The sequence below is a fragment of the Moschus berezovskii genome, chromosome 15 (assembly GCF_049115385.1).
Source record: "Moschus berezovskii isolate FMDL1 chromosome 15, NW_MosBer_1.0, whole genome shotgun sequence".
Classification (NCBI taxonomy): domain Eukaryota; kingdom Metazoa; phylum Chordata; class Mammalia; order Artiodactyla; family Moschidae; genus Moschus; species Moschus berezovskii.
In genome coordinates, this window is record NC_142474.1 from 67078253 (window position 1) to 67541129 (window position 462877).

The 462877-nt window shown below is 42.3% G+C and overlaps 7 protein-coding genes, 1 long non-coding RNA gene and 1 pseudogene across 31 annotated transcripts; 5 read left to right on the plus strand and 4 right to left on the minus strand.

The window, feature by feature from the left end:
• Positions 1–10327: 10327 nt before the first annotated feature.
• LOC148775460 (endogenous retrovirus group V member 1 Env polyprotein-like) lies at positions 10328–13954 on the minus strand. Its single transcript, XM_088844175.1, has one exon. It carries the CDS (start codon positions 13802–13804, stop codon positions 12746–12748), a length of 1059 nt encoding a protein of 352 aa, XP_088700301.1. The 5' UTR covers positions 13805–13954; the 3' UTR covers positions 10328–12745.
• A 4874-nt stretch (positions 13955–18828) lies between these two features.
• On the plus strand, positions 18829–127761 carry CCNY (cyclin Y). Of its 2 annotated transcripts, none has more exons than XM_055427906.2 (10): positions 18829–19367; positions 91069–91143; positions 94714–94748; positions 101454–101554; positions 114439–114474; positions 116069–116162; positions 116255–116374; positions 120473–120639; positions 124308–124470; positions 125105–127761. In XM_055427906.2, the coding sequence occupies exons 1-10, from the start codon at positions 19214–19216 to the stop codon at positions 125219–125221; spliced, it is 1062 nt and encodes a 353-aa protein (XP_055283881.1). In that variant the 5' UTR covers positions 18829–19213; the 3' UTR covers positions 125222–127761. The 2 variants fall into 2 exon arrangements, with proteins under 2 accessions (XP_055283881.1, XP_055283887.1); XM_055427912.2 differs by having other exon boundaries at positions 18832–19367; positions 116105–116162.
• Positions 127762–133127: 5366 nt separating this feature from the next.
• Positions 133128–151628, minus strand: LOC148775461 (uncharacterized). Of its 4 annotated transcripts, none has more exons than XR_016039196.1 (4): positions 151495–151628; positions 148155–148346; positions 146906–147077; positions 133128–133505 (listed from the first exon to the last, which is right to left on the minus strand). It is a non-coding gene; the product is annotated as an uncharacterized LOC148775461 (long non-coding RNA). The 4 variants fall into 4 exon arrangements; XR_016039197.1 differs by having other exon boundaries at positions 133128–133511; XR_016039198.1 differs by lacking the exon at positions 133128–133505 and adding an exon at positions 142977–144321.
• Positions 151454–236392, plus strand: APBB1IP (amyloid beta precursor protein binding family B member 1 interacting protein). Of its 5 annotated transcripts, none has more exons than XM_088844152.1 (15): positions 151454–151631; positions 151823–152033; positions 192001–192072; positions 195710–195797; positions 197907–198193; positions 199774–199851; positions 204410–204569; positions 206519–206640; positions 216814–216900; positions 218395–218538; positions 220559–220669; positions 225425–225523; positions 226279–226393; positions 233504–233607; positions 235536–236392. In XM_088844152.1, the coding sequence occupies exons 3-15, from the start codon at positions 192001–192003 to the stop codon at positions 236061–236063; spliced, it is 1995 nt and encodes a 664-aa protein (XP_088700278.1). In that variant the 5' UTR covers positions 151454–151631; positions 151823–152033; the 3' UTR covers positions 236064–236392. The 5 variants fall into 5 exon arrangements, with proteins under 5 accessions (XP_088700278.1, XP_055283834.2, XP_055283847.2 ...); XM_055427859.2 differs by having other exon boundaries at positions 151919–152033; XM_055427872.2 differs by having other exon boundaries at positions 151466–151641; positions 151919–152033.
• Positions 236393–237651: 1259 nt separating this feature from the next.
• LOC129557321 (uncharacterized) lies at positions 237652–267764 on the minus strand. Of its 4 annotated transcripts, none has more exons than XM_088844153.1 (19): positions 267229–267764; positions 263539–263657; positions 262791–262919; positions 261164–261228; positions 261020–261076; positions 260825–260923; positions 260139–260206; positions 258823–258910; positions 255757–255826; positions 254931–255003; positions 253405–253488; positions 252510–252639; positions 251456–251500; positions 251269–251350; positions 251071–251163; positions 248793–248872; positions 247719–247762; positions 241388–241467; positions 237652–238637 (listed from the first exon to the last, which is right to left on the minus strand). In XM_088844153.1, exons 1-19 carry the CDS (start codon positions 267533–267535, stop codon positions 238515–238517), a joined length of 1836 nt encoding a protein of 611 aa, XP_088700279.1. In that variant the 5' UTR covers positions 267536–267764; the 3' UTR covers positions 237652–238514. The 4 variants fall into 4 exon arrangements, with proteins under 4 accessions (XP_088700279.1, XP_088700280.1, XP_088700282.1 ...); XM_088844155.1 differs by lacking the exon at positions 237652–238637 and adding an exon at positions 238644–241303; XM_088844154.1 differs by lacking the exon at positions 253405–253488.
• A 52-nt stretch (positions 267765–267816) lies between these two features.
• On the plus strand, positions 267817–308281 carry PDSS1 (decaprenyl diphosphate synthase subunit 1). Of its 2 annotated transcripts, none has more exons than XM_088844158.1 (11): positions 267817–268023; positions 274731–274795; positions 275851–275971; positions 278812–278942; positions 289188–289413; positions 292092–292203; positions 292316–292425; positions 298873–298953; positions 299048–299161; positions 304535–304615; positions 307825–308281. In XM_088844158.1, the coding sequence occupies exons 1-11, from the start codon at positions 267871–267873 to the stop codon at positions 307963–307965; spliced, it is 1335 nt and encodes a 444-aa protein (XP_088700284.1). In that variant the 5' UTR covers positions 267817–267870; the 3' UTR covers positions 307966–308281. The 2 variants fall into 2 exon arrangements, with proteins under 2 accessions (XP_088700284.1, XP_088700285.1); XM_088844159.1 differs by having other exon boundaries at positions 267818–268023; positions 289272–289413.
• Positions 308282–309265: 984 nt separating this feature from the next.
• On the minus strand, positions 309266–395540 carry ABI1 (abl interactor 1). Of its 11 annotated transcripts, none has more exons than XM_055427776.2 (11): positions 395290–395540; positions 363164–363331; positions 335106–335282; positions 333061–333075; positions 332169–332269; positions 330853–330993; positions 327187–327287; positions 322623–322796; positions 319487–319573; positions 315322–315507; positions 309266–310203 (listed from the first exon to the last, which is right to left on the minus strand). In XM_055427776.2, exons 1-11 carry the CDS (start codon positions 395404–395406, stop codon positions 310028–310030), a joined length of 1443 nt encoding a protein of 480 aa, XP_055283751.1. In that variant the 5' UTR covers positions 395407–395540; the 3' UTR covers positions 309266–310027. The 11 variants fall into 11 exon arrangements, with proteins under 11 accessions (XP_055283751.1, XP_055283745.1, XP_055283768.1 ...); XM_055427770.2 differs by having other exon boundaries at positions 322623–322799; XM_055427793.2 differs by lacking the exon at positions 333061–333075 and having other exon boundaries at positions 395290–395539.
• Positions 395541–407839: 12299 nt separating this feature from the next.
• LOC129554582 (eukaryotic translation initiation factor 4E transporter pseudogene) lies at positions 407840–409278 on the plus strand (annotated as a pseudogene).
• Positions 409279–426005: 16727 nt separating this feature from the next.
• On the plus strand, positions 426006–457245 carry ACBD5 (acyl-CoA binding domain containing 5). Of its 2 annotated transcripts, none has more exons than XM_055427746.2 (13): positions 426006–426069; positions 427393–427561; positions 431930–432050; positions 433491–433563; positions 435637–435751; positions 441119–441259; positions 442165–442368; positions 443125–443231; positions 444174–444441; positions 446213–446412; positions 448076–448120; positions 448764–448873; positions 455297–457245. In XM_055427746.2, exons 2-13 carry the CDS (start codon positions 427486–427488, stop codon positions 455307–455309), a joined length of 1473 nt encoding a protein of 490 aa, XP_055283721.1. In that variant the 5' UTR covers positions 426006–426069; positions 427393–427485; the 3' UTR covers positions 455310–457245. The 2 variants fall into 2 exon arrangements, with proteins under 2 accessions (XP_055283721.1, XP_055283714.1); XM_055427739.2 differs by lacking the exon at positions 426006–426069 and adding an exon at positions 427007–427203.
• The last annotated feature ends 5632 nt before the right edge of the window (positions 457246–462877 follow it).

Sequence of the window (462877 nt, forward strand, 5' to 3'; positions counted from 1 at the left end):
CATCTTCTGTTGTCCCCTTCTCCTCCTGCCTTTAATCTTTCCCAGCATCAGGGTCTTTATCAGTGAGTCAGTTCTTCGTATCAGGTGGCCAAAGTATTGGAGTTTCAGCTTCAGCAAATATCATGGGTTAAATGATTTGATAGCTACGATCAGTGTAGATTTGCATCAACAAATATTTGAAAATATTTCCTTATTCCTGCTACCTGACTCTGGTGGTTGGTAACTTCAAACCCCTGAGGCCCAGGACACAGGAATTTCTGTGGTGAGAGGCAGCCACAGTTAGTGTGGTTGGTGATGTTCTCTTTGGCTAGGTTTATGGGAAAATCCTTCACATTTGTCTTGGCTGACACTCTGTGGTCATATAGTGTACTGCAATGAATTTGGTGTGTGGGAGTAACTTTATTGAGATATAATTGACATGCTGCAATTCATCTAGTTCAAGTGTACAGTTCAGTGACTTTTAGCTGTGTAATCACAACCACAATCTAGAAGTTAGAGCATTGCCACAACTCCACTAAGATGGTTCATGCCCATTTATAGTTAACTAACTGTGGTGCTGGAGAAGACTCTTGAGAGTCCCTTGGACTGCAAGGAGATCCAACCAGTCCATTCTAAAGGAGATCAATCCTGGGTGTTCATTGGAAGGACTGATGATAAAGCTGAAACTCCAGTACTTTGGCCACCTCATGCGACGAGTTGACTCACTGGAAAAGAGTCTGATGCTAGGAAGGATTGGGGGTGGGAGGAGAAGGGGACGACAGAGAATGAGATGGCTGGATGGCATCACCGACTCAATGGACATGAGTTTGAGTGAACTCTGGGAGTTGGTGATGGACAGGGAGGCCTGGCATGCTGTGATTCATGGGGTCGCAAAGAGTCGGACATGATTGACTGAACTGAACTGAACTTGCTTTTATTTTGCTTCCTGTGATATAAAGAATGTTAAGATATCATTTGTAATTTGGGATTTCATCAAAACTAGGAGAGAATTTTTTTTTTTTTTTTGGCTGCACCACACAGTTTCTGGGATCTTAGTTCCCTGACCAGGAATCAAACCCATGCCCCTTGCTGTGGAAAGTGGAAGCAAAGAGTTTTAAGCATTGGCCCACCAGGGAAGTCCCCATGTATTTTATGATGACAGTCTGGAGTTGCAGGAGAGAACCTGAGGCAGCCTATCGTTGGGCTGGGTTTCATGATAAAGAATGTCCTCATGTAGTAGCTGTGTCCTCACAAATGACTGGAACCCACAGGTGAGCCCCAGGAGCCAGGTGGGGAAGCTTCAGGGAGAGGCTGAGGGTCCCCTGGGACCTTGCATGGTGATCATTTCACCTGGTCAAGTTAAAACAAAGTTGTCTCAGGATACTTGGAGCTTAAACTGAAGTGTTATCTGATCAGACTCTGATCTGATTTCTTCTGGAAACTTAGAGGAAAAATTCTAAAGAAAAAAGGACAAGCCATAGTAAAATGGGAAAAATACTTTGAATATTTTTGAGCCTTTGATCCTCAGAATTCTTATTTGTTAAATGAGATGCAAAACATGATGGAAATACATAAATTGCCAGATTAATGTATTTGGAGCATACTTATACTAAAAAAATTTTACTAAATTTTATACTAAAATTATTTTTAATCTGAAATTTAAATTTTATTGAGTACCCTGTATTTTTATTTTCTAAACCTGTCAATCATATATACAAACCTTAGTCATTCTTCAAAAAATGTTATATGGCAGTCTGGATAGAAGGGGAGTTTGGGGGAGAATAGACAACATGTATATGTGTGGCCGAGGCCCTTTGCTGTGCAACTGAAACCACCCCAACATTTGTTAAGTGGCTACACTTCAATATAAAAGAAAAAGTTTAAAACAGAAAAGATTTCTTATCCACTTGAAAAAAACCTTAGTCATTCTTCAAGAAATGACTGTCATATTTGCTAAAAATGCATATATTCTCTTAATTTTAGTCAGTTATCTACCCCCAAACCTTCCTAAGAAAAATGACTATGTTTTAAGTGGAGTTTTAAAGGTGGCAATAGTGGTAAAGAATCAGCCTGCCAGTGCAGGAGACACAAGAGATAGGTTTGATCCCTGGGTCGGGATGATCCCCTGGAGGAGGAAACGGCAACCCACGCCAGTATTCTTGCCTGGGGAATCCCATGGACAGAGGATCCGGCAGGCTACAGTCCATGGGATTGCAGAGTCAAGACAGGAAAGCACACATTATTGCATATTATTATTGAAGAATAGATGAGAACCTATGAAAATTCCCAAACTGACCACTAGATGGAGCGAAATTGTTAAACAAAAATAACAGCCTATCCCCTGGTCTGCTTAGTTTCAAAGGCCTGTCAAAATGAACCCTATTTGAGAATCACTTTTCTGAAAGAGATGGGTTTTTCTTTTAACTTCCTCAAAACAACATAATTAATGTATCCAATGTCTAAAAAAGGTATCAAACAACATATGCTTTTCAACAACAGTGTGCTTTGCATTAAACATTTCCCATTTGCCATGAATGGAGATGGGGAAGAGAAGGTGCAAACTCACAGGAAATACCCAGGTAACAAGCCCTAAGACTGATGATGTAATGCACGAGCCTAAAACTGCAAACCAGAATCAAATACCAGGAAAACATTGTAGGAAATCTCCAAGCTCCATTCTCTCCACCAGTGGGATGTTACCTTCCCAGCAGTCCTCTGACTAGAGGGCAAACCAACTCATTTTGCTGCTGTTTCCTCTCCCCAGACCTGCAAGAGATGGGATTTTTCTATTTTCCTTTCCTGTTTCAAGGGACTCCCTGGCGCTCTGGTTTAAAGTAAACTTCTGTTTTACCCTTGCATTTTCCCACAAGATCATTAGTGTTAAAAATCAAGCTCTTGTAATAATGTACGAGCCATGGGTTTGCCCCTGGAAATACAAAGACAGAGCATTTGGGATTCAGAAAGTCTTGTCTCTTTTGAAAGCTTGATTTGCAAGTTTGTGATCTTAAAAATTCTCGATAGCAAAGGCTAGACTGCACAAACATAACATGTTTTTCTTTGTCTTCTAGAAGAATCATAATTCTGCCTGAGACAAATAGATGCTACCAACAGGGCATAGGGAGGTCATGTACATGGAGGTACAGGGAGAGAAGGACATCACCTAATTAAAAAATAATATCCATTATGATTTTTCAGCATGACAGTGAAGCCAGCTTTATCAAGTACTTTCTAACACCTGATGTTTAGCCAGTAGTTATTCAGATCCAAGCAAACAGAAATACATCCTACCTTTATTACAAGTTAATCACTAAAGGGATATTGCCTATATACTTCAATCATACATAATGGCCCATCTCTGGGAACCCTGCCTCCCAGGTAATGAGCATTAAGCTAAAATACCTTTGTTTAGCTTCCAGGAAACATCCTGACCAGGCCCACCTGTGAATGACTTCAGGGAGAAAGAAATTAACACAACCCGGTGGAAGGCTGACCGGAAACAGGAAATGTCTGACTTTGCTCCCTCCCGTTAGTATAAAAGAAGCCTGAATTTTAACTCCAGACAAGCTGCTTATTTGGGACACATCAGTTATTTTTTTCAGGCTTCTGGCTTTCCTCTTAAAGTTGCTATTCCTCGCCCCAACAACTCATCTCTTGACGTACAGGTCTGTCATGCAGCGAGCAGTACAAGCTTGGACTCAGTAACACATGTACATTCTCAAGTAAGATGGACAAATATCCCTGCTATTCGGAGGTCATCTGTTGGGGCCACTCTAGCCATCCACAAACACTAGAACAAACAGATGTTCTCTGTTTCTCAGTGGCTGAAGTATTATAGAAGAGTCTATGTGGCAAAAGAATTGTTCTAAAAGAATTTTTCCAAATGACTACCCACTGTTAAAAATTTCAGCACTGTAATAATGAAAGAACTTGCTAGGAAACTGGGGTTGTAACAATTATGTTTTGGTAGTTAAGTATTGCAGAAGGTTGAATAGTGTTTTGCCATTACACAGCAGAAACTATACATCTGCAAAAATAAAGAGCAACGAACAAAATGAGAAAAGCAAACGCCATTATTCTGAGTTTGCGATAGTAAGGGGGCCAGCCACCACCACTGGTGTTTCGGTGGAGATTCAAAGGTGGGCAAGGAGTGGGAAAACTTTATAAGACGGAGAAAGGGAGGTTTCAGGTATGCCTGACCAGAGGCTGGTGGCAGGGGGCAGCTGAGGGTGGAAAACCTTGAACCGGGGATCTTATGTGATTGGTTGGGGGTCAGATTTGACTCTCTCTGGTTGGCTTTAAGTTGGAAGCAAGGGCAAAATCAGGAAGGTGTGTCAGCTATGAATCAAGCCCTAGCCATCTGAGGCCAACTGTTACAGAAGTTACTATTTAGCTTCCTGGCTTGTTGCTAGAGACAGCAATCTTGCTTCCTGTAAGTTTGATTTAAAGGAGGCTCGCTTCTTGGGCTGGTTACTATAGATAAGGGGTTGGTCTCCGGGGTAGGTGGCTGCAGGTCGTGGGTCAACCTATCGCTCTGATGGTCTGGCCATTGGGTTTGTGTATATTCAGTCTCTCCCATTCCATTCCTTAATCTGTAACAGAAAGAAAAACTAGATACACCCAGATGTTGATGAGAGATCAAAATTAAAAATTTTAATCATAATGGGAATTCCCTGGTGGTCCTAAGGTTAGGACTCTGTGCTTCCACTGAATCTATGATTTGATTTCCCAGGTGCCTCACATATATAAGTGAAAGTGAAGTTGCTCAGTCGTGTCTGACTCTTTGCGACCCCATGGACTGTAGCCTACCAGGCTTCTCTATCCATGGGATTCTCCAGGCAAGAATACTGGAGTGGGTTACCATTTCCTTCTCCAGGGGATCTTCCTGACCCAGGGATCGAACCCGGGTCTCCTGCATTGGAGGCTGACGCTTTAACCTCTGAGCCACCAGGGAAGCCCACATATATAAGTGGAATCTTAAAATGTATGTCTTTTTGTGACTGGCTTATTTCACTTGGCACAATGTCAAGGTTGGTTCATATGTAGCATGTCAGAATTTCCTTTCTTCCTTTTTTTAACAGCTCCCCCCCCACCCTGCTGCTCCCCCTGAGAAAAATTAGGGAAGATTTCATCTGAGAATAATGAACTCACAGCAGTGCCCTTGTTTCTCTTAATTTCACCTTTTGGAAATGGGCCTCAATTTCCCTCATTTGTAAGATTGGGTCATAATACATACCTGTTCATGTGCCCACTGCCTAGCACAAAAGGTGGGGTGAGGGCTCTTAGGTCTCCCCTGCTAGTCCCCTCAAGATGGTTTTCCCTGCACCCTATCTCCCCCTGCTCAATTTCCTTCTCTCTTCTTTTGACCTGCCTAGGAACTGAGAAAGGGACCAGGGTGAGCTGTCAGTCATGACATGCAGAGGTCATGGCCTGGCGGGGAAAGCCTGAGAGGGGAGAAAACTCACTAGGCCCAGGACAACATAGGGATTCTCAAGGGGAAATTCAGCCTTTTTAAGGCTGGAAAATATTCCATTGTAGGTATACACCACATTTTGTTTATCCACTCATTTGTCGACGGGCCCTTAGGTTGCTTCCACCTTTTGGCTATTGTAGATGCTGCTGCTGTGAACAGGAATGTTCAAAAATCTTTTTGAAACCCTGCCTTCAAATTTTTGGGGGGAGTACACTGAGAAGTGGGATTCCTGAATCATACAATAATTCTGTTTTTATTTTAGGGGAATTCCCCTGGAGAAGGAAATGGCAACCCACTCCAGTATTCTTGCTTGGAGAATCCCATGGACAGAGGAGCCTGGAAGGCTAGTCCATGAGGTTGCAAGAGTCGGACACAACTTAGCGACTAAACCATCACCGCCATACTAGTTTATATAGCAGCTGCACCAGTTTACATTCCTACCAGCAGTGCACAAACATGTTTCTTACTCCTAATTTTGATTTCCTGGTGTGCTGGTCTGGAGTAGATTGCTTATTTAGTCACTAAGTTGTGTTTGACTCTTTTGCGACCCTCTGAACTAGCCTGCCAGGCTCCTCTGTGCATGGGATTCTGGGGCAAGAATACTGAGTGGGTTGGCATTCCTCCTCCAGGGGATCTTCTTGACCCAGGGATCAAACCCACATCTCCTGCACTGGCAGGTGGATTCTCTACCACTGAGCCACCCGGGAAGCCTGTGGAGTAGATTAGAAGCAGTGAATTAGAAGGGACCAGCAGGTGAAATAATAGTGTGTCATCTGGCAATGTGGCTGAGAAACAAGAATTCTAAGAAGCAAAACTAGCACTGGATTATTACAATATTCAATAATGTATACTTAGTGAAGCTTTGGAATGTAATGAAAAACTTAAATTATATCTGATTTCCCATGTACGAGGAGGCAGATATCTATATACATTTTAGAAAAACATCCAGTGATAAATATGTAAGTACTAAAGCGTTTGATTATATTATGATTTCTGAAACGAAGAGTGCTATCAAAAATGGTGAAACTTTTCAAAGGGTCCTTAAGGAGGTCTTTTCATTTACCCAGGAAGTTTACTTAAATGGCCTGGACCCCTTCCTATAATGCCACATCAGTGAGACATTGCTGTTTCCATGTATAATGATCATACAGGGGCCTTTTCAAATTTAAATCATGATGTAATAAGGACATACACTAAGCCAGAATGAGATTTTCAGCTAATGGTGTTTGTATGGTAGTGAAATGTTTATTGATTAAGGAAAGAGCTATTCCATTGAGTTGGGAAAACATTCTCCAAACCATTGGAGAATGACAGGTCTAACAGATAATTACCATTTGGGGTATATATTGAACTGTCTTATGTACAGAGCACTAGGATTCTGAGAGAAGTGAGGAGGTGACATATGGCCTGAGAAGGGTCATGACACACAAGAGACATTATTACGGTGTGTGGGCTGCACGTGGGAAGAGGGGGTGGTCAGAGAGAGGTGTGCCCTTTATCCTGGGCAAGAACCATGGAAGCCATCCTGTTGATAGCTTGTGGGCTTGCAGGCATGTCCAGAGGTTGGTGGTGAGCCTGTCAAGCTAGGCCTTGCGTCCTGGGGATGCAGGGTGAGCTGGGAGGCAGATGAAATGGTTGTCGGAAAGCTTAGGCAGGGCTCACCACAGAGATCAAAGTCAAGGTTAGGGAATCCAGAGTAACCTGAACAGAAGGTATTGAAACTGAGACTAAATAAGTCACTGATAGTTAATGGGCTTCCCAGGTAGCACAGTGGCAAAAGAATCCACCTGCCAAAGCAGGTGATGGAGGAGACGCGGGTTCGATCCCTGGGTTGGGAAGATCCATTGGAGTAGGAAATGGCAACCCACTCCAGTATTCTTGGCTGGAAAATTCCATGGGCAGAGAATCCCAGTGGGCTATAGTCTATGGACTCGCAGAGTTGGACATGACTGAACACGGTGCCCTGATAGTTAAAATGGCAGAGGTGTGTGGGGACATCTCACATAATGAGGTTATGCTTGCCCATTAAAAAAAAATGTTTTCCCATTTTGAAATGGGAAAAGTGCTGCTGTCCTTTGTCTGCCCCACATCCTGGCCCCTTTGTGAAGTCGGCTGTGTTGTCACTTCAGGGTCATGGTGAGGAAACTGGGCGGTGAGCCCGAAGTCCCTTCAGTCACATCATGTCAGGAGCTGAACTGGGACTGGAATTCCCTGCCCTGGAGCTTTCTGCTACTAGGTGAGCCTTGGTTCTGTTATTTTCCAGTGCAAAACATCTTCTCCTTCCAGAAAAAACTTTTGTTTCTAATAAATGTGTTATGTCTTAGTGGGCAGTGGACTGTGAAGCCTGGAGGGTAGCTTGTGCAACAAACTCAGTCAAAATTGCAGGTTAGTACCCTCGTTTCCTCAGCAATGTTAGGAGGTGGCCTGAAATTAAGGTGACTTGGTTTTTGAAAAGTCTTTTTTAGAGACAGTAGGTTTTTGGTGGTTGGCACTGAGATATCTATTCAGTACAAATTCTATACTAACCAATAATCCTTCACTGGACTAATGATTTCTATCCAGGTAAAGGTATTCATCTGTTTTACAGGCAATGAAGCAATGGCTTTTGCATGTACATTTGACACTTCAGTGAATATTTCAGAAATCACTAAAATGTAAGAATATTGAGATTGCTTATGTTATTTAAGGCTTTTAAAAAATTAACTGGATTTGATAGGGAATGAATCTTGGCCACATTTTCTTTTTCAACTGTCAGTTCAGTTCAGTTGCTCAGTCGTCTCCGACTCTTTGCGACCCCATGAATCACAGCACACCAGGCCTCCCTGTCCATCACCAACTCCTGGAGTTCACTCAAACTCATGTCCATCGAGTCGGTGATGCCATCCAGCCATCTCATTCTCTGTCGTCCCCTTCTCCTTCTGCCCCGAATCCCTCCCAGGATCAGAGTCTTTTCCAGTGAGTCAACTCTTCGCATGAGGTGGCCAAAGTATTGGAGTTTCAGCTTCAGCATCAGTCCTTCCAATGAACACCCAGGACTGATCTCCTTTAGAATGGACTGGTTGGATCTCCTTGCAGTCCAAGGGACTCTCAAGAGTCTTCTCCAACACCACAGTTCAAAAGCATCAATTCTTCGGCAATCAGCTTTCTTCACAGTCCAACTCTCACATCCATACATGACCACGGGAAAAACCATAGCCTTGACTAGACGGACCTTTGCTGGCAAAGTAATGTCTCTGCTTTTTAATATGCTATCTAGGTTGGTCATAACTTTCCTTCCAAGAAGTAAGCGTCTTTTAATTTCATGGCTGCAATCAGCATCCGTAAGCTCCCTTATTCACTAGTTGTATCTTTAAACCTAAGTTACCACTCGTTGGTTACAAACAGTTCAAGGTATTAGAGTATTTTAGAATGTTCTGCAAACAAGTGCAGTTTAGGATGTATACTTACAATGAATGGCAAGGTGGAGTGGGCTCCCTTACTTCCTGCTGCTGCTGCTGTTAAGTCGTTTCAGTCATGTCCAACTCTTTGCGACCTGAGACGGCAGCCCACCAGGCTCCCCCATCACTGGGATTCTCCAGGCAAGAACACTGGAGTGGGTTGCCATTTCCTTCTCCACCCTTACTTTCTAACTCACCTCAATTGTAGAGAAAATAACCTTGGAGCTTTGTTCTATGGATAAATGAAGCACTTTTCTTTGGTCCAGGTCAAGTTGCTATCAGAGTCAATACTTCCCCTGTAGCTGGTTACCATCAAATTTTCCAGGGGCCTATTTTGGAGGGGGAGGGGTCATTGGAAAATAAAGTGACAATAAGAGCACTGGTGGCACAACAAAGGGTATGGTTATCCCACAGCGGCCTTACAAACATCAGCGACTGACATGGAAACTGGCCACCAGGTGGTTGGAGCAGATACACTCTGAGCAGGTATTTAGCCTGAGCTTGGGGCCATTTTCCTTCTTTTGACCAAAGGTCCATGTCCTGGGTGAACTTGGCTCAGTATTTTCTGTCTTCAAGGAGGTGATTCAGGGAGTTGTGCAAATGACTGGTTTGTGTAATTATGGCTCCCTGATTCAGTTGAGGTGGTTTCTTTTTATAAGCAATATTTATAAATTGTTTGAGCTGACAGTGATATTTCTCATGTTTTCAATATTGTGATTCCTTTAAAAATTCTGCTTAAAAATACCCAGCTTCTATAGCTAAAAAGTCTGAAGAGCACTGACTAATAAGCCATCCCCCCAAGTTTCATATTTACTTCTCTACAACAACCAAAACCTTCAACAGCGATTATGGAGATGAAGGAAAAAAAATTCCCAAGTACTTCTGTCTGCTCAGAGAGCTCAGTGGGGTTAGCTGATATAGCTGGAAGCTTTCTAAGAAGGCTGAGTGTTCAAGGACAGGGTCTCAGGCTGCACTGCTTACCTCCCCTTACCCCCTCTAGCCCCACACCTGGGCCAGATCCATGTGAGAAAGTGCCCCTGCATTCAGACTTCCAAGGGCTACATCACAGCAGCTGCTGGGGCTAAAGGCATGGGTTTTTCCTGAATAACGCTTCTCAACCTTGCTGCCTTTGGTCGGGAGGGCTGAGTTCCACAGAAATAACTAGGCTCCCTTCTCTTCAAGTTTAGAACTAGTCCTAAGCAGTCACTCCCAAACCACTTCAAAAAGAGGGAAAGAGAGAAGCAAGGCTCACTAGAGTGGGTCTCTTTTCCACTTGAAACATCTGCAGAATCTTCTCTCATTATTCCGATCTGCTTTCCTGAGCTGCTCCAGTTCAGTGATTCCTGGAGGTGGGGCAGGAGGGTGATCTTGCAGACAAGATCCCCACTTTGGCCATTTCTCAGAAGTGTGACCTTCCACAGATTTAATGATCAGAATTAGTGTCTTTATTTGTAAAATGGAGGATAAAAGCATAGGCTTGGTAGTAAAACAAACAAAAAGATCTTAGTATCCAGCAGGTGTTCAATAAATGACACCTTTCATCATCATATTGGCACCATTTCTCTGTAGTGTGACCTTCCACAGGTTTAATGATCAGAATTAATGTCTTTATTTGTAAAATGGAGGATAAAAGCTTAGCCTTGGTTTATTTATATATATATATATTTATAAAAACAACCAACTTAGTATGCACCAGGTGTTCAGTAAGAGATGCCTTTCACCATCATCTTGGCATCACACTGCTTCTGCGGCCTTTCCTGGAACCCTCACCACGTGTCAAGCAGAAGTCATTTCTGTCTTGAGGATTTTCATGTGATGTTTTGGCGGGAGGGGGTTGGCACTCTGGAATATTACTGATGAGGCCTTCGTCCTCATCTTTCCTTTCCAGGCCTGCTGACCCAAAGTCATATCCTGAATAAGCCCCGCAGATGCACTGCCAAGGGGAATACGGCAGGAACATTAAAGGAGGAGGTGGGATGGGGGCAAGCAGTGCAGAAAAGTCCCTGTAGACCAGCAGCTGTCCGTCATTGGGCAACCGTCTGTGACCACCTTACCTCCTGGTCGTGTCTGTGTGCTCCCCCAAATGGTGTTCTCAGTTGACACTGCCATTCTCTTCTGCCAGTGGCTCTTCAGCACAGAGAGCTTGCAGAAATCATGCTGTCTCCTATGTGCCATTCTGTTGTCTCCTTGTAAGTCCTTCAGCCCACATCATGAATATATATATGTTAACTGTTACGACTGAATAAAAAGTTCATGTGTCTGCATGGACATGCTGTACACAGGGTTGAACGGCTGCATGTTTCCTTTCACACAGCACCCAAATCACAAAACAGCAATGGGAATAGATCACACAATAACCATGCACTGCAGCCCTGAAAATCTGAATATTCACTGACTTGCAGTCACATTCCAATCAAACTTGCCTGGGAAGCAAAAGGGTTGGAACTGCCTTAATAAAGAGATGTAATGTCATCCTGTCACTACCTCCCCACCTCTGTGGGACTGCAGTTCTTTAGAACTTTCCTTCCTCATCTTGGCATTAGCACTTTGCTATCATTTATTTTCCCAGTGCTACTGACCTGGGCCCTTGGACTCTTTAATCAACAGAAATTGACAAGAAGCCAGATGAGAATTTCCGACAAGGTTTTATGGGGGCTCACACTGCAGCACGAGGGAACAAAGGCAGGAATCAGGTGTCCTTGCCCACCTGCTCCTTCACAAAAACCTCCCTGGGTCCTTAGATGGGGTGACGGTGGGAATGGATCTGCAGTCCAGGCAGAGGGCATGGCTCAGGTGGTCTGTCCATCCTCCTTTGCGATACCATAAAAAATGAATTGTGCACAGTTTTTTGCTTTCTGCATTAGCACTTCAAAATGGCAGACTTGCCGTCTACAGCCACCAGGAAGGGTGTGTAGTGGTCAACATCGCCCTACTGCACAGGCATGAGGTTGTTTTTAATCACTTGTGGTTAACTTATGGCCTTCAGCACCATGTTGTTTAAGGAAGCTTCACCCCTTGGTCAGTCTATGGATGCGTTTCCTGTTGTTCAAAGAGGCGCTGCCCAGGGGCAAGTGTCCTGGCAGATGACCCAAGATCCCAGCCGATCTCATTTTCTTTTGAGGGGTTCTACACCCTTTGCTCTTAAGGGTCAAGGAGCCGAATGTCTCTTCTTCTGGAGCTTCTTCCTGCTGAGACCCTAGCCTAGCCAAGAGGTGCAGAAGTCCCTCACTGACTGTTCCAAAGACCTATAGGGACCAGGGTCACCTTCTAGGAATAGGTTTAAATCCTTGGGCCATCAGAAGCCTCACTTGGAACTGTTGAAGCATGGAAGACACAAATCTAACTAAAGATTAAACAGGCAGGTTCTGAATAATGACAAAAGAACTATCAACACTAGAGGGCCCAGGAGAGGCAGGAACCAAGGAATGTAACAGGATGAAACCTTTGACTGAGTCCCATATAGTTTGGGCAGTGGGGTAGCTGAACCCATGTAGCCATTTAACTTGTTCATAAATTTCCTGAGTATTTACTTCAACTTCCTCTGAGTTGCTGATGCATGTTCTACAAGTTTTGTTAATCACTGCATAGACACCCCCGTGTTCATCCAGAAGATGATCCAGGGTTATTGTCAAACACAACATTGGCTAAGAATCTGGGGACTCTTGGAAACCCCTTAAAGGCATCACCAGTTGTTTTTTTTCGGCTGCACCAGGCATATCTTGCAGGATCTTAGTTCCCTGACCAGGGATTGAAACTGCACCTTTGGCAGTGAAAGCATGGAGTCCTGACCACTGGACCACCAGGGAATTCCCATCACTGTTTTTTGAGACTAGGCTTTCTATGGCCTCTGTGAGGTTTCTTAAGATTGTTTCATGATAGGCAAAACTCCCCAAGGGGCAGCCAGACCTACGGCCACCCCAATTCCTGCCAGGACTAGTCTGAGTGCCCAGTTATGTCTGTTTCGAGAGGTGGCATTATTATATGCAGTGGTACTTAGTCCTTCAGTGCCCAATCGGCCCAAAGTGCATTCTCCTCGGAAGTGAACATTGTCTAAGCATGGGTAGGCCATTGCTCGGAGAGGCCAGGAGAAGGAGGAATTTGGGCTCCCTTCAAAGGGTAGTTTATTCTGCGGTGAACCACAGAGGAATAGATATCCGGCAGGGGTACAAGCTTGGCGGGGTGAAGTAGAATTAAACCACTGACGTAAAAGGGCACCCCAGCGAGGGGCATTACTGCACCTAGGGGACAAAGGCCCTCCGTCTAGCGGTCCCCCATCTAGTTCTGAGTTCTCCTCTATTTCCTCCTCATCGCTGAAAGCAGAGGGGGTCTGATAGGTGAGCCTCCAGGCCGGGGCTGCTGTTCCTTTCCAGTGTGTACAAGATGTGTTAGGCTGGGTGCCTGGGGAGAGCAGAGATGAGTCCACACACCAGTGAGTCTGGTTAGGGGTGCAGGAGGAGCTTAACGTGGAAAATGACATCGGATAAATAGACAGTGAGCTTCCCGCATCAATAAGGCAGGCATCTGTCTGGCAGGGGCAACAGGGTTTTCCTTGCCCTGTACAGAGAAAGGGCCGCTTGATCCAGAGACCCGTTTGGTTCCAAAGGTCTGTAAGCTCTACACACCCCATTTCCTCATGATCTTCAAGATCAACTATTAGAAGCGGCGTGTTCCTCACTGGTTCAGAAGTCAGGGTGAGATTGACATCCTCATCTACAGGCACAATCTGGAGCTGAGGAACCCCCTTTTGTGGGTGGGGATGACAGGTCCAACAACTGGAGAGATTATTTCCTGAGGCTAAAATGCTGGAGAAGTTGACGACTGAGTTCTCTCTCCAGGTTCCCCTCTCCTCGTTGTTTTGTCCCCAACCCCTCCTTAGGACAAGGGCCAGGAGAAGGGTCCATGTTTCCCATCCTGTCATTGGTTCTGGTCTTCTAGACTCCAGGGGTCCAAAAAAGCTGCTTATCCGGTGGGGGTGGCTGAGCAAACCAGGAATGTGAGCGAAAATGCAATGACAAGATTAGCAACCAGAAGTCCAGCCTAGTGCATCACCTTTTACTCATCTGTTAGTGGTGCTTTTCTTCTGCATAAGTATCTCAGGTCTTCAACTGGCTCACAGGTGTGTTCTTCCGTTGTAGCCTGTGGGGTTTTTGAAGGCAAGAGATTTAATCTAGTTAAATGTAACTAACTAGGTATTCCTTGTAGTTCACGGGCAGTGAGGGTGGCTAAGATTACTCCATAGGGGCCCTTCCATTTTGGTAGCTGATCTTCAGGGGATCCCTCCTTCTAAGTTTTAGGAACTTGGTCCCCAAACTTAACTCATAAAGCAGCTGCCCCCTCTGCTGTATCCCCAGTGGGCACTGGTGGTGCCTTGTTGGCACTAGCCAAGGCTACTTTGTGAACCTGATCCAGGTTAACAGTACATTGTAGGCACTGGCTCAATTTCTCACACCGGTGGTAAGGAAGGGCTTCTGCTGCTGCTGCTGCTAAGTCACTTCAGTCGTGTCCGACTCTGTGTGACCCCATAGATGGAAGCCCACCAGGCTCCCCCATCTCTGGGATTCTCCAGGCAAGAACACTGGAGTGGGTTGCCAGTTCCTTCTCCAATGTGTGAGAGTGAAAAGTGAAAGTGAAGTCGCTCAGTCGTGTCCGACCCTTAGCGACCCCACGGACTGCAGCCTACCAGGCTGCTCCATCCATGGGATTTTCTAGACAAGAGTACTGGAGTGGCTTGCCATTGCCTTCTCCGAAGGGCCTCTGCTAGGTCATGTCAAATGGGCTAAACTTCAGGATACCCTGGGGGCGGTGTGCGCCCTGAGCAGAGCAAGAGGAACCAGGGCTCATGAGTCTCTTGGCAAAGTTTTGTTAAGGTTTTCTTTAAAGTATGGTTGATTTTTTTCTTTTCCTGAAGATTGGAGGTGCCAAGAGGTGTGCAGATTATAGCTAATCCCCAAGGTGTTTGTTAGGCCTTCCTGTCCTACGAAGGAGGGCCCATTATGGCTCTGGAGGGATTTTAGAAGTCCAAACCAAACAACTGTCTCCTTTAAGAGAGACTCACAGACTTCAGTGGCCTTTTCAGATTGAATGGGGAAGGCTTCCAGCCATCCTGTAAAAGGATTGATGGACACAGGAAGATACTTTTATCCTGACTGTGGGGGCATCTGGGTGAAGTTCAATTGCCAGTCTTCCCCCAGATCTGTCCATCGGTGTTGAACTGGCTTGAGTAATGAACCAGGGATTGCATGGGTTTGCAGATTATTATGGGGATACAAATCACAAGCAAGGTTCACTTGTTTTATTGTTCCTTTAAGCTCCTTTCCTGAAAAAGTCTTTAGTATCAAGTCCCACAGTGCACTCCTCCCATAGGTGGTGGCATCATATGAACCCTAATGAGCCTTCATTGTTAGGCTCCAGGGATAAAAAACTTGTCATCCTTTCTATACCAGCTTGTTCTAGCTTTCTTATAGCCCCATTTTTCAGCATCCTCTTGTTCCTGTGGGGAATACTGGGGAAGGCAGGCCAGTTCAGGGTGGGGAGATAATCACTAGGGCCATGATTTGGTCATGCTCTGCAACTGCAGTGTGTGCTTAGGGACTTGATCAGCTTTGTTCTTTCTTTGGGTTATAAAGGACCTGTCCTTCCAACGGCCCTTACAGGGAATTACTGCCACCTGGGTCAGGAACTGCACTGCTTCTAAAAGAGCTAAGATTAAATCTTCATGTTTTATGGCAGAATCTCTAGCAGTTAACATTCCTGTCTCTCTCCAAATGGCAGCATGAGCGTGTACATATCACATGGAATCCATATTTAGAATCAGTAAAAATATTTTTCTGGGCTGAAGTCTGGGTGGTGGGGCCTTGGCTTCGATGATTTTTATATAAGCTAACTATGTGTGCTGTGCTTAGTCTTGAAGTCATGTCCGACCCATGATGACCACATGGACTGCAGCCTGCCAGGCTCCTCTGTCCATGGGGATATCTAGGCGAGAATACTAGAGCGGGTTGCCTTGCCTTCCTCCAGGGGATCTTCCCAACCCAGGGAATGAACCCAGGTCTCCAGCATTGCAGGCAGATTTGTTACCATCTGAGCCACCAGGGAAGCCCTAACTATAGCAGCCTGCCATTTGAATTCCCATCTCTATAAACTACTCCTGTTAATGAACTGTTCAGTCTCAGGGTTGTCATGGGGTTCATCCAGAAGAATGGATCTGACAGAATAAGTTTGTTTTACTGTCTCTGTACACTGATGCAATAAATTTCCATTTTCAACAGCTGGGAGAAGTGTTGGGTTTAAGGCTTGTCACACCTTTAAAGTAATACCAGGGGTGTCCATTAGAAGAGCCTGGTATTTTGCTAACCTCCCTCTGGTTCACCAATGGTATCCTTTGGCTTCTAACATAGATTGCACCTGATAAAGGGTTAATTCATCTAGATGTTGTCCCAGGGTGAGCCTGCAAGCCTCACTGACCAGTAGGGCCATGGTGCTAATGCCTGAAGGCAGCTGGGGCATCCCAAGGCTACTGAGTAGAACTGCTCTGAAAAGTAAGCCACTGGCCATTGATCTGCTCCCAATATTTGGGTCAGGACTCCTAGTGCTATCCCTGCCCTCTTATGGATGTCTAAACTTGGAAGCCCTAGTGCTGGTGCTTTGCTCAACTCAGTCTTTAGAGTCTCAAAGTGCTATTGGTGCTCCCTACTCCAGTGAAAGGGTTCCCTTTCTCCCTTCAGAGCTTCATACGTAAGGCCACACTTGGAATCCAGATATGGCAGAACCCAGACATTCCGAGAAAGCTTTGGAGTTGTCTCTTTGTGGCTGGAGGTGGTAATGCACGAACTGCTGGTTTCTGATCTATGGCCAGGGGGTCAAAACAAACCCTAAACATTGAGCCTGTTGTAAAAGCTCAGGCTTTGTTGAGGAGACTTTATATCCTCTTTCTGCCAGGAAACTTGGGACCTTAACAGTATTCTGAGCTGAATCTTGCCTTATCTCACAACTTACTAATGGTCGGACATGAGTTTCAGCAAACTCTGGGAGACAGTGAAGGACAGGGGAGTCTGGTGTACTGCAGTCCATGGGGCTGCAACACAATTAAGTGGCTGGACAACAATTAATAGGTCATCAACATACTGGAACACAGCGTTCCACATTACAGGCTCAGTTCCATCAGTTTTTTTGCTAATGCATTTCCAAACAGATGGGGGCTCTCCAGAAAGCCCCAGGGAAGCACTGTCCAAGTGCTTCCAGGGTATCAAGTTCCCTCTGTTCAAAGGCAGAAAGGTGTGAGAGTCTAGATGAAGGGGGATAAAGAAAAATGCATCCCTGAGGTCTAGGAGAGAGAAGTACTGAACACCCCCTGGCATTTAGGTGAGTTGGGTGTATGTATGGGTTTGGCACCAATGGGTGAATGACCCATAAGTCTTGTACAAACGGGGGCCAAAAAGTATCCCTGTGAGGCTTTTTGGATGGGAGAATTCAAGTGCTGTAATTGGACTTACTGGGCTCAGTGGGCCTGTGTTTTAGGAATTTGGTGAGCAGAGCAGCAGTTTGATCTGCGACCCCTCCTCCCTGCCAAGGTCTCAGGCTTTAAAAGATAGTGCCTTTACCAGGGGTATTTCCCCACAGGCTTGACCTCTATTTCCATCTGGGGAACAAGCTTTGCCTTTCCTGGTACCAATATAGTTCCAAACCACAGGATCCATCTGTTCCCTAATTTCTTGGGAAATATTTTCGTGACCAATGGGTGGGGCATCTGGCGCTACTAACAAATGATTCTGGTTTTCTGTCTTCTTGGTTCTCACCTGGTTCTGAGAGTATACTAGCTCCCAGTTTATTTAGCAAATCTCTTCTGAGGAGGGGAAGAGGCCACTCAGACATATACAAAAAAGAATGAGCGATGAGATGACACCAGCTGCAAACTCACAGGTAAAGGGGAGGGGGTGCAAATCGTCTTACGTTTGGCCGCCCATCAATCCCCAGTTAGTACAGTCGCGTTGGAGACGCGGGTGGGCTAGGGACGGCACAGCCGGGCAAGTCAGAACAAGGACACCCACCACTTATTCCAATAAACGGCAATAACACACTTCAGACATGGAGCTTTTAAAATACGGACTAACAAAAAGACAGAGGGGGAAGCACAAGTTTAAAAAAGAATAAACTCGTCCAGAATTAGACAATATCATGTTTACAGTGCCACTGACAAGACTGTACACAATTGTGGATGCCGAGTATTCGCTCCCTTTTGTGACCAGTTAGCACTTGCGTCGACACGTTGTGTTTCTGGACCTCTGTTTTCTCGTATGGAGAATGGGGTCACGCCAGGTTCCATCCGCTAAAGCATTCTGTCCCCGGTCTCAGGATGCCTTCCCCGGCCATTTGGAAAGGGGGGGAAGGGTTGTTTCAGCTGCCTTATTTTGTCCTTCCGAGAGGCGAGGGGGCAGCGCTGCAGTGTGTGTGCGTGTGTGTGGGTGGCAGGACGGGGACCACCCTGCAAAGTTCCCGCATCCACAGCCGACGGCGTGGTGGGGTGAACAGAAGAGCCTGGCTCACCTGCCGATAAACCTGCGGGGAGCGCGGCGCCGCCCGGGCCCCAGGTGCATTCTGGGCAGACGACGGGCGGCTCAGGACGGGAGAGCGCCCCAACCCTGCCTACTCATTCTAACCTCTGAGAGTTTAAAGGAGAAAAAAATCCCCTCCCTCCACCCCGACTCCCCTCCGCCGCTGCCAGCGGCCCAGGCGCTGCACGCACCTCTCTTCCCCGCGCCGATTCCTCGCGACACCACCGCACCGCCGGCGCGCGCGCGCGGGAGGCCGCCCCCTCCTCCGCATCCGCTTCCAGGGCAGAGGGCGGGACGAGGCCGGGTGGGCGGGGCGGCCCGCGGGTGGGCGGGGCCGGGGCCGCGGAGGGCGGGGCGGCCCGCGGGGTGGCGGAGGGCGGGGTCGGGCCCCAGCGTTTCCCGGGCCGCCCACGCCCGGGCCCAGCGCCGCGCCTCCCCGCCGCCCGCGTTCCTGTCGCCCGCCGCCGCTCGCGTCCCCGCCGCCTGCTTTCGGTCCCGCGTCTCCGCATCCCGAACGGCCGCGCCCCCTGAACCGGAACCGCTTGCGGCCGCCGGCGCAGAGCCGGGCCGATTGGGAAGCGGAGGCGGTTGCGCGGCGCCCGCCATGGCGGCGGCGGGGTGAGCCGGGCCGGGCGGCCGCAGTCGCGCGGGCGCGGGCGCTCCTCCGCCGCGGACAGGCCGCCGGGCCGGGCGAGGGGAGCCGGGCCGCCCATGGCGAGGCCGCGCCGCCGCCGCCGCTGCTGACCCGGGGCCGCGCCGGGGCCGGGGCGCCAACCATGGGGAACACCGCCTCGTGCTGCGTGTCGTCCAGCCCCAAGCTCCGCAGGAATGCCCACTCGCGGCTGGAGTCCTGCCGGCCCGACGCCGACCTGAGCCGCGAGGACACGGGCTGCAACCTGCAGCACATCAGTGACCGGGAGAACATCGACGGTGAGGCGGGCGTGCGGGGGTCCCTCTGATTCCTCCGACGCCCCGCGCCCTGCGCGCGCGCCCCGCACCCCGCGCCCCGCCCGGAGGCCGTTGCTCTCGGCCGGTTACCGCGAGCGGACCGGGGTCTTCGCCGCGGAGAGCGGGCCGGGGCGGGGTCCAGACTGGGCTCCGGGTGTCTGTCCGGCGGAGCTGCCTGTCGAGTTGCGCGCGGAAGGGTGAGCCTGTCTGTATCTCGAGAGGCTAAGGAGATGAGGACCCTGGGCATGGCCGAGCACTGAATGCCTGGGTCGGCTCCCCGGAAACTCGCGAATTGAGCCCACTTGCTGGCCCTGACCCCATTTCTTTAAAAAAAACCCCACAGCCCTCCTAGCAAAATACCAACAACAAAAAGGATATTGGGTGGGGGAATGTTGAGAGATTGCAGTCAAATAACGTCACCTGAATTCTTTAACGTTTTTTTCTTTACAGTATTATCGCAGTGATTTGGAGCAGCTTTGGAATAAGTCCCCTTGTTTTTGCTTGAGGTTGAATTACAGTCCTGTGAATTTCTGGTTGATTTCAATGACTTCTGGACTAGGATTTGTAAAGGAAGTTAAAGGACTGATCGCTGCTCCTAGTAATGATTGTTTATTTTATTGGTCTTACAGTATTTTATTACTACTGTTTTATCAATAAGCTTATGTGATTTAATATCCAATAGATGGGTAGTTTATGCATCATACAGTTTATGTAATTTTCAACTTAAAAATTTTGAAATTGTAAGTATATTTTTATGAAATCTTGACTTTTTTTTAAACCACCGATTCTTTTCACAGTTGATGTGGTTGAACTAATTTGAAAAAAATTTCTTGTGTGAATGAATTGGCACAACTCTGTCATAATTCATTCTTGTCACTTTTAGAATGGCGCATTCCATCTAGTATGCAAAGCCAAATTTAAACTCTGCCACGGGGAAGAATTTTTTCATTGTTTGGCGTCATTTAATTTCTTGTAAATAGTAAATTCATCTTTTTAGAACAACTTTATTAAATGGGTACCATATGTAAAGAGAGACTAATAAAATATCTGGTTTATAGTAGACTGTAAGTTAGGGTTCAGTATGAGATTTCTAGTGGTGTTATTTTAGACTTCCATTATGTTAACCTGGGCTTCCCTGGTTGTCTGGGTGCGGGTGCTAAGTCGCTTCAGTCCTGTCTGACTCTGTGACCCCATGGAGTGTAGCCAGCCAGGCTCTTCTGTCCATGGGATTGTCCAGGCAAGAATATTGGAGTGGGTTACCATTTCCTTCTCCCGGAGATTTTCCTGACCCAGGGAGCAAACCCGCATTTCTTAAGTCTCCTGCTTTGGCAGGCGGGTTCTTTACCACTAACTAGCGCCACCTGGAAAATCCCATGGACGGAGGAGCCTGGTAGGCTGCAGTCCATGATGAGGTCGCTAAGAGTCGGACACGACTGAGCGACTTCACTTTCACTTTTCACTTTCATGCATTGGAGAAGGAAATGGCAGCCCACTCCAGTGTGCTTGCCTGGAGAATCCCAGGGACGGGGGAGCCTGGTAGGAGGCCGTCTATGGGGTCGCACAGAGTCGGACACGACTGAAGTGACTTAGCAGCAACAGCACCACCTGGGAAGCCCTCCCTGGTAGCTCGGTGGTAAAGAATCCCTGGGTGGGGAAGATCCCCTGGAGAAGGAAATGACAACTCACTCCAGTATTCTTGACTGGGAAATCCTATGGACAGAGGAGAGTAGTGGACTTATATAGTCCATGGGATTGGAAAGAGTGGGACATGAATGACGCAACTTAGCACACATGCACAGCAGAAACATATTAAGTCCCACTTGTCTTGATCACTTCTGTGGTCCCAGGCACCTGAAAGAAGTGTCCAGCATGTGGTAAAGATTGAATAACTATTGCATTATAAAGGAATGAATGATTGACTTTGTTATAGAATATTGTTACTCATATGTATTGTTAGAACATTGGAAATAACTTCTCCCTTGTGTTGTGCCCTAATATTGGGTAGAGACATTGTTTTAAATAATGGATTAGAGTAATACAAAGAAAAGACTCCCGTTTCTTAGACCCAGGCTACATGCTGTTATGACTATAATAAGGAAAGGGGAAAATAAAAGTAACTGTAATCAGCTATTTGGCAATAAGGTGTAGAAGGATTTTGCCAGAAAAATGTAGAATGGTGTTGTGTGTTCTTTCATTTGGAAGAAGTCTAAGTTTTGGTCATCATTTGTTTTTGAGAAAACATTTGGAAGATCCTAAGTTCTTGTTTTGGAGCTTTGGGATAGTTTGAGAGACTGCAGAGCAGGTTAAGAGGATTTCTCATCTGGGCTGTAGTGTCTTCTCGCCCCGGAACCCACTGGTTATGATGCTAATTTAAACCCAGAACTCCTCATTCACTACTTAAATAACGTTCTCTCTGTCTACCACATTCAGTCAATAATACTTGTAGTATTTACCTATTTAGCTGTTCTCAATGATTTCAGTTAGACCAGAAATCTAGGACTGGGCTTTGGCATGAGTATGTGTAAAGCTCTCCAGGTGACTCTGAGATGCTGCTGGTTTGAAAATCACTGGCTGGGGTGAGTCTTGGAAGTGTCATTGTTGTTCAGAGGCATTTTCCATGGGAATTCATTGTGTCAGAAGCTGGCAGAAGAGAATAGACTTAAGTTGTATTGTATAGATATGTATATGTATATTTGTATTTTAACTTCTGATTGTTAGACGATTAAACTTTTAAAAACTGCGTCTCAAGAGTTCTTAATTTTAGTGCATAACAAAAGCTGAAGTGCCTAAGTACCATATTTCTTCTGTCCTGAAAGACCTTCCAGATAGCCAGACTTGGAAGATACAGGGAAATTCATAGAGCTTGGTTAGGTTAGTTTCTTTCACCAGGGGTACTAGGTTCACGTTTTCCACACCCAAATACAGCAGGTAATGTTTGTCAGTAGAATTTCAGTGATTGTATTAGGCTTCCATGATGCCCAAGGGGAACGTGCCTCCTTTTATATTTAGTGTACCCTATCCACTGGAGGAGGGAATGGCTACTCACTCCAGTGTTCTTGCCTGAAGAAGCCCATGGACAGAGGAGCCTAGAGGGCTACAGTCCATGGGGTTGCAAAGAGTCTAACATGATTGAGCAGCTGACACACACACAGTGTTAGGTTATTCCTGTCTTAGAAATTTACGTTAGATTCATTAGGTAAGTAAATGAATGAGTTACTAAATGAAATAAATGTTAATAAATGTTACTTCTTATGAAGTTATTGTGAGATCAAAAAGTAACAAAAACACTTAGCACCAGTGATGATAAGAAGTACAGCACTTACATGTTGCTTGACATCACCTCCTTCATTTAGTAACATTTAGTCACATTTAGTGACAGTAACATTTATTCCATTCAGTAACTCACTCATTCGGTAACATTTAGTCACTGTAACCCTGGGGACAATATCATCCTTACTCTACAACCAGAAACAAGGCAGAGAGGAGAAATGACTTGCCCAAAGCCATGGAGCCATTAAATTACGAGTGGAAACTTCCCAGTGTTGCTTGACTAGCCATCAGATAGTAACTAGGCTGGGTTTGCCTTCTTGGGTAGGCTGTGGGTCACTGGGTCATATCTGTGGTTTCTCTTCTTGCATCTGTAACAACTGGTCTTACCTGATTAGATCATCTTTGTGGAAGAAGAAGAGGAGGAACAGACTGAAGAGAATTCAAAATTCAGTGAGGCCAAATAAATCAGGATAATTATAATACCTGTACCTGCGTGTCAGTTTGGGTTGACAAACTCAAATCTTAAAATGATTGAGAGCCACTTCATCCAGGGACTAGCTGTCATCCTGGACCACCCTGTCACTTCCTCATCTCCTGTTCAATCTGCTAGGAAGGCATGACTGTCTGCCTTCAGAGTACAGCCAGAGGGACTTCGCTAGTGGCCCAGTGGCTAAGACTCCACACTCCCAGTGCAGGGGATCAGGTTTGATCAGTCGTCAAGGAACCAGATCCCACATACAGCGATGAAGATCAAAGATCCCGCGTGCCACAACTAAGACCTGGTGTGGAATCCGACTGCTTTAAACCTCTCCTGCTGTTGCCACGTAATGAGCCTGACTGGTCTCCCCGCCCTCTCCAAGCTTACCCACCACAGTCTGTTCCCAGCACTGCTGCCGCACTGAGATCCTTCTGAGAACTTGACTCCTCTGCTCAGAAAACTGCAGCGACTCCTCCTGTCACACAGAATAAAAGCCTTATGGTGAATTTGACAACGCAGGCCTTCCGGTGGACTCCAGGGTCCTTTGTAATCTTCCTGCCTGCCTACCTGCCTCTGTCACTTGCTCTTTGCAGCCACACTGGCCCCTGCAGTGCTGTTCCGTGAACACATCAGACATGCAGTTGCCTCAGGACCTTTGCTCTGTCACTGCCTGGAGTTCTCTTCTCCATGTGTGCTCTTGGCTAGCTTCCTCGCCACTTTCAGTATCAATTCAGGCCTCACTTTTCAGTGAATCCGTCCCAGAACCCCATTGAACTCCCCTGTTGTCACCGCATCAGCAGCCCTAATATGCCTTTTGTGCACCACAGTTTTTCTTTATTGCATATCAGCTGTAGTGCATTGTATGTATACTTTCACCACTGCACCACTTGCGAAGCCCCTTTTCGTACACACATACAACTGTAACCATAACTATTTCCACTTACTTTAGCATGTAAGTTCTAACAGAACTCTTTCATTCATTGATGTAACCCACATGCTTATGATAGTGGGTTGTCTAATACCTTGCAGACATGCTCTATTTGTTGACTGAACGAGTGACGCCACCCGCTGAAGGACATCAGTCAGAGCATCAGCGTGTGTGTTTATTGAGAGGAAGTAGAGAAAGTGTAAGACTTGTGGTAATGAAAGCAGATTGGGATAGGAAACTTTTTGGTAGGTGTGCGTTTCTACCTGAGAGGTAAGCAGGTAGGGTCATGTCCTGAAAATGAAACTTAAGATTTCAAAGCATATAGCGAAAGAAAAAACACCCAAACGAAAGGAAACCGTGGCTACTGGCAATCTGTTTAACAACATGATACTGTTCAGTCTTCTTTCCTTGTCTCTTTAGATGAATGATTTTAGCTGTCTCACATCTTTGAGGATCAAAAAGAGTCTCAAATGCTTAACACACTGAGAAGTACTAGATAAACATTTTTGATTAGGGGCATGGCCACTCACGGTGATTTTCATGTATTTAATGTGAATTGTGTTCTGGGCTGTACAGCACTAATATCTGAACCGCTCATCTCGGGCACGGGGTGGGGGGTAGCTGGGAAAGCCCGCTGTGTTTAAACTCCACGGACCTCAGTGCCTGTTGGGGAATATTAGCTTGGACTCCTGCAGTCAGTTTCCACGCTGTCTGCAGCCTATGGAAATTCATCTCTTAGGCATTCTTTTTCTCGGGCTTTAACCCACTTTAACCTTTTCAGCTTGATGGGCAAAGCCATGCCAAACTAAAATTTATTAGCAGTGCTGCCTGCAAGGTTGTGAAGATGCTCTGACCAAGTGTGGGCTGATTGCATTCAAGTGGCTCCCTCACCACCACCCCACTCACTTATTTTCTCCTCTGATTTAGAGTAGGGGTCGTTTGCTCCCATCCCCTCATGCTGTGCATGAGGAAACTGAATCTTGGAGAGGTGCAGTCTCTTGCCCTGGTCTTGCAGATCCTGGACAAGGGCAGTGAATCTCTTCACGTCTTTGTCCTTATTTTCCAGGAGATTTAATCGAGTCTTAAAGGTTAAGATATTTGCTCGAGTTTCCGCAGCTGATTAGTGGCAGAGTTGGAGTCCAGTCTGTCCTCACTTGGTAGAGGATCCCACCTCAGCTGCCCTGTGACTGCCCGTTCAAGGTGGGGGGTGGTCTGTGCCTGGCCCACACTTGCCTTGTTTGCAGAGATTCAGTTGTTGCCTGTGCACTTTTGGCTAGTGGTATTTGTGATTAGGATTTTTACTTTTCTGCTCCTTTTTGAGAGGAGTGCATATTAAATAATTTTGTGGAATAGTATTGAATAGATTTTCTCACCCTTTTCTACAAAGCTGATTGTCTCTATCATCTTGAGATGAATTGCTTTCACATTTCTGGCTAGATGAAACTTAACAACACAACGATGAAATCCATTCCTATCCAGGAAAGGGCAGAACCAAAAGGAAAAATATGAGAGACAAGCCACGTGAGCAGTTTTGAAATCCTGTTTTAATCATGCAGGGTCAGAGATGTAGCTCCAAGTATAGTGTTGGACTTGCCTGTAAGGAAGCAGTGTTTGGTATTTTTCACAAGAGAGCTATTGACAGTGTTACACTTGACATACTTCAAAGTACAAATCCCCTAACAATTCAACATCTGGGTGCCCAGGGTAAGTGCATGGCACCAGCAGTTGATGTCAGGGCCTCTTGTGCTTTCAGTATCACTTTCAGCAGAGAGCTAGAAGGAAAGAGAGCGCTTACTCTCTCTGCAGCCTTTGCGTCATTGTGAAATGTTGAGTTTGTGGCTGCGAGTCTTGGGTAGGAGATCATTCCCTCTCTGTGCTCTGAGACTCACTGTTAGCCTGTCCTACCTTTCCCGAAGAAGAGGGAGGGCTCTTCCCTGAATGTTTTTCAGAATATGCCTCTGGCTATGTGAAGTGGGTGGAGGGTGAAGAGCCCAGAAGTCAGGAGTCTGCACTCTGGCCATGACCCCGCCTTGGCTATGGGTCCTCTGTCCTACTGAGCCTCACTACATCTCTGCTTAAACATACTGCCTTGACATGTGACCTGAGGAACCTGAAATTAGACTAAGATGGTTAATAAACCAGAAGATGCTAGATGGATATATGTCATTATGAACGTAGTGTTCAGGTTGATTTTCCTGAATTAAATATGCAGTGGGTGGTGAGAGCTACAGCAGCCTGTGTATGAACTTGCTGTAGCCAGAGAAGCCAGAAGCCAGAGGGCTTGTCCTGCAAACACATCGAGGGTTCAAGGCAGTCCTGGAAGGATAAGTGGAATCTGAGAGCTGGGTGGGATGAGGTTAGACAGTGCTCTGTGACTTGAGTGGATACTTGCTGACAGTAGAATTGGGACTGCAGATCCTCCTCTTCTTGGCATTTATTGCCCTTCTAGGTTGTGTCTCTCTACAGTCACACCGTAATGCCGCGCAAGAGGGTGGGATGAGTGTTTGAGGCAACTTGCCTCTCTCCCGTGGGTGCCGGGCCCACCCAGCCGGCCAGTCTGCATCCACCCTCATCCTCGGAACATCAGCTTGTGCCCTGACAGGGTGAGGCCAGGGATTTAAAAAAAAAAATTCTTCAAAGAATAAGGTTTAGAGGCCTGCATACAGATGCTTTATTTTATTAAAATACTGCTGTAACTAAAGAGTTGATGGACTGAAAAATAAGTGCAGGCAGCCCTGAGTAAGTTTGGGGGATGGTTTGTGCCCATTTCTTTCAAGGAAAAGTCTGACCAGCTGGCTCTACAGCTGCAGAGGTCAGAGGAGACCTATGGCCCCTTTTTGAGGCTTCTGTTGCTCTCTGCCAGCTTGGAGAGAGGGATGTGCTGAAGCTAAAATCGAGTGGTCGGCCCAACAGCAGACAACTTGGCAGGCTCCTCGGTTGGCAAGATTCTGCCTAGAAAGTCAGTTGGTGGCTCTTCGAAGAGAGGTCATCTCAGGGACGGTTGGTCCCAATCAGCAGCATGCTGGCTTCTCTGCTGCTTTGCTGGGGAGGTTACTTAACATGTAAATAATGGAGTGGAAAGCCTTGAAATCCTTTATTCTTCACCTTTGTCGGGTGACATTCTATACATTGGTTTTGACTTTGTAAAGAGATTTTTGTTTTCATTATCTGTTTTTTCATATGGCTCAAAAGTTGGACTGAAAAGAGTCCAAAAAGGGATTTCTAAAATGTTCTTGCAATGGTGACATCTCTGGGCTGTCTAGTCTCCCTTGGTTATACTACTTTGATTGAAAAAAAAAAAAATTCAACCTGGTTTCTTTATTCTATAGATACGTCACCTGGCACATGTGATTTTAATTTCTGGGTCATTTTCTGTGGTCTTTGTCGCCTACTCGGGCAGTATAGTGGGGGCTCATTGGGTGTGACAGATGAGTGCCGTGCCCAGCAGAGATGTACCAGCCTCTGCAGACATGTCAGCCGGCTCCTGGTACTGAGAGGAATACAGCTGGAGTACACTAAAGATAATTGTTAGCCACTGCAGTTACAGCCTTGCCAGTGTGCTCCATAAGCGTTGCAGAAATCTTCGTTGGATGGTGAAATGCAAGTCACTTCTATTTTGGGTGCCTCTGATTATAGACCTTGTGACTCTAGGAGGGTGAATAGGAAATACTCTGTATGGGAGTTGGTTGATATGTAGTATAGCCATGAGTGTAGAGCTTGAAACAGTCTGTAAGCAAGTTCTTTCTTGTGGCTGGGTAATTATGGTCCTTGGTGGGGAAAGAAAAGCTATGAAAAATATTCTGATTATATTTGGGGAATCTTGTTTCACTTTGCAAATTGACCATTAATCTGGGGAATTGGTGCATGGATTGATAGGTTGAGAGGCCTGTACTTGAAGAGAAGACTTTGCTCCACACTTAGAAGTTTATCCATTAATGAACCTCTGACTCAGGATACCAGTTGATGACAGCTGTTCTGTTAAGTGTAATTATCATCGTCTTTTAAACACACTCTTGTTTTTGGATGTGGATCTAGATTTTGTACAGTTGATTGTCAGTCCAGGTTTTAGGGCTCCCCGTGCGTCCTGCCAAAATCTAGGACGAAAGTCGAAGTCATGATGCTGTGTTTGAATTCAGCTTCGAAAATTTTGAACTCCCAAACAATCAAGCAGTACTTTCATTTATAGTGAACATTACTTTTGCCAGTTTTATGCGGACAATCTTTTTTCCCCTCGAGCTGTAAGTGATGGGCGGTTATTTTAATGTGTAGTCCTGTTACTCCTTTGCTTGAAAGGCATTAGTAAGCAGAGTTTCTGCAGCGTTGGAGAATGCCTTCTGTCTTCTGCAAGCTGCAGTGGGGACTTGTTCATTCACTGTAATGTTAGCGTACATTTGACTCTTAAGATAAATCTAATGTCTAATTTTCTGTTTCTTGCATTTTGTCAGACATCTGGAGGAAGCATAGCAGAGCTGGCCTTCAGAAGTGTGACTTTAGGTTTTAACCACACAGCCCTGAACTGGAGGAGGAGAGCACAGGTCCTTGCTTCCCAGAGGCTGGTTGTTCAGAACCCTGACCTGTCTGCAGGGCCTGCTCCTTTGCAGCGAGGGTGGTGTGGCTTTGTTGCTGGCTTTGCAGCTGTCACTGGCCCCCAGGTGTTGAGAGTGTAGGATGTGAGCAGAGTGTGCGTGAAGGAGCTGCAGTGGCCTTGAGAAGAGGGGAGGAGACCCAACACAAGACCCCCAGACAGGCACAGCCCCCACGGTGGCCCAGGAGTGGTCAGCGGCTCTGCTCCTGGGCCACATTGGCTGTCTCAGAGCCTTTGAGAATGACTGGGGATGGATGGCGAGTGTGGCTGTGGTTTTTAGTTGGTGGGGATGGTCTACTGGGGCCCTGTGGGCTTCTGGCGTGGGCCCTGTGGGCTTCTGGCGTGGAACCAGGAGACTGGATGACTGGACCACATTGCCTTCTCTCATTTAACCAGGAATGTCCTGGGAGGAGCGCTTGTGGAATCTAGAGTCAAGATTTTTGAAAACAGAAGTTATTCCTGTGTCTGGGGTAAAATGGCGCCATGATGGCTCAAAGGTGAGGATGGAAGGAGCTGTGGACAGCATGTGAGGACAAGAGAGGGAGGAACGAGTCAGCGTGGCCAGCCACTGAGCCAGGCTGAGCCACCCTCCTGCTGCCCAGCCAGCCCTCAGGTGCAATCTGTGTCTTCACGCTGGGTGCAGAAGGGTGGCAGGCGGGGCACTGGGCGAGTGCTGTCCCCTGCCTTCTGGGTCCGGAACGTAGTGCTGACATCCAGCCAAGAAGGACCTTAAGCTGATTTTCATAAATGGGTTTCTGTCTTGATGAGCTGTCTTCACGTGTGAGTGGATATTTATGGAGCCTGGCTTCTTGGGGTGAAGATCAGGGTCATGTTCAGTAAAGCAGGTGTCCTCAGCGAAGGCCCACTGGGTCTCTGCCTTGGTGTCACTGACGCTTTGGGTAGGATCCTTCCTTAGTGGTGGAGGTGGTGCTGCCTGTCCATGGTAGCATGCCTAGCAGTGCCCCTCCCTCCATCTACTGCTCAGGACAGTCAGACATGTCTCCGGACTTGGCCAAATCTCATTTCCCCAGAGGGCAGTTCCCCTCTGCCCCTTTTGAGAACCCCTGAGCTGCCAGGCTCTGTGAGTCCAAGTGACAGAGAAACTGACAGGGTGGCGGTCCTGCACCTTGGTCACTGTCACACACCAGAGGCTGCAGTGCGGGTCTCCTGGGGCACCATGTGAACCATGCCACTGTTCCCGCACAGGACTGCTTTCTGTACTCATGTGGACTCTGTGGAACTGGCCTGGGCTCTGAGGTGGGGCTCCTCGTGGTACTATGGACAGAAATCTGTGCCCTTGACTCTGATGGAGCCATGGCGTTCTGGGTGCACTGAATGGTGTGGGATTCCTTTATTCAGATTTAAAGGTTATGTTTTTCTTCCCTGTGCCTTTTCCTTTTTTCCTCCTTTCTTTTTTCCTTTTTTAATGCAATATACTGAGAGGCGTGGTACATTTTTCTTCTTTTAGCCAGCAGCTTTATTTTTTACTTCAACTTCAAAATCAGCTAGTCTTTTGTGGGGGTTTTTCATATTTTATTAATACTCACAGTGAGCTTTCCTCTGAGACTCTGTTTTGAGAAGAAATGTAAAGATTGTTCTAGTTGGTAAAGCTCTGATCTGTGTTTTCTGCTTCATTCTGGCTTGGTTTGAGTGCCCAGTGCAGTTTTGTATTTTTGTGGACCTTATCAAATCTCATCTCTGCAGCTGGACAATCTGGGTGAACTGGGTGGGTGTTTGATTCAGGGTTTGGTGTTCAAGGTCATGCGCAGTAGAAAACTTGAGGGGAAACCCTCAGGGTGTGGATCTCTGTTGCACTGTTACACTCTGAAGGAAAAAAGTTGAGAGATGAACCCACTCAAGTCATTTGATTTCAAGAAGTTTCTTTACCCAAGCACACCACTGCTGGAATGAGGAAGTGGAGTTTGGGTTTCTTGAGATGGAAGTTTAGAAATTGAGGTCTTGAGTTGTAGCTTGCCTCAGTGAAGAAAGCTCCCTAAAATATGGTGATGCTGTATTCCTGACAATTAAACCCTGCTTCTATGAATATTTGAACCCAAAATGTCAGTCCCTCCATTGTAAAAGTGCTTATAAAGATACAAATGGAAGTATGTATCTGTATGTATGTATTGGTTCCTGAAGTTAGAGGTGTCCTCCCAGAGCTTGGGGGTTGAAGGTGTATGGTCAGTGCCCACATAACACAGATTGTTGGTTAGGAAGCCTCCTTGTGGTCCAGGTGCAGCTGCTGGTTAGAGGGGTGGTGGTCAGCACCCTTGTTACAGAGCTAGGAGGGAAGCCAGCTGCCTGGACCTTGACTGCAGGATTGAAAAGAATCCCAGCAGAAAGATGGGAAGACTGAGGCCTTGAGGCTGGGACTGTGTCTGGGGCTGCCTGTCTGTGCACATGCAGCGTGCCATTTAGCAGCACTGTTTGGAGTTATTAGGTCGAGCCCCTCTTGGTCCTCGGGACACATCTGGACGTGATGCAGAGATGAGCCTCAGAAGCAGCCAGAGCTTGGTCATTTTCTCTCGGTTCTTTCGTCTCTGAAGTCCTTCAGTATTGTTTTCAGAGTGACTCCTAAGTTTAACCAAGCCCAGCACATGCCTGTGTGCATGAAATAAGAGATCTCTCAGGAAGGGAAGGTCTGGCCTTACCCAAGCGAAGTGTATCATAGTTCTTTCAGCTCCTTTCACGAGCAGGCCGGCTAGCGAGTCTCTTTGCACAAGAAGAAACACAGCAAAACGCATTCTGTACCACCTACGGAGTGGTGCTTAGCAATGTGTGGGAACTCTGAGACAGAAGATTGTGGTTATAGAGGATTTTAAGTGTTTTTATCTTAGGCATATAAACAAAACCGTGGGTCAGTGTGGCCAGAAGAGCTTCTTATTAGGTACCCTCACAAGACTCTTTCAGTGAGCAGGTGACCAGGATATAAAGGGGTGTCCAGTATGAACTTGCATCCTGTTCCCTCAGTAAAGAGCAGTGTTCCTCGCGAGTGTTTACAGCCCAACAGTTCGTGGGACTCTTTCTCCTTTTACCTGTTGGTGGTTTAACATAGCGGCCAGCTGGGAGCCGTCACAGATCTGTGTTGGCCATGTTGTTTGGTTTGCTCCCTGGGGTGCAGGTAATTTATCTAATTTTCAGGTATTATTAGAAGACACTAATAATGTATGGCATTTTAGCCTTTATTTCTCTAAAGTCTACCTAGAGTACACAACTTTTGGTACCATTTTTATTTGAAATGATTGTTACTGTTGATGATGGGATCAGTGATCCCATCACAAAGCTGATCACAAAACTTTTTTTTTTTTTTCCCAGAGTTCAGAAACGTGGTGACAGTTTGGAATTCTCTCTATAGATAAAACAGGCCATGTGAGCAAAATGCTAATGCTGGGAAGTCAGGGGGCTTCCTTCCCTCTTAAACTAATAGGTCTAGCAAATGGTAAATTCCTTGTGAGAAAGTATTTCTAGAATGTGTTCTCTTCAGCCACAGAGTTGGAGAGAACGTGGAATTCAGTAGCATGTGTTGGCTGAGAGACGCCTGGTCCACTTAGAGGGGAATTCGTGGTGCCTGTGACCACTGGGCTCAGAGCCCTGGCTACCGTGGGCAGCACACAGCTACGCAGGCGTTTTGTACTGGAGCGAGAATTTGATGCCCCTTGTTGGAGTTTAAGGTTCATTTCTTCTGCAGGTCAATAAGTAATTAGTCCAAGTACCAGTAAATTCCGGGCTCCTCACTGGATGCTGGGAATGCAAAGAACAGTGTAGCTCAGACTTTGCCCTTAAGGACCTGATGATCCTTTAAGGGAGACAGATATGCAGATAAATGATTGCAGCACCTTATGCTGAGGTAGAAGGGAGGGCAGGGGTGACCTCTGACCTAGGTGGTGAGGGGATGTGGTCAGGGGGTGCTTTGCCAAGGCAGCCTGGTGGTGAGGGAAGAGGAGTGGGAGTGGGGAAGAGGTAGGAAGCAGGCAGGGAAACTGCTTCAGAAAGATTGCACATGAATTGGTCACGGGATGGTCAGTAGATGATGTTGGACTTGGTGGCTTAGTCCCCAGACATCTCATTTAATGGATTATGCTTGTTAGGGGGACGTTTGTTCTAAAAGATTTCCTAATGGATGGATATTCATTGGAGAGCAGTGTCTTGTGTATTTTGCACATACTCTGGATTCTGGAAAATGATGACTCAAAGTTGTAACATGGAAGACAGAATAACGTCTTGAGAACTGTTTTTTTTGAGCTTGCGAAGTTAACCTTCAGAGGATCACAGAATGTTCATATCATCAGCGACCACCGAGATCCTTGAGCTCTAGGCCAGGTGGCCTGCTGGGAGGGCTGCTCCTCCCCAGCGCCCCGCGATTCCTGCTGGGTGGTGTGCAGGCGGGAGCTGTCTCCTGACAGGGTCAGAGCCTTTCACCCTGGTTCTCGCCACCAGGTTAAAGTTTGCCCCAGAGGAGATGAATCTTGACCCATCTTAATGTTCCTTCTTTACATGATGTTGGTCTGATTGAGAGTTGTGTCTTAAGAGAATTGTGTTAGTCATCAGGCTGTGTAACAAACTACCCCCAAATTTAGTAGCTTAGAACAACAGCATTCATTATCCTCAGTGTCTTCGGGTCAGGACTCAGACCTAGCTTAGCCTGGGGCCTCTGGTGGCATTGTAGTCCAGTTGTCAGCTGGGGCCTCCGTCCTCTTAGGGCTCAACCAGGGGAATCGAATCTCTTCCCAAGGCCTCAGGTGCTGGCTGTAGATATCATTTCCTTGCCTTGCAGGCCTCTCCAGGGCAGCTCACACTGGCAGCTGCCTTCTGTGGAACCAGTGGTCTGGGAGGTCAAGAGAGACCCCTAGGGTGAAAGCCACAGCCTTTCTGTACCTAAGTTAGAAGTGGCATTTCATGATTGCTCAAGGCTGGTCCACACCCACGGAGCCTGTGTTCCACAGGAGTGTGAATACCTGGAGCTATTTGGGGGGCTGTATTGGAGGTGGCTTACCATGAACATTTTTAGACCAGATTCTCTTGCTTGTATGTAACAGAAGTCCACTGAAACCACGAGAGCAAGGTGGGTGGGGAGTGCAAGTGGGAAGAGCTGTTGCAAGAATGGGAGGATATTTCATGGAAAGCGAGGGCCAGGAGCAACCTGAGTCTCACAGGGAACTGGAGTTGGGAGTTAGACACCCTGTTGGAACAGGTGCGCCTTTCTCTTCAGTATTTTACTATCAAATTCTCTTGTCAAGCTTAGTTGGTCTTATCCTTCTCCATGTCTCAGATTTACTTTAATGTCAATTTTTATTCTCTATAAAATTTCTTTTCTCCTTCCTTCCTCCTTCCCATCTTCCCTTCCTGTCTTCTTCCCTCCCTCGGTTCTAAGACCCCCACCGACTGACTAGGATCTCCGTGTTCCTGCTTCCCAGGAGAAAGGATTGCATTCACTCAGCCCAACTAATGGGGTGGCTCCCCTGTGAAAGGCGTCCCGTCAGCTATGGTGTGTGAAGGTCGAGATGGGGATCTGGACATGACTATAGAAGCATTATCTCTGTTGTTGTGGAAACAGATAAAAGGATGCAGGGGCTGGTGAATGGTTGGGGAAACACATTTCAGAGAAGGGCATTTGGAAATAATTTTTTCAGATAGGTATTTTTTTTTAATCCATATTTCAGTTTTTCTTAGTAGGAAAAGAAATTCCCTAGTAGACCTAAAATAAATTGATTTGGGTAAAACTCAAGCTAAGGATAAGTTTGCAAATAGTTTTGAAAAGAGGGACGTTAGCAGAAAAGCATGGTTATCTCTATTAAGAAACAAATTAAAAAATTTCTTTGAGGCTTTTGTTAATTTGAAAGCTGGAAAATCTATTGGTTACTAAAATTACTGTTTCTCTTTCTCACTCTTTCTGAGCTTGCCCCTTATAAATTCCAGGTTTATCCACTTTAAAAAAAATGTTCTTAGACTGTGAACATCTGTCAGCTTTCCTATCTTAGATTTTTTTTTTTTTAGGAGTTTATGTAACTTGAATTGAAATAAGCATTTTTGTTCTGTTCTAAAACTGCCCACTTAAGTGTCTTCATAACACTATGTTTTGGGCTTTAATTGATTTCAATAAATTATAAAAATGCACAGAAGGTTCTTATGCACATTTTTGCATGCTTGTTTACTTTCACAACATTTTAAAATGATGTACACTTTGACTTAGCTGTAAGATAATTTTTATTGTAAAAATGGGAACTGAAAGCCTCTCCCAGAGGATTTTTATTTGTTTTTTTGGCTTTGTAGACAAGTTGGTTGGTTGGTTTAGAGTTTTCTCAGAGTTTGATTTGAATGGCCCCAGTAGTAGCAGCAGGTCTTTTTTCCTTCTAGATTCTAACAGGAAATAGCAGCATTATTACCAAATCTACATTTGCAATAGGGGTTCCCCATGGCTCAGTGGTAAAGAATCTGCCTTCAATGCAGGAGAGCCAGGTTCAGTCCCTGGGTTGGGAAGATTCCCTGGAGGAGGGATGGCAACCCACTCTAGTATTCTTGCTAGGAAAATGCCATGGACAGAGGAGCCTGGAGAGTTACAGTTCATGGGGTCACCAAGAGTCGGACACGACTGAGTGACCAAACAGACACACACCAACTGCAATAATGGAGTATTGTGTGAGGACTATGTTAGAGTAAATAGAGCGAGTAGACTTTTCCAAAGGAGCACCAGTCAGCAAACCTTGCAGAAATCAGTGGACCCTGAAACGCTCAGAATAGCCTCTGGGTCTCCACACCCACCAGTGCCAACTCCACTTGCCAGCTCCCCCACCCAGGGACCTGTGAGGGCTCAGCATTCCCAGAGACCATTCTGCCAGTTTCAATTTTTAACCAACAGAGCAACATCCTAAGATGTACAGGCTTAAGTATTCACCACATATTAGTCTGCTTTGACTGGCACATCACACCCAGGGGCACGTGTGTCCTCTTCACCCCAGTGCTGCTGATGTTGACTTCACCCTTGGTTAAGGGATGATGTCATCCAGGTCTCTTCAGCACTTTGGCTTTATAATAGTAATAAGTGATTTGTGGGGAGATCGAGACTGTTGACACCCTGTTTCTGATGAGTTTTTTTATCTGTGATCCACAGCATCCATTGGTGACTTAGCCCCTTCCGTGTTTGGGGTAGGCTTCTATTGTGGGGGTGAGCTCTTCCTTCTCACTTATATGTTTGCCAGGATGGAGTCATGGATTCTTATTTTATTCAGTGAGTTGCAATACCCTCGTCGTCTTTTTGTTGTTGTTGTTGTTGTTGCTCAAGTTGTCCCAGATCTGGTTGGTGGAAGCCTCTTCAAACTGCAGACTGGTTTCTTTACAAGCTGTGTCATTTCGCTATGTCTTCCTCATTCCTTGAACACTTCCTTAATTTCCAGCAGGTTATTTGCCTTTTAGAAGTAATTTTTCTCTTACTTTGGAAAAAGTTTTCCCCCTTAAGAAATACGGATGCAATATTTTCCTTTCCAGAACATCACAGTAACATCAGTAGCCAATCATGCTGCCTGAGAATGTGACTAGAAGCCAGTCTCTTGTAAACTCACACGATTTTGCTTGCTGGTCCTGAGAAATCAAAGAGGCAGCTTATCTGCTGGTAGCTCACGGAGTAGAGAGTTCAGTGAGATGTTGACAGTGTTTATTGAGTACTGCCAGTGGCTCAGTGGTAAACGATCTGCCTGCCAGTGCAGGAGACACAGGAGATGCGGGTTCGATCCCTGGGTTGGAAAGATCCCCTGGAGGAAGAAAAGACAACCTACTCCAGTTTCCTTGTCTGGAAAAATCCCATGGACTTAGGAGCGTGGCGGGCTGCAGTCCACATGCCAGCATGTGAAGCCTTCTACCTGGAGCTGAAAAAGCTGAAGACAATTGCCGGCTCTGCTCCCTGGGATGGATGGTTTAGTGGAGGAGGACGAGACTGTCTGCGCTGAAGAATGAGTGAGGTCAGAAAGTTGGACTTTGGTAAGAACAGTCCTCTTTACCTGCTCACATACACAGGACAAGGCAAGGCCAGGGCCTGACCCTTTGACTATAAAGATATGGCCAGTCACCTTCAGATTTAGATGGTTGATTACCTGTATAGACAAAGGAGCTGGCATCGCATAATCCTTGTCCCGCACACCAGCAGGGGTGCGCTGAAACAAAAGGGACCCATGATTGTGTGACTCGCAGAACCCTGCTGCCGTGAAGCCACATGTCAGTGGGTTTATGTTCTGGAAATCGGCTCGGGGCAGAGCGAGGTGTGCAGAAGGCCCCCACTTCACCAGAACCCCGGGGACAGAGAGAACTGTCTTATGGCAGCTGCCAGAGAGCAGGGGTGGCCAACGGGAAGTGGCCTCTGCTGTGTCTGAGAGCGTGTGTTCCCCAGAGTTCATATGTTGGAACCCTCACTCCCATTGTGTTTGTATTCAGCTGGGGCCTTTGGGAGTGCTTAAGTTGTGAGGGTGGAGCCCTCATGAGTGTGATTTGTAGCTCATGAAAGAGATTTCAGAGTGCTCCGTCGCCCCTTCTACTAGGAGAGGGTACAGTCAGAAGTCTGCACCCCAGAAGAGGGCACTCACCCCACTGTGCGGGCACCCCAGTCTTGGACTTCCAGCCACCGGAACTGTGAGAAATCAGTCTCTGGTGTTTATAAGCCATCCAGGCTGTTTGTATCTGCAACCAGAGCAGACTAAGCCGGGCTCCAGGCTCTGCTTAGGCCCCGTCCTCTCATGTCCCGGGAGGGGCGCAAGGTGTTCCTTCAGGACAGGTCAGCTGCGGTTCTGCCTCTGGGACTGTGTAGATGAGTGCAGGGTCGCTGGGGCATGGCGGCGGAGCGGAGTAATACGGTTGATATCTCCACATGGAGATAGTCTTACCTCTGATTATTGCCTACCTGGTTGTTCCACTTCCCCCAGTCCTGATCCACCTGGCTACACATCTGTTCTGTGATTGGCTCTCTTATGTATCAGGCTATTCTTGGGTCTTTTTTTTTTCCCAATGCCATTGTGTGTTCAGGAGCATCTGGTTTTGGGCAGCAGGCTCAGCTGGTCAGAGTGGTCCAAGAAGATGAGTATGTTGGAACTGTGAAGCCAGAGAAGTTGCTAATAGGAAATGACTGGAGCCCATGGCTTCATGTGGAAAGTCTGAGGTGGGATAGTGGTCTTGAAAGTTGTGGAAGTGCCCTGCTGCCACAACCCCCAGCGCCATGCAGACTGTCCGTTAGAACACCCACACCGCTCACTCGACCAGTTTTGTTGAGAATGAATGGAGCAGTCTTGGAATTTAGTGCCCGAGTGACAATTCAGAGCTGACCTTGGGTGCTTGGAGATGGGAGGATGCTGTGCTAGTGAATGGAAACTGCAGGAGAGGAGGAGGAGTTGACTTTGAGGAAGGAGGGGGCCAACTCTGGGGGCAGAGACAGGTTTCATGCAGTCTCTCTCAGTGTTCAGTGACAGTTTATTTTCACAGTTATTTTCATATATTCCTGTTAAGAATGTAGTTTTCTAAGAACTGAGTGGTCTCATCCTCAGATTGGTGTCACAGGGATGGTGAAAGGATCAAGATTTATAGTCATTTCACTGGATGAAAGTGTGTATTTATAGCAGCTCTTGGTGGTTTGGGACCTTTTGATCTTGTTTCTCATGGGACTTCAGGTCCTGTAGCCCTTTGCCCATAATTCAAAACAAGAGAAGAGGCAAGTGGGGTGAAATTCAAGTATTCAGATTTAACTAAAGGTTCTTTTGATTATTCCTTTAATTTATTCAAGCTAGCATGATAGAAAGTTGACCAAGTTTTATGTCCAGTTTGTCTCACTTGTAATTAAATATACCGAAAGATTGCTTTTTGACCCCCAGACATAGTTTTTAAGTTGGTTCAATATAATGTTATGCATTTAACTAATTTAAAAATACGATGTGGTGGAATGGTCAGAAGTACCACTAGGATGATTTTTTAATTTTATTTAAAAAAAATCTTATTGGGGTATAATTGATTGACAGTGTTGTATTAGTTTGAGGTGTACAGCAAAGTGAATCTGTTAAACAAATACTTTAAATCCATTCTTCTTTTAGATTCTTTTTCCATATAGACCATTACAGAATACTGAGTATTAAAGTATAATTGATTTACAATATTATATTACTTTCAGGTGTGCAACATAGTGATTCAGTATTTCTATACATTACAAAACAATCACTGCAATAAGTTTAGTTACCATCTATTAGCATTCAAAGTTATTAAAATAATATTGAGTATATTCTCTTTGCTGTACATTACATCCTTATGACTTATAACTGGAAGTTTATATTTATTAATCTCTCTCACCTATTTCACTCATCCCCCCACTCCCCTCTCTTCTGGCAAGCACTTGTTTATTCTCTTTATGAGTCTGTTTCTGTTTTGTTGTTTGCGTTCATTGTTTTTTTTTTGTTATATGCATCCACCTTCCCAGGTGGTGCAGTTGACAAAGAATCCGCCTGCCATTGCTGGAGTCACAAGAGATGCAAGTTCGATCCCTGGGTAGGGGAGATCCTCTGGAGTAGGAAATGGCAACCCACTCCAGTATTCTTGCCTGGAAAATTCCATGGACAGAGTCGTCTGGAGGACTACAGTCTGTGGAGTCACAAAGAGTCAGACATGACTGAGCACACACGCATAAGTGAAATCCTGTGGTATTTGCCTTTCTCTGACTCGTTTCACTTAGCATAATCCCCTCAGGTCCATCCGTGTTGTCACAAATGTCAAGAGTTCATTCTTTATGGCTAATACTCTATTTTTGTAAATATGCCACATCTTCTTTATCCACTCATCTGTTGATGGACACACAGATTGTTTCCTTGTCTCAGCTATTGTAAATAATACTGCTGTGAATATGGAGGTGCAGATAGACATAGTGTTTTTGTTTTCTCTGGATATGTACCTAGAAGTAGAATTGCTGGATCATGTGGTAGTTCTGTTTTTAATTTTTTGAGGAACCTCCATACTGTTTCTCATAGTGGCTGCACCAATTTACATTCCCATCAACAGTGTCCAAGTGTTTCCTTTCCTCCACACATTAGGATGATCTGTGAATTTGTGTTCATGCTGCTGCTGCTAAGTCGCTTCAGTCGTGTCCGACTCTATGCGACCCCATAGACGGGAGCCCACCAGGCTTCCCTGTCCCTGGGATTCTCAAGGCAAGAGGTATAAAATATCAAGAGACAGAATATTTTTGAAGAGTTCTGAATTCTTATGTGAAAGTCAGCTCTAATAGGAACATTACCTACATTGATGTGCTTATTAGACATTTCACCTCTGTGAATTATATGTTTTTATACTTCATTTTTTCCAGCTGATTGTGTTTTTTCCAAACTTTGGTTTCTTTACAGATTTGCCTGTTAACTGTTACAACTTTTGAACTTCTAAAAGCCACCTTCTTTTACAGATTGAGGTCTTTGCCAAAGCAAAGGCTGTATAAATCTGATTTGGGGAATGGTCCCAAGTTAGAATTGGGCACTAGCTGTCAAAATGTGGCTGTTTTGAGTTCTTCTAGTGCTCATTTAATGGCACCCCACTCCAGTACTCTTGCCTGGAAAATCCCATGAACAGAGGAGCCTCGTAGGCTGCAGTCCATGGGGTCGTGAAGAGTCGGACACGACTGAACGACTTCACTTTCAGTTTTCACTTTCATGCATTGGAGAAGGAAATGGCAACCCACTCCAGTGTTCTTGCCTTGAGAATCCCAGGGACAGGGAAGCCTGTTGGGCCCCCGTCTATGGGGTTGCATAGAGTCGGACATGACTGAAGCGACTTAGCAGCAGCAGCAGCAGCAGTGCTCATTTAAGTTCAAGACTACCTTGTTTATGCTTTTGAAGCTAGCCAATTAGCATATGTTTAACAATCAGTCACTTTAAACAAATGTGTTTTGTAACATGTTGAACTTTGAACATGAGTGCTTTCAGTTCAGTTCAGTTCAGTTTAGTCGCTCAGTAGTGTCCGACTCTCCGCGACCCCATGAATCACAGCACACCAGGCCTCCCTGTCCATCACCAACTCCCGGAGTACACTCAAACTCATGTCCACAGAGTCGGTGATGCCATCCAGCCATCTCATTCTCCGTCGTCCCCTTCTCCTCCCGCCCCCAACCTTTCCCAGCATCAGTCTTTTCCAGTGAGTCAACTCGTCGCATGAGGTGGCCAAAGTATTGCAGCTTCAGCTTTAGCATCAGTCCTTCCAATGAACACCCAGGATTGATCTTTAGAATGGACTGGTTGGATCTCCTTGCAGTCCAAGGGACTCTCAAGAGTCTTCTCCAACACCACAGTTCAAAAGCATCGATTCTTCAGCAATCAGCTTTCTTCACAGTCCAACTCTCACATCCATACATGACCACGGGAAAAACCATTGCCTTGACTAGACGGACCTTGGTTGGCAAAGTAATGTCTCTGCTTTTTAATACACTGTCAAGGTTGGTCATAACTTTCCTTCCAAGGAGCTTTGGAAGGTGGAAAATCCCAAGTGCATGTGACAGTTATTTATCACTGAGTTTCATACCTTAAAGTCAGTTCTATCTCACACTTACTGAGTAGTGTTTGTTGAGCTGGTGAGGTTTATGGAGCATAAATAAGATAGGTTATCTTCTTCCCTGTAGGACATTTGAAAGCAAGAGTAACAAATTTGATGCTCAACTAGAAAGGAAAAGAAATGTGGCTGCAAGTGCTCGTTCATTAAGTGGTCCACTTTGAATGCCAATTTAAGTGTAAAATCAGTTCTCCATTTTTGATATAAAATCTCCATTAAAGCACACAGAAATGATGTTACCATGTTGACTCTCTGCTGTTGCTTTAGGGATACCTTAGTGAGAGCCACCTTTTGGGTACCTCTTTTTTTTGGGAGGGGATGACATGCCACATGTCTTGTGGGATCTTAGTTTTCTGACCAAGGATTGAATCTGGGCAGAGCAGTGAAAGTGTGGAGTCCTAACCACTGGACATCCAGGGAATTCCCCTTGGGTACCATTTTGAAATATAATTATTTTTTCATGTAAACTTTTTTCCCAGGTCAGTAAGCATAACTTATCTCATTGTTGTTAATCACTGTGGTATTGTTCTATTTTATGGCTCGTTGTTGTTAATCACTGTTGTAGTTTTTTATGGCTCTGTCATCATTTATCACCTATTTACTTTTTAAAAATATTACATACAATTTTTATGTTACATGCAATTCTTAGGAGATTAATTATGTACCTTTCACTTAGGAAGGGGATACATCTTTGCTTTGTTCCTCAGGAAATTCCTAGGATTACAGTTTCATAGTCAAAGCTCAGGTGTATGTTAGGTTGGTTTGGTATTTACTGCCAAAGTGCCCCTGCTGTCACCCCCGTCCCTCAAGGCTGGACCAGTTTACTCTCTAAACTGCCATTTGTGGAAGGTTCATCAGAGTGAGACACATTTTAGGGGTCATGTGTTGAAATAAAGGCGGCTTTGAGATGACATCTGCACTTGCCTGAATCTTTGTCTCTTCTTTCTACCCTGTTCGGGGCAGAGATGCCGTGACCCTGAACGTGGTGTCCTGTTAGATACTTGGTTTTCTGGGTTGACCTCAGGGTGATGGCTCAGCGGCACCTCCTGGGGGGCAGGGTTGGGGCTTGTTTGGTGGGCCCATGGGGAGCTCTCACCACGGCTCTCGCTGCCTGTCGGGTATGCCAGTGGAGAAGCCATTTACTGGACAGCGGTGGGTCTGGAGCCTTGCTGCTGCCCCGGGACGGAGGAGGCCCCGGCTGAGCACAGTGATGCCACGTTCACGGCCGGCGCGTCTCTTGCCGGACCAAGTTAGCTGTCTGAGGTCAGGTCAGTGCTGCCAGTCCAGTGCTGAAAACAGGTGTTATTTGACATTTGGGACAAAAGGGGGCCATTTTCTTTCACAATTCTGTCTAATCTTCCTTTTGAAAAAGGCCTCAAGTTCAGAGACTTGTTGAAAGGAAGTAGCCTGGCTTATTCTTAATTTATTTTTAAAGACAACTTTTAAAAGAGCAGTTAAGGTTCACCACAAAATTGAGAGGAAAGCAGAGCAGTTTCTCATACATGTCCTTCCCTCCCAGCTGCAGTCTGCCCCACTGCCAACATCCCCTCCCAGATTGGGGCTTGTTATGGTTGCTGGACCTACACTCTTTATCACCCACCGTTCATGTTTACGTTAAGGTTCACTCTTGGTGCTGTTCATTCTTTGGGTTTGGACAAATCTATAATGACACGGATCCATCATTATAGTATCACACGTAGTATCTTCACTGCCCTGAAAATCCTCCGTGCTCCACCTGTTCATCCCTCCCTCCTCGCAACCACTGATCTTTTTTCCTGTTGCCATAGTTCCTCCTTTTCCAGAATGTCATGTAGTTGGAATCATACTCCATGTCACCTTTTTAGTCTTTTTTCACTTAGTAATAATGATTCAGGGCTCCTCCATGTCTTGTCATAGCTCAGTAGCTTATTTGTTTTTAGCACTGAGTGATTTTGCGTTGTCTGAATGTGCCACATTTGTTTATCCATTCACCTACTGAAGGACATCCTGGTTGCTTCTGATCTTGGGCAGTTCAGGATAAAGCTGCTGTAAACATCTGTGTTCATGTTCAGGTTTATGTGTGGGCTTGAGTTTTCGATCCCTTTGGGTAAATACCAAGGAGCATGCTTACCGGATTGGTGGGATGAGTGCCTTTAGACGTGTGTGCTGCACGTCTCACCCGCATTTGGTGGCACTGGTGTTCAGATTCGGGCCATTCTTACAGGTCTGTGGTGGTAGCTCACTTTAATTTACACTTCCCTGATGACATTTGCTTATTTGCCTGCATTTTAGAAAAAGTGATAATTTAAAAATTGTGGTAAGAACTGTCCTCTGCTAGAATTAAACCCGGGGAAGTACAGGACCACTCACACAGAGATGAAATCCCCGAACTTTAGAATGGATGGTGGAAAGCTTTTTCTTTGACGGACTATATGTGGGTGGGAAAAACTGCCCTTGCTTATCGGAGAGCAGAGTGCTGTGGGAGATAAGACATACAAGGAAAAGTCACAACACAAGGCTTTATTAGATCGTAAGAAGGTGAAAGAGGCAAATGGGTTAACATCATGGAGCACCTGCTGTGATTACCTGGGCCTGTTACTTCATGTCCCTCAGCCTCAGTTTCCTGTTCTGTGAAATGGGATAAGAAAAATACCTACCTCAGAAAGTGTTTGGAGCTCGCATGGGGAAAAAAAGGATCAAAATCATTTACTTTGTTTGGTGCAAAGTAAGGAGTCAACAAATACTAAATTGTTATTAATCATATTACTAGGTGAAGGTTGTTTCTTGTGAAATGACATGGGCTCAAATGTCATGGGTCTTAATAGAATAAAGCAAACACCAGAAAACTTGGGACAGGTTGGGCATCTCTGGATTCCGAGTCCCAAGTGCTGACCATTAAGCTAGTCCGGCATCTCTGGAATGCTGCTTTCCAAGGGGCTGGCTTCCTGGGTGGGTGGGTAGCCTCTTCTGGGGGAGGCATGTGGTTTGTTAGAGGGCACCTTCCCCTCAGAGCCGAGTGGTGGAGGTGGGCAGGGTCATCAGGGCACCTCTGGGCCTATATTTTTTTCACAAGTCTGTGGTTTGAAGCTGATTTTCCTAGAACAACTAGGAACAAGGAACAAACTAGAACAAGGCATGTCTGAATGACCAGACGTTGAAAATAAAACCTACTCTTGGGGACTTCTCATTGTACCTCGTCTTCTGAGTAATGCGGTACAGAGAATAGTGACACACACAAATTCCACCTTCGCGCTCCTCTGTAAAGCTTCAGAGTGTAGGTGCTGGTTTAAAGAGTTTGGTTACTACCTAGATGGAAGGCCACTAGCTTTTTTTTTCTTTTTAATCAGCACAGGGAAATGGGTAAAATTATCAGAATAGTGATTTAGGTGCATGTGCTAAGGAAACTTTTAAAAGTAAGTAAGAAAGGTTAGAGCTGGAATTGGTCACAGGTCTTGCCTGGGGGGCCTTACAACCAAGGTGAGAGCTGCTCCATTGGGAAGCAGCTCTGCAGCCAAAAATCAGGAGACCTGCCCTAATGTTCACTCAGCTGCTCTTAGCTGCATGATCTTGGGCGAGTCTTAGGAGTTTTCTGGGCCTCAGATGCTTAACCTTCATCTTTAGGATCCATCTATAGACCATGTCCTAGTGTCTTTCATTTGCAGAAACTGCGCTGCCATGAAAAATGGAAAAATCATAGTCATTTCCTAATTTGAAAAAAGGAAAAAAAGAAAGCTTTTAAAATTGCATTGATAAGCTTTTCTTTGTTCTGAGTTTTCTTATATAAAATTGTCTTATACTTCTTTTTTTGGTTCAGGCCCAGGGATTGAACCTGAGCCCTCTGCAATGGGAGCACAGAGTCTCATACACTGGACCACCAGGAAGCCCCCGTCTTACACTCTTTTGCTTCTTTTCACCTGTATCGAGCATTGATAGATAATATATGTGCTTGTTCTGTTCACAAATGTGGTCATCCTCTCTTAGGCTGTCAGAGGCATGTCTGTATGGGTGAGACCATTCCCAATTTGCCACGGAGCCATCTGTACCCCTGCCCAGAGACGGGGGGCTGCCCTGGGGCACTCACTGCCCTGCACAGGCCCTTCCCAGTGTGATTAAAGATGATGTTTGGAGTAAAGAGTCATAAAATCCAAGATTTTAGATCCTCTGAGGGGCCTCACAGAACATCTTACTATCTCCTTAACTAAGGCTCAGATTTGTCCCAGCTCACAAGGCTGCTGAAAGGCTGCTGAGTGGGCTGGGCAAGCAGCTCTCCAGACTCCAGGCCAGTGTACTTTCCACTACTGAATTCTGAGAACTTATCATTCTGTTGAGAAACCCTTCGGTGTTTGCCACTTTCTGGTGTATAGGAATGAGCAGCAGTGGCCTGCCTATTATCCTGTGGAACTTCCTGCTGGTCTGACCTCATGGACACCGCCCAGCTTGCTGTGTGGAAGTGGTTTAGTGCCAGACATACGAATAGTGTTCTGGACTAATTCATCATCAGGTACAAATGGCCTTGCGCTGTGTCATGGACAAGATTAGTTAAGATTATCTTAACGAAGGTGCTGGTGACTGTGAGAACTGATGTCGCCCTGCGGGTGTCAGCGGATAGAGGGACAGAGCAGGACATATCAATCTTGACAGAGGTCCTGCCGGTGACCTTGGACTCATTAGCATTGTATCTCATCCCACAAGAGGCATCAGCTAAACTGTTAGGATATGAACATTGTTTGGTTTCAGGGGTAAATTTGTTGTTAATCACATTTGCAAAGCTGAGGATGAAAGGCTAGCAGAGTTCAGGGAGGTTGTGATCTCTGGCAAGTCCTAAACAGAACCATTTCTGTAATCCCTGAAAACTTGGATTCTTGCTGTCAGAAAACACAGAACAAATTCCAGTCAGTTCTTTATGGGAAATAATTATGAAAATGTAAATTAAAAGAATAAATTCTTGGCTTTGTTGACTTGAAAAAAAAGCACAGTGTTAGAGCTGTGAGTTTCAGTTTGATTTGGGAATGGTGGTGGTCTTACTAAGGACTTCAACCTGGGCAACAGCCTCTCAGATAGCTCTGAGGAACTGCTCCGCAGAGAGAACCATGTGTGTGATTCTGGTGAAGGGTAGTATGTGTAATTAGGGCTTCCCTAGAAGGCAATGGCAAGCCACTCTAGTACTCTTGCCTAGAAAATCGCATGGACAGAGGAGCCTGGTGGGCTGCAGTCCATGGGGTCGCTACTAGTCGGACACGACTGAGCGACTTCACTTTCACTTTTCACTTTCACACATTGGAGAAGGAAATGGCAACCCACTCCAGTATCCTTGCCTGGAGAATCCCAGGGACAGAGGAGCCTGGTGGGTTACAGTCAATGGGGTCAGGAAGAATTGGGCAGGACTCAGAGACTAAACAACAGGCAGCAACATGTAATCAAGCACACTGCTTGGTAGAAGGTTGCTGCTCGTCACGAGGAACAAATATCTCAGTTAATGATGTTAGTGTTTTTCTAACTATGGGAAGATGGCAGGAACTGGGTTCATGACATTTTCTCCTAAAAAATACCTGTGTGAAGCTTGAAGTGCTGCATTCCTGATCTTTGCCCTGAATTCCTTTCATGATATACTGTAGATAGAACTGGAATGCAGGCAGCATTATTTGTTTTATAGCTTTATATACCCTTCTGAGAAAACTGCTCCATCAAGCCATCCTCTGTTAAATTTATCTTGCTTGAGATTTTTCATAGCATTTTTCTCACTGGATTAAACCAACTTAGGTGAGCTAAATGTATATAAAAATTTGCAATTGAAATACGTTTCTGAGATTAAGCCTACTAATGTGTAATGGAGCATTTTTCTGCTGCCCATTTGTGTGTATTTTATCAATTGGACCCCAGAGAAATCAATATCTTTATTAGATTAGAGGTGACCAGATATAAAGTGCATTTGAATTCTGCCCTGTGTTGCTCTAGACTTGGCAGACCACTGTTGAGAATATTGAAAAGGGTGACTTACATTATTCTGGATCAGAATTCCCTGGGTGGCTGTTTGAAAATACAGATTTCTAAATCAGAATTTGCAGGAATGGAACTGCAGAATATGTTATTGCCCAGGTGATTTGTCCTAAAGCCTTAGCTCCTCCAAGACTCACAGCATCCCCATGATTTCACTGGTGAGGGCATATGCTCAAAAAGGGGAGGTGAATCCTGTCAACCAGGCCATATTCTCTGGGCATTGACATGTATTTGCTGTGTACCTGGAGGTGTTCTGGTTATGAAGCCTGAATTGAACGTTGTTCTGACTTAGCGAGTTACAACATTGCCCATAAACAGGGATCTTCTGCTCTGTTTCCATTGCTGATCATCCAGAGACTTGGCCAGGACATGTCACTGCTTTTCTTCTTCTGCTCAGCTGTTTCTGGTCTCATCTTGGAAGAAACTCTTAGACTCTGTTCCTTGTTGATTGCCTCTTAGGTAGCTTATTTCACTTTTTGTGCTGTGAGGTTTTTTAAAAAAGGCTGGATTTGGATGGTGTTGGTAACAGCAGCAAGGGGAAGCAGGAGGAACGTGGTGCCTAGTTAGTGATGTGGACTGGTGAGACCTTTCTGTTGCCACCCTCGTTCCTGCCCTCATCTCCTAAGGCTGGACTCGGTGGCCTCCTTGACCTCCTCCTCTGTGGTCAAGATCCGTCTTCGCCAACCTGCCAGGCTGATGTGTGAACACTGCTTTGACTGAGTCCGTCCCTCCTCAGTGACCTTCGCTGACACTCACTGGCCTGGGAGACTCTTCACAATCTCCCTTCTGCCTGCTTTCTCAGCGTCTCATCCTGCCCTTTCAGATCAAGTCTGTACCAGTTGGGATCGGCTTTTTCATCCTCCCCACAGTTTTAAATGTGGGGCTCATACTGGGCAGGGTCAGGACAGGGCCGAGGTGGTGGAAGTGCTCTCCTGGCATAGGCTGTGGGCCCAGAACGGGACGCAGGGCTATAGCTCCAGTTCAGAAGTCAAGTGGAAAAGGGTGGTCAGATTTGAGACGGGAACCAGGAGAGGCAGCCACTAAGTCCAGGGAAGAAAGAATTTCCAGGTGAAGAAGATGATTGAGAGTGTTGCGTGTTCAGGCAAGTGGGTGAAGACTGAGGGAGTTCCATTGCATTTGGTGAGTGAATGATGACAGTCAGGTGTGCTCTGAAAGCACTTCAGCAGGAGCAGAGGTTAAATTGCAGCAGGGTGGAGCCAGACGACACACACTTTTGTGAGATTTAAAAATGAAAAGGCAGGTTTTATTTTCTTTTTTCCCAAATGGCAGACTCTTAGGTATGTTGACGGCTCAGAGGATGGAGCTGGTATAGAGGAGAAGATCCAGAATAAAGAGCTGTCTTGGAGGATGGGGGAAGGGACCTCCCCTGGGGCAGTCAGGAAGGAGGAGAGGGCTCGAGGCAGGGGGAGGCACTCTGTCCAGCTCCGTCCCTTTTGCTGTTGGGAGGAGAGGAGTCTCGCTGTTGGCCACCCACCTGGGGCAGCTTGAGATGAGCCTGCACAGATTGGTCTGGCAAAGGTCTGTCTTGTGTCGGCCTCTTCTCTTCACAAAGCTTAGGTGATTCCCTGTCACTGGCGTGAGCCCGGGTGACTTCTGAGGTGGCCAGGCTATTGCCTGCCTGTCTGCCCAGCCCCTCTGTTCCAAGTGTCATTCCCCCAACACACCCGGCTGTTTGCCGACGTGCCTTCACTCACACAGGCTTTAGGCCTTGGCCGGAATCAGCCTTTCCTGCTCCCCTTCCTCCACTGTGCTGTGGGTCAGTTAACTGTAGATCTCACTCCACAGAGAATGGAAACACATTCCTTAAAACTATGGTTATTTTTAGTCATGTGTTTATTTCCTCTGCTAGGTTGTGACTGAAAGGATTTTTAAATCCAGGAATAATTTTAAATGTTAATAAAATGTAGTGAGAACATGCATGTCAGTCAGTATCAGAGGACAAGCCCTAACTGGGCTGACTTCAGTTGGAGTCCAGGCTCAGTTTCTCCCTGGGTGTGGTTTGGGGTGGTTACATCCTGTCACCTTATTAACCTGCAAAGTGGGGATCATGCAGCTGACCTTTTAGCAATGTGGGGCCCAGGACTGGCACACACTAAGTACTCAGCAGTCTACACACGAACAACATCTGGCTGCACCTTGGGGGTCGGGGATGACGAGGTAAAGGAGAGCGGGTGAGGGTGCCCCTGCTCCTCATTAGGATGGCGGGGCCAGGGATGCGTGATTCTGCCCTTCTGAACATCCTTTCCCGTGTCTGTGCGCATTGGGTGACGCATGTCATAAAGAGCTGGTGGACATTCTTTATGACTGTGCTCACTTGTTTCCTTGAGTGTCCTGTGCTAATAGCGGTTTCATTTTTTTCTGCTGGTGATTGCATAGAAGGAAGCACATATTTATTCTGGGAAAGCAGTGTACACAACAGTCAATAGCATCAATTTGTACTTTTTAAAAAAGATTTGATTGGCAACTATTTGGGAGTATCATACAATTCGATAGTATAACATTTATGGCAGGAGGTGCAACCAGTAAAGTTAGTTTCCCCAATGAAGTTGCTCTGTTTTGCCTTTGCCCACAGAACTCTGGGCATGTTGAAATGATTTGGTTTTTGGCCCTCTCCTTTTCAGAACAAATGCTGAGGCTTAGATGTATAGTAGGGCAGCTGTATGAAGTGTACATACCATATCGCTTATGAAACCAGAGAAGGAATATTACCACAGGGTTCGTTTTTTCCTATAAATTTTTAATGTATTTGACATGGTTATGGGTAGCTGATCCTTCCATTTTCTCAGTAGGAATACAAATGTTTCCTAACAGAGAAAGGAAAAGAAGCTTGCTCTATGAGAACTCGATAAACCAATATAAATGTTTTAAGAGTATTCTGTTCCTCTCCATAGCCAGTCACACCAGGTTTTATCTCTCATCCATCTTCGTGATAAATGAGTGCACATTAATTTTTCGTGCTGAAAATCTGTCTCGTGACATGGAGGCTGGTGACAAATGACACTTCCAACCAGAAGATTGTGTTGAGATGTTTTGCAGGTACAGATGGGGTGGTGGTTCATAAATGAGCCAGTGGGAAGCGTCTCATTGAATGCTGATGCATCCTTGACCTTTGTGAAGTGTTTCTTGGTTTTTAAGATGGGCATTCAGAAACAGTTTATATTCATAACATACTAGAGGTCTAACTGGAGGTCTAACACGTGGATCTCTGGAAAATAGGTAAATATGCCAAAGTGGATCCTGACAGAAAGGGTGGGAGAAATGAAGTCATTGCCCATAGAAGAGATTTGGATTGTTAAAACCAGAATACAAAGGAGACAAAAGCGTATTGTCAGTACTTGTTATGAAGTGGTCCTGAGCAGGTACTCTGATGTTTGTCATTTGACAGAAAAGACTTAAGGGTTACAAATGAGGGTTCAGATGGAAAGAAAGAACGTTGAAAAGCTCCAGGGAAAGAACGTAGGTAGGTCCATGCCCCTTCCTTCCTCCCTCCGTCCATCCCTACCTGTCCTACGAGTGTTTGCAGCAACTTTATTTGGAATAGTTAGAAACCAGAAACCACGCTGCTGCTGCTAAGTCACTTCAGTCATGTCCGACTCTGTGTGACCCCATAGACGGAAGCCCACCAGGCTCCCCCGTCCCTGGGATTCTCCAGGCAAGAACACTGGAGTGGGTTGCCATTTCCTTCTCCAATGTGTGAAAGTGAAAAGTGAAAGTGAAGTCACTCAGTTGTGTCCGACCCTTAGCGACCCCACAGACTACAGCCAACCAGGCTCCTCCATCCATGGGATTTTCTAGGCAATAGTACTGGAGTGGGTTGCCATTGCCTTCTCCGAGAAACCACGCAGATGTCCTTAAACGGGTCAGTGAGTACCCCAGAGAACTCTACACAACAATCAGAAGAAACACCTAAACATGTAACTGCCTGGGGGCATCTCCAGAGTACTGGGCTGAGTGGAAGAAGCCAGTCCCCAGTGATGACCTTGTGTTCAATACCAAGCATGGGGCCAGTCTCCTTTCGCTTTCTGGGTTCCTATCCACCTCTCCACGCTCGTCTCTCCTTCACTTTCATCCCAAGTGTCTCTCTCTCTCCTCTCATCTGCTGTACTTCTTGGCTTCCCATAAAAGACGGCCTGTGACAGGCACCGGCAGGCAGACGGTGCCGTGCTTCTTGTGCCCCTCTCTGAGCACCTGTCACAGCGCAGACTTGGAGAGGTGGACGCAAAAGCCACTCTTCAGGGTTTCTGAGCTACAATAAAGACACCTTAGTGCCCTTGTGGTCTGTCTGTGGTGTAGCCCAAGGCAGGGTTTTCTTCTTTTCAGGGACCCCGTTTTGAGGTCCGCTGGACTAGCACATAGTCGATGGTAAGTGCATACATCAACTAATATTGTCTCATATTATAATTCTTTATAGCTCTATCTTCTTTGGTCCAGACTCTCATCGCGCCATCTCTGGCATTGGGCACAGTGCTCCAGAGAGAGCAGGGCACTGATAAACCTGGGATTAACGCATGAACTCCTGCGGGTAGGTATTGGAGGAGGTCGTGTTGAGCAGCTGCCTGCTGTGCTGGATGCTGAAGGGAACGAGGCTGCTTTCTGGGACTAGTAGTTCATCTTTTGGTGCTTTCTTGATAACTTTGATGGTGAGTAACGTTTTCCCCAAGGGTACCAGATAATTGCAGATTTTGATATTTGACACTTGGCTGAGACCTCCATCTTGGGAGTCTCTGTGGTGACGTTTGAGCTCAAGAAGACGTTTCAGGCAGGCGATACACGTGTGATTTCCAGCTGTCACCTCTTTCGAGGAATTGGCCCCAGTGTCCATTTGGACATGCACGGGGAATGCAGTGCCAGTGCAGGGAGGGGGCAGCGGGGCCACGGGAGGCTGAGTTTCACCTGGATCCATCTCTACATTAAGACCTGCTTTCTCAGCACTTTGAGCAGTTTTTGTTTGTTTTCCTTTTTGTTTTTGTTTTCAATTTGATGATGAAAAGTTTATGAGTATGGGAGCCATTACCTTAAAGACGTTTCAGTATTCTTTATCCTAACCCTGAAACTTGGATAATTAACCTGGAGGTGACTTGTTAACATTTAGATTTTTCAAAATCGACATCTGCTTGACTTCTGAGTTCTTATTACCAGTGTTGTCGTCAGAGGGAGAAGTGGCTTTTTTTCCAGTGATTCTCTGTGGTGTGATCAACATATTCCCTTCCTCCAAGGGGCTCAGAAGTTGAGAGGGAACCCCAGCTGTTGGCCTTGGGGACTGTAATAAGATGTGTGATATTCAGTGTTTGGCAGTATGAGAGATTGTGCCTGGTGTTAGCCTGTTTGCATGGATGACTCCCTGGAAGTCCTCCTTTACTGCTCAGGTAGGAGAGCTGGGGGGTTTGTTTGTTTGTGTTCAGTGATCTAAGCCTTTAGAGCAGAGCCCGAGGGAGAGTGGAGGAGGGCAGAGAGCAGGGCAGGTTCTGGGGGGGAGGTCGTCACCTTGGGGAGCCACTGTGTGTGCTTGCAGCCATCCACCCCTTCAGTGTCATCTGAGGGCAGGCAGGATGGCCAGCTGTGTTTTATAAGTGTGAAAGTGAGACTCACACCTGCCAGTCTCAAGTCTTAGGTAGTTGGGGGTGGAGTGGGCCCTGGTCCTCAGGCCTTCTTTTCCTGTGGACGCCTGTAGGTTTGTGACCACAGAGTTGGCATATCGAGTGGTGGCCTTGGAAAAAACTTGGGCCAAAGTCGGAAGGAGCTCCTGGAGACGTGTGGGAGTGGGGTGGCCCCTGCTTGAGCTTCAGAGGTCGGGGGCTCACAGAGCCACACACGCACAGGGCATATTGTCACATCTGAAGCTTTATGGGGAGCACCGGGCCGGCTCTCAGGCAGGCTGAGGGGTGTCTTAGGAGAGCAGGGGAAGGACATGGCATGGCTTTGTGTTTCGAGGGTGAGCTTGACTGAGGGCTTCCTTGGTTTGAAAGTCCTGCGTGTGCTAAAAGGGGTCCCCAGCTTTCCTCCCAGCTCACCCCCAGAAAGCCTTAGAGTCCTTTGTGGTGTGGTATTGCCTTCAGCTCAGTCGGCCTTTTTCGGGATGTTTGCTTCCTGCGGCAGTGGCCCCTGTCATTGTGTCCTGTGCCGTGCTCTGATCCGTGAAGAGCAGGAAGACTCAGGCACCAGTCTCGGGTCATCGGGCGCTTGGATCTGAAAGTGCTGGGCCCATTTGGGTTTGTATTTTGTAATGAAAGCCTGGAGTCAGTCTGACATCCAGTTATTTAGGTGAGTATGTGTAGGATGCCAAAATGAAATAGTATAATGTATCCCTATAGATTCTTCCCCCAGATTCAGTAAGTTCAAGGTATTTCCTGGGTACAGCTGCCCGTTATGTCTGGAGCACTTAACTCTGCTTTTATTGCCTTAGAGCAGCCCCATGGGACAGGTACTATTTATTTCCAACTTGATGATGAGAAAACTGACAGGCTCAGAGATACGAAGTAACTTACCCAGGGTCACACAGAAGCAGCTGGCCTTGGCAGCCAAGTGTGCTGCCTCTCTCAACTGCACTGCTTGGGAACGCTTCTTAACTTTTCTGATACAGTTTAATAAAACCATCTAAAAGTTTGTCTGCAAAATCCAAAAGTCTAGAATTGTGCATGTAATTGTGAATGTCAATGATGGCATACTCCAACAAAAATTTGTTGGTGTGTGTTCTGCATAATTGCTATGGTAACTTGAGTTTTAACAATGTATGTGTAAGCCTCAAATGAGTACTTTTTGAGTACTTAGCCTTTAGTAGACATCATAGACTGCATGAAAGTTAAATCAGAGACTGGTAATTATACAGTTAGCTGCTAACATGTGGTGAGGGACTCAGTTATGTGCATTCATTTCGAGAGAAGATTTTTAAGAGTTTGGAATTGTTCCAGCTTGCTTCAGACCTTCTTCCCCTACTTAACCCCTGTGGGACTGTGTATTTCTGCATTTAAACAGTAGATTTGAAATGAACAATAGTGGTATTATTGAGTAATTCTGTCATTCTGTGTGACCATGTGGAGGTTTTATTTTTGTTTAAAAATTAAAACATCTGGAGGTGTAATGTTTTTTCTTTGGTAAGTTCAAATTTTAGGTCATACAAGAACTGTTTTACTAAACTTGCTTAATATCAGTAAAGTTGCAATGTATTTTAAAATAGGTGGTTCTGATACTGAAGAACAAATCATAAAAATAGTTGATTTTTACATACTTATTACTGAAAATAGTGTTTTCATATGAAGAGAGTGTTTTTAAAAATGGTCCTTCCTGGTGAATACAAGAGGTATGTCCTGGCAGGCAGAATTCTTTTTCTGAGCCTTTGGCAGGACAGGAAGAAAGACTCAGGACTCTACTACAGGAGGAGTCTGTTCCAGAAATCACCGTGGGCATGCGCTGCACCTTTATCTCCCTCTGTCCCTCTGCGAACTTCTCCCGGGCCTGCAGCCTGTGAGACTGAGCAGTGAGGGCTCCTACAGGGCCAGCTGGATGGAGCTGCAAAGGATGGCATCAAGGTTGCTCCCGCCCAGGTGGTGGGCTGGTGGAGACCTCTGCTCTGACCTCGAGCATCACTCAGGGCAGTGGTCCCTACCTGATTGTGTGCCCAGGGGTGTGTGGTGAGGACTGGAGACATTCGTGGTCACAGCTGGAGGGGATCTGACCTTGGCATATTGTGTGTAGAGGCGGGTTATGCAGCTCAGCATCCTCTAGGGCACAAAGCAGCCTCTCCACCCCCATGGCAAAGAACTCTCTGCCCAGAACGTCCATGGTGCTGAGAAACTTTGACTTAGGGCAAATAAAGTAAAATTCCCTAGCCTGTTTCATTTCCTTGAAATGGGAAAAAATTAGTGCTTTTCTCATAGTGATTTTGTGGCAAACTGTGGAAAATGATACCTGGGAGAGGCCAGTTTTGGTCGCATGACAATGATGGTCAATTTGCTGGGAGACACAGGATGGAAACCTGTTGCTGTGATGGCTCAGGTGCCGTAGAAGCGCTCGACTCTGCATGCTGGGTGCTCTCCACGGGTGATGGTGCTTAGGATCCAGCCTTATTTATTTATTTTGGGCTGCACTGTGCAGCTTGTGGGATCCCAGTCCCCTGATCAGGGGTTGCACCCAGGCCACTGCGCCAGGTTGTAACCACTGGATCCCCAGGAAATTCCCAAGATCATGCCTTTAAATTAGGAAATTGAACTGGAAATCACTTAGAAACGTTTGAACAGGAAGTAGTGTTTCTGACCAAATGCTGGCTTGTCAGTCTTTTCCCAAACTGGTCTGATGATAAGCCATTTGGGCTGCTTGTTGCATGACAAAATCCTCCCCTTGAAGACTCAGAGGTTAGAAGAAAGGTCCAGGGTTGCAGCCGTGTGACGGGAATCCTCCGTGTCAACAGTAGTCCTGGGTGAGTCTTAAGATCAAGCAAATTTGGGAAACAGTCCTTTTAGGTGGGGAAAAGATCCTTTGTCAGTGAGTTTGGAACACCATGGTTTAGAGTAATGTGTGTGTGTTAGTCGCTCAGTCATGTCCAATTCTTTACAACCCCATGGACTGTATAGCCTGCTAGGAATTCCATGGATTTCTCCAGGCAAGAGTACTAGAGTGGGTTGCCATTTCCTTCTTCATGGGATCTTGCTGACCCAGGGATCGAACCCAGGTCTCCTGCATTGCAGGAGGATGCTTTTACCGTCTGAGCTACTAGGGAAGCCCATCGTTTAGAGTAAAGCAGACATCTTTCATATAGTCCTCTGCTGAGCCTTTAATAGGATAATTTGCCTTTTAATAGGATAATTGCTGTCTGTTCAGTGTCCCATCTGGTACAGATGTGGGATAGGGTGGTGGGATGGGAAGCAGCTTTAATCAGCCTGCTGACCATGTGTGCAAAGTTGGACACTGGGTGGTACCTCCGAGAAGCTATGAGGAGATCAGGAAAAAAAAAGAACTCTAGACATGAGAGGAGGGGAGGATTCACATGTTCTTAAAAGTGACTGTGTTCACACAGTTCACTTGTTTTTAAAAATTTATTATGTGAAGTATTCTAAGTGCAAAAAACTAAGACAAAATTTTGGACAGTGTAATAAATTTAGTAGTTAATATACAGCACATTGAATGCAACTTGCTGCCAGCATCCACAGGATAATTTTTAAGCCACGTATTATTGATGGATTCTGGACACAGCTATGAGATTTCATACTGAAGCCTGACTTCCCTGAAAATAACCCCTGAGGCATGGCCCTTCCCCTTTGGCCTCAGTCCTCCTGAGACCGTGCTCCCCAGAGTCATCTTGAGGGACACGCACACTCCAGGCTGGGACCCAGGGGAAGCTGTCACCTTGTGCTTTTCTACATTCACGTCTAGTTGGTGTTTCAGAATTCTGCCTGGCAGGAGACTTGGGTGCTATTTCCTTTGCAGGGCAGTTCCTGAGAAGCAGACTCTGTGGTCCCTGATTCTGTAGCTTTTTGTGGCATCACATTTAAATGCTGTGCTCCATAGTAAGCAACATTTGTAGTCTCTATTGACCAAGGCTGCCTCAAAGTAGACTCGGCTAGCAGGCACTTCAGAAGGCCTGCATCAGATGTGTGGCATGCACACGTTCAAAGTGGTGGTGCCAGCCCGATGGTTGTGGCCTTGTAATTTGGCAAGTAGTTTGTCTCCCAAATGACAGCTCTCTGGCTGAATGAGTGAAGGGTGTTTCAAGAGCAGGCCCTGGAGACCTGCTGTAGCACCATGAACGTGTGGAGCTTGGCCGTTTGTGCTTCTGGGTGGAGTGTTAAGGTTGAACAGCCTTGCTCTCCTTGCCAAGACAGGCTGATGAAGCTTTGGTAAGAGTGAGTGTTCTCGTTCACATGTAAATAATATCTTCCCACTGAAGGGCTCTTGATTAACTTTCTGTTGCTACCTTAAATTTCTGCACACTTAGTAGTTTAAAATGCTACAGACGTATTTATTATCTCTGGTTCAGAAGTGCGCATGCATCACCAGGCTGACATCATGCAGCCCTGTGTGCGGCTCCGGGAGCTCCCTCTCTCCCTGCCTCCTCCAGCTGCGTCCCTTGGCTTGTGGTCTCCTCTGTCTTCAGAGACAGCAGCCTCACATCTCTTGACTTGCTTCTCTCATTGCATATCTTCTGTTCTCCATGTTTTTAGGTTCCTGGGATTAGGGTGTGGACATCTCTGGACCCATTATTCTGCCTACCACAGGCTCTTTCTATATTTCCATAGTACTCTGATCTGTACTAAGTCGTATAGAAGTTCTCTGTTTGCATATATTTCATTCCTACTAAATTTCCCAGACTCCTCTAGCGCCACCACGTTGTCTGTATCACCTTTGAATTCCCAGCATTTCCACAGCACCTGGCACACAGTATAGGGTGCTCAGTAAGTGTTTGAAACAGAACTGTTTCAACCCCCCCACCCTACCCTGGCCCAGATTTTAAGAACAAACATAAGAGCTAGAGAATTGTGACTTTTATAGCAAAGCAGTAAGAACTCAAAACCCCTTTTGTCTCTTGACTTCTGGAAAACCATTGAGTGAGTGTAAGGCTCAGACAACCTACATGTGCAGTAGAATGCATTATTGTAGCCATCTCTCAGGAACGCATCATCACAACGCTGGTTGTGAGTGTGAAACCAACTGTGCAAAATGAATTACCGCTTGTCTATTTGAAGACTGCCTTTTGCTAAACTGAGTATCGCTTCGTAATAAATCATGGAAAATGGAAAACCTCAAACCACACATTCATTATTGCCTTGCTCTTAAGAATAATATTGTAAAACTGTGAGGAGTTGATTATTTTTGTATTAAATATACTGTATAAGTTAGCACAAAAGCATGATTTGATTTCTTTGTATTACAGGTGAGTATAGATAAATTCTTGTCCATTAATTTTGACTTTGTCTGAATGCCCTTTGTGCCACCTTTTTAGTGATTTATTTGTAGGAGGCACACCTCGGATAGAGTAACACCCCCCAAAACTTGCCCAGAATACCTAGTGAGATTGCCTCAGGAGCAGGAGTGCTGAGAAAGCTCACTTTCTTTTGCAATATTGGCACACATTCAGTTGATTTTAAAATAGAGTTACACATCTGTTGCATTTGTCTTGGTATTTGAGTTTTTAAATCAGAACTGGCTATCCCAGAACAGCAGGCTCTCTGAAGTTTGCATTAAATGCCATTGCTTTGAGGGTGGCCTGCACATTTGGTTTTGGTGTGAATGGTTGTCACCCCTAGAGGCTCCTTCACCTCTCTCCTGCTCTGGGTCCTCTGGAGCTTCCTGGCCCTCCTGTTCCATCTCATTTCTGTTTCCAGCACACGCCTCTTCCTCCCCTCTGTGTCACTTGCCCAGAATACCTGCCAAATACATCTCAGCCCCTCAGGGCCCGTGTAATTGGCACTATGGCAAAGGAAAGTGGTTTTCAAACTGTTGTTTATTTTTTGAAGCGTTGAGAACTCTTGCTTTTTTTTTTTTTTTTTTTTTAATGCTCTCTTACACAGATACTGAGGATACAGAAAATGGGTACAGGTGGAACTGCTCAGGTGATACCGAAGGGGGCCAAGGGCCTTCCCTGCTCAGGGTGGGGACTGAGGCCAAGTGTCTGAGGATCTCACTGGTAACAAACACTGTACCCCCTTGAGAAATTGGTAGCAGAGTAGAGAGAGGACAGACTCATCACTTACTAGATATGTGCTTCAGGCAGGTTGCCCTGGGTTTTAGTTTGTCATTTTTAAAATGGAAATGATAGCTAATCCTACCCCCTTCACCACCACCGGTGCCCCAGTGGCCCCCCACCCCTACCCGGTGGTTGTAAGGACAAGATGAGATTATGCTTATCAGGAGCCTGGGGTCTGGCTGCTCTCAGTAAATGGTAGCCTTGGCTGGAGATAGGGATTTATTGGGACGGCAGGCCAGGCATGTGTTCTCCTATTTATAGGGGCTCTCAGAAAACACGTGCAACCAGAGGCTCCCTCACCAGCGCCTCTTGGATACTCTCGCCTGATTCCAGCCACGTGGATAACTTTCCTTTCTATTTGGATTCCGTTCCAGCAACATGTATTTGATGTGGGTAGTTTTGCAGAGGAAGCCTGGTAGCCTTTGTGAGACACTAAGAAGTCGTCCTTGTCATGGAATGAATAGTCATTTTATTCAGAATCTCCCTGGTACAGTGCTGGGGTTTTATTCTGGGAGGAGAAGCTGAACAGTTATCTTCTCACCCCATCCTCCTGCTTTGGGAATGCATGTTCAGGGCACTTCAGTGGGTCTCTCGGAGGGAGGAGGGCACTTGGCATCACAGCCTGGAGCCTTGTAGTTGCTGACTAGATTGGATTACTTGAAGTAACCTTGTGTGCTTGGTTGAGAATAAGCCTTATTGAGAAAGTGTATTTTCTGTTCTAAGGATTGAAAGAGATTTTCCTAGCTGACATCTCCCAGTCCTCCAACTGAAAGAACTATCAGGAGATGTCTCCAGAGTCATCAGCTGTGGGTTAGATGACTGGGAGCAGGAATATGAATGGTGCAGTAGTGCTCAAACAGTGTTTTCAGTGGTGGAGAGAATTCCAATCACCGAACTAGGGAGCCCTCCCTGCGCTGGGAGTCTTTGCAGCATGGAGGGATTGAACAGTTGATGCTGCGAGTTGGGCTGTGGAACTGTTGCTGTGGCAACCTCTGCATGAATTTCCAGACTATTGTGTTTTCTTTTAGTAGGCATGCTGTGGCGGTGATCTGTTGTTTTTAATCGGCAGTTTCTTTCTTTTGAGAAAAGAGAAGATGGTGGAGAAGAAAAGAGACTTTCACATGTGTACTTTCTAGAAAACAGACTGCAGTAAACTGTGCTCTGAAGGACACACGGGACTGGCAGGGAACGTGTGGGGCTGGCAGGCCCCTGCAGGCGGTACTTGTGTTTGGGGGGGTTCCCGTCTGGGGGGGGTTCTGTTGTGAGAGGCATGCGCTTCTTTGCATCCCTGGCCCTCAGCTGCCCTGTGATTGCTCCATTGCAGCTGTGGAGAGAGGAGTGGAAGCCGGGCTGAGGGCAGGCCTGTGAAGAAGAGGATGTACTCTGGGGGGCTGCGGCTTGTTCCTCTGTGACCCCCTCATTGCCTGCGAGGTGATAACAAAACCCTGGCGCTGCCAGAGGACCACAGAGTACTTCCCCTCCAGCTCCACTCTCCTGGATTGAACGATTGCCTGCCAGTCCTCTCCTCAGACAGCTAGAGCAGAAATTTGTTTTGCCAGAAGCCAGCAGGATTCTAAATTTTTTGCAGGGTAGGGGAAGGGAGTGGCACCTGCCTTTCTCACTCTGAAGTGTTATTTTCTCAAAATAAGTGAAAATTCAGGACCTGACATGAGAAATTGATGAACACAGGCCAGCAAACTGTATTGTTTCATCGTGAATGGCTCAGCTTATGTTCTTGCCATCCGCCACCGTGCTTAACAACTTGTTCTTATTTTCCAGGAGAAAAACAAAAAATAATTACTCTTTTCCCTGAACCCAGGCACAGAGATGAAAGCATAAATCAAAGTGACCCTACATCATAGCTCATTATTAGGCAGAGAAGCAAACTGTGTTGAGAGGACTGTGTCTCCCTTATGGACTCGCCTGGCTGTGTATTGAGACCAGGAGTCACCGCTTCTGGCCCAAGCCCAGGTCGGGAGCTGTGATGCTGTGTAGCCAGGTGCCTTCATGGGGGCGAGCCCTGAGCCTGCCATGGTGACCCCCCCCAACCCCACAGCTGTGGTGTCCCCGGGTCACTGCAGTGATGGCTCCGGCGCCCTTGCTGCCTTTTCTGGAGCGCCTGTGCTGGGAGAACCCGCTGGCTGAGGGGACCTGGCCACAGCCGCTGTCCGGGCATCTGAAGTGGGGCAGCTGTATGTGGGGTGGCCAGGCCACATGCTCCAAGAGTCACTGAAGTCACCGCCGGCAGCCGGAAGGTAACGGCTGCTGTGAACAGAGGACCAGCTGGTCTCCTGCCCTCCAGAGGCTGGGCCAGAGTGAGGAGAGAAGAGAAACAGCTGGGAACAGAAAATGTACCGTAATTCTAAAATGCAAAGCGAAATTGCTTTAATTTAAACTGACGTACAGATGATTCCTGGGCTTCCTTGGTAGCTCAGCTGGTAAAGAATCTGCCTGCAATGCAGGATACCCAAGTTCTATCCCTGGGTCAGGAAGATTTCCTGGAGGAGGGCATGGCAACCCACTCCGGTATTCTTGCCTGGAGAATCCCTATGGGGCCTGGCAGGCTACAGTCCATGGGGTTGCAAAGAGTTGGTCGGACATAACTGAGCGACTAAGCACAGCACAGCACAGATGATTCCTAGGGGAGAATGACACAGTATAGGGAGCACCTTGAAGAAGTCATGTTAAGATAAAATGGAAATTAATACTAAAATGTTACAGATAAGAGATACTCCACCCCCATGTGATAAAGTTGTCTGTGATTCTTCCATACATTTTGGATGGTACAGAAACACAAAGGAACCAAAAAAATCAGCCTTGACCTCTTCCCCTAGAAAGAGGAAACCGTAGATGCAGGAGAGGCACTGACTTTTCAGAACAGTGTCAAAACCCAGAATAAGCAGAGGCTTTCACAAAAGCTAGAGACAAAACAGAACAGTGAAAATGGTCTTATGCCTTGAGCACGACCAAGGAAGAGACAGGCTCCCTGCCTGGAAGATGATAAAAAGCAAGCAGTTTGGTTCTCTCCTGCATTCCCCCGCTCTGCTTGCATACCAGCCGGGCAGAGCTGGGATGAGAATCGGAGTAGAGATGGGGAGATGTGATGTTCAGGACAGAGGCGCCCCCCCCAACCCCGTTTTCATGGGGAGATGTGGAGCCAGTGGAGGCTGAACTTGACCTCTCAGGGTCCCTTCTGCCATGGAGCCTCTGTCACAGAGTCAAGTTGCAGATAGTGATCTTTCAGTCCAAGGATTTCTACCTTTTTTTTTACCTGTCCCTTCTGTGTTAGTTTTTTATTGCGGTGTGACAGATCACCACAAATTCAGCATACCTTGAGTGCTCTGTTATTTCTATTACTTGGGAATTCTTGAAGGAAAATTAGTAATTCTTGAGGTTAACTGTGAGGCACTTTTAATGTGATTTGATGCTAAATAAGTTGGACCTTGTCCTGTAAGTCTTTAAAAAATTAAGCAAAGCAATGGCATGGAGAAGTGTTTCAGAGATGTTGGAACACTCCAGAGTCATCTATGATGGACCCAAGGTTTCACTGGAAACCTGATGAAATAATGAATGCAGGTATGTCTTAGGCATGCACCTGGGTGGTATCCATAGAGACATAAAGGGAGCTGGGGTGCATTGGTCCTTTCCCTTTCTTTGCAGTGTGTATCAGGTGTTAAATTAGAGGTTGAGAGACTGACTGAATAGCTAATTTGGAGACTGTCCAAAACTAGGTCCCCATAGACACACCACTCACTGTACTTTCATCCTTCAGTTCAGTTCAGTCGCTCAGTCGTGTCTGACTCTTTGTGACCCCAGAATCACAGCACGCCAGGCCTCCCTGTCCATCACCAACTCCTGGAGTTCACTCAAACTCATGTCCATCGAGTTGGTGATGCCATCCAGCCATCTCATTCTCTGTCGTCCCCTTCTCCTCCTGCCCTCAATCCCTCCCAGCATCAGAGTCTTTTCCAGTGAGTCAACTCGTCGCATGAGGTGGCCAAAGTATTGGAGTTTCAGCTTCAGCATCAGTCCTTTCAATGAACACCCAGGATTGATCTCCTTTAGAGTGGACTGGTTGGATCTCCCTGCAGTCCAAGGGACTCTCAAGAGTCTTCTCCAACACCACAGTTCAAAAGCATCAATTCTTCAGCGATCAGCTTTCTTCACAGTCCAACTCTCACATCCATACATGACCACGGGAAAAACCATAGCCTTGACTAGACGGACCTTGGTTGGCAAAGTAATGTCTCTGCTTTTTAATATACTATCAAGGTTGGTCATAACTTTCCTTCCAAGGAGTAAGCGTCTTTTAATTTCATGGCTGCAATCAGCATCCGCAGTGATTTTGGAGCCCCAAAAAATAAAGTTCGACAGTGTTTCCACTGTTTCCTCATCTATTTCCCATGAAGTGATGGGACCAGATGCCATGATCTTTGTTTTCTGAATGTTGAGCTTCAAGCCAACCTTTTCACTCTCCTCTTTCACTTTCATCAAGATGCTTTTGAGTTCCTCTTCACTTTCTGCCATAAGGGTGGTGTCATCTGCATATCTGATGTTATTGACATTTCTCCCAGCAATCTTGATTCCAGCTTGTGCTTCTTCCAGCCCAGCGTTCCTCATGATGTACTCTGCATATAAGTTAAATAAGCAGGGTGACGATATACAACCTGGAATGGGTGAATTTAACTCAGATGTCCATTATATCTACTACTGTGGGCAGGAATCCCTTAGAAGAAATGGAGTAGCCATCATGGTCAACAAAAGAATCCAAAATGCAGTACTTGGATGCAATCTTAAAAACGACAGAATGATTTCTGTTTGTTTCCAAGGAAAACCATTCAGTATTACAGTAATCCAGGCCTATGCTCCAACCAGTAATGCTGAAGAAGCCGAAGTTGAACGGTTCTGTGAAGACCTATAAGACCTTTTAGAACTAACACCCAAAAAAGATGTCCTTTTCATTATAGGGGACTGGAATGCAAAAGTAGGAAGTCAAGAAACACCTGGAGTAACAGGCAAATTTGGCCTTGGAGCATGGAATGAAGCAGGGCAAAGGCTAATAGAGTTTTGCCAAGAGAACGCACTGGTCATAGCAAACACCCTCTTCCAACAACACAAGAGAAGACTACACATGGACATCACCAGATGGTCAACACCGAAATCAGATTGATTATATTCTTTGCAGCCAAAGATGGAGAAGCTGTATACAGTTAGCAAAAACAAGACCAGGAGCTGACTGTGGCTCAGATCATGAACTCCTTATTGCCAAATTCAGATTTAAATTAAAGAAAGTAGGGAAAACCACTAGACCATTCAGATATGACCTAAATCGAATCCCTTATGATTATGCAGTGGAAGTGAGAAAAGATTTAAAGGACTAGATCTGATAGAGTGCCTGATGAGCTTTCATCCTTAGTCATTCATATATATGTGTGTAGATTTTTGTATATATGAATTATACATGTATATATGGTGTTTTCAGTTTTGTTGCTTTCCCATCATTGTGGCTATCTTCACTCTTCTGAAGGTAGGATATAGGTTGACTGATTATCAGTTCCTAGATAAATTTTCTAGTTAAATAAGAAATATGGCTGTCGTTATTTGGTCCTACAAATGATTTCTTCCTTATTCAGTTTTTCTCTGTAGGAAATGTTTGGTGCCCCCTGTTCAATCTTCTCTTTTTTCTTAGTTGAGGTCCAAGGCCTGATTTTTCCTGCACTGTCTCTCTTTCCTAGCTAAAATAGTGGGAATGTTGTCATGTGTATAAATTCCAGAAATTTTCCTTTGAACCACTTTGCTCCCTAGAGAAATTTGCATCCTGCTTCCTCTTCTGTTTGTTAGTGGGAGTGTATAGAGCCATACCTGAGTGATTCATGTCCTGTTCTGGGCGAGAAGGTTCTGGAATCGTTTGACTTGTGTACGGTGGAGTGGGCTGGTGGGATCCAGCCCCATTGGTCCTTCCTAATGGCGGGGAGGGAGCTAGCTTGGGAATCTGGGTCCGCCTGGATATTCTGGGTCTTTCTCACTGGTGGCCTCTTATTTCTCGAGAAAGTGTGAAGCTGTTGTGATGATATTTTTATGCCTCTGACTTGGCACAGGTAGCTTTTTGGTGAGTTTACACCTACTCCTCCAGCGTATCTTCAATTTGAGGTTAAAAAAAGATGAAAATGTGTGGAGCGCAACTGGAATGAGGTAAAAACCCACACCTGCAAACGGAGGCTCTAGGGAGTGGAGTGTGGGACCCAGGATCGCCTATCTCATCCTTGATAATCGAATCATAAGGAAAATCACTACCTTACCTCAAAATCTCATTTGAAAATAAAAACGAAGTCTCACCTAAAAAACAGAAACTGAATGCTAAGTAAACTCTAAAATGAAACAGCTAGCTACCCTGCTGCAAAAGTAGGTGCTTGCTTTCGGCAACTTTGGTTGTCAAGCCTAGGCTGGGTGTGAGTGGAGAATAATTCTTAACTATTTCAATATTAATTTGTTGGAGTCTGGATGAAAACGAGTCTGAATTCTCATTTCAAAATTGGCTGACCACGGTGAAAAATGTGTCATTGTGTTACTAATTCAGAGTCATACCCTGTAGCATTTTAAGCCAAATATGAGTCTGTCTTCATCAAATGTAAATGTGCCTGTTTCCATTTATTTCTTAATAGCGCAACCAGCTGAGTTGATAGGCCTGTCATCTAAGTCAAGCTGTACTGCCCTCATGCTAAGGCCTGCTCAGCTCAGGGGCTGGGCCTTGGGTACAGCTGAGGGGGAACTTGGCTGAGGACACGGAGCGGCCACACAGGTATCCAGCAGGCCCGCTCCCAGAATCCCGTGCCTGTGCCCTTCTCGGATTATCTTTGGAAGGCCAAGTGTAAGGAGAGGGCATTTATTCTTTAGGTTGGCAGTCCTGGCTTCATGGACATGTCTTTACTTTGACTTCTCTGGGAGTTACTGGGCAGACAACATGGTGCTTCATGCTGCTGTCTGTCTAACTCAGTAAATCCCAATGCTTGTCTCCTGTTGCTCAGGTTTATGGGGCCGGTGCCTTGCAGTCCTGTCCAGGAGCCCTTTCCTCTTATTCTGGACCCTAACCTTGATGGCCTGGAACTTGCTACTGTGCCTTCAGTGTCCTGTCTGCAGTCTGTGGCCAAGGACTTTTGACTCCCTTGGTATTTCAGAGAGTCAGGCTGTTCGTGTCAGAGACTCAGTTTCATGCCCCCTTGGCTTTGTTTTGCTCCAAAACCACCCTGCTAGTCTTACGCAGATGCTGCCTGTTCTCCCGGCTGGACCCCGTTCTCCGAGAGTCTGAGTGACCTTTCCTGCTGGGTCTGGGCAGCCCACCCTGTGTCCCTGAGCGCAGTTGCTTGTCGTCCTGCAGGACGTTGCGTGTCTTCCTGTCTGCTCTGTCGTCTCTTCTGTGCTCTGTCCTTGTCCATGGGATAACCCTCCCTCCAGACATCTCCCTTCACAGCAGCAGCCCTAGCTCAGTGCTCGCTGTAGCAGACATGGTTCTCAGTTTGGGGCACATTTAACCCATTCCTCATCACGGTCTTACCAGGTGCATTATCCCTGCTTTGCAGGTGGGGCGACAGAGGGGCAAAGAAGGTAGGTCACTGCCCCAGGTTGTCAAGACTGCTAAGTTGGGGAAGCGGGATTTGAACCTAGACCTCTGACTCTGTGGCCAGATCTCGTACCACAGCTTTATTCTGCTTGCAGGTCTTGGTTCCTCCGCTCTCTGAAATCTTCTTTCCATCTGGCCCAGTGGAGCCAGATGGGTCAGCTCATTCATGCGTACTCAGCCACCCTGTAACACAGGCAGGCGTGGTGTTTTGAAAACAGCCTCAGGCTTTTGATTAGATTCGGGGTCCTGGCTTCAACACTCACCTAATTGTGTGACTTCGGACAAGCTTCCTAACCTCCCTGATCTGTTTCTTCCTCTAACTCACGAGCATTTGGGAAGATTAAATGTGAGTAAGTAGCATGGTTCCTGGCACAATACTAGATGTTCAGAAAATGGTAGTTATTATGTCTTTTATGAAAAAGTGGTGAACTGTTATTAACTTGAGAAAGACGCTAGTTCATGTTTGTAGTTAGTTCAGGTTTATGATGGATGGGACCAAGAAAAGACTTTGCAGTTTACATTCAGTTTGGGACCAAAAGGCTTTTTTTGTTGTTGTTTTTTCCAGTTAAGAGCTGAAGGGATAGGAGAGAACTTTTCACATATAGTTAAGTCTGAAGATATTGATTTATATTTTGCATATTTTTTTCCCCATTTACTTTCTCTCTTAAAAAATATTGACTCATTTAATGTCTATAGCTAGGGGTAAAGGCCCTTATAAAAATTTTCTCTAAAAGCAGAATAGTCTCTGCTTTCATCTAATTGCAGCCTTTGAAACTGACTCTAAATGTTGTTAGATGGCACTAAGTCACCCGCAGTTAGTGCTCTAATTAATGGGGTGGAAAACCCCCTTGATTTATGAACCTCTGTTTTGAGCCACCAAAGCCCCATCTCCCTCAGTCTCCTAAAATAAGACAGGCCCTCCTTGGGTGCTGCTTCATCAGCGTGATGCTTGCCTTTAATTCAGTTTGGTTTTCTATAGACAGTCTTCTTTCATTTATTTAGTCATTTTCTACTGAAAGAGGCTTTTGGGGGAGGGGTCATGCATACTGAGGGGTTGACTGCAGCAGTGGGTTGTTTTGGTAGAAACTCTTGTTTTGGGAAGAAGCTTTCTTCTCCCCCATGTACTGGACGGCGGCAGATGCATCAGTTTGGTTTCAACACCTGAGACCTCTTGGAGATCCTGCAAGGAAACCTTCTATCCAAGAAGAATTTTGGCCTGCTTGAATTCCTGGGGCAGAAATTCCTGCCATGGCCAGATCAGGCAAATGATTAAAAACAGCAGACCTCTTTGACAGACGTCCTTCTTTGAAAATTCTCACATTTTGCTATTTCGAAACTCCAGTGAGGCTGCACATATCCAAAGGTTGCTTTTCTGGTCACCTGACAGAATTCACGCAGTGGAACATGCTGGTTAAAGAAGAGCCCTTCAGATGGCCCCCAAGTCCCCTTCAGTGTGGAGATGAGGAAGCCGAGGCAGTAATGTGCCCAGAACAAGGGGGCAGAGCGGAGAGCAAGGTTGGGCCCTGCAGTCAGACTGCCTGGGCTTCACCATGTCCGGAGCTACGCATCGCGGGTAGGAGCCCCTCCTTCAGAACAGCTGTGAGCATGAGACGAGTTAATGCATGCAGAGCCCACTGTACACTCTCAGATGTTAGTTCTTTTGATTGTGGTAAATAACCCCTTGCGTTTCTGCAGGGCTTTGTGGCTTACAGAGTGTTTCCTCACACATTCTCTCGTCCGAGGTTCACAGCATCTTCTCAGAGAGGGTGTGTCTGCTATCAGTGACGCTGGACCTTGTGTTCAAGGGGCATGAGCAGAGGCTGGCTCTGCAGCTGTCCGGAGTGTTGAGAACCAAGGTGTGCGTTCCACCATGTGTCTGAGGAGACATGTATAGTTCATAGAATTCATGCTTTGAAACTCATGTCTTGTGTGGTTGTAGAAATTCCCTTTGCTGAGAACATATCTGCTGTCAGGCACAGTCTAGAGAAATGTCTAATCTCCATCGTCCTCCAGCTACAGGAGCTTGGAAAGTGCAAGTGAAAACGTCAGGTACAGGATTGGTTCTAAAACAATGCTGGGATTTACTCTGGTTCTGCAGAAGTCCTGATGCCATGTGCTGTGTTCCAGGTGTGACGGGGATGCCCTGCTTTCACTCCGCGTGCGTACAGTCACATGCGCAGCCAGGTGTGCAGCCTGGGCCCTGGAAGGTGCATGGCAATCCTATTCTCCGGAGATGGCAGGCTGCCCTGAAAGGTGGTGGTGGTTTAGTCGCTCAGTCATGCCCAGCTCTTTGTGACCCCCTGGACTCTAGCCTGCCAGTCTCCTCTCTCCATGGGATTTCCCAGGCAAGAATACTAGAGTGGGTTACCATTTCCTTCTCCAAGGGATTTTTCCCAACCCAGGGATCAAACCCTTGTCTCCTGCATTGGCAGGCAGACTCTTTACTGCTGAGCCACCAGGAAAGCACTGCCGTAAGAGTGGCTCCTTCCAAGTAGCACGGGCTTTGGGATTGCAGTTCCCATTTATTTGACTTACTCTACTGTTTTCTCCTGTTAGGGCCAAGAAAGGAAAGGCCTACAGGTGATTGCATTGGTGTCAGATTAAAAGTTGTGTAAATTGTCACAGCCTGTTGGTAAGGTGACTGGGCAATATCCGTTTAAATTTACTTGAACCCTATGACCAAGAAATTTCCATTTAAAGGCATTTATTACTAGTATGCATTTGCAAAGGTCTAGGGTATTCATCCGGGCTTTCCTGGTGGCTCAGATGGTAAAGAATTCGCCTGCAATGCAGGAGACCTGGGTTCAGTCCCTGGATCTGGTAGATACCCTGAAGAAGGGAGTGGCAACTCACTCTAATATTCTTGCCTAGGAAATCCCATGGACAGAGGAGCCTGGCTGGCTAAAATCCATGGGGTCTCAGAGTTGGACACAACTGAGCGACTACCACCTTTTGGGTGTTCATCACTGCATTATTCATAGTAACATAGGACCTCTGGAGAAGGAAATGGCAACCTGTTCCAGTACTCTTGCCTGGAAAATCCCATGGACGGAGGAGCCTGGTAGGCTGTAGTCCGTGGGATCGCAAAGAGTCGGACACGACTGAGTGACTTCACTTTCTTTCTTTCATTCAGTTAAAACGCTGTTTCCTCTTCCCCCCTCCACTACCCCAGCACACACCCATGTGCACACTCCCACACCCATTCTTACATACTTGCACACACAGTGAGCAGCACTTAAGCCTTTGCTCTGAAGTCTTCGCTACAAACATGCCGTGTTGCCTGCTTTCCCAGTTGGAAGCAAGCTGTTAGGAAGCTATGATAGTGAGGAAGGAGACATAAACCAAGACTTCAGAAAACACCCCAAGTCAAACGCCACGTTGGTGCAAAGACCCCAGCACAGTAGCCTCTTCAGTTCAGTGATGCGTTGTCCCCGAGGATTTGTCCTGCTGGATGACTTTGGGCAGGCATTGAGAACAGGCGAGATGCAGTCTCAGATACTCTGATTAGGAAGGCAGGAGGCTGCGCGGTACATTTTTAAAACACTCCTAGAATGTCTTTAACAGCATGGTATATAATACAGTGTCAGTTATCTGGAAATTCTGTGATGCTGAACCAGTGGTTTCACTGACTTCTGAAGACAATATCCATCTCCCTGGAACTCTTTGTCTCAAAAATAAAATGTTAAGTTTAGGCCAGAAATCTTTCTGGCAACCCTTCCACCCTGGTAGAGTATTAGAGTATTCTGAATTATCATTTCTACATGGACAAGCACTCTGACAGAAAAGACTTCAATATTTTGTTCTGAGGAAGAAGTCAGATTTCTACCTGTCTGTGTGTCACAATAGGCTTTGTGGTTCCTTCATTATTGTTAGATCAAATTTGTAATGAGGAGACACCATTGTGCCCCTGAGGCTTCCTGTCTCGACCCAGACAAATGTAGCCACAGTGGCAGAAACCATTTCTAAGATCCATTGCGCACTCTTAAAAAGTATATCAGTGTCTTGAGCAGAGCAGAAAGGAGGTCCCTTTAATATCCTGGGCTTTATATTAGTAATTAAATGCAGTGACCCCTATCACAGATTTATTAAGCATCACTGAGAAATCCACTGCTCAAGCTGCACACCAGGGCATGAGACATGAATTTTGTTAGGGATGTAGTTGTTACCTGGATGGACTAAGGCATTAAAGCCTTGGAGTGAAAAACTCGGGCACCTTTTGGGTCTTTTGTGGTGAGGGGCTGGGGTGGTGAACTGCTGAAGGGAAGCTGGTCCAGGACCCCACCCCTCCCTCCGGGCTCCCCGACCAACTCTGAGATCCACCTGGCCTGAGCCCATCCCAGACCCGTGGAATCAGGAGCTGTTGGGGTGGATCCAGGCATCAGTATTTTGTAAACTTGCCAGGTGAGTCTCACCTGCAGCCAGGTGAGCACAGTTGCTTGGGATGGATCAGTGGGAGGAGAGGAGCTCTCCTTTGAGGGAAGAGGAGGTGGTTACCTGTCTCTCCCAGTCCTGCCCTCACGTCTAGTCAGGAAACCAGCTCCACCTTTTCTGTGGCACCTACACACGCAAGAAAATACTATAAATTTAAAAGGGAAGGAAAGATAATGGAAAACTGTGATCGAAGCATAAGATGAAACAGAAACGATGCTGAACACAGTTCCAGAGAGCCTGAGGACCTGCCGTGGGCAGGGGGCTCATTTTGCAGCAGCCAGAGTCACAGGGAACTCTTCCTGGGGTTCACGGGAAACCGGGGCTTCCCAGGCTCCATGCCTTCAGCCTGCCTGAGGTGCTGGGAGGTAGGGCACTGTGCCAGGGCTCGGCTGTTTCCACGCACACTTGTGCCTGCGTCAGCGCGGCCTGAACTTGCCTCTCCACGCTGTGGCTCATTGAACAGCACATCAGACAGCACAGCTGGAATTCACTACATACCAGGATTTATGAACCAGTGCGCTGTGGAGAAGCTGTGTGAGTCAGGGCTGGGCAAGGGTCACACTCCGTGCATCTGTTTGTGTGCAAGTCTAGAGAAGACACCTCCAGTTCACTGTGAGTGACGGGGATCGAGGCCTGCCTGTGGGTAGGAGTGAGGAGGGGTGTGTGGACTGGGAATGGGCACAGGCAGATCTGGACTAACGAAAATACTGTGTCTTGACTGTGGTGGTGGTCATACAGTGTATAAATTTGTCAAAACACCCTGAGATGTACACTCAAAATGGGTGTATGTTTAATTCCCTGTAGATCACCTCCATAAAGTTTATTTTTAAAAAGTGGACAAGAAAAAAGGTGGGTGAGGAGCAGCAGTGTGAGCGGAGGGCCCTGGCTTTGCTGTTCTCAGGGTTTGTATGTCATGGGTGTTTTTCCAGGGAGGGTACATGGTCATTTTCTCTTTAAAATACATGCCTCCTAAGGGCATGTTGTAGTTTTCCATCCAGGCCAGCAAGGGTGGAATCAAAAAAGCCGGTTTTAAGAAATGTACTAAGTAAATGGTATTACCCTTGGTAGTTTCCCCGCCTTTCTTTGATGCGTGCGGTTGTATGTGCTTACATCTGGCCTGAGAATTCATTCTATGGTGGAGATGGATCTCCGAATAAACCCACTGTTCTAGCTCTGTGTGTGGTCAGGGCCTGCCGTGGCATGGAAAGACTAATTAAGCTAAAGACGGTATTTTCTTCTCTTAAAAACAAAAAACCAAAACATTTTTCTTTCCAAGCTCCTGCTGGTTGGCCGTAGTTCGGCAGAAGTCTGGTGAGCTTGGGGGAGGAGATGGCGGGTCTGCAGCAGACAGACGCCTGCTCTGCGTCTCCCCTGTGGTTGTTCAGGCGCTCAGGCGTGTCCGACTCTGCAACCCCGTGGACCGCAGCACACCTGGCTTCCCTGTCCTTCACCATCTCCCGGCGTTTGCTCAGACTCATGTCCATTGAGTCGGTGATGCCACCCAACTGTCTCTTCCTCTGTCGCCCTCTCCTCCTGCCTTCAGTCTTTCCCGGCTTCAGGGTCTTTTCCCATAAGTCGGCTCTTCGCATCAGATGCCCAGAGTATTGGAGCTTCAGCTTCAGTGTCAGTTCTTCCAGTATTAAGGGTTGATTTCCCTTATCATTGACTGGTTTGATCTCCTTGCTGCCCAGGGAACTTTCAAGAGCCTCCTCCAGCACCACAGTTCGAAAACATCAATTCTTCGGGGCTCGTCCTTCTTTATGTAGCCTTGGGTCTTGGGCCAGTTATACAGCCTTCTAACCTTCGGTTTCCTCATTTTAAAATGGATATGATCATAGAATGTTCTTGAAAGCCTTCTAGTAAGTAACTGAAATAATGCATCTAAAACCTTTGTTATTATGCCTGGCACATAATAAGTGTTCCATAAATGTTAATGAATATGTCTGTCTGTGTGACTATTATAATACTTACTGGTACACACATTCTCCATGTATGTATTTGAGATAAATTTGTTACAACCCACGGAAGCATATGGGTAAATAAAGAACATAGGTTGCAAGGGAGTTGAGATCAACGTCTGGGATTTGCCGGGAGCAAATATGTGTAGCGTCAGTGGGAGTCTGTCAGAGGTCTTCGTAAAAGAGGCTGAAACCCAGTCTCAAATTACATCCTTCATTGAGATTTAAGAAGCAGCAACCAGCCAAGCGCTGACGGGTGCCAGCTGTGAGGGCACCACACGCTGCTGTGTCCTTCACCACTGCCCCTCCTGGGCCCGGCAGCCAGCACTTAGCCAGGACATGGGAACTTCCCTAGTACCTGGTGACGAAGGTGGGAAGAGTCACCTTCACACCCTGTGGGAGTGTAGATCTGCTCGCTCTTTCTGTGTGTGTTTCAGCGCATTCTGAGTATATGTCAGTTTTTATTTATCTGACAGCTATTTATTATGTACTTACTCTGTGCCAAGCTTTGGGTTAAAATGGTGAGCAAAGCAGATGTCGTCACTGCTGCCAAGTTGTTGACAGTCCGGAGGGAGAGGCAGTGCTCTATGATGGATGCCGGGGGCGTTCAGGAGGGCCTGCAGGGAGCAGCAGCACCGCGGGGCCGGGGCGGGTCTAACTGCAGACCCTGTGGTCCAACTGAGACCCGAGGGCTCGGCGGGGACCAGTGGTGATGCGAGGCCTTTTGAGTGGAGAGGTAAGTGTGTGGACCACTGCCCGCCACCAGCAGCTGCAGGAAGCCCACGGGGCCAGAACAGGAGTGTGAGAGGGAGGCAGGGTGGTGGAGGGTGAGCCTGGAACGGTGAAACACAGCAGGAAGGCTGCGGCGTCCTCTCTGTTTTACACTGAGCAGTGAGAAGCCAGTGATAGTATGTGAGAAGAGAGGGCGGGCGGGACGCTTGTCAGGGCTGGAGAACAGACGAGAACACTCTGGAGAGGAGATGTGGTGGGGAGGGGTGCGGGTGAGAGGTGATGGAGATGAGGTTAAGCGGTGACACCGGCAGCACGTGCTGGATGCGTGAGCGGGGGAACCACTGGTTTGAGCCACTGCGCGGTGGTTCCACAAACTCGGGGAACCCTGGAGGAGAGCGTTTTGAACACATCCGGACCTCTCCTTCAATCAAAATAAGGACAGCTGACTGTTGAACACGAGAGTCTCCTGGAGGGGAACGGAATCCACCATAGGGCAGCGGGTAGCAGAGCGTGAATGAAACAGCACTCGCCTGGCCTTTGCAGTCGCAGATTTAGGGATTGGCAACGTGGACTGAGGAAATTGCCAGCTCCTCTCCTGACTATGATTGCATTTCCCTGGATTGTCGTAGGCTATGGAGAGAAAGAATCTTGGGCAGCTGTCTTTATCCACTGCTCCCTAGGGGCAGCTCTACAGGGAAGTAGCTTTATCCTTCCCTGGTATGCTGAGTTCACATACGATTTACATCTGCAGGAGATGAAAGTGCTTTATAGACTGTGGGGTCAGGTGAGCTAGGTTTGGGTATCAGGTCTGCCAGTTTCTAGCTTTGAGACACTAGGCCAGTTATTTAGTTCTCTCAGCCTCAGTTTGGGCTTCCCAGGTTGTGCTTGTGATAAAGAACCTGCGTGCCAGTGCTGGAGATGTAAGTGGTGCAGGTTCAACTCCTGGGTTGGGAAGATCCCCTGGAGGAGGATATTGCAGCCCACTTCAGTATTCTTGCCTGGAGAATCCCTTGGACAGAGGAGCCTGGCGGGCCATGGTCCATTGGGTCGCAAAGAGTCAGACATGACAGAAACAAGTTAGCACGCACACACCAGCCTCAGTTTTCATTTGTAAGATAGGAATGAAAAGACCGTGTTTATAGGGTTGCTTTAACTTTGTTAACGTGTACCGTGCATAACCTGCTCAGCCCTCTGTGTCTGTGGTGGTGCAGCGGTGGGCAGAGGAAGGCAGGTTGGTGGGGCAGAGCAGGTTCTTGTGTCAGCAGAGTGCATACATCTTTCGAAGCATATGTTTGGGTTATATAAATGCCTTTCAAACACTTAAGAGTGTTTGACATTTTTTTGAGATACTGATAATTAGCATTGACGGGAATGAGACTTGAGTAAATGGTACATCCCTGTATTCCTTACATGGATAAAAAGAAACAACCATTTTGAAAAAGCTAAGCATAATTCTTCTTGGTTTCTTGTGGTGTGTCTTGTCACTTGTTTATGAGAACTAACACATGTACTTTTGCGCATGCACTTTTTACTTAGCAGAGTATGTGCTGTCGGGGGATCAAGAGTAAGGACCTGGTGGGACTGGTCTAGAAGCTTCCCTGTCCTCCCCCCTGCTTAATCATCAGTTGACTTAGACATTCTTGTTCTCCTGGGGAGTGACACCTCTATGCCCCTATCCAGAGATTCCCTCACATGTATTTCCAATTTCCAGCCTTGGTCTTTTTCCTCAGCTCTAGACCAGAGGTCAACTGACTTTTTCTGGAAAGGGCCATGTGGTCTGCGTCTCACCTACTCAGCTCTGCCAAAGAGCTACAGAAACAGCCTCAGACAAGCTGCACATGAGCAGGCCCCCCTGCTCCAGACCCTTCTTTTTTCCCATGCCTCATACAGCTGTTTCTCCAACACTGCCAGAGGCTTCTTTGGGGTGTCTGACTGGGGCTTACGCCCATGTTCTAGACCCTGTTCCTGATCTCCAGTGTTTGAACATTTGACACATACTCAAGCACACTGGGGCCCAGCCTCTAGTGAGCTGCACTTCTGATAGACATTACACAACACTTGTTTGCTTGTTCATGCATTTTTAGTGATGCTACCCATAGAAGTCATCCAACTCAGCTGAACCATGTCTGCATTTTCATGTAGTGTCGCTGAGTCAAAACATCTCTTTTTACACATTGTTTTCGCTTGTGCTTCTGTGATGTTGTTTAAGGATGGGTGCTCTTATTTCTGTTGCATAGCTCTGGCCAGAGACATTGCAGAAAGCTGTGCTTTTTCTTCAGTTAGAGTATTGTGGTTGCTAATCCAGAGTTCATGCTATGTTATTAGCACCTCCCTGACAAGACCCCATTTGCTGGAAATATAAAGGCAGAGTCTTTTAAGAAGACAGACTGAAATGAATAACATGCATTAGATTATTTAATTGAGATTAGGTCTATAATATGGGCTTTCCTGGTGACCCAGTGGTAAAGAATCCACCTACCAAGGGGAAGACTCAGGTTCAATCCCTGGGTCAGGAGGATTCCCTGGAGAAGAGGATGGCAACCCACTCTATTATTCTTGCCTGAAGAATCCCATGGACAGAGGAGCCTGGTGAACTACAGTCCATGGGGTCCCAAAGAGTTGGACATGACTTAGCAACTCAATAACAACAAGGCCTGTAGTAGAAAAGGAAAGATGATAAATGTTCTTGACAAGAAGAGAAATCCCCTTCTCCCCCCACCTTTTTTTTTTTATTAAGGAAAGTCATGTGTTACAAATCAGACTGAAATTGCTTGAAATGTAAAGTTACCCAAAATGTCAACTTCATAAAAGTTCTCCTCATACTAAAGGGACATAAAATGTAGCAGTAGAAATTTAATATAGGAACTTAATTCTGAGTCCCAGGTGCTGCAATTATACAATAATCTGAGAAGAGCACTGTTGCATAACATTCCATGCTTTGAAAGATGGGCTCTGTGCTCCTGGTGTGCCTGTGGAGCACATCATGGGCTGGGCTGGGCTGGGGGTACTCCAGCTCCGACAGGTGTCGGGCCCCCTCCTTCGGAACACAGCCCGTTCCACCGTCTCGCAGAAAGGCACCATTGTGAGTGTGGAACAAGTTGGCTTTTAGACTATTGTCAGCAGAGAAGCAGCAACAGTCTTGTTTGAAATGACTTTCACTGTGGAAGGGATGGTGACAAGAAGAGCCAGAGCTTTCCCAGATGTTGTGTGTTTGTGGCCTTAGGTAGTTACATGGAGTGTTTCTTCCTGTGCATCAGCCTTGTGCGTGCTGCTTGTTTTCTTTATCTTCGTGGTCTATAAATAGACTGTACCTTAGAAATTAGGCTTTTAAATGGAAAAAGCAGGAGGTTATTCTTATAAATTTGGTAAGAGTTTATCTATTGTATGTCATTTGACAGTGGAGATGCCTTTTATATAAAGTTGATTTCAGTTAATGACTCACTAAAATTAAAAGAGAAAGAAAATGTGTTTCTCTGGAAATAAACTTGGCTTCAGAGTTGAAGATACTGAGAAAACTCAACCTTATAAAAAAATCTATGAAAGGGAAAGTTTCCATTTATAGTTTTAGATAGAAATTTTAAACAGTGAAACAGTTATAAAGAAAGGAAGTTTTAACGATAGTTTAAAGTTGGACTAAAGAAAGATGCTGAAGCTGAAACTGCAATACTTTGGCCACCTCATGTGACGAGTTGACTCACTGGAAAAGACTCTGATGCTGGGAAAGGTTGGGGGCGGGAGGAGAAGGGGACGACGGAGAATGAGATGGCTGGATGGCATCACCGACTCTGTGGACATGAGTTTGAGTGTACTCCGGGAGTTGGTGATGGACAGGGAGGCCTGGCGTGCTGTGATTCATGGGGTCGCGGAGAGTCGGACACGACTGAGCGACTGAACTGAACTGAACTGAAAGAAAGCTGATCGCCGAAGAATTGATGCTTTTGAACTGTGGTGCTGGAGAAGACTCTTGAGAGTCCCTTGGACTGCAAGGAGATCCAACCAGTCCATTCTAGAGGAGATCAATCCTGGGTGTTCATTGGAGGGACTGATGCTAAAGCTGAAACTCCAATACTTTGGCCACCTCATGCGATGAGTTGACTCACTGGAAAAGACTCTGATGCTGGGAAAGGTTGGGGCCAGGAGGAGAAGGGGACGACAGAGAATGAGATGGCTGGATGGTATCACCGACTATGGACATGAGTTTGGGTGAACTCCGGAGTTGGTGATGGACAGGGAGGCCTGGCGTGCTGTGATTCATGGGGTCGCAGAGAGTCGGACACGACTGAGCGACTGAACTGAACTGAAAACAATATGAAAAGTGTCCCCGGGCATAACCCAAGGGGCAGGAAGGGTCAGTTTGTCTCCACGACCAGCACTAAATGACCAGTTACCTGCCCAGCAGAGCACATCGGTATCGCCCCTGGTGTGTAAGGTCATGTGCTGAGGTTGGGCTTTGGCAAACCTTGAAGTCAGGGCCCATTGCCCTGCATGGGTTTACAGTGGAGCCTCAGGATCCTTCCCAGGGCAGAGCACTGGGAATTGACAGGAATTGGGGCAAAAAGTGCATCGTATTTGAAATCTAAGGGAAGTCTTAAGAGTCAGAGGAAGAAAATTTCATGGAGAGACAACAGCAGAGCAGGAGTTGGAGTCACGTCTCTACCAGAAAAGCTGGAGTCTGGTTAGAGCTAGTGTGTTGGGAATGAGAGTCATTGATGACTTTGGTGAGAAAGGATTCGGGTGAGAAGAAACAGAAGCTGTGTTTGGAGGTGGCTTGGAGCCGGGAATGGGGCAAGAGAGCCTGCCTTCCAACAAGTCTGACTGGGGAAGTACGGAGGTTGGATGAGAGCCAGAAGCAAGGGAAGGTAGAGAGTCTTTAGGAAAGGCTTCACAAACTAAAGAACTCTTGTTTTGTGCAGTAAACCTGCGGACACATGTTCCTTCATGTTTTATTTGTAAACAGTGTCAGACTTACAGAAAAGTTGGAATAGTACTAACGTTACCACAAAATGTAGTTAACATTTTGCCATAATTGCTTTATTATTTTTTCTTTCTTATATACGTCTTTTTCCTGAACCATATGAAAGTAAGTTGCAGACAGTAGGTACTTTTACTTCTAAATAGTTTATGTTTTAAGAACTCTCACATGTATTATATAATCTGTTTAATACCCTTTACTCTTATAAGAAAAGGCTTTTGAGACACTCTGTTGAAAAATAATTAGGACACCCCACCATCTCCTAAAATATTTTATGGTTATTTGTCTAATGGGAGGCTTAAACACAGGAAGTTTGGGACTTGGACTATACTATAAAGTTCTGAAATAAAAAATATTCTTTTAGATATTGGTTTTTCTTGACAGAAAAGGTAGAGGAACATGATGGCTATTTGGACCTTTTTCAAAAAATAGTAAATGTTTGATTCCACAGTGTAACACTGTGTTATTTATTAATTTTATTAATTGAGAAGTGAGATAAATTAGGGAAGTTCAAAAGCCTTCCCTTCAAAATACTTACGTGTCAAATTAATCCCTAAAGCGTTGTCCCCTTTTCGACATTGGACAAATATATACGCCCAGTGAAAAATGTGAGTTTTGTTCCATCCCCTCCAAATACAGAATATTTTAGTTCATTTAAATAGTACTTAACTGTCCTAAATCCGCTGCCCTCTGGACCATGTTTGTGTGCAAGAAGTCATTCCCTTTCCTTCCCTGCTTTCAGTGAAAACGGGTGGTGTATATTTGCCACAGATAGTGTATATTTGGAACACACAACTCAGAAACAGGAATTATCATAAAATTGTGTTGAATCGTCTTTCTCGAGCAGCTTCCCCTCTTTGCCAGGGAGGGTCTTTGTGGTGAGGAGAGACAGCCTCTGTCCTCGCTCTGCCCGTCGTGGGATCTGTGAAGCTGATGACCCCCCCCCACCCCACCCCCCTGCCCACAGTGTTTCCCCAGGGCTGTTTATGGTTCCCTGCTCTGCTGGTTAGAGGGGAGAAGCGGGTTGGTTTTCATTTATATTTGAAAGCAGAAGATAAAAGCCAGCCCTCTGGGCCTGAGATGGTGATGACGATGATTGGTCACCATCATCCTGTCCTCATCTCAGTTATTGCTAACACTGTTCATTCATGTTTCTTAAAATATGACAGGGGGGTTCCCTGGTGGTCTAGTGGTTTGGACTCAGCACTTTCACTGTCATGGCCCAGGTTCGATCCCTGGTGGGGGCCGCATGGTGTGGCCCCCCAGAATTAACTCTGAATCCTAAAAAAAGAAAAGAAAAAATATGGCAAGATTGGAAGTAATATAAAATTTTAATTTCTAAGATATCGGATTATTTAGTAGCAGTGTTGTTTCAATAGCTTGAAAGCTTTAGAAATAATAACCCAAATGTAGTGTGTCTACCATGAAATGCCAGAAATAGCGTGTCTGACGCTGGGGCGTTTGCAGGCTTCATGTGATTTCTGTTCACTGGTTTTGCTCAGTCTTTTTAGCCAAAGTTGGCTGTTTGTGCTGTGTCTGTGATTTGAGACCACAGACAGTTGGATAAGGAAGTAACAGGCAGGAAATAATTAATAGGCTTTTAGCCCAAATGTGTAGGTGTATCCTGGGGTTTCTTTGGGGCACTAAGCTGCTCAGGGTGCTCCTGGGTGCTCTGCTCGACTCCCCACTCTTCTGTGAGACTGTCTCTGCATATATGCTTAGTCACTCAGTCATGTCCGACTCTTTGCAACCCCATGGACTGTAGCCCACCAGGCTCCTGGGGGATTCTTCAAGCAAGAATATTGGAGTGGGTAGCCTAGCCCTCCTCCAGGGGATCTTCCCAACCCAGGAATCAAACCAGGGTCTCCTGCATTGTAGGTGGATTCTTTACCAGCTGAGCGACAGGAGAAGCCCCGTCTCTACATACACCTTTAGGTTAAATGCTGCTGAAATAAGAAACGACATGCACACTTTTCACCTCCTACTCAGATGTCAAAATAGCCTTTTAGTTTATATCAGCTCAACAGTGTGGTATTTTTCTTCTTAAACCAACCATAACCTTTCTTATCTAGAATGAAACAATATTCCTGTTCAGCAGTAAATAAATTTAACCTTGTTTAATTTGTAATGTTTATCTTCCCATCTCATATATGAAGTTACTACCAACTCTTTGTTTTTCATCTAAGTGACTATGGAAGTTTCCACCATTTTAGAGTAAATTTTTTTGTCTTTGTTGATGCTGAAAATTTAATGGTAAGATTTAAAGCTCTATAGCATGATATACTTATAAAGGGCAGCTCTAACACTCTCTTCATTTTGAATGTGCAAAATATGTCCACAGAGAAAAACTGGAACATACAGAAAAGTTGTTTTTTGTTTTTTTTTTAAAAGGACAGACTCAAATGTGTTCCTTTTTATGACTGAGTAATGTTCCATTGTGTATATATATACCAAGTTTCTTTATCCATTCATCTGTTGATGGACATCTAGATTGCTTCTGTGTTCTAGGTATTGTAAATAGTGCTGCAGTGAACAATGGGATACATGTGTCTTTTTCAGTTTTGGCTTCCTCAGGGTATATGCCTAGGAGTGGGATTGCTGGGTTGTATGGTGGTTTTATTCCTAGTTTTTAATGGAATCTCCATACCGTCTTCCATAGTGGCTGTATCAGTTTACTTTCCCGCCAGCAATACAAGAGGGTTCCCTTTTTTCCACAGCCTTCTAATGAAGTGGACAAACCTAGAGCCTATTTTACAGAGCAAAGTGAGTCAGAAAGAGAAATATAAATATCGTATACTAACGCATATATATGGAATCTAGAAAGATGGTCCTGATGAATTTATTTGCAGGGCAGCAGTGGAGAAACAGACATAGAGAACAGACTTAGGGACACGGGGAGAGGGGGGAAGAACGGAGAGTGACGTGGAAACTTACTTTACCCTGGGTAAAGCAGATAGCCAATGGGAATCTGCTGTATGACTCAGCAAACTCAAACAGGGGCTCTGGATCAACCTAGAGGGGTGGGGTGGGGAGGGAGACGGGAGAGGGGTTTGGGAGGGAGGGACATGGGTATACCTAGGGCTGATTCTTGTTGATGTTTGACAGAACACATAATTCTGTAAAACAGTTATCTTTCAATTAAAAAAATAAAGTGGGGAAAAAATGAAAAGAGAAAAAGTTCCCATGCTTCCCTTACACAAAAGAAGTACTGCGAACATTTTTTTGTGTAGTTTATTTTAGTACTTTTAAAAGCTAGATTTACTTAAAACCACCACCACCAAAGCAACAAAATCCAAACCTGGGTGACATATAATTGTGGTGACACTGTGTACAAAATTTTTTATCTTCATTTTCATTTAGCATGATATATAGAAGCATTTTCCCAATTATAAATGCAGTATGCATTTTATAAGCATTTATTATTTGTAATAGCTACAGAATTTTCAATATGGTAAATTTGCCACCTACTTTATTCAGTCTCTTATCACTGCACATTTAGATTATTTATAGTTTTCTTTTTCCTATTATAAATAATGCAGTAATGAACATCTTTGGGCTTAAAGCCTTGTCTGCATGTGAGATCATCTCACTGGGATAGAGTCCCAAAACTAAATGAATGACTCAGAGTTTCAGGTTACAGTCTGAAATTACTACATGAGAAAGTACATAGTACTAATATTTAATGTAACTAGCAAAAGCTACTCATTGGATGTCTAAATTGAGCAGGCGTAGCTTATTTTAATTCTTTTTAATTACTTTTTCTCTCTCCAGTGACTAGACTTTTTAAAAGAGTTTAATCAGGTATATTTAAGGCTTTTTGCAGTTGTGCATGCTCCCTAGTAATAATAATATTGGTGTTTTACTGATATACTTGTGGCCCTTATCAATTTTTTGACTGTGGCCTGTCCAAATCTGTGTTTTCTGTTCACAAACTCCCATGAAGCAGTATGATCTCTGCTTGGATCAGAGGTGGCCACTGGGTGCTTTGAGGAGGAGGCTGTCAGTGACTCAGAACCTCTCACCACTCTGACTCCCAAGAAGCATGTTGCAGTGACCATTGTACCCGAGGGTTTCGAGGGCCTGATTTCACTGGAACTGTCCCCTTCCATTGGGCGCAGTAACCACAGCAGGATGACCTTTGAGTGAACGCTCTAGGACATTCTAATTATGGAAGAAAATCAAAGCTAATCACTGCTAGTGTTTTCCTCTTCTCAAAGGGCAGTTCATTGTGTCATGTGGACAAGTGACATTTCCTGTTTTGAACATAGTCACCAGGGTATGTGGTTGATCATGGATTTCTTGGAATGCTGAGAAAAATATTGCCTTAAAAATCCATTTTCACTAAACCTGGCAGATTGTGGTAGGAAAAATGTAATAAATGTGGCATTCTCCCTTCCTCTTCTCTGTCACAAGAAATCTACCAGAGGGCCTGCTCCTGTTCTGCTCCCCCTGGGGCCACCACCACACTGCCAGCGCAGAGAAGATGCCTCCTGGCTGCCCCACTCGGGCCTGGGGACACCGAGCAGGCGCAGTGCCTGACTCCCTGGCCCTGATCTCTCACTGGGTCTAGAGAGGAGAGGAACAGGACGGGTGCTGAGCCCCTGGTTCTGGCGTACTGATCAAACACTGTAGGTAACAAACCAGGGAACCCAAGTGACCTGCCCCAGTCACATGTGCCTTTGTTTTCTTCTGTGGTCACGATGGCTGTTTTAGTGGCAGGCTGGGCACTTGGCTGCCTGTCCCCCTTGTCTCAGTTTCTCCGGTTTTGCAGAGGACTGAGGGTTATCATTGGCTGGATGGCATCACCGACTCGATGGACATGAATTTGAGTGAACTCCGGGAGTTGGTGTTGGACAGGGAGGCCTGGCGTGCTGTGATTCATGGGGTCGCAAAGAGTCGGACACGACTGAGCAACTGAACTGAACTGAGGGTTGTCATGCATGCTGATGTGTGTGCGCTTGCACTCATACGTGCTTAGAGTCATTGAGTTGCATCCACCGTTCGCCGGATGTTTGTGGAGGGAGGCCTTGCTGCATCTCGGTGCCGCCTGGACTGGAGCCTAACGTGCCCAGTGCTGAGCCCTCAGATGGAACAAGAGAGAAGTCAGCACCGCGCTTCTCTCGTGCTGGACTTGTTACTGACTCAGCTTTAAAAACGAAATGTGACTGTTTCAGTTCGGTGCTAGTGAACCGAGCAACAGGTCTGTGATGGCAGGTTCTGAGGCACATTTATTCACTTGGATCTTCCGGTGTCCCTCTTCTGAATGCTCATCTTGTCCATCTGGCTGCCTGTTTATCCCTCTGAAGCTCGACAGACCTGATTAAATACAGAACGGCTCGGCCCTGTCAGTTGCCTCTCAGATTTTATTATTAGTTATGCATCCCATTTCCTGTGTCTGAGTCAAGTAGGACGCTCAGAGGCCACAGTACTCCGTTCTATATATTTCCCCAGAATTGGCAGGTTGAAGTTATCGATTGAAGTAGAAGGTAAATTCTGGATTTAACTTTCTTCTTAGAACATAAGATACAGATCAGGTCTATATCTTAGAATATAAGATACAGATCAGGTCTATACCGAAGGGTGATGATCTCATTTGCAGAGTGAGTCTGACCTCTTGGAATTGTAGACGTGCTCTTGGCTGACATCTTGGAACTGACAGACGGTCTTCAGAGTCTGTGGAATAGAACTGCTGTAAGAGAGGCAGACTGGTTCCTTTCCTGTCATTTGTTCCCATGTCATTGGCGTCGAATAGGAGCCAGGTCTTCGTTCCCCTCAGCTAGTTCTGGGGCATTGTACCTCGGTGTGCCCACATCCTGGTGTCACCCAGCAGGACTTCTCACACGTAGGTTACACTGCCTTTTCCCCGAGTTATAGCTTCTGTTTTCCTGCCTTTCGCATGATACCCTTTTGTAATCTTATTTTCGTTTTTTATTTGGTTTATTTCCTCTCTTTAAAGTGCTTTCAGATAATTCCTGATTTATATAACCATGATTTCTGTTTTTAGCGCTTTCTGCTGCTGCTCCAAATGTGACCCTCATTTACATGTGTGGTGGTGACTGGGGAATGCTTCGGATTACTTGGTGAGAATTGGTCAGAGAATCTCTTGCCACCCTCCTGCTTGTGCTCTGTGTTCTTTACGGCACCTGTGAGCTTTTGCTGGTTTTGTGTTTGAAGGTGGAAATACTGTTGGATCTGTTATTGGGAAATATCAGTATTACTGACTTCATTTGTCCCGGATGTCATTCAGTCCCAGCTGCCTCTAACGTCAGACGTGAATCTTTCTGCGGACCGAGTGTTGCTGGCGCGTTTATGTTTGTATCCCAGCGCCCCCACATCCCTCGCCCCTCACTCAGCACGCAGTGTGACTCGATTCACGGTGGCCTCAGCTCTCTCCTGGGTTCTGCGGCACCATCCCACCCTGACTGCTTCCCCGCCCCAGGCTTCAGCATTCCGGGGGCCACGGGAGTTTCACTTTGTATTTCTTGCATGCAGTGCCTGCATCAAGTTGATTCTGAGTAAATATTTATTGACTGTTGAATAAAGTAATAATTGGGACTCAAGTGTCTCTGCTGACTTTCAGGGTGTCATTTCAGACACTTTAGTTGTCTGCAGTAGCCAGTTTTACTAATATTGCCCATACTAGACCTAGTTATTTGCCTGATATTAAAATATCAATGTTCCAAGTGGTGTTTTTCCTTTTCGGTGATAGCATTGATTCAGGCCTTAGGAGAGGCTGGTTGCCAGGAGATTCTTTCTCTTTGAATTAATCTACATGTGAGTTAATGGTTGGTTCTTGCCAGTTTTTCTTTAAAGAAAAGCTGAGAAGAGCTGCTTCACTCGGTCATTCTCGTCTGTATCTCCATTGTTCAGCTTATTTGTTGGTTATTGTTGAGCATTTGGGCTTTGAACACGCGGTCTCTGTCCTCAGTGCTGACCTGTGGGGCTGAGGGCCCTGCTCAGCCTTTCCACAGGGCCCCCGAATCCCATTGGCTTTAAACAGCACTGTCTCTGATCATCACGGAGTCCGGTGGGCTATCAGAGTGTCACCATCATCTTTCAGTGATTTGCTCAGGTGGCCGAGGAGAAGCCAGAATTCAGTCTTGTCATTTTCAAGACAAGACATTTTCATTTTTTGTCTTTTCCTCTCCTGAACTTTTAAGTACCTCAGCCTGTGCTTATTTTGCTGTTTCTCACCAGCTCTGTTATCCAGGTTCTAGTCACATCATTTGTTGTGTCTCTTGACTCTCACTTCTGATGGATCATTTCCTCTGAGTCATGTCATTTGGGATGGGGAGCCTGTCTTTGGAGGGGCTCAGAGAGGCAGACTTCTCCAGAGTGCTTTGCATTTACTTCTGCTGGGCACACAGGGGTCTCACTGGCGTGTGACCAATTTGGTGTAAAAGTCTTGTCACAAGGTGGACTACATGTGCAGAGTAGAGTGGAACTCCAGAACCGTGCTGGAGATTCAGACAGACCAGTGGGTACCATTCACTGCGGGGTGGGGAGCTTGGGAGACATTTCCCCTTCTGAGACCCAGCTCCTTTTTCATTTGGGTTTATAGATAACTTTGTTTTCTAATTCAGTTTTTGTTGCAATTGTATCTCTTTGAGGGTTTCCAACACATATACAAGCATCTGTTCTAACTTGTATCACCTCTACTGGCTTATATTCTATCCTGCAGGATGTTAAAATAAGGTAACTTCCTAATCAGGACATTATAAGTAAAGAGGATAGAATTGGTTATTGTGCCAGAATAATTGGTGTGAAACCAAGACATGTGGTCACCTTGGTTGAATCCCGAGACCCAGGGCACACAGCCAGACTGCCTTTGCTTTGCCAGAAGACTCCACTTCACTCTTCGGTTAGAGGCTCGAGCCATTTCCCTTGCCTCACTCTCTAGGCTTTTAAATGGATGTCTTATATTTTATCTCAGATTTCTAGGTGCTTGTAGTGTGAGATATTTCAGCGATCGTTTTACTAGTAAATAGCTGAATGATTCAGAAAAGGCAATGGCAACCCACTTCAGTATTCTTGGCCTAGAGAATCCCTTGGACAGAGGAGCCTGGTGGGCTGCTGTCCATGGGGCCACACAGAGTCGGACACGACTGAAGCGACTCAGCATGCCTGCATGCGTTGGAGAAGGAAATGGCAACCCGCTCCAGTATTCTTGCCTGGAGAATCCCAGGGACAGAGGAGCCTGGTGCACTGTCGTCTATGGGGTCGCACAAAGTCGAACATGACTGAAGCGACTTAGCAGCTTAGCAGCAGAAGTGTGAAAGCTTATAGGTTATCTAGTTGCTATATTGGCAGAACAGTCTCTCTTTAGCCTTAAACATTAGGATCTTTTCTCTCCTTTGGTTCATCTTAACAAGGAATATTTGAAAGGGACAGTGGAGAGACTGGAGAGAGGGTGGGGAGGGAGAGAGGAGACAGATACAGGGAGAGAACAGGAGTGAGTAGGAGACTGAGAGGCAGTTTGGAAAGAGGTGGATGGAGAGACAGAGCACATGAGTGTGAGTCAGCTGTGTGCACAGACCTAGGCTGGAGGCCCGCCGTGCATAGGTGTGTCCCCAGGAGAGTGAGAACAGAAATGACCAAATGTGAGCGCGTTAGAATAATCGTAAAAAATAAACATGAAGTCAGCGGGGGTGCAAAAGATGGCTTTGGAGTCAGTTGGAATTGTAGTAGCAGCGCTTTGCTGCCACAGCAACAGCAGCAGGGTTTATAAATAGGGGTGCTGATGCGGGATGCAGGGATTGGGGCTGGCCCAGTGGCAACCAATGGGGTCAGGTTCTGATGAATGGAGCACTAATGAATGAAGATAATTGCCGATCTTCAGGCAGTGGGTCAGTAGTGACTAAAAATAAAAGTAAACCAAACTGATTTAAAATTAACAGTCTTTATATGTTGATTTTTCATCATTGCTTTGCAGATCCTAGTCACACTTAGCAATATGACTACCTAAAATTGAAATTAGAAGTTTAACATTATGACCATGTCAAATACATTTGTCTAAAGATAGGAAACAGACCTGATGGAATCATCTGAGGTTAAGTTGGGGTGGTTCGCTGACCACAGTTGGTCTTAAAACACTACCAAGTGCTCACAGGGTCCTTGAGTCCTTCGGTCTCTGCTCACAGATGCTGTCAATCCCGAAATGAACAGCTCGTCTCTTGGATGAGTCATTGGAACCTGACCAACCTGAGGCCAGGCAGTGAGGAGAAAGTGGGTGGGAGGTAAAAGTTTCTGGTTTTTGCAGATCGTCTTTTATGTTTCCTCATCTATCCTAATTAGACCCAGTACTGTTTAGGCCTTGTTGCACCATTGTGTTTTTCTTTTTCTGGTTTTCCAGACCCGTCAGTCATGGATTATGACCCCCACTTATCTTAGGCACCATCACAGGGACTTTATTGCATTGGTGCTAGTTTAAAAGCTGAGACGAACAAGGCTATGAGATCTGTGGAAAGGACAGAAAAAAACTAGGCTATGTGGCATGGGAGAATATAGTCATTTCTCAGTAACCACTGGGGATTGGTTCCAAAATCCGTGGATGCCCAAGTCCCTCATATAAAATGGCATGGATTTGCATATAACACACCACATCTCCTTGTACACCTTAAGTCATCTCTACATTACTTATAACACCTAATGCTATGTAAATTTTATATACAGAGTTGTAAATATGCAGTATGAATGTTATTTAAATAGATGCCCGTGTGTGGCAAATGCATTATTTTTGACCAAAGGTTGATTGAACCCACAGGTGCAGTTCCCACAGCCATGGAAGGCTCACACCATTGCTATATTAAATTCTGTCAGTTTCTTTTCAGTTTTGAATAAAGGACTCCTATCATGCCTTGTACTCAGCCGAAACGTGGACTGAAAGCATTGTGACCAAGTATTTGTGTTTTCACCTGAAAGTCTGGCGATAGACTCTTAGAATGTTCTGTTAGTATGAGGCATTCAGTCATGTCCGACTCTTTGTGATCCTATGGACTGTAGCCTGCCAGGCTCCTCTGTCCATGGGATTTCCCAGGCAAGAATACTGGAGTGGGCAGCCCTTTCCTTCTCCAGGGGATCTTCCCAATCTAGGGATTGAATCTGCGTCTCCTGCATTGGATTCTTTACTGCAGAGCCACCTGGAAAGCTTAATAAGTATCATCATCATAAAGAAGCAGTGGGTTGAAGTCAACTCCAGGGATTCCACATCTCCTGAAACTGCCTTTTCTCTCTGAGGCACTGTCACCTCAAAGGGGTCTCTGTGACAGCCATCAGGTGTTGCCTCCAGGGTATAAGGCAGAGTGCCAAAGTAGTGATGCCTTCGAACTGTGGTGCTGGAGAAGACTCCTGAGAGTCCCTTGGACATCACGGAGATCAAATGAGTCAATCTTAAGGGAAATCAACTCTTAATACTCATGCTGTAGCTGAAGCTCTCATATTTTGGTCATCTAATGTGAATAGCTGACTCATTGGAAAAGTCACTGATGCTGGGAAAGATTGAGGGGAGGAGGAGAAGAGGGCATCAGAGGATGAGAAGGCTGGATGGCATAACCGATGCAATGGACCTGAATTTGGGCACACTTTGGGAGATGGTGAAGGACAGGGAAGCCTGGCATGCTGCAGTCCATGGGGTCACAAAGAGTCAGACATGACTTAGTGGCTGAACAGCAACAAAGAATAATAAAGTACACAATAAAAGTAATGCACTTGAATCACCCCAACCATCCACCCCACCTAAATCTGTAGAAAAACTGTCTTCCACAAAGGGGTCTGGTGCAAAAAGGTTGGGGACCACTGGCTTAGAGCAAGCCCTAGGCTTTAACCTGCCACTCCGAATGGACTCTGAAGTCATTTCCCCTCTGTTCTCTCCTGATTGGCAGGTAGATACTTATCTCCTCAGAGGATATGATCCTCAAGTTAAAATGAGCAAAGAGCGACTTCCCTGGTGGTCCAGGGGCCAAGACTCTGTGCTCCCAAGGCAGGCAGGGAATTAGATCCCACGTGCCACAGCTGAGGTCTGAGACAATCCAATAAGTATTAAATACAATAAATATATATATTTTTAAATGAAGCGATAGAACACAGAAACAAGGAGTCAGGGCCCCAGCCAACGTGAGCCACAGGCACCACGAGGGCTCTCCTGGTCTGATTTTCTTTCCACCAGCAAGTCACAAACGCCCACCTTCCACCAGGTCACGAGCTGCCCCACCTTAATGCAGGTGGCACTTCAGGCTGAGACACAGTCATTCTCTCCCTCAAGGCAAGCTCCAGAGAAAATTCACAAGCCCAGACACACCAACACCCTCCAGAGCTGAGGCTGCCCTGAGCCCAGCAAGCTACTTCGTGAGGGCCCTGGATGCCCTCAACAACAACAACGTGTGACCATCCTTGTTTTTTCGTTCCTTTTATCTTTGACTGGATTAGCTATTAAAGCTAAGGATAAGATACCTTCTGGTTTTTGTTGGTATTGATTCGATTTCTTTGCAAATTTATTAAAATAATGGAACTCAGAAGTCTTCACTGTGATGTTGGAAGCTGATTGGAAGACCATTCTGACTTTCCATTAATTTTGGTCTTCTCTCTTCCCTCCTGTAACATTATTCTTTTGTTTTGCTTAACCATTCTTTCCATATGGAATTTTTTTTTTAATTGAAAAAACTCCCCTGTGATGGGATTCTAATTGTTTATACTGGACAAGCCTGTAGCCAGATGCCAGTAGCGGGGAGGAACTGAGGAACGGCCGGCCCCAAGGAGTGGGTGGTGGGGCAGAGGGTGAGGACTGGGCACTGGGGTCTTAGGTCCTGCCAGTTGCTACCATTGGAGTGGGGCCCAGTGTTGCTAAATGATCTGATTTCTCAAGAGAAACTGGAAATACAAATTTTTTCCCTTTGTGATATGTGTTTGAAATACAGAAATTATACATGGGTTCAAATTTATTAAAAAAGAAAGAAAATGAATGAATCAGACAAAACACATCTGTGGCCCCAATTGTGCCCACAGACGGGCAATGTGAGCTTTTGCTCTAAAGGATTAATTTTGTCTTTTCAGAAAATAACCATCTTAATTAAGCAGAGTGTGTAGATACCAATTTGGCTGAGATATCCTATTTTAATCACATTTAACAAGGAAATACCACTTGCCTAACTGTGGATTTAGATGAGTCAGTTTTAGCACGTACCTCTCCTTAATTACGTGTTAGGACTTTGTCCTGCTATTTTGTAGTTATACTGGGTGCAGAACAGACTTTTAAAAAGAAAATGGAGTTTTCGGCTAATAGATCTCCAGCCAGGTGTCTAATTTTTATGTGTGACTTTCTCAAGTTTCTAAATAGTTTGGAGTTGAACCCGGAAGACTATTAAGACAGTAACTGTTGGTTTCTTCCAGAATCCTTGAATGTCTTCGTAATCTAATGTTTAAACAATTGGAAATCTGGACGCCGTTTAGTTATCAGATGGGTTTTCATGTACCTTCTTTTTCTTTCTTTAAAGATTTGAACATGGAATTCAATCCTTCAGACCACCCTCGGGCCAGCACGATATTCCTCAGTAAATCTCAAACAGACGGTAGGTTCTTTCTTCTTTGTTTTTTTTTAAGACTTATGTTGGTTTGTTTGTCTTGGTTTTCCAGTCCCTGTGATTCTCAGGATAAAGATAGAATCCCCTTTAGTGACCACTAAGGATGTTTGGGTGGTTACCCTTTGGGGTTTCTTTATAGTAAGTCATATTTTTAGAATTTACTATTTGAAGCAACTGTCCTCGTTTTGCCAATCAGTTGGGATAGTTCTAGGCAGTTTCTACCCTGAGAATCAGAAACTTTGCTTTAAAAAGTTATTATTTGCATAAATTCTGTAAAGATCAGAAGTATTGACAGTGTATAAAATGAAATCATAATACAACTCTAAATAAAAACACCATTATCTCAGATGTGTCATTTGAGAGCCAGATTGAACCTGTACACTAGGGGTAAATGTTTTCCTTCTGTCATACTTATGTTAAGCTGTTTGTTCTGTGGCGTGGAATTTCTTCTGGGGGATTCTTCCCTCTTTTCAGCCCTTGACTTATGTCACTGTTCCATGGCCCTTGGCTCCAAAGGAGAGATAAAACACACAATACAGGGAACACAGCCTGTGCCTGCAGAAAACAGCAGTGGAGGAGTCTGTTAAATGATGTTGTAGTGACAGTGCTGAGGTCCTGGGGGTTCTAGCCGTGACTCTTGTCAAATTGCTAAGCTCTCATTTTAAGAAGATCCTAAGTTGACTAGAAAAATAATCAAACATATTTAAGACAGTTCATTTTAAGAACTGATAGCTGCTCAGTTATGGCTAGGTGACAGCTTTGATGTAGCATGAGTCTGATCTTGATTTAAGCAGGCCAGTGATGAGATCTAAGAGAATTGGGTGCATTTTTTTTTAAAGTGTATAAGAAGAAATCACTGTAGGCATCAAACACTTGTGAGAGAAGTTTTGAATGTTTTGGGTGGAAACTAAGCAGGACATTTTTTTCTCCACCTGGTGAAGTGGGAGCCCATGGAGAGGGGAGGGTATTGCCAGGCAGGAAAGTGGCGGTGGGGTGAAGGTTTGGGACAATGAGAAATGAGAGTCAAAAGCAAGTTTTTGCACTTAATATAGTACTATGAAAAGTCACACGAATCTGGCACACTTTCGGATTTGGTTCTCGCTTCCTGTGAATTCAGGGCACAGACATCAGTCAGAAGCTTGTTACCTAGATTCACATGGAATGGCATTAGAGCCTCTTCAGTGGGTGACTCGTGGCTTGGTTGTCACGGGGAGACGGATGGCAGGGTCCTCCGACCTCATAGGATCCCCGGGTGTGAGTCAGGGGTGCGCATCTACCCCTTCCCTTTCACCCTCCCCATCTCCACCGATCATTGGGGTGTTGGCAACTCTCATCCTTCTGTTTTTCCTTCATTCCTCAAATGCTGGGTCTTCCCTTTGTAAAGGATCTACTTGAGTCTCACAGGTTAAAAGCAAGGAAGAGGAACCGACACCGTCTCTGTGCGGTGTCCTGTCTCCAGCCTGCAGAGGGAACACTCCTGTACCACCTCCTCCTCCTCTTTCCCTCCGCTTGCCCGCTTGGCTCTTCCTCCCGCCACCCCCGTTCAGGGGATGTGCTTGCAGTGAAACACTGAAGAATCCATGGGTTCTACGCTACTTGGTTTATGTGTCAAAAACGCCAAGGGATTTGTCATCCAGAATCCCTCCTAATCGCTGCAGTTCAGTCTTGTTCTTCTTCCGTTCTATTGACAGTAAGGAATTAGAGTCCACTCAATTGTAAGAGTTTCTCACCTGGTTGTGGGAGCTCCTTAAAAGTGAGGAGTTTCTGGAAAGTACACCCTAAAGCCTGTGAATGACTGTCACTCGCATCCAGTGCTCTTGTCATTTGGTGGCACCTGGGCTGACCTGACACACTCAGGAGCCGGAAGAAGTGGACAAGGGGTCCGCAGCATCTGCGTGCCCTCTGGAGCAGCCGTGGGTCTCTTCTCCACGCCAGGCGCAGCACCTCACAGACAAGGGCCTCACATCCACACTCAGTCAGAGACCCTCACCTGCCCTTCTTTCAGCTGATGTTCCTTTTGGTTTACATATATCTCTGTCCTCTCCAGTGACCTGCTTGTTAACTGTGTTGATCGATTACTGTGTTGCTGTTGTTCAGTCACTAAGTCCCGTCCGACTCTGCGACCCCCATGGACTGCAGCATGCTAGGCTTCGCTGTCCTTCACTATCTCCCCAAGTTTGCTCAAACTCACGACCATTGAGTTAGTGATGCCATCCAACCATCTCATCCTCCGTCGTCCTTCTCCTCCTGCCTTCAGTCTTTCCCAGCATCAGGGTCTTGTCCAGTGAGTAGGCTCTTTACATCAGGTGGCCAAAGTGTTGGCACTCCAGCTTCAGCGTCAGTCCTTCCAGTGAATATTCAGAGTTGGTTTCCCCTAGGATGGACTGGTTTGATCTCCTTGGCAGTCCGCAACTCTCAGATGTCTTCTCCAGCACAACAATTTGAAAGCATCACTTCTTCAGCACTCAGCCTTCTTTATGGTCCAACTATTACTCTGTGCTGTGCACAGTCCATCAGTCGTGTCCGACTCTTTGAGACTCCATGGACTGTAGCCCACCAGGCTCCTCTGTCCATGGGATTTCCCAGACAAGAATACTGGAGTGGGTTGCCATTCCCTTCTCTAGGGAGTCTTCCCAACCCAGGGATCGAACCTGGGTCTCATGCATTGCAGGCGGATTCTTTACCGTCTGAGCCACCAGGGAAGCCCCAGAATACTGGAGTGGGTAGCCTATCCCTTCTCCAGAGGATCTTCCTGACTGAACTCTTACTCTATATACTCTCAAAAGGGAGTTTTCAGGAAAGAAAATGCAAAACTCAGTGATTCTAGGTAGTTAAAAAGCTCCTCTGGGTTCCCTGTATCCTCCCTACATCTTTGAGGTTGAGGGCCCCATTCTGAGAAACACTGAGGTCTGGGAAACAAAGGTGGTTTGCCCACCCCGCCACACAGACAGCAGCGTGAGAACGGCCTCTGAGAAGGGGTGCTTTTGTTGTGAGTTTGCGCGGCCTCCCTGAGGGGGCAGGGTGTTCTGGGAGGTCCTCCAGCACTGGCGCGGAGAGTAACTGGTTTCCAGTGATGCTTCCAACGTCCAGTGTCCTGTATTTTCATCCAGTTATGGATAGTATTGTTATCACTTGTTGTCTAGTCACTATATCTTGTCTTATTTCACCCTAATAGTATGGACCTTTATGGAAGTCTGTTTTGGTTAGAAATAAATAGTCCTGCTTTTTGTTGACCATCTTAATTAGTGGATGCATGCAGACTTTTCTAAGCTTTACTAGCTCCTATTTTCTTCAGTTGTTGGGAAACCGTTACCCCTTGGTTAACTATGGCGCAGTGATTTTGTTGGGTGCTGTGGTGTATGTGGTTTTATGTTCTGCTCTCTTAGCAGAGGTCGCATCTGCATATGTGCAGGTCGCATTTCTTAAGTCATAATTGAGCAGCTGCATATGTTGGTTGGTGGAAGGATGGGACCTTGACACAGAGGCCCGTCCTCAGCAACCTGCCAGGGGTTAGCATGCAGGCCTGTAACATTTCTGTTGCATCTTTTGTTTTCACAGTGAGAGAAAAGCGCAAGAGTCTCTTCATTAACCACGTAAGTGGAGCTGTTCCCCTGTGTTCTTTGTAATAACTGTCCAGAGACCGTCCTCACTGTGTGTGCATTGGGGACGTGGTCCGTGAATCTTGTCTGCACGTGGAAGAGTGTGAAGAAGGCTGCAGGGCACTCTTGCTCTGTTTGGCCTGTGGCTGGACGGGGACAGCTTGGCATTTATCACCAGGGCCAGTGTGTGACCTGAAGCCCAGGGCTGCTGCTGCTCCTGGATTGGTGTGCGTGGACAGTGCGGCATCAGATCCCACAGGCCTTTCCTGCCTACCTTCCCCCAAGTGACTCTCCTAACTCGGTCCCATTTGAATAAGCAAACACATGTTTTCTTTCCCCTTGTTGTTTATAGGTCCAGTAGAGTCTGCATTTTCCTTCGATGCTCTAAGAAGGGATGAACTTGACAACACTTGAATTTTAAAACGAATTTAAAAAAACCCCAGCTCTAGTCTTTTGACCATTCTGAGCAGCGTCTCCCTGCCCTGCTGGCCAGGCATAAAGATACTTGATCTTTCTCCTTTGATCAGTGGGTACAGCCAACTTCCCTCCACCCTGCCCGGGGGTGATCTCAAGCTGCGCCCCCCCAGGACTGTGGTGCCTGGCCACCAGGAGATCTGTAGCCGCACCTCCTAGTCCTCTAAACTTAGGCCTCTTGATGAAGTTGGTGTGTTACCAAATAAGCATATGCCATCAGTTCTCATATCGAAAACAAGAATGATGTGTTCGATTTCTCAGGGGTTTTTCTCGGGATTTCTAAACTGTCTGCATTTAAATATTTGTGGGTCTTGAAGTACTAGGCACTGGAGCTTTGTGCCAAACAGACTTAAAGCCATAGTATTGCCTCTTCTGCTCTTTGAAAATATGGGCAAAATGCAGTTGAAAGGAAATTCATAGCACCCAAAGGGCTCCACACTCGGCCCATAGGAGGTTGGTAAGTCCTTCGTAGACAGTGGTCTCAGGGTTGGAGAGACGCCCTATAGTTTTTTATCAAATTCTTACAGCAATTCACGGCCTGTTCCTGGCCCTCTCCAGTTTTGCCACAGCAGTGTGAAGCATCTGTGAAATTATGAGTTGTGTCTTAAGGAAAATATGTGGAAATGCTGTGCCCTTTTTTATTTTTTTAAAGCTGTGTCTGCCTGGACCTAGAGAGGTGGGAGGTTTAACCCCATTCTGTAAGTCTCACTCCCGTCTCTTCACGTGCCGGGGGCACTAGAGCACTGCCCCCCGGTTAGCACGTCTGCCCAGGAGCCTGTAGACCACCTCTGCTGGTCACTGCAGCCCCGTTCAGGTGGCTGGAGGGGAGGCCTGCCCTCGTGCCAGCTGCACGCCCGTGTCTCCCCCATGCCCCACGACCTCATGCTTTGTGGCGCGCCATCCTGGCACCCGCCCCACGCTGTGCCCCCTGACTCAGTGTGTCCTCTCACCCCTGCCAGCCCTCTCGCCCCCGAACAGAGAGAGCGGAAGCACAGTTGTTGGAATGTGCTCAGTTGTGCTCATTCCTATAAAAGAAGTCTCTGTGCTGCCTTATGTAACAGATGCCTGGGTAACAGCATGCCCTCCAGACCACTTTGCACAGTAGCATCTCAGCTCCGCCCACACTGGGAGAAGCCACTGGAATGTGCCGTTTCAACCAACTGAAGTAGAATTGGAGTGGAAGTGCCTACAGGTTCAATTAGGCTAATAAACCAGCTGTGCTTTTCAAGTTTTTGAAACCCTTGAGTGTCATAAGTTAGGGCAATGAGGAGACGATACGTGGTAATCATCATCATCGGTACAGTCTAGCGAGCATTTTATACCATGTTTGGGCCAGACTCTGTTCTTTAGTTTAATGTGCTTGATAACTGTGCCCAGGAGGTACTGTGTGTCCCTCCAGTCTTCCACACGGGAAAGTGAGGCACAAAGAATCGCCATCCGAGCCATGGAGCCAGCCTGGGGCCCAGGGGGCTGGCCTGGGCCATTCAGTCCTCAGACAGTCACACCGAGCGCCACCCGGACACAAGTTGTTTAGCTTTTTATCTGAAGACAGAGAGCACTGTTTTCTGAATTGGGGCCCTAACTAACATTTGTAATTTCTTTTGTTGCTGAACTCTGGAATGACCGTTATTCTTTGCCCTAATTTATAAAACCCATTGTGTTTTTTATTTGCTTTATTGTGAGGGATGTTGTTTCTTTTAATTTATCCTTCAAGTTTCTGAAGAACCTGCTTATTAGTACATGTTGCTAAGACAATCTTTAAAGAAGCTGCTATTTAAGAAAAAGCAGTGGATGTAGGTAAGCCATGTGAGGAAAGGTGAGGGGTTTGGGCACAACAGGGAAATAGCTTCCACCAGATGGAGAGAAACAAGGTTTTTTTTGGCTCCAGGACAGCAAGACAGTCTAGCAAGTGATGGAAGCTGACTTTGGATACAGCCTCCAGGGAAGGGCCCAAACAAAGGAACCCCTGGCTGGTAAAGAGGGCACCGCTCGCTGGCTGATAACTGCCAAGAGAGACTTACGAAGTAAAAGGAGCTTCTTCTAAAAGAATTATTATAGGTTTTAGATCTTGAAGCTATTTGAGGATAAACCCTTTGGGGGAGTTTTAACAGTAAGTTAAACCAGGGCAAATTATAATGATGAATATTCTAATCAGCACTATGTTTTAGATGTAATTACCAGATCAATAGTTACAGGAAAATTTAATACATTACAATAGAGACACTTAGGTATTTTAACAAGGATTGTGTAAAGGGCTTTATTTAAAGTTCGTAGCTTAAAATTTGCTGAAGTTTTGGTTAGCTATTTTAATGAATCTTTTAATTAAAATGCGGTAGTCTCTGATTATAAATTGTGGGTGGCATTGTCAGTGGCTGAGAATCTGGAATCTTTCTCCTGAAACTTAGGGAAAATGCACATCTTTTGCTTTAGCCTAATTTTTCCATGAGTTTGAGTGAACTCCGGGAGTTGGTGATGGACAGGGAGGCCTGGCGTGCTGTGATTCATGAGGTCGCGGAGAGTCGGACACGACTGAGCAACTGAACTGAACTGAATTTTTCCATGCCATTCTCCTCCCCTTGATGACAGCGTACCTGAAGGGAACTGATCATTCTCAGTTAAAGAAAAAATTAAAACAGAGTGTTTCAGGAGTTGAATGGCCAGCCTCCTTCACCCTCAGCAAAATAATCACAGTTATTTGTCTTAATGTTGAGACAGGTGGTGGCTGTAAAAACTTGGCGAAGGAATATAGAGCGTTATCAGTTTAGCAAGAGCCACATTTGTAGCTGGACTTGGAGCCAAAAGAATTTTGTTCAAGCCCTAAATCTAACAGCTGATAAAAGGGGGACCTTGAAAAAGTCTTGAAGTCATAGTTGTCTGATCTCGTAGAATGACTTCTGGTCCACCTGTTTACCTAGTGGACTGAACAGAAGGTGATTTGCAAAAGTGATTTTAGCACCATCTGAGTATGTTGATGTTGTTATTGCTCAGTAGATTTGTAAGTAAATTTTGTTTACTTTTCCAAGTTCAGTAGCAAAACTGATCAAAGTCTTTCTGGTATTTTGAGTACGGATATATTTTTTTCATAAGTGTTAAGCCATAGAACTTAAGGAATGAAGTGAATGCGATCCAGGAACTGAAATTTAAAGAAGTTTAAACTTTGCTTTTGCCTCTTTGGGAGCTTTACTCCTAATAGAACACAAATTTATTGAGCACGGTCCCTGCCTGCCTCTGCCACACGAAAGAATTCAAACCAGGAACCAGGCAGGGGAGCTGCCCTGGGCTCAGGACCCTTTCTGCGAAGGGATCCTTGTTCTCTCAGCTTTTTTTTTTCTTTGGTGGATGTCAGATCAAGAGAAGTATACATTCTGTGAACCTTGTAGCCCTTCTATCCAGCAAATGACTTAATGCCCAAATAGGGTTTCAAACTTAACCCCGTTATAACAAGGCCAAGGACTTCTGTTCACTTTAGAAATTACTATATAGTTTGAAGGGGGCTTCCTTGATGGCTCAGATGGTAATGAATCTGCCTGCACTGTAGGAGACCCGAGTTCCCTCTCTGGCTCGGGAAGACCCCCTAGAGAAGGGAATGGCTACCCTCCAGTATTCTTGCCTGGAGAATTCTATGGACAGAGGAGCCTGATGGGCTGCAGTCCATGGGGTTGCAAAGAGTCAGAAAGCTGAGTTGGCATCCCCCTTTGGCACACCAGCCCTTAGTGATGGAGGGCTCAGACTAACAGCTGGGGGATCCCCAGGCCAGGAGCGGCCCCTGGGGGTGCTGGTTTCCAGTTAACCCTGTGACCCCAAAGGGTGCTGCTGCTCCTGAAAGGAGGATGGGGAAGTGCCCGCTCTGTGACGTGGTGCATCACCGACCTCCTCTCCTTCACTCTAGTGCCCATGTTTTCTCAGGGAAACCACTTACTCTTGGCTGTTCCCATCACGTTTCCATCTTGAGGAAATTTGTGTCAGAGGAAACAGTAGAAACCTCGCAAATAGAAGCCAGTCATTGCTGTCCTTTGCTTCACTGTTGTAATTATTCCTAAATAATAATTCTCCTGTATCTCTAAAGATTCTTTAATATATCAACTAATTACTGAATTTTTGTGTTAAGTATATCTGTTGAGGTTTCTGTTTATAGTCGATTTTCCATTGGTAGGGAAAATTTCATAAGGATTTTTAAAACTTGCCACACAGGTTAACAACTATTATTAGATTGCAAGTTTTTGTCTGTGACTTAAGTGTGATTGCTACCTGACCTACAAAAGAGATCAAAATGGTTTTTAGTGCCTCCGGCTTGTCTTAATGAAACTGGGGTGATTAATTTGATAGACGTGAAAAATGCCATGTTAAAATTGCACTCAAGTAACTTGAACTTGACAGGCTTTTTTGGTGCCCTTATCTTACACAGGAACAGAACAATGTGTGCCTAAACACATTAGCCAAGAACACGGCTTATCTTTTGAATTCCCTGACTCTGGTTGTTTGCTCCTAACCCACATACCCTTCGTAAAAGCAGCGCTTAGGAGGGTCATAGTGATTCAGTGGTGCAGTGCCCTCTGGCGGGGATTTTAGGAACTGTATGCTCCAAGGAGTGATGATTAGCAAGAAGGGAGATTGTTTATAACACTGTCTTGTGTTTCTCAGGCTGTTGCATATTTCCATAATTTTATCACATGGGAAAGTGAAAGTCGCTTAGTCGTGTCTGACTCTTTGCAGTATAGTCCATGGAATTCTCCAGGTCAGAATACTGGAGTAGGTAGTCGTTCCCTTCTCCAGGGGATCTTCCCAACCCAGGGATCGAACCCAGGTCTCCTGAGTTGCAGGCAGATTCTTTACCAGCTGAGCCACAAGGGAAACCCTTATTAACGTGGGAAACGTTATTAAATAAGAAGTAAATGTTAAACAGCGCGTTTGGTCTCTGATGAGCTTTAAGGCTCCCTTCATGTTCGTAAACCATGGGTACTGAGGGCTTCCCTGGGGGTGGGCAGGTGAGACAGGGCAGTGTTATTATCCTTAAGGAATTAATTGTTTTGGTTTTTGAAAATGACACTTTTGATTGACAACATAGCACCAGGCCAGTCGAAACTCATTTGGATGATTTAATTTTTTTTTTATAAGCATGCTTTGAGCAAGAATGATCCAGATTGATACCTACTAATCACATCGCCCACATAATTGCCAAAAATCGACATACTACAGTTAGATGTCATCTGCGTGTAATTTAAATTCTGTTTTCTTTAACAGTATGTTTTAGAAGTATAGTTCTCAGTTCTGAAGTTTTCCAAAGAGCTCAGAATTTACACAGCCTGAAAGAACCATGTGCACAGCTGCCATAGGCACCCCACCTGAAACTCATCCACTGGTCATATTTTCAAAAGCATCAGATAACTTTCATGTTTAAAATGTATTTTGCCCTGAAAGAAGGAGCACTTTTTTTCTTTACATCTTCACCTCCTGAAATTGAAGAGTAGGCGATTCTAAATTAACAGTGACTGCACCTTCCATCGGAGAAGGCAACGGCAAGCCACTCCAGTACTATTGCCTAGAAAATCCCATGGATGGAGGAGCCTGGTAGGCTGTAGTCCATGGGGTCGCTAAGGGTCGGACACGACTGAGCGACTTCACTTTCACTTTTTACTTTCACACATTGGAGAAGGAAATGGCAACCCACTCCAGTGTTCTTGCCTGGAGAATCCCAGGGACGGGGAAGCCTGGTGGGCTGCCGTCTATGGGGTCACACAGAGTCGGACACGACTGAAGTGACTTAGCAGCAGCAGCAGCAGCAGCACCTTCCATGGTCCCCGAATCGACTGTACCTCAGGGATAGGAAAAGATGGGTGCTGTGGACTCCTGTCTCGATTCTGGCACCTCACTCCAGCTTGCCCCCTGCAGCACGGGCTTTTGCTGATGAGATGAGCGCACACTTCTTGTTTCTCAGTGATTTTTATGGATCTGCAGCACACCCTTTGATGCTCGATTTTGGGAGTGTGCTGAGCTGATGGAGGTTTGGGACCGGGAGTGGCGGTGGTGACTTTTTTATATGGAAGAACATGGAATTCCATTGTAAGAAGAAAGTGAGTTTTGTGCTGTACTTGCTGGTAGTATTAACATTTCTTGGTAAGACACTTTTCGTCTATCGGCTGGTCTCAACGTAAAGGGGATGATGTTCCTTGGAAGAATTTTGAGCCCCTTTTTAATTGTTCTTTTCTTGTTGCCATTGTTTTGTAGCATCCTCCAGGACAAATAGCGAGGAAATACAGCTCCTGCTCGACTATTTTCCTAGATGATAGCACAGTCAGTCAACCAAACCTCAAGTATACAATTAAATGGTGGGTATACTCATTTTTCCTTCAATGAATGTCCTTTCTGTTCCTTAACCTGCTGGCTAACTGTTTGGTTGTGGAGTCTGTAAGTGGTAGGATTGGGTAGGGGGAAGACATTGACACTCAGGGAGTCTTTTAAAAATGTGATTTTGGGAGTTAATATGTGGAGATGTTCAAAATATTTATGGATATTACCATTTACAAAAAAGACTAAAATTTTCAATGACTTAAAATTGTTAGTTAAGCATAGTTTTGTTTTTGTGCATGCTTTCTACCTTCCCACTTTGTATGGATTCCATCCCAGCCTAACTCTGCTTGAAATTTACTGTTAGAATGTGATGGGTCCCACATTGACTTGGGGCTGCAGTAGAGAACAGGCCTGGCACCATGGAAGTGTGGTTGTCTGGAGCAAGGACAGCAGGCTTCTGACCTTGGCTCCCTCCCCAGCGGAGAGGGTGGGAGTGAAGACCCTTCGCTTTGGCTTCTGCTGTAAAGTGGGGTTAAAGGGAGGAAGGGGGAATCTTTGGATTAAAATCTTTCCTTTTGGGCTTCAGCTCCCTTATTTTAAAGTGGGAGGTGGGAGGGCTGGAACACTGATTTTCCCTGAAGTGTGCCCCCCAGCATTGTAGTAGGAAGCCTTGACAGAGACCCACTTGCTGGGGATCTGGTCTAGGCTTAACTATGAAAAACCTGGGATATTTTGCCTCTGTACTCATTTAAGGAGAATCCACGTTTAACAGCTCTCTGTGCCATCGTGTGCGGTGAGTGTTTGCTTTGTAAATAAGATACTTTCTGTTCCATTGGGCCAGGCCTTCAGGTCTAGAAACCCTTTCCTGCACATGTCCATATGTGACAGTGAGTTCGGCCTGCCAGACAGTGGAGACTAGGATGGTCTGTGAACAGTGTCCCCTCCAGGGGGAAGGTGGGAGGTGGGCCCACCTGGAGAGCTGGGTGAGTTGCATGTCTCTAAGGCCTACATGGGAACGTAGCTCCTTCCTTTGTTCACTGGTGTTAGAGGGTGTGGTGGTGACCAGTGGGCATCACCCCGTGGTGGACACTCGCAGCCAGGGGGCCATGTGTGCCCTCGCTCCACTCTTCTGCCCTTGGTCAAGCCACTCTGCCCTGGGAGCTTCACGCCAGGAACGAGAGGTGCTGGGGAGTGGGAGCCTCGAGACCTGGTAGCTAGCACCAACTCCAGCCCTGGAGCCCAGCCTCCCTGGGATCTGAGACCCGCCTTCCGGGGCCAGTCGGTTTCCTGGGCCTCCGACTCTGTTGCTCAGTACTTCCCCTGGGGATGACTTCACACTGCCCCCGGTTGTGACACAGACACGCGGGGGCCCAGCAGGAAATCTGGGTGACAGTTGGATACTTCAGTATTAAGCCCGGGAGGTGCTAGCTCCAAAGTCATGTGTGTGGTTTGTGCATCAGCAGTTTTAGCCATACTGCACCTGCAAGGCCCCTGCAGGGGCTTAAGGTCTCCACAAGATGTTTCTGGCCCCACACATCCAGGATTTGGATTGTCAGCCCCTCCAGGAGGGTTTCATGGGTAGCCAAGGCTGAGGACCCCGGACATCTGTGGACCTCTGCCTTCCAGTTCTCTTGAAGGTGTCGCCTGTGGTTAATACCAAGAGGAAGAGAAGGGTCTCCTACGCAAAGGGTGGAACATCCAACCTGACACCCTCAGTCTCATCAGGTCATAACTTGTGTCTACAAAAAAAAATGAAAACTTAACCTGTCTTAAGAACTACCACAGATTCTGGACTCTTCTAGAAAACATCACATCGACTTGGTCTCTCCTCGTTGTAAACACTGACAACTGCTATATGGTATCAGTTTGTCTCTTACTGTGATGGTGTGATGTTGATTATGTGCCTTAAGTGGTCACCAGAGAGCACCAGGTAGAGTTCCCTGTGCCGTACACTCTAACACCCTCTTACTGAGAAGCCCGTTGGTGGGTTTTCTTCTTGTTGCAACAAGCAATGAAACTATTCAAGGACTCTGATGAAGAAGGACATTTAAAGATCAAGCCCTGAGCCTTTAGAGTGGGAGCACTGCCTCTTAAGACCCTTGACTACCAGAGAACTAACCCTAGGGAGTATCAAATAGTGAGAACTCACACAAAGGAAACCACTTGAATACAAGATCTAGCATCACGCAACCACCAGTAGCACCCTTTGCAGGACGCCCCATCTAAACAACAAACAAAACAAAAATACAAACTAAATCATCAGCAGACAGGATTACCACCTCACTCAGCCTCACTCAGAGGAAAAACAAACAAAAACTCACCACAAATCTCACCCTATACGAAGCTTACACAAACCACTGGACCAGCCTTAGGAGGGCAGAAATGAAAAGGAAGAAAGAATTCAACCTTGAAGCCAGGGAAAAGGAGACCTCAAACACAATAAGTTTAAGAAAAAATAATAATGAAAAGGCAGAGAAATACAACACAAATGAAGGACCAAATTAGAAACACAGAAGTCCAAATAAACAAAGAGGAAATAGGGAAACTACCTGAAAAATAATTCAGAATAATGATAATAAAGATGATGAAAAACCTTGAAATCAAAATGGGGAAAATGCAAGAATCAGTTAACAAAGACCTTGAAGAATAAACATACAGAGACATACAACACAATTACTGAAATTTAAAATACTGTGGAAGGAATCTGAAGCAGAACAAATCAGTGAGCTGGAAGGTAAAATGGTGGAAATAAGTTCTGAAGAGCAGAATAAAGTAAAAAGAATGAAAAGAACTGAGGATAGTCTGAGAGGCCTCTGGGACAATATCAAACGCACAAATATTCAAATTATAGGGGTCCTAGAAGAAGAAGAAAGAAAGGCTGTGAGAAAAGTTTTGAAGAGATTATAGTTGAAATTTCCCCAACATGGAAAAGGAAATTGTCAAATCAAGTCCAAGAGGCACAGAGAGTCCCATATTGGGTAAACCCAAGGAGAAACATGCTAAGACACATACTAATCAAAGTAACAAAGACTAAACACAAAGAAAGAATATTAAAAGCAGCAAGGGAAAAGCAACAAGTCACATACAAGGGAAACACCATACGTTTAACTGCTGGATCTTTCAGCAGAAACTCTGCAGGCCAGAAGGGAATGGCAGGATATATTTAAAGTACTGAAGGAAAAATCTACAACCAAGATTACTGTACCTGGCAAGGATCTCATTCAAAATTGTTGGAGAAATAAAAAGCTTTTCAGACAAGCAAAAGTTAAGAGAATTCAATACCATGAAACCAGCTTTACAACAAATGTTAAAGGGACTTATGTAGTCAAGAAATATAAGAGAAGGAACAGGATGTACAAAGTCAACCCCAAACAATTAGGAAAATGGCAGTAGGAACATATATATCAATAATTACTTTAAATGTAAATGGATTAAATGCTCCAACCAAAAGACACAGACTGGCTAAACGGATAAAAAAACAAGACCCATATATGTGCTGTCTACAAGAAACCCACTTCAGACCTCACACCACATAAGACTGAAAGTGAGAGGATAGAAAAATATTTTCCATGCAAATGGGAAGCAAAAGAAAGCTGGAGTAGCAATCCTCATATCAGACAAACTAGACCCTAAAGAAGATTACAAGAGATAAGGAAGGACACTATATAACGATTAGGGGATCAATCCAAGAGGACAACATAACAATTGTAAATATCTATGCTCCCAACATAGGAGCACCTCAATACATAAGACAAACACTAACAGATACGAAAGGAGAAAGTGACAGTAACGCAACAATAGTAGGAGACCCCGCTGACACCACTGGACAGATCCTCAAAACAGAAAATTAATAAGGAAACACAGGTCTTAAATGATACATTAGATGCGCTGGATCTCATTGGTATCTTTAGGACATTCCATCTAAATGCAGAAGAATATACCTTCTCAAGTGCACGTGGAACATTCTCCAGGATAGACCACATCTTGGGTCACAAATCAAATGTCATTAAATTTAAGAAAATTGAAATTATATCAAGCATCATCTTCAACCGTGATGCTATGAAACTAGATATCAATTATAAGAAGAAAACTGTAAGAAACGCAAACACATGGAGATTAAATACTGTGTTTCTAAATAATCAACAGGTTACTGAAGAAATCAAAAGGGAAATAAAAAAATTTCTAGAAACAAATGACAATGAAAACATGACAACTCAAAACCTATGGGATGCAGCAAAAGCAGTTCTAAGAGGGAAGTTTATAGCAATACAGCCCTACCTCAAGAAACAAGAGAAACATCAAATAGACAACCTAACTTTACACCTAAAACAAATGGAAAAAGAAGAATAAAAAACCCCCAAAATTAGTAGAAGGAGAGCAATCATAAAGATCCAAGCAGAAATAAATGAAAAATGAAAGAAACAGTAGTAAAGATTAATAAAACTAAAAGCTGATTCTTTAAGAAGATAAACAAACTTGACAAACCTTTAGTGCGACTCATCAAGAAATCATCAAATTAACAAAATTAGAAATGAAAAAGATTACGACAGACAATGCAAAAATACAAAGGATTATAAGATAAAAGACTATTATGAACAACTACATGGCAATAAAATGGATAACCTGGAAGAAATGTACAGATTCTTAGAAAAGTTCAGTCTTCCAGGAAGAAATAGAAATTATGAACAACCCAATTATAAGCATGGAAATTGAAACTGTGATCAAAATCTCCCCAAAAACAAAAGCCTAGGACCAAATGACTTTACTAGAGAGTTCTGTCAAACATTTAGAGAAGAGCTAATGCCTGTCCTTCTAAAACTCTGTCAAAAAATTGCAGAGGAAGGAACACTCCAAACTCATTCTACAAGGCCACTGTCACCCTGATAACCAAAACCAGACAGACAGCACAGAAAAGAAAGCCTTACTGCCAAATTCAGACTTAAAGAAAGTAGGGAAAACCACCAGACCATTCAGGTATGACCTAAATCAAATCCCTTACGATTATCCAGTGGAAGTGAGAAATAGATTCAAGGGATTAGATCTGATAGAGTACCTGAAGTACTATGGACATGACATTGTACAGGAGACAGTGATCAAGACCACCCCCAAGAAAAAGAAATGCAAAAAAGGCAAAATGGTTCTCTGAGGAGGCCTTACAAATAGCTGTGAAAAGAAGAGAAGCGAAAAGCAAAGGACAAAGGAAATATACAAGCATCTGAATGCAGAGTTCCAAAGAATAGCAAGGAGAGATAAGAAAGCCTTCCTCAGCGATCAGTGCAAAGAAATAGAGGAAAACAATACAATGGAAAAGACTAGAGATCTCTTCCAGAAAATCAGAGATACCTAATTTCTCTTCAACAAAATTAGATACATCAAGGGAACATTTCATGCAAAGATGGGCTCAATAAAGGACACAAATGGTATGGACCTAACAGAAGCAGAAGATATTAAGAAGAGGTGACAAGAATACACAGAAGAACTGTACAAAAAAGATCTTCACGACGAAGATAATCACGATGGTGTGGTCACTCACCTAGAGCCAGACATCCTGGAATGTGAAGTCAAGTGGGCCTTAGAAAACATCACTATGAACAAAGCTAGTGGAGGTGATGGAATTCCAGTTGAGCTACTTCAGATCCTAAAAGGTGATGCACCACTGTAACAGCAATCAGTATGCCAGCAAATTTGGAAAACTCAGCAGTGGCCACAGGACTGGAAAAGGTCCGTTTTCATTCCAATCCCAAAGAAAGGCAATGCCACAGAAAGCTCAAACTACTGTACAATTGCACTCATCTCACACGCTAGTAAAGTCATGCTCAAAATTCTCCAAGCCAGGCTTCAACAGTACGTGAACCAAGAACTTCCAGATGTTCAAGCTGGATTTAGAAAAGGCGGAGGAACCAGAGATCAAATTGCCAACATCCGCTGGATCATGGAAAAAGCAAGAGAGTTCCAGAAAAACATCTATTTCTGCTTCATTGACTATGCCAAAGCCTTTGACTGTGTGGATCACAATAAACTGTGGAACATTCTGAAAGAGATGGGAATCCCAGACCACCTGACCTGCCTCTTGAGAAACCTGTATGCAGGTCAGGAAGCAACAGTCAGAACTGTACATGGAACAACAGACTGGTTCCAAATAGGAAAAGGAGTACGTCAAGGCTGTATATTGTCACCCTGCTTATTTAACTTATATGCAGAGTACATCATGAGGAATGCTGGGCTGGAAGAAGCACAAGCTGGAATCAAGATTGCTGGGAGAAATAATCAATAACCTCAGATATGCAGATGACACCACCCTTATCACAGAAAGAGAAGAAGAACTAAAAAGCCTCTTGATGAAAGTGAAAGAAGAGAGTGAAAAAGTTGACTTAAAGCTCAACATTCAAGAAAACTAAGATCATGGCATCTGGTCCCATCACTTCGTGGCAAATAGTTGGGGAAACAATGAAATAGTGGCAGAGTTTAGTTTTTTGGACTCTAAAATCACTGCAGGTGGTGACTGCAGCCATGAAATTAAAAGACACTTGCTCCTTGGAAGAAAAGTTATGACCAACCTAGACAGCATATTAAAAAGCAGAGACATTACTTTGTCAACACAGGTCTGTCTAGTCAAGGCTATGGTTTTTCCAGTGGTCATGTATGGATGTGAGAGTTGGACTGTGAAGAAAGCTGAGCACCGAAGAATTGATGCTTTTGAACTGTAGTGTTGGAGAAGACTCTTGAGAGTCCCTTGGACTGCAAGGAGATCCAACCAGTCCATCCCAAAGGAAATCAGTCAGTCCTGAATTTTCATTGGAAGGACTGATGTTGAAGCTGAAACTCCAATACTATGGCCACCTGATGCAAAGAACTGACTCATTTGAAAAGACCCTGATGCTGGGAAAGATTGAAGGTGGGAGGAGAAGGGGACGACAGAGGATGAGATGGTTGGATGGCATCACTGACTCAATGGATGTGAGTTTGAGTGAACTCCAGGAGTTGGTGATGGACAGGGAGGCCTGGCATGCTGCAATCCATGGGGTCGCAAAGAGTTGGACACGACTGAGCAACTCAACTGAAGGAGACAAAAGAACTGTATACAAAAAATTATAAGACACTAATGAAAGAAATCAAAGATGACATTAAACAGGTGGAGAGATATTCCATGTTCGTGGGTAGGAAGAATCAATATTGTGAAAATGACTATACTACCAAATGCAGTCTACAGATTCAGTGTGATCCCTATCAAATTACCAGTGACATTTTTCACAGAACTAGAACAAAAGATTTCACAATTCATATGGAAACACAAAAGACCCCGAATAGCCAAAGTAGTCTTGAGAAAGAAGAATGGAGCTAGAGGAATCAACCTTCCTGACTTCAGGTTATACTACAAAGCTTCAGTCATCAAGACAGTATGTTACTGGCACAAAAACAGAAATATACACCAATGGAACAAGGTAGAAAGTCCAGAAATAAACCTATGCACCTATGGGTACCTCATTTTTTACTCAGGAGGCAAGAATATACAATGGGGCAAAGACAGCCTCTTCAATAAATGGTGCTGGGAAAACTGGAGAACTACATGTAAAAGAATTAAATTAGAACACTTCCTAACACCATACACAAAGATAAATTCAAAATGGATTAAAGACCTAAATATAAGACCAGAAACTATAAAAACCTTAGAGGAAAACAGGCAGAACATTCAATGACATAAGTCAAAGCAAGATGCTATGTGACCCACCTCCTAGAGTAGTGGAAATAAAAAGAAAAGTAAACAAATGGGACCTGATTAAACTTAAAAGCTTTTGCACAACAAAGGAAACACTAAGCAAGATGAAAAGACAACCCTCAGAAAGTTGTCTGGAGAAAATAATAGCAAATGAAACAACTGACAAAGGATTACTTTCTGAAATATACAAGCAGCTCATACAACTCAATACCAGAAAAACAAACAACCCAATCAAAAAGTGGGAAAAAGACCTAAACAGACATTTCTCTAAAGAAGATATGCAGACGGCTAACAAACATGAAAAGATGCTCAACATCGCTCTTTATTAGAGAAATACAAACCAAAACGAAAATGAGATATCACCTTAAACACCAGTCAGAATGGCCATCATTAAATAGTCTACAAACAATAAATGCTGGAGAAGGGTGTGGAGAAAACGGAACCTCTTGCACTGTTGGTGGGAATATAAATTGATTCAGCCACTGTGGACGACGGTACGGAGATTCTTTAAAAAACTAGAAATAAAACTACCATATGACCCAGCAATCCCACTCCTAGGCATATACCCTGAGGAAACCAAAATTTAAAGACACATGTATCCCATTATTCATTGCAACACTATTTACAGTAGCTGGAACATGGAAGCAACCTAGATGTCCATAGACAGATGAATGGATAAAGAAGTTGTGGTGCAGATACACGATGGAATATTACCCAGCTGTAAAAAGGAACGTCTTTGAGTCAGTTCTAATGAGGTGGATGAACCTAGAACGTATTATTCAGAGTGAAGTAAGTCAGAAAGAAAAAGATAAATATCGTATTCTAACGCATATGTATGGAATCTAGAAAAATGGCACTGAAGAATTTATTTACAGGGCAGCAGTGTAAAAAGAGACATAGAGAACAGACTTATGGACATGGGGGTAGGGGAGGAGAGGGTGAGATATATGGAAAGAGTAACATGGAAACTTTCATTACTGTATATAAAAAGATAGCCAATGGGAATTTGCAATATGGCTCAGGAAACTCAAACAGGGGCTCTGTATCAACCTAGAGGAGTGGGATGGGGAGGCAGATGGGAGGGAAGTTCAAAGGGAGGGGATATATGTATACCTATGGCTGATTCATGTTCAGGTTTGACAGAAAGCAGGAAAATTCTGTAAAGCAATTATCCTTCAATAAAAAATAAATAAATGTTAAAAAAAAAAAAGAGGAAGAGAAGCTGGAAAGCTGGGCCAGTGGTGAGGGTTGAGTGTCAAGAGGAAGAGTCCAGTGTGGACACTATGGCTTCCTTGGACACCACCCAGATTTGAGATGCCTTCATTCAGTAGCTTGTTTGTTTTAAAATGTACCCTGTTTTTAAAAATGTCCATTTTAGATCTGAGAGCTTGGCAGGGTGGACCTTAACTGTAGACATACCATCAGAATCCTTCCCTGTAAATCCAGTATGTCACACGTGACTTGGTGATGGTCATTTTGAAAGGTTTTAGTGGGCCTGAGTGACTTCAGCCAGGGCCTTTGCCCGCACAGGGGGAACACATGTCATGAAGGGCAGGGTGTGCGAGGTCTGAATGCCCTCCGGTTCTGAAATTCCGCCTAATCTTGTCCTACACCTGCCAAAGCCCCTGTGGCCTCCTCCCCCAAGATGTTAAAATTGATACAAACTCACTAATCAGTCATTCAGCTTCCTGTGGGCAGGGCGGGCATTTGTGGGCTGAACTCACCTCCTGTTAACCACGTTTGACCTTTGAGAAAAGCTCTGGGTTCTGACAACTGCTTTGTAAGCTAATTTTAGAAGAAAACCCTCTGGGGAGTTCCCTGGTGGCCTAGTGGTCAGGATTCTGGGCTTTTCATGGCTGTGGCCCAGGTTCAATCCCTGGTAGGTGCAGCCAGAAAAAAGAGTAAAGTTACAAAAAGACCCAAATGGAAATCCACCAACTGAAAGGTACTGTGAAGTAAAATTCATATTAAAAAGAAAAACTCTTGTAAATTTGGGATTGCCCAAAGAGCAAACATATTTACACATTCTGGTTAGGGAAAGGGTGGAGGGTTAAACGGTCACAGAGAAGCAGATGTGTGACAGGTTTGCACACGACTCTGTGTTCATTTTTTTCACAGGCATGATATCTTCCCTGAGAACTTGATTTTTCCCATCTTTCCCCTGAATGCTGATAGCTGTAGTATGAATTCAGAGTTTGCCATCCAGCCGCTCCTGTAGCCACCCCAGGGCCCCAGTTGTGTACAAGCATGGGGCTGGTGCTCAAAGGACAGGTGCAGGTGTTGAGGAGCTGTTCGCAGCTGCCCACTCCATGCATGGCCCCTGGCCTCAGGGACGGAGCAGCTTCGTACACCTTCCAGAACCCAGCACCTCTGACCTAGCTTTAGGTCAGGAGTGAAGCAAGGGTGGTGCTAGCCATCAGAAATGGGGTTTGTTTTCCTGGGCAAGAAAATCACATTTCTTCCTTCCAGGCTCCCCTTTCCTCCTGGCTCTGCAACTAGGGTGGTTGCGCCAGCCCTCTAGTTGGCCTGTCCTGGGAAACCTCACCAGTTCTGAGGATGTGGCAGACTGGCCAGGCCTCCCAAACTGGCCATTGGGAATGAAGCCTGGGATTGATTCCGTTTCCAGCTGGCCAGACTTTGCCCCCAAGAGCTGCTTGCTTCTTTCACGGTGACCTGCTGAGCTGCCTGGTGGAGCTGGACCACACGTGCATCCTCAGCTTGGTTTTCTCACTTTTGGGGTTTGACCTTGAGTGGACATTGGCCTTCTGAGCATCCCTGTGTTTCATGGGGGTGTGAGTCATGATAACGTCCAACCTGGCTTTCGGCTCTGGAGATATGGAAGATGGTAGTAACCTGGGGCCCTGAGACTTTCCCTCCACAGAGGCCAGAAGACCTCCAGAGGTAGAATCATTCATAGGGCAACAGCAGCAGTAATAATAACTTTCATTTGAGAACTTTATTTTTGAGATCATGCTTTTACTTCATTTGATTGTAATAACCACTCTACGATGCAGGTTGAATTGTCCGAATGTTGTAGATGAGGAAGTGAAGGCTCTGATTGGTGGATGAACTCTTGAGCCCAGCTGGTCTGACCTCAGTCCAGTGATGTTTTTCCTATGACATGTTCCCTCACAGGGAAAGCAGGGACCATATTTTTTCCTCAACCAACTAAAGCAATTAAAGTAATCACTTTACCAAACCCAATCATATGAAACATTCAATTTAATCATCACAGCGTGACTTTTAAATGAATAAAACAGTATCTCTTCCTTTTTTCCAGAAGCCAACGTTATAGAATGAAAGGGCACAAAACCACTATATAAGTCAGAAATCCTGACATCTGATATCTTTACATGAATTTTCTCATTTGTAAAATAGAATTGGTTACATTTATTATTTCCCATGGCAGGGCTTTTTAGGTACATGTGAAGGCACTTTGAAAACTGTACCATTATTTTTTAAACTTTTGAAGTCCCTTCACCCCAATTACAATTCCTTCCATCAGCTTAGATGCTTTTCAGGATATTAGGAGAATGAATATATTACAGTTGCTCAGGAATACTTTTCACACTTAACTAAAATCTCTTGAATTCATAGATCCGAAAAGAGCTTTGGGAGAACGTGCTCTCTTTCGGCAGAGTGAGATGAGCTGTTGTCGTGTCAGGTCATGGGTGAACGTCTGGGCCGCTTGGAGTCCAGCGTGCACCGCCGGGCTCTAAGTGGGCACTGCCGAGTGAGGGGAGGTGTCTGGGGCTCAGTCTGCTCGCTCCATGTTGGGGCCCTGGGTGGCAGTTCCTGGGCTCGGAGACCAGAGCATAATCTGATGCAGCCAGTTAGCTATGTTCCTAGAAGCTTAAAAAAAATAGCCTTCTCAATAAATTTTAAAATTGTGGAAGGATCTAGACAAGTTACAAAGGAGGAAGTAATAAAAAGATTGGGAAGTTCAACCTGAATAACCCTGCCCACTTGATAGGTGATCAAAGAAACTCAGGTTGAAAGCAGTTACCCTTTTTACCCTATCCAGCTGGAGAACATGTTTTCAAAACATTCAAGGTGAGCGTTGGTGAAGGTGGAGTGAGACAGACACTGGTGAGGAGGTGTACACTGGTACAGCTTTTCTGCAAAGATTTTGGGAGGTATGTGTGGGGGAGCCTTACAATTATTAATGACCTTAGAGCTCCTGTTTCCAATTACAGGATGTTTTCTTGTGGAAGTAATAAGAGTTGTAGGTCATAGAATGTTTATTTGTGGGAATATTATGGTGTTAGTCATAATTTCAAAATACTATAAACTTAAATGTTCAAGAACAGGGAAATGGTTAATAAATTATTCAACAGTATGGTGGAATATGGAATATAGTCAGCCATTTAAAGTTGTCTTTTTGAGTAACATTTTAATGGTAAGAGACGTGTTATGTTAATGAGGAAGAAAGTGGGATGCCAGCCTGCTTGCTTATACACATAATTTATAGGTAACTAGGAATAGATGTCTCTGTATCTCAAGCTAGTAGTAATCATCTTTGGGCAGCGGAATTATTTTCTGTATAGTTTATTTTCCAAAAATTTCTACAATATGAATATGTCTCATTTTATAATCAGAGAAACAGTACTTGAAGAAAATTCAGAGAATGGGCATGTATTCATTAAATTTTTTTTAAATATAAAATGATATTTTAAGGTAGTAAAGTATAAGGTATTACAAATAAGAGGTTAGTACCATTTCAGCAGATGAATGAATAAGTTAGGCAGATTGCCAAGAGGTTATTGATTTTAAGAGAAAAAATGATAAACCACTGTGGGTAATATTCACATTTTTCTGGCAGTAATAAAGAAACCACTGATTTTCTAAAATAGCAGGTTGCTGAATTGGGAGACCTCTATAGGAGTTTAATTTCATCACAGTTTTTACATAATGACTGTATTATAAAGTGAGGAAAGCTTAAAATTTCAGATAGAGAAATTTATTTCTGAATATCACAAAGTTTTGGTGTTTCTGGAAAAGATTTAATAACTGCTGGGTATAAATACCTGATTGATTTACTTTGAAGAGTGCATATTCTTAATCAGCATTCTGAATTAAATGGGGGCTGTTGAGATGGATCATTTTACTTAAGTTTTAAATATTTATGATCAGACTGATGCCAAAGAAAATACAACATCTTGAATATGCTTATGAAACACTGAACTCCTGCATTTTATTTTACAGTGTAGCTCTCGCAATATATTACCACATCAAAAACAGGTATGTGGATTTTGATTAATTTTGTGCTGAAAACATCACACATTATCTGCTGTGACATTTTTCTTGTTGCATTCTAGTTGCCTCAGCATTTGAGTTTTGTATTCTTATCTCACTTTCATAGAATCTGTAAAGGTAACACAGTTTACCCACACCTCCCAGAGAAGTACTGAACTGCTTCTGAGTCAGAGGAAACCAAATGAAGTCAGCAAAAGAGAACAGAGTTTCTTGATAATATTCAGCCTCCTCTTGACTTTATTTTCTGTGTCGTTCACTTAAACATTCTGTCCTTTATAAAATATTTTAACAAGTTTCTGTGCTTAGCTCTCACATGAAAAAGAAGTTTATAGTTTCAATTCAGTAGAAACAGTTTTGTTGTAAAGTTAGTCATAAACTCTTTTAAGGTGGTAGACATCCTCTCTGATGGGCGTCTGGAGATAGTTCAGTTAATTTTAGAAGTGAATTGAAACACGGAATCATGGAAAAATCATATAAGAAGTTAGCTGTTCTGCCAAGCTCTCTTTCGTCTTTTTGCAGACAATAAGTCATAGAGCAGAAACTGTGGTGTGTGCCATGGGGGTGCGTGTCAGAGACAGATCTGCAGCTTCTGATAATCACGATCCTAACTCACGTTGGAACATTACGTGCTGTTACCAAAGCAGCGGTTTCCAAATTCAGTTTTCAAAGAAAATTTTAGGCAACACTCAAATGACATAAGTCAGGTGGAAGCAGAGCCGTCACTAGCAGGGTGTGGCCCCCCCCAGAGCCAAGTGCCCCCTCTGCCTGCATTCACAGAGAGAGCCGCCCCTTTAAATGGGTCTGTGCGGGTACCAGCTTGGTAACAGCCAGGTACACTTTTCTACATGCCCCTTGTTTTTTGAAACTGAGTCGTGGGGCTTCCCTGATGGCTCAGTGGTAGAGAATCCGCCTGCCAGTGCAGGAGACACAAGTTTGATCCCTGATCGAGGACGATTTTGCATGCTGCAGAGCGGCTAAGCCCGTGTGCCACAACTACTGAGCCTGTGCTCGGGAGCCACCGTGACTGCTGAGGCCGCGTGCCTGGAGCCTGTGCTCTGCAACGAGAAGCCCAAGCACAGCAGCCAGAGAAACGCCTGTGCAGCAGCGAAGACCCAGCACAGCCAAAAACAAATACATAAAAAAGGATTGTTTAAAAATACAGTCGTGAAGCCCGTGATGAGTGAAGTGGTTAAGCTGCATGCTGTGAGAATTTCAGACTAATCTCCAGGACACACTGCATGTTCATTCTTGCCCTCAGACTTCTTGTGTTGACCACAATGTAGTGATGGTTTAAACAGATCGGTCAAACTTTGCTCAGAAACAAGATGTTAAAAAAATTTAGATTTGGTGCATTTGAAAACTCAAGAAATTAAAATCTTTGATTTTTCCTCTACTAAATGGGATTCATAACCTTTATTTTATGGACTATTCAAAAGTGATTAAGTATTGTCCCCAAGGAAAACAAATTATAATTCATGAATAATCAGTAGCATCTCTTAACAGTACTGCCTCTGTTTCTTGAAATAACAGTTGAATCAGAATATATTTTGTTTTCATTTTGACTGGCACTCTGTTACAGAAGGGAAACTCCGTTTTCTGTTACTCTCCTTCCCAGGGACCCAGATGGAAGGATGCTCTTGGATATTTTCGATGAAAACCTTCACCCTCTTTCGGTAACCCTCCCCTTGGGTCCCAGGGTGTGGTCCAGTCATGTCTCTGTGGCTCCTGTGGGGCAGCTAGTCATTGAGAATGTCTCCCTCCCCAGAAATCCGAAGTGCCACCAGATTATGACAAACACAACCCAGAGCAGAAGCAGATTTACCGGTTTGTTCGGACACTGTTCAGTGCCGCTCAGCTGACTGCAGAATGTGCCATCGTCACCCTGGTGAGTGCCCGCAGGAGGACATGGCCGTGGAGTGGGGTGAGGTGGGGATGTCCACTGCAGACCTGGGAACCCCAGCGCCACCTCAGGGTTGTCTTTTATCCAGAATAGCAACTGGATCTCCCAAAAGAGGGCATGTGGTCTGTTCCGCAGTCCCACCTAAAGCCTCTTGTCAGATCACACTCAGAAGCAGGAAAGCGGAAACGACCCACGCAGGTGCGTGAGACACAGGTCCCACAGTGCTGAGGACCAGGCCGCCTCAGTGATGTCCAGGTTTCTGCTGTTGGCTCCCTACGTTGCAAGGACTGCTGTAATTGCTGCCTTCTCTTCTGATTTTTGTGTAAATACGTGTCTGTAAGATATTCAGAGACAGGGTGGACATAATCTGCACATTGACTCAAGTTAAAAACCTGTAACCTTCGTTTGATTCTTAAAACCTTAGGGACGGTTGATTTAGCTCCAATCTCATTGGGGAAGAAGCTTTGACAGCGGAGCCCGCTGTCACTGACCTTTCACACTGCACCACCCAGATAAGGAATGGGCTCTGCCAGTGCGTGGGCTGCGCGGCGGGTCCGTGCAGGTCCCTCGAAGAGGCTCCGTGGTGTGACGACGAGTGTGAGGACCATCCACCTCTCCGCCACAGTGAGAGCCCTGTGTTCGCTGCTGATGGCACAGTGACCGTTTTGCTTGTTCTTGCCTTCTCTCGTGGACCTTGCCCCCTGACAGGTGAACAGACATCCATCAAGTTTTCCTCAGGTCGTGTGGCTGATAGACCCTGAGGTCATGACTGAGAAGCATATTTATGGCTCAACTTTGTTCCCCCAAAGGATGTCAAATCCTCAAAAAACACCCTCCAGGCGGCAGGGTTGACATTTTAATGAAGGGAGATTGTGACTAAGGGGGAAGAAGGGGAAGAAAATCAGATAATGAGTACTTAAATTGACGCCCTGAGGAAAGATTTATTTGGAAACTCCTGCTTCAAGATGCAATGTGGTGGGGCTTTTTGCCTTCCATTGTAAAAAAAATGGTTACCTGACTTTGCCCTGTAGCACCTTCAAGTTTGAATTTATCAGCGTGAAGAAGCTTCCTGTCCTGTGAAAGACGTAGTTTCCGCAGAGACTTCTGTTGAGAATGTGTAGAGTGTGTTCCCCTGTCTCTGAGCAGAGATGGGTGGTTAGTTTGTCTTGGGAGTGCTGTGGCAATGGTGTGTGTGTGTGTCAGTCGTGGGAGCTGCTGAAATCCTCCCTTGTCCTGGGACATCAGCTGGTGGCTTAGCGGGAGATGAGCGTCTCTGGCTACAGCTGACAGGTGGGCAGCATCGGGGGCCCTCGCAACAGGCACAGCTCTGCAGACTGAGTCTCCAGGGTCTGCTTGGTTGGCCCAGGCAGCCAACTGTGTGTTCCAAGCGAGCCCTGGGTGTGATGGTCCCACCCGTCTCCCCAGGTTCGCAACAACCCTTCACAACAGGTCTGGGCTAGAGCTGGCAGGCTGCACCCCTCTCTGCCTTTCTCCTGGGCCTTCCCTTGGTGGCCTGGCCCTTGCCCAGAGGAGGCAGAGAGGACCACAGTTAGCTCTGCCCTGCTGCCTGCAGGGAGCCAGACCGCTGCCTGCCTGTGGGAGATGCTTCCAGAGCCTTCAGCCACTTGCTGCCACGTGTGTCCGGGAGCACCAGGCATGCCAGCCCAGCTGGGTTCCCCTGGGCAGCCCTGAGGGCTATCACTTGGCCCCAAAGTGCCTCTCAGAGACCGGTGCTCTGGTGAAGAGGCCACCTGTGGAATCTATCCATTCTGAACCCAGAGACCCTGTTTTTAGGGCACATTAGTGGTTTCTACCGAGGTCAAAGGTGTTCAGATAGAGTCCAGTGAGGAATCCAGCTACCTCGAGTCCAGTGAGGAATCCAGCTACCTCAAATATTAGCCAATAGGAAGCGCTGGGGAGGCCCAGTCAGCAGAGCTGTGGGTAAGAGTCTACAGTGAACGGATCCAGTGCTGCTCTCTGTGATAGACAGGGAAACCCAGCATCCTTGGAAGTGTGGTCCCGTGTACCCTGTAGCCCGTGAGCTTGCACTTTCTCTCCCTCCTCCCCCACACCATGCCTTCAAACAGCTCTGTTTTGTACAGTCACCTGAATGCTCTGTAAGCACTCACTAACCTGTAGTTTCTAGAGACTCAGGATGGCCCTTCTTAGGAAATTAAATCTGAAAATTTAATTGCGCAGCAGTGTCCTATTAGCAATGGTGTTCAGAAAAAATCAATCGTATATTATTTTACTTGGCAGAAAATTAAAATACCCAAGTGGAAGTTTACTAAAGAAATTACAGCTGACCCTTGAATGTAGCTTTCTTGGCAAGTTCTGCCAAATTACATGCCATTATGTGGTGCTTATTATGAATTCCTTCTCCCAAAACGTAACATCTGCTTCCCCTCAGTAATGGAGTGTGTTATCATATCTAATTTCTCTAGTTCATCTTAGTGGAATATCAGATGTAGTAGATGCCTGTTTTTTCCAAACATTATCTTAGATGTTACCTAGTGTACCTATTAATATCTATCTACTGTGGTTAAGTAAGAACAAAATTGAGTAACCTTTTTGTACTGAGTCAGAAGCTATTTCATTGGGGAGCTTGGAGAGGTTTACATAGCTCATTTATATAAAGGAATAGCGTCTTAGGGATCTGGTTGAAGAGTGTCCATAATGATTGCGTCAAAAAATCTGGAGTTGGATCCAGCCTCAGTTTTCTGCTCTTAGTACCGTTTTGTGGCACATTTAAAAAATTCTTTTCTTGGTGGAATTAGAGGAGTTAGTCATCAACCTTTGTAACAAACATAGTCTGGGCTCAGCCTGGCCTGGATCTCTTGCTGAAGAATTTCAGTTTTCACACAAAAATAATGATCTAAAACATTGGCTTACTCTTCCTGCTCCTTGAATGTAATAAATGGCATTAAAAACTAAAATCTGAACAATGGAAAAGGTGATTGAACTCTGCTGACCGACCTACTTTTTTCACCAGTGGCTGTCACAGCCCAGGGCTGCTCTGTCCCTGAGAGACGTTTGGAAGTGCCCCTGAAGGTCCATAGAGTGTGGTTGGCAGGCACGTGTCGTGACCTCAGAGGCCTCTCTGAGGGCCTCTCAGATGTTCTGTGCTGGGCACCGTGGAATGAGCTCTTCCCCGAGTTGTCTCCTCTGACCCCTCATTCCCCCTCGCCTGCCTCAATCCAGCGCCTGAGTTTCCCGCCTGCCTCTGACTGCGGCTCCTTCCTGAATGCCATTGCTGTGATCATCTCATCCACTTAGGCCTCCCTAGACCTGCTCTCCTGCAGCCGCATTTCACACCCAGAGCGTCCTTCCTGCAGGGTTCTGTGTCCCTGAGGCCAGCACGCAGGGGCCACTCCCTGACCCAGCCCTGTGCTGGATGCTGGGCACATCATGGGAGTGAGGCCTGGGTGTGGTCCAAGGGGACTGTGGCTTCCTCGAGGGAGAGACCAGAGGAGGGCAGCTGCGTTTCCCTGCCCGGGGAGAATGGGGACCGGACCAGGATGGGGCAGTAAGGTGGATGTGATGGCTTCCTGTTTCATCACCTTTCAGGAAACTTAGGGCCTCTTGGCAGTGCATTGGGTATGGCTGTTTTGTCTTTGTGATTACATTAGTAATTTCTTTCTCAGGATTTTTATTTTGTTTTTCATACTGTGCCCCTCATCCGGTCTGAGGAGTACTTGGTTTCTGAGGTCAGCCATAAAATTCCTGCTTTTTAAGATGGAAAGAATTGACTTTTCATTAGTAAAGCACTGGAAGCAGAATGAAAACCCTTTAAGCAAAAGAAAAGAACCATCATCATTCGTCTGTTTACTGACTTAGCAGACAGTTGAGTGACGGCCCCCATCTTACGAGGCAGAGAGCTTCTGTTTGGCAGAGGCAGACAAGGTGGTGGCCCTGCTCAGCCTCCCTGGGGCTTCCTCACCTGGATCCCTGTTCACAGATCGCAGGCCGCACAGACTGGCTGCGGAGGCCAGCGGGGGCTGCTGCGGTTTCGGAGGGAGACCTTGACCCTCCCTCTGCCTGTGGTTTAGGGATGAAGGGTGCCGCTGTGCACGTGTCTTCCAGGTGTACCTCGAACGGCTTCTCACATACGCAGAGATTGACATCTGTCCGGCCAACTGGAAGCGGATTGTTCTGGGGGCCATCCTGCTGGCCTCCAAGGTGTGGGACGACCAGGCGGTGTGGAACGTGGACTACTGCCAGATCCTGAAGGACATCACGGTGGAGGACATGTGAGTGTGGGCGGGGCGTCCCCGTGTGGAGGGGAGGAGCGAGTGACCGTGACCGTGTGTCTGCTGTGAGCTGGCCGAGCAAGGACACGGCTGCGGGTAGGATTTACAGAAACCTGTACGTCTCGTCCTGTGGGTCCCAGACGGGTACTGGTAACGCTTTCTGGCTTGTGAATCTAGTCTCTGAAACCATGTTCCAGGGAACCTTCCTTTACCTTCCTGCTCCCCGACTGCAGTGGGGTTCATCCCCTCTCTGTACTCAGTGCAGACTGTCGATAGGCAGCAGACGGGCTCAAATGCTCCCTGCCTCTGTTAGTTTCAGAGAGATTTTCACTGCTTTTGTCACGTGTTGCAAGTTCACTTGGCTTCACATGAACATTCTGTCCCTCAGGGTCTTCCGGTGCTTCCCAGTTGGGCCGCTCCTGTCTCACGGCACTGTTCTGGGTTCACCTGCAGCCCGGGGCCTGGGGTCCCTGGGGCTGGGTGTACAGGAAGTGGGGTCAGGACAAAAGGAGCTGCTTTGGAAACAATCAGGATGAACTTCTGCATTGCTGACCCAATTCTTACTGGTGTTTTTCTCATCTTGTTTGTCCGGCTTCCTCAAGCCAGACAACCTCCTCTTGCTAGAGGAGGTTCCACTGTGTCCCAGTCCCTCGTCCGTGTCCCTGGACCCTACCTACCCCTTCCTCCGGTTGGTGGCTTGCTGGGCATCCCCCCACTTTTTGCTGCCCTGGGGACACTCTTTATGTTCTTTCATCTTTTGCCACAGGGCCTTTTTCTACTACAGACCAGTAAGACTCTTTGCTGCACCTGTTTTTCTTTATCCTTAAAAAGTAAGAAAAATATGAAGTTTTTGATAGCAAGAATAAGAAAATTTAAAAAAATTTTTTTTAAGTCTTGATTTTATTTCAAGCTGAAAACAGTTATTAAGAGAATTGTCATCCAGACCGTAAGTTGGTCGCTTCCACCTTTTGGCAGCTGTGAGTAACTGCTGTAAACGAGCATCAATGTGCAAACTCCTCCCTGAGGCCCTCCTCTCTGTTGTTTGGAGTCTGTGCCCAGGAGTGGGATTGCCACTTAGTAGCTGATCTTTAAAGTGGGCTCATTTTTCTAGAAAAGTTGATAGGCCATGAGGTGATGAAAACAACTCTTTCTTCCATTGTAGAGCCCCATTCGCAAGTTGCTGCTGCTGCTGCTGCTAAGTCACTTCAGTCGTGTCCGACTCTGTGTGATCCCATAGACGGAAGCCCACCAGGCTCCCCCATCCCTGGGATTCTCCAGGCAAGAACACTGGAGTGGGTTGCCATTTCCTTCTCCAATGTGTGAAAGTGGAAAGTGAAAAGTGAAAGTGAAGTCGCTCAGTCGTGTCCGACCCTTAGCGACCCCACGGACTGCAGCCTACCAGGCTCCTCCATCCATGGGATTTTCTAGGCAATAGTACTGGAGTGGCTTGCCATTGCCTTCTTCATCGCAAGTTGCTAAGTGGCATCAATTCAACTGGGTTTCTTTACAGTGATGACCTAATGTAACAAATACTTTTGAAATGTTTTGGTTTATTCGCTTTAATTTATTTATTATAAGTTTTACATCAGAACTATTCACTGGTAATTAGTCTTCCCAGGTGGTGCTAATGGTAAAGAATCCACCTGCCAGTGCAGGAGACGAAAGAGACTCAGGTTCGATGTCCTGGGGAAGATTCCCTGGAGAAGGAAATGGCAACCCACTCTAGTATTCTTACCTGGAGAGTCCCAGAGACAAGGAGCCAGGCAGGATAAAGTTCATGGGAACGCAAAGAGTCAGACACGACTGAGCAACTAAATGCATACACATACACACACCTTTGAGAATAGCAAATCCATCAAGCCCATTCCCTCTGCGTCACTTAGTTTTCTGATGATTTATCATATAACAAGCTGTCAGATGTCCCTGGGAGGAGGTACTGCTATCGTTTGGAAATTCAAATTTGGGGAATTATTTTTATTTTCTAAATATTGCCCTAATTTGAAAACACAGCCACTCTAAAATCTTTATTTCCCCCAGAACTTAAACAGAAACATTAAAAAAATAAATATTCAGAAAGGCTGTTTTTCCCTTAAGGAACCTGGGGAAACTGCCATCTTGTTCGAAACCAGATTCCTCTCGACTTTAATCCTGGTTATACCCTCAACAAAAAGCAGTGGTGTCTAGATACCATCTGGGGTCTGAGAATAGCTTCCTGGAGAATGGGATCTGCAGTGGCACCACTTGGCCAGTAGGTGGCAGTGTCCACAGGCAGCTCCCAAGTCTTGTTAAGATCTTACCTGGATTCTTGTATTTCAACAGGATGATCTCCTAAGTCTGACTTAAAACAGGCATAAATAAAAGTCATTAGAAGTGTAAATTTTGACATCACATATACATTTGGGGCTTAATTCCTTTCTCAAAGCTGCATGGAAGCAGCCCCTCTGATTAGATGAACTGAATTCGATGTCTTGATCTTTCACTCCAAAGCACTCAGGCCTTCGATAACAATTTGCTGAGGTTTCTCAGTTATCTTTTGCCTGGGAGCGGCTGTCAGGGAACCATCCACTACCGCCTCCCAGACTTAGCTCAGCTGTCACTTCCAGGAAGCTTTCCCTGATCCCTCCACCCAGGCTAAGCTTTGTCCACTCCAATCAATAATTAATAACAGTAATTATTGAGCACCAGCTGTGTGTCAGGTGCTGTGCTGTGGCCAGGCTGCAGTCAGATGTCATGGTTTCTGGCTTGGAGGAGGCAGAGGGGAGACTGTGCTAAAGGACAGAAGTGAGTCCAGGGTGCCGCCCGGGGGGTGGCCTAGAGCTGAGAGTCTGGCCCAGGACCAGTGCTGACAGACAGACCTGTCCCTGAGGATGCTTCTCCCCCGGCAGTGACTACCAAGAGGTAGACCTGCTGATGGGGGACGTTTTACAATGTGTTCTGGTCTTCATCCAGCTCTAAGTGGGTTGGCTCCTTTATGGAAGAGCCGCTGTTATCCAGGTTTTCGGCAGGAGGGAAGGCTCAGCAGCAGGAATGTATTAGAGATGCATGTTCTTGGACCCACCTAGACCTGTCAAATCAGATGGGTGGCCTAGCTGTGGGTCCTCACAGGCCCTACAGGTGATGGGTTAGGGTTAGGGTGGGTGGTGGGTGCATGCTGAGACTGGTGGTCTCCTCCCTCCACTCCCATGGTCCTGATGAAGCTGCTCATCGCTTTCCCACCCTTCCCTCCCAGCAAGGCGATCCTCTGGGTCTCAGAGGCCTGTGCTCCAGACAGCTGTCCAATCTCACTGGACTCTTTGACAGCACCTAACTGTGTCTTCTACCCCCTGTTTGAACTGATGGTTCACACGGTGAGGTGAGGCCAGAGCCTGCTGCATGCATATGTGTGTGCACACACACGCGTGCTTGGTCTCAGTGTTGGGGTCACCCTGAAGCACTTCCTGGTCATCCCAGTTAATCAGGCCTCATCCTTCCGGGCACTGGATCAGATGGGCTTGGCTGTTATCGCCGCTTTGGTGGTGAGATGGCAACTCTGTGTCCAAGCGGGCCGCTGGTGAGATGACTCTTCTCCCTGGAGGGTGCGGTCTTGTGGCCTCTGTGTCCGGCAGCCTGCCTGGGCCATCCGCAGTGGGGATGGCGGCCAAGCTGTGCATCTCTGTCTTCCTCTGCAGGAACGAACTAGAGCGACAGTTCCTTGAATTGCTCCAGTTCAACATCAACGTTCCCTCCAGTGTTTATGCCAAGTATTATTTTGATCTTCGTTCTCTGGCGGAAGCCAACAACCTGAGCTTCCCCTTGGAGCCCCTGAGCAGGGAGAGGGCCCACAAGCTGGAGGTAAGAGGTGCCACCGTCCCGCGGGTGCACTCCTGCGGCAGAGCTCTGTGCTCAGGCTAGTTCTTGCCATTGCCAGTCATCGTAAAATAAGGACCAGATGACCTGGATTGCACTGGTACAACCTCATACTTTTAATAACCTTCTCAGTACTGGTTTTTATTTAATGTGCATTGATTCTATTTTTTAAATCAAATAAGTTTTTTAAAACCCCTGTTTTAAACCAGCATTCACTTTTATAAGGGAAGAGATACCGAATGACCCTATGATTGGCAATCCAGAAAGGTTTGAATCTGCTTTTATTTTTCATTTTTTGAAGTGTTTTCTCCACAGCCTAGTTAGAGCTCCAGACAGCCCAGCCGGTCTTGACCTGGGTTTAGGGCCGTCTTCACTGTGAAGCTGTGTGACACTTGTGTCTTATGTATAGCTTGTCTTTGCACTTGCACCGGGCTCTTCCCATCTGACTTTTGGCAGCTGCAGGTGTGGGGCGGGAAGGGCTCACAGATCAGAGCCGTCTTCCAGGGGAGGTGTGGGGCCCTCGGCACCTTCATCCCGAGCGTCCTCAGTGTCGAGGATGGAGGGTGTGGCCAGGGTGCCGGCCCGGGGCTGATCTGAGTGTCTGTCTCCTGCCCCTCAGGCCATCTCCCGCCTCTGCGAGGACAAGTACAAGGACCTGAGGAGACCCACGAGGAAGCGGTCAGCGAGTGCTGACAATCTGACTCTGCCCAGGTGGTCCCCGGCCATCATCTCCTAACCTTGGGCGTCCCTGCCGGAGGCCGTGCCATCCCTCAGTTTTCTCCTTTAGTTCGAGAAAAGACAGACGTGGGGTGGTTTTGTTTTGTTTCCCTTCTCCTTTTCTTTTTTAATTCATAGCTCCGCCAGGCTGCCTTGATGAGCGCCTCCAGGCTGTGCACACACGCAGCAGGGCTCCGAGGACGCGAAGTCAGTGCCATGGGATCCCGTCCATGCCTTCCCAGCCCCGGGTCAGCGCTTCCTTCGTGGAAGAAAAAGACTCTAACCCTGGAGGAGGCAGGGAAGGGACGGGAAGTCCTATAGAGGCAGGGAGAGCGGCTTGGCCTGGTTCCTAAGTCCCCGTCGATCAGTAACCGAACCAACCCGACAGAAGAGCCCGGCGTAGGTGACAAAGTTGGATGCGCATTAAAGGCGCGGGCCGCATTCACCACCCCTCCCGGATCAGTGTGTCCTGTTAAGACTTCTTGCATTCCTTCTTGCTGCTTCTCGGGGATTTGGGGGGGAATTTTTGTTTGTTTTATTCTGTTTTGGTTTTGGTCCCACAGAGCAGAGAATATAGTTTGTACCCACCATGGCACAGACATCCAAATAAATAGCACTGGCTGTTTCTCTCTGCACCACTCCTGCGAGCTGTCTTCTGAGCTTTCTTGCTCTCGGGGGAGCACTTGTCACGTCTCTGCGCAGTTTTATCCTAGAGGTTTTCTCCACAGTGGCGGAATCACCTTGACTGTAGTGCTGAACCAGACGACTCCCTTCCCCCAGCTCCTCCCCCAGGAACATTCTAGATCACATGGGTGCTTGTGCCTTCTGATCCTGCGGTGGTCTGTCTCTCTGCCTGCCCCAAGGGGCAGCCCCTTCCATGCCCTGCCCACCCCACTTCTCTACTTCCACGTCCATTGTGCAAGCAATATTCCTCTCAACTTTTATATGTTTACTTCAAATCAAAGTTAGTCTATTTGTATAAAAATTTTTTAAAAATCTAAAATTAAAAAAAAAAGGGGGTGGGGGTGGGTATTCACATGGAAGATCACTGAAGGGCAAAATGTTCCTATTTACTGAGGTATTTTTCACAGAATGATTGAATAAAAAACTCAACTTGCATTTTCATTGTGGGTGCTTAGTGAAGTTATATGAAACTAAAACTGTGAAGGTTTACGCGTCATTAATTATGACCGTCCTTTTTCATTTCTGACTATTCTTCATTTCCTTATGGGCTAGATGGAAAGCTTTTATAGCAAGGAAAATTAAAGGGTTAATGACAGAACCTCACAGTTTAAGAATCTGGGTCAGTGAAGCATACAATGCTTTGGGGTTTGCACATTTTCTTGGGTCACAATGACAGAGGTTTCTAAGTTTTTCCTTCATCAGGTCTTTGAGGCAAATGGCAGTAGATAAATCTGTGTTTTATCACCCTCCTGTGTGAGCTTAGAAAACTCTGGAATCTTATGTTATTTGTCTTGTGCCCTGAACTCATACACCTGCTCCCCAGACATGCCTGCCCCTGAGGAGACATGCTTTGTTAGTGGGAGGGACTCAGAAACAGCCAAGCAGCCCAGAACACGAAGCCTGTGCTAGTCAGACGGCCCTGGAGTCTGTAGCATGTGTGTAAACCCAACTGTGTGGGCCAGAAATACTGTCAGACTCTTTCTGGCTTAAACTTTCAAAAGCAAACGAGCAGAATATGAAAAGTTAATTATCTTTCCATTGTAACTGTGTATCAATATACTCCATATGGGTTCCAAAATCAGCAGCTCTCTTCAAGCAAGATTTGGATTTAGAACATGAAATGGAGACCCCCCCAAATATAGAAAATACCATTTTATATTCCCTAAACTATATAGCTTAAAAAGGGACATATTTTCTTAGCTGACTCTGAATACCTCTCAAATTAGTTCCTCCCATGTAGAGTATCTTACTTTACTGATCCATTTCAGGAAAGAGGTTTTGCTGCCTTTCAAGCCGACGTCTTATTTTTATCCCTTTTATTTGAATGAGAGATTTGAAAATTGAATTATGTAAATATTTCAATGCATCTGCTATTATTTTGTGGAGTTTATTAAACTACTTTAAAAAATTGTATAGTCTATTTATTGTATGTATGTACATACAGTCTACTAACTTAAAAAGTGGATTCCATAAAACCTGACTTAGTCTTGTTTAGACTATTGAATATTGTTTTAGCCTTGTGCACTGGATTCTACCTCTGTATAGGAAAATTTTCCATATTCCTGAGCATCGATCTGTATTAATTGGTTATGTTTCTTGCACTAAGGATTTTTGAAACTCTGCTGTAAGTGTAGATTTCAGTTTTACTTTTGCAGAATGGATCCCTTGACATGAAGGTAATTTAGGTTGGGTTTATTTTTCTACATGATGAAAAGACTTAAACATTACGTTCTCTGGTTTGTTCTAAGTTTGCAAAAAAAAAAAAAAAAAAGCCCGACAACACCCAGTACAGTACCTATTGATAAATCATCGTGATGTAATTTGTTTGCAAGGTGGTTCATGCCCTACAATTAAAGCCGGATTGCTATTTAGGAATACATTGTCTTAGTGTAGTTTTTGAATGGGCAGTTTTCATCATTAATGAAGGGTGAAGAAAACCACACAATTTATTGCCTTTAAGTTTAGATTTGACTTAAACGAAGTCATTTGGGAGAATAAGTATGCCAATGAATTTTCCCTTTTTATTTTACCCTTTTTTTCTTTTAAACTGGGAGAAGGCAAAAAAGTCAGAGATTTAAAACCAACTGAAGGGCAAGATGGGAGGTCCTGCCAAGATCCCAGACATGGCTGTGCCTTAAATGCACCTGCTGGGGCCGCCACCTGGCCCCTCTTCCGGGTGCCCCACCCACACCACCCCCCAGCTCCTCCTCTTGGTCTTTGGCAAGACCATCTCCACCCTGGGCTTTCCTTTGGGTCTAGGGGTTTTGATGCTTGGCCAAGCTGCAGAGCAGAATTTGCGGAGTGAGTGATTTTGATCCTTCCAGGCTACTTTTGGTAACCTCTCACCTGGGGCCATATTTTACAGCTTTGACATTTTTAAACAATACGATACAGTTCCTGGTTCATTGTAGGTACTTATTAAGTGTTAAATAAACACAGAGACCAAATAGTGCTTGCCTTCCTGCTGCATTTTTTGAATATGACATTGAGATAGAATTGAACCGGTTTTGAGGATGCTGAGTGAACCAGTTCTTTAATACATGATGAAAAGCACTGGAGAGTATTATGGGTTCTGTAAGTGTTAAGTGATCCTCAGAAGGACTGGACCTTCTTCATCTGCTTTGACTTCACTAGAATTAGCATCTCAAGACTCCAATGGGTGGACTGTGGCAACACGGGTCGTCTTCTGAAAGGCCAACCACAGGAACCCTTCCCTGCCCTTGTTGAAAACGAGAAGGAAATAGGGAACATACCCTCAAGTGAAATGGAAACAGAATACTGAAGGATTAATTTGGGACTCATATTTTAAGCTCTGCAAATTACAAGGAAGGCCCCGCACACAACTGCATTTGATTCATGACTGGAGCGTCCTGAATGCCAAGCCTTCCTAGCTCCACTGCACTGGAAACAAATTGTCCTGCAGGGGCCAGCGGCCCCATCCGCAGTAGGGAGGTGAGCAGGGGCTTGCAGTCACCAAGCTGCTGGACTCGGACTAGAGTTGGGTAGTGGCTTCCTTCCACTTCCTGGTAGGTTTTCTCACTAAGTTTGCATCTCTGGAGCTGCTCAAGGTCAGTTGTGTCATTTTCCATTAGAAACGTTCATCTCTGATTTGAAAGGGTCATGGGAGGCCTTTGTCTGCGTCGCTGTGAGTCTGGGCCGTGGGTCAGACTGAGTGGTCCTGGTGCCCACAATGCCCATCATAGGTCTTTGCAGCAAGAATTGTGGAGGAGTCTGTGTCCTTTAGGGCTTGGTCTGGGTAGAGAGCTTTATCCCTTAAAGAGCTTTGTTTAAATAGAACGCAGGATATAAGAATGGCATTCCAAAACAACTGCCATTACAGGCAAAAATATTAAATGTAACTAGAACTTAGGCATAACATTTATATTAACGTTATTCATTTATATTGTAACAGAACGTTGGGTTTCAGTCTCAGCCCAAAGTTAACTTGCTGTGTGACCTTGGACACCTCTCTGGGTCACTCAGCAAACTTCACTGGCAAGACATCCACTTGCTCGTGTTTTCTCCAGCTGTCGTACTGTTTCTAAACCCACACTGCTCAGCCGTTCTTGCATTATGATTGTTGGATGCTGCTCTGCGTGTATGTAGGAAGTCTGGACCCACTGAAAGACAAGTCCAAGCTCATCTGTGAGTTTCCCCGGGGAAATCGGTTGTCCCCTTCAGGGCCAGGGTGGAAGGAGGGTGGGCATCAGTAGATACGGCTGTTCTTAAGAGGAGGATGTGGCTATCGAGAATTCAGCTGCTGTCCATCCTCCCCAGGTTTGCCCTGATGCAACTGAATCCTCCGCTTGTCCAGTTGGGTTTTACTGGACCTTGTGATTCTTTTCCATGTTGATGGACAATGAAAATCTTACAGCAGAGAAGTTGGGTATAGGAATCCTCCCCAGTGGTTGTCTTGAGAAGGGTGCTGCCTCTTGGGTTAACCCCCAAGTAATGCTTATCCTCCTTAGACCTGCAGACCCAAAGCTCGGGGGGCCACCATGGAGGAGAAGGAATTCTCTCCCCCTCCTCTCCTGTGGCACTTCTATATAACCTGGCCACTTGCAGGCTTCTCAGATCTGCCTCTGCTCACCAGTTCTTGGGTCTATTGCAAAGGACTTGCATTAATTGCGGGGAGGGGGGGCGTTATGTGCAGAAGAGTTGGGGTCCACTGCAAAGAGAAGTGCCATATTGGGGGGACAGTGTAAGGTAAAACAGTAGACTCTGCAGGGTCAGGACACCCATGTACAAGGACTCACCAAGGTACACTGGGCATTTGGTCTGACCAACAAGTCATAGAATTTTTCTGCCTTCCAGGAGCTTCATCTTTAGAGCAGAGAAATGGGCCAGACCCTGGATTACCCTAAGATCCTTTCACTTCTAAAACTCAGTTATCTTATGAACCACTTATTCTGAGATTTCCAGGAGCAGCCTCCGGGCTCAGAACGAGAGATGTACTCACCCCTGCAGTGTTAGGAAAACAATTTGGGAAAGTCTAACCTGAAGTGTTCGAGGGTCCCACGTGTCTTATTTGCTCCCTTCCATGGTTCTCTGCCGCATCCTGCAAAGAGTGCCAGCCTCTAACACAGCAAAAACTGGAAACAAAATTTCTATTCCAGAATATTCTCTAGAACACAGGTGTTTGTCTATGAGGAGTAGACTTGAATGAAGGCTTTCAGTTCAGTTCAGTTCAGTCGCCCAGTCGTGTTCGACTCTGCGACTCCATGAATCACAGCACACCAGGCCTCCCTGTCCATCACCAACTCCCGGAGTTCACTCAAACTCATGTCCGTCGAGTCGGTGATGCCATCCAGCCATCTCATTCTCTGTCGTCCCCGTCTCCTCCCACCCCCAATCCCTCCCAGCATCAGAGTCTTTTCCAGTGAGTCAACTCGTCGCCTAAGGTGGCCAAAGTATTGGAGTTTCAGCTTTAGCATCAGTCCTTCCAATCAACACCCAGGACTGATCTCCTTTAGAATGGACTGGTTGGATCTCCTTGCAGTCCAGGGGACTCTCAAGAGTCTTCTCCAGCACCACAGTTCAAAAGCATCAATTCTTTGGTGATCAGCTTTCTTCACAGTCCAACTCTCACATCCATACATGACCACGGGAAAAACCATTGCCTTGACTAGACAGACCTTGGTTGGCAAAGTAATGTCTCTGCTTTTTAATATGCTATCTAGGTTGGTCATAACTTTCCTTCGAAGGAGTAAGCGTCTTTTAATTTCCTGGCTGCAATCAGCATCTGCAGTGATTTTGGAGCCCCAAAAAATAAAATCTGACACTGTTTCCACTGTTTCCCCATCTATTTCTCATGAAGTGATGGGACCAGATGCCATGATCTTCGTTTTCTGAATGTTGAGCTTCAAGCCAACCTTTTCACTCTCCTCTTTCACTTTCATCAAGAGGCTTTTGAGTTCCTCTTCACTTTCTGCCATAAGGGTGGTGTCATTTGCATATCTGAGGTTATTGATATTTCTCCCAGCAATCTTGATTCCAGCTTGTGGTGTTTCCAGCCCAGCGTTCCTTATGATATACTCTGCATAGAAGTCAAATAAGCAGGGTGACAATATACAACCTTGATGTACTCCTTTTCCTATTTGGAACCAGTCTGTTGTTCCATGTCCAGTTCTAACTGTTGCTTCCTGACCTGCATACAGGTTTCTCAAGAGGCAGGTCAGGTGGTCTGGCATTCCCATCTCTTTCAGAATGTTCCACAGTCTATTGTGATCCACACAGTCAAAGGCTTTGGCATAGTCAATGAAGCAGAAATAGATGTTTTTCTGGAACTCTCCTGCTTTCTCCGTGATCCAGCGGATGTTGGCTATTTGATCTCTGGTTCCTCTGCCTTTTCTAAAACCTGCTTGAACATCTGGAAGTTCACGGTTCACATATTGCTGAAGCCTGGCTTGGAGAATTTTGAGCATGACTTTACTAGCGTGTGAGATGAGTGCAATTGTGCGGTAGTTTGAGCATTCTTTGGCATTCCCTTTCTTTGGGATTGGAATGAAGACTGACCTTTTCCAGTCCTTTGGCCACTGCTTTAGCTCACACAATTACTTCATTCAGCAAATATGGAGCAGGAACTGTGCGGGATGCTATCTGTGGGTCCGCTGACACCAGGGACAAGACAGGCAAGGTCCGTGGCACAGTAGGGCAGACAGTCAGTAGGTTACTGTGTTGGTAGCACATTTCAGACTGATCAGGGTCATGAAGGCAGTCGGGTGGCCTGAGTAGTGGGGTGAGGCACCTTATGAGTGGGGGGAGCCGTTGAGGGAGAGGGAGGGAGGCACCTTGCTGGCCTCCATGAGAAGCGCATGCAAGACCATCCTTGACATTAACTCCTAGCTGCATCTTCACTAGTATATCGTGATGTCATATCACACTAAGTGTTCTTGCTATTTTAAGTTACATGTGGGTCCTTAAACAAGTTTGTTTTGTTGTTGCTGTTAATAATGCTTTCTCTGCCTGAATGCCTCTCAGGCCCCCTTCACCTACAGGTGAATTTCAGGACCCATTTCACATTGTTAACACTTCTAGAAAGCCTCTACTTTCATAAATATAACACTTCAGAAAGTACTAGAGAGCTCTCTCCTCCTTTCCAGAGGAGAAACTTCCTTCTTGGGAATTATTTGAAATCTCTGCTCCCTTCTCCCTCAAATGTCACATCACCAAGTCAGTACCTCAGTGGCTGTCTCTTCAATAACTTCTTTAATCCGTTTACATTTGGGCCCCTTCATTTTTCCCCCTCCCCTTTTCCTCATCTGGTTCGAAATTAGTGGGACAGATAGTACAGAAGTTATCAGAAGCCAGGTATTAAGCTGCTTTATCTTAGCCAGTGAAGAGTCAGCACCAAGGACAGGGCGCCTGTGCCTGTCCAGGCTCTCTTCCCTGCCCTCCTCCCCATCAATATTTTAGTTGTGCCATGCCCGTGTTCCTTAGGTGAAGAGCTTCTCACTCCTCACTGCTGAGTAAACTATCATAGGTGTCACTTTATATTGAAATTACTTGTCTTATTATCTCCCCTGCCAAACTTAGGGGTACCCTCCTTAACTACACTTAGCACAATTCCTGAGGCATAGCAGACTTTTCAAATACTAGATGGATTAATAAATGAGTCAATGACAATAGACCCACAAATACATTTCATAAAACAGAGTAAAATCCAAGGACACATTTAGATAAAACAAGTATGCACGGAAGCAAAGTAGTGTCTTTTTTATTACACCTTCAGACATCACTTCTCAACCCTGGCTGTGGATCAGAGTGATCCTGAAGTGCCGCTACTCCAGAAATGTAGACGAATCCTAAGAGTGGGGCTTTTCATGTGCATGGGAGTCAGGAACAGGTGACTTCCAAGGGCACAAAGTGATTCTTCTGCAAAGGGCATGAAGTAATTCTTCCACAAATGACCATAAAGCTGCCACATCCCTAGAGGGAGAAGCACGCATGAGGGAGGAGGCTCCAGCTGCTCCTGTTTGTATGAGCAACAGGACCAAATCTTTTCATCTAGGTGAACTGGAAATCGGGAGGATCGTGTCCTTATGCTGACATCTGCTGGTCTGTCAGTGCTGGTGCAACAGTGCAGGCAAGAGTATTCTCTCGGGTCCTTCCTTTTCCATCTGCAACTTACAAGGAAACAGTCCTCAGAATCACTTCACTTCCCAGGTGGTGCCAGTAACACAGTAAGTCCATTCTGCTTCAACTTTGTGTTGTCGTTGCTCAGTTGCTCCAGTCGTGTCCAACTCTACAACCCCATGGACCACAACACGCCAGACTCCCCTCTCCTTCACCATCTCCCAGAATTTGCTCCAGTTCATGTCCGTTGAGTTGGTGATGCTATCTAACCATCTCATCCTCTGCTACCCGCTTCTCTTTCTGCCTTCAACTTTCCCCAGCATCAGAGTCTTCTAATGAGTCAGCTCTTCAACTGGGGAAGCAAAGAAATGCCAAAACAGCACAGTGGATGTGAGAGAAAATCCATTTCAAGCTTTTGACTTCCTTTCTTTTTGTGAACTTCACCTTTCTGGTTATCTAACTAGCTATAAATGTTCTCAAAATATGAGTGATAAGCATGTTTCATTAATACTTGAAAGGTCAGGGACATCCCTGGTAGCCCAGTGGCTAAGACTCCATCCTCCCAATGCCGGGGGAGAGTTTGCATGCCACAGCTAAAGATCCCACATGCCGTAATGATCCCATGTGCCAAACTAAGACCCCATCAAATTGTAGGTTAAATGAAAGTGCTCGGTTATGAAACAAAATGGACTAAGGAGACCTTCCTCTGACTATGCTGATTTTAATGGAAACCATTTTACAGAAAAACCCCAATGAAATTTTTAGCTACCCCAATATTAAAAACACCTTTGTGTCTCCTAAGAACTCACAGGCAGATGTTGAGGAATGCCCAAAAGAATAGTGATGGATAAAGGGAAGGCAATTTAGAACTAGCATTTACCTTCAAAAGTCCAGAAATCTGCTAATCCATTTGCAGGTGAGCAAAGATTAACAGCCCATGTGTTTTATAAAAATTAAAGTAATACGTGCTCATTGTAACAGAAGAAACCACCTGAGATATGTAAAGTGAAAGACATACTATGTGCTGAAAAAACTGATTTTAATAAAAGCTGATGGTATTTCCTCAACAAATTTCCCAAAATTAATGAATAAATGCTAATATACAGGGAGTGTATCTGGTCTCACAACAGTAAGATCATCTTATTGACATTTCTCAGCACTTTGCCTTTGCCATTTAATAATAATCATGGAGATTCTCCACCTTTGTCAATACATATTACATCTATATCATATCTATGTCCAATATCATATATATTGATACACCAAGTTACATAAATTATATATCAGTACACACAAAAATGTTGTAGAGATAAATCACATTCTGTTTAGCACATACAAGGCCCCAGGGTTATATAACTGTTCATCCAGGCAATCTTTCCTCTATCAGAAAGAATTTCTGAACTCCATACCTAAGCAAAGCAGAACAGATAATGATGAAGTCAAACACCTAAACATTTTCACGTAGAAGTCTGAGAAAGGAGGATATCTTTTGCTACAGGAACAAGGTCACACAACATGGCTCCATGTCAGTATCTTCTCTGATCTTCAGCTTTTGAACATCCTTCTAAATTAGTCATTCAGTAACTGACAACTTAATCATGTTTTGTTTTCTTGCCACTACAAACAAAGCTGTTAACAAATTTCCAGGAATGTACGGCTTTCTATGCCACTATCTCCATGAGACAGATTTCTAAGGTGGAACTCCTCTGCCAAAGAGAATGAATTTTTTTTCTTTTGATAGATGTGGTCAGATTACATTCAGAAAAGGCACGACACTTTACTACCTCCAGAAGTAAAGGAAGAGAATATCCGCTTGCCGAAGCACAGCGGCATACAATGTGATCCTTCCCCTTCCTTTCTTTTTTCCTGCCAATTACATGATTTATAGTTACATTTAATGATTGTTAGCACTTTGTAAAATATATACATTATCAAATATTCCTTCTGAAAAGAGCCGATATAACCTGCACCCACCTGACACCAGAACATTTCTTCATAATTTTAAAAATAGTTGTTGAATTATTGCTTTAACTCCTGGGACTTCCCTGGCAGTCCAGGGGCTAAGACTATGTTCCCAATGCAGGGGGCCCAGATTCAATCCGTGGTGAAGAAACTAAGATCCCACATGCTGTGAGGCATGGCCAAAAAATACAAAGAATATATATAAATTTGCATATATACACACACTCCTTGTTTAACTTTCACCAGCTTGACTTCTAGTCAGTTTGAGTATCTTTTCATATAAATCTTATCTTCAGTGAGTCACCTTTGCCCCTATGTTTTCTATTTCTTATTCAGAGAAATTATTATTACGGAAATTAATAGTTTTGTCTGTCATATCTATTGAAAATATATTTTCCAGTCTGTCCTTCAACTTTGTCTATAATTTTTTTTGTCATAAACTTTAAAAAATATATATGTAAAAAAAATACCTATCTGATTACTAGGATTTTTGGTCTGTTTGGAGGATTTTTCCCATTCCAAATTTACTCTCCAAAATATCATTCTAATTCTTTATTGTTTTCTAATATTAAGCCTTTACTCTTTCTGTTTGAGAGAAACAAACAGAAAAGTCCAGAGAAAGGGAGTATGAGAAAGGGAGGTAGCTTTTCATGTATCTAATACGTGTGTATATGGTACATATATTTAAACATCTATCAGGGAGAATGATGTCACCAAGATGGTGGAGTACGGGGACCCTAGTCGCTATATCCCAACAAAGATTCATAATTAGACAGCTATGCACAAACACACACCCTGGGAGAGCTCTGGAGTTCACTTAAGAAACTTTAGTAACACAGCAGGACAAAAAAACCTGAGAATAACCACACAAAAAGGGAAGGAAGACAACTCATTTTGCCCACATCATCCCATCCCCCACGCCAGCTTTGCAGAGCATTGAGAGAGAGAAGTCCCCAGTTAGAAGCAGTTCCCCTCACAAGAAGAGGAAGAGCAGGGTGAGCAACCAGCTTCCCAGTCTCTCTGGGCCCCATAGAAAGGTCCCATTCAGTTTTACTGCAACCAGAGGCCGGCAGAGCTGAGATATATACAGACGACTAGGAACGATAAAATCAGGAGGCTACCAGCAGCAGCCACGTGGCAGAAATGACGGGTTCTCAGGGCCCTGTCTTGGAGACAAACCCAGCAGCCTTCACTACTAAAGCCATTCCTCGCAGATGTCACTGGCTTCCATTCCACAGGCACCTGCGGCTGACCGCCACAGCTGAGCAAGTGTGCACGCCTCCAATGCCGCACCCCTACCTCCCCTGCTGCTTGCCCTCGTCCCTGTTCACGGAGCCTGGAGGCTCTGCTGAAGACCCCGCCGGCCCTGCAGCCTCTGTAGACCTTGCTCCCCTCCTCCTGCGGTGCTCATCAAGGACCGCACAGTTGCCCATGCTGTGGAACCCGGCAGCCTGAGCTACTGACCATCACTAGACCTGGGGCCACAATCTCCCCCTGCACTGGGCAACCTTCAATAAATGGTGTTGGGAAAATTGGATAGCCACCTGCAAAAGAATGAAATGAAACCTCTTTCTTATAAAAATTAACTCAAGTGTAAAAACTGAAACCATAAAACTCCTGGAAGAAAACATGGAGAAAAATCTGGACATCTGTCTTGGCAATATATGTTTTGATTTGGACACCAAAAGCACCAGCAACAAAAGCAAAATTCAACAAGTGAAAAACTGCATCAAAGTGAAAAAGCTTCCATATAGGAAAAAAAAATATATATATATCTCAATAAAATGAAAAGGTAACCTAAGGAATGGGAGAAAATATTTGCAAACCACATATGTGATAAGGGGTTAATACCCAAAATATATGAAGAAATTACACAACAGCAAAATTAAAAAGTCCAAGTTAAAAATGAGCAAAGGCTTTGAATACACATTTATCCAAAGAAGATATACAAATGGCCCAAAAGTACATGAAAATATCAACATCACTAATCAAGGAAATGCAAATCAAAGCTATGAGGAAATATCTCATGCCTGCTAGAACAGCTATTATGAAAAAGACAAGAGATAACACGCTAATGAGGACGTGAAGAAAAGGGAACTTCTGTGCACTGTTGGTTGGGAACATACAGTGCAGCCAGTATGGAAAACAGTGTGGAGGTTCCTCAAAACAATTAAAACCAGAACTGCCTTGTGTGTGTGTGTGTGTTAAGTTGCTTTAGTCATGCCGACTCTTTGCAACTGTGTGGACTGTAGCCCCACCAGGCTCTTCTGTCCATGGGGATTCTCCAGGCAAGAATACTGGAGTTGGTTGCTATGCCCTCCTCCAGGGGATCTTCCCGACCCAGGGATTGAACCTGCATGTTTTACGTGTCCTGCATTGGCAGGCAGGTTCTTTGCCACAAGTGCCACCTGGGAAGCCCCTAGAACTACCCTATGCTACAGCAATTCCATTTCTGGGTGTATTTCCAAAGGAAATGAAATCACCATGTCAGAGAGGTATCTACACTGCCATGTTTACTGCAGCATTTTTGACAATAGCCAAGATATGAAACAACTTAAGTGTCTACTGATTTAATGAATGGGTAAAGAAAATGCAAGAGATAGATGTAAGGAAAGAGAGAAAATAGAGTTTATCTCTGAGAAAGAAGAAAACCCTGCCACTTGCCACAACAAAAATGAACCTTGAGGGCAAGTCAGGCAGAGCAAGACAATTACTGCATGATCTCCCTTATATGTGGAATCCAAAAACATTAAATTCATAGAAACAGAGAAGAGGATGGTGGTATGCACTTCCAGGTATAGGATAAGTAAGCTCTGGGGAACTATGTACTACATGGTGCTGCAGTTACCAATACTGTATTATATGCTTGAAAATATCTAAAGGGGAGAGGTTAAATTTTCTCACCACAACACCCTGACAATGATAACCACGTGAGGTAAAGGATATGTTAACTAACCTTAGTGTGGTAATCATTTTGCAAATATATGTGTATCAAATCATTATATGGCACACCTTAAATTTGCCAAATGTTATATGTTGATTATATTTCCAGAACGCTGGGAAAAAATAGCTATGATTAATATGTTCAAGAAATTAGATGATATGATGGAAAAATCTCCATAGAGAACTGGAAACTTTTTTTTAAAAAGAACCAAATGGAAATGCTAGAACTGAAATGATGAACAAAATCAATTGGGTTTAACGGTAGATCACAAACAGGTGAACCAGAACACAGCTCAGAAGATTAAAGCACAGAAAGAAAAAATAGGATTCAAAATTACAGAAAGAGCGTGAGAGAGACATGTAAGACAGCAGAAACAACACGCAATTCGAGTCCCAGAAAGTAAGGAGCAAGAGAAGGGAACAAAAGTAACTGGGTTTGGGGGATTTTTTCTTTTTTTTTGAGAAAACAATATCCCAGTGAAGGAATGAGTGACAACAGAGGCTGCCCGTCATCAAGGGGGACAGGAAGGCTTCCTTGGCCCACGCATCACAAGGAAAAGAGTAAAGTCTACGCTCTCTTTTCTTATAGGCTGGTGAGAAGCCCTTGATAGATTCAGACCAGGATGTGGCCTTCAGGTGGCTTATTTTCAGTAAAGTGTTACGTGAACTGTGACACTGTCTATGTGTGACTTAACTTTGACATGTGTCTGATGTAGTTTAATTGTATGTTACTAAATAGCTTCTCTGTGCAAATGCAATTTGGACTCTAAAAATACTGCTTATTTGTACTGGAATACATTATAAATTTGTTATTAACAGCATCTGGATGATTTAGCCCGATGAGATCTAATTATTTTCCTTTGCATCCAAGCATTCTTTTCTTCCTCAAATACCATCTATAGCAACAAGAGAGGAGTTTTGAGCAAGACATTGCCTGAGTTATAAATCGTCTTATCATAAGAAAGAGAAAGAAAAGATTTTAAATAACACAGGATTGAGCAGAATTCATTTTTTACTTGTACTTCCAAAGCTTGGAGTAGAAGGAGAAGTAGAAAGAGCAGAAGGAGACAGTCCAAGAGAAGAGGAACAGGGAGGGGAGCTGGTATGGGTTGCCCAGCCTTTCGGCCTGGTCTGCAGGGGTGAGTGTTTTGAATCAGGTGGATCCATGCCCTGACTCCATTCTGGTTGCCCGTGGAGGGAGCCGGTGTCCCCCACATGTCCATGGCTCGGAGAGTAAAGACAGCTACATGGCAAAAAGCTGAAGAAGATAGGTTAGAAAATACAGCTCACAGTCCCCAAGCCTCAGCATGAGGTGGGGAGGAGCCAAATGTTTCTCCTGAGCGTTCAGAATGGTGAAGACAGGGCAATGGGAGCTTTCAGTCAAGAAAGCCGCCACTCACTCAAGGGGCAGAGGGTCCAGGGACACAGACCGTGGGAGTCTGCCAGGATTAGCTTCACAAGATTCAAATGAAGGCAGATCACATCAGCATGAAATATACTGGGGGAAATTTTTTTGAGTAAGATTCCTTTTAAAATAATAATAAAATCACTAAGTATCGCGCAAGATAAGGATGGGAACTAAAAATAAAGGAGCCTGTTGACAGATGCCTTGATGGCTTTACCAAATACCATCTAATTGACTGATTGCAAGCATGGCTCTAGGAGAGAAAGAGAATCTGACTTTGTCCCTTATTTTGAATAAATTACAAGATGGAGACTTCACCCCCAACACAGTTCTAATTAGAAATTTACATATCCAGTGACGGATTTTTTTAAACTTTTACCTTAGATGATAGGATACAAAACTGAATGAACCAAAACAAACAGAAGGAGTCAAGGTAGCCTTTGTGGGGCCTCAGCAGCTCCCCCGGGTCATCTGATTACACCAACATCCCCTAATATCATTAATGGGTAACACTAAAATATCTACTGCCAGCTGTTTTACTGTGCTTGCCACTCACTTGTTCATAGGAAGTTTTCCGCTTTGACCAGTGTCCTGCTTCAGTCTTGACAAAGATGAGAAGGAAACAGGGGAGACAGTAAACGAGGGAAGGAAAAAGGGAATTCTGAGCTAAGTCAGCCAGAGAAAACTTTCTCATTTGAAATTTAATTTTGGGAGACCTCCCTGGTATTCCAGTGGTTTGGACTTCACCTTCCAGAGCAGGGAGTGCGGGTTTGATCCCTGGTCAGGAAGCTAAGCGGAGAAGGCAATGGCACCCCACTCCAGTGTTCTTGCCTGGAGAATCCCAGGGACAGGGAGCCTGGTGGGCTGCCGTCTATGGGGTTGCACAGAGTCGGACACGACTGAAGAGACTCAGCAGCAGCAGCAGCAGCAGGAAGCTAAGATCCCACAAGCCTCCTGGCCAAAAAAACCCAAAACATAGAACAGAACCAACATTGCAGCAAATCCAATAAAGACTTTAAAAATGGTCCACATCAAATGAAATGTATTTCTTTGCTGTGTTCTTTGAAATAAGACACACATATTGTCACTAACTTCATGTCTGAAGGCTGCTGCATGATGGGCAGTGGGTCCCTTGAGGTCCCCAGAGCAGGCGATGAAATGATCCTAAGGGCATCTCCTCTAGCCTGTTGACCTTCTCTAATTGGTCCTTGGCAGAATTCACAAAGGAAGGCACCACTCTGATGTGAAAACCACATTAGCCTGAAGCATTGGTTCCTGTTTACAGTTTTCAAGGCAAACTTGCCCATGTTATCTGCACCCCCACCCTGTGATTTGGGCAGGAAGACATTATTATTAGCCTCATTTTATAGCTAAGGGAGGGGTGAGAACATAAACATGCCAACTTCTGACCTCCGTATGTTTCACAGTCTGATCACGGTATTTAAATACTTCAAACTATTTCTCTTAGAAAAGGCACCAGTGTAGGAAGGAGTACTTGGAGAAACAAGGCTCCCTGAGTTCCCTCTCTCCCTACCTTCAAAACACCCTTTTCCCCACAATGCAGCAACACCTCCATGTCTTCCTGGACCTTTCCTAACGGGGCAGAAGGCCACCTTTAAGCTGAGACTGAAAGGATGTGAAGACGCCATTCAGGAAAAGTCAGAAGGTAAGAATTCCAAGCTTCTCAATCAGGAATAGAGAGGAATATACCAGTGTAGCGTGAACCCAGCTTGCTTTGGAAGAGAATACGAGATGCTATGGGATGAGGTTAGAGAGGTGGAGCTGGCATCAGATCTTTTTTTTTTTTTTTGGGCTACACAGCTTGTGAGATCTCAGTTCCCCTGAGCGGGAATTGAACCCAGGCCCTCGGCAATGAAAATACGGAGCCCTAACCACTGGACTGCCACTGGAATTCTCTGGCATCAGATCTTGTAAAGCCTTGGAGGTCATGGCAAGGAGTTTAGATTTTATCCTAAGTACAAAGGCAAGTTTAAATTTTCTGTAGCAAAGAATGACAAATCTGACATGTTCAGGGAGGTGTTATATATAATGGTTAATAATTCAAGCTCTCGAATCAGACTCTGTAGATTCAAACACCATTTCTACCATTAAATGAAGACATATTATTTAGTTTCCAGATGTCAGTCTCCTCATTAATAAAGGTAACACTAGTACAACATAGGACTCTATTGAAATGATTCACTGTAAATCACTTAGACTGGTGCCTCGTGTCTAAAGAATTGGTAAACATTGTGTATGTGTGTGTTAGTTGTCAGTCATGTCCGACTCTTTGCGACCCCATGGACTGTAGCCCACCAGGCTCCTCTTTCCCTTCTCCAGGGGTCTTCCTGAGCCAGAGCAGATGCTTCACTGTCTTAGCCACAAACGTTACTTCCTTTTATTTTATTTTTAATTATTCTGGCTGCTGTTTGGAGAATGGATTGGGGGCAGGGGGTAAGGAACAAGGTCAGTTGGGAAGTTACTGAAATGGCCCAAGGGATAGTTTATGGAGCTTGGACTAAGTAGGTGAGGGCAGAGACAAAGGGATTTACATCTGGGGAGAGCCAGAAGGACATCTGCTGCATTGACAAGGGTAAGAATTAAAAGATAGAATTAATAATGGTTTTGGGGTTTAGGATTGAGGTATGACGGGGAGAGATCGGTTTTACTGAAATGAGAAAGACTGAGAGGAGCACTGATTTAAGGGAAAATAAAAATTCCTATTTTATCCAAAATAAGTTTCAGGCAACTTGTTGCAGATTCAAGTGGAAAGGTCAACAAAACAGTTATGTGAAACCAGGTAAATGTAACAGTCAAAGCTGTTAGAATCTTGGGAGCATAGTCTTAGCCACTGCATAATTTAAATGGTTTTATTGAATAAGACCTTGTTGGTAACCCCAATGCCTTAAGGAAGTAATTTGTATTGATCTTATATCCAGCTCAGTGTTGAAGACCAGCATTTAAATGTGACTCTCTCTTGTGGCCCAGTGGCTAAGACTCTGTGCTCCCAATCCAGGGGGCATGGTTTTAATTCCCGGTGGGGGAACTAAGATGCCACAAGGTATAGCCAAAAATAGAAAATGTGACTGGGCCCATTAAAAACTGCTAAATCTTAATTTGATGTTCTAAAATACTGAACAGGGTCAATTGCAATAAATATTTTTTTCTTGCCTTAATCAAGTTATTGGATCTTCCCTGCAGCTCAGACAGTAAAGAATCTGCCTGTAGTGAAGAAGACCTGGGCTCGATCCTTGGGTTGGAAAGATCCTCTGGAGAAGAGCATGGCAACCCACTCTAGTATTCTTGCCTGGAGAATCCCATGGACAGAGAAGCCTAGCAGGCTACAGTCCACGGGGTCACAAAAAGAGTTGGACAGACAGGTGACTCAGCGCACACACATGCACCAGCGAAAAAGCAGATTAAAAAAAACTTTGGACACAAAAGACCTTTAATAAAATTTGTGCTTTAAACTTTAAAAAATATGTAACACAGTGTTTCTTAAATCTTATACTCTGGGGACAAACCCCTCTTTGCTGTAGGATCATTTAAGGTTCCTCTGCAGCCTCCAATAGCTTGTTGTAGCCAGTGGCATCAAACAGAGCTTCTGGAAAATCTGTAGCATTTAATTTTGTATTTCTTCCCACACAATTTTGAATTTTCTTTCTCTCTAATTATATTTCAGATCAAGGCTTCCTACAGCACAGCACTGTGATTCTTTCATAATTATCAATATTTGTTAAGAATATTAATATTATGGACTGAGAATTTTCCTTTATTGTTGATAAGTAAGATTCTAATTAAAATGTAGTAAACAGACTGTTAAAATTATGTGTGGGGTTTTTTTGTTTTTTAAATTTTTTAAGTTGCTTTTTGAAATCATGAATTGAAAAACAGTCCAAGGTACAAAGATATTTTCTATAGCTCTGCTGATATACAACTACCATATAGTAAATGACACATATTTAAGATCTACTATTTGGTCAGTTTTTGATGTATATACATACGTTTGGAAACTATCTCCAAAACATGTTCATTACCCTTGAAAGCTTCTTTCATTTTTTCTTGGCCTCACAGGGCATGAGGGGTCTTATTTCTCTGACCAGGAATTGAACCTGTGCCCTGCAGTGGAAATGCTGAGTCTTAACCACCAGGGAAGTCCCTAGAAAGTTTCTTAAAAGTTCCCTTGTGCCCCTCTGTAACCTCCCTTTTTCCTTCCTCCCACCCCTTCCCATTCTTTTATTCACTATAGATTAGTTTGAATTCTCAAGAATTTAAAGAAATAAGACCAACCATTCAATATGTCTTCTTTTTAACCTGTTTTTACTCAGCATTATTTTGAGATTCATCCACACTTGTATCAGAAGTTTGTTCTATTTTATGGCTGAATAATATTCTGCAGTGTGATTTTTTAACACTATTTTTTAATCCATTCACCTATGCTGGACAGTTGGGTTGTCTCCAACTTGGGACTATAACAGATAAAGTTGCTATGAATATTTGTGTACAAGTCTTCGTGTGGACATATGCTTTTATCTCTCTTGGACAGTTACCTAGGAGTAGAATAGCCAGGCTGTGGTAAGTATGTGTTTAACCTTTTAATCACCTGCTAAACCATTTTCCAAAGCTGTACCATTTCCATTCCCGCAAGCAGTATCTGAGAGTACCACTTCCTCCACACCCTTGCCAACACTTACTATGATCAACCTTTTTAATTTTAGCCAAGCTAGTGTAAGTATGTAGTAGTGCCTCAATGGTTTTAGTCAGTGCAGCAGTTTTGATGTCAACACATTTTTTAAGATTTTGGTTAAGGCATAAGCATTTTTCAGGGTTCTGCTCATGGTTCTCATTTACACCTAGGTGTGGCAATCAGACTGGATGAAACATATAGAGGAAAGACTTTAAATATTGGTTTTGTAGCTTGCATTTTCACACATTTTACTTTGACAGCCCTAAACCACTTTTCACCAGCTTTGGTCTTTCATACAGAAGCTGACTGCTTGATGTTGCCATATGCCATTACTGTGTGAAAAGAAATGGTGTGGAAGAACAGGTGTTTTCAGGTTTTGCTAGGGTTAACAACTGAGTGAGCAGAAAGTGGATGTTAAAACTGTAAAATTATCTAACAAAACAGAAACAGACTCACTCTAGGGTTTGATATAGAGGTCAAACTAGGGTTACCACTGGAGAGAAGGAAGAGGGTGAGATAATATAGGGGTGAGGATTAAGTGGCACAGACCAGAGCAGATAAAATAAATAAGCTACAAGGATATATTGTACAGCACAGGGGATGTGGCCAATATTTTGCATTAACTTTAAATGGAGTATAAACTTTAAAAACTGTGAAACTTCTATCACACCTGAAACTTACTGTTCATCAACTATACCTCAATTTTAAAAAAAAAGCAAATAAGCTACCTGGTATATTGTACAGCACAGGGAATACAGCCAATATTTTCTAATAAATCTAAATGGTGTATAATCTATAAAAATACTGAATTACTATATTTTATACCTGAAACTAATATAATATTATAAATTGACTATACTTCAATCTTAAAAAACTTAATCACAAAAATTTAATATTCTCATAATGTACAAAGAACTCATAACTCAACAATAATACAACAAAGCCAAATAAAAATGGAGAAGCCAAAAAAAAATGTATAGAGTGGTAACTACAGTTAATAATACTGGATTGTCTATTTGTAAGTTACTGAGAACTTAAAAGTTCTCATCACAAGAAAAAAAAATTGTAACTGTGTGTCTGTGTGTGGTGACTGATGTTAACTAGACTTATCCTGGTGATCCTTTCACAAAATATACATGTACTGAATTATCATGTCGTACTTTAAAGCTACAATGAGGTACCTCCTGCCTCACACTTATTAACAGCTACTAGAAAGAGGGAGGGTGTGGAGAAATTGGAACACGTGTGCACTGCTAATGGGAATGTAAAATTGTACAGCCACTATGGATTACAGCACAACAGTTCCTCAAAAATAAAAAATAGATACGATCCAGCAATTCCACTTCTGGGTATATACCCAAATTTATTAAAAGCAGGGGTTCAAGGAGATATCTGTACACCCATATTGAGGCAGCTTCATTCACAAAAGCTAAGATGCAGAAGTAAGCCAAGTGTCCATGGATAAAAGAACAGATAAGCAAAATGTGAATACACAAGGAATGGAATGTTATTCAACCTTAAAAAGGCAGGAAATTTTGATTTACACTACTACCACATGGATGGAGCTTAAGGACAACATGTAAGTGAAATAAGCCAGTTTCAAAAAGACAAACACTGTATGATTCTACTTATATGAAACAGTCAAAATCATAAGAGAAAGCAGAAAGGCGGTTGCCGGGAGCTAGAGGTAGGGAAGACTAGGGAGTTAGTGTTCAATAGGTACAGAGTTTTGGTTTTTACAGGATGAAAAAAGCAATGGAGATGAATGGTGGCGATGGTCCCACAACATTATAAATGCATTTAATTGTTGTTGTTGTCGTTCAATTGCTAAGTCGTGTCTGACTCTTTGAGACCCCACAGACGGCAGCCCACCAGACTCCTCTGTCCTTCACTACCTCCTGGAGTTTGCTCAAATTTCTGTCCTTTGAGTCGGTGATGCTATCTAATACCACTGAACTGTACCCTTTAAAATGGTTAAGATGATAAATTTTATGATATATATATATATTACCACAATTTTAAAAATTGGGGGGAAGAAAAAAGAAGAGATTCAGAGACTTCCTGGTAGTCCTCTGGTTCTTAGTGTAGTCCCTCAAGAGACCCAGCTGTACTTCCCAAGTTCAATGAGCAATCAGAGCTTTTCTCCAAGAACTTCTCCTTTATGCCTGAACCACTTTGAATGGAATTTGTTCCTTATAAACCAGTGATACTAGGTAGCAATGATAACGGCTCCAGAGTCACAAAGTAGGGAGGCACAGTGTATGCATGTATCTCAGTATTTCACAGATGTTAATGCTTATTACTAACTGAACACTGGGCTCCCACGGGCATAGTCTCTGTACAGTGTCAATGCAAAGAAACCAACAACCACACTTAATTTTAAACCAAGCCGACGATTCTTAAACCCCGCTTCTTCCCTTTCTTCTCACTTTCTGCCCTTCTCTTACCCTGCAGTGTCCCCAAACATCCTTCTCCCTGCTTAGCTCTCAGCTCCCCACCAAAAATTCTCTCCCAAGCTTTCTGAGGCATTGTCTTCTTCCTGGGGTTATTCTTCCATCTCTTCTGTTCTGGTTTTCCTCCCAGTGACTAGCACCACGGTGTGGAGCAGGAAAGGGTTGGCTGAAGGAGGTAAACAAAGGTCAGAGGACTAAGTGGTAAGGCAGAGGGAGGGTTTTATTAACAAGCAAGAGGAAAGATATATACTATGTATAAAACATATATGGACTTCCCTGGCAGTCCAAGGATTAAGACTCCACTGCGGGGAGCATGGGTTTGATCCCTGGTAGGAAACTAAGGTCCCATATGCCACACAATGCAACTAAAATTTTTATTAAAAAAATCCATTCTCCATCCATGGGATTCTCCAGGCAAGAACACTGGAGTGGGTTGCCATGCCCTCCTCCAAGGAATCTTCCTGACCCAGGGATCAAACCTGAGTTGCTTACATCTCCTCCTTTGGCAGGTGGGTTTTTTTTTTTAACCACTAGCCCCACCTGGGAAGCCCTAGTAATAGCATCCTAATTACACATACATGTTATGGTTAAAATAGAAATCATGAGAAGAGTTATCTTTTTTAACTACCAATTTGTAAGTACACCTTTACCAGGACAGAAAAAGGAGAAACAGATACCCAAGATGATATCCTGAGCATCTCTGGCTGTGAACAAGCTGAAATTCAGAGGCTCACACAGCTGTTTATCATTATCTCTCAGGGCTCTGTGGCTTGATTGGACTCAGCGGGGTGGTTTTTCCACCCTGGTCTCTCTCCTGAAGCTTTATTTAGATAAGGGGGCTGGGTGCCTCCCCTTCACCTCATCCCTGATGCCTCGTTTTTCTCCACATGATCTCACCCTGCTGCGGGCTGAAAGAGCCAGTTAAGGGCTAAGCCCACCACCACTTCTGCTGTCCTCTATCTGTCAGAACAGTCACAGCACCTGCCTGGGTTCAAGGGGGAGGGAAAGAAATGGATTCCACCTCTTCATGGGGAAAGAGAGAGATGGTTGTGGCCATCTTTGGAAAATACAGTCCACTGCAGGGGGCATAAAAGTTAGACATTTATATCAGAAACAAATATTCCTTATGATTAAGAGCAAGCCAAATAAAATAAATGGGCAAAACTATACAAAATGCTAAACCAAAAGAAAAAAAAAATCCCTCTCCACTGGAGGAAACAAAAAAAGGTAGCAGGATTCTTACCTCAGGTCAACCCAGTTCCCTTGCCAGAAGATGAAAGTGCCCTTTGCTGCTGCTGCTAAGTCACTTCAGTCGTGTCCGACTCTGTGCGACCCCATAGACGGCAGCCCACCAGACTCCCCCGTCTCTGGGATTCTCCAGGCCAGAAGAGTACTGGAGTCGGATACCATTGCCTTCTCCAAAAGTGCCCTTTAGCTGGAAGGTAATGAACCAAAACACAAGTTGCACTTGGTGGATGTGCCCAAAGAGCGAGGTTGTAAGAAGCTGAAAATCCAGTTCAGTGAAACCAAGTTCCCCTGCATTCTCTATCCACGAGCCACCCTCTGCAGAGATATTCTAGGGAGGCCCTCCGCAAACAGGAAGCCACGTGGAGAATTTTCTTCCACCCCATCATACCAGGATAATCAGTTCTTCCATGCCTGTAATTCCATCAGGCATTCTCTTCCCCATCTCCCAAACTCAGTCACTGCCACTCCTGTGTCCTGAAGCTATTTCTGGAGCATTCCTCTATTGGGGCATTAACTCTGCCCTTGGAGACTTTCCACTGCAGCTTTCTCAATGGTAGGTGGTCTATTCTCTCACACTCCATGTACCTTAACCTCAGAGGGTGAGTTTGCTGTTCTCTGTGCTCCCCATTGCTACCTGCAGACATTCTAGTGGCTCAACATTTTATTTAAAATAATACAAAAAGCAAACACATGTTTCTCTTGAGGCTCATGCCATTTGGGTAAGCTATTCCGTTTACCTCTTCAGAACTGCCATTTCCCCGAATTCCAGTCACTCCTGCTCTCTCACTTCAGAACCCTGACACTTGACTCCCAATCTTCCTTTAAGATGACCTTAAATATTGTCATCATGCTGTTTGTCCAGAAGAGTCATGCATTACACCTGTTTCCTGATTTCTCATCCAGTCGGCACTCTGGTCCCCTCAAAAGTGTCCCAGTTTCAACAGTTCTATGTGACCACCCTAACCCTGGGTGACTTAGCAGTTTGTCATTTTTGGCGTCTTACTTCCTTGACCATCTCAGACACCCAGGCCCTTGGTCACACCCTGGACATTGTCAGCATCCATAATCTCACTGCCTCCAGAAGTAAACTTCAAACTGCCTCCCTTCTGACCACAATGACCCATCCTTCCAGCTGGCTTGTTTTGGCCACTCCCATTACAGCTAAACGTTCTCCAAACCTAGGAAACCAGCTCTGCGGGAGGGCCACATGAGTGAGCAGACTGCTTCTGCCACCATCACCAATTTCAGACTCTCAGGCTGCCTGGAAATCCCATTATATTCTCCTAAGCAACTCACTCTCCGATTCTTTGCAATGCCCTTGTTAAACTTTCTCCAGCTCCCTAAATCTATGATCTGCTAACCTCCTATCAACCCCCTCCCCAAGCAGATGATCGTATTTCTTTTTTTACTTTACAAAGAAAATAGAGGCTTCAGATATTATTTTACACGATCTCATGGATGAGAAAACAATCCTGGACATGGTCCCCATGGTCCTAACCCGGCTTGTCCCTACTGATCTTTCTCCAATAGCCCTGCCTCATACCAGCACTCCCAGGATGCCAGTCTCACTGGTTTACACTTAATTTCTAATCCTTTCTGCCCTTCCACCCCCAACCCAGCCCATCAGCAATGCTGCAGGTTCTGGTTTCATATTGTATCTTGGATCCAAACTCTTCTCATCATCCCCACTGTTCAAATCCTGATCAAAGCTACCATCATCCTTCATCTGGATGGTCCCCACAGCCTCCTAAATGTTCTCTTACTGCTTTTCCTCTTGTCCCATCTGAGTGATCTTCCAATCACGGGCCAGCGCGATGGCACACGGCAGAAATCAAATCACTTGCTAAAAACCTTCCAATATCTCCCCGCTACAATTAGAATAAAACCCAAAGTCCTCAAGGCTGACTCCCAGGCCCTGCTTGGTCTGGCGTCTGCCTACCTCTCTGTCCCCACTCTTTACCACTGCTGGCTCATTCGCCATATTCCAGTTACCCTGCCTTTTTAACCTTCTCCATTCCTACCTCAAGACCTTTTCTTGCTCTTTCTTCACTATGAATGCTTTTCCAAGTCTCTGAATGGCTGCCCCTTTCCATTGTTTTGCAGAGGTGTTCCTTAACCTCTTTTGCCATGAAAGTCACTCTGCTGCTTGACTCCACCTCTTTACACAGTACTGTGACTATTCAGAACATCCCACTGGCTGCCCATCACTCAGAGCAAGACCCCTACTAGACCAGAACAGTCCCTTCCTTGCTGTTTTTCTTACATCTTGAGTGCCCTCCTAACCCAAGACCTTTGAATGTGCTTCTCCTTTTGCTTGGAATATTCTCATCCAAAAATCCACATGGACCGTTCTCTCATCCATTTAGGTCTGGCTAAAGTGTCTATGGGGTCACATAGAGTTGGACACGACTGAAGCGACTTAGCAGCAGCAGCAACAAAGTGTCACTTAGCTAGATCTTCCTTGATAACGCTAACTAATACAGCACCTCCATCCCCACTCCCATTACTCTATTCCTCCCCTTTTAATTGCTGTCAAAATGCTGACATTACTTGACATGTTAAATATTAATTTGTATATTGTCTGTTTTCTCCCAACTAGAATGTACCTTCCATGAGAGCAGGAATTACTTTCATCACTACTGTTTTGCTTGTTCTTAGAAGGGTAGATGGTAAACAGTTTCCCGTTAAGTATTCAATGGCTGAACTATCTGAAACTACCTAAATAATTTATGGGTCTAATTTATGTCATCAGGTCTCCACCACCTTCCCCACAGATCCAGTTGTAGAACGACAGAGGAGGTGACTTCCACCATATTTCCAAATCTGGCCTTAACTGCTGCGTTTTCAGATTTCACCCACTTTCCCTCTGGAGATTCCACTTTCAAAAGTCACCGGGTTCTTCCCAGTTAGTCCTTTGCGATTACAAATCCTGCGGCCAAGAGTGGCCTGGTCCGTGTGCATCACTGTATCTCTGTAACCCATTCTTGGTGTGTGTTCAGTATGTGTTACATTAGCTCTTAGATCGCTGAGTCAAAGGGTCACTGCAGATGTAAGTTAAATCTCTGTGGCCGAATCCCCGTGCACAAGGTTTTGGCTATTTTGGATTTCCACCAGCTATATGGGAGAAGCCACAGCCTCGCCCGCCAACTGAGTGTCATTAGTCTTTAGGGGGCTGCCAACCCGATAATCAAGACCCTGCCCCTGAGGAGCGCACCCTTCCCCTGCAGCTCTACCACGGAGGCCGCACACCAGCGGGCGGCGCGCAGCCTGCAAGCAGGGCCTTGCACAACTGGCCCGAAAAGAGGAAGCCCCAAAAGGGCTAAGTCGACACTTACGAACACCGCTGCAAAAGAAACCGGCTTCTGGGGCTTTGGGGGAACGGCCTTTTGGGCCCCAATCCCTTGGCGGGTGATAGATACACCGAGGCGACAATCCAGAGGACGCCTCCGAGGGAGGAGGGCCCGCGACGCAGGTCGGGGAGGGTGAGAGAAGGCGCACCTTTCCCCCGCATTCAACCCAAGTTGTGGTCCCCTTGGGGAGGGGGGAGGAGGAAGGGGAGGGAGGAGCGGGGAGGGGTAAGGTGCGCGGAGCCCTCGAGTCGGAAAAAGCGGCCCCGGCCCTTTAGGCGTCTGTACCCGCGTCCGTGGGTGTGTCTCCCACCAGGCGCCCTCCTCGCACCTCGATGCGGAGCCGCGCGCCGAGCGCCCCACGTCTGCGCGCCGCGAGGGCCGGGCCGGGCTGACACCACTTCCTCCCCAGTCGCCGACCCGAGCCGGGCGCAGCCCGCGCCCCGCGAAGCCTCCCCGCCGCCGCCCCGAAGCTGCCCGCGCACGAGTCTCCGCCGAGTGCCCGCGCGCCCCGAGCAGCCGTCGAGGTAAGTGGCGCCCGCCCGCCGGCCTCGGGGGCCCTGGGAGCGGCTCCCGGGCCGCCCCCGGCCCCCGACTCCCCTCCCCGCGATGTCTCCCGACCACGGTCGAGCCCGAGGCCGGGCCCGGTGAACGCGCGGCTCCGCTGGGCCCGGGAGGGCGGTCCCCTCCGCCGACCCCTGCCCTTGACCCAGCTCCGCGGGGTTTGGGGCTGGGGTTCGCCTTCTCCGAGTTGGGTTTCGTCAGATTTGACTGATTTCCTGCCCAGAAAATTGCTCCAAAGTCAGACGGGGAACCGGTGCACCCTCTCCTGTCCAGCGGGTCCGGGAGCCCCAGCCTGACCGGCGCTGAAGGGCTTCCAGGGGCATTTCAGGGGGCATTTCCAGGCGCATTTCCGGGGGCATTTCCAGGCGCATTTCAGGGGGCATTTCCGGGGGCATTTCCGGGCGCCGTGCATTGAGTGCAGGTCGTGTGAAAATTTGAGTGACGGTCACGGGCCTGTCGCGTCTTAGTGTTTCTTTCCTTGAAAACTTTCAGACGACTGTTTCTTCTTTTTAAAAATAACTTTACCTCCGAATTACTGTCCTTTTCGCTTTAAAATAGCAGAGAGGAACGAGCTGGACACCAGGCACAGGTGTTGTAATTTGGCTTGGAATGAATATCCAGAGCACCCTTTTAGAAGCACGAAGCAAATTAACCAGGATGTTGTTATATCCAGGAGGATCTCGGGGCAGGGGTCCCCCAGAACACCTCATCCAAGTTCCCCCCCTATCTTCCTTCAGGGAAGGTGTTTCTTATCGTTCAGACCGTTGTGGAACGCTAAACGTGTTTGTTCCTGGTGCCACTCACTGCAAAGCGGTTCAAAAATAACTTTAAATGCAATTGTTATAGAAAGAAATGAAGTATCAGCCGAAGTAACATACAGAAAAAGCTCAGGGGTTTATTACTGCTCCGGTATAATGTGGTTTAAACAAAGGCAAGAGTACTAACTACTACTGATTTTAAAGTCTAGGCCTCCGAATGGGGGTTTCCAGGCCTTTGTCTCTTTGAGTAAACCTCAGGGGCAATTTTCACTCTGGCCTGAATACTGAAATACTGGGACAGCCCATGGGCAGCCTTACAGTAACGTTGGCTAGCAAAATTAACAGAGAGTCTACTAGGAAATTTCTGTAATGTCTTCGGGGTGGTATTTCCTGTCTGCTCAACGTGTTGTGAAAGGTCTAAGAAATTTAATGTCATCTTCAGATTCTGAGCCACCAGAGAATCACATGGTAAAGAGTCTGCATGCAAGGCAGGAGACCCAGGTTCGTTCCCTGGGTTGGGAAGATCCCCTGGAGAAGAAAATGGCAACCCACTCCAGTATTCTTGCCTGGAGAATCCCATGGACAGAGGAGCCTGGCAGGCCACAGTCCATGGGGTTGCAAAGAGTCGGACAGGACTGAGCAACTTCACTTTCTTTCCGATTCTTAGTCATTTTCACATTATTACTGATACTTATATCCTTCCCGGATATTTGGGAGACTTGGGTTCTTTTCCAGACCTGCCTTTAACTAGAGAAAAAATGATGTTAATTAAGTTGCTTTGATCTCTCTAACCTTATCAGTAAACATTATTGGCCTACCTGACATCTATCATTAAAATAGCAATTGAGGAGTTTCCAGAATTCTTTGAATCTGTCCTGTCTTGAATGCTGACAAAGAATGGCTGATCACTAACAAAGAAGAATGGAGAAAATGATGATAACAGATGTTGTTAGAGTCAAATCTTCTGAGGTCTTTTGTTTCTGAGAAGTTCCTCAAGAAACAGTGAATTTCTGGTCTACATGTCAGAAGGCGCATTTCCATTCTATTGAAAAACTTCAATAGGAAATTGATGAGCCCAAGCTTCAGTTCAGTTCAGTTCAGTCGCTCAGGTCTATATAATCGATTTCAAATTTTTTCAAGTGTTAATTATCAGGAAATATAACTTTGTAGTATGGATTACTTTATGACTCAGTTTCTTTAAATCTTAAGCACTGCCTACTAGGTTTTGTTCCTTGGTGGCTCAGATGGTAAAAAATCTGCCTGCAATGCAGGAGACCTAGGTTCGATCCCTGTGTTGGGAAGATCCTCTGGCAAAGGGAATGGCAACTCACTCCAGTATTCTTGCCTGGAAAATTTCATGGACAGAGGAGCCTGGCAGGCTACAGTCCATGGGGTTGCAAAGAGTTGGACATGATCAAGCAGTTAACACTTAACACTAAATTTTGTAGCGTCTATTAAATCTTTTGTATTTTTATATCCTGAGAATGTATACCAGTCATCCACTATTTTTTTAGTTTTTTCAATAACAAATTAAAAGTTCTAGATATCTTCATATTACTATTAGAATGAACTGCTCATAAAATACATCCTTGGTGGTCCAATGATTAAGATTTTCCTTTCCAATGCAGGGCGTACCGGTTCCATTCCTGGTCAGGTAGCTAAGATCCCACATGCCTTGCAGCCAAAAAACCAAAACATAAAACAGAAACAGTATTGTAACAAATTCAGTACTTAAACAATGGTTCACATAAAAAGCCTTTAAAAAATGCATCGCCGTAGATGCCTGTACTTGATATACTACTTTCAATTTCTTTAAACCATCCCACTTTCACAAACATGATTTTCATTTACTTCTAATCCTCTTCAGTGTTAATTATTTTTATACTCAATACCTTTTAGTAAGTGCAGAAGCTTGTAATAAATTGTGTGCCGTAGTCTGTCACACCAAAACATTTACAATTGCACTGCATCCCCATCACCTAGCCAAATCCTTGCACCATAGTTGGGACTCAAATAACATTTGCTAAATGTCCAGTGATATTAGTTCCACTTCTGGGTGGTACCATCAATCCGTCTACGCCCAGAGACCCAGCTGGCCCCCTACCAACCCTGATGCTTGAGCAGGCAGAGCTATAGCATCGCCCCAAGGCACCACACTTTCTCAGCTCCTGTTTTCAAGCTTGAATTCCTGACTCCATTTCCAGACATTTTCTAAACATCATCTATGAGCTTGAATCACTAAGAATCATATTATAAGAGCTAGTCTTTCTTCTCTGTCAACTCAGTTTCCTCTTTATCACCAGCTGGCCATCATAAAGAGTTATTATGTTTATTTAGCTTATATTTTGTACCAGATCCTGTGTTAACTAACTTGGATGTGTTGTTTCATTAAGCTTCACATGCTGGGTTTATGGAGCTTCCCCAGTGGCGCTGGTGGTAAAGAACCCACCTGCCAGTGCAGGAAACATAATGAGGTTTGGGTTCTATCTCTGGGTCAGGAAGATCTCCTGGAGGAGGGCATGGCAACCCACTCCAGTATTCTTGCCTGGAGAATCGCATGGACAGAGGAGACTGGCAGGCTGTGGTCCATAGGGTTGCAAAGAGTTGGACACGACTGAAGCAACTTAGCATACATGCATGCACACACCTGGGCTTATACCACTATTAACCCTTTATCGTTGAGGAAATGAAAGTGCAGAGAGGTTAAGAAGCTTACCCAGGGAGTGAGAAGCAGAGCTGACCTTTGAACTGAGTCAGTATGACACTTGCACTCGAGGCGCAATACCAAGGGCAAGGGCTTAAATGGTGAAAACGAACAGGAGGCCTTTCCTCAGTGAAGTTCGAAAATAGGGGAGACATAAATGGGCAGTTACAGCCCCAAACATGACCAAGGCCCTGTGCTGTGGGAGTATCATCAGATTCCTACACCACACGGGGGTCACGGAGGATGAAGTGAAGGTAGGCCAGCAAAGAACATGCCTTTTTAGAGTGGGAAAACATGTCTTTTGAAAAAATAATCTTCTTTAGCAGCAACCATGTGATTTAATTTGGCTGTGATGCACAGTATGTGGGGTCTTAATTCCCTGACCAGGGATCGAACCCACACCATCTGCATTGGAACCACGGAGTTTTAACCACTAGACCACCAGGGAAGTCCCCAGGTGGTTTCATTTTTATCTTTATTGTATTTCCAATCCTCTTGATAATGGGCTGTGTTAATTAAATCAATGAGCAGTGAGTAGCTTTTTTTTTCTACTTCTGCTGGGGATCCTTCTGATTTGATCTCATATCACAGACTCCTCAGTGAAATGGCTGTGGGCTGGGAGCGGATAAATGCAAAATCACACAGTAGTTATGTTTCCACAAACTGGCCAGAAGATTTATGTCCATAGATCTATATCATATCAAACTGGAAGGAAAATACAGAGTGATAGTAGAACAAGCAAAAACTAGATTTTCCCTTTTTTACTATGAAATATTTCATACATACAGTAGATGATGTAACGTAAATACCTGAGTGTATGAAAGTCCGTCAGTTGTGGCCGACTCTTTGCTACCCCATGTGCTATGCAGTCCCTGGAATTCTGCAGGCCAGAATACTGGAGTGGGTAGCCTTTCCTTTGTCCAGGGGATCTTCCCAACCCAGGGATCGAACCCAGGTCTCCTTCATAGCAGGCAGATTCTTCACCAACTGAGCCACAAGGCAAGCCCATACATAAATTACAACAAATAATAATAAAGCCGACATCAGGAAACATATCACCTAGCTTAAGAAGTAAAATAATACCAGTACCTCTGACTTCCTCTCAATAGCATTACCCTTTTTTCTTGATGGACTTCCCTGGTGGCTCAGATGGTAAAGCGTCTGCCTACAACGCGGGAGACCTGGGTTCAGTCCCTGGTGGGGGGCGGGGGAGATCTCCTGGAGAAGGAAATGGCAACCCACTCCAGTATTCTTGCCTGGGAAATCTCATGGACGGAGGAGCCTGGTAGGCTACAGTCCATGGGGTTGCAAGGAGTCAGAGATGACCGAGTGACTTTACTTCACTTTTTCTTGATAGAAGTCATCATTATTCTGAACGTAGTGATTTTTTGAAAAGGATTTAGAAAGCAGGTACATGCATTTACGAAGATATCAAATTGGGAATTAGAGTATACTAGCACTTGGGAAACTGAAATTATTTTTAAATATTTATTTATTATTAGTTTATTTATTTGGCTGCACTGGGTCTTAGTTGCAGCATCCGGGATCTACTTCCCTGACCAGGGATGTAACTTGGGCCCCCTGCATTGCAAGTGCAGAATCTTAGCCACTGGACCATCAGGGAAGTCCCCTGGGAAACTGAAATTAAAATCTTCACTGACTCAAAGCATGGCCATAAATAGAGTGTGCTGTAAAGTAAAGACAACTTATTTTAATTTAAATAGCATGAAAACAAAGTGGAAAAAAAAAAAACACCAAAAAAAAACCCAAAGTGGATTACCAATGGCTAAGAGGAAGTACCATGGAAGTAGTAGAATCTTAGTCATTAATGAAGTAACCAAGATTCATCACAGGATAACTGTAACTTTTAAGTGTGGTAAAGCATATGTAAGTTAGGAACTGCTGATTTGCGTATTACTTCCATTTCTACTTTAAATAGAAGTCAGTCATTCCAAAAAATACTTGCCAAGCACTATTCCAGATGAATGGAGAAGACAGAGATCTCTGCATTTGGGGAGCTATATTCCAGTGAGGAGACACAGACAGTCATCAGTAAGCATCATAAATAAGTAAATAATATAGGTGAATGAAGAGTCCCATTTGAAAAGGTAAAGTTGAATGAAGTAAAATTGCAGTGTTAAATAAGATGGTCAGGCTTGGCCTCATTGGGAAGGTAAGACCTAAGCCAGGGTTTGAAGGAGATGACTGTCTGAGGGAACAGTATTCTAAACAGAGGGAACAGCTAGTGCTGAGGCCATAAGGCACAAGTAAGCCTGGTGCGTTCGAGGAAAAAGGCACCTGTGTGGCCTGGAGGGAGCGAGTACTAGGAGGTGTGGTTGGAGATGGAGGAGGAGGGTGAAGAGGTGGCAGATCACGTAGGGTCTTGTAACCCATCTTGAAAACATTGGCTTTCACACTGAGTTAAATTGAGGGGCCATTGCAGGATTCTGAGAAAAGGAGTAATGTGATCGGACTTACATGTCAAAGGCTCACTGTGATTGCTTGACAAAAAGCTGGATAAAGTCAGAAATCTATTCAGAAGCTTTGGGAACCGGCATATATTTTAATGGCAGAGCCAACAGGATTTCCTGGCAAAGTGGATGTGGGATTTCAGAGAAAGAGGAACCAAAGATGAGCTGAAAGTTCTTGACCCAAACAACTGGAAGGATGGAACTGGCATCAACCACATGGGCAGTTTAGAGGGGACGCTGTGAGAAGTTGAGTTTTGGGGAGGAAGGCTTCAGAGGGAGGGGACATATCTATACATGTAGTTGATTCATGTTGTACAACAGAAACTACAACATTGTAAAGGAATTATACTCCAATTAAAAATAAATTGAAAAATCTGGAAAAAAAAAGTTTTGGACATGGATATGAAATGTCAACTGGTAATAACTATGTGCTTATTACATAAAAGGCTACAGTCATTCAGCCTAAATAACTTTTGGGGAAGGTACTGTCATTAATTCTCATTGTACAGATTAGAAATGACAGTTTAGAGAGTTTTAGAATTTTACCCAAGATTACATTTTAAGAACTGGGATGTAAAACTAGCTCTTTAGGATCCTAATGTGTTAAACTCTTCTTTTGAAACTTGCTGAAAGAATTGATCAGCAATCTTTATCATATAAATGAAATAAGAATATAGTCAGCTAATCAATAATATTTCATGCCCTTGAAACTCGAGACAGTGAGAGTTCTTTTTAATAAATGAGAGAGCGGGAAATGAATATTGAAAAGCCCCATATTTATGCATGAATTCACAACCAGTGACATGGGCCTTATAAAAGGTTTCTGTGATTGTGAGGGTTTTGGGGATTTATTTATTTATTTGGCTGTGTTGAGTCTTAGTTGCGGCACGTTGCATCTTCACTGGGGCACACAGGCTTCTCTCTTAATTGTGGCTCGTGGGCTTAGTTGCCCTGTGCCATGTGGGATCTTAGTTTTCAGACCAGGGATTGAACCCACGTCTCCTGCTCTGAAAGGTAGATTTTTAACCACTGGAGCATCAGGGAAGTCCCCTCTAAGATTATGAGTTTAACATCAGGATTCTGAGGAAGGGAAGCGGCCTTTTCCACAAAGGAGGTTTTTGTGCCTCGAGGTTAAGATACTTATATTTTCAAAATCTAAAACCAGATGGATTTTAAATGGATGCACGAGTTAGAGCAGGACTAAGAGTTCCCTAACAGCTGTTGAAGAATGGTACGTAACACTGCTGTGACTTTGGAAGTGGCTTCTAGGAAGTAACTACGGAGATCAAGATGGCTGACATTTCATCTGTTTTGGCTCCAGTGGGTGTCAGGGCAGTATAATTAGGAAGCAGCAGCACTTAGTGGAGTTCTGCTTAATCCATTGTCTGCATCATAGTTCATGTCGTCGACTGTTTTTCCCCCCACAGGCAAAAGTTTGTTTTTCAGTTAAGTGCATTATTAGAATTTCATCTCAAAAAGAAAAGAATGAACAAATCAGTTATGTGGCAGAAAAAAATACCACAAAATCTTTTTCAGGCAGTTTACAGAATGATCTCAATTCAGTGAGCTGACTGAATTTGTCTAAGGCTACTGTATTTATGGTATTAACGAACTCTTTCATCTCTGCTGATAACATAAAATTCACAGTTGATGGGTCAATGAACTGATGAGGTTTGGGATGTAGCATTAAAAAAATCATTTACTTTATTATTTTTTAAGGGGAATGACTCCCTTCTAGTTAAATTCCTAAATGATATGGCTTAGCAAGTCAAGACTGTTTCTTAGCAAATCAAGACTATTTGTTGACTGACATGGTGCTTAAATTTCTGCCATTGTATGTGGCAAACAGAAATGAAGTGGCTTGGGCCCGGGACGTGGGTAAGTGCAGTGCGATGCTGTGAGCAAATGGCTCCCAAAATTGCCATAGAAGAGAAAAGCTAAATCATCCAGGGAGCTCACTGCCTTTACCATCAGAGCAGAAAAGCACCCCTCATTCGAGATTCACAGAAGGGACCTCTGTGCTTACATTCACACTCAAGTTGAACGACACTCTGCTGAACATGCTGACACTGGAACTTTTTCTCCAGTCTTATCACATATCTGTCGAGGGCTGATCATGTGCCAGACAGAGTAGAAGGTGTAAAACAAAGTAAGATATGGCACCAAACCTCCAGAAGCTTCTGGTCTAGTGGGAGACCCAGGCCTGCAAATAAACACATTCCAGTTTGTGATGAACATAAGACGGTGATGGGAGTGATTGTAGGGAATACAGAGTATGGGGGGAACCAAGGCATTTTGAAGGATAAAGATATTTCCAGGAGGCCCAGTGGAAGAAAGCTACCTCAGGCACTACCTGCATGAACTTGTTCAGCAGAGCTGGAGCATACAGGGCAGTGGGAAAGGAAATGGGGAGATTTGGTTTTAACTCTTAGTATGTAATTAGTATGGAGAAGGAAATGGCAACCCACTCCAGTGTTCTTGCCTGGAGAATCCCAGGGAAGGGGGAGCCTGGTGGGCTTCCGTCTATGGGGTCACATAGAGTCGGACACGACTGAAGTGACTTAGCAGCATGTAATACTCAGATTACATTTATGTGGTACAGTCCCCACAGTCTACCACTTTGAGTCAAAATGCTTAGCATTTGTGAAGACAGAAAACTCTGGTTCTCTGGAGCCCTGTCCAATACAAGTATCTTGCAAGCCACATAGATTATTTTTATTTATTTATTTATTTTGCCATGCCATGCGGCATGAAGGATCTTCGTTCCCTGACTGGGTATCGAACCCATGCCCCCTGCAGTGAAAGTGCGGCATCCTAACCACTGGACTGCCAGGAAAGTCCCCACGTAAATAACTTTACATTTTCAAGAAGCCACACTAGAAACAGTCAAAGAGAAACACGGGGTGTTAATTTAGTAATCCATTTAGTATGTATGTATCCAAAATGACCATTTACTGAACTAATATTCAGTTCAGTTCAGTCGCTCAGTCATATCCGACTCTTTGCGACCCCATGAATCACAGCACGCCAGGCCTCCCTGTCCATCACCAACTCCCGGAGTTCACTCAAACTCATGTCCATCGAGTCAGTGATGTCATCCAGCCATCTCATTCTCTGTCATCCCCATCTCCTCCCGCCCCCAATCCCGCCCAGCATCAGACTCTTTTCCAGTGAGTCAACTTGTCGCATGAGGTGGCCAAAGTATTGGAGTTTCAGCTTTAGCATCAGTCCTTCCAATCAACACCCAGGATTGATCTCCTCCAGAATGGACTGGTTGGATCTCCTTGCAGTCCAAGGGACTCTCAACAGTCTTCTCCAGCACCACAGTTCAAAAGCATCAAGTCTTCAGCGATCAGCTTTCTTCACAGTCCAACTCTCACATCCATACATGACCACTGGAAAAACCATAGCCTTGACTAGACGGACCTTGGTTGGCAAAGTAATGTCTCTGCTTTTTAATATGCTATCTAGGTTGGTCATAACTTTCCTTCCAAGGAGTAAGCGTCTTTTAATTTCCTGGCTGCAATCAGCATCTGCAGTGATTTTGGAGCCCCCCAAAATAAAGTCTGACACTTTTTCCACTTTTCCCATCTATTTCCCATGAAGTGATGGGACCAGATGCCATGATCTTCATTTTCTGAATGTTGAGCTTCAAGCCAAACTTTTCACTCTCCTCTTTCACTTTCATCGAGAGGCCTTTGAGTTCCTCTTCACTTTCTGCCATAAGGGTGGTGTCATCTGCATATCTGATGTTATTGATATTTCTCCCAGCAATCTTGATTCCAGCTTGTGCTTCTTCCAGCCCAGCGTTCCTCATGATGTACTCTGCATATAAATTGAATAAGCAGGGTGACAGTATACAACCTTGACGTACTCCTTTTCCTATTTGGAACCAGTCTGTTGTTCCATGTCCAGTTCTAACTGTTGCTTCCTGACCTGCATACAGGTTTCTCAAGAGGCAGGTCAGGTGGTCTGGGATTCCCATCTCTTTCAGAATGTTCCACAGTTTATTGTGATCCACACAGTCAAAGGCTTTGGCATAGTCAATGAAGCAGAAATAGAAGTTTTTTCTGGAACTCTCTTGCTTTCTCCATGATCCAGCGGATGTTGGCAATTTGATCTCTGGTTCCTCTGCCTTTTCTAAAACCAGCTTGAACATCTGGAAGTTCACGGTTCACATATTGCTGAAGCCTGGCTTGGAGAATTTTGGGCATGACTTTACTAGCGTGTGAGATGAGTGCAATTATGCGGTAGTTTGAGAGTTCTTTGGCATTCCCTTTCTTTGGGATTGGAATGAAGACTGACCTTTTCCAGTCGTGTGGCCACTGCTGAGTTTTCCAAATTTGCTGGCATATTGAGTGCAGCACTTTCACAGCATCATCTTTCAGGATTTGAAATAGCTCAACTGGAATTCCATCACCTCCACTAGCTTTGTTCGTAGTGATGCTCTCTAAGGCCCACTTGACTTCACATTCCAAGATGTCTGGTTCCAGGTGAGTGATCATGCCATCGTGATTATCTTCATCGTGAAGATCTTTTTTGTATAGTTCTTCTGTGTATTCTTGCCACCTCTTCTTAACATCTTCTGCTTCTGTTAGGTCCATACCATTTCTGTCCTTTATCGAGCCCATCTTTGCATGAAATGTTCCCTTGGAATTTCTGGTTTTCTTGAAGAGATCTCTTGTTTTTCCTATTCTGTTGTTTTCCTCTGTTTCTTTGCATTGATTGCTGAGGAAGGCTTTCTTATCTCTCCTTGCTATTCTTTGGAACTCTGCATTCAGATGCTTATATCTTTCCCTTTCTCCTTTGCTTTTCGCGTCTCTTCTTTTCACAGCTACTTGTAAGGCCTCCTCAGACAGCCATTTTGCTTTTTTGCATTTCTTTTCCATGTGCATGGTCTTGGTCCCTGTCTCCTGTACAATGTCACGAACCTCTGTCCAGAGTTCATCAGGCACTCTATCTATCAGATCTAGTCCCTTAAATCTATTTCTCACTTCCACTGTATAATCATAAGGGATTTGATTTAGGTCATATCTGAATGGTCTAGTGGTTTTCCCTACTTCCTTCAATTTAAGTCTGAATTTCGCAATAAGGAGTTCATGATCTGAGCCACAGTCAGCTCCTGGTCTTGTTTTTGCTAACTGTATAGAGCTTGTCCATCTTTGGCTGCAAAGAATATAATCAGTCTGATTTCGGTGTTGACCATCTGGTGATGTCCATGTGTAGAGTCTTCTCTTGTGTTGTTGGAAGAGGGTGTTTGCTATGACCAGTGCATTCTCTTGGCAAAGGTCTGACAGAATGTGGTCCACTGGAGAAGGGAATGGCAAACCACTTCAGTATACTTGCCTTGAGAACCCCATGAACAGTATCAAAAGGCAAAATGATAGGATACTGAATGAGGAATTCCCCAGGTCGGTAGGTGCCCAGTATGCTACTGGAGATCAGTGGAGAAATAACTGCAGAAAGACTGAAGGGATGAAGCCAAAGCGAAACAAATACCCAGTTGTGGATGTGACTGGTGATAGAAGCAAAATCCGATGCTGTAAAGAGCAATATTGCATAGGAACCTGGAATGTTAGGTCCATGAATCAAGGCAAATTGGAAGTGGTCAAACAGGAGATGACAAGAGTGAACGTCGACATTCTAGGAATCAGTGAACTAAAATGGACTGGAATGGGTGAATTTAACTCAGATGACCATTATATCTACTACTGTAGGCAGGAATCCCTTAGAAGAAATGGAGTAGCCATCATGGTCAACAAAAGAGTCCGAAATGCAGTACTCGGATGCAGTCTTAAAAACGACAGAATGATTTCTGTTCGTTTCCAAAGCAAACCACTCAGTATTACAGTAATCCAAGTCTATGCCCCAACCAGTAACGCTGAAGAAGCCGAAGTTGAACGGTTCTATGAAGACCTACAAGACCTTTTAGAACTAACGCCCAAAAAAGATGCCCTTTTCATTATAGGGGACTGGAATGCAAAAGTAGGAAGTCAAGAAACACCTGGAGTAACAGGCAAATTTGGCCTTGGAGCACCAACTAATATTAATTATACTAAATTACAGTAACTGTAAGTCATATTGAAATTATGGATGAATTCTTTTTCTTTTTTCATACTAAATCTTCCAAATCCAGCATGTCTTACGCTTAGAGCACATTTCAGTTTGGACGAGCCACAATTCAAGTGCTCAGTGGCCACCTGTGGCTAGTGGCGACTGAACTGGATGGTGCACTTCTAGGTAATTGCAGAAATACTGTATCCTAAGTGTTGAATGAGATGGCTGGATGGCATCACCGACTCTGTGGACATGAGTTTGAGTGTACTCCGGGAGTTGGTGATGGACAGGGAGGCCTGGCGTGCTGTGATTCATGGGGTCGCGGAGAGTCGGACACGACTGAGCGACTGAACTGAACTGAACTGAACTGAACTGAAGTGTTGAATGTTCAGCTGTATGGAGGATACTAGATGCCTTATCAAGAAAACTAAGGGGAAAAAGAAACAAAAAGCATTTTCTATTCCTGTGGGGTGTGTCCTTGGAACCAGACTTTTATGCATAGCTCAGCCTACACCCAAAATGCTTTATTAGCCCTCTAAGCAACAAAAACAACAACAAATCGCCATTGCTTACTTTTTATTCTTTATCTTCTCCTCTGCCCACCCTCCCATCCTCACCCTTATTCTTCTGGATTCTTCTTAAAAGTAACAGGGACTGAAAACAGAGTGGAAGTAAAACGTAGAGCAGGCTACCGTAAACCCACATCCGGCAAATCTGAGTGGTTGCCCTAGGCAACGGTGGTTGTCAAGTCTTTTTTCTTTCTCTTTAGCTTTCATCTGCTAGCTCACAGGCATAACACACCCTCACAACAGCAGCTCTCTTTGTGATGTCTTCACCTCCAAAAATACACTTCCCTTCCAGGGTGGAAGATAGTGATAAGATTTGGATTGTGGCGTTGTAAAAGTGCCATGGGTACAGTTTGAAAAAGCTTTAGGGAGATTCCGATGCAGTTCCTCTCTAGTTCAGAATGGTTAAGAATCTCTGTCCTAGGGATTTCCCTGGTGGTCTAGTGAGGAACTAAGAACTCGCATGCTGTGTGCCGTGGCCAAAAAAAAAACATAACAATCTCTGTCCTAGAAACACAACTTACAGATGTCCTTTCCAGTAGCTTGGTATTTTAAAACTGTGCCTAGTCTATGGGAAAATGGCAGTTCAGGTACACAAAAATGCAACAGGCAGAAGTAAACAAGTCCTGCTTGGGACTTGGGAACCTGTATGTGGTGTGTGAGTAAGTGACGGACATTTGTTTCCACCAGTGGTTTTAGATCCCCTGGAGGAGGAAATGGCACCCCACTCCAGTATTCTTTTCTAGAGAAACCCCATGGACAGAGGAGCCTGGCGGGCTACGGTCCATAGGGTCGCAAAGAGTCGGACAGGACTGAAGCAACTTAGTCCACAGTAGTTTTTGGCACACGGTGGTTTTCGAGGGAGATACAGTAACAAAAATGATGCTGGTGGTGATAATAATAATGGCTTAGTATAGTATATCAGACACTCTACCAAGGGCTCAGGTTAAGTCACTTAGCCAGGATCACCCAACAGCTGAATGTATTTACTGAGTACGTGACGTGTGTCACAGGCTTGGAGGAAAATACAAGATTTTCTGCCTAACCTCAGTGTGGTGTGAAAGACAGACAGGAACTCAGTTGCAGTCAAACTGGACAAACAGATACTGTAACAGCAGCATTAGCAAAATAGCTGCCAAATTCTACCTCTTAATGATCACCGTCAGTCTGTTTCTTCAGAAGGTCGTGTGGCATGACTGTGAACATGAGCTTTCAACTGAGACCTGGGCACAGTCCAGTGCTCCACTCACACGAGCTTGTGCAAATTACTGTTTCTCCAGCCCTCAGTTTTATAACCTATAAAATTAGGATAATGTCATACATCCTAAGAGTGCTTTGAGAATTAAATGAGATACTATATGTATCTGATGTGTAGTAATTGTCCCATATTTATAACTCCTACTATTCTTTTTTAACGGTGCTAATACATATTAACATGAACTGTTATCTAACATGAACTGTTATCCATTGAGTTCCAATAGTTGAATTGTTATCCAGCCATACGCTGTGCCAGCTACTGGGAGAGTTGAGTCAAAATGCTTCAGTTCAGTTCAGTCGCTCAGTCGTGTCCAACTCTTTGCGACCCCATGAATCACAGCACGCCAGGCCTCCCTGTCCATCACCAATTCCCAGAGTTCACTCAAACTCATGTCCATCGAGTCAAACAGAAGACTGTGGTTCTCTGGAGCCCTGTCCAATACAAATATAATACAAATAAAATGCTGTCCCTCTCAGCATAGCTGAAAAGGTTTTTTGAAATCTTGGTTGTTGATTCATACTTTTATTGAAAGGCTAGAATAACATTAAGAAGGTGGTATAGCTTACTTGGCAGCTAAACAGCCTCTTTCTTGACTATGAGGCTGATGGGTTCTATAGATGGATGTGGTGATTGACAGAAGGCAGAGTTCCTGTTTGGTTTGGATAAAGATCAGATGTGTAAGTTTCAGCCCTCCTTGGGGGCTATTCGCTGAGGCCAGCAATGCCTTATGCTGAAAGTGGAGCTCCTAAGAGTTCTTAGTGCATTTCACTGAATGTGGGCATTTCTTTTCTCAACCCCTTCTAATGGATGGAAGGATGGATGAATAGTTGGCTGATTGGACTGGGATCTCATGTCCGTTACAGAGCCCCAGACTTTGAGTCCCAAACTGCTTTATTTGTTTTTGTTTTCTTGGCTCAAGTCCCACCTTAAGAATCTGTGAGCCAGTTCTGCCATAGTGTATAAGGCAAGTGTTCTTGCTGATTTTAGACCCAGGGCAGTTGCAGTTTCTTTGTTCCTTGTGACAGAGGAGTCGAATGACCCACAGCATCAGTCCTTGATTACTCCAGTTTGTCCGTGGACTTCCATCTTTGCTGACCCCGAGTTTGGGCGTTTTCCTTGGCTCTGTGTTTGACAGCCCTCCTCCAGACCTACACTGGACCACTGCTTCCCTTGCTCTAGTGGTTCTCTGTACAATCCCTTCTCCTTAACATCTTCCAGAAATTCCTCAAGGGTTTTCATCTAGCAGCGGCATCCTTCCTTGCTTTCCAGAGTGCTCTGGAGTCATTTCACTTGAATCGTAGGAAAGGATGTGTGTTCACTGCCCACTAACCAGAAGTTGTGAGTGCAGTTATTTTTTTAAGAATAGTTTTATTTATTTATTCATTTTTGGCTGTGCTGGGTCTTCATTGCTTTGTGGGCTTTTTCTCTAGTTGCAGAGAGCAGGGGCTACTCTCTCGTTGCAGTGGGTGGGTTTCTCACTGCAGCGGCTGCTCTTGTTGTGGACCATGGGCTCTAGGGCACACCGGCTTCAGTAGTTCTAGAGCTCCTGGGCTCCAGAGCACAGCCTCAGTAGCTGTAGTGCATGGACTCAGTTGTGGGCTCTTCTCAGATCAGGGATAGAAACTGTGTCTCCTGCATTGGCAGGCGGGGTCTTTGCTACTGAGCCACCAGAGAAGCCCCTATCAGTGTATTTAAGAGATTTGAATTATGTAGATCATGAAACAATTATCACAATAAGTTTGGTGAATATCCATCATCTCATATAGATATAAAATCTAAGTAATAAATTTTTTTCCTTACGATGAGAACTCTTAGGATTTACTCTCTTAACATCCTTCATATATAACATACAGCAGTGTGAATTATATGCATCATGATGTACACTACCTCCTAATGCTTATTTATCCTATAAGCAGAAGTTCGTACCTTTTGATCACCTTCTTCCAATCCCCAGCCCACCCCCCAGTAACCACAAATCTAATATCTTTTTCTATGAATTTTTTTGTTCTTGAAGTACAGTTGACCTACAACCACTGTGTGAGTTCCTGGTGCACAACATAATGATTTGATCTTTCTATTCATTACAAAATTACCACCACAATTTTTGCCATTTTCTCATTATTATTTTTGGATAAATACTGACATTTTGGCTTTTTTTAAACACACTGAATATTGACATTAATAGTTGTTTACCACGTGTTCCTTTGCATGACACTTTTCTGCTCACAGCCTCCATTTCTTCACTTGCAGACGAGACTAATACATTTTGCAGAGCAGGTACAACGAGGCAGAATCTAGTATAAGAGCATAGTACCATGCTGGAGCTGTAGCAGGTACCCTGGAGTGGTAGCTGTGGTGATCATTTGTTCCACTATCAACAGCTGCATGACAGACCACCCCAAACTCAGTGCTGCGCGTCAGACAGTTTTATTGTGATCACAGATTGTGTGGGTCAGGACTCGCCACCACAGGGCTAGCTGGCCTCAGCTCTGCGTGATGTCTGTAACCTCAGCTGGGGATACTTGAACAGCTGGAGGTGGTGCAAACTTCTGGAGACTGGGCTTACCTGGAGGATTTTTCACTCACCAGCTTGGCCCCTTAGCTGGGCCGGGACTGGTAACCAGAGTGTCTCCTGTGGCCCCTCCAGGTGGCTCTGGCTTCTCACAGGGTGACAGCTGGGCTTGCACAGGGAGTGTATGGAGGGAGTTCTGAGCGACCTTGTGAATGGCCTCTCCTGGCCTGCCCTGCACACAGAGCATCACTTCCTTAATACTGCATCCGTCATAGCAGTCAGAGACTTCTCAAGAGTCAAGGGGAGGGGACAGAGACCCCACATCAAAGAACGGGAAGCCTTGTTTAAAACCATCATCGTCATTACCATCTTTACACTGTGAATCTGCTTCTTCCGTATGAATAAGGAAAGGAAGTGCTTTCAAGTCCCATAGCAATGGAGTGAACATTTTCAAGAGGTTACACGTTGTCCAGGAAAGGCACATTAGTGATTAAAAATAAGCTGGATTTTCCAGTATCTAACCTGGTTCTTTCTCATTCCATACTGTTTTGGTTTTTTTTTAATCTTTTTTTTTAGCCATGCCACAAAGCTTGTGAGAACTTTGTTCCCCAGCCAGGGATCACACCTGGGCCCTTGGGCAGTGATAGCGCAGTCTAAGCCACTTGACTGCCAGGGAATTCCCTCATTCCGTACCTTTAAACAGTAAATAGTTTCTTATGGCATTTTCAGCACAGAAATGATACAGGGCATGGCATATGGAGAGTGCCTTCTTTCCTTGCATTTGACCTAAAGCACCAGCCATTTTTGTCTTGGGTAAAACTTTTGATTCTCATAATCTTCATACACCCTGTACTTGCTTATAACATTTTTTAAAATTTATTTGTTTTTAATTGGAGATAATTACAATATTGTGTTGGTTTCTGCCATACATCAACATGAATCAGCCATTGGTATACACGTGTCCCCTCCCTCTGGAACCTCCCTCCCACCTCCCACACTTTTTAAAAAGTTTTACCATCTATTTGTAGACCAGTGGTTCTCAAACTTTAGCATGCAAACAAATCACATGGGAGGCTTTTTAAAATACAGATTGTTGGTCCTCACCCCCAGAGTTTCTGATTCAATAATTCTGGAGTGGGGCTGAAGAATTTGCATTTCCAAGTATCTGGGTGATGCTGTGGCTATTGGTCTGAGACTCATACTTTGAGAACCACTGTTGCAAAAAAAGGGGCTTCCCTGATGGCTCAGCAGTAAAGAATCCACCTGCAGTGAAGGAGACTTGGGTTCAATCCCTGATTCAGGAAGATCCCCTGGAGGAGGAAGTGTAACTCCAGTATTCTTGCCTGAAAAATCCCATGGACAGAGGAGCCTGGAGGGCTACAGTCCGCAGGGTCACAAAGAGTCAGACACGACTGAGAGACTAAGAGGGCAGCAGGCAGGCTGCAAAGAAAGTGCAGATCCAAATCCAAAGATTAGCTTGGGCCTCACTAGATTTCCCAACTCTGTCAACCCACCGTGTGCTTCCAGAGTCTGGCATTCTTCTCATAGGATATACGTACTGACTCAACAAGTGCAATGGTGATACGATCACTCTTAGCACTTTCTGAGCATCTCACATGTATGAGGCATTCGGTGTTGTCTTATTTAATCTTTACAAAAATTCAGTGAAATATCCTCGTTTTATAGATTGAGAAACCAACACTGTTAAGGCCAAGTTTCTTAACATTTTATGACAATGAGGGCAGGGCTGAACCCCAGATCTTCTAGAATCCAAAGTGCTGGACAATGCTCTTAGCTGCTGTGCATCCCACCATCATCTCAGGCTGCAGAGAACAACTTCTCACCCCTAGAGAGTGAGTGATCTCTTTTCTCTGATCCCTTATTATTTTATATCTTTCATATTATTGTTTGTGTGTGCTCAGTTGCTCAGTTGTGTTTGACTGTTTGCGGCTCTGTGGACTATAGCCCACCAGGCTCTTCTGTCCACAGGATTCTCTAGGCAAGAATACTGGAGCAGGTTGCCATCTCCTACTTCAGGGGATCTTCCCTACCCAGGGATTGAACCTGCGTCTCCTGTGGGCCCCTCCATTGCCGGCGAATTTTTTACTCCTGAGAGGGAGCCCTTAAATTATTGTTACATGGTGTTAAATTATTTTCACGTCTGCCATCCTGTTTAGACTTTGAACTTTATTCATCCATTCACCAAATATTCAAGGTATGGATTCCAGCATTACCATAAAGTCTGCCAGAGAGCTTGCATCCCATCATTGCTTCTTGAGATAATGAATGAATTAAGAAGTAAAGAATCATGGTCCAAAACTATGACCTATCGCTGTGTAGTTAAATGAGTTCATGTGCAAATAAACAGGTGGTCTCTAGGTATATTTGTTTTTGTATCACCCATTTCTCTAGGTCATCCCAACCTAAGAGAATGTGTAAGAAATATGGTTATTATAACAGCAACTACTTAATGGCCCCATAAAGCAGACCTGTGTTCTTGGTTTCCTCTAGGGAAACAAAAGATAGTCTGTTTTCTTTTTGTTTTTTACCTGTTGTGTATATCGTGGTGTTTATATGTTAATCCCAAACTTCCAATTTATATCTCTCCTAGTCCCTGCCCTGCTATCTGCTTTGGTAACCAAAAGTTTATTTTCTATGTCTGTAAGTCTGTTTCTGTTTTATAAGTAAGTCCATTTGTGTCATTTTTTTAGATTCCACAAGTAAGTGCTATTATATGATATTTGTCTTTGACTTAGCTCATTTAATATGATCATCTCTGGGTCCATCCATATTGCTGCAGATGGATTATTTCATTCTTTTTTGGCTGAGTAATATTCCATCATGTGTATGTGTGTATATGGATACCTACGTAAATACATACATATATACCACATCTTTTTTATCCATTCATCTATCAGTAGACATTTAGGTTGCTTCCGCATCTTGGCTATTGTAAATGATGCAGCTATTAACATTGGGGTGTGCATGTATATTTAAATTAGAATTTTCTCTGAATATATGCCTGGGAGTGGGATTGCAGGATCATACAGTAACTCTAGGTTTATTTTTTTAAGGAGCCTCCATATTGATATCCCTGGGCTTCCCAGGTGGTGCTAATGGTAAAGAACCCAGCTGCCAGTGCAGGAGACACAAAGGACGTGTGTTCAATCCCTGGGTTGGGAAGATCGCCTGGAGGGGGCATGGCAATCCCCTCCAGTATTCTTGCCTGGAGAATCCCCAAAGCCTGGTGGGCTAAAGTCCATAGGGTTGCATAGAGGCAGACACTACTGAAGCAATTTAGCATGCATGCATATACTGATAACCATAGAGTCTGCACCAACTTATATTCCCACCAACAGTGAAGGAGCGTTCCTTTTTCTCTACACCCTCTATAGTATTTATCATTTGTGGCGTTTTTAATGATGGCCATTCTGACTGTTTGGATTTGTAGTTTTGATTTTCATTTCCCTGGTGACTCAGGTGGTAAAGAATCTGCCTGCAATGCAGGAGACCCGGGTTCGATCCCTGGGTTGGGAAGATCCCCTGGAGAAAGAAATGGCTACCTACTTCAGTATTCTTGCCTGGAGAATTCCATGGACAGAGGAAAGCGTTGGACATGACTGAGAGACTCACAGTTTCTCATTTACTTTTTGTCTAACATTTAGTGATATCGAGCATCTTTCCACATGCCTGTTGGCCATCTTGTGTCTTCTTTGGAGAAATGTCTATTTAGGTCCTACTGTATAGCACAGGAAACTATACTCAGTCCCTTGTAATAACCTATATGGGAAAGAATCTGAAAAATAATTTGTATATGTATAACTGAACCAGTTTGCTGTACACTTGAGACTCACACAACACTGTAAATGAGCAATACTCCAACTAAAAAAAAAAAATGTTTAAAGAGGCTATTGTAAAAAAAAAAAAAAGATACGTATATATTTTAAAACACTGTCCCTTTTCTTTCCATTCATGACTTTCCCACCCCTGCCAGTTATAAGAATGCCTATGGAGCCAGTTGGTTTTCCTGGTGGGGAAAGGATGGGCTGAGCATTAGGCTCCTGCTCAGGAGACTGTTGACTGGAACAGTGTGACGTGCACTGCTCACCTTCGCCCTTCTCTCCACAACCATGATCAGAATATCCGATCAGCCCGTATCCTTGAGCATTGGAGCATCCGATATGATTTGGTGGAGATCTTGAGGGGGCCTGCTTTTCTTTGAGGAGGTGACATTTAAGCTGAGTCTCAAGCACCAAAGCTACTGCATTCACCTAAAATCTCTCTCCTCAAACCCTAAGCTGCTAATAAGATTCTGGATAACGGATCTAAGGCAGTGATTCAAAGTGGCACTTACTTTAAGTAATCAGTGATTCCTTACTATTGCAGCTAACTAATTTTCTGATCTAGGATAAGTTACTTAAACTTTGTAAAATAGGAAAAATAATGCCAGCCTCTAAAGGATTATTATCGGGATGTCTTCAGCCTTCCAGGCGTTTCCGAGGCTGAAGAAGGCTTCCGTTCACTTGCTTACGGTGTTGGGGCGACACTTACTGAGTGCCCAGAGCCCAGCCGGGACTGTTGTACAGACTGTACGTGCATTCATTTACAGACTCTCACCTGGACCCCACGAGGCAGCTAGTTATCACACCTTTCGAAGATGAGAAAACTAAAGTGTCAGAGGTTTAGGTAACTTGCCCCAGGTTACCCAGCCAATAAGTGACAGTGCTGGGTTTTGTCTCTGAGTTCTAGACTCTGCTCCGTCTGGAAAGTCTTGTCTGCCCTGGGTGGCTCAGTGGTCCCCCAGCCTTAGCCGTAGCAAATGTGACCAAAATAGGAGCGCCCCCCCATACACACACACACTGCACCCCAACTACTTATGGAAGATGATTTGGGAGAAAAATATTGTTAATAGATGTTTTTTTTTTTAAGGGATGAATCATCATGAATGTGTGGGAGTAAAAATTCATTTCCTATCTCGAAAATAGTTCTAACTTCAAAATAGAGTAGAAAACATTGTCAGTGCATCTTTGAGGAAAAAGAGAGAAAGTCTACTAATTTTAAAATTTACTAAAAATTTACTCATTTACTAAAATTTTAGTAAAATACATTAGAATTTACTGAAAAGTTTTAGTAAGATTTATAGAAAAAGAATTAGAACTTGGTTTCCGCTGAAAACTCTTAAATGCACCTCAGATTTTTCTGATATCTTTTCCATGGCACGTGGTATATCATGTTTGGGACACATGCGCTCATAGAAATGGCCATAAATACTTGAAAATAGAGAGAAGGCCAGGGCATGGTGGGGACACATGCTGCTTGAGCTCATTAATGTAGAGTTTACCACCCTTGACTGTTATTTCTACCAACAGCCCCAGTCCTTTGGGGGTTTTGGTGCCAGGTGCAGAATACTGACCAAGACCCAAAACCAGAGATTTCCTTACCCCACAGAAAGGCCACAAGAATTAATTGATACTTCCAGTTTTATCCTTAAGCCTTGCTGCATGTAATTTTTCAGCAAAGGAAAACATCTGGCTCATAACATTATTTCTTGAAAAGAAGGGCAAATAATCCATTTCCAGCGATTGAGAAGTGGTTAAATGATGGCACAGCACATCTGTGGGGGACTTCCTTGGGGGTCCGGTGGTTAAGGCTTCCTACTTCCAGTGCAGGGGCCATGGGTTCAAGCCCTGGTTGGGGAACTAAGATCCCACATGCTGTGTGGTGCAGCCGAAAGAAAAAAATAAGTAGATAAAAATAAAATTTCAGTTTAAAAGAAAGATGTTTGGAGCCATGAAATTGGAAGAACTGTTGAGTGACAGACAGGAACGCATGTTATAATTGCTACTGACTGAATGGACTCACCTTCTCAGATAGCTTGTCTTGTCTTATCTCTCTTCCCCACTCCCTTCTGAAGGGGCTCCATTTGGTTTCCACCCTCAACGCTTCTCCAGAGATAACCAGTGACTTTTATGTGGTTAAAGCCAAAGGTCATTGTTCACGTCTCATCTTGAGAACATGCAGCATCGTTATCCTATTTCATTGATCGATTCCTTAATAGTTTCTTTTTGGAGGTGGAAGACACTGCACCGAATGTTCAGGGACATTTTAGGACATAACAGCATACAGTTGCTTGTAGAATTTCATACTGTTTCTTCTTGGTATTACAAATAAAATGTGAGCCTTTACCTCTTCACATTGAGAATCTTAAGATTCTAAGACAGGCTGAGCGTGCCAGATACTTAGCCAAGCCTGTTCCTTTCAACCATTAGAGTTCACAGTGTAATTTTTAGGCTCATCCAAAAAAGTCAGTCCATCCTAAAGGAGATCAGTCCTGAATATTCATTGGAAGGACTGATGCTAAAGCTGAAACTCCAATACTTTGGCCACCTGATGCAAAGAACTGACTCATGTGAAAAGACCCTGATGCTGGGAAAGATTGAAGGCAGGAGAAGGGGACGACAGAGGGTGAGATGGTTGGATGGCATCACCGACATGATGGACGTGAGTTAGAGTAAACTCCAGGAGTTGGTGATGGACAGGGGGGCCTAGTGTGCTACAGTCCATGGGGTCGCAAAGAGTCAGACACAACTGAGCGACTGAACTGAAAAAAGTTATGAATTTTAAAATTATTTCTTATTTGCTTAAAAACAAAGATTTATTTTTCTTTATTGTCTTAAATATTTTTGGAAGCGAAACAACTTTTGAATTCCAATTACAAGTGTTTAATAGGTAGGCTTTTGGTACCTATCATAATTCTTCATGATACATAAATCTGTGAAATCCATCTCTTTTGAGTTTGAAAATTACAGTCTGAGCACTCTAGTAATTTCTGCTGCCATGAATTACATGTCGTGGTCTATGAATGTCAGTCTTCGCCAGACCTTAACTTTACATTTCAGTGCCGCATCACTGTGATTTTTTTAAAGCTTTTTATTTATTTTTAATTTTATTTTTATTTATTTACTTATTTTTGGTTGTGCGGCATGCAGGATCTTAGTTTCCCAAACCAGAGATTGAACCCAGTGCAATGGAAGTGTGGATTCTTTTTTTTTTTTTGATTTCTTATTTGGAGGAAAATTGCTTTACAAGGTTGTGTCGGTTTCTGCCCTACGACAGTACAAATCAGCCTTCCTTCCTTCCCCATCCCACCCCTCTAGGCCATCACAGAGCGCCAAGCTGAGCTCCCTGTGCTATAGAGCGCCTTCTCGCCAGCTGTCTGTCTTCCACCTGGTAGTCTGCATATGTTGATGCTACTTTCTCCGTCGCGCTTTTTCCTTCCCCCACTGTGTCTGTTCTCTGTATCTGCCTCTGCATTCCTTCCCTGCAAATAGGTTCACTAATACGATTTCTCTAGATTCCATATATATGCATTAATACACGATGTTTGTTTTTCTCTTTCTGACTTGACTTCACTCTGTATACAGGTTCTAGCTTCATCCACCTCACTAGAACAGACTCAAATTGCTACATTCATCAGGACAGGGTGATACTGGTACAAAAACAGAGATAATGACCAGTGGAACAAGATAGAAAGCCCAGAGATAAACCCACACACATATGGGCACCTTATCTTTGACGAAGGAGACAGGAATATACAGTGGAGAAAAAACAGCCTCTTCAATAAGTCATGCTGGGAGAACTGGACAGCTACATGTAAAAGAATGAAACTGGAACACTTCCTAATACCATACACAAAAATAAACTCAAAATGGAAGTGTGGATTCTTAAGCCCTTGGACCACCAGGGAAATCCCTGATAACTTTTTAAATGAAGTGTGTCTTCTACTACCAATGCAGATAACAAATAAAATGACGATCAGATGAAAAGATACCTCTTCTGTTCCACTCAGTTGACAGGTGTGTGGTTAAGGAATACTATGTCATAGCTGACTCCTACTGGTGTAGCCAGATTTCATATTCGACGGTATGAATCATGGCTTCAGGAGTATTTGAATGTCAAAATATGTTTTTGAATTGAGGAAATAAGTTGCCTTTAGTTTTTGTTTTGGTTTCAGTGATTTTTTTATGGTGTACAGTAACCTGTGGGTCTATTTTGCTATAAGAAACAACTCACAAAACTCGCCAACAGTCTTAGAGTGTTGTTGTGGCAGATTCAGTCCCAGGGAACTGTTTCCTGCTTTCTAAGCAAAGCCTGGAACATGTGCTCTGCTGGGGACCATTCCATGCATCTCAGTGGCATGTCTGGTCCGTTTTACTCCAGGGATGGCCTAGGTCATGACTTTTCATTCTTAGGAATCTTTAGGAAATATCCCCTCTGCCCTCCTGCAAATTAAAAAGCCATCTGACACGAATATTCTCATGCTTGGATATTTAAGAATTTCAGCAATCACTCAGGGACATCCTCCTTGCACTAGAACACATTGGTCTTCCCTGCCGAAGCAAAAAAGAGAAATTAAAGCCAAAGTGTTTTGACCCCTTTCCCGTCTTCCTTTTCCGCTTTCAACTAGGAGTTGGAAGAAGGGAATATTACTGTTTTAAAATCATGCATCAAAATCTTGTGATTACCAGATAATTTCTGTTTCCACTTGTTTGTTGCACACAGCGTTAAGACCCAGGCGGCCCCTCCCTTTCCACCTATCCTAAGGGGTGGATGTCAGGACCATGGCCAGATAGGGACCCTAGCTTTGCATAGCTGAGCAGGGAGATGCTATGACAGCACCCACAGTCATGTCTATGAAGACAAAACCCCATTCTGGAGTCTTTAGAAGCTCTGATGTGAAAGGGCCTCCCTTTGAGCTGAGATGTTACTGTGTGAAATCCTGTTTCAGTTTGGCTTCCTATACTGGTGCCTGTGACCGTGTGTCATCTCTAGGCAGATGTGCCACGAGTGTCCAAGTGTACTTTGCACCTACGTTTTTCTTTCACTACAACTCCCAACTGTGACGTTTTGACTATGTGGCTTATTTTCTGCATAAGGCAGGAGCAAGCAGTGCGATGGAAGAGACAGGACTTGAGTTTGAGTCCTGTCCTGTGTGATCTCGGGCCTGTCACTCAAACTCCTAGCCACAAGCTCTTCATCTATGAAGATGGGAGTAAGTAGGGTTATCCGCCCCCACAGGATTTTATGATAATTAGATGAGGTAACAAATCAGCTCTTCTCAGGATAGATTTATTTTTTTCTTTTGCACTGTCTTTGCCAGCATCTCACATTTTATTCTCTCCCTGTTCCTCTTTCTTCCTTTTTTTTGCTTGGCTTTTTTTTTTTAAGGAGTACCATTTTATGTATTTATTTTGTTTATTTTTTTTATTGCTGTGGGTCTTTGTTGCTGCGCACAGGCTTTCTCTAATTGCAGTGAGCTGGGGCTACTCTTCATTGCAGTGCATGGGCTTCTCATTGCAGTGGCTTCTCTTGTGCAGCACAGGCTCTCGGCACACGGGCTTCAATAGATGCAGTACTTGGGCTCAGTAGCTGTGGCACATGGGCTTTAGTTGCTCCGAGGCATGTGGAACCTTCCCAGACCAGGGATCGAACCTGTGCCCCCTGCCTTGGTAGGTGGATTCTTCCCTGCTTTGCTTTTTTAAATTCAGATGCACCGGACTTAAAAGATTTTAGTTCTTTCCCCCCTCCTCAACTTTTTCCCTTGAGAAGTTTCAGTACTTCAACAACAACAAAAAAGTAAGAATAGTGCAACAGACAGCTGTATTCCCATCACCCAGATTCACTCATTGCTTACATTTTACGGTGTGTGCTTTATGTTTTTCACCATTTATTTCTTAAGAACAAAGACCTTCTTAAACACAAACCACAGTTATCACACCCAGGAAATTTAATTGATTTAATAATTTTCTGATATACAGTTCATATTCACATTTTCCAAATTATCCCAATAACATCTTTCCCCCACCCTCCCTGAAGAGTCTAGACAGGTCATTTTGTTTGTTCTGCCGAAAGCCCTCAATGGAGATTTGTTGGATTGACCCCTCCAGACTAGACTCCAGCGAAACACTCTGGTGCGTTAGTGTAGAGGTGTGTGTAGAGTGTGTTAGTGTAGAGATGCCACGTTCGGGGGGCGTTACCACAGGGGCAGTGATGTCAGGTTGTCTCATCAATGATGATCCTAAGTCTTTGATTATTTGGTTGAAAGTGTGTCCACCAGATTTTTCCATTTAAAGCATTAAAGAATACTCTTTATGTATTCTTCAAGGGGAAGAAGCGGAGGAGAAATGATGAGAGGCGGAGACAGATAAGAAAAGGGAAATGGGACTTACCTGATGGTCCAGTTGTTACGACTCTGTGCTTCCACTGCAGGGAGTGAGGTTCGATCCCTGGTCAAGGAACTAACCTCCCGAATGCTCCTCTTTGAAAGCATTAAAGAATACTCTTTATGTATTCTTTAGTAAGAATAGTAATAGCGTCGCTTACTATTTCCAAGTTCTGTTGAAAGTTTTGGGGTCTTATTCATGCATCTCACCTCTCACCTACCTGGAGCTTGACTTAGCAGAGCATCATCTTTTTTCTTTCCTTTCCTTCTCTTTTTCTCTTTCTTTTCTTGACTGTACCTCAAGTCTTATGGGATCTTAGTTCCCCAGACCTGGTCCATTGGCAGTGAAAGTTCAGAGTCCTAACCACTGGACCCCCAGGGAATTCCCTAGTGTTCATTCTTACCACCTACTGTGGTGGCTGTAGAAACATTTCCCTTCTCTTTTCTTTTTTAAAAATATTTTTGTCCATACTGTGTGGCATTCGGGAGGTTAGTTCCTTGACCAGGGATCGAACCTCACTCCCTGCAGTGGAAGCACAGAGTCGTAACAACTGGACCATCAGGTAAGTCCCATTTCCCTTTTCTTATCTGTCTCCGCCTCTCATCATTTCTCCTCCGCTTCTTCCCCTTGAAGCCATTCATCTGTTCATGGAAGACTTTTGCAGGTCTTCTGTGACCAAGACAGACACTATGTTTGGCGCTAGGAATGCAAAAGTAATCCTTGCCCTCATGAAACTTAAATGAATGTGTCGCATTTTACCTTTTCTATTCATTCATTCATGTGACAAGTAGTCACTCGGGGTCTATTGCGTATCTGCATTGCTCAGCTTCCTGGGAACCCATGAAGAAACAAACTCAGTCAACTCCCTGCCCTCACGGAGCTTACTTTCTAGTTGCTAAGTGGAAACGGAATGTAAACAAGGAGAAGTGGGCTTGTGGTAAAGAGCTGATTTTGAAAGAGGCTGGGGAACGCTGAGGGAACATTTAAGCAACCACCTAAAGGCTGTGGGGAGCAAGCCATGTAGGTCAGCAGGAAACAGGTGTTCCAGACAAAGAGAAAAACGTGTGCAGATGCACGCTGGCAGGGTCCTCAGAGCAGCTGGGGGGCTCCCGGGAGCAGAAGTAAAGAAGATAAAATCAGAGACTCGAGGGACGGGGTGGGACTAAGTAGTAGTTGAATATGTGAAGTAAGAGAGAAGTTTGGGCTGGAAATGCACACTGGGATTCGGCAGCTTGTATGCAGCGTTTAAAGCCACAAGACGGCATGAGATCAGCCCAGAGTGAGTGTAGATAGAAGCCAGAGGGAAGACCAAGAGATCTATCTGGGAAATGAGGAGGGACTGATGGGAGAGGCTGAAAGGAGAAGCTAGTGAGGTTCCTGAATCTTACACATTTTGAGGACATTCCCTTTAAAAAAAAAAAAAGAGTACAAAATGATGAATAAAATTTAAAATAGAAAGTAAATATTTAGAATGAGAAAGGAATCACAACAAATGGCTAATTTTTAAAAGTACTTACCACAAATCTAAAAAGAAATGATACAAATGAACTTACTTACAAAACAGACTCACAAAGGAAACAGACCTATGGTGGAATCTAGAAAAATGGTACAGATGAAACTATTTGCAGGGCAGGAGTACAGACACAGATGTAGGGAATGGACATGTGCTCACAGGGCAGAAAGGGGAGGGTGGGAGGAATTGGGAGATTAGGATTGACATTTATACACTGCCATGTGTAAAACAGGGGCTTCCCAGGTGGCTTGGAGGTAAAGAATCCTGCCAAGCAGGAGATGCAGGAGATTCGGGTTCGATCGCTGGGTCGGGAAGATCATCTGAAGGAGGAAATGGCAACCCACTCCAGTATTCTTGCCTGGAGAATTCTATGGACAGAGAAGCCTGGCAGGTTAGAGTCCATGGGGTTGCAGAGTCGGACACGACTGAGTGACTGGTCATGATGGGTAAAATAGATAGCTAGTGGGAGCCAGCTCTAAAGCACAGGAAGCTCAGCTCTGTGCTCTCTGGTGACCTAGATGGGGCAGAGTAGGAGGGGATATATATATGGATACATATGGCTGATTCATTTTAAAGCACTTATAGTCCAATTAAAATTTTTTTAATTAAATATATCAAAATTAAAAAAAATAAACCATGGTTACCAAAGGGGAAAGAGGAAGGGGAGGATGAATCAGAAATTTGGGATTAACAGATACACACTACTATATATAAAATAGATAAACTGCAAGGACCTACTGTATAGCACAGGGAATGATATTAAATACCTTAACCTATAATAGAAAATAATCTGAAAAATAATACATATATATGTGCATTATACATAATATGATGTATATATACTATACATATATATGTATGAGCTGAATTACTGTGCTGTACACCTGAAATATTACAGTAAATCAACTATTTCAATTTTAAAAGAACACATGTGTGTGTTAGTCGCTCAGTTGTGTCCAACTCTTTGCAGCCCCATGGACTGTAGCCCACCAGGCTCCTTTGTCCATGGGATTCTCCAGGCAAGAATACTGGAGTGGGTTGCCATTTCCTTCTCCATTAAAAGAACATACATGCCACAAATATCATAATATCCCCAAAGCACATTTTTGTTTTTATTATTACTAACTGCCTGACATATGCCTTCCTGCATTTTAGACTGCATATTCTCTGATCAGCTCTCCATATGAGGATGGATTTGAAATACAATCTTCTGTAGTGGGAATATCTAATTTAGTCTTTCCTCCAGCTTGGTTACTCAACATTAATAGTGTTAATGGTAATTTAGAAAAAGTTTTGCTTCAGTCGCATAACTCTCCATGGTCAAGCCTCATCTGTAACTTCCTCTGTGGTTTCTTCCACTGGAGGTGCTTCTTTCCCAGGAGCAAGATCTCAGAGAACTGAGTCATTTGCTTTCTCTAGATATGACATGGTACCCATGGCTCCCAATGGCTCAAGAAGCAGCTGGTCCAGTTTAGCTGGGAACACACAGCTCCTGCCTCCTCCCAACTGCTAAGCTGGCCCTTCGGGTGAGGTCAGGTGGCCATGGAGCCTGCATCAAGATGACTGCAGGCAAGTAACAGAGCAAAGCAGTGTTTCTTTCTAATATTCTCCCTGGAATAGAGGATGGCATCCACAGTCTGTGAGATTTACCTTAGGTCCAGTTCTTGCTGGAGTCCAAGTGAAGTGGAAGTGATGCTGGCAGCCCACTGGCCCCACTCCAAGCCCTGAGACCACTACCAGGGTGATCTCCCAGCAAGGAAGCAGTGTTCCATGCTGTGGCTTGGGGTCCAGAAGAGAAGTGCAGTCTTAGAAAGAGCCTGTAAGTGAGGATCCCTGAAACTTAAAAAAAAAAAAAATTTATTTATTTGGCTGCGTCAGGCCTCAGTTGCGGCATGTGGGATCTTCACGTGATCTAGGCGCACAGGCCTAGCTGTGGCGCATGGGCTTTGTTCTGCAGCATGTGGGATCCTAGTTCCCAGACCAGGGATTGAATCTGAGTCACCTCTATTGCAAGGTGGATTCTAAACCACTGGACCACCAGGGAAGTCCCTGGAATCCCTGAAACTTAAGTTTTACTAGCTTCAAGTTCAGCTGGTCTCTGGTAGGAGGAAAAGCAGGAAGAAAAGCTTTCATGGAAGCCAAGTGAAGAAAATATTTCTAAAACAAGGTGATCGGTGAATGATGTTAAATGCTGCTTAAGAGGCTGAGAATTAACTATTGGACTTAGAAATGTAATGGTTGTTGGTGATCTTGACACGGTTTGGTGGCACGGTGGAAACAAAAGTTCTTGGTGGCTCATATGGTAAACAAGATGCCTGCAATGCGGGAGACTGGGGTTTGATCCCTGGGAAGATCCCCTGAAGAAAGGAGTGGCTGCCCGCTCCTATATTCTTACTTGGAGAATTCCATGGACAGAGAAGCCTGGCAAGCCCCTGTCCATGGTGTTGCAAAGAGTCAGACACGACTGAGCAACTAACACTCTTCATTTCATCAGTTTGAGATGCTGTAACAGAAATACCGTAGACTGGGCAGCTTAAGCAACAGACATTTATGTATCAACAGTTCTGGAAGCTGGGAAGTTGGAGACCAAGGCATGAACAGATTCGGTGTTTGGTGAGGGTCTTCGTCCTGGTTTGCAATGGCCATCTTCTTGCTGTGTCTTCACATGGCAGAGAGAGAGAGAGAGGCAAGCTCTCTTGTGTCTCTTTATTTATCTGGCTGCACCAGGTCTTAGCTGTGGCGTGTAACATCTAGTTCCCTGACCAGGGATTGAACCCAGGCTCCCTGCACTAGGAGCAAAGAGTCTTAGCCACTGGACTCCCGGGGAAGTCCCTCAAATCTCTTCTTATACAAACAGTAATCCCAACATGAAGGCTCCACTCTCGTGACCTAATTTCCTCCCAGAGGCTCCATCTACAGATACCATCACATTGGATATTAGGGTTGCAACAAATGAATTTGGTGGCAGAGGCAGGGGGTAGGTGGGACACAAACATTCAGCCATAGCAGGGTAAATTCAAGAGAAAATGGGGACAAGTAGGAAACAGTGAATACATATAACTATTTGTAGGCGTTGTGTGTATGGAAATTAGTTGCCATTTTTTTTTACAAACGAGTGAATAATATATTTTTCTATTTTTAGCTCTTCAAAAAGCCCTAAATTATGTTGTCACTTTTGTTTGATGCCACAGTAGATCCTAAATATGAAAGCAGTTCCCCATACTTTATGTAAATGCTCAAAATAGAATAAAAAGGGAACTGAAGAAAATCTCAAGATCTCTTTTCAGCCCAAGTATATGCAAGTGACACTAGTCTACTTCTTGTCTTCTGAAGATGTAGAAAAGTCAATAGGACAGATGCAAGTGAGAATTTGCATTTATATAAGCCGCCCTTCCCCCATGTCACATGTGGTTAACTTTTGATGCTGTTGAATATTTTTGGGTCTCTTTCTGCCATCTCACTTTTCACCTCCCTGGAACTTGACTTAGCAGAGTACATTATTACTCTGCCTACTCCACCCTGCATTCACTCAAAACTAAAACAGTTTGGAAATAAGTCCATTTAAAAATCATACTTTTGATGCTTCCCTGGTGGTCCACTGACTAAGACAGTGTCCAGTGCAGGGGGCCTGGGTTCAATCCTGGTCAGGAACTGAATCCCACGTGCCACAACTAAGAGTTTGCATGCCACCATTGAGACCCAGTGCAGCCAAATAAATAAATACAAATATTTTAAAAAATAATCTCTTTTTAAAAATACAGTGATCCATTTCATGTTATGTACATGTGTGTGTGTGTACACTGTCAACAAATTCCAAGACTTTTTCAAATACCCCTTTGGTGTTTTTTTAATTATTAAATAAAATATGTCATTTCATGATCACTCTTCCACTTACAAATGTTTTTTCCATCAAACTTTTGCCATCACAATACCGCCTACTAAAGAATCCTGTTGTCTTGGCTGTTCCTTTTGCATGGTCATACATACACACACTTAACAACATCCCCAATTTCCTTTGTGATTGATTGTTGTATTGGTCTGTATTGTTCATATGACCATAGTAATTATCCTGTTAACTTCATAACTATTTGTTAGCCTAGTTCTTAAAATTTTCACTGATTTCCACCCATGAATGGATAAAGATGTGGTACATATATACAATGTACTCATATATACAATTCCGTTCCATTCTGTCGCTCAGTCGTGTCCTACTCTTTGCGACCCCATGGACTGTAGCCTACCAGGCTTCTCTGTCCATGGGATTCTCCAGGCAAGGATACTGGAGTGGGTTACCGTTTCCTTCTCCAGGGGATCTTCCCGACCCAGGGATCGAACCCGGGTCTCCCGCATTGGAGGCAAACGCTTTAACCTCTCAGACATAAAAAGGAATGGGATTGGATCGTTTGTAGTGATGTGGATGAACCTAGAGTCTCTCATACAGAGTAAAGTAAGTCAGAAAGAAAAACAAATATTGTATGTTAAGGCAAATATGGAATCTAGAAAAATGGTACAGGTGAACCTCTTTGCAGGGCAAGAATAGAATGCAGATATAGAGATCTGACATGTGGACACAGGGAAGGGGAAGGGAAAAGTGGGACGAACTGTGAGAGTAGCATTCATACACACACACACACACAACCATGTGTAAGACAGGTAGCTAGTGGGAAGCTGCTGTATACCATAGAGAACTCAGTTCAGTGCTCTGTGATGACCTAGAGGGGAGGGAAGTGGGGGTTGGGAGGGAGACTCCAGAGGAAGGGGTATATGTGTACATAGAGCTGATTCATGATGTTGTACAGCAGAAACTCAACATTTTAAAGCAATTATACTCCAATAAAAACATTTTTTTCACTGATCTCAAGTATACTGTGCAAAGCCAGTTAAATTGACCCAAGAGATTTCTTATAGTTCTTTGTTGAGTATTATTTGATCCTGTATGTAATTTTAGAGATGTTTCTGCTTCCTGTTTTATGTTACACAGAAGTTTTACCTCCCCCCTCCCCCACACATTGCAAGAACCTTTAACCACGGGCTGTGTTGCTCCATGAACCACTTCCTCTTGAGGAGGGCTTTCATTGCATTTTGAAAAAAAAACTACACAGCAGGAATTGGGTAAAATGCAATTTTGTCTGTTATTTTCCAGTTGTACCATACACTGGCTACTTCATGATCTCCACCAGCATTTGTGATCACCTGGATTCTGCACTACTACATATTCCATACCAAGTGTGATTCCTATCACCAACAGATTTTTTAAAATTTATCTCCTCTTTTGTATCTGTAGTTGTAATATGTGGTCTGGGGCTTCCCTGGTGGCTCAGTGATAAATAATCCATGGACCAAATGGTTCGATCCCTGGGTTAGGAAGATCCCCTGGAGAAGGAAATGGCAACTCCAGTATTCTTGCCTGGGAAATCCCATGAACAGAGGAGCCGGGTAGGCTACAGTCCATGGAGTCACAAAAGAGTTAGACAGACTGAGTGGCTAAACAGCAACAATGTGTGGGCTGATTTTTTTTTTTCCCTCGAAAAAATAAACACAGCCAGTTGGGCTTTTTAATTTAAAAATAATAAAAATATCAAAGCAAATTGATACTGGAAGAACCTCAGATTTTCCAGCCTTCTTTCTCATGAATTCTGTGAATAGTTATAGTTTAATTCTGGCAATCTAGCTCTAGACTCAAACACCACTTCACTTGCACAACAGTGCATGATACATGCTAGTTAGTACACAGTGCATGATACATGCTAGTTAGTACACAGTGCATGATACATGCTAGTTAGTACACAGTGCATGATACATGCTAGTTGTACAACAGTGCATGATACATGCTAGAAGTACACAATAGTGCTTCAACCAGGGTGAATCTTGAGGACACACATTTCAGAACGCTTACATGAGATGTCTAGAGTAGCCAGATGCATAAACAGAAAGTAGGGTGAAGGATCCTAGGATTCGGGGCTGGGGGCGGGAGGGATGGGGAGTTACTATTTAATGGGTATGAAATTTCAGTTGAGGAAGATGAAAAGGTTCTGGAAATGAACTGTGGTCATGGTTGCACACCAATATGAATGTCACAGCAATCCTACGAATGACATGTTAATCTCTTCATTTTATGGATAAGGAAACTAACCCAGGGAGGTTTAAAAACCTTATCCAGGTTGTTGTTGGCGTCTGGATTTACTGATAGGGTTGCCAAGTGCAGTGGACAGCAAGTCTCTCCACAAGGTATGCTGACATATCCATGAAAGTTGGATTCCAAATGATCAGTAGGTTGTATGAAGGATGAGTGGACAGAGGAGGATGCTACTTGAAGGGAACAGTGTGTACCAAGTCAAAGAGAATGTTTAAAAAGCCTGTTCAGACAGTGTCAAGGGCCCTGATGGGTAAGAATTGAACTCTGAAGGATAGGTTGGGGCAAATTATGAAGGACTTTAAAAGATGTGGCGAGACTTGAACTCTCCCCACTTCATCGTGATCAGCCACAGAACAGGAGATTGAAACATCCAGATTCCCATTTCAAATTCAAAATGATAGTGATGGGACTTGATGAGGATTCCTGGGGGCTTGATGAGCTGATGAGAGTCTCAACAGTGAGGATGAAGGAAAGGAAAGCTCTCTGCAGGAACCACCGACAGGATTTTTTTGACTGATGGGGGTGGAAAAATGGGGACTATGCCAGGGTTTCTAAATTAGACTAATAGATGGATAATGAGCAGAGACATTACTTTGCCAACAAAGGTCCGTCTAGTCAAGGCTATGGTTTTTCCCGTGGTCATGTATGGATGTGAGAGTTGGACTGTGAAGAAAGCTGAGCGCCGAAGAATTGATGCTTTTGAACTGTGGTGCTGGAGAAGACTCTTGAGAGTCCCTTGGACTGCAAGGAGATCCAACCAGTCCATTCTAAAGGAGATCAGTCCTGGGTTTTCATTGGAAGCACTGATGCTAAAGCTGAAACTCCAATACTTTGGCCACCTCATGCGACGAGTTGACTCACTGGAAAAGAGTCTGATGCTGGGAAGGATTGGGGGCAGGAGGAGAAGGGGACGACAGAGAATGAGATGGCTGGATGGATGGCATCACCGACTTGATGGACATGAGTTTGAGTGAACTCCGGGAGTTGGTGATGGACAGGGAGGCCTGGCGTGCTGTGATTCATGAGGTCGCAAAGAGTCGGACACGACTGAGCGACTAAACTGAACTGAACTGATGGATAATGACCAATAGTCAAGTTACGGCGTATAGGAGGAGAATGCATCAGAGGGGGAAGAATGATGGAAAAACTTGTGGAATATTGAATGGGTTGTTTTAGGTGAGTCACTCAGGTCCAAAATCATGGCTGGAATTGCTCATCCAAGTGGCAATGAAACCCGCATCCAAACTGAGTTAAATAGACAAGGTTAACTTTGCCATAGATATAAACAGATGTACTATTAAGCAATATATAGATATATATTTACATAATATATGTTATGTAAGTTTATATAAATATATGACATATAATATACAACATAAATATATATCAGAATACTATCAGGATACACTTTTTCCTGCACTCTGGGGATCTGACTGACATCTAACACTAAGGCATCCAACATAACGATATGGTATGTGTATATGTTGTGAAACAGTCATCACAAAGCTGCATTAACACCTCCTATAGTCACCATGTTTTCTCTTACAGGCAGATTTTTTAAAATATGCATATTTAAAGCTTATATAGGAAATGTATATATGTGGAGAAGAAAAACAATCTGTAGATAAAAACAGGCTTAGAAGTTTGAGCCTTAGGAAAGACAGAGCATTAGGGAAAATCCCACTGTCATTCAGGGACTCTAAGGCAGAATTTCAGCCTGAATGTACAGCCTCAACCACCCCATCCCACTCCTATCCAACTCACTGCTCCCTCCAAAAAAAACCCAGCAAAATCTATCTGACAAAGAATGATTCCAAATGTTTTTAATCAACAATGTGTTGTTCTTCCCAAGACACAAAAGGAGTTCAGAGATGACATACTCCCCAAAAGATGTTAATTCCACCCAGTCGCTATGTGCACATTGCTTGTTTCACAATCCATTGCTTCACTAAGGCTCCTCCACCCCTTCTCTTTTGGCTGTTAATCCATACAACACTTTGAGTGCTCAGGGCTGGGTGTTTCCTTTCTCTCTTTCTCTCTTTTTACTCTTGATTTTGACCTTCAGGAAATAATGCACATACAAACAGACACAGCCCTATTTTCTTGTGCATATGTGTGTATGTGTGTGTGTGGACACTGTATATATCCATGGAACTCTGGTTCTGTTCATTCCAAAAGCAAGGTTTTCTTGTAGGGAAGATAAATATGTAATCTGGTTTGAATTTACACATTAATACACATTTATGTTATTAATAGCTCTTAACTAATGTTTCGTGATTTTCACCAAGGATAACAATGCTTTTAAACTGTGATTTAAAGCAACCTACTTTACTTATAACAAGATTTACAGGGAGGGGGGTTCAGGAGGGGGAACTTATGTAAACCTGGGGTGAATTCATGTCAATGTATGGCAAAACCAACCAATATAATATTGTAAAAGAAAGAAAAAAAAGATTTACAGAATAATTTTGATGTTAAGTCCTTTAAATAATTCAATATCAACAGACTCTAGGGAAAAGGAATGAAAGGGCAGGGGGAAGATTTTTCTACTTTGATGAACATAGAGGGAATCAGCAGAGGTCACAAGAATGTGCTGCTGTTTCGAGTTATTTCCACATTAGGTGTATGATTCACTCTGGCGTGTCCTCAACCTGTTCTGGGTTTTTAAACTTTTAATTTAATTTTTATTGTGTATTGGAGTATAGTTGATTTCCAATGTTGTGTTAGTTTCAGGTGTACAGCAAAGTGATTCAGTTGCACATATATTCATTCTTTTTCAGATTCCTTTCCCACCTAGGCTATTACGGAGTATTGAGGAGTTTCCGTGCTCTGCAGTAGGTTCTCGTTGGCTATCTGTTTTATATATAGCGGTGTGTGTGTGCCTTAACCCATCCTGTATCAGTGGTGTGTACAGTCTGAGAATCTAAGGTGTTTGGGCTCAGTGGATATTTCTGACCCATCGATGCCACGTCTTAGCCACTGGGCCACCAGGGAAGTCCACAGGGTGGATGTCTGGGAGATGTGCACTGATGGGCTCCAGGTGGCTTTTACAGCCCTCATTCATTCTGATTTCTCAGTGTTGGCGCCGTTCTAGTTGTTTACTGTTAATGTCAACCCGGCTTATAGATCAGTTCCTGCTGCTGCTGCTAAGTCACTTCAGTCGTGTCCGACTCTGTGTGACCCCATAGATGGAAGCCCACCAGGCTTCCCCGTCCCTGGGATTCTCCAGGCAAGAACACTGGAGTGGGTTGCCATTTCCTTCTCCAATGCATGAAAGTGAAAAGTGAAAGTGAAGTCGCTCAGTCGTGTCCGACCCTTAGCGACCCCACGGACTGCAGCCTACCAGGCTCCTCCATCCATGGGATTTTCTAGGCAAGAGTACTGGAGTGGCTTGCCATTGCCTTCTCCGGATCAGTTCCTAGAACAAGGTTAAGTCCTAGATAATGTCTTCATCATTGTCATCATTACATCTCTGTACTTTCAAGAACTGATTTTTTAATCATGTAGATCACTTTTAAATAAACAGAGTCAGTATGACAGAGGTCTTTTAGCTACACATAAAGAGACAGAGGGTTTAGTTAAGTCCTGATTAACTAAAGCTATTAAATATGAAAAGGTTTTTTTGCTTAAGTATTAGTTTGAGGTTATAGTAAAGGGAGAACTATTAAGTTTTCATGATAATTTATTCAAGGAAAGATAAATCCACCTTGACTTTGCCTATTTTAGCCAAATATTTTTTCTTGACGTATATAGTTGCTGTATGGTATTATGTAAGTTGCAGGTGTATAGTATAGTGATTCACAGTTTTTTAAAGGTTATACCTCATTTATAGCTATTATAAAATAGTGGCTATATTCTCGTGTCGTGCAATATATCCTTGTGGTTTCCTTCATACCAAATTGTTTGTACCTCTTCCCCTGCACCCCTATACTGCCCCTCCCCTCCCCTGGCTCCCCACTGGTAACCACTAATTTGTTCTCAACCCCTGTGCATCTGCTGCTTTTTTGTTTTATCCACTAACTTATTGTATTTTTTTAGATTCTACATATAAGTGACATCATACAGTATTTGTCTTTCCTGTCTGACTTATTTCACTTATCATAATGCCCACTGAATCCATCTGTGTTGCTGCAAATGGCAAGATTTCACTCCTTTCATGGCTGAGTAACGTTCCACTGTGTATGTTTACCACATCTTCTTTATCCAGTCATCTATTGATAGACACTTAGGTTGCTTCTGTATCTTGGCAATTCAAATAATTTATTTTAAATACAAATACACACAAGTGTGTGTGCAGAGATAATATTATTATGGCTATGTGAGAAAAAAAATCCTTTAGTGTTACATATGTGATATCTACATAAAAAAGACCAGTCATTGTTGGTCATTGTTAAAGCTGGACAATGGGTACATGAAGATAATTACATTATTTTCTCAACTTTTGTATGTATTTAAGTTTCATATAAACGGAGAAGGCAATGGCAAGCCACTCCAGTACTCTTGCCTAGAAAATCCCATGGATGGAGGAGCCTGGTAGGCTGCAGTCCGTGGGGTCGCTAAGGGTCGGACACGACTAAGCGACTTCACTTTCACTTTTCACTTTCACACATTGGAGAAGGAAATGGCGACCCACTCCAGTGTTCTTGCCTGGAGAATCCCAGGGATGGGGGAGCCTGGTGGGCTTCCGTCTATGGGGTCACACAGAGTCGGACACGACTGAAGTGACTTAGCAGCAGCAGCAAGTTTCATATAAAATGATGGAAACATAAACACATGCATACACACACATACATATTGTTTGGTTTAAATAATCCATGCTGATCTCATCCATTCACCAGACTTCTTAGCTTGAACTATAATGAGCACTAATTTTCTAGTGTTTTAGAGAATTTTCAACCCTTACAAATTATCTGCAACAAAGTCCTCATCTTACAGACGAAGCAGTTGAGTCTTTATTGCCAAACAACACATTACTAATTAAGCATTGTGACTGTGTCCCCTAATGTCCTAATCCAGCCTCACCAACAATGTCAGGACCAGAGCAATTAGTTATACCTCCCAGGGCGTCCCTCTGCACACTTTGTGGAAGCACTTTTTCTCCCGTGGCCACTTCCTTCACTTGGTTTAGGTAGAGAAAGGTTATAATGTAAAATACATTTTATATCCATCTCTTATCCGTTTTAGTTATAAGTGGCCGTTTTAGTTATTAGTGTTTGTCACCCTAATATTTTCAAATAAATGTGCTGAAAGCTGCTGTTTCAGAGATAAACTTGTAAAGCAAGGAATTTTTTGGTAAATTTGCTTACTCACACCTGACATCATTTTTTGTGTTCGTTTTCAAGTGGAAATGAAGTTCTTTGTGGCTCTGGTGCCATCGCCCATGACCTCAGGCATTCTCTTTTTCCAATCAGGGTGTCCTACATGGTTGTGAATTCCTGAATGTCACCCACTTGTCCAGTTGGCCCCAAGGAGACTAGTTCTGTCTGGGAAAACAGTCCCATTGTCACTCTGAGACAGTCCCTAGAGTTCGGCTCAATCTTGGACCAAGCAAATTGCAGAGAGGTCAGGCATGGAAGTACAGACTGAAATCAACTTTCCTCTCCCCAAACTTTTCTTCTCGACTTACTTGCCCAATGATGGGCCTTTTGGAGGAAAAGAAAGAGATGGGACAGTTATCCCCAAGGACCAGGCTTTTATTAGACTGTTTATATCTGGATTTCTTCCTTTTTCAGATGGGTGAGTCAAACGAAGATATAGACCAAATGTTCAGCAATTTGCTGGGAGAGATGGATCTTCTGACTCAGGTAAATTCTCCTTCTTAACTTTCAATTAGATAAAAAAAAAAACAGTATTACCGAATTTGATTCTAATATGACAAGAGAGCTATCTTTCTAAAGACTGGAAATTGACAATGTTCTATAGTCCTGCTCTAACTGTAGTAGGGGAAAAACATAAAGCTTTTTTCCTGATTATACCCTTCTGAGTTCAGTTAACTGAATACATGGATCACACACACATTCTGTTATGGCGTTATGGCAGTTCTCATGCTCATGGTATTCAAATACTTAGGAATGCCAGTGGAGGGGTTTTCCCCAAGCAAACCCTCTGCAACCACCACCCTCACTGAACAATTTCCCTGGCAGTTACCTTTATGTAAAGGCTAATTAGCTCATGACTTTCTGCATAAAGCACTAAAATAAGAATCATCCAATATTCCTAAATAAGACAGGGATCCCAAAGTTTTCTACAAAATAAATGAAGACTAATCCATGTTTTATGTTTATTTTAGAAAAATAAATCAATACTAGTTAGCATCTACTTTATAGTCTATATGAAATTCAAGGAAGTTCAGACTCTATGAAGGAAGAGACAAAAAATGAGACAATAGGCTTAGAGAAAAGGGGTGCTGACTAAAAACCAGAGGGAGGGTGTTGGGATGGTAGCCACATTTCTGTAGATCTGAGGACTCAGCCATGGCCACAGGACTGGAAAAGGTCAGTTTTCTTTCCAATCCCAAAGAAAGGCAATGCCAAAAAATGCTCAAACTACCACACAATAGCACTCATCTCACACACTAGTAAAGTCATGCTCAAAATTCTCCAAGCCAGGCTTCAGCAACACATGAACTGTGAAATTCCAGATTTTCAAGCTGGTTTTAGAAAAGGCAGAGGCACCAGAGATCAAATTGCCAACATCCGCTGGATCATGGAAAAAGCAAGAGAGTTCCAGAAAAGCATCTATTTCTGCTTCATTGACTATGCCAAAGCCTTTGACTGTGTGGATCACAATAAACTGTGGAAAATTCTTCAAGAGATGGGAATACCAGACCACCTGACCTGCCTCTTGAGAAACCTGTATGCAGGTCAGGAAGCAACAGTTAGAACTGGACGTGGAACAACAGACTAGTTCCAAAAAGGAAAAGGAGGCTGTATATTGTCAGCCTGCTTATTTAACTTATATGCAGAGTACATCATGAGGAACACTGGGCTGGAAGAAGCACGAGCTGGAATCAAGATTGCCAGGAGAAATATCAATAACCTCAGATATGCAGGTAACACCACCCTTATGGCAGAAAGAGTTCCAAAAAGGAAAAGGAGTTTGTCAAGGCTGTGTATTGTCAGCCTGCTTATTTAACTTACATGCAGAGTACATCATGAGGAACACTGGGCTGGAAGAAGCACGAGCTGGAATCAAGATTGCCAGGAGAAATATCAATAACCTCAGATATGCAGATAACACCACCCTTATGGCAGAAAGTGAAGCGGCACTAAAAAGCCTCTTGATGAAAGTGAAAGAGGAGAGTGAAAAAGTTGGCTTGAAGCTCAACATTCAGAAAACTAAGATATGGTATCTGGTCCCATCACTTCATGGGAAATAGATGGGGAAACAGTGGAAACAGTGTCAGACTTTTTTTTTTTGGGCTCCGAAATCACTGCAGATGCTGATTGCAGCCAGGAAATTAAAAGATGCTTACTCCTTGGAAGGTAAGTTATGACCAACCTAGATAGCATATTAAAAAGCAGAGACATTACTTTGCCAACAAAGGTCCATCTAGTCAAGGCTATGGTTTTTCCAGTGGTCATGTATGGATGTGAGAGTTGGACTGTGAAGAAAGCTGAGCGCCGAAGAATTGATGCTTTTGAACTATGGTGCTGGAGAAGACTCTTGAGAGTCCCTTGGACTGCAAGGAGATCCGACCAGTCTATTCTAAAGATCAGTCCTGGGTGTTCATTGGAAGAACTGATGCTAAAGCTGAAACTCCAATACTTTGGCCACCTCATGCGACGAGTTGACTCACTGGAAAAGACTGATGCTGGGAGGGGTTGAGGGCAGGAGGAGAGGCGGACGACAGAGAATGAGATGGCTGGATGGCATCACCGACTCGATGGACATGAGTTTGAGTGAACTCCGGGAGTTGGTGATGGACAGGGAGGCCTGGCGTGCTGTGATTCATGGGGTCGCAAAGAGTCGGACGCGACTGAGCGACTGAACTGAACTGAACTGAGGACTTTTTTCCACCTGTGAAGGGGGAGAGTTTGATGAAGTCTGCGTGTCTCTGTCCACTCACTTCTGCTCCATAGAGGAATGACTGTCTTATTTGATCAGTTTGGGATTTTCATAGTTGAGTATTTTTGCTGTAACCTCCAGAGTAAGACGGGGACCCCTCAGAGTATCTTGGATCTGCCTTTACTGAGAGCCTTTCTGAGTTTTGATCTTTACTGTGCTCAAGTGAGTCCAGTCACAGGGTTTGCTTGGCTAAAACTGATTAAAGGAGTTCCTTCCTAAAACTAGTTTCCTTTCTCTTCTTTCCCTCTCTAATTTACTCAAAGCCTGTTACATCACACATTCATGGATACATATTTTGATAGAGAACTACTTCCAATTTCTTTAAGCAGCTTGATATATTCCTGAGAAAAAACGAGTTGGCTCCCCTAATTGCAATGTTATACTTCCTAATTACAGTGTTTAAAAAGCAACTAGTTAATGAGTATTTGTGTGTGTGTGCACTTCCTTTCACTAATATTTTTGCTCTAGTATCTGCCCCACAGTTTCTCTCTCAGCCTTCCCTTTTCTTATTCTTATTCCCTTTTTCTTATTCTGGTTTTTAGAATGAATTCTGGGGTTGCAGTCACTCTTCCCTACATTTTATCCTTGATTCTAACTTTCTTTGGTTCATTTTTTTAAGCTTCTTGATTAATGGTCTTTTTTTTTCTACTTATAACTGATAGTATCTCATTAATTTATTCTCAAAAATATAATGATTGCTTCTTTCAGAAATTTAAAACATGAACAAGGATATTACTACATCAAATTAACATTAAAAATACACTTACTGTCATGAAAACGTTCATGAGTGGGAACAGGTGAAATCACTTCTCAAACTATGGATGTAAAAATATTAGCTTTTAAATCATACAAGAAGTCACTTTTTCACTTAAAAAATAATGTTATTTACAAAATTAGTAACTTACTGTGTCTTCATTTCTTTTTAACAAGAGCTGTACTAAATTAGAGCAACAGCATTAACATTTTACTGTATAATAAAAGATTGCATCCTGAACAGGTCTTTTCTTTAAGTGACTAAATATTCCTTTTTTTGATGTCATAGCTTAAGTCTTCATGAATTATATACAGTGTATGTGTCACAAGTGCACCATTACCAGAAATTTTTTGTTGTTTATAAAAACAAACAACTTCGTTCTCATCAGTCTCAGTTGATATGTTTTGTTTCAAGATGTAGTTTCTAGAATAATTTTTAACTTGTCATTTTCTGTAGGGAAAAAAATCACCTAAAACGTGCAAATAAGAATACAGTTTTTAGAGTACATGTTTAGAGAGAACATGGGTAAACAGTAGATGATTATTTACTTAATGAATAATTTGCCCTGAAAAAATGTGAGTATTCTGAATAACTTTGGGGCTTGGGATCTATTTTCACAGAGTTTAGGAGTCGACATTCTCCCTCCTCCAGATCCTAAACCGCCGAGAGCTGAATTTAACTACAGTGTGGGGTTTAAGGATTTAAATGGTAAGCATCATCATTTCTTTTCTTGAGTAATTTGAAATCATAGCAATGACTAAAATCTGTCCGAGTGTAATCCTTAGCACTAGAAAACTAGGAATACACTTCCTTAGTTCTACATATATTCTTTCTGAGATTTTTAAAATTCATTTCACTTAATTTTATGAAGAAGTTATGTGCAAAACAACAGGGCTTAGGAGGAAATAAACCCTTTTTACATAGTTAGGAGATCCAAACTTCAGTCCAGGTGCTGTACATAGAACCATTGTTGTTGTTCAGTGACTGAGTCATGTCCAGCTCAGCAGCCCCACGGACTGCCACATGCCAGGCTCCTCAGTTTTCCACTGTCACCTGGAGTTGGCTCAAATTCATGTCCATCGGGTTGGTGTCCATGAGCTCTAACCATCTCATCCTCTGCCACCCACCTTTCCTTTTGCCTTCAACCTTTTCCAGCATCAGAGTCTTTTCCAATGAGTCAGCTCTGCATCAGGTGGCCAAGGTATCAGAGCTTCAGCTTAAGCAACAGTCCTTCCAATGAATATTCAGGGTGGAACCATTAGCATTAATGTAATAATATGCTGCATGGTGTTTGTGCTGATGATGTTTGGCAATAAATGATTTCCCCATGCTTTCTGATCCTTTGTTCCTGAGAAGGCTGTATTTCCCCCATTCCCACTTCCTCAGTCTCGTTCCCGTTGCACGCAGCAGCTAGATTTCTCTTCCTCGTCATCACTTCCACCCTGCTCACCCTTCGTTCATCACAGTCACCCTCCGGTGACTGCCTGATCAGCCAGGTGCTGTCCCAGCTCGACTCACGGCCATGGCTCCCTGGATGCATGTGGTCTCATTAGTTTTCAGTATCCCATGTCTGATCATCACAGTAATCTCACACGTGGAAGAAATTCCAGCGAAACCATCCTCCCTCACCCACACTCCAAAAATCCGGGTCTGCTGTTTCCTTTAAGATTTAACTCCCAGGACTTCCCTGGTGGTGGAGTGGTTGAGACTCCCAACGCGGTCGGCCCAGGTTTGATCCCTGGTCAGGGAACTAAGATCCCACAAGCCATGTGGCGCAGTCAAAAAAACAGAACAATACTTAAGTACTAGTATTAATGTATAGGAAGTCTTGAAAACAAGAGAAAATTCTTTAAAAAAGAGAGAATTAACTTCCAACTCACTGTCTTATGAAGTCTTTACCAATTAATCCCAATTTTTCAAAAACATTTTTTTCACTCCTTAATGCCCTTTGTGCTTTGTTTCCTGCTGTTTATTATTAGCTGCTCTTTTTGAGATGTGAGAGTTCCTATAATTGGATGGTGTGCACACAGAAACTCTATCCTCAGCCCAAACCTCAAGGCATATTAAATAAATCCCAGTTGGTGGAGACCGACTCTCTTCCAAGTATATTCATTAATGTTGCTCTGTTTGCACTGTCCAAAGACCTGGGAGAACCTTCCATCTGTTTGCAGCCTCTCCCAACCCCTACTTTGTAAAACTCTAAGATCTTGCACCAGAATGCACAAGAATTTCCTACATAGGCATCCAATCAGCACTTGGATTTGACTTTATAGGTGGCCTGTGAGGATGCTCAATGTAGGGAAGGCATTTGCCTCCCTTTCTTTTTTTCTTGGAAGGAAAGGCTATTTTTAGCTTTATTGAGGTTTAATTGATGAATAAAACTGTATGATACCTAAAGTGTACAGCGTGCAGATTTGGTGTGCATATACATTGTGAAAAGATTTCCCCCATCAAGATAACCTATCCACCACCTCATATTTTTACTTCTTTTTTTAGTGAGAACATTTAAGTTCTACTCTTTCAGCAGATTTCAATTATACCATACAGTGTTAGCAACTAGAGTCATCGTGGTATACTTAGATCCTCAGACCTTATGTGCCTTATAAAAGTTCATATTCTTTCGCCAACCTCATCCTATTTCCCCAACCCCAGTCCCTGGCAACCTGTACTCAAACTTACTCTTTTTTTAAAAATTAATTAATTTTTTAATTGAAGGGTAATTGCTTTATAGAAAAACTGACTCTTTAAAATGACTTTCATTTAGTGTTTCCAGGTACACATCATTATCTTGTTCACGAATGTGATTTTCCCTATCAGAGTCCTTAAATGCACTGGAAGACCAAGATTTAGACGCTCTCATGGCAGATCTGGTCGCAGACATAAGTGAAGCTGAGCAGAGGACAATCCAGGCCCAGAAAGAGTCCCCTCAGAAGCAGCCTCATTCCGCGTCCCTGTGTGTGCCAAGTGTCAGTGGCACAGCCTCTCTTGGTTACAGAGCAAATGTTGCTGCAACGAGTCAGTATGACGACGACTTGCCACCTCCACCAGCTGATCCAGTGTTAGACCTTCCACTGCCACCACCCCCTCCAGAACCCATCTCTCAGGTGAGTCCGTGGGGTCAGGACTCTTGACCTCTGCCACCCATGATCTCTGACTTTCTTCAAAGTGACGGTTCCATTCATAAATTTGTATGCCAAGAGCTCTAAGATTCAAAAATACAAGGATCCCAGATGTGTTCATTGCAAAGTCAGATATAAAATGCCCGTGAAAGGACACGTTGGTGAGTATAAGGAACTTATTATGGCCATATTCAGGAATTATTACAGTTTGGCTAAAGTCTACATTTATATGTGACTTTTCCTGATAATACTCAACCTTTGGGGGTCATATCTGATTAACTTGGTATGAGCTGTGGAAATGATTTATACATTGCTGTGTCCCTGGTCCTTGCCCAGTACATAAAGAATAGAAGGCATTCCTTACATATTTCTAAATTGAACTAAATGGAATTTTGCTGAATTTGACAGCCTTGTTCATTCGCAAAGATATCACTTGTAAGGTCAAAGTTGGAAGGGGTGTTATGGGCAAGCAGGTGGGTAACTGATAGATTTCTGGGAAGTTCATATTGTCATTATTTGGGATGTCAATTTATGTCCCTCATCAATGCAAAAAGGGTGCTTTAAGGATTTTGCTTAGGGTAAGCCACTTTTAAAATAGTTTAGAGAAATAACCTAGCTCTATTTTCTGTGGCTCTCACATCTGTTGTACTGTATGCTGATCAGTACTTATAAATACAACCCTGGTAACCCTGAAAATCCTTACAATATCTTTTGGATGAATAAATATGAAATATAAACAAATATCAGTACTACTCATTGCTGTACTATGTGATTCTTGTATAAAAATTATTTGAAAATTGGTGATCCATTTAGAACAGAGGCTCTTTTTTCCTCCAGTTCATTGAGATATAATTTATGTATAATACTATAGAAGTTTCAAAGGGCCTGGTTGAGTCCAAAAAACTTTTCAGAGAGAATTTTGTACATTTATATTATTTACAGCAAGATGCAGTAACATAGGACTTCCCCAGTGGCTCGGCAGTAAAGAATCTGCCTGCAAGTCAGGAGCCACAGAAGACATGGGTTCCATCCCTGGGTTGGGAAGATCCCCTGGAGGAGGGCATGGCAACCCACTCCAGTATTCTTGCCTGGAGAATCCCATGGACAACGGAGCCTGGTGGGCTACAGTCCATAGGGTTGCAAAGAGTTGGACGTGACTGAAGAGACTTAGCATGCACATATGCAGTAACGTAAGACTTTCCTGGTGGCTCAGTGGTAAAGAATCCAGCTGCCAATGCAGGAGATGCAGGTTCAATCCCTGGGAATATTCCCTGAAGGACATGGCAACCCACTCCAGTATTCTTGCCTGGGAAATCCCACAGACAGAGGAGCCTGGCAGGCTGCAGTCCTTGGGATCACAAAGAGTCAGACACGACTTAGCAGCTGAGCACAAGCACGACTATACAAGTTTAAGTTACACAACACGATGAGTCTTAACCACTGGACAGCCAGGCCAGTACCAATACAGCCTTTTATCGACAGAAAGTGACAAGACACCAGCGGTGGTGGGAATACTTACCCCCTAGTATCATTAATGGACTGTGTTGACATCTTACATTTTACAGGAAGAAGAAGAAGCTCAAGCCAAGGCTGATAAAATAAAACTGGCATTGGAAAAACTGAAGGAGGCCAAGGTCAAGAAGGTAAACCATGAATCACTTTTGCATGGGGCAGTCAAGTTAACAACTTCTTCATACGCTTAAGGGTAAAAAAGTTTTACATTCTAGTGGTACTTTCTGATGAGTTGTATTTTTTTTAACTTAAGCTCAAAGATGAATTATTCTTTCCATGAGATCAGTTGCTCATTTGTAATTGATAAATAGGGAACCTATGTTAGTGTCAGTGTGGGAGTTTCTAGGTCTCCCTCCCCTGAGGATGCCCCCTGGGTTCCACTCACTCTTGGGTAATAGTAGGTGGCATCCTCTTCTGGGCCCATCTCCACTGGCATCACCTCATTTCCACAGTTGCTTTTGTGTATGTCATATACCCGCTGGGGCAGCCCCGAGTCTGCCCTGGGTGTCCGAGTTCTCCCCTGAAGTTCCAAATGTTCTTCTGGCTGGTGCTGTGTTCAAAGTTGTGTAGGTTTCGAGTGACCTGCCCCAACCCTGTGGTCCCAATAAGCATGTAATTTATTGTGCATTTTCTGTAGGTTTTTCTAGAGATGCATTTATTGTATCAGAAACACACATATTTAACCTCAGAAAAAGCATCTGCCTAATAATGAAGTGTTAATAATAGTTAATTTGGTAAATTAAGAGAAAGATAAAAGTCTCACCTCGACACCTGGGGCATATGCTATGACTGAGACTCATTAAGAGCTTTTTAATTACAGTTGGGTGAATTATTCTTTTCATAGAGGGCGTTCGATTTCATGTTCCTGTAGCCTCTCTCATGGTTCTTTGAATGAAGGAGTTCAACACATGCTGATTGATGTTTAATAATTATTCCTTCATTACCCCGGGATCCAGACAGTCAAGGTTCATCTGTGAGAATGTTTCCAGATCAGGCCGGTTCCTTTCATTTCAAGCACACATGCACCTTCTTACTATTTTCCTTCCTGTTCTCTATGTGTAATTACATTCTGTGGTTGGTTACTGAGCTGATGCATCTGAGAGGGCCATTGCCTTCCCCGCCTCGCACCCTGTGAATCCCTGGTTAAATCCAGCTCTCCTTCTGCTCAGACCGGGCCCTCAGTGCTGCCAGAGCTCGCCACTCCAATCTCTGTCTCACGAACCTAGAGAACTGCTTCCACCTGCCCTCTCCCTGAAAACCTCCAATACCTCCATCCTCTTCCTCATGGTGTTGCCACCCATTGCAGAGAAGCAGAAGTGATCCAAAGAAAGGTTCTACAAGCTGCTCACACATTGGCCTCCTGCCCGCCTGCACCCCCGGCAGCTGGTCCGTAGTCTTGTCCCTGTGGATGGACTGTCATGTTTCTAAAACCAGCCTCCTTCGTGTGCTTAACTGGAGATGAGGAGGACAGGGACGAGTGAGCAGTATTTCCTACTGGAGACCAGAAGCCAGGGAAAGTTGCCACCCTTCAGTTGAGGAACTGTAGCGGCAGCAAAAAGCAGCACCTGCCTCTCGTCAACAAAGTGTACGTGAAACAGAAGCCGCTCTGATCCGGGGGAGAGAAAAGAAAACTAAGAAGCCAAGGTGTTTATTTTTTCTGACTTGAGGTACTCGAGACTTATTTCTAAAAATGAAAGGCTGTGTGGCACAGATCATTTAAAAAAAATGAGTCATACTCATCCATTAATAAAGTAAATAAGGTATCAGTTCAGTTCGGTTCAGTCGCTCAGTCGTGTCCGACTCTGACCGACGAACACATAATCTACAGCATGTTTTATAAAGGCTGGAAATCAAGTTGACCTGAAGTACTCTGTCCTCAAATATTCTGCTGGGTGTTGTCATCTTTTTGGATCAGGGATGATGTATGTAGTTTGTGGTGCAAAGTTTTTAGAACTGGGAAGAGTATCAGACTCGCTTACGGACTGTATTTGTTTCTTTGTGGTAAAGAATCTACCTACCGATGCAGGAGAAGCAAGAGGTGTCAGCTTGGTCCCTGGGTGGGAAAGATCCCCTGGTGGAGAAGATGGCAGCCCACTCCAGTATTCTTGCCTGGAAAATCCCATGGTCTTTACTACAGTGGATTAGAAAGGGGAAGTCTTTTCATTCTGGAATCATTTTGCCCTATATCATATGGTATTGATGTGCAATGGGGTCGCAAGGACATGACTGAGTGACTGAACTAAACTGATTGATGTGAAAAGTACTCAGCTTGCTACATCACATAACTGTGCTTTAGGGTGTCATGTGGTTATATAGAGCTACCCTTCAGCTTGGAAATGGGAAGAAAGCTGTGAAGAAGAGTCAACATGGTTTCTTCTTTCTCAGTGTCACCTGCCTTCTCTTGGTTTTTTCCCTAAGTTTCATAATTGTGGACATTCGTAACTACATGTGGGTTAAATTTAGTTTGCAGTTTCTGCCAAAAGAAAAACCAAAACTCAGCCCTTTCCATCATTGAATCATTGTCAAACTATGCGGTTTACTTTTTTTCTTTCTTTAAAAACAAAACATAACACAAGCTATGTTTTATTTTCTCAAGAATTCCTAAGCAAGAAAAAATGTGGTCATTGATTTTCCCATCGGGAACATTGTCCTCTAAATCCTGACATTGGTAGGGTTTCTTAGGACCCGTAGCTACTTTATAGCAATAATCCTCAGCAGAGAGCAGTGGGTATGCCTTCTATGGAAAATAAGCCATGGTCATTCCGATATTTGAGGAATTTCCGTTTTTCCAAGCACTTCTCCAAGCGTGACTTCTCAGGTCAGATGAATGTTTTTTGTGGGTTTTTTTGGCCATGTGGTATGGCAGATGGGATTTTACTTCCCCGACCAGGGATTGAACCTGTGTACCCTGCAGTGGAAGGGTGGAGTCTTAAGCACTGAACTGCCAGGAAAATCCCCAGATGAATGTCTTTGACACTGTGGTATTTATTTGAGCCTGTTGTGTTAAATACATCAAAAGATGAACATACAACCAACAAAGTGTCCAACTAGAAGTTTCTGGGCTACAGGTTTCAAAGGAAAAAAAGTATTCTTTGGCCACGCCTGGAATAAAAGCCTAATTCAAATGGCCTCAGGAGGAGGAAAATGCGCTTTACTGCCCCAGTGTTTGCATTTGAGTCTCAGGAGTGCAAGTGGGGGAAGGGAAGATACTAGGTGTGTTTCGACACGTGGTCCTTGCCTGCTCCTCACCCAGATTCTTATCACCACCCACACCCTTGTTTGCTCTCAGTAACTCTGCACAGCAGTCCACAGGAACTGTGTGTGCCCTTCACCATTCACACACGTGTGTCTTCAGGATCCAACCGGGTGGGAGAGGGTCCAGCGAGGCAGTTTACCTGCTGCTCAGGATATGGCCCAAACTTTAGGAGAGGAAGAAATGTTGCCAGTTGTATGACTTCTCTTTCCATTCTGTCTAAATACTTTTTATTGATTTATTTTTAAAATGTATTTATTTATTTGGCTGCACTGGATGTTGGTTGCCACACACAGGATCTTCAGTCTTTGCTGAGGCATGCGGGCATCGTTAGCTGTGGCGTGAGAACTTCTGTTGTGGCACAAAGGATCTGGCTCCCCAACCAGGCATCAAACCTGTGCCCCCTGCATTGGGAGCACGGAGTCCCAGCCACTGGCCCAGCAGCGAAGTCCCAATACTTTTAAAATAATGATACGCTTCCTATGTGAGTGACCAGGACCCAACCTTAGGCAAACAATAGGCAGAACTTGTCTCTACCTCACACTTCTGTCTTCAAGCAATAGAAATTTAAGCAAGAGTGTCTGGGGGTTCTGGGTGACAGTGTTGCTTCAGGAATTCTCTGCTAGTGGTGTGTGGAGTAGCTTCAAGCACTGTAGGCTGGAGGTTGGATGGGGATGGTCTGGAAAGGGAAAGACAATCCCGTGTGGCAGAGATAGACTCTGAATTAGGGAGGAGTACTCTTGCCTGGAAAATCCCATGGGCGGAGGAGCCTGGTAGGCTGCAGTCCATGGGGTCACTAAGAGTCGGACACGACTGAGCGACTTCACTTTCCCTTTTCCCTTTCATGCATTGGAGAAGGAAATGGCAACCCACTCCAGTGTTCTTGCCTGGAGAATCCCAGGGACAGGGGAGCCTGGTGGGCTGCCGTCTATGGGGTCACACAGAGTCGGACATGACTAAAGCAACTTAGCAGCAGCAGCAGTGATTTTGGTGGGCTTCCCTGGTGGCTCAGACAGTAAAGAATCTGCCTGCAATGCAGGAGACCCAGGTTCAGTTCTTGGGTCAGGAAGATTCCCTGGAGAAGGGCATGGCAACCCACCCCAGTATTCTTGCCTGGAGAATTCCATGGACAGAAGAGCCTGGTGGGCTACAGTCCATGGGGTTACAGAGTCAATATCTCCCTCATCACAATGCAGAGTCTCTGAAGACTGGGCAAGCACTTTGCTTATTGTGTATTATTTCTGTTTTCGTGAATTGGTTTCTCTAGCACCTGTCTGTATTCCTGCACCTTAAACAAATGCTTGGCACATGAATGAGTCTGTGGGATACCTTCTTACCTAAATATGCAGAAGCAATAGAAGTTGAAACCTGAACTTTTCTCAGTGGCCTCCTCCAGTTGCTGGAATTTACTGGCTGTCCTGTGGCTTTATCCTCAGCTTGTTGTCAAGATACATATGAATGATAACAGCTCAAAGTCACTGATGGTGGATGAGCGGCAGTTAGCCCGAGATGTTCTCGACAACCTTTTTGAGAAAACCCACTGTGACTGTAACGTGGATTGGTGTCTTTATGAAATATATCCAGAACTACAAATCGGTGAGTCCCAGTCCTAACGGCAGGCTGTATTCCAGAAACCCGTGGTTTGCTTTATTATATTATGGGTTTTGATCTAGTTACGAAGAAGAGTTTTGTTCAAGGCTGTGAAGACCACCCCACCCATCACTTTCCTTATGTCGGATTCAGTGCTTGTCTCTTGCTTGATGTGTGGTGAAGAGACTCAGATGAAAGCAGGTGGCCAGACCCAGGGGAGTGTGTGCATTATTGCAGCTACTTCTCTAGCAGATCCAAAAGGAAAGTGAGTGACAAGATGATGCTTCTTACTGTTTAGCCAGCTGAGCCGATGGGCCTGGGTACTGATCAGCCAATGTCTCTTTAAAGTTTGCTTCTTTAAACTCTAAGGCAGTCATCTCCTACCTTTTTGATACCAGGGGCCAGTTTCATGTGAGTAGACCTGGTCAGGGGTAGTATTGGGATATTTCAAGTGTGTTACATTTACTGAGTTCACTCAACAGGAGAAGGTAGATCTCTGGCAGCAATACGAGCGATGGGGAGCAGCTGTAAATACAGATGAAGCTGCTTCACACACTCACCTGCCGCTCACCTCCTGCTGCCCAGCTGGGTTCCTAGCAGGCCACAGACCAGTACCAGTCTGTGGCCCAGGAGCTGGTGACCCCTGCTCTTGGGTAACTCTGCCACGGGCCTCGTGTCACTGTCCACTTCTCTTCCTCCACGCCTCAACTCGCCTAGTATCTGATACTTTGTCTAGTGGAAGAGGCTCAGCCCCAAAGAGCAAAGGACAGTTGATAGAAGTTGATGAACTAAAAAGCAGTTAAAGAAAGATTCTGTTACTTCTCATTCTTAGTGCCACTCACAGAACAATTGTCTCCTGAGAGAGCTGGGATACAGAATTGTTGGGATATAGAATTGTTGGGATACAGGATTGCCCGTTTTAGAAGTTTTGGGTATATGTCTTACTGGAGAAAATGATCTACAAGGAAATAATCCTCCAAGTTTTCTTCAATTCTCAGAGTCAGATAGAGAAGAGATGGGAAGGAAGGTTTAGGGTTGGTTTTGATATTCGTATAATACATTGTGTTTTATATGTATTTTATATGTGTTTAGGGAGCAATGTTTTGTAGGGCCCCCAACCTCTAGAATCTAATTCCTGATGATCTGAGGTGGAACTGATGTAATAATAATAATAGAAATAAAGTGCACAATAAATGTAATGCCCTTGAATCATCCTGAAACCATCCCCTGTCCCCAGTTGGTGGAAAAATTATCTTCCATGAAATTGGTCCCTGATGCCAGAAAGGTTGAGGACCTTTGTATAAGTGCTTATTGGTTATCTCACCAGAGAAGACAGTGGTACCCCACTCCAGTACTCTTGCCTGGAAAATCCCATGGGTGGAGGAGCCTGGTGGGCTGCAGTCCATGGGGTCACTAAGAGTCGGACACGACTGAGCAACTTCACTTTCACTTTTCACTTTCATGCATTGGAGAAGGAAATGGCAACCCACTCCAGTGTTCTTGCCTGGAGAATCCCAGAGACGGGGGAGCCTGGTGGGCTGGTCTATGGGATCGCACAGAGTCGGACACGACTGAAGTGACTTAGCAGCAGCAACAGTTATCTCACAATTTCATTCAAAGTTACTTACCCAATTATTGCCTAATTGTCCTTCCAGATAGGGTGGAGGGCTATTTAAAGTAGTAAAAAACCGAAATACAAAAAAAGAGCAATGGCTGACCACTACCACTATATTATAGGCTCATCTGCCGTGTTTTTTTAATGGGAAATAAGTTGAAGACCTGAGATGGAAGAATAGACATAACAGAGGTGTTACAATATGATATCATGTAAGAATTAGGAATTTCTAAAACCAATGAGAAGTGTGAAGCATTGTGTTAGCTCAGTACCAACTTATTTCTGTGTTGGAAACCCTGATGTCTTGGGTCTGAAAAAATGCTTTCTCTTGTTACATCAGAAAGGTTTTTTGAAGACCATGAAAATGTTGTTGAAATCTTATCAGACTGGACAAGAGACACAGAAAATAAACTGTTATTTTTGGAGAAAGAGGAAAAATATGCTGTATTTAAAAACCCCCAGGTAAGATAATTTGTATATTGGTAAACCATATAAAATATCCATTCTGTAATGTCAGCTGTGTCCTCACAAGATATCTCACAAAATTTCACATTATTCATTATCTCACAAGATATCACAAATGTATTCCTTTCAAAGAAATACAAACTCAATGCTTAGGGGTCAGGACAGGGGCCTCTCATGCCCTCGTGGGCCTGCCTCTTTGGGGTAAAGTAGGTTGGGCAGTAGAACCTTACTGTCCTAATTAGAGCAACTTTTTGTTGGTGAAGCAGCTGAGTCTCTCTCAGTTTCTCAGGCCACTGGGCGTTGGGAAAATGCCTCTTCCCAGTTAACTGTGGTCACAGGGTGGTCTGCTCATCCTAAATGAACACGTGAACCTCAGCTGTAACCCAAAGAGTTTTGTTTTCCCAGCTGTGCTAACATGTAGCCCCCACTGTGCGAAGACCAGTGGGGCCCAAAACCAAAATAAGAAGTGTGAGGCCTGGGGTCTGTGTCTGGAGAGGGTGACCCGCCTTGGTATTAACATTAGCCAACCTTCTTGCCAGGAGCCACGAAGAATGTCTTTTTCAGAGAACGTGTTGTGAAAACAAATTAAGGTCACCTGCTTGCTGTATTGCTGTTCATTTCTTTTTATAAACATCTTTTATGTTTGACTTCAAAATTAACATCAATTTATTGGAAAAAAACTGAAAAGTAGAAGAAAGGACATTTGAGTATTCCCACAGTTCAGCGATCATCACTATTGATACTTCAGGCAATTTTTGTTCTATTGTTCTGTTTCTTCACTGAAATTTGGTAGTGGTGGTGGTTTATTTAGTTGTATGAGTAAGAAGCAGAGATGGAACCTCAATGGCATGCTTCCCCTTGGGTGCAGAAGGGCACTAGCCACCATGGGGGAAAATGGCCTCATGGTCTCTCCCCTCCTTTCCAACCTCCCTCTCCTGCCAAGGTTCATCTCTGACCTTCCGGGACCAGGCCCAGCTGGAAGGAAAGTCATATAGGCATCACATTTACAACCTCCAGAAGGGGCTTTTATTTTATTTTTTATTGATTGATTTTACTCATTTGGCCACGCTGGGCCTTAGTTGCAGCACTAAGGATCTTAGTTGCAGCAAGATCTCTAGTTGTGGCATGCAGGCTTTTCGTTGTAGCATATGCACTATCCCTGATCAGGGATCAAACCCGGGCCTCCTGCTTTGGAAGGGTGGAATCTTAACTTCTCAAGCACCAGGGAAGTCCCTGCAAGGGGCTTCTCCTTTAAAACAAAGTCGTCTCTCGACTTCAGTGCCCAGAGCCCCTGACCAGCCAGCGTGGGCGTGTGTATCAGTCAGGGTTGGTGGCGTGAACACAACCTGAGGATCCCAGTGGCTTCTAGCAGCAGGTATTTCCTCTCTCCAGGGCCTGCAGGTCATCAGGTCCTCTGTCCCTGGCTCCACAATGTGAGTCAGATCAAGAGAGTTCCACATGCCTCTTCCTGTCCTCAGACCAGCAGCCACCTGTGAAACACTCTCCTCCTGGTGAAGGGCAAGCGTGCTGGAGAACCCATGGAAAATCACCATGCCGCCTCTAAGGCCCTCTGCTCCCATGGACCCACAGTCTGTTCTCCCACCCACATTCTGCTGGCCCAAGCAAGTCACGTGGCCAAACCGAGCATAAGGTGGCAAGAACATGCGCTCCAGCCACCCCAGGGGGCGGGCACTGCACAGTCACTAGGTGACAGGCATCAGTGAATTCTGACACAGGATGGAAGAGAGGACTTGGGGTGATGTTCTGGGCTGCAGCAGGTGTGCCCCAGCTCTAGCCAGGCTGGTTGTTCACCAGTGCCCCAAAGATACCCAGTAATTTTTTAAATTGAAGTATGTTAATTTATAAAGTTGTGTTAGATTCAAGTGTACAGGAAAGTGATTTGGTCACACACACACACACACACACACACACACATATTCTTTTTCAGATTATTTTCCATTACAGGGTAATACAAGATCTCGAGTAGAGTTCCCTGAGCTATACAGTAGGTCCTTGATGTTTACTTCTTTTATATATAGTAATGTGTGTATGTTAATCCCAGGCTCCTACTTTATTTCTCCCCTAGCCCCCACTATCCCCTTGGTAACCATAAATTGGTTTTCTGTGTCCGTGAATCTATTGATATTTCTGTTTTATAGATAAGTTCATTTGTATAATTATTTTAGATTCCACATATAAATGATATCATACGATATTTCTTTCTCATCTGATTTACTTAATATGATAATCTCTGGGTCCATCCATGTTGCTGCAAATGGCATTATTTCATTCATCTGTCCATGGACATTTAGTTTGCTTCAAAGAGCCCCAGTGTTTAACCACCTCTAGGCCTTTGTCCATGCTCTTCCTCCTCCCCTGAATACTCTCTTTATTTCTTTTCCTCTATCTGAATATGAACATCTTTCAAGGCACAGTTTCAACTTTGACCTCCTCTGTGAAGTCTTCCTTGATCATCTCAGCCCACAGTAATTTCCTCCTCTCTGCAAACCTACAGAACTTGGCTCATTTTTAATTTGTGCAGTCTTATACAGCTCCCTCATTGACAGATATATAGCCATCTACTTACATTTATCTTCTCAGTATGATAAAATGATTCTTAGAACAGTGATATTTTACATGTGAAAAGTACAAATATTTACTCATGGACTGATAAGTGTTTGCTTGATTTATTCATTAGCCCAACAAGGTGATTTTAAAAAATGGATTTGCTGTTCCTTTCCTATCCTGCTGCTCTCAAAACCTGCATTTTCAGAAGCTGTGAGAAAGAGGGCCGGACTGCAGCTGAAAGTCTCATTTCCCATTTTAAAGTTCCTTTATTTTTCAGCTCAGATTGTCCCTAACAGATAATGGATTAACTATTAAATTCTGCCACTTGCTACAGAGCCTCCCAAATTCTCACCCAAGAGCAGTCAGTCCTTCTAAGGCTTGCCCTGCATGATCTCCAGCTTGGAATGTCATTAAAGCAAAAACACAGTATAGTACTACCACCTGGAAGGGGAAAAGGGGTATTCAGAAGCTGAAAAAGTGAGAGGGGTCTCAGAAAAGATAATGGCTTCACAATACCCTCATGAAATGAGACCCTTCATAGTTTAGAATAGAGGAGGAAATGGCAACCCACCCCAGTATCCTTGCCTGGAAAATCTCATGGGCAGAGGAGCCTGGCGGGCTGCAGCCCATGGGGTCACAAAGAGTAGGGCACGACTGAGCGACTAACACTTAACTACTGTAGTTTAGAAAGGCTCTTGCCCTGTCTGTCCTGCAGAGGGCGACACATGCCCTCCTCAGCACACTCTGTATTCATTGTCAGGACTAAGTTACTATATTTTTTAAAATTTGGGTAAAATACACATCACATGGAATTTACCATTTTAGTTACTTTTTAGTGTGCAGTTCAGTGGTATTAAGTCCATCCACACTATCATACTGGGTTCTTTCCTGTGGTGGTTAGAGCAGTTTAATACTGAGAAAGACTATGAAAAACTCAAATCTCTGGCACTAATTGTTCTTGGGCAGTCACTTACCTGTTTCCTTAACTGTGAAATAGCAATCACACCTACATTGTGGGTTTGCTGTGAGGATGAAATGAAAAGTGTACATGTAAGGTCTTAGTGTAGAGTTCGGGCAGTTGGTGTATGTTCCATATTATATTAATCACAGTCTGCAAGCGAAATACATAAAGTTAGAATAATTTCCAAACCGTATAGAATAACCACACTAATTCACAATATGCTGTCCTTTCAAATAATAAAAGTTTGTCTTTAAAAATGCATTAAAAGATAATTCAAAGATAACAACCTTGAACATTCACTGGAAAGACTGATGCTGAAGCTGAAGCTCCAGTTCTTTGGCCACGTGAGAAGAGCCAACTGATTGGAAAAGACCCTGATGCTGGGAAAGATTGAGGGCAGGAGGAGAAGGGGGCGACAGAGGATGAGATGGTTGGATGTCATCACTGACTTGATGGACATGACTTTGAGCAAACTTGGGGAGATAGTGAAGGACAGGGAAGCCTCAGTTCAGTTCAGCTCAGTCACTCAGTCGTGTCCGACTCTTTGCGATCCCATGAATCACAGCACACCAGGCCTCCCTGTCCATCACCAACTCCCGGAGTTCACTCAAACTCATGTCCATCGAGTCGTTGATGCCATCCAGCCATCTCATTCTCTGTCGTCCCTGTCTCCTCCCACCCTCAATCCCTCCCAGCATCAGACTCTTTTCCAGTGAGTCAACTCGTCGCATGAGGTGGCCAAAGTATTGCAGTTTCAGCTTTAGCATCAGTCCTTCCAATGAACACCCAGGATTGATCTCCTTTAGAATGGACTGGTTGGATCTCCTTGCAGTCCAAGGGACTCTCAAGAGTCTTCTCCAGCACCACAGTTCAAAAGCATCAATTCTTCGGCGATCAGCTTTCTTCACAGTCCAACTCTCACATCCATACATGACCACGGGAAAAACCATAGCCTTGACTAGACGGACCTTTGTTGGCAAAGTAATGTCTCTGCTTTTTAATATGCTATCTAGGTTGGTCATAACTTTCCTTCCAAGGAGTAAGCGTCTTTTAATTTCATGGCTGCAATCAGCATCTGCAGTGATTTTGGAGCCCCCAAAAATAAAGTCTGACACTGTTTCCACTGTTTCCCCATCTATTTCCCATGAAGTGATGGGACCAGATGCCATGATCTTCGTTTTCTGAATGTTGAGTTTCAAGTCAAACTTTTCACACTCCTCTTTCACTTTCATCAAGAGGCCTTTGAGTTCCTCTTCACTTTCTGCCATCAGGGTGGTGTCATCTGCATATCTGAGGTTATTGATATTTCTCCCGGCAATCTTGATTCCAGCTTATGCTTCTTCCAGCCCAGCGTTCCTCATGATGTACTCTGCATATAAGTTAAATAAGCAGGGTGACAATATACAACCTTGACGTACTCCTTTTCCTATTTGGAACCAGTCCATTGTTCCATGTCCAGTTCTAACTGTTGCTTCCTGACCCGCATACAGGTTTCTCAAGAGGCAGGTCAGGTGGTCTGGTATTCCCATCTCTTTCAGAATGTTCCACAGTTTATTGTGATCCACACAGTCAAAGGCTTTGGCATAGTCAATGAAACAGAAATAGATGTTTTTCTGGAACTCTCCTGCTTTCTCCGTGATCCAGCGGATGTTGGCTATTTGATCTCTGGTTCCTCTGCCTTTTCTAAAACCTGCTTGAATATCTGGAAGTCCACAGTTCACATATTGCTGAAGCCTGGCTTGGAGAATTTTGAGCATGACTTTACTAGCGTGTGAGATGAGTGCAATTGTGCAGTAGTTTGAGCATTCTTTGGCATTGCCTTTCTTTGGGATCGGAATGAAGACTGACCTTTTCCAGTCCTGTGGCCACTGCTGAGTTTTCCAAATTTGATGGCATATTGAGTGCAGCACTTTCACAGCATCATCTTTCAGGATTTGGAATAGCTCAATTGGAATTCCATCACCTCCATTAACTTTGTTCGTAGTGATGCTCTCTAAGGCCCACTTGACTTCACATTCCAAGATGTCTGGTTCCAGGTGAGTGATCATGCCATCGTGATTATCTTTGTCATGAAGATCTTTTTTGTACAGTTCTTCTGTGTATTCTTGCCACCTCTTCTTAATATCTTCTGCTTCTGTTAGGTCCATACCATTTCTGTCCTTTATCGAGCCCATCTTTGCATGAAATGTTCCCTTGATATCTCTAATTTTCTTGAAAAGATCTCTTGTTTTTCCTATTCTGTTGTTTTCCTCTATTTCTTTGCATTGATCGCTGAGGAAGTCTTTCTTATCTCTCTTAGCTATTCTTTGGAACTGTGCATTCAGATGCTTATATCTTTCCTTTTCTCCTTTGCTTTTCGCTTCTCTTTTTTTCACAGCTATTTGTAAGGCCTCCTCAGACAGCCATTTTGCTTTTTTGCATTTATTTTCCATGGGGATGATCTTGGTCCCTGTCTCCTGTACAATGTCGCGAACCTCCGTCCAGAGTTCATCAGGCACTCTATCAGATCTAGAAGATCAGTGGAGAAATAACTCCAGAAAGAATGAAGGGATGGAGCCAAAGCGAAACAAATACCCAGTTGTGGATGTGACTGGTGTCCGATGCTGTAAAGAGCAATATTGCATAGGAACCTGGAATGTTAGGTCCATGAATCAAGGCAAATTGGAAGTGGTCAAACAGGAGATGACAAGAGTGAACGTCGACATTCTAGGAATCAGTGAACTAAAATGGACTGGAATGGGTGAATTTAACTCAGATGACCATTATATCTACTACTGTGGGCAGGAATCCCTTAGAAGAAATGGAGTAGCCATCATGGTTAACAAGAGAGTCCGAAATGCAGTACTTGGATGCAATCTTAAAAACGACAGAATGATTTCTGTTCGTTTCCAAGGCAAACCATTCAATATTACAGTAATCCAAGTCTATGCCCCAACCAGTAATGCTGAAGAAGCCGAAGTTGAACGGTTCTATGAAGACCGAAAAGACCTTTCAGAACTAACACCCAAAAAAGATGTCCTTTTCATTATAGGGGACTGGAATGCAAAAGTAGGAAGTCAAGAAACACTTGGAGAAAAGGGAACCCTCTTACACTGTTGGTGGGAATGCAAACTAGTACAGCCACTATGGAGAACAGTGTGGAGATTCCTCAAAAAACTGGAAATAGAACTGCCATATGATCCAGCAATTGCACTCCTGGGCATACAAACCGAGGAAACCATAATTGAAAGAGACACATATACTCCAATGTTCATTGCAGCACTGTTTATAATAGCCAGGACATGGAAGCAACCTAGATGTCCATCTGCAGACGAATGGATAAGAAAGCTTTGGTACATATACACAATGGAGTATTTTTCAGCCATCAAAAAGAATGCATCTGAATCCGTTTTAATGAGGTGGATGAAATTGGAGCCTATTATACAGAGTGAAGTAAGCCAGAAAGGAAAACATCAATACAGTATACTAACGCATATATATGGAATTTAGAAAGATGGTAACCTTAACCCTGTATCAGTTCAGTTCAGTTGCTCAGTCGTCTCCGACTCTCCGCAACCCCATGAATCACAGCCCGCCAGGCCTCCCTGTCCATCACCAACTCCCGGAGTTCACTCATGTCCACAGAGTCGGTGATGCCATCCAGCCATCTCATTCTCGGTCGTCCCCTTCTCCTCCCTCCCCCAATCCCTCCCAGCATCAGTGTCTTTTCCAGTATACGAGACTGCAAAAGAGACATAGGTATATAGAACAGTCTTTGGGACTCTGTGGGAGAGGGTGAAGGTGGGATGATTGGGGAGAACGGCATTGTAGCATGTATATTATCATATGTGAAATGAATCACCAGTCCAGGTTCAACGCATGATACAGGATGCTTGGGGCTGGTGCACGGGGATGACCTGGAGGGAGGATATGGGGAAGAGGGAGGTGGGAGGGGGGTTCAAGAAAGGGAACACATGTACACCCGGGGTGGATTCGTGTCAATGTATGGCAAAACCAACCAATATATTAATGTAAGGTAATTTGCCTCCAATAAAATAAATTAAAAAAAAAAAAAAACAACGAAAAGAAACGAAAAAGAAGAAACACCTGGAGTAACAGGCAAATTTGGCCGTGGAGCACGGAATGAAGCAGGGCAAAGGCTAATAGAGTTTTGTCAAGAGAATGCACTGGTCATAGCAAACACCCTCTTCCAACAACACAAGAGAAGACTCTACACAGGGACATCACCAGATGGTCAACACCGAAATCAGATTGATTATATTCTTTGCAGCCAAAGATGGAGAAGCTCTATACAGTTAGCAAAAACAAAACCAGGAGCTGACTGTGGCTCAGATCATGAACTCCTTATTGCCAAATTCAGACTAAAATTGAAGAAAGTAGGGAAAACTACTAGACCATTCAGATATGACCTAAATCAAATCCCTTATGATTATACAGGGAAGCCTGGTGTGCTGCAGTCCATGGGGTCACAAACAGTTGAAAATGACTGAGTGAACAATAACAGAAAGATAATTCAGTAAGATTTATGGAAGGAGTTGTGCCTGACTTATTTCCCCTGTTTAAGTTAACAATTTGTCATCGTGGCGCATTCTATTTCTAGAAGATCTCCTAATTCTACAAAGTTCGCTTTGCAGTTTACTTCCGCAGGTCCCCTGAGATTCCACCTCAGTAGGTTGGGGGCCCAGGGAACATGAATTTAACAGAGCATTAGGGTACTCTGGGGGTCACACTTGGGGAAACACTCCCATTATGTAAACATTTGTATCAAGACTCAGGAGGTGCCTTAACTTAGTCACTACCCTCCAGGGTTATATGTTGTAGTTTTAATACATTTTTTTTCAGGCATTATTTTATAAACTTTGTTTCCACCTAGAAGTCCTTAAATGCTTTAACTATGGTGGTGGTTCCGCCTGACATAGTCCACAAGCAGATGTTCCAAAGGGATAATCATGGGAAAGTCGAGGACCCGGCCTCCTCCCTGAGTCAGGAGCTGCTGGAATTAGAGTAGGTTTAGTCTCTCTGCCCTTGAACTGCACTGACCTTCAGTTTCAGGGGTAGTGGGTGTGGTGGTAAGAGCCCACACATAAGACACACTTAGCTCTGGTGTTCATTCGCACTGCAGGGCCCTAGCTGTTTAACCTGGCTGAGCTTCAGTGTCCTAACCTGTAAAGTGGAGGGGACTGTCACTTGCCTCGCAGCTTTGTCATTAGGATTCAGTTCAGTTCAGTTTAGTCGCTCAGTTGTGTCCGACTCTCCGCGACCCCATGAATCACAGCACGCCAGGCCTCCCTGTCCATCACCAACTCCCAGAGTTCATTCAAACTCATGTCCACAGAGTCGGTGATGCCATCCAGCCATCTCATTCTCCGTCGTCCCCTTCTCCTCCTGGCCCCAACCTTTCCTAGCATCAGAGTCTTTTCCAGTGAGTCAACTCGTCGCATGAGGTGGCCAAAGTATTGCAGTTTCAGCTTTAGCATCAGTCCTTCCAATGAACACCCAGGATTGATCTCCTTTAGAATGGACTGGTTGGATCTCCTTGCAGTACAGGGGACTCTCAAGTGTCTTCTCCAACACCACAGTTCAAAAGCATCAATTCTTCGGCGATCAGCTTTCTTCACAGTCCAACTCTCACATCCATACATGACCACAGGAAAAACCATAGCCTTGACAAGACGGACCTTGGTTGGCAAAGTAATGTCTCTGCTTTTTAATATACTATCAAGGTTGGTCATAACTTTCCTTCCAAGGAGTAAGTGTCTTTTAATTTCATGGCTGCAATCAGCATCTGCAGTGATTTTGGAGCCCAGAAAAATAAAGTCTGACACTGTTTTTCCATCTATTTCCCATGAAGTGATGGGACCAGATGCCATGATCTTTGTTTTCTGAATGTTGAGCTTCAAGCCAACCTTTTCACCAAGCCAGCAATATGTGAAAGTCATTAGGATTGGAGGTGATGTTTGCAAAGCACCTGGCTGAGGATCTGCCGTATAGTAGCTGCTCCCCCGACATTGTGAGTGCTTCTAAATGGTGGTCTTCCTTGCCTTTGCTAAGCTGGTTCTCTTTCCAGAAATGTCCTTTCTGCTTCTCTCTGTCCCTGGAAGTTTGCCAAGTAGGAAACTCTGTGTTGTGACTGACTTGTGCAGTTTTCAAAAATTAAAATTAGTTGCCCACACTGATAAAAATCCAGATTTCACGCTTCTCCAGAGAAGCCAGAGTCTCTAGTCCTCAGGGACCCTACATGGTGACCAAAGGCCTGGAATCTGGGATGCTCCACTATTCTCCAGTTCTGGGCTTTTCCAGGGGCCCTGGGGTCTCCAGGCTTCCAGCATTTGACGTGGAATTCTAGACCGTGGTTAAATTAAATGACAGTTGTATCCTTTGCTAGTGTTTTCTCTCTGTGCGTGTTTCCTTATTGATTATACACTGTGCGGGGAAGGGTAGGTGTTACTTCTGGCCAGTGGGGCCATGCTCAACACTTGGTAAGCCCCTCGGTAAGCACCTGGTTGACAGAGACCATATGCTGTGGTCCTCAGTTTACCTCCTCCAGGTATGTGTCCCTCTCCAGCAAGACTGTGGGTTCTGCGCGGTGGCTACCATGGTGATGAACCCTTACTGATCCTCTCTTTTACTATTTTATTTAGAATTTTTACCTGGATAACAGAGGAAAAAAAGAAAACAAGGAAACAAATGAGAAAATGAATGCAAAGAACAAGGAATCCTTGCTTGAGGTAAGATTAATTTTGCAGAGCAGTAGAAAAGAGAGGAATATTAGCTGTATCTTTTTAAACTATTTGCTTCTCAGTATAATGGGCGATTCAGAGACACACTGAAATTTTCACTTGGGGTTTTAAGATCAAATTATTACTAAATTATAGCTATTTAGATCATTAAACTGGTTCTTGGAGTTGGTTGTTCAAAAGTATTGTTTTAGACAATATAGTTTACTCTTCATGAAGTTGTATTGGTAAGTCTTGACTAAAAGACAAGAATCCACATGAAACTCAGCTCTAACATTCCATAGATTTTATTGCTTACATGCTGTTAACAGAAGTCAGGCGTGACTTTTTTGCAGTGAATCCTCCAGTGTCGCTCTAGCAGGCAGGTGTGGTAGAAAGTGTGAGATGGCAGTTGGAGATCTGATCCAAGTTCGGTTCTGCCTGTTGAGGTTCATGTGTTATTGGGCAAGTCCAAGAGCCTTGGTTTCCTGTATCGTATTGCATTATTACAAAGATTCAGGAAGAGAGTGGAAGCACCATGTGTAAAGTATGGTGCACATGTCTGATTATCACTCAAGGCTGTAATGCTGAAGTTCATTTGATGGTTGATTTTTCTGAAACTTCTGAATGACTTTTCAAATTGCAACTTTGCTAAAAATTGAGGCTCTGGTCCCCGCCTATAATGCAGATGCTTGCCAGGTAACAGGTCACAAATGGGCATGGGAACCCCAGGCTTTGTTGCCCCAACAACATGATGACCTTTTGAATTAGGAGATTTGTGGCTTCTCTTGAAGTCAGAAGACCTGGTGACACCTGGGCCCACATTCCCACCTGGAGCCAGTTCACTGATGCTCATCATGAGGAAAAGAATGTATAACTATGTGGGGTGATAGACGTTAACTGCACTTACGATGGTGATCATTTTGCAATATATACATACATCAAATCATTAGGTCATATACCTAAATCTAATGCAATATTCTATGTCAGCTGTATCTCACTTTAAAAGTATGCCCAAAATAAAATACTAATTTATACATATTTTATGTACAGAATTAATGATAAAATTTTTCTATTTACTAGCAGTGAAATAATAACTTTTCCACTTACAGGTAAAGGAATAAGTTATATATTTATCAATCTACAGTAACAGAAATAGATTTTATGTAATACTTCTACAATATGTACCAAGATTGTACTCACTACCTTCCTTATGATGCTGGGGCTATCAGCACTCTTATTTTGCAAGTAAAGGCACTGAGGTTGAGTCACTTGCTCAGAATCACAGAAAGAAGCCTGGAAGTCGAACTCTGGAGCTGAAATTCAATCACCATGTTCTTCCTGTCTTTTGGCAAATAGTATGTAGTGTCAATATATGCATTCAATTAGAGCTGTAGACAAAATGATTGTTAGCTTGCAGGCTAGCTTGCCACAGTTTATTTCAATGTGAACAAAATATATGTTTTATCTCTGATGGGTTTTATATCATTGGAATCTCAATTTCAGGAGAGTTTCTGTGGAACATCCATCATTGTGCCAGAACTCGAGGGAGCTCTTTATTTGAAAGAAGATGGGAAGAAATCCTGGAAAAGGCGCTATTTTCTTTTACGAGCTTCTGGAATTTATTATGTCCCCAAAGGAAAGACTAAGGTCAGAAAGAAAAAAAGTATGCTTATAAAAAAGGCATTTCATGAAAGTGAAAGTCACTCAGTCATGTCCAACTCTTTGCAACCCCATGGACTGTACAATCCATGGAATTCTCCAGGCCAGAATACTGGAGTGGGTACCCTTTTCCAATACTGGAGTGGGTAGCCTTTCCCTTCTCCAGAAGATCTTCCCAACCCAGGGATCAAACCCAGGTCTCCTGCATTGCAGGTGAATTCTTTTCCAGCTGAGCCACAAGGGAAGCCCAAGAATACTGGAGTGGGTAGCCTATCCCTTCTCCAGCGGATCTTCCCAACCCAGGAATCGAACTGGGGTCTCCTGCATTGAAGGCGGATTCTTTACCAGCTGAACTGCTAGGAAAAAACTAAAGAAATCCTCAGGTGGAAATTTCAATACTCTGCCTTTTGCTGTGAGATTCATGTGATGACAGTGTTTATTCAAACAAATAAACTTTTAGGATAGAATTTCAGAAATCCTTCTGAATCTTTCAGTTGCTTTCTTTTAAAGGTAAAGAAAGCTATCTACTTTAAAAATCAGGTCTCAGAAAATATGACCTAAGCATTTCTCTAAAGATTAATTCATTTTTTACATATTGATTTCAGAAAGAAATTTTCTTTCTTTTTTCCCTCCCTTTTTACTCTATTGTTCTGTAGGCATAAAAGTAAGACTTCTTTTATCTGGAATCATACATCTGGGTATAGCCAAATTGAGGGACAGTTTAGCAAGATCTAGGCAAATGTAAAAGGAAGTACCCCTTCAAAGGCCAGCTCCATGTTTAGCAGTCTACCCCACAGAGTATTTTTAAGTATTTTTTGTAATAGCAAGATATTAAAATAACCTCTGGTTATCTATAGTAGGATGGTTGAATAAATAATTACATCTGTTCAGTGTAATGTTATGCAGCCATACAATATGATATAGCCTTTCATACATCCTGATATAGACCCCAAGATATAATGTTAAGAAAAAAAATAAATTCATGAAAAAATATTGAGTAAAATCTCATTTATATTTTTAAAGTTTTATATGTGAATATGTCTACACATACATAGGCATATAAATATATCCCCAAAAACATTTGGAAGAATCTTTTCTCTGGAGAAGAGAAATGAAATGAGAAAAGAAGAGTGAAGGAAGATTTTCATTTTTCTTTTAAATATATATTTATATTTAATGTATCTTTAAATATAAATATATAATTATTTTTAAATTATGATGAATGTTTTATTTTTCTAATTAAAAAGACTAAAACTTTGAAAATCCAGAAGAAAAGCTCTCACAAGAAAAAAGTGTACTACCATATATAAAAGAATAATTGTGCATTGAGATGTAGTAATTCTGCCCTTTATTTTTTATTCATTAAAAAACAGAATGTGAGAGGGGGGAAAAATAATAGAACAAATTTGTAGTTGATGTGTCACCAAATATGTAGATTAGAGGTCTTCACAATGTGTATTATACATAAGGAGAGGATTCTGTTTCCATAGCAACACTGCCAGCCCTAAAGAGATGGCATGAAAGGAATCTTCTCCTCAAGAAGAGATGCGTGAAGTGTGTGCTGATTTTCTGAGCATCAAATACCACTCGTTGTTCTTCCACGAGGGACTTTTTTCCTAAATGCTCAGTCATGAAATCCATCAGTGACTTAGAATGGCAAAAGCCAAAATAAAACGTCTGACAAGGTGCTCAGTCACCTTGTCTGGACCACATCAATGTAGTAATGATGTCTCAAGCTCAGCCAGTCGTCTGTAGGGGTCCATGTGCAGGAGCTAGGACGTCAGTGTAATCTTTTGCTCCACCTGTGGCACGCTGTTTTGCCTTAGATGTGCTCTTTCACTTCTTAAAATGTAGGCCTGGCTTTTAGAAGACGACATGGTAAATGCTCAAGTAACACCTGAAATTCTGTATTTTCCTACTAAAATGTAACCCTTCATTGTGCTGTGAACAACCTTGGGAAAATATTACCTGTCAGCTAGGTTGAGGTTATTTTTTCCTTCTCTTTCAGACATCTCGAGATCTGGCCTGTTTTATACAGTTTGAAAATGTCAACATTTACTATGGGATTCAGTGTAAAATGAAATACAAAGCACCCACTGACTACTGCTTTGTTTTAAAGGTAGGTTTTAAGTCCTTACCTTAGATCTGTAAGCAGTTTGAATCAGTTATTTCCTTTTAAGAAATGTTCAGTGTTATATAGTTAACTACAAGTATAACATAATAAGCTTTTTATTGTAAACCAAAATAGGAGAGGAGAAAGCATTTCTAATGAAATTGGAAATGATCCAATTGGAAATGATCCAATTGGATTCATTGGAAATGATCCAATTCAGATCATTTCCCCCAAAGTCTGTTACTGAGTCTAAACTTTCAAGTTAGCCTGTCTAGATTTCTTCATCACTTTATGAGAATAAAAGCTCTACATTTTGGGCAGATTTTATTCATAATTTTATTGACAAAATGATTGATTGTTCAGTTCTTTATCAGGTCCTTATTCCATTGTAAGAAATTTTGAGAAATTAGGAAGTTGACAAGACTTCCTAGAAAAATATATAAAATAGAAAAATAGAAAAAAAAACTTTTTCTAAAAATAGTATTAGTGGGCCTTGAAACTTTTTGAAGTGCACATTATCAAAAGACAGTATACATTATCAGGTGTCTGGTAAGGCTGACATTAGCACCATTTTTTGGAAGGTTGGGCAGAAGTAACTTTTCTCTGCCAAATGTAACAACTGATTCCTAGAAATGGACTCAAGGAATTTATGGAGCTCTTCTGGCCATGTCATTGCCTCCAGCACCACAAATTCCCCTTCACAAGTTCACACCAGAAAAACCCAGGTTATCTCATTCCGTTCGGCTCGGGTGCAAGGCTGTGTGCAGAATTTCTTCTTTTCCTGCAAATATACTTGATTATTTTTTATTAAATTATAAACATTACCGTGTAATGTTACATAAATTACAGGTGTACAATATAGTGATTGACCATTTTTAAAGGTTATACTCCACTTACAGTAATAAAATACTGGCACAGAAAGGGCCATGAGAACAGTGGCAAACACGTTATACACTGCATCTGCAATGCAGTGATTGAAGCACTTTCATATGTTAATTAATAGACTAATTCATTTAATCCTTTATCAGCCTTCTGTGGTAAGAGCCACCGTTCTCCCTAGTTGATTTCTTTATTTTTGGCTGTGCTGGGTCTCTGTTGCTGCGCACGGGCTCTCTCTAGTTGCGGAGAGCGAAGGCTACTCTCCCGTTGTGGCGCGCGGGCTCCTCGTGTGGTGACTCCTCTTGCTGCGGTGCACAGGCTCAGTAGTTCTGGTGCACAAGCTTAGCTGCTCCATGGCATGTGGGGTCTTCCCAGACCAGGGATCGAACCTGTGTCTCCTGCAATGGCAGGTGGATTCTTTACCACTGAGCCACCAGGCAAACCTCTCTCCGTAGTTTGTAGATGTGTTATCTGGGCACAGAGACTCTCAGCCAGGAAGTAGCTGAACCAGGATGAGAAGCCAAGGCGGGGAGGGTGGTGTAGGGAGGCTGTTCTCTCAGACACTGTTTGCCGGCACACAGAATCTCTTCTCTGCCTCCTCTAACCCCAGCCCCAGCCGCTCTTGAACTGTTTTCATTGTGTGGCTGTCTGCCCTCGTGGCCCTCGTTTGCAGTCCTGAGACTCTGAGAACTTCCGAACACAGAGGCCCTCATTTGCACATGGACATCCCAATGCCTGCACGGCATAAGAGTGTCTTCTGGCTCTAAGCATCAACAGTCAGGGATTCTCTGCTGCTGATGAAATACGCTTCAGAGCAGACAAATATAATGAAAGTTGTCAGAAGCGGGTCAGGGCCCATAAACCCATGGCCAGAGGCTGGAGCAGAGATTTTCAGCGAGAGAAAGCAGAGATCTGAGACCTAGAGGTCTCCAGGCTGAGGATTTAGACCCAGTGAGCAGGGTGGGAATGTGGTTTCTAGTGCTGACTCACAAACTTGGGACTAGGTCCCAGGATCACGTGTTGAACTATCTGCCCTGGGACGCAGGTCACTCTGGGCTGCACTGAGAATGGTGATGCTGAGACCCAGCGGAGGACCTCCCACGGATGGGGCCAAGGGCTCTGAGGTGGAGAAAAATGCAGGCTTGACGATACGAGAACAAACAAGCATCAATAAACAAACAACCCAACAGGAACATGCGTTTCCCTTTTCTCACAATGATGATCGATTCTGTTCTCAAGCCAGGTTCCTTATGGGCAGTCACCCTGCTCATTTTGCACTTAGGCACACTTCTCAGTTCCTTCCCAAAGTGCTAGGAATTTTTATTCATTTGCTGAGTAAAGGGGTCAGTCATCCTTTGGAAAACTTAACTTTTTTTACAAACATTTTGGTCACTTATTTCCCTTTCTGTCCACTCTGGAGGGTGGAAAAAACTCTTGATATGCAAATATTTCATGAGGGTGAGCAGATTGACAGTATTCAAAGAGTATGCACATACATTGCAGAAAGGGCTCAGGATTACAGTAGCATGTTACGAGATCGGGTGAGTCCACAGGCTGAGAAGTTCAACCCGGGAGCTTCTTACTCAGGATGAACCCGTGGATTACGACCATCCATGGAGGGTGCTGCCAGGAAGATGGGAGTTTGAGTCCTGGCTCTGTCTCCTGGCGCAGTGTTAAGACTCTCTAAGCTTCACTGCCCTCTGCTATGGAGTGGAAATAACACTTCCCGTGCAGATTAAACCATCTAAGCCCGTAAGACCATTAGTGCAATGTTGACAGACATAACCAGTGAGCATGAATTGGAGTCATTCTTACTGCACTCTGGTATCAGTTAAACATGTCTGTTGGCCAGCATTTCTCAAACTTGAGAGTGCATGGCACTCACCAGGAGAGCTGTTAAGACAGGTGCTTGGGCCCCCAGAGCTTCTGATTCTGTGGGTCTGGGATCTGGCCCAGGAGTTTGCACGTCCACCAAACTTCCAGGTTCTTATCTGCCTCTTCCTGCCATAGCTGTCACCTTTTCCAAAGAACCTTTCTCTGTTTTCCAACTTCTGCTGCAGACTTTATCATGTCATTGAGTGGTCACACATTTGTTTACATACATCTCCCTCAGTAACACCCGAGCCACCGCTTCCTAAGTACGGTGTGAGCCACTCTTCCTCCTCCCTACCTAACCACCCAGAGGTATCTACCGAACGCACGAGCCCTCGGCTTTCATTAGGGTTCTGCCACTCGGTGTGACTTTGGATAAATAGCTTAACCTCTCTGGTCTCCCACTGTTTCGAGGATCTGTAAGATCCCTTTGGACAAGGGTCTGCAGTTGCCCTGACCTTTATGTGCTGCATGGCATATCTGAGGGAGCTTCTCCCTTTCTGTGGTTAGGAGCAACCAAACCAATGGCAGAAGAGGTTGGCCAGTGGCATGGAGCTGGCATTTTTCCTTAAACTTCTTTGCAAATATTTTCGGGCTGAAAGCTCAAGGGAGTAAACGCCTTGGCAAGATCCCAAGACATGACAGAAGACTAAGCACAGGGACTCTCTGAGTGATGTCCCGGGAGCCTGTAGGGTTCCTGCCTTGATGGGGGAGCCAGAAAGGAGCCTTGAGCCCACCAGGCAGCTCGTCTTAGAATCATAAAATCTGAGACTCACAAGTGATCTTTGAGGTCATCTTGAAGATCACCTGATGTTTAATTCTCCTGTATCCAGTCCTGTTATACTTGTGATATGAGGAAGTTGGTGAGATGCACCCCACTAATGTTGGGGAGAATGAACCAAAGTCTGTACATCAACCTCTTCATCACAGGAGGAGCCATGGTTAGAACTCAAGGTCAAGTGTTCTTACCTGTGTTTTGTGCTCAGTAGCCACTGTGTTTAAAGGAAGAACCACATTTTACTCTGGATGAATGTACTTAAGAAATTGTTGATTGTGCTGTTTAAGTGGATCCCTCTACCCAGACAGTTGCTTCCTGCCTTTCACTCCAAGCACAATATGATTTATAGTCTGCTCCTGGGAACCCAGCTTTCCCATCACATGACATGCACACACACACACACAAACAAATTTTAATATACCAAGCCCAAGGTAACAAAAATCAACTTTTTTAATTCCTCCAGGGGGAAAAAAAATAGCTGTTTTCTAAGAACAATTATAAACACCAGATTGCTGGAGACACCCATGTTTTGTCCCTCTTACACAAGGGCCAGACCAGAAAGTTCTGTTCTGGTTCAGTTGGAAAGTTTGGTTGGAAGTTAGGGAGCCGTGTTTCTGGTGCTGAAAGACAAGAATGTTCTGTATGACCTTGGACCCATAACACTCCATCCCTTTGCACCTGCCCACCACTGTACTCTTTGACTGGGAGCTCCTGGAAGGCCCCCTAGTGCAGCACCCAGCTCATTGCCACTTAAAATTAGACAGAAATACTCCTCTGGGCCATCCATGTGGGTAACAGATGACAGAAGACAGGGCAAAACCCTGAATTCCTAGTAGCAGAAATAACCCTAGGCCTGCATGAGAGTCACAAAAGCATTAATTCCTTGACATGAGAATTACGTAAGTTCCCTTATCTGATAAATGGGGAAGTGATTTGGATTTCTTGTAGGACTAGAAACATGAAAGATGTGAAGGTTTCCAGATGTTCAAAAAGCAAGAATGGAAATGACTGTTGATAATATAGTAAAAAGTGCTTGTGATAAGTCATGTCAATTCTTTCCAAATTTAGCGTCTATAAAAAAGTACCCCTGTTCCTAATTCTAAAATTGCTACCAGTGATTTTGGCCACCATTTCAGGAAATTTCAGATGCTGTGAGAATTTTCTAAACATTTTTTGAAAGGTGCTAATTTGTGAAGAGTTTACAAATGGTCTTTGGAATGACTTTTTTCCAGCATCCCCAGATTCAGAAGGAGTCCCAGTATATCAAGTATCTGTGCTGTGATGATGCCAGAGTGCTAAGCCAGTGGGTCACGGGAATCAGGATTGCCAAGGTGAGAGAATGGATGGACTCACCCCACCTTGAATTTGCCAGCTAGCCTGGCAAATTGACGTGGGTCCAATCTTTGTGCTACTCGGAAATAGCTGATTCATTCTTTTTTTTTTTTTCTTGGCTGCACAAGATCTTAGTCGTGGCTTATGGGATTCTAGACCCTTGACCGGAGATCAAACCCAGGCCCCCTGAATTGGGAGCTCAGAGTCTTAACCGCTGGACCGCGAGGAAAGTCCCAACACCTGATCCATTCTCACTAAGTCAATGCCATTAATGGATCAGTGCCACAGCTATCACCTCGTTTATTTGCCCATTGGTTTTTTATTGAGCTAAGTGGGAGTGGTTGACACATGGACCTCTCCCATGACCTGAGAAGCAGGGATTTATTTTCACATGAGCCATTGCAGATATTGATTTCTGGAGAGCTTTGAAAGTGTTATGCGTAATTAAGAAACATGAGATATAAGCTATGGCAAAATTACATGGAGACATGTGTCATCACATGGCTAAAGCGTCCTTCTCATGGGGAGGTACAAATATTACCTGATTTTGCTAATCTGGAATATTATTTCACATATGAAAACATGGTTTGTGGATTTTTTTTTTAATGGAAATACTTCTACTAAAAGTACCTCAGGAAAGGAGTAAAAAGAATAGTCATGAGGTCCTCTTTTCCCTGAATTTGTAGATTGCAGTGGAGTGCAGACTTTGGGATAAATGGATTGCTCTGTTGCTTCTTCTGTGTTCTCTCTCTAGTATGGGAAGACGCTCTATGATAACTATCAGCGGGCCATGGCCAGGGCAGGGCTTGCCTCTCGGTGGACAAACCTGGGCACAGTCAACGCAGTGCCACCAGCTCCGCCTTCCACAGGTACCACGCAGGGGGTAGATTCTGACACCTGTTCCAAGCTCAGAGCTTGTGCTCAAACTTAGCTAATGTATTTCATAGAAACAGAACTCTGCAGACGCTGTACTGAGTACTCTTCCCCCGTGATGGTCAAATGTAAGAACCCCCAACACCTACCCACCACATACTTGTATCTCTTTATAAGTGACTTTTAGCAAAGCTCTGACCCTTTTTTCATGATATGCTTATGGACAAGATGGTGGTCACCAGCTTAGGGTGAGCTTGTAGGGAGGTGTGTCTCCTCAGAGTATAGATGTGATGGTTGTCCGAGGCTCCACTGATGCCCAGAGGACTGTCCACACCAAGGGTGAGAGCATTCCTTAACATCACACCTAGGTCCTCATACCCAATTCTGGATGCCACATCTGAATGTGACAGCGACTGGTTTGTATTTTAAGACACTGAGGGATGGAGTGGGCACTGTTACTGCTCTTTGTATAAATACAAATGTGTATATATACACACAAGTAGATCTGTATATATACAAATATACATATCTATATACAAATATTTATGTGTATAATTTCTGGTCCTTATAGCAAGGTGTACATTATTATCATTCACTCCATAGCTGAGAAAACTGAAGCTGTGGGAAGCTAGTATCTAGCTTGGAAAATGCGCAGTTCTGTGCCAGAATCCCAGGACAAAAACCAGACCTGGATGTATTATTCCATTCTCTTCCACTTTCTCTCCTGTTCTGCTGTGTCCTTCTCATCAACACTGATCCCCTCTTCAAAGAAACACATTTCAAACCCTCCTATGACTCCAGATCCCCCTCCTACGGCTCCATCGGACAAGCAGACTATTCTAAAGGGTGGACTGTATTTGCTGTCTCTGTTATTCTACTCCCTGTTCACTCCCCAGGGCTTCCCAGGTGGCTCAGTGGTAAAGAATCTGCCTGCCAATGCAGGAGACCTGGGTTCAATCACTGGGCTGGAAAGATCCCGTGGAGAAGGAAATGGCAACCCACTCCAGTATTCTTGCCAGGAAATTCCTCTGGACAGAGGAGGCTGGCAGGCTACAGTCCATGGGGTCGCAAAAGAGTCAGACACGACTTAGTGTGTAAACAGCAATGACTGTTCACTCTTCATAACCATTTCAGTCAGGCTCCTGCCTCTAGTACATCATGGAAAATGCTCTTGCTAAATCAAACTACTATAGACTCCTCTTTTTTTTTTTTAATTTAAACTTTCCAGCTATACCCCACAGCATGTGGATCTCAGTTCCCCCACCAGGGGTCAAACCCCAGTCCCTGCATTGGCAGTGTAGAGTCTTAACTACTAGACCACCAAGGAAGTCCCATAAACCCTTCTTTCTAGTTGACCTTTCAGTAACCCCAGCACAACTGACCACTCCTCGTGGAGCCAACCCCTTTTCTGGGGTATTACACTCCCAAGCCCCACACCCGACCTTAACTTCTCTAGCCACTCTTTTTCAACCCGCTGCTTATTAGAGCAGGTTTATTCTTCTTCTACCCCAACTTAAATTACCCAGGCCGAGTCAACCCTAACCCTACTCTCATACTATCTCCCTAAGTGATCTGATCCACCCCCAGCACTGTCTACACACTGACCACCGATAATTGCATAAATCCAATCCAGGTTTCTCTGTTGACCTTCAGACCCATGTATCCAACTCCCTGCTCAGTGGCTTCATCTGAATGCACTCCAGACCTCAAACTCAACATCTGTAAGACTGAGCCCATCCTTTTCCTCTCCCGACTTACTCCCCCATGACTGTTCTGTTCCCACAAATAATATCATCATCTGCGCAATTACTCCTGCAGGAAACAGGCAAGAAAAGCTCATTGTTGTCAAGTTGTGCCCGACTCTGCAACCCCACGGACTACAGCATGCCATGCTTCCCTGTCCTTCACTATCTCCCGCAGTTTGCTCAAATTTATGTCCATTGAATCAGTGATGCTATATAATCATCTCGCCCTCTGTCCCCTTCTCCTCCTGCCTTCAATCTTTCCGAGCATCAGGGTCTTTTCCAGTCAGTCTGCTCTTCACATCAGGTGGCCAAAGTATTGGAGCTTCAGCTTCAACATCAGTCCTTCCAATGAATATTCAGGGTTAATTTCCTAAAGGAGTGATTGATCTCCTTGCAGTCCAAAGGACACTCAAGAGTCTTCTTCAGCACCACAATTTGAAAGCATCAGTTCTTCAGCACTCAGCTTTCTTTATAGTCCAGCTCTCACATCCGTACATGACTACTGGACAAACCATAGCTTTTGCCTACGAAAAGCTCATTCACCTTCAAATCCAATCACTCCTCAGTCTTGCTGATTCTACCTTCTGAGTATTGGTCAAATCTGTCCGTGCCTGTCTGTCTCCATTGCCATCAAATCCAGACCACCACCATCTTCATGTGACCCCAGAGGCTGGTGCTCCAGTCTTTCCGATGCTTTCCACTGCTCTCAGATAAGTCCCCAGTCCCCAGCAAGGCCACCAGAACCTGCATGAAATGAGCCTCGCACATTTTGCCTCTTTCCCCACCCATCTTCCTGTTCCTGTCACAAAACCCATCTGTTTTTTTTTTTTTCTTCCCAATTTTTCAAAGCCCTAAGCACCCTCCTTTCTTAGGGACTTCATAGATGCTCTTCCTTGTTTATGAGGCGCTTTCTTTTCTTTCTTTAACTAGATCTTTTTTTTTTCATGTTTATTATTTATTATTTATTTGGCTGTACCAGGTCCTAGTTGTATCCTGTGGAATCTTTTCCCATACGTACTCTCCAGGCCAGAATACTAGAGTGGGTAGCTGTTCTCTTCTCCAGGAGATCTTCCCAACCCAGGGATCCAACCCAGGTCTTCTGCATTGCAGGCAGATTCTTTACCAGCTGAGCCACAGGGGAAGCCCAAGAATACTAGAGTGGGTAGCCTATCCCTTCTCCAGCAGATCTTCCCAACCCAGGAATCAAACCAGAATCTCCTAAGTGGGATGTTTCAGTGGCGGCATGTGAACTCTTCCCAGGTGGCGCTAGTAGTAAAGAACCTGCCTGCCAATGCAGGAGACATGAGAGATGTGTGTTCGATTCCTGGGTTGGGAAGATCCCCTGGGGGAGGGTATCACAATCTACCCCAGTATTTTTGCCTGGAGAATCCCATGGAAAGAGGAGCCTGGCATGCTATAGTCCATGGGGTCGTAAAGAGTCAGACAGGACTGAAGTGACTTAGCACACATGTGAACTCTTAGTTTCAGCATGTGGGATCTAGTTCCCTGACCGGGAATCGAACCTTTATCCTCAGCATTCGGAGCACAGAGCCTTAGCCTCTGGAAGTCCCTCTGGTGCTCTCTCTTTCATGCAGCTAATTTTGGCCCATTTTCAGATCTCAAATAAATTGTCCTTTGTAGGTCAGCCATAATTAATAATCTGTGTAAATATTAGTTTACTATCTGTTACCTCCTCTAGAAACTGAAGGAAATCATGCTGTCAGGGACTGTTTCTGTATGGTCAGTTCAGTTCAGTTGCTCAGTCATATCCGACTCTTTGTGATCCCATGGACTGCAGCACGCCAGGCTTCCCTGTCCATCACCAACTCCCAGAGCTTGCTCAGACTCATGTCCATTGAGTCGGTGATGCCATCCAGCCATCTCATCCTCTGTCATCTCCTTCTCCTCCTGCCTTCAACCTTTCCCAGCATCAGGGTCTTTTCCAGTGAGTCAACTCTTCGCATGAGGTGGCCAAAGTATTGGAGTTTCACCTTCAGCATCAGTCCTTCCAATGAATAGTCAGGACTGATCTCCTTTAGGATGGACTGGTTTGATCTCCTTGTAGTCCCGGGGACTCTCAAGGGTCTTCTCCAACACCACAGTTCAAAAGCATCAATTCTTCAGTGCTCAGCTTTCTTCACAGTCCAACTCTCACATCCACACATGACCACTGGAAAAACCATAGCTTTGACTAGATGGACCTTTGTCAGCAAAGTAATGTCTCTGCTTTTTAATTTGCTGTGTAGATTGGTCATAGCTTTTCCTCCAAGGAGCAAGCGTCTTTTAATTTCATGGCTGCAGTCACTATCTGCAGTGATTTTGGAGCCCAAGAAAATAAAGTCTGTCACTATTTCCATTGTTTTCCCATCTATTTGCCATGAAGTGATAGGACCGGGTGCCATGATCTTACCTTTTTGAATGTTGAGTTTAAAGCCAGCTTGGTATATGGTAGTTTTCCCAGAAGGAAGCAGAATGCTTGGCAGACAATAGGCTAGAATTTGAACATGGTTGGAATGACAATAAATTAATACCTTGTAGGGTTTCTCTGAAAGTGAAGTAAAATAAACACTTAATACTAAATGTTCAATACATGTTCAATCCATTTTCCTAAATGAATTGCTTCAATCCAGTTTTTGTAGAACACTATCACAGCAGTCAGATGAGATGTCCATTGATCAAAAAAGAGGATCTTTCTCGTAATGGAAAATCCGTTAGTAGGCAGTAAATTAACCCATGCTGGTTCTGCTATAGAGTTTTATCAGAAATAAGCCCAAAAGAGAACAAATGTGCTGAGATGTTAAACCATACTGGGAGTGTTCCTGCTTATTATTTTTTTGGAACCTCTTGAGAGTAAGTAGATTGACTATCGTGTCCCTTTGCCCATTAAATCTTCCCTTTGTATTTCCTAAAAAATAAAAAGTAAAATACGGCCATTTTCTTACTAACAACAGTGCAGTTATCAAATTTTGGAAATTTAACTCTTCATGTTGATAGAGTATTTTTAGGTAAACCACAGCCTATATTTCAGTTTTGCCAGGTGTCTCAATGATGCCATTACAACAGTGCTCTTTCCTAGCGTGGGTTCCCTCCAGAATTGCATTTAGGCATCATATTTCTTTCTTCCTCTTTCATTTGGCACATTTCCTCAGCCTTTCTTTGTCTATCAGGACATTAACATCTTTTAAAGAATAGGGCCATTTATTTTATAGACTGTCCCTCAGTTTGGAGGTGTCTGATGTTTCCTAATAATTCATCTCAAGTAATGCATTTGGGGCAGGACTAAGCTGCTGTGTCCTTTTCGGGGTACCACCTTTGGAAGCCTGTGGTGTCTGTGGCCCCTCGCTGGAAACATCCACTCTGGCCGCTTAGCTAAGGTGCTATCCGGTTTCTCTCCTGTGCAGCTCTTTTATGTTGTATTTAATAATTTGTACACAGATACTTGGAGATAGCAGAAGTGTCCGAGTCCTTATCAAAGTTTCTCTTCTTCCCCTTTTCCTGGAGTGCTTGATGACCTTCTTTGAGTTGTTCTGTAGATTTATGGGCTTTTCAAAATATAGGGAAAATATCTGAAGAAGCAAGCACACAGTCATTTCATAAATGTTTGACATAAGAGCTGGTCCTGAGCAGAGAGCTAAGGCAAGTTCAGTTCAGTTCAGTTCAGTCGTTCAGTCGTGTCCGACTCTTTGCGACCCCATGAATCACAGCACGCCAGGCCTCCCTGTCCATCACCAACTCCCGGAATTCACTCAAACTCATGTCCACAGAGTTGGTGATGCCATCCAGCCATCTCATTCTCGGTCGTCTCCTTCTCCTCCCACCCCCAATCCTTCCCAGCATCAGAGTCTTTTTCAGTGAGTCAACTCGTCGCATGAGGTGGCCAAAGTATTGCAGTTTCAGCTTTAGCATCAGTCCTTCCAATGAACACCCGGGACTGATCTCCTTTAGAATGGACTGGTTGGATCTCCTTGCAGTCCAAGGGACTCTCAAGAGTCTTCTCCAGCACCACAGTTCAAAAGCATCAATTCTTCGGCGATCAGCTTTCTTCACAGTCCAACTCTCACATCCATACATGACCACGGGAAAAACCATAGCCTTGACTAGACGGACCTTGGTTGGCAAAGTAATGTCTCTGCTTTTTAATATGCTATCTAGGTTGGTCATTACTTTCCTTCCAAGGAGTAAGTGTCTTTTAATTTCCTGGCTGCAATCAGAATCCGCAGTGATTTTGGAGCCCAAAAAAATAAAGTCTGACACTATTTCGACTATTTCCCCATCTATTTCTCATGAAGTGATGGGATCAGATGCCATGATCTTAGTTTTCTGAATATTGAGCTTCAAGCCAACTTTTTCACTCTCCTCTTTCATTTTCAAGAGGCTTTTTAGTTCCTCTTCACTTTCTGCCATAAGCTCAGATGCACTCAAAAGGGAGACCTCATGTCCGGGGCTAGGAGGCAGTCCAGTAGTGGGAGGAGCAGCCACCTGCAACCCCCCCATCCCCACCGCACCTGGAGGATGCCCTCTTAGGAGCCAGAGATCAATACACAGCTGCTTCTCTCTGACTGACTCTCTCAGAACTGTGAAACCTCAGCTAGGCACACTTGTGCAAAAGCGCAAATAAAAAGAAGCAGCAGCACATATCAGGACTTTCTGGGGAAAATAAATCTAATTCTAGGGTATATTCAAGGTTTGTACATTTTGCTCAGTCCCCTCTGTCTACTGTTTTTGTGCCCAGAGTATTTTTTTGTCGAGGATAATGTTCAAAAGTTGTTTCTGTATACAGCATGGTGTGAACCCAGATACATCCATTTAAGAAAAAAATCATCCACAGGAAGAATTCTTTTAGAAGGGAGGTTTTCGAGATTTATTCCTCAGTTACCAAAAGGATTTTAAAAGCAGAACATACTACTGTTTGGGACCCCAGTTAATACAGATCCTGTGGCTTGTATACAGCATTCACTTCCCTGAATGTTTTGCTGAACCTTATGAAGTATTGTTAAAGAAGCTCAGATTTTTTGTAAACCCTGTGTACCTGTAAATCCTTTCACTTTGGAGACAAACTGCTTTATCTTTTCAGATTAACTCTCAAGTATGTTGAAAATACCTCGCAGACTATTCTTATTTTTAGTGAAGTTGATTTACAATACTCTATTAGTTTCAGGTGTGCAGCAAAGGGATTCAGTTTTCTATTCAGATTATTTTCCATTATAGGTTATTATAGTGCGAGACACTGAATATAGTTCCCTGTGTTATACAGTAACCCCTTGTTGCTCACCTATTTTATGTACAATAGTTTGTATCTGTTGATTCCATACTCCTTAACTTTCCCTCCCCCGCTTATCTACTCTTCTCTCTGCCTCTTAGGAGTTAAAACAGGCACCACCCAAGCCAACGGTCAGATCCCCCAGGCAACACAATCTTTGAATACTGCTCTCGGAGAAGACCTGAGATACCTTGAAACAACCAAGGTAAGACTGGGGGTGCCTGACCCGCTTCTATCAGACCGCCTCTTGTAAGCCCATATTCTAAACTGTGTTCAAGTAGCTGCTCCTTTAAAAAAGAAAAAGTACAGTTCCAACAATTCAAGTCACTATAATTTCATTTAGATAATTGCTCCATATATATATATATTATCTTAAAATTACATAGGCTAGAAAGGAAAATTAAAACCAACTACTCTCAACACAGTTTCAGGAAAATGTAAGAATCTTTTTTAATACTGAGGATTGGAAACTATTTTTAGTTTAGCTACACTTATTTTGACTGAAGTGATTTTTGTTTGTTTAATTCAAGTGGTTTTAGCCCTCTCTGAAAGTGGCACCTACATTTTAAACCCTTGGGATTTTAAATTATTTTTTCTGAATAACTTAGAGCAGTGTGATAGTCAGAAGACCTTTATTAAATGCTAACTGGGCCCCAAACCAAATTAGAAGAATACTGATAAGGCTCCACTGTAAAATATGCATTTTGTATTTTTCTGTTAATGTTCTACGTACATCCTCAGGCTAATGGAGAATAAAACACATTGGAAAATAATAGCCAAATTGGTATAACATTCTCCATAAGTGTTTTTTTTAGTAGAGGAGATATAATGAAGTTATTTAAATCTAAAATTTTAGCTAAAAGTTATAATTTAGTTACTAGTCCAGCTGCTAACATCTCAATTGACTATACAAGTTCCACTGAATATTACTCATATGTTACTTAAACCAACTCTAAATGTACCTTCAAAAGTTTTCCACCTCACTCTCCCCTTTTACTTTGTCTGATCAGCCAGTGGTGGAAACAGTCATATAGTTATTGCTGCTGCTAAGTCACTTCAGTCGTGTCCGACTCTGTGTGACCCCATAGACGGCAGCCCACCAGGCTCCCCCGTCCCTGGGATTCTCCAGGCAAGAACACTGGAGTGGGCTGCCATTTCCTTCTCCAATGCGTGAAAGTGAAAAGTGAAAGTGAAGTTGCTCAGTCGTGTCCGACCCTTAGCGACCCCACGGACTGCAGCCTACCAGCCTCCTCCATCCATGGGATTTTCTAGGCAAGAGTACTGGAGTGGCTTGCCATTGCCTTCTCCGATATAGTTATTGAGCTGCTTATAATTTTTGAAAAAAAAATTAGGTCATTAAAAGGGCCACCTGGGAAGCCCTTATGTATGAATGGTACAGTAGCAAAATAATTTCAGACACCCGCTCCTGACGACTGCATTTCACAACCAGCTTAACTCAGACCAAGAAAAATGTTGTATCTGTGTATGCCTACAACCCTAGTAGGGCTTCTCTGGTGGCACAGTGGAAAAGAATTGACTGCCAAGCAGGAGGCTTGAGTTGGATCCCTGGGTGGGGAAGATCCCCTAGAGAAGGGCATGGCAACCCACTCCAGTATTCCTGCCTGGGAAATCCCATGGACAGAGGAGCCTGGAAGGCTACAGTCCAGGGGGTCCCAAAAGAACTGGACACGACTTAGGGACAGAAAAAAACAATAAGGGTAAAGACTGAGGTAACCCCAAACTAAACTCTGTACCACTAGAGCGCTAAGACACTGGCAAGTTTGTATCAAACAGTTCCTGCAAGATACATTATTAGTATTATAATAAATGCCTGTGGAATAGGGCAACGTCTTCCATGTACGGAATACAAAGTAGATTAGCACCAGGTGATTACGTTTTATTATTGATGATCCTGTTGAAGGGCATCTGGAGTCGTTCTCTGTCCCGGAGCACAGAGGGACTAATTCAGGAACAACCTAGAGTCTCAAGACTGAGAGACTGGGGGCCACCCCTGGCGGGGGTTGGAGGGCGGGACAGATGCTTCCTAAATCCGCAGACTCACCTGTCCAGGTAAATGTCGTGTCCGCACGGCCGTGTGGTCACAAGCATAACGCTGTTGTCGCTTTGTTGAAGGACAAGAAGCCCGACCCCGGCCTCGGCGGCCGCGACCCCGGAGCGCCCAGGGCCCAGCCGCTCCCCAAGGCCAGCCTGCCTCCGCCCCCTCCTCCCGTGCGCCGGTCTTCGGACGTGGGCGGCGGCAGCCCGGGGGCGCCCCCAACGGCCAGGGGCGCGGCCGCTCGCTTCCCCGCCCCGCCCGACGACCTCCTGCCGCCGCCGCCGCCGCCGCCGCCGCCGCCCCTGGAGGACGACGGGCTCCCCCCGCCACCCCCCGACTTTAACGACGCGCCCCCAGACTTCGTGCCTCCCCCGCCGCCGTCGTTTGCGGGGGATTTGGGGTTCTCTCTGCCGCCGCCGCCGCCACCACCCCCACCCGCCCTCGCCCCCGAATCCGTGAGGACGCCCCCGGTGGTCGTCAAAAGGCCGCCGCCTCCGCCAAAGAGGCAGGAAAACCCGGGACAACCGGGCGGGGGAGCCGGGGAGCAAGATTTCATGTCGGATCTCATGAAAGCTTTGCAGAAGAAGAGAGGCAACATGTCCTAAAGGGAAGCTTAGAAATACCTTTGGGTGATGGGCGTAACATTGCTAACCTGAAGTGCATTTTTGCTACTTTGTTTCCGTGACATCTTGTTCATTTTAGATACAACATTGAAGTACTCAAACTCGAAATACAAATGTAAACTTCTCCCTGTTGCTCAAGTACAGTAGTAATCCTTAACCTACACAGAATTGAGACTATCTGCGTGAATACACACATCTTTTCTGTGTATTTCCATTTCGATGGATTTTTGTCTTCCCTTCCAAGTTAATGTTTTGTGTCCATTTATTTTATTATGTTCTGAACCATCAAATTAATAAAAGTTTAAAATGTTTTATCTGAAAATGGTATTTCTAGAAATATCAGTATAAATCTAGTGCAGTATCAATCCTATTTTATAATATATACTTGACCTTTTACAAATCCTAGGCCTTATAAAGTCTTGTTGATCTTCGGAATATGTTCCATCTCTGTCTCAGTAACCTCCAGAATTTTCAGAAAAGTCGAAAGAGGAGAAAGAAAAAAACCAGGAGAGGTAGAGTGAATTTAGTTTCTTTGAGATTTCATTGTTGGGTTGAAGTCCTCGACATAGCCTAACTTGGTTTTGGTCTTCTAGTGGCTGAATAACATAGTAATTGGTTGGAGGGGAAGCTTTTTAGATAGTTTTTGGATTCTCTGTTATTATGCTTTTATTTGCTATAAGTTGTTATGATGCTATAAATTGCTATAAAAATTTAGAGACAGGAAAAGGCAATCATATTCTTCAATCTGGAATGTTTTCCCTCAGATAAACTTAATGCTCAGTGTTAACAACCAGTTTATCCTAAGTTCCTGTTACCCCTATCTCCTCTTTCTAGGTGGCTGAGCATCCTTTTAGATTTTTTTTTATTTCCGTGGTTCTGTTTTCTTTTTAAATGTAAAACACCTCAAAATCTTCTTAAAGTGGGTAGAAAATAACACATTAACACATTAAGTATTATTTTCTACCCACTTTAAGAAGATTTTGAGGTGTTTTACATTTAAAAAGAAAAATGATTAACCTGATGTTTTAATATTTGGAGAAAAGTAAGCTCTAAATTGACATTTAAGACAAAAAGCAAATTCAGATTTTAAAACCAAAATATTTAATCATTAAACCTGGTAAGATGCACTCAATTGTTCCTAAGCACTGGGACCAGTGGCCATGGAAAGGGAGGGCTCAGAGAGCAGAACCTGGGGACTGAGAAAGGGAAAGGGAGAGACGTGTTTATTACGGGCTTCAGTGGTGACCCCCCAAACCATCAACTCAAACACATAGAAATATAAAAATGCAAACTTTAAAATGTTCTTGAGTTTTAGCATTAGATGATACATATTTTAGAAAAACTACAGAAGAGAATTAGCTGATTTTCTGGTCAAAATATTGATGCAGTTTTAGTGCACCAAAAGGTAGAATGCACTGTTTCTCTCTATCCTTGCGTTTGTTACAGGATATGAATGAAAACACTAGGAAGCAGATGATCCAGACAGCCCTTGCTTTGCAGAGTTCCGCCTGCACAAGTTCCAATTAGCACAATTTAGTAAAATAACACTAGATCCCCAACATGGCTCGTATATGCTACCATGGTACTTTAACCAGTAATTAGTTTTAAACTTGTAAGTAATTATACGGAGTACAAACTTTGCTGTTAGGTTTTCAACCCACAAATCACTGTATAAGTAACAGATAGGTATCATGATCAGCGACCAGTTACATCCCTTCTTTCAACACCTGTTAGGGATTGATCACTGAATATTTGTTATTCAGTTTATGTACAGACAGAAAAGTGTCTTAAGGTGATAAGGTATTATACATATGTGTCAAGTCATTAATGTTTGGAGATACAGAAATATTCATAGATTAAGTGAAACTATGTCAGAATTCCTTTAAAATACTTGGGGATATGTAAATTGTACTTCAATGAAAACAGTAACTAGAAATGGAAAGTGTGTAAGGGTATAAATGAAGCAAGACTGATCATGCATTGATAATAAATTGGTTGAATGGTAAATCAGGTTCATTAAACTATTCTCTTTATTTTGGTAAATGATTGAAAATTAACATAATAGACAAAAAAACTTGAGTACAATTAAATTATATTATTTGATATGACCCAAATTTCTAGGTACATGGTGTTAGATTGCTAGTTTTAGAAAAAACTTATAAATTCATTAAAAGACTGTCATAAGGTTTTCTTTAGTTATTGAGAATAACTCAGGTGGTTTATTATTTATTAAATTTATTAATTAAAGCAAAAATGATCACAAAGACGTTCCAGAGAATAGACCAAATTTATTTGGTTAAAAAAATATTTCTATACATTACCATTATTATAGAGTGCAGTATTGACAAGAAAATGTAGGTGGTCATTAAGAATTTATCAAATAGATTGTTCTATCCTGGGTTTGATGACAGAAGTATTCCTATTTGCCCCAAATTAAGATGAGCAGCTAACCCTGAGATCTCTGGCCCAAGAAGGAGTTGGGGAGGAATAGCCTGCTCTCTCAGCTGCAGAATGCTTCTGGAAGGGATGGCGGAGAACTTGCTGGAGGAGGTGGACCTGGGAAACAGTTTAAACTAGATAAATACAGATTCTCTTACTAGGACCCTTATGAATTTTCTAAATTTTCGAAACAACTAGGTAAATTTTTAATATATATGAAGCTGCTTAAATATTTTCTGTTTCATTACAACTTTCAACTATGGCTGTTACTTAAGATTTCTGTTGTTGTACAGAAAGTTCCTTAGGTACTAGTTTTTCTGCTAAAACAGGAGAGTGAATATGTACAGTGTCACGAAGAAGACATATATATTCTGATCATTTCTTAATTCCTTCACAGCATTAAAAGAATTATAATTTTCTAAAATATTTATAAAAATAAGAGGATGTCCGTGATTTATACTATTTCTAGATCATCAAGGGTATGGATTCCAACTGATACTGCTTCCTCATTTGCAGTTTTGCCCTGTGACGTAAACTGAGGCATCAAAGAACTCACCTCTTTCAACAATAAATTCTGGGATTGAAATGTGTATTTTCATTTAGTTATAAAATAATTAAGTCACGGGGATATACAGCATGGTGACTATAGTTAATAATACTGTCCTGTATATTTGAAAGTTGCTAAGAGAATCTCAAAAAAAAAAAAAAGCTCTCAAAAGTCCTCATCACAACAAAAAAATGTAGCTATGTATGGGGACAGATGTCAACTAGACTTACTGTGGTAAGCATTTCACAAAATACACACGTATCAAATCATCATGCTGTACACCTGAAATTAACAAAATGTTACATGCCAACTATACCTCAATTTTAAAAGTACGTATGTTAAACCTATCTAATCTCACCTGCTAGTTTAAAAGCTCCCTGAATATATTTTTATACTTTTCCACAGCACCTTGCAGAGAGTGGATTCTCAAGAAATGTTTGATGCAGAAAGGTAAACACAAGGGGTATGTGTCAAGGGTTATAGGTCTAAAGTTTTGACAAAATCTTTTTCTTTTCCTGCAATGAGAATTTAACCCTTGGTTAACTTTCTGGGTCTGTTCCCCTAATAACCTGATAAGTGGTTTGTCCACTGTGTCAACAAACAACGTGGCTCATGACTGACGAATAACACTCGGCCTGGGAGAACTGCAGTCACCTGACAGAACGCCGGGCTTCCTTTAGTGTGAGGACTCGTGGGATAAGGCAGGTCTCTGGCGGGTATATTGGAAACTATGCCCTTGGACTTGTTATAGGAGCCACTGGTTTGTGTGGAACATCAGCTTTTCAGCCAGGGCCACCCCTGCGTCTTCCCAGTGTGGATCGTGTCCTCCTGCACCTGAGCTTTACCACTGTCCCTTCCTGCCTGTGTGGACACTGCAAGAACTGCAAAGGAGGAACCTGACGGTGCCTGCTGGTAAGCTGTGTTTCTGTCCCATGTCCTTCTGAATCAAATGGGGCCAAGAGCAGCCTGTAATAACCTTAGGAAGCTGAATGTTTACTTGAACCTAGGAAGACATCTCCCCACTCACGGTGGACACTGCATCCTTACTTAAATATAATTTTGAGGAGAGAGAGAAAACAGGGAGTGAACAAAAGAGAGGGAAGGAAGGCAAAACAAGCCAACAAAACACCTTATTAAACACTATTTAGGTCCCCAGCTTAGGCTGATTTATCTAAAGATAATACCGACAACTCCTTTCTCTTTGTTTTTCCTTAATACTCTAAGAAGGTTACACTTTAAAATATTTTATTTTCTAAGATGAAAACCTGGATTTTGTCAGGCTAACTGAACTACTGAAATGAAAAGTTAATGCAAGCTCCACATTAGAAATGGCAAGAACAGTTTCTCTGTCATGCCCGCTCTGGTGAGTTGTGACTACACAGTACGCTGTGATGAAGAAGATTCTGAGGCTGTGACCCATGTGGGACAGAAGGAAGGCCGTGATCATCAGTAATGTCTGCAGGCCCCAAGAGGGACAACACGAGTGCCAAGACCATTCCTCTTCTAAAAAATACATTGTGTGTAATGCATTTTTAAACAGTTAGGAAATATTTGAGACATAGAAGGTATACAGAATAATAAAAACAAACACCTGTGTACCCTCTACTCAGATTCAGAAGTAAAATGCTTCCCGTATGGTTGAAGCCCCAAGTATCCTTCCTTAATCCAAACTTCCTTCCTTGTTGCTAAGCAACCACCGTCCAAAGGTGACGTTATCATCTCTGTTCATTTTTGTTACTTTTATTATATATGCATATATTCCTAAAAACATATGATTTTACAGTGTTACATGAAATGGGGGTGGTGACACACTCTATGTATTCCTTTGCTTATTTCGCTAACATTATATGTGAGATTCATCCAAGCTGAAGAGTGCAGATGGTGCCTTCATCTTCATGGATGTCAAGACTCATTTCTGTGGACCTAGGTCGCTAGAGCCATGGAAGCCTGGTGAAAGCAAAACCTAACTCCCTTTGGAGAGATGCTCAAATCAGGCTTCACCAAATTGCTGAGACTAAAATCCAAAACCCCCAACGTGAACAGTGAACAGCAGAACCAGACCCTCAGGAGTTCAAATAATGTAGGTATGTGATACCAAATGAATATTTAAATTTTTAAACACATTAAAGGATAAATTTTTAAATACAAGAAAATGCTCCACTGATTTAAAAAAAAGAGAGACCAGGCAGTGAGAATCCTGGGAAGCTAATGCTAGCAATGATGTGGTTTAGTAAGTCTGCAAAGAAAAAAATAAGTGTGTTTAAAAGATGATACATTTTAAAATGAATAAAAATAAGTCCAGGAAAGTCAACGACCTTACCTCTGAAAAATCGTTCCTTTCTGCTTTTTGCACTGCGGATTCTGCCATCCAGTTCTTCAGCACATATCTAGGATTAACAGCTTAAACAGAGGGAGAGGTGCAATGATTACTAAGTCACACAGGCTATATGAAATTACCACTGAAACGAGATAACCTTTAAGAACTTTGCTGGGAGGCCCAAATGAGAACAATGGTCAGCATCAGTCAGTTCTGATTGTTTACAAACAATGTATAGTATTCTGACCTTGAGGCACAGAAAAAGCTTTGTGTAGCATTATGAGCAATATTATGGTGTATCTTTTCAGTGTTTCATCGATTTGGTTTTTCACCATGTTCAGTTCACTAAGCATTTTATAAAGTGCAGAGAAAGTAGCAAATTCATCCTGTAGCCCACGTGAAGAGAGGAAAAAAGTTGTTGCTTTTAACATCTTCAAACAGAATTAAGGTCTGACTCTAAGACTGTTTAATGCTCTTGTTGCCAAAGGCAAACGGGACGGGTTACATGCAAGCAAAACTCTCTGTAAATTTATATTTTTTACAGTAACCATGAATTTTTCATACTAAAAAGTATTATAATAATGGGACATTGCAGAAACTATGTCTTTACTTGAGATGAACCTTTTCCAAAATAATTTATCAAGTGGGTGGAGAGGAGACAAGTTTATCCCCAGTGGAGTTCAGAGAGGACTCCCAATATCACCATTTTGTGATTCTCAACAGCATTCTTCTGAGTTACTTGAATGGACAGAACATACAAATTCCATTTCAATTTGGTTTTAAAGATCTGCCAAGACATGACAGATAATCTAAAATACAACTTCTAAAACAGAACTTCCCTGTGACCCAAGTAATCCTATTTCTCTAGGAACATAGTCTTTGGAAACAAATTTAAACAATCAAAAGCATTATTTATATTATGGAAAATTAGAAACAACATCAGTTCAGTTCAGTCGCTCAGTCGTGTCCGACTCTCCGCGACGGTGTACGTCAAGGTTGTATATTGTCACCTTGCTTATTTAACTTATATGCAGAGTACATCATGAGGAACGCTGGGCTGGAAAGCACAAGCTGGAGTCAAGATTGCTGGGAGAAATATCAATAACCTCAGATATGCAGATGACACTACCCTTATGGCAGAAAGTGAAGAGGAACTCAAAAGCCTCTTGATGAAAGTGAAAGAAGAGAGTGAAAAGGTTGGCTTGAAGCTCAGCATTCAGAAAACAAAGATCATGGCATCTGGTCCCATCACTTCATGGGAAATAGATGGGGAAACTGGAAACAGTGTCAGACTTTACTTTTTGGGCTCCAAAATCACTGCAGATGCTGATTGCAGCCATGAAATTAAAAGACGCTTGCTCCTTGGAAGGAAAGTTATGACCAACCTTGATAGTATATTAAAAAGCAGAGACATTACTTTGCCAACCAAGGTCCGTTTAGTCAAGGCAATGGTTTTTCCCGTGGTCATGTATGGATGTGAGAGTTGGACTGTGAAGAAAGCTGATCGCCGAAGAATCGATGCTTTTGAACTGTGGTGTTGGAGAAGACTCTTTAGAGTCCCTTATACTGCAAGGAGATCCAACCAGTCCATTCTAAAGGAGATCAATCCTGGATGTTCATTGGAGGGACTGCAGCTAATACCTATTAATAATGGGGACTAAGTGAAACAACAAATTGCCAACTTCCACTAGATCATCAAAAAAGCAAGAGAGTTCCAGAAAAACATCTATTTCTGCTTTATTGACTATGCCAAAGCCTTTGACTGTGTGGATCACAATAAACTGTGGAAAATTCTGAAAGAGATGGGAATACCAGACCACCTGACCTGCCTCTTGAGAAACCTGTATGCAGGTCAGGAAGCAACAGTTAGAACTGGACATGGAACAACAGACTGGTTCCTAAAAGGAAAAGGAGTTTGTCAAGGCTGTATATTGTCACCCTGCTTATTTAACTTATATGCAGAGTACATCATGAGAAATGCTGGGCTGGAGGAAGCACAAGCTGGAATCAAGATTGCCGGGAGAAATATCAATAACCTCAGATACGCAGATGATACCACCCTTATGGCAGAAAGTGAAGAAGAAGTGAAAGAGGAGAGTGAAAAATGTGGCTTAAAGCTCAACATTCAGAAAACTAAGATCATGGCATCCGATCCCATCACTTCATGGCAAATAGATGGGGAAACAGTGGAAACAGTGTCAGACTTTATTTTTCTGGGCTCCAAAATCACTGCAGATGGTGACTGCAGCCATGAAATTAAAAGACGCTTGCTCCTTGGAAGGTAAGTTATGACCAACCTAGATAGCATATTAAAAAGCAGAGACATTACTTTGTCAACAAAGGTCTGTCTAGTCAAGGCTATGGTTTTTCCAGTGGTCATGTATGGATGTGAGAGTTGGACTGAGATGTGAGATTGGACTGGATGTGAGAAAGCTGAGCGCCAAAGGCTTTTGAACTGTGGTGCTGGAGAAGACTCTTGAGAGTCCCTTGGACTGTAAGGAGATCCAACCAGTCCATCCTAAAGGAGATCAGTCCTGGGTGTTCATTGGTAGGACTGATGTTGAAGCTGAAACTCAAATACTTTGGCCACCTCATGCGATGAGTTGACTCATTGGAAAAGACCCCGATGCTGGGAAAGATTGAGGGCAGGAGGAGAAGGGGATGACAGAGGATGAGATGGTTGGATGGCATCACCGACTCAATGGACATGGGTTTGGGTGGACTCCAGGAGTTGGTGATGGACAGGGAGGCCTGGCGTGCTGCGGTCCATGGGGTCACAGAGTTGTACATGACTGAGCGACTGAACTGAACTGAAGTGAAACAATACACACCCTTTCAAAGATATATTATGCAGTCACTAAAAATGTTACATTATAAAGGATGAAGTAAGAAAAATGTTTATTTTTTGTTAAAAAAGCTCTAAAATTATACCATAATATGATGACTATGATATTTTCTCATAGTCAATACACACAGAAAAAGAGAAGGAAACGCATCAAAGAGTGAAAAGCAGTTGTGTTTGAGAGATGGGAGTCTTTTTATTCTTTCTACAAATTTGCATTTTCCAAATTTTAAAGAATTCATAGAGAACTATTTTCAAATAAGAACACATACATACAATAAATATATACAGCCCTTAGATGTAAAAGAAATTGGTATGCAAGGAAAATTGTGGAAGCAGTCAGCTTAGGCAGAGGGAGTTCAGTTCAGTTCAGTCGCTCAGTCGTATCCGACTCTCCGCGACCCCATGAATCACAGCACGCCAGGCCTCCCTGTCCATCACCAACTCCCGGAGTACACTCAAACTCATGTCCACAGAGTCGGTGATGCCATCCAGCCATCTCATTCTCCGTCGTCCCCTTCTCCTCCCACCCCCAACCTTTCCCAGCATCAGAGTCTTTTCCAGTGAGTCAACTCATCGCATGAGGTGGCCAAAGTATTGGAGTTTCAGCTTTAGCATCAGTCCCTCCAATGAACATCCAGGATTGATCTCCTTTAGAATGGACTGGTTGGATCTCCTTGCAGTATAAGGGACTCTCAAGAGTCTTCTCCAACACCACAGTTCAAAAGCATCGATTCTTCGGCGATCAGCTTTCTTCACAGTCCAACTCTCACATCCATACATGACCACAGGAAAAACCATTGCCTTGACTAGACGGACCTTGGTTGGCAAAGTAATGTCTCTGCTTTTTAATATACTATCAAGGTTGGTCATAACTTTCCTTCCAAGGAGCAAGCGTCTTTTAATTTCATGGCTGCAATCAGCATCTGCAGTGATTTTGGAGCCCAAAAAAACAAAGTCTGACACTGTTTCCACTGTTTTTCCATCTATTTCCCATGAAGTGATGGGACCAGATGCCATGATCTTTGTTTTCTGAATGTTGAGCTTCAAGCCAACCTTTTCACTCTCCTCTTTCACTCTCATCAAGAGGCTTTTGAGTTCCTCTTCACTTTCTGCCAAAAGGGTAGTGTCATCTGCATATCTGAGGTTATTGATATTTCTCCCAGCAATCTTGATTCCAGCTTGTGCTTCTTCAAGCCCAGCCCAGTTCCTCATGATGTACTCTGCATATAAGTTAAATAAGCAAGGTGACAATATACAACCTTGACGTACACCTTTTCCTATTTAGAACCAGTCTGTTGTTCCATGTCCAGTTCTAACTGTTGCTTCCTGTCCTGCATACAGGTTTCTCAAGAGGCAGGTCAGGTGGTCTGGGATTCCCATCTCTTTCAGAATGTTCCACAGTTTATTGTGATCCACACAGTCAAAGGCTTTGGCATAGTCAATGAAGCAGAAATAGATGTTTTTCTGAAACTCTCTTGCTTTCTCCATGATCCAGCGGATGTTGGCAATTTGATCTCTGGTGCCTCTGCCTTTTCTAAAACCTGCTTGAACATCTGGGAGTTCACGGTTTACATACTGCTGAAGCCTGGCTTGGAGAATTTTGAGCATGACTTTACTAGCGTGTGAGATGAGTGCAATTGTGCGGTAGTTTGAGCATTCTTTGGCATTGCCTTTCTTTGGGATTGGAATGAAGACTGACCTCTTCCAGTCCTGTGGCCACTGCTGAGTTTTCCAAATCTGCTGGCATATTGAGTGCAGCACTTTCACAGCATCATCTTTCAAGACTTGAAATAGCTCAACTGGAATTCCATCACCTCCACTAGCTTTGTTAGTAGTGATGCTTTCTAAGGCCCACTTGACTTCACATTCCAAGATGTCTTAAAGTTTGACAATCTTAACACTTTATAGAAACCTGGCAATGAAATACTGTTAAAATGTACTAGGACTTGCAGCTGCAAACAGAAGTACCTTGGATCAAATTATACACATACAAACCATTTGGAATCAGAAAATTGTAGATCTGCTTATAGTATTCTTTGCAGAGTTACCTAATTCCATACATTTCTTTAATCTGGTCTGGAACTTGACCATTGCTCATTGTGGAAATTAAGAGTACACTGTTCAGCACTTACTATTTCTTTAACTCAAAGCTGCAGCCTTGAATTCACTTAAATATCTTTCATTTTACTATCTCATCCATCCTGTCTTGACCAAACAAATCCAAATCCTAAAGTCAGTCAGTTCAGTCACTCAGGCATGTCCGACTTTTTGTGACCCCGTGAACCGCAGCACGCCAGGCCTCCCTGTCAGGCATCATATTTTCTTCTTTCAATTTCTATTTTTATCTTAATTTCTGAGACTACCCATATTGAGCTGCCCTATAAATTCTGTATGACTGCATCAATGTACGTAAGTGGCTGGCAACTGAACCCATGCTGAGCCCCAAATAGGTTATTCACTTCCTTGTAAAAACTCCGCTTGCTTTTATTTCTAAAATGATGTCCTGAGTCAAGAAGCAATCTCATCCACTAACTTAATGTGGGATATTCCGTTCCGTCGCTCAGTCGTGTCCGACTCTTTGCGACCCCGTGGACTGTAGCCTACCAGGCTTCTCCGTCCATGGGATTCTCCAGGCAAGAATACTGGAGTGGGTTACCGTTTCCTTCTCCAGGGGATCTTCCCAACCCAGGGATCAAACCCGGGTCTCCCGCATTGGAGGCAGACGCTTTAACCTCTGAGCCACCAGGGAAGCCCATAGCATAACCCTTATTTCATCCACATGGGTCAGCCACCCTGATGATATCAACTTACTAGCTTTCCTCAAGAGTCCTCAGTAAGGCAAGAGAACTCCAGGACTTGAGTCCTTCTGTCTTAACTTATTTGATCTGTTAGACCCCACAGTGCAGAAAGAACTAACTTCCATTTTTTTCTTCCATTTCTTTTACCAAGCATGATGTTGCATGGTAAACTGAAAGCAGTATATAAAGGTGATTTTTTTTTAGCTCCATCATTTAGTGGATGTGTATTAAGGCCCAGGCACTGTAACAAAATAACTTATAAATATTATTACTCACGATTACAACATTCCTACAAAATATGCCCCCTTTACAAATAGCTGAGAGCCTTGAAACTTTATATTATATAGCAAAAACGTGGCAAGATGAGATTCATCTGTCAGATTCCAAAACTCATGTTCTTTCTGCCATAAACCACATCATCTTCCTTTTCTCTCCACCATCTTTGAAGATCATATTATTTAAACATCAATCGGCAAACGTATTGAAAGCAGGGGTGTCATACTCAAAGTCACCTGCTGAAACCAGAAAGGCTTCTATTTGACACTTCATGAAAATATACTCATCTAAAGTTACTGTAGTTAAAAGCAAAACAACAAATTCAGTTCCCTCAAGTAATTACTTCCAGGTTTCAAAACCTATCACTTTTATATAAAAATCTTTAAAGATGAAAAAAATCAAAAGGATTACTTACCTGTCATTCTTTTTCTTCTTTCAGAATCTGAGTCACTGATGTTACTAAAAAATGAACAAAACAAAGGACAGAATTAATCACTGTCTACCCAAATCATATCTTTTTTCCAAAAGGGTGAATATTATTTCACAAGACAAATATTGAAAAGAAAAAATTTTAATACACTGAATCAGTACCTGAAAGGAAGAGAGAAAATACTGTTTGATTAAACAATACATAAAATAATGTCTTATTTACTTATTTGTGCTGTTCTGTGCTTAGTCACTCAGTTGTGTCCTACTCTTTGCAACCCCATGGTCTTGTAGCCCACCAGGCTCCTCTGTCCATAGGATTCTTCAGGGAAGGGTACTGGAGTGGGTTGCCATTCCCTTCTCCAGGGAATCTTCCCAACCCAGGGACTGAACCCAGGTCTCCCACATTGCCCACAAATTTTTTGCTGTGTGAGCCACCAGGGAAGCCCATTTAGTTATTTGAGATAAGCCCAAAACTTTTATTTTTACCAATTAAAAAAAATAATTTTATCTTAAAGAATTTAAACTCCCTGGCACCTATTTTTATCTTAAACATATTTTTCTGAAAATAACATGTTCTTTGTTACTCACGGTCAGCTTTATGAAAACCCTTAGCTGTCGTTAAACTGTGAAAGGCTATTTGCTCCTGTGCACACTGTGGTCTCCCTCTTCAACTTTTTCGTGTCCTACCTACAGCTTCATACTCTTTCATGTTTGTTGCTTCAGATTCATTGTGACGGTTATGAAGCGGAGTAACTTCTGACAACTGTGTAAGATGTGAGGACAGTTAACAGACTTTGGATGAAAGCCTGGGGCGCTCTCTCTCTCCAGAGCTTCAAGGCTTTGAGGGGGTGGGTCCTTGGGCAGTGTTAACAGAGTTGTGAACAGAAGGCTGCTGTCTGTGTGGGTGAGATGTTAGCAGACACGCCTCATCCAGAGCAGACTTCCCAGGAGTTAGAAGGAAATGTTGGAAAGTGGAAAGGAAGTGAGGAATCTGATGGGTTGATGATGCTAAAGTAACACATTACATGCTCTTTCAAGAAGTAAGATTAAGTTACTTTACCTCTTCAGTCTCGAAAGGTACTGGGACACCCAGGCAGGAAAGAGTTTGTGCTCTGAGATCATTTTCAGTGCCCAGAATTCCTAGAAGAAAATACAGTAATAGACTGCTCATTAATATTTGTTCAGTTTATTTTAACTGTATGTTCCTTAAATTATATGTTCCAATATTAATAATTTATAACATCCAGATTTCTTTTAAGGTTCTCTATTTCAAGCAGAAGCAGTAAAAAGGAACAGTGTTTTCCTTTTCTTTATATAACATTCAACTCAAATTCTAATTCATGGAAATCCATGTCATGGAATGATTTAAGAGAAATAAAAAATATACAAAGTTCTTACAAATAGATATTACATGTGAATACTTATCAAAACCCTTTAAATAGGGAACTTGCTTAATTTATAATTTACTTTCAAAATTTAATTTGTAACTATTTTATTTAGTTATCTATTAATTCATTATGTCAGCTATGTGCTAGGAAGTATGTTAGTTGGGAAGGATATAAAAATTAATAAGACATAGCCTCTGCTTTTAAAAATGAAAATGTGTAAACAAATAATTCAGTGCCATTTTAGAAATGTTATAGAAATATACATAACGGTTAAGGGAACAGAAATAAGCAATTAGCTCTAGCTAAGTGCTAAAGGAGATCAATCCTGGGTGTTCATTGGAAGGACTGATGCTAAAGCTGAAACTCCAATACTTTGGCCACCTCATGCGACGAGTTGACTCACTGGAAAGGACTCTGATGCTGGAAAGGATTGGGGGCGGGAGGAGAAGGGGACGACAGAGAATGAGATGGCTGGATGGCATCACTGACTCGATGGACATGAGTTTGAATGAACTCCGGGAGTTGGTGATGGACAGGGAGGCCTGGCGTGCTGTGATTCATGGGGTCGCAAAGAGTCGGACACGACTGAGCAACTGAACTGAACTGAACTGAAGTGTTATGGGGTTGAAAAAGTTTCAAATTCAGAAGACACAAAAATGAACTATTAAAATAAATAAAGGCGTTATGATATCCTCTCCTAGATTTTCCCAATATTCAGTAATTTAAATATTAACACTTGTCAAGAACTTGTTGAGATCACGTTAACATTACTTTGTCTCAGTTTTCTACACATTAAATGATAATTAGTTCTGATAGGCAAATCATTACTAATTTTAAAATTATATCCAAGATGTTAATAGTTAACATTTTGCTGAATAAGTAGACATTCTTTTATTCAAATCACTCCTAAAAACATAAATTATGGCTATTTCACACCTATGAGAACTATATATACATATATATAATTTCATGTGTATATATATGTATATATTTCTTTAGTTAACACAGAAAATATCATAAATATAATGAAGAAACTGAAATTTTTAAAAATATGGCTATGTTTTTATCTGAAAATAATAAAAACAATGATCAATATAAAAGATTCACACCCTATAAGTAGATCTATATTTATAAAAATCTATAATAAGTAGGAGTCTTCTGGTTAGTTCAGTTCAGTTGCTCAGTTGTGTCCGACTCTTTACAACCCCACTGACAGCAAGACTCCAGGCCTCCCTGTCCATCACCAACACCCAGAGTTTACTCAAACTCATGTCCATCATGTTGGTGATTCCATCCAACGATCTCATCTTCTTGTCGTCCCCTTCTCCTCCTGCCTTCAATCTTTCCCAGCATTAGGGTTTTTTCCAGTGAGTCAGTTCTTTGCATCCAAGTATTGGAGTTTCAGCTTCCGCATCAGTCCTGCCAATGAATATTCAGGACTGATTTCCTGTAGGATGGACTGGTTGGATCTCTTTGCAGTCCAAGGGACTCTCAAGAGTCTTCTCCAACACCACAGATCTTAAGATCTACTTAAGAGATCTTAAAAATAGTAAAGAGAAAAGAACCAATGATATAGGTTACGACATGGGTGAACCTCAAAAATATGCTAAGTGAAGAAGCCAGACACTAAAGACTACATATCATATGATTCCATTTACAGAGAATGTCTACAAAGGGAAATCTTAAGAGACAGAAAGAAGGTTAGTAGTTGCTTGAGGACAGAAGCAGAAAAAAGGGATTCACTGCAAATGGGTACAAAGGATCTTTTATTAGAATGATGGAATTGCTCTAAAACTGAACTGTGGCATAGCTGCAAAAATCTGCACATTATTTAAAAATCATTGAATTGTACACTAAATGAGTGGAATTTTAGGGTATGTAAATTATGCCTTAACAAACCTGTTAAAGAAAAGTGAGTTAAGAAAAAAGCCAAAAGGCATGAATAAATACCTGAGGAATGACTAATTCCTGTAACTGGCTTTGAGTGATCTCACTGAGCTGCCGAAATGTCATTGTAAAGTCAGCTTCTGTCTTTTCCATGAGCTAATGAAAATAATGACATTTAGCAACCTCAATCATTCCAAGAATATACAGTGTATTCAGTCAAATGTTAATCAGGAAAAAAAGATAAAATGATAATAAACTCACATGTAAGAGAAATGCAATTAAATCATCATCACCCTCACTTTTTCCAAGTAATCCCAATTTGGCTTTGAACAGTTCTCTAAATCTAAAAGGAGAAACGCCAATTCAATTTGTTATTAAAATTCTCACTATTTTAAGAATTGCCCTCAAACCAAGCAGGATGCTTTAATATGTATTCAAACAAACAAACCTTGTATAATAAAGAACAGGATACTCCTTAAGAATCTGAGTGGCACTGTAGGGAGAAAAAAAAGAGAGCATAGGTAAACCTTAATTTAATATTCACATTCTTGAATTACATTTTATGTGAACAAAGTGAACCTTCTCATATATTAAATAATGTTCGATTATGTCTACTGATTCTATTTTAGTGATTTAATTATATATCATATCTGAGAGAAAACTGTCCATATAACTGTACTGCCTCAAAGATTTGCAGACAGTACAGGTCAAATCATGTCAATGTCACTCCTGAAATATCACTATATACATACAGTTAGCTTAGAGGATAAATATTAGTATGTCTCCATAACACCAAAAGAATTTGGTGTATTTTAAAACTTATCTTAGACCCAAAACAATGCAACAGATACCTCACACAGTACAATGACATTTTATTTGCCTGAAAGGGATGGAGGGGAAAATAATGTGCAAATTACATTTAGTGAGGGAAAATATCTGAAAAACTTGTTCTCTTTTAACAGTAGAGAAAGTGGCAAAGAGAAGAGAACTGTTGGGGGGTGGGAAATGTAGTAGTTTCCAAATCAAAGGGGGTGGGGTGGGGGAGGAATGAGTGAGTTGCTCAAATCATTAAAAGGTAAGGAAAGTAGGGGGAAAGTTATCAAAGATAATGCAATGTAAAACAGAAGAAATAAAATATATCAAATATTATAATCAATGTGAATAGCCTATATATGTCTGTTAAATAAGAAGCCTGACTACTTAGAAATTCAGAAAAACAGTAATAAATAACCTTTGGATCAAAGAAGAAATAAACTATGATTTCACAACACCTAAAAAACAATAAACAGGAGAACACTTTATCCTTATAACTATGGAAAAAGGCCAACACTGTACCCTCCCCCCCCAAAAGAAAATATATATATAAACATATATATAGTTTGGAAGCCTTCATGATTAAATATTAAAGATTGTTTTTAAAATGTTTCTTGGTTTTAAAAAAGTGATCACTATGCAGATATAGTTTCACAGTGATTTAATTAATAGAATTTAGGTTTACTCACAGCTGCTTTTGCCTAGGATTCAATAATGGGTTTAGCGCTTGTAACAACTTGTTTAAATTAAACATCCCAATATTGGCCTGATTTCCTATTTTATATCTTCTTTCATCATCAGATGTGTTTGGTACAAAATCTGTTTAGAACAAAAATACAACCATTTTACAATGATGGCAATTATAATAATTCTTTCTTCATTTTAAAGTTTATATTTAAACTTAATGAATTTATATTTATTAGATAAAAACATTTCTGACATTGAAACATTTAGCTCAAGAGTAATGTAAATACTTAATATCCATACTCATGAAAATCTTTTAAAATATGAATATTTGCCTAATAGAGGCACACATTTCTAACCTACAAGAATTTCCGGCTTATCACATGTACTTCACACTGGAACTCAACAGTATGTTCCCCCACCCTGATCCTGTAACAGATTAGTAAGGGGGAGGTTGAGTTACTTGACCAAGGGCACAGATTAAGGATCTATCAGATGCCAGAACTCAGACTCAGGTCTGTCTGACAATGAAGGACCTTCCTCCCTTCATGGCATCTTCTCTTAATAAGTAATTTTTTGGCTTTCTGGTTTCTTTGCCACTCCTAGGAGCTTGCAGGATCTTAGTTCCCAGACCAGGGATTGAACCTGTGCCCTTGGCAGTGAAAGCTCGGAGTCCTAATCTCTGGACCACCCGTGGATGGGAATTATCATCTTTGAGGACTCAATATTACCTCCCTGTGGCACCTGGAAGATTGAGTAGCACATAACACAACTGTTTAATCAATGAACCCAATTCTTTCTGCCACCTTAGCATTGTGTTAGCCATAATGGTTTCTCTAAAATAAACCAGTGATATTTTTTTTTAGTGAAATAAATAATACACAGATAAATCATACATACCTGGATTATAGGCCTCCATAAAACCAAATGGACCATAGTCAATTGTAATGGATAACAAACTGAAGTTATCAGTATTACAAACGCCTAACAACAACAACAAAATGCCAAAAGCATGATAATAAAGTAATAAAGCATTTTTAACTGTATAAAACTATATAGAATAGAAAATGTCATGAAAATGCATTTGTTTTAGAAATGAAACAAAATTAGTTTATCAATTGAAAACTGGTGAAGTCAAGTAGCTTAATATATATTAAAACAGTATTTTCAAATTAAATTTAGCCTTTTGTTGTATACTTCCCCTCCCCAAAGATTTCAAATATTACAGGAACAAAAGCCCCAAGAAATAAAAGTTCCTCTCATTTGTCCTGAATTTCTAGCATTTATTTGAAAATATATGTAGTTTGGAATGAAACTGAGACTACTTAATTTTCAAAGGTTGTGACAGTGGGGGAAAGGTAAAAATATCCATATTGGTACATATCCATATACCCCATAACTAACAGTCCTTAGCTGCAGACCACCAGCAGTGTGGGGAGGGTGTGTGACCTCCTAGGGGAGGGGGTCATGGCAGAGTGTGGGGAAGGAGGGAGGCTGGGCGCGCACACACCAGCCTAACGTAGAATTGGACATGGTGGCAGCAGTGTCCAGGGAAGACGGTTTCACCCTTTTTCAGAGCAGGATGACTCTGCTTGTCAAAGTGTTCAGTATATATATAGACTCTCTAATCCAGCCATTCCACTTTTAGTAGTTTATCCTCAGAAACTCACCTTCAAATACAGCTGCACGGTGGTCACTACAGCACAGTTTGTAAAAGCAAAAACTCTGAAACACCTCCCTGCTCACGACCCCAACCCATCCCAAGTGAGACATAGTGAGTATGTAATTAAGGCAGAGTTCAAGAGGTTTTGTAACGTGAGAACCCTCTTTGGTATTTAGCCAGAGATCTTAGTATATATATGATTTGCTTTTCAGTATTCTCAGTTCAGGCAGATATTCCTTCCAGTGTAACCCCACACAGTGAATGGCTTCCAACACACACAAGCCAGCTCTGTTTTCATAGACATATGAATACCATCCAAAAAAAGTCTAGAAGAAATGAAATGAAATCGTTACTAATGATCCTGGAAGATCAAGAATATCCTGGAAGACAGAACTCACAGGCACTTCTGTATATTTTAAATTCTTTATCATAAGCAGATAGTGCTTTTATGATTAAGGTTTTTTTTTAAAAAAGCTTTTAAAAGACCTAAAATAATATATACTCACAAGGTTAAAAAGCTTTACTGGTAACAATACCCCCATCAAATCAAGGATGCTTATTCTATTTTGTGTATCTGTTCCATTCAAAATCATTTAAATATGAGAGAATTGTTTCTCTTTTGCTAAAAACAAATTCATATATTATAAATGTTATTCCTGCTCACTGGTGGGAATATTTTAAAATACAAAAAACAAGTCTTCTGGCTTCAACAGATTGATTCTACTTTCTTATCAGAAGACTGAAACATCAGTAGATAACTTACCATGAGCAAAACCAACAGACATCCACAAGGCAATGAGCTGTGCCGTCTCAAACACCACAATAGAAAAAAAATCCTAAAATAAAATTTAGAAGATTTTCAGATTTCTCAGTAGTGTACATGCTTTTAGGATCTTTCTGTTTCCAACATGGAAAGATCCCCTCAAAGGTGGGCCAAAAGATGATTAAAGGGATAGAAATTAGTACATGTAAGAAAACAACAGAAGAACATAGAATTATTGACCTAGAAATAACATATAAAAGGCTCACACACAGTATTATGATCAGATTTTCTTCATGCACAGTAAGAAAAGGAAAAACATTAGAATTCAGCACAAAGGAGTTAAATGTAAACAAAATGAGTTATTAAACTTTGAAATAAGTCACCAAGAAAAATAATGGAATTTCTTTTTCTGTGGCTGTTAAAAGAAAGAAAAAGGTTATGCAGATCAAAAAATTTCCATAAGAATAGAAAATCGCATTTGCTTATGATGTATGTTTTTTTTTACAACCACTACTATAGAAATATCTATATATCAAATGTGTGAGAAAAGAATGTATGTGACCAAGTTACAGAAAACAACATATGTAGTCAGGATGTAGTCACATCTGTTCCCTTTTTCTAGATACCTTTCAAACAGAACAACTTCCTTATCCCAGTCTTGTTGACGAGGTAGTTCATCATCTTTTCCTTTCACAACATGTTCAAAGTGCTCTACGCTTCCCTTTTTAACTTTAGTTTTTTAAGCACTAGGTTGTAACCATTGATGGTGGCCAGCAAATAAAGAAAAGAGTATTGCCCTTTGTTTTTTTTTAAAAAAAAAACTTACCACGTATCTGTTAGGTTCCTTGACATCTACTAAGGGGAAGTACTCCTGTATGATGAAGTCTAATAACATCCTAGAGATAAAGGGGAGATAGCCATCAGTGTTCCTCGAATATCAATCATCTCAGTCCACTCCTGACATTCATGAATTCATTAGAATTCATGCTTATCATTTTAAAAAATAAAATAAGATTTTACACCCAGCCACAGAGAAATATTTCCTCAATGCCAATCACAACTGGAAATATGTTTCTAAGATCATATTATTTTTTAATTTTTTAAAAAATTTTTATTTAATAAATGGTACAAAGCACAATGCCAAAAACATTAACAGTTAAAATTTTACCAAATGAAAAAATACTGTAGATACACAGTTGTAAAAAGCTACATTAAGTTATTTTACAGCTGCCTCAAGCTGCAAAAAGAAAAAAAAGCCCAATGCCATACCTAAGTTATCCCTCTCTCAAAATAATGCCATTTATTTATAAACCATGAGTACCCCATCAAAAGACGGGAACTGCTTTTGTTAATTCATATATATATATATATATATATGACTGTATCTATCTATATATATATATATATATATGACTATATCACTTTGCTATACACCTGAAGCAAACACAACACTGTAAATAAAATATAGTATAAAATAAAAATAAGTACTTATTTTTATTCTAAGATCATATTAGATGCCATCTTATTATGATGCAACTCAGACTGGTTTAACAAACGTCTATGGAGAACCTCCAAGTGCTAGGAAAAAGAATGACAAAACCCAAACCCAGACATTAAAGAGCACAGAGTCTACTGGGGAGAAAAACATCTAAAGAAATAATGACCTCACTGTCTAATACACGCAATCATAGAAATATATAAAAAGGACAAAGATAACAGAGCAAGGAATGATTATTTATGTGTAGAAGGTCATGTAAGGTTTCACAAATAAGGTTTCAAAGAAATTGGTCAATGTTTAAAGTTAAAATATTGAAGTTGTGTATCATGTTCCATTCCCTACTTTAACTGACTACTCTGCTTAGTTGACTACTAGTGTTTCTTACATTGGATGAGAGAGAATCCTGAAAAAAAGCTGGGGACTGCAGATATGATTTGGGAATTATTCAAACCCATTCAAAACAATAGGAGTGGATCAGAGTTTATTTAGAGTGGATTAGAGACCTGTTTCAGGCACTTGGGAAACAAAATGGAATATATACATGGTGGTGGTAGCCAGCATAGGCATTTTCAGGATAAACTTGTCATCAAACTTCTCTACATCAAATGTCAGAGAGAGAAGTGAAATATAATTGAAGTATGACCACCAGATGGAACAATGTCAGTGATCTGGTAAATCTGAGTGGAATGACCACCCCCCAGAAAAATGAGAAGTTAGAAACAGCGCCCTTTGAGAGGAGACTCCTCTATCAATAAGCTCGGATGACCCTTAGTTCAGTGTTGTTATTCAGTTGCTAAGTCGAGTCCGACTCTTTGAGACCTCATGGACTGAGGTATGCCAGGCTCCCCTGTCCTCCACTGTCTCTTGGGGTTTGCTCAAATTCACGTCCACCAAGTCAGTGCTGCTGTCTAACCATCTCCTCCTTTACTGTCCCCTTATTTTGCCCTTAATCTTTCCCAGCATCAGGGTCTTTTCTAGTGAGTCAGCTCTTCGCATCAGGTGGCCAGAGTACTGGAGCTTCAGCTTCAGCATCAGTCCTTCCAGTGAATATTCAGGACTGATTTCCTTTAGGATTGACATGGTTTGATCTCCTTTCTGTCCAAAGGGCTGTCAAGAGTCTTCTCCAGCACCACTAAGTCCAGTGAACACTTGCTAAAGAGACTCGGGAGAAGAGTCATGACAACAGTGATGACTTTTCTGCTCTTCTCTCTCCCCATACTCTTCGTGGACCAGGAATTTGGACTTACTAAACTGATAACTTCCCTGATAGCTCAGTTGTTAAAGAATCTGCCTGCAATGAAGGAGACCTTGGTCTTCTATTTCTGGGTTGGGAAAATTCACTGGAGATGGGATAGGCTACCCACTCCAGTATTCTTGGGCTTCCCTTGTGGCATCAGCTGGTAAAGAATCTGCCTCCAATTCAGGAGACCTGGGTTCAATGCTTGGAAGATCCCCTGAAGAAGGGAAAGGCTACCCACTCCAGTATTCTGGCCTGGAGAATTCCATGGACTCTATAGTCCATGGGGTCGAAAAGAGTTGGACACAACTGAGCGACTTTCACTTTCACTTTCAAGCTGATAACTACAGTGAGGATCCATGATCCAAATGATTCTAGTTTGTCCAAGAGAATTTTCTTATATTATTTCTAGTGGCTTTTTAAAATTGTATGATCTTAACAAATGGAAACAAAATTCCTCTCAAAGGAGGAAACGTTTTTGTCTGAAGAAACATCCTGCTAAGTCAGCTTTGAGGAAGACAGAATTTTGTGAGTGCTGATTCTGTAGGCCCCAAGACATTGGAGTTTGGTGGAAGCTACACTGCGTGACACAAGGGGAAGAGCTTTTGATCTTTTGAGGGAACTGTTCCTCTGTCTTCCCTGAAGAAGTCTTCAGTAAGATTTGTTCATAAATGCTTTGTGCAGTTTCAGTCTGTCGTTTGTTTTGCGTTCGCCCTGCTGAAGGGACTGGGTCAAGCCAGGATGCATCACACACACATCAAAACCAGAGTCCAGGAAAGAAGACACGTGAGCCAGAGCACTCATCCTGGGAACCCCAGATGTTGGAGGAGAACTCTGGAACCTTGTGAGGCTGCAGAATTCAGGAGTTCGAGTTGCTTCCACCTGTGTCTGGGTGGCAGAGAGGCCCTCAGTTCCAACTGGGTTTTATACTAGATAAAAACACTCCTTCAGAAGAGGGTCTACTGAGTCTAAACACATCTTTGCAGCCTCCTAGAAACCCACCCAATGGTAGACACACAACATATTTAATAGCTGTTAAAAATATCTTAATTGAAATTTGAGGTCTTACAAGAAAACCAAAAATATTTTAACTTCACAGTACGTAAACAAGCATTTCTTTCCACTGTCTTCTACCATTAAAAAAATGGTTTTCTAACCTTAGTAAATCCAGTTCACCATAATGAGTCAAAATTTCTAACGATCCAATTCTAAACCAGGATTTTGCAACACGCAGCACTACTGCACCTGGAAAAGAAACATTTATTTTAGCATAAACTATTTTAAGCTGTGCAAATACAGTATAACATGCTCTTCTTAAAAATGAAATTATTTTAATAAAAAATAGAGTGATTGAATTTATCAGAAAAACAATTAATTTACATCCTACAAAGGGCCAAGGCTTTTATCTCTTTCTTTACCTAATAAAGCATGTAAGGCTGTCAGCTATTCTTAATAGCTCTGCTTTGTAAGTAGTTGCTGCTGCTGCTGCTAAGTGGCTTCAGTCGTGTCCGACTCTGCGACCCCAGGCTCCCCGTCCCAGGGATTCTCCGAGCAAGAATACTGGAGTGGTCCATTTCCTCCTCCAATATGTTTATTATTGGTTTTCAGGTCTCCTCCCTTGCCAGAGATTTAGAGACAGGTTTCCCTTGCTCTTTCTCTTTGTACTGCTCTACGGCACTTTCTGATTTTTTACTTCTGACTTACTAACAGCTGAGGGGAAAGGTAACCAAACTTACTGGAAGTAAACAGGAAGTAAGAGCAATTAGGAGCTGAGGAAGGAAAGGTTGGGGGTGGGAGGAGAAGGGGACGACAGAGAATGAGATGGCTGGATGGCATCACCGACTCTGTGGACATGAGTTTGAGTGAACTCCGGGAGTTGGTGATGGACAGGGAGGCCTGGCGTGCTGTGATTCATGGGGTCGCAGAGAGTCGGACATGACTGAGCGACTGAACTGAACTGAACTGAAAGGTCTTGGGTCAGGCGGGGTCTCCTGGGAGGAAGTGTATGAATGTTGGTGCAATGGCCTTGTGACGTTTTGGGATGTTTTGCATTGGTTGTCTATGAATTTCCCATGTTCAATTCCCAGATGTTTTGCTATTTCAAAAGGATGGCTTAGTGATATAAGCATATGAGAAAGGATATTCTAATATCATAATGCTGAACTTACATCATGAAGATCCACAGGTCGTGTTTTTGATATTTTGTTTTTTAGTATTTTAAAGTCTTTACTGAACTTGTTATAATATTGCTTTCTATATTTTGGCTTTTTGGCTGCAAGCCATGTGGGATCTTAGCTCCCCAACTAGGGACTGAACCTGCACCCCTTGCACTGGAAAGCGAAGTCTTAACCACTAAATCATCAGGGAAGTCTCCACAGGCCATGTTTTACGAAGACTGCTAAGATGCCCAATATCTGTTATTCCCAAAGAAGTTAGTCTGATTTTACGTAAGCATTCTAAGAACTGTCATTACCTCGTTCTTTTGCAAGGTTTCCATTGTAGAATTGATCTCTCCAAACCACATCATCACTCACAACCAGACTGAAAGGTAAGACGACCATCCAAGTTATACTTTTAACTGCTAACAAGCTATCAAGAAGTTATAAGCTATACCTTGTTGTGTATGGATGTGAGAGCTGGACCATAAAGAAAGCTGAGCGCTGAAGAATTGATCCCTTTGAACTGTGATGTTGGAGGAGACTCTTGAGAGTCCCTTGGACTGCAAGGAGATCCAACCAGTCCATCCTAAAGGAAATCAGTCCTGAATATTCATTGGAAGGACTGATGCTGAAGCTGAAGCTCCAATACTTTGGCCACCTGATGCAAAGAGCTGACTCATTGGAAAAGACCCTGATGCTGGGAAAGGTTGAAGGCAGGAGGAGATAGGGATGACAGAGGATGAGATGACTTGATGGCATCACCAACTCAATGGACATGAGTCTGAGCAAGCTCTGGGAGTTGGTGATGGACAGGGAAGCCTGGCGTGCTGCAGTCCATGGGGTCGCAAAGAGTCAGACACGACTGAGTATCTGAACTGAACTGAAAACTGTAAGAAATAATGAGAAGTCACATTCCTGGGGGTTTATCTGCTCACTTCACTGATGTTTCTGAAGGTAATGGGACGCAGTCCTGAAAGTTAGCTTACAGGAAAGCAATTACCTTGCAGCTCTGCTTGTGGGAATTCCGAGATAATGCAGAGCTTCACTACAAAGAAATTCTCTCACAGAGGAACGAAGGATGGCCCTGCCATCGCCATTTCTATGGGTAAAATGATAATAAGGATTTTCAGTTATAATTCAGATAACATTAATTTTTACTTAGATGACTAAAATTAAAAAAAAAAAAAAAATGTACCGGGAGTATGGGGTCTTTCCTGAGCCTTTTAATTGGAGCTCCCATTTTTCACCTTGCCTTAGGGGGGAAAAAAACCAACTAAATATTAGAAGATTTGTGTTAATATTTAGCAGAAAAGCTATTCTACAAGAAAACATGCATTACCTGTTCATGTAAATTCCAATAAGATGGGCTCTTCCATCCCCAAGCTGGTCTGCCCATATCCCAAACTAAAAGGGACAAGAGAAAATTATTCATGTTTATTAAACTTTAAAGTGTTTATTGTAATCTTATATCAAAGTTACTTTGTCAAATGATACTGGAACAGTGCATTTTAAGATTATAATAATCAACAACCTGAATAAAGGTGAAAATAAAATTCAATCCATAAGTCAAATTCATTTTAAAATTATAAATTTAAGACATATAATTAATTTCTTCATCATTTTATAGCTGAGTTCAAGCTTGTTTGGTAGAATACTGACAAGTGACCTATTTAATTCCAGAACATGAACTAGGAACAACTGTTGGTAGAAAATTTACCTGTACTATATATATACAATATAAAACCAGGAACATACTGTACCTGGAAAAAACTGCTTTTGAATGGACATGATTAACTGTTTCCAGACTTTTGCATTAAGATTTGTTTGTGGTTGTTCAACTCCCAGCTATGCCACTTACTAGCTGCGGAAATTTGTTTGAGTTACTTAATCTCAGTGAGACTGACTTTTCACTTACATAAAATGGGAAAACCCTTGCCAGATTGTTGTAAGAATGAATGTTAATATATGAAAAATGTCTTGCACTATGTCCAACACACCTAAGTGCTCAAAAGATGGTAGTTATTATTATTGCTAATGGTTAGTTGCTAAGTTAAAGATCACTCTATTTTCTTAATCAAACTCACAAGAAAGTCACAGCAATTTCAACAACTGGTTCTGTTTCTTCCTTTTTTTTTTTTAAATCAGTCAGATTCCACACCTTGAACCTGCTTCAACATCTTGCTTTACTTCTAGAAGACAACATTAGATATAAAGCAACATCTTTGCTTTATTTCTAATTGCTTTTGCATGTACAACATCCCCAATTAATCCCAATGTAATTTCTACCAGTTTCTATTAAAAGCAGTTCTAAAACTTTGCTTTACAGCTAATGTGGCAAAATTGTATTCTATTTGTCCTTCTGAGGCTTTTATACTGATGCATCATGCGACCTGACTTTGCTTAAATCTCTTGCCAAGAACCCCACAGAATGAGTTTTTTTTAGCAGTAATTCACAGAGCTATTATATTGTGCTGCCCCAGTTTCCTCAGTTCCATCAGAGAAACTTAAGAAATCACATCAGCTAATCCATATAAACATTTCATGACAATTATTCTAGAAACATCTTGGTGAAGTTTTAATCCAAGGAGAAGGAAACGGCAACCCACTTCAGTATTCTTGTGGAAGAATCCCATGGATGGAGAAGCCTGATGGGCTATAGTTCATGGGGTTGCAGAGAGTGGGACACGACTGAAGTGACTTAGCACGCACGCACTTCTATAATGGGATAGCATTTCCACCAGCTGCTTATATCTACATAAGGAAGTGATACTGGTGCTATTTTCTTTTATTAATTAATTAATTTGGCTGTGCCAGGTCTTAGGATATTCAATGTGTTGTGGCATGCGGAATCTTAGTTGTGGCGTGTGGGATCTAGTTCCCTGAAAGGCTTCGAACCCGGGCCCCCTGCATTCAGAGTGCTGAGTCTTAGCCCTGGACCACCAAGAGAGTCCTGGTACTATTCTTACCTGGTGGCCGCCATATCTGTGAGCCAATGGAATGGATCCAAATACTATCTTTCCACCACTTACAAGCTGGATAAAATCATCTGTTTCTGAGACAGATAAATCAAGGTCCAAAATATCTTCCAGCACTTCCTGAGGCAGCAGAAAAAAAAACAAACCTTGCAAACTTAAGTAATCCTTTAAAGTTTTTGAGAAAATAAACTTTATGGAAGAAGGAAAATTAAAAGAATAAACTTCTTACAAAATTACATTAATATCTTCCCAGAAGAGATGTACCATACTTTCTAGGATTATTTATGCTACTTGGGAAAATTAGTTTTATTAGATAGTTCTAAAATTTTTGTGAGTTTCTTATTATGCATGGTAAAATAATATTCTTCCTAGCACATATTCTTTCAAGGAAGTAGAAAAAAGTAAATGTCCTATTTTTTTTAATCTCAAATTCATTTATATCTTGAGAGAACAAGTTAGAATTTGTTATTAGAGCCCCTTTCTAAGAATCTAACTCATTTACTTCTTTTTTTCACAAAAGTGTGTTTTCCTTGTAAGATAATTTTAAAATGAAACTGAGTACCAGTCCCAGGAATAAGTATTCAAAAGTGATTTCTAAGAATGACATTCTCCACGTTATAAAGTTTAAACACAAATCATTTATCAATAGACTAACAAGTTAACTCCAAAAAAAGTTACTAATTTTTAGACAAAATCATAGTGAGTTAAATATTTGTGTTTTGAAAAAGTAAAGCCTAACCTTTGAAACTGCTACAAGACGTACTCTTGATTGGAAAGGAGTGGGGAAGGCAATTGAAAAAACACAGTTTTTCACTTTACGCACATAATTTTCTCTAACAGGATCAGTTGGCAACACAGCTGATAAAAAAAAAAAGGCCTTCTTAATGTTCTCATTTGTTGCATATACAGCATTAATAATCCTTAGAAAGGCTACAGTTCTTCAAGAAAATTGACTTAAACTACTATTTTGTTCACACTTTGCTATTTAAAGCTATCCTATTATTTTCAACCATTTTCTGATTCCAATCTGGTGAGAAACTTCAAAACATTTGATACATGCCTGTTCACAATGTTAGAAATTTAACAATTGCCTCTAAAGAGATATGTTTCATAAGGTCCATACACTGAAGTACATATTTTAAAAGCTGTAGAGGAAAAAAAAGTTTTGAACGTGTTTACTTTTAAGTATAATTCTGAAAACCTTAATGTTCTCCTAATCTAAAGCAATAAAACAAAAATATAAAAGAGACTAGGTGTATTACTAAAAGATATAAGAAACACAAAAATCTATGTTTCTGGATAAAGATATTATCAAGTTACCACTGTCACCAAATTATTTACCAAACATAATGGAAATCCAATCAAAATCCTAGTAGAATTTCTTTTTTGAAGAAACAAAGTATAAATATAGGAAAATAGAGACTTTTTTTTAAATAAGAGAGATAGGAGCTTCCTTATCATTTTAAAACTTATAAAAATACTGCTATCCCCAAAATAGATGCAAAAATCAATGGGACGCCAAAAGCACAGAAAAAGTAATGTAAGAGTATAATGAAAATGATTATTCTGAATCTGTGGAGAAAGGTGGCATCAGGTTGATTTGCTAAACTGTTTGGAATAACTCCTTTTTATTCCACCCAAGCCTAAGTGAACTAAATACCAGTTATAATAGAAATAAGATAATCCTTATATTTCCCCCATGGGAATAAAAAACAGGCAAATGTGGGTTATATTTAGGTCTCCATAGTTTTCCCTAAGTTCATGGGGAATAAGGCAGCATCACGGGGAATTATCCACCAACAAAACCTCTGATTCAGTTCAGTTCAGTTCAGTCACTCAGTCGTGTCTGACTCTTTGCAACTCCATGAATCACAGCACGCCAGGCCTCCCTGTCCATCACCAACTCCCTGAGTTCACTCAGATTTATGTCCATTGAGTCAGTGATGCCAACCAGCCATCTCATCCTGTAGTCCCCTTCTTCTCCCACCCCCAATCCCTCCCAGCATCAGAGTCTTTTCCAATGAATCAACTCTTCGCATGAGGTGGCTAAAGTATTGGAGTTTCAGCTTTAGCATCAGTCCTTCCAATGAACACCCAGGACTGATTTCCTTTAGAATGGACTGGTTGGATCACCTTGCAGTCCAAGGGACTCTCAAGAGTCTTTTCCAACACCACAGTTCAAAAGCACCAATTCTTTGGCGCTCAGCTTTCTTCACAGTCCAACTCTCACATCCATACATGACCACTGGAAAAACCATAGCCTGGACCAGACGGACCTTTGTTGGCAAAGTAATGTCTCCGCTTTTTAATATGCTATCTAGGTTGGTCATAACTTTCCTTCCAAGGAGTAAGCGTCTTTTAATTTCACCCAATAGCTTGTTTTCTTCTCTCTAGGGGAACCACTGTGTGGAAACAGACTATATAATAAAAGCATTTTCTTTTACGGTGCTATATAGTTTCAGTAAAGCATGGCAAGTATAAGATGTTTAAGTGATAATTATGATTTTGTACTGATGGACTCATACTTTGGGAAGGTAGTTTATCAGCTAATACCTGTGATCACTGACCATGGAACAAAAAAGACTTTCACAGGCAATCAGTCCTCACCCTTATTACATTTAGCCAACACATCAAGAGACCAAGACCCCAGCAAAAATTCCAAATATATGTTAACCATTTATCTTAACATTTCAGAGAAATTGGTAATAGAAGTAAGGGTATCCTACTTCAGAAGGGTATCAATTCTTCAGAATCCAGTGGGGCCTCAGAACATGAAATGCACAAAAATCACTAACCTTTCAGAGCAACTATGTTTGAACCGCTTCTCTCAGTAAATGTTCTTATCACAGTTATATTGATAATTTTACCAGTTATCAAATAACCTCAAAATGTGGTACTTCTGTGCAGTACTATGAAACAAGATATGGTTAATACATATATAGTATATATATAATCCTTCCTTGGCTGTAAAACCTAGTCCTACCTAGTGTTATGAACAGTATCTTCAAGATGGAAATGTACCCAATTCTGCAATATCAAGATAACTTTGAAAATGTTTTTAGCGATATATTTATTCCATTTTTATCAGTATTGCTAGTTGTTTATTTTGTTTAAGTGCAGTGAAAAAGACTGTGCACAAAAGGAGTCTGTTCTTTGGCAGTTAATTGCTCAGCATAGACAGTGTGTTAACTTCCTATACTCATGCTTGACTTAGTTGGGTTGGGTCAAAAGAACTACTTTGTATTCCCTGGGTGTCCAGTTGGTGGGTTATTGTTCATCAGAAGTTTAGTTATAATGTTGGAGGCCTTGACTCATTTCAGCTGCTTTCCCTACTTAGCCTTGCCATTACTACATTTTTGGAAGAGCCAGGTTGTTTTAATCTGGCAAACAATGTCTCAATGAAAATGGCTTAACAGAATCATGAAGAATCCTGTTCTACCAACTATGTGAGCTTGGGCAAGACACTTAATTCCTCTACATCTGTCTCCCTATCTAGAAAAAAGGGCAAAGGATACTATTTGAAGTCACAGGATTGTTACAAGTTCAAGGGTTTACTGCAACTCTATTTTGGCAAATTCTACCTGTTGGTTATTCCTTAATATGTAAACCTAGATCAAGATAAGCCACCAGGTGCATAGTAACAACCTTAATCTAAAGCACCTGACACATCTTTTTACATAATTTTCAAGATTGGAGTGGGGGAACACCTCGATAAAATGGACATTAAAAGATTTTTTAATTATATTCTTTTATTCAGTTGAAGAAACACTTTGAAGATGAATCTAAAAATACCGTGCTCAGCTATTTGGGTACTTATGTTTTTTTAAGTGCAAAATGCATGAGTGAGAAGAACAAGAAAAAAATATCAGAGAATCACAGTTGTCTGCTGGTCTATTTCCTCAAAGGAGAGTTATTTTTTGTTTCTTTTTGAGGAGGACAGAGCAAGTTTCTATTTTTGTATCCCTCATGCTTACACTGTCTCTGATCAGCTTTGTGCGTTTATGTGCTTGTGCTGAATGATTAATTATATCACAACTTCTGTTATAAAGGCTCAGACGGTAAAGAATCTGCCTATAAGGGAAACCTGGGTTCGATCCCTGGGTGGGGAAGATCCTCAGGAGAAGAGAATGGCTACCCACTCCAGGATTCTTGCCTGGAGAATTCCATGGACAGAAGAACCTGGAGGTCTACAGTCCAAAGACGCCCTGTTAGTACCATGACAAGAATAGATGTGGACATAGGATTAAGGAAAGGACTTTCTAACCCTTCTCTGGTATTAGTCTTGTCCATTCTCCAGTATACCCTGGGCTAGTTACAAGTAGCTTCAAGATTATCAAATAGGAAACAACTCCACACAGCTCAGTACACCCACGCACGGGACTCACACATCCAGATGTGAGCAAGACCGCCAAACTAGACCACGATATACCTATGAGGTTTTCAGAGGAGAGAGTCCAGAAGTCGAGAGACGAGGCTAATCTAGCTCCTCTTTCACAATAGCCCTGGTCGGGGTTTGACCTGTTCCTGGAAAGGTGCAAAAGGTTGGCATTTCCTTGAAAGCTAGGTCGCCATAAGGAGCCGACAACAGCGTGGCAGGTGACGCCCAGGAGAAGCAGCGGCGGAAACTGGAGCCTCCAAATTAGGCAGCAAAACGGGAGCCCGATCCTCTGCGTCCTATTTCCGCCTAAAAACGCAGAAGGAAAGTTAAGGACTGTTCGTCGGGCGCCCTGTGGCATTTCCAGATGACAGCTGGTTTCCGCCAGGGGTAGATTTTGGCGGTGACTGCAGGAGGCACAGGCTGGACGGGGTCGGGAGAGGCCGCTTCCCGGGAGGAAGATCCCGCCGGCTTCTCCCGGCCCTGCGGCCGGCGGAGGTACGAAGGGTCAGCCGCCGCGGGGTAACCTCCGTGGCCACCCCTCCAGCCAGAAGCTGCGCCAGCAGGGGCGCGAAGGGGCGGGGCGGGGGCCAACAAGCTCTTCCGGGGCCGGACTTCCGGCTCCGGGTCCCAGGAGGAGGGGCCGCCGGGCCAGAGGCGGAGCCGCCGCCCTGCCGCGACTTTCAGACTCGCACCATGGCCTCGTGCTGGTGGCGCTGGCGGTGGCGGCGCGCCTGCTCTTGGAGGCCGGCGGCGCGGAGCCCCGGGCCCAACTCCGCCGGCCGCGCGGCACTCTCTGCGCCGCGGGCTGCCGCCGCCGCTGCCACTGTCGCCGTCGCCCGCGCGCAGGTGAGGCCGGGGAGCGCACGCCGCGGCCGCACGCAGAGGTCACGGCGCCAATGACAGCGGCGCCGCGGAATGAATGGGGCGCGAGCTGCACGCGCCGCGGGCGGGGACCGTGGGGCCGCGCTGGGATGCGGCGCTGGGCTGGCGTGGCTCCGAGGACGGGACCGAGCCGAGGGGTGGGCGCCCGGCGTCCGCCTGAATTGGGGGTGCCCCGCGCGGGGCTGCAGAACGGTGTCCTGGGACGGGGGAGCGTCTTGGGTGTCAGGAAGGGGCGACGAGGAGCCGGGTCCCGGGCAGCGCAGGTGTGGCCCAGTTTTCTCCTGAAGTCTGTGTAACGCGTGGAGAGCGTCTGCAGGTGTTTCCTTTCGAGTTAACAGTCAAAGCTTCGGGGGCTGCTGCTGCTGCTGCTAAGTCGCTTCAGTCGTGTCCGACCCTTTGCGACCCCATAGACGGCAGCCCACCAGGCTCCCCCGTCCCTGGGATTCTCCAGGCAAGAACACTGGAGTGGGTTGCCATTTCCTTCTCCAATGCATGCAAGTGAAAAGTGAAAGTGAAGTCGCTCAGTCGTGTCCGACTCTTCGCGACCCCATGGACTGCAGCCTACCAGGCTCCAACTTAATTGGGATTTTAGGGCAAAGGTGCTCTGAGCGCTCAGAGTTGCGGAGGGCCGGGGTAGCCTCGGAATAGGTCTCGTGGAGAACGCGGGATTGATGCTCAGAGTGAACCGGAGATCGGTTGTGCGGTAGTTGCGTCGGAGGGAGGGCACAACTGGACGGGCTGGAAGAAGAGGCCCAAGGATGTCGCAGAAGTGGAGAAACCTTGATGTTTAAGTCTCACTTCTTGAAGTAGAGTCAGAATCTGAGTAACAACTGTGGACTTTGGTGTTCTCTCCTGCTGCCTTGGACTCCATCTCTTTTTTTCTCCTTTTGTGGTCAGTTTAGCTCCTGTGTATTGACAAGTTTCTGTGGCTCTGTGAATCCTTTTCTGAACTCTAGTGATTAACTTGCTGTAGGCTAAGCTCATATTGGATAGTATAACCATGCAAGATCGATGGACTCACTGTCTTTTGGAGACTTCTCCCGTCACATAGTAATTGTTATGTGTTTGCCTCTCATCTGCAAGACTAATTTTTTAAAACGTTTATTTGAATTTAGGGCTCTCTTCTGTCTCAGATTTGGTACACTTCCGTGTACCCATCAAATACCATTTCCCAGTATGAAATATGTAGCATTTCTGAGTGTCTGCTTTTGGATACATATGGGTACATAAATCACAACTTATTCAGAACAGACACTTGGAGAGAGAATTGCAGTTGGGCTGGTCTACGGAAGAGACAGTAAAGAGAGTATATGGGGACTAGAGAGTCTGTGGGATCCGTGTAGGTGCTGTCCTAGCCAGGCTTCAGATATTCCTAGTACTGCAAATGAGGATGTTATTTGCAGAGAGGGATGCACCCACCACTGATGACATTGATTCTTCTTTGTCCTTCAATAGGACACTGACACTCCTATTTTTAAAAAAATCCATGCCCGTTAAGCAATTATCTTAGCTACATAAAGGTGCTTTCCTGGAGAGAATTGTTGGAGGAGCTTTGCCGATAATCCCAATACTGTATCTCTCTCTTTTTTATTAATTTTATTTATTTTTTGGCTGTGCTGGATCTTGCTGCGTGGGCTTTTCTCTAGTTGCAGCGAGCGGGGGCCACTCACTAGTTGTAGTGCATTGGCTTCTCGTTGCGGAGCGTGGGCTCTCTGGTGTGAAGGCATCAGTAGTTGTGTCACATGGGCTCAGTAGTTGGTTTCCCTGGCTCTAGCGCACAGGCTCAATAATTGTAGCACATGGGCTTCGTTGCTCCCCAACATGTGGGATCTTTTGGGACCAGGGATTGAACTCATGTCTCCTGCATTGGCAGGCAAATTCTTTAACTCTGAGCCACCAGGGAAACCCCAGTACCGTGTATTTCTGATTTCTGTGTCAGTGGTGTTTTTCACTGTAAATTAATACAGGAGCCTTCTGGTGTCTGTCTTAGGAGAGGGTGTGTTTTGGCTAGTTCAAGTCTCATGGGGCCTAATGGTCCTTGGGGACAAAGAGCAGCAACAGTAAAGCCACGCCCGGCTCTCCCAGTAAAGCTCCACTCTTACTGATGTTTGTACAACTCTCAACCTCTTCACTGGGAGTGTTCATATATCTTGTGATAGGACAGAAACCAGGGTGTGTCTGATTGTGCCAAATCACTAGTACATCTTGATTATTACTCAGCATTTTCTTTTTTTTTTTTTAAATTAACTTCGTGGGAGGCAAGTGGAATTTCAGGGGAGAGTATGAGATGGAAAGATAGAAAATCAGATTTGGGAGATGGTTGATGTTCGCACTAGTCGTGGCCCCTAGGTGGCCCCGGTTCCTTTGAAACACCCTTTGAATACAGCTCTTCTGTGTATCTCTAACCTCACTTCAAAAAACCTCGCCCCAGGATACTTTTAAAGCACAAGATAGCTTGGCTGATAGCTTGGCTGAATACATCCTATAAATATTCACAGCCAAGAGCTTTACCTGTAATCGCTCAATTAGTCCCAGCATCTTTGGCATAGATTTTATCAGAAAGCTGTTTCAAACTAACTACTAGGGAATGCTGGGATTTGAGCCAAGATCCACCCTCTAAGCTTTAAACAAGTTACACATTGCCCAGTGATTAAGAGCCCTCTGTGCTGTGTAATTTTAACTCTTCACTGCACTTAGAGATGAGGTTTCAAATAAGTATAATAAATACTAAATTCATGTGAATTATTTACGTGTGAAGGCAGAAGAATTAGGTTAAGTGTCACGTTAGGTTGAATTCAAAGGATTGTCAGTTTTTTTCGTTCAGTTCAGTTCAGTCGCTCAGTCGTGTCCGACTCTTTGTGACCCCATGAATCACAGCACGCCAGGCCTCCCTGTCCATCACCACCTCCTGGAGTTCATTCAAACTCATGTCCATCGAGTCGGTGATGCCATCCAGCCATCTCATTCTCTGTCGTCCCCTTCTCCTCCTGCTCCCGATCCCTCCCAGCATCAGAGTCTTTTCCAGTGAGTCAACTCTTCACATGAGGTGGCCAAAGTATTGGAGTTTCAGCTTTAGCATCAGTCCTTCTAATGAACACCCAGGATTGATCTCCTTTAGAATGGACTGGGTGGATCTCCTTGCAGAGACTCTCAAGAGTCTTCTCCAGCACCACAGTTCAAAAGCATCAGTTCTTAGGCGATCAGCTTTCTTCACAGTCCAACTCTCACATCCATACATGACCATTGGAAAAACCATAGCCTTGACTAGATGGACCTTTGTTGGCAAAGTAATGTCTCTGCTTTTTAATATACTATCAAGGTTGGTCATAACTTTCCTTCCAAGGAGTAAGCGTCTTTTAATTTCATGGCTGCAATCAGCATCCGCAGTGATTTTGGAGCCCAAAAAAATAAAGTCTGACACTGTTTCCACTGTTTCCCCATCTATTTCCCATGAAGTTATGGGACCAGATGCCATGATCTTCGTTTTCTGAATGTTGAGCTTCAAGCCAACCTTTTCACTCTCCTCCTTCACTTTGATCTAGCGGCTTTTTAGTTCCTCTTCACTTTCTGCCATAATGGTGGTGTCATCTGCATGTCTGAGGTTATTGATATTTCTCCCGGCAATCTTGATTCCAGCTTGTGGCCTGGGACATCGTTAATGGATATGTGATGCCATGGGGAAGATACAACTCTGGGCCACCTTCTTCGGCCACTGCCTGCCAGGCAAAGTCAGAGTTTATTGTCATTTTTATTTTTAAATAGTGGGCCATTTAAAAAATTATTTATTTGACTGCCTTGGGTCTTAGTTGCAACACATGGGATCCTTCCTTGCAACATAGGAAGGATGCCTTGCTTCATGGCATGTTGGATCCTGGTTCCCTGTGAGGGATGGAACCCACGTGCCCCGCATTGCAAGGTGGATTCTCCCCAACTTGTCCACCAAGGAAGTCCCTGTTGTCATTTTAATACATCTAAAGCAGTATGTGTTCACTAGAGAAAACTCAGTATGAATTAAAAACAAAAAGCAAAAAAACTCCCATGATCTGATTTATTCCAAAGTTATCATTTTTAATACCCCCCTTATGTGCTTCCAAACCCTGGATTTTATTTGTATAGTTATACAAATTTTTAGTGGAATCACATAGTACACACTGTTCTGTAGGTGCTTTTTTCTTTTGATGTGTTGTAAACATATCCGTATTATCAGTTTTTCAGACTTTTCTGAATTTCAAGTTCCCTGGCTGTGTAACACATGGTTGTCAGAGTCAAACCCACATTGTAGGACTTTATTGTAAAGTCTTGGTTGTAAGACCAATACAGTGGATTCATTTTCTTTTTGCTAGTGCTAAATCTGTCCTTGGTCAAAATGTTTTCTTTAAATATCCTATAAGAGTCTTTCCTACATCAGATTTGTAGTTTTTGAGATGCCTGTGTCCCTGAATTCTTCACGTTTGCCTGCTGTGTCTCTGGGTCACCAGTGCCTGTCCCATTTTCTGACCCATAATAGTGCACAACAGTTGTTGTCACCACCGCCTCTGAGTCTTCTAGAAGCCATCATCTGTTGTTCTTGATCTCTGATTAAGTTAATATTATCAAAATGTGCTGCTGAGCTTGCTTCTTAATACTACTTTTTTTTTTTTTCCTAAGCATGCTACGTGGCAAGACTTTAAGTTTGTTAGTTAAAATTCTTTCACTGTCTGTGGAAACAAAATTTGTTAATTCCAGTTAGAGTTTTGAAACAACGTGTAGCCAAGTCCATGACTTGTAAAACTCTGTATAATTTTCTTTTTTTTATATAAATTAAAATTTTTTATTAGAAAACTGAAATTTACAATGTGTTTATATCACTCACTGAGTACATGACATTTAAAAACAACATCATTACAGAAAGATAGCAAAAATACAAAGTCTTAAAACCTACGGGATATGGAAAACATTATCCACTGAGGCCTTAAATGTAGTAGACTTTACATAAAAAGGAAAAGCAATGATTATATAAGTATACAGCCAGTTTAAGAAGTTAGCAAAATAGACTAATCATAAAGAAAAGAAAGCAACTAATACATACCAGGTATTAATGCAATAAAAATAAAGATAAAATGGAGAGGCTCAACAGAGTCAAAGCTGCCTTAAAAAGCTTCTCTAAAAAGGGAAACATCAGGTAACAATAATCAACAAGAAAAATCTTGCAAATAAACAATACCCAAAATGGGAATTACTCATAGAAGCATTAAGAATATAAATAACAGAAACAACTTTATACCCATACATTCGAAGATTAGTTGTCTCATGTACAGGGTCATCATTACCATCATTCTAAATTCCATATATATGTGTTAGTATACTGTATTGGTGTTTTTCTTTCTGGCTATTTCACTCTGTATAATAGGCTCCAGTTTCGTCCACCTCATTAGAACTGATTCAAATGTATTCTTCTTAATGGCTGAGTAATACTCCATTGTGTATATGTACCACAGCTTTCTTATCCATTCATCTGCTGATGGACATCTAGATTGCTTCCATGTCCTTGCTATTATGAACAGTGCTGCGATGAACAGTATGCCCAGCAGTGGGATTGCTGGGTCGTATGGCAGTTCTATTTCCAGTTTTTAAGGAGTCTCCACACTGTTCTCCATAGTGGCTGTACTAGTTTGCATTCCCTCCAACAGTGTAAGAGGGTTCCCTTTTCTTCACACCCTCTCCAGCATTTATTGCTTGTAGACTTTTGGATAGCAGCCATTCTGGCTGGTGTGAAATAGTACCTCATTGTGGTTTTGATTTGCATTTCTCTGATTATGAGTGATGTTGAGCATCTTTTCATGTGTTTGTTAGCCATCTGTATGTCGTCTTTGGAGAAATGTCTGTTTAGTTCTTTGGCCCATTTTTTGATTGGGTAGTTTATTTTTCTGGAACTGAGCTGCAGGAGCTGCTTGTATATTTTGGAGATTAATCCTTTATCAGTTGCTTCATTTGCTATTATTTTTTCCCATTCTGAAGGCTGTCTTTTCACCTTGCTTATAGTTTCCTTTGCTGTGCAGAAGCTTTTAATTTTAATTAGGTCCCATTTGTTTATTTTTGCTTTTATCAATATTCTGGGAGGTGGGCCATGGAGGATCCTGCTGTGATTTATGTCAGAGAGTGTTTTGCCTATGTACTACTTTTCAAGAAGTACCATTTCCAAGTATATTCAGGAACAGTGGCTTGACATAGGCAGTGTTTGTGTAACTAAATTTCTTAACACTGAAATCCTCTTTCACTGTCTGGGCAGGTGCTTTGGGGATCTTGATTGTCTTAAACCAATTTAAGATTTTAAGAGTGTAAGCCACACTAATCCTTACTACTGTCTGCCTAGTGTTAGTTAAATGGAAGGGAATTTCAGATCTGGAAAGACAGGTATAAATGTGGAGCAGTCTTTGGGGGAAGGGATAGATTATAGATGTTTTCTATTTCCTGCTTTTTTTCATATTTATATTTTCTGTAATGACAGATTCTGCTTTTGTAATATGGATGAGAAACTTTCTTATCATTTTTTCTGAAGTTTTCAGTCTCTAAATGGACAACTAAAAGATAAAAGATTACTATTTTTTATAAATTACAGGAATTCTTATTCAGTGTTATTAAAGTTTTTCATGAATATTCTCTTAGAAGTTTCTTAATATTTTATTTTATAGATGTCCTATTGTAATATTATGAAGAGTTTAACATCTGCCTTTCAAAATATGTATGGTGTATCGCGGTAAGTTTATTATCCGTATTGCAGCTAAAATTATTAGTCATATATATTACCATATATATATATATATATATTTACTATTCTGTATTGTGGTGGGCTGTTCAATTCAGGAAATTGAATATGCTATTTAAGTGCCATAATACCTGCTTTATGTGGTCTTGGTCTTAAAGAAAACAGTTGTCCATTGGTGGAGGGAGGAGGGGACATTGATTCTAGGGCATTCTCACCACAGATACCAAAATTAGGGATGCTCAAGTCCTTTATATAAAATGGCACAATATTTGCATATAACCTACACACATCATCCCTTATACTTTGTCATTTTTAGATGACTTATAATACCTAATATAAATGCTATGCAAATAGTTGCCGGAGCATGGTAAATTCAGATTTTGCTTTTTGGAACTTTCTGGAATTAAAATACACACACACACACACATATATATTTTCAATATGAGGTTGTTTGAATCCAAAGATGTAGAACCCGTAGATACAGAGGCCCAACTCTATAATAAAATTTAAACTTGGACTTCTCTGGTAGCTCAAGGTAAAGAATCCACCTGATTCAATCCCCCATATGCCTCAGAGCCCAGGAGCTGAAATGAATGAGCCTTTGTGCTGCAGCTGCTGAAGCCCGTGCACCCTAGAGCTCATGCTCTGCAGCAAGAGAAGCCACTGCGAACCTGATACATTGCAACTGCAGAAAAGCCCTCACAGCAATTGAAGACCCAGCATAGCCAAAAAAAAAAAAAATCTGACCTTTAAAAAAATTTTTAGACTCAGAACACAGTGAACATGGTTTATATTTCTTTTGATTTTGTGGCTCCCAGGGTCCTGGTGTAGTGTTGAGCAGGATCAGAATTCTATATGATCTTTGAAATTATAATGACCTTTTTGCATTCATGTTTAATTCCCAGCAAGTATCTAGGCTTAAATTTTCCATCCTCCAGCTCTGTTACATATATATGTATATGCACAGGTCTTTGTAATTCTTACTTAAAAATGAAGTAACTCGGTAAAATAGCGCCCAGGCTTCCACTGTGTGCATTTCTGCTTAGGTTCCATCACACGACGCCAGTAGCTTGCTGCTGCAGTAAAACGCAGAGCGGTGAGAAGTACACCGACCCTTTTAAGCTTGGCTGGAGAGACTTGAAAGGTCTCTATGAGGACATCAGGAAGGTAAGAGATTTTTGACGATACTGTGCAGTTAGGTTGATTTCTTTGAATTACGAAAAAACTGTGCAGGTTTTCCCATGTGTGCCATGCCATTGTAGATCTGATTCCCAGATGCCTGGTTTTAAATGTTTCTTGAGCAGTGAGTATGGGGCAGTGTGGAAGATGCGATACAAGTCACTGCCTGGAGGCAGGTGATGGCAGGAATGGGAAACCGAAAAGAAAGAAGGTTCAGGCCACAAATGCATGTCCACATGTCTCCCCCCAGATCGGTCCGCTGCACCGGGCCTGGTATGGCTCTGAAGCCTCCAGTGCCTCCTGCCACTGTGCTCCTCTCCGGTTCTGAATATCAGTGCTGGGATGCCCCTGACAGGACTTTCTTCCATCAAGCATTCTGTTCCCCAGATTTTCAGTGGCCCCCAGCCTCATGTGGATTCCCCCATGCTGCCCAAGATGCTCATGTTCCCCTGGTCAGCTTCCTTCCCCTTTCAAGGTTCTGCATTTACCCCCTCCAGCCCCCTCCCCACTCTCCTGTCTCCACGGCACCACCACTTCCTGTCTGAGGAGCCACAGAAGCCGTGAAGGAGGAGCTCCCTGAACTCCTACCCTGGGCCCATTACAGTCCACGCCACTGCTGTAGCCTGCCGCCTCCAGCGTCGTCCCTGTGTCTGGTTAAGTCCCATGCCCTTTGCCTCCCCCTTGGGGCCCTAGGTTCTTCTCCCCCAATTCCCTGTTCTCTGTGTTTGTCTGCAGACTTGCCCGATTTATTCTCTTCTGGATCCATTTCAGATGCTCCAGCTTCTTACTGTTCATCTTTTAAAGGACCATCCCATCACCCTGTGTCCTCCTGGTTCCACTCCAGTATTCCCAGCCTTTCTCTCTCTGTTCTGACCCTTCGCCATGGCTCCACCACCGCCCTTTGCCTTCCTATCCAGCCTCTCACCTGAAACTGCCTTTGCCCCCTTCTACTAAATCCAACAGGAACTGCAGGCTTGTATCTTCCAGACTCTCTGAACATTGGACACTGTTCCCCACAGCCCTTCTGTGAAGCCCAGCCCTTGGCTTCTGCACTGTCCTTGTGTTCCTCAGGCCATCCTTCAGTCATCTCCTGGGTTCCTCTCCGTCCCCTCCAACCCACCCCCTTTGATTTTGCTGTTCCCTGGGGTTTGCTCCCCTTCTCGCTCTGTCTTCAGTTTACCTGTTTCTGTGCTAAAGACTCCCATGTAATGGCACTGGCCCAGAATGAACGTTCTCTCCTAAACTCTGCCTGCTCCCTGGGCAGCTCTATGAGTGTCCATCACTGTCTCACAGTGGCAGATCTGAAGATCCGCTTTTTCCTGCAAATTGTTTTTTCTCTTGTTTGTCCTGCTGATGCGAGATTGTCACCCAGGACCTTGGGTCGATCCTCGACTCGGCCCTGTCCTTCCCCTCCACACCCTCCTCATCTCCTCTCTCTCCCTCTTTTGATAGTTGTTTTATTTGTTTTTGGTTCTACGGGATCTTTGTTGCTGCACGAGGGTTTTTCTCTAGTTGCGGCAATCCGGGGGGCTACTCTCTGGTTGTACTGCCCAGGCTTCTCTTTGGGCGCTAGGTGCACAGGCTCCAGTGGCTGTGGTTCTCAGGCTTTGTTGCTCCGAGGCATGTGGGATCTTCCCGGACCAGGAACGAACCGGTGTCCCTTGCATTGGCAGGCAGGTTCTTATCCACTGGACCCTCAGGGAAGTCCCTGATCGGAATCTGGCCTTCAGTCCCCAGCCCTGGGTTTCTGTCACCCCGCTGCCCCCACTCCTGGCCTCAGCCTGAGCCAGAGGTGCCTCCTGTGTGCTCCGAGGCAGCAGCCCTCAGCTTCAGGACAGGAGTGCCCACCCTGCCATGCTACACTGCGGTCCTGTTTCCCTTCCGCTACCTAGACTCAGTGCTGTGTAGACGAGAGGCTGTCCCATTCACCTCTGAAACTTCCGCGTTTATTATCGTCCTTGGCACCGAGGAGGGAGTGCCGGGGCTGCTGGATCGTGTGTGCCTGAGTCCTGTGAAGGGCTGCTGGGCCCATTTGTTGCTCCTGGGACACAAGCTCTGATTCTTCTGCGAGTCCCTGACAGACACAGACAGGAAACACACGTGCCCATCCCCAAGACAGCTCTGCCTCCTCTTCAGTAAGCAAAATCCTCCTTAGCTTCTGTTCACCAGGCATAGCTTGTCTCCTCCATGAAGTGCTCAGTTTTTCTTGTCCACACTGATCTCTCCATTCTTTGAACCTTAATGCATTTAACATATGGCCATTTTTCAATTTGCCACCATATCATTCACTGACTATTTCATATTTAAAAAATTTGCTTCCCTGATGCCATCGTAAGCCCCTTGCATGGCGTGTTGTACACTTTCCCTGTGAACCTTTGGCTTGTGTGCTGAGAAACACCTGATCCAGACTCTGGCGCTGCCCTTCTCTCTGCTCATCCCGTCTGCCACCCCTGACCTTGTGCTCCCCTGGCTCCCACACTCCTCTTTGTCCTGCCACCTCCATCCTCCATGCTGCAAGCAGCCCTGTTTCTCTCCCTCTCCAGCTGTCACCAGCCATCTGGCGTTCCCCCTCCGCCGCTGTCACTCAGTGTCTTCACCAGTGGCAGGCCCACCCAGCACTCAGGCCCCTGTCGGGGGGCGGCCAGGCGCTGCTTGTGGCCCAGCCACAGGAGCCAGCTTTGTGGCCACACAGTGTTGGCACCTCTTCCTACCAAGTGTTGGATTTCCCCGTTGAAATGAATGCGCTAAAATCAAAGCTGTGTGAAAGAAATTCCACTGACGTTTGTGTAGTTACGCCACCTTGTTGACGCAGAGAAACTTTGTTTCAGGAACTCTTCATATCTACAGCAGAACTCAAGGAAATGTCTGAATACTACTTTGATGGAAAAGGAAAAGCCTTTCGACCAATTATTGTGGTGCTAATGGCCCGAGCCTGTAACATTCATCATAATAACTCCCGGTGAGTTACTTTCTCTCCTCTGTTTTCTATTTGGCAAACCTTCCTTCTCAAGGTTACCAATACTTTCTTGTTTAACTAGTACCTTGTGTCTGCGAACTCGCTTTGTGGTGAGTAATTTCCAGCTTTGTGTTCCCAGGGTTGCCCTGGAGTCTAGTCTGGGCATCTTCTTTTTCCGCGTTTTTTAATATCCACGGGAGAACAACTTCAGCAGCAAATAAACATTTTAGAAAGAATTTTCAAAGCTACATTGAGTTTTCTCATGAAGAAGTAAAGAATGCCAGCGTGTATGCCTACTTGTAACTGTTGTACACACTGGGCCGTTATTCCAAAGGTTGATGGTTATAAAGTCACGAATTAGGCCCAGATTCTGGCCACCACACCCCCTGCAGGACCTGATTTCCTGTGGCCTTCAGAAACATGCCAAAGAAAATTTTTCTTAAGGCATTTTAACTTTTGGTCTTCAACTTCTGTGTTGCAAGTATATGTAAAATTTTCAACTTTTAAAACAACTACCATGTTTTAACATTAAAGGAAGCCTTGACACGACAGAGGACTTACCCACTGCCATTATTCTTAAAACTCTTTGCCATGTTGCTGGAGTGTCTTCACTGTCTTTATTTTCACATCAGGCAGTCTACTGATGGACACTCCAGTGGACCGTAATGTACTGGCACATTTTCCTGGTGTTGAATGTTTGCATTCTCCTCCCTTTTATCTGTAGATAGCTCAAGAAAAGATGTAGACCTTAGAGAGGGCCTCAGGTTAGCCGTGCTGGGAAGGACTGAAGGCAGGAGAAGAGGATGACGGATGATGAGTGGTTGGATGTTATCACCCAGAGTTTGCCCACGTTCAATGGACATGAACTTGGGCAAACTTTGGGAGATGGTGAGGGACAGGGAGGCCTGGCATGATACAGGCCATAGCGTCACGAAGAGTCTAACAAGACTTGGCACCTGAACAACAACAGCAAAGCTTTGCCAGCACCAAATTTAACGATGTTTGTAAGAGTGGGCGTCAGGTGTTGCTTCTTGGCACATGATCAGCCGCTTGTGCCCTGTGGCTGGGCCTCTCCAGCTCCAGGACGTGACTCTGTGCTCAGGGGTGCCTCCCATTTGCTCTGAGACTTTCTAAGTGCTCACTGGAAAGTCTGAACAAGCAGCGGGATCTCTGGGGCTGGCTGTTTTCCCATCATCAGGACCACTTCACCTAGAAGGCAGAGCAGCAGAAATAATCCTTCTGAACCAAACTTGAAATACCCCTCATGAGGTCTGGAACTGGATTCCTCAGGCTTGCCTCTGCTGACTTTTGGGGCCAGGTAGTCCTTTGCTATGGGGACTATTCTGGGTCTTGTAGGGCTTTTGGCAGCTATACCTGGCCTCCATCCAGTAGGTGCCAGTGGTACCCCTTCCCTAGTCGATGACAACCAAAAAATGTCTCCAGACGTTGCCGGGTGTCCCCTGAGGAGCAAAATCATCCCTGGTTGAGAACCTCTGGTCTGGACATAGTGTTTATATCTTTAATTCCTCAGATTAATGCCTGATACAGCTCATCATCCTCAGAGATGACATGGGAAGGAAAACATTTTGTGTTGCTTGCTTTAAATCCTGTCCGTTGTTATCCCCATTGTCCGAGCCTTCAGTTTATGATGTTAAAACTGTAGAAATTGTTGGTTTGCAGGAATAAATGGGAGACTATGATACAGGAAAGGCATTGCTAGTTTAAAAAGTAAGTTCCATTCTGCCTTCCCGGGGGATGTCCTGGCTACAGCTTCATTCTCCCCACGGTGGGAGCAGGACTGACTGAAGGCTCAGCACAGGGCTGTGTCCAGCATTGAGATGTGAGCTGTGACCGGTGTGCACTCTGGTGGCACAGCAGCCTAGCACGATCACTGTCTGCGCCCCAACTTCTTTGGAATACTCACTTCCTAAGGACCCTTGTGGATCAGGCACTTAATGGACCGGGTGTCTTCCCACTTAAAGCAGGAGCGGGTTGGGAGCAGGGGGAGAACTTCTGGAGAGCAGGGGCCATCTGTGGTTTTGCTGTAAGAGGTTTATGAGAACAGTGTGAGCAAAGGTGGCTGAAGATCCCAGGCGGGGCCCCACAGGACTGTTTGCAGCGGGGGCCCCAGAACCCGTTCACCTCTTCACCTCCCTCCTCGTCAGTGTCGGCAGGATTGCTTCATCATCTGACAGTCGAAGTTGAGTGGCTTCTCTAAGGCTCGTCAGACATCTTCATCCTGCTTCTGTGTATTAAATAAGTTAAGGGTAATCCTGGAGGGGACTTCAGAAAACAGAACAGAAACCTTAAGAAATAGGAGGGGGAAACTACCTTCTCTTGCTTTATTTTTTTCCTTTAAGCTTTTTCACTTGTCCATTATATGTTCCCTGCTAGATTATTGGGAATTCTTAACCTAAGGTCCATGGAAGTTGCGGGGCGGGGGGGTGGTCTGTGAGCCCCTTGAAATCGTATGCAAAATTGTACCTTTGCATTTTTCTAGGGAAAGGTTTCAGTTCAGTTGCTCAGTCATGTCCAACTCTTTGCGACCCCATGGACTGCAGCACGTCAGGCCTCCGTGTCCATCACCAACTCCCAGAGCCTGCTCAAACGCATGTCCATCGAGTCGGTGATGCCATCCAACCATCTCATCCTCTGTCATCCCCTTTTCCTGCCTTCAGTCTTTCCCAGCATCGTGGTCTTTTCCAAGGAGTCAGTTCTTCACATCAGGTGGCCAAAGTATTGGAGCTTCAGCTTCAGCGTCAGTCCTTCCAAAGAATATTCAGAACTGATTTCCTTTAGGATAGACTGGTTTGATCTCCTTGCAGTCCAAGGGACTCTCAAGAGTCTTCTCCAACACCACAGTTCAAAAGCATCAATTCTTTGGTGCTCAGCTTTCTTTATGGTCCAACTCTCATGTCCATATATGACTACTGGAAAAACCATAGCTTTGACTAGACAGACATTTGTCGGCAAAGTAATGTCTCTACTTTTTAATGTGCTGTCTAGGTTGGCCACAGCTTTTCTTCCAAGGAGCAAGCATCTTTTAATTTCATAGCTACAGTCACCATCTGCAGTGATTTTGGAGCCCAAGAAAATAAAGTCTGTCACTGTTTCCACATCTATTGCCATGAAGTGATAGGATCAGATGCCATGATATTCGTTTTTTGGATGTTAAGTTTCAAGCCAGCTTTTTCACTCTCCTCTTTCACTTTCATCAAGAGGCTCTTTAGTTCTTCACTTTCTGCCATAAGGATGGTGTCATCTGCATATCTGAGGTTATTGATATTTCTGCCTCCAATCTTGATTCCAGCTTGTGCTTCACCCCAGCATTTCGCGTGATGTACTCTGTACATAAGTTAAACAGGGTGACGTACTCCTTGACGTACTCCTTTCCCATTTTGAACCCAGTCTGTTCCAAGTCGGGTTCTAACTGTTGCTTCTTGACCTGCATACAGATATCTCGGCAGGTCAGGTGGTCTGGTATTCCCATCTCTTGAAGAATTTTCCACCATTTGTTGTGATCCACACAGTCAAAGGCTTTGGCGTAGTCAATAAAGCAGAAGTAGATGTTTTTCTGGAACTCTTTTGCTTTTCTGTGATCCAACAGGTGTTGGCAATTTGATCTCTGGTTCCTCTGCCTTTTCTAAATATAAACCTTTTCTAAGGGAAAGGTATACATGGCTTTTATTGTCAAAGGGTGATATGGCCCCAGAAGCTTAAGACTTAATCTTTAGTTTTCTTCTGTGTATCCTGGTAACCACAGCACCTGGCCAGGTAAAATAGAATGCGCATAGCAGATAATGAGACTTGAGAGTCCAGAACACAGAGTTGTGGTGGATTCTGAGCCATGTGCCCAGTTCAGTTCAGTTCAGTCGCTCAGTCGTGTCCGACTCTCCGCGACCCCATGAATCACAGAACGCCAGGCCTCCTTGTCCATCACCAACTCCCGGAGTACACTCAAACTCATGTGCCCAGAGCCCGCCTTAAATGAAGGAACTTCTGCCCATGCTGCTGGACCAGTGTTGCTGGTAGAAAGCCTTTGCTTCTCAGGCTCCTCGAGGGCTGTCCCGGCTGCTGAGAGTCCGCTCAGCTGAGCCCGTCCACATCCAGGGACTGGTAGATGAAGGGCCATTCTAGCACCGGGACACACGTGAAATGGCAGCAGCTTCGGACAGGCCTGCCTCATGGAAACCCCTCCCCCACCTCACGTGTTCATCCCAGGGATCCTGAGTAGACATCCTGTGCTCTGAACCTGAGAGTCTGCTTCCTGGAGCACCGCGCCCTCCAAAGGGTTCAGCAAAACCCAGCTGGCTACCTGTGAGTCAGAGCTCACTTGATCAGAGAATCCAGTTGAAAAACGAGCTCTGTAAGAAATAAGATTTCTGTGAAATGCTCTGCTTACCGACCATAGCACGATTAGTGTCTCTTCTCCAACGAGCCAAACCTGTCCTGTTTAGAGACCTCCTTAAAGGTACCAGTTCGTACCATTGGTGTTGACATCACCTGTTTCTCGTGGAAATCTTCCAGCCCTGGAGAGTGGATATCTGTGCCAGTGACTGAGATAATAGGCCTACTCCAGTTACACTGGGCACGGATCTGTTGATCTTGACTGTGCAGGCAGTCAGGTGCCACTGACTCCTGCTAGTGCATTTTGCAAAGCCGGACATTTGATTAGCTAGAACAGATCATGTGATGCTTTTGTTTTTTTAATAATGCAGTCTTCACATTAGTTTACAGGTCAAGCTTCCAAATGTGAAAAAGGTCTTAAATTCAGTGGAAGTAACTGTTGTGATTCTCATGACAGCAAAGGAAATTACAAAAGCTTGCTGTAGGAAAGCCGTAACAAAATAATCATAACAGCACCAGCTCACGCGAATGATTCCTAGGGTCAGGCCGCTGAAGACTCTAGACCCACTCCTGGTCTAGCATGTGTGTGTTTTGAATCATTGAGCTAGGTACTGCCGCGGCTGTTTGTGGGTTAGGAAATCTGGTGTCCCAGGAAATGTTTTTGTCTTTAAGCCAGGAGGTGGCACTTTTGATGTGTCCATACGCATTATTAACATGGATTTACGAGTAAAGTCTGTAACAGAGGACGCCTGCTGAGGTAGAGAAGGCTTTAATAACCAGAGGGTTGTCCATTTCATGGGTGAGGTCAAGCTGCAACCTGAAGGAACATCACTGAGATCAGGACGACTGTAGGGCTCGCTCTTCTGGCTCCTGGCCCCCGGGGGAGGCTGAGCCCATCACTGAAGGAATCACCTTCTGCACTTTCATCAGCTGGGTCCAGTTTGCAAAACCCAAGTACTGCATCATTCGATGTCACCGTGGGTCCTGTGGAGAAAGCCATCGTGGTAAGCTGCAGGTCTGAGCTATCACCACGGGGATCACTCTCCACATGTCTAAGGATTCTAAATGCAGTGCTTCAGAGGCAAGAGAACAACCAATAGCATGAGCCCTGCATCATTTACAAGGCAGCTTTGCAGGCATCTGTATTTATCTGGAGATAGATCTGAAATCTTCAAGAGCTGCTGCTCTTGGATGTCAGTTCTTTTCTCCCAATATTAAAACTGTTAATGGATTCATGACTGTAGGGTTAAGCTTAAAACTGCCATTCCCTTCAAAGAAAGACAGTCTTCACACTAGTCTGGTTCGCTTGTTTGAGTTTTCAGAGGTGAGTGGCCAGTGACCAAGGACAGTGACCTGCAAAGCGAGTCAGAGCTCTTAGGCATCTCTGCTGTCCCTGAGATGGAGGGCACCTCTGATGTTCATGCCAGCAGTGTCCCCAGTGTGCCAGTGAAGAGTGCAGCGAAAGAGCAGATTACAGGGGCCAGAGACCAAGGCCAGGAAACAGAAAACGGGTAGAAGACGAGATGCGGTGAGTGAGAGATGGTGAGGAACCCCTTCCATGGCCCTCTCACCCCGAGTTCAACCTGAACCCTGAATGCCGCTGCAGATGGGGAGGCACTTCAAGGTTGTATCAATAATGTGGAAAAACAAGCTCTTAGACAGAAGCGGTAAAATCAGGTAATTTTAGGAATGAGATCACTGAAAAGGAAACATTTGAGCATCAACAGAAGAGGCTGGCGAAAGCAAGAAACTGTGTTAAGCTGAGAAATGGCTCCACAAAAGGTATCCTCGTCCTAAGCCTTAGGACCTATAAAGTGTTGCATTTTGAGGCAAGAAAATGGTCTTTGCAGGTGTGCTTTCAGCTAAGGATTGTGAAATGGAGGCATCATCCTGGGTTTTCTGGTGGGCCCTAAATGCAGTCACCGGTACCCCTAAAGAGGGGGGGCAGAGGAGATCCTCACACAGGAGAAGGGCATGTGAAGATAAAACGGAGGGGCATGAAGGGGGCGCCTTCCAGCTTGTGGCTACAAGCAAAGGTCACCAGCAGCCAGCAGAACTGGGAGGAGTGAGGAGAGGACCTGCCCTTGAGGCCCTGCAGGGAGCCCAGCCTTGCCAACACCGTGGTTTCACCAGGGGAACTGTTTCTGGACTTGTGGTCTCAGGAACGGTGGGAGAATTTGTCCGTTTAAACCAGCACGCTTGTGGTGACCCGTCACAGAGCCACAGGAAACTAGTGCAGACGCTGTTGTTCGCATCGTGTCACGTCCATGCGGGCCGTGTGCCTGGCGGGCTTCTCCCTCCCTCTGCAGGTGCCTGCGACACCAGGCCCGGCAGGAGGGCAGGAGGCTTTCCACGGCGTCGGTCGCTGAGGGGCCCAAACTTGTAGCAGTTCGCCCCCCGGCTCAGAGGCAGATAAGACAGAATCTGAAGTGCGTCTGTGCGGATATATTGTTCATGTACCGAAACCTTGGCTATATATACTTTCATCAGGTGACATTTCACACCCTGAAGAATTTGAGAGACAGAGACGTCGTTTGCCTTTTAGGTCGAGAATTTCTCCAGTACCAAACTGACAGTGTCCATTCCTATCCTTTAAAACTCGAGTGTCAGAGGAGAGGTCCCCCGCCTGTGACCGCGCCCTCAGGGCAGGGGACACTGCCTGCCCTCAGGCTGCGAAGAGACTTGGAGAGAAGTTGGCTCACGACCTTGCTTGAACTGAGCCGCCGAGTTCAGCTCACCTTTCAGGCTGGAGAGACTTCTCGTGCCTGCAGCTGAGAAGCTCGGCCACAGGGGGGCAGCAGAGACCACGCTTCTGTCAAACTCCTTAGGAGCCGCTTCCTTTCCGGGCTTGCGTGAGGCAGGTGAATGCCCCCCACTCACAGATCAGCATTTCCCTGACTTTGTGCGTCAGACTCAGGGGGCCTGCCACTTCAGAATCCCAGTTCCTGAGCCCCATCATGAGAGATCCCAGTTGCTGTGTCTGAGGAACTTTCAGTCTGCGTTTTCAAGAAAATTGGTTTTTAATGAGGTGGGCAAGAGATGAGATGTAAGGAAGAGTAAGCCAGTGGTAACAAGCAAAGTGAAACGCTTCTCTTTAGAACTGTCAGAAGAGAGAAACGGAACATAGTGTAATATTTAGAAGCAGAGCCTCCTGTAACCCACCTGGGAACTCTCTGGTCTTCATACAGCCCCTGTAGTTTTAGGAATAGATGTGCCTCTGTCCCTGTTAAAGTGAAAACCGCATTTACTATTTAAATTTATCTGCCTCCTTCATTTGTTGCAAGTCAGGGTAATCCGTTGACAAGGTTTGATTTTCTTTTTGGAGACAATGTTCTCACTCTCGGGGTTTGCTTGTCATTTAAAGATTTGGCGTTATATATCAGCATGAATAGGAGGAAAAAGTGTTTTACTTCAGTCATGTCAGCTTGGTGAAGGGTATGCGGCGAGGTCATTATATTATTCCATCTATTCCATCTGTCCTTCTAATTCTTCATTCTAATAACGTTTTGAATCTGATGAGCGGGATACCCCCGATGGTGGTGAGGGGCTGGCTGAGCCATCGCTCACTCTTGCAGGTGTGAAGTGCAGGGGACAAGAACCTCTGCTTTCTGAGGTTCGGGGCCTCCCTTTCTTCTGCTGTCTCGCCTGGCTGGTTTTTCCTAGCACCTCTCCCAGGAGCTGGGAAAGTGTGGCCGCTCTTTCATAGCAGGAAGTAGAAACAGTGCCCATTTTTTTGAAGGTATGATTCGGTTCAGTACTTGGAAGATTTCATCTTCACACAGTGTGAGTTGTTTCCAGAATCTGTAAATTTGGCTTCCAGACCGTTATGCTGTGCTTGGGTATGCAGTGGCAGCATTTTCCAGATAGAATCTCACACATGTGAAAGCCTATGTGTGCAGGAAAAAGTATATCAGATAAAATGAGGAAGTGTCGAAAATGTGATGCTTATCCTATGTAGGGGCTGTGTCATGATGCCAAAGAATGTTCTAAGCAAGAATCCTGGTTTCATCAATTTAGGCATACAAAATGGCATTTTTACATACATGAAGAGTCTGTGAAATTTCAAAATATTTCAAGAAGTCTTTGTTTTTTAATATCTTAAAATTACAAAAAAAAAAAAAAAACCCACCCCAGTGTCTCACTGAGCACTGCCACTTTACTGCAGTTTCTCAGCAGGGCCCTTGCCTGCTGCTGTGATAATGGAAGTGGTGCCCAACCTAGAAATGCCAGAGAAAGGCTAGATGACATCTTCCCAGTTGTTTGAAGGTGAGTCTGCTATTAACCAATAGCAAGTATATATTTCATCAGACTGAAATTCATTGAGAAAATATTCTAAAAAAAAAATAGTCTATTTAAAAAATGACTATAAAAGTCTACATCTTTTCTTGTGCTTTCAACTCAAAAAAAGAGAGGATCCAGTAAATGTACCTGGGAAATATTTAAGGTCCAAGCTTCTTCCTGTAGGGTCTGTGAGTGTCTCACTGAGAGATTTGGAGCAAGCTCCTGGAAGCCCTCTGAAGCTCCATTTTCTCACTCACTAAAGTGGTCTTACCAGATCATTTGTCCCTCCCTACTACGAAGGAGGCTGTGATCCAGAAGTATTTAGAACAGTTATAATTGTGACATTAATAAATAATAAGCAGCACTTTAGTTTATTTCCAAGCTAAAAGCAGTTGGAACGTTCTGAGGTTTAGTTCTAAAAATCTTAGGTAAGAGTTGCTGGCAAAGCACTATATTTTAAAATTATATTTAAAGCAAAATGGGAAGATAGTCTTCAGGCTGATTTAGTAATTAAATTCTAGCATCTGTACTGTAGCTGCACATCATTTTTCATGGCTTTCTGCTAGAACTGAAGCATTAGAAGGAGCACTGGCTTTTGCAGATGTTCAGGTTAGATTTTTAAAGAAAACATCACATTTCAGGATCCCATTCCCTTTTCTCCTGAGAGAACGTGATATTTGAAAAGTAAGCTAGAGGAATAAGTGAAACATTTGGTTAGCACGTGTTTGATCCAGGCTTCTGTTTTTAGGTTCAGAAAATTCAGTTGGTTATATTCCCAGTTTGATTTTCTCAAAATTCGTTTTTTTTTTTAATTTCCCTAGAAGATTGATGGTGATAATAATCATGATTAAAAAGAAATTGAAGTCCCCTTTTCGCTGTAGAACTCATAGCCATGTATCTTCTTGGAGTGCTTTTCCTGTATTTTGTGTTAAATATGGGAAATGAACGTTTAAATTTCTAATGCACAGGTTAAACATGAATTGGAACTCATACTCCAGTATGAATGAATTATCAATTCATACTGATAACCAATGTCAGTAGCCAAGTGAAAATATGAATTCCAGCTATCTTGGTTATGGAGGTCTTCCTACTAAACATGTGGTGGTGGTGATTTAGTCACTAAGTCATGTCTGACTCTAGCAACTGCATGGAATGTAGCCTGCCAGGCTCCTCCGTCCATGGGATTCTCCAGGCAAGAATACTGGAGTGGGTTACCATTTCCTTCTCCATACTAAACGTGTAAGACGGTATTAAAAGGTTTGAACAGTGATTGGTGGTTCTTTAACACATGATTCTCTAGATTGCTTTTCACCTATCTTCCCCATCAACTCCTGAAATTTAGTTGTAATCTAATTGTAACCTTGATCAACTGACCAAGACCACTGTTACAAGACATAAAGGTGATGTTATCAGTCCAATACCCAGACTTATAAGCTGTTTATCCTTCTTTTGTTGTTCATTATACAAATTCTACTTCTTAGTGTGGTGTCCCGAAAGCATAATCTTGATTCACAGTATCTCCTGCGTTTTTAAATGTTCTCCAAATTATAGAATTGGCTGTGTAGGGAAGCTGAAGTTTTTATACAGTTTCTCTTAGAGAAATAAAATTCTTTATCCTAGATCCAATGTCACTTTTCACAAGATGACTGCTGAGAAGGTTATAGGCGGCATCTCTGTTAAAAAGCCTTGCTTTCTGTTAACTAGAAATGTGCAAGCAAGCCAGCGTGCCATTGCCTTAATTGCAGAAATGATCCACACTGCCAGTCTGGTCCATGACGATGTCATTGATGATGCAAGTTCCCGGAGAGGAAAACACACCGTTAATAAGATATGGGGTGAAAAGAAGGTATGTGCAGCTTTTTGGGTTTTTTCATCTTTCATATTAAATGACACACTCTTTGGATTGCATTTATTTTTCAGATTTTTCTCAAATGATGAAAATGTGTTTGATCAAATGTGGTCTTCTAGCTTTCAAAATATTTTCTTGTATATAGTTTTCATCTATATACAGATGTTGATTGTAGATAATACCATAGAAAAATAAACTTACTATTTCTGTTTAATCAAAGTTTTACATAGAATTTGGTTAAGCAAAGCATATTTGTAGTTACTCTTGAGAGTCCCTTGGACTGCAAGGAGATCCAACCAGTCCATTCTAGAAGAGATCAATCCTGGTTGTTCACTGGAAGGACTGATGCTGAAACTGAAACTCCAATACTTTGGTCACCTCATGCGACGAGTTGACTCACTGGAAAAGACTCTGATGCTGGGAGGGGTTGGGGGCGGGAGGAGACGGGGACGACAGAGAATGAGATGGATGGATGGATGGCATCACCGACTCTGTGGACTTGAGTTTGAGTGAACTCCGGGAGTTGGTGATGGACAGACAGGGAGGCCTGGCGTGCTGTGATTCATGGGGTCGCAAAGAGTCGGACACGACTGAGCGACTGAACTGAACTGAACTGAAAACGTGTCTCTTACGAGGAATCACACCTTTTACTCGGGCTCAGGTTACTCAAGATTCACCTGAATTACTTCACCACCACATGTGAGAGTGTCAGGGCAAGTAAATAAAACTAAAAAAAGAAAAAGTATAAATACACAAGCGCACGCACACACACACGCACACATTCCCTCTCCATTCCTTCCCGTCCCTCACATGTCTGTAGTACCTGGTTCCCACCTGTTTGCCAGTCGTATTCAAAGAAGAAATAATGCCTTAATTACTATGTTTACATGCTGGTTTTGCTTTAGTATACACAATTCTGTTGTATAATCAAGTCCTGTGGTTTCAATTGTACGCCTCTTATCGCCAATTTTAGATGAAAAGGTTTTGTGTCCTGTGACATGTCCTGCAGTTTGCTGTGTCCATTTTCAGGGCCTGCTCTGAAGCCGTTAATACTTGAGTGCTTAGGCAGAGGAGGCTGAAGTGAACAAGTTGACATTTTCTCCTGACTGGTCCCCTCTCGTGAGTGCCTCTGCTGTTTGGGGCCTCCTGAGTGCCAGTGAAAGATCGTGTTTCTACCCTCACTGCCTCTTTCAGCTGCGAGGCTGGTCTGCCCTGCCCGGGGCCACCTGCTAGTCTCCTCCCCTTCCCTGCCCCTCAGACAGACTGCTGTGTTACCAGTAAAGATCATTCACACAGTACCTCCTCCATGAGCCCGGGGTTCCCTACCTGTGTCTCTAGCCCTGCTTTCCTTTCACCCCTCATTCCAGCCATCCCCAGTCTGGCAGCTTCTCTTCCCTTTTGGCCTCGGGGATCCCCAGGGCCGAGAGAGGAAAGAGGTGGAAGCTCGGAGATCCTGAGCCTTCAGCTGCTTATGCTGTAGGGTGGAGGCGGGTGTGTATGTGCCTGTAAGTCATGATGTGACTTTATCAGTGTGTATTTACAGTTATGTCAGGATACCTCATACTGTGTATTTTGTATAAAATGATGTTTAGTTGGTAGACAAACTAAACATCACTAATTTTTAAATGCCGGAGAACTAATAGACAATAAAAACTTGGAACTTCTCTGGTGGTCCAGCAGTTCAGACTCCATGTTTCCACTGCAGGGGGCATGGGTTCAATCCCAAATTGAGGAACTTAGGTCCCACATGCTGTGTGGAATAAAGACTGAAAATGAGGTTATGTTGCATATTCTAGGGATTAAAATTTCCATGAACTCTATCATTTATAACTACTCTTTAACACTTACGCGTATATTTAAGTATGCAAATTAGTATACTTGATTATAGCATATAATTCAATTATGATTCATAATTAGTTGCAAATACAGTGCAGATGTTTAACTCATCATCTAAAGAAGGTTGAAAAAATATTGATGCGTGTTCGGTGAAAAAAGTATTTTGTTCTGGACTGAGAGGCCGTGTAATAGTATACTAAGAGCTTTGAACTTGGAGCCAAGTTTCCTTGGTTTAGTTTTCATTGAGCAAAGCATGCATGGAGCCATGGTGTGTGCCACGTACTAGCTGGGTGATTCACAGTCTGTGCCCTTAGGGTTTGGCAAATAGGAAAAAAGTGGGAAGACAGCAGTACCCAGGGGCACTGTGCTCACAGGTCAGACAGAGGGGTCTCCGTGGACCTCCTACAGGTACCGCCTGAGCTAACCCTGCACACCAGTCGCCAGGTGAAGGGGAGGGGCTTTTTGAGCAGTAGAAACAGTAAGTGCAGAGGTGCAGCCACATGGTGTGAGGGGAGAACAAATGGTTCAGAACTAAATGAAGGCAGTGGGATGCATTTTGCTGTGGCCAAGGATGATGCCAGGGGGTCAGGCACTTCTCTTCTCAAGGCGTTCATTTCTTCAGCTCTCAGCTGGAGAGACAGACTGGGTAATCTCTGAGAGCCCAGAGATTCCAAACAGGGTCCCAAATGTGTAAAATAATCCTGCCGAGGAAGAGGAAAACAGAGACCCAGGATGAAGCCTCCCTCCCTCCCTCCCATTCTGGACTTCTCTCCTAAGAAACTTCATTCTTGGCTCCAGTGCTCGGATACTTTTCTCTGAAGGTTTTTCTTCTTTTCTAGGCTGTCCTTGCTGGCGACTTAATTCTTTCTGCAGCATCAATAGCTCTGGCACGAATTGGAAATACAACTGTTATATCTATTTTAACCCAAGTGATTGAAGATTTGGTGCGTGGTAGGTTAATTCTGACTTTTCTTCTTTATTCATTCTTAGTATTTTACCAGCCCTCGCCCCCAAAAAAAACAAAAAACCAAAACCCTCACCTGACTACTTTCCTTCTTTGTAGGTGAATTTCTTCAGCTCGGGTCAAAAGAAAATGAAACTGAAAGATTTGCACACTATCTTGAAAAGACGTTCAAGAAGACTGCAAGTCTGATCGCCAACAGTTGTAAAGCAGTATGTACGTTCTGTTTCTTTTCAAGTTAAAAAAAATAAGCCTCCTAGCTCTTTCTTGGGAGCTAATTCTCACAGAAAAAGTTGCACTGGAGAATCTTAAAATAGTGACCAAAATCCCAAGAGTAATTGAGAAAAGAACTGCATCCCCAGACAGCAGAGAACTTCTGCTATGGTTTTCATTTTTGCTGTTTAGGCATCAACTTTTCATCTTTCCTCCTAGGAGTCGAATCAAGACAAGCTTTCTAATATATTCCCCACTCTAATTTCCAAATGGGTGCAACATTTTGAACAACTAATCATAAATGGTCTCTATAAATGGTTACCACAAACTGTTTTGTACATTTTACATGTAAAAAGTTATACAGGTGCTGTGCTGTGTTCTTAAATATTGACCTGGGCGAAAATATCCAACTAATAGATTGTACCCGTGTTCTGTGTCCTCTTCTATGAGTAATAAACCCCTCCCAGTTATATGGAATAAAAGAAAGCCCTTCTACTTCCGAGAGTAAGCTGAGCCTGAATCATAACTTTTCTGTACCCATTGCTTTCTCGATGGCCTTCCCTCCACTCTTCACATAATTTCCTTTTTTAAAAATCAATATTGTCTTTAATCATTCAGTGCTAGCCCATGAATGAGAGACAGTTCTCTGCCTAGAATTATTCATCTGACCGTATTTCAGCCTGGTAGATACACAGGATGAAAACTGGACCAAGCAAGAGCCCCTGTGATTAAAGAAACGAGAAAGGGAGACTCCTAAGGCACAAGTGTCAGCTGCTGTCATGATACACTTTTAGCATAATCACAGCTGAAGAGAGCTTTTTCTCAGGCCTCTTAGGTGAAAAAGCCCCTTGCCAGTAATGTCTCTATTTGGAAAAGTGTCAAGAAATGTGTAATTGTAATTGAGCCAAAAAAGAATCAAGACAACATTTCTTCCTAAAAAGACCCAATTGAAACCCAAAGGAATGTGAATTATGTAGAACATGATGGCCACAATCTCAGCCATTTTTGTCTTTTTATTGAAAGAGCATTTTTTTCTTAATTTCCCAGAAATTGTGAGTGTGGTTTTCTAAAAAAAGAGAGACAAAAATAGGATAGGCCCGAGAATGCTAAATTAAAAAAAATATATATTTAAAATGGTGGCCTTCAATCTTAATTAATCTTAAGAACATTGATGTTTCATTGCTTATCATACCCTTGATGGCCAATGTCTCCATGAGGCTGGGGACCCAGCCTCACTAGTGTAACAGGGAAACTAGGTGACAGGGAAACCTTCACAGACCTGAGGCTGCAGAGAGAAGCACAGCCGTTAGTGGGGCAGCTGGATCTGAAACACTGCGGGTCATTGTCCACAGAGTGGACATTCCACAGGGTTGCGGTGCTTGCTGCCCCGGAGCCAGAACGGGAGCCCGTGCACTCAGCGAGCCACATCATTGTGGCTGTCCTCTGCTTAGGAAGCCAAAGACGGGGTCGCACGTGTATTCGTTCACAAAGAGGACCTCGTCCCCCACAGGTAGGCAAGTACAAGTGGACCTGCATATTAACAGGGCTCGACCCTCATTAAGAATGAAATGTCTCAGGCTGTCCACTAGGAGGCAGGCTGACATCAGCCCTGAACTGCCCACTTTTCTTGTGATTTATTCCTGAGCTCTAGAGCTGTTAGACTAATAAAGCAGAATGCTAGTGTGACCTCCCTGAATAAAAGTTTCTATATATAAGTGCCTATGGGGAGAGATGTTCCAGAGGTGTTATATATTCAAAACTGCTATTTTTATGTGATTTTGGTATTTAAAACGCAGACACGTGGGCTCTGAAAGAACACATTCAACGCAAATTAGAGACACCAAAAAGAAGGGGTAAGAATTTAAACATCAGAATCATTGGAGAAAAACTAGTGGAATTCAGGATGTCATGGGAATTTGAAGGAAACCCCACAGCTTACAATTCATTGTCCATGAAAAATGGTATTAAATCTAAAAGAGGGCTGTTCAGGATTGTTTGGGGACACTGATTGATGTTAAAATAGAAGTAATCTTAAAAGGTGATTGGCTCTTTGTTTCTGTCCATAGTCAGGCAAAATACATTGTGTAGTTTACCAGTGAACACTGTGCCTTGCTCCCCAGAAAACCTCATGGGAGTGAGACCAGAGGGATCTGGTGGCCCATCCAGTGTTTTTCAGTCAGACAGTAGCTGAGCGGAGATTTGAACCCGGAACTGGGTATGATAACCCTGCAGATTCATGTATTCATTCATTTTCTCGTTTGTTTTTTTTTCCTGAATTTCTGTTCTCTCGAGTGCTGCACGTGGCCTGGAATCAGTGGACTTTTCCTAGTGCCTTACTGTCAAAGCTGTGGAGGGCCACCCCAGAACCCTGGTTTGTGGGTCACAGCTGTAGAATGCCTATTTTTTTATTATGATATTCTTTTCTAATCTACACATAGTCCTTATTCAAATTTTACTAGTTCTCATAATATTGTTAGAACAAATGGGAATGTTGTTTTCTGGCCCAGGATCTAGTCTAGGATCTCATGTTGCATTTAGTTGTCGAGAGTCTTTTTTTTTTTTAATTTGGAATATGGTTGTATTTCAGGCATATAGGAAAGTGATTCAGTGATATATATATATGATTATTTCCACTGTAGGTTATTATAAGGTATTGAATATAACTCTTTGTGCTATATAGTAAATCTTTGCTGTTTATCTGTTTTACTTATAGTAGTTTCTGTCTGTTAATCCCATATTCCTAATTTATCCCTGCAGCCTATGGTAAACATAAGTTTGTTTGCCATGACTCTGTTTCTGGTTTGTATTCAATGATTCATTCTTACTAGTTTTTAGATTTCACATATAAGTGATATCATATAATATTTGTCTTTCTCTGACTTACTTAGTATTCTGAAGTTCCATCCATAATGCTGCAAATAGCAGTATTTTATTCCTTTTTGTGACTGATATTCCTCTGTGTGTGTGTACACACACACACATCTTCTTAAACCCGTTTTCTATTGCTGGGCACTTGGGTTGCTTCTGTGTCTTCGCTTTGTGAGACTGCTGCCATGCACGCTGGGGTGTGTGTGTCGCAGACGTGGCGCTAGGCTGTGGTGTGGCGTGGGCTGTGCTGGGGGCCTGGGCAGTGTGGCTGCGGTTCTGGGGCTGTGGCCTGGGACCCTGGGCTGCCTCTGTGGCCAGCCTCTCCCAGGACCTGTTGGCCCAGATCCAGCTCCAAGCAGGGGTGTGGGGTGGGCAAACCAGAGCCTGTTGGCTGGGGAGTGAACCGCTGTGTGCTCCTCCTGGGGGCTGTCTGCCCAAGCCCCATGGTTAACATGGTTGCCTGTTTTCCCACAGCCACGCTAACCAAATGTAGCCTTCGACTTGCATGTTTGACAGTCTAATAGATGAGAAATGGCATTACAGTGGAGTTCTAAGTTACATCTCTCTTTCCTCAGTGAAGTAGAACTCCTTTTAAGAGGCTGAAGGGCTCTTTTCAGTTCTTTAATTTTTGTGAATTGTATATTCATATCTTTTACCCATTTTCTTGATGGGTGGTTTGTCTTTTTTCCTTCTCAGTTTTAAAGAGTTCTTTATATATGAAGAATATTAGCCCTTTATCTGTGATTTTATGTTGAAAAAGTTTTCCCAGTGTTTCCCATTAGTTTCTGATCTGTTTTGGTATTTTTTAATATAATGGTGGAGCTCCAATAATCTCAATTATTTTTAATAAATAAGACCACAGTACGTATATTAATTCTCATAGTGATGTAAACACACCCTTTAAAGACAGAGATGCTCGATAGATGTCACAGGCTGTGCCCTTGTCGATGTGACCTTTCTGATGGTTCTGAGGAAAGGTGTGGAAGAGTCTCCTGAGAGGTGTGGTCTTTGCCCCCCACCGACTCGTGCGCCTCGAGGCCTGGCTGTGGACCTGCTTCAGACAGAACAGTTAGGCGAGCTCCGCTTTCTTTTGCCTTCTCCCCTCGCCCTCCTCCAGGACTCAGATGGGGGCGCCTCTCTGAGGCAGAGAGGGAAGCATGCACTTCCGTGCCTCCTTTCTGGTCTGTGTCCTGTCGCTTCTGAGTTTGCTGGTTCAGACAGTCCTCACGGGGCAGGGGCAGCAGGGCTCTGCCGTGGGCAGCGCTGCTCTTCACGTTGTGGAGGGGAAGCTGAGCAGCAGTGTCCCTTCACTGCCTGGCTTTGGGGGGGCGGCGAGGCAGACTCGGGGCCCTCTGCTTCCCGAGCGCCATGACTGGCCTCTCTGAGCCTCAACTCTGAGGCCCATTACAGGCAGCGGAGCCGCGTGACAGGGCCCAGTCTCTGAGGCAGGCCGCCAGGGTTTGGTGCTGATGTCGCCGTCTCACCGTGTCTCACCGTGTGGCCGGGTCCCCGCTGTCAGCGCCGGGCCGCCTCGGTGAGCGGCAGCGTGAGAGATCTCAGGGTAGCGCCCCGCACACAGTGCTCAGTGGTGGTGGGCTTTTCCCCCCGTCAGCCACAGAGGAGGTGTTCATAGGCTGTTGTGAGATCTGACGTGATGCACAGTGCTCTTCGTACGTACTCCAGACATTTTAGTCCATTGAGTGTAGAAACAGAACGGCGTTTTAAAAAATCTTCGACTTCTCAGGAAGGAAGTTTGTATTTCTGTGCTGCTTTGTGCATAGGAAATAACATCAGCCTCTACAGAACTGCTTTACGAGTTATTTCTGTCTAGAAAGGGGATGTCTTTGTTTTCTGGGCTCAGCATGTCCCAGGCTGCCCGAGCCTGGCTGCGCACTCATCCTCTCAGCCAGGTTGATGCATTTCTTGACTTCTTACAAAATTTCTGCACTGTCTCCCCCAGTGGTCTTGTGGATCCCTCGGTACAGCCCACCATGTGGCGGTGCCTGCCGGTGGTAAGGTCTTTGCTGTGGAGAGCAGTTGAGTTTATCATTCATCAGTTAAGCGGCCGCCTGGCCTCTTACCACGTGTGCGTTTTATCGAGGCCATGTGACCAAACATGACATAGGCACGGGCTTCACTCAGCCCCTGAAAGCCTGCTCAGAGCTGAGCAGCTTATGTGTTCTGGCTGCAGCGGCAGACAGGGACATTCCCTGGGCTCCTGCTGGCACAGCAGTGGAGGAGGAGGGCTGATCACAGTCTCGGCAGAGGCTCGGGGTTACAGCTAGACGCCTGCAGCCTGCGGAGAGCACGGGTAGCGTCACGTGTCCTCCTTCCAGCCTCTGCTGTAGGCGCTTGTGAGCCTTGGTTTTATAGACAAGGAAACTGAAGCACAGACAGACAGGATCACGAAGGTCACGTGGTAACTGAGGGGCAGAAGCGCAGCCCCCCCAGGCTTACTGTGGCGCCCACCTGCCTGTGCCCAGCAGGGTCCCCCATGTCCCCAGAGGCCGACAAAGGTGAGGGCTGAGGTCAGACAGGAGGCCCAGAAGAGCTCTGTCTGGCTCTCAGGGCTGGTGCAGGCCCTCTCTCCCCTAGAGGAGTGTTCTCCCCCACCCCGTTCTCTGAAGCGTGGCCGGGCCTGCTTTGCATGCTTAGCAGAGCACTGGGAAAAGTGCTGAGTAACCAGTGCCAGCCAGGTTTTTTGAGTTTTACGGAAGACTTAGAAGTCCTATTCCCTCACTGAACAGGGGGAAAAGCTTTTATACAGTTACCTGACTTCTTGTGAGAGAAACATGGAAACAGTAGGACTGGGGACTGTCCTTAGGTAATAGAAGAACCATACCTGTGTCTGAAGCATGAGGCTTGAGGCTGCTACAGCTTTTCAGGATCAAGTGAGATCACCCAAAATGATTATAAGGACTACAGATGGGGAAATGAAGTATGGCCACATCCTATGTATGATTAGATCAGATCTCTACTCTGAAAATAAGGGTAAGTCAGGAGAAAAATAAAAATAATGCCAACAGTTGGGCCAGGTTTGCCAGGCGCTAGAAGATAGCATTTCAGATAATGTAGTCTGTTTGGTCTGCACGTCAGAAAGGCTGACTAGCAGAACTGGTCTTTTTTTTCTCTTTTGAAAGTCTCTCAGTCGTGTCCGACTCTTTGTGACCCCATGACTGTCCATGGAATTCTCCAGGCCAGAATAATGGAGTGGGTATCCTTTCCCTTCTCCAGGGGATCTTCCCAACCCAGGGATTGAACCCAGGTCTCCTGCATTGCAGAACTGGTCTAGTCCTATCTCATTTTTCCCTAAGCAGTGGCAAAGATGGCCTGTCTAGTGAAAGGAGGCGGGAAAGGCGAGTTTTCTTGAAATTTAAGAAAACAGTCCGAGACTGAAGTCCTTTATTCCATAGGTCAGACACACAGGTACTGTGTCTGATTGGTCTCCTGAGAGCAGTCTCTCCTGGTTGCACACCCAGCCTCATGGCCCCTTTTCTAAGGAGGAGGAGGTGTGAATCCCCGTGGGGCCGCCACCCTGCCTCTGCCCTCTAGCAGCTTACCTTGGGATCCTGTTTCAGGTCTCTGTCCTGGGATGCCCTGACCCAGCTGTGCATGAGATTGCCTATCAGTACGGGAAGAACGTGGGCATCGCTTTTCAGGTTGGTCTGCTGCTCTGGAGGGGTGCATTCCAGTGGGCAGGGCGGTGGGGACACTAGTGTGGCAGGGCTGTGACAGCTGTTTCTCCCTCTCCAGCTGATAGATGACATCCTGGACTTCACCTCGTGTTCTGACCAGATGGGCAAGCCGACCTCGGCCGACCTGAAGCTCGGGTTAGCCACTGGCCCTGTCTTATTTGCTTGTCAGCAGGTAGGTTTTATGCACTTCCCTGGGACGCACTTCCGGGAGGCTCTGTGGGACCGGTACCTGCCGGGCACAGCTGATGGGACGGTTAGATGAGATGGGAGCGTTTCTAACAGACCAGAGTTCTAGATGTGATCCCAAGTCCAGGACTGAAGCTTCCAGGCCAGTCATTTTTGCCTCTGAACTCTGTTTCCGTGTCTGTAACATCGAGAAGATTATAAGCTTCCTTCCAGGGCCACTGTAAGGATTACCTGAGATAATATTCATGGAGATGCTGTGTGCATTAAATGCTGTGTGCATTTAAGGAAGCACTGCGATCATTTCTATGTGTCTTGGGCACTGACAGGGTGGGTAGTTTCCACATCTCCATATAGGGCTGGACTTTGTGCATCAGAGCCCCATAAACAGGCACAGGAAGGCCCCCAGCAGGAGTAATTCTCCAGTTCTAGAAATTTAACAGGACTGTTGGCTGCTCTCAGCGAGCCTCTGCCATTGCCTCAAAAATGTCAAGAACAGAGGGATGTACTGGGACCACATAGGTTCTTTGTCCAGATTGAGGGGCTGTCAAGGAAGGAAGTAAAGCTACCATCATCTTCCTCTTAATATGCATGAAAAACTGTGGAAGCCTTGCAAAGGCCTCAGTGACTTGCAGGGCGAACCCTTCCAGATCCTGCTCTGGCCCCCAGCCACGCTGCTTCTGGTTTGCCAGATGCTCTTTGAAAGAAGTAGGACATTAGCTGGTATTTGGACTTCTAATAGATTTTCATCTTCATATTTAATTCATTATTTAGCAAAGCTAAATGTTCATCACCAGGCTGTGAAATTTAGAATTAGCTCTTTGGTACAAAATGTTGTAACTTGTAGTCTGCTGAAGATTTTGCCTCCATTTCTCTCAGAATTTACAAAGATAAATCATGTTTTCCATAGACTTCAGTGATTCCATTTGTGTTTTTTTTTTTCTTATGGTCAGATTTTAAAAAATTGGATCCATTTTGATATTCCAAAAACCAGTGACCTTGCTTTCGCTGTTTCTGGTGCAAGAAAAGTCTTTTAGCCATAAACAGGGTGATACTCAGAGAAGGCGGGTGCCTGGGGGCAGCAGGGGACGGAAGAGTGAGGCTGGGGACAGAGGTGCTGGGGACAGGCTCTGGGTGGCCTCTCGGGATGTTGAGGCAGAGGTGAGAAGTGTGAGGTCTGCTAGGAATGGCTCCTTTCTTCTGACTTGCCCAGCCAGAACTCAAAGTGACACGTTCTGACAAAAATCTGTCAAATCACCGTGTGTGCATTAAAGCATGAGTGAGGGACTTATTTTTTTAAACCATGAGCTCACAAAAAAACAGGATTCATGAGCCATGTCCATGTAAGGCCTCTGATGAGAAAGAGGAGGCACCGGCTGCAGACACCAGTCTCATCCCGGGGCCCCAGTGAGGAAAACGTGGGTGAAGAGCCACAAGCTGGGCCCGGCGCTCTGAGCTGCTGCCCCCGGTCCCCGGGTTTTCAGGATGCCTGGGGAACGTGCCTCTCCCTGAAGAAGCCTGCAGTCTGCTGAAAGCCTCTGGGGGCTGTGCTGTCAAAAGTCTACGTAACTGTCCTGAGCCCCTGGGACTCAATTAACAGCGGGGTCCCACTTCAACTTTAGAATGGAGAGTGTTTGCCTCTTCTGATTGTGTTTGACCACGAATGTCTTTCAGAAGAAACGCATTTACTTTCCTCTACTCAAAGGAGTATCACTAATTCTGCCTGCAGATATGGAGGGGGTGACGTCAGAGGGCAGTGGACCACTCCCACAGATTGACTTGTCAGTTGTCTACAAGAGATTAAGAAATGATGGTTTATTTAAAAAAGGAAAAGGGACAAACAAAAGCATGCAGTGTGGGACAGCCCAGCATCATGAGGCACACACTCACCCTCATTGGACAGGCTTCTCCCACCTGCCCAGAAAAGGAGTTAAAAGGCACAGCCTTTGGAGTGAGGCCGAGCAGGATGACGCTCCAGACAGGACTTACTTGTTTCCTAAGCAGACTGATTGTTCTGTCTTGTGGTGCACGGGCCTACAGTTAGTCAAATGTTTTAGTTATTTTCAAGTAAAACATTACGTCTAGGCTTTACTAGTTCACACTGTCAAAAATTAAGATTCTTGGTCAGAAATATGTCAAGGTTTGTGGGGCTAAAATTGACTTGGGATAAAACAAGTTCCATAAAATAACATGAGACTGTGCAGTCTCTCCACTAAAGGAAAAGGCATTGCTCTTAGAGTTTGTAAAGGAGTACCTCTGATCTCACAGCTCCTCTGTGGGTACGTAGTATGTCCCTTCTACAAATAAGAATGTGATGCTCAAACTTGGCCAGAATGAAACTTTGGGTAAATGGTACAACAGGCAGTTAAATGCTTTGCATCCTTTTAGACCAGTGTCGTGTCCCCACACGCTCAGTATTACTGCTGCTGCTGCCTGTGGGGATCAGCGCTGGTGTCCAAAGGGCCTGTCTGAGCCCCCAGAGGCCACTCAAGCAGGGGACTGGCTTCTCCCATGCTGGAAAGGCTTTGAAGACACTCAGGAGTCCATGTCAGCCTTTGCTGCTTGCCCATTTAGTGCAGTAATTTCAAGATGCCTGTCATCTTTTTCCATAAGTAGGTGTGTTTTGTTTGCAGATTAATTAGTCTTTGAATTTTTCCACTTAAGAGCATTAGTTTCACTGCACCAAGACAGGCAACCTTGGGAGACCACCGTTCCTTTCATTTAGCATGCTGACTTGTCTTACAGCTGGGAGTTTGTTGATAGAAACTCCTTCTGTTTGGAACTCACTATTTTTGAAATCACTCTGAAGGAGTTTTTTGGTCAACTGGGAATTTAAGAAAATCTTCCACATTTCTGGGGAAGTCCCAGAGATGACAGCACGCTCCCATGCGTGTGTGTACACATACTATCTATCAAAAACACAAACCTTAACGTTGAAATAAACCTTTAACGAACAGAGGCTGGATTTCAAGATCTTCAGAAACCAAATGGAAGTTGTTTTCTTTTTTGGTGAGATTATATTTGTTCCCAAATACCCTTGAAAAGCTCTCTCCTCCCTTCTCTTGCATCTCTTCCTTCTGTGATCAGTCAGCAGACCTAAATGTCAACCTGTAGTCATGCTTCCAACTGCCGACACCACCAGCCCCGCACCAGCTGCACGGGCTTCTGCTATTGTTATGAGTGTTGCCACCTTAGAGTCACCCCCAAGTTTTGCTTGAATAACAAGCTCACCACAGTTTACCGACCACCTTTTGTCATTAGTTTATGGACAGACTTCACAGTCAGACTCTGATTTCGGCCACAGGTGACTTCCCTCTTAAAATCAGAGCCCAGGCAACAAGAACTTTCCTGTTTCTCAGTACGTCTGCAGGCAGGCCAGCGCTCCTCCCGCCTGGTGCGTTTCTCATGTCTTCTCACAAGTTTCTGGAACAGGAACGCCTAGGGGAAGAGTTTGGTATTTGCATATTAAAACTGCACATACTTCATGCTTCAAAGGAAAGATGTAGTCAACACTCAATGGGAAAAAAAAATTTTTCCCCCAAATTTTGCTTTCTTAGTGCTTTTTATAGTAAAAGGAATCAAGAGAAACCACCCAATCAGCACATTTTACTCAGTTGTTGGTACTGCAGGAAAATGCTCATCTCCCCTAAAAAAAGCAGTTTTACCAGTTGCTGGACCAGTATCACATTAGCTTTGAGGATACGCAGCCATCTAGAAATCCAGTTGTGAAATGTGGTGTTAAGTAACTAAGACCCATGCCTACTTGGTTCGACTCTTACCACTAAAACTGGACTGATGGGAGCTTTCCTATGAAACTTAAATTTTTTGTTCTTAAAAGACCTGTACCTGAAACTAATCCCTGATTTTCATTTAAGAACGAACCAGTTGCCGCTCTTTACATTTCATAAGCAGGTTATCAGCAGCCTCTCCTTTCTCTGGACACGTACTTCGTTCTGAAAGGAACATTCTTCATTCGTTATTTGCTGCCATCTAGTTGAGATTTTTCTGTGTGACCTATTTTCCCTTCCAGGATTACTAACACCATGGTGGTTCCAGGACAAAGCTGACTTCATCCCCCAGGCGCCCTGCCAGGGGAGCACTGGCCGCTGCCCTGAGCACTGCCTGGCCGGAACCACACACCTTGTAACCTCATTTCACGAACTATAAGCTGTTAGATTTCTGATCATGTAGCTCAGCTCCTTCCTAACATAGACGAGGAGGCGGAGGAGCTCAGCTGTAGCAGCAGCAGGCCTTGAGCTCAAGTCTAGAGGAGGAAATGATTTGGTGTCTTGGCTTCCAGATTCTGTTCATGGTGACAGTTCCCTTACCTGGTTGCTAAGTACTACAGGACAGATTTTCTCTTCACAGCACCTTGGACCTGTTTTCTGTTTTCCTCTTAACTGCCGCCGGCTTAAACTGGTGTTTAGAATTCACTCCAGTGGGGAAAGAAAAAATTTCATTCCAGTAACCTGACTGCCGGGAGCTGGTGATGGACAGGGAGGCCTGGCGTGCTGTGATTCATGGGGTCGCAAAGAGTCGGACACGACTGAGCGACTGAACTGAACTGAACCTGACTGCCGCTTCTATCTTGGTCTCCTCTAACTCCATGGTTCTCAACCTTGGCTGCATATTAGAAATGCCCAAAGAGTTTTTAAAATATGACGCCGGGGCCAAATCCCAAGCCAGCTGAGTCAGAACCTCAGGGAGCCTATCCAGGCAGCTGCACCGGAAGCCTCCCCAGCTGACTGCAGGGCCGGTGGGCGTTTAGCAGTGCTGCCCCAGTCCCGTCCACGAGCTGAGCTTTTCCTGGGATTCCCTCTGCTCAGATACCTTGGTGTCCCTCTCAAGTGAGACGCAGTTTAGGACTAAAAGCACAAGGCTCACCCTCGTCGTAGGCCAGTGATTTGATTTTCGTAGTTTGTAGGCAGAGAGCAGCAGGACCGGCATCCGCTGGGAATGCACTAGAAGGGCACCCTTGGCCCCACGGCTGCTGAGTCAGAAACCTCAGGGGAGAGGCCCAGTGGGCCCCCAATGACTTGGGCAGCCGAGAGCTTGAGACCCTGAGGGAAGCCAGCAGGTGTCGGGTGCACGCCGGCTCCTCCCCTCGCACTCAGCGTTGGACCCAGCAGAGAACAGGCGGCAGAGCAAGCAGGGGTCTAGGCACCTCTCAGGGCGTGGCTCACCGCTGGGCCTGGAAGGAGGTGTCCTCTTCACTCTGCTGCTGTAATTGCTACAGCTTGCTGCTCCCCCACCCCCATCATTTAAACCTTTGATCACTTGTTTTTAAAACCTGTTCTTACAAACTGATGCTTTAACATTTGATTTCTCCCAAGAGTTCTAAATAGGTTTTCTTTCTGGTTAGTTCCCAGAAATGAATGCTATGATAATGAGACGGTTCAGTTCACCAGGAGACGTGGACAGAGCGCGACAGTACGTATTACAGGTGAGACGATTTCAAAAGGAAGAGAGGCAACGGTAGGGATGGTGCAGAAGAGTTCTTTGGTAACCAAATTAACGTAACAAATTTTAGACACAAGACCAAGTTTGGTCAGGGAGTGTTCTATGTTTTCCTCCAAGAGTTTTATTGTGTCTGGTCTATGTTCAGGTCTTTAATCCATTCTGAGTTTATTTTTGTGTGTGGTGTTAGGGAGTGTCCTTCCTAATTTCCTTTTACATGAGGCTGTCCAGTTTTCCCAGCACTGTTTACTGAAGAGACTGAAAATCACTGTATAGTCTTCTGTCAGATGAGGTGACCATAGGTGCATGGGCTTTCCATCCTTTGCCACTGACCTGCATTTGCTTTCACGCCAGTAACATACTGTCTTGATTACTATAGCTGTAGAGCAGGCACAGTCTGAAGTCAGGGAGCCTGATTCCTCCAGCTTCATTTTCCTTAAGATAGTTTTGGTTATTCAGGGTCTTTTGTGTTTCCATACAAATTGTACAACTTTTTGTTCCAATTTTATGAAAAACGCTATTGTTGGTAATTTGATAGGGATTACACTGAATCTGTAGCTTGCCTTGGGTAATAGAAGTCCTTCTGACAATATTCTTTGGAGAACACGGTATGTCTATCCCTCTGTTCATGTTGTCTTTCATTAGTATCTTCGTTTCCTGCATACAGTTCTTTTGCCTTCTTATGTAGGTTTATTCCTAGGCATTTTATCCTTTTTGTTCCAGTGGTAAATGGGACTGTTTCCTTAATTTCTCTTTCTGATCTTTCATTGTTAGTGTATAGGAACGCAAGAGATTTCTGTGTATTGTGTATCATGCAACTTTACTACACTTCATTCAGTTAGATCTAGCAATTTTCTAGTGGCATATTGAGGATTTTCTATGTATAGTATCATGGAAAAAGCAAGAGAGTTCCAGAAAAACATCTGCTTTATTGATTGTGCCAAAGCCTTTGACTGTGTAGATCACAACAAACGGTGGAAAACTCTTAGAGATGGGATTACCAGACCACCTGACCTGTCTCCTGAGAAATCTGTATGCAGGTCAAGAAACAATAGAACCAGACATGGAACAACAAATTGGTTCCAAATAGGGAAAGGAGTATGTCAGGGCTATATATTGTCACCCTGCTTATTTAACTTCAGAGTATATCATGAGAAATGCTGGGCTGGATGAAGCACAAGCTGGAATCAAGATTGCCAGGAGAAATGTCAATAACCTCAGAAATGCAGATGACACCACCCTTATGTCAAAGTGAAGAAAGAACTAAAGTTGGCTTCAAACTCAACATTCAGAAAACTAAGATCATGGCATCTGGTCCCATCACTTCATGGCAAATAGATAGGGAAACAATGGAAACAGTGACAGACTTTATTTTTGGAGGCTCCAAAATCACTGCAGATGGTGACTGCAGCCATGAAATTAAAAGACACCCCTTAAAAGTTATGACCAACCTAGATGGCATATTAAAAAGCAGAGACATTACTTTACCAAGAAAGTTCTGTCTAGTCAAAGCTACGGTTTTTCCAGTAGTCATGTATGAATCAGAGATTTGGACTGTAAAGAAAGCTGAGCACTGAAGAACTGATGCTTTTGAACTGTGGTGTTGGAGAAGCCTCTTGAGAGTGCCTTGGACAAGGAGATCCAACTAGTCCATCCTAAAGGAAATCAGTCCTGAATATTCACTGGAAGGACTGATGTTGAAGCTGAAACTCCAATACTTTGGCCACCTGATGCGGAGAACTGACTCATTTGAAAAGACCCTGATGCTGGGAAAGATTGAAGGCAGGAGGAGAAGGGGACAACAGAGGATGAGACGGTTAGATGGGATCACCAACTCAATGGACACGAGTTTGAGTAAGCTCCGCGAGTTGGTGATGGACAGGGAAGCCTGCTGCAGTCTATGGGGCCACAAAGAGTTGGACAAGACTGAGTTAATGAACTGAACTTACTGATGTATAGTATAGTATATCATCTACAGACAATGACGGTTTTACTTCTTTTCTAATTTGAATTCCTGTTTTTTTCTGATTGCCATGGTGAGGCAATCACTGTTGAGTAATAGTGAGTGGACATCCTTGTCTTGTTCCTGCTCTTGGCAGAAATGCTTTGTTTTTCACCAAGGAGAATGTTGTTTGCTGGTGGTTTATCATAGGTGGCCTTTATGTTGAGGTAGGTTCCCTCTGCCCACTTTCTGAAGTTTTTATCTATCAATTTTGTTAAAAGCTTTTTCTGCATCTATTAGAGATGATCATATGGTTTTCATTCTTCAGTTCATTAATGTGTCACACTGATTGAGTTGCATATACTGAAGAATCCTTGCATCCCTGGGATAAATCTCACTTGGTCATGGTTTAATGTGTTTAGTAGTTATCTTGTTGAGGATTTTTGTGTCTAAAATGTGTCATATTTGGAGACACTCGGTAAAGAAAATCTGAGTCCTTTCAATCATGATGCTACAGGTACCTTGTTCTGAATGACAGAGGGAACCATGCAGAAGAAAATAAAATCAACTACATGTCTTGATTCTGCCGTAAACATTTTGACATAATAGAAATAGTAAATATAATTATTTTATTAGTGTTTAGCTTTTTGAAAGAACCAACATAAATACATGGTTACAAAATGGAATGCAAATCTCTACAGTGTAAAGATAGAGGAAAGAAGAAGGAGCAGTAGTTTCCTCATCTCAGATGAGATGAAGTCAGAAGTTGATGCTGTGTGATGACAACAGTTATCAATGGAAGAACTGAAGACAAACAGTCTGGTCAAGCTGGGAGACAGTATGGCTGGGCTTAAACCCCTGTCTTAACAGAAAGGCAATAGATAATTAAAACCAACAGACAAAATTGGTGCCTTTGGAAGAAGAAACTGCTGATTTTCATCATAAGCTCTTCTGTATTATGAATGTATTAAGTTGCACTTAGAATTTTACTGTATAAATTTTAATGCATGTGTAATTTAAAAACTAATACTTCAATGAAAAATAGGGGGAAAATAGATCACTGCTTGGCATAGTAATAGAATAAAAATGTGCTTCAGTCTGAGAAAGGGGGAGACAGAGAACATTAGAAACAACGTCCAGATCTTAATCAGATCTCAAGAGTATGTTTTAACTCATTGTAGCAGGAATTTAAAGAGCTGATCCCAGTGGCTGACGTGCATCTGTTCTGTTGTATTTTGTTCCACGTCCGGTAGAGTGACGGTGTGCAGCAGACAACCTACCTCGCCCAGCGGTACTGCCACGAAGCAGTGAGAGAGATCAGTAAACTTCGACCATCCCCAGAAAGAGACGCCCTCATACAGCTTTCAGAGATTGTGCTCACAAGAGACAAATGACACCTCTTTCTGGTATTTCTGGCAGCTATTTTACCAGATTGTGCCTCAAGAATTCTGTGGAATATACTTTGCTTCATGTGCAGATAACCAAAAAAATCATTTAAAAAGATCATTTCCTTATTAATGGGACTTTTTTTTTTATTGGCAGTTTTTCAGAAAACTTTTTAAATGTATTTATTAAACCATCTGAATCTGTCATTCTAGTCCTGTAAACTCTAATCGAGGTATTTTGATGGTTATATGTGGTATTGTTTACACAGTTATAGTAGCCACATGTAAAGCCATTACACAAATAAATAATCAATGTTAAAATTCATATGGTTTATCTTGTTTCACCATAGGAGTAAAGATCATAAAACTGACGTCTACATTTCAGTCCACATTAGTTAGATTTTAACAGTATCCAAAATTTCATATAGGAGAATGGTTTATTATAAAAGACTGTACAGAAAATTTAGACAACAGGTTATATACAAAATTAAGAGAACAGTCCACTTGAAGAAATGAAGGTAGCTGATCACCAGTGATACTGAAATCATGTTTAAGATTAACAAAGGCAAAATGCGTATGCAACAGTCACATTGATTTGGTAGCAATAATGGCCTTTAATTTTCAGAAATAAACATCTTGCACTAGTCTTACCATTCACTATACTGTTGTAAGTCTGAAACGCCCAGTAGTACATAACTAGAAATCCAAACAAATCATTGAAACACAGAAACCCACAACTGAGTGCTCTACTTCAATGTCCTAGGCAACAGAGAATTATACACGATGAGAAAACACCCCTCGAACCCTCCCTTAAGGGGAGACGCACAAAGTGCACATGTTGCATTTCAATTATGTCAAAAGACAGTACAAATCTGTTGTCCAGGTATATCCCTGTTCAATGATTAATATGTGGCACACCTTTTCCCAATTACTTTAAAATATTTTTATGCTGCAAGTGTCAGATAATGGGTTAAACAGTGCCTATTCAAAAATCCATTGCATTCACCTCTACCAAAAAAAAAATATGTAAAAGATAATTAGCATTTCCTATCATTGAATCAGTATCTGACAGTCCACTGGAAAACCAGAGGACTTGGAGCAGTCCTTCAGAATCTCACCTACAGCGTGTGCACTTTGACACATTATCTTAGCTTTGAAAAAGTTGCTTTAGAAAAGGAATTCAGCAGACTGACTTGTAAATAACCATCTCTGATTTTAAATTCTGCAAAAATCAGCCTCTGCTACTGGGATAGGTTGAGATAAGGCTAAATTTTTTTCCAAGTTAATATATTGAGAAAATAGAACCATATTTCTGCAATAAATCGGTATCTTTTATTTATCATCATTTTTAAAGCAAACCAGTGAAGGAAAGGAAAAAAACCTTTGGTTCACTTATGTATTTATGATTGGAAAAAATTTATAATGCGAATTCACGGATTAAAAAACTTAGGCACAAAGTACAATATTACAGGTAACCCTTTGTTTTTGTTTCACGTGGAGAACTTAGAGACTCACTCAGTTCATTTCAAGAGACCTAAGTACGAGTACTCCAAGTATTACACAAATTGGAAGCATCTTGGATTTTTTTTTAAGTATATTTCAATACATAAATTTGTATGCATGCTTTAAACAAACAGTATATTTCAAGAATGAGAGAGTCTAAACAAAAAGTATGACCAGCACCAGCATTTAAGTTTTCTGATTTTTAGTATTAGTCCGAGAGAGTGTTAGTAACCATGCTGCACTGAGACATGTGATGGCACGATCTGAATCACGATTTGTTAAATAGACCCCACACCCCCAGAATATTTAGGCTGGTCATCAAGTTAACAATGTGTAAGTAAGTATGTAAGCATAATCCGTGACAGGCAGCCTCGTGTAGAACGCTGCTCAGCAATCCAAACTGCCTCAGAGATTTATGCTTATATAAGTAGACATTCAATTATACCAATAAAACAGCATGTTCTGAAAATATGGGCACATTTTAAAACATTTTAAGACAATTCTGTTAACCATAATAGTCCCACAGTATGACTGAGTGATAATAAGAACCTACTTTAAAAGCAAAAATTTAATCAGTATAGTGCATGATTGATTCCACATAGTTTCCTGGAAACAGACCAGTCACTCGATTGCAGACTCCTTCATACCAGCCATCGTCGTTTTTCTTTATTACATAGATGATTGCACCCTCCATAAATGACAGCTCATCATCCTTGTCTTTTGTATAATCGTATATTGCCACAACTGTGGAGAAGAATTGGAAGATCACGTGAGTGCATTATATCCAACATTTAATTGAATTTTTAAATGTAATACCAACGAATAGTATAGCAAACCCAACCTTTTTATGAATACTCTTAATTCTTAAATCTCTATATCCAGGTAGGTCACTTAAATCTCTATATCCAGGTAGGTCAAGTAGCCAACTGTGTGCCTAAATCACTAGCTTGATCTTCAGTCCAAACTGACAAATAACTTGAGAATTCAAGAGTTTCTACCAACCTACTTAGGAAAGGTCTCTGAATTTTAGGATTTATTACATGTTTCAATTCATTTGTTCAAATATCTACTAAGTGCCAACCATACGCAAAGCACCATTTATCAAAGTAACTATTGAGTAAAGCTGCAGAGCCAACCAGTAAACCAGGTAACAACCCAAGCTATCTAATTTTAAAATATATTGTGAAGTAAATCTCATCCTACTCATCCCAGAAAAATACTCATATGTTCATATAATTTATGGGGCTATACCTAGATTTAAATATATATATTTATATACCTTAGAGGTCAGCAAAATTTTTCTTTAAAGGAGAAAAAGGTAAGTTAAAGACTCACATAAGACTTAAGAGAACATTTTTGCTATTGTGTTATCTGTGATTATGCTGAGTACAAAATATCCATTTCCTTTGCAAACGGTGTTGTGTAAAGGAAAGGCATCAAAAAAATCACTAGCTTTCCAAACCACTGGTATATTAAGTATTCCTTCTTTCTGGCTTTATAACGTGATCATTCTGGAATACGTAACTGTCCAATATATGTGAAAGACTATATGCAGAGTACATCATGAGGAACGCTGGGCTGGAAGAAGCACAAGCTGGAATCAAGATTGCTGGGAGAAATATCAATAACCTCAGATATGCAGATGACACTACCCTATAGCAGAAAGTGAAGAGGAACTCAAAAGCCTCTTGATGAAAGTGAAAGAGGAGAGTGAAAAGGTTGGCTTGAAGCTCAACATTCAGAAAACAAAGATCATGGCATCTGGTCCCATCACTTCATGGGAAATAGATGGAAAAACAGTGGAAACCGTGTCAGACTTTATTTTTTTGGGCTCCAAAATCACTGCAGATGCTGATTGCAGCCATGAAATTAAAAGACGCTTGCTCCTTGGAAGGAAAGTTATGACCAACCTTGATAGTATATTAAAAAGCAGAGACATTACTTTGCCAACCAAGGTCCGTCTAGTCAAGGCAATGGTTTTTCCCGTGGTCATGTATGGATGTGAGAGTTGGACTGTGAAGAAAGCTGATCGCCGAAGAATCGATGCTTTTGAACTGTGGTGTTGGAGAAGACTCTTGAGAGTCCCTTATACTGCAAGGAGATCCAACCAGTCCATTCTAGAGGAGATCAATCCTGGATGTTCATTGGAGGGACTGATGCTAAAGCTGAAACTGCAATACTTTGGCCACCTCATGCGACGAGTTGACTCACTGGAAAAGACTCTGATGCTGGGAAAGTTTGGGGGCGGGAGGAGAAGGGGACGACGGAGAATGAGATGGCTGGATGGCATCACCGACTCTGTGGACATGAGTTTGAGTGTACTCCGGGAGTTGGTGATGGACAGGGAGGCCTGGCGTGCTGTGATTCATGGGGTCGCGGAGAGTTGGACACGACTGAGTGACTGAACTGAACTGAACTGATGTCATACAAAATTTTTTTCATTACCTCATGTAATCTTTTTCTTAAAAGAGGATTTTTAAGACATTTAAGATATTCTGGAACTCATTTTTTCCTTAAGAAAGGTGGCTATGCTCCATAATTATTCAGAATCAATAAATTACAATAAGGAAGAGAGCCAAAGTACTGATCCACAGCATCATTTGATAAAGTAAAACAGGCAATCTTTTTTTCCCCCTTTACAAAACAGTATATGAAGTAAACTCAAGTACATTTTCCACCATTTTAATCCTGCAGTGAAATCACAGGCTCACTTAACACGTCCAGTTTCAAAACACCAAAACATACAGAATAAATAACATTAATTATCCTGGTATTTTTGGCTAAATAACCACCCAAGAAAACCAAATGACTGCTAGAAAGAAACATTTTCTTTTGTATTCCGTCACATTTTTAGTGGTATAGATGAGTTTTAAACTGATCATGACAATGCCTGCTATCCTCAAAGTCATTCAGCAAAATTAAAATAGTATTTCATGTTCTTAGTTCCACTTAGACCTGATTAAAAACACTGCACCCAACTAATTGTTTCTATTTGCCAAATCCCCTCTGTAAATGAAACTTAGTTGCCCCTTACCTCCCCTTCCCCAATGCATATCCATCTTAGTCTGTAGGATCCTAGTCCACATGAAGTTCTGAACTCTCCCTTCTCTATATACTCACTGTAGGGTTCTGTGGGACTAGAAATCTAATATTCTTATCTACATCTGTCATGAATGCATGTGTGCTAAGTCACTTAGTTATGTCCGACTCTATGTGACCCTATGGACACTTTGCAGCCTGCCAGGCTCCTCTGTCCATGGGATCTCCCAGGCAAGAATACTGGAGTGGGTTGCCACGCCTCCTCCAGACCCAGGGATCAAACTTGAGCCCGGCCACCAGGGAAACCCCTACATCTGTCTACATGATAAAAATTTGCAGATAGCTATCTAGTCCCTCTGAAATCGTTTCCTCAACTTAGAAACAATGCTTTTAACTCGTTATAGATACACTGTCTTACATATTTCAGCCTCTTGAATATCGTCCTCAAAATTAAACATACTATTAGTCTAATATAAATGACTGAATCTGGCTTCTGCAACAGTCATGTCAAACTGTTGGATTAACATATTCAACTGAAATCCTATTAAACCTGGTTTTAATCATCTTGTGACTTATAAAGGTGACTATTAAAGGCTTTAAATATAACCCAACTAAATATCAACTTTCTGATTAAGACTGTAATCCGTTCCGTTCCGTCGCTCAGTCGTGTCCGACTCTTTGTGACCCCGTGGACTGTAGCCTACCAGGCTTCTCCATCCATGTAGATTCTCCAGGCAAGAATACTGGAGTGGGTTACTGTTTCCTTCTCCAGGGGATCTTCCCGACCCAGGGATCGAACCCGGGTCTCCCGCATTGGGGGCAGATGCTTTAACCTCTGAGCCACCAGGGAAGCCCCAAGACTGTAATCAGGAGTCCGTAAACAATGGCCCATGACCAAATTCAAACCAAAGCCTTTCTGTCAATAAATTTTACTGGGGCACAGCCACATCCTCACTTGTGTTTTGTCTACGACTGCTTGTATTGTTTTTTTCCCCCTTTGGTTGCGCTGCATGGCTTGTGGGAACTCAGTTCCCCAACCAGGGATTGAACCTGGGCCCTCAGCCCGGAAGCGTGAAGTCCTAACCACTGGACCGCCAGGGGGTTCTCAACGACTGCTTTTGTGCTACAACAGGGGTTGAGTAGTTGTGACAAGTCTGAATGACCAGCAAAGTTTAAGATAGTTCATTTTGCCAATATATACAAATATCAAAGAATTATGTTGTACACATGAAACTAATATGTCAATATACCTTGACTGCTTAAAAAGTTTATTATTTGGTCTTTTCCAAAAAATTTGGTGACTCCTGGTTTAAGACTCATTATTTCATTCAACTTGTGAAGAGATTTCTTTAATCCTGCTCTATTACCAAATATATTAACCATTATATCATTCCAAATCTGTTATGTAAATATAACTTGTCCCATGTAGAACATTCAAGACTTCCTCAGTAATATGTAGAATATTTACTGTTTAAAAATATAAAAAGAAAGCAGCCTATTTACTTCAACCCTATTTAAAACTTGGTAGGAAAGAATACTACAGGTGTTTGCTTAAGGTCAGTTAATCCAATGACGCCAACAGAAGGGACTCCATTTCAAAGGCAATCAAATGTGATCAACTACATAGCATGCATTTTTCAGAACTCTACAATGACATTTTTATTAGCATAGAAGTAGATGAAAAAAAGCAAACTCACAAAAAACAGGATTTGTTTCCTTCCCACCCACTACTACTTAATTACAGTGAATGTCAGATAATGCAGGTGAATTTGGACATCAGAGTTATACATAATTTCAACATTCTGGTGATTATTTTCTCATTTACAAGATCAACTAGCTGAAAACCTTAATTGGGTCTTTTTCTCATATATCTCCCAATATATTTTAAAATATTTAGATACAAAAGTTTTCTATTTTTATTGTAACAGTTTAGAAACTTGGTTTTAAATCTTTACTAATTACATGAACTTAGTAGTAAATCATTTAACTACTTCTTTGTGCCTTATCTGTTTATCATCTTAAAAAACCCAGTCAAGTTGGAAATTCGTCATTTGAAAAATCACAATTAACAGACTATATATTCAGTTAAAAAAATTAAAAATGTCTCTCAAGATGAAGGAATAAAGATGTGGTATATGTATTTAATATATACAGTGGAATATTAGCCATAGTAAATATTAAAATAATGTCATTTGCAGCAACATGGATGGACCCAGAGATTATCTAACTTACTTACTACTTACTTACTAAGGGAAGTAGTCAGAGAAAGACAAATACTTTGTGATATCACTTATATGTGGAATCAAAAAAATGATACAAAATGAATTAAAAAAACAGAAACAGACACACAAACATAGAAAAACTTACAGTTACCAAAGGGGAAGAGGGTAGGGTATGGATAAACTCGGAGTCTAGGATTAGCAGATACAAACAACTATATATAATATAAACAGCAAGGACCTACTGTATAGCACAGGAAGCTATATTCAACATCCTGTAATAAACTATAATGGAAGAAGTCTGAAAAAGAATTCAGATATATATATACACACATACACATAGGCATATAACTGAATCATTTTGCTGTACACCAGAAACTAATACAACACTGTAAATCAACATAAATTACTCCAATTAAAAAATAAATAGAAAATAAAGAATCCTTGCTTTATATTGGGAAATGTTTAGGAACTAAATCATCTTGGCTGAATAAGGGTGTTCAAAAGGTAGAGACATACTGAACTAGGAGTTCTTTACAGCTCTAAAATACGATCATCGCTAGTTCCTTCCCATTACAGCAATTCAGTGATGACTGTACCTTACCTTTCTCAATATAATTCTTGGGGGCCCAAGCAGGATCCCCATCTGCGTATGGGTCGTTATACTGAACTACTGCAGCCTCCTCATCTTCATAATCCACTGGTGGTGGAGGTGGTGGAGGTGGCGAGTCGTCAAACATGGGGATGTCGTCTGGTGGAGGTGGTGGTGGTGGAGTTGGACTATCAGCAACTAAAAAATTCAGATAATTAATTGAAATCAGAAATCAGACTAGATGGAAATTCCTAAGTTAATAGAATTTAAGGAAGCTCTATCTCATATACAGCATGCACTATAATAATACATGCAAGATTAGAAATAAAAGCTTGGTGTGTTAAAGCTTCTACTACTTTTAAGAATAATTTTGCGATAATAAAATGAGCTACAAATTAAAGGTATTAGGAAGTACTACAAATTAATGCAGAGGTTAGACAATACGTCTTTCTTTTTTTTTTTAAATAAGACTACAGGAGTAAAGAAGTTCCCTTATTCCAAGGTTCAGATCACAACAAATGTCACTCTTTAGTTAGCCTCTCTCCTTAAATAAGCCTTACGTCACATGTGTCATTTGGACTATGGTAAACATTATGAATGTTAGTTTAATGGTTTGATAACCATTTATGGTGCACATTCATGTCCCCGATTTTGGCTTTTAGTTACCTTTAGTTTCAGAGAAATCTCTAGTGAATCACTAGATATGGGTGGATATGTGTTTATTTTTATTCGTTTTGTGCAAGGGGAAATAAAAGCTGTGGTGTTAGGTATGATTCTATGTGTGTAGGTTTTCTATTATTTAAATTTTAACAGAAAATAAATTTAAAGTTAAATAATTCTAAGCTAGCAGAAAATCTCATTAAATATTTTTTAAATGTTTGTATTCATAATCAACTTTAAAAAAAATAATTAGCTTCTTAAATGTAGAAAGCAAGCTAAGATTTCTGTATTATTGCTTGTAAAACTAAGAATGGAATGAGGGAAAGACTAGATCCTAAAGATCCAATCTCCTAAGAATATATCCTCAATAAAGATTTTAAAAATAAAGTACTGCAGGAAGATGTTTAAAAAAAAAAAAGAAATCATGCAAAACAATAAAAACAATTCATACCTCAAATTCTAGATGGCTGTGGTATGTATATGTGTGATTTAAATAAAGGTGTAAACAGTGAAATGGAAAAATGTCATGCTAGAATTGTTTCAATGAATTATTATGATACCAGGTAACAAATGCTCCCAATATTAACGAATTCAGAGCTGAAGCACAACTAATTCTTAAATTTCTGATCCACAAATTTCTTTAAAAAAAAAAAAAAGAAAATATTTTGATACAAAGAATTATATAGTCTCCAGTATCTGAGAGAATTCAGAATTCGAACATACTAATAATTCCAACATACTACCTCACCTGCCAATTTCTGGGGCTATTTATATGATCAAAGAAAATGGTCATCATCTATTCTAAGACTGTTAAAGTTTTCAACACCCTATTTGCAGTAATGAGCTGAGAATATAACCAAAGAAGCTAGATTTAAAACATGCACATAACAGCCCTACTAACAACCACTTTAATTCTGTGATTTCTATTTTATCCTATTTGGGGTGAGAAAGAAGACTATTAGGAAATAAGTCCTGTGTGCTGATGCTCTTTCGGATAGCTCTCACACAGGTATGCAGTTTAGTCTTCCTACAAATGCTAGGATCCATTTTATTTCTGCCAATCCTTTCTCCAAAAAGCTTGCTAGTATTGAGATGAGAAGAAAATGCATATGAATCCATTCTGACAATAAAGAGTCATAGCTCATATCCTTAATATGGCTTAATGAATAAATTATGTATGTTTGCCTGAACTCTTAAAGTGCATTTACTCTTGATTTATACACAACTTACTAATCTATTTTTCATTCAGCTGTCTTTATACCCAACTGCTGTTAATTTACATTGGCTTATCTTCAAATTGCATACACTGGGGCAAGAGTCTTGTCATCTAGTTCTCTGTGCATAATATTCTGTCTAGCACCATGTATAATTAGTTCAAAAATGCTTTCTGATGTTAATCATCCGTTCCGTTCCGTTCAGTCGCTCAGTCGTGTCCGACTCTATGCGACCCCGTGGACTGTAGCCTACCAGGCTTCTCTGTCCATGGGATTCTCCAGGCAAGAATACTGGAGTGGGTTACCGTTTCCTTCTCCAGGGGATCTTCCCAACCCAGGGATCGAACCCAGGTCTCCCGCATTGGAGGCAGATGTTAATCATAAACAGATGTAAACACACTGTTTTAAATGCTCATGTCTTAAACTGAAACACATTTATTAATAGGTTAACTGCCCGGTGCATTCATTATCACCACTTTGTCAAAGAAAGTGAATGTTAAAGAACATAGAAAATTTGTAATTCATAAAACATTTAATATACTGATACCAATTTATCAACAATCTTCCTAACATGCTTTCAAAAAAAACAGATGCCAAATAAAGCGAGGCATTCTGTGGCACCAGTAGAATTACTGACTCAAGATCACAAGTTTGGAGAAGAACTGAAATAGTACCATGGCCTTTAGAGCAAAGACCATACATGTACATTACACTGAATGTTAAAAAAAGGATTACCAAATATCTAATCAATGAGCTTTGAACTCACTAAATGGATGTTTATTATGGCTATTTTAAAACATTTCCTAAAAATTTTCAGCTATCAGGCAGTTCAAAGGGTGAACTGGCTTTGTTTTTAAACTCTTACAAAGAATTTTTAAACTCTTGCAGAGAATTTTTAAACTCTTAGAGCACCAAGAACCAGCAATTTACCTTTATTCACTAATTTTTTAAAAAGAAGATTTGCTTATTTTTACATGTTTAAACACGTAAGAGTTTGCAACCAAATGTAAACGATAAGGTTGGTTTAGGCTCAGAAATTTCAGCACTGTGAAACTGTTTTATAGAAAGTCTATTAAATCACCCATTTCTTAAAGACAGGGACTTTGTCTTAGACTATGTATATTCCTCCCAGAGCCTAGAACATAACACTGAATAAACAAATACTTGACTGGACGAAGGGAGGAAACGTGGAGAATAACACAACAAGGTCAGGAGAAGCTGCAGGATGGAATTTGCCACAATGTTTTCTGCTGGAAGATGGGCTGGTCATTTGAGTTACACATCTTGTTCAAACCATTCTGAGATTTATCTGCATGGTGATGAAGCCAAATGAAGTGAATTAGTACTAGACCACCTTACCATCTTCAGCATTTTTGGCATAATATAATTCAATAATAGCAGTATTTTCCATTTTGCCAAATAACATTCACTATGATCATGTAGTTAGGATTATGTATCTCCCAGAACGTCAAAGTAATCAGGTGATAATTAAAAAAAAAAAAAAACCCTCTATCCTAATTCATATATTCAAAAGAATTTCCTAGTCAATCTGACCTTCCTTCAAAAAGACAAGTCTGCCTGTTCAGAAATCATCCTCATGGGCCAATACATAAAAGAGGGCTCTATACGGATCATCACTTAAATGGAGTGCATGGATGTAATTTACTTATTCTTGCAGATCCTTGTTTATCCTAATAACAAATCTTTATATATGTTCAAAACTGCTTAAGTATAAAAATTTGAACAAATCTTTATATAGGTTCAAAATTGTTTATGTATAAAAATCAAAGGCTACAAAGTTCTCTTCAAAGATGTTTTGTAACTAAAGGAGAAAATGCAAAAAAAAAAAAAAAAAACAACCAAACAAAAACCAAAACAAAGAAAATAAAACAAACCACCTGTCTTGATAAATTTAATCTCACAGTGTAACTATGCATCTTGATGAGTTTGCTGGCAAGAGAAAACTAATTCCCCTAAAAAACTATTGAAAGCTAGTAGTTTCCACGCAATTTTAATTTGAGGCTTTGATTATGCTTTCCTTAACAATCTGCAAAGATCTGACTTCATGTTTTAGAGCATGTGAATACATAGGAAATTGCAGTTGTGACATTCATCTGAGTCAGTAACCATGCACACAGAAGAAAACTGAAGATCGTGCTCTTCAGTTTCCATAACGGATCTGCACCTATTTTCAAGGTAAGATTAGCTTCTCAACAAAAGTAAGGAAAATGATGACTCATCAGCCATGCATGCTATAAGGAGACAGCCTCTACTCTTGGACAGCTCAGGTTTTCCAAACTTACTGTTTTCCTGCACCCTGGCCACGAAGCCTGTGAGAGGTATCTGTGGAGTCAACTGAGGCATAGGGGGAGGGGGTGGAGCAATAGAAACTGGCGGTGACAACAAAGAATGGGGGAAGTAAAACAGATAAAGGAAAGAAAAGGAAACAAACAAAAAGCAGAAGTCAGTTACAAGGACCACAAACATAAGTATGCAAAGAACAGTTTGTAAATGAAACAAAACAAAACAAGAAACAAAACAAAAACCTGCAGAACCTTCATTTCCCACAAACAAACTCTAAAGCTGAGCTGTGCTTAGCCAACTGGTAATTTTATTAAAAAACAAATACATTTATTTTAATCCTACTGTTATAGTGTTTGGGGAAGATTTAGATTTACCATCACCTTCACTTCCATGCAATGAAAAATTTGAATTCTAAGAAAAGGCTTTAACAAAACAGGTAAGAATGAAATACCAATAAAGGTTTCCAGGATACTATTAGTTTACCTTACGTCTCTAATCCTAACAGGTATGTCTAGTTTAAGGGTAATGCTGTAAATCAGAATTCAAATAAACAAAACAAAAATGTTATGGAATAGCTGTTTATTCCATGTATAAACAAATTCATTAGTTATAGGCTTCCTTTAAAAATAGTTCTTATGTATCTATCTATAGCATACATCTAAATTATATATAATATTATTATATATAACATGCATGTATGTTATAAGATTAACTATATAATGTATACTATATAATTACATGATAGTATAAGATCATATATGATTTATCATGTAAATTACATATGATTTAATAATAAACACAAATTATAATTATATATTATACAATTATATATTAATTGTATGATTGATTATATAATATAATCTTATTATATACAGTAATATAATCTCATTATGTAGCTAAATATATTCTATATATCTATATCAGCTCTCTAGGAAAAATCCTTATTTGTTAAAAAAAAAAAAAAAAGGTTACTAATATTTTTTAAGTTGACAATTTCAAATACATCACTCAAATTTACTAGGAAATAAGAGTGCTCCATACACCATGTTAATTGTTCACTGAATTTCAAGGGATATTTCAAGGGACTTTCTTCCTTTTATACCACAAAATTCTGTTTACTGGTAGTCACCAAGAAATGACACTAAATTGACAGGGAAAATTTACTGGCTCCCAAAGATCATTTAATTGAAAGATTGTTTCCATTAATCCAATCTAAAAATTGTTTGGCAAGCATAAAAATCCGAAAGAGGTTCAGTGTACAAATAAACAACAAAGCAATGTATGTGTATTTATATTCATTGTATGGCTAAAAACAACACTGAATTCACTATTAAATTAGTCCTGGTTCATTCTGATACTCTGTATACAGAAGTATATACATATGTGTATATACTTGTATATACGTGTGTATATAATGTTCTAGTATATACACATTTATATATGACAGTTTCAATAAATAAAAGATTATATACCTTTTCAACGTAAAAAAAAAATTTTAAACCTTCCACAAACCTAAAAATTTAAAAAAACAACCCTTAGTAACTAGCCATGCTGGTTAGTACATAAAGAAAAGAAAGGTTAAGTGCAACAATACTAACCATATGCACAGAATATGCACATCAAAACACTAAAAACACTCACACGCTACCACTACAACACCAACAGTAACTCAGGTTGAAGGATAACTGATTTGACAACACATAATAATATGTTTAAAATGTGAGGCAAATTTGCTTTATAATATCCAAAAATATGGACAATCAGTAATGACAATGTCTTCTTGGAGGATAAGCAACCAACCCAAGCAGTGTTAAAACAGAGCTACACAAACATTTATCAGGTGAAGAGTCACCAGAAGCCCTATTTGAGCCCTATTGCCCTATTTATTGTAAACTAAATAAATGTCTAAGTGTGGAAAAGAAAAATAACACAAAGATGAGATCTAAAAATGCAGCATAATATGAAAAAAAACAAAGGTTCATGAAACTAGTGAGACTAATGATCAGATTAACTGTGGGATTCTCAGCTGCCAGCTACTTTTCTTTACGAAAAAGAGACTAGGGGAAATGTGAGGTAAAATTCTAACTGGTAAAGTTTCTCAGGAGCTTGGATGAAAATTTCAGTCTGGAAAAGGGTTCTATAATATAAATTTTGGGATTACTTGTGAATTATGATATTTCTGCTAAAGTGATTTTCAATTCTTAGAAAGCTTTTTGCTTATAACCACAATTAAGTCTTTAAAACTAAAATTTAACCAAAAAAAAGAGAGAGAATTTAGTTCTACTTTAAAACACTAGTTTAAAACATGCATCATAAATAAAAAGAATTTAAAACCAATTTCCTGTGTAAATATGGAGTATTCAGTATTTTTTAGGTAGCATAAAATAACATGCAGCTCCAGAAAGTAAGCTAGAAAAACCACATGAGAAAGCATGTTCCAGTCTATGCCTGGTGATCACTGTTCAATAACAAATACCGAACAACTGGCTCATTTCAGATTTCTCCTGGTTAGATTGAGTATCCTGATATGGAAAGTGAAATTAATGACTACTCACTCCAAGCAACTGGAACTTTTTCACATTTTATGCCAAAGTTATTTTCTAATCTTATCAACCTTTAAACACTGATTGCAGTTAGTGTTGAGATGTGCAATCTGAGGTGAACAGAAAGGATTTGTCAAAAGAAAGTCCTCCCCACTGTTAAAATTATTAGAGACAGAATAAGCAGGCATCAAGAATGGTTTTTAATGGTTTGGAACTTATTTCAGTATAGGTTAACAAGCTTAAAAGTGATAGCCAGCAATTTTGTTATATTATTGAAAAGAAAAATTGTCACAATATTTTTAATTTTACTGTTATCAAACTATCAAACATGCCAATATTTTAAAATTCAGCTTAATTAATTTCAGAGTTTTTCTTTAGTTCTATTTACAGTATACCCAGTGAGTCGGAAGTTTTTGGAAGTGATAAGCAATTATTCTTAAAATGATATGATTCAAGGTCTAACTTCTTAAAACAAAAATAAACATGAAATAACATGGTTTCAATTGTTGTCTATCACTAGCAAGAATAATTTAAAATAATTTCCTTCAAAAGGAGCTCCACTGCTGCATGCGCCTGCTAAGCACAAGCTTACTTGAATTCTGAGAATAAAGTGGACCTCCATTAACATGAGGCTGAGCAGAAAACTGAGCCGTCACAGAGGGAGTCCGTCTGTATCCACCAGAAGATGTCGAGGAAGTAGTTGAGTTGTGCCGAGAAATCTGCCTGGTCATTGTGCCATACTGGGAACCAGGAGCTGAGCCCGGGGCTGCTGGAAAGCATTAGTCAAAGGCAACCAACAAAGAACTTGAGCATCGCAGGTAACCTCCGATGGCAGAACAAAGAGAAGCAGACTCTCAGCAAGAAACATTTTTTATCACTGTTTAAAGTCCACAGCACAAAATAAAGAGAAAAGTAAAGATACAACACAAATAGCTCTATCTCTGAACTTAAAAAACTTACAAAAAAGCAGAAAAAACAGATACTGTGTGGAAAGTGCAAAAGTTAAGTATGAAACATTCTTCAGCCTTTTAATTTAGCATAATCCCAAGTGGTATTTTGCTAATAAAGTGTATAATCTTTTTCTTTGTTATTTCAGAACGTATAGTTTTTATATGTCAACTGTGTCTTTCCAACAAGATAAGTACCAAATGACAGTCTGAGGTGAAAAGCATTAGCTTTTAGATGTGAATACCTTAGTATCTGGATTGTACACTTCTTTTTCATTGGCAAGTCTACAGAAACACAGTCTAAGAATCTAGCCAACCAAACCCACTTAAATTATAAAGTTTAAACAGTTAAGCTTATTTTCCACCTTTACTAGTATATTTATTTGACTGTTTACTGTATTAGCAGTTATTATCAATACATATAATAGTAGAATCATTTTTTTAGAGAAGCACAATTTCTAGCTTCAAAGCACCTTTGTCAGATTTGTTGTATATCAACAAACTTTTAAGAATTCCACACTTTACCCTATCGCTTAGATTTCTGTGACTGATAAAACTGAAAAAAACTTTAAGACTGTAAAATATGGACATTTTAAGGCAGCTTTGGGTAGAAAATTCACTATCTTTCCCCACATATTTGGAGGGTTTTTCTCCCCCCATAGTACATCCAAAGCAATCTTTTCTTTTTAAATTTCAAGCATATTTAAACTAAAGTATTAACAATACTTAATATTTTATTCAATGTCATCTTTACTAACATCTTCAAAGTTTAAAATTTTAAAGGTTAATATAAAGTTCAAAGCCTCTAAAGTTAACTTATACCTTCCAGGCAACTTCAGGATTTACATCATTCTCCCAAACATCTAACCTTTCATCTAACCTTCCTGGTTTCCTTTCACTCAGTCGTTTCATTTAACCTCTCCTAGAGGTCATATAAATTATTAGAAAAGTCATACAGCAGAGGTTGTTCATTAAAAGAAGTACTAATATTTAACATTTTGGAGCTCCCAAGCCATAGGCAGTCACTAATTAAATCATCCACACACTCATTTTCTAAACAGACACACTTTTAAAATAACAGTCTATTCAAATGCCTTTGAGAATGAGTAATTCTGGACAGTTAAGTTTTTCAAGGACATAAGAGGTAATCCTTTAACCATTTTTAATAGAAATCTTAAAATGATTTTTTTATATTTCTTTGACTTATATAAAAACTATATAAAATCCAGGTTATTTTCTTTGGTGATTGAAAACTAAATAGAGCTATTTATATAGTTCCAAACCAGGCCAATTTTAGAATTTATTTTAGTATTTTACTATGAAATAAGTCATAATGTTAAAGGGTATGTGACTGATGTATATATAATTATATATGCTATGTGCATATAAATAATACAAATACTAATGTATATTATATAACTATAATGGTTATATATGTTTACATATATAAATATTATTTGTATATTTGATTATATAGGATTATATATTCTGTTGGTTTGCTGTTTTCCTTTATAAGATTCATTCATGTTGATAAGTATATCAATATATCATTCATTTTTTTGCTTTATTTATATACAAACATGCCACAATTACAATTACTTATCCATTCCACTGTTAGACATCTGAATTGCATCCAGATTTTTGCTATTATTATTATACCACCATTATGAACATTCCTAAATATGGTTCCTCAGTTTCTCTGAAACGTGGTTCTCAAACACTGATCAGAATTTTATCTTAAGGGCCTACTGTGATACAAGCTGCTTGGCTCCAGTCTCAGTTTCTGAATGAGCAGGTCTGGAATGGCACCTGAGAATTTACATTCCTAACTAGCTCCCACGACGACAATGATGCTGTTGATCTGGAAATCATATTTCAAAAGCCACTGCTCTAATACAGTGGTGGTTTAACTTTTTGGTCTTAGGGTCCACTCTAAAATTAGAGAACCTCAAAAAATTTTTATTGAAGTGAGTTACAGGAATAGGTAATTACCATATTAGAAATTAAAACTGATTCATCTTTAAAACACAGGAATACACAAATACACATTCCTTTAGCTGTCAAAAATGATGCTATCAAATGTTACACAGCCTCTGGAAAATTCCACTGTGTCCTTGTACCAGAATGAGAATGAAAATGACAAACAACTCTTAGTATTATTATGGAGATAATTCTAACCTCAAAAACGCCAAGAAAGGATTTTGGCAACATCCGGGAGTCACACACCTATATTTTGAGAACCAGTATTCTAGGGAAAATATCTAGAAATTAAATTGATAAATCTAAAGTAAGAAACCTGGTTCAACTTGACTAACAACAAATTACCTTCTAAAGGGAACATATTAACTAATAAACTCCCACCAGTGATGTACCTTTCTGTTCCTGCATATCCTCACTGACATCTGGTACTAGAGTTACTAGAGGGTTTTATTTTCTGTCTTCCTGATTATTAATTAGGTTGAGGGCACTATTTTTTCCACATGAACTTTCTGCCAATAACTTCTATTACTAGGGCCTTTTTTTTATTACTTCCTTTTCCCCTTTTCTTTTGAGTACAAGTGCCAATGTTTTTAAAAGAAGATGCTAGATGGTTTTATTTCACCTAAGCTCCATTATTTCAGACAGTTCTTTATCCATTTCCACCCAAATGCTACTGTGCATTTCTAGGCTGAATGCTTTTATATAGTCTATATTCGGAATTCTTATATGCTCAATCCAGTCTCCCTCAACCTGGGAACAATTTAAATGTATTTTATTGATAAAAACTGTTTTCACAGCACCCTCAGATGCGATAAATCCTGTGAGCCACAGGAAAGCCTCAGAGCACCCCACACATCATTCTCTTTTCCATTTTTCTTCCTCCTGTCCTCTACCTTCACCCCACTCCTTTTGACTGCTGTATACACCAGGGAGTTCCAAATCAAGTCTCACTTTAAAAAAATACTGCATTACTAATAAAAAAATTTTTTTGAACTATCACTGCTATAATATTCCTAGAAAGATCTAAACAAAAGCTAAATCACATTAAATTGGTTATAAACAAGGCAGAGACACATTTGACATCACACAGAAGTTTCTCTGTAACTTCAGAGGCCTTTTGCAAGGAGAAATTAGTGTAAATTAGACTTAATATTTTAAACTTTGTACTACCACCTACAACCTAATAACTACAAAAGCTAACCATCTAACGGGAGCTGATTGTGAACTAGGCACAGGAAGTTAAATCACTCCAGTGGTTATGCAGTCTCACCTATCACAGTGTTCGCGGGGAGGGGTGATGGAAGAGGTGGTGCTGGTGGAGCTCCAGGAGGAGGGAGGACAGAAATGTTTTCTAATAAAACATTTTATAAATCAGGTCAGAGTGCAAGAAAGATAACTAATCATTCTGAAACAGTAAGAAAGTACAATGGTTTGGAAAGAAGAAAAAAAGACAGAAAGACACCCATATGCAAAGCATGTTCCAAAGAATAAGAATTTGACAAGGTAAAAAGGTCACTGAGTTCAGACTTTCATTAACTATAAAATACGCCTGTTTTTTATAAGTAGCTTTTTCTCCTTTTTCAACAACATCCTTGAGAAACTAAGAATTTTTCCTAGTTTTGACTACCAAACTCATTTTTCAAATGTATATTTTAACAACAAAAAGTCTTCCTTTCATTTACTAAACAATCAAGGGACTTATCATAGCTCTATGATTTCTTAAATTTTTATATAATCTAAAAAGTAAAAGAGCTTTTCCTAGTTTAATCCCATGTTACATTCATAGTGTTTTACTGACATATGTATCACACATAAAAGCAGAAAGTCACAACCAGCTATCACCAGAGCTGATAAACCTACCAGCCTACAAGGCAACATCAAAGTCCAGTGATACATAATTCACATTAAAGACACTGATCTTTCAGTTGAATTATCAACAATATTGGTTTGCTCTTGAAATAATAATTATCATTCTTGACTAGTGCCCAAGTATTTCTAAAGCAAAATGGCCCAAAAAGTTATCTAATATGCTTTTTTTTATAAGTAAGGAGAAACACCTGCAAAACTCTAAAGACTCTGAAAACCAATCAAAAATTGTTTTTAAATTTGTTATCTTTCATTCTGGCAACAATCACATCAATTTATCTAATGTAACTAAATTGCTTCAGACTTCCATAATGAAACTCATCAATACTACCACATACGACAGTGGATTAGTGGATGACATACCTGGTCCAATGGTGGGTGGTGAGGGTGTAGGCACGGCGATGGGAATGCCAATACTGCTGCTGCCACTGTTCTCTCGGCTGCCGCTTCCTCCGCTGCTTCCACTGCAAAAGAGAGAGAGAAATCATGAAAACAGCAATTCCAGGGATTTCTTCAAAAAATATAATCAACTCAAAGCTACCAGATAATATTATGATGGATGTGTGTATACATATGTATACACATGCTTACATAGAAAGAAACGTTTTAACTGTCCAATACAAATTTTAACTCTAATATCTGAAGTGGTTTTTGTGTTTCACTGTGTGTGTTAGTTGCTCAGTCGTGTCTGACTCTTTGTGCCCCCACGGACTGTAGCCTGCCAGGCGAATTCTCCAGGCAAGAATACTGGAGTGGATTGCCATTCCCTTCTCCAGAGGAACTTTGCAACCCAGGGACTGAACCCTGGTCTCCTGCATAGCAGGCAGGTTCTTCACCGCCTGAGCTACAGGGAGGTCCATGTGTTTCACTACGTTTCTCCATCCACTGAAAAACCAATATAATCATATAGTACTCAGAACTGCAGGAGATCACCGAGAAACGAATGACCAACACAACCCTATATATAGTGAATCAGCAAGGATTTATTTCAAACCTAGTATAAACAGCAGTAAACAAAGCAGACATGAACTACACTGTCATGGAACTCTTGGCTGAGAATGGAAAAACAGACATTAAAAAATAGTGGGATGGAAGCCACAAAAGATGCTGCTGCTGCTGCTAAGTCACTTCAGTCGTGTCCGACTCTGTGCGACCCCATAGACGGCAGCCCACCAGGCTCCCCCGTCCCTGGGATTCTCCAGGCAAGAACACTGGAGTGGGCTATGGAAGTTAATAAAAATAGTAACCAACCTTAGCCTGAAATTAGTATGCAAACCTCTAATTAATCTCAAAGACAGGGAAATTTTGGGGAAAATGAGCAAATGAGAAAGAAGAAAGACAATAATGAAATTCCACCAAGGAACATTCTAGAATAGTGTTTTAACTTACTGTCCCTTTAGGTATACAACCTCACACTGACCAGTTTCAGTAATGTGGAGGGAACATGTTGTTGTTGTTCAGTCGTTCAACCATGTCTGACTCTTTATGACCCCGTGGACTGAAGCATGCCAGGCTTCCCTGTCCTTCACTATCTCCCTGAATTTGCTCAGAGTCATGTCCATTGAGTCGGTGATGCTATCCTCATCCTCTGCCACCACCTTCTTCTTTTATCCTTAATCTTTCCCAGCAGCAGTCTTTTCCAATGAGTCAGTTCTTTGCATCAGGTGGCCAAAGTATTGGAACTTCAGCTTCAGTCCTTCCAATGAATATTCAGAGTTGATTCCTTTTAGGAGTGCACATGTACACATATGCAAAGATACATATGTACCCATGTAGCCTGAAGCTCCTTGGAGAAGGAAATGGCAACCCACTCCAGTGTTCTTGCCTGGAGAATCCCAGGGACAGGGGAGCCTGGTGGGCTTCCGTCTATGGGGTCACACAGAGTTGGACACGACTGAAGTGACTTAGCAGCAGCAGCAGCCTGAAGCTCCATATTATATTTTTAAAACTCAATATCATTGGTTCAATAGGCCCAGAAACCCAGCAGAGTAATAATCTACACTATCTATATTACTTTCTACAGATGGGGAAAAAATATTTATATAACAAAAATACCTCTGATGTGAAGGCCTCCCTCCTCCCAAGCTAGTCAATACTCTGCCTTGTGCCACCACCATATAACAGACAGATGCACTTATGTGCTTGTATGATTAACTAATCTGTAAGTCTTTTTCTAAGATGGAGGCTGACAAGTAACAGCCTGCAAGCCAAATTTGGTCCATAGTCTGATTTTTATAACCCATAAGCTAAGAACATTTTTTATATTTTAATTAGTTGGAAAAAATCAAAATAATAATATTTTATGACACATTAAAATTATGTGAAATTCAAATTTCATTCAAATTTCCGAGCCATATATTAAGTTTTGTTGGAACACAGCCATGCTCATTCATTTATGTGCTACTGGTGGCTGCTCTCATGACAGAGCTGAGTAACTGCAGCAGAGACCATATTGACCACAAATCCTAAAATAATTGACAATCTGGCCCTTGATGAAAAAGTTTGTTGATCCCTATTCTAATAGAACAAGTTCCTGAAAAAAAAGAACTGTATCTCACTGGTATATCCCTAGTATAATGAAGTAACTTAGTTGTTGAATATAATTAAACTATTACTATATCCACTAGAGAAAAATCATGCTTTGATATAATAATTCAATAATAAACATATAAAGAAACAATTTAAAAAACAATTTTGGTCCTCACTGAATTCATACTGTAACTGATACTGTAACTGCAGACATCACTATGACAATTTATTTACTACCAGGAATAGTAACAACAAATAACAATTACATAGCATTGAAGAGCTTGGTATACCCTATGTAACTGAATCCTTCAAAATAATTTTACCAAGTTATATCTCTAATAAAACCAACCAAAAATCAAGGTAAAGGGCGGTTTCCTGCCCAAGTTATAAAGTGAGAGGTAAAAATTAAATTAAAAAATTAAACTATACAATAAAGTACTCCCCAAATAAAGTATGGGGAGGGAGGTAGAAGCAATCATTGGGAAAGGCCTGAAGTGGTCTTCTGGGTTGCTGGTACTATTCCACTTTCTCATCTGCGTGATGGTTACTTGACTATATTCAGTTTGTAGTAATACATCAAGTTTTATATTAATAAATTATCTCCTTTTCTGAAATGCACGTTATGTTCGATACCAAGTTTTTAAAGATCCACTGGGCAGATTCCCTGGTGGCTCAGTGGTAAATAATCCACCTGCCAATGCAGGAGACAAAGGTTCGATCCCTGATCTGGGAAGATCCCACACATGACAGGGCAACTAAAAGCCCATGGAGCCTCAGCTACCAAGCCTGTGCTCAAGAGTCTGAGAACCGCAACTGCTAAGCCCACATGCCACCACTACTGAAGCCCATGCACTCTTGAGTTCATGCTCTGCAACAAGAGAAGCCACCACAATGAAAAGCTTGTGCGCTGCAACTAGAGAGTAGCCCCTGCTCACCTCCAGTAGAGAAAAGCCCACATAGCAACAAAGAACCAGCACAGCCAAAAATTTATAAAATAAATTTTCAAAAATAAAGGAGAAAAAAAAATCCACTGGGTAGTTGATTTCTAGAACTTTTAAAAAAAACAATTTATATAATAACATATTCTACAGTCTATCAACTCTCCTAAGAAATTCTTCCTCAGAGCTTCAAGTTTAAATCTCATTGTATAGTTTCTGATATTTAACCATTTACCCAAAAAATTTCAGTGGTTATCTTAATCATTTTTTTCTAAATGACCATAAAAAAAAAATTCTTTAGGCTTTGGTACATCCAAATGTACATATGTACCTCTGTCAAAAAGAGGAAATACTAGCAATCTGCTAGCAGTATAGACACTAAAAAATCTAAAAAAATAGAAGTCATGATATAACTTTACAGAAACGTATACAGTATTATCATCCTCAACCTTACCATCTACGTTAGCATCAGAGAAGCACTTTAATTATAATTCTACAGGAGTCTGTCACCAATCAATAACATACATTCTCAGCTCTTCAAAGGCTCAATCTAAAAGTTTACCTGTGTGTCCTCGGTCTCTGATTTAAAGAAGCCGTCCTGCCTGGACTATGCTGACTTCCCAGCCTTGCAGGACTTGTCATGTAGTCATTAGGAACTGTTGGAGGTTTAACAGGCTCAAGGGTTTTATAAGGAGTATTTCGTCTAAAGAAGCATAATAGAGAAAGGAGTAATGAATAAGAAAGATAAAATGGTATTTTCCCCAAAATTTCCCTTTATTACCAAGTATAACACAATTTTTTAAAAATAATAAAGTTTGTTTTTTAAAAATGCTTTAATTGGAACATATGAATTTTGTTACTTTAACAAAAGCTAAAATCTGTTACTTTTTCTTAGGAAAACCACTAAGAAAGGTAAAAGTTCTAACTAATCTTATTTCTAAAAATAATAGTTATAATTTTTTAAATGCTCAGTAATATGAAACTCTGAAATACATATGATTCTCAACTCAGTAACCCACAAGGCACTGTCCTTATATGTTGTGGAAGCTAAGTATCTCCTCTGCAATTTACTCTTACCTCAATATGGAAATATTAATATATGGGCAAGTACATTCTGGTCCCAGTTGTGATGCCATTAATTTCTCAATAAATGATTTCAACTTTTCTATTTAACAACTTCACATTTTTTTTCAGGGGCAAGGCGTTCACAAAATGAAAATAGAAGCTAAAAGCCTACAAAAAAAGTTGCTTACTGATTCCTGTTACTATAAAGTAACGACTCTACCACCCCTCCACCAAAAACAAGGAGTCTACAGTCTACAATAACGTGAATAATCTTTCAGGACTGTCTTACCAAGTATTCAGTATTTGCATTGCATTGAAAATTGGGAAGGAAGAAGGCACAGACTATTATCTTTTCTACTTCTGCACTGGCGTTCTCACAAAGCTACTCTAGAATGAAGGGCCCCAAAATGACCAGCAGAAGCACAGTTAGAAGGATTCCCAGTAAAGATTCCCAAGACTCAGGTGAAGCAGAAATGGGGGAAATGGAAGAACTGCAAGCTACCAAACCAAAGTATGCAAAACAGGCCACGTATTCAAAGTTCTGTAATATAAATATTGCAAATACATGAGAAGACAAATACAGAAATCTCTGCTTATTTCATTTTAAGATCAGATTTATATATATGTATATAAAATTTTTATAATGAATTGGAAAATAATAGACAATGGTCATTTATACACATACAAAAAAATTTTCTAGTGCAGAGTTGCTCAGAGAAATTACAGAACAGGCAGATTCATTTTGGATTTCCTTCATTGGATCTAAAGAACGTAGATGTAACTTAGTTCTGTCAGATGTAACTGAGTTCTTACCCCAGCGTTCCCCGGCCTGACATGGGAGGACTCGGTGGTTTCTGAGTAGGAGGATTTGTTCTCGACAGTGTGCCAGTTCTTGCAGGCTGGTTATTTCCATGCTAAAATGTGGAAAGAAATGCTTTTATTTTTATATCAAATTGTTCTCTTGGTGTTTTGACACCATGTATTATTATTTTTTAAATATCAGAATGTGAAATAAGGATTCCCAGACAGCTTTAATAACAGACTTTGGTACTATATTTTCAAAAGTCAAGATACCACTTGCACTTCAGTTTAGTTCAGTTCAGTTCAGTCGCTCAGTTGTGTCCGACTCTCCGCAACCCCATTAGCTTTTCATATTATTTTGCACCCTTCATGCCAATTAGTTGCAAAATACAGGTGAGATTACTGAATTTTTTGTATTATTTTATTATTATACATGTTCACTGAGATCTAACTTATCTGCAATTCAAATATTCGGTTTCCTGAAATTTTCGAAACGTGTGCATGAATACAAACTACAGATCTCAGTGTCAACCTGCTAAAATATTCATCTGAAAAATCATCTCTATCCCAACAACTCAGTAACAAAGTCATATGTAATGTCTGGGAAACCTCCTAATTGTAAGTCAATAAAAGCAAGGCAACTATCAAAAAATGAGCAAAGCAATAAATGTTAGCAAAATTAATGTTCCTATATAAATGCAGATGTCAATATATCTTTGATATATTAACACATCCAAGCTAAATGTTGCTGATTTGAACTGGGTTTGAGTATATTTAACCCATATAAATCCTATGGGGAAAAAAGCAGACAGACATAGGAGAAGTTTTCAAGTTTTAGTGGCTCTGCAGCCTCTATCAATACAGAAGGAATACTGTGGATCAAGTGATAAGTAGTATCTCTTACCTTGGCTTTTAGCCACTTTACGTTGGCAAAAAAGGGGGGAAAAAGTAGAAATTAATTCTAGATATCTTATCTGATAGGACAGTTACTTGATTCATGTTAATAAGCTTTTACCCAGTCATATTTCAAGTATTTTATAAAGAAAAGACATCCGTAAGCAGTAGGGAAATATTCATTTCATAAGTATCACATATTTATTCAAAGAAATATATTCATAAGAAAATTACCACTTAATTGTGCCAATCTCATGCAAATTATGTAATTTCCTAGGTCAGTATTTTATCCTATCAAACTAATTCAACTGAATCATGGATAATAAAAAACAAACTTTGATTTAAATACAAACACCATACCTCATTAAATGTATGGCTATTTTAATACATCAGTGCACAGAACTTAAGACTACTGGATAATGAATGCTCATGCTTCATTATTTGAATGGTAGTACAGAATTTTAAAGAGTGATCAACTGTAAATGTTAAAATCCAAAATTACAGGTTGCTTCCAAATTCAGAAAAGGACCTGGCAGCTCAGGGTTTAAAACAAAATTACAATGCACCATAACATCTTAGCCAAATTCTAATTAAGGAACAAACAAACATAAATAGGGTCTGGAAACCCTCTCATGTATAGCTTAAGAATCTAAATCCTAAGAGGCCAGCAGTAGTAGAGTCTTCTAAATTTCCTTCTGAACAAGTCTGACCAAAATTCAAAACTGAAAAAAAGCTGCTTTGATTCTAAAGGTTACATCTTTGAAACCTGGCCAGCTTATATATACACGAACTAATGTGTCCAAAGCAGCCTACTTGCAACAAGCCACTTAAGGAAAATTATCTTCAGATTGCAGTCACTTTCTACACTGGGGAAAAAGGGGTTCCCTCAGGTTCTTTCCATCTCATCTGCCATTCTAAATTTGTATATTATCATTTTTCAAGTGATCACAAAAGCAACATTAAGGAAAGCATGCAACCTTGACCCATATTCTTATTGCTAGAAACTGTGCCAGAACTTTGGTATTCTTTAACATTTGTTTAGAATAACATGACTCATTATTATCTAGATTAAACAATGTCTGGAATCCTACCTTGCCACTACATTTCACACCTGGATTTAGAAATTAAATTTGAATAGTCTCATTATCTTTGAAGAAAAGACATATTAATGTGATAGCATTATAATACACTAAATACTAAAGTTACTTAGAAATATTCTAAATATGACCATACATCTTCCCTCATATGCTGTTTCAAGTGAAAGAGAAAACAAAAATAGCATTCAAGTATAAACTAGTCTCAAATGAAAGGGTGAAAGGATAATTTATTTGGGAATAAAAATTTTACTTGAATTCTGCTACTGTGTAATGGTGTAACCTTTACCTGTTATGGAGCACAGCCTCCTCTGTTAAGTGTGTGTAAATTTACACAAAGATGTTGGGAGTGTTAGAAAGAAATGATCTCTATACCTTACAACTCAAAATGTAACTTGTTAGCAACTTAAAAACTTCTACTTCGATGTCCCCCAAGCATGTTTTAGATATAAAACATCTTAAGGAAATAAAACTAGGCTTTTTATTTCTTTAAGATCTCACTTCATTTCCTTAACATTTACATTTATGGATGAGTCAGTTTACCATCTCCTTGGACTCTAAGGTTGAAAACAATAGAACTCTCTTATTCCACCCTATCTGCAGGCCCTAAGTAGATCATAAGCTTCGCATACCACAGGAATGAAGGTCTGTAAGATGCCAATTCCTCTTTGAAACGATTCATCAGTTCATTCCTCTAATAAAACTGAAACCTTTAAAAACACCATTCCTATGTATTATAAAGCTTCAGTGTTTCCATTAGTAAAATGGAACAACCCTTAGATCACATGATCTTTTCAAAGCTTGAAAACAGACATATGTGGAAAATCCTTCACAAGTTATAAACCAGGCTCTATAGCTATTATTATTAACGAATAATTTTAAATGTTTCTACTGTGTATTCCAGTTTACTCTGAAACTGTATAACCTACAATTTAAGAGAATACGCTATGAAGACAATTACCTTGACACCGTGGCCCACATCATCCAGAACTGTATAGTCAATAGGTTTCCGAATATACCTTACAGGTCGCTCCATGTTCGCAGGTGCTATTATTTTGTGAGTTCTTGATGTATTCTTATTTGTTGTCAAAATACCAATCTCTCTTCGAGCCACTTTCTCTTTATGAATGTCCACAGTCTGTATTTTAAATTTGAACAAAGCAAGAAAATAGTTTGGCAGAGTAAATAATATATACAATGTTTACATACTAAGACTATATCATATGTCTATTTCCCAGTGAAAACTACTACATGCTCCCCTTCAAAATTAAGCAAATTAATATCTTTGACGTCAAAACATGGAATCTCTAAAGCTGATTAAAAGCACCAACTAAACTACTGTTTTGATTCCAAAGTGATTCTGAGAGAAGCGATTTTCTCTCCCAAAGACATGGTATGTGTGGAAAGGGAGGGCTCCTACTCTGTGCTGCTTACACTTTATTTTGTGGAGATATAGACCAGATAAAGAAATCAGTAATTACAACTAGATGAAGTAACTACTATAGTGACACACACACACAATTTATTTGCAATTATTCTAAAGGTGTTCAGAGCAAGATATCCAACTAGGTTGAGAAGGCTTTAATAGAGTAAGTACATTTTAAAAAATAAACAGAAATATTAGAGGCAAATTATGGAAATCAGTTAAGGAGAAAAGAACAGCATATTACAGACAAAGGTTTAAGAAGGAAAAAAAAAGAAGACCAGAGAAGACCAGGGGTTACAATTTGGCAGCAAGGAGCCCACACATCTGCAGCCTACTTAGTACTGGCCTTTATAGATTTAAAAAATGTGGGTTTTTGATTTTCTTATTTAACTGTCAGTATTAAAAAAAAAAAAAACAACTGGATAGTAGTTAGCACATGAGAAATAGTTAAACAACCACTCAACAGTTTAAGCTTTGGCCTAATAGTAATGAGTGGGTAGCCATTCCCTTCTCTAAGGGACCTTTCTGACCCAGGGATCGAACTCGAGTCTCCTGCATTGCAGGCAGATTCTTTACCATCTGAGCCACCAGCGAAGTCCCAATAGTAATGAAAAACCAATAAAAAATTCAAATTGAGCAATATCATCAGGGCTGCATTCTAAAAGATCCCTCTTGCACAGGAGGACAGAGAGAATACTACTGGGATGAGACCAGTTAGAAAGCAGTGAGAAAACAGAGCATGTGTGAAATGAACTGAAAGGGGGTGGAGATGGGGGGATTGTTAGGAAATAAAGGTTAATGTTATGTGTATTTCTGCACACCTTGTGAGAAGAGGTACTGATTCCCTAGCCTTAGAAGATATAGTGTCTCCTCAAAGCACAAAAGGCAGGCTTACTGTCCAGTATAATAAAGATAATGTCAGAAGGCTTACTGCCCATTATAAAAGAGCTGGTCCCCTAAGCTGGGAGCTCCTTTCCTGGAACACACCTGACTGTACAGGCACCACCTGGCTGTCTCGGACACATCCTATAGAAAGTGGGGTTGGTGTCTGACACAGTGCTGACTATGACCACAACGATGACCTTTGTCTCTAACCTGGAGTCTCACGTCTTCTCACATCTATGAAATTGTGGCTGGCTTAACTTGTGAGTGCCAGCGAAGGGCAAAATCTCAAACCCCTCACAATGTTTGAAGCTATGGTAATGATGATGGAGTGCTGACAAAGACAAAGCTTTTTAGAGTTGGAATGAAAGGATAGCTAATGAAATTTGAGAGAAGTCCATGGGAATTGAGTGAACATGATCAAATCATGCGGTCCCCCAGACAGTGTCCCTCTACTTCACGGCTTAGTAATGAGGCTGAACTGGGGCGGCAGCTTCAGGCCGAGTACCAGGAAGTAGTTTCAAAAACACCAGCCTGAATGATGCCCCAGCTACTGTCAGCTACTCACTAAGCTCACCTGGTGGACCCCGAAAACAATTAGTAATATTTATCTGCAGAAGAAGGCGAGGGCAGTTAAGGTTCTTTCAGTTATCTATACTGAGCGTGAAAGAAGAAAAACTGTAACCATTCTAAGCAGAACCAGGAGAACCTAGAATCTGGCTGGTTTGCTTGGGAGACTGAGGGGTCAGAGGGGACACGTAGTGCTTGTTAAAGAAGAAAGGCAACAGCTGGCTATCTTCCTGCTCAGTTCCTCCTGCAGTTTGTCTTCTCAACCTTCTATTCATTCGAGATGAGGCAAAGACCTTGGCATTTTTGACAGTAGGCCCTGCCTGCTGTAAGACAGCTTTGGCCCTTTGGGGAAACTTTCCCCAAAACAATCTCCCAAGGGCACTGATTCGTCCTGCGGGCTCTTCCATCCTAAACTGGATTTTAAATGATGATGAAGGTAATTCACCATAGAAGAAGAAACTCACCCAAAGATTAAATTCTTTCAGCCCTGCCAGCTTCAGAAAACTCCCAGTCCGACGTTGAAATCAAGCAAGAATTACAGAGTTGGTCTTTTGACAATCGAACAGTGAAAAGCCCACATAAGGTGAACTCCTAAAAACAATGATGCCACTGTGCAGAAATTGATCAAGCCCAAGTCAACCAGAGTACAAACTCATGGTCCCCGCCAAAAAGTAATATGGCTATAGCTGCTGAATAAAGGTGTTCCCAACAGAAATGGATGATGCCCATCAGCAATGATAACCTTGCTACAGAAAACAGAATACAGGCCTTTAGGTGAGCCAGAAATGCTCGCAGCCACAGCACTGCTCAAAACAAATAAATTGACCTTGTTTACTGGAGCAGAGTCGCTCTCTCCCAACCTCCCCATACACCCTTAAGAGAAAGACGATTAAGGATGGGGCCAAGTTCTCTAGGTCCCCAAGGGAAACTGAAGACCAAGCATACCTGGGTGTGTGAGATCACTCTGGGGAGGGCAGGATATTTTATAGCTGGCTGACATAAACATACTGGAGCCCACGTCCCCATCCTGTGGAAGAAGAGGGTATCTGCTTTCAGCTACGAGGTCTGGGTGTGGTTCACAGTGGGGGACAGAAGCTAATGCGTCCTTCTGGGTGGGGTTCTTGGGACCAACTCAATGGATTACTGTTGTGCTTCCACCAATGAATGTATAATTGGTATTGATATTTTTCATGATTGCACAGTGAATGCTCTTAAGAGCCAGAGGAGATTATGCCAACTGGGAAGAGTGGTAGAAAAGCACTAGTGGTCCCAGTGCCCACCATCCTTAGGACCCCTCTGAGTACAAGTTTCTGTGCAGGGATGATTATACTGACTGAAGCCTCTGAAAAGAGGAGCAGCCTCCACTGGAGGTGCCCCTTGGGTTTGGTGTATTCAAGAAAGCAGCCAGTCCAGCTCCTATGACATCCCAGCTTTACATGAAAGAGTGGCAGCTACATCTTTATGGAAAATGTCTCTTCCATACCGCCACCGAAACCAATGCTGTTGATTCACAGAAAGTGAAGTGAAAGTGAAGTCGCTCAGCCATGTCCAACTCTTTGTGGCCCCATGGACTGTAGCCTACCAGGCTTCTCTGTCCACAGGATTCTCCAGGCAAGAATACTGGAGTGGGTTACCATTTCCTTCTCCAGGGGATATTCCCGACCCAGGGATCGAACCTGGGTCTCCCATATTGGAGGCAGACGTTTTAACCTCTGAGCTACCAGGGAAGCCCGTTGATTCACAGAGGGTCCTCTAAATGCTTGGGCCTGGTGCATTAATAACTCAACTAAGCTGACACCCTGTGGTGTTCTATGGGCTGCTGTGCTGTTTTACCTCAGTGCCAGCTACACAGAATTGAGAAGTGGGTATGGCTGCTATGCTCCGTTGGTGGAGCTCAAGGATGTTCTCACAGATTTGGCCAATATTCCCTGTGATAAACCTTGTGAGATTTTTACTGATCTGAGGCTGGTACCCACTGGGAATAGCTGTTTGGGTCTGCTACTTGGAAAATGACAGACTGACATCTTAAACATGGACCATATAAATTGTGGAGACAAATCATAGTTGCTGATCAGACCACGTGGGTCATTAACACATGGTCACGGTAGGGGCCCACAGTCAGACGAGGCCAGCTGCAGTCCAGCTGCTGATGAAGCCTGTACTGTCCAGGACGCCATCACTGCCGGTAGATCCATCACCATTCCAGATGCGTCAACACGTGGACCACCACTGAACAGACGCGGAGTAAAGGACTCTGTTCCTCATGCAGAGGTAACCACTGCATCCATCTGTCTGAGTCCAGAAGAAAGTCCAGAAGAAAGACCCATCTGTCTCCTGGAGAGAGACGCCATGTCTCCCACCATTGGCAGACTCGCTACAGCTGACCTTTAACCCCATCTTCAGACCATCAGTGGCGCCTCACATTAAAGGCACTCTTTCATGTTACGGTATTACAATCCCGATCCAATCTGCTGACTCCAGCCAAACCACCTGCCAATTCCTCTAGGTGTCTTTCCAAGTGCCATCCCCAATTCCTGGAGCTTTCCATTCAGTCACCCCAAGGGGCAGATGAATGCCACCTAACTGGTGGCACAGACAAGTAAGAGAGATTTGACTGACTACCTGCAGGTAATCCTAACAAAACAAAAACAAGTACTAGATTCAGTTATCTGTACTGAACTGGGAGCCCTGATGCCTACCATCTGCGCAGGAGAGGACACTGGAGAAACAGCTGGCCTGTGCTCCCTAAGTAGGTCCCACCTGTGCTGCGCGGGGGCAGAAGGACATTATTTACAGAAGTACTTAAGTGGAAGTCAGGCATTAACTTACCTCCCTCCAGAAATGTGGTGACTTGTACTTTAGGGGTGATTCTAAGAGACCCTCAAGCATTTAAGCAAGCACCACCAGTAGATCCTGTACCCACAGACAGCTACGACCTCTCCAAAGTATAGCTATTCTTGACTAAGCAGGAGGGGCTCCCTAGAGGCCCAACTGATTCATTAATTATGTGCAGTCTGCGCCAAACTATTTAACCCTAAAATGGGAGTTACCTAATTAGAAAGGGTGGTTTGAACTGTCCCTTACTTAAGCTGAGGTGAACCATTCGGGTCAGGGTCAACTATTCAGGTCAGGCCAGTATTGTTATGGATGACAGAACCGCCCCAGACTTCCTTCCTGCAGACCAGGCCAAGGCTGTGCACTACAGCATCCTCCTGCAGTACTTGGGTCAGGCAGAAAGTCAGTGCAGAAACTTGAAGAGAAAGCCACTTGGCTCTAGAGTAGACCCTGAAGTATTATAGTTCAACTGGCTGGTCGAGGACCCTGGGGAGCCAAACTGGGGTCAATATTGCAGTTTGGCCTCATTCTGCTACCATGTTGATAGTACATAAACTGAATTACCTGTTTTATGAGACAAATTCAATGGCTCTGGTCCCAGGTTCTGTCAGACAGATTACTCAGGGTGGTCAATCATAGGAAATTTTGCCACAAGCCAAGAAGGTAGAGAGATGAGGGATGAATACTGTTGGAAGGCAATTACCCTTGGACCCATCGCATTTCTGTACATCTTGTAGGCAGAGGCACTCTCTTTGTTCCAGACTATTTTAAGTACGTCTACATAGTAAACAGCCAGGAAGGACTGAAATGTCACCCTCAGGAACAAAGGGCAGGTTTGCTCACTGTCTCACACAAAGAGATGTCATCTCCCTCCAGGGTTAAGGTCAGGCAGGCTTTCTGCCCACTGAAAGTCTGGGGGGCTCTTCTTCTGTAAGAGACTATACTACCCATCCAGAAGCATCACCCACCCTCCTCAAAGTTTATGGAGCTCAGGGTTGGGAAAAGCAGCACGGATGCCAACAACTCTGGCTCCTGCCCCTGCCATGAGTCATCAAGTCTTATGTCTCTGACTGAGAAATCCTGTGTCTTCTACCAACATCCATGAAACTATGGAGGGAGCTAACTTGTTAAACTGGAGTTAGCTAAATTTGTGTATGTATGTGTGCGCGCGCACATCCGCATGTACCCCTACATATGTCTTAAACACTCTTCTTTTCTAGCAGGTCCAGCACAAGATTAACCAGTACAAATTTTAACTAAATTTTGCTTGATACGGAATTAAAGTTTTGCTACTTATTACTGCACAGAAGGGAAAATATTGAGATTTCATCAGAATATTAAAAAAGATAGATCACCTTGGTTTGCTCCTAATCCCATAAATACTCATTCTGTCTCCTTTACAAGGTCACCTGACAGATAAGGTGCCTCCAGGTTTAGTCATAGGTTCTTCCCCTTTACAAACTGCCCCTGACAAATTCATCGACATTCAAGTCTAAATTAATACCACAAATCCATAAGTTCTTCTCCATTCTAGACCTCTCTTCTGCACTACAGAATCATACAAACACCTGTGATGTTCCTCTTGGATATTTCAATGGTACCTCAAAATGAATGTGCCCAAAATATACAAAATATATCAAGTTAACTTAACCCCACTTCCTCCTTCAGTTCTCTATCAAGTTAAACAGTTCTGACATCTACAACTCACTTCATATCCAGGATCATTAAATCTTGTCACATTTTCCTTTAAGTAACAGAAATCTGTTTCCAACACTTCAATTGAGTCAATCTACTATCATCTCTCAGCCTGGCTACTGCATCTGTCTTCTAACAGGTCCACCTGCAGCCAATCTAGCCTCTTTCCAACTGTTCTCCAAAGCATAACCACTGTGATCTTCACCAAAAAGACTAAACTCGCAAAGACAAAATGAAAAAATCTGAAGCTATCTGCTTAATCCTACTTAAAAGAACATCCCATACAGTTTCCAGTCTTCGTGGGGGAAAAAAAATTCAAAATGGCTCAAATATCACAGTGTCCACAACTCCCTTTAAAATCATCTTTTTTTCCCAATCCTTATTTCCCTCAAACACTGTAGAACTATTCAGGATATTATTTCCAATTATCCGAAAAAATTTTTCTGAGTTTACTCCTTTACCAGTCTCCTAACTGGGAATAAGGAAAGTCCACATCATTACCCAATCAGTGGCATATAACCCTCCAAATGGCAGGTTGAGTGAATACGGCAGCAGCAGGAGGGGAACAGGCCTGAAACGTCTGTATGACAGCATGATTATGTTCACCAAGCCAAAGTCAGCTTTTCCAGGGAGACTGGTTCCTTCTCACACTTGAATTTCCTTACTTTCACACTTTAGCTGTCAAAATAATCAGTCTGATACAAAGAAAATTAATTTTCAATTCTAATAAACATAAAATTCAAGAGTCTCCCAAGTTGAGAGGGACTAGCAGGTTGCAGCACCCTTACAGCAATCTCTGGCCCCATGAAGCTCAGGTGAAACCACTACAATAAACCAGATTTACTATAAAGCCAAAGTAAGAAAGACAGCAGGGTTCTTAAATAGAGTTAAATAAATGGATTCAACAGAAGACAGAGCTCAGAAACAAACTCATGATCATAAGGAACCTAGTTACCTTACAGGGACTACACAGGGCCAAAGAATGCATTGCTTAAATAGGGCAATTAGTCTGCCAGATAGAAAGAAACACAGAAAATGGACCCCTACCTCACACTCACTAGAAGGAAAAACCAATTCCAGATTAATTAAATATAAATGCAAATAAGTGGCAAATTTATACTTGAACTATTAATGAGAATGAACTACTAAGAATGAAATATACGAATTACAGATAAATAGTAGAAACATAATGCTGAATTTAAAAAAGTAAGTTATATACAGGGTTTTGGTTTTGACTACATATAGCTTGAATCAATTTTTATAAAACTCAAACCCAAACAAAACTTTAACTATTTAAAGATACACATACATGTGATAAACTTTAAAAGGTCAAGAAAATAACAACACTCCTTGGGAACAGACTGAAGCACACAGGTAGAACTGACCATTTTCTAGTACACTTTGGTGGTAGAACCACATGTTTATTTTGTTATAAATTTTATATTACATCACATTTATGCTTCTGAATGTTATTAACTATAACTTTTTAAAGTATTTAATTGCACAAAAACTACAAACAGAGCAGGGAGAAAAAAAATGACTAATATTCCTGGAGCACCATCATAAGACTCCATAAAAGAAACCTCACTTTAGCCAGCTGTATTTGGCAGGCCAAACAGAAGAAAGCAGACTGTGTGGGGTTGGGGGTGGAGGTGGAGGTGAGAGGGATAACAAGCAAAAGGAACAGAACAAAAAAAGGCCAAGAGGCATGAAAACACAACATCTGCTTAGAAATAAGAGACAATTTAAAAGAGCATGAATAAAAATAGGCTGAACTGTACTCATATTAAGGAGTTACTAAAGAAAGACTAAAAAACTGGAAAACCAAATTTGATGGTTTCTTTTTAAGGGGTCGAGTGAGCCCTTAATAATATGGGAAGGGGAAGTAAATAGGAATAGGTAAAATAACTTCTGTAGAAAGCAAAGGTTCAGAGAAAAGAACATGCACAGTATTCCAAGAGTGATTCTACATAGAGAGAAAAAGTTTTCTAAAATGAATGTTGAAATAAAGAAGAAAAATTTCACAAGTAAACAAGATTTTTAAATTGTCCTTTTTTCAGGTTTAACTATTTTAAATTATGAAATGCTTCAAACATATAATGATAAAACAAACATCCATATACCCACCACTCGGATTAAATACAGATTAACATTTTTTGTCTTGTTCCCTTTTAAGACATGATTATTTTAAGTTATTGTACAGAAATACATTGTTTTAACTATACACCCCCATAGCACTTTAGGAAGTTCCAGGGTGGTAAAGGGGGTAGGGGGTAAAGTTGGGAAAGAAGGGAAGAAAGCATATGCTCCTTTTAAATATATTCTCCAGAAAAAAAATCCTTTTTAATTATCGAAAGACAGGCGGGAAAGAATATGACACAACAAAACTATTTAATATTTCACATATTTTCTACACTATCATATTAGAAAGGCTACCGTCCCCATAAATGCCAGTGCCCATACAGGGAGGTATTATAGGTTTCAAGCAAAGAAACTTGTATGTAAGTAAAATCACAATAAATGCTCATTGAACGAGTAACTACAGAATGAAAACCAAAACACTTTTGCCCTGAATAGAAAAAGGAGGAGTATGAAAGGGGTAGAAAAAGTGTAAAAGAGGCCTGAGACAAGTCACACACAGAAAGCCTTCAGCCAAGAAAGAGACAATCTTTGTCTGTTATGGCTTCTTTTGGAGCAGACTTTGAAAATGGCCCTCTGCCCAAAATTCTGTGTTACAGGCCTTTGTTCAATAAGTCTGAAACAAGGTCCCAATCAGCTGTGAAGTTAACTTGATTCAGAATGACCTATATATACACACACTATAAAAAAGATCTATTTAGAAAAGATGAGCTGCAAAATAAGACTCTGGTAGAAAAACATAATAAAACACTCAGAATTATTCCAAAATATTTTATCCTGGGAAAGACTGAATCTGTCACTAACACTCTGGCCTACACCCAATTTTTTAGTACAACCCAAGGACATTTTTCTGTCCGCTAACCTCCTGCTTAAGAATATAATGCACACTTTACAACACTCTGAATGGCAATTATGTGTCCACCTCAAAAATATTTTTTTTTGCTACGTGCTTGATTTAATCATTTTATCCAAACCAGGATTTAAAGTAAATATGAACTTTTAAGAGGACATTAGGGAGGAAGGGGAGTCTCAAGAGCGATGTGATACACGTATAATTACGGTTGATTTGTGTTGTATGGCAGAAACTGACACAACACTGTAAAGAAATTTTCCCCCCCAAAAAAAAAAAAAAAAAAAGAACATCAGGTCACAGTTCATCTTCTACATGTCAGGTCATGAACTTGTACTTATTCCCAACTACTACTCCTTGCTGTTGTTCAGTTCAGTTCAGTCGCTCAGTTGTGTCTGACTCTTTGCGACCCCATGAACCACAGCACACCAGGTCTCCCTGTCCATCACCAACTCTCAGAGTACACCCAAACCCATGTCCATTCAGTCGGTGATGCCATCCAACCATCTCATCCTCTGTCATCCCCTTCTCCTCCTGCCCTCAATCCTTCCCAGCATCAGGGTCTTCTCCAATGAGTCAGCTCTTCGCATCAGGTGGCCAAAGTACTGGAGTGTCAGCTTCAACATCAGTCCTACCAATGAACACCTTTAGGATGGACTAGTTGGATCTCCTTGCAGTCCAAGGGACTCTCAAGAGTCTTCTTCAACACCACAGTTCAAAAGCATCAATTCTTCGGTGCTCAGCTTTCTTCACAGTCCAGCTCTCACATCCATACATGACCACGGGAAAAACCATTGCCTTGACTAGACGGACCTTGGTTGGCAAAGTAATGTCTCTGCTTTTTAATATGCTGTCTAGGTTGGTCATAACTTTCCTTCCAAGGAGTAAGCGTCTTTTAACTTCCAGGCAGGAGTCACTATCTGCAGTGATTTTGGAGCCCAGAAAAATGTTTTAATATTTCAGGAATGTCCCTATCCTCTCAAAAAGATAATACATTAAAAATACTGTAGAAATGTCAGGCGTTGTAATTTAATGACTTCAAGAGCACAGACTCAATAACCAAAGTGCATAGATTTAAAAGTAAACTCTACCATTTACTAGTTGTGTTCAGTTCAGTTCAGTTCAGTCGCTCAGTCGTGTCCGACTCTTTGTGACCCCATAAACCACAGCACGCCAGGCCTCCCTGTCTATCACCAACTCCCGGAGTTCACTCAAACTCATGTCCATCGAGTCGGTGATGCCATCCAGCCATCTCATTCTCTGTCATCCCCGTCTCCTCCCACCCCCAATCCCTTCTATCATCAGACTCTTTTCCAGTGAGTCAACTCGTCGCATGAGGTGGCCAAAGTATTGGAGTTTCAGCTTTAGCATAAGTCCTTCCAATGAACACCCAGGATTGATCTCCTTTAGGATGGACTGGTTGGATCTCCTTGCAGTCCAAGGGACTCTCAAGAGTCTTCTCCAGCACCACAGTTCAAAAGCATCAATTCTTCGGCGATCAGCTTTAGCCTGAAGCAATTACTTAACTATTCCATGCCCTCATGGTTTTCTTATCAAACAGACAAGATTTAAAAACAAATAATTTTATCAACTTCACACAGTTAATATGAAGGTTTAAATGAGCTAATATGGATAAAGGATTTTCAACAGTGTCTAACATCTGGAAAAAACTAATGTTAGCTTTTTTTGTTATTCTTTGTTCCACAATCCATACTCAAGTGTTTAACGGAGTTTACCAGATGGTGTTAAACCAGTTAAAGCTTACAGCCAATACCAAATACAACTCTTACAAGCAATCGTAGAAATTAAAAATTATTACTTAGTTCATTTAAGTCATTCCAGCTATATTAAACATATAAGGAGTGCAAATTGAATCAATATGATCAGAAGAGTTAAACCTAACACTTCAAAGGGATTTGGAGTGTACTTAATAATAACCCCTTCCGAGCCTCATTTCTTTCATATTCATCACAGGAATATTTTTGGTCCTGTAATTCTTACAAGGAAGGACATCATTTGGGGATATTCATAAAGAAAGAATATTTAAAGGTACAAGTTGGTAGATTAAGATAATTGATTACACTGGTTTTATATATTTATACACACACACACATCATGCTGCTGTGCTGTTTAGGTGCTCAGTTGTGTCCGACTCTTTGCGATTCCACGAACTACAGCCTGCCAGGCTCCTCTGTCTATGGATTTTCATGGGATTTCCCAGGCAAGAATCTTAAGAGGGGGCTGCCATTTCCTTCTCGAGGGGAGCTTCCTGACCCAGAGACTAAACCTATATCTCCTGCACTGGCAGGTGTATTCTTTACCACTCTGCACCTGACAGGTATGTACCACCTGCCACACATATACACATTTTTTTTTCTTCTCCAGAATGATAAAGGGATATAAGAGGAGAAAAACGAGTGGACAAGAACGTCCAACAAATCATTAAATATCAGAAGGCAAATGGAGGCAACGTTAACTAACTGAACAGAACAACAGGAGAAGCTAGAACCCCAAACACCCGCAGATGGCAAGGTAATTTATTCTAAAAGAAAAAAAATGACCCCTGAGAGGCTGAGAATTTGGAAGCAACAGGTTCTTTAGACTGAAAGTGAGGGAAAAAAATCAAAATCACAATGAAATACTACTTGATATCCACTAGGATGGCTGTTTAAAAAAAATAGATAAAACAGAGCTTCTGAGCATGTGGAGAAACTGAAACTGGGATACGCTGCCAATGGGAATGTAAAATGGTGCATATACTTAGGGGAACAGTTGGCAGTCCCTTGAAGGGTTAAACACGGTTACCACAGGATCCAGCAATTCCTCTCATAGGTATATAACCAATGTAACTGAAAACATATGTCCACACAGAAACTGGTACACAGATGTTCATAGCAGTGTTATACCCCCATAATACCCCCAACTGGAAAAAATACAAATATTCATTAACTAATAAATGGATACATTTGATATATCCACAAAATAGAATACTATTTGGAAGTAAAAAGGAATAAGCACTGGCACATGCTCCAATATGGATGCGCTTTGAAAACATGATAAGTGAAAGAAGACATCACAAACGACCACTTACTACATGATAGCATTTATATGAAATACCCAGAACAGGCAAAGCTATAGGGATAAAAAGTAAACGACCAGTGGCTGAGGGCTAGGTGGAGAGAGAAGGCAGGGATTGAGGAGTGAGAGCCAAGGAGGATGGACGTTTCTTTTGACGTAATGACAATATTCTAAAATTTCTGTGGTGATGCACGTGCAACTCCATGAATATAACAAAAGCCACTGAAATATACACTTTAAGTTGGTAAACTGTATGGTACATGAATTCTATCTCAATACAACTGTTTTTCTTTTAAAAGTGAGTAACAAAGGAGAGGTTACAATAGACAATGCAGAAATACAAAAGATTTTAAGAGACTATTACGAACATGGCCAAAAAATGGATAACCTGGAAGAAACGGACAGATTCGTAGAAAAGTTCAATCTTCCAAGACTGAACCAGGAAGAAACAGAAATTATGAACAACCCAATTACAAGCACTGAAATTGAAGCTGTGATCAAAAATCTCCCAAAAAACAAAAGCCCAGGACCAGATGGCTTCACAGGAGAATTCTACCAAACATTTAGAGAAGAGCTAAGATTGCTGGGAGATCAATAACCTCAGATATGCAGATGACACCACCCTTATGGCAGAAAAGTGAAGAAGAACTAAAGAGCCTCTTGATGAAAGTCAAAGAGGAGAGTGAAAAAGTTGGATTAAAGCTCAATATTCAGAAAACTAAGATCATGGCATCTGGTCCCATCACTTCATGGGAAACAGATGGGGAAACAGTGGAAACAGTGTCAGACTTTATTTTTTTGGACTCCAAAATCACTGCAGATGCTGACTGCAGCCATGAAATTAAAAGACACTTACTCCTTGGAAGGAAAGTTATGACTAACTTAAGTAGCATATTAAAAAGCAGAGACATTACTTTACCAACAAAGGTCCGTCTAGTCAAAGCTATGGTTTTTCCAGTGGTCATGTATGGACGTGAGAGTTGGACTGTGAAGAAAGCTGAGTGCCGAAGAATTGATGCTTTTGAACTGTGGTGCTGGAGAAGACTCTTGAGAGTCCCTTGGACTGCAAGGAGATCCAACCAGTTCATCCTAAAGGAGATCAGTCCTGGGTGTTCATTGGAAGGACTGATGCTAAAGCTGAAACTCCAATACTGTAGCCACCTCATGCGAAGACTTGACTCACTGGAAAAGATTCTGATGCTGAGAAGGATTGGGGGCAGGAGAAGGGGACGACAGAGAATGAGATGGCTGGATGGCATCACCGACTCGATGAACATGAGTTTGAGTGAACTCTGGGAGTTGGTGATGGACAGGGAGGCCTGGCGTGCTGTGATTCATGGGGCCGCAAAGAGTCGGTCACGACTGAGCGACTGAACTGAACTGAATGCCTATCCTTCTAAAACTCTTTCAAAAAACTGCAGAGGAAGGAACACTTCCAAACTCATTCTATGAGGCCACCATCACCCTGTTACCAAAACCAGACAAAGACAACACACACAAAAAAGAAAACTACAGGCCAATATCACTGATGAACATAGATGCAAAAATCCTCAACAAAATTTTAGCAAACAGAATCCAACAACACATCAAAAAGCTCAAATACCATGATCAAGTTGGGTTTATTCCAGGAATGCAAAGATTCTTCAATATACACAAATCAATCAATGTGATACACCATATTAACAAATTGAAAGATAAAAACCAATATGATCATCTCAAGAGATGCAGGAAAAAACTCCGACAAAATTCAGCACCCATTTATGATTAAAACTCTTCAAAAAATGGGCATAGAAGGACCCTACCTCAATATAGTAAACACCATATATGATAAGCCTACAGCAAACATTATTCTCAATAGTGAAAAACTGAAAGCATTCCCTCTGAGATCAGGAACAAGACAAGGGTGTCCACTTTTACCACTATTATTCAACACAGTTCTGGAAGTCCTAGCTACACCAATCAGAGAAGAAAAAGATATACAAGGAATCCAGATCAGTAAAGCTCTCACTATTTACAGATATGATACTCGACACAGAAAACCCTAAAGATAGTATCAGAAAATTACTAGAGTTAATCAGTGAATTTAGCAAAGTTGCAGGATACAAAATCAATACACAGAAATCATTTGCATTTCTATACACTAACAATGAAAAATCAGAAAGAAAAATTAAGGAATCAATCCCATTCACTACTGTAACAAAAAAAATTAAATATCTTGGAATAAACTCACCTAAGGAGACAAAAGAACTGTACACAGAAAATTATAAGACAGTAATGAAAAAGATCAAAGATGACATAAACAGATGGAGAGATATTCCAAGTTCCTGGGTAGGAAGAATCAATATTGCGAAAATTACTATACTACCAAATGCAATCTACAGATTCAATGTGATCCCTATCAAATTACCAATGGCATTTTTCACAGAACTAGAACAAAAGATTTCACAATTCATATGGAAACACAAAAGACCCCGAATAGCCAAAGCAGTCCTTAGAAAGAAGAATAGGGCTGGAGGAATCAACCTTCTTGACTTCAGGTTATACTACAAAGCTACAGCCGTCAATACAGTACGGTATCGGCACAAAAACAGAAATATACACCAACAGAACAAGACAGAAAGCCCAGAAATAAACCCATGTGCTCATGGGTACCTTATTTTTGACAAAGGAGGGAAGAGTATAAATGGGGCAACAACAACCTCTTCAATAAATGGTGCTGGGAAAACTGGACAGCTACATGTAAAAGAATGAAATTAGAACACTTCCAAACACCATACACAAAGATAAACTTAAAATGAATTAAAGACTTAAACGTAAGACCAGAAACTACAAAACTCTCAGAGGAAAACAGAACACTCGACGACATAAATCAAAGCAAGATCCTCTATGACCCACCTCCTAGAGTAATGGAAATAAAAACAAAAGTAAACAAGTGGGACCTGATTAAACTTAAAGCACAGGAAAGAAAACTATAAGCAAGGTGAAAAGACAACCCACAGAATGGGAGAAAAAAGTAGCAAATGAAAAAACTGACAAAGGATTAATTTCCAAAATATACAAGCAGCTCATACAACTCAATACCAGAAAAACAAAGAACCCAATTAAAAAGTGGGAAAAAGACCTAAACAGACATTTTCTCCAAAGAAGACATAGAGATGGCTAACAACACATGAAAAAATGCTCATCACTGCTCATTATTAGAGAAATGCAAATCAAAACTACAATGAGAATCACCTCACAGCAGCCCGAATGGCCCTCATCAAAAAGTCTACAAACAATAAGTGCTGGAAAGGGTGTGGAGAAAAGGGAATGCTCTTGCACTGTTGGTGGGAATGTAAATTGATACAGCCACGATGGAAGACGGTATGGAGATTCCTTTAAAAATTAGGAATAAAACTACCATATGACCCAGCAATCCCACTCCTAGGCATATACCCTGAAGAAACCAAAACTGAAAGAGACACATGTATCTCACTGTTCACTGCAGCACTATTTACAACAGCTAGAACATGGAAGCAACCTAGATGTCCATCAACAGATGAATGGATAAAGAAGTTGTGGACATATACACGATGGAATATTACTCAGCCATAAACAGGAATGCCTCTGAGACAGTTCTAATGAAGTGGATGAACCTAGAACCTATCATACAGAGTGAAGTAAGTCAGAAAGAGAAAGAGAAATATCGTATTCTAATGCATATACATGGAATCTAGAAAAATGGTCCTGAAGAATTTACTTACAGGGCAGCAGTGTAGAAAGAGACACAGAGAACTTGGGGAGAGGGGAGGAGAGGGTGAGACGCATGGAAACAGTAACATGGAAACTTACATCACCATATGTAAAATAGACAGCTAATGGGAATTTGCTGTATGGCTCAGGAAACTCTCTGGATCAACCGAGAGGGGTGGGATGGGGCAGGAGATGGGAGGGAGGTGCAAAAGGGAGGGGATATATGTATACCTATGGTTGATTCATCTTGGGGTTGGACAGAAAACAAAATTCTGTACATCAATTATCCTTCAATAAAAAATTTAAAAAAAAGTGAGGAACAGAGCTAAAAGCTGGAAAATTAACTATTAGATTTGGGTAAGGTCTGCTCACACCACCAAGTGACAGTCTCCGTCACATATTTATAGTTTCTACTTAAGCATTTTAGTTCCTCATTCTTAAATAGAAGCAGACTAGAACCACCAGATCATCTGAGACAACACAGCATGGCAGGGTAAGGGAAGACCTAAAACACAACAAAAACTAAAAAAAAAAAGAACCCCCCCAAATTTTGCACAGATTAGAGGAATCCTTTTCTGAAAAGGATTTACTTTACATGAAATATATATGTACGTATTATATGAAGCATAAAAGGTAATTCATTGACAAAAACCCAACTTGTGAAAAAGAAACAAAGACTCTGAAAAATCAGAACAGTAACTGATACAATGGAATTTATTTTGGGGATGTCTTCCAAAGGTAAAGAAACAAGAAAGGAAAACAGCACTAAAATATTAATTTAAAAGGTCTAATATCTGAATCTAGAAAAAATGGGAATCTATGAATCTATGAATACTCCCAGAATTCATGGGAAAACAAATTAAAGAACACAGAGCACCCCAAAATACAGCAGCATATCCCCCAAATGCCAGCATAATGTACGCTTCAAAAGACCAAGTTATATCCCTGTGAAATTTCAAAATATCACAGCTAACAAGAATAAATATTCCAAAGTTTTCAGAGAGAAAAAGCTAAGTTACATGCAAAGAATCAGACATATCAGACACCTCAGTGACAATGCTGGAAGCTAGAAGAAATGGACTAGACTGCCTTTCAAAGTACGGAGGGAAAATAATTTTTATTCTAAAACCAAAGCAGTCCAGGATAGTGATAACAAAGCAGATTCTAAAGCCAGACTTCCTGGTTCAAAAAATGCCATTTAATAGATGTATGATTCTGAACAAGTCAAATAACCTCTTTGAGTATCAGTTTCTTCATCTGGGAAGTGGGGTTGTTGTGAGGGTGAATTGACAGTTAAATGACAAGCTTGTTCAAAGATGAGATTCACTGAGGTTTTGGGGGTTGGAGGTTTTTTTTAGGGCTAAATTAAAAGCATTTAAAATTAAAAGATAACAGGAAAACAAAAAGGAATACCAACTGAGGCAATATGGCAGATTAGACACCTGCAAACTCTCCCACTTATGAACTGCCTAAACTACTTGATAGACTCTTTAAAATTTCAGAGTCCAATATTAAATACAGCAAACAAAATCCAGGGAGGAGGGAGAAGGGGGGACTAAAGATCAGAGCAGAAAACATCAAAGTTACTCCATAGGGGTTTGCTGGCCACTAACAGACTTAACTTACACCAAATGGGAACAAGGGCTTCCCTGGTAGCTCAGCTGGTAAAGAATCTGCCTGCAATACAGGAGACCCTGGTTCGATTCCTGGGTCAGGAAGATCCCCTGGAGAAGGAAATGGCTACCCACTCCAGTATTCTTGCCTGGAGAATTCCATGGACATGACTTTGCGACTAACACTTTCACTTTCAAATGGGAACAAAATAGAAGGTCTCGGTTTGCTGAATGTGGGAAGGTAGAAGTGACATGGCAAAAGGATCTCTGCAGATGTGGTTAAGAATCCTGAGATAGAAAGATTATCCAGGATTGCTGATATGAGTTCATGTCATCACAACGGGGGAGGGGGAGGGCAGTTATCCAAGAAAGTATAACAAGTTCCCATGTTTTCAGGTACAAAACTCTCAACAGTCCTGGATTGATCGTACCCCAAGAACACTTGGCAAAGTAACAGAATAAAACTGTTTAGGAATACGTCTTCGATTTATCTTACCAATGTATCACCCTCAGCATGCAGAGAGATCTCAAAGATGATATCTTAAGACGGGCTCACAACCAAAATTTATAAAACACGTAAGGGAATAATTCACCATAAGCAGGAGACAGCACACGCACATACACACACATGCACACACACACACATGCACACTTACACAGGAAGGCCTCCAGAGAACGTTAATCCAGAAGAAAGGAAAGTAACAACATAGATGACATGAATAAAAGGTACAAAATAATGGTGGTTCATCTGAATCCAAATAGTTCAATAACTATATAAAGTGTATATGCAATAAATGCCCCAGTTAAAAGAAATATCACACTACTTTTGTTTTTAATTTTTTATTGTTGGCTTGTGGGATGTCAGTTCCCCAACGAGGGATTGAACCTGGGCCATGGCAGTGGGCTACCCTTGTAGCTCACTCGGTGAAGAATCTGTCTGCAGTGCAGGAGACCTGGGTTCGATCTCTGGGTTTGGAAGACCCCCTGGAGAAGGAAATGGCAACCCACTTCAGTAACATTGCCTGGAAAATCTCATGGACAGAGAAGCCTGGTGAGCTGCAGTCCATGAGGTCGCAAAGAGTCAGGCACAACTTAGCGACTAACACTTAACACTCATGGTGGTGAAAGCTGGGTGGAATGCTAACCACTAAGTGAACTCCCACACTGCATTTTTTATAAAATCCAGTTATTCTTAGAAGAGACAAATCTTAGCAGGAAGAAGTTGAAAGTAAAAGAAAGGGAAGGGTATATTCTGTATGTTAACATGTAGTATATTAATGGGATCAAGACAAAATAGACTATAATTTTTAAAAACTCTAGGGCCAGAGAATATTTTATTCCATACTAATGCTGTCTTTCATCAAAAATAGTTTTACATGAATTTACTCAATGGAGGTTTTATAATTTATACTTTGCCCTTCGAAAAGAACAAACTAAAACATTAGAGAAGCTACTTTCATGCCAAGCCTGGAAAAGGGAGGGGACAATTTTAGAAAAAATGAACACGTGTGACTGCACATAAAACTGCAGGTGGCTAGAAAGGAAATCAGCTCAAAGGAAATATAACTAAAAATAGGCTTAGAATAGCAGTTCTAATGCCTTCATTTGGATTTTCAAATTATTTCAGAGCTAAAATGCACACAATTTGTTTTTACCAAGAGGGTTATTTTAGAAATAATTTCTGCCATAATTAAATATATTTACTGATGTCTTAGAAGTTCTCAAGTACCACTTGCAACTCAGAGACCAAAGGATTTTTAAATGTGCAATGATCTTAATGGCAAAATACAGCACAGTTAATTATTTTTGACAAGTTGAAATAAAAATTCCTATGACAGTTGGAATTTTGTTGGATCTCTAACAAAACATTCTTAGGGGTGTTATGCCTTGATGTGTGTCATGCCAGATTCTTTAATAGAATTCCTCTATCTTTAGATATTATTATGAATTTACAAGCCCTAATGCTAGATAGAAACACTTAGAAAAAGACTTAAAAGTAAACAAAAAAGTTTTCTTAAAAAAATTAAGACAATGAAAGTGGTTTTTAAATAGGAAGCTACTGCGTCCAAAAAGTCTCTTTATCACAAGAATTTACTCATGAAGAAACATTAAACATATTCATACTGACATTCTACAAATTAACTGGTCTATAGTTTTCAAAAGTATCAAGGTCAGGTAAAGTCAAGCGTGGACTGAGTTCTGAACCGGCTCAACTTCCCATAAAGTTACTGAACAAACTGGCAGACTGAAGTAGAAATCTGAGTAGAGAGTAGTAATATATCCATGTTAATCACCTGATTTTGATGCTTGTTATGCAGTAGCACGTATTTGTGTCTAGAAAATACACACCCAAGATTTCAGGACTGATGGGGCACCACAGCAGCAGGTTATTCTCAAACAGTCCGAAACAAAAAAGTTCTTTGTCCTATACTTGCAATTTTCTGTGAGTTTAAAATTGTCGTTCTTCCCCTCCAAAAAAAAATTTGAAGTCATCTTTACTACTTACTCACAAAAATGAGAGCAAGATTTTTTAAGTTCACTGATTCAGAGGTATTTAGCAATCAATGTTCCATTAACCTATGAAGGAACACAACCAAGAAAAATTTCTCTAAGATAAGGATACACAATGATTGTTTTCCCCATCAACTGAAATTAAAAGGGGCCAAGCCCCATTCAAAAGTGTAACAAATTCCAATGGCTCTAAAGTCTCTTGTATTGAGCTTCTCTAAAGAGATTCTGTGACCTTCCACTATAATTTCCTTCCCTTTTGTTTGTTGAAATTAATGGATGCATGCATGCTAGCGGGAACAGGACAAATTAACTAGGTAATTCTAATAATAAATGCTTTGAAAGGGAACTATAGGATGCTGTAAAAACAATCAGCAGAGAATTCTAATAATATGTGCACAGGTAGGAGACAGGGCAGAAAGGGACATTGGGGAAAACCACCCTTTAATAAAATTCCGGGTAAGACCTCAAGGATGAGGGGGAGGGACTTGACCAGATGAAACAAGCCTGTAATAATATGAGTCAGGTATGCAGAGAAACTTTTATCCCTAGAACTTAAAAATCCTAGATGGGTTAGTAATAAGGAATAAAGCCAAAAATAAAGGTAGGTGCCAGGCCTCTCAAAGAAACTTAAATGCTGTTAAAAAGATTTTAGGATTTTTATTCTTGCAGTCCAGTCACTAACTTCCAAACCATTTTTATTGTTCATCCTAATTTCAAGTCAACTCTTACACAGAATCTCAATATGTAATATAAACAAAAGCAGCACTAACCCGGCTAAAGTGTAAACAGGGTGCTCTAGAACTTCATCAGCTGAGCCTCCTGCTTCCCTAAGTGAGAGCAAAGGCAAAAACAGGAGAAAAGAGATGGGGCCAGTATGAGAAATAACATAAGCTGGGCTGCATTAGCCAGACTTCCAATCAGAAACTGGTGAAATATTCCAATTAGAAAAATTCAAAAACCATTTATAACAAAGGGACTAAACACAAAGGAATGGGAAGGGACAGGGGAACAGAAGTAGGTACAGGAGCTAATGTTCTCAGCAGGAAGAGCTAAAATCCTAAATCCAAAAGGACAAGGGCAAGAGGATCACCAGAATGAGGAGGATGAAGTCACCCAGACAAGGCCACCTTGAGAGGTACAGGGACTTGTCCTGGACTCAGCCAGTCCACTGGGAAGAAACCAGGGTAATAAATGTTCTGAGCTTTCCTTCCTCACTGCTGCTGACCTGCCCACGTCCACACTGGTTGCACTCTCTCTGAAGCCAGAAGTCACATATGCCCATGGACATAATCCATACGCTAAGCCTCATAGGACAAAGACTAAAGGGGAGAAAAATCAAGCAAGATCAACAGAAGTTACCTGTCATATAGCAGCAGGCACAGAAGTACTAGGAAAGATCAAATCTACTCTTCTGGAACCAATGAAATGCTTTCCATGAGGCCAAGGCAATTAAACTGAAGCTGAAGAGTAACCAGGAGTTAGGTAGAGGAAATCGAGTAGGTACCCATTCTAAGGGCTTCCCTGGTGGCTCAGAGGTTAAAGCGTCTGCCTCCAATGCGGGAGACCCGGGTTCAATCCCTGGGTCGGGAAGATCCCCTGGAGAAGGAAATGGTAACCCACTCCAGTATTCTTGCCTGGAGAATCCTATGGACGGAGAAGCCTGGTAGGCTACAGTCCACGGGGTCGCAAAGAGTCGGAAACAACTGAGCGACGGGATGGAACGGAACCCATTCTAAGCAAAGGGACTGGACATAACAAAGGCACAATGCTAAAGCACTACGTGAATGAGGAGGTGTGAAGCCAAAAGTGGGGAGGGAGGGACAGAATGAAGCTAGAGAGGCACGGGGAGAGAAGACCGTGCTTATATTGATACCACGCTAACCATCCAGCCTCTGCCCTGCAGGCAAAGTGTAAGCACTGACATGATATCACTTGATAGAGGTATGGGTGGGTTTTTAATGAAAGTAACAGGCAGAGATTTTCCTCTTAATGGTAAGAGTCAATTCTCGCTCTTATTGACCAGCTCCTGCCTGGCTGTTTCACAAGAACTGCAAGGCAGAATGCAAGTGTGGAAATGAATGCAGACACTGATTAATATCTAATTACAGGAAAATTCAAAAACTAAGATCATGGCATCTGGTCCCATTACTTCATGGGAAATAGATGGAGAAACAGTGGAAACAGTGTCAGACTTTATTTTGGGGGGCTCCAAAATCACTGCGGATGCTGACTGCAGCCATGAAATTAAAAGACGCTTACTCCTTGGAAGGAAATTTATGACCAACCTAGATAGCATATTAAAAAGCAGAGACATTACTTTGCCAACAAAGGTCCGTCTAGTCAAGGCAATGGTTTTTCCCGTGGTCATGTATGGATGTGAGAGTTGGACTGTGAAGAAAGCTGATCGCCGAAGAATTGATGCTTTTGAACTGTGGTGATAGAGAAGACTCTTGAGAGTCTCTCGGACAGCAAGGAGATCCAACCAGTCCATCCTAAAGGAGGTCAGTCCTGGGTGTTCATTGGAAGGACTGATGCTGAAGCTGAAGCTCCAATACTTTGGCCACCTCATGTGACGAACTGACTCAATGGAAAAGACTCTGATGCTGGGAAGGATTGGGGGCAGGAGGAGAAGGGGACAACAGAGAATGATATGGCTGGATGGCACCACCGACTCGATGGACAGGAGTTTGAGTGAACTCCAGGAGTTGGTGATGGACAGGGAGGCCTGGCGTGCTGTGATTCATGGGGTCGCAGAGTCGGACACAACTGAGTGACTGAACTGAACTGAATCCATTTCAGCCTCTTAATTCTTCATACTTGGACTTTCTCAGGGAACAAGCAGGCAAAAATATATTCAGTGACCACACTGAGTACTATATTTAACATTCTGCATCAAATAAATAAATGATAATTCAAAATTTACACTAAGGTATGTTCATTTTCCTTTGAAATGGAGAACTTTCTAAACACAACAGTGGTTAGTTCAGTTCAGCCACTCAGTCATGTCTGACTCTGCAACTTTATGAACTGCAGTACGCCAGGCCTCCCTGTCCATCACCAACTCCTGGAATTTATTCAAACTCATGTCCATCATGTCAGTGATGCCATCCAACCATTTCATCCTCTGTCATCCCCTTCTCCTCCGGCCTTCAATCTTTCCCAGCATCAGGGTCTTCTCCAATGAGTCAGTTCTTCGCATCAGGTGGCCAAAGTATTGGAGTTTCAGCTTTAGCATAAGTCCTTCCAATGAACACCCAGGATTGATCTCCTTTAGGATGGACTGGTTGGATCTCCTTGCAGTCCAAGGGACTCTCAAGAGTCTTCTCCAGCACCACAGTTCAAAAGCATCAATTCTTCGGCGCTCAGCTTTCTTCACAGTCCAACTCTCACATCCATACAGGACTATTGGAAAAACCATACCTTTGACTAGACGGACCTTTGTCAGCCAAGTAAGGTCTCTGCTTTTTAATATGCTGTCCAGGTTGGTCATAGCTTTTCTTCCAAGGGGCAAGCATCTTTTAATTTCAGGGGTGCAGTCACCATCTGCAGTCATTTTGGAGCCCCCCAAAATAAAGTCTGACACTATTTCCACTGTTTCCCCATCTATTTGCCATGAAGTGATGGGACCAGATGCCATGATCTTAAAGTTTCTGAATGTTGAGCTTTAATCCAACTTTTTCACTCTCCTCTTTCACTTTCATCAAGAGGCTCTTTAGTTCTTCTTCTCTTTCTGCCATAAGGGTAGTGTCATCTGCGTATCTGAGGTTATTGATATTCCTCGTGGCAATCCTGATTCTGGCTTGTGCTTCATCCAGCCCAGCGTTCCTCATGATGTACTCTGCGTATAAGTTAAATAAGCAGGGTGACAATATATAGCCTTGACGTACTCCTTTTCCTATTTGGAACCAGTTTGTTGTTGCACTGCTGCTTCTTGACCTGCATACAGATTTCTCAAGAGGCAGGTCAGGTGGTCTGGTACTCCCACCTCTGTCAGAATTTTCCACAGTTTGTTGTGGTCCACACAGTCAATCGCTTTGGCGTAGTCAATAAAGCAGAAGTAGATGTTTTCCTGGAACTCTCTTGGTTTTTCGATGACCCAATGGATGTTGGCAATTTGATCTCTGGTTCCTCTGCCTTTTCTAAAACCAGCTTGAACATCTGGAAGTTCATGGTTTACGTACTGTTGAAGACTGGCTTGGAGAATTTTGAGTATTACTTTATTAGAGTGTGAAACAAATGCAATTGTGCAATAGTTTGAGCATTCTTTGGCATTGCCTTTCTTGCGATTGGAATGAAAACTGACCTTTTCCAGTCCTGTGGCCACTGCTGCATTTTCCAAATTTGCTGGCATATTGAGTGCAGCACTTTCACATCTTTTAGGATTTGAAATAGCTCAACTGGAATTCCATCACCTCCACTACCTTTGTTTGTAGTCATGCTTCCTAAGGCCCACTTGACTTTACATTCCAGGATGTCTGGCTTAGGTGAGTGATCACACCATCATGGTTATCTGGGTTGGGAAGAGCTTTTTTGGATACTTTTTCTGTGTATTGTTGTCACCTCTTATTAATATCTTCTGCTTCTGTTAGGTCCATACCTTTTCTGTCCTTTACTGTGCCCATCTCTGCATGAAATGTTCCCTTGGTATCTCTAATTTTCTTGAAGAGATCTCTAATCTTTCCATTCTATTGTTCTCCTCTATTTCACAAATGATTAGTCCTCATTCTCAAAAGACTAGATCTTTAGAAGTGCCACAGGGTAACTTAAAGTTTCAAGGATCTACTCCTTGTCAGACCCTAAGGGAGACACTGGGGACAAGACACAGTGATGAACCCAACAAATGAGATTTCTTCATCATTAAATTTATCTCTAAGAGAAGGAACAGGCATTAAATAGGTAAACACACAAATGCAATCACAAATTTATCACATGCCACAAATAAAAGCAACAAGGAAGAGGTGGGAAAAAGTATTTCTAGATTTAGAACAAAAATATCATTGTTCCTTTTTGTAAATGCAACATCCAAGGATAGGAGACAAAAATCAAACCACGATGGACTGACACATATATATGTTTCGAGGAAGAAGACTGCCACAAGATGACAGATTCAAGAACTTAAGTCTGTGAACTGTCAAGAGAGAAAAGGCAGTCTCTCAAAAGGTATGATAAGGAAAGCTTTTTTATAAGATGGAGGGAAAATGCTGAATGTTGATTAGAGGGCTAATGCAAGAGGCCAAACGTTAAAGGGAGAGAACAGATGATTAGCTGTGATGCCAACATTTTATATCCAGGTATTAGGCTAAATTCTTTACATGAAATTCCTTATTTCGTCCTTTAAGATCAGCCACTAATGGGCCAACTCTGCATATGACAAAACTAAACACAAAAAAGTTAGGTAATTTGAACAGATCACATGCAGGCAGAACTAGGATTCAAACTGAGATCTTTATGAGTTCAAAGCAGACCATGCCACACTGTCTCATTCAAAAAATAATTTTTAAATCATCTCTTACGTGCCAGTTAACTATGTACTGAGGATAAAAAGATGAACAACTCCTGGGGCACATTCAGCACATGGTACTTACACAGGGTGGTCTTCACCTTTAAACAGAGGAGGGGGTGACAGACATGGACCTCAAGTCACTGATACCAGGGGGAACAAGTAAGATGGCATAGCACAAAGAGAGCAGCAGTATCTACCCTGAGCTAATCAGTGAAGACTTCAGATGGTGCTTATGTTAAGAACAGAGACAGAACAAAGTTTACGCCAAGTAAGACAAACAGATTACAGAAAAGAGGCACAAAATTGTATGCTATGTTTAGAAGATTTCAACAAGTTGAGCATGGCAGGAATGTGATGCGACTTGGAAGAGACCAGACCAAAGGGCCTTTTATACCACACTAAGACATCTGATTCATGGGGTCGCGGAGAGTCGGACATGACTGAGCGACTGAACTGAACTGAACTGAAGACATCTGAGGTTTAAAACCACAGGAAGCAAAAAACCATTTCCAGGCTTTGAAACAAGACTGACAACTGTAAAGACTCAGCAATTGACTAGGAGGTTCAAGTTCTAGCCCGAGGCACGGCTTACAGACAACCAAAAGGTCAGAAGATCTGCAGAGACTCCCAAACTAACCTCTTATTATCAGACCAGAAAAAGGAAGGTTCCAGCCTCTTTTTACAAAAGATATGAGAGCAGTCTTCAGTTATTACTATTAATCAGAATAGATTAAAATATGGTTTGGGCTTCCCAGATGGCTGGAAAGAATCAGTCTGCCAATACAGGAGACTCAGATTAGATCCCCGGGTTGGGAAGATTCCCTGAAGAAGGAAATGGTAACCCACTCCATATTCTTATCTGGAGAATTCCAGGGACAGAGGAGCCTGGTGAGCTAAAGTCCATGGGGTCAAAAAGACTTGGACACAACTTAGTGACTAAACAACAACAAAAATACGGTTTAACCCAAACTTTGTGATTAGTAGGGAGGGGTTTTAAGGTTTGCTTCCTCAACACCCCAAATAGATTATCTGAGGCAGAATGTAGGTTTGGGTGATTCATTTCTCCAAAAAGCATATTGAATGAACAGAGGCAGGATAGCCTGCTGTCTGCCTTGAAAGTAAAGAACAGAGTCTTCAGTTTTTGAAGGATACTCCCATCCTTGCTTCAGGGCTGAATCACATCAATCTGCCATCTGACAATGGTGAGGAAAGATGGATACTCTCTTTTTCTGCTCAGCATGCTGCTCTGATTCAGGAGTTGTGTATCTCCCACCAAGCAGATAAGAGAAGCAGCAAAAGGATACACCCACTCCGCTAACATAATGCAAGCCATTATTCAGCTTCATCAATGAAAACAAATCAGAGAGAAATGAATTGTAACTCAGAACTTCAGATTTATCTTTCAAAACTAAGCTCCAGGTACATTCCTCACTCTAAACAAAACACACATCCTAGTCACCCTGAACAAGTCATCATGACTTTGTCTAAGACCATTATCTCAGACTGGAATGCATTTGTACTCTATGTCCGTATGATCAAATACACAAGACTCCCATCAAACTCCAACTTAAACATCACTCCTTCAATGCCACCCAAAAGACATGCCCATGGGACTTATTTCTCTATTCAAATGTTTATTAAATATTTCCAGGTATTGTACTGAATAGTATACAGACCAATCCTTCCTAAAGAGAAATTTTAACAAACACTTACTGAATGCTTAGAATATGACAGGTTTAGTGCTAAGTTCTAGAATTTTTTAAATTAAATAACAATACAATCTACTGCCTTTCAAAAACTCCCTTACTACAGTAAAAAAACATACATAGTAAATATAGCATTTAGGGTCAATGGGTAAGGACAAAGAAAGAAATAATTAAGACCAGAATGAAAATCAATTTAATAGATTAAAGTCAATTCTATGCACACTTTGCTTAAAACTGAAGAGGAGGGAACACTGTCCAGTGTTATTTGGTAAGGTCGGTATTATACTAACACAAAGCCACAGACCAATAACCACTGGGGTTATTTTACCACACACACACGCACACACAGAACTCAAAGCTAAAGTTGAAAATGATAATGACTAGTTAGTAAGAAGATGAGTAGGAATCCATATTTCCAGGCTACCTCCCATGCTGCTAGTTAATTAAATTTGAATTTAAAGCTTTTCACAAGCTGTTACCTGTGAGATATGATTGATGGAAGACTCCATTCTCCGGAGCTGAGAGGCTTGGATATCCAGCAGTTGGAGCACATTGTTAGCCAATGCATTTATTTGATAAGCGACACTAGCTAGGGATTGGGTTGTATAGGCTTTGGTCTCTTCTAAAGCTTTTCTCTTGTCTGTAGCCTGAAATAAGAACAAAAAAGCCCAATATTTATTTTGGTTAACATTCATTAAACATCTCTTTTATAGAAAGGCAGCATGAGAATTATGTTTTTTTTAATAGAAAAGCCCAATTGAATCAAAGAACTTACCAGACCAGTTTGATGAACCACAAAGCACTCCACCCTCTGACCCTAATAAGGGCAGGTGTCTCAAGTCCTGCTGGCTTACTCTCTGCCTGCCCTGACCTCCCCATGTGTCCCCTTAAGGCAAGCTATGAACCTCCTCCAAGACCTGTGAGTAATAAATTTCTCCATTTCACTTTCCCTTACAGTCTTTTGTTGAACTTTGAGCTCACCATCCATGACACCTCAGGGCTCAACTTAACAAACGGTAACTTCACAACAAAAAACATCACAACATCCACTAGTACAATGATATGGACCAAATCCATTCTACCTGACAATCCTGTTTACATCAATGAACATCAGAAATCCAAACCACCTGTTAACCATTACAACCAAGTTTCTCATCTCCACAAAAACTACTGTAACCTTACGATCCCATCCTTTACCCATCCATCTTCCCCAAACTCCACTGCACAACTCACAGATAGTCAGAAATGTTCAGGGACCAAGTTCAAAGAAAAATTCAAAGACAAGTGATAAACTCTGGGAGGGTGAGAGAGGGGATGAGTGGGGAGCCAGCAACTTATGTTATAATTAATATATAATCTAAAAACAAAAAGGCCAAGGATAGGAAAAAAATGAAACCGATCTAACAGTTCGAAAAAAAAAAGCAATGCAACCACTCTTCAGTTCAGTTCAGTCGCTCAGTCGTGTCCGACTCTCCGTGACCCCATGAATCACAGCACGCCAGGCCTCCCTGTCCATCACCAACTCCCGGAGTACACTCAAACTCATGTCCACAGAGTCGGTGATGCCATCCAGCCATCTCATTCTCCGTCGTCCCCTTCTCCTCCCGCCCCCAACCTTTCCCAGCATCAGAGTCTTTTCCAGTGAGTCAACTCGTCTCATGAGGTGGCCAAAGTATTGGAGTTTCAGCTTTAGCATCAGTCCCTCCAATGAACATCCAGGATTGATCTCCTTTAGAATGGACTGGTTGGATCTCCTTGCAGTATAAGGGACTCTCAAGAGTCTTCTCCAACACCACAGTTCAAAAGCATCGATTCTTCGGCGATCAGCTTTCTTCACAGTCCAACTCTCACATCCATACATGACCACGGGAAAAACCATTGCCTTGACTAGACGGACCTTGGTCGGCAAAGTAATGTCTCTGCTTTTTAATATACTATCAAGGTTGGTCATAACTTTCCTTCCAAGGAGCAAGCGTCTTTTAATTTCATGGCTGCAATCAGCATCTGCAGCAACCACTCTTAACCATGTTTAATAACATTCAACCATGCTCATCAGAAAAAAAAATGCTGATGCAAAAATGAGATAATATTTCTCATCTATCCACCCAGCAAAAATCCAAAAGCAGGACAAGGTACTCTGCAAAGTTGGAGGGAAAGACTCTGATACACTCTCTGCTGGTGATATCCAGCAAAATTAAGACACGGGCTTATTTTTTGTCCCAACAATCTCACTTTTAGAAATCTCAAAGAATCACTGGCAAAAATATATATGCAATTATTCATTACAGCACTATTTGCAATAGGAAAAGACTAGAAACAACCAATACAACCACTGATGGGGGGTTGGTCAAATAAATTATGCAATCTCCAAACATTAGGGTACTACACTGCAGTAAGAAGTAATGTTGAGAGATACTGTTATTACCACCACACCCAATCTCCAGAATATTGCTAAGGTGAAAAAGAAAAAAAAAAAATGTTTATAGAATGCTACCACTTATGAAAGAAGAAAAGATACAAAAATATATTCCTTTACTTTTTAAGAAAAAAGGATAAAACATAACATCTTAAAAAAAATAACTGCATATGGGCCAAGGGTCAATAGGTTGGCAAGAATACGGCTAAGATTCTTTAAACATACCTTGTTTTTTAGATTTGCTTTTTCCAACTATGCAAACAATTTACACAATTATAAAACAAAATTAAACTTTAAAAAGGAATTCCCCAAAATTAAATGTCAAATCAGTCAAATGAACCTAACTGTATATCCAATTAGTGGCTTAACCAGAGAGGAATTATCCTACAGGTTGCTTCAAAGCACAGTAATTTGATTGTACATTTCTAATGGGGTTTATCCTTAGGACAAAAACAATTAAAAGAGGGAAGAAAAATACTGAATCTGTTTTCAGTCACTTTATTGTTGATGGTAGTTTTGGAATTATTACCCGGAGACTGCTGTTTGTGGTGTGGAATAAAGCAAGTCATTAAATATGTTTAGGTCACTGAGTGCTGAGATTTGGGCCATAATCAAAAGACATTCTGATGTAAGAAGAAAAAACCTGTAGTTCTGCATTTAAGCTGAAAACATTAATCTGAACTTAATTTTTATTGTATCACATTTTACATATCAATATCCAACAAAAAAAGCCTAAATGGTGACTGTAGTTGATAACACTATACTGTAAAATTGAAATTTGCTAAAAGGACAGACCTGACATGTCCTCAGCAAGGCGGGGGGGAAAGATACGCACGAAGTGAGGCATGTGTTAACTGTCAATAGCAGATACAGGCGTCACTTCCAGGCCCAGACACAAAAGCCTCCCACTCGTGTTCGGATGCAATGGTTAAAAGTAAAATGCAGTCCTACCAAAAAAACTGGTATGATGACTGGTATAATGGCATCACCGACTGGATGGACAAGAGCTTGAACAAGCTCCAGGAGTTGGTGATGGACAGGGAGGCCAGGTATGCTGCAGTCCATGGGGTCGAAAAGAGTTGGACAAGACTGAGCAACTGAACTAAATCAAAAAAATTAAGTTGTATTTAACAGAAACCATTGTACACTGCTTCCATTTTTAAATAAAAATTTTAAAATTCATATTCTCAAACTAGCCACATTTTAAAGAGCTCAATAGTCATGTATGGATTGTGGCCTTACTGGAGAGAGTGCAGTTCTAGTCACAGTTAATTTCCTCTATAAACCATGGATTTAAAAGTTAAGTCTGCACAAGAATTACTGTTTTCACTTATTTCACTTAAGTTTAGTGTCCAATAGTCGGTCTCCCTCATTCTTTGATACTTTTGCTGTATTAACTACCAAGCAGCCTTAATAAGTCCGAAGGATCACACAAAATGGATTATATATATATCAGAAGACTTCTCCACAGAGCTAGAACAGACATCGTTAATCAATTACAACAGCCTTCCTCCAAAAGTCTAAACACTTAACTAATCACTCTAGGAGCTGACATGTGATTGTAATCAATCTGCCATCCCTGTCTTATGCCACTGATGAACTTTGCTTAAAATGGAAATAAACACATGGCTTTAAAAGAAAAGTTAATTATTTAAAAGAGCTAAACTCAAAATAAATAATGTAGAACAAGAACTTAACAGGAAATTCCTTAGATAACTGAATTTTCTCAACAGCCCATATATAAAACTGTCTTCTTTCTTCCGTATCCACCTGTGGAAACCAAGTTTTACAGAGTTAAGATCTGCTTGCTGGAGGAAAGAACCTTTTCAAACAGTACCTACTCCTATTACATCCTTTTCTTGCCCCTCATGGTGACTAAATAGGCAGAGTAATCTCCTGTTTTTCACTGTTTAAAATGGAAACGATGATGCTGTAAGCAATCTCTCTCATACCCATATATTTATCTTTAACCCCACCTCCTCGTCCTCAACTTCCACATATGACCAGAAGAAAACCTCTCTCCCTCTATTACAACTAAGTACTTGAAGCCCAAAAGAGACAAGAACATCCTCACCGTAAGTGTGCTTAAAAAGTAATACATTCTAGGTGAAAACAAATTACATGGTTTAATTTTTGCCTTTTTTTAAAGAGAGAGAGAAATTTACAAAATTAATGCATCATCATGGAAATAGACCTTACTAACACTTTAGTATAAGTTCTTCAAGTCTCTCAAGTACATGTGTTTATCTTACAAGAATGTAAAACTAACCCTGCTTTTTTCATTTAAAAATATATGATGAGCATTCCCCCATGTGCTATCCTTTTATTCCATTCTTTTTCAAAAAAAGAATTTTCAATGGCTACCCAATAATGGCAGTAACTGTTAGCTGACTGTTCTCCTTTTAATTCCTCTAATATTAAGAATCTGATTTTAATCAGGACAACAATGTATGCAGATTCAAATCCAACTTCCTCTAAATAACCAAACAAGAGGTGGCATTATTTCCAAACATTAACCTCTAAGCTAACGTTAAGAACACCATTTCTAAGTTAGGGCCCAACTACTGAAAGACCTGGCACATGTCCTGTAGTACTAGCCTGTCTAATAACATTTTAGAAAAATAGTTTAAGTTAAATTACAGTGTTTTTTCCTCACTCACCTGAACCCTTCCCTAAAGTCTGACAGGAAGATCAGAAAATTATGTTTGCTCTGAGGAACAATCTTTCTCCATGTCTTAACTGCAAGACATAAGGCTTCACTTGGGCTCAGTTGGTGAAGATTCCACCTGCAATGTGGGAGTCCTGGGTTCGAACCCTGGGTTGGGAAGATCCCCTGAAGAAGGGAAAGGCTACCCACTCCATTATCCTGGCCTGGAGAATTCCATGGACTGTATGTATACAGTCCGTGGGGTCGCAAAGAGTCGACATGACTGAGAAACTTGCACTTTTAACTGCAAGTGGTTTAATAATCCTGCTTAGGTAACAAAACAGGGATCTTAACCCATTTTTTTTTAAGTTTCTCCATCTTGCTTCTGTCTTTACTTTTCCTCCCACTCTGTAGAAATGACACCACATTAAATCTTTGTAACATCTTTTAGCTTAACTCTAATCCAAATTTGCCAGAAACTTTTCCAAAGTAAGTTATTTTTCCCACAGAATATTTCAAATATTTAAATAAGGTTTTTCCAATTATATTAATAGAATGGAAGCTGCTGCTGCTGCTGCTGAGTCACTTCAGTCGTGTCCAACTCTGTGTGATCCCATAGATGGCAGCCCACCAGGCTCCCCCATCTCTGGGATTCTCCAGGCAAGAACACTGGAGTGGGTAGAATGGAAGCTATTTCATGGTAATTCATTTAAAAATTACCCACATCTACCAAAATACACCATATTTCAATGACTCCAACAAAACAGCTATGTCAGATGCACCATTTTTATGTATCTCTCAGGGAAAAACCAACCAACTTCATTATGTCAGAATGCTTTCTTATGAAGAAATTTTATACTTAACAGAAAATGCTCTTTGGGATTTATTTAGATGGTGAGCTTTATATGTCACTCTTAATCATACAGTAATACCAGCTATAGATTCATTTTCAGATTTATCCAACTTCCAAAAGAAACCCTTTGTATCTTTTATCTTGTATGATTCAAGATCCAACAAAACACGGCTCACAACTCTTGACAGTTTCTAAATCTAGAACATCCCCTTCAACCCTGACCTTTTTTTTTTTTTTCTTTCAAAACACAGACTTTGTTTTAAAATTCCAGGTCAGTTGTCTTATAGGAAGTCCTACAATCTGGATTTGTCTGATTGTTTCCTCATGATTAGATGCAGACTAAGCAGAGTGGCTAGAATAACAATAGGTGATGCTATAAACTTCCCACTGTAAGCAATCCATCTTTTAAAATAAAGCTCCACCTTTATTTCCACGATTTTCTTCCAAACTCCTGACACCAATTCTGCAAACTCTGATGCTAGTGCTACCTTATAAGGGGGTAATAAAAAAAAAATTTTTTTTTAAGACAAAATCCAAGACTCTTTTCTTTCCTCAAATGGTCTTTAAATGTTTTGACTCTAGTTCTTCCTCAAATGGTTTGATGACAGGCTGTAATAATCCAGTTATCCCAACAGTAAAACCATCCAAATTCATACAAGTGGGAACAATGACAACTGCTGCCTGGCTGGTAGCTTTCTAAGGACAACATTAATTGTAAACTGCATCCCAAGAACAGAAATTGTAAAATGTAGGGGTGAGGAGAAAGTTTCTTAGAACTGCTAAAATATACTCTATAAGGTTAAGGTTTCTGTCAATTAAGGATTGAAAATGTCAACTTTCAATACTTGTAAGGAAGAGTTCAGTTCAGTTCAGTTCAGTCGCTCAGTCGTGTCCGACTCTCCGCGACCCCATGAATCACAGCACGCCAGGCCTCCCTGTCCATCACCAACTCCCGGAGTTCACTCAAACTCATGTCCACAGAGTCGGTGATGCCATCCAGCCATCTCATTCTCCGTCGTCCCCTTCTCATCCCGCCCCCAACCTTTCCCAGCATCTGAGTCTTTTCCAGTGAGTCAACTCGTCTCATGAGGTGGCCAAAGTATTGCAGTTTCAGCTTTAGCATCAGTCCTTCCAATGAACACCCAGGATCGATCTCCTTTAGAATGGACTGGTTGGATCTCCTTGCAGTACAAGGGACTCTCAAGAGTCTTCTCCAACACCACAGTTCAAAAGCATCAATTCTTCGGCGATCAGCTTTCTTCACAGTCCAACTCTCACATCCATACGTGACCACGGGAAAAACCATAGCCTTGACTAGACGGACCTTTGTTTTATATACACAAAACATCTATTTTGCTGAAGGCCACTTAAAGGTCTGGCCTGAGAACATTTCCAGAGGGAATCCAGAATCCCTTTGTGGCGAGGGATGAGAGGAGTAGGGAAAAAAGAGCACACAGGCCAAATCCTGGTTGGAGCCATGGGGCTTAGGGTATGTAAACGCTCAAATCCTAGCTAACATTGAAAGGATCTAATTTTCTCCAACACAATTTCCATTCCAATAAAAGTAACAAGGAATTAAAAGAAACCCTACCAGGTTACAGCAAATATCTAGCAAAAAGAATAAATTTTTTGCAGAACAATTCAGGTTGAAACCTAGTCACTGTAACCCCAGCACAGCTCCTCCCCACCACCTCCCACTTAAGCAACTGCTAACAGGCCTGTGATCCTTTCATTTCCAGCAGAATTCAGGGAAAACCTCTGGTGCCTACTGAGCCAAACAGCACTGATGGACAGGAACACAAGTTGTGGCGGATGCTCTTTAACTGAAGAGCAAATACAAAACAATCAACAGCTAGTATCCTCATTAAATAATATTCCAAATTCAACTCTAATGTAGAGTATGTTTTCAAACCTTCACAGGTCAATTTATATCTCTAGGGCACTTCCAATAACTAGATAATTAGGTTCTGAAATTCTAGGTTGTACCCTAATTATAGCCTCAATCAATGAATTATATTTATTAAAAACAGGCAAAACCTGCAAAAACCCAATTTTATAAAGAGCAACTACATTTAAACACAAAATTAGTTAAATGTATTATTGACAGAATATATTCCATAGGAATCCAAGACACTGGGTTCCTTCCATCAACTCCTTCCATGTTAACTAATTATCTTCTCATATAATCTTATTTCTTCTTAAAGGGAATTAAACTGAAAGAGCCACGATGAAGAGTGCAGCTTGGACACACACTTTCACATTCTGCTGGAGGTTGCAATTAGACAACAAGTATCACAGTTCTTTAAAATGTATATTCTTCACTTCTAGGAACTTACTCTAAAGAAATAAAATGCAAGGGGCAAAGAAACTGTATGTTCAAGAATGTCCACACCATTGTTTAAAACAGCAAAAAAGAAAAAAAAACTAGAAACAACCTAAGTGGCCAATGATAAGTGTTTAAAATATTCACGTATTAGAATACCATGCAGTCAAAAAAAGTAATCTAGATATTTACCAACAAGGAAAATGCATTAAGTTAGAATTCAAACTGGCAAGTAGAACCACTATGACTTACAGAATAATTGTAGAATTTTACCTTACACAATTATAGGAATAGCTGGGAAAGCTGTGAAGGTCCCAAAGGGAAGTAGGAAGATCAGAGAGTCATCAACGAGAGTCTATTTGAGACATCTGACACATTAAGCTACAAAAACGAATGAAAAAGCAAATGAAAGACTCCTGGGCAGATCTGAGAAGCTGCAGATCTCCCACCAAGTTGAGTGGGCCTGATGCATCTGTTAACCAAACTATCAGCAACCAGAAAAAAAGAGCTGGACGCAGAGCAAAGGAGATCAAGGTCTGGCTGGACCTCACCAACATCTCCACGTCTCTCATTGCATATCACCACAAAAACCTTCAGAGGTTTAGTGAGGGAGGCTTACACAAATTCTCTTTTGGCCAATTCTAGCCATACCCAGCTTCAGCTTAAGTAAACTGATACAGTACTAACTACAGTGGCACCCCCAGTCAATATGGTACACACACACCTCTGTCATCATATTCAACTCCTGAATTAAAAAACAGCAAAATCACACTCCAGTGTAACATGATGCAACCATCCCTTCAGTTCAGTTCAGTCGCTCAGTCGTGTCCGACTCTCCGCGACCCCATGAATCACAGCACGCCAGGCCTCCCTGTCCATCACCAACTCCCGAAGTTCACTCAAACTCATGTCCACAGAGTCGGTGATGCCATCCAGCCATCTCATTCTCCGTCGTCCCCTTCTCCTCCTGCCCCCAGCCTTTCCCAGCATCAGTCTTTTCCAGTGAGTCAACTCGTCGCATGAGGTGGCCAAAGTACTGCAGTTTCAGCTTTAGCATCAGTCCCTCCAATGAACATCCAGGATTGATCTCCTTTTGAATGGACTGGTTGGATCTCCTTGCAGTATAAGGGACTCTCAAGAGTCTTCTCCAACACCACAGTTCAAAAGCATCGATTCTTCGGCGATCAGCTTTCTTCACAGTCCAACTCTCACAACCATACATGACCACGGGAAAAACCATTGCCTTGACTAGATTGGACCTTGGTTGGCAAAGTAATGTCTCTGCTTTTTAATATACTATCAAGGTTGGTCATAACTTTCCTTCCAAGGAGCAAGCGTCTTTTAAAACCATCCCTTAAACAACCAAAAAGATGCTGTCTCCTCAAAACAGAATACAAAGTCTATCTTCTCTTTGAGTAAACTTATTTCCTTTCCTAATTGAGTTGTACTTCCCCTTTGATATCCTGTTACTTAAATACTGAAATACAAGGTTAACCAGTAATAACATATCTTAAGTTAAATAGAGAAGAATGGAGGGGGGGAGAATTGGTTACTATATACATAGATATTAAGAAAGATATAGAACAAATATTCATAACTACTAGTTTTCATTCTATAACTGGTCATGAGGTGACCAAGAGCAGCTAGTGTTTATCATAATTTTCTTCTCCCACTATCCATCACAATTTTGCTTGCCCTCTGCAATCATCTCATCCGGTCACTGTTCCTTGCTTGATGTGTCTGTGCTTAGTTGCTCAGTTGTGTCTGTGTCTTTGTGACCCCACGGACTGTAGCTCACCAGGCTCCTCTGTTCATGTAATTTTTCAGGCAAGAATATTGGAGTGGGTTGCCATTCCCTTCTCCAGGGAATGTTCGGAACCCAGGATCTCCTGTCTCCTGCATTGTAGGCAGATTCTTTACCTGCTGAGCCACTGGGGCAGGAAGCCCAGAGACTCAAACCTTCTTTACCATTAGCAGCCCTACTTGTATTATGTTGCATTAGCTTTCCATTAACTTTTATAATATAGGACTTGGGAGTGGTTAAGAAGCACTCCAGGGACCTCGTGCATTCCAGACAGACTCCTCTCCACCCTCACTGTGTAGCAGCAACCCAACTTCCACTGACGGTCGGGATCAATCACCACCGTAACCAACACAGTAATCTCCTGCTTAGCCCGTTAGTTTACTGGCACAAGGAAGGAAAAGTGGCCAGGTGTTCAATTTCCAGTTTAACAGAACCAATGCTGCATTTCCCAGTAAAAACATTCCTCTTTGGAACTCAGAACTCTACACTGGCACGCCCCAGAGTTGAAGATAAAGAAGAAAAAATTTTGCCAGCATATCATTAGGGTAAGTGAGAAAAGGTCACTTTATTTCCACCTCTTGAGCCCCAGACCTATGAATGCTGGAGAAACCCCACCACACACCTGTGACTGATTCAGAGACCAGACCCCATCTCAGAGAACAGTGCACGCATCTCAGAGAACAGTGCACGCATCTCAGAGAACACTGCACCCATCTCAGAGAACACTGCCCCAGCACTGCAAAGCACTGCCACCAGCAGGTACAGTGAGTCTTCAGAAGGATATTCCACTGTTCTATCAATTCAGCTGCTTCAAGGTAATGGGGAAAATGGTAAGACCAGGGATTCTGTGAACATGAGCCCAATGCCACATTTCACTTGCTGTAAAATCAACTGCCTGGTCAGAAGCAATGTGATACAAAATACCAAGACATAATTAAGGCATTCTGAAAGTCAATAAGGAGTTTTGGCAGAAACAATGCAGGAAGGGAAAGCAAATACATGCCCAGAGCAAGCAGCTTTTTCAAGGAGAACAAAGTGTTGCTCTCTTCATTATGGAAGTAGTCCAACGCAAACCACCTGCCACCAGGTATCTGGCTGGTCCCTCCAAAGGAATGGTGTCATCTTAGGGGGGTCACAGTGGGGGCACTCTACCATTAGCAAGGGGGGGAGCCTGGTGGGCTTCGGTCTATGGGGTCACACAGAGTCGGACACGACTGAAGTGACTTAGCAGCAGCAGCAGCAGCATTCAGCAGTAGTGGGCTCCAGGCCAGTCATGATGTTTCTGAGCATACATACCATCTCCATGCCTGCCACTTTGATGTCTTTTTCATCAGCCCTTTGGGCAAGGACCAAGGTAGATGGGGAAAGGCTGAAATCCAGACATGATATCCTGTCCACCTGATCATTAAGATCCTTCTCTGCTGAAGCTGCTCTTTGATGAGCATTCACAATGAACCCAAATATTACTCTGTGTCCATTTGGAAGTATGTCTGTATATCTTTTCCCCATACTTCCAATTATGTTCGTTCCAAGCCCATAATCAATTAGCTAAACGATTAGCTACTACCATGAACTGAGTGGGTCCACATCTCTAACCATCTCTCTTTCCAGACAAAACTAGGTGCACTGCTCAAAGATGTACCAGTGAGCTGCAACAAGGATTTACCATATAGCACAGGGAACTATATTCAGTATCTTGTAATAACCTATAAAGGAAACTAATCTGAAAGAAAAAAAATACATACATATATAATCATTCTGCTGTCTACCTGAAACTAACACAACATTGTGAATCAACTATACATCAATTAAAATAAAAAGATCTGCCCATAGAGAGAATTTCCCTTCACTACTGCACTCTGGGTCATGGCTGACTGCGGCTATAGGGCTACAGATGTCCATGCTGGCACCAGCATATTATGTAGAACCATTTGTAAACTAGAGCTAAGTTGTTTCTTGCTCAGTTAACTGGGACTCCTCATGAGGCCGTAAGTGTGGACTGACAGTGAAGAAGCAAAGAAACAGGAGCTTAAGTCTACACCTTTTGGAGAATACATCCCAAGAAAAGGTATATAAGATACTCAGTAATAAAAGCAAGTTATAAAATGATTATGTACCTGGTTTTTTAAAAGAAATGGCATATGTAAAGCAATTATCCTTCAATAAAAAATAAATAAATATAAAAAAAGAAATGGCATAGGGGGAGACCACTGCCTCTCAGCCTGATTCTAACAGTGAATGAAGTACAGTTTTAAAACGTCAGTGAATCCCCTGAAGTGTTTCCTCCAAGATCTGAACACCACGTGAATTTTAATTAACTGGAAGGGAAAAAGGACTAGAGTGAGAAAGTTTTCTCCAGATAGTTGAGGAGAAATAGTTCCTCCAGATAGTTCATTTTTGACCAAGGAAACAATTAAAGCTCTACACAAGGGATCTATAAATGGAGAAAAAAAACAAACAAACATTTAACACTTTTCTAAGTTAATCTTCATACAGGAACAAATTCATATCTTTAATTCATACTCAAATAAATGTGACTTCAAGAGGTAATTACTTAAGGAACACAATGCATCGTTTCACAAACTACAAGGTAAAGTGGTAGTTAACCTCACAATCAGTACCACCCTTAATTAACTGAGTGGAGAAAACAAGGCACTCCTGCTTTAAAACAAACAAACAAAAACATCAAGGTTCTATAAATACCGACAAAAGTAACTTGTGCTACCACTGACTGCCTATTTCCTCACACCAGCTCACAAAACAGCCTCACAGAATCAGTGCTGGTGTTCTCCATCCTAGACTGATTCACTAACCACATTTTCCAAACCAAAAAATCACAACGAACATGACACAATCTGACAAACTGTATTTTCCCCTAATTTCTTCATCTATTATACAAAGTGTAAGAATTACAGTGGTATTAAGAATCAGTTAAGTCTTACTGAAAGCAGCTAAATTTTCTAAAATTATAGCTATTCCCAAAAAATGTGAGACACAGAGTCACTTTTACAAGTATTCACAAAAAAAAGAGAAAGCCATCTAACAAGATATTTACAAGATCTATATGAGGAAAACTACAAAACTCTGATGAAAGAAATAAAAAAACTGAACAGAGAGAATCCATGATCATGCCTAAGAAGACCTGATACTATCAAGACATCACTTCTCCCCACCTTGATCTACAGATTCAACAGAACTCCAATCAAAATCTGAGGAGCTGCTTTGTGAATATCGACAAAGTGATTATGAAGTATATACGGAAAGATGATGTCACACAGCTGAATATGATGTCCTTCATCACATCTATCTTTAACAATTTTGCATCCATCCTTGGACAAAAGGGAGCTGTGGCATCCAGAGAACAAACTGTAAAACCCAGGTGGAGTACGAGATCAAGGAGAGCTGTTTTAAAACAGACTTGTACCCATGGTCTCAGCTGGATTTAAAACTAGCTCTATACCAGAGGCCATAGCTATAGCCCAGTTAGCTTTGGTTCTGACACCTGCACCAGATGCCAGGGGCATAGGAGGACTCTTACCCACTTGTAATCAGGTAATACACACACAGACATCAGTCTCAGGGGTCAACCATGCGCTGACCTGTGAACCAGCTCCAGTTCCTTGCAGATGCAGTTCAGGAGCCCCTAGAGAACACTAATTTAGACAATCACCCAGAGATGAGAGAATCTCTGTGAAAGTCCAGGCCCCGAGAAGTTCCAGCCCACCACTGGAGCAAAAGAAATGTGAGATAAGATGCACTGGAAAGGGTAAGAAGAACAGTCTGATTTCACCCACTTCACACATCCCTCCAAGGCAGCACAGCTCAGTGCCAAGAGAGCCCTTCTCAACCAACGACTTCTCTGCCGGGTCAAATGAGAGCAGCTGAGCGAGCCCCTGGCTTCCCAGCTGTGGGACACGCTGCCAAAGCCCATTTCTTTCTCAGCCCATCCAGAATACTAAAGCTTGAATAGCACCTCTAGGAGGTGGTTAGTGGCTGGTATGCAACAAAAGGGATGTGGATCCTACTGGGCATGTCAAAGACTCCACTAGGAAACTCGACCACAAGCTTCTGAGAATGCCTTGCCCACAGTGCCCCGCGTGCCCAACCTTCCATATCCTCACCTCATAACTGGCTCAAGAGAGTGCTCCTGACAGTGGCAGAGTGAGCTTTTGCAAAAGATCAGTGAGCACGCACAGAGAGGCAGACTGAACCTGCGGCCCGGGAAAGACCATAAACTTGAGCCATAAGCATCACCCTCAGAAGAGCAAAAAAGGATGCCTGTTACTTTGCAGGATCAAAAGAATGCAAGCAAGCTTAAAAATTCTATCACGAGGATAAGCAAGATATTTAGAACAGGCATATCCTTAGAAGATCTATCAAAGCCTTGGAATTCCTAGCAGATGTGACAAGATATTTCTCTCCTGCAGTCAATTAGTAAAGACTGAGAGAGGTGACAGCTCTACTTCAAGTGTGAAGACAGCAACACAAGAATTCAAAGAATATGAAAATTCAAGAAAAAAGGACACCATCAAAGGCTCACAATATGCCAGTAACCAATCCCAAGGACAAGGGATTTACTCAATAAAGAATTTAAAATAGTGTTTCAAGGAAACGCAATGAGCTACAAGAAATCAGAAACATCATTTAATGAAATCAGTAAATACATGAACAAAATGTGTTTAATAGATAAAAATCCTAATAAAGAAACAAGTTCTGGAGCTAAAAGATGCAATCAATGAAATAAAAAATGCAAGAGACCATCAACAGCAGCATAGGAGAAAGAATCTGTGAAAAAGGAGACAAACTTCAAACACTGGAGAAAAAAAAATGAAAACGAGTGAAAAATGGCTACATGATTTGGGGGATATGATTAAAAGAAACAATTTGTGAATTATTGGAGTCCCACAGGAAGAAAACATGGAGAAGAGGGCATAAAGTATTTTTAAAGAAATAATAGCACGGGACTTCCCAAATCTGGAGAGAGATTTGGACACCCAAGTTAACGGACCAAAGACTTTACAGACACGTCATCAAAGAAGAGACACAGATAGCAAATACACATAGGGAAAGATGCTCCACATCTTTAGGGGAATCCATATCAAAACGAGTTATCACTACACATCTATCAGAATGGCCAAAATCCAGAAAACTGACAGCACCAAATGCTGGTGAGGATACAGGGCAACTAAACTTTCACTGACTGAAGATGTGAAAGCAAAACTGTACAGTCACTTTAGAGGTGAACACATAGGTATGTACAAAAACCAGTATATGAATGTTTATAGCAGCTTTTATTTATAATTGCCAAAACCTAGAAGCAACCAAGGTGTCCTTCATTGGGTGAACAGAAAAACTGAGGTATATCCACACAATGGAATACTATTCAAAGCCAAAAATAAATGAGCTATCAAACCATGAAAGGACACAGAGAAACCTTAGATGAGTATTACTAAGTGAAAGAAGCCAATCTGAAAAGGCTACAAATTGTATGATTCTACTTATAAAACAGTCTTTAAAAAGCAAACCTTAAAAAACAGTAAAAAGATCACTTATTGCCAAGTCAGGAAAGAGGGAGAGATGAATAAGTGAAGAACAAACGATTTTCAAGGCAGTGAAACTACCCCGTACTATAGTATAATAGTGGACACGTCATTCTATGTTCGTCAAAACCCAAAGAATGGGAAAAAAAAAAAAAAAAAAAGACAAAGAACGTACAACACCAAGAGTGAACCCTAAACTATGTACGCAAACTCTAGACTCTGGGTGATAATGATGCGTCCATGGAGGTTCATCAACTGTAATAAATATACCATCCTGATAATTTGATATTGATGTTGATAATGTGGGAGGCTGTACATATGTAGGGGCAGACAGCATATGGAAATCTCTGTGCCCTCCATTCAATTTTGCTGTGAAGCTAAACTTGCTCTTAAAAAGTCTATTGGGGGAAAAAAGTGAAAGAAAAAAATAAATCCGTTCACCTCAGTATGTTAGCTCAAGAATAGTTCTGATGCATCAGCAGTGTAACTAGTTCAGGCTGCGGAACAGAGCTCAACAAATTATGACTCTCAGGCCAAATACCTACCTTCTGCAAACAAAGTTTTATGAGAACATCTTCATACCTATTAATTTACATGCATCCATGGTTTTCTTACTACAGTGACAGAGTTGAGTAGTTGTGACAGATCCCTTGGCCTGCAATACCTAAAATATTGATATTACCTGGCCCTTTGGGAAAAAACTGACCTGGAACAGTGTTTTCCAACCCGAAGTGGATACTGACATCCCTAGTGAGCTTTTATTTTATTTTATTTTATTTTTTTGGGGGGATTTTAGTTATTTATGAGATGTATATTTGTACAAGGAAAGAAAATTAACCCAGTGGTCTGCTGCTGCTAAGTCACTTCAGTCGTGTCCGACTCTGTGTGACCCCATAGATGGAAGCCCACCAGGCTCCCCCGTCCCTGGGATTCTCCAGGCAAGAACACTGGAGTGGGTTGCCATTTCCTTCTCCAATGTGTGAAAGTGAAAAGTGAAAGTGAAGTCGCTCAGTCGTGTCCGACCCTTAGCGACCCCACGGACTGCAGCCTACCAGGCTCCTCCATCCATGGGATTTTCTAGGCAAGAGTACTGGAGTGGCTTCCCATTGCCTTCTCCTCTAGTGAGCTTTTTAAAAAATTCCAGAGCCCAAGACCCAACCTAATCCTTACCTCCCCTCTAAAATGATTACAATTTAATTGGCCCAGGGGTAGGACCATTAGCTTTAACTATACCAACAGAAAAATCTGTACAATAAAACAGGAAAATATACAAGATAAAAATCAAGATACCCAATAATACAGAAGATAAAGGCAGGACCCTAATACACAAACCACAGAGAAAGAATTACATGATAAACTGGAGCCATAAGTCTAGCTCTGATCTCCACGAGTCTGCAAAGAAACAAGATCACTACATGATTTACAGTATCCATGAGGTCAAACATTTTGGTGAAACTAAATTTTTTTCTAAGACTTCAACCTGACTGTAAAAGGAAAGCTTTATTGTAATTTTTCTCTGTTACGTAAACATATCATTTATTCCTCTCACCTTACACACCTTACCTCTTAGCCAAAAAACAAAAATCCTCAGAGTGGCAGGATTTCATACAGACAGTTCCATGCTCCCTGCCTGCCTTTCTTCTCTTTTTTTGGGGGGGTTGGGGTGGGGTGGAGAGTGAGGCAGGAGGAGTAGGGAGAATAAGGATGAGTGTAAGAAAGAAATGCACCGCTAAACTGGAGATAAGGTGGTTCTATATTCCACATTATTAAATACAAATAATAAACCCACTAATGCAAGGAGTCCCCAAGTTATGACATATGGTTGATACAAAAGTGATTTATTCAGACCTATAATTCATTTCTGCTGCATTTACCCACTTTTGAATGACATCTGTTGACTATACCAAATGTGTCCACACAAAAGAACAGAGTATATATCAGGAAAAGCACAATTTCACCTTAACAATGTTATGTTACATTTAAAATGCGGTTTCTGTTTTCAGTGTAGGTGGGAAACACTACACTGGTTTTCTACAGTTTAAGGACAGTGGTTGAGGGATATTTTTGACCAAGCCTTCATCTCCCCCACTACCCTCTCTGGCAACTGGCACTATCAAAATCAAACAACTTTCAGCTCTTTCAAACGTGCCCTGGTGCGCATGTTGTACTTAGGACCTAGATCCCTTGCTTCTCAACCTCCCCTTCCGTGCTACTCATGACTCAGAAAAACTCATGCTATGAGGCATTCAAACTTCCCTGAAACCCCCGAACACTGCTCTGTTCCTTAAAATTCTCTCTAAAAGATCCTTTCTAATAAGTCACACATATTTTGAAGGTATTTATACACACACACACAAAGATCCTAAGTGTCTAGAAATGCAGCGATCTGTAACACAGGAGATTATGACAGAACCTCAGTCAGCATGAGAAGGAGAGGCTTGCCCCTTGCCTCCTGACACAACAGCACACAGCCAGAGAGAACTCAGGGTACCTCCCCTGCCTCTCTCCTGCTCCCCACTGCTGCCCACACTGCCAGCTAACATCGAGCCTTATTCCTCTTCTCCAACCCACTGCTCTGCCAATCAATTCAATTGTGGAGGAGTAAAAGCCAGAGTGTGTTGGAACCAACTGTGTACTAACAGCTGAAAAAAGAGAAGGTCTATAGATTCACTTCTGTGACTGCAAATTACTTTCTGTGGGCGCACTAGCTTTATGCTGGAGAAGAACGGTTCCAGGTAAAATAAGTCATCTCTGAGTTCTCCCTTTCCTGTCAACCATATCCCCTTTACCAAGCTTCCTGATTCTTCTGACACCTATTCCCTCCTTTTCTCTCTTAACTACAGCTATCTCAATTCAAGAAATACCTTTTATGTGTGGACAGATGCAACCGTCACTCTGCATCCTCATCCTCTGAGCAAAAAGTGGAAGGATACAAAACAAACTGACAGTGGTTGGGAGGAGGGGGTGGGCAGGCATACGGGAAGAAGAAGGAAGGGGAACTTTAGGTTCTGCTTTGACTACAACTGAATTATCAGAATCTTTTACAGGAATCTTTTCATTAAATGCTGCCTGACATTTGTTCTTTGCATAAGCAAAATTCTAATGACTGCCAAAACTAAAATCAAAAACCTTTCAAAGGCGACAATGTTTCCTCTTCCCTAAATTTAAGGCTTTATAAGCTGTCATTCAATGACTTTTCACATAACTATACTACATATAATATTGACATCACAACACCTAGCAAAGAGTCTTTTACAGAGTATGCAATTAATAACTATTTGTTCAGCATGAAATAACTTTGTTGAGTTACTTTTAATACAGAGAATGAGATGGCTGGATGGCATCACCGACTCGATGGACATGAGTTTGGGTGAACTCCGGGAGTTGGTGATGGACAGGGAGGCCTGGTGTGCTGTGATTCACGGGGTCGCAAAGAGTCGGACACGACTGAGCGACTGAACTGAACAGCCTCAAACACTCTTCCTTTTAGCTAAGAAAAATAAGTAGTCACAGCCTATCACAACGATTTCAGGCACTAGAAAGTTCAGATAATTCACCACCACTCACTACCGTCACGCAAGACCAGCCTCCCCCCATCTCCTCAAGCTCCTTCCAAACCATACGTCCTCCAGCCTCCTTCCAATCTGTTCTCCACTCTAAACACGAGTCATCTTTAAAAAGTAAAAATGATAATGTCATCCCATTGCTTAAAATTCTCAATGTCTTATCAGCTTCAGAAAAAAAGACCAACACCCTTAACACAGCCTATAAAACCTTAACGATCTGGTCCTCACCTAACTCCTCTCAGATCACTATCCTCTCTTTGCTCACTATACTCCAGAGCACAAAGGTTTATATTAATAACTCAAAAATCATCCTGCTTTCCCTCACCTTTGGGCCTGCATATATAATGCTCCTGGTTCCCTCTGGCAGGGACAGCACTGTTCCTTCCCTCACAATTTCTTGGTTAACTATCAATATAGTCCCCCTTCAGATCTCAATCCCAGCATTACTTCCTTGGTATGCCAGGCTAGGTGGAAACACCTCACAGGACACTCTCATGTCAACATGTGTTTCCCCAGATAAAATTTATTACAGTATGTGATTTGATTAGTGAGGGAGGCAGAAATTCTGATTCGCAAAATACACTCAGGGAATAACAGGCAGTCAAAAATTGCTGAATAAGTGAATAGCGGACAAACTAATATATTCTGTAATACAATGAAGTACATTACATATAATTATGCATGTTTCATTTTACTGGGCATTTCTATGGTTCCAAACTTAGAAACTTGTAAAAATCTGCCTGTTTTCTTTAGGATTTTTATGGCATTCTCTGATTATTCTGAAAGAATGGGAGTATCACCAGTCTGTCTCCCTAAGCAAACTCTGAATATAATTGATTATTAATTTTAATGAAACATGGAGCTGAAAACAAAAAGATTTCTCAACCTTTATGAAAGAGAAATGGATTAATCCAAAGTTTTTTTTATTAAAAATATAAAAAAATCCTAAGAGGAAAAATGCGAGAGGAAGAGTTGAAACAAAACAAAAAGCCAGTTTTTGGTTTTTATTTTTTCTCCCACTTTAGTTGGGCTTCATTTTTTTAAGACATAAATAAATTAGTACAGAAAAGGGATATATGTACCATAGGTAATATCAACAACAGACTTCTTCAAATCTAATTTAGAACATACTCAAATTAGAAAAAAATTAAATGATTACTATAAACAAATTTAAGATCAGTGTTTCATATTACTTCATAAAAATCATATAATGTAAACAACTTTCTATTAATCAAATAAATTTACTTGAACAAATTACCAAACTTTTGGCATGGGTAAGATCTGGAGAAAACAGATATATGAAACTAAAACTATTTGGAAATTAGAGCTGAAAGGTAAAATATACAGAGGACAAGTAACACCCAGAATATAAGAAACTATCCAAAATGATTAACATAGTATATGCTGTATTAACAGAATTCCTACAGAAGGAACTTTAAATTTTTTATGAGGTATTGCACAAGCTTTAAGTCAGAGATGCCCACTACAGACAGTGCTATACAATGATATTTAAAATTCAGACTCCCAGTATTACCTTAAATGGAAGATGTTAAGCCTACTAAACCAATCATTCATATCAAAGTTTCTCCAAGTGTGGTCTGCAGGCTACTGAGGATCCCTCACACACTTTCAGGAGATTCACAAGGTCAAAACTATTGTTTTCATAGTAATATTAATGCTATTTGCCTTTTCTTCTGACAAGATGTCTTTTAATATTCTATGTGACAAAAGGAAAAATACTTCAAAATAATTCTGCTGCATTCTAAGTATAATAGGAAAAAGCACTTGTGCAAGCTAAATAAGTCATTTTTCCATGGAACTTCAAAAAATAACTTCAAAAACTACGTTACCTCAAAAAACAACTGACAAACTATGGTTAATCAGATTGGACATTTGGCAGACATCTTCCTTAAAGTGAATGAAGTAAGCCTATCATTTCAAGGAAAATTTATTTTTGTTTTGTTTGGCAGTGTTTGTTGCCAACAGTAAAATTCGAGCTTTCAAGTAAACATTAGAATTTTGGAAACCTTTAATCCACCAATGTGAGCTTGGAAGCTTTTCAATACTTAAGACTCATGAAGATCTGCAGTAATATTAATGAATGTGATTTTTTTTTTATATCCTGTAATGGACTGGGTCAACGTTCAGAAGGATCCACATAACTAAGTGAACAAATATTTTCCATCCAAATGACCCATGCAATAATTTTTAATGTCCTGGAGTATAAAATGTTGACACTGTTTGAGTCCACACTGCAACAAACTGCTAAGAACTACTATCTGAGTTTTGATACAATATCAAAACAAAATTACCCATAGTTCTATCAGTTCAGTTCAGTTGCTCAGTCGTGACTAGTTCTATCAGTTCAGTTCAGTCGCTCAGTCGTGACCGACTCTTTGCGACCCCGTGAATCACAGCACGCCAGGCCTCCCTGTCCATCACCAACTCCCGGAGTTCACTCAAACTCATGTCCATCAAGTCGGTGATGCCATCCAGCCATCTCATTCTCGGTTGTCCCCTTCTCCCCCTGTCCCCAATCCTTCCCAGCATCAGTTTTTTCCAGTGAGTCAACTCGTCACATGAGCTGGCCAAAGTATTGCAGTTTCAGCTTTAGCATCAGTCCTTCCAATGAACACCCAGGATCGATCTCCTTTAGAATGGACTGGTTGGATCTCCTTGCAGTCCAAGGGACTCTCAAGGGTCTTCTCCAGCACCACAGTTCAAAAGCATCAATTCTTCGGTGATCAGCTTTCTTCACCGTCCAACTCTCACATCCATACATGACCACGGGAAAAGCCATAGCCTTGACTAGACGGACCTTGGTTGGCAAAGTAATGTCTCTGCTTTTTAATATACAATCTAGGTTGGTCATAACTTTCCTTCCAAGGAGTAAGCGTCTTTTAATATCATGGCTGCAATCAGCATCCGCAGTGATTTTGGAGCCCCCCAAAATAAAGTGTGACACTGTTTCCACTGTTTCCCCATCTATTTTCCATGAAGTGATGGGACCAGATGCCATAATCTTAGTTTTCTGAATGTTAAGCTTCAAGACAAACTTTTACTCTCCTCTTTCACTTTCATCAACAGGCTTTTTAGTTCCTCTTCAGTTTCTGCCATAAGGGTGGTGTCATCTGCATATCTACATGGACTACTAAAATACTTCTCTCTTTCAAACTACATAACCGTATGAAGCCAGATTTTTCCCATATACTTCAACCAAAATAAAGTATCGCAATAGGCTGAATGCAGAAGTAGATATGAAAATTTAGCTGTCTTCCAGCCACACATTAAAGAGATTTGGAGTCATAAAACTATGCCACTCTTTTCAAACTTTTGTCTTGGAAACCTATGGATATTTTTCAAAAAATTACTATTTATATTGTTTATGTTAAAACCCATCACATGTTAATATGTGAATTAATAAATGTTTTAAATTTCTCCGTTTTAATTTTTGAAACAGTACATACTGATAAATATAACCCATCTAAAAAATGTTCTCTGGGGTCCTTGGCTTTTTTTTAGGAGTATAAAGGAGTCCTGAGACCTTTATGTCTCAGTATGGTTGATCTATACTGTGAAGAGATAAAGACAAAGACGTTCTAATTTAACACAATCTCAGTTATATTTTCTCTCTTCAGCAAAACTGAACTTATTTATTCAATGTCTTAATATCTTAGTTATGACAAAGTAAACATTTCAACATACAAAACAGAAGGAATAAGTGGAAGTAAATCGGAGGGTTTTTTAGAGGAAACTCAAGAAATAACTCAGAAACAAACTAATGAAAAGCACCGGAATTACAAGAATAAAAAGTCAAAAGCAAACTAATAAAAACCATCAGAACTGTAACTTTGGACATAATCTCGTTTAAACTAGTCCTTTCACAGAAAATAAAAGTTGGCAGGAGAATGAAATGGCAATCCACTCCAGTATTCTTGCCTGGGAAATCCCATGGACAGAGGAGCCTTGTGGGCTACAGTCCATGGGACTGCAGAGTCAGACATGACTTAGTGACTAAATATCAACAACAAAAGAGTTAAAGGTTGGTTAAAATACAACTAGTTTGTGATAGAATGAGGATGAGAACTAACCTTCCAGACTCCTTGAATAGTCCATGTACACTTTCCAGAGCTTATATACCAGGCAATGGGCAGGCACTGGAGATATGGGAATGAACAAGACAAACCTGGTAAACCTGCTTTCTTGGAGATCAGCATCGTGTCAAACAGATGTAATGAGTGCACAGAGGAAACACACTGGATTCTATGGGAGCACTGAACGGAGTATAAACTGAGCTCGTAGGGAAGAGGTCTCAAGAAAGTAACCTCGTTACTGTCATCTACCAACATCCTCCTCACTCCCTCCTTTGCTAAGGACTCACTAACTCATCACCATTCCTATTATTATTCTTAGTGATGTCAACATTCACTCAGATAATCCACCCCAAACCCTGGCCTCTCAGTCTCCAGACTTCCTGAACTAAAACATTTTTTTCTTCATCACTGTCAAAACCCACCATGGTCATCACTAGTATTTACACCATTTTCAAAAATCTAGATTTTTAAAAATCCTATATTCTGAACATCCAATTTCTTCTTCTATCTCTGCAGTTCACTTGCTCTAGCACCTCAATTTCAACAATCCTTAGATTTCACAGGACTTCCCATTCACTAATCGTCCCAGTTTTTCACTATCTACTTTGCAACTAAGACGTGCTCCAAGGATACAATACACATCAAATTCCAAAGCTTGGTACTTTAAAAAGAATGTAAATATCTCATTAACAAACTGTGTTGATTACTTACTGAAATAATTATATTTTGGATGCACTGAGTAAATAAAATGTTATTAAAATTAATTTCAACCTATTTTTTTATACTTTAATATGGCTATTATAAAAATTTTTAATTAGATATGTGGCTCACATTATAGTTCTATGAGGCAATGGTAATCTATTCTGTGATGACTCCTAAATGTGGATCTCTAACTCTGACTCCTCCTTAAACTCCAGAAGGACTATCTACCTAGCCTATCTACTTCATTGTCTAATCTAATGTGGACTGAACACACATCCACAAAGAGCACACTTGATAGCCCCCGGCCCATGTGCAGCCATCCACTGATACAGTTAGGAAAATAATTCCGACTAGGAGTCATCCTTCAATCCTTCTTTCCCTCACACTGCATAGTCAATCCACCAGTAAGGCCTGTTCAGCTCTGCCTTAAAAACGGCCAACCTCTCTGCTGAATTCCTCACCCCATAACAATGTACAAGCAATTCTCATTCTCTGCCAGGACTAGTACAATAATACCCTTCCTCCTGGAAATTTTGCTCTTGCTTTCCCTTCAGTATGTTTTCCACTCAGCAGCCTGAATGATTCTTTCAAAAAGTAAATTAAGTACTGCAATGACAACCCATCACACCTGGAATAAAATCCAACCACTTTTCAAGGCCTACATGTGATCTGACCCCTAACAATCTCCCTGACCTCTCTCCTGCTAGTCTCCTTCTCACTACCCTGTAGACATAACCCTTAGAAAGATTTTGCCCATCTCAGAGCCTCTGAACTTGCCTTTTTCCTAGATCCTCACAGGGAAGATGACCTATCCTCCAGGTCTCATTTCAAGGGTCACCTCCAGAGAGTGTCACTTCCTCCTGCCCAGTCCCAGTTTTCTGCATCCTGTCACCCTATTTAACTTTCCAAGCAGCACTTCTCCCTACGTGTAAGTCTTTGTTTTGGGGCAGGGGTGGAAATCCTCTGTCCCCTACCCTCTATAATGAAAACTTCCTAAGGGTAGGAACTTGGCCTCACTTACTATTTTATCTGTGGTACCTGGAAGGTACTCAAAAGATTTTGATCAAATAAAGAATGATGAATGAATGCGGTAATTTTTCACCTGAACTACAAGACCTGACACATAAGTGATATTTAGACCAAGAGGAACAAGTTTTCTAGTTAGAGAACACCATTTGCAAAGGTAGAGAAGAATGAAATTTCAAAAAACTGAAAGGGCGTTATGACTGGTAAGACTAGAGCAATGGGATGAATGTAGCAAGACTAGAAAGACAGGAGCGATACCATATATGGCCTGATAGGCCTCACTGTGAGACTGCATATTTATGAAGAATCACTGACTAACTTTTAAGCAGGGGAGTGACATGATCAGATTTCCATTCGGAAAGTGCCAGTCAAGCCACAGTGTGAATAATGGGGATGTGATCAGAGGGGATATGTGGTAATGTAAAGACAGAAGCTAGAGCAGTTGTCTAAGCTTTACACTAGGGTAATACAATGGAGACAGAATAGACCAATTTAAAGAGATATTTAAGAGGAAGAATCAACAGGATGTGGTACAGATCAATCAGTGGTGGTAGCTGGGTAAGGAGGTGCCAGGGAAGTACAATGGAGGAGCCAAGAGATGAATAAACAAAATGTGGTATAATATACATACACTAGAGTATTACTCAGCCATAGAAAGGAATACAGTACTAACACATGCTACCAAGTGAATGAACTAAGCTTAAAAATATTACACCTAATACAAGACAGAGAGACACAAAAGGCCACATACTATATAATTCCATTCATATGAAATATACAGAATAAGTAAACCAATAGAGACAAGGCAAATTGGTGGATCCCAAGTGGTGGGGGCAGGGTGGTTGAGATGGGGACAAAACTGCTTAACAGTCTCAGGCTTTTCTGAGGAACAATGAAAATGTTTTAGAATACATCGAGGCAGTGGTTGCATAACACTGAATGTACTAAATACCACTGAACTGTATAGTTTAAAATTATTGGTTTTATATTATATGACTAATAGCTCAATTTTTAAAACTACATTATGAAGCAAATAATATAGCTATATTCTAATCAATCTATGGCAGGAGTTACTAACAAAACTGGTTGTAAATTTAAAATATATTAACAATTTTAAAGCTCTCTACTCCTTACTGTCATAAATAAATTATAGTAACATTCATTATCCTTTCCCCCACATATAGCAGTTGTGCAGTGGATTTAATAAGACTTTTATCTTGTAGAGATACATACTAAAATATTTATGGATGAGATGATATGTCAAAGATGGACTTTATACAAGAACAGTAAAGAGACAGGAGAGGATGATAAATGGCCATGAGTTGGCAATCATTAAAGCCAGACGATGAACATGTGGGGGTTATCATTATACTATTCTATTTTTGAGTACATTTGAAATTTTCCATAATGAGTTTTAATTACTACGCTAAAAATTAGTCAAATAAGACTTTGGGGCTTCCCTGGTGGCTCAGTGATAAAGATTCCACCTGGCAAGGCAGGAGATGTGAGTTTGAACCCCGATTCAGGAAGATCCCACATGCCATGGAACAACTAAGCCCAAGCGCCAAACACACATAACATTCCTTAGGATGTTTTGGTTTTAGGTTTTTTTCACAAATACTAGTTCACTACCAACTGTATCTCAAAAAATTTCATTTTGTAAATGAATAAAATTAGTAAATTAGTTAAGCGTACCTATTTGGATACTTTAAAAAACTTCAAGTCTCCTTTCTATGGAATTAAAGTATGTGTCAAGCTATTTGCTTTAAAAACAAAATCCAGTAATCACCATTTTCCAAATGCCTTATCTTCTTAATTTTGTACTTTTAAAAAAATTCCTTATTTTTAGCATGATGTCTTATTAAATAAATATTAAGGTCTAAAAAGCTTTTGGAGAAGGAAATGGCAGCCCACTCCAGTGTTCTTGCCTGGAGAATCCCAGAGACAGCGGAGCCTGGTGGGCTACCGTCTACGGGGTCACACAGAGTCGGACACGACTGAAGTGACTTAGCAGCAGCAAAAAGCTTTTAGTCCCAGGGCTTGACTATTATTCTTCAAAAACCAAGCCATAACTTCAGTAAAAATTATAATCAACACTAAAAGGCGTTAGAAAAAATACACAGCTCCCCCCAAATTCAAACTTTTTAAATGCTCCAAAATTAGCTTTTAACTATGACTTTTACCTTTTGTATTACCACTATTTTCATGGAATTATAGTCTACATCTCTTCTAATATTTGACTCAACCTCTTGTCCCAATATGAGCATCTTCCTCTCTAGCTAATACATTCTTGTCTGCTAACTCACAAATGTCTAATTCCTAGAATATAATTTAACCTAGGTGATGGACAGGGAGGCCTGGCGTGCTGTGATTCATGGGGTCGCAGAGAGTCGGACACGACTGAGCGACTGAACTGAACTGAAACAGAGTTATCCTAAATAGCCATAGAGGGACTTTCCCAGCCATCCAGTACTTAAGACTATGCTTCCACTGCAGATCCCTCTTCAGGGAACCAAGATCCTATATGTCAATAAATAAATAAATAGCACTGATCAGAACTCAAATGGCCCAAACATCTCTCTTCTACTTTAAGGAGTATTAGCATTCTTCACCTATCAGAACCAACCGGAGAAAGCAGACACACAGAAGAGGAATTAGAAAAGTGTTCTTATTTGAAGGGATTATTTCAACAATTTTCTTAAACAAACAAACAAACCACTTCTCTCCAAAAGACAAAAACAAGCTAAAACCGAGGATCTAATCACAGACCAGAACTAAATCACAGTATCGCATGTAAAGTTCTTGGTGGTACTGTAGTTACAAAATGAAAAAAATGTTTGTTTTAATACAAAACATTCCAATGATATACAGCCCCAAAGAATATTCAGTACTCTTGAGAGCATTAGTAAGAACTGATGTAAAACTCCACTCTTATGAATGGACTTTCATTAAGACCTAACATGCAAGGCCAGATTCTGCCTGTTTAATGGCAGCACTGTGTTATTTGCTTGGTCATGTCCAACTCTTTGCGACCTCATGGACTCCTCCATCCACGGGATTCTCAAAGAAAGAATAATGGAGTGAGTTGCCGTTAATGTTCAATTAATGTTATGATATAATATAGGTCAATCTAACAATTAACTGAGGATCTTCCATAAAATTATCTAAAATTCCACTTTGTTTATTGAGATATAACACTACTAGTTTCAGGTGTACAATATAATAATTCGTTGTTATTTGTATATACCACAAAATGATCACCACAGTAAGTTCAGTTAACCATCACCACACAAATTTACAGTTTTTCTTTCTTACAGTGAGAACTTTTAAGATTTACACTCCCAGCAATTAACTTGAATCACCATGTTGTGCATTACTAAACCTTAATTCATGTATTATAGATTTCCAAACTACATCTCTAATTTTTCAAACCACTGTTTTACTCAAACTTTCAAGTGCAATTAAGATTTCTACCATTTCTAACCTGTCCTCATCTCTGCAATCATTTTGACTGTCTTTACCTGAACACAATTTGTGTGGAAATCAGAACTACTCCAGATATTTCAAGAAGTTTTTTGTTTTGTTAATGTCTACTGATTTTTCTAAAAATTTCCTTATCACAATTGCAAAGCTGATTCAGAAGAGGAAAAAAAAGGCAAAAACAGACAAAAAAGGAAAAGGGACCAGTAAGCTCAGTGAAAACCTAGCCTACAATTCCTGTAATTGAATACTTCCAAGTGCCAAAGCCACTATATCTTGTGATTCAGGCAAGTTCCCAAATTACAAACATACCTGTTCTTATAGTACAACTTGGAACTCAGACGCAACAATAGTAAAATAGTTGTGAGGATCCCAGACACAACCCACAAGAGTCTGTTTATTTAATGACGTTTCTGGACTCATTCACATCTGGAGACAGTGTGATATGGAAAGAGTATGGCTTTTAGAGCCTGTCAGAGTTACAGAGAAATCCTAACTGTGTAAGATAAAAATTGAGTTACTTCCTAATTTCTTCATCTGTAAGAGGATACTGTCTACACGGAGTTTTTGCAAGGATTAAAGATTATACAAATCAACCAGCAAAGACTGTGACAGAGCAGGTACTCAATAAGCAGAAGCAGGTGTTTTACTCTTCCCTTTTCTATTACCCTCTTCACACATTCTTTTTATCCACTTAGGGTACAGCATCAGAAAATCTGGGTTTGATTCCAGGCGCTATCTCATACATGATATGGAACTTTAGGCTAGGTATTCATTCTCAGAAACTCAGACTGCTCATTTGTTTAAAAAAGAAAAGGAAAGGAGAAAGAAAAAGATCATAGAATTACTGTAATACCTAAGTGACATCACTTTATAAACTGGAATAGAGTGCCAAAAGAGTCAGTTTTTACCTACTCCAAAGTGCTCCCACTCAAAAAATTACCTGCCTTCCAAGGTTATGAGTCTAATGAGCCAATGAATACAGACTAACGTAACAGGTACAGGAAATCAAGCTAAACTAAGCAGCTCACTAATGGTATCCCCTCATCCTCCCAGACTTCAAGATATACTTGTTGACCCAAAAGAAGCCCCTATGGGGGTGATTCCAGAGGAAAAAATTTAAAACTTTAGCTGTAAGGAAGACTTTTCTGTCCTTACTCAACCTATGCTGAGAAATCTTTTGTAAGCAGTTTCTGTTCCTTTTCACTTATATCTCCCCCAGAGTCCCTATGATAAAGGCAGTATGGACCCTGAAGTGGAGTGCAGAGAACTGGCCAGAACAAATGAATTTGAGTTGAACAGTGACTGTCCTTGACATAACCACCAGAATATTCAAACTAAAGGTAGAAAAACGCAAAGATTTTTCTTTATGTCTGAATAAAATACACTTTCTATTTTGAATACTTTTTTCCCTTAAGAAATTAAAAAGCCCTGTCCTTTTTAAAAGATAGCGGACTCTTCTGAGGAGTTTTGCTATTAATAATAAAATTTAATAAAGTCAACAGGACCAAAAGAGCTAACAAAGTGCTCAAGGACTCAACTGCACTACAGCCAAAAGAACCTGCCAGCTAAACATCTTACAAGAACTGTACTTCCAAAGTGTAGGAAAGAAACAAAATCAAAACTAAATTCTCAGGATAAAAATCACTCAGGCAATAATTTAACTCACCTGGGGTATAAAAAAAATTCTCAAAACATAAGTGACCATATACTTTCTCCAAGTGAAGCTATGTTTACACAGGGTGTTGGCCATTATCCAATCAGTCAAAGAAGGGAAACAGAGAGATCTCAAAAGACATCCAAATGGATATTTCCAGTACTATCTGTCCCCTTTCCACAGCACCATGGCAGATCACAAAGTCAGCTACCACATCAACTTCCACAAAGTGCATGTCATCTTTGGAGCCTGTCTGAGCCTCCTGGGAAAGCAGCTAGTGACCAGCTTCATGAGCCCAAAACTACAAAGATAAACACTGCTGTGTGTGAATTTCATCCTTTCCCTCCCCGGGCCCCCACCCCGGAATTCTGAGTATCTCTCTGGTGTTGAGGATCACCAAAAAAAAAAAACAACTTGGGGCCAGTGACAGTGCATCTTAGCACCAAGGTACTAACATGCTTAAAAGACTACAAGAGAAACAGGATGATTTATTTATTTACAGATATAAAGAAATTTTACAGTGCTTCAAAATTACATCATGGTACCAAGAAGGGAAAAGAAAAGGGGTCAAGGAAGAAAAAAAAAAAAACAGCACACAACTACCTGAAAAAGAAATAGTCAACAGACAGGTTAAAACACGTTTGCATTGGCCAACACATAGCAGTTACCACACCATGTATTTGTCAGATTTCCCAACATGCAAAACAAAAAGAAACCACCCCTTTATGAAGCGCCTGTCTGCTGCCTTCTACAAAGAAATGACTTCTCTAGAATGTGGGTAATTTAATTTCCTGTGCTCTTCCTTTGGCTTTCAAAATCTTTAATATCTGCAGCAAACTGAGATTCACCTCAATTTTAAGGTTCTTCATGTGAAGTTGAATAAAACGTGTTTATTTTTAATATCGATAAACTGTAAGATAGCGTTTCTATTTGAAAACTATATTCACATTCCTACTAGATTTAAGAATATTTTCTTAAAAGTCAAATTTAAAGTTTGCAAAACCAAGTAATACAGTAGTTGTGGCAGGCACTCAACTAGTTTATCAGTGGAATTTCTAAAATAAAAGCCTGAAAAAAGTCATGAGATAAATTCCTAGTAGTGCTACTGAAAATACAATGTTACTAATACGGGAATTGAGAAATATTCAAAATATTCTGAAAACAGTATCTCCTTCTAAAAATAAAGAGGAAAAGTATTTGTCAACAGAGAGACGATTGGTTCTTAAAAATGATAATCACATGGGATGCATTTCTATAAATACTTTCGTTCTCAATTGCAATAACCCCAACCTTTCAAAGCACGTTTTGGTCATGCCTTTCCACTAACAAGCGAGTTTTTCGTGCCATTACATTGATACAAATGACTCTGCTACTTTTATTTGCTTCTACTGCAAACTGTTAAGTTTACGCAGTTAAAGATACACAAATTAAACTATCACAGAACATAACTCACTTTCAAACATTAAAATGAAAGCAAACAACCAACCCCTGTCACAGAAAAGTGACAAGAATTTTCTAATAAATTTACAGTAACATATTTGACGTTACAGTTCTAGTTCGGAGATTCATTCTATACATGTACTTAGGATGGAAAGAGACAAACCTCAGGGAAAAAAAGCAACCGGCGATTATACCGTTCTATTTTTACTTAAGAAGCCACCAGTTCAACAACTTTTAGGGAAGAGAGAATATTCAAGCCATTTTTCCAAGTAGTTGAAGATAATTTGTGTTTTACACTAACGACCGCCCCAACAATCTCTAGAATATATTGTGGTGGGGGCGGAAATGAAATTGATGAGAGGGAAAAAAAACACGACTTGAAAACCGATAGGCAGGCAGATTTACAAACCTTCAATTAAAGGGAATTCGGAGGTTAACTTCTCCACGCCCTCCCTCGCTCCCCACCCGCTTCCTCCTCTCCTCGGGGAGGTCTATGTGATGTGACTCATGACCAATTTTTTAAAAAAACAAATAAATAAAAGACACACCCTCTGGGCTGAAACTGACATAATCGCCCCCACCCCACCCTCCCCCGATGCACCCCCGCTTCCCCTCCGGCTCCTGCCTCTCCTCGTCCCGGCCCTCGGCTCTCCGCTCCATCGGCCGTTCCGAGACCCTCGGCCGGCGGCGGGGGACTCCGGGACGGAAGCCCAGCGGGTGGAAGGCGGCTGGAGAGCAGCGCGGTCCTGGGGGCCGAGCCCGCGCGGGAGCAGGACTGCAGCGGGGCGCCGGGCTGCGGCGGCCGCGGCTCCGGGATCCCTCGCCCATTTTCTCTCTCGGCTTCTTGGGGTTTCAACCACCGCAGCCACTTCCTGTATCGCAGCCCGACTTCCCCGAGCCCGGCCGCTCGCTCTCTACCCCGGCTGAGCTTGGGGATGGGTTTGGGCTTTGGGGTTGCCGCTGGGGTTAGGCAGTTCCCCACCCCGCCCAGTGGGCTGGTCACTCGGACGGCCGGTGGCGGGTCCTCGGCCCGGCCGGCGGCGCCCGCCCGGCTCACCTGTATGTAGTTGTTCTCACAGTAGTCCGCTACCCGGGTCAGGTTCTGGTAACTCTCAATCAGCGCCCTCTTGCCGGACGGGATTTCCTCCTCTAGTAACATCTGCAGCTCTGCCATTTTCCACCCCTCCGCATCGCTTCCTCTCGCGTTAAAGAGACAGAGGCAACAGCAAGGTCCGCCGAGGCTCCGAGCACCTCACAGCCCGGATACAAACCGCCAGCCCGCCCTCCCGCCTGGTATTGTGGGACAGCACCTCCTCCCCTTCCTCCTCACTTTCTCCACCCGCCTCCACCTACTTCGCGCAGGCGCGGCAAGGTCGTTCTCTCGCGAGCTTTCCTGCCTTTCCCTCCCTCTTCCCCGGACCAAGGGATTTTTTTTTTTTTATTCCCCTCCTTTGGCATGGCCTTCTGGGAATTGTAGTCTGTCGCTGGCTTGCTGCCCATCAAAGGCTCATGCGTCCAGGGAGCCTCCGAATAAGACTCGGGAGGAGAGTAATAGGGTGGAGGTTTAAATCCCAAGTTTCTTGACAGCTCCGGGAGATGGCGCCACAGGGTGATTCTAGAGAATGAACCGGGTTCTCCGAGAAGGCTGTGAAGCTTGGCTGAATTAGGTTCACTCAGTTCAGTTCAGTTCAGTTCAGTTCAGTTCAGTCGCTCAGTCGTGTCCGACTCTCCGCGACCCCATGAATCACAGCACGCCAGGCCTCCCTGTCCATCACCAACTCCCGAAGTTCACTCAAACTCATGTCCACAGAGTCGGTGATGCCATCTAGCCATCTCATTCTCCGTCGTCCCCTTCTCCTCCCGCCCCCAACCTTTCCCAGCATCAGAGTCTTTTCCAGTGAGTCAACTCGTCGCATGAGGTGGCCAAAGTATTGCAGTTTCAGCTTTAGCATCAGTCCCTCCAATGAACATCCAGGATTGATCTCCTCTAGAATGGACTGGTTGGATCTCCTTGCAGTATAAGGGACTCTCAAGAGTCTTCTCCAACACCACAGTTCAAAAGCATCGATTCTTCGGCGGTCAGCCTTCTTCACAGTCCAACTCTCACATCCATACATGACCACGGGAAAAACCATTGCCTTGACTAGACGGACCTTGGTTGGCAAAGTAATGTCTCTGCTTTTTAATATACTATCAAGGTTGGTCATAACTTTCCTTCCAAGGAGCAAGCGTCTTTTAATTTCATGGCTGCAATCAGCATCTGCAGTGATTTTGGAGCCCAAAAAAACAAAGTCTGACACTGTTTCCACTGTTTTTCCATCTATTTCCCATGAAGTGATGGGACCAGATGCCATGATCTTTGTTTTCTGAATGTTGAGCTTCAAGCCAACCTTTTCACTCTCCTCTTTCACTTTCATCAAGAGGCTTTTGAGTTCCTCTTCACTTTCTGCCATAAGGGTGGTGTCATCTGCATATCTGAGGTTATTGATATTTCTCCCAGCAATCTTGATTCCAGCTTGTGCTTCTTCCAGCCCAGCATTCCTCATGATGTACTCTGCATATAAGTTAAATAAGCAAGGTGACAATATACAACCTTGACGTACACCTTTTCCTATTTGGAACCAGCCTGTTGTTCCATGTCCAGTTCTAACAGTTGCTTCCTGACCTGCATACAGGTTTCTCAAGAGGCAGGTCAGGTGGTCTGGGATTCCCATCTCTTTCAGAATGTTCCACAGTTTATTGTGATCGACACAGTCAAAGGCTTTGGCATAGTCAATAAAGCAGAAATAGATGTTTTTCTGAAACTCTCTTGCTTTCTCCATGATCCAGCGGATGTTGGCAATTTGATCTCTGGTGCCTCTGCCTTTTCTAAAACCTGCTTGAACATCTGGGAGTTCACGGTTTACATACTGCTGAAGCCTGGCTTGGAGAATTTTGAGCATGACTTTACTAGCGTGTGAGATGAGTGCAATTGTGCGGTAGTTTGAGCATTCTTTGGCATTCCCTTTCTTTGGGATTGGAATGAAGACTGACCTCTTCCAGTCCTGTGGCCACTGCTGAGTTTTCCAAATCTGCTGGCATATTGAGTGTAGCACTTTCACAGCATCATCTTTCAAGACTTGAAATAGCTCAACTGGAATTCCATCACCTCCACTAGCTTTGTTCGTAGTGATGCTTTCTAAGGCCCACTTGACTTCACATTCCAAGATGTCTGGCTCTATCGTGACTATCTTGGTCGTGAAGATCTTTTTTGTACAGTTCTTCTGTGTATTCCTGCCACCTCTTCTTAATATCTTCTGCTTCTGTTAGGTCCATACCATTTCTGTCCTTTATCGAGCCCATCTTTGCATGAAATGTTCCTTTGGAATCTCTAATTTTCTTGAAGAGCTCTCTTGTTTTTCCTATTCTGTTGTTTTCCTCTATTTCTTTGCATTGATCACTGAGGAAGGCTTTCTTATCTCTCCTTGCTATTCTTTGGAACTCTGCATTCAGATGCTTATATCTTTCCTTTTCTCCTTTAGGAATCAGATATCATTCTGACAAGGATTCAGTTCAGTTCAGTTCAGTCGCTCAGACAAGGATTCAGTTCAGTTCAGTTCAGTCGCTCAGTCGTGTCCGACTCTTTGCGACCCCATGAATCACAGCACGCCAGGCATCCCTGTCCATCAGCAATTCCCGAAGTTCACACAAACTCATGTCCATCGAGTCGGTGATGCCATCCAGCCATCTCATTCTCTGTCGTCCCCGTCTCCTCCTGCCCCCAATCCTTCCCAGCATCAGGCTCTTTTCCAGTGAGTCAACTCGACGCATGAGGTGGCCAAAGTATTGGAGTTTCAGCTTTAGCATCAGTCCTTCCAATGAACATCCAGGATTGATCTCCTTTAGAATGGACTGGTTGGATCTCCTTGCAGTCCAAGGCACTCTCAAGAGTCTTCTCCAGCACCACAGTTCAAAAGCATCAATTCTTCGGCGATCAGCTTTCTTCACAGTCCAACTCTCACATCCATACATGACCACGGGAAAAACCATAGCCTTAACTAGAGGGACTTTTGTTGGCAAAGTAATGTCTCTGCTTTTTAATATGCTATCTAGGTTGGTCATAACTTTCCTTCCAAGGAGTAAGCGTCTTTTAATTTCATGCCTGCAGTCAGCATCTGCAGTGATTTTGGAGCCCAAAGTGTGACACTGTATCCACTGTTTCCCCATCTATTTCCCATGAAGTGATGGGACCAGATGCCATGATCTTAGTTTTCTGAATGTTGAGCTTCAAGCCAATCTTGTCTCTCTCCTCTTTCACTTTCATCAAGAGGCTTTTGAGTTCCTCTTCACTTTCTGCCATCAGGGTGGTGTCATCTGCATAGCTGAGATTATTGATATTTCTCCCAGCAATCTTGATTCCAGCTTGTGCTTCTTCCAGCCCAGCGTTCCTCATGATGTACTCTGCATATAAGTTAAATAAGCAGGGTGACAATATACAACCTTGACGTACTCCTTTTCCTATTTGGAACCAGTCCGTTGTTCCATGTCCAGTTCTGACTGTTGCTTCCTGACCTGCACACAGGTTTCTCACGAGGCAGGTCAGGTGGTCTGGTATTCCCATCTCTTTCAGAATGTTCCACAGTTTATTGTGATCCACACAGTCAAAGGCTTTGGCGTAGTCAATGAAGCAGAAATAGATGTTTTTCTGGAACTCTCTTGCTTTCTCCATGATCCAGCGGATGTTGGCAGTTTGATCTCTGGTGCCTCTTCCTTTTCTAAAACCTGCTTGAACATCGGAAGTTCACGGTTCACATACTGCTGAAGCCTGGTGTGGAGAATTTTGAGCATGACTTTACTAGCGTGTGCTGCTGCGTCACTTCAGTCGTGTCCGACTCTGTGTGACCCCATAGACAGAAGCCCACCAGGGTCCCCCGTCCCTGGGATTCTCCAGGCAAGAACACTGGAGTGGGTTGCCATTTCCTTCTCCAATGTGTGAAAGTGAAAAGTGAAAGTGAAGTCGCTCAGTCGTGTCTGACCCTTAGCGACCCCACGGACTGCAGCCTACCAGGCTCCTCCATCCATGGGATTTTCTAGGCAAGAGTACTGGAGTGGCTTGCCATTGCCTTCTCCCTACTAGCGTGTGAGATGAGTGCAATTGTGCGGTAGTTTGAGCATTCTTTGGCATTGCCTTTCTTTGGGATTGGAATGAAGACTGACCTTTTCCAGTCCTGTGGCCACTGCTGAGTTTTCCAAATTTGATGGCATATTGAGTGCAGCACTTTCACAGCATCATCTTTCAGGATTTGAAATAGCTCAATTGGAATTCCATCACCTCCACTAGCTTTGTTCATAGTGATGCTCTCTAAGGCCCACTTGACTTCACATTCCAAGATGTCTGGCTCCAGATGAGTGATACGCCATCGTGATTATCTTCATCGTGAAGATCTTTTTTGTACAGTTCTTCTGTGTATTCTTGCCACCTCTTCTTAATATCTTCTGCTTCTGTTAGGTCCATACCATTTCTGTCCTTTATTGAGCCCATCTTTGCATGAAATGTTCCCTTGATATCTCTAATTTTCTTGAAAAGATCTCTTGTTTTTCCTATTCTGTTGTTTTCCTCTATTTCTTTGCATTGATCATTAAGGAAGGCTTTCTTATCTCTCCTTGCTATTCTTTGGAACTCTGCATTCAGATGCTTATATCTTTCCTTTTCTCCTTTGCTTTTCGCTTCTCTTCTTTTCACAGCTATTTGTAAGGCCTCCTCAGACAGCCATTTTGCTTTTTTGCATTTCTTTTCCATGGGGATGGTCTTGGTCCCTGTCTCCTGTACAATGTCATGAACCTCCATCCAGAGTTCATCAGGCACTCTATCAGATCTAGTCCCTTAAATCTATTTCTTACTTCCACTGTATAATCATAAGGGATTTGATTTAGTTCATATCTGAATGGTCTAGTGGTTTTCCCTACTTTCTTCAATTTAAGTCTGAATTTGGCAATAAGGAGTTCATGATCTGAGCCACAGTCAGCTCCTGGTCTTGTTTTTGCTAACTGTATAGAGCTTCTGCATCTTTGGCTGCAAAGAATATAATCAATCTGATTTCGGTGTTGACCATCTGGTGATGTCCATGTGTAGAGTCTTCTCTTGTGTTGTTGGAAGAGGGTGTTTGCTATGACCAGTGCGTTCTCTTGGCAAAACTCTATTAGGCTTTACCCTGCTTCATTCCGTGCTCCAAGGCCAAATTTGCCTGTTACTCCAGGTGTTTCTTGACTTCCTACTTTTGCATTCCAGTCCCCTATAATGAAAAGGACATCTTTTTTCGGTGTTAGTTCTAAAAGGTCTTGTAGATCTTCATAGAACTGTTCAACTTCGGCTTCTCCAGCATTACTGGTTGGGGCATAGACTTGGATTACTGTAATACTGAATGGTTTGCCTTGGAAATGAACAGAAATCATTAATTATGCACTAACATCAGTGTTACAGGTGTCGCTATTAAGGTACAAACTCAGGTTGTTTCACTAGGGCAAGTTGAGCTCACAGACTATGGAGTCACCTGGCCAGAAACTCATAAATGAGAGATTCTAACTCCTAAAATCACGGATACAGAAATGTCACAGAGCAATGAGTAATCTCAGTTTCTTTTTTCCTCCTCTTTAGAACACCTGTAACTCAAAGACTAAGCTGGAGTAGATCTGAGGCTCATCTCCCATTCACCTGGCTTGGTGCCCTGCAATAAATCCTTGCTTTGCTGCAAACTTGTCTTTCTGAGCCATGAGCACACAAGCCCTTTGCTTGGTTACAAAACTAAGATAATACTGTAAATCAACTTTGCTATTGCTGCTAAGTGGCTTCAGTCGTGTCTGACGCCTTGCAATTCCCATCAGGCACCTCTGTCCATGGGGATTCCCCAGGCAAGAATACTGGAGTGGGTTGCCATGCCCTCCACAGGATCTTCCCGACCCAGGGATCAAACCCGGGTCTTCTGCATTGCAGGCAGATTTTTTTACAACTAAGCCACCAGGGAAGCCATAAATCAACAATATTTCAATTAATTTTTTTAATTTTTAAATGCTTTTAATATAACGGACTATGAAAAATTTTGTCCAAAGGCTGAAAAACAAACTAAAAGTCACTTAAAAGTCCATCCTTTCATCTCTCTATGAAGTCATTTAGAACCACAGTAACTATAAGAATAATAACATGACAACCGAATGTTCAAAGATTGATTCATCAGTAGGTATTTATTGGATATTTCCTTTCCTAGGGGCCATAACATATTCAGCCCTCTACAAGGAAAATTCATGTCTCCTAGCCATGAAATTAAAAGACACTTACTCCTTGGAAGGAAAGTTATGACCAACCTTGATAGTATATTGAAAAGCAGAGACATTACTTTGCCAACAAAGGTCCGTCTAGTCAAGGCTATGGTTTTTCCCGTGGTCATGTATGGATGTGAGAGTTGGACTGTGAAGAAAGCTGATCGCCGAAGAATTGATGCTTTTGAACTGTGGTGTTGGAGAAGACTCTTGAGAGTCCCTTGGACTGCAAGGAGATCCAACCAGTCCATCCTAAAGGAGATCAATCCTGGGTGTTCATTGGAAGGACTGATGCTAAAGCTGAAACTGCAATACTTTGGCCACCTCATGCGACGAGTTGACTCACTGGAAAAGACTTGGATGCTGGGAGTGATTTGGGGCAGGAGGAGACGGGGACGACAGAGAATGAGATGGCTGGATGGCATCAGCAACTCGATGGACATGAGTTTGAGTGAACTCCGGGAGTTGGTGATGGACAGGGAGGCCTGGCGTGCTGTGATTCATGGGGTTGCAAAGAGTCAGACACGACTGAGCGGCTGAACTGAACTGAACTGGACCTTTATTTTTATTTAAAAAAATTAGTCTCCCTTATAATGATAGTCTGTAATAAAGCACTGTTTCCTTTAAGACTAAATTAGGATTTGTGGGGATAAAATGTAAAACACAGCACCATACTGAAGTCATGGGTTTTCAATATCTTTTGACACAACTGAAAATAAAAAATAATATTATATAATGTGAACCAAGATATATATATACGTGCTGGTATAAAAGTTTCACCAAACTAAGTATGGTATTCTGATTTTTCCTATTCTAATTCAATGTATTTAATGCTGGTAAGGACTATTAAATTTTTTTTTGTAGTTCTGGTTTCTCATTTCTTAATTAGTAAATTCAGCGTGCAGGTTCTATCCCAGGCTAATATATACACTTCCGGAAGAAACGGCCTCTTAAATCCACAGTGTTGAGGTGGGGAGCCCCCAACCACGTCCGATTCGTTTCACATATGATAATATACATGTTTCAATCCATTCTCCAAAATTATCCCACCCTTGCCCTCTCCCACAGAGTCCAAAAGACTGTTCCACACATCCAAGTCTCTGCTGTTGTCTCGTATATGGGGTTATCGTTATCCTCTTGCTATATTCCATATATGTGTGTTAATATACTGTATTGGTGTTTTTGTTTCTGGCTTACTTTGCTTTGTATAATAGGCTCCAGTTTCGTCCACCTCATTAGAACTAATTCAAATGTATTCTTTTTAATCGCTGAGTAGTACTCCATTGTGTAAATGTACCACAGCTTTCTTATCCATTCGTCTGTGGATGGACATCTAGGTTGCTTCCATGTCCTGGCTATTATAAACAGTGCTGTGATGAACATTGGGGTACATGTGTCTCTTTCAATTCTGGTTTCCTCAGTGTGTATGCCCAGGAGTGGGATTGCTGGGTCGTATGGCAGTTCTATTTCCAGTTTTTTAAGGAATCTCCACACTGTTTTCCAGAGTGGCTGTACTTTAGTTTGCATTCCCACCAACAGTGTAAGAGGGTTCCCTCTTCTCCACACCCTCTCCAGCATTTACTGCTTGTAGACTTTTGGATAGCAGCCATTCTGACTGGTGTGAAATGATACCTCATTGTGGTTTTAATTTGCATTTCTCTAATTATGAGTGATGTTGAGCATCTTTTCATGTGTTTGTTAGCCATCTGTATGTCTTCTTTGGAGAAATGTCTGTTTAGTTCTTTAGCCCATTTTTTGATTGGGTCGTTTATTTTTCTGGAATTGAGCTGCAGGAGTTGCTTGTATATTTTTGAGATTAATCCTTTATCAGTTGCTTCATTTGCTATTATTTTCTCCCATTCTGAAGGCTGTCTTTTCACCTTGCTTAGAGTTTCCTTTGCTGTGAAGAAGCTTTTAGTTTTAATTAGGTCCCATTTGTTTATTTTTGCTTTTATTTCCAATATTCTGGGAGGTGGGTCATGGAGGATCCTGCTGTGACTTATGTCGGAGAGTGTTTTGCCTATGTTCTCCTCTAGGAGTTTTATAGTTTCTGGTCTTACATTTAGATCTTTAATCCATTTTGAGTTTATTTTTGTGCATGGTGTTAGGGAGTGTTCTAGTTTCATTCTTTTACAAGTGGTTGACCAGTTTTCCCAGCACCACTTGTTAAAGAGATTGTCTTTTCTCCATTGAATATTCTTGCCTCCCTTGTCAAAGATAAGGTGTCCATAGGCACATGGATTTATCTCTGGGCTTTCTATTTTGTTCCATTGATCTATATTTCTGTCTTTATGCCAGTACCATACTGTCTTGATGACTGTGGCTTTGTAGTAGAGCCTGAAGTCCGGCAGGTTGATTCCCCCAGTTCCATTCTTCTTTCTCAAGATTGCTTTGGCTATGCGAGGCTTTTTGTATTTCCATACAAATTGTGAAATTATTTGTTCTAGCTCTGTGAAAAACACCGTTAGTAGTTTGATAGGGATTGCATTGAACTTATAAATTACTTTAGGTAATATATTCATTTTCACAATATTTATTCTTCCAATCCATGAACATGGTATGTTTCTCCATCTATTAGTGTCCTCTCTGATTTCTTTCACCAATATTTTATAGTTTTCTATATATAGGTCTTTTGTTTCTTTAGGTAGACATATTCCTAAATATTTTATTATTTTCATTGCAATGGTGAATGGAATTGTTTCCTTAATTTCTCTATTTTCTCATTATTAGTGTATAGGAATGCAAGGGATTTCTGTGTGTTGATTTTATATCCTGCAACTTTACTATATTCATTGATTAGCTCTAGTAATTTTCTGGTAGAGTCTTTAGGGTTTTCTGTGTAGAGGATCATGTCATCTGCAAACAGTGAGAATTTTACTTCTTCTTTTCCTATTTGAATTCCTTTTATGTCTTTTTCTGCTCTGATTGCTGTGGCCAAAACTTCCAAAACTATGTTGAATAGTAATGGTGAGAGTGGGAAACGCTTGTCTTGTTCCTGACTTTAGGGGAAACGCTTTCAATTTTTCACCATTGAGGATAATGTTTGCTGTGGGTTTGTCATATATAGCTTTTATTACGTTGAGGAATGTTCCTTCTATTCCCGCCTTCTGGAGGGTTTTGATCATAAATGGATGTTGAATTTTGTCAAAGGATTTCTCTGCATCTATTGAAATAATAATATGGTTTTTATTTTTCAATTTGTTAATATGGTGTATTACATTGACTGATTTGCAGATATTGAAGAATCCTTGCATTCCTGGGATAAAGCCCACTTGGTCATGATGTATGGTCTTTTTAATGTGTTGTTGGATTCTGATTGCTAGAATTTTGTTAAGGATTTTTGCATCTATGTTCATCAGTGATATTGGCCTGTAGTTCTCTTTTTTTGTGACATCTTTGTCAGGTTTTGTTATTAGGGTGATGGTGGCCTCATAGAATGAGTTAGGAAGTTTACCTTCCTCTGCAATTTTCTGGAAGAGTTTGAGTAAGATAGGTGTTAGCTCTTCTCTAAATTTTTGGTAGAATTCAGCTGTGAAGCCATCTGGACCTGGGCTTTTGTTTGCTGGAAGATTTCTGATTACAGTTTCAATTTCCATGCTTGTGATGGGTCTGTTAAGATTTTCTATATCTTCCTGGTTCAGTTTTGGAAAGTTATACTTATCTAAGAATTTGTCCATTTCTTGCAAGTTGTCCATTTTATTGGCATATAATTGCTGATAATAGTCTCTTATGATCCTTTGTATTTCTGTATTGTCTGTTATGATCTCTCCCTTTTCATTTCTAATTTTATTGATTTGGTTTTTCTCCTTTTGTTTCTTGATGAGTCTGGCTAGTGGTTTGTCAATTTTATTTACCCTCTCAAAGAACCAGCTTTTGGCTTTGTTGATTTTTGCTATGGTCTCTTTTGTTTCTTTTGTCTTTATTTCTGCCCTAATAGAGATCAAATTGCCAACATCCGCTGGATCATGGAGAAAGCAAGAGAGTTTCAGAAAAACATCTATTTCTGCTTCATTGACTATGCCAAAGCCTTTGACTGTGTGGATCACAATAAACTGTGGAACATTCTGAAAGAGATGGGAATCCCAGACCACCTGACCTGCCTCTTGAGAAACCTGTATGCAGGTCAGGAAGCAACAGTTAGAACCGGTCATGGAACAACAGACTGGTTCCAAATAGGAAAAGGAGTGCGTCAAGGTTGTATATTGTCACCTTGCTTATTTAACTTATATGCAGAGTACATCATGAGGAACGCTGGGCTGGAAGAAGCACAAGCTGGAATCAAGATTGCTGGGAGAAATATCAATAACCTCAGATATGCAGATGACACCACCCTTATGGCAGAAAGTGAAGAGGAACTCAAAAGCCTCTTGATGAAAGTGAAAGAGGAGAGTGAAAAGGTTGGCTTGAAGCTCAACATTCAGAAAACAAAGATCATGGCATCTGGTCCCATCACTTCATGGGAAATAGATGGAAAAACAGTGGAAACAGTGTCAGACTTTGTTTTTTTGGGCTCCAAAATCACTGCAGATGCTGATTGCAGCCATGAAATTAAAAGACGCTTGCTCCTTGGAAGGAAAGTTATGACCAACCTTGATAGTATATTAAAAAGCAGAGACATTACTTTGCCGAACAAGGTCCGTCTAGTCAAGGCAATGGTTTTTCCCGTGGTCATGTATGGATGTGAGAGTTGGACTGTGAAGAAAGCTGATCGCCGAAGAATCGATGCTTTTGAACTGTGGTGTTGGAGAAGACTCTTGAGAGTCCCTTATACTGCAAGGAGATCCAACCAGTCCATTCTAAAGGAGATCAATCCTGGATGTTCATTGGAGGGACTGATGCTAAAGCTGAAACTGCAATACTTTGGCCACCTCATGCGACGAGTTGACTCACTGGAAAAGACTCTGATGCTGGGAAAGGTTGGGGGCGGGAGGAGAAGGGGACGACGGAGAATGAGATGGCTGGATGGCATCACCGACTCTGTGGACATGAGTTTGAGTGTACTCCGGGAGTTGGTGATGGACAGGGAGGCCTGGCGTGCTGTGATTCATGGGGTCGCGGAGAGTCGGACACGACTGAGCGACTGAACTGAACTGAACTGAATTTTTAAAATTTCTTTCCTTCTACTAACCCTAGGGTTCTTCATTTCTTCGTTTTCTAGTTGCTTTAGGTGTAGAGTTAGGTTATTTAGTTGGCTTTTTTCTTGTTTCTTGAGGTATGCCTGTATTGCTATGAACCTTCCCCTTAGCACTGCTTTTACAGTGTCCCACAGGTTTTGGGTTGTTGTGTTTTTATTTTCATTCATTTCTATGCATATTTTGATTTCTTTTTTGATTTCTTCAATGATTTGTTTGTTATTCAGCAGCGTGTTGTTCAGTCTCCATATGTTGGAATTTTTAATAGTTTTTCTCCTGTAATTGAGATCCAGTCTTACTGCATTGTGGTCAGAAAAGATGCTTGGAATGATTTCAATTTTTTTGAATTTACCAAGTCTAGATTTATGGCCCAGGATGTGGTCTATCCTGGAGAAGGTTCTGTGTGCACTTGAGAAGAAGGTGAAATTCATTATTTTGGGGTGATAGGACATTTCCTATAGATATAGGATATCCTGTTCTTGCCTGGAGAATCCCAGAGACGGCGGAGCCTGGTGGGCTACCATCTATGGGGTCGCACAGAGTTGGACACGACTGAAGTGACTTAGCAGCAGCAGCAGCAGCAGCATAGGATATCTATTAGGTCTAACTGGTCTATTGTATCATTTAACTTTTGTGTTTCCTTGTTAATTTTCTGTTTAATTGATCTATCCATAGGTGTGAGTGGGGTATTAAAGTCTCCCACTATTATTGTGTTATTGTTGATTTCCCATTTCATACTTGTTAGTATTAGTCTCACATATTGTGGTGCTCTTATGTTGGATGCATATATGTTTATAATTGTTATATCTTCTTCTTGGATTGAGCCTTTGATCATTATATAGTGTCCTTCATTGTCTCTTTTCACAACCTTTGTCTTAAAGTCTATTTTATCTGATATGAGTATTGCTACTCCTGCTTTCTTTTGATCTCTATTTGCGTGGAATATCTTTTTCCAGCCCTTTACTTTCAATCTGTATGTGTCAGCCTCTGTGAAGGAACGCATAGTCGAGTGCAATGGAGGAGTGGCTGAAGAGGATGAGGTGGAGGTCATCCTCGAACAGGAGCCCGCTGCTGATCAGGAAGTGCCAAGGGAGGCTGTCTTGCCCGAGCAGTCCCCGGGAGAATTTGACTTTAATGAGTTCTTTAACCTTGATAAGGTGCCATGCTTGGCTTCTTGAACCCTTGAAAGCCATTTGATGTCCCCTGCTGAGATTCCAGGCCAGCCTGTCCCTAAGAACATCTTGCAGGAACTTCTGGGCCCACCTGTTCAGAGACCTGCTTCTTCCAATCTCCTGAGTGGCCTTATGGGGAGCCTGGAGCCCACGACTCCATTGCTGGGCCAGAGAGCACCCTCTCCTCCATTGTCACAGGTGTTTCAGACGAGAGCAGCCTCAGCAGACTACCTTCGTCCCAGAATACCATCGCCAATTGGTTTCACGTCAGGACCACAGCAGCTCCTCGGAGATCCATTCCAAGGCATGCACAAGCCCATGAGCCCAGTCACAGCGCAGATGAGCCAGCTAGAATTGCAACAGGCAGCTTTGGAGGGGCTGGCCGTGCCACAAGACCTCGCAGTGCAGGCAGCAAACTTCTACCAGCCTGGTTTTGGCAAACCGCAGGTGGACAGAACCAGAGATGGATTCAGAAACAGGCAACAGCGAGTGACCAAGTCACCAGCACCAGTGCACCGAGGGAATTCCTCTTCCCCTGCCCCAGCCACCTCCATCACAAGCATGCTTTCTCCTTCCTTCACTCCTACCTCAGTGATTCGTAAGATGTATGAGAGCAAAGAGAAAAGCAAGGAGGAGCCGGCCTCTGGAAAAGCAGCTCTTGGTGACAGTAAAGAGGACACTCAGAAGCCCAGCGAAGAGAACCTCCTGTCATCCAGCTCCGTGCCCACTGCTGATCGGGACTCTTCTCCCACCACAAATCCCAAATTGTCAACCCTGCAGCAATTTTCCTGTTCCACCCCACTGTCCCAGACCAACCGTTACACTGAAGAACAAGATTATCGACCTAAAGCACCGGGGAGGAAGACATCCACCCTGGCATCCCCAGTTCCAGGAACACCGTTTCTCCCCACCGTCCACCAAGTTCCCCTGGTCCCCCACGTCCCCTTCGTTTGGCCTGCTCACCAGCTTCACCCGGGGTTGGTCCAAAGGATGCTGGCCCAGGGAGTACATCCACAGCATCTTCCAAGTTTGCTCCAAGCTGGTGTGCTTCCCCCTGGGATGGGCCTGACTCATTTACAGGGACTATCTGGCCCAATCCTGAGTCAACCCTTTTACCCTTTACCTGCCACTAGTCACCCTCTCCTAAACCCTCGTCCTGGGACACCTCTGCATCTGGCAATGATGCAGCAGCAGCTACAGCGCTCAGTTCTCCATCCTCCAGACTCTGGTTCCCAGGCAGCTGCTGTCAGTGTTCAGACGACTCCTCAGAACATGCCCAGCCGCTCAGGCCTGCCCCATGTGCACTCCCAGCTCGAGCACCGCCCCAGCCAGAGGAGCAGCTCCCCTGTGGGCCTCGCCAAGTGGTTTGGCTCAGACGTGCTACAGCAGCCCCTGCCCTCCATGCCCACCAAAGTCATCAGTGTAGATAAACTGGAGTACCGACAGTGAGCAGGGCAGGCAGGCTCACTCGTTCACCAAAGCCTGGACCTGTGGCGGCACCCTGTTAAGGACTCTGCTTCCTCATCTCACGTTGGTTTACGGCTTTTACTTTGTAGCACTCCTGTGTGAAGCTGTTTAGGGGCACCCAGGCATTTGGTGTGGTCTGCGTCATGACGGAAGGAACTTAACCAGTCAGTGGAGGCTACATGGTTTGAATACAGGATGCAGTATTGTCAGTCTTAGAAATTCTTTTTTTGTAAGATATGTGAATGAAGTGTTGGTGTCTTCACCAAGAGGTGGCACCTTAAGGGTTCTGAGGAAATAAATGTATAGACCCTTATGTACAGACCTGTGTATAAACAACTTTTGTACATACATATAGTATAGCTTTTTTGAAATTATACAGCTGAGCATAAAAGTAGCTGGTATTAGTTAAGCCTGTGTCAACATTTTGGATTTTTTTTTCACTTGTACAGTTGGGGTTTTTGATTAAAGTTGCATATGCCAAGTGTGTGAATGAAAAAAAAAACAAAACTAAGTCATTGTACTCATTTCCTATTGGTGCTGTAAAAAAAAATTACAACAAATTTAGTGACTTAAAACAACACTATTTTGTCATCTTACAGCTCTGGAGATCAGAGGTCTTGCTTGTTTCAAATTAAGATCACAGTAGGCTTTTTTCCTTCCAGAGGCACTAGAGGAGAATGGATTACCTTGCCTTTTCCAGCTCCGGGGGGCTACCTGCATCCCTAGGCTATGGCTGCTTCTTCCATCTTCAAGTCAGCAGCACAGCATCCTCAAAGCTCTCTCTGGCTCTGCTTCTGTCATCACAACCCCTTCTCTCTGACTCTGACCATCAACCTGCCTCCTATAAGGACCCTGTCACTACATATATCCCACATAGATAATCCAAGATAATCTTCTCCTTTCAAGATTCTTGCCTTGATAAGATAGGCAAAGTCCCTTTTGCCATGCTTAGGTGGTAATAAAATATTTTACCTGAATAATACACTCACAGTTTTCAGGGATTAGAACATGGACATCTTTGGGGGGGCCATTAACGAACCTACTAAAGCCACCATTAAAATTAACACACTGCTCATGAAAAGATACTATTAAGAAAGTGAAAAGAAAAAAAAAATAAAAAAATAAAAAAAAAAGAAAGTGAAAAGATAAGCTACAACACATACATTTGACAGAGGACTTATATTTGGACTATATTAAAACAAAACAAGAAAACTCCTCCAAGTCAATGAAGGAAAAAAAAAGAAATGGATAAAAGAGGACAACTGGAAAAAGAAAAAGACAACTGCATTCCAATAAATATGTGAAAAGGCACTCAACTCAATATTTACCAAGGAAATGCCGCTTAAAACCATAATAAGAAAAACCACCAGAATGTAGTGTAAAATTTAAAAGACTGTACTACACACCCATTCAGTTCAGTTCAGTCGCTCAGTCGTGTCTGTTTGCGACCCCATGAATCACAGCACGCCAGGCCTCCCTGTCCATCACCAACTCTCGGAGTTCACTCAAACTCATGTCCATCGAGTCGGTGATGCCATCCAGCCACCTCATTCTCTGTTGTCCCCTTTTCCTCCCACCCCCAATCCCTCCCAGCATCAGCCTCTTTTCCAGTGAGTCAACTCGTCGCATGAGGTGGCCAAAGTATTGGAGTTTCAGCTTTAGCATCAGTCCTTCCAATGAACACCCAGGATTGATCTCCTTTAGAATGGACTGGTTGGATCTCCTTGTAGTCCAAGGGACTCTCAAGAGTCTTCTCCATCACTTCTAGGTTTTTATTCAAGAAAAATCAGTATATATATGTATTCACAAAAGGATGTACAAAAAATGCTCAAAGCAACTTTATTCATAATGCCAAAAAATGGAAACCACACAAAAGCCTATAAATAAGAGAAAGGAGAAATAAATGGTGGTATATTCATATAATGAATACATGCAGCAGTGAAAGGACCAAACTACTGATAAATGCAGGAACATGGATGCCTGAATCACTAGATGTACTCTCAGAGATGAAAGATGTTTTATCAAGTGAAATTAATCAGACATAAAGAGTACATTGTGGTGGGACTTCCCTGGTGGTTCAGTGGTTAAGACTTCATGCTTCCAAGGCAGGGGGCATGGGTTTGATTTCGGGTTGGGGACCTAAGATCTCCCATGCCCCACAGTGCTGCCAAAAAAAAAAAAAGAGTACCTTGGGTATGATTTCATTTCTATGAAGTTCAAAAACAGGCTAAATTCATGGATGATGACAAAATTCAGAATTGTAGTTAGTTATTATAAGGGATGGGCTGGAAAGGAACATGAAGAAATCTTCTGGGTCACCAGGAATATTCTACATCTATTCACCATCTGGTTGGAGGTTACAGGGGTGCATATGGAAATAAAAATCATCAAACTATACTCTTGATTTAATTAATTATTTTTGGTTGCACCAAGGCTTCATTACTGCCCAGGCTTTTCTCTAGTTCCAGTGAGCAGGGACTACTCTCCAGTTGCGCTGTGCAGGCTTCTCACTGTGCTGACTTCTCTTGTTGCAGAGCAAAGGCTCCAGGGCACATGGGATCAGGAGTTGTGGCTCCTGGGCTCTAGGACTCTAGGCTCAATAGTTGTGGCACACAGGCTTAGTTGCTGAGCACCATGTGGGATCTTCCCAAATCAGGGATTGAACCCATGTCTCTTGCATTGGCAGGCAAACCCAGTACCACGGAGACACCAGGAAAGCTCAAACTTACTCTTAAAAGTAGTGTGCTTTGCACAATTTACTGTATGCATATTATATTTTGGACTTCCCTGGTGGCTCAGATGGTAAAGAATCTGCCTGCAACACAGGAGACCTGGGTTCAATCCCTGGGTTGGGAAGATCCCCTGGAGGAGGGCATGGCAACCCATTCCAGTATTCTTGCCTGGATAATCCCCATAGAGAGAGGAGGCTGGTGGGCTACAGTCCATGGGGTTGAGTGACTAAGCACTAAGCATCTTATATTTTATTTTAAAAGTGGATAGAGAAAAATAATTTTTAAAAAATCTCACATGGGACTTCCCTGGTGGTCCTGTGGCTAAGACTCCATGCTCCCAATGCAGGAGGCCTGTATTCCATCCCTGGTCATGGAACTAGATTTCACATGCTGAAACTAAGAGTTTGCATGTTGCAACAAAGATCTAAGAGCCCATGTGCCACAACTAAGACCCAGTGCAGCCAAATAAAGAAATATTTTAAAAAATTATGCACTGAGAATCACACCTGAGTCCTAGCAACCAGCCTTCGAGGCAACAAATGTTATCCATTTTTATATACCTTGTAGATCTTCTATGCACATAAAAACAATTTTTTTGTTACCTAAATTGTACATGGTGTTCTGTCTTCCTGCTTTTTTGTTCATTTAACCATATCATGAAGATCTTTCTATATCATACATTAAAACTGTCCCATCGTAATCTATGGTATTTCACTGAATGGATGGGCCATAATTATTCACTCAGTTCCACGTGGAAGGACATTTAAAGTGTCTTCAAACTTTATCACCACAACCCTGTAGTGAATACTTTTTATTTTACATAAGGAAATCTTGCCCTATATATTATTAAAAGATATTTAGATGCTACTGTAATTCAAATGACTTGGCAATGGCACATGAAGGGACAAAAAGAATAGAAGTCCAGAAAGAAGCCCTCAAATATAATGAAACTTTGTATTTGCTTGTTGGTTGCTCTGTTTGCTTATGTGTGCACATGGGTGCATGCTCAGTCATCTCCAACTCTTTCTGTGACTAAGCATGCACCCTACAGTCTCACCAGACTGCTCTGTCCACAGGATTATCTTGGCAAGAAGACTGGAGTGGGTTGCCATTTCCTCCTCCAGGGGATCCATTTACTCATCTAAAACACACTGGCCTATTATGGAGAGAAAAACAGCCCAAGCTTTTAGTTCTGATTAATCCTGGATGAAAACAGTTTACTGAATTTGGCTTTGCTGAAATAAATACAAAGGCTTGAATTAAAAAAAAAAAAAGTTTTGCATTGCAAAATTCATTTCTGTGAAGTAGGATTTCTCCATTTTTCCACTGTTTTCAGAATTTCCAAGGGTGTATAACTTATAAAGTTGAGTTTTTATTGTGACAAAATATGTAAGTAACACAAAATTTACCAGTTTAAGTATACAGTTTAGTACTGTTAAGTATATTCACAATGCTAATGTACAACCATCACCTTCGTGCATCTCCAGAACTATTTCATCCTTCCAAAGTGAAATTTTGTTCCCATTAAATAAAGCTCCCCATTCACCTCTCCACCCAGCCCCAGGCAACCAACAGTCTACCTTCGATCTAAACGAATTTGACTGTTGTACCTCATGGATGTATAATATTTTTCCTTCTGTGACTGCCTATTTTCATTTACCACAACATATTCAATGTTTATCCATGTAGCATGCATCAGAATTTCCTTTATTTATCATATTCCACTGTATGTATATTCCACATATTATTTGTCCACTTATCTGTTCATGGACACTTGGATTCACCTTTCAGTTATTGTCACTAGTTTTGTTATAAACATGATTGAATAAATACATGTCTGAGTTTCTGCTTTTGATACTTTTGAACAGATGCCCAGAAGTGAAATGCTAGGTCATGTGATAATTCTAATATATATGTGTGTTCTAATATAAAGAGAGAGAGAGAGAGATTTGGTCTCAATTTGTGGGCTTCCCAGATGGCTCAGTGGGTAAAGGATCTACCTACAAGGCAGAAGACACAGGAGATGCTGGTTTGATCCCTGGGGTCGGGAAGATCTCCTGGAGGAGGAAATGGAAACCCACTCCAGGATTCTTGCCTGAAAAATCCTGTGGACAGAGGAAACTGGTGGACTACAGTTTGAAGGGTCGCAAAGTCAGACATAACTGAGTGACTAAACACACACATGTCTTTCAGGGTCTTAGTTTCTTGCCCAGGGACTGAACCTGGACCTTAGCAATGAATGTGCAGCGTTGAACCACAGACCACCAGAGAAGTCCCTGACAATTCTATATTTAATTTCTTGAGGAACTGCCATACTGTTTTCCAGAGCTGGTGCACTATTTTACATTTCTATCAGCAATGCACAATGGTTCCAGCTTCTCAACATCCTCCCCAAATTGCTATCTTCTGTTTTTTGATAATAGCCATTCTAATATAGATGTCAAGTGGTATCTCATTGTGATCTTGATTTGAATTCCCTTATTGATTAGTGATGTTGAACATCGTTTCAAGTGCTCATTGGCCACTTGCATATCTTCTTTGGATAAATGTCTCTTCAACTCCTTTGTCTCTTTTTAAATCTGTTTCTTTTTGCTGCTGCTGAGTTGTGGGAACTAGTATCTTAAAGGGGGTTATTTCAAATAGAAAGGGGAAAGAGATGAATTATTCAATAAGCAATGTGGGGCAACTGGGTAAAATTCTGTAAAATTAAAAATTATTACACTTTTCATATTAGTATTTGTTTTATAAAGGGAAATAAAATATTCAGATAAGAATGTAGACCTTTTGTGCACCATATCCAGTCCCTCCACCCATCAAGGAAATCACTAGCATGAATTTCGTGTTTATCTTTCCATTGAAAAATCATTTTACATATTAAGCTTGTATAAATAATTCACAATTCTGTTTTTGTATTTTATATATTCTTCAAATTGTTTTTTTTCCACTTCACATTAAATTCTTAGGCTTCAGAGTCAAATATGGTCCATTGTTTTTTCATTGCTGAAACCTGGAACTCTAATCCCCCAAAGTGATGGTTCTGGAGGTGTGGACTTTGAGACGTAGTTAGGTTTAGATTAGTTCATGAACTTGGGACTTTCACGGTGGGATTAGTGCCCTTATAAGAAGCAAAGAAGCGTGGCCGAGAGGAGCTACCCAATGCCTGAGGCCAGGGCCGGCGGCCGAGAGGAGCTACTGGCTGCACGGGCGCAGGAGGGCCGACAGGAGCTACTCCACGTTCAAGGTCAGGAGGGGCGGCCTTGAGGAGATACCCCTCATCCAAGGCTGCGCTTTGCTGCGATAGCTGTGAAGAGCTATCCCAAGCCCAAGGTAAGAGAAACCCAAATAAGATGGTAGGTATTGCGAGGGAAAATCAGAGGGCAGACACACTGAAATCATAATCACAGGAAACTAGTCGATCTGATCACATGGACCACAGCCAAATGTGGTCCACTGGAGAAGGGAACAGCAAACCATTTCAGTATACTTGCCTTGAGAACCCCATGAACAGCATCAAAGGGCAAAATGATAGGATACTGAATGAGGAATTCCCCAGGTCGGTAGGTGCCCAGTATGCTACTGGAGATCAGTGGAGAAATAACTCTAGAAGGAATAAAGGGATGGAGCAAAAGCAAAACCAATACCCAGTTGTGGATGTGACCAGTGATAGAGGCAAGGTCCAATGCTGTAAAGAGCAATATTGCATAGGAACCTGGAATGTTAGGTCCATGAATCAAGGCAAATTGGAAGTGGTCAAACAGGAGATGGCAAGAGTGAATATCGACATTCTAGGAATCAGTGAACTAAAATGGACTGGAATGGGTGAATTTAACTCAGATGACCATTATATCTACTACTGTGGGCAGGAATCCCTTAGAAGAAATGGAGTAGCCATCATGGTCAACAAAAGAGTCCGAAATGCAGTACTTGGATGCAATCTTAAAAACGACAGAATGATTTCTGTTCATTTCCAAGGCAAACCATTCAATATTACAGTAATCCAGGTCTATGCCCCAACCAGTAACGCTGAAGAAGTCGAAGTTGAACAGTTCTATGAAGATCTACAAGACCTTTTAGAACTAACACCCAAAAAAGATGTCCTTTTCATTATAGGGGACTGGAATGCAAAAGTAGGAAGTCAAGAAACACCTGGAGTAACAGGCAAATTTGGCCTTGGAGCACGGAATGAAGCAGGGCAAAGCCTAATAGAGTTTTGCCAAGAGAACGCACTGGTCATAGCAAACACCCTCTTCCAACAACACAAGAGAAGACTCTACACATGGACATCACCAGATGGTCAACACCGAAATCAGATTGATTATATTCTTTGCAAAGATGCAGAAGCTCTATACAGTTAGCAAAAACAAGACCAGGAGCTGACTGTGGCTCAGACCATGAACTCCTTATTGCCAAATTCAGACTTAAATTGAAGAAAGTAGGGAAAACCACTAGACCATTCAGATATGACCTCAATCAAATCCCTTATGATTATACAGTGAAGTAAGAAATAGATTTAAGGGACTAGATCTGATAGAGTGCCTGATGAACTCTGGACGGAAGTTCATGACATTGTACAGGAGACAGGGACCAAGACCATCCCCATGGAAAAGAAATGCAAAAAAGCAAAATGGCTGTCTGAGGAGGCCTTACAAATAGCTGTGAAAAGAAGAGAAGCAAAAAGCAAAGGAGAAAAGGAAAGATATAAGCATCTGAATGCAGAGTTCCAAAGAATAGCAAGGAGAGATAAGAAAGCTTTCCTCAGTGATCAATGCAAAGAAATAGAGGAAAACAATAGAATGGGAAAGACAAGAGATCTCTTCAAGAAAATTAGAGATATCAAGGGAATATTTCATGCAAAGATGTGCTCGATAAAGGACAGGAATGGTATGGACCTAACAGAAGCAGAAGATATTAAGAAGAGGTGGCAAGAATACACAGAAGAACTGTACAAAAAAGATCTTCACGACGAAGATAATCATGATGGCGTGATCACTCACCTGGAACCAGACATCTTGGAATGTGAAGTCAAGTGGGCCTTAGAAAGCATCACGACGAACAAAGCTAGTGGAGGTGATGGAATTCCAGTTGAGCTATTTCAAATCTTGAAAGATGATGCTGTGAGAGTGCTGCACTCAATATGCCAGCAAATTTGGAAAACTCAGCAGTGGCCACAGGACTGGAAAAGATCAGTCTTCATTCCAATCCCAAAGAAAGGCAATGCCAAAGAATGCTCAAACTACTGCACAATTGCACTCATCTCACACGCTAGTAAAGTCATGCTCAAAATTCTCCAAGCCAGGCTTCAGCAATATGTGAACCGTGAACTCCCAGATGTTCAAGCAGGTTTTAGAAAAGGCAGAGGCACCAGAGATCAAATTGGCAACATCTGCTGGATCATGGAGAAAGCAAGAGAGTTCCAGAAAAACATCTATTTCTGCTTCATTGACTACGCCAAAGCCTTTGACTGTGTGGATCACAATAAACTGTGGAACATTCTGAAAGAGATGGGAATACCAGACCACCTGACCTGCCTCTTGAGAAACCTGTATGCAGGTCAGGAAGCAACAGTCAGAACTGTACATGGAACAACCAACTGGTTCTAAATAGGAAAAGGAGTACGTCAAGGCTGTATATTGTCACCTTGCTTATTTAACTTATATGCAAAGTACATCATGAGGAACACTGGGCTGGAAGCACCACAAGCTGGAATCAAGATTGCTGGCAGAAATATCAATAACCTCAGATATGCAGATGATACCACCCTTATGGCAGAAAGTGAAGAGGAACTCAAAAGCCTCTTGATGAAAGTGAAAGAGGAGAGTGAAAAGATTGGCTTGAAGCTCAACATTCAGAAAACGAAGATCATGGCATCTGGTCCCATCACTTCATGGGAAATAGATGGGGAAACAGTGGAAACAGTGTCAGACTTTATTTTTTTGGGCTCCAAAATCACTGTGGAAGCTGATTGCAGGCATGAAATTAAAAGACGCTTACTCCTTGGAAGGAAAGTTATGACCAACCTAGATAGTATATTAAAAAGCAGAGACATTACTTTGCCAACCAAGGTCTGTCTAGTCAAGGCTATGGTTTTTCCCGTGGTCATGTATGGATGTGAGTGTTGGACTGTGAAGAAAGCTGATCGCTGAAGAACTGATGCTTTTGAACTGTGGTGCTGGAGAAGACTCTTGAGAGTCCCCTGGACTGCAAGGAGATCCAACCAGTCCATTCTAAAGGAGATCAATCCTGGGTGTTCATTGGAAGGACTGATGCTTAAAGCTGAAACTCCAATACTTTGGCCACCTCATGCGATGAGCTGACTCACTGGAAAAGACTCTGATGCTGGGAGTGATTGGGGGCGGGAGGAGACGGGGCCGACAGAGAATGAGATGGCTGGATGGCGTCACCGACTCGATGGACATGGGTTTGAGTGAACTCCGAGAGTTGGTGATGGACAGGGAGGCCTGGCGTGCTGTGATTCATGGGGTCGCAAAGAGTCTGACACGACTGAGCGACTGAACTGAACTGAACTGAACTGAAGAAGATGACGGGAAAGAGACTTCTCTCTCTATGAACGTGCATCACATTGAGGAAAAGACAGCAAAAGAGTAGCCACCTGCAAGCCAGGGAAAAGGGGCTCTCACCAAGAACCCCTGGCTGCTGGTACACTGATCTTGGATTTCTCAGCCTTCAGAATTGTGAGAAATAAATGTCTGCTGTTTAAGTCACTCAGTCTATGATAGTTAGCTAATGAGAGCCTAAGTATCCATATTTTCTTTTTTTTAAAAAAATTATTTACTTTTGGCTGTTCTACCCAGCATGTGGGATCCTACTGCCCTGACCAGTGATCGAACCTGCACCCTTTGCATTGGGAGCATGGAGTCTTAACCACTGAACCACCAGGGAAGTCCCCATATTTTCTTTTTACAATTCTATTTTGAGGGCTTGTTATGTAAACTTTTCCTTAATACTAATCATAAGCAAGACCACTGTGCTGCATGACTTTAGGGGGCATCAGTTAATATCAGTTAATTACAACATGAATGGTACCCTCTGGGGTTGTGAGACACAGCAGCTGTTTTATTTTTGGCCACCTCATGCGACGAGTTGACTCATTGGAAAAGACTCTGATGCTGCGAAAGGTTGGGGGCGGGAGGAGAAGGGGACGACAGAGAATGAGATGGCTGGATGGCATCACCGACTCTGTGGATATGAGTTTGAGTGAACTCCGGGAGTTGGTGATGGACAGGGAGGCCTGGCGTGCTGTGATTCATGGGGTCGCGGAGAGTCGGACATGACTGAGCGACTGAACTGAACTGAAGGACTTTAAAGATACATTTTACACATTAGATCCTTAATCTGTGTGGAATTTATCATGTGTGTTTCTGAAGTAAAGTAAAGTCGCTCAGTCGTGTCCGACTCTTTGCGACCCCATAGACTGTATCCTACCAGGCTCCTCTGTCCATGGGATTTTCCAGGCAGGTGTACTGGAGTGTGTTGACATTTCCTTCTCCAGGAGATCTTCCCGACCCAGAGATCGAATCCCGGTTTCCAGCATTGCAGACAGACGCCTTACCGTCTGAGCCACCAGGGAAGCCCGTTTCTGAAGTAAGGATCCTAATATTTTTGTTTTCCATGTGGGATTGTTCCATTGCTACTTAATAGTTCATTCTTTCTCCACTAATTTTTAATTCCTGTCTATCTCTGGCTTCTCTATTCTGTCCTATTAAACTAGTTTTCCTCAGTCAATATCACACTCATTAATTACTAATTATTCTTAAGCATGCTTTTTGGCAGTGCCCATATTTTGTGGTAGAGATGGCTATTTGTTCAGTAAGCCCAGTTTTCTTTTAGGTAGAAATTTAAGTAGACTAAAAAATTTTAGTATTGTGTGAAGTGGGACCCATATTTGCCACTTTCAGGGTTGTAAGGTGATATTCACCATTTCTAGAGCTGGTGCCTAAACGTCTCCCCTGAGACTGTATCTTCTTTCTTAAGTGTCTTCTTCTGGCTAGAGGCAGCAGATCCAGAGAAGGACTCAGATGTCTTTGGGATGATGGAGGCTGATAATCCTGCCTTCCTGGATGACTAAATGGAGCAGAGTCCACCCTACCCGAGTGAGAGATAGACTTCATTGTGTTAGGCCTCTGAGATACTGCAGGAGTTGATTGTAACAGATAGCCCACACTGATTAATGTAACCTTCCATCGTGTTCTTTCTGGAATCATCTTGCCTGTTCTAGATCTTGTAGGGTTTTTAAGAGTTGGGTTATAAAGTTCCACAGAGTCCTATGAGGATTATAACTGACTTTACATTGTATTTATGAATTAATTTGAGAATAGTTTTCATCTTTGTAGCTTTGGGTAGAACCATCATGTGTCAATTTATTCAGGTCTTTCATGCCCGTTGATAAATTTTATAATTTTTCTCCATAAAGGTATTACATATTTTTCTTTGTTCAGAGTATTTTGAATTTTATTGCTATTGTCAGTATTGATTATTGTTGGTTTAAGGGATCATTATTGACTTTATGTTCAACAAGCTTGCTGGACACTTTCTTCACTGTAATAATTGCCCTAAATTTTCTATGTGGACAAACATCTGCAAATAATGAAATATTTACTTTTCCTTTCCTGATCATTGTATCTCATTCATACTTTTCTCTCTTGTTGTATTAGCTAAGACTGCTTTATCCTCTAAGAATCTGTAGTTTTGCTTTTTATATTTAAGTCTCTAATCTATGTGGGCTTAATTTTTGCATTCCAACATTAGAAAGCTATAGATTTTGTATATTTAACCCAAATTGTTCATCTTCCTGAACTCAATTTTAATAGCATTTTAGTTTATTCAATATCATTTTTCTAGATTGACAATTCTATTATCCAAAAACAATTTTGTCTCTTATATTTATGCCTCATTTCTTCTTCCTCTTTGGCTGTCTTTCAGAAGTATTCCTGGTGTCTTTGTTCACTTCAGTTCAGTTCAGCCTCTCAGTCGTGTCCGACTCTTTGCGACCCCATGAACCACAGCACACCAGGCCTCCCTGTCCATCACCAACTCCCAGAGTTCACTCAAACCCATGTCCATCGAGTCGGTGACGCCATCCAGCCATCTCATTCTCTGTCGTCCCCTTATCCTCCCGCCTCCAATCACTCCCAGCATCAGACTCTTTTCCAGTGAGTCAACTCGTCGCATGAGGTGGCCAAAGTGTTGCAGTTTCAGCTTTAGCGTCAGTCCTTCCAATGAACACCCAGGATTGATCTCCTTTAGAATGGACTGGTTGGATTTCCCTGCAGTCCAAGGGACTCTCAAGAGTCTTCTCCAGCACCACAGTTCAAAAGCATCAATTCTTCGGCGATCAGCTTTCTTCACAGTCCAACACTCACATCCATACATGACCACGGGAAAAACCATAGCCTTGACTAGACGGAACTTTGTTGGCAAAGTAATGTCTCTGCTTTTTAATATGCTATCTAGGTTGGTCATAAAATCTGCCACAATAAACAAATACCACAGCCTGGGTGGCTTAAACAACAAAAATTTATTTCTTACAGTTCTTGGAGAAGCCCAAGATCAAGATGCTAGCTTATGGGAGAGAAAGAGGGCTGCTGTTTCCTCCTCTTCTTAAAATGGCACCAGCCTATTGGATTATGGTTCCACCCCATGACCTCATTTAATCTTTATCATAGGTCCTTTCTCCAGATTCAGTCATGCTAGGGGTTAGGGCTTCAACATATGAAGTTGGGGGAAAGAAACATTCAGTCCATAACAGATAGTACCTCCGAATAATAGCCAAGATCGGATTTTTGTCTTTTCATTTTCTCTTTTTGATTTATGTTAAAGTTTTCAATGTTTATCTTTCTATATATTTCTGGAGTAGAATCTGGCCACCCAAAGAAAAATAATTGTGGTGAATTTGTCTTGGGTCATTACCCTTAGAGAGGCTAGAACTGTGTCTCCCAGATGAATTTATGTGATGTTTGGCAGGTAGAAGTGAAGCAGTTCTGAAGGACACCAGGCTGGAGTAGCAGCTTGACAGACAACTGCTCTGAGTCTTAGGTCAGGGGTGAGTTCATCTCCATGAAGACTGGTACCATTTTGTTCTGAAGGTTGTATACTTCACTGAGTTTAGAAGCAGTGAGAAGTAATGTTGGATTCAGTTTGTCCTGATTGGTTCCAGTTTGTGCTTAGGGGGTTTCAGTTTGTTCTTCTTTCACATCAGTTCCTGACTACAAGATATGCTGATCAAGAACCATTTTAGCATCAGGTCCAGTAACAGAGGTGAAATGTTCCAGAGGCCTCCCACAGTCATGGAAACTCTAATCTCCACAATTAATCTCTTATACTATATCAATCATAGTACTTTTGCTTTTATAATCAAACTGTGAAAGTCGCTCAGTTATGTCTGACTCTTTGCAACCTCATGGACTGTAGCCTGTCAGGCTCCTCTGTCCACGGAATTCTCCAGGCAAGAATACTGGAGTGGGTAGCCGTTCCCTTCTCCAGGGGATCTTCCCAACCCAGGGATTGAACCCAGGTTCTCCGCATTGCAGGTGGATTCTTTACCGTCTGAGCCACCAGGGAAACTGCGGAATCAAACTGCAGCTGATACAAAAATGGTCTTTGTGGGTTCAAAACAAAGTACAAACTCCTTTGCATGGCAGATGTGACCTTCAAGTTGGCCTCAATCATTGCTTTCACCTTTCATCCTGTGCTGTGACTCACCTTCCCTCATATCTATGGTCCCATTATATGAACAAACTTGCTGCTTATCATATACAGTGTACTGTTTTAGGTTTTTTTTCTTTCAGTTTTACTGAGTATAATTGATATATCTGTTTACCACACTAGACTGAGTACCTTAAAAATGCTCTGTAACTTCAATGTCAATTACATTACACGACAGTAAGGACATATATTTGCAAGTTAAGTGTTAGCCACCTCTTGGCGACCCCATGGACTGTAGCCTGCATGCTCCTCTGTCCATGGAATTCTCAAGGGAAGAACACTGGAGTGGGTTGCTGGGTTGCTATTCTCTTCTTCAGGGGGGTCTTTCTGACCCAGGAATTGAACCTGGGTCTCTTGCATTGCAGGCCGGCTGATTCTTTACCATCTGACCACCAGGGGCTTCCCTATAATTGTAAAGGAAGGAGCATCTAGAAGAATCCTTTTTAACTTATTTTAATATTTACTCTTTTATGTTTCTTAAAACCCTTCAGTTCAGTTCAGCCTCTCAGTCGTGTCCTATTCTTTGCGACCCCATGAATCACAGCACGCCAGGCCTCCCTGTCTATCACCAACTCCCGGAGTTCACTCAAATTCATGTCCATTGAGTCGGTGATGCCATCCAGTCTCATTCTCTGTCGTCCCCTTCTCCTCCTGCCCCGAATCCCTCCCAGCGTCAGAGTCTTTTCCAGTGAGTCAACTCTCTGCATGAGAGTATTGGAGTTTCAGCTTTAGCATCAGTCCTTCCAATGAACACCCAGGACTTATCTCCTTTAGAATGGACTAGTTGGATCTCCTTGAGGTCCATGGGACTCTCAAGAGTCTTCTCCAAATGTACTATTTTACCTTACTTACGGTCATGTATAAGAAGTGGGCCCAGTCTTAATTAAATATTAATTAAATATCTGTAGGAAGACATGATCAAAAATGCTTTATTTACTGCAATAATCATTGTATAACAAAGATCAAATCATATCTCAAAAAAAAAGAATGCTTCATATTAGTCACTATACTGAAAGTACTAAAAGGCATTAGTGTTCCATGACATACATTTTAGGTAGAATTACAGGATTATATAGGGGTTCCACAGTGGCTCAGTGGTAAAGAATCCACCTGCAATGCAGGAGACGTGCCACTGGTTTGATTCATGGGTTGGTAAGATCCCCTGGAGGAGGGCATGGCAACCCACTTCAGTATTCTTGCCTGGAGTATCCCACAGAGAGAGGAGCCTGGATGGCTACAGTCCATAGGGGTGCAGAGTTCAACATGACTGAATTGACTAAGCACACATGGGTAGATATATAACTAGAAGGTACTTTAGGAACTGGTTTAATTTATCACACTCATCATTACATTTTGGTAAGAAGATCTAAACCAGAACAGCTACATAAATGAGCTACTTTTTAAACAAGTTTAACTGAATAACCTCAACTTCCTTTGTCTATGCTATTCTCCATGATTGAAAATCCACAGTACCAGCAAATGGTTATACAAGAGAAGTCACTGGCAGAAAAATTCTTACTCATTACCTAATGACCAACTTATTACATAAACCTTACAGCTCATTATAAAAACCTTAATGAACAGTTGCCAAAATGAAGTCTTAGATGTGAAAATGAAGGAGGAAACAGACAGAACAGGCTCCATCTTGAAAGCAGGACTCCATCTTGGGCCAGACTGTGGACTTTGAGCTATATGCCCAGTATCTATGGAGACAACATACAAACTGGAAAACCAGGTCCCCTGGATGGAAGAACCCCAGGACTCATACCTAGACTCTCCATTGCCTAAAAGAATATCCTAATTATCTGTGTAACCAAATAGAATCATAAATTCTATTATGCTTATTGGGGTATGACCACAGGCCTATTGATAATTGTCCACTGTTAACTACCTAGGCTTAAGGCATATGAATCACAGGTTAACTTTGATTTTTATCTTTCTCTTCCTTTATTCAGACTAGTTTCAGGGAATTTGGGGAGGTGGGTTTGGGCACGTACACTTAGGGTATATAAGGTTTTCACAAAAACTGGTTGGGGTCCTTGGCTAAGAGGAGACTCTACCTTGGGCCCGCTGGTGTAATAAACTGCACTTCACTATTTGCATTGTCCTTCTGAGTGAGTTTGTTTCCCGGAACGCGTGGCTACAACAAAATAAATACCCATGTCCTTTTCCAAGTATGCACAACTGATTGAAAGTGGAAAGGCTATAAAATAAAAGAGCAAGAAAAGAGTAGAGGAAGCAATAGATATTTAACACATAAAATCTTCCTTGTTTGAATAAGTTAGAAAAACTGTTAGCCTCTTACACTTTAGTGTTCGAGAAAAAGTTCAAGATGTAAAGCAAGAGTTTTGGGGATTGACTGACTCCTGGCTTCACTCCTTTTGTCCTTTAGTCATTAAGTGTTGTCCGACTCTTTCGCGACCCGCATGGACTGTAGCCCGCTAGCCTCCTCTGTCCATGGGATTTCCCAGGCAGGAATACTGGAGTTAGTTGTTATTCCCTTCTTTAGGGGATCTTCCCCACCCTGGGATCGAATCCATAGCTCCTGCACTGGCAGGCCAATTCTTTACCACCGAGCCACCTGGGAAGCCTTCCCTACAGACTCCTGTAATCACTGCTACTTGTTCTTGGACAAATCCTTTAATATGTTTCATTTCCTCATCGGTTAACACTCTACAGCGTTTCTGGAATATTTTATACACTTGGCAAGTATTAGCAGACACTCAGTAAGCCGCAGTCTTTATTACCTAGACGGTAACATAACAGCAACGACCTCAACGTTCACTAAACATCAGTTTAGTTCAGTCGCTCGGTCCTGTCCGACTCTTTGCGACCCCATGAACGGCCTCCCTGTCCCTCACCAACTCCCGGAGCTTGCTCAGACTCATGTCCGTCCAGTCGGTGACGCCATCCTACCATCTCACCCTCTGCCAGCCCCTTCTCCTCCCGCCTTCAATTAGTAAATATCAAGAGCAAGCAATGAGACCCCAGTTTTCCGAATCAAGTCCAGTCCCACGGGGATTCCTCAGAAAGACACCACAGAGGGTCGACTCCCTTCGGATGGAAGCGGATGTGGTGTTTCTGTAAGGAGCATAGAAGGCGGGATTTCCGGCCCAAAGGCTCCCCCGTCACAGGGCCGAGAAACCGAACTGGAACCGGTGGAGGAACTCCCGCCCTGGGGAGGGAGGTGTCCGGAAGCGCCGGGAGAGGGGGACTACATTTACCACAAGCCCGCGGGGGTGGGGGCGGGGGACGGCGAGGGGCGGGCATCGGGGACAGGCGGGCATTAACGGACAGGCCTTGCCCCCGCAGAATCAAGGTAAAGGCTGGCACTGCGGCTCCAGGGGAAGAGTAGATTTGGAATAGTCACCCTCCTAACCCATCCCGAACTGACAAAGGGACCTTGGCGACTTTCGGATTTCCGGGCCGCAGGACTCCACCCCCCAGAACCCAAAGCAGCGCCCCCACGGTGGGCCTGGGGCCGCTTCCTAGGTGCCTGACGATGCGGTTCGATGCGCTAGGAAGGCGAAGGCCCGGGGTCTACCCCTTTCTAGGGCTGTCGCGCCTGTACTGGGTCCTCGTTCGCCCCGACCCACGCCCTGTCTCCTGTTAGCGCTGGCTGGAGCGGTACCGTGCCCGGCTTCTTGGGGCTCGAAGTCGGGGGGTGATGTGTTCTTCCTACCCTCGCCCCGTCTAAGTAGCGGGCGACCTCGCCTCTCCTTTGGTTGTTGCTCGGACGTCCTTGTGTCGGGGCGGCTAAAGCTGTCGAAGGTCTGCGAGCCAAGCACTGCTAAGCACCTCCACCCAGCATCCCTAAATCCTTTCCTCTAACAGTGTTAGGAAGATTCCCACCCGGAGAGGCGAAGTGACTTGCCCCTAGGTCGGTCACAGAACTTTAAATGGCAGAACTTAAGGTTCGCACCAAGTCTCTCTGGATCTAAAGTACTTTACTTAAGCCCCATCACCTTTCTCCAGACCTTAACCTAAGACGCTGGGGACCACAGTTATTTTTTTTGTCCCGCGGCGCACCCCTCCCCCAACTCCCCAGCCCCCTACCCCGCGCGCTGCACCCCCGCGGCGGTCGCGCTGGCAAGGACAGTACGCTCAGGCCTGTTCGAACAGCGACCCCAGGGCCCTCCGGCGATCCAGTTTCCCTGCTCTCCTTTTCTGCCTTCTCCGGCCCAACTCCTCTGGGGAGGGACAGACAGCGCGCGTCACCGCCGCAGCCGCCGGGCGGGTGGGTGGAGTTTGCTGCGCGGCGGCAGCAGAGAGTGGGTCCCCCCACCCCCAAAGCTCTGGGGCGGGGCTGCCTGGAGGTCGCGGACGGACAGACCGACCTCGCCGGGATGGGGGGTGTGGCTGCTCCGCCAGGGTCCTGTGGGTGGGACGGCTGCACCGCGGCCACTGGTGCCCTGGGCCCCCACGCCTTCTGCTAGAGATGCTCTTCCTCTCGGTGAGTTGTTTTTCGGTCCGGGTGGCCCGGCCTCCCCAGCGTAGGTCACGCCCCGGGGAGGAGGAAGGAGCCGGGCCATCTCGGACGGTGTGGCCCGGAGAGGGCAGGGCCACGGGGAGCTGACCAGCTGCGCTTTCGAGTCCTCCTCCCTTCGGGAATGTTGATCCGCGGCTGCGCTCCATGTTTCAGTTTCATGCAGGCTCCTGGGAAAGCTGGTGCTGCTGCTGCTGCCTGATTCCAGGCGACAGACCTTGGGACCGGGGCCGGCGCTGGCGGCTGGAGATGGCGGACACGAGATCTGTGCACGAAACCCGGTTTGAGGCGGCTGTGAAGGTGATCCAGAGTTTGCCGAAAAATGGTACGTGCACTTGCGCCCCGCTGAAGAAGGACCCTGCAGAGGCCCAAGGCCCCAGTTTTCTGAATCTCCCCTCCTTGAACCTTCTGTCTGCTTCTGGTCTTGCTTATTTAACCTACTTGTTTTCTTCCTTGATTTCTGCATGCAGTTGAAGGGAGGTATCGGAAGTGAATTGACTGCCTGCTGATCTTCCAAGCCTGAAACAGATATAGTAATCCAGATCTTAAGTAGTTTGTATTGTTGAAAAATCTCGTCAGTTAATTACTGCGGATTTGGGTATGGTAAAATAAAATCTAGGATAGAGATGCCTGGGGTCGCATACTCATAAAGTCTACTTTCTGAAAACTTTTCATATGAAGGAAAAGAAAGGAAAAGAACCACTGTGTTCTCATGTAAAACGATTTCTCTTATTCAAAAAGTGCGTAAATATTTACTGCTTTAAAAGAACTGTTTCGTTGTAGTAGCGTTCTCTCTTTTACACTCGTTTGGAGTCTTGCCACTTAGCAGAAAAGTCATTGGAGTTGTTCTTTGATATTTGGCCTGTCATTTTTCTGACTTTTGTCAAGATTTTTGTCTATGTGGTTTGGTTATGACCTGTCTTGGTATGGTTTTCTTCCTGTTAATGCTGTTCAGGCTTTTGCAGAGCTTTTTGAACTTGTAATTTTATGTCTTTGACAAACGTTGGGAAGTTTAAGGCCATTATTCAGATTTTTTTTTTTTCCTGTGGAAAGGCTTGTAAAGGGGGACTTTGAGTTTCCACTTATCTTTCTGCATTATATGAATTATCTTTCACAATAAACTTATATTTTTAAAATGATGATTTTAAGTGTTATCATTGTGCCAGAGTGTAAAACTAACTGAATACAACACTAATATATTACTACAGTATTTAATGTCATGGTCACTATTTTTATGATCATTGGGCTAAGTAATTCATTGGGCTAAGTTCAGTACTATTAACAAACATTCATTAAGTGCAGATAAAAAAGGTTTTTAAAACAACTATACATAAAATAACTTTCCTTTCGTAATCTTCAAACATCAAATTGGAGGACACATGGGAGACTGAAAGAGAAGAGTGAATGAACAAAATTTAGAGAAATAACATAGGAACTTAGGTATTGATTTTTAAAACATCTGATTGAGAGAGTTTATAGGAAGGCATGGTGCTAAGAGTTTTGTTTAAATGGTACCTTCATCTTTATTTCTAAAACACGTGTTTTTATACTTCTTGAGAATTGATAGGATAGACTTGACGATAGTTTGTTATCTTTACTAGGATCATATATTGCTTATTAGGAGATCCATGTAAGTATAAATACAGTCTGTATTATATAACGTTTAAGAAGATATTGCAAAATCAAGAACCTCTGCCAAATGGCAACAGGATTAGGCAATGTTCTGCTGCTGCTAAGTCGCTTCAGTCGTGTCTGACTCTGTGTGACCCCATGGACGGCAGCCCACCAGGCTCCCCCGTCTCTGGGATTCTCCAGGCAAGAACACTGGAGTGGGTTGCCATCTCCCTTCTCCAATAGGCAATGTTCAGTACTGTACTGTTATTCGCTGAAATGAAATTGATAATAATTGAAGCAGAGCTATTATTATAATGAATCATTAATTATTTTTATAGTAAAACTTTTAAGTTGTGTCATCTGTCCTGGATTATTTTGCAAATAATCTTATAGTTTTTTTTTCTTGTTGCTTAATCTTTATTATGCAATAATAAAGAATCCTGTAGCATCTCGTTTGGTATACTCTTGGCCTTTAGAAATTTATTTTCCTATATAGTATTTTAAACACATATATATCAAATATATTATGCATGAGCACCTTGAGGACAAAGATTATACTTTATCCAGTGTCTTATACACAGGATACATTCAGTGTATGTTATTAGTTTTTGTTGTAACCTAATGTATCTGATGCTGGGAGAGATTGGGGGCAGGAGGAGAAGGGGACTACAGAGAATGAGATGGCTAGATGGCATCACCAACTCGATGGACGTGAGTTTGAATGATGGAACTGAATGTATTTGTTAGTCACCTTAACCAATAAACTTCAGTTGATTGACTTAATTTTGATGTTTTAAATTTGGGTTTGTGTTAGTGTAATAGGTAGCCATTTTAAACTGTAGTTTCTCCATTTTTCCCTGTCTGCTATGTAAAGACTCTATCACTGAAACACTCTATCTAATGGATACTCTTAAATGAGCATGTAGTGTATACTTAATTATTATTGTGATTTTGGAATTAATTATCTATTCCTGGCCAAAACTGAACCATCAGGTCTCAGCTTGTCTGTGTTGTAATTTTCACAATGTGTATGAGCTATTAGCTTTTGATAACTACATGTTATCAGATTATTATGCAATCTATGAAGTTTAAAAAATATTTTTACAGTTTTAATTTTTATTATAAATTTTGGAATAAAAGTAATATACATTAAATGTAAATTTTGAAAAAATAAAAGTAAGCAAAAAAGAAACTAGAAGTAATCTATATGCCTATGATCTAGCTATATCCTCTTTTAACATTTTGATGTGTTTCCTTCTACTCTGCTTTTTAAGTATGTAAGTATTTTGCAGAAATGGATTGTGCTGGTTATGCTGTTTTAAACTGCTGTTTTGTTCTCATTTCATAGTAGATCATGAAGCATTTTTCATGCTATTTTTTATATTTTTCTACAGTAAATTTTTAAATGATTTCTACTTGTCTTTATTTTCTGTATTTTATTTATTTTTTTTTTAAATTCATTTTCTATATTTTAAATTTTATTACAAAATAGCATATACTTTGTAATATAAAAATAGTGTGAGTGAAAGTTGCCTCATTCCCCATTTCTAAGTCCCAGAGATAGTGAGAATAATTTGATATGTATGTATCTAGAACACACATTCATGAATACAAGCTGGCTCTTACACACACATGTACAACTAATACATTTGCATATATATTTATTGTTTGAAGATGAAATAAGACAATAAAATTGTCTACAGCCTTTCCACTTACAATATGGCATGAACGTAATTCCATATTAGTACACAAAAGACAGCAAAAATTTTAAGGGCAGTAGTTATAAATAATCCTGTCATATATATGTATCAAAACTATTTAGCTTGTTATTATAAAACATTTATATTCCAGTTTTTCTCTGTTGTTAAATAGTATTGCAACTTATAGCATTAATTCAAACAATTTGAAATTTTTAAATATAAAAAAGTTTCCTGATATGCTCAAAACATGTATGAAGACTGATCCTTAAAAAACTGATGTGTCTAAAAACTATGGAGGTAGGAAATGAGATACTTATTTCATATTGGATTAATTCTTTTTCTACCACAGTGGGGTCGCTAAGGGTCAGACACGACTGAGCGACTTGACTTTCACTTTTCACTTTCACACATTGGAGAAGGAAATGGCAACCCACTCCAGTGTCCTTGCCGGGAGAATCCCAAGGATGGGGGAACCTGGTGGGCTTCCGTCTATGGGGTCATACAGAGTCGGACACGACTGAAGTGACTTAGCAGCATACACTGGTTGGCTGTAGCTCAACTTTGTAATCCATTGAGAAATAGGAAATCAAAAGAAGTTGAATTTCTTGCTGTTGCAATTTGAGTTAGCAGAGTATATATTTGACTTTTTCATTTATTCTAGTCAGTGTGATTTGTCACAATTTTTGGATAAAAATACCTTATTACAGTTGCATGATACAGTTATTCTATATTTTGGTTTTTTAAGGGACATTTACCAATTGTTTTGGTTACACTTATAGCATATTTGTTCATTTATTCTTTTATTTATTGAATTGTTGGGCATTCTTATGAAAGTGTTAAATCTCAGAGCTTTTTGATTTGACTCACGCTGGGTGGCATGTGGGATCTTAGTTCCCCAACCAGGTTACAAACCTGTGTCCCCTGAATTGCAAGGTGGATTCTAACTACTAGGCAGCCAGGGAATTTTATTTTTAAATCAAAGGAATAAAGAAGCTGAGCCATAACTTTTGTTTTTGTAAAATAGGAATAGTTTGAAATATTAATGAAGTATTAAAAAATCACTGTTATTCTATAGTATTTTTTTCATTTGGTGATATTTTAACTGTTAATGTTTATGGCATTGTGCTTTGTACCATTTATTAAATTTTATAAATAAAAAAAAATCACTGTTAGTATCAGTTCAGTTCAGTCACTCAGCCGTGTCCGACTCTTTGTGACCCCATAAATTGCAGCACACCAGGCCTCCCTGTCTATCACCAACTCCTGGAGTTTACCCAAACTCATGTCCATTGAGTCGGTGGTATAGCTTAGCTAATTTATTGCATTAAATGATCAATTTTATTCTCCAAGTGATCTTACTTAGTATATGTTTCCAACAGGTTCATTCCAGCCAACAAATGAAATGATGCTCAAGTTCTATAGCTTCTATAAGCAGGCAACTGAAGGACCTTGTAAACTGTCAAAGCCTGGCTTCTGGGATCCTGTTGGAAGATATAAATGGTAATTTTATGAAGAAAGCTATGAAAGAATTTTTAAGTTTAATAACATGATTATCATTTGACTGTTATTTATGTGGTTTTGTATTATTCTATGCATAAAGTATTCCAAGTATTGGATCCAGTTTTATCCTCCATGTGCTCTAACACAGTTTCACACAGGAAGGTCTTGGGGAAGAGAGAAAAACAATAAAACCACAAGAGGTGGGTGTATCAAAGATAAAAAAGCATTTTCAGTTAGTCTTTTCCTTTATGGAATTTTTTTTTTCCCTTTTTATTATGCCAAGAATGTCTCACAAACTGCATTTTAAAAAACCAAACTCTCCTGCTTCTTTTACCTGCCAAGAAAAAGACTGACTTTGGCTTGTCAGGTGACATGGTTAGCTTCGAGGCTTTAAGATAATAAGTAACTAGGAGCATGACTCAGGTTCTGGCTTACTTTTTATCTCAGCTATCACTCCTGTCCCACTGTACTTGAATAGAAATTTGATTTTTAATATATATTTAACAGAATCACAAAATACCTTTGCCATTTTTCCAACTGACCAACATTTGATGTTCTTAAACAAAATATCATGACCATACATCATGTAAGTCAGGAACAGAGTATGCTAACTGGCAGAGTAAGTCTTAAGAGCCATATGTTTCCATGGCTAAGTTCACCCTGCATTGGAAGTCCTTAAACTCCTTTGAGGATTTCTTAGTCCTGTACTTTCCTCTAAGATCTTTTTGAAAAGTCCCAAGATACTAGCTTAAAGGTTACAGCAATATGTTTTTTAAACTGTTTGAAGAAAATTTATTTATTAATGATTTTCCTCAGAATTGACCTTTGGTGGAGTTAAACTGCTTCTGGAAAATATCTCTAAAAAGAGAGGTTTTCATTTTAGGCAAAAATTTCAAGGGCTCTTCTCATCATCTAAGACTAAATTTTTCTTTTCCCTCACATTTTCAGTTTTTTTAGAAGAAAACTTTTCCATTTTTCAAGTGTCTAAGTTAGACTCTTATTTAAATTAACCAAAACTTCTGTTCATTTTAAACATGACTGTGACAATGCTTGTAAAATTTTCTAAAATGTTCATTTTTGTCAGTTTTCTTTATAGTGATAAAGACTTTAATAGAGTTTTTAGCAAATAATCATGAACAGTGTATAGTATCTGTGGCCTGTAGTCTGTATAATGTGGTCTCTGTAATCTATGATATATGTATATATTTTTTATACTTCTTAGTTTTAGATACTTCTCAATTTGCCATTTTACTCAGTGATTTTTTTTTTCAAGTTTGGTGCATTTAAAGAGATCCTTTGGAAACATGTTAATGTTTATATTAATAGCTTTAAGTAAAGCCTGTTTTAAATTAATGACCCTATAGCAGTAACTGTAAATTGCATTCTAAGCAATTGAAATCAGGTGTCTTTCTATTGTTATTTGGGTATCTTCATTTCTAGGGATGCGTGGAGTTCTTTAGGTGATATGACCAAAGAGGAAGCCATGATTGCTTACGTTGAAGAAATGAAAAAGGTAGGGAACATAATTCATAATAGAAAATAAAACTTTTCAGGGCCACCTTAATTTTTATATCAGCCTAATTAACTGCTTTGTTTTAAGAAATGAGATCGTATTACATTAGAATATAGAGTCTAGATTATTGACTTTATCAGGGCTTTATCTGTATCAAAGTTCATCTTAAGGTGCAGTTTTTTCTTGAAGGTAGATTACATCATGGTGACGTGCTATTTTGTTTTCTTTTTTTCATCTTTCCTATCTTTCTCTATAGTTGACTTCTGCAGAAAGTATATGAATAGGAACCTTTTAAAACATTGATTTCCCTTTCTGAGGAGTCTGGGACTTACCTGGACTATCTTTAAAACATTTCCGCTTTGAAACTTTTAATAAGAAATAGGTAATAAAACTGCCCAACAGTGTTCTCATACAAGTGTTGACTCATAAATTGAGATGTTCCTATCAGTAGATTTCTCACTAACAAGCTTTTTTCTGTGAATGCAAAAATTCTTCAGAAGGAGAATAAGATAAGGATGCTTTTAGTTTGTCTGGTAACTAGTAAGGAGGGCATTCTTTATTAATTAGCTCTTCCAGAAGCAATTTAATGAAGAAATCATTTTTAATTGTCATTTTAAAGATGATCTTAATGCCTTTTTATAAATGACCATTTGTATGTTGCGATAGATCAGAAGTTGTGAAATCTAGATCTGTCTGATAATATAAAATAACCTTTGAACATAAAGAAAATCTATAAAAAGGAATAGTTTTTGCTAGGTGCTTCGACAGTGTTAATCTCTTAGTATTCTTTATTTGGTAGATTCAGACTGATTTGCTTTGGTCTAATCTCTTCTACACTGCTCAGAGTTGTGCATTTTATTACATTTTCACAGTTTTATTTGGTGGACTTTGTTTATCTGTAACAGAGGTCAGAGCTTAGTTCTTTTGGTTGTTAACTGTATCAGTAGCACAACAAAGAAGCCTTTCAAAAACAGAGAGAAAGATAATCTACAGCTTTGGTTTGATACCTTTCTTTTTTTTTTTTTTTTACCTTAAATATTGTCATAATCTTTCCTCATTCCCTCCATTTTAATTCTTTAGTGGTAATTTTAATTATATTTTGTAGATAGATAGAGAAAAGATAGATCCCTGTTATTTAAAAATGGAAGGAAAACCAATAGTGGTATCATATTAAACATACTGTGCAGCAACTAGCTTTCTGCCTGTAAAAAAAAATTATAGATATTTTCCCGATCAGCACACACAGAACTAATCTTAGACTTTTTAATATCTGTAAAATATTCCATATATACATATATAGGTAGGAGGTGGGAGGGAGATTTGAGAGGGGACATATGTATATCAATGGCTGATTCATGTTGATGTATGGCAGAAACCAACAATATTGTAAAGCAGTTATCCTCCAATTAAAAATAAATTTTAAAAATTCCACATATAGAAATAATTTCTCAGTCACCAGCTGATGACTGTTTATTTGAATGCTTTTTCATTTAATTTACCTTGCCTTTTAACTCTGATGGTTCTAAATTGGCCCATAGTTATGAAGATATCTGAAAGTGGTTACCATTTCTTAACTTCCTTAAAGTACCTTTTTAAATACCCAACACAAGAATTTTACTTTAGTCCCACAGTTTTCTATTTTATTTTACATTAGTGCCTTTAGTGTTTAATGCACAATATATGGAGAAGGAAATGGCAACCCACTCCAGTGTTCTTGCCTGGAGAATCCCAGGGACAGAGGGGCCTTGTGGGCTGCTGTCTATGGGGTCGCACAGGGTTGGACACGACTGAAGTGACTTAGCAGCAGCAGCAGCACAATATATAGGTTATCATGTAAAATTTTACACGAAGCTTTGTAAAGTAGTTTTCAAAATGAGAATGCTTTTAAATCTTAGCCTGAAATTTTTCTAGGGTAGTATATACATTAATATGTAATTAACATAGATACTTCGAGGAGTCTGTAAAGGAACTTCTCAAAGTATATCAGTAAGTAAATTATAAATATATTATTTGGTCCTAGTGTGGATCACATTAATAGTTGATTTTCACAAGATTTGTTTCATTTCATTACAGATTCTCGAAACTATGCCAATGACTGAAAAAGTTGAAGAATTGCTACATGTCATTGGTCCATTTTATGAAATTGTAGAAGACAAAAAAAGTGGCAGAAGTTCTGATTTAACCTCAGGTTGGGCTCTTAACCTATTTTTTCATTCAGCAATTGATAATATTATGTGTGTATTAATATTTATATATTTAATTTTTTTTTCACTTTCACATGCCAGTCCGACTGGAGAAAATCTCTAAATGCTTAGAAGGTAGGAATAATGAAATCCATGTGAAACTTTTGTTCAAAATTTACATGTTAGAAGAATTCTGCACAAATTTATATAACTTAACGAGCTTTTCACTCAGAAGTTTTTTTTCTAAGCAGATACATTGCACCAAGTTCCAAAATATTATAAACCCTAATTTTTAACCCTGAGTTATTCAAATATGACAGATGGTTCATTTGTATACGGAATCGTAACAAAATTCATGGTTTTGTTTTTATGATTCATATTTTATATTCTCTGTTTGCTTTATGAATTGTATTAGCAGTGCTATGGCTGAAATAACTTGCTAGCTAATTTTAAGAGATTATGTTTATAGTATGGTTTCACTTTAGTGTAGCTAGAGTTTTAGAGTGTTTAAAACAAGACGTTAGTGAATTCACCTCACTTGTCTTTTTTTTTTTAGAATTCTGTTTTCATGTTCTCAGTAAAGAATTGAAAGGCTTATGTTTTATGTACTAGCAGGAGCTGAATAATCTGCAGATTTGCTGGTATTAACTGTCAACATTTGCTCTTCAAATTGTTTTAGAAAGCAGAGTGAAATGAGCCAGTAAGAGTCATTTTAAATGACAATCATATATGTTTTAAATAAAAATCAGCTTGGCCATCCTTACTTTCTTTTTCCCTGGCATCCCATTCCATCTTTTACTAATTGATGGAAACAGTAATCTTCCTGTCCTGTCATAAGGCCTGCAGATTGTGTCTGCCATCATAACTGACAGTGATTTTTACTGTGTATGACTCAGTACCACACCCTGTGTATCTGATTTGTCTACTCAAGGGGTCAAACATTAGCGAATCACCTTCTTTATATTTCATACTTACTCAAGTCAGAAAAGACTATCAATGTTTTCTTTCTCTGAAGTGTGTTGCTAGGATGCAGAAGGGAATAATTCTGGACCTGGTTTGGCTGTGTCCAGCCTACAACCAGAGGCAAATGTTGAAAAAACTAATGAAGTTTCAGATAATGAAGTCTCAGATCCATAATCCCTTAGCTATAATTAAAAATTTCGAAAGGCTTGATAAAGCTTTTTTGGTAACTCATTTAGTAGAAAAACGTGTCCTAATATGTATAGGAGGAGCAAACCTTGATCTGAAATGACATGAGGCTATTTTAAGTTTTTATTCTAATTTTGCCTATTACTATGTTTTGCTGTAAAAATATTATTTTAAAAAAATTTTTTAGTGAGAGCTGCCTTAGACTCTATTGAAAGTATGGTATAATATATATTATATACCGTATATGACCTTTCAAAGTTAGAAAACTCTGGATTTCAAATCATATCTAGATCCAAGGATTCTGAGGGATGTGGACCTACACCATAATTTATTTAACCTGTGCCTTTGTAAAGGAATTTAGATTGTTTCCTCTTCTGATCTTCGAAGCCTGCTGCTGAAAGTAACCGTGTACAAATGTCATTTTACATAGGTGGAACTATACAAGTAATAAATTATATTAGAAATATAATTGCTAAATCACAAGTTATTTGTGTTTGATGGGTGTTTCCACTTTTGTAAGGTATTGCCAAATTGCAAGACAGTTTGTAATCTTGACTTTTTTATGTTTTTTTTTAAACAAAGAATCTTATTAAAAAGTAGTTCTTTTTGTTCTTCGGAGAAGGAAATGGCAACCCACTCCAGTACTCTTGCCTGGAAAATCCCACGGGCGGAGGAGCCTGGTAGGCTGCAGTCCATGGGGTTGCTAAGAGTCGGACACGAATGAGCGACTTCACTTTCGCTTTTCACTTTCATGCATTGGAGAAGGAAATGGCAACCCACTCCAGTGTTCTTGCCTGGAGAATCCCAGAGACGGGGGAGCCTGGTGGGCTGCTGTCTATGGAGTCGCACAGAGTCGGACACGACTGAAGCGACTTAACATGCATGCATTCATTGGAGAAGGAAATGGCAACCCACTCCAGTATTCTTGCCTGGGGAATCCCAGGGACAGAGGAGCCTGGTGGACTGCCGTCTATGGGGTTGCACAGAGTCGGACACGACTGAAGTGACTTAGCAGCAGCAGCAGCTTTTTGTTCTTACTAAAAGTAGGCCAAGTAGAACAGATTATCTATGTCATATGGGCTTTTTTAGAACATACATGGTAAGTTTTGAAATCAGGAAATATGAGCTTTCCAACTTTGTTCTTTTTGTCAGATCTTTTCTTTGTTCTTTTTGTTTTGTCGGTTCTTTATTCCTTACATTTCCTTATGCATTTCAGAATTAGCTTGTCAGTTTTTATAAAAATGCCTAGCCGAGATTTTGTTAGGGATTATAATGAATTATAGATCATGTATTGTCAGCTCAACAATATTACCTTCCAATCCATTTCTTTAGATCTTCTTTCTTTCAACAGTGTACTATCATTTGCAGTGTATAGTTCTTACACTGTCTTTTGTCAAATGTGTGGCTATTTTATTCTTTTTGCAGCTATTGTAAATTGACTCTTCTAATTTCATTTTTGGATTGTTTATTGGTAGCTTGTAGAAATACATTGATTTTCGTGTATTGATCTTGTATCTTACAACCTTACTGGACCACTTATTATTTTTAATAATTTTTTGGTAGATTACTTAGCATTTTCTGTGTATAAGAGCATGTCATTTGCAAACAGAGGTCATTTGACTTCTTCCTTTCCAATCTGGTTGCCTTTTATTTATTTTTCTTGCCTGATAGCCCCAGTTCAGTTCAGTTCAGTCGCTCAGTCGTGTCCGACTCTCTGTGACAGCACGCCAGGCCTCCCTGTCCATCACCAACTCCCGGAGTACACTCAAACTCATGTCCACAGAGTCGGTGATGCCATCCAGCCATCTCATTCTCTGTCATCCCCTTCTCCTCCCGCCCCCAACCTTTCCCAGCATCAGAGTCTTTTCCAGTGAGTCAACTCGTCGCATGAGGTGGCCAAAGTATTGCAGTTTCAGCTTTATCATCAGTCCTTCCAATGAACACCCAGGATTGATCTCCTTCAGAATGGATTGGTTGGATCTCCTTGCAGTATAAGGGACTCTCAAGACTCTTCTCCAACACCACAGTTCAAAAGTGTCGATTCTTCGGCGATCAGCTTTCTTCACAGTCCAACTCTCACATCCATACATGACCACGGGAAAAACCATTGCCTTGACTAGACGGACCTTGGTTGGCAAAGTAATGTCTCTGCTTTTTAATATACTATCAAGGTTGGTCATAACCTTCCTTCCAAGGAGCAAGCGTCTTTTAATTTCCTGGCTGCAATCAGCATCTGCAGTGATTTTGGAGCCCCCAAAAATCAAGTCTGACACTGTTTCCACTGTTTTCCCATCTATTTCCCATGAAGTGATGGGACCAGATGCCATGATCTTTGTTTTCTGAGTGTTGAGCTTCAAGCCAACCTTTTCACTCTCCTCTTTCACTTTCATCAAGAGGCTTTTGAGTTCCTCTTCACTTTCTGCCATAAGGGTAGTGTCATCTGCATATCTGAGGTTATTGATATTTCTCCCGGCAATCTTGATTCCAGCCTGTGCTTCTTCCAGCCCAGCGTTCCTCATGATGTACTCTGCATAGAAGTTAAATAAGCAAGGTGACAATATACAACCTTGACGTATACCTTTTCCTATTTGGAACCAGTCTGTTGTTCCATGTACAGTTCTGACTGTTGCTTCCTGACCTGCATACAGGTTTCTAGAACTTATAGTACATCTTTGTCTTGTTCCTTGTTTTAGGAACAAAGCATTCAATCTTTTAACATAAAGTATGATTCTAGTTGTAAGTTTTCATAAATGCCCTTTATCAGATTGAGAAATTTCTCTTATGTTCTCAGTTTCTTCAGTATTATATTGTTGAGTGTTGGGTTTTGTCAAGTGCCGTTTCTGCATCCATTGTGATAATCATGGGGTTTTGTTCTTTAGTCAGCTACTATGGTGTACTATGTCGATTTTTGGATGTTGAGTAGCTCTTATTAATAATTCTTCATGCTTTCTGCAGCTCTCATCATAGAGGTGATACGGGGCAGCTTTTGTTGCTGTCTGGTGTTTCCCTAACAAACATCCATTTGACGAGAGGGGTTAGGCGGTTCTCTGTTGCTTTCTTTGTTGAAGGTGTCTGTGAGTGGTGGGTGTTTCTACATTTTACTTATTGTCAGTTTTTATTAATTTTTTCTGGTTGTCAGGGGAAGAGTAAGGCAGATTCAAAAGCTGTGCTATCATCATGATTCTTTGAGAGGGAACAGAGCTCAATGTTGACTATAGAGTTGAAGTTTTACTTGTTACTGCTACTGTTTAGGGAGATTTAAATAAGGCTATGAGCCTGACTGTTAAAGATGAATGGAGATTTAATAGATTATTTGAGATGTGTGGAAGCATCCAGAATGGACCTGTATAATTGAAAATAAAGCCCAGATGTTTGTGGAGGAAGACCACTGTTTTTGGCCAAGAGCCACTTAGGATGCCTTCAATATCTCAGAGTTATGGAAATATATTCCCCAGTGTCTCAGAATGTGGTCCAGGAACCATCAGTATTGGCATCACATAGGAGCTTTATGGAAATCTAGAATCTTAGATTACCCCAGATTTACCGATTCAGAACCTTCATTTTAACTAGATCTCAGGTGATTCCTATCCATGATAATGTTTGAGAACCTTTGATGTATTTACTCTCAAGGTATGACTTTGGGTTAATAGAACAATTTGCCCCTTTTAAGTGACTGATCGCATTAACTAATGCTTTTTCTTTTTTTAAATTCATGCTTAAAAAAAGATTAACTTTCCATTTACTGTGTAAAGACATAGTAATGTGATTTGTGCACCTGAAGCCCTAAAGGTAATAAAAGGATAAAAAACTTTTTAATGCAGTCCAGCCGTAATATTTATGAGTGCTTTTAGGGCCAGAGGTGTTTATGTTTTCAGCATGCTAATGTATGTAACAACTGTCTCTTCATTTACTGTGTATAAAGATCATTCATCTCTTACCTTTACATTTTGATCAGTGTTAAAATAATTTATCCTCTGCCTTGTTTAGAAAGAATTTAAGATAGTGTTACTATTTTGTTGTGAACAGATAACTGGAGGAATTAATATAATGTACATATATTTATAGTTGAAGAAAATAATACTGTTAATTATATATTAACATTCTAACTTTTTACTTCAAGATTATTTTATTAGTTATTTGTGAATTACACAAGGTATTATTTGTAAATTACAACATGATTATGTGTTACAGCATAAAGTTGAAATGGTCATTTTGTATTTTAGATCTTGGTAATGTTCTAGCTTCTACTCCAAATGCCAAAACTGTTAATGGTAAAGCTGAAAGCAGTGATAGTGGAGCTGAATCTGAGGAAGAAGAGGCCCAAGAAGACATGAAAAGACCAGAACAACGTGAACGTGATAGTGGTAATCTTTGGGCGATGGGCTGATCATTTTGCATTAACTAAGATGAAAAGCTGTGGAGAGGTGTGGACTAACTTGGCATTGTGTGTGATCAGGGCACATGGAGGGCCTGGACTCTTGACCCCTAACCAGGTTTGTTGTGGACCAAGAGGCTCTACTACAGAGTTCAGGGACAGCCAGCCTTAAGCATAGATGGGCTGATGTCAATTGAAGGCTAACAAGGATAGGCCACTCCTGTAAATGTAGTGCCTGAAATGCTGCATTAGAAATATATTCCATTTATAAATATGCATATTGTTACCAAGGAGAGGATACAAGTTAAGCCCTGAATATCTTGTCAAGAATAGCATGGGTTCCAGAGAATAGGATCCAGGCAGAGATTCTGATGAACAGGGAATGTTGGAATCATGGGGTACTGCACTGAGGGGGCCTTGTGAGTAAGAATACCATTGATTCTTCGGGAGATTGTTTTAGAAAGAGGGGTCAGAAAGACACTAAAACAAACCATACAGCTTAGTTTTGCCTTCACTTTCCAATGAAGTCTGACAAGTAATACCTTCTTTGAAGGCTCTTTTTATTGGCTATGTAGATTTGTTAGTTTGACTGGATCTCAAAGCAATTTGCCTATGCCTGAGAGAGTGAAAGGACCTTGAGAGAGTAACTCTTTTTCGAAAGAGATTTGAGGAGATTCACATGCAACCGAAGCAGTTTTGAAACCAACACAGTTTGGATGAGCTCTCAGCATGTAATTAACCCATTTTCAAGGAGCACCTTGTCTCTCTTCCAAGTAGGAAGCCCTTCAAAAGGATTATCTTAGGCTAGAGGAACGACTACCCAATATTAGAACATAGTGTACAGAAGTCCTCCTGCAGTTAACTTCTATGAATCTCTCCCTTTTCACATGACAGATAAGAAAATGATGAAGAATTCTGCAGACCATAAGAATTTGGAAGTCATTGTCACTAATGGCTATGATAAAGACAGCTTTGTGCAGGGCATACAGAACAGCATTCATGCCAGTCCTTCCCTGAATGGCCTATGCACTGAGGAAGTAAAATCTGTAGATGAAAACTTGGAGCAAACTGGAAAAACTGTTGTCTGCGTTCACCAAGGTACTGTCCCCATCAAAATTTGTTTCTCTGGCTTCTTTCCTATGAATAAAATACTCTTTTAGTAATTTTAAGATATTTAGGAGCAGCTGAGAATTTTAAAAAACCTCTTATGAGTAACATTTTAGGGTTTATTACTATTATAAGGGTTATCTATTTGAAAGACTGAATTAGGGCTAGGGCTTTTCTGTTTTATTGAGACATTTTTTATTGTGTTTTTATATGGCATTTTAAAATAAAATCTTGGAAATTTTTGCTTTTGTTACTGATGTTTCTTTTAACTCATACTCTAATTATATGACACTTTTGTTCTCAAGTCAGCAAGGTAAGTTACAGTCTTTTCATAAGTTAGGGCTCTAGAGATGAGTGTATGTATACATACTCACAGTGAATTATTGACATTGCTGCAGTTCACTCAAGAAACCAAGAAATACCATTTCTTAATATAACAACCAAACATGCATGGTTGCATCCCAGATTTAGGGCCCTAGCAGTCAGTTTTTTTCTTATATGTTATTAGATTTTTATAAGCTTGATCTGGACAGTGTCTTTGTAAAATTCCATGATAAAATACTTTGTAATCTTTTTACATAAAAATTAGATTGAATTTAAATTTTTGGTAAGTTAAAATAAATCAACTTTAATATTTCTATTCCAGTATGAAAATAATATAGAGCCGATAAGTTTTGAAAATGAAATAAATGCATTTTTCTTCAATTAGAGAATAACTATTCTACCTGGATATTTGTTTATATTTAGATGTAAACGATGATCATGTTGAAGATATTTCAGGAATTCAGCATTTGACAAGTGATTCAGACAGTGAAGTTTACTGTGATTCCATGGAGCAATTTGGGCAAGAAGAGGTAAAAATAACATTTTTTTAATTGGTAAGTTTTCAAAGTGGTATATTCAAATTCCATGCATAACTTCTGCTAATAACAGATGTGTATGCTTTTCACCACTTTGAAAACATACCTGTAAAATGTTTAAACATTTGTATTTTGTTTTTTTGTGAGTTAAAAAATATATAAAATTTCTGACTATTCAAAATATTTAAATATTATAATTTATAATGTATTTACACTTATAAATATTCTGAGAGAGGTGGGATGGGAGGCAGAAGGTGGATTCCTTATGCTAGTTCTTACATCTGAGACATTAACAGTCAAGACAATTGAATAACTTAAACAAGTAAATCTGTTCTTCACATTGACTAATACGTTAGACTGAAATTTTGAGTGGAAATACTTTTTAAAATTTCAGTTAATTAAGATTTGGTATTGAAACCAAACTTTGGATAAACCATTAAAGTACATATTTTATTTTTTCTTTTTGACAACTTTTCCTGGTAACAGCTAAGGTGGTTTTGACAGTTGTATTTATGCTTGTTGTTTATATATCCCACCCCCTAGTCTTTGCCCACCCGTATTCTAACACAGTTCCTTCTAAATTTCTTTTCAATTTATTTTATTTTTAATTTCATTAATTCATTATTTTTAATTTCATTGAGGTATAATTGATTTACAGTGTTACAGTGCTTTTTGAACACATTAACTGTAGGTATTTAAATGTTTCTTGGATGATTGACTCATGAGAACAGTTCATTGCCAAGTCTCTCAGTTCTTGGCTCATAGATGAATCATCTCCATCTCATTTCTTCCCTGCAGATGAGAGGCAGAAAATGAGTTGTCATTTTTTAGAAAAATAATATTTTCTATGATAACATAAAAAAAACACTTTATAAAGCCAGTAATTCTTCAGTTGTCATAAGAACTTGGTGATGTACAACTGTTTTCCATTTGTAGTCTTTAGACGGCTTTATATCAAACAGTGGACCATTTTCCTATTACTTGGGTGGTAATCCCAGTCAACCGTTGGAAAGTTCTGGTTTTCCTGAAGATGTTCAAGTACTTCCTGGGAACGGCAGCACTGGGGACATGCAGGTCGCAGCAGTTGAAGGCAAAGGTGAAGTAAAGCGTGGGGGAGAGGACGGCGGGAGTAACAGTGGAGCCCCGCACCGTGAGAAACGGGCTGGAGAAAGTGAGGAATTCTCTAACATTAGGAGAGGGAGAGGTATGTGGTACTTGTTTTTTGTTCTCACTGTCTTTGTAAAGGAATTAATGAAATGGGGAGGTTCTTGATAGGAGAGGCACCAGGACTGTCCCTTGTCAAAGGGAGTGTTGCGAGTTATCCTCGGAACATCTGACCATTTCCTTTATGTCTGGTTCTCTCCTTTGACTCTATAGGGCATAGCACTATATTCTTTGACGATATGGGGGAAAACATGTCTATTTCCACATCTTCTATACACTTCTTTAAGGTAGCCAAGTGTGTGTCCTGTCACCTCTGTTTTTATTTTTGTCTTTTGGCCGTGCCATGCAGCATACAGGATCTTATTTCCCGATCAGGAATTGAACCCCTGCCCCCTGCAGTGGAAGCATGGAGTCTTAACCCTTGGACTGCCAGGGAATTCCCCTATAATAATGTTTAAAACTTACACATTATATAAGCAAACATGTGAAACTTGTGATATCCCATTTCTGCAAGGGTAAGGTAACATGGTAGTACCTTTTACACACTGCAGTATAAAACTGTTTCAGACTTCCCTGGCAGTTCAGTGGTTAGGACTCTGCATTCCCAGTGTCAGGGGGCATGGATTTGATCCCTGATTGGGAAACTAGAATTCCCAATGCAACTCAGCCAAAAACAAAGTTTCTGTCTTTCTGAAAAATAACTTGGCGACATTTATTAAAAACCACAACAGAGTTGTTATCCTTTCACCCAGAAATTCTTTTCAATTTGTCTGACCTAAAGAAATCAACAGAAATTTGGACAAGAATTTATATACAAAAATATTCATTGCAGTGTTATTTGTAATCACAAAAATTTGGAGTCATCCTAACTATCCAAAAGTGGAGAACAATTGAGTAAATTACTTCTTCGTCTTACTAATGAATTCATGTAGCCATTTCAGTGTTATTGGGACTGGAATAAAATTTTATTATTTAAAATAAAATTTGTTATGAACACACAAATGTTCATAGTATCTTTTAAAAAGTAGTACACAAAATTACATATAAGAGGTAATGCCAATTCTGTAAATATATATGTAGGGAAAAAATGGATGGATAGATAACCACGTGTTAATAGTAGTGAGATTTCCATATGTCTGTAAGTATGATGAAATTTATAATAAAAATCACTTAAAAACCTTTGGGAGGCTTACAGTGACCAAATAAGAAAACATGGCTATTTGGTGTAGCTCTCAGTACTCTGAAAGAAACAGTTTTCATATTTTTCAATCTTGTTACTATATTAGTAAATAATTCTTAAGAATGTACCTAAATATGTGTATTATTTATATATTATATACATTGAGTCGTGTACTAGTTTATTAGGTACATTATAAAACCTTAGCAAAAAAACAGTAAGTGTAAATGGAAGTTTCCACCTATGTCAGCTTCTTTGATTTTAGTAGTTTATTTTGTGTACTTTCTTATTGCTTCTACTCCACTTTGGAAATTTAGATCTCAAAGAAACAGAGGAAAAATGAAAAAAAAAACAAAAAACAAAACCCAAACCCCACCATTTCTACTTTTATAAAAATGATTGTTGTTGTTGTTGTTTAGGTGCTAAGTCCTGTCCCTCTTTTGCAACCCCATGGACTGTAGCCCGCCAGGCCCCTCTGTCCATGGGATTTCCAAGGCAAGAATACTGGAGTGGGTTGCTATTTCCTGCTCCAGGGGATCCTCTCGACCCAGGGATCAAACCTGCGTCTCTTGCATTGCCAGGTGGATTCTTTACCACTGAGCCAAAAAATAATTTTTTTGGTCTCTTAAAATAGGGCACAGGATGCAGCATTTGAGCGAAGGAAGCAAAGGTCGGCAAGTGGGAAGTGGAGGTGATGGGGAACGCTGGGGTTCGGACAGAGGCTCAAGGGGCAGCCTGAACGAGCAGATCGCGCTTGTGCTCATGCGCCTGCAGGAGGACATGCAGAACGTCCTCCAGAGACTCCACAAACTGGAGATGCTGGCGGCATCACAGGTGGGCTTCTGCATTTGTCTTTTCTTAATCTGCTATTGATCGTGTCAAACAGTGTGCAGCTGGAATCTGCATTAATCTGATTTAAATGGACTGCACAAAGGATACCCAGGCCTTATTTTAGCAGCAGCAGCAGGAATCTATTTTTAGGTAACAGGGCTCAGATGATGTTTTATCAAGAGGTATATTCAAACACACTGAGAAAAATATTCAAACACACTGATTTGAATGGTTTTGCTAAGAGATTCTGGAAGCACAAAATGGTACACAGTAACAATTTACAAAATGGTTTTTCAGTGTTGAATGTGTAATTTTTTTGGTACTGTGTGCTTAATATCTCTTTCCTGTTAGACTATTAAACACCATGATTGTAGGAACTATTTTATTTACTGCTGCTTAAGCATGGAGCCTCATTCCAAGTAGGGGGCACAGTAATTATTTGCTGTTAGATTAAAAAAGAAATCTGATTTACACGCATCAGTGGAGATTAATGATTTTTAAAAGGATCTACTTTTCAAAATATTATTTCAGAAAAGACTGTGCCAAAAGCCAAATACCACTTAAAGTAATAGGAAATTTTCAATCTATAAAATTAGGAGTACTATGTTGGAAGTAGGAAGAAGAAGAATAGGAGAATAAGAATTGTCGAATAGTACAGTTTTAGGCACTAACAGAGACTGTAGTTAATGTCCTGGAGTCCATTATTGAAGTGTCATCATTTTATAGTAAGCATGGTCCTTTATCTTGACCTCTTTTTAAAATGCTCTGGGGGCAATACACTACTTCCCATTCTTTAATGTCAATTATTTTTAAGATGAAAACTTCTAAGCTGAGAGAAAGGAAAAATTATAATTTGACCTCCATTATGGTTTGCTATAGCTCATCATGAATTTCCAAAACAAATATTTGGATATTGCTCACATAATCTTTACATTTTTACATTCTTAACGATCAGGGCTGTAGTTCTCCTTGAATGTTTGTACGTTGGTAGTTTGTATGGAATTTAAGGAATTAAGAAATGTTGAGTAGGTAATTTAAAAAGAATGTAAAGGGAGTAATGACTCATTAATTTGAGGTTTTATTTTGATAATTTTATATTTGAACTACTATAAAACATAAAATGCCAAAAATAACTATTTGGTTGGCAACTTTCAGTTCAGTTCAGTTGAGTTCAGTTGCTCAGTCGTCTCTCACTCTTTGCGACCCCATGAACCACAGCACGCCAGGCCTCCCTGTCCATCACCAACTCCTGGAGTTCACTCAAACTCATGTCCATCGAGTCAGTGATGCCATCCAGCCATCTCATTCTCTGTCATCCCCTTCTCCTCCTGCCCCCAATCCCTCCCAATATCAGAGTCTTTTGCAGTGAGTCAACTCTTCGCATGAGGTGGCCAAAGTATTGGAGTTTCAGCTTCAGCATCAGTCCTTCCAGTGAACACCCAGGATTGATCTCCTTTAGAATGGACTGGTTGGATCTCCTTGCAGTCCAAGGGCAACTTTAGGGACTTTTAATTTGGTCACTGTGAGTTTCAGGATAATCATAATTAGCAGAAAAATTGAGAATAAACTAATATTTCAGGCTTTTCTTAAAAGACAGGAAATAGGAAAAAAGTATTGTATTTTTTCTTTCTGTTAAAGCTAAATCACTGTTTGTTTGTATTTATAGGCAAAATCATCAGCATTACAGACCAGTAATCAGCCCACTTCACCGGTAAGAAATTCTTTTCTTAAATCTAAGCACCAGGGTTTCAAACAGGTTACAATAAATATAGATTATATGATACTCTTAAAGTTTTCAAAATAATATTTACTATTTTGAGCTTTGAGGTTTAAAATATATTTGTTTTAAAACAGAAAGAGAATCATAGACTTGGAGAACAAACTTCTGGTCGCTGAGGGGGAAAGGTGGGGGGAAGGGAGAGTTTGAGATGGACATGTACACACTGCTATATTTAAAATGGATGACCAACTAGGACCTACTGTATAGCACAGGGAACTCTGCTCAGTGTTATGTAGCAGTCTGGATGGGAGGGGAGTTTGGGGGAGAATGGATACATGTATATGTATGGCTGAATCTGTTTGCTCTTTACCTGAAACTATCACAATGTTGTTTGTTGATTGGCTACACTACTATACAAAGTAAAAGATTTAAAAAATTACATATCTCTGTTTGTCTTGTAAGTCTAAAGTACTTCTGAAAGTCTCCCTTACTGAATTATGCTCTAAAATTATCTCCATCCCTTTAGGAGGAATGAAATCTTTTATTAGTTGTATATTTTAAAAATGATGAACTAGGTGTGTTTTTAAGTTTATACATGTAACAGATTGGTGACCAGCTTATTTTATTTTCTCAGAGACCATCTTGGTGGCCCTTCGAGATGTCTCCTGGTGCATTAACCTTCGCTATCATATGGCCTTTTATTGCCCAGTGGTTGGTGCATTTATATTACCAAAGAAGGAGAAGGTAATATGATAGTTTTATAATTCTAAGGTGAAAAAAGTGAACGTGTTAGTCACTCAGTCATGTTCAACTCTTTGTGTCCCCACTGACTGTAGTCCAAAGGCTCCTCTGTACATGGAACTCTCCAGGCAAGAATACTGGAGTGGGTTGCCATTTCCTCGTCCAGGGGATCTTTGTGCCCCAGGGATCGAGCCTGGGTCTCCTGCACTGCAGGTGAATTCTTCACTGTCTGAGTCACCAGGGAGGCCTGTTTATATTACCAGTTTACATACTGGTATATAATTCTAAGCAGTATGTATTCTAAGCGGTATGCAAACTCTTCTACAGCAGACAGAGCTTTCAGCAGTAGTCAGGGAGATAGGTCCATCTTACAGATGGGTCGTCATACTGAACATCCTGTACTGATCTGAGACTGCAACTACCTTGGCAACCATATCTGGTGGGTTGTTAGACACTTGTTAGGTTAAAATGTTTTCACTTGAGAGCATGTAAAAAATTTGTACACTTTGATTCATGCAACAAGAAAATGATTGACTACAGGCGTAAGTTTTATGGAGAAATAATGTTCTTAAAGTCTGATGTTTATTTTGGGCCCTTTGCTAATATTAAAGGACAACAGATGAAAAATAATGCCTGAGTTCCTTCTTTCTGTACCTTAGAAATATAGACACTGGCAATTTAGAAGATGTTCACCCTGCTAGTTGACTGTCTCCAGAAGTAGGGCTTATTCTAATTTGAGAACCAAAATTCCAGATTGGATGCCAGGAAATAATTCAGATAAGATGGAAAATAATAGAATCGTTGGCAAGTACTCTGAGGTTGTCTAGATGAGGAGTAATGTGAGGCCAAAACTACTGGGTTCAAGAAAATCTTTAGAGCAATTTTTGGGACACTGCTGCTACTGCTGCTGCTAAGTCACTTCAGTCGTGTCCGACTCTGTGTGACCCCATAGATGGAAGCCCACCAGGCTCCCCCGTCCCTGGGATTCTCCAAGCAAGAACACTGGAGTGGGTTGCCATTTCCTTCTCCGATGTGTGAAAGTGAAAAGTGAAAGTGAAGTCGCTCAGTCGTGTCCAACCCTTAGCGACCCCACGGACTGCAGCCTACCAGGCTGCTCCATCCATGGGATTTTCTAGGCAAGAGTACTGGAGTGGCTTGCCATTGCCTTCTCCTTTTGGGACACTACATAACCTGAATTACTTTCCTTGGATGGGCGGATGAACAAATGCTGGTCGTTCTTGGCCTCACTGATTATGTTTTTGTTGTTTTGTCACCATTTCCCATTAAGTCAGAACCGATGGGGAAAAGAGAGAGGGTGTTTGGTGGTAAGATTTTAAGTGTTCTCTTATATATGTACAGTAGAAACACATTTTTAAAAAACCTACAAATTTAAATAATTGTATGTCTGTTGTATCTCTACCAAAGAACTGACGTTTCTAATTACTGCACATTATAACAGAAGCAAAAACCAAATGTTTACCGTTCTCTTCCATCACAGGGGTAAACAGTTCACTACTCTTCAGTGCTCTAGTGAGAGCACTTCATGGTAGAGAGACTGAAAATGCTCGTGACCTCAGTGTAGTCTTCTTTGTTCTCTGCTTATGTTATGACAGTTTGATTTATGTTTGTAAATGAACTCAGTAAGTTTCTGGTACATTAACATTCTTGGAATATACTTGCTGACTTTCAGAAACTTAGGTGGGATTTCAGAAACCTAAGCTGCTTTCTCAGTGTCATTTCTAAGCCATCTGTATATGTGTTATTTCAGCTGTTAAGATATAGACCGTAATTTAAACCTTTCTTTTTCCATACAGTTTATGTTTCTACTGTGAGGGCTGGGTTCTATATAGTGTTTTAAATCCTAATATCCCTGATAACAGGAGGAAAAAAGAGCCAAACTGTTTTTCAGTGGGTGGTTATGCTGAATTTAAGCAGCAGGGAACAGTGGTGCTAATGGAAAGTGTGTATATATTTTGCAATGCATTTAAGAATTCTTTTTCATGTTTTTCTTTGTTGAAAGTTGGGGACTGGAGAATAGAGAAACTGGGCACAGGACAAAAAAAAACGTAAAGCTTATTACTTCAGTATTATTTCACACTTAAGCAGCTTGTCACTTTATTAAAAACTGAAAAAACAAACTGTACTTTGCTTAGTCTCTGAAAATTGCAGTTTTTCTAAAATGATTATTATTATTATTTTTTTAATTTTTATTTAATAAATGGTACAAAGCACAATGCCAAAAACATTAACAGTTAAAATTTCACCAAATGAAAAAATACTATAGAATACACAGTTGTAAAAAGCTACATTAAGTTATTTTACAACTGCCTCAGGCTGCAAAAAGAAAAAAAAACCCAATGCCATACCTAAGTTATCCCTCTCTCAAAATAATGCCATTTATGTTATAAACCATGAGCACCCCATCAAAAGATGGGAACTGCTTTTGTTAATTCATATATGTATATATATGACTGTATCACTTTGCTATACACCTGAAACAAACACAACTCATTGGAAAAGACTCTGGTGCTAGGAAAGATTGAAGGCAGGAGGAGAAGGGGACGACAGAGGATGAGATGGTTGGATGGCATCACTGACTCAATGGACATGAGTTTGAGTAAACTCCAGGAGTTGGTGATGGACAGGGAAGCCTGGCGTGCTGCAGTCCATGGGGTTGCAAAGAGTCGACACGACTAAGCCACTGAACTAAACTGAACTGAATCTGGCAGTGTTTAACAGGTTTTAGTCTGATAGGAAAGAAGATTAGAGAACATTGTACATGGTTTGGAGGAGACAGGTCCTTGTTTGCGATGAAGACAAAGTTCTAAAAATCCTCTTAGGATGGGAAAAGTGTGGCCAGAAGAGGGCCCATTCTATATGTCATGCTCTGGCACTGTATCTGGCACATATCTGGCTTTTAGTAAATATGTGCTGAATGCATGGCTAAATGCCAACTCTTGGTAGAGCTGCTGAAATACCATGTGACATGGATAGTTTTTGATTTTATTTACTGTATATGCATCTGGATGAAAGCACACACTGATATAATCCTATACACATGTAAAGTAACTGCTTATATATTTGTGTTAAGCTTTAAAAAAATTTTTTTTACATGAAAAGTAATACTTAAGGTCCACTGCTTGATTTTTTCCCCCCAGTATAGAAGAATGTACATTTTTTATAGTTGATTTAGTGTTAATTCTGCTATATAGCAAAGTGATTCAATTGTACATATATATTTTTTATATTATTTTTCATTATGTCTTATCATAGGATATTGAAAATAGTTCTCTGTGCTATACAGTAGGACCTTGGTGTTTATCCATTCTATATATAATAGCTTATGTTAGAAAATTATAAAAGTAAATGAGATCCTACATCGCTCTGCAGGGTATCTGAAAAACATTCTTTCTGCATGCCATGAAGAGTAACATCTGTAGCTCTGTTCAAAATTAGGCCCTGAACAGCCAGCCTCCTAAGATGGTACTTCCCGTGGTACCATATTCCCTCAGATACCTAACCTGGTCATTCTGCTATTAGAATTGTCCATGACTTAAGTCTTAAGTACTAATAGCAGACCTTTCTTTTTTGACCAAGCCACATGGCTTGTGGGATCTTAGTTCCCTGATGAGGGATCGAACCCAGGCCACGTCAGTGAAAGTACTGAGTCCTAACCACGGGATCGCCAGGGAAATCCCTGAAAACAGACCTTTTAAGTCCACAAGACTAGTCTTAAAATGTTACAAGCAGACCTTGTCTCATTTTTTTTTTTTTTGCACTTTGCACATATTCTAGTTTTTAAACTTTGAAGTTTTGTGACACCCCTGTTATAAGCCTATCAGCACCATTTTCCCAACATCTGTTCACTTCATGTCTCTTGGTCTTGTTTTGGTAATTCTTGAAATATCTCAGGCTTTTTCATTATTTTTTTAATCTGTTGTGGTGATCTGTGATTATGATGTTTGATGTTATTCCTGTGACTTGTCTTAGGTTCAGATGATGGTTAGCAGTTTTTAGCAATAAAGCATTTTTGGTAGAAAAGCTGTAGCAAACCTAGACAGCGTATTAAAAAGCAGAGATCACTTTGCCAACAAAGGTCCAATAGTCAGAGCTACGGTTTTTCTCCAGTAGTCATGTATGGATTTAAGAGTTGGACCATAAAGAAGACTAAGTGCCAAAGAATTGATGCTTTTGAATTGTGGTGCTGGAGAAGACTCTTTGAGAGTCCTTGGACAGCAAAGAGATCAAATCAGTCAATCCTAGAGGAAATCAACCCTGAATATTCACTGGAGGGACTGATGCTGAAGCTCCAATACTTTGGCCACCTGATGCGAAGAGCTGACTCATTGAAATAGACCCTGATGCTGGTAAAGATTGAGGGCAGGAGGACAAGGGGACAACAGAGGATGAGATGGTTGGATGGCATCACCAACTCAATGGACATGAGTTTGAGGAAACTCCGGGAGATAGCAAAGGACAGCCTGGTGTGCTGCAGACCGTGTGATTGCAGTCAGACATGACTTACTGACTGAACAACAATTTTTAATTGAAGGAATGTACAGGTATTTTTAGACATAATGCTATTGCACACTTAATAGACTACAGTAGAGTGTAAATTTTGCACTGGGAAACCAGAAAATTTGCATGTATCACTTTATTGTGATATAAGCTTAATTGTGATAGCCTGTACTTTGAAGGGAAGTGTGTTTTTAATTAATTAAAAATAAATAAATGTTTAAGAAAAGTCAGGCCTAGGTTTCTGGGGCACAGAAAGCCTCTCAGCATTCCTGACAGAGCAGAGTTCAATGGGCTGGGGGACGGCAGGATGCTATTCCTATTTTCTGTTGTTTTCTGAAACTTCTCTTATCCCACCATACCCTCCATTATGCAAGTTAATGTTTTACAAAAGGCGAGAAAGTTCATAAGTGCCTGAAAAGAATCCCCAAATTTGAAGAGAGTAATAGTAACATGTCTATTACCCTATTACAGTCAAAGATTGGGGGTTTCATAGATCAAGTCATGTGCTTCTTGGTAAATCTATAGAAGACCTTGTATGGCAATCTGCATCATGTGAGTTCAGGCATGTCCCTGTCAGCATTTCTGCTGACGCCTCACTCAGGCAGTCTTTACAAGCACTCACGATTCTGTTCCTCCAGGGTTTTTTTTTTCCTTCATGCCATGAGCAATCTCCTCCTGTTATATGAAGATCCATCTGATTATTTAAAATGTCACACCCAGGTGTACATAGGATTTCTGCAGAGGATAAAGAATGTCCAATTATGTACAAGGTCATTCCTGCCAAGACGTTGCCTAAGATTTCTACAGAGGTGGTGGTGTAGTCACCAAGTCATCTGGCTCTTGCAAAACCCCATGGACTATAGCCTGCCAGGCTTCTCTGTCCGTTGGAATCTCCAGCCTAGACTGCTGAAGTGGGTAGCCATTTCCTTCTCCAGGGGATCTTCCTGACCCAGGGATAAACCTGGGACTCCTGAATTGCAGGCAGATTCTTTGCCATGTGAACGAGGGAAGCCCTTCTACAGAGGAGAGGAATCAATTTGTAATGAGAGTTTCAGGCATTTTGACCTCTGCAATGCTGAGGAGCGTTTAGAAGTTTTAAAGCTGTGGGTCCTTTCTCAGAATTCAGATCACATGTGATTGCTGTGTCTTGTGCTCACAAGTTTCTCCTTCCCTGGTAACTGACCCTGTTATTAGTAAAGCTGTCACATTATACATATCTGAGCTGTTGGTTCACATGTCCTTTCCACCGCATCCCATCAATTAAACAGATCTTTCTGAAGGCTGAGAGCCTGCCTTATGGATGACTGATCCTCAGTCCCTGGCACAGTGCCTAGAAAGTAACAGATACATAATATTTGTTGATTAAATGAACAGTTCAGGTTGTGCATCTAGCAAACTTTTTTTGTTTTAGGAAGTTTTTTGTTTCAGAACTTTTCCATTTTGATAAAATTATGAAATAATTTGCAAAAATCTGAACTGTGGAATTGCCAACTAGATGAGATTTTAGAAGCCGTAAAAGGAGGAATGTACATTTATTTATTAAATTTATTTATTTTTAACTGAAGTATAATTGCTTTCCTATACTGTATTGGTTTCTGCCAAATATCAACATGAATCAGCCATAGGTATGTCTCCTGCCTCTTGAACCTCTCTCCCAGGGAAGGGGTATTTAAATTGTTTGTTGGAAACTATAACTTGGTAATATCATCACTTGCAGCTGGATCTTTCCTGTCGAGCTCTAAGTGACATGAAGTAACTGCATAAGAATCATTTGTAATTTCATGGTCTTATTTTGAATTTGAGTATTATTATTATGTTACCATTCAGCAGATTCTTTGGTATGGATGTGTCTCATATTCAGGTTGCATTTATACTCATAGGACCTTGTTTATTTTCCTCTTTTCAAAGAAAACTGAACTAAAGAAAATGACATTTTGTTGAAGAAGTCTACTGGCCCTGGATAACCTCGGGATGATACCGATTGTGGAGCTCACACGAAAATCCTAGTTTGTGATGATTACATTTTTGTTGTCCAGTAGTTTAGTTTGTGTACATATATACATATATATATTTTGCACTACACAAATGATAAACATTTTAAGGACTAATATTGCTGATACTTGAATAATCAATCTCAACTAGGTGATAAGTAGCATAGATTTCCCCTACGCTTGACTTCGAAGGACATTAAATTACTAATTACTGTTTGGTAACATGTTTACCTGATTATCTCCCATAGAGAATCATAAGCTGCTTTTCCCAGGTATAGTTGTGATGATGAGAACAGATTTATAACTGGGTATTTTTAACTTTCTAAATTAAATGAGAAAGTACGCAAACTAGGAGTGAATTTCAACTGATAAATCAACCGTCTTTCTAAGTCACTGAACCACCATGCAGTTTAGTAGAAAAAGACTGGAAGAATCTTCTCCACATCCACTCTGTGGGCTGCTCAAGATCCCACTTGGGCATGCACAGCTCTGACTTCAGTGTTCAGGCATCATCATGACAAAGCAGAGCCCTGTGTACTAGGCTTCGTTTTTACAAATGATTCACAGAATAGACCTAACCAGCTAATGGAAATAATGAAGAGTAGGTTTGTCAGTGTGTTCTGAGCCTGCAGATCATTAATAAGATTTGTATTCAGTTATATACATGGATTCCTTTGTAATCATTTTCCTTTAACTGAGAACATCTTGTTTCTGCTTCATAGGGTGCTTTGAAATATAAAATGAAAACTTATTTATACTGTTTTTACAAAGGTCAAAAGGAAACACATGAAAAATCACTTTTCTGCAACTGGGATAAACCACACAGACTGGACTCTTAACCTCTTAGTGCCTCAGTTTTTCTTCGGGGTGTAATATTGGAGACGTACCTATTTCTCAAGGGGTGTTGGAGGGATTTGCAAGCTAGCAGGCCATATGCTTCCATTTGAATAAGACACACCCAACTAATGTAAATTTAAGTGTCTCTCCCCCACCCCCCACCTACAGACTAAGAAGACTGTAATTTAGATTCTTGAAGGCTTTCTTTGGAATTATCCTTCCTGTATACCTTTTGAAACTCCCTGCTCATATAGATGTACCTTACTTATACTTCCAAGATTTCTCTGATTCAAAGGCTTAGTATCAAATGATTTTTAAATATTCTTGGTATGTGTGATGTTGGCTTTAGCATCATGTGTTCAGAGTGTTTTTGATAAGAGAGAAAGTAATCTGTCCCTAGTATTCTATAGGGTGGTTCTTTGTTTACATGAAGAGAAAAGAATATGATTTGCTTTTCTGAAGACTCTTTTTTCCCTTTTTTCTTACATGTAACTTGGTGTTTTTTTTTTAATTTTTAAATCCCATCTTGATTAAAATGTGTCTGTCTAAAGGAAATCTACTGATATTTGCTTTTAAAAAGCTGTTCTGTTTTAGGGGGAAAAAATGAAGCCAGTAACTGAATTATATGTAACAATAAAATTTAAACCTGTGGATCTGGAATTATTCTAAAAAATTAGCCCTCTATCTGGTATCAGAAAATGGTGGCTTTTCTCTTAGTATATAAGAAAATAAGATGCAGAGTAAGAATGTAAGCAGTTGTGATTCGTGACAAGCAGTTGGAGGTAACTAGCTCCTAGGGATAACCATTTGTATCCTATTCCAAAGTCTTATTTTATAGTTTGAAAAGCACTTTGCACACTGTTCTTGTATATACAAGTAAAGATGTAATTACAGGATATAGTGTTACTGCTTTGTTTAACAAGAATCTCATTTAACATTTAAGATTGACAGCTATGGTATTTTTTTAATGATAATACTTTTCTGTTTCTTTACTGTAAAACTAAGTTAAAAATAAAAGGTTAATGTGAATTGTTATGGTTTTTATTTCTTGTTATTGTTAGAAGTGTGCTGATTATATAAGGCTTAAATAAGAATAAATAGTAGGGATTCAGAGAAAGTAATTGTTCCTCTTTCAAAATAAAGCCATGCTATATTACACATCGTTTAAAAAAAGAAATGGGGTGACATTTAACTCATTTAGTCATTTGGTTGAAAGTGTTGTTGATCATGTGAAAGTCTTAGTTTCAATTTTTATTCCAACTCAGTAGCTTCCCACAGCCTCTCAGTGCAGCCTTCATCAGCCATTTTAAATGCATATAGTTGGTCTTAGGTAGAAAATTGTTTTTAATACAAATGTATAACTTGTAACTTCTCTGCTGCTGCTGCTAAGTCGCTTCAGTCGTGTCCGACTCTCTGCAACCCCATAGATGGCAGCCCACCAGGCTCCGCCATCCCTGGGATTCTCCAGGCAAGAACACTGGAGTGGGTTGCCATTTCCTTCTCCAATGCATGAAAGTGAAAAGTGAAAGTGAAGTCACTCAATCGTGTCCGACTCTGTGACCCCATGGACTGCAGCCCACCAGGCTCCTCTGTCCATGGGACTTTTCAGGCAAGAGAACTGGAGTGGGGTGCCATTGCCTTCTCTGTAACTTGTCTGCTGCTGCTCAGTCACTTCAGTCATGTCTGACTCTGTGTGACCCCATAGACGGCAGCCCACCAGGCTTTCCCGTCCCTGGGATTCTCCAGGCAAGAACACTGGAGTGGGTTGCCATTTCCTTCTCCAATGTGTGAAAGTAAAAAGTGAAAGTGAAGTCACTCAGTCGTGTCTGACTCAAAGTGGCCCCATGAACTGCAGCCTACCAGGCTCCTCCATCCATGGGACTTTCCAGGCAAGAGTACTGGAATGGGTTGCCATTGCTTGTCTAGGTAGTGATAAAAGTGATGACAGCCATTTGTAACCCTTAAGATATCAGTGTTCTGTTGCCTGTAATAGGAACCTAACTGCAGCAGCTTGAGTTGTCTTCCTCATCTACAGGGAGTCCAGAGGTAGGAAGTCCAGGGCTAGTGGCGTGCTCCTGCAGTGCCCTTAGGGACACAGGTTCTGTCTGTCATCATTAGGGTGTGGGCCTTCTCTTTGTGTATGCCAAATGACTGCTGTACATCTCGGTCCAATGTCTACAGTACAGGCAGGCAAAGATTGTTATCCAATAAAAAAAAAATAACTTTCCTGGAAGTCTCACTGGACATCCCTTCACCATCTTCTTGGTTAGAACTGGGTCTCATATCTTTGTCTGTAAGAATATTATTTAAATAATAAAATTGTTCTCGTTTACAGAGATACTAATTTTATAAATTTTGCCCATACAGGAAAGGCCATGTCTTTTGGCCTTTTAATATCCGGTCCTAAATTCTCTTCCTTTTCTGCTTCTTAGTCCTTGTTTTCTCTCCTCGTTTTCACCCTGACTTTCTCCTTCTCTCCATTAATCCTCCTTTCCAACGGAACCACGTTTTCAAGCTGAAAAATGGTGAGTGTTCTTTTCCTTTTTCAAAAGAAACAAAGAACTTTTAAATATATACATAATACAGGTGAGGTGTAGCCACTGTTATTTTTTTCTGCCCAGCACCAATTCCCCCTGCTGATAAAACATCACTCTCCTTTTCCTCCCTGGAATTCTGCCCCACCCCAAGCCACAGTAATGGGCATGTCACTCAGATCTGGCCCTTGTCTGTCTCATTCTCCTCTTGACCACAGTGACAATCCCAGGGAGGGGTGTATGACATCAGTGAGGCAATTAAGAGTTATTCTCCAGATCTATTTCACAGAGCCTGGAGAGAAAGCCTATTCCAGAAACTTAGATAGTTTGAATCATAACAGTATGTAGTCCTTTCAGATTGGCTTCTTTCACTTTGCAATCTACATTTCCTCCATGTAATATCATAGCTTCATAGCTCATTTATTTTTGTTTTTATGGCTGTGTTTCAATAAAATTTTATTTACAAAACAAGTAGGAGGCCCTATTTGTCCCATGGGCTGTAGTTTGCTGACTTCTGATTTAGGTAATTCATCTCTTTTTAGCACTGATTAATATTCCATTGTCTGGATATAGCAGTTTATTTATTCACGTACTGAGGGACATCTTCCAAATTTTAATAATCATGAATAAAGCTGCTGTCAACATCTCTGAGTAGGTTTTTGTGTGCTCATAAGTTTTCAACTCATTTGGATAAATACTAAAGAGCATTGCTGGTTTTTTAAAAATTACATGAACAGAGGAGCCCGGTGGGCTACAGTCCATGGGGTTGCAAGACTGAGTGACTTTCACTTCACTGTCTTCCAAAGTGGCTGTATTATTTGCCTTTCCACCAGTAGCGAGTGGGAGTTCCTGTTGCTCCACATCTTTGCCAGCATTGGGTGTTGGTGTTTTGGATTTTAGCCATTCTGATAGACGTGAGTGGTTGTCTCGTTGCATTCTTTCTCTTTAAATTACAGCCTGTACAATTATAACTGAGATCCTGAGGATGTATATCTTGCCACTTGGAGGCAACATAAATAACCAACATCTAAATAAGCCTTGGAGAAGGAAATGGCAACCCACTCCAGTGTTCTTGCCTGGAGAATCCCAGGGACGGGGAGCCTGGTGGGCTGCCGTCTATGGGATTGCACAGAGTCGGACACGACTGAAGCGACTTAGCAAATAAGCCTTATTTAAATAAGGCTTAAATAAGCTAACATCTAGACCTAGGAACTTAGACAAGAGTCAGAAAACAGTGAGTTCAAGTCCTTTAATCCAGTTAACTCTGAAAACCCTATGTTTACACGGTTTTGTTTACATGGGTTAATAAATTTGCCTTCTTACTTAAGACTAAAAGTTTAAGTTAGGTTTCTGATACTTGGAACCAGAGGCCTGACTAGTGTAGATGACTTGCGATTGTTAGGACTGAGTGCAGGCCCTGAAGCCAGACTGTCTGGGTTCAAATTCTGTGCAGTCATGGAAAGTCCCTTACCGTGTGTTTCAGCTTCCTTAGCTGTACAGTGTGGATGAAAATATCTCATAGGGTTAATTTATGTATAAAGTACATAGATAAGATATAGTTCAGGATATAGTAAATGCTTTTAAACTGATAGCTACCACAATGATAGTAATATTGGGTTGGCCAAAAAGTTCATTTGAATTTTTCCATAAGATCTTACGTATCAATATATCAATAATTGGGTTATTATTTCACTATATTACATAAAAATCCAAATCCCTTTTGCAGAGATAGACACTGGTAATGTTGGTGCAAATGTACCAATTTTTTTTTTTCCTTTTTAACAAGATGTAGTCTTTTCATTATCCTCTGGTTACTATTCCTTCCCTTAAAAAGTGTCATAGATTTCTGCTCTGGAGGCAACTACTTTCAGCACTTCTGGCTGTTTGGAACTTAGCTCCAAGGTTCTAAATGTGTGAACTGCTACTCTTTGATACTTCTGTTTTAGGAATTTTCTGTTTACTTCCACCTACTGAAAATGGGCTGGATGGCATCACCGACTCTGTGGACATGAGTTTGAGTGAACTCCGGGAGTTGGTGATGGACAGGGAGGCCTGGCGTGCTGATTCATGGGGTCGCGGAGAGTCGGACACGACTGAGCGACTGAACTGAACTGAACTGAAAATGGGAGATTTCATTTTTTCCTCTCCCTTTGCAGTCACAGCTCATGTGTAAACAGTTTACTGTTTATCACTTTGTTTCCAAAGGATGTGGTAAAAGATACAGATGAACTGTGTATATGGAAGGGATGCACCAAGTGGTGTGGAGCTTCCATGCCTCTCTAGGGGCACTGTTCTCCCAGTGCCTCCTTGTGTTCATCAATGAGAATGCAGGGTGGGGCAGAAAATTACATTCTCTAGAGAAAGGAAACGGAGTTAATGTTTGATATTGTCTATGTGACTAAGCCTCCATCAGAATCCCCCAAGTACAGGGTTCAGAGAGCTGCTCTGCATGCAGGATCTTAGTTCCCCAACCAAGGATCAAAACCTTGCCCCTGCAGTGGAATCTCGGGAGTCTTAACCACTGGACCTCCAAGGAAGTCCCAGAAAATTCCAAGCTTCTAATCATGGCTGGGTCTTTCTGACCACCCTCCCCTCACCCTCCGCTCCCCCCATCCAGAGTCACCTCATTAGAACAAAAGGCACTGCTATCACCCAGGAAATCCCAAGGGATCTAGGAGCCCTGGGTGAGGAATCAGGGCCAAAGATCAAATATGAGAACAAAAAAAATGCTCCTGGTGCTCTTATCACTTTGGAGATGAAAAGGTTTTAGGAACTCTGTGCTGGGAATAAGAGGCAGAGACCAATATATATATCTTCTATTATCTCTTACCAGTCTTTTTTCTCTTTGGATGCTTGCAGTGTGTTTTTTCCAGTGTCTGAAATGTCATTGTGTTATATATAACTTGGGCTGCAATGCTGCTGTGTAATAATCAAGCTCAGAACTCCTATTCTTTCACACTTCTCATCCTATCCATCAGTAAGTCCTGTTGATTCTACCTCTAAAATTGTCTTGAATCCAGATGGGCTGGTCCAATAGGCTTATGTTCAGTCTCCCTCCTTTAAACATTGCCCTGACCCATCCACTATCCAGTTAGAAGAATGACCCACACACGGCTGGCATGGTATTAACTGAAAGGAGGCCAGGTGGAAACGGTAAATATTTGCAGTCTTTTGGACTCTGAGTCTGTTTGTAACTGGTTAAAAATAAGATGGTTCTTCCTGACAAATAAGAGTGATCAGACCTGAAAATGGTCTTCAAGATGTTTTGGAGAATAATTAGCAGAGTTTTATACAGTGACTATTTCCCAAACCCCAAATTAAGACAACTATTCTGAGTAGTAGGGTACTTAGGGCCATAGTGACCATTTATTAAACAGCATTTAATGTACTTAACGTGTTATTTGAGTCCGTACTTGGTATTTATGTACTTCATGTTATTTGATTCTGACAAACGTACACCAAAGTAAATGCAATTTCTGTATTTAACAATTAGTGGAAGTGGGGAGAAAATTATTTTTAATAAAAATTATACATAGTAATGGATGCACAGATTTCTACTGGTAGAGCAATCTGTGTTCTTTAAAGACACACACATCCACACAGTTGCCAAAACACTTCCATTTTTTTTTCATTCTTGTTCTGTCTCAAGTTTTTTGAGTATCTGAACCCAGGACATCTTGACAGGTGTCTTAAAGATTTGCATGCCTGCTAAGTCACTTCAGTCATGTCTGACTCTTTGCGACCCCATGGACTGTAGCCCACCAGGATCCTCTGTCCACGGGATTCTCCAGGCAAGAATACTGGAGTGGGTTGCCATGCCCTTCTCCAGGGGATCTTCCTGACCCAGGGATAGAACCTGTGTCTCCTGTAGCTCCTACATTGCAGGTAGATTCTTTACTGCTGAGCCACTGGGAATCCCCAAAGATTTACGTTTAGATAATAAATAACTTGGTCCCAGCAGACACCATTACAGGATGCAGAATTCCAGGTGGCCGTTGCTGCACCTGCTAGGGCTATAACAGCAAACTTTTCTTAACTTTTCCACTTACGGGCACTTCTCCTGCAGTGGAATTAGGTTCACTGCACATTTCCCCTGATCTTTCAGTAATATTTCAAATTCCTGGTAA

Excerpts from the sequence above, each read along its gene's own strand:
- LOC148775460 (XM_088844175.1), bottom strand. The coding sequence starts at position 13,804 with ATGACAGGATGGGAAACATGGACCCTTCTCCTGGCCCTTGTCCTAAGG.
- CCNY (XM_055427906.2), top strand. The coding sequence starts at position 19,214 with ATGGGGAACACCGCCTCGTGCTGCGTGTCGTCCAGCCCCAAGCTCCGC. Across the intron at positions 101,555-114,438 it reads CTCAAGTATACAATTAAATG|TGTAGCTCTCGCAATATATT; the intron begins GTGGGTATACTC and ends TTTATTTTACAG. Across the intron at positions 116,375-120,472 it reads AATGTGCCATCGTCACCCTG|GTGTACCTCGAACGGCTTCT; the intron begins GTGAGTGCCCGC and ends CGTGTCTTCCAG.
- APBB1IP (XM_088844152.1), top strand. The coding sequence starts at position 192,001 with ATGGGTGAGTCAAACGAAGATATAGACCAAATGTTCAGCAATTTGCTG. Across the intron at positions 204,570-206,518 it reads ATATCCAGAACTACAAATCG|AAAGGTTTTTTGAAGACCAT; the intron begins GTGAGTCCCAGT and ends TTGTTACATCAG. Across the intron at positions 206,641-216,813 it reads CTGTATTTAAAAACCCCCAG|AATTTTTACCTGGATAACAG; the intron begins GTAAGATAATTT and ends TATTTTATTTAG.
- LOC129557321 (XM_088844153.1), bottom strand. The coding sequence starts at position 267,535 with ATGCCACAGGGCGCCCGACGAACAGTCCTTAACTTTCCTTCTGCGTTT. Across the intron at positions 262,920-263,538 it reads GTCTTGTAGCAGTTTCAAAG|GAAGTGCTGGAAGATATTTT; the intron begins GTTAGGCTTTAC and ends CTGCTGCCTCAG. Across the intron at positions 251,351-251,455 it reads CCTGTTCTTTATTATACAAG|ATTTAGAGAACTGTTCAAAG; the intron begins GTTTGTTTGTTT and ends TTCTCCTTTTAG.
- PDSS1 (XM_088844158.1), top strand. The coding sequence starts at position 267,871 with ATGGCCTCGTGCTGGTGGCGCTGGCGGTGGCGGCGCGCCTGCTCTTGG. Across the intron at positions 275,972-278,811 it reads TCTATGAGGACATCAGGAAG|GAACTCTTCATATCTACAGC; the intron begins GTAAGAGATTTT and ends ACTTTGTTTCAG. Across the intron at positions 278,943-289,187 it reads ATTCATCATAATAACTCCCG|ATCCAATGTCACTTTTCACA; the intron begins GTGAGTTACTTT and ends TCTTTATCCTAG.
- ABI1 (XM_055427770.2), bottom strand. The coding sequence starts at position 395,406 with ATGGCAGAGCTGCAGATGTTACTAGAGGAGGAAATCCCGTCCGGCAAG. Across the intron at positions 363,332-395,289 it reads GTGAGAACAACTACATACAG|GCTACAGACAAGAGAAAAGC; the intron begins GTGAGCCGGGCG and ends TTCTTATTTCAG. Across the intron at positions 330,994-332,168 it reads TCAGGCCGGGGAACGCTGGG|ACGAAATACTCCTTATAAAA; the intron begins GTAAGAACTCAG and ends ATGCTTCTTTAG.
- ACBD5 (XM_055427739.2), top strand. Across the intron at positions 442,369-443,124 it reads TGTTGTCTGCGTTCACCAAG|ATGTAAACGATGATCATGTT; the intron begins GTACTGTCCCCA and ends GTTTATATTTAG. Across the intron at positions 444,442-446,212 it reads TAACATTAGGAGAGGGAGAG|GGCACAGGATGCAGCATTTG; the intron begins GTATGTGGTACT and ends CTCTTAAAATAG.